This window comes from Balaenoptera ricei, chromosome 13, assembly GCF_028023285.1.
Source record: "Balaenoptera ricei isolate mBalRic1 chromosome 13, mBalRic1.hap2, whole genome shotgun sequence".
In the NCBI taxonomy this organism is placed as follows: Eukaryota; Metazoa; Chordata; class Mammalia; order Artiodactyla; family Balaenopteridae; genus Balaenoptera; species Balaenoptera ricei.
In genome coordinates, this window is record NC_082651.1 from 57,313,618 (window position 1) to 57,890,333 (window position 576,716).

At 37.9% G+C, this 576,716-nt stretch overlaps 6 protein-coding genes, 1 long non-coding RNA gene and 1 pseudogene across 15 annotated transcripts; 6 read left to right on the forward strand and 2 right to left on the reverse strand.

The window, feature by feature from the left end:
- Positions 1 to 102,464: 102,464 nt before the first annotated feature.
- Positions 102,465 to 102,863, forward strand: LOC132376942 (small ribosomal subunit protein eS12-like; annotated as a pseudogene).
- Positions 102,864 to 134,999: 32,136 nt separating this feature from the next.
- On the forward strand, positions 135,000 to 237,087 carry PSME4 (proteasome activator subunit 4). Its single transcript, XM_059943351.1, has 47 exons — positions 135,000 to 135,254; positions 161,259 to 161,399; positions 162,045 to 162,161; positions 173,587 to 173,631; positions 175,630 to 175,779; positions 177,142 to 177,205; positions 177,808 to 177,882; positions 179,078 to 179,200; positions 181,331 to 181,423; positions 182,191 to 182,456; positions 185,514 to 185,700; positions 186,381 to 186,470; positions 187,218 to 187,282; positions 190,530 to 190,680; positions 192,519 to 192,617; positions 192,838 to 192,907; positions 193,375 to 193,442; positions 194,091 to 194,306; positions 194,822 to 194,979; positions 196,526 to 196,621; positions 203,696 to 203,751; positions 204,757 to 204,813; positions 205,050 to 205,105; positions 205,199 to 205,297; positions 206,615 to 206,677; positions 206,951 to 207,046; positions 208,457 to 208,588; positions 209,556 to 209,765; positions 210,931 to 211,067; positions 212,174 to 212,227; positions 212,503 to 212,632; positions 213,283 to 213,364; positions 214,517 to 214,670; positions 215,224 to 215,293; positions 216,147 to 216,272; positions 216,811 to 216,963; positions 218,838 to 218,942; positions 219,497 to 219,588; positions 220,468 to 220,599; positions 220,972 to 221,180; positions 226,030 to 226,115; positions 227,988 to 228,116; positions 229,156 to 229,311; positions 232,214 to 232,382; positions 234,130 to 234,263; positions 234,952 to 235,090; positions 235,567 to 237,087. Exons 1-46 carry the CDS (start codon positions 135,013 to 135,015, stop codon positions 235,084 to 235,086), a joined length of 5,538 nt encoding a protein of 1,845 aa, XP_059799334.1. The 5' UTR covers positions 135,000 to 135,012; the 3' UTR covers positions 235,087 to 235,090; positions 235,567 to 237,087.
- Positions 150,178 to 150,786, forward strand: LOC132376944 (acyl carrier protein, mitochondrial-like). Its single transcript, XM_059942853.1, has one exon. The coding sequence runs from the start codon at positions 150,178 to 150,180 to the stop codon at positions 150,646 to 150,648; it is 471 nt and encodes a 156-aa protein (XP_059798836.1). The 3' UTR covers positions 150,649 to 150,786.
- Positions 237,088 to 240,375: 3,288 nt separating the features above from the next.
- On the forward strand, positions 240,376 to 251,036 carry LOC132377214 (uncharacterized). Its single transcript, XR_009506581.1, has 3 exons — positions 240,376 to 240,436; positions 250,322 to 250,401; positions 250,965 to 251,036. It is a non-coding gene; the product is annotated as an uncharacterized LOC132377214 (long non-coding RNA).
- GPR75 (G protein-coupled receptor 75) lies at positions 244,760 to 246,561 on the forward strand. The gene has a single exon (XM_059942781.1). The coding sequence runs from the start codon at positions 244,835 to 244,837 to the stop codon at positions 246,455 to 246,457; it is 1,623 nt and encodes a 540-aa protein (XP_059798764.1). The 5' UTR covers positions 244,760 to 244,834; the 3' UTR covers positions 246,458 to 246,561.
- A 2,695-nt stretch (positions 251,037 to 253,731) lies between the features above and the next one.
- ERLEC1 (endoplasmic reticulum lectin 1) lies at positions 253,732 to 296,838 on the reverse strand. 6 transcript variants are annotated; one of them, XR_009506578.1, is made up of 17 exons: positions 296,495 to 296,838; positions 290,935 to 291,039; positions 289,230 to 289,310; positions 288,577 to 288,654; positions 288,373 to 288,436; positions 287,339 to 287,373; positions 285,105 to 285,328; positions 284,883 to 285,012; positions 274,052 to 274,213; positions 273,368 to 273,427; positions 267,704 to 267,828; positions 266,178 to 266,255; positions 265,763 to 265,838; positions 263,273 to 263,486; positions 258,573 to 258,638; positions 257,663 to 257,814; positions 253,732 to 256,196 (listed from the first exon to the last, which is right to left on the reverse strand). XR_009506578.1 is itself a non-coding variant. In XM_059943357.1 (15 exons), exons 1-14 carry the CDS (start codon positions 296,654 to 296,656, stop codon positions 263,415 to 263,417), a joined length of 1,452 nt encoding a protein of 483 aa, XP_059799340.1. In that variant the 5' UTR covers positions 296,657 to 296,838; the 3' UTR covers positions 258,358 to 258,638; positions 263,412 to 263,414. The 6 variants fall into 6 exon arrangements, 2 of the variants coding, with proteins under 2 accessions (XP_059799340.1, XP_059799339.1); XR_009506580.1 differs by lacking the exon at positions 253,732 to 256,196 and having other exon boundaries at positions 257,553 to 257,814; positions 263,412 to 263,486; XR_009506579.1 differs by lacking the exon at positions 253,732 to 256,196 and having other exon boundaries at positions 257,553 to 257,806.
- Positions 296,839 to 296,878: 40 nt separating this feature from the next.
- ASB3 (ankyrin repeat and SOCS box containing 3) lies at positions 296,879 to 390,071 on the forward strand. 3 transcript variants are annotated; one of them, XM_059943354.1, is made up of 10 exons: positions 296,980 to 297,073; positions 330,483 to 330,691; positions 335,751 to 335,909; positions 353,524 to 353,636; positions 354,221 to 354,356; positions 357,109 to 357,286; positions 359,195 to 359,392; positions 368,904 to 369,161; positions 374,006 to 374,139; positions 388,321 to 390,071. In XM_059943354.1, the coding sequence occupies exons 2-10, from the start codon at positions 330,496 to 330,498 to the stop codon at positions 388,524 to 388,526; spliced, it is 1,578 nt and encodes a 525-aa protein (XP_059799337.1). In that variant the 5' UTR covers positions 296,980 to 297,073; positions 330,483 to 330,495; the 3' UTR covers positions 388,527 to 390,071. The 3 variants fall into 3 exon arrangements, with proteins under 3 accessions (XP_059799336.1, XP_059799337.1, XP_059799335.1); XM_059943352.1 differs by lacking the exon at positions 296,980 to 297,073 and adding an exon at positions 318,873 to 318,969; XM_059943353.1 differs by lacking the exon at positions 330,483 to 330,691 and having other exon boundaries at positions 296,879 to 297,073.
- On the reverse strand, positions 311,243 to 318,563 carry CHAC2 (ChaC glutathione specific gamma-glutamylcyclotransferase 2). Of its 2 annotated transcripts, XM_059942784.1 has the most exons (3): positions 318,331 to 318,563; positions 313,532 to 313,567; positions 311,243 to 311,948 (listed from the first exon to the last, which is right to left on the reverse strand). In XM_059942784.1, the coding sequence occupies exons 1-3, from the start codon at positions 318,463 to 318,465 to the stop codon at positions 311,553 to 311,555; spliced, it is 567 nt and encodes a 188-aa protein (XP_059798767.1). In that variant the 5' UTR covers positions 318,466 to 318,563; the 3' UTR covers positions 311,243 to 311,552. The 2 variants fall into 2 exon arrangements, with proteins under 2 accessions (XP_059798767.1, XP_059798768.1); XM_059942785.1 differs by lacking the exon at positions 313,532 to 313,567.
- Positions 390,072 to 576,716: the final 186,645 nt, after the last annotated feature.

A 576,716-nucleotide genomic window follows, 5' to 3' on the forward strand; every position in this document is an offset into this window, starting at 1 on the left:
TATAGACCTGAAAAGCCTTAAAAATTATACATAGTTGGAGGAGGGAGAAAGAGATGAATAAGTAGAAACTAAGATATTTTTACGTCAGTGAACTATTCTGTATGATGCTATAATGGTGAAAACATGACATTATACATTTGTCAAAACCCATAAACCTGTATAATACAAAGAGTGAACCCTGATATAAACTATGGACTTTAGTTAATAATAATGTATCAGTATTCATTAATCTATTGTAACCACAAAGGTACCACACCAATGTAAGATATTAATAATAGGAGAAGCTGCGTGGGCACAGAGGTGTGGATGGGAGCTCTCTATACTTTCTCAGCTTTTCTGTTGACCTAAAACTGCTCTGAGAAATAAAGTTTATTAATTAAAAAGAAATAAAGGAAGAAAGGAAGAAAGAAAGAAAGAAAGAGAGAGAGAGAGGGAGGGAGGGAGGAAGGAAGGGGGGAATACACATGGTTTATCCAGCAGTTCTGCAATTATAAATTTTTCCCAAGGGAAGAAAATGGGCAAGGATGCAAAGAATATAAATAAAACAATTGTCATGACAAGGTTGTTTGTTATAGTAAAAAATTAGAACTGGAATCTACTCAAATATCCATCAGTTTTCCAAAAAAAGGTTAAATAAATGATGATTCATATGCAGTCTTTGAGAATGAAGTCTTTGATGTTGATTGGGGCTTCTTACCTAGTGTCCAGGAATGAGCTTCAGGGGTTCAAATGCTGGGTCTCTCATGGGAGCCATCTGTGGGTTCCTTGGATGACCTATGGGGCCTTCTGACCACATAGCTCCCAGACATGGTGAGTACTATAGGCACAACCAGTGGGACTCTGGAATCCCCTTGCCCTGCAGGTCACCCTCTTTGGGAAATTCTTTTCAAGAAGGCTTAAGGCCAAATACCTTGCACTCCTTAAAAACCCTCGAGCACCTCCTAGGACCTACAAAGTCTAAATTTCTTGGCATGGTATTCAAGGCCTTCTATTACATGGTTTGAGTTGATTGTTCCAGCCTCATTTCTCACTCAAAGGGAACTATTTTTTTTAATACTAGGTACTTTCCTCTGTCATTGTTCAAAAATGTAGTCTCTTATGAATAGTGTGATGATGGAATGGTCAAGTCAAACCACAGTTTCGAATATCATTCCTGGCATGAACCAAATATAAAGAAAGTTAAAACGTGGCATGATTTTGTACAATTGGAGGAGTGTTAAAAATTTTAATGTGACACTATAGACATTTTCCTCTGACTGGAACAGGGGTTCTAACATTGACCCCATAAAGAGAAAACCAAAGGGTATTTTTTGGTTCTACAGTGAACTAAATTTGAAAAGCCACAACAATGTAAATCTTCATATATCATTTTTTACAATTTTAGAATAAACTCACAGACAAATCACAGAAGACTAAATTGTTATTACAGAAAAGAATATGTTATCCACTTGGAAAACTTAAATTTGCAGCTGGCAGAGTTTGGGAAGTAAAAAGGGAGAAGAGCAGATGAAGGGGAACATCCAAGCACAAACGTCCTCAACAAAAGATGCTCTCTTGGTTGAAGGAATAGCAGAGAGAGGTTCAAGGATATTGTCTGAAATCTAAGAGGTGACTGGTGGAGGAAGCAGAGATTAGTGACAAAATTATGCTGGGAGGAGGGAGACGGCAGAGGAGGGAGCCAAGGCAAGTGAGATAAATTCGCACCCATCAAGACAGCTACATCAAGAAACAACACGTGTAGAGATATCAAGGTAATCACAAAAAGAACTAAAAACAGAAACTGCTAAAAGTAGTTACCTCTGGAGAACAAGTTAAAAGGACACCACGAGGAAGCAATCAGTCAGATCCAGAATATAGGACATTCTACGAGATGGCTGACCTAGATTCTCTAATAAATCAATGGCGTGGGGGAAAACGTGAGTTACAGAGTAAATCACACTTAGGAAACAAAACAATCGAATTCAATGTAGAGACTTCATTTGGGATCCCTATTAGGCCAGTTTTGAAACAATCAGAAAAATCTGATTATCAGCTGGATATAAAACGATGATATAAGAAACTGTTAATTTTGTTAGGTATGATACTGGCATGTACATTAGATTTTAAAATATCTTTTGCAGTTAGAAGCATAGTGAAGTGTTTCTAGGTAAAATAACGTGATGTCTGGGATCTGCTTTTAAAATACTTTAGTGCCAATCCCTCCTACCCTTAAAATATAGGGGGAATAGAGAAACAAGACTGGCCAAAGGGTGATAATTGTAAAAGCTGGGTTCATGGGGTTCACTGTACCATACTTTCTGCTTTTATGTATGTTTGAAAATTTTAAAAATAATAGACTGTTTTGTTTTTGTTTTATTTTTTTTTAAAAAGCTGGTGCCTCTGGGTTGTGGCATGGGGCTTGGGGAGCAGTGGTGCTGGCAAGACTGTTTTATATTTTTCATTTATTTAATGAATATTTGTTGAGTCCCTATAATGTGAGGCACTGTTCAGGCACTTTGGGGACATGAACAGAACAGATCAAAATTTCTTTTTTAGTGGGGCTCACATTCCAGTCAGGGAAAAGAGACAATAAAACATAGACGTAGACATAAATAAATTTTGATATGTTAGAAGTGAATTAGTGCTATGAGGAAAGAATAAAGCAGGGTAAGAAGCGTCAGGAGTGGGGCCAGGGTTGCACTGCAGTTTTAAATAACAGGGTCAGAAAGGTCTCATTGAAAAATTTAACATTTGAACAGACTTGAAAAAGGTGAAGATTATAAACCCTTCTGAATTGTGGTTGTTTGATTATACCCATGGATTACTTTGATAAAAAGAATTGAAAGAGATTACTTTAAAAATTAAAACAAAAATCTCCCTCCTTCTCTACCTATCAAAATTCTCCTTTATTCTTCAGGCCAACTTCAAGTGATCAGCTTTCATGAGGTCTTCTTCAGCCACAACTAGAATTAGCTGCTTTTTTGTGTGTTTTCTTGTACATCTCTAGTCACTCTAACATACATTTTATTGTCTTCATATAATATGGCTCTTTATAGCTTTACTAAACATTTTTACTTTCAATATTTTATTCATATTTACAATAACCTTGAGTGTTTTTTTTTGTTTTTTTTCTTTTTCTTTTTTATTGGGGTATAGTTGCTTTACAATGTTGTGCTAGCTCCTGCTGCACAGCAAAGTGAACCAGCCCTATGGATACATATATCCCTTCCCTTTTGGATTTCTCTCCCATCCAGGTCACCACTTGAGTGGTTTTTTATTTCAATATCATTATTATTTCCACTTACCAGATGAGAAAGCTAGGGATCTGAAAGAATAAGTGACCTACATCAGAAAGCGTCTGAACTCTAGGTCACGTTCTCCAAATACAAACGTTACCTCTACTACCTCTCCATAGTTAGTTGTTTCTAAGAGTCTTCTATGTTAAAATTAGATTTGAATCAAAGTACTCTTACCAAATGATATTAAATCAGGTATTTCAGAAAATCTTAGGAGGAAAAGAAAGTCTCCCACCTAATCAATCCCCAGTCACTTTATAAGGACAATACTTTTTCATCATTTTCATTTTTAGCTCTTCTGGTGGTTGTCTGTGTAACTGTAGATAATACGTTTACACCTCCATGCATCGATCTTATCATCTTTAGATGTTCTCTGCTGTCTCCCATAAAAGGGGAGGACTTAGCCATCTGAATTGCCCTAATGTCTTAGGTTAGGACACTTGACTCTGAGCCAGAGATTTGTAGGCAGGGGCTTTGACAACCCTGGAGAAGTGAAAGCAGCAGGATTGAGCTGCGGGAGGAGGTGACCTCCTGTGCAATTGCAACAGAAGCCTCAGCCCATCCCCGGAGCTCTGTGGCTGGGAAAGCCCTTCATAGTTGTCATGAATTGAGACAAGGGGGCTGCGCCTTTGTATCCCAACATTGACCATCAACCTGTCATTGGACGCAAGCTGGGGAACATAAAATTAGACAAGGTACTTCTCCTCATCTGAGACCAATTCCAGAAAAAGGACTTGGAGGTAAGTTGCCAGCAGCCAATACTTCTGACAAGTGGAGAATGAGTGTCAGTCCTGGCATGGAAATCTGAGGAGAGCACCACTGCATCCACCACAGGCCACCCCCTACATGGCTCAGATCCACTTACTTCTTACAGTAGATTCACCCTATTTGGAATTAACCCCCCAGATTTCTGTTTGGTTCCTTCGTTTGGAGAACCTTACAAGAACGTTGGTGAGACAAATTACAGCCCTTGCCTCTGCACATGCTCTCAAATCTACATCTGAGACTCACTATTTCCCTCCTCTACTACCAATTTCAGATTCCCTTCACCCTCAACTAGCACATCTGCTGGTCTAGGTGGCTTAGCTGGGGTGGGGGTGGGGGAACCCTAATCTCCACTCCTGAGGAGTCTAAGTCTGTGGTCACCAAGCCCTCCTCAGGTTAGGTTGGCTACGTTGCCCACTTACCGTCAAAATTGGGCAGGTGAGAAAGAATAGATGCTCTGCTGGATAAGCTGGGTACCAAACATATTCTTCTCTGCCCCACCATGAAGCTGAAATCTCATCCTCTCCTGATGATCAGCATCCATTATTCCTGCCGGGATGTGGTTCCTTTCCCTACTCTTCTCTCCTTCACATCTCACATACTTAACAAGTGCCTGTAAGACAGCTCTAACCCACTGTTCCTCAGCACAGCAAGTTCAACATCTTCAAAACTAAACTGACTTTTTTTCTTCATTTATACACACGTTCTTCGTCCTTCATCTATCCAGCTCCTGTGCTGGAAACCAGGTTCATCTCTGGGTCCTCTACCTCCTTCACCCTCTAAATCTACCAAGTTCTGTAAATTCTACCCCCTAAATAGCTTCTAAAGTCTCCCTCATTCTCCCTCCCTACAGTCGCTATCCTTATTCGGGGGCTCATCATTTCTCACCTGGACTATTACAAAAACCTCCCAATTGCTCTTCCTTTCTCCAATCTCCCCCACACTCCTCCCACCCACATTACACCACATCTTTTAAGAAGTATACCATTTCCTTGCTTAAAACTCTTTCAGTGTAAAGGCTTTTCACAAATTGGCTCCTTCCTACTTCTCCACTCACTCCTCTTCCATTCCCCTCTGCACCTGCTTGTTGCTTGCAGCTGCTCAAAGGTAACAAGCTCCCTTCATGCCTCATGCCTTTGCCCGTTCTACGTCTTGTCCCACGTGTCTCCTGACAGACTCTACTTCTCTTTGGAGATTTACTTCACTCCACCTTTGACCCTTCCTGATAGGTAGGATTGGCTGCTTCTCGCCCCATGGTCACACTGCAATTCTTCCATACCTTTATTAAGACTCTTATCACATTATGTTCGCTTATTTGCCTTACACACACAACTGGCTGAAATATATTTTTTAAATTGCAATGGTTTTGTACTATATTCGGTTGTGATCCCAATGCATTGTATTACTTTCACAGTTCCTAGAAACAGTAGATAATCAAAAAATGTCAAATGAATGAATGAAATATACAAGTGTTGTTCAGGGCATGATGCATCTGACCCACCATCAGTGGCTGAGCATATACTTCGCATTGTTTCCCAATAGTGTTAACTGATGTGTGCTGACTGACCCATATTCCCTAGCCTGACCTCAGGATAACTGCCAAGATTTTATGATCATAGCCTGAGAATGCACAATTCTAAATGTTCTTCCTGAGCAATGAATCAATGGCTGTGAATCTGTTTTAGGGAAGGGACGCAAAAATTGAAACAAAACAGGCAGACTGAAGGAACACTGGAGAAAGAATCATCCAGTTAACGAGGGCTCACTCATCTACTACTTACTGTCCAAGGTCTAGCACGGTGGCTGAAATATGGTAGGCATTCAATAAATATATGTTGAATGACTAGAGAAAGGTGAGAAAGGAACAACAAATGATGCCCTTGGGAGTGATACAGAAGTTGTAGGAAACTGTTAGGATGACAGAAGGGAGAGAGGTGACCTCAGTTTTTAAACCATTAACTTGTAAGCTGTTTACACTTAAGTTTTAAGCTGGACACATCCTAAAGGTATAGAAAGAAAGACAAACTAAGAGATCCAGAATTGGAAATGTATCTATTTAAAACCAGGAGCCTGAAATGTACTCCCAGGGAGGCTTAAAGGAAAAAGATAAGGGTCTACAGAGGCAACCATTTTGTGTACTTTTTTATCTCTTCTGCTATTTACCTTCATTATCCTAAATAATAGATTTACACTGCTATTTTGTTGACTTTTTTACATTTTAGAAATTATACATTGACTTCCCACTACTATGGAGGATAAAGATACTGCTTTCTTTCTGTGTCCCCCACACTGATGCACACATTCTTTCCCCCATCCTCCAATATAGTTCTATTACAAATGTACTAAATCAATACTCAGTGTTTGCTTTTTTCATTCATTCATCCAATAAATATGTCTTTGAATTACTTTGAAAATTTTAATCAGGGTATATGATAACACTTGTATTTTCAGTAATTCCAGACAGCCTCTTCTGGGTGTTGCCTTTTGAGAAACATTAGTACAATTTGCCTGCCTATTTTAAAATATAATAATCAATTTAAAATCAATCAACAAATTATGTCAGTGCTCATTACATCCAAGGCAATGTTAGGGAGACCAAGATGTCTAAAATAGAATCCCTACCTTCAAAATATCAAAATCTAGATGGTGAAATCATGCAAATACACACAAAAAGTTAACAAGTGAATACCTCCTTAGTGATACAGGCTGGTAGATTCCACAAGAGTCAGAGGAAGAAGTACTTGCACACTGGGCTGGTCCAGGACAACACAGAAGAGGAGATGGCAGAGGTTGAGAAATATCCTTAAGTTGCAAGAGTAGGTAGGGCAAAGGGCAAAGAGGAAGAGGAAGAACACTCCAAACAGGAGAAAATTGCATTAGCAAAGGCAGGAAGGGAGAAAATACTGCATTTTTAAGAATGCCAAGTAGCCCAGTTTGAGTGCAAAAGAGGTTCATGGAGAAGAATAGCAGGAAATATGGGGGCAAAGCAAGGTGAGAGCAGAGTGTAAATAGGTTTGAATGCCAAGAAGAGAATTCCTGACATTTCCCATCATGTGGTTTATTAAGGTTAATAAGCAATGATGAATGGATGCACAAACATTTGATAGTTCAATTCAGTGGGAAAAAATGCTGAATTATTAGGTGATTTCATGAACATATTAAAGTGACATTACTAGTAAGATTAAATTCTTACATTGAAAAAGGGAAAGGGGAGCAATAATGGAGTGGGAGAAAGTAGCAGAAAGAAAAGTGTTAAAGAATGAAATTAGCATGTCAATACCAGTAAGATTAAGAATATTTAGCATTGGAAAATAACAGAGGTATACTTTGACTTCTAAAATATGTGTCTTGAAATGTGCACAAGTGTGCGTTCTTAAGTTAGATATATCATTATTTTTAAATGCCTCACTTTCATTGAAGAGTCGCGTTGGCTCCCAGAACTCTAAATGGCCATTCTTTCCTGTACTTTACATAATGTAGTGTGTACAAAGCCTGCTTCTAAGAAAATGATTATTTCTAAATTTTTATTTAAAAGTAATAGAATTTCTTAGAAAACATTACTGTATGATTGTTTTCAGTTGCTCTCCTAGTTGCATAATTGTGCCTGTAGCATAATGTTATATAGATATCCTGGTGAATTTGGAAAATCTTGTACTAAATTCTTCTTAGAATCTTTAATAAACTAATGCATTTTGAATCTGAAAAGGATAATATAATATGCAGTGTTTCCAAACTTATTTGATCACAAAATCCTTTTTTAAAAAAATGGAAACATAGTTTAGGAAACAGTGATTTCATCCACTCCCTTGAAGGAGTCTCCACTTGTTTCAAATGTCTAACAAATGTTCATGCACGTGCACACATGTGCGCATGCTCGCACACACACACACACTCCCTGTCTCTCCTATCAGAAACTCCTAGGATGGCACTTCCTGCTTTTAGGTGTGACAAGTTGCTCTTTGAAACCAGGAAGACAGATTGGGTTCTCAGACCAAAGTGATAATTAATGATGCAGCAAAATATAGAAAAGAGAAATATATTAACCTCCTAAACAGGTTACGTCTTTGGATAATTCTTTGTGCTTAAACATCACCTCCCACGTCCACCTGTGAGACCAGTGAGCCTATGAAACAACCTTTCCAGGCTCTTCCTCTGCTACCCAGAGTCCTGTCTATCGCTGACTCTCTTGCCCCTTTATTTTCCAGTTTTTAGAAGAACAATGCCTGAACTAACTAATGCCTGGATCACCAGATGCCTGCTGTAAAGGCCTTTATGAGTGTCAGTCTTCCAGCTCTGAAGAACGTAGAGAAGTAATTCAAAGAAACTTCTAGAGTCACCAGAGGTCAGGGACTACATATTCGTTTCATAATTTTTTTCACAACATTTATTTTGAAATTTTTCAAACTGTCCAAAAAATGCCAAGAGTAGTACAATTAATAGCCATACATTCTTCACTGAGATCAAATCATTGTTAACTTTTCCAGCATTTGCCTGTCTCCCCTGACCCCTGTCACTCTCTCTCTCTTCCCCGCCCCCCATTTATGTTTTTTTGAAAGTAAGTTGCACACATCGGAAAATTTCACCCCTAAATATTCCACATGCCTCATCTAAGAATAAGAACATTCACCTACATAATCACAATAGCATTATCACATCTAAGAAAACTGACATAAATTTAATAGTATCATCTAATATACTGTCTATATTTAAATTTTCTCAATGAGGGATTCTCTGAATACCACCCCTCAAGGTGTACACAGATGACAGGAAGAGGGCAGTGCAAGGCAAGCAACTGACTGTGTGGCGAAGGCCCTGGAAGCTGAAGCTCATTTTGGCTGACTCTTGTAGCATTCCTTTCCTAGGAATTAATACAATTAAATGGTTAGGAGTAATTAAACTTCTCTCTTAAATGATTGTGACTGTTACTTGTACTTCCAGCAACCCATAAGAAGGAAATCAAATCTGAATTATTTATAAAATAAGAGCTAAACCAAGTACTAAGATTTGATCTAATCCTTGGATAGACAAGTCCTTAAATGGATATATTCTCCAGGCTTTTAAAGATGCTGGCATATAAACCATTCTTGTATTTTTCGCAGTAGGAGAGTTTTATTCATCAAGTGCACCTTTCACCTAGAAAGGTGAAACAATATGCTGCTAAACAACCAATGGATAACTGAAGAAATCAACAGGAAATTTAAAAATACCTAGAGACAAATGAAAATGAAAACATGACAATCCAAAACCTATGGCACACAGCTAAAGCAGTTCTAAGAGGGAAGTTTATAGGGAATTCCCTGGCAGTCCAGTGGTTAGGACTCTGTGCTTTCACCGCTGAGGGCCCAGGTTCAATCTCTGGTCAGGGAACTAAGATCCCACAAGCCATGCAGCACAGCCAAAAAATAAAAAAGAGGGAAGTTCATAGCGATAAGAGTTTATCTCAGGAAACAGAAAAATCTCAAATAAACAACCTAACCTTACACCTAAAGCAACTAGAGAAAGAACAAACAAAACCCAAAGTTAGTAGAAGGAAAGAAATCATAAAGATCAGAACAGAAATAAATGAAATAGAGACTAAAAAACAATAGAAAAGATCAATGAAACTAACAGCTGCTTCTTTGAAAAGATAAACAAAATTGATAAACCTTTAGCCAGACTCATCAAAAAGGGAGAAGGCCCAAATCAATAAAATCAGAAATAAAAAAGAAGTTATAACCGACACCACAGAAATACAAAGGATCATAAGAGACTACTATGAGCAACTATATGCCAATAAAATGGACAACCTAGAAGAAATGGACAAATTCCTAAAAAGGTAAAATCTCCCAAGACTGAACCAGGAAGAAATAGAAAATATGAACAGACCAATTACCAGTACTGAAATTGAATCAGTAATTTAAAAATTTCCAACAAACAGAAGTCCAGGACCAGATGACTTCACAGGTGAATTCTATCAAACATTCAGAGAACAGTTAACACCTATCCTTCTCAAACTATTCCAAAGAGTTGCAGAGGAAGGAACACTTCCAAACTCATTCTATGAGGCCACCATCACCCTGATATGAAAGCCAGAAAAAGATGTCACAAAAAAAGAGAACTACAGCCCAATATCACTGATGAACATAGATACAAAAATCCTCAACAAGATACTAGCAAACTGACTCAAACAATACATTAAAAGGATCATTCACCATGATCAAATGGGATTTATTCCAGGGGTGCAAGGATTTTTCAATATCTGCAAATCAATCAAGGTGATACACCACATTAACAAACTGAAGAATAAAAACCATAGGATCATCTCAATAAATGCAGAAAAAGCCTTTGATAAAATTCAACACCCATTTATGATAAAAACTCTACAGAAAGTGGGCATATAGGGAACATACCTCAACATAATAGAGGCCATATATGATAAACCCACAGCTAACATCATACTCAGTGGTGAAAAGCTGAAGGTATTTCCTCTAAGATCTGGAAGAAGAATGCCCACTCTGTATAAAAAAGTAAATAAAATAAAATTCAAAAATTAAAAAGAAAGAAAAAAAAAAAAGAATGCCCACTCTCACCACTTTTATTCAACATAGTTCTGGAAGTCCTAGCCACAGCAATCAGAGAAGAGAAAGAAATAAAAGGAATCCAAATTGGAAAAGAAGAAGTAAAACCGTCACTGTTTGAAGAGGACTTGTTGCTATACATAGAAAAATCCTAAAGATGCTACCAGAAAATTACTAGAGCTCATCAGTAAATGAGTGAATTTACCAGTGAATTCGGTAAAGTTGCCATATACAAAATTAATACAGAGAAATCTCTTGCATTTATATACACTAACAATGAAAGATCAGAAAGAGAAATGAAAGAAACAATCCCATTTACCATCACATCAAAAAGAATAAAATATCTAGGAATAAACCTACCTAAGGAGGCAAAAGACGTGTACTCCAAAAACTATAAGACATTGATGAAAGAAACTGAAGACAACACAAACAGATGAAAAGATATACTGTATTCTTGGATTGGAAGAATCAATATTGTTAAAGTGACCATACTACCCAAGGCAATCTACTGATTCAGTGCAACCCTTATCAAATTACCAATGTCATTTTCCATAGAACTAGAAGAAAAATTTGTAAAATTTGTATGGAAACACAAAAGACCCATAACTGCCAAAACAATCTTGAGAAAGAAGAACAGAGCTGGAGGAATCACATCCCCTGACTTCAGGCTATACTACAAGGCTACCGTAATCAAAACAGTATGGTGCTGGCACAAAAACAGACATATAGATCAGTGGAATAGGATAGAAAGCCCAGAAATAAACCCACACACTTGTGGTCAATTAATCTACAACAAAGGAGGCAAGAATATACAATGGAGAAAAGACAGCCCCTTCAATAACTGGTGCTGGGAAAACTGGACAGCTACATGTAAAAGAATGAAATTAGAACATTCTCTAACACCACACACAAAAATAAACTCAAAATGGATTAAAGATCTAAATGTAAGACCAGATACTATAAAACTCCTAGAGGAAAATATAGGCAGAACACTCATTGACATAAATTGCAGCAATATTTTTTTGGATCTCTCTCCTAAAGGAATGGAAATAAAAACAAAAATAAACAAATGGGACCTAATTAAGTTTAAAAGCTTTTGCACAGCAAAGGAAACCATAAACAAAACAAAAAGACAACCTATTCACTAGGAGAAAATATTTGCCAACAATGCTTCCAACAAGGGATTAATTTCCAAAATATACAAACAGCTCATATAGCTTAATATCAAAAAAGTAAACAACCCAATCAAAAAATGGGCAGAAGATCTAAATAGAATTTTTTCCAAATAAGACATACTGATGGCCAACAAGCACATGAAACGATGCTCAATATCACTAATTATTAGAGAAATGTAAATCAAAACTACAGTGAGGTATCACCTCACACCAGTCAGAATGGCCATCATTAAAAACTCTACAAACAGGACTTTCCTGATGGTGCAGTGGTTAAGAATCTGCCTGCCAGTGCAGGGGACAGGGGTTCGAGCCCTGGTCCGGGAAGATCCCACATGCCATGGAGCAACTAAGCCCATGTGCCACAACTACTGAGCCTGTGCTGTAGAGCCCACGAGCCACAACTACTGAAGCCTGTGCACCTAGAGCCTGTGCTCCGCAACAAGAGAAGCCACTGCAATGAGAAGCCTGCGCACTGCAATGAAGAGTAGCCCCTGCTTGCCGCAACTAGAGAATGCCCGTGCACAGCAACAAAAACCCAACGCAGCCAAAAAATAAATTAATTAATTAAAAAAAAACAAACCTCTACAAACGATAAATGCTGGAGAGGGTGAGGAGAAAAGAGAACCCTCTTACACTGTTGGTGGGAATGTAAATTGGTTCAGCACTATGGAGAACAGTATGAAGTTTCCTTAAAAACCAAAAGTAGAGTTACCATATGATCCTGCAATCCTACTCCTGGGTGTATATCCAGAGAAAACTCTAATTTGAAAAGATACATGCACACCAATGTTCATAGCAGCACTATTTACAATAACCAAGAGATGGAAGCAACCTAAATGCCCATCGACATATGAATGCATAAAGAAGATGTGAGATATATATATATATATATATATATATATATATATATATATATATATATATATAATGGAATATTACTCAGCCATAAAAAAGAATGCAGTAATGTCATTTGCAGCAACATGGATGGACCTAGAGATTATCATACTAAGTGAAGTAAGTCAGATGGAGAAAGACAAATATTATACGATATCACTTAAATGTGGAATCTAAAAGAATGATACAAATGAACTTATTTACAAAACAGAAATAGACTCACAGACATAGAAAACAAACTATGGTTACCAAAGGGGATAGATAGCGGGAGAGAGGAGGTAGATAAATAAGAAGTTTGAGATTAACACATACACATTATTACATACAAAACAGATAAACAACAAGGACCTACTATATAGCATGGGAAATATATTCAATATATTATAGTAATTTATAATGGAAAAGAATCTGAAAAAGAATATATATATATGTATAACTGAATCACCTTGCTGTACAGCTGAAACTAACTCAACATTGTAAATTAACTATACTTCAATTTTAAAAATGGTTTAAAAAAAGAAGTGTAGGGCTTCCCTGGTGGTACAGTGGTTAAGAATCCACCTGCCAATGTAGGGGACACAGGTTCGAGCCCTGGTCCGGGAAGATCCCACATGCCACGGAGCAACTAAGCCCATGAGCCACAACTACTGAGCCCGAGCTCTAGAGTCCGTGAGCCACAACTACTGAGCCCACGTGCCACAACTACTGAAGCCTGCACGCCTAGAGCCCATGCTTCGTAACAAGAGAAGCCACCACAATGAGAAGACCACGTGCAGCAACGAAGACCCAATGCAGCCAAAAATAAATAAATAAATAAATAAATAAATTTATTTAAAAGAAAAGAAGTGTATATGTGTGTAAATTATGTATTCTGACTGAAAACTGATTTATATTTTCAAATTTGGCTCCATCATTAGAGATCCTTTAAATTCATATCCCTCCACCTAGTTACTGCAATGCACCTTTAGGATTGGGGTTAGGACTCAGGGAGAACAGCTTCAGGCTGCAGCAGAGCAGGGCTCAAGTATTGGAAAGGGTTTGTGAGGCTCTTGTGGTCCTATCTGAGAAGAAAGCAGACTTGAAAACTGCTTGTGCATTAGAGCTTGCTCTCTCTTATGACTCTTGGAAATGAGACTGCCCCATGAAGAAGCCCAAGCAAGTTTCCTGGAAGACGAGAGACACGGTTCTAATCATCCCTGTTGCCCCAGCTGATAGCAGGCAACCACAAGTCAGCACACAGTGGCCAGTCAATCCAGCACTGATGAATGAACAACTGAGCTGACTCATGACAGGGGAACCACCTCGTTGATCAGCCCATCAGAGGAATGAAAGCGTAAGCAGATACCTAGTCAAGACAGAAACTCTCTCCTGTCAGGTATATACTTGATGATGCAGCATATATAATTTAAAAGGCGCCAGGCTTTTTTTTTTCTTTTTGATGGGAATCATTTGAGACAGAATTTATCAGAATCCCTGTGCTTACAGGGCCCAAACCAGAGCAGTACTATAAACAGAAGTGAAGGAAGCCACACATATGCAAGCCCCCCAAGATTCTGACATCAATGAGGATAAGATAAAATTCATAATCTGCCACTACAAAGAGGACATTGAGGACAATTGGAAATTATATGTGACCAACTCAAAGTGCACTAAGTTTTACACTTTGAGATTTACAATTTAAGAGTATCGTTGCTCAAGAAAACTTGAAATGTCCTGAAATCTTATAAATCATGTATGAAACGTGATAGAGGGATTCCCAAATTTGACAAACCTGCACAATTTGTGTGTCATTACAAATATGGTATAGGGAGTTCCCTGGTGGCCTAGTGGTTAGGATTTTGGGCTTTCACTGCCATGGTCCAGGTTCAATCCCTGGTCAGGGAACTGAGATCCCACAAGCTGGGCATGGCCAAAAATGTATATATGGTATAAAACCAAAATAAACTCTTTTAAGTTATTGAAACAAAACAAAACAAATTTTGATCAACACTGGATTCTCTCCAAGATTACAAAATCTCTCTAATGCAATTGTCTTATGAAGAGCACATTGTCTTATGAAAAGGATATCAAAGAAAGTGGATCCCAAAAAGTAGGAGGAAAAAGTTCCATAGAGATGTGTCAGACAGGTAATAAGACAAAAATATTGTTCTTTTAGATTTGGGAATATTTGTGATATTTGTCAGCTTTTCAACATTTGTGATTTGTGTGATTTCTTTTCTCATTCTAATTAAATATTCACATTTGTACCTAATTCCGCATTTGTAATCTTGTATTCTTTTCTTCAAGAGAACTCTCAAAATTGTATAAGCTTCAAGCCACTCCAAACCTAGACCTGGATCTGCCTGGTCCAGATGCAAGGATAGTTTGATGGGTATCACTTGATATAGACTCAACAATGTCACCAAGGATTTTCTTTCATTCCATCCCTCTGCTTTGACATCTATGATGTCAGCATAATCTTAATGCTTGCTTCCTTCATGGTGATGAAATGGCTGTAGGAGTTCCAACCTTCCTCTGTATTCTACTCTATTCAGAGGGAAAGTGACAACTGACTTTCCACTGTTCTCTCAAATGAGAACCTTCTGAAACAGAGGCCCCCATTCATTAGCCTGAATTGGTTACTTGCCCCTTCCTGAATCAAATTGGCTTAGGTTTGGATTACCTGAACAACTCACTGTAGTAAGGTAGATGGAATTATAGCAATGGGGTCAACCCCCTGTCAAAAACTTCTGGCTGGTGCACAGTGAAGGTAAAAATGATGCTGAGGAGATGATACATGTCCAGTGGAGAGAAGACATGAGAAGGGTAAGATGGTTATTCATTTATTCAACAACCATCCCCCTAGAACATACCATGGACTCAATTCTGTGTCAAGTGTCAGATATCAGGATGATAAAGATGAATAAGAAATAGATACTTCCTGGATCCTCTTAACTGAAGCAGACTCTTCATTTTAAAAAAAAAATTGGATTTGGGACATCTGATTCTAATACTACTATAAAATGAATTTAGAAACTTCAATAAATTCCACTTATTCAATAAACACACAACACATGCCTAACTGCATACTCATCATGGAGTGGGACACAAAATGCAGTTTCTGACATCATGAGTTAAAACACTTGTTGGGATGTCTTAAACAAATGAAAAATTTAAAGTATAAAATGGTTAAATAGCTAAAATAAATAAATACCTGTTCAAGATGGCAACAGAAGAAATGATTCAAGATAGTACAAGAATAGCTTCTGATGATTGGTACAGATGGTAATAAAGCTACAGGAGTTAAAAAAATTTATGTATGGATATATATATATATATATATATTTAAGGAAGCTATTAATTCTTACTGAGAAAGTAGATGACAGGCATTGGCCTAAAGTATATACTTGAATTTTCACTTTCAACCAGGGATTGTTATTAGTGATTACTTCCAAGCTAGGTGATAAATAAGAAGCAGATACAAGCATGCACTTTGACCTGCTGTGTTATTACCAGTACTCAGTTCTCTTGTTGAGATCATACTTCCCCAAGTCAGAGATCAGACAGAAAACACAACAGTTGCTACTTCAGTAGGCTAAGAGGGATTTGCATAGAACACAGTCCGAGTCTAGCATTTCATGACTTTGTCTCTTAGTCTCTAAAGAAGGTGAAGTGGTACAATGGAAAGAACATTAGTCCAGGAGCTAGAAGACTTGGTTTCTATTCCCAACTCTGCTAATTTACCTAACACCCTGGGCAAGTCATAATCTTTCTGAGCCTTAGTTTACTCAGAACATAAACCAATTTTCTATTCAGATCATTCCCCTGTTCTATACTTTATAGGTGCCTTAAAGGGCTGCTTGCCTTGTAGGATCATTTTGCTGGACACTCTGACACTCAATTCACAAGCCATTTCTCTGTGTAACTGCCACTTCCTCTACTCAGAAGCCCTCTTCCTTGTATTGGTTGGTTTTGCAATTGTTGGTAACTATTTGCCCACTTCCATCAGTCATGCTCCATGCACTGAGAATTGTTTAATCTCCATCCCTAGCTTTGCATTTAGCCTCTGTATTCATTCATTGCACAGATACTCATTGGGCGGCCAAAAAAAAAAAGTAACTGAAAGTGAGGATAGGTTGTGTTATTGAAAACTTAATTTATATATATGTGTGTGTGCTTAATAAAATTAAATACTGGTTTGTTTTGTTTTGTTTTGATTGAGGTCTAATTAACATATAACATTATATTAATTTCAGGTATATAACATAATGAGATGATATTATTATATATCACAAAATGATCACTACAATAAGTCCAGTTAACATCTGTCCCCATACGTAGTTAAAAAATTTTTTTTCTTCTTCTGATGAGGGCTTTTAAACATCTACTCTCTTAGCAACTTTCAAACATGCAATACAGCATTATTAACTATAGACATCATATTGTACATTAAATCCCCATGACATTTATTTTATAACTGGAAGTTTGTACCCTCTGACTCACCCCCCTTTCACCCATTTTACCCATTCCGCACTTCCTCCTTCAGGCAACCACCAATCTGTTCTCTGTACCTATGAGCTTGTTTGTTTGTTTTATATTCCGCATATAAGTGAGATCATATAGTATTTGTCTTTCGCTGTCTGACTTATTTCACTTAGCATAATACCCTCTAGATTCATCCATGTTGTCGCAAATGGCGAGATTTCATTCTTTTTTTACATCTGAATAGTATTCAATTGTATATATAAACCACATCTTCTTTATCCATTCATCTATTGATGGACACTTAGGTTGCTTCTATATCTTGGCTATTGTAAATAATGCTACAATGAACACTGGAGTGCATATATCTTTAGTAGTTTTGTTTTAGTTTTAGTTTTAGTAGTTTTGTTTTCTTTCGACAAATACCCGGAAGTGAAATTGCTGAGTCATGAGGAACCTCCATAGTGTTTTCCATAATGACTGCACCAATTCACATTCCCACCAATAGGGCACACGTGTTCCTTTTTCTACACATCCTCACCAACACCTGTTATTTCTTGTCTTTTTGATAATAGCCATTCTAACAGGTATGAGGTGATATCTCATTGTGGTTTTGCCTTGCATTTCTTTGATGATTAATGATGTTGTGAGCATCTTTTCATATACTTGTTGGTATGTCTTCTTTGGAAAAATGTCTGTTCAGATCATCTGCCCATTTTTTTACTCATATTGTTTTTGTTTTGTTTTGTTTTTTTGATGTTGAGTTGTATGAGTTCGTTATATATTTTGGATATTAACCCTTATCAGATATATGATTTGCAAATATTTTCTCTCATTCCGTAGGTTGCCTTTTCATTTTATTAATGATTTCCTTTGCTGTGCAGAAGCTTTTCAGTTTGATGTACTCCCACTTGTTTATTTTTGCTTTGTTGCCTTTGCTTTTGGAGTCAGATCCAAAAAATCATCACCAAGACTGATGTCAAGGAACTTACTGCTTATGTTTTCTTTTAAGAGTTTTATGGTTTTAGGTCTTACGTTCAAGTCTGTAAGAGTTAATTTTTGTGTATGGTGTCATATAGTAGTCTACTTTCATTCTTTTGCATGTGGTTGTCCAGTTTTCCCAACACCACTTCTTGAAGAGACTGTCCTTTCCCCACTGTATATTCTTCACTCTTTTTTTGTAAATCAATTGACCATATATGCATGGTTTATTTTTGGGTTCTCTATTCTGTTTTATTGATCTATATGTCGGTTTTTAATACCAGTAATATCTGTTTTGATTACTATAGCTATGTAATATAGTTTGAAATAAAGTAGCATCATGCCTCCAGGTTTGTTCTCCTTTCTCAAGATTGCTTTAGTTATTCAAGATCTTTTGTGGTACCATACAAATTTTAGGATTGTTGGTTCTATTTCTTTCATCAATGTCATAGTTTTCAGTGTACAGGTTTTTCATCTCCCTGGTTAAATTTATCCCTAGGTATTTTATTCTGTTTTGATGCACTTGTAAATAAAATTTTCTTAATTCCTCTTTCTAATAGTTCATTATTAATGTATAGAAGCAAAACTGATTTTTTATACTGATTTTGTATCCTGCAACTTTACTGAATTCCTTTGTCTGTTCCCACAGGTTTTTGGTGTAGTCTTTATGGTTTTTTATATATAATATCAAGTCATTTACAAATAGTGACAGTTTTACTTCTTCCCTTCCAATTTGAATGCTTTTTATTACTTTTTCCTCCTCATTGCTGTGGCTCAGACTTCCAACACTATGTTGAATGGAAGTGCAAGATGGGCATCCTTGTCTTGTTCCTGATCTTAGAGGAAAAGCTTTCAGCTTTTCACTGTTGAGTATGATGTTATCTGTGGGCTTGCCATATATGGCCTATATTATGTTGCCTCTATACGTTGCCTCTATAACCAGATTGTTGAGAGTTTTTATCATACATCGATGTTGAATTTTGTCAAATGCTTTTTCTGCATATATTGAGATGATCATTTTTATCCTTCCTTTTATTAATGTGGTGTATCACATTGATTGATTTATGGATACTGGACCATTCTTGCATCCATGGAATAAATTTCACTTGATTATGGTGTATGATCCTTTTAATGTATTGTTGAATTTGGTTTGCTAAAATTTTGTTGAGAATTTTCGCATCTATGTTCATCAGGGATATTGGTCTGTATTTTCCTTTTCTTGTGGTGTCCTTGTCTGGTTTTGGTATTAAGGCAATGCTGGTCTCATAAAATGAGATTGGAAGAGTTCCCTCTTCTTCCGTGTTTTGGAAGAGTTTGAGAGGGATTGGTATTAATTCTTCTTTGAATGTTTCATAGAATTCATCTGTTAAGCTGTCTGGTCCTGGACTTTTGTTTTTTGGGAAGTTTTTGATTACTGATTCAAAATCATCCTAGTAATCAAGCTATTCAGATTTTCTATTTCTTCATGATTCAGTTTTGGAAGGTTGTATGTTTCTAGAAATTTATCCATTTCTTCTAGGTTGTCGAATTTGTTGGTGTATAATTGTTCATAGTAGTCACTTATAATACTTTGTATTTCTTTGTTACCAGTTGTAATGTTTCATCTTTCATTTCTGATTTTATTTATTTGAGTCCTCTCTCTTTTTTCTTGATGAGTCTGGCTAAAGGTTTGTCAATTTTGTTTATCTTTTCAAAGAAACAGCTGTTGGTTCCATTAATCTTTTCTATTGTCTTTTCAGTCTCTACAGTAAGTCGCTGATATATGAATGAGTTTCATTCCGAAAGTGCATTTGTAAGTCCAATTTCTTTGTAAGTCCAACAAAATTAGCCTAGGTACCCAACTAAGATAACTGGCTATATAGTACTGTACTGTAATAGGTTTATCATACTTTTCAAGCAAATAATACATAAAAAACAAACAAAAAAATAAAGAAAACATTTTTAATCTTACGGTACAGTACCTTGAAAAGTACAGTGGTACAGTACAAGAGCTGGCATACAGGGGTTGGCATTCGAGTGAACAGGCAAGAAGACTTACTGACTGGAAGAGGAAGAGGAGATGGGAGATGGTAGAGCTGAAGGATTGTCAGCAATGGGAGATGGAAGGCAAGCTGCAATTTCTCTCACACCTGAAGTTGACGGCACAGGTTCTGGTTCCTTGCTGGATTCAATTCTATCTACCTTCTTGAAAAACGATCCAGTGATGTCTGGGTAGTAGCTCTTTTTTTCCCATCATGGATGACACGGTAGCACTGGATTGCCTTCTGAATGGCTGCTGCAACCTTTGTGTACCATTCCACATTCGGGTCCTGGGCCTCAAACACTAACAGTGCCTCCTCAAATAAAGAAAATCCCCTTGCCATTTCCTGTGTTGTGACTCTCTTCGGTTCTTCAGTTACTTCTTCCTCTTGTCTCTCTTTGTCCTTTCCCTGGGCCTCCAATTCCATCAGGTCTTCATTAGTAAGCTCCTCATGTTACACAGCAGGGAGTTCAATAAAGCCATCCTCTTGCAGATCTAGCCCCAGCTTCTTGCTGAGGGTCACTAAGTTGCTGAAGACCTCTTTGGACTCTTCATCCACCTTCTCAAATCCACAAAAATCGTGAACAAACTGGGGGCAAAGGTTCTTCCAAACCCCATTCATGGTGACAGCTATAACCTCACTCCAAGCAGAGTCAATGTTTTTATGGCCTTGTACATATTACAGTCCTTCCAAAATTGTCACAAGGTTGTTCCTGATTTGTCACTTGCCTTTATTGCCTGATGAAAAGTGTGACATAATTTCTTGGAGGACCTTCAAGATGGTGGAGGAGTAAGATGTGGAGATCACCTTCCTCCCCCAAAATACATCAAAAATACATCTACAAGTGGAACAACTCCTACAGAACACCTACTGAAAGTTGGCAGAAGACCTCAGACTTCCCAAAAGCTTTGCTTTTACCATTGTCCTTGGGTTCTTTCTGTCCGTTTCTTTGTTTTGTTTTTTGTTTTGTAGTACAGTTTTTAGTGCTTGTTATCATTGGTGGATTTGTTTATTGATTTGGTTGCTCTCTTCTCGCTTTCTTTTTCTTTACTTTTATTTTTTTTTACTTTTAATTTATTAAATAATATTTTTTATTTTTTATTTTAATAACTTTATTTTATTTATTTATTTTTCTTTCTTTTTTATTTTTTCTCCCTTTTCTTCTGAGCCATGTGGCTGACAGGGTCTTGGTATTCTGGCCCGGTGTCAGGCCTGAACCGTTTAGGTGGGAGAGCCAAATTCAGGACATTGGACCACAAGAGACCTCCTGGCCCCATGTAATATCAAATGGCAAAAGATCTCCCAGAGATCTCCATCTAAATGCTAAGACTCTGCTCCACTCAACAACCAGCAAGCTACAGTGCTGGACACCTCATACCAAACAACTAGCAAGACAGGAACAGAACCCCACCCATTGGCAGACAGGCTGCCGAAAATCATCATAAGTGCACAGACACCCCAAAACACACCACAGGACACAGTCTTGCCCACCAGAAAGACAAGATACAGCCTCACCCACCAGAAAACAGGCACCAGTCCGCTCCACCAGGAAGACTACACAACGCACTGAACCAACCTTACCCACTGGGGGCAGACTCCAAAAACAACGGGAACTATGAACCAGCAGCCTGGGAAACTAAGACCCCAAACACAGTAACTTAAGTAAAATGAGAAGACAGAGAAATACACAGCAGATGAAGGAGCAAGGTAAAAACCCACCAGACCAAACAAATGATGAGGAAATAGGCAGTCTACCTGAAAAAGACTTCAGAGTAATGATAGCAAAGATGATCCAAAATTTTGGAAATAGAATGGAGAAAATACAAGAAACGTTTAACAAGGACCTAGAAGAACTAAAGTGCAAACAAACAATGATGAACAACACAATAAATGAAATTAAAAATTCTCTAGAAGGAATCAATAGCAGAATAACTGAGGCAGAAGAACTGATAAGTGACCTGGAAGATAAAATAGTGGAAATAACTACCACAGAGCAGAATAAAGAAAAAAGAATGAAAAGAATTGAGGACAGTGTGAGAGACCTCTGGGACAACATTAAATGCACTAACATTGGAATTATAGGGGTCCTGAAGAAGAAGAGAAAAAGAAAGGGTCTGAGAAAATATTTGAAGAGATTATAGTTGAAAACTTCCCTAATATGGGAAAGGAAATAGTCCAACAACTCCAGGAAGCACAGAGAGTCCCAGCTGGGACAAATCCAAGGAGAAACACAACAAGACACATATTAATCAAACTATCAACAGTTAAATACAAAGAAAAAATATTAAAAGCAGCAAGGGAAAGCAAAAAATAACATACAAGGGAATCACCATAAGGTTAACAGCTGATTTCTCAGCAGAAACTCTGCAAGGCAGAAGGGAGTAGCAGGACAAATTTAAAGTGATGAAAGGGAAAAACCTACAACCAAGATTACCCTACCCAGCAAGGATCTCATTCAGATTTGACGGAGATATTAAAATCTTTACAGACAAGCAAAAGCTAAGAGAATTCAGCACCACCAACCAAGCTTTACAACAAATGCTAAAGGCAGGAAACACAAGAGAAGGAAAAGACTTACAATTACAAACCCAAAACAATTAAGAAAATGGTAATAGGAACATACATATCGATAATTACCTTTAATGTAAATGGTTTAAATCCTCCAACCAAAAGACAGAGACTGGCTGAATGGATACAAAAACAAGACCCATATATATGCTGTCTACAAGAAACCCACTTCAGACCTAGGGACACATACAGACTGAAAGTGAGGGGATGGAAAAAGATATTCCATGCAAATGGAAATCAAAAGAAAGCTGGAGTAGCAATTCTCATATCAGACAAAATAGACTTTAAAATAAAGACTGTTACAAGAGACAAAGAAGGACACTACATAATGATCAAGGGATCAATCCAAGAAGAAGATATAACAATTGTAAATACTTATGCACCCAACACAGGAGCACCTCAATACATAAGGCAAATGCTAACAGCCATGAAAGCAGAAATCAACAGTAACACAACAATAGTAGGGGACTTTAACACCCCACTTTCACCAGTGGACAGAGCAAGCAAAATGAAAATAAATAAGGAAACACAAGCTTTAAATGATACATTAAACAAGATGGACTTAATTGATATTTATAGGACATGCCATTCAAAAACAAGAGAATACACTTCCTTTTCAAGTGCTCATGGAACATCCTCCAGCATAGATCATAACTTCGGTCACAAATCAAACCTTGGTAAATTTAAGAAAATCGAAATCATATCAAGCATCTTTTCTGACCACAACACTATGAGATTAGAAATCAATTACAGGGGAAAAAACGTAAAAAACACAAACACATGGAGGCTAAACAATACGTTACTAAATAACCAAGAGATCACTGAAGAAATCAAAGAGGAAATCAAAAAATACCTAGAAACAAATGACAATGAAAACACGACAACCCAAAACCTATGGGATGCAGCAAAAGCAGTTCTAAGAGGGAAGTTTACAGCAATACAAGCCTACCTCAAGAAACAAGAAAAACCTCAAATAAACAACCTAAACTTACACCTAAAGCAATTAGAGAAAGGAGAACAAAAAAACCCCAAGGTTAGCAGAAGGAAAGAAATCATAAAGTCAGATCAGAAATAAATGAAAAAGAAATGAAGGAAACAATAGCAAAGATCAATAAAACTAAAAGCTGGTTCTTTGAGAAGATAAACAAAATGATAAACCATTAGCCAGACTCATCAAGAAAAAAGGGAGAAGACTCAAATCAATAGAATTAGAAATGAAAATGGAGAAGTAACAAGTGACACTGAAGAAATATAAAGGATCATGAGAGATTACTACAAGCAACTATATGCCAATAAAATGGACAACCTGGAAGAAATGGACAAATTAGAAAAGCACAACCTTCTGAGACTGAACCAGGAAGAAATAGAAAATATAAACAGACCAATCACAGGCACCGAAATTGAAACTGTGATTAAAAATCTTCCAACAAACAAAAGCCCAAGACCAGAGGGCTTCACAGGTGAATTCTATCAAACATTTAGAGAAGATCTAACACCTATTCTTCTCAAACTCTTCCAAAATATAGCAGAGGGAGGAACATGTCCAAACTCATTCTACAAGGCAACATCATCACCCTGATACCAAAACCAGACAAAGATGTCACAAAAAAAGAAAACTACAGGCCAATATCACTGATGAACATAGATGCAAAAATCTTCAACAAAATACTAGCAAACAGAATCCAACAGCACATTAAAAGGATCATACACCATGATCAAGTGGGGCTTATCCCAGGATAAAGTATTGTTCAATATACACAAATCAGTCAATGTGATAAACAATATTAACAAATTGGAGAAAAACCCTCCAGAAAGTAAGCATAGAAGGAACTTTCCTCAGCATAATAAAGGTCATATATGACAAATCCACAGCCAACATCATTATCAATGGTGAAAAACTGAAACCATTTCCACTAAGATCAGGAACAAGACAAGGTCGCCCACTCTCACCACTGTTATTCAACATAGTTTTAGAAGTTTTCGCCACAACAATCGGAGAAGAAAAAGAAATAAAGTAATCCTAATTGGAAAAGAAGAAGTAAAACTGTCACTGTTTTCAGATGACATGATACTACACATAGAGAATCCTAAAGATGCTACCAGAAAACTACTAGAGCTAATCAATGAATGTCGTAAAGTTGCAGGATACAAAATTAATGCACAGAAATCTCTTGCATTCCTATACACTAATGCTGAAAAATCTGAAAGAGAAATTAAGGAAACACTCCCATTTACCACTGCAATAAAAAGAATAAAGTACCTAGGAATAAACCTACCTAAGGAGACAAAAGACCTGTATGCAGAAAACTATAAGACACTGATGAAAGAAATTAAAGATGATACAAACAAATGGAGAGATATACCATGTTCTTGGATTGGAAGATTCAACATTGTGAAAATGACTATACTACCCAAAGCAATCTACAGATTCAGTGCAATCCCTATCAAACTACCAATGGCATTTTTCACAGAATTTGAACAAAAAATCTCACAATTTGCATGGAAACACAAAAGACCCTGAATAGCCAAAGCAATCTTGAGAAAGAAAAACGGAAAGCCCAGAGATAAACTCATGTACATATGGTCACCTTATCTTTGATAAAGGAGGCAAGAATATACAATGGAGAAAAGGCAGCCTCTTCAATAAATGGTGCTGGGAAAACTGGACAGCTACATGTAAAAGAATGAAATTAGAACACTCCCTAACATCATACACAAAAATAAACTCAAAATGGATTAAAGACCTAAATGTAAGGCCAGACACTATAAAACTCTTTGAGGAAAACATAGGCAGAAAACTCTATGACATAAATCACAGCAAGATCCTTTTTGACCCACCTCCTAGAGAAAGGGAAATAAAATCAAAAATAAACAAATGGGACCTAATGAAACTTAAAAGCTTTTGCACAGCAGAGGAAACCATAAACAAGATGAAAAGACAATGCTCAGAATGGGAGACAATATTTGCAAATGAAGCAACTGACAAAGGATTAATCTCCAAAATATACAAGCAGCTCATGCAGCTCACTATCAAAAAAAACAAGCAACCCAATCCAAAAATGGGCAGAAGACCTAAATAGACATTTCTCCAAGGAAGATATACAGATTGCCAATAAACACATGAAAGAATGCTCAACATCATTAATCATTAGAGAAATGCAAATCAAAACTACAATGAGGTATCACCTCACACCGGTCAGAATGGCCATCAACAAAAAATTTACAAACAATAAATGTTGGAGAGGGTGTGGAGAAAAGGGAACCCTCTTGCACTGTTGGTGGGAATGTAAATTGATAAAGCCACTATGGAGAATAGTATGGAGGTTCCTTAAAAAACTAAAAATAGAACTACCATACGACCCAGCAATCCCACTACTGGGCATACCCTGAGAAAACCATAATTCAAAAAGGGTCATGTACCAGTGTTCATTGCAGTCCTATTTATGGTAGCCAGGACATGGAAGCAACGTGTGTCCATCGACAGATGAATGGATAAAGAAGACGTGGCACATATATACAATGGAATATTACTCAGCCATAAAATGAAACGAAATTGAGTTATTTGTAGTAGGGTGATGGACCTAGAGTCTGTCATACAGAGTGAAGTAAGTCAGAAAGAGAAAAACAAATATCGTATGCTAACACATATATATGGAATCTAAAAAAAGAAAAAAAATTGTTCTGAAGAAACTAGGGGCAGGACAGGAATAAAGACGCAGACGTAGAGAGTGGACTTAAGGACACGGGGAGGGGGGAGAGTAAGTTGGGACGAAGTGAGAGAGTGGCATGGACACATATACAGTACCAAATGTAAAATAGATAGCTAGTGGGAAGCAGCCTCATAGCACAGAGAGATCAGCTCAGTGCTTTGTGACCACCTAGAAGGGTAGGATAAGGAGGGTGGGAGGGAGACACAAGAGGGAGGAGATATGGGGATATATGGACACATATAGCTGATTCGTTTTTTTATACAGCAGAAACTAACACATCATTGTGAAGCAATTATACTCCAATAAAGATGTTAAAAAAATAATATTTCTTCAAAGTCGCTATAACTCCCTAATCCATAGGTTGCACGAGCGACGTAGTTTTTGGTGGCAGATGCACCATTTTGATGTTGGGATGAAAGTCGTCCATGAATAGGGGTGGCCTGGAGCACTGTCGAACAGCAAAAGAATGTTGAATGGGATGTCCTTCTCCAAGCAATATTTCTCTACCTCTGGGATAAAGTGGTGGAAAAACCAGTCCTGGAAAACGGCCCGTGTAACGCAGGCTTTGGGGTTACCTTCCACATGACAAGAAAAGAGCTCTTGGCTATGTTTCTAAGGGCTCTTGTGTTCTCTGAATGATAAACTGAGGCTTCAGCTTCATATCGCCAGAAGCATTGCCACCAAACAACAGAGTTAGCCTGTCCTTTGCTGCTTTATAGCCTGGCATCAAGTTCTCCTCCTTACTGATGTAACTTTGGTCTGGCATCCTCCTCCAGTACAGTCCAGCCTCATCCACATTAAAAACCTGCTCGGGTAAATATGTGCCTTCATCAGTAATTTCTCAAAGAGTTTCAGGAAATTCCCGGGCAGCTACGGTATCTGCACTCACTGCCTCGCCACTTACTTTTACGTTGTGAAGGTTGACTCTAGCCTGGAACCAATGAAACCAGCCATGGCTGGCATTAAAAGATGCGCCCTCTGATTCTTTGCCATGTTTCTTCTTTACGTCTTCATACAGCCTTTTAGCTTTCTCTTGAATCAGCATTAAGCTGAGCAGGACTTGATGCTGATGCTGATCCTGATCCTGATCCAAAAACTGAGAAATTTCTCCGTCTTCTCCATCACTTTTCCACGCTTCTTCAATTTTATTGTCTACATCATTGGCACAGGAGACTTCATATGTTACATGATCTTGTCCTTGTTCTTTAGAATCGTGCCAATGGTTGAAAGATTCATGTTATAAGAACAAGCGATGTCTACCATCTTTTCGCCTTGCTCCACTCTCTCAATTGTATTCACTTTTCTTTCAATTGTTATCGCTTGGCACTTCTTAGCAGTACCAGCTACATCACTGCTGCATTTACGCTTGCTTCTGGACATCTGGGCTTGAAATAAAGATACTGTACTACTGCACTGTGTAAAGTACACAAAAACACAACCATTTGTAGAGGATGCACGCACATGACAATGTACGCCAGACACTCAAACTAACTTACATGATTGGACATGCAAACACATGTTTACATCTTTGAAAGTTTGCACCTTGCAGGTTCGTATGTAGGGGACTTCTTGTATTTCATTTATTTCTGATCTGATTTTTTTTTAATATTAATTAATTTATTTATTTATTTTGGCTGTGTTGGGTCTTCGTTTCTGTGCGAGGGCTTTCTCTAGTTGCGGCAAGTGGGGGCCACTCTTCATTGCGGTGCATGGGCCTCTCACTATCGCGGCCTCTCACTGTCACAGCCTCTCTTATTGCGGAGCACAAGCTCCAGATGCACAGGTTCAGTAATTGTGGCTCACGGGACCAGCCGCTCTGCGGCATGTGGGATATTCCCCAACCGGGGCTCGAACCCGTGTCCCCTGCATTGGCAGGCAGATTCTCAACCACTGTGCCACCAGGGAAGCCCCTGATCTGATTTTTGTTATTTCCTTCCTTCCTCTAACTTTGGACTTCATTTGTTCTTCTTTTTCTAGTTCCTTGGGGTGTAAAGTTAGGTTGTTCAGAAAACTTTCTTATTTCTTGATGTAGGTGTTTATTGCTGTGAACTTCCCTCTTAGAACTGCTTTTGCTGCATCCCATGAACTTTGGTATGTTGTATTTCCATTTTCATTTGTCCCAAGGTAATTTTAAATTTCTCTTTTGATTTCTTTATTGACCCATTGGTTATTCAGTAGCGTGCTGTTTAATCCCCACATATTTGTGAATTTTCTAGTTTTCTTCTTGTAGTTGATTTCTAGTTTCATATTATAGTGATAAGAAAAGATGCTTCACATGATTTCAGTATTCGTAAATTTGTTAAGACTTGTCTTGAGGCCAAAATATGATCTCCTGGAGAATGTTCTGTGCACTTGAGAAGAATGTTTATTCTGTTGCTTTTGGATGGAATGTTCTGGACATATCTGTTAAGTTCATATGATCCAATGAGTTGTTTAAGGCTGATGTTTCCTTATTGGTATTCTGTCTAGATGATGTATCTATTGATATGAGTGGGATATTAAAGTTCCCTACTATTATTCTATTGCTAAGTATTTCTCCCTTTAGGTCTGTTAATATTTGCTTTATATATTTAGAGCTTCCATATTGGGTGCAAAAATATTTACAAATGTTATATCCTCTTATTGAATTGATCTCTTTATGATTATGTAATGTTCTTTTTTCTTATTACAGTCTTTGTTTTAAAGTCTATTTTGGGACTTACTTGGTGGCACAGTGGTTAAGAATCCACCTCCTATGCAGGGGACACAGGTTTTAGCTCTGGTCTGGGAAGATCCCACATGCCGCAGAGCAACTAAGCCCATGCACCGCAACTACTGAGCAGGCTCTCTAGAGCCTGTGAGCCACAACTACTGAGCCCACATGCCACAACTACTGAAATCCATGTGCCTAGAGCCCGTGCTCCACAACAAGAGAAGCCACCGCAATGAGAAGCCTGCGCACCGCAATGAAGAGTAGCTCCCCGCTCACCGCAGCTAGAGAAAGCCCACAAACAGCAATGAAGACCCAATGCAGCCAAAAATAAATAAACAAATAAATTTATTTTAAAATAGATAAATAAATAGATTTATTTAAAAATAAATATATTTATTTAAAAATAGATTTATTTAAAAATAACTAAATAGATTTATTTAAAAATAAATAAGTAAATTTATTTAAAAATAAATAAATAGGGGCTTCCCTGGTGGCACAGTGGTTAAGAATCCGCCTGCCAATGCAGGTGAGATGGGTTCGAGCCCTGGTCCGGGAAGAACCCACATGCCACGGAGCAACTAAGCTCATGAGCCACAACTACTAAGCCCATGAGCCGCAACTACTGAAGCCCATGTGCCTAGAGCCTGTGCTCCACAAACAAGAGAAGCCACCACAATGAGGAGGCCACACACCACAACAAAGACCCAATGCAGCCAAAGATAAATAAATAAATAAATAAAATTTAAAAAAATAAATAAATAAATAGATTTCTTTTAAATAAATAAATAATAAATTTATTTATTTTAAAATAAATAAATTTATTTAAAATAGATTTATTTTAAATAAATAAATCTATTTAAAATAAATAAATAAATAAAGTCTATTTTGTCTGATATGAGTATAACTACCCTAGCTTTCTTTTGGTTTCCATTTGCCTGGAACATCTTTTTCCATCCCTTCACTTTTAGTCAGTGTGTCTTCAAATACTGTTTTATTTCCAAATAACACTTAACTTGAAGACCCTGAAAATGAAGGTTCAGGTTTAGAGCTAAACAGAAATAGTTAAATCTTCATGCCCACAGAGGTGAAATTACTAAGAGAAATTTCAAGATTCAGTATAGGCGACTGCTAAGCACTATCTTACTTACCCTCTACTTACTTACTTACACTTCATGGAAGCCATATTTGATCACTTGTAAGGGATCATGGTCTGTGCCCCACCTCCACTCCAGGCTTAGCCAGATGCCTGCTCTACCCTCTTTCTCTCTCTCCTTGCCCATCTCCAGGCCCACCAGTTCTTCAAAGTTCCTTCTCCAAGGAAATCTGGTCTTTTTCCTGCTGGCTCTGAAAAATAAAATTAAATGTATTTGAAATCTTCATATTGATATTCTCTGAAATACAAGGTGTCAAAAATATATTGCATGATAACCATCCTGGAAAAAAGATACCTGAATACGTATTTCAGTTCCCTGTAGTACAAATTAACATTAAGAACTCAAAAATTGGGAAACTGCTTTACAAAAGACAAGCATGGAGTGCTGCTACTAGGGATCTGTTGTAAATTATAAAAAATAAAATTTAAGTATGTTTATAAAACAATACAATCTTAATAAAATTAATGAAATGTATAATTTAGAAATAAAATAATACTGTAAAATTTTTTAAAATAATTAATAAAATTTAATTTAATTTAAATCCTCCAATTGAGTTTCTACCTAAAAATCTACTAAATTTCTTGACTAGTTAATATTTTCTATATTCAATATAAGGCATACCTCATTTTATAGCACATTGCAGATAATGCATTTTTTTTTGCGAATTGAAGGTTGGTGGCAGCCCTGAATTGAGTAAGTTTATTGGCACCATTTTTCCAATAGCATGTGCTCACTTCATTTCTTTGTGTCACATTTTGGTAATTCTCACAATACTTCTAACTTTTTCATTATTATTATATTTGTTACAGAGATCTGTAATCAGTGATCTTCGATGTTACTACTACAACTTGCTGAAGACTTAGATGATGGTTAGCATTTTTAAGCAATAATGTATTTTTTATTTAATGTATGTATATTTTTTAGGCATAAATCTATTGCATATTTAATATACTACAATATAGTGTAAACATAACTTTTATATGCATTAGGAAACCAAAAAATTTGTGTGACTTGCTTTATTGCGATATTCACTTTAATACAGTGGTCTGGAAAAAAACCCATGATCTCTCTGAGGTATGAAAGTCATTTTTGATCTTTTTAGTACATTACTGGTTAGGTAGATCATTTAAATAGAGCATGGGACTGAGCGCCAGGAGACCTGGTTCCTAGTCCTGTCTCTACCATTAACTAGCAGCGCAACTTTTCTTGAGCCTCTCAACCTCTAAGCCTTCATTACACAATCTGCAAAATATGGGAATCAGATCAGATACATTATTTTTTCACTGCGAATTACAAAAGTGATAATGTATATATTTTTCATATCAATTTTTAATATAATGCAAATGAGTTTAAAGTCCCCTTTGTACTCCCTGCATTTTCTCAATCCCATTTCCCTTTTCATCTCCCCATTATTATCACTTTGCTATATCTTCTTCCAGAACTCTTTCCTTGCATTTACATAAGCTCTCTACCAGGTTTAATATTTTATATATAAAAAACTAAGCAGCCTTTGTACAAAGAAATAAGAGCTTAACTTGTGTTCAAAGGTATAATTTTGCAGATGGGAACATTTTCATTTCTGGGCTCTAGTGAATGTTGAAGAAGCAATGTTAAATCTAAAATCAAAACACTTTTAAAAGTGTAAAACTTACACTATCTGCTACAAGGAACTCACAAAATATAAATGTTACTAAAAAGAAATGTCAACATGAATAACAGTTTAAAACCTTTAGTTGTGTAAGAAGTTTAGGAAAAAGAAAACTTCTAGAGGTAGATATTATGTCAGTTTGTTACTAGGAATTATTTTTGTCACCCCATTATTAACTCTATTAATAGCCTAATTAGTCTGTCAGGCTCATACTGTCCATGGTACTTTTATTGTGCACAGCAAGCTATATATAGAACTGCTTTTTAGGCAAATTAATAATGCCATTCCCTAAAGTTATCCAGTCTCTGGGACCAATGAGAAACTGGGGAAAAATAGGCCTTTGTGAAACATTTATGTGTCAACTTGACTGAGCCATGATGCCGAAATATATGGTCAAATACTACTCTGGATATTTCTATGGGGGTATTTTTTGGATGAGATTAAAATTTAAGTTGATGGACTTTGAGTAAAGCAGATTACCCTCCATAATGTGGGTGGGCCTCATCCAGTCAGTTGAAAGCCTGGGTAGAACAAAAGACTGACCTCCCCAAACAAGAGGGAATTATAGCAGAGACCTTCAGACTTGGACTGCAATGTCTGCCCATCCCTGTAGGTTTTGGATTTTCCAGCCTCCATAATCATGTGAGCCAATTCCTAATAATAAATATAGAGAGATATACACATTCCATTGGTTCTGTTTCTTTGGAAAATCCTGACTAATACAGATATAGATATAGTTGTACCATTTTACATTCCCACTGGCTATGTATGAGGGTCCCAATTACTCCACATCCACACCAGCAATTGTTATTGACTGTCATTTTGATTATAGTCATCCTAGTGGGTGTTAAATCATATCCCACTGTGGTTTTGATTTTCATTTTCCTGATAGCTAATGACATCAAGCAGCTTTTCATGTGTTTATTGGCCATCTGTACAACTACTTTACACAAATGCCTATTATGATCTTTTGCCCACTTTTATTTGGGTTATTTGTCTTTTTATTTTTGAGTTGTAAAAGTTCTTTACATATTCTAGATACAAATTCCTTATCAGACATAAGATTTGCAAAATTTTTCTCCCAATCCAAAAGGTGTCTTTACAGTTTCTTGATGTTGTCTTTTGAAGCACAAATGTTTTCAATTTTTATGAAATCCAAAGTATTCTTTAAAATTTCTTGCTTATGGTTTTGTTGTCATATCTAAGAAAACACTGCCTATTCCAATGTCATAAATTTTCACACCTGTTTATTTTTTTCTAAGAGTTTTATACTTTTTGCTGTGATAGTTAGGTCTTTGATCCATTTTGGATTAATTTTTGTATATGGTGTGAGGTATGTCAATATCTAGTTGTCCCAGCATCATTTGTTAAAAAGAATATTCTTTCTCCATGGAATTATCTTGGGAGACTTCTCAAAATTCAACCAACCATAGGGACTTCCCGGGTGGTCCAGTGGGTAAGACTCCACGCTCCCAATGCAGGGGGCCTGAGTTCAACCCCTGGTCTGGGAACTAGATCCTGCATGCATGTCAAAACTAAGAAGCCTACATGCAACAACTAAGAGTTCGCATGCCACAAATAAGAAGTCTGTGTGCCACAACTAAAGATCTTGCATGCCACAAAGAACATCCCACATGCCACAACTAAGACCTGGCACAGCCAAAATAAATAAATTAATTAATTTTAAAAATTCAATCAACTGTAAATATAAGAGTTTATTTATACAATCTCAATTTCATTCCATTGATCTATATGTTTAGCCTTTTGCTAGTACCCCACTCTCTTGATTAATGTAGCTTTGTAGTAAGCCTAGAAACCAGAAAATGTGAATTCTTCAACTTTGTCCTTTTTCAAGATTATTTTGATCCATTGCATTACTACATAAATTTTGATACATGGATCAACTTCAATTATCATTTTTAAAAAACAGCAGGGATTGTGAAAGGGATTGGATTGAATTTGTAGATCCATTTGGAAAGTACTGCCATTTTAACAATATTAAATCTTCTGATCTATGAACATGGATGTCATTTCATGTATTTAGGTCTTCTTTAATTCTTTTCAACAATGTTTTATAGTTTTCAGAGTACAAAGTTTGTGCTTCTTTTGTTATTTTCATTCCTAAGTATTCTTTTTTGATTTTATTGTAAATGGATTTATTTTTCTAAAATTATTTTTTGATTGCTCATTGCTAGTGTATAGAAATATAGTTGATTTCTGTATATTAAAATTCTATCCTACAAACTTGCTGAACTTGTTCATTAGCTCTAAGAGTTATTTGTAGATTCCTTTGGATTATCTACATACAAGATCATGTCATCTGTAAACAGATGGTTTTATTTCTTCCTTCTTTTTCTTTCTCACTGGTAAAGGCAGAAATCCAGTAGAGACAGTAAGTAAACCACATACAACGACATACATCTTTATCCACAATAAGTAGTTAATGGATACACAAAAGAAAAAGTTGTAAAGTATGATGTCAAAAACGAGTAATCATGGGGGCAGGGGAGTAAAAAAAATGCAGGGATGTTAAAGTGCAATTGTAATTAAGAGATCAGCAGCTTTAAAAATCCCACCAGTCCCTCCCATCAGGACACTTGCACAAGCCTCTTAGATAGCCTCATCCACCAGAGGGCAGACAGCAGAAGCAAGAAGAACTACAATCCTGCAGCCTGTGGAACAAAAACCACATTCACAGAAAGATAGACAAGATGAAAAGGCAGAGGGCTACGTATCAGATGAAGGAACAAGATAAAACCCCAGAAAAACAACTAAATGAAGTGGAGATAGGAAACCTTCCAGAAAAAGAGTTCAGAATAATGATAGTGAAGATGATCCAGGATCTCAGAAAAAGAATGGAGGCAAAGATCGAGAAGCTGTAAGAAATGTTTAACAAAGACTTAGAAGAATTAAAGAAAAAACAAACAGAGATGAACAATACAATAACTGAGATGAAAACTACACTAGAAGGAATCAATAGCAGAATAACTGAGGCAGAAGTACGGATAAGTGACCTGGAAGACAGAATGGTTGAGTTCACTGCTGTGGAACAGAATAAAGAAAAACGAATGAAAAGAAATGAAGACAGCCTAAGAGACCTCTGGGACAACATTAAATGCAACAACATTCACATTATAGAGGTCCCAGAAGGAGGAGAGAGAGAGAAACGACCCGAGAAAATATCTGAAGAGATTATAGTCAAAAACTTCCCTAACATGGGAAAGGAAATAGTCACCCAAGTCAAGGAAGCGCAGAGAGTCCCATACAGGATAAACCCAAGGAGAAACACGCCGAGACACATAGTAATCAAATTGGCAAAAATTAAAGACAAAGAAAAATTATTGAAAGCAGCAAGGGATAAACGACAAATAACATACAAGGGAACTCCCATAAGGTTAACAGCTGATTTCTCAGCAGAAACTCTACAAGTCAGAGAGGAGTGGTATGACATATTTAAAGTGATGAAAGGGAAGAACCTACAACCAAGATTACTCTACCCGGCAAGGATCTCATTCAGATTCGATGGAGAAATCAAAAGCTTTACAGACAAGCAAAAGCTAAGAGAATTCAGCACCACTAAACCAGCTCTACAACAAATGCTAAAGGAACTTCTCTAAGTGGGAAACACAACAGAAGAAAAGGACTTACAAACACAAACCGAAAACAATTAACAAAATGGTAATAGGAACATACATAGCGATAATTACCTTAAATGTGAATGGATTAAATGCTCCAACCAAAAGATACAGGCTCACTGAATAAATACAAAAACAAGATCCATATATATATGCTGTCTACAAGAGACCCAATTCAGACCTAGGGACACATAGAGACTGAAAGTGAGGGGATGGAAAAAGATATTCCATGCAAATGGATATCAAAAGAAACCTGGAGTAGCAAGACTCATATCAGATAAAACTGACTTTAAAAGTAAAGAATGTGGGCTTCCCTGGTGGCGCAGTGGTTGAGAATCTGCCTGCCAATGCAGGGGACACGGGTTCGAGCCCTGGTCTGGGAGGATCCCACATGCCGTGGAGCAACTGGGCCCGTGAGCCACAGTTACTGAGCCTGCGCGACTGGAGCCTGTGATCTGCAACAAGAGAGGCCGCGATGGTTAACGGCCCACGCACCACGATGAAGAGTGGCCCCCGTTTGCCACAACTAGAGAAAGCCCTCGCACAGAAATGAAGACCCAACACAGCCAAAAAAATAACTAACTAAATAAATAAATAATTCCTATTTAAAAAAAAAGTAAAGAATGTTACAAGAGACAAGGAAGGACACTACATAATGATCAGGGGATCAATCCAAGAAGAAGATATAACAATTCTAAATATATATGCACCCAACATAGGAGCACCTCAATACATAAAGCAATTGTTAACAGCTATAAAAGAGGAAATCAACAGTAACACAATAATAGTGGGGGACTTTAAAACCTCAATTACACCAATGGACAGATCATCCAAACAGAAAATAGATAAGGAAACACAAGCTTTAAATGACACAATAGACCAGATAGACTTAACTGATATTTATAGGACATTCCATCAACAAACAGCAGATTACACTTTCTTCTCAAGTGTGCACAGAACATTCTCCAGGATAGATCACATCTTGGGTCACAAACCAAGCCTCAGTAAATTTAAGAAAGTTGAAATCATACCAAGCATCTTTTCTGACCTCAAAGCTATGAGATTAGAAATCAAATACAGGGGAAAAAAAGTAAAAAACACAAACACATGGAGGATAAACAATACGTTACTAAATAACCAAGAGATCACTGAAGAAATCAAAGAGGAAATCAAAAAATACCTAGAGACAAATGACAATGAAAACATTACGATCCAAAACCTATGGGATGCAACAAAAGCAGTTCTAAGAGGGAAGTTTATAGCAATACAAACCTACCTCAAGAAACAAGAAAAATCTCAAACAAGCTAACCTTACACCTAAAGGAAGTAGAGAAAGAAGAATAAACAAAACACAAAATTAGCAGAAGGAAAGAAATCATAAAGATCAGAGCAGAAATAAATGAAATAGAAACAAAACAATAGCAAAGATCAATAAAACTAAAAGCTGGTTCTTTGAGAAAATAAACAAAATTGATGAACCATTAGCCAAACTCAACAAGAAAAAGAGGGAGAGGACCAATCACAAGTAATGACATTGAAACTGTGATTTAAAATCTTCAAACAAAAAAAAGTCCAGGACCAGATGGCTTCACAGGTGAATTCTGAAGAGCTAACACCCATTCTTTTCAATATCTTCTAAAAAATTGCAGAGGAAGGAACACTCCCAAACTCATTCTATGAGGCCACCATCACCCTTACACCAAAACCAGACAGAGATACTACAAAGAAAGAAAATTACAGACCAATATCACTGAGGAATATAGATGCAAAAATCCTCAACAAAATACTAGCAAACAAAATCCAACAACACATTAAAAGGATCATACACCATGATCAAATGGGATTTATCCCAGGGATGCAAGGATTCTTCAATATATGCAAATCAATCAATGCGATACACCACATTAAGAAATTGAAGAAGAAAAACCATATGATCATCTCAATAGATGCAGAAAAAGCTTCTGACAAAATTCAACACCCATTTATGATAAAAACTCTCCAGAAAGTGGGCATAGAGGGAACCTACCTCAACATAATAAAGGCCATATACGACAAACCCACGGCCAACATCATTCTCAATGGTGAAAAACTGAAAGCATTTCCTCTAAGTCAGGAACAAAACAAGGAGGCCCACTCTCACCACTCTTATTCAACATACTTTTGGAAGTCCTAGCCATGGCAATCAGAGAAGAAAAAGAAATAAAAGGAATACAAAGTGGAAAAGAAGAAGTAAAAATGTCACTGTTTGCAGATGACATGATACTATACATAGAGAATCCTAAAGATGCCATCAGAAAACTACTAGAGCTAATCAATGAATTTGGTAAATTTGCAGGATACAAAATTAATGCACAGAAATCTCTTGCATTCCTATACACTAATGATGAAAAATCTGAAAGAGAAATTAAGGAAACACTCCCATTTACCATTGCAACAAAAAGAATAAAATACCTAGGAATAAACCTACCTAGGGAGACAAAAGACCTGGATGCAGAAAACTATAAGAAACTGATGAAAGAAATTAAAGATGATACAAACAGATGGAGAGATATACCATGTTCTTGGATTGGAAGAATCAATATTGTGAAAATGACTATACTACCCAAAGCAATCTACAGATTCAATGCAATCCCTATCAAACTACCACTGGCATTTTTTACAGAACTAGAAGAAAAAAAATTTTAATTTGTATGGAGACACAAAAGACTCCGAATAGGCAAAGCAGTCTTGAGGGAAGAAAAAAGGAGCTGGAGGAATCAGACTCCCTGACTTCAGACTATACTACAAAGCTACACTAATCAAGACAATATGGTACTGGCACAAAAATAGAAATATAGATCAATGGAACAAGATAGAAAGCCCAGAGATAAACCCACACACCTATGGTCAACTAATCTATGACAAAGAAAATAAGGATATACAATGGAGAAAAGACAGTCTCTTCAATAAGTGGTGCTGGGAAAATTGGACAGCTACATGTAAAAGAATGAAATTAGAACACTCCCTAACACCATACACAAAAATAAACTCAAAATGGATTAGAGACCTAAATGTAAGACTGGACACTATAAAACTCTTAGAGGAAAACACAGGAAGAACACTCTTTGACATAAATCACAGCAAGATCTTTTTTGATCCACCTCCTAGAGTAATGGAAATAAAAACAAAAATAAACAAATGGGACCTAATGAAGCTTAATACTTTTTGCAAAGCAAAGGAAACTACAAACAAGACAATAAGACAACCCTCCGAATGGGAGAAAATGTTTGCAAATGAATCAACAGACAAAGGATTAATCTCCAAAATATATAAACAGCTCCTGCAGCTGAATATTAAAAAAACAAACAACCCAATCCAAAAATGGGCAGAAGACCTAAATAGACATTTCTCCAAAGAAGACATACAGATGGCCAAGAAGCACATGAAAAGCTCCTCAACATCACTAATTATAAGAGAAATGCAAATCAAAACTACAATGAGGTATCACCTCACACCAGTTAGAATGGGCATCGTCAGAAAATCTACAAACAACAAATGCTGGAGACGGTGTGGAGAAAAGGGAACCCTCTTGCACTGTTGGTGGGAATGTAAATTGACACAGCCACTATGGGGAACAGTATGGGGGTTCCTTAAAAAACTAAAAATAGAAGTATCATATGACCCAACAATCCCACTACTGGACATATACCCAGAGAAAACCATAATTCAAAAAGACACATGCACCCCAATATTCATTGTAGTACTATTTACAATAGCCAGGTCATGGAAGCAACCTAAATGTCCATTGACAGACAAGTGGATAAAGAAGATGTGGTACATATATACAATGGAGTATTACTCAGCCATAAAAAGGAAAGAAATTGGGTCATTTGTAGAGACATGGATGAACCTAGAGACTGTCATACAGAGTGAAGTAAGTCAGAAAGAGAAAAACAATTATCGTATATTAATGCATGTATGTGGAACCTAGAAAAATGGTACAGATGAACAGGTTTGCAGGGCAGAAACTGAGACACAGATGTAGAGAACAAACGTATGTACACCAAAGGGGGAAAGCGGCGGGGGGGTGAGGTGTGTGTGTGTGTGTCATGCATTGGGAGATAAGGATTGACATATATACACTAATATGTATAAAATGGATAGCTAATAAGAACCTGCTGTATAAAAAAATAAAAAAATAATAATCGTGTATATATAGAGATTACTGTATATTAATCTCATGGTCAGCAAAAACCAGAAATCCATAATAGATAGACACACAAAAAAAAGAGAAAGTAATCCAAACACTAGAGATAGTCATCAAATCACACTGGAAGAAAGCAAAAGAAGAAGAAAGGAACAAAAAAGAACTATAGAAACAAGCCCCAAAACAGCTAACAAACTGGCAGTAAGTGCAGACCTATCAATAATTATATTTTTTATTGAAGTATAGTTGGCTTACAATATTGTGTTAATTCTATAATTACTTTAAATGTAAATGGACTAAATGCCCCAATCAAAAGACACAGACTGGCTGAGTGGATACAAAACAAGACCCATATATAAGCTGCCTACAAGAGACTCACTTCAGATCTAAAGATACACACAGACCGAAAGTGAGGGGATGAAAAAAGTTACTCCATGCAAATGGAATAAAGGCAATGTGGCAATACTTAGACAAAAAAATTGTAAAAAGAGACAAAGAAGAACATTACATAACGGTTAGGGGATAAATCCAAGAAGAAGATATAACAATTATATGCACCCAACATAGGAGCACCTAAATATATAGAGCAAATACAAGCAGACATAAAGTGCGAATTGACAGTAACACAATAATAGCATAGGACTTTAACACCCCACTTATATCATCCAGATTGAAAATCAATTAGAAAACACTGGCCTTAAATGACACATTAGACCAGATGGACTCTCTCTCTCTCTCTCTCTCTCTATATATATATATATATATAGAGAGAGAGAGAGAGAGAATATTCTATCCAAAAGCAGCAGAATACACATTCTCATCAAGTGCACTTGGACCATTCTCCAGGATAGATCATATGCTAGGTCATAAAACAAAGTCTCAGTAAATTTAAGAAAATCGAAATCATATCAAGCATATTTTCTGACCACAACACTATGAGACTAGAAATTAGCTATAAGGAAAAAAATGCAAAAAACTCAAACACATAGAGACTAAACTATATGCTACTAAACAACCAATGGATCACTAAAGAAATCAAAGAAGTAATAAAAAATACCTGGGGACAAATGAAAATGAAAACACAATGTTTCACAATCAATGGGACACAGCAAAATCAGTTATAATTCTAAGAAGGAAGTTTATAGTGATACAAGCCTACCTCAGGAAACAGGAAAAATCTCAAATAAACAACCTAACCATACACCTAAAGGAACTGGAAAAAGAAGAACAAACAAAACCCAAAGGTAGTAGAAGGAAAGAAATCATAAAGATTAGAACAGAAATAAATGAAATAAAGACTAAAAAAAAAAAAAGCAGAAAAGATCAATGAAACTAATAGCTGCTTCTTTGAAAAGATAAACAAAATTGATAAACCTTTAGCCAGACTCATCAAGAGAAAAAGGGAGAGGGCACAAATCAATAAAATCAGAAATGAAAGAGAAGAAGTTATTACTGACGTCACAGAAATACAAAGAATCATAAGAGATTACTAAGAACAACTATATGTCAATAAAATGGACAATCTAGAAGAAATGGAAAAATTCCTAGAAACATACAATCTCCCAAGACTGCTCCAGGAATAAAAAATATGAACAGACCAATTACCAGTAATAAAATTTAATCAGTAATTAAAAAAAAAACCTATCAAAGAAAAGTCCAGGACCAGGTGAATTTATAGGTGAATTCTGCCAAACATTTAGAGGAGAGTTAACACCTATCCTTCTCAAACTATTCCAAAAATTTGCAGAGGAAGGAATACTTCCAAACTCATTCTATGAGGCCAGCATCAACCTGATACCAAAATCAGACAAAGATACTTCAAAAAAAGAAAACCACAGGCCAATATCATTGATGAACATAGATGCAAAAATCCTCAATAAAATATTAGCAATCTGAATCCAACAATACATTTAAAGGATCATAAACCATGATCAAGTGGGATTTATCCCAGGTAGGCAAGGATGGTCTAGTATCCACAAACTGATCATTGTGATATAACGCATTAACAAACTGAAGAATAAAAATCATATGATCATCTCAATAAATGGAGAAAAGCTTTTGACAGAATTCAACTTCAATTTATGAAACAAATTCTCCACAAAGTGGGCATAGAGGGAACATACCTTAACATAGTAAAGGCCATATATGGTAAGCCCAGAGCTAACATCATACTCAGAGTGAAAAGCTGAAAGCATTTCCTCTAAGATCTGGAACAAGACAAGAATGCCCACACAGTGCTTTTATTCAACACAGTATTGGAAATCCTAAACACAGAAATCAGACAAGAAAAAGAAGTATAAGGAATCCAAATTGTAAAGGAAGAAGTAAAACTGTCACTGTTTGCAGATGTCATAATACTATACATAGAAGATCCTAAAGATGCCACCAAAAAACTACTAGAGTTCATCAGTGAATTCAGTAGAGTGGCAGGATGCAAAATTAAGATACAGAAATATCTGTTGCATTCCTATACAATAACAATGAACTATCAGAAAGAGAGATAAAGGAAACAATCCCATTTACAATCACATCTAAAAGAATAAAATAACTAGGAATAAACTTAACCAAGGAGATAAAAGACCTGTACTCAGAAAACTGTAAGACACTGATACTGATGAAAGAAACTGAAGATGATACAAAAACAGATGGTAAGATTTCCATGTTCATGGACTGAAAGAATTAACATTGTTAAAATGACCATACTACCCAAGGCAATCTACAGATTTAATGCAGTCCCTATCAAAATACCAATGGCATTTGCCACAGAACTAGAACAAATAACTTTTAAATTTGTATGGAAACATTAAAGATCCCAAATATCCAAAACAATCTTGAGAAAGAACAGAGCTGGAGGTATCACACTCCCTGACTTTAGAGTATACTACAAAGTTACAGTAATCAAAACAGTATAGTATAGACACAAAAACAGACACAGAGATCAATGGAACAGAATAGAGAACCCAGAAATAAACCAACACACTTATGGTCAATTAATCTATGACAAAAGAGGCAAGAATACACAAGGGAAAAGATAGTCTCTTCAATAACAGTGCTGGAAAACCTGGACAACTGCATGTAAAAGAATGAAATTAGAGCATTTTCTCACACCATATACTAAAATAAACTCAAAATGGATTAAAGTCCTAAATGTAATACTGGAAGCCCTCAAATTCCTAGAAGAAAATATAGGTAAAACACTCTTTGACATAAGGTGTAGCAATGTTTTTGGATCTGTCTCCTAAGGCAAAGGAAACAAAAGCAAAAATAAACAGATTGGACCTAATTAAACTTAAGAGCTTTTGCACATCAAGGAAACCATCAGCAAAACGAAAAGACAGAATGGGAGAAAATATTTGCAAATGATATGCCTGATTAAGGGTTAACATCTAAAATATATAAACAACTCATACAACTCAGTCTCAAAAAAAAAAAAAATCCCCAATTAAAAAATGCACAGAGGGACTTCCCTGGTGGTGCAGTGGTTAAGAATCCACCTGCCAATGCAGGGGACACAGGTTTGTTCGAGCCCTCGTCCGGGAAGATCCCACATGCTGCAGAGCAACTAAACCTGTGCACCACAACTACTGAGCCTGCACTCTAGAACCCGTGAGCCACAACTACTGAGCCCATGCGCCACAACTACTGAAGCCCATGTGCCTAGAGCCCATGCTTCACAACAAGAGAAGCCACCCCAATGAGAAGCCCACACACCACAACGAAGAGTAGCCCCTGCTCACCGCAACTAGAGAAAACCCTCGCGCAGCAACTAAGACCCAACACAGCCAAAAATTAAAAAAAAAAAAAAATGCATAGAACACCTGAATAGACATTTTTCCAAAGAAGACATACAGATAGCCAACAGGCACATGAAAAGATCCTCAACATTGCTAATCATCAGAGAAATGCAAATCAAAACTGTGATGAGACATCATCTCACCCCTGTCAGAGTGGCTATCATCAAAAAGACCACAAATTATGGGACTTCCATGGTGGTCCTGTGGGTAGGACTCCGCACTCCCAGTGCAGTGGGCCCAGGTTCCATCCCTGGTCGGGGAACTAGATCCTGCACACATGCCACAACTAAGAGTCCACATGCTGCAGCGAAGATCCCGCGTGCCACAACTAAGACCGGGCACAACAGAAATAAATAAATAAATAAATAAATATTTAAAGTATATATATATATATATATATATATTTTTTTTTTTTTTTAAAAGACCACAAATTACAAATGTTGGTGAGGATGTGGAGAAAAGGTAACCCTTGTAAACTGTTAGTGGGAATGTAAATTGGTGCAGCCCCTATGGAAAACTGCATGAAGGTTCCTCAAAAAATTAAAACTAGAACTACCATGTGATCCAGCAATTCCACTCCAGGGTATCGAAGACAATGAAAACACTAATTTGAAAAGATGCATGTACCCAAAATGTTCATAGTAGCATTATTTATAATAGCCAAGGTATGGAAGCAACCTAAGTGTCCATCAACAGATGAATGGATAAAGAAGATGTGGTATATATATGCATGGAAAACTACTCAGCCATAAAGAAGAATGAAATTTTGCCATTTGCAACAACATAGATGGACCTGGAGGGTATTATGTCTAGTGAAATAAGTCAGACAGAGAAAGACAAATACTGTACATTATCACTTATATGTGGACTCTCAAAAATAAAACAAACAAATGATTATAACAAATCAGAGAGGGAAGGAAGGAGGGGCAGGATAGGGGTAGAGGATTAAGAAATACAAACTACTATTCATTCTATTTTTGCTTCATTTGGGCAGTGGGAGATATTTATGCAAGTTCTTGGGGAAATGGAGGTGGGGGACATCAGGCAAATTATCCCCATGTATGGAAAAGCTGAATCACATTATCTTCCAGTTGGGTTATATAAATATTTCATCCCTTTGGTTACTGTCATTGGGCACATTTTGAGGCTGCCCATTTACTATCAAGGATTCTATAGGCTGGCAATGGCAAATACAGCTAAATGGAATCCCAAGTCAGAATTTAGCTGATTTGCAACTTCTGAATCTCCATGTGACTCTGGAGCAGGGACTACATCTTCATGACCCCTATATCCCCTGGACAAATACAACTCATGTTAATGAATGAAGAGACAAAGATCACCTATTTGTTTATAACATAAAATGAATTATATTATTGACTCAATAAGAACTGCCATTTTGTATAATTCTGTAGCTAATAAGAAAAACCATTATTAAATACCACATTTATTTTCTTATTTTCCTTACTTTAAGTATTTCATAGATATTCCTGACAAGGTTGAACAGATTACTTCTGATCCCCTGTGTGTGCCATCTATCAATATTTGTTAAGGACTTCCCTGGTAGTGCAGTGGTTAAGAATCTGCCTGCCAATGCCAATGCAGGGGACACGGGTTCGAGCCCTGGTCCGGGAAGATTCTACATACTGCAGAGCAACTAAGCCCATGCACCACAACTACTGAGCCTGCGCTCTACAGCCCGCGAGCCACAACTACTGAGCTTGCGCACCTAGACCCCATGCTCCACAACAAGAGAAGCCACCGCAATGAGAAGCCTGCGTGCTGCAACAAAGAGTAGCCCCCGCTCTCCTCCACTAGAGAAAAGCCCATGCGCAGCAATAAAGACCCAGTGCAGCCATAAATAAATAAATAAATAAATTTATTTATTTTTAAGAAGAAGTTTACTATTTGGTTAATTGTTCTAACCCAATTGTTTTCTTCCACAAAACAAAACAACAACAAAACTCTCTTTAGTTAGAAATATATTCTTACTTTCTAAAACTACCCAGGTTTGCTTAAAAGTGCCCCATTCACATGACTATATTTTATGCTCTCTTTACATATTATAATATTTAATAAATTAAACTAAACAAGGATAGTTAGAATAAAATTTCATTACACCACCTACAATGGCTGTACCAATAAATACATGTAGAGCCTCTTCCTCAAACAGCCTGTATATGATTATTTATTCTATTAACCACAACTAAATAATGTATTTATTAAGATACTTTGGGTACATGTAACAGAAAACAACTAGTGCTACCTTTAGCAAAAGCAAAAAGAGGATTTTATAATTATAAGGATACAGGCATCTCATAGAACCCACGTCAGGAATTCAACCAGGCCCCAGAAAAGAACTGGAAGTAAGAACTAAAAAGCTATCAGAATCCAAGCAGTTATCTTCTTTGGACCTAGTTTATCTTCCTTTTTCAGCAGAGTAGCTTTTGCTTCTCCGTCCACATAGGACGTGTTAACCTAAAACAAAACAGCCAGTTACTTTACCAACAAAATGGTTTTATTTGGGAATAGAAAGAATTGCAATTTGAGACATGCAGCTATAGTGAACCACATGCAAGTCTGGTAAAACGAAAGAAAGAAAGCTCTTTTATAGAGGAGAAGAGAAAGTTGGGGGGGGCTATTATAAACAAAAAGTCCATTGGATGAAACTGGGAGTTTGAAGTATAGTGGCTTTTCACTGGCTGAGGTGCAACAGTCTCTCATTGGCTTAGCTGTTGCCAGGCAAGGAGAATTCTTTCTTCCTCCAGCTGGAGGTGGTAAAGTAGGGCCACTTTCTGCTGGAGATGCAAAGTATTGTACATCCCTTTCTGCTGGGACCTGTACTGAAGAGTGGTATGGGAGGGAGAGCTCCCCCTTCTGGCCTCCTGACTCCGTTTTAGTGAGGTTTCCCTTTATTAATTTTTACAGAGGAAAGCAATGGCCACGCCCAAACTCCTGAGTTTACATGTGTATCATGGCCAGACTGACTGACTCTCTTTAATCAGTCCCTAGAGAGGAAATCTCATTGGCCCAAATTCACCCACCTCCACCTGTGGCTGGAGGTGATCATCCTGCTGTGTGCAGTCCATCCCTGGAAGCAAGGAAGTATTGAGGGTTCCTTGTAAGCTAGGAAGACATACCAAATAGTGTATACTGCAGATGGATAAGACTATGCAAACTCCGTTCCTCTCTCAAATTCAACAAAACAATGTCATCCCTCCTCTCCTGGAATGAAGTGGCTAAAGGAGCAGAGAAAGGCCCAATATTATTAAAAAAAATCAATGTCCGGGGCTTCCCTGGTGGCGCAGTGGTTAGGAATCTGCCTGTCGATGCAGGGGACACGGGTTCGAGCCCTGGTCTGGGAAGATCCCACATGCCGCGGAGCAACTGGGCCCGTGAGCCACAACTACTGAGCCTGCGCGTCTGGAGCCTGTGCTCCGCAACGGGAGAGGCCGCGACAGTGAGAGGCCCGCGCACCGCGATGAAGAGTGGCCCCCGCTTGCCACAACTAGAGAAAGCCCTTGCACAGAAACAAAGACCCAACACAGCCAAAAATAAATAAATAAATAAATAAATTTATTAAAAAAAAAAAAATCAATGTCCCTCCACGTAGAAATATCAGTTACAGTGTAAGAAGAAGCTAAGCCAGCCTATCAGTGAAACATTCAACCAGACAACTTCCATGCCAAAATAAACCTATAAAATGAAACGTACACTGAACAATGTGCATTCAGTCTCCTTTCTTCAATGTTTTACTTAAATCCTATGGGTTATACAAACAGAGCTAAAAATACTTCATGCTAAAGATAACCAAAGCACTTAGGATAATAATAAAACAGGTTGTGCCTACAGCTTCTATTTGGAAAAGGCAAATAACTTAAATGTTAACTATAAAGAGTCACTGAACTGATAATTATCTATTGTTTTGTTAAGTTTTACTTTCCCCTGAAGGTTTGCTAGTCCACTACATGGCCATAGTAAGTATGGGACAACTTGCATAGGAAAAAATAAATCACTTTCAGGTATAAATTCAAAGTTGAGATGTTGAAAAAAGAATTGTAGGTACAGTTATCATAGATTTCCCCTCTTAATGATGAATAATTTGCTAGACTGAGCTCTAGGAATACCTGAAACCCATTTTTTTCCTAGCAGATAACAGTTCATATTAAGTAGGCTCTCTTAGTCTCACTTTTCAACAGTATCTGCTAAATTTAATCACAGATGCGTAGTGACAATTTTTTTCCATAAATGGTGTTAAGCAAAGGTATTCTAAAGAGGGGAAATACAGCGTAAGGTGGAATTAAATCCTAATTTTATTTCTTATTCTCTCTCTGACACTGGAGGTCTTCCTATTTCAGCTTCCTGTTCTGTAAATGTTATAACACTGCAATGCTTCACAGTGCTGTTGTAGGAAGGAAGTAAAATGTGAAAATTGAGCAAGTATAAGCATTGCCATGATGGTCGGTATTGCTGCTAGTGATGTTGCCCTGCTTATAGAAACACGGACATCATTTGCCCTTGACTTGACTTCCAGAAATTTAACTTTTAAGGTCTCAAGTAGGTTAACAATAATATCTGCATTTGTATAATGCTTTATAGTTTATAAATAATTTCAGAAATGAGCAACATTTAATCCTCACAAATGTTGCATAATAGAGGTGTTATCATCCAAAGAGACAGAGACTCTGAGATGTCAAGTGATTTACCCAAGTTCACACAACTGGTAGTAAACGTAGAATTCAAAGCTGGAATTCAAACCCTGTCTTTTGACTCCAGGTCTAGTATTTTCCCTTTATTGTAGTGGAGCTTGTCTGATGTTTTTAAAAAAATCTTCTGATTCTATTTCTCACCTTAACTTATAACATAGGTGTCATACGGAGGAATCAATTGAAAAGTGTTCCACTAATTTTCCTGGACTGATCAGAGATCCTGATGACTTCTTTTAACTACTTCTTTAACTCCTCACCCTACTTACTTTTTTCCTTCTTCCAGTTTTATTGCGATACAATTGATATACAGCACTGTATAAGTTTAAGTTGTACTGTACAATGATTTGACTTACATACATCATGAAATAATCACCACAGCAAGTTTAGTGAACATCTATCATCTCATATAGATACAAAATTAAAGGAATAGAAAAAAATGTTTTCCCTCGTGATGAGAACTCTTAGGATTTACTCCGTTTAAAACTTTCATATATAGCATATAGCAGTGTTAATTATACCTATCATGTTTTATATTACATCCCTAGTACTTATTTATCTTACAACTGGAAGTTTGTACCTTTTGATCACCTTCATCCGATTCCCCCTCCTGCCTCTGATCAAATCTGATCTGTTTTTCTGAGTATGTTTATTTGTTTGTTTATTTGTTTTTGAAGTATAATTGACCTACAACACTATGTTAGTGTACAACACAGTGACTCACTATTTCAATACTTTTCAAAATGATCACCATGATAAATCTAGTTACAGCCATCACCATATAAAAATTACATAATTGTTGATTATATTCCCCACACTGTACATTTCATACCCATAACTCATTTATTTTGTAACTTAAAATAAATTACTTTAGGTTTATTTTTAATTTAAACTTAAATAAAATAATTTAATAATTATTTTAATAGATTATGTACCTCATAATCTCCCTCACCTATTTCTCTCCTCCCCCCCCACCCCACCTCCCCTCTGGAAACCACCTGTTTGTTCTCTGTATCTATGACTCTGTTTCCATTTAGTTGTATTTGTTCATTTGTTTTTGTTTTTTTAGATTCCACATATAAATGAAACCATATGGTATTTGTCTTTCTCTGACTTATTTCACTTAGCATAGTACACTCTAGGTCCACTCACATTGTTGCAAATGGCAAGATTTCATGCTTTTTATGGCTGAGTAATATTCCATTGTGTATATATGTGTGTGTGTATATACACACACCACATCTTCTTCATCCACTCATCTATTGATGAGTACTTAGGTTGCTCCCATATCTTGGCTATTTTAAATAATGCTGCAATGAACATTGGGGTGCATATATCTTCTCACCTTACTTCTCCATTAATTTATTTGTCTATGCTTTTATCTCTATTAGAATGCATTACATGCATTACATGATGTCTTCAACTTCAAAATAATATAATACATTCGGGATTGATACCAGTTGAGGGAACACAGAATAAAGGAGAGTAACACATGATAAGTCAGATGATTTTGTGGCCCAGTGATTTGGCATGGGCCCAGTAATACATATCTGGGTTCAGATCAGGATTTCAAAATGTGGACCTCAATTCCCTTATGTGTAAAATATGCTCAATAATACCTACTTCACATGGTTAGAGTGAGAGTTAAATAAATACATGGTGTGTGTGAGGGTGTATAAATATATATTTATTAGTGGTTGGCAGAGTAATTGGTACAAAATAAGTGTACAATAAATGGAAATTTTATGCCTTGGTTGGGGAAAGTTGTAAATAAGTCAAATTTGGAAGAGGTCTTAAACATGGCTTGACTCACACTGAGGAGGCTGTGAATACCAGTAAGCAACAAATATTAGTTTCACAATTCCTGGATATTAGGTCATTGTGTACATGTTGATGATAGTGGACTTCGGGCAATAATTCATTCAACTGAGGATGCATACACAAGCCCAGAAGGACATTTAAACAATGTCCTTAAACAGAAAACACAATTTAGAGTTTTCTCATGAATGGAGATGCTGTACATCACTTTCTAGATACCGCCTGTTAAATGTTTTATTCCCCAGTTATGCACGAGAAGCAAAGCCCATGAACAACAGATGGCAGCCCAATTCTGGATTCTCTAAATGGTTTGCCTCCTACTCATAAGAGCCCAAGGATGTGTTGATTCAAGTGTTGCAGATGAATCTTCAGCACAAAATACTACTTCACAGTGTGACTCAGGCTGACTGTGTTTCTCCTCATTGGTGATAGCCAAGCTTTGAAACATGGCCTGAATTCAGAGTCTGGATCTGAAGACAATTTATGTGCAATTTGGCATCCAACTCCAACGAGTTTATGCATGTACATAAAGCATAAAAGGATGGAAAAATCATTTTGATTAGCCATTAAGTCCTGGGTAGCAATCAAGGCTTTAAACAAAGTAGTTGAATGCATGTAGTCAGTCAACCCAAGTTCAGGGATCAGAAAATGGAGGACTAACCTTGATGCCTCACCTTTCCTTAACCTCCCCCACATCCAATCACAAGTTCACCTGCTAAATTACCCTTACATCCATGGACTTCTCTCTGTCTCCACTGCAACCCCTATTAGTCTAAGCCAACAGCACCCATTTCTTGGTCTCCCTACATTTAAGTTAGATCTTCTTGGATACAGTCCGACAGATTTCTCCAAAATGTGAACTTGATCCCGTCACTGCCACCACTCCATTCCTACTGCTTCAATAGTTTCCCATTGTTCCTATGATAAAGGTCAAAACACTTGTCGTGGTCATTAAAGTATAATGGTCTTAGTTACCACAGTGTTCCTTAGTTACCAATAACAGAAATTATCTCTGGCTGATTTAAAGAGCAAAGAAATTTATTAAAAGGATATTGCCACTAGGAAGAAATTGACTCAGACAAGAGAGAAACTTATAAAGAAATGTGAGCCACCCATAAGGCTGGGGGCCAAGCTGAGGAAATGGGTGCTGCAGCTTGTACTGCCAATATCCTGGAAACCATCGCTGGAGCCACTGCCACACTTACCAAAACAAGAAGAGAATTCTTCACTGCTTTGCATCTGGCTCCTGACCCAAATACTGAGTGGGTGCACTTGATTGGCTGAGGCTAGGTCATGTGACCATACCTAGCCACCTGGAGCTGAGCTTCTGTAGCAGGAAGTCGGCCCTACCTACCGTTAAGTGGGGAATTCCCCAAACACAAGAAGGAGTTTCAAATGCTGAGTGGCCAAAATAAAGAGAAAGAAAGAAAGAGTAACGTCCACTACAACCTATGGCCTATGATTTGGCTTTGTCTCCCCCTCCAGCACCATCTCACCCATTCTCTCTCTGTACTCCAGCTACACTGTCCTTCCTTCAAACATTTCTCCCATATGGCTCTTCCCTCTGCCTAGAATGCTCCCTTATCTATCAGCAGTCCTACCTCACTCTGGTCCAGGCTAGTGTATAGGTTTGGGTACTGTTAGGAAAACGATGGCACACTCACAGGTGAGTTCAATGAGATCATTTACAAAGATGTGGGCCCTGTTAAGGGAAGCCAGCCACACCAGCTGTAGTAAAGCATCCTTGGCTAGCAATAGTAGGAAGCCCTATCACCCCTCAATTACAGGGGTAAGGGATGAGGTGTTCTGGGGGATGCTGAGGGTGTTCCTGGAACCAGAGCGAATAGCTGTGGCCTCCAACAAAGAAACGAAGTCAATTTATACTGGTGGGAGGGGGAGTTAATAGCCTGATTTCACTCTGCTCCCACTCTCTAACCTCCTGCTGATGCCTCTTATTGGCCAAATCCAAACTGAAGCCAGAGGGACAAGTCGCCTGTTGTTGGAGGCCACCAAGGCAATCTCCTGGAACACAGGGCAGGGTCAAGAAAGATGGAGGTTGGACTCAGAAGGGCTACTGGAAAAAAATCCAGGGTAGTCAGTTTCCTGTTTTAGGTTCCTTTTCTTAACAGTACTTAAAAAAAATTTTTTTTATTGCAGTATAATTGACATATAACATTTTATTGGTTTCAGGTGTACAACATAATGATTGGATATTTGTATATGTTACAAAGTCCTTAACAGTATTTACCTCTATGTGTAACTGTATAATCATAAGTGGTTTTAAAATTATTATTAATAGGTATTAATAACAATTTTAAATTCCTTGAGGTCAGGGATTGTGTCTGTCTTTGCTCACCACCGTTTCCTCAGAAACTAGCATAGTACCTAAAACACAAAAGGGCCTCAATAAATATTTCTTTTTTAAAAAAATAAATTTATTTATTTTTTAGCTGTGTTGGGTCTTTGTTGCTGCATGCAGGATTTCTCTAGTTGTGGCAAGCGGGGGCTACTCTCGTTGTGGTGCGCAGGCTCCTCATTGTGATGGCTTCTCTTGTTGGGGAGCAACAAGAGGGCTCTAGGCACACCGGCTTCAGTAGTTGTGGCATGTGGGCTCAGTAGTTGTGGCTTGCAGGCTCTAGAGTGCAGGCTCAGTAGTTGTAGCACATGGGCTTAGTTGCTCTGCGACATGTGGGATCTTCCCAGACCAGGGCTCGAACCCATGTCCCCTACATTGGCAGGCGGATTCTTAACCACTGTGCCATCAGGGAAGTCCCAATATTTCTTGAATTAAAGAAAGTATCTTCAATATGGGATATATTGAAAGTATCTTTAATATGGGAAATAGCCTAATTCTTGAGCCTTTAATAACATGAATAGGGAAATCATGCCTTCCTTCTTCCTTGTCAACCAGACTCTTTCCCAGTGTCTTCTTTGTCCACCTCATAAAATGGCATGTAATCACAAAATCTATGAATCCCTGCCTTAAATTGAGCTAAAAGGCTAATAATTTACTTTTATTTTGCCCAAAGTTTCTCCTGCTCAGTTGATTTTCTAAGTAATTTATTGAGAGCTCATTCTATGAAATAGATGAAGAGAGCTAACTTACTCAGGCTTCACAATAATCAAAAACTTTAAACCATAATGCACAGCAAGCATTTCAATTTAAACCTCTTTGCCTTTGTGCTATATTAAAATGTGCCTTGAAACAGGCATAATGCCATATGGTAAATAACATATGGTTCCCGACAGTCCCTATTCATATGGAAAATATGCTAATGATATCCTGTACAGGAAGTAAAAGTGGAACCAGATTTACTTTCTCTGTATAGGGTTTATCTGGATCCAGCAACTAAAAATACTGATTTCCAGTGTCACAGAGGAAATGATATGGAGGCTGAACAGAGATGGCTGGTGTTCAAGGTCAGTTACAAAGTAATCCACTGGAGGAAGAAAGGAATAATACATGATTTGGTGGTCAGAGTCAAGGTAATATTGAGGGCTAGTAAGAGACGTTTAGAGAAGCCCCTGAGCCTTATCAAGGGAGTCCTTCAAGTCTCAGCTCTTTCCCAGGTCCAAAGAACTCATGCCAACCTTTGGGAAACAGATTCAGCATCCCCCAGACATTGCTTCCACTAGTGGATTGTGCTTGTTTTTATTGCCCGGAGCTCTACCAGACCCAATGCTCCCTTTTTATAACAAAGATTTATAATGCTGCCTCTGCTATCCTGAAATGGACTCATAGGTAATATTATTTATACAAAACATTTTTTAAACCAATGTAATGCTCTAACTATAAAATAAAGGATAAATAAAATATATTTATAATAAAGTAATATATATCTCAGAATGTAAACTCTTAGGCACTCAGAGACTTACACCCATGGGTAGAATCACTGTGAATGCAACAAGCACAAATGCATTTCATCTGTACTGGAGACTCAAATGCCATGAGCGGCATTGTTGTCACACACATGTATTTTCAAAATAGTGAATGCCTCTTGGTAAAGTTCCCCAGCAAACAATGTACAATTTTCTCTTGGCTTACAGAGTAGTTACATTCCTGGAAAATTCAGCGATCTTAAAAATATGTAAAAACTACTTAGAACTTTATATAAAATGGAGTTGAGTTCTAGGCACAGATACTTGAAAATAAGTTTTATACTTACATGAAAGTTCTATAGAACATTTGAAGTCTCATTCAATTCACGGAACAATTTTTCGATGTATGGGTTAGTCTTTTACATTGCAAAATACCTCTGGCTCCAGCCCACGACATGCCAGTGCATCCTCCAATCATTTTAACAAGCCAAAATGGGTCTACAAGTTTCCAAAATGCCATAAGGGTATATAGTATCTCCTCTGTTACAGAGACTTACTGGGCTAGAGGATTCAGTAATCAGTTTTCTGACTATGATAGTATCACTGTGATGCTATCAGTATGTGACATTCTAAACCTTCCTTTGGCTGGTACAATTCCTTCCAGCAGGCCCAGAAACAAAATCCTTCTAACTTAAGGCAAAAAAGTTTGTGAGCAAGATACTGGAGCAGTTCACCCAGTAGAAGGAAGAGCTGAATAAGAAAGCCTCAGTGTATCATTTAAAATTAAGTTCCACTAAACATAATAGAAAACCCAAAATAACAGTGGTTTAAACAGATAAAATTTTAATCCTCTCTCACATAAACTGAGCCTGGAGACAAGAAGTCCAGAGTTGGTACAGCAGCTCTGCTCCATGAAGTCCCCAGGGACCCAGGCTCATTCTATTCACTCTCTGCCATCCTTAGGGTGTGGCCCTGGTTCTCATGGTCCAAGGAGGCAGCAGAATGCAAGAAGGAATGAAGAACCAGGCAAATCCCAACTATCTCCTAAGGAAGGTTCTCAGAAGCTGCCACAAGAAATTTCACTTACACCTCATTGTCCAAAACTTAGTCATACGGCCACTCCTAGCTGCAGGAAGACTGAGAAAGTGTTTATTCTGGGTGGTTACGTGACCAGATGAAAATCCAATTACTGAAGAATAGACGAGAATGGACACTGGATGATAAACTAATAATAACCAGTGCCCCGCTTGGGGAGAAGAGGAATCAGGGCAGCTCTGGGGTTTCAGTTGACAGCACTGTGTGTGTATATTCAGTGTTGGTAGCAGTGAGGATTTATGACTGGGCTGTGCTGTAATACAGCTGTATTTTTGGCTGTTTAGTCTTCCTTGGTGTGGTGGGCTGAATAATGGCCATGTCCTACTCCCTGGGACCTATGAATATATTACCTTACATTGTACAAGGAAATTTGAAGATGTGAACCTTAAATTAAGGTTCTTGAAATGGAGAGATTATCCAGGATTATATGGGTGGGACTAATGTAATTTCAAGAATCCTCATAAGAGGGAGGCAGGAGATCAGAGAGAGAGGAAACATGTCGACAAAAGCAGGAGGCTAGAGGGATGCGAGGAAAGACAGCCCCTAGAAGCTGAAAAAAGGCAAGAAAACAGATTATTTCCTGAAGACTCCAGAAAGAACAGACCTTGATTTTACACTTTCAACATCCAGAACTATAAGAAAATAAATGTGTGTTGTTTTAAACCACTACATTTGTGGTAATTTGTTACAGCAGCATTAGGAAACTAATACACTTGGTAACTTATTATTTTCTGATCAGGCTCTAAATCAGGTTGAAAAACTTCTCATAAACTTCACAAACTACCCAATATACTCCCATTAAAACTCTTTCCTGCTGAAGCTAATCAGAGTCGGTTTCTACTCTGCCCAACAAAGGACCCAGGCTTGTACAATCAGAGACCATTCCTCTAGGGGTTACCAATAAGAAAACTCAGCAATATCGGCATGCTGTCTCTATTTGCCTCTTCTCAGGAGTCATATTCTCAAGAGAGCAAAACCAATTTTCCAGATTAGGTCACACGTCCATCCCTGTAGTCAGGGGGTGGAGGACCTATGATTGGCAGCCCCACCAGAACCACTTGGGTTGGGGATTCACTCAAAGTAATGAGGAAACTGCTTTTACCAGAGGAAGGAGGAAAATAACACTGGCCAATCAAAACCAACATATTTTTATTAGTTTAATATTTCAGAGACATAAAAGAGATCTTCATATCTAGTAAGTCAGATTGTTAAAATCAAAAACCAATACAAAACATACAGTTAAATATGGCAGATTAATTACATGTATTTGTCTCTTTTCTGAAATTCCACCAAAAAAATGGTAAAAATCTTAACAGCAAATAGGTAATGAACATTAGCAGACAAAAAACAACACATTTTTTAAAGCTAGGAAACAGATGGAAGAATGGTAAAGACATTGCTAAGCAAAAGAAGGTAAAGCCTAAGTATCCAAAAAATAGATACCAAAAAGCATACAGTCAGTTTACCCTTCAGACATTCAGAAAGGCTAAGGGCTGAGAAGCATAAGTACTTCCTGTGCATAAAAATAAGCATTTCGTGCCTCATTATTAAATGTGGGTGTATAGAGAATTTGATAAAATTCTGTCATGTAAATATAAAAGATACTTGAACAGATAAATTCATATACTCTACTCACCTCTGGAAAAAATTGTTAGATTATTAAAAATATAAGTATTTAACCAATGACTACAAGATATTTGAGGAAAACCTCCAATATCAACAACAAATCCCAGAGGAGACAAAGATAATGCAAGGAACAGAACAAAACTTTGTTAAAAATTGTAATTGATATCATCAGAGAGATAAAAGAATGTATTATATTCATGAAACAAGAGGAGGATGATTGTTTTAACAAAGAAATTATCAGAATAAGAATAAGTTTATAGAAATTGAAAATATGGCTGTGAGGGATTCCCTGGTGACGCAGTGGTTAAGAATCCGCCTGCCAATTCAGGGGACATAGGTTCGAGTCCTGGTCCAGGAAGATCCCACATGCCTTGGAGCAACTAAGCCCATGCACCACAGCTACTGAGCCTGCACTCTAGAGCCCACAAGCCACAACTACTGAGTCTGCATGCTGCAACTACTGGAGCCCGAGCATCTAGATCCCATGCTCCACAACAAGAGAAGCCACGACTCAGACTCACCACAACAAGAGAAAGCCTGTGTGCATCAAGGAAGACCAAACGCAGCAGGAAAAAAAAATAAAAATGTATATATATATATATATATATATATATATATATATATATGGCTGTGAAATAAACAAAAATGCTCCATTAAAAGGTTAGAAGATAAAAGCAGGAAATCTTCTAAAAAGTAGAATCAGGAGGTGGAGTCAAGATGTCAGTGTGGGAAGATGCGGAGTTAGCATCTCCCCACAACTAGAGTGCCTGCCGGCCACTGATGGGGGACTCTGACACCCAAGGAGACGGGAGGAACCCCAAGGTGAACCGGTAGAATGTAGGGGGACTGAGCGGGGAGAAGTGGAGGCCAGACAGGATCGGTGCTCCTGAGGCCAGGGAGATCAGGAGGGGCAGGAGGGAGGGACTGTCCAGGAAGAGCGGGAGAGGAGCAGAGGACGATCACCTGGTCCACATGGGCCAGGGAGCCTGCTGAGCTCCCAAGCTGGTACCCCCCCTCCAAAGCCCCCTCCACACTGCATGGGTCCTTGGGGGCACAGGACAGAGGCCAGGGAGATCAGGAGAGGCAGGTGGGAGGGGCCTTCCCAGATCTGAGGAGCAGGAGAGGAGAGGAGGGCATTTGCCCCGCCCACTCGAGCTCAGGAAGACTTCTGGGCTCCCAGGTGAGGTCCCCTGCCCTCTGAGACCAGAGTGGGGAGCACGCCTGGGCCCCTTCTGTTCCTTGAGCCAAAGCCCCACCCCCAACAGCCCCCAGGACCTTTTCCAGCCCTGTGGGTCCTGAGCATTGGCCCCGCCCACTGCCCAAACCTCACCCTTGCTTAGGTCCTGCCCTCCACAGCCAAGGCCTTTCCCCTCCCCTTTTTTTTTCTTTTCCCTCCTCCTCTCTTTTACTATTGTGGTACTGATGTACCTTCCTGTGGTTGATTCATCTATATTTTTATTTTTATATTCTTCCTAACATATCTGTTAGTTTCTTAGTCTAATTTTATTTGTTACTTTGCTATTGTTCCTTTTTTTTTTTTTTTTGCCACCCCAGGCAGCTTGCGGGATCTTGGTTCATGAGCCCAGGGTGGGGCCAAAGCTCCTGCAGTGGGAGCTCTGAGTCCAAACCACTGGAGTAACAGAGAACCTCAGACCCCAGGGAATATTCATCAGAGTGAGGTCTCACAGAGTTCCTCATCTCAGCACCAATACCCAGCTCTACCCAATAGCCTACAAACTCCAGTGCTGGAAGCCTCAGGTCAAACCATCAGTAAGACAGGAACACAATCCCATTCATAAAAACAAGCAAACAAACAAACAAAAACCGAGATGGCAAAAAAATATGTCACAGATGAAGGAGCAAGGTAAAAACCTATAAGACCAAATAAATGAAGAGGAAGTAGGCAATCTACCTGAAAAAGAAATCAGAGTAATGATAGTAAAGATGATCCAGAAACTCGGAAATAGAATGGAGGCACGGATTGAGAAAATACAAGAAATGTTTAACAAAGATCTAGAAGAACTAAAGAACAAACAAACAGAGATGAATAACACAATAACTGAAATGAAAAATACACTAGAAGGAATCAATAACAGAATAACTGAGGCAGAGGAACGAATACGTCAGCTGGAAGACAAAATGGTGGAAAAAACAGCCGAGGAGCAGGATAAAGAAAAAAGAATGAAAAGAATTGAAGACAATCTCAGAGTCCTCTGGAACAACACTAAATGCACCTACATTCGAATTATAGGGGTCCCAGAAGAAGAAGAGAAAAAGAAAGGGTCTGAGAAAATATGTGAAGAGATTATAGTGGAAAACTTCCCTAACGTGGGAAAGGAAATAGCCACCCAAGTCCAGGAAGCACAGAGAGTACCATACATGATAAACCCTAGGAAAAACACACCAAGACACATATTAATCAAACTAATAAAAATTAAATTCAAAGAAAAAATATTAAAAGCAGCAAGGGAAAAACAAAAAATAACATACAAAGGAATCCCCATAAGGTTATCAGCTGATTTTTCAGTGGAAACTCTGCAGGCCAGAAGGGAGTGGCAGGATATTCTTAAAGTGATGAAAGAGAAAAACCTACAATCAAGATTACTCCATCCAGCAAGGATCTCATTCAGATTCGATGGAGAAGTCAAAAGCTTTTCAGACAAGCAAAAGCTAAGAGAATTCAGCACCACCAAACAAGCTTTACAACAAATGCTAAAGAAACTTCTCTAAGCAGGAAACACAAGAGAAGAAAAAGATCCACAAAAACAAACCCAAAACAATTAAGAAAATGGTAATAGGAACATACATATTGATAATAACCTTGAATGTAAATGGATTAAATGCCCCAACCAAAAGACACAGACTGGCTGAATGGATACAAAAACAAGACCCATATATATGCCATCTACAAGAGACCCACTTCAGACCTAAGGACACATACAGACTAAAAGTGAAGGGATGGAAAAAGATAAAAGATATTCCATACAAATGGAAATCAAAAGAAAGCTGGGGTAGCAATATTCATATCAGATAAAATAGACTTCAAAATAAAGACTGTTACAAGAGATAAGGAGGGACACTACATAATGATCAAAGGATCAATCCAAGAAGAAGATATAACAATTATAAATATTTATGCACCCAACATAGGAGCACCTCAATACATAAGGCAAATGCTAAAAACTGTGAAAGGAGAAGTCGACAGTAACACAATAATAGTATGGGTCTTTAACACCCCACTCATACCAATGGACAGATCATCCAAAGAGAAAATAATTAAGGAAACACAAGCTTTAAATGACACAATAGATCAGATAGATCTAATTGATATTTATAGAACATTCCACCCAAAAGTGGCAGAATACACTTTCTTCTCAAGTGCCTATGGAACATTCTCCAGGATAGATCACACCTTGGGTCACAAATCAAGCCTTGGAAAATTTAAGAAAAATGAAATTGTATCAAGCATCTTTTCTGACCACAACGCTATGAGATTGGAAATCAGTTACAGGAAAAAAACTGTAAAAAACACAAATACATGTAGGTTAAACAGTGTGTTACTAAATAATCAAGAGATCACTGAAGAAATCAAAGAAGAAATAAAAAAATACATAGAAACAAATGACAATGAAAACACGACGACCCAAAACCTATGAGATGCAGCAAAAGCAGTTCTAAGAGGGAAGTTTATAGCAATACAATCTCACCTCAAGAAACAAGAAAAATCTCAAATAAACAATCTAACTCTACACTTAAAACAACTAGAGAAAGAAGAACAAAGAAAACTCAAAGTTAGTAGAAGGAAAGAAATCATAAAGATCAGAGCAGAAATAAATGAAATAGAAACAAAGAAAACAATAGCAAAGAGCAATAAAACTAAAAGCTGGTTCTTTGAGAAGATAAACAAAATTGACAAACCCTTAGCCAGACTCATCAAGAAAAAAAGGGAGAGGGCATAAATCAATAAAATTAGAAAAGAAAAGGAGAAATCACAACTGACACTGCAGAAATACAAAGGATTAAAAGAGACTACTACAAAGAAGTATATGCCAATAAAATAGACAACCATGAAGAAATGGACAAATTCTTGGAAAGGTACAATTTTCCAAGACTGAACTGGGAAGAATTAGAAAATACAAACAGACCTATCACAAGTAATGAAATTGAAACCGTAATTTAAAATTTTCCAGCAAACAAAAGTCCAGGACCAGAGGGCTTCACAGGTGAATTCTATCAAACATTTAGAGAAGAGCTAACACCCATCCTTCTCAAGCTCTTCCAAAAAGTTGCAGAGAGAGAAACACTCCCAAATTCGTCCTACAAAGCCACCATCACCCTGATACCAAAACCAGGAAAAGATATCACGAAAAAAGAAAATTATAGACCAATATCACTGATGAACATAGATACAAAAATCCTCAACAAAATACTAGCAAACAGAAACCAACAGCACATTAAAAGGATCATACACCATGATCAAGTGGGATTTATCCCAGGGATATAAGGATTCTTCAATATACTCAAATCAGTCAATGTGATACACCACATTAACAAATTAAGGAATAAAAACCATATGATCATCTCAATAGATGCAGAAAAAGCTTTTGACAAAATTCAACACCAATTTTTGATAAAAACTCTCCAGAAAATGGGAATAGAGGGAACCTACCTCAACATAATAAAGGCCATATATGACAAACCCACAGCAAGCATCATACTCAATGGTGAAAAACTGAAAGCATTTCCACTAAGATCAGGAACAAGACAAGGAGGTCCACTCTCACCTCTCTTATTCAACATAGATTTGGAAGTCCTAGGCACAGCAATCAGAAAAGAAACAGAAATAAAAGGAATACATATTGGAAAAGAAGTAAAACTGTCACTGTTTGCCGATGACATGATACTATACATAGAAAATCCTAAACATGCCACCAGAAAACTACTAGAACTAATCAATGAAGTTGCTAAGGTTGCAGGATACAAAATTAATGCACAGAAATCTCTGGCATTCCTATACACAAACAATGAAAAATCAGAAAGAGAAATTAAAGAAACACTCCCATTTACCCTTGCAACAGAAAGAATAAAATACCTAGGAATAAACCTGCCTAAGGAGGTGAAAGACTTGTACTCAGAAAACTATAAAACACTGATGAAAGAAATCAAAGATGACATAAACAGATGGAGAAATATACCATGTTCTTGGATTGGAAGAATCAATATTGTGAAAATGACTATACTACCCAAAGCAATCTACAGATTCAAAACAATCCCTATCAAACTACCAATGGCATTCTTCACAGAATTAGAACAAAAAATTTTACAATTCGTATGGAAACACAAAAGACCCCAAATAGCCAAACCAATCTTGAGAAAGAAAAACGGAGTTGAAAGAATCAGGATCCCTGACTTCAAACTATACCACAAAGCTACAGTAATCAAGACAGTATGGTACTGGTACAAAAACAGAAATATAGATCAATGGAACAGGATAGAAAGCCCAGAGATAAACCCACACACATATGGGCACCTAATTTATGACAAAGGAGGCAAGAACATACAATGGGGAAAAGACAGCCTCTTCAATAAGTGGTGCTGGGAAAACTGGACAGCTACATGTAAAAGAATGAAATTAGAAAACTACCTAACACCAAACACAAAAATAAACCCCAAATGGATTAAAGACTTAAATATAAGACCAGACACTATAAAATTCTTACAGGAAAACATAGGAAAAACACTCTTTGACATAAACCACAGCAAGATCTTTTTTGACCCACCTCCTAGAGTAATGGAAATAAAAACAAAAATAAACAAATGGGACCTAATGAAACTTAAAAGCTTTTGCAAAGCAAAGGAAACTGTAAACAAGATGAAAAGACAACCCTCAGAATGGGATAAAATATTTGCAAATGAAACAACAGACAAAGGATTTATCTCCAAAATATACAAACAGCTCATGGAGCTCAATATCAAAAAAACAAACAACCTAGTCAAAAAATGGGCAGAAGACCTAAACAGACATTTCTCCAAGGAAGATATACAGATTGCCAACAAACACATGAAAGGATGCTCAACATCACTAATCATTAGAGAAATGCAAATCAAAACTACAATGAGGTATCACCTCACACTGGTCAGAATGGCCATCATCAAAAAATCTACAAACAATAAATGCTGGAGAGGGTGTGGAGAAAAGGGAACCCTCCTGCACTGTTGGTGGGAATGTAAATTGATACAACCACTATGGAAAACAGTATGGAGGTTCCTTAAAAAACTAAAAATAGAACTACCTTATGACCTAGCAGTCCCACTACTGGGCATATACCCTGAGAAAACCATAATTCAAAAAGAGTCATGTACCACAGTGTCCATTGCAGCACTATTTACAATAGCCAGGACATGGAACCAACCTAAATGTCAATTGACAGATGAATGGATCAAGAAGATTAAAAAAAGAAGAAGATGTGGTACATATATACAATGGACTATTACTCAGCCATAAAAAGAAACTAAACTGAGTTATTTGTAGTGAGGTGGATGGACCTAGAGTCTGTCATCCAGAGTGAAGTAAGTGAGAAAGAGAAAAACAAATACAGTGTGCTAACGCATATATATGGAATCTTAAAAAAAAAAAAAAAAGGTACTGATGAATGTAGTTGCAGGGCAGGAATAAAGAGGTAGACATATGGGACCTCCCTGGTGGCACAGTGGTTAAGAATCCACCTGCCAATGCAGGGGACGTGGGTTCGAGCCATGGTCTGGGAAGATCCCACATGCCGCGGAGCAACTAAGCCCATGCGCCACAACTACTGAGCCTGCACTCTAGACCCTACGAGCCACAAATACTGAGCCTGTGTGCCACAACTACTGAAGCCCACATGCTCTAGGGCCCATGCTCCACAACAAAAGAAGCCACCGCAATGAGAAGCCCACGCACCACAAAGTAGAGTAGCCCCGGCTCACCACAACTAAAGAAAGCCCGCGTGTAGCAACGAAGACCCAATGCAGCCAAAAATAAATAAATAAATAAGAGGTAGACGTAGAAAATGGACTTGAGGACATGGGGTGGGAGGGCGAAGCTAGGGCAAAGCTGGGGCGAAGTGAGACTAGTATCGACATATATACACTACCGAATGTAAAATAGTTGGCTGGTGGGAAGCAGCAGCATAGCACAGGGAGATCGCCTCAATGCTTTGCGATGACCTGGAGGGGTGGGATAGGGAGAATGGGATGGAGGCTCAAGAGGGAGGGGTATGGGGACATGTGTATGCATATGACTGATTCGATTTGTTATGCAACAGAAACTAACACAGTATTGTGAAGCAATTATACTCCAATAAAAATCTGTTAAAAAAATAAAAAGTAAAATCAAAAGGTAAAAAGATGGACAATAAGAGGGGAAAAATAAGACACTTAAAGAATCATTACAGAATGTCCAACATCTGACTGATAGGATTTCCAGAAAGAGAAAACAGAAAAAAAAAAAAAAAGGATGGAAAGAAATCAGGAAATAAATCAAAGAAAATATCCAAGGACTAAAAAACATGCAATTTAGACATGCAATCTCAGATCTAAAAGCCCCACTAAATGCCAGCTCAATGAATAAAAAATGACACCAAGTCACAGAATGAAATTTCAGGATACAGTAAGTCCCCTACACACGAATGAGTTCCATTCCAAGCGCACCTTTGTAAGTCCAGTTTGTTCGTAAGTCCACAAAGTTAGCCTAGGTACCCAACTAACACAATCGGCTATATAGTGCTGTACTGTAATAGGTTTATAATACTTTTCACACAAATAATACATAAAAAAACAAACAAATAAAGAAAACATTTTTAATCTTACAGTACAGTACCTTGAAAAGGACAGTAGTACAGTACAACAGCTGGCATGCAGGGGCTTGCATTCGAGTGAACAGGCAAGAAGAGTTACTGACTGGAAGAGAGAGAGGAGGTGGGAGATGGTAGAGCTGAAGGATTGTCAGCAATGGGAGATGGAAGGCAAGCTGCAATTTCACTCACACCTGACGTTGATGGCACAGGTTCTGGTTCCTTGCTGGATTCAATTCTATCTACCCTCTTGAAAAAATGATCCAGTGATGTCTGGGTAGTAGCTCTTTTTTTCCCATCATAGATGACACGGTAGCACTGGATTGCATTCTGAACGGCTGCTGCAACTTTTGTGTACCGTTCCACATTCGGGTCCTGGGCCTCAAACACTAACAGTGCCTCCTCAAATAAAGAAAATCCCCTTGACATTTTCTGTGTCGTGACTCTCTTCGGTTCTTCAGTTACTTCTTCCTCTTGTCTCTCTTCGTCCTTTCTCTGGGCCTCCAATTCCATCAGGTCTTCATTAGTAAGCTCCTCATGTTACACAGCAGGGAGTTCAATAAAGCCATCCTCTTGCAGATCTACCTCCAGCTTCTTGCTGAGGGTCACTAAGTTGCTGAAGACCTTTTTGGACTCCTCATCCACCTTCTCAAATCCACAAAAATCGTGAACAAACTTCAGGCAAAGGTTCTTCCAAGCCCCATTCATGGTGACGATTGTAACCTCATGCCAAGCAGAGTCAATGTTTTTATGGCCTTGTAGATATTATAGTCCTACCAAAATTGTCACAAGGTTGTTCCTGATTCGTCACTCGCCTTTACTGCCTGACAAAAAGTGTGACGTAAATAATATTTCTTGAAAGTCGCTATAACTCCCTAGTCCATAGGTTGCATGAGTGACGTAGTATTTGGTGGCAGATACACTATTTTGACATTGGGATGAAAGTTGTCCATGAATGGGGGTGGCCTGGAGCACTGTCGAGCAGCAAAAAATGTTGAATGGGATGTCCTTCTCCAAGCAATATTTCTCTACCTCCGGCATAAAGTGGTGGAAAAACCAGTCCTGGAAAATGGTCTGTGTAACCCAGGCTTTGGGGTTACCTTCCACATAACAGGAAGAGAGCTCTTGGCTATGTTTCTAAGGGCTCTTGGGTTCTCTGAATGGTAAACTGAGGCTTCAGCTTCATATCGCCGGAAGCGTTGCCACCAAACTACAAAGTTAGCCTATCCTTTGCTGCTTTATAGCCTGGCATCAAGTTCTCCTCCTTACTTATATAACTTTGGTCTGGCATCCTCCTCCAGTACAGTCCTGTCTCATCCACATTAAAAACCTGCTCGGGTAAATACATGCCTTCATCAATAATTTCTCAAAATGTTTCAGGAAATTCCCAGGCAGCTACCGTATCTGTACTCACTGCCTTGCCACTTACTTTTACATTGTGAAGGTTGGCTCTAGCCTTGAACTGATGAAACCAGCCATGGCTGGCATTAAAAGATGCGCCCTCTGATTCTTCACTGTGTTTCTTCTTCAAGTCTTCATAAATGCTTCTAGCTTTCTCTTGAATCAGCATTAAGCTGAGCAGGACTTGACGCTGATGCTGATCCTGCATCCACACACTGAGAAATTTATCTCCTCCATCACTTTTCCACATTTCTTCAATATTATTGTCAACATCATTAGCACAGCAGACTTCACATGTTCCACGCTCTCATCCTTGTTCTTTAGAATCGTGCCGATGGTTGAACAATTCATGTTATAAGAACGAGCGACATCTACCATCTTTTAGCCTTGCTCCACTCTCAATTATGTTCACTTTTGTTTCCAGTGTTATCGGTTAGTACTTCTTAGCAGTACCAGCTACATCACTACTGCTTTTACATTTGCTTCTGGGCATCCTGGGCTTGAAATAAAGATACTGTACTACTGTACTCTGTGAAGTACACAAAAGCACAACCATTTGTAGAGGATGCATGCACATGCCAATGTACGCCAGACACATGAACTAACTTACATGACTGGACATGCAAATGCACGTTCGTATCTTTGAAAGTTTGCAACTTGAAGGTTTGTATGTAGGGGGACTTACTGTACTAAGAATAAACTTAAAACTTCTAAGGGATTGGGGGAGGAGATAATTACATAAAACATATCAGTAATCAGAATAGGCATCAAACTTCTTGATAGCAATGGAGTTCACAAAACAATGAAGCAAAGCCTTTCTGGTTTGGAGCAGAAGATATTTTCATCCTAGAATTAAGTAACAATCAACTATGAGGGTAAATATGGAAGGACATCTGTGCACCCTTTCTCAGAAAACTACTGAAGATGGGTCCCGGTAAAATGAGGGACCTAACAAAAAAGAAGAAAACACGAAAGCTGGGAAACAAAGAATGTCATACATAAAACTACTAGAGGGACTTCAGTCCTGGGATGAAAATCCAGGTAGCAACCAATCCAGACAGGAGCAGGAGGACAGAGATAATCAATAGATTATCTGAAATGGTAAATGTAGTGTTGATAAGCTTCGAAAATCTAATTAAACATTTGGTTAGAGTAACAGAAAACTGGTAAGATGAAAAACTAGGCAGTTCTTAACACCAAAGAAAACGAACAGCTGTACAATGAAGGAAAAGTAATGAAAGTATGCTTAATTGGCTTACCAATGACCAACACTTACATAATAATGTAAATACTAAATACTGAATTACCTAGAAATTAGATTAGGATTATATTAAGAGGATAGGGAAAGGGAAGTATATGTGGGTGTGGCGTTAATAAAGTCTAAAATTTATAAATCAAGAAAGAGCAGTATAGCTACAGGCATATTATATCAGGAAAGACTGCCAAAGATTTAAAAGCCTCAGCTGAGGGGAGAGAGAAAGCACTGCTTTTTAAATTTTTTAATATAAGCTTTGTAGTATTATTTAACATTTTGTATAATTTTGATTTTTAAAATATTTATACTGCCCTCCAAGAAAAGAACCAATGAGAATAAATCCAGAGACTATTCATATTTTAGCTTGTACCATGCATTAATGCCAACACTCTACTTGGTTCAAATTCTCTTTGGAGATCCAACATTTGCTGAATTTAAAAAAAGCTCATTGCTCCATATGTCCTGTCTCCTTCAGCGACCAATATTTGAATTTTCAAAGATTGTATTTAAAATACTTTAAATATTGAAGTATTTCGATATTTGAATTACTTCAAATATTGAAGTAATTCAACATTTGAATTACTCACAGTGGATAAAAAAAACATTCTCTTCTAGTTCCTGTGTGTGATTAGTGACTATCCCAAAGCATGAAATATGATTTAAAAATATTTGTTCTCTGAATGTTCATTTATTCTTCATATTTACTACATCACCTCTGCATGGCATTTGATAACCAAATGAAAGCCTCCCTTACTCTGCTTTGCCTTAGCCTGGTTCTCCCTCAATCCCCTCTAAGGTCATGACTCCATTACATCATTTAGGGTCTTCTCTGCTCTAACTCCTAATTTATGTAATTCCTACATTTCACCTTAAAAATTGCCAAACATTCAGTGTTCTATAAACAACAGTATTGTGCATATTTTTGCTAACAACAAATATACATGTATTACAGTAAGGAAGTTTATAAATTCAGAACCTATTAACAATCTAGAGTAAATACATTTTTAGCATAATAAAATGTATTTTTCTGAAGACTATGTGACAGTAAATAACTATCATAGAATTGAATTAATCAAACATAGACTCAATATATTTTTTTTAATTTTTAAAAATATTCTAGGGAATTCCCTGGTGGTCCAGTGGTTAGGACTCGGCAACTTCACTGCTGGGGTATGGGTTCAATCCCTGGTCAGGGAACTAAGATCCCATAAACCGCACAGCACTGCCAAAAAAAAAAAAAAAACCAAAAATTTTACGAGGGTATTCTCCCCAGAATGTTTCTAACTGATAAATTCTGCCATACTGAGGATAATTTTATATACCAAAGCCTTCTGAGGAACTATAAAGTTGACATATTCATTAAAATTTAGTGTTTATATTGAAGACTCACTGTAGCAAACTGGCGATTTTAAGAAAGCAGTTGAGGAGCAAATAAAACGTTCTCCGTCCATGGTTCTTCACTCATGATTACGTCTTGGCAAAGAAACAAACTCTGGTACTGTATGGATTTGTAGATGGAAAATAATACATGAAATGTATAGCTGGAAAACCAAATGTAAGAAGAGTAAGAAAAATTTCAACACCAGGAAACCCCAAGGGTCAGGTTGCTTAGTTATCTCATGAAATCAATTAATCAAGTAGTGTAGTTTATGGTTCAAGTTTGAAGTTCATATGCCTTTCCTGGCAACCTATATATTGAGGGGACAAGAGGGATATACTAGAAAGCAATTTTACCTGAATTATTTGGATAATTGCTATAATTTCCATTTAATTTTATAAATGGAATTAATTTTTCAATGTAAGGAAGGTTTTGGTAAATTATGTGTCAGACACTACTCCCGTGTACTCTTTTTTTAAAAATAAATTTATTTATTTATTTATTTTTTGGCTGCGTTGGGTCTTCGTTGCTGTGCACGGGCTTTCTCTAGTTGCGGTGAGTGGGGGCTACTCTTTGTTGCGGTGTGCGGGCTTCTCATTGCAGTGGCTTCTCTTTGTTGCGGAGCACAAGCTCTAGGCACGCGGGCTTCAGTAGTTGTGGTGCGCAGGCTCAGTAGTTGTGGCACACGGGCTTAGTTGTTCCGCGGCATTGGGATCTTCCCGGACCAGGGCTTGACGCAGTGTCCCCTGCATTGGCAGGCGGATTCTTAACCACTGCACCAACAGGGAAGTCCCACTCCCGTGTATTCTTAAGGTAGGAATCAACAGGTAATATAGTAGAAAACAAAGTACAGGTGACAGATGGCAACTAAAATGCCTTCAGGCACAACATGCAACATACTTACTATTTTCTGAATAAAAAATCTAGACCCAGATAAGCAGAAATGCTTTGGGAGGAAAATAATAAATAACTTGAAACCCAAAACTGTCCCAGAAAATCCAAAATGTGTCACTGGAAGTACACATCATTATAAACACAGGGAGAGACACCATTCAATCAAAGAATACAGTGAGGGTCCATTCAATACTCATTTATCCATCTAGAATTCAACTGCATATTCTCAGCAAATTTTTTTTTTTTAAAGAGAAATAAAAATGTAAGTAGTACAGGCAATTATGCTTCTGTTAAACTCAATGAACGTATGCCCTTGCTAATGGATATGATCAAACCTAAACTGTTCTACTGATGTTGACAAACTTGTGAAGAGAATGTATGATTTTATTTGAAGGGTATCCTTGACCATGGGTAAAGAACTCAGAAGCATTGCCCATGTCACCAGGCCATGAGTAGTGATGTCTTCTTTGCTGCCTATCAGATTTACAGATGACTAGCTCAACCAGTGGAACTCTCTACTAATACGTTGGTTCCACTATCTAATAATACAATAATCCTTTTCAAAGGAGGGCCTCATTTTGTGGTCAAGCTGGTAGAAGGCCAACTCTTTTTCCTGTTCCCTGAAGAACATTGCCAGATGGATTTCTCTCTTGAGTTCAATTACGTTAATCCAAAAAGAGCACACATTTTGGAATCAGAGGGATCTAGATTTAGGTAATTTACTTAACTCCCTTGAGCTTCAGTTTCTATGTCTAGAAAGTGAGAGAAATAATAATATCTATATTATATATATATGGTACTATATCTTGAGGGTACTATATCTACATTATAAGCCTGTGTGCTTCTCACAATACATGCTGTAGAATGCATATTCAATTTTAGTTTGTGCCACTCTTTTTCTACTTGACTTCTTCTAGTCTGAGTGCCAACACTAACAATTTCTTTCCCTAATTTATTTAGCTTGGTTTTCTTATCTCTAGAGAATTCCTGCCTCACTAGATTACTATGGACACATATAGAAAAACAATGGGAGGACTTCCCTGGTGGTGCAGTGGTTAAGAATCCGCTTGCCAATGCAGGGGACATGGGTTCGATCCCTGGTCCAGGAAGATCCCACATGCTGTGGAGCAACTAAGCCCATGTGCCACAACTACTGAGCCTGTGTGCCTAGAGACTGTGCTCTGCAACAAGAGAAGGCACCGCAATAAGCCCACGCGCTGCAACAAAGATTAGCCCCCACTCGCCACAACTAGAGAAAGCCCATGCACAACAACAAAGACCCAACGCAGCTAAAAATAAAAATAAAATAAAATAAATAAATTTATTTAAAAAAAAAAAGAAAGAAAAACAATGGTAGAGATGTCAAATGCTTTAAACAAAAGTCTCCTGTATTCAGATAAGTTATTTGTTCCTTCTTTCTTTAGGTATGTGGACAATCATCTCATCTTGTTTATACACCTTGTTTTATGAGCAAAACTGCTACAGATATAATCATCAGAGATTTATAGATGTGGCAGAGTTAACCAAGGAAATCTTTAAGAAACATTCGAGGACCTCAGCTTCACTCTTTAATTAGAGCGTGGTTAACAGATAGTACTGTTATACATTCTCTTGTGTAGAAACTGCCTCTAGGCTGAGCTGGAAGAGTTCCACAGTGTTCTGGACCTCTGAACACAAAACCCAGGAGTCTAGCTTGAAACTGGAGTGTCATCCTCAACACTTTCCTGAACTCTCATCTCAATACTGATTTAACATATCTTGAATTAGTCACTTCATCTCCGTCTCCAATGCCAATGCCCCAGGTCAGGCCCCCACTGGCTCTCAGCTGGATACCAGCAAAAGTCAGCCACCTGCCCACCTGATCTCCAGTCCTTCCTGATCAACCCAACTCCTTGCTGTCAACAGAGGGCTCTTTTTAAAAAATTAACTCCATCAGACAAGTTACACGTCTGATGAAAACAGTGACCCCTCCACCACCCCCAAAGAAAGCCAGAATTCCTTAACCTGCAAAACAGCCTCCTTTATATTCTAACTCAGGCTACCTTTCTAACCTCACCAATTCCACCCAACACCACCACCCCCTCCCACTCAATTGCTTAGTGAAACAACATAGCATTGTGTCTAAAGCTAATGCTAATCAATTCTCCACTTCTTCCTTTTAGTAATGGAATTCTTTTCGCTGAGCACCAGGACACCCTAAGTGTGATCATGTGACTAGATTGTGACCAATGGGATGTAAAGGAAAGTGTTGTGTGCTTATTTTTGAGTTTCGTCATTAAAAGGAAGTTTCTTGCTCAAAAAAAAAAAAAAAAAGTACTGTTATGTTAAGAAGACTGTTCAAACCATAGCCAAGTAAAACCCAGAAACTAAAGTGACCCATTATCTGCTGAATAAGAGAAATAGAACATTCAAGAAATTTAAAGTAAGATCAGTCTGTCAGCAGAATTTCTTAAGAACTTCAAACTTCCTTTTCAGACCCAGGACATTTTCTTTAAAAGAGAAACTTAGAAATGCATTGTTGGCAGGAATTAGAAAGAAGCAAAGAAGAAACTTTTTTTTTTTAAGTTAATACATGCCTAATCTAGAAACTATGTGGCTATTACGCCATTTTTAAGTGCCAAGCTCAAAGTAAAGAAGCCGAATTTTACATCTCAGTATACTGTTCCCAGAATAATTCATCTTATTCCACTGTAGGCAAAAGTCCAACAAACATTTTGAACCTTTACCAGTTCCAGGTTATAACATGCACTCAGTAGCAGTCCCTTCATCATATAGGCAACTCCCTTTCTCAGAACTCAACCTTGAGCTACGAGCTAGGATCTAAGGTCTAGGGCCTGAGTTACTGGTTAGGGTTTCTATGTTGACTTGATCCTCTACTTAGAGAGCCTGGGCCAGTATAATCATCAAGTTTCCTGACAGGAAATTGCTTTCTTCTCTTTCTTTTTTTTTTTTTGCTCACTAGATTACCAATTTATTACAGAGTATATTAAAGGATACAAGTAAATAGCCAGATGAAGAGACATATAGGATGAGGTCCTGAACAAAGGAGCTTCTGTCCTCATGGAGTTTGGGACCTGGCATGGTGGAAGTGTTCTGGTTCCCCAATTCTGAACCCTCTCCTTTGGGGTTTTTAGGTAGGCTTCATTACATAGGCATGATTGGTTAAGTCATTGGCCATCAGTGATTGATTTGAAGCCTCCAAACCTTCTCCCCTCCCCAGAGGTCAGGGAACTGGGACTGAAAATTCCAACCCTCTAATCACATGGTTGGTTCTCCTGGCAACCAGAGGTGTGGTCCAAAAGTCACCTCATTAACAGAACAAAAGACAACTTTGTTGCTCTCATCACTTAGGAAATTCTAAGGGTTTTAGGAGCTCTGTGCCAGAAATGGGGATGAAGACCAAATATATATTTCTTATTATAAATCATAATATCACAAACATCTTTTTATATGTTTGTCATCTGTATATTTTTGATGAGGTGCCTGTTAAGATCTTTGGCTCATTTTTTGAGTTGTTTGTTTTCTTCTTGTTGAGTTTTAAGAGTTCTTTGTATATTTTATCGTGAAAGCACCCCTCCTACCGTCTTGTTGTAGCTTCTTCTTTGTCTTTGGATGTAGAATGTCTCTTCTGGTAGGTCCCAGTCTTTTTTTGTTAATGGTTGTTCAGCAGTTAGTTGTGATTTTTGTGTTTTCGTGAGGAGGGGAGCTCAAGTCCTTCTGTTCCACCGTCTTGTCTCCAATACTCTCTGTATATTTTAGATAACAGTCCGTTATCAGATAAGTATTTAGCAAATACTTTCTCCCAGTCTGTGACTTGCCTTTCATTCTCTTGATCAGAGCTTTCATAGAGCAAAATTTTTAATTTTTTTTTTTTTATTAAACATCTTTATTGAAGTATAATTGCCTTACAATGGTGTGTTAGCTTCTGCTTTATAACAAAGTGAATCAGTTATACATATACAATATGTTCCCATTTCTCTTCCCTCTTGCATCTCCCTCCTTCCCACCCTCCCCATCCCACCCCTCTAGGTGGTCACAAAGCACCGAGCTGATCTCCCTGTGCTATGCGGCTGCTTCCCACTAGCTATCTATTTTACATTTGGTAGTGTATATATGTCCATGACACTCTCTTACCCTGTCACATCTCACCCCACCCCCTCCCCATATCCTCAAGTCCATTCTCTAGTAGGTCTGTGTCTTTATTCCCGTCTTGCCACTAGGTTCTTCATGGCCTTTTTTTTTTTTTTTTTTCCTTAGATTCCGTATATATGTGTTAGCATACTGTATTTGTTTTTCTCTTTCTGACTTACTTCACTCTGTATGACAGACTCTAACTCCATCCACCTCATTACAAATACCTCCATTTCATTTCTTTTTATGGCTGAGTAATATTCCATTGTATATATGTGCCACATCTTCTTTATCCATTCGTCTGTCGATGGACATTTAGGTTGCTTCCAGGTCCTGGCTATTGTAAATAGAGCTGCAATGAACATTGTGGTACATGACACTTTTTGACCTATGGTTTTCTCAGGGTATATGCCCAGTAGTGGGATTGCTGGGTCGTATGGTAGTTCTATTTGTAGTTTTTTAAGGAACCTCCATACTGTTCTCCATAGTGGCTGTATCAATTTACATTCCCACCAACAGTGCAAGAGTGTTCCCTTTCCTCCACACCCTCTCCAGCATTTATTGTTTCTAGATTTTTTGATGATGGCCATTCTGACCGGTGTGAGATGATATCTCATTGTAGTTTTGATTTGCATTTCTCTAATGATTAATGATGTTGAGCATTCTTTCATGTGTCTGTAGGCCATCTGTATATCTTCTTTGAAGAAATGTCTATTTAGGTCTTCTGCCCATTTTTGGATTGGGTTGTTCGTTTTTTTGTTATTGAGCTGCATGAGCTGCTTGTAAATCTTGGAGATTAATCCTTTGTCAGTTGCTTCATTTGCAAATATTTTCTCCCATTCTGATGGTTGTCTTTTGGTCTTGTTTATGGTTTCCTTTGCTGTGCAAAAGCTTTTAAGTTTCATTAGGTCCCATGTGTTTATTTGTGTTCTTATTTCCATTTCTCTGGGAGCTGGGTCAAAAAGAATCTTGCTGTGATGTATGTCATAGAGTGTTCTGCCTATGTTTTCCTCTAAGAGTTTGATAGTGTCTGCCCTTACACTTAGGTCTTTAATCCATTTTGAGTTTATTTTTGTGCATGGTGTCAGGGAGTGTTCTAATTTCATACTTTTACATGTATCTGTCCAATTTTCCCAGCACCACTTATTGAAGAGGCTGTCTTTTCTCCACTGTATATGCTTGCCTCCTTTATCAAAGATAAGGTGACCATATGTGTGTGGGTTTATCTCTGGGCTTTCTATCCTGTTCCATTGATCTATATTTCTGTTTTTGTGCCAGTACCAAACTGTCTTGATTACTGAAGCTTTGTAGTATAGTCTGAAGTCAGGGAGCCTGATTCCCCCAGCTCCATTTTTCGTTCTCAAGATTGCTTTGGCTATTCGGGGTCTTTTGTGTTTCCATACAAATTGTGAAATTTTTTGTTCTAGTTCTGTGAAAAATGCCAGTGGTAGTTTGATAGGGATTGCATTGAATCTGTAGATTGCTTTGGGTAGTAGAGTCATTTTCACAATGTTGATTCTTCCAATCCAGGAACATGGTATATCTCTCCATCTATTTGTATCATCTTTAATTTCTTTCATCAGTGTCTTATAATTTTCTGCATACAGGTCTTTTGTCTCCTTAGGTAGGTTTATTCCTAGATATCTTATTCTTTTTGTTGCAATGGTAAACGGGAGTGTTTTCTTAATTTCACTTTCAGATTTTTCGTCATTAGTGTATAGAAATGCAAGCGATTTCTGTGCATTAATTTTGTATCCTGCTACTTTACCAAATTCATTGATTAGCTCTAGGAGTTTTCTGGTAGCCTCTTTAGGATTCTCTATGTATAGTATCATGTCATCTGCAAATAGTGACAGCTTTACTTCTTCTTTTCCGATTTGGATTCCTTTTATTTCTTTGTCTTCTCTGATTGCTGTGGCTAACACTTCCAAAACTATGTTGAATAATAGTGGTGAGAGTGGGCAACCTTGTCTTGTTCCTGATCTTAGTGGAAATGGTTTCAGTTTTTCACCATTGAGGACAATGTTGGCTGTGGGTTTGTCATATATGGCCTTTATTATGTTGAGGAAAGTTCCCTCTATGCCTACTTTCTGCAGGGCTTTTATCTCTTCTCTTTCTTGAAATGAGATTTAATAAAAGAGCAAGAACACCTCTGCCCTCTCCCTGTGAGAGCAGACTTTAATTAGCCACAGTCAAATCAAGAGCAGAAACCACAGAGTAATCTAAACAGGGGGAGCTCACTATAAAGAATTATTGAGCAATGATAGGAGAGTAACTATAAAGATGGAATGAGAGCTCTAAAGGGTGCTGAAGAACTGAGGGAAAGAACTAAAAAAGAGGAACCTGGAGGAGATCAAGCTTCAAAGTCTGCTGAAGAAGGTATGGTTAAAGCCCACTTGATGTAGATAAGTTGCCTAGGCCAGACATGGCCCAGAGTTGCCAAGAAAGCAGAAACAACCCTCTGGACACAGGTCAGCCAGAGCTCATTGGCAGGCTGTGTGTGCAGAGGGAAAGAGGCGCAGAGAGGGTCAGGGGGCAGATGAGTCAGATGGCCACTGCAGGTGTGAGGCCTGGGATGCTCAGAGTCCGTGTCAGGACAGCCACAGCAAACAATTCTATGGGGCACAGATGAGATGAAGCTAATGGGTGGGTACACAGAGGGAGCTGGGCTGCCACTGTGGGCACTTCTGGGACCGGGACCTAGAGAAGCCTCCCTCTACAGGAACCTAGCGCACCTCTGCATATGGCTTGGGACAGAGCAGCTCTGACCCACTGAACAGGACAAAGATTGAGCATCTTGCTCACTAGACAGCCAGCCTGAGTCCCAGCATGCCCATGCAGAGCAGCAACCTGGGCTGGGGTGAAGGTTATGCTGTCTGGAGCTCCCAGCCACACTGCTGCTGTTTATCACAAGAGCTGAATAAAACATACAGCAAAAGCTACACACTACAGGACCTTAGCACTGAGCTGAGCAGTGAAAAAGGAAGCATGCTCTTGAGGCTACCAAGCCATCAGAACCAAGAAGGAAAACCTCTCTTTCTCCTTCAATGTCTCTCTCCAGCACCCTCTACTGATAAGATATTGGGCCAGATGCCAAAGGAAAAATATTTACAGGGCCCAGACCCATTTAAACAGGTTAGTCAATGAAGGGAGTTGACAAGCAATGAATTAATAATGAGCACATTCTCCCTCTGGCTGAAGCCCTCCATGCAATCAGACCTGCCCAGTTAATTGCTCTCTCTGCTTTCCCCTAGAATTTAACTTGTCCCTATGTGCCACCTGCTTCCATCAACTCCCCAATAACTCTGATCTTCTAACCTGCCCCTCTAGCCATTTACAGTTGGATATATCAGAAATCTCTCTACAGCCCCTGTTGAGGGTAGCTCATAATTGTGAGCCAGTGGAGCCCTCAAGAGGAAGATGCAGTATTGCACAGCTCTTTAAAGCAATTTGATAAGAGCAATCAAAAGTTGAATTAAAGATTAGGCAATTTTTAGAGTGATGGGATTGTTCTGTATGGCCCTGGCATGGTGTATATATATGACTCTATGCATTTTTCAAAACCCATAGAACTCTACCAAGTGTGGACTTTAATGTTTGCAAATTTTTAAAATTAACTAGGATGTTAGAGGATCACAGAATGCAATACAGACTATGAGAATGAATCAACTGTATCACAAATGCATGACATGACTTTTTGAAGGGTGGGGAAGGAGCTGACTTAAAGTAACTTTGGAAAACGGTATCTTGACTAGATACTATAAAGCTAAAGATAAAAAGAACTGTATATAAATGCTCTGGTCTGTAAATTAGTTTCTTTCAGGGTTACAGGTTAAGAATTCTGAAAGTACTTTACATCTATACTAGGGTTGAACAAATGATAAATAATAGATAATAGGAACCAGGTTCCTCAAAGTTAGAGGAAAAAGTTACAAATAAACAAGGGAGAAGCTAGACTAAACCCTGTGATACTAAGTTAGAGTTGGGGACGTCAGTATAAATAACATGTTTACTTTATATACTTTGGATAGATAGTAGAGAAATAGATAATTATAGATAATCTGTGTATACATGGGAATACGTGCATATGTTTCCTAGCTCTGTCCACTGAGAAAGCCGGGAAGCAGTGTTCCCCAATAGCAATGAGCACACCTGTGCCCAGATCTTGGTTTCTAAAAACCATTTTCCAATAGAAGGAACCAGGGCTCCTTAGAGAAATGGCTGATTCTAGGGTGCAGGCAGGGAAGATATAAGATGAGCTTGGAGAAAGATAAGTATAGTGCCAGAAAGAAAGGAAGTGCTCAGACAACAAAAGGGACACTGGAACCAATCTGAAAGAGCTCCCAATGGCCAAAGATGGAAAAATCTGTACAAGCATGTTATTCTGAGATGTGGAGATGAATTTTTTAAAGAAATATACCTTTAATAGTGGAAAGTGGTTGCTCCTGATGAGTAAGAAGCAGCAGAGGGGCAGGGACTGTTGTTTGCTGTCAAAGGCCTTAGAAAATGATTTGACACTTTAAACCATGTCCATGTTGGCTTATATAGCTTTGAAAGAAAACTTTTAGCTATACTGAAAAGAACAAACAAACAAAAAGAATGTGGGGTTAACAAGGGAAGATTTTGACAAGAGAGGGTTCTGTTTGGTTGGTTTGGTTTCTATGTTTTATTAAAATGGAAGACACTTAGCTAGTTTACATGTGGATAGAAAGTCAATAGAGGTAAAGAATAAAACTACAGGGAAGAGAAAGAAACAATTGATTAAGGTAAGTGTCTGAGGAGGGGAGGCAATCTTGAAGTTTGTTGGAAGGATTTACAGAGGACTGGGGATAGCACTAGTCAGCTCATTATTTCTAACCTACCCCAGGACAGAGACTGACACATGCAGAATCCCAGAAAACCTCTGTCCAGTTTCCCTCTTGCTTCTTGCTGAAGCTTGAGGTGCACCCACCCTTGCCTGGTATGGGGTGCTCTCTCATAAACCACAAGGGTGTACTCCCTGAAAATGTCATAGGCAAGTCTGTCACTTCCTTGTCAGTGTCTACACTAATTATCTACAGAGATTTGGCAACAACTCTGCAGATTTAAGCTGAAGACCTCTTTTAAAGAAAAGCAAGATATGTGAATATACTTAATGCCACTGAACTGTACACTTAAAAATGGTTGCAGTGGTAAATTTTATGTTATATAGGTTTTACCACAAAAAAAGGTTCTTTTAAGCAAGATATAAAATTAAGGAGAGGGGCGAGAACACCAGGATCACAACTGGCTGCTGGACAATCATCGACAGGAAGACACTGGACTTCACCAAGGAGGATACCCCACGTCCAAGGACAGAGGAGAAGCCACAGTGAGATGGTAGGAGGGGCGCAATCACAGTAAAATCAAATCCCATAACTGCTGGGTGGGTGACTCACAGACTGGCGAACACTTATACCACAGAAGTCCACCCACTGGAGTGAAGGTTCTGAGCCCCACATCAGGCTTCCCAACCAGGGGGTCCGGCACCGGGAGGAGGAATTCCTAGAGAATCAGACTTTGAAGCCTAGTGGGAATTCATTGCAGGACTTCGACAGGACTGGGGGAACCAGAGACCCCACTCTTGGAGGGCACACACGGAATAGTGTGTGCATCGGGACCCGGGGGGAGGAGCAGTGACTCTGAGGGAGACTGAACCAGACCTACCTGCTAGTGTTGGAGGGTCTCCTGCAGAGGCGGGGGCTGGCTCTGTTTCACCGTGGGGACAAGGACACTGGCAGCGGAGGTTCTGGGAAGTACTCCTTGGCGTGAGCCCTCCCAGAGTCTGTCATTAGCCCCACCAAAGAGCCCAGGTAGGCTCCAGTGTTGGGTTGCCTCAGGCAAAACAACCAACAGGGAGGGAACCCAGCCCCAACCATCAACAGTCAAGTGGATTAAAGTTTTATGGAGCTCTGACCGCCACAGCAACAGTCAGCTCTGCCCACCACCAGAGCCTCCCATCAAGCCTCTCAGATAGCCTCAACTACCAGAGGGCAGACAGCAGAAGCAAGAAAAACTACAGTCCTGCAGCCTGTGGAACAAAAACCACATTTACAGAAAGACAGACAAGATGAAAAGGCAGAGGGCTATGTACCAGATGAAGGAACAAGAAAAAACCCCAGAAAAACAACTAAATGAAGTGGAGTTAGGCAACCTTCCAGAAAAAGAATTCAGAATAATGATAGTGAAGATGATCCAGGACCTCGGAATAAGAATGGAGGCAAAGATTGAGAAGATGCAAGAAATGATTAACAAAGACCTAGAAGAATTAAAGAACAAACAAACAGAGATGACCAATACAATAACTGAAATGAAAACTACACTACAAGGAATCAATAGCAGAATAACTGAGGCAGAAGAACGGATAAGTGACCTGGAAGACAGAATGGTGGAATTCACTGCTGCGGAACAGACTAAAGAAAAAAGAATGAAAAGAAATGAAAACAGCCTAAGAGACCTCTGGGACAACATTAAACACAACAACATTCGCATTACAGGGGTCCCAGAAGGAGAAGAGAGAGAGAAAGGACGAGAGAAAATATTTGAAGAGATTATAGTCGAAAACTTCCCTAACATGGGAAAGGAAATAGCCACCCAAGTCCAGGAAGCGCAGCGAGTCCCATACAGGATAAACCCAAGGAGAAACATGCCGAGACACATAGGAATCAAATTGGCAAAAATTAAAGACAAAGAAAAATTATTGAAAGCAGCAAGGGAAAAACAACAAATAACATACAAGGGAACTCCCAGAAGGTTAACAGCTGATTTCTCAGCAGAAACTCTACAAGCCAGAAGGGAATGGCATGATATACTTAAAGTGATGAAAGGGAAGAACCTACAACCAAGATTACTCTACCCGGCAAGGATCTCATTCAGATTCGATGGAGAAAACAAAAGCTTTACAGACAAGCAAAAGCTAAGAGAATTCAGCACCACCAAACCAGCTCTACAACAAATGCTAAAGGAACTTCTCTAAGTGGGAAACACAAGAGAAGAAAAGGACCTACAAACACAAACCCAAAACAATTAAGAAAATGGTCACAGGAACATACATATCGATAATTACCTTAAACATGAATGGATTAAATGCTCCAACCAAAAGACACAGGCTTGCTGAATGGATACAGAAAAAAGACCCATCTATACGCTGTCTACAGAAGACCCACTTCAGAGTTAGGGACACATACAGACTGAGAGTGAGGGGATGGAAAAAGGTATTCCATGCAAATGGAAATCAAAAGAAAGCTGGAGTAGCTATACTCATATCAGATAAAATAGACTTTAAAATAAAGAATGTTACAAGAGACAAGGAAGGACACTACATAATGATCAAGGGATCAATCCAAGAAGAAGATATAACAATTATAAATATATATGCACCCAACATAGGAGCACCTCAATACATAAGGCAACTGCTAACAGTTATAAAAGAGGGAATCGACAGTAACACAGTAATAGTGGGGGACTTTAACACCTCACTTACACCAATGGACAGATCTTCCAAAATGAATATAAATAAGGAAACAGAAGCTTTAAATGACACAATAGACCAGATAGATTTAATTGATATTTATAGGACATTCCATCCAAAAACAGCAGATTACACGTTCTTCTCAAGTGCGCACGGAACATTCTCCAGGATAGATCACATCTTGGGTCACAAATCAAGCCTCAGTAAATTTAAGAAAATTGAAATCATACCAAGCATCTTTTCTGACCACAACGCTATGAGATTAGAAATGAATTACAGGGAAAAATACGCAAAAAACACAAACACATGGAGGCTAAACAATACGTTACTAAATAACCAAGAGATCACTGAAGAAATCAAAGAGGAAATCAAAAAATACCTAGAGACAAATGACAATGAAAACACGACGACCCAAAACCTATGGGATGCAGCAAAAGCAGTTCTAAGAGGGAAGTTTATAGTTATAAAAGCCTACCTAAAGAAACAAGAAAAATCTCAAGTAAACAATCTAACCTTACACCTAAAGAAACAAGAGAAAGAAGAACAAACAAAACCCAAAGTTAGCAGAAGGAAAGAAATCATAAAGATCAGAGCAGAAATAAATGAAATAGAAACAAAGAAAACAATAGCAAAGATCAATAAAACTAAAAGCTGGTTCTTTGAGAAGATAAACAAAATTGATAAGCCATTAGCCAGACTCATCAAGAAAAAGAGGGAGAGGACTCAAATCAATAAAATCAGAAATGAAAAAGGAGAAGTTACAACAGACACTGCAGAAATACAAAGCATCCTAAGAGACTACTACAAGCAACTCTATGCCAATAAAATGGACAACCTGGAAGAAATGGACAAATTCTTAGAAAGGTATAACCTTCCAAGACTGAACCAGGAAGAAACAGAAACTATGAACAGACCAATCACAAGTAATGAAATTGAAACTGTGATTAAAAATCTTCCAACAAACAAAAGTCCAGGACCAGATGGCTTCACAGGTGAATTCTATCAAACATTTAGAGAAGAGCTGACACCTATCCTTCTCAGACTCTTCCAAAAAATTGCAGAGGAAGGAACACTCCCAAACTCATTCTATGAGGCCACCATCACCCTGATACCAAAACCAGACAAAGACACTACAAAGAAAGAAAATTACAGACCAATATCACTGATGAATATAGATGCAAAAATCCTCAACAAAATACTAGCAAACAGAATCCAACAACGCATTAAAAGGATCATACACCATGATCAAGTGGGATTTATCCCAGGGATACAGGATTCTTCAATATACACAAATCAATCAATGTGATACACCATATTAACAAATTGAAGAATAAAAACCATATGATCATCTCAATAGATGCAGAAAAAGCTTTTGACAAAATTCAACACCCATTTATGATAAAAACTCTCCAGAAAGTGGGCATAGAGGGAACCTACCTCAACATAATAAAGGCCATATATGACAAACCCACAGCAAACATCATTCTCAATGGTGAAAAACTGAAAGCATTTCCTCTAAGATCAGGAACGAGACAAGGATGTCCACTCTCACCACTAGTATTCAACATAGTTCTGGAAGTCCTAGCCACGGCAATCAGAGAAGAAAAAGAAAGAAAAGGAATACAAATTGGAAAAGAAGAAGTAAAACTGTCACTGTTTGCAGATGACATGATACTATACATAGAGAATCCTAAAACAGCCACCAGAAAACTGCTAGAGCTAATTAATGAGTTTGGTAAAGTTGTAGGATACAAAATTAATGCACAGAAATCTCTTGCATTCCTATACACTAATGATGAAAAATCTGAAAGAGAAATTATGGAAACACTCCCATTTACCATCGCAACAAAAAGAATAAAATACCTAGGAATAAACCTACCTAGGGAGACAAAAGACCTGTACTCAGAAAACTATAAGATACTGATGAAAGAAATTAAAGATGATACCAACAGATGGAGAGATACACCATGTTCTTGGATTGGAAGAATCAACATTGTGAAAATGACTATACTACCCAAAGCAATCTATAGATTCAATGCAATCCCTATCAAATTACCAATGGCATTTTTTATGGAAGTAGAACAAATCATCTTAAAATTTGTATGGAGACACAAAAGACCCCGAATAGCCAAAGCAGTCTTGAGGGAAAAAAACGGAGCTGGAGAAATCAGACTCCCTGACTTCAGACTATACTACAAAGCTACAGTAATCAAGACAATATGGTACTGTCACAAAAACAGAAACATAGATCAATGGAACAAGATAGAAAGCCCAGAGATAAACCCACACACCTATGGTCAACTAATCTATGACAAAGGAGGCAAAGATATACAATGGAGAAAAGACAGTCTCTTCAATAAGTGGTGCTGGGAAAACTGGACAGCTACATGTAAAAGAATGAAATTAGAATACTCCCTAACACCATACACAAAAATAAACTCAAAATGGATTAGAGACCTAAATGTAAGACTGGACACTATAAAACTCTTAGCGGAAAACATAGGACGAACACTCTTTGACATAAATCACAGCAAGATCTTTTTTGATCCACCTCCTAGAGTAATGGAAATAAAAACAAAAATAAACAAATGGGACCTAATGAAACTTAAAAGCTTTTGCACAGCAAAGGAAACCATAAACAAGACGAAAAGACAACCCTCAGAATGGGAGAAAATATTTGCAAATGAATCAACGGACAAAGGATTAATCTCCAAAATATATAAACAGCTCATTCAGGTCAATATTAAAGAAACAAACACCCCAATCCAAAAATGGGCAGAAGACCTAAATAGACATTTCTCCAAAGAAGACATACAGACGGCCACGAAGCACATGAAAAGATGCTCAACATCACTAATTATTAGAGAAATGCAAATCAAAACTACAATGAGGTATCACCTCACACCAGTTAGAATGGGCATCATCAGAAAATCTACAAACAACAAATGCTGGAGAGGGTGTGGAGAAAAGGGAACCCTCTTGCACTGTTGGTGGGAATGTAAATTGATACAGCCACTATGGAGAACAATATGGAGGTTCCTTAAAAAACTAAAAATAGAATTACCATATGACCCAGCAATCCCACTACTGGGCATAGACCCAGAGAAAACCGTAATTCAAAAAGACACATGCACCCCAATGTTCATTGCAGCACTATTTACAATAGCCAGGTCATGGAAGCAACCTAAATGCCCATCAACAGACGAATGGATAAAGAAGCTATGGTACTTATATACAATGGAATATTACTCAGCCATAAAAAGGAACGAAATTGAGTCATTTGTTGAGACGTGGATGGATCTAGAGACTGTCATCCAGAGTGAAGTAAGTCAGAAAGAGAAAAACAAATATCGTATATTAACGCATGTATGTGGAACCTAGAAAAATGGTACAGATGAACCGGGTTGCAGGGCAGAAGTTGAGACACAGATGTAGAGAACAAACGTATGGACACTAAGGGGGGAAAACTGTGGTGGGGTGGGTATGGTGGTGTGCTGAATTGGGCGATTGGGATTTACATGTATAAAGTGATGTGTATAAAATTGATGACTGATTAAAGAAAAAAAATTAGGGAGAGGGAATTCCCTGCTGGTCCAGTGGTTAGGACTCCACGCTTTCACTGCCAAGGGCATGGGTTCAATCCTTGGTCAGGGAACTAAAATTCTGCAAGCTGTGAGGCACATGGCCAAAAAATAAAATGAAATGAAACAAAACAAAATGAAATGAAATAAAGGAGAGTCGTTCCTAAATCTACGACACTGTATTCATCAGATTATCTTTAGTGATGGAGTGAACCCCAAGGTTAAAATGTTTGGAAAGGTGGAAGTCCAATTTTTCCTTCACTTGCAACTATGGAACTAGCCTTGGTTGGAAAGAAAGAACTCACTTCCCACATCACAGGGGCAAATTTGTCTTCCTAACAGTTGAAGAGTTTTCTTCTAGAACTATGACTCAACTCTTTGGGGGAGAGTTCCTTATCATGGTATGGTAGCTGAGGTATTTCCACTAAGTAGAATGGTCATGACATATTTAATATATTAAACCTTTTTTAAGAAATCCATTTCACATTTTAAAAATTTATTCTCAATTTCAGAAATAATTTTAAAAGGACTGCCAAAGACTACTTTTAATTATAGTAATAAGTAAGGAACTAATAGGGGGTATTCAGTTAAAATGGAAGAAAATGCTTCCACTCAGCCTTATTTCCACATTTCATTCCTCACTTAGCCCAAACCATTCTCTAATACAATACAATCAGTTTAATCATGACAAGGTGATCATTAGTATGTAGTCCTAGCAAAGTGGGCCTGGTGAGTTTTTTGATTTGCACATTCTTTGTTTGGGAATATTGCCTTAAATAACTGTATGGCAAATAAAATGACTCGGCAGGCCCACGCAGAGAAGGGAGTATTCTCAATAGCAAGTTGCCTTTATATGGGCATCTTTCTACATTCTAAAATTATGTCTCCATTATCTTGGTTAGAGTTCAACACTTTTAAATCTATAAGAAATATGTGATGCATGAGTGCATATGATGATTCACAGATTTGAAGTAACACCTACTCTCCTTCGGTTCTGGCACAAAATGTGTTGGAGAAGCCTGCAATTAAGAAAGTTATATTAGCCTGTCTTGCCACAAGGATGGTGACATCAATATACACATCCAGAGCATAAATATGTTAGCAAAAATGAGTTTAGAAAACAGTCTACTCCAGCAATGGCTGGTGTCTTGGTGCCTTTGCCATGTCATCTAAATTTTTGTCATTAACAATAACATTAATAATATTTACTAAATACTGTTATGTTGTTTCTTGTAGTCATCAGAACAGCCCTATGAGGTAGATACTATGATGGTTCCTATTTTACAGATGAAGAGAGGTTAAATAAGTTGCCCAAGATCATACTCTTAGCCAGTGGTAGAGCTTGGATTTGAAACCAGATCTCTCTGACTCAGATGTTGTCTTTTGATCAGGACCAGTTACATAATTTGAAAAGCCCAGTACAAAATGAAAATGTGGGGATCCCTGTTCAAAAATTATTAATAAGCACAGGGCCCTGTGTGATTTCACATGTTATACACCCATGAGCTGGCAGTGCTCTTAATCATATCACTTCCCTCTGCCGTGTCCTTCATCCCCATGCCTCAACCAAATTAAGCAAATATTTTGTCCAACCCACAACTCCACTGTAAGAGGTCCTGCAGGTCCTGCATGGATTCCTAAGAGACACATGTCCAGGCTGGAGACAAACATTTATTTCTCAGTCAATCCTTTTATTTGCTGAGATTTCACATTATGCTCAACAGCAGAAAGTATCCCATAATTTTATGAGTTTTGAATATCAACCTTCTCTTTGGTTGGTCCCTAACACCTCCCTTTTTAAAAAAAATTTTTTATTTTACTTCTTTATTGGAGTATGGTTGCTTTACAACGTTGTGTTAGTTTCTGCTGTATAACAAAGTGAATCAGCTATATGCACACATATATCCCCATATCCCCTCCCTCCCACCTTCCCTATCCCACCCCTCTAGGTGGTCACAAAGCACCGAGCTGATCTCCCTGTGCTATGCAGCTGCTTTCCACTAGCTATCAATTTTATACTTGGTAGTGTATATATGTCAATGCTACTCTCTCACTTCGTCCTAGCTTCCCCTTCCCCTCACCCCCATGTCCTCAATCCATTCTCTATGTCTGCGTCTTTATTCCTGTCCTACCCCTAGGTTCATCAGAACCATTTTTTTTAGATTCCATAGCATACGGTATTTGTTTTTCTCTTTCTGACTTACTTCACTCTGTATGACAGACTCTAGGTCCATCCACCTAACAACAAATAACTGAATTTTGTTTCTTTTTATGGCTAAGTAATATTCCATTGTATATATGTGCCACATCTTCTTGATCCATTCATCTGTCGATGGACACTTAGGTTGCTTCCATGTCCTGGCTACTGGAAATAGAGCTGCAATGAACATTGTGGTACATGTCTCTTTTTGAATTATGGTTTTCTCAGGGTATATGCCCAATAGTGGGATTGCTGGTTCATATGGTAGTTCTATTTTTAGTTTTTTAAGGAACCTCCATACTGTTCTCCATAGCTAACACCTCCTTTTTAATTAGTCTGCTTCCCTCTTTTAAAAAATAAATAAGTAACTTAGCCACTTCCATTGCAGTTTTAAGCATACAATATCACAGTGTCATGTACTGCTCCTTCCCACTGTGATTATTTGCAGCTGCTTCACCCTAATGATGGGAAAAGGTCTCAGATCCTCGTAATTGTAGGGTCCTGATTAATGAGCTCTTTGCCTCTCTGGATCTCCTTTTGAAGATCTTTCCAAACCTTTCACTTGGCACCTTCATTCAAGTGGAATGTCTGGAGCTTGGTGGATGGCATGTTTTAGTGTAAACCTTTTACCGTCCAACACATATCTTGAGAACAAAGGAAATCTGTTTGCAGAGTTTATAGAGTAACTGGGACATGCAAGTTACATTTCTAGGGAAAGGAACTGGTTGTGTGCGGATATCTGTGGTGGAGGAGAGTTTGGAGCCTGAGGACTAGAAGACAGAGAAGGCATAATCCCTGCCCCTGGTGGGGCTTTCCACCTAATCTGATGCCTAGCCCCAGACTACCCCATCCTCAAACACCTTTTTACTGTGATTTCTTTTTCTACAAGAAATTTTCTAAAATTACTTAATTAATTTATTTTTATTCATTTATTTTTGGCTGCGTTGGGTCTTCGTTGCTGTGTGCGGGCTTTCTCTAGTTGAGACGAGAGGGGGCTACTCTTTGTTGCAGTGCGCAGGCTTCTCATTGCAGTGGCTTCTCTTGTTGCGGAGCATGGGCTCTAGGCACGCAGACGTCAGTAGTGTGGCATGCGGGCTTCAGTAGTTGTGGCTCGCGAGCTCCAGAGCACAGGCTCAGTGGTTGTGGTGCACAGGCTTAGTTGCGCCGCGGCATGCGGGATCTTCCCAGACCAGGGCTTGAACCCGTGTCCGCTGCATTGGCAGGCGGAATCTTAACCACTGCGCCACCAGGGAAGTCCCTCTACAAGAAATTTTGACTATTCCTATCTTTCTTTCTTCTTATTACGGGGTAAGAAGGGAGGAATCACAGGCAGCCTCCACCTGAGACTCTTCATACTTCAGGACTTAAATATGGGCTCCTGAAATTGGTGCCTCCCTACCTCTCATGGATAAAGCTGAATGAGATTATAGATAACTTATAAATTCTGCATGGAAAGAATAAGGCACAAGAAAATATCTAGAAGAGTAGTTCTCAATGGTATCAGACCCACTACCCCCTTTTTATAATGAAATATCCCTTCATTGTCCTCAAAGGGAACTCATAGATGATATAACCTACCAATATACAGAAAAGAAAAAAAAAAAAAAACTTTTTAAAATTAACATAATGCTCCAAGTGTGATATAAAGGAGAAATAAAAATTAGAGTTAGGGTTATGTTCAGATAATTATAAATAGGTTTTTCACCCACACCAATGCCTTAAAGGACATTTGATAGTTGGGCAGGACAATTTCTATGTCCTATGGAACTGTTCCAAACATCTGTCAATCCTGGCCCTCAGCCACCACATACCAGTTAGCATGTCTTCAATCACTTTAATAACCAAAAATGCACCCACATTTCCCATAACACATCCTAAAAGGTGGTACTGCCCCTGTTGAGAACCACTGGTCTAAGTAGGAGTGCCTGGGTATTGGATTCCTTTGGATTCTCCCTTGGTTAGGATTTCTACGTAATAGAAGAAGATATACTTGCCATACTCCCAGGCTAAGAGATCCAGGGCTTAACAAGCCTGAACTCAACAAGCATGCATTTTCTATTTGTACACAACTATTTTTAGGACACCAGTTTTAAAATAGTACACACACACACACGCCACATACACCAAGGTCTCTGACCACGAACAGTGACGATGCTTTGGTTAGGGAGTGGCCATGCTATGTATAGACTGATGGTTATGTAGAGTGAAGTAGAAAGAGCATTTATTTTGTGCCATATTTAAAACTTAGGGAGGTGGAATTGATGGGTGTGTCGATGTAATACGTTGGTTGGCCTTGTACCTTGTTTCTTGGTCCTCTCTGACACTTACCTTGGATTAAAGGAGACTCTGCATTGTAAACAAAGGCTGTCTCTCTGCCTGCTGAATACAAAATTGAAGCCAAACAGGGACCCAAAGGGAATAAGAGTCCCTTCATCCTCATGCCCCTTGACATACATCCCTAATTAGGATCAATTCAAATATCATTCACCAGACACTTAGAAAGATACTGAGATATGGCCAAAAAGAAAAAGGAAAAAAAATTGAATGTCTGTGGAAACTTCTGTGACTCACCCTCTAGCATTTACCAGAGTTCAGTGTTTTGCTGCCAGAACAAGCTAATATTTGAATGGAAGAAAAATTCTAAACAACCTAAGGGAAAACTTAAACAGCAAAATCCCTCTACACTATGACCCATGATATAACATTTGCCCCTCTTAGATTATGCTCATCCAAGAGCATGTTTAACCACAAGCATGGTTTCTGGGTGGTACAGTTCTTACATGGGCCATTAAGAAGAAAGCGGGGGCTTCCCTGGTGGCGCAGGGGTTAGGAATCCGCCTGCCAATGCAGGGGACATGGGTTCGTGCCCTGGTCCGGGAAGATCCCACATGCCGTGGAGCGGCTAGGCCTGTGAGCCACAACTACTGAGCCTGCGCGTCTGTAGCCTGTGCTCCGTAACGGGAGAGGCCGCGACAGGGAGAGGCCCGCGAACCGTGATGAAGAGTGGCCCCTGCTCGCCGCAACTGGAGAAAGCCCTTGCACAGAAACGAAGATCCAACACATCCAAAAATAAATAAATAAATAAATTTATAAAAAAAAAAAGAAAAAGAAGAAGAAGAAAGCGAGTTTGAATCAATCCATGGGAGAGAAAAAAATGTGTTCCAACTAAGGAAACCATTCATTCATTCATGCATACATTCATTTGTTTCCTTTCCCAGCTTAATTTCACTTAAAATACATTGCATGTACCCGTAGCTCCCTTGCCCCTTCTGACACTTTGAGAAGCTCACTTGACTAAACAATGATCCTTGTTACAGGCAATGCTCCCTGTAGTCCATGCTTACACCTGTGCAGCGAAATGTGCCTGGTGAAGAACCAAACCATGCAGAGATCCCACTTGAAATTTATGATCATAAACCTTGAGTTGGCCCTTAATCCTGCCAGCAATCATACTATATTTCCCGAATCCTTTTATTATCCCTCTCTCTCAGGTGGTATTTCATACCTTTACCTCTGTCCTCAAACCTCAAATACCTACTCACCACCCATTTTCATTCTCTGTTGATGACCTTGCTTCCTATTTCACTGAAGAAATAGAATGAGTCAGAAGAGAGCTCCCACAAACACCCACCACCTGCATCAGTGCCCAAGTCCTGGGCTTCTTTACTATGGCTGGTCTTCCGCTTATATCTCTGGTTCCTCCTCTGTCTTCTTTGTTGGGTTCTCTTCAAGTTTCTGACCTCCAAAACTTGGAGTATTCCAAAATTCAGTCCTTGGACCTCTTCTCTTTATTTTCTTCACTTGCTTATTTGGTGATTTCATCTAGTCTTATGGTCTTAAATATGATCCAATATATGTGTGTCCAGCCTGCATTTCTCCCCTGAACTCCAGACTCACATATCCAGCTGCCTCCTTAAATCTCCACTTGGATGACTAATAGACATCTCAATTTAACAAGTCCAAAACTGAACTCCTGACCTCCTCTTGCTACCTCCCTACTGCCAAACCCTGTGCCTCTTCTACTTTTCCCCAGTCGCTCAAGCCAAAACCTGAAGGTCATCCCTGATGCTTTTCTTCCTCTCATTCCCCACATCTTACTTGTCAGCTTAACCATCAACATATGTCCAGAATCTGACCACTTCTCATCACTTCCACTATCACTACCACTGTCTCTCACCTAAATTACTGCAGGAGCCTCCCAACTAGCCTCCCATCTTCCATCTTTGACACCATTCAGACTATTCTCAACACACAAGTCAGAGTGATGTTGATAAAACATAAATCAGAGAGGGTCACCCTTCTGCTCAAAAACCTTCCAATGACATTTTTAGTAAAAGCTCAACTCCTAAAATTCCTATAAAGCCCTTCATGCTCTGCCCTGGCCCATTGCTTCTCCAGCTTCATCCCCTGCTTCCTTCTCCCCTGCCTGTTCCATTCTAGTAGGATTCTCTCTACGCTTTGCCGTTCCTTAAAACTTACAGGCACCTCAAGACCCTTGTACTTGCTGATCCTGGATGTTCTTCCCCAAGACATGACTCACTCACTCACCTCCTTCCCTCAGATGTCACCTTCTCATTGAGCCCTTCTCTGTTGTGTTTTTTTTTAACATTTATTTATTTTTATTTATTTATTTTGGTTGCACCGGGTCTTCGTTGTGGCACGCAGGATCTTCCTTGCAGCTTGCGGACTTCTTAGTTGCGGCATGCATGCGGGATCTAGTTCCCTGACCAAGGATCAAACCTGGGTCCCCTGCATTGGGAGCACAGAGACTTACCCACTGGACCACCAGGGAAGCCCCAAGCCCTTCTCTGTTTACACGTCTGTGATGGCTCATTTTATGTGTCAACTTGACTCGACCATGGGTGCCCAGACATTTGGTCAAACATTATGCTGGCTTTCAGACTAGGACTGGAACCACACTACTGGCTTTGCTAGGTCTCCGGCTTGCCAAGTGCAGATCCTGGAACTTCTCAGCCCCCCTATGGGCCCCCTTCTCAGCCTCCATAATCACATGAGCCAATTCCTTATAATAAATCATATATATATGTAATGATAGATAGATAGACAGATATTGAATAGATAGATAGATAATATACCTCATGGGACTGTTATGGGGATTAAATGACTGAATATTTATGCAGTGCTTGGAAGAATGCCTAGTATAGTATTATAGTAAGTGCTATATTAAGTAAACTAAATTATATGTATATATACACATATCTGCCAAAAGTACAGAGTATATAGTGGTAGCACCAAAGATGGGAAGGGTTAATTTCCCCTTAGACACAAGGAAACCTTCACAGAGAAGGTAATATTTAATGTGAATCTTGGAGACTGAAGAACTGTTTACTAGACCAACAAGAAGGGCATTCCAGGCCAAGGACACAGAACAAATGTTTAAATCAGGAGGCTCAGAGATAAGAATAACTCTGTCCTCCCACCTTCCAGGAAGTGATGATCTGGAGTTGTCTCAATAAATCCAGCTTGTTTTTCCTACTTTACTCTTTAATTTCTTTATTATGTAAGCCAAGGTGTTGGTAACATTGAATATTAAATTATAGTCATTTCACTGTGTAGGAGAGAAAGTTTTAGAGATTGTTACACTCTTGGGAAATGTTTATCCCAATCTGATGCACTGGGTGAAAAGAATCTGCTAGTTCTAAGTCACATTAATATTCTTGAAAGAATCTTCAAGTTTCTTATAGTTGATTGGTATTTACAATACCTTATCTGCTGATATGATCCCTGATAACCATTTTCCTTTAAAATGTTACATTAGAATTCATTTGTTTAATGAATTTCAATTTTTCCATATGCTCTATTCATTTATTAGTTAACTAAAAGTATATTTTATTTATTGTTACATTGTCAGAAATACTAGCTAATAGTATTTTTTTAAAAATAAAACAAACCAAATGTCCATTAAAATATTTTCTAATATTTTTTCTATATTAAAAAACATTATATAAGGACAACATTACTTCACACACCTTTGACTAACTCCTTTTAACTGAATGATCTAGAAATCAGTGGAGAAGGACATTAAAGGGAAGTGGTCAAGGGGTCATCCAGGGAAGGCAGCAGGAGCTGGGCAGGATTCATAGAAGCATCACAATTAGATCTGGCCAGTTTTCAGGATCTGACCCGGAAACTCACTCCTGGCAGTGTCCTGGGTACAGGCTCCAAGAGGTTGACTCATGCACAAGAGATAGACGTAGACATCCAAAATGCCAGTTTATTCATTTGCAGTGAGAAATTAAACTCTCACATGGACCAGAATGCTCTCATTGGCATAATTAGTGCATTTTCTCCTTGAAGTCAAGGCAAAGAGAGACAATTCATATTCAGAAGGTACTTTACTAATTTGCCATGAGAAATCTCTGCATAGGGACAGAAACCTCAGTGTTTGTATGATCTGTATATTTTCTCCCCAGGGATAGCCTAAGTGGGAAGTCAAATCATAATCAAAATGTTGCTCAGTAATAAGAATAAAGATAGGTAAACATATGGAACTAGACTAAAAGACTCTGTAGCAGACAGAATAGGATGTAGACATCTTTGGGCCCCCCCAAAGATGTCTACATCCTAATACTCAGAACCTGTGAATATGTTACCTTACACAGCAAAAGGATTTTGCAGGTGTGATTACATGAAGGATCTTGCGATGGGAGGATTATCCTTGATTATTGAGGTAGGCCCAGTATAATTGCAAGCACCCTTATGAGAGAGGGAAAAGAAGGTCAAAGGCAGTAGGAAGAGATGTGACTATGGAAACGAGAGCTTGGGGTGATGCCAGGAGGGGTCTATGAGCCAAAGAATACAGGCAGCTTAAAGAAGCTTACAAAGGCAAGGAAATGGATTTCCCCTTGAAGTCTCCAAGAAGGAATGCAGCACTGCTGTCACTTTGATTTTAGCTTAGTGAGACTCATTTTAGATTCCTGACCTGCAGAATTATAATAGAATAAATATGTGTTATTTTAAGCCATTAGGTTTTGGTAATTCATTCAGCAAAAGGAAACTAATACTGACTCTGAGGCATCTGTATTAGTTAAGATTAGATTCAGCTGTGAGTAGTAGAAATCCCCAAATATCAATATAAGTAGCTTGAACAAAGTACGCTTGAACAAGTTATGACCTCTCATAAAAATAAAGTCCAGATTAAACAGTCCAAGACTGATATAGCAGATCCACCATTACAAGGTTCCCAGGCTCCCTCTACCTTGTTGCTCAGCTATACTCAACACAAGGTTTCAACTTCATGGTTCAAGATAGCTGCTTAATCTCCAGCCATCACATACACATTCTAACCAGGAGAAAGAAGGAAAAGGTAAAGGAAAGCATGCCCTTTTCTTATGGAAACTTACTGAATGTTGCACACACCATGTCAGCTTGCATCCCATAGACAAACAATTGGTCATATAGCCACACCTAGTTTCAAAGGAAACTGGAAGTATGGTCCTTATTCTGGGTGACTTTGTGCTCATTGAAAAATAAAGGGTCTTATTCCTAAGGAAAAAGAAGAAAAGAAATAATGACAACTTACAATACCTACTACAGCATCAATCTCAGTTGAGATATTACAAAAAGAATCAAAGTCCTCAATAATCCATTAGCTGTAATCCCTACATCCACCTCTAATCAGAACCAGAAACATGCAAGCTAAGATTTCCTTTCCTAATCTGAGCTTGGATGGGTACTGACAGTTTTGCCTGTGTGTTTTTTTTAAATCTAGAGATTGAAGGCTAATCAATCCTTTATTGACTGATATCTTTAGATATATTAAAATATCTTCAATTAGGTTATTGACGTTTTATTGAGAGCTGGCCCAAGTGTGTCTCTTTCAGGTAATTATATGTTTTTCTGCCATGATCCTACAGTTTATTCTCAGAGGGCAGTTTTATTTCCTCCTTTACAAGTCCTTAGAAGATACTTCTCCATGGCCCCAAAGGATGATAGCAAATTATAAAGGGGAAACATCTGGCATTGGGTTAAAGCCTGGTGCCAACAGACAAGTTTCACTCTTTCATGGCTGCTAATCATGGTCAGCCATTCCAATCTTAGAATTGTCTGAAATTTGTTCCAATATGGAACAAAAATGTGACCGTGTAGATAGTTAAATCCAATACAACTGCTTGAAAGATAACTATGCAATTTGCCTCTGAAATTCTTTTTAGCTAGAGTCAGGGCTGGTCTAATAAGTAGGTGAAGTGAATACTGATGCTCATGGAATTACAACATGGCAGACATAATTAATATCCCCATTTTGCTGATGAAGAAACTGAGGCCTAGAGAAGTTAAGCAATTTGCCCAAGGCTAAGGCTATTCAATGTCACAGTGAGGACTCAGACTTCTTAACCAGAGTCTGACTCCAAATTATTACACTATTGATATGATTCAAGAAATTTGGTGAATATCTCTGCTGCAAAGTATTTCCCCATTATTTTTTAAAATACGTGAAATTTCAAATATTCTTTTGGTCTTGAAAGCAAATATAATGGCAAAAGTAAAGCTAACTCTTTAGAGAATCCAGGGGAAAACATCATCATGTTCTTTCTATCTCCATGACCAATACCTTATTTCAGGCCACCATCATCTCTCACCTGGATTACCACAACAGCCATCCCACTGGCCTACATTCTCCCAAGATGGCCCCTTCCAATCTGTTCTCCACATTATAGCCAGAATGATCTTACCCAAATGTACATCTGATCATGTCATTCCCCTACTTAAACCCTTTCAGGGACTCTTCATTGTCTTCAGCATGGTCTATACCAGTGGCTCTCAAGCTATTAGGAAAAATTTTATATAACACATAATTTTCATCAAATTTACTATCCTCCCCCTTACTATCCTGAAAGGAAACTCATAGAGAAAGTAACCTATCTATATATACAATTTTTAAATAATTTTAATCTAACACTCTAACTTTAATATAAAGAGGAAATAAAAATAATTAACATAAGCAACATTAGTTCAATTTTTAAATGCTTGGCCATGATTACATTAGAAGCAAGAAATCCTATAAATTGTTGGGGAGTGGAGACAGTACTGCCCTCCTGCTATCCCCCACCCTTGCTGGTCTAAACTCTTTAATGTGATTTGTAAAGTATTTGCATTCTGGACTCTCCTCACTCTCCAGCCAATACTGTCACTGGTCAGTTTGCCTTGGACTTTAATCCTCATAAACTACCTGAATATCCAATACACACAATGGTCTATGTAGCTTACTGGTCTGTAGAAGCCACTTTCTCTAACTGGAACTCTTCCTCATCCCCTCTCCAGCTTTATCTGGCTAATTCCTTCTCATTCAGGTCTCTGCCTAGAAATAATTTCCTCCATAAAGCCTCCTCTTGATACACCAATGAGACATGGCATCCTCCACAGCATCCCGAAATTTCCTCTATTATAGCACATGTCAGTCCCATAGCATTGCAATGATTTCTTTACTTCTCTAGCCACTCCCTGAACGATGAGTTTCTTGAGGGCACAGACTGTGTTGTGGTCGCTGTTACAGCTTGTTAGACTTGTTAGAGGAAAAGGAAGTTGGAGAGCACCGAAGACTAAATTAGCTGAACTGTCATGTTTATACTGAAGGACACTTTTGAGAAAGAAATAATGAGGTTGGGAGTATTATGATCAGCTATTATTTTGGGAATGTATAAAAATGAAAAATACAAAACACATTTTGAGAAAAAAAATATAAGAAACCTGACAAACATCACCTCAGCCAGGTTATTAAGGTCAACATCAACAGTGATGTCATGTTGATAGTATGTATCCTTGTTATATTGTGATAAAAATGGCACTTTACCTCTGCAGTATTCCTCCCCAAAACCATAATCCCAGTCTAATCAAAAGAAAAATATAAGACAAATCCCAATGGAGGGGCATTCCACATTCTACAAAATACCTAATGAGTACTCCTCAAAATTATTAAGGTCATCAAAAACAAGGAAAGTCTGAGAAACTGTCGTAGCCAAGAAGAGCCAAAAGGACATGATGACTAATGTAATCTGATATCCTAGATCGGATTCTGAAACAGAAAAAGGATATTAGGTAAAACCTAAGGAAATATGAATAATGTATGTACATTCATTAATAATAATGTATAAATATTGATTCATTCATTGTAACAAATGTTACCATGCTAATGTAAGATGTTAATAATAGAGGAAACTGGGTACAGAGCATATGGGAACTCTCGGTACAATCTTTGCAATTTTTCTGTAAATCTAAAACTGTTCTAAAATTGAAAGTTTATTTTTTTTAATGGGCAAAATATTTAAATAGACACCATACACCCCCAAAATGGTGTATAAATGCAATATGAAAAAATTCAACATGTTTAGTCATAAGAAAAATGCAAATTCTCATAAAGCAATACCACTACAAACACATTAGCATGGTTAAAATGCAAAAGACTGGCAAAATCAAGTGTTCTTGTGGATACAGAGCAACTGAAATTGTCCAACATTGATTATGGGAATGCAAAAATGATACTTAATCTTTAAAAAAGTGTGGTGATTTTTTGTAAAGTTAAACATACACTTTTCACTGGATCCAGCAATTCCACTCCTAGGTATTTACTCAAGAATAATAAAATACATGTTCACACCTACATACATAAGATGTAAAATGATATCATCAACCAGAAAAATAACAACACAACAAAAAAGCATAATCACTTGGAAATTCATGAAAACTTTTTGAAATAACCATAGGTTTATATTCTTAGGTTATGCATGCTAAAATATTTAAGGGTAAAATGTTGTGTCTGCATCTTATTCTCAAATGATTCAGCAAAAGAAAAAAGGAAGGGAGGAAGGAAGGAAGGAAAGGAGAGAGAGAAGCGAATTGACAAAATATTAAAAATTGGTGAATCAAGAATAAGAGTATATGAGTCCTGTTATTCTTGTAACTTTTCTATAGATTTGAAATTTTTCAGAATAAAAAGTTGTGGGGAAAAGCAAACTCAGTAATAGCACTGGTAAGATGATAGGAATTTCTCCAGGGGTCAAATTTTATTTTTTACTTTGCTCATTGCAAAGGCTAGCCAAAGTATTTATGTAGCCTGAGCACTTAAAATGTGACTGTCTTCACAGAATAGTCTGTGAACCATGAACTGTTTATTAAACTGTGAACTGTTTATTAAAATTTGCTCAGATGGTTCAACTAAATTAGGGTTATACACTTAACACCAGTACAACCCAGCTGTAAAATAAAAAGTTCCATCCTACAACTTCTTTTGTACTCTAGATAATGCGCAACTTATTTGTCCAGTTGTTTTGGAATCATGTAGACATTTTTATTCAGGATTGATTTTTTAAAAAGAAAGCAAAATAGGCAATAAAGATAAGCCAACTAAATTTTAATTTAAAAGGATAATCCCCTTGGGAACCTATTGTTTATTTCAATAATGCTGCTGTTGTTCAAACATTCTAGGAATCCCACTTTGGTTCTTCAGAGCCTACTTACAAACCTGCTAATGAAATCAGTGTGGTTATTTAAAATATATCCTCATTATATTTTGGACAAAATGGCATCAGAACATGTGATCACTCAAGTTATTTACCTTTCTTTAACTCAAATGACTAATGGTATTTTTGAAATATCAAGTCTACCTTAACAAATCAAAAATTGCCATCATAAATGCTATTCAAAAAAACTTTCCATGTCTCTAAAATAAAAAACAAAATAAGGGCTCCAAAACTACATAGTAGGCCAGGAGTTGGTAAACATTTTCTGTAAAGGTTCAGATAGTAAACATTTTAGGCTTTGTGGGTCATATGGTCTCTGTCACAACAAATCAACTCTCCTGTTATAGTGTGAAAGCAGCAAAAGACACTACTAAAATGAATGAACTTACCTGTATTACAATAAAGTTTATTTACAAAAACAGTTGGTGGAACACATTTGGTCCACAGGCCCTAGTTTGTTGATCTTGGTTTTAGGTAATGACAGAATAACTGAAATAACTATATTGCCTTCTAAATTGACAGCAATTACTGGGATATATAGTTTTTGGCTTAAAATTTGTTTTCACCTACTGTTTTATAGTCACTAGTAAGGTATTTTAAAACCTTGTTTAAAAGCAATATTTTTATTTACCATCACATCAAAAAGAATAAAATACACAGGAATAAATCTAACAAAGGACATAAAAGACATGTACTCAGAAAACTATAAGACACTGATGAAAGAAACTGAAGACAACACAAACAGATGGAAAGATATACTATGCTCATGGATTGTAAGAATTAATATTGTTAAAATGACCATACTATCCAAGGCAATCTGCAGATTCAATGCAATTCCTATCAAAATACCAATGGCGTTTTTCACAGAACTAGAACAAATAATTCTAAAATTTGTATGGAACCACAAAAGATCCCAAATAGCCAAAACAATCTTGAGAAGGAAGAACAGAGCTGGAGGGATTACACTCCCTGACTTCAGAGTATACTACAAAGCTACAGTCATCAGAACAGTGTGGTATTGGCACAAAAACAGACACATAGATCAGTGGAACAGAATAGAGAACCCAGAAATAAACCAACACACTTATGGTCAATTAATCTATGACAAAGGAGGCAAGAATATACAATGGGGAAAAGACAGCCTCTTCAGCAACAAATGGTGCTGGTAAAACTGGATAGCTACGTGGAAAAGAATCAAACTGGACTCCTCTCTCACACCATGCACAAAAATAAATTTAAAATAGATTAAAGAGTTAAATGTAAGACCTTAAACCATAAAATTCCTATAAGAAAACATAGGCAGAACACTCTTTAACATAAATCATAGCAATATTTTTTCAGATCTGTTTCCTAAGGCAAAGGAAACAAAAGCAAAAATAAACAAATGGGACCTAATTAAACTTTAAAGCTTTGGCACAGCAAAGGAAACCATCAACAAAACGAAAAGACAACCTACTGAATGGGCGAAAATATTTGCAAATGATATGACCAATAAGGAGTTAATATCCAAAATATATAAATAGCCCATGCAATTCAATGTCAAAAAAACAAACAACCTTATTTAAAAGTGGGCAAAAGATCTGAATAGACATTTTTCCAAAGAAGACATGCAAATGGCCAACAGGCACATGAAAAGACACTCAACATTGTTAATCATCAGAGAAATGCAAATTAAAAATCACAATGAGAGGGCTTCCCTGGTGGCGCAGTGGTTAAGAATCCGCCTGCTAATGCAGGGGACATGGGTTCGAGCCCTGCTCTGGGAAGATCCCACATGCCGCAGAGCAACTAAGCCCGTGCGCCACAACTACTGAGCCTGCGCTCTAGAGCCCGTGAGCCACAACTACTGAGCCCACGTGCCACAACTACTGAAGCCCACGCGCCTAGAGCCTGTGCTCCACAACAAGAGAAGCCACCGCAATGAGAAGCCCGCACAACACAACGAAGAGTAGCCCCCGCTCGCTGCAACTACAGAAAGCCAGCGCGCAGCAACAAAAGACCCAACTCAGCCAAAAATAAATAAATAAATAGATAAATAAATAAAATTAAAAAAATAAATTAAAAAAAAATCACAATGAGATATCATCTCACTCCTGTGAGAAAGGCTACCATCAAAAAAACCACAAATAACAAATATTGGCAAGGATGTGGAGAAAAGGGAATCCTTGTACACTGTTGGTGGGAATGTAAATTGGTGCAGCCACTATGGAAAACAGTATGGAGATTCCTCAAAACATTAAAAATAGAACTATCATACAATCCAGCAATACCACTCCTGGGTATTTATCTGAAGAAAACAAAAATACTAATTAAAAAAGATATATGCACCCCTATGTTCATTGAAGTGTTATTTACAATAGCCAAAACATGGAAGCAACGTCAACAGGTGCCCATCAATAGGTGAACTGATAAAGATCTGTGTGTGTGTGTGTGTGTGTATACAATGGAATATTACTCAGCCACAAAAAAGAATGAAATCTTGCCATTTTTGACATCATGGAGGGAGCCAGAGGGTTATTATGCTAAGTGAAATAAGTCAGACAGAGAAAGACAAATACCATATGACTTCACTTATGAGTGGAATCTCAAAAAACAAAACAAATGAACAAACATAACAAAACATAAACAGAGTTACAGATGCAGAGAACAAACAGGTGTTTGCCAAAGGGGAGGGGCAGGAAAGAAATGAGGGAGATTATCAGGTACAAACTTCCAGTTGCAAAATAAATGAGTCATGGGTATGAAATGTACAGTGTGGGGAATATAGTCAATAACTACGTAATATCTTTGTATGGTAACATATTGTAACTAGACATTGTGGTGATGAGTTTGAAATGTAGAAATATCTAATCATTCTGTTGCATAACAGGAACTAATATAGTGTTGTAGGTCAATCATATTTCAAAAATTAGCAAACAAACTCATAAAAAAGGAGATCAGATTTATGGTTAGCAGAGGTGGAGGGTGGGGAAAGCGGAATTGGATGAAGGAAGGAAGGCAGTCAAAAGGTACAAAATTCCAGTTATAAGACAAATAAGTTCTAGGGATGTAATCTACAATGATAATTAACACTGCTGCCTCTTATATATGAAAATTGTTAAAAACTAAATCCTAAGAGTTCTCATCATGAGAAAAAAATTTTTTTCTATTTTTAAAATTTTGTACCTATATGAGATGATGGATGTTCACTAAACTTACTGTGATAATAACTTAATGATGTATTATATGTAAATCAAATCATTATGCTGTATACCTTAAACTTATACAGTGCTATATGCCAATTATATCTCTATAAAACTGGAAAGAAAAAAAATAAAAGCAATATTTTTAAACTGTATTTGAGGAAAGTATTGCATTGATATTTCCTCTCCCAGAGGGGAAGCAATCACAAAACAAGTACAGTTTTATCATTATTCAGCAGGAGCTGTATCTTGATTTTTAAGATGATCATTAAAAATAAAAACACAATGTATCATCCTACTGCTCTAAGAGCACTGTTGTAGATTCCATTCTTCAGGAAGTAATCTGAGGGCAACTCACTTAGTATCAACATAATCTTTGTAAAAAGGAAAAAAAAAAAAAACCCAGTAAAGATAAAACACAGCAAGCACAAAAAATTCAATGGCAAAATGATAACATGACCAATAATTAGTGGGTAAAAAATCAGTTTATCCAAAACATCAAAGAGAACATAAGATGAAGGCAATCTGCAGACTACTTATATCATTGTTTACTAATTTCACTGTCATATGAAATCAAAACATATTTCCTTCACATTCACAAATTTTAATAAATAAAACTAAAATCTTTTTTCAGATAGAGATTGATGTTTGCAAATGTTTGATGTAAAGAGCAAAAACCATAACTAGCTCTATTTAAACAAACTATGCCTTTTCTCTTTGTTAAATTAAATGCTGTTATTTGAATTAATGTTACAATTTTCACACCTTCAAAAAAATAGATATCAAGAGGGACCTGGACTAACAAATCATACTAATTTGGCTCTTTTTCCCTTTTGATATTTTTCTCCCCACTATACTAGTGATTCTCAAATGCAGTCTTGCATTTGCAGTCCTGCATTCTCAAATGCAGTCTCAAATGCAGTCCTCGTGATTCCTGATGCAGTAGCATCAGCTAGGAATCATCTAGGAATGGGTTAGAAAGGAAAACCCTTGCTGTTTCCCTGCCACCACTGTGGAGGCAGAGGCTCGGGTGCATTCAAGATTGGCAGCACCCATAACCCACCACCATGGTCAAGGAAGGCATTGCTGCTGGAGGTATAATGGACATTAATACTGCTTTACAAGAGGTGTTGAAGACCATCTACATCCATGATGGCCTAGCACATGGAACTCACAAAGCTGCCAAAGCCTTAGACAAGTGCCAAGTCCATCTTTGTGTGCTTGCATCCGACTGTGATGAGCCTATGTATGTCAAGTTGGTGGAGGCCCTTTGTGCTTAACACCAAACCAACCTAACTGAGGTTGATGACAACAAGAAACTAGAGGAATGAGTAGGCCTCTGTAAAACTCACTGAGAGGGAAAACCCAATAAAGTGGTTGGTTGAAGTTGTATGTTGGTTAGGGACTATGGCAAAGAGTCTCAGGCAAAGGATGCCATTGAGGAGTACTTCAAATGCAAGAAATGAACAAATGAAAAACTTAGCTAAGAAAGAAAGGAAGGAAGGAAGGAAGAAAGAAAGAAAGGCAAATTTGGGGACCTTACCTCAAGACCTCCTGAATCAGAATCACTGGGGTTAGGGCCCAGTAACAACTCTCCAAGTGGTATTGATGCACACACAGGTTTGAGAACCATACTCTCGGTTGTTGGATCCCAGGACAGGTCCATCTCAAGTCTCCTCAGCTTTTCCATGTTCTACTAGTTTAGATCTAAAGGAGGGGAGAGTGAAAATGGCTTACAAATGGAATCCTATAATCACTCATATCTGCTACTCCTCCGGCTCATGACCAACTGCCTAACCCATATGTAGACTTAACATAGTAGCACATGAGCCATCTACTCATGTAGTCCTCACTCAGCTAAAGCTCAAGGACTGATATTGCAGGATGAGAATGGAGAGGGATACTATTTTTCACAAGAAGAATTACAGAGCAATTGACTCCTAAACTATGTGTATGTATAATATCAGTTGCAATAATCTCTTAAATATATTTTAAAAAGAGATCCATTAGAACCTTCACTTATAGAACATTTGCTAATATATCGATAGAACACATCTTTGTATAATGATGGGGAATAAAATGTCATGGAAATAAGTGCACTCTCAGAGTGTGATGAAAATTCACCTACAAATACTGAAGCACCTGAGCACACTGCTTTCAGTTTCTTTCTGTTTGGACTTAACCCCTGCTTGGTCAAAGAAATTAGAAAAATTAGAGCTGTATAAAGTAACAAGTCTCTTCCCAATTAAAAACCATTTTAAATAATAAAGCTGTAACCAATGAATCAAAACACTGCTATATGCACTGCACTGTGATAAGCACTGATGAGGAGGAGAGGCTATAAATTAAAAAAACAAAAACAAAAAACTCCCACAACCCTAGAATAGCCACTGTAGATTTACAGATATTCAGAGGATGAAACAACAGTGTGAGCTGAGATGAGATATAGAAACTGAACTGGTCTTTGAAGGAGGGATGTGTAGGGGGATGGGAATGAAAATTCCAGACAGGCAAATGCCATGAGCAAAGACCCTGAATACACTTGGCACATTTGGAGAATAATTGAATAGATTGATTTAGCTGGAGTGGGACATCCATATAAGAAAGATTGGAGAGGTAGATTAGGTCCATTTTACTGTGGTCTTAAGTGTCAGGCCGGGGCATCTGACTTTTCTGAGAGCAATGGGGAACCATTTAAAATTCTAGGGACATGATGAAAGCAGTATTTTAGGAAGACTGATTTGACTAAATGTGTAGAGTAAATTACAGTTGGGCTTCTCAAGCTATCAGATGAATATGAAATCACCTGGGATCCTCTGATTCAGTAGGTCTGGGAAGGCTGAGATCCTGCATTTCTAACACACTCCTAGTGAGGCCTAGACTGCTGGTCCTCAGACAGTACTTGGAGTAGCGGGGGATCATGATAGGGTTTTAAATTCAAGCTATCCATTGAGGCATAATATTGAAATAGGGAGAGAAAGCATGCCATAAAGAAAAAAATAATTTTTTACACGTTTATTATTCTAGTCTGTTCAATTTCTTTGCAAGGAGCAGTCATTTCTCACTCAACCAGCTGACATAAAAAGGGAGACTATAAAAAAAGAACATAGGAGAAATTCATAGAAACAAATGCAGACAGTATGGTAGAATGTCTCCAGGAAATGGAAAGGGAATAGACACTGCTCTCTTCATGTCTCTGGCTATATGCTTTCCTGTCCCCTTCTGCTTCCTTCTCCTGCTTATTCAGCAGTTTGCCCATTAGGACTCTCAGTCCTGACTCTAAATAACTTTAAGTTCAAGCAACCAACACCATCTTACTGCAGGCTCTTAAATCTCAGTATATATTCTCAGGAGAGAACCAGATTGGACCAGTCTTTGGATTGGTCCCAAGGTCAGGAGTCCATCTCTAGTTCAGTCATCTGTTACCTGGACAGAGAGAGAGTCTTCCATATAACATTTCAGGGACTGTGAGTGAAATGAAGAGGGAGAGTTGGGGATGGCAGGCAAATTGATCAACAGATCTAAAATGACTGGTGGGAAAGAATCTTGGGTTCAGCTGAGGCCTCTATTGTTTGCACAAGATGTCAAGTATTTTCCATGTTTTTCTGAACATGTTAAAAACATTGAAAAACCAGTTTTATCAGCCTTAAGTTATGACCCACCTCCAGACTACATGAATTGGTGAAAAATTCACTGAGGCTGAATAAGCAGGTGGTGAGGTCTGTTCCCAGCATCTGTGCATTCTTCCCCTGACCCCCCCTACAAGAGACTGGAGAGGGGAGTTCCTACCCCTCAAATGAGGGAGTTTTCCAGAGACTCATTTGGAGAACTTGACTTGTGTCTCCTAGAATTTGGGGGTACATGGGAATTGCAGTTGCACTTTGGAAAGTCTAAAAGTGAAAGACTGTGGCTGTATCATCTAGAGATGGCAGAGCAGAGGAAGGGAGGGAAGGACAGAAGGACAGAGAGATGTAGTCCCAGGAGTAAACTACATTCATACTGATGTGGAGGGGGGAGTGGGACTTGGACAAAGTGGGATCCTGCAGGAGGAAACTGCCCTATATTAAAAAGATCCCCACCCCTTGTAAGAGTAATGTTATCCAAATGTGAATCTCTAATATGGACTAGACTTTTTACTATCCAAGAATTACCTAAAAGGTATGGGACCCAAGGTATGAAGAAGGGTGAATCTTCAGAACTGGTTTAAATGGAGAATTGTGGGGAAGGGTCCTGCCTGCACCCTACTAAGTACAACATGTTCTTTGAAACAACTACATTTGCAAAATTATGTCATCCCAATGATGGCTGCAGATTCCAGGCACTGATTAACTGAAGAACAGTCTAGCAGCCTAAAAACAGAACTTGGAGTTAAAGATTTGTTCATTTTTCAACTTCTATTTTTTTCTTGAGATAAAACTGTGCTTCATTTGGAGTATAAAACCCAACAAAAGGCTCTCTAGATGCTCCAATGAATTAGATCTTTAGGAAAGGGATATATGAATCAAGAAAGAATGACAGGAGGTGAGGGAGAGATATAAATATTCTCACTTCCGTAAAAGCCACACAAGATTCCTTACTGAAAGTTTATGACAAACTGGATAATGGAGAAGCTAGCTGAATAGTATCACATACTTTGATATAATCATGTAAAATGCATTACCTGCAGCCTCAATTTACCTAAGCTAAACTAAGTAAAGATGAACATGACACCAGCCCCACCCTTATCTTCAACAAAGGAGTCCAAAAGCTGAGGAGGGAAGCCAGCCACACAAACCAAAGGTTTGCGTTCCCCAGCGTGTCCCACCTGCCTGGATTCCACTGAGCTTCTTAAAGGTTCCACTGTAAGCACAATCACAGATTCTTACCCAGTGTCCCAGGTGTTACTTTGTTTAGTAAACAATTCTCATTTCTCATGTTAACTGCTAAATTAATTCATTCTTTTTTTTTCTTCTTGTAGAGCCTTCCCTGTGTCTGGCACTGTTCAATCAATAAACTCAAACTCCTCATGAAACTTATATTTGAGCATGTGGCAGTACAGGTAATAAATAATATATCCATTAAAATATATCAGATGATGGTAAATGTTATATTAACAAAACAATTGCAGGGGAAAGGAACAGAGAGTGCTTGGGGGGGATTTAAAATAGGGGGTCCGGGAATTCCCTGGTGGTCCAGTGATTAGGACTCCGTGCTTCCACTGCAGGGGGCATGGGTACTAAGATCCCACAAGCTGCGCAGCGCGGCCAAAAAAAAAAAAAAAAAAGAAATTTAAAAAAGAAATAAAATAGGGGGTCAGAGAAGGTCTCCTGAAGGTGACATTTTGAGCAAAGATGTGAAAGAGTTGAGGGCCCATGCCATGCAGACATATTTGGGGAAAGCTTTCCAAAGACAGCACAAGTCTTGAGGTAGGAGCAACTTGGCATAGTCAAGGGACAGTAAGGAGTTAATGTAGCTGGAGCAGAGGGAGAAAGAGAGAGGTGAGGTCCGAGAGGGAAGAAGGACCAGATCACTTCAGGCCTTGTAGGCTACTGTGAGGACTTTGGCTTTCACTCTGAATGAGATGGGAAGCCATTCAAGGCCCAAGATGTGACATGACCTGACATATTTCAACAGGATCATTCTGGCTGCTGTTTAAGAAAGATGATAGGTGATGGCGTGCCGGGGCAGTCTACTAGCTGGGAGGCTCTTGAAACAGTCCAGGCCAGAGATGATGGAGGCAATTGTTAGGGGAACCATGACTGAAACCGCCTGCCCTGGCCAGGCACCATAGTAACCACTTTCATGAGTTATCTTAAACAGGAGGTCTTGGTAAGGGATGAGGAACTAACAAGCTACCACCAACCAGAAGAATTCGGGAAAGGTCAAAAGGAGAGAGGAGACGCCAGTCCATACGTCCAATCAACCTCCCAAAATCCTTCTCGCTGGAATCCATCTTGGCTGAGTGATGCTCGCACCACCAGAGAAGACCCTGAGTCAGAGTGATGGGCCAGAGACAACCCAGAAACTAACCCATTTACCATAAAACCTGAGAATGCAAGCCACGTGGCAGAGCAGTTCTCCTGGGTTCCCTTACCCTGCTGCTCTCCACCGGGGCGCCCCTTGCCAATAAAGTCTCTTGCTTTGTCAGCACATGTGTCTCCTCGGACAATTCATTTCCGAGTGTTAGACAAGAGTCCACTCTTGGGCCCTGGAAGGGGTCCCCATTCCTGCAACACAAGGACTGTGGGTCAGGGTGGCAGCAGAGGAAATGAGTGTAAGCAGATAGGGTAGGGGGTCCCCGGAGAAAGAGAACCGGGCATGGCTTTCTTGACATAACAGAAACCATTTTTGACCTAAGCTAATTTGTGATTTAAGCCTGGCAGCAATGCTCGCCCTTGAACAGGTCTCAGTAATTAATGATCTTAAGGGAACAAAAGAATGCAGAAACAAATGACTTATCAGGCAAGAGAACTAACAACAGCAAAGATAAAATATCAAGTTGTAAAGACTCCCAGTTCTGTTTCAATGGTAAAGATTAGCCTGAAGCACTCAACAACCAGATCCATTGGAACCTAGGGATGATGATGTTGATCTTTTCTGACTCTCCAGACTTCAATCAACTAAAGCTTGGACTCTGTCTGACTTCCCAAGCCCCTTCATAAATATGCATGTACCCTTAGCTTAAAACTTCCCCAGTTTTGCAATTTGGGGAGATACTGCTTTAGGAAAGATTCCTGGTGTTCTCCTTAGTTGCTGCAAGTAATAAATCCTTCCTTCTCCTGATCTTTGGCTTGGTTATGTCCTTTGGCTCAACCCCACCAAGAGACCAACCCAGTTTTAGGGTAACATGAGAATAGGAGGAGTAACCAGATTCTGGTAACTCTCTGAATACTATAGTAAGAGGTACAGTGTTATGCTTTAATTTGGCGTAGGAAAAACAGAAAGGCAAATGCAAAACAAATTTAAATTCAACAAACTGATCTATTAAGGGGAATTGGACTGTTTATTTCAGGAGTATTTTAAATCAGTAAAGCCTTTTAGGTACTTTTCAAGTACAAAAACTTTCAGGAGTAGATATTCTGAAAACCAGAAGAGCCTTGAAACCATTTAAAACTCAGATCAAATTCTCTGAAAGTGTTTACAAATTTGACACAGTATCTTACTCAAAGAGAAAATGCCCCAGAATTTAGAGATTAGATTAAAAAAAAAAAACCCACATCAAAGCAGATACACATAGAAAAGAGCTGAAAATACAGCTAGATGTCACAATGTGTCAGATTATCATCTGATGTTTCCAATAAAGATCTAGTACCAAAAGTATAAAAGCTCATAAGCTAGCTCATTGTTAAATGACACAGACCATTTCCAATGAGAAAAGGAGAATCAGCAGAAATAAAGAGGGACACAGAAAAGCAAACTACAGCATTAAATGTTTGTGACTTTAAAAGAGATTAAGAACTTCATAGCAGAGGTCTTCCCATTATTATTATTATTATTATTATTACTATGAGAGAGAGAGAGCATGCCAGAGGGAAACTACAAAAAATGCTATGTATTCATGAAGGATAAGATTATACAAATCTGAGAACGGAGAAGAAGGAAACATTTTTGAAATGTCATCCAACAGTGCCAATGAATATTATTTCTGCCAGGGAACAGCACAAGAATGTTTTCTTCAAGAATATCCAAGCAGCGACTTCCCTGGTGGTCCAGTGGGTAAGACTCTGCGCTCCCACTGCAGGGGGCACCGGTTCGGTCCCTGGTGGGGGAACTAAGATCCCATATGTCACGCAGCTTGGCCAAAAAAAAAAAAAGAATATCCAAGGAAATAAAAATTACATTTAAATGGCACTTGTGTCAGATACATACAAAAATTTTAATGAAAAACAGAAAAGCAGCTTGTGGGAAAAAGCGTTATATTTCTATTCTGGGAATAAAATGTTATACTATGTATATTCTCATAATAAATGACTACTTAGGTATTTAATAGCTTGATTCTCAATGTTAAAATGAGACAAGCCAAACAACAAAGATTTAACAATTTATCGAGATCTTATATTTGACTTTGTCATCAACTAGCCATAATTATTAGCAATGCAACACATCTTTCAGCCTTTGTTTGTTCCTCACTTTTCTCCAAAGTAAAATAAAGGGGGTTTCCTCCCCAGTCTGAGAGGGAGAAAGAGAGAGACTGAAAGAGAGAGAATGAACAATAGATTACATACTTTCCTTTGAAATGTTTACATACCCTCTTCCCTATCAAATTTGTCTACCAGCCTTGGGGCTATGCCTTATGTTCCTCGATAGCTTTAGGAACTTCCCTCTTTCTCTCCAAAGATATCATCCTTGACAACTTCAACATTTCTGTCCATGACTTTTTCACAGCCTGACCTCACATTTTCTCAGCCTTATTGACTTCTTTCCCCCTACCTTCCTTGGATATGGAATCTGCTCAACCTCCAAGATTTTAAACTGAAATGCCCATCCCCAGCCATCACCTCTTGCCTTGTTACTTCTCCCATTCTAGTGAACCTGGTATTTGTAATCAGAGTAACATGTATTCCATCAACCCTCAACCAGTAGTTGTGGTTATGTCTATAGATTTAATTAATTAGTTTGTTTGTTTATTATTTTTATTTATATTCAAGGCTACAGATTTTAGAGTCAAACTGCCTACGTTTAAATCCTGACTCTGTTCACTACTTGAGTGATAAGGGATGAGTTATTTAATCCCTCTAGGCCCTAAATTTCTCACAGGATTCCTGTGAAGGTTAAATGAGATAATCCACATAAACCTGGCACATATTAAATACGTGATGAACATTAGCCAGGAGTATCAGTATTTCATTTGGCTTTACTGTTCTCTGTAGCGCCTGGTCACCATAGTCATTCTGGCTATCTCTCCTCCATTAGTCACCTTTTTTCATCTCAGTTCCTTGATTCAAACTTTGATTACTTCTGGGATCTTGTTGGACCATCAGGGATACTCAGGAATTTTTTAAATAATCTCTCCCGAGTCCTTATTCCACTCCTCACAATAGTTATTCTAAACCACCTCTACTTTCCTCAAGGCCCCATATCTTCCCCTGCCTGAAATATTTTTATGACATGAGGTTGTCTCCTAATTCACTGAGAAGAAAGAGGCCACCCTTTCAGCAGAAAATGCTTCTCCTATACTTTTGTTTCTTCCCCTGCAGAGAGAACCCAAAGAATCTAACTCTTGGCTTCTCTGCCTCTGAACTCACTCTATCTTAGGGAAAGTGCAATGACTTAGCTGATTGGTAAATTTGTGCAAATAAACCAGCATTCTCTAACCAGCCTTTAGATCACTAGGTAGCCAGCCAGCCCACACGGCCTGAACCAATTGCTCTCTCCCTGGATACAAGGTGCTCAGGAGATCAGCTCTACGCCTGTAGGGCTTGGGCAAATCTGCCCAAGGGAGTTTAAAAGGGAGTATAACCCTAAAGTTTGAAGACCTCCAATCAGACAGATGTTGAGGAATACTGAAAAATCAAGACCCAAACTGGGAACATAGAAGAGCTATATAAAGTTAGTGGTATGAGTGGACTTTAGTGTGTGGACAGAATGTTTTGACCTTGGCGGTTGTATGAGCTTTTAACAGCTGTAGTCTGGGAAAGAGGCTGTAAGTCTCAGAGCATGTAGTACTCTAACCATAGGAAGGGACTGTAGTTTATGGAGGCTTGGTCCATAGGTGAGTGGGTATTTTTGTATTTTAAAGTTTTTATTTATTTTATTTTATTGGGGGGGTGAAGTAGAAAAGAATAGCTTTATTTCTTTGCCAGGTAAAGGGGGAGACAGAGGGCTCCTGCCCTCAAAAACCGTGTGTCCCCAAGTGGGTAATTTTTTTTATTATTTTATTTTATTTTATTTTTTATAAATTTATTTATTTATTTTTGACTGCGTTGGGTCTTCCTTGCTACGCATGCACTTTCTCTAGTTGTGGCGAGTAGGGGTTTCTCTTGTTGCGGAGCATGGGCTCTAGGCATGCAGGCTTCAATAGTTGTTTTATGCGGGCTCAGTAGTTGTGGCTCACAGGCTCTAGAGCGCAGGGTCAGTAGCTGTGGTGCAAGGGCTTAGTTGCTCCGCGGCATGTGGGATCTTCCCAGACCAGGGCTCGAACCCATGCCCACTGCATTGGCAGGCAGATTCTCAACACTGCGCCGCCAGGGAAGTCTAACCGCCAGGGAAGTCCAACCGAGTGGGTATTTTTTTAAAGGCAGGCCACAACCTTTAAAAGAATGACATAGCCCGAGGACAGGACATAAACTGATTAGAACCAAATAGGTCCAAGAGTCAACTTCCACTAGACTTTGAGCCTCAGTATATGTTCACTGTAACACATCAGCAAGCTAAATGACACACCCACAGGTGCCATGACAGTTCCAAGACTGACCATAAAGGTCAAAAAGTGGGCAGTGGCCCAATTCCTGGAAATCCCCACCCCTTCCCCAAAATAGCTGTAATATTCCTCCCACTCATTAGCCTATGAAATTATCCACCCCTATAAAAACTGACAACCCCATACCCTGGTGTCACTCTTGCCTTCTGAGATGGCCCACGCTGTGTCTGTGGAGTGTGTTTCTCTCTAAATAAATCCACTTTGTCTCCACTGAATCCTTTCTGTGATGAGACATCAAGAACCTGAGCTTCATTAAGTCCTGAGACCAGGTGTGTGATCTCAGTTAAAAGACCATGGGTTCAAGTCCCAATCTGGGTTTTGGCTGGGTTTGAGTCCCAGCGTGTGGGTTCAAGTCCCAATCTGAGTTCCATGGTTTCAGAACCTCAAGACCCTTGTCTTGGGCACATGACCTGTAAGTGGCCTCTGCACCCTCTGAAAGGTGAGGCCACACAGGTAAACACTGTGAACTTGCAAATGCTAGATGGTGGCAGGATTAGACCCTTTTAGGCCTCTGTTGTTTTTTAAACTATTGATATAATCCAAGTTCTGGATGCCCTTCAGAGAACAAAACAAGTTCTAACTTTCAGTTGTTAGTGGCATTCAGGGCAAAGGACAAAATTAAAGGGACTAAACTTTATGAACTTGGCTTGTCCACAGACTCAGGAGTAGAAAATACAGTAAGAATTACTGGCAACTTGGTAGTTATAGATGGGCATGCAGGAATTTCTGTGCCTTGTGGGAACACACCTGAGAAGTTTATGAAATTCAAAAACAGAAGAAACAGAGTGTCTCACAGAGCACCTGGCAAAAGTATTGACCCTCACTAGAGTCTAGAGTCCTAGGGGTACAGGTTTTAGAAACATGAACAGCAATGTTGGAGTCTACTATTGCTGATTATTCAGCTGAATAAGACAAAAACCTATGCTACTCTCAGCAAACTAGGAATAGAGGTGAACTTCCTCAACTTGATAAAGAACATCTACAAAAAACCTACAGGTAACATCATACTTAAAAGTGAGAAACTAGGGACTTCCCTGGTGGTCCAATGGTTAAAAATCCACCTTCCAATGCAGGGACGTGGGTTCAATCCCTGGTCAGGGAACTAAGATCTCACGTGCCACAGGGCAACAAAGCCCACGCACCACAGCTAAAGATCCCACATGCTGCAACTAAGACCCGATGCAGCCAAAGAATAAATAATAAAATAAAAATAAATAATTTTAAAAAATAAAATAAAATAAAAGTGAGAAACTAGAAGCTTTCCCACTAAGATCAGGAGCAAGTCAAGGATGTGCCTTCTTACTACTCCTTTTCAACATCATACTGGAAGTCCTAGCTAATGTAATAAAACAAGAAAAGGAAATAAAAAGTATACAGATTGAGAAGGAAGAAATAAAATATTCTTGGTTCACAAATGACATGATTACCTATGTAGAAAATCCAAAAGAGTCAATAAAATAGGTCCTGGAACTGATAAGCAATTATAGCAAGGTTGTACAATACAAGATTAATATATAAAAGTCAATTGCTTTCCTATTTACCAGCAAAGAAAAAGTGAAATATGAAATTAAAAACACAATATTATTTACATTAGCATCCAAAAGATATAAAATACTTATATATAAACCTAACAAAATATGTACAATGCCTGTGTAAGTAAAACTACAGAATTCTGATGAAATAAAACAAAGAAATAAATGAGATATAAAATACTTATATATAAACCTAACAAAATATGTACAATGCCTGTGTAAGTAAAACTACAGAATTCTGATGAAATAAAACAAAGAAATAAATGAGATATACCATGATCATAGGTAGGAAGACTCAATATTGTCAAGATGTCAGTTCTTCCCTACTTGATTTATATATTCAACACAATCCTAATCAAAACCCCAGCAAGTTATTTTGTGGATATTGACAAGCTGATTCTGGAGTTCATATGGAGGCAAAAGACCCAGAATAGCCAATTCAATATTGAAGGAGAAGAACAAAGTCAGAGGACTGATACTACCTGATTTCAAGACTTACTATAAAGCTAGAATAATCAAGACAGTGTGGTTATATGTCAATTTAAAAAAAATTTCTTTTGGCTGCCCTGCACAGCATGTGGGATCTTAGTTCCCCGACCAGGGATCGAACCTGCACCCCCTGCATTGGAAGCACAGTCTTAACCACTGGACCACCAGGGAAGTCCCAGGTTATATGTCAATTATATCTCAACAAAATTAGAAGGAAAAAAAGACAGTGTGGTACTGGCGAAAGAATTTTAAAAACAGATCAATGAAACAGAATAGAGAAAACAGAAATAGACCACATAAATAAAGTCAATTGATCTTTGACAAAAGGGCAAAGACAATACAATAGAGAAAAGATAGCCTTTTCAACAAATGGTGCTGGAACAACTTAATAGCCACATCTAAAACAGTGAATCTAGACACAGATTTAACACCTCTCACAAAAATTAACTCAAAATGGATTATAAACCTAAATCTAAAATGTAAAATGATAAAACTCCTAGAAGATAACCTAGGGGAAAACATAGGTGACCTTGGATATGGTGATGACTTCTTCGATACAGTATCAAAGGCATGATCCATGAAAGAAAAAATTGATAAGCTGTACCTCATTAAAATTTAAAACTTCTGCTCTATGAAAGACACTGTAAGAGAATGAGAAGGCAAGCCCCAGACTGGGAGAAAATACTTGCAAAAGACACCTCTGATAAAAGATCATTATCCAAAATACACAAAGAACTCTAAAAACTAAAAAATAAGAAAGTAAACAACCTGATTAAAAATGGGTAAAAGAGGGAATTCCCTGGCGGTCCAGTGGTTAGGACTCTGTGCTTTCACTGCTGAGGGCGCGGATTCAATCCCTGGTTGGGGAACTAAGATCCCACAAGCCGCACTATGCAGCAAAAAAAAAAAAAAAAAAAAAAAAAAAAAAAAAAAATGGTAAAGGACCTGAAAGGACACCTCGCAAAGAAAATATACAGATGGCAAAAAAGCTTATGAAAAACTGTTTAACATAATACATCATTAGGGAACTGTAAATTAAAACAACAATGACATCCACTACACACCTATTAGAAAGGCCAAAATCCAGGACACTGACAACACAAAATGCTGGCAAGGATGTGGAGCAACAGAAATCTCTTTCATTGCTGTTGGGAATGCAAGATGATCTCTCCATTTTGGAAGACTATTTGGTAGTTTCTTTCCAAAACTAAGCATACTCTTATCATATGATCCAGCAGTCATACTTGGTATTAGTATTTACCCAAAGGAGTTGAAAGCTTTATGTTCACACAAAAATCTGTACACAGATGTTTAGAGCAGCTTTATTCATAATGACCAAAACTTGAAAGCAAGCAGGATATCCTTCAGTAGGTGAATGGATAAACAAACTATGGTCCAGTCAATGGAATATTATTCAGCACTAAAAATAAATGAGTTATTAAGCCATGAAAAGACATATAGGTATCTTAAGTGCATAATACTAAGTGAAAGAAGCCCATCTAAAAAGGGTACATAGGCCTTCCCTGGTGGCGCAGTGGTTACGAATCCGCCTGCCAACGCAGGGGACACGGGTTCGAGCCCTGATCCAGGAAGATCCCACATGCCGCGGAGCAACTAAGCCCGTGCGCCACAACTACTGAGCCTGCGCTCTAGAGCCCGCGAGCCACAACTACTGAAGCCCGCGCACCCTAGAGCCCGTGCTCCACAATAAGAGAAGCCACCGCAATGAGAAACCTGCGCACCACAACAAAGAGTAGCCCCCGCTCACCGCAACTAGAGAAAGCCCGCGCGCAGCAATGAAGACCCAACACAGCCAAAAATAAAATAAAAAAATAAATAAAAATAAATAAAAAAATAAAAATAAAAAATAAAAAGGATACATATTGTATGATTCCAACTATGACATTCTGGAAGAGGCAAAGCTGTAGAGACAACTAAAAGATCAATGGTTGCTGGGAGTTAGGGAGAAGAAAGGAATGAACAGGCAGAGCACGGAGGATTTTTAGAGGAGTGAAACAATTCTGTATGATACTATAATGGTGGATAAACCTATAGCATGTACAACACCAAAAGGGAACCCTAAAGTAAACTATGGACTTTGGGTGGGAATGATGTGTCAGTGTGAGTTCATGCATTATAACAAATGTATCACTCTGGTGTAGGATGTTGATAGTGGGGCAAGTTGTGCATGTGTGGGGTTAGGGGGTATATGGGAACTCTCTGTACTTTCCACTCAATTTTTCTGTGAACTTAAAACTACTCCAAAAATAAAATCTTTTAAAAGTACCTATGCTAGGAAGAAGGTTTCTTTGCCTAACAGAGGGTATTTTTTAAAATTCTTAGGCTTCATTCCAAATCTACTGAATCATTTCTGCAGGAATAGGACATAGGAATCAGTATTTTTAATAACTATACCCAGTTATTAAATAATTATAAGCACCCAGGTGATTATTTTGGTCAGACAAGTTTGGGAAACATTGGTTTAAACTATTCTATAGTTGGAAGCAGTCACAGCAACTGATGGCCAAGGACTTAACTTTTCGGCTCACAAGGTATTACACAAGCAGAATTAGTAAACAGAGTTCACTCTCAATGTGGCAATGAAGGGGCAAGAACTTGGAGTTCAAAGGCAAGATTATCCTTCCATGTTCCAATATGCTTTGGCCAATGGTATGTGAATGGAAGACTGAGTCGCAGAGATGTGTGCTACTTCTGGGCAGGAATTTTAAGAGCCAGGGAACAACGATTAGTCACATTTCCTTGTCCCTGTTGTGGAGATCATGGAAAAACTTGCAGCGATTGTGTCATCCTAGTTCCTTAAGTGAATACAATGTGAACAGAACTCCCTGCCAATTCATGATGGACACATAGTATGAGTGAAAAATAAACTGTTGTTGCTTCAAGCCACTAAAATTTTGAGCTTCTTTGTCATTGCAGCATAATCCAGCCTATCATGACTAATACAGTCTTCAAGCTATACAAATTTCTAAGCTTCACAAGAAGACAACAATATCTATCTCAAATATTACTCTCTGAAAGAAGAGTTAATATGGATAGCAAATTATCCCCCTAGAAATGGAAAATTCCAAGTGCCAAATTTAACATCTCCAAATTCAGTTTATGTTCACAGGACATGGATTCCAGAACCTTATATCAGATCAACTATCTTGGTAAAGCTAAAAGTCAGAATTTCTCTTCCTCTCATCCTTGACCCCTCTGACCTGGTATTTGACAACACTGATTAATGGGCTTTGGGAACACAAATTTGCCTGGAATAACTACACCAGAGACTGAGGAATAGCTCTTTCTAAATTTGATGGGTGTTGGGCCTGTGCTGTAATAATTTTGTGTCTCACTGACTTTTTTGACTCTCTGGAAACTCAGTGGGAGACAATGTTAAACTAATACAATTTCTGTACAAGCTACAACTGCTTACAAAAAATTCCAAACCTATTTAAGCCTTAAGTACTCTTCTAATTAAGACTGAGTAAAATATGAAGTGAAAAGAATGAATTCTGGACATTAATTTCTTTGAAGTTTAAATCTCAAAGGCAAGAGAATTTGACTTCAGGCATTAATTTCTTTGGGCTTTAATGTGTAAGGAATTTTCATCTTCAGACTTTAATTTTTCCTGGGCATTTGATAATGGGAGAGAATTTATGATCAAATTTGGAGGGTTGCTGTGATGACTGCATTTTATTATTGAAGTATCTTAATGGTACCATGTATGTCATTGCAAGCCCTCTTATATGTAAGACTGGATAATATTACTGAATATAATTGGTATGGAAATAGATGAAGGGATGAATTTTCAGATTTGGAGTTTCTATAATTAATACTATTTGTGGTAGTTATAAAATGTGGCCTGTTTTAAGTCCTGTCCTAGAAGTTTCTCTCTCATGCAGGTCTTGGTCCTGGAAGGAAACTCAGTTTGGTTTTGAGAGTGTGTATAGCCTAGACCATTCTTGTACCATCCCATAGGGCCTAGACCATTCTAGCACCATCTGATCTTCTCATGGTTCCCTTTGTCACCTGAGAAATGGAGTCCACAAAGCTTCTCATCAATTTTGACTTCTACCCTCAAATGAACTCTCTAAGCTTTATACACCAAGTGGGACTCCTTCTTTCAGGGGCATCTTTTGGTAATTTGATGTTTTGTTTTGTTTTGGCTCCTTCTGCTTCTTCCCTCATGTGAATCTTGTTGCTATCATGATGTGTATATGCGGGAGCTTATAGCTTGCTACAGAAACTTGTTATTGATGTTTGTGGGGTTTAGGTTTTGCTACCCAACTTGGCCTGTTTTTGTAGGAAGATATGGGGATATTCAAAAACTATGCCATTTCCAACTTCCCAGAATTCCTTTTGCTTTTTTCTTGATCCGTTCATGTAGCAAAGATAATTATATGCTCACCAAATCCCTTTTCATATTTCTTTTACATTCCCGCCCCCCCGCAACCCCGGCATTACGTGTGACCATGCGACTAGTTCTGGCTAGTGAAACATGAGTAGAAGTAACAGGTGTCACTTCGCAGTAGTGGCAGCGAGATCCCTCTGTATCACTCTCTTGCCTTTCTCTTCTCCTCTGGTCATGGGCATGCAGCCCAAAGATTGAAGCAACCTGGATCAGTGGGTCTCGGCACAGAGGACAGCAACCTACAGTAGAGTTTGCATTAACAAGAAATAAACTTTTATGTTTTGAGTAACTATTCTTTTGGGACTGCTGCCACAGCATAAACCCAGACTACCAAGACACTTCCCCACCTACTTCCTCTAATATTTATTCCCTTTTCACCTCTTCCTCTGTAGATATGCTCACGTATCTCCTAACCCCTTCAAAAACACCTTCCCCTGACCCTCCTGTTCCTCAAATTATCATAGATCTCCCTTCTCAGTCGCTGATACATTTCTGGAAGGAAAAGCTATGTATGCTACCTCCACTTCCTCATCACCCACTCACTCCTTAATTCCAGGGAATCTGGCTTTTGCCTTCTTCACTCTTTAGAAACTGTTTTTTTTTTTTAAGATTACCGATGATCTCCTACTTGCCACATCACACTCAATCCTGCTTGACCTCTCCTACCATGGCCCCAAACCCTAGTCAAGTGGTTTTAAATCTTTTTATGACCCCTTTGAAAATCAAATCAGATAAAAGCTGTGGATCCTACTCCCAGAAAAGTTACATACACATGTATACAAATTTTTATAAATTTCAGAGTTTTTGATCAGCAAGCTCCCCCAAAGCCCATCCACAATAGCCTAAAGATCTCTGTATCTTGGGTAAAGAATTCTGCCCTGGTTTATACCTAAGAAAGAGGGTCATCCATTCCCACCAAACAGTCACACAGAGTATTCTTTCACTTGACAGTGTATTTTTCTATATCACTCTAAAGTTCTGTCTCTCTTCTATTGTTCGCATTTCTGTAGTGGCTTCTTACCATCTATCTATATTCCCTCATTCATCTCTCTCTTCATTAAATCACGAACTACTTGCAGAGTAAAAAACAACATTATGCTCCTCTTATCCCAAAGGAAATGACAGTATAGGTGGAAAGAGACATACTAACATTAAAACATAAATAATAAAATAAGGAAGAATATGAATAAGTGGGAGACATATTGAACTGTTTCCAAGGAAGGGTCAGATACTGCTTTCTGTTGGACAGGGAGTGTAAACTGGGCCTTGAAAGATGAGCTGGGTTTTGATAGGCAGATAGAAGGGAGAATGGTGTGTCAAATGGAATAGAAAGTATTATGTGAGCAACAAGAAATATGCAAATATAAATGAAATTCTGGGGAGATCACAAGTAGGCCCCACATGGAATGACTAGAGAGGACACAAAGTTAGATAAAAACAGAATGGTAGGTTGGGGCCAATCTTGTGTTAGCCTTGAGTACCAGGCTAAAGAGTCTGGGCTTAATTTTGTTAAAAATAGAGAGACACTGAATATTTTTGAGCAAAAGACTGGTAGGATAAAAATGGTCTCTTAGGAAGATTAATCTGCTAAGAGTGCTTAATTGAGAGATGAGGGATTGGCCAAAAGGAGGAGAGTTGGAGACTTGCAACAACCCATGATCTGAGCTTTTGAACTACAGAACTGAACTGTTGGAGGAGAGCAACATTAGCAAAAGGGGCGCAGCTGGTGTAGCAGGCATGAAGATGCATTGCTTGGATCTCCCTTCAGCTGGAAGAATGCAGTTAGCTAATAGCTTTCAGCTGCAGCACCTTTGGGACCTACCACAGCAACATTCAAGCTGAGGTCATCATCTTCTCAGTGCAGCAACCCACCAATGACTGAGCATAGCAGTGCTACCAGACCTCGCCGTTTCTACCAAGTGCAGAACTTCTCTATCAGGCGATCTTTGCTCTGGAGCTCCCCATTGGGTTGACTGAGACTTTGCTAGATCTGCATCAAAGTCTGTTGCTCTCCCTGTCCAACGCTGTTTCCTCCCCACTTTTCTTTCACAAGTGTCAGATCAGCATCCAGCTCTGAAGGCTTTCCCTACTCAATTCTCCTTTCCCCTTTATCTCTCAAAGTGTTACAACCCACTCCCCAATTAATATAAAAATACTTTGGAAATAAACGCAGAGTTACACATTATAAAATTCATACAAGTAAAAATTATAGCCCTGAATTAATTGTGTCTAGGAAAGGCAGATTCTGAGTTTGATTATTTTATGAGCTAGAAAAATGAGAAATGTGATAATAATGATTTATGTATTGAGAAAAACACCAAGGTCACTGCAGGCTTAAATGACTTTTTTACATACTGAAATCTTTTTTCTGATTTAACCTGAGATTAAATGAGTGACTAAAGTAGCTATTTGGACATTTTTTTACTTAGAGAAGCCAATTTATTTTAAAGAGAAAATTTTCATCTAACAACTGTAAGTAACAATAGGATAAATGGGAGGAGCGGAGTAGTTCTCTGAGACAAGTGTAGCAGCTGGGGTTCAGCAAATATAAGAGTCAGTATATGCACTATAATATGGCCTTAGAAGGACATATTATAGCAAAGATTCTTGAAGCTTCTTTTTTTTAAATTAATTTTTATTGGAGTATAGTTGATTTACAATGTTGTGTTAGTTTCTGCTCTACAGCAAAGTGAATCAGTTATACATATACATATATCCACTCTTTTCTAGATTCTATTCCCATATAGGTCATTACAGAGTATTGAGTAGAGTTCCCTGTGCTATACAGTAGATTCTTATTAGTTATCTATTTTATATATAGTAGTGTGTATACGTCAATCCTCTTGAAGTTTCTTATGAATATACTTTATGTCTTGTGTTCATGACACACTTCTGTGAAAGTGAAAAGACACTCCTGTAATGGTAGTGTTGAAAATATATATATATATATATATATATATAAATAACTTCCACATAATTCACCAACTTGATATTCAGAATGTAATGGAAACTCTACATGACACACCATCTAACACTATCAGCTAAACATAACCATTCTTCCTGTTTTGTTTGATGGGGGAAGTCATAGCATTATGTTAGAGGTATACTTTGTGTGAACTTGGGGGAGATTAGTTAGTCATTGAGTTTTAGTTGTTCACTGGTAATTTAGGAATGAAACTGTTACATTAAAATAGTTTTAGACTAATAAATAAGAACTATTTGGTTGAAGGCCTGATTATTTCATTCTTATTTTTAACTGCTACCTAATACAATAGTTTCCTTTTGAAGTAGATCTTGGTAGAGGTTGAAACATTTCAATGATATAAATTCAATTTATTGCTTTTCATTAATAAAACATTTAAAATATAATTCTAGAGTCCTCCTTAACCCCTAGCATGACCTCTCTCCTGCCAGCTTCCCAACTTCTACATTCTTTCCCAAATTGTTTTCCTCCTTCCTCTACAAATCCCCAACTTTCTACTTTAACTTCACACCTTTCACATCTTTTCCACAAGCCTGTACTTTCAAATGAGGACGTTGCCTCATACTTCTCTGAGAAAATAGAAGCTTGCTCATCTTCTGATTCTCAATCTATTATTCTACCTGCACCTGTACAAAATTTTCTCCTCCTTCCCTCCCGTTTCACTGAAGGATCTCCTCCCATCATTTCACTCCCGCTCTGGACCTAATCCCTCTCTCTCCATATCATCATCTCTCCCTTTCTAATGAATTATTTTGATCCCAAACAAACATGTACGAGTACCTTTCATCTGTGAAAAAACTTTTTTGACTTGTGTCTTCTTTAAGCTAGCTTTCTTTCTTTTGCTTCCCCTCACGGAAAACTTTTTGAAATATCTTGTCTCTACATGCTGTTTCCACTCCTTCACCAACAAGTCACTCTTGAATCCTCCCCCCTCCAGCTTCCCTGTCCTAGCATGTCTCCGAAATTGTGTGTGTCAAGGTCAAAAATGACCTCTATATTGCCAGCTCCACTGGCCACTTTGGTCCTTATCTTACTGGAGTCTTAGCAGCATGTCTCTCCCTAGAAACATTCTCCTCTCTTAGCTTCTGTGATGCCGTTCTGTACAGAAAAAAGTTAACATAGCAGCCCTGAGACTGCTAGCTTTTGAACGGGTTTGCAAGGTTGGCCCTTTGCTAGCAATTGGGAGCTTCATTTTGAGGAGTGTTCCCATTGTTCCCTAAGTGAAAAATGATGGCTCACTGAGCCTACACTGTATAAAAAATGTGGTTTACGCTGAACACCTGCTTTCCTTCTGGAACTCTGGAATTTTATAAGTAGAGGGTGCCTATATGACCAGACCCCAGTAAAAATCTTGGATACCAACTCTCTAATGGGCTTTCCTGGGCAGAAATATCACACATGGGTTTTTCCTTTTCTCAGGCTCAACTGGTTTCTCTTGCTGTGTCCCACTTGGAGCCACAAGGTTTTACTCTCTTTTCTATCTATACTATTTTCTAGGTGATCTTATTTGGTCTCTTAACATTAAATATAATATCATGTATATGCTAACTACTTCCAAATTTATAGCTCCTGCCTAGTTCCTGCCACTAACTCTAGAAACTGATATCCAAAAGCCTGCTTGAATCTTCATATAGGATCTTGCAGGCAAACTTAAATGGCCAGCATGGAACTCATGATTGATTTTTCTCAAACCTGGTCCTATCCTGTTTTTCCCATCTTAATGAATGACCCTACCATACATGCTATTACCAAAGGCAGAAATTTTGGCGTCATCTGTGACTCTTTCCTTTCTCTCACACCACATTCTATCACCAAATCTCATTAGTTCTACCTCCAAAATATTGATACTTCTCAAATCTGACCATTTCTCATTTTCTCACCCTGATACAAGCCATCATCATCTCTCACTGGACTGCTGAAATAGCCTCCTAATTCATCTCCTTATTCCCATTCTTATCTGTGAATAATCTGACTCTATTCAGAGTCAGAGACATCCTTGGAAAGTTTAAATCAAATGATGTTACTTTCCTGATTAAAAACTTGTCTATAGATTTCTACTGCACTTAGAGTAAATCTAAATTCTTGGCCCACTTATTAGATTAGAAGAAAGAGTAGGTTCTCTTGCATTGTGAAAAAGCTTGGCTTGATCAAGCAACTGAGAGAAGGTCAGAGAACCTGGAGCAGAATGAGGGGGGAAGAGGGGATCAAGATATGAGATAAAATATTAAGAGAGGAAGGGGTCTTTTCTTTCAGGGCCTTGTTTTTGAGTATTTGTTACACAAATCTGTGGTGGCTGGAAGCAAAAGTCATATAACACTAAAATGTTCTCTAATGAACTTGATAATTTATAAAATGAGCCCTTACTTAAATATTTTTCCATACAAAACACTAGTGCTTATTTTCCCCACTCTATCTCATTCAGTGGCCCTTCAGTTGACATCCTCATTGGTTTGAACTTTGAGATTATGGTAAACATCCAAAAATATCTACCAAACAAATCCAAATCATATGAATCAAAAAGAATTTAACCACAGATTTTGCAATAGGTACAAGATTTCATGAAGTTTATGAAAGTGATATTAGAGAATTCTTCAAATCACATACAATGCTGTTGGCAACTGAGGCTCTGCAATCATACCGGTTAACAGTAGAGGCAGAGAAAATAGAAAAGGAATGTGTTTCCAGAAGGAATCATTTGAATATCAAACAGTTAAGGGAGGTCATTAGGAAAATTGATGAGGCTGTTGATAATTTTTATAAAAATGGCTCTCTGCCTATGAAGAGAATGAAGGAAAAAAAGGGCCACAGACTGGAAGAAAAGATTTGCAAATCTCATATATGGTACAGGATTTATCCCCAGAATACATAGAGAACTCTCAAAACTCAATAATGAGAAAACAAGGCCCCCAAAAGGGGACAAAATATTTTAATAGATGCTTCACCAAAAAAGATATACGGATGCTAAATTAGCACTCAAAAAGATGCTCATCATTATTAGTCATTAGGAAAATGCAAATTGGAAGCACAATGAGACATTACTACATACCTACTAGAAAGGCTAAAGTTAAAAAGACTGATCATACACTGTTGGCAAAAATGTAAAATGGCATAACTACGTTGGAAAACAGCTTGCAGTTTCTTAAAAACTTAAACATATACCTACCATATGATCCAGCCATTCAACTCCCAGGTATTTACCCCAAAGGAAAGGAAATATATGTCCATACAAAGATTTGTATATTAACATTCACAGCAGCTTTATTTGTAATAGCCAGAAACTGGAAATAACTGAAATGTCCATCATCTGATGAATGGATAAGAACATTGCGGTATATTCAAACAATGAAACACTAATCAGCAGGTGTTTGAGAGAAAAATAAAATCACACCAAACTTGATGAAGATTGTGTGGTCATTTGACCATCAGCATCATCTGGGAATTTGTTAGAGTATAAATTCTCAGGCCTCACTTTACACCTACTGAATCAGAAACTCTGGGGGTGGGAGACCACTGCCTTAGTCTCATTTGCTAAAAGTATCAGCTAGGGTTCTTTATTGTCAGTAACCATCTCTGGCTAACTTAAATGGAAGGTAAATTTATTGGAAAGTATCAGGTAACTCACAGACTTGATGAGAAATGATAAGAAACATTATCAGACAAGAGGTTAGAATCAAGGGAGTCAGGGTAGCGAAACAGTCTGATTAAGATGCTGCTGCCACCACCAATGTACACCATATCTTCTATTTGACACAGTGGTCACTGTAGGCAACCACTGCTCCTGATAACACAGCCATGAATGCCAGACTGCCTATGCCATAGCTATCACAGATCCAATATCATCCATCATCCCCTCATCTTGGCACTACTTGCTCAAGATTCAAAGTACCTGGTGACCAAACCTGGATCACAAGGTTGTCAGGGGAGTGATTAGAGGGTGACTCCTTAGGCTTCTGAAGTTAGAGGTAGGAGCTTACTTCTCACCCAGACCTACACAACGGGGGATTTCCCAAATCTAGCAACTGGGTTCAGATGCTGAGTAGTCAAAGACAATTACAGATGCCCATTACTTTAAGTGTTCTGAATAAAGTAAATTGGGTGTATTTTTAGCAAGACCATATTCTAGCAGAATTAGTCAAATGTATTCTTTGTATTACTAATTATGGACTTAAGAACTGTCCATACTTCCCTGGTGGCACAGTGGTTAAGAATCCGCCTGCCAATGCAGGGGACACGGGTTCGAGCCCTGGTCTGGGAAGATCCCACATGCCGCGGAACAACTAAGCCCGCGAGTGACAACTACTGAGCCCACGTGCCACAACTACTGAAGCCTGCATGCCTAGAGCCCATGCTCCACAAGAAGAGAAGCCACTGCAATGAGAAGCCTGCGCACCGCAACGAAGAGTAGCCCCTGCTCGCCGCAACTAGAGAAAGCCCGAGCACAGCAACAAAGACGCAACGCAGACAAAAATTAAAAAAAAAAAAAAAAAGAACTGTCCATAAAATTTTCTCTTTTTTCTTGAGAGATATGTCTTTTCATACAAGTATTGGCTCACAGTGGATCACAAGAGTGGATGGTGCCAGTATGCGCCTTTCTACAGCATGTTTGAGTAAAGACTATGAAATGAAATGACTGGGTTCTTGGCGGCCTTCAAGTGGTGTTATTTAAAACTGAATTAATTGGACATTCATAGGCAAAAATATTAACTTTGACCTAAATGTCACATCTCACACAAAAGTTAATTCAAAATGGATCATGGACTTACATGCAAAACATAAAACTATAAAACTTATAGAAAAAAAATCTTTGACTCTAGGACTAGGCAGAGTTCTTAGATTTGACACCAGAAGTTTGACCCATGAAAGGAAAAATTGACAAATTGGACCTCATCAAAATTAAAAACTTTTACTCTGCAAAAGACCCTATTAAGAGGATGAAAAGACAAGCTACAAACAAGGAGAAAATATTTGCAAGCCACATATCTGATGAAGGAGTAGCAACTGGAATACATAAAGAATGCTCAAAACTCAACAGTAAAAACCCAAGCAATCCAATTAGAAAGCCGTCAAAAAACATGAGCAGAGATTTCACTAAAGAAGACATTCAGGTAGCTCATAAGCACACGAGCACATGAAAACATGATTAACAATATTAGCCATAAGGAAAATGCAAACTAAATCCATAATGAGATATCATTCACACTAATCAGAATGGTTAAAATAAACAGTAACAACATCAAATGTTAGAAAGGATGCAGAGAAACTGGATTACTCATATATTGCTGGTGAGAATGTAATATGGTACAGCCACTCTGGAAAACAGTTGGGTAGTTTTTTAGTTTTAAAACTAAACATGCAACACAGCATGACCCAGCAATTGCACTCCTGGGCATTTATCCCAGAGAAATTAAAGCTTATGTTCACACAAAAACCTGTAGATGAACGTTCATAGCAGCTTTATTTGGAATAGGCAAAAACAACCCAGATGTCCTTCAACGGTGAATGGCTAAACAAACTATGGTACATCTATACCATGGAATGCTATTCAGCAATAAAAGGGAACAAACTATTGGTACACGCAACAACTTGGATGAATCTTTATGGAATTATGGTGAGAGAAAAGAGCCAATCCCATAAAGCTACATCCTGTATGATTCCATTTATATAACCGTCTTGAAATGATAAAATTATATAAAGAACAGATTAGTAATTTTCCAGGTATTAGGGACATGGGAGGGGTCAGGAAAGTGAATGTGACCATAAAGGGCAACAGGAGGGATCCTTGTGGTGATAGAAATGTTCTTATCTTGCTTGACTGTATCAATGTAAATATCCTGATTGTGATATTGGACTACAAATAATACCAATTTTGGGAAACTGGGTAAAGAGTATAAGGGATCTCTCTGTATTATTTCTACAACTACATGTGAATCTACAATTATCTCAAAATAAAAAGATTAATTTACGGGAATTCCAGGGCGGACCAGTGGTTAGGACTCAGCATTCTCACTGCCAGGGGCCAGGGTTCGATCCTTGGTCGGGGAACTAAGATCCTGCAAGCCGCACCGTGCACAAAAAAAAAAAAAAAAAAAAAAAAAAGATTAATTTACAAAACAAAGCAACAACTGAAAAAATGAATTAGGTTATGAGTCCAGAAAGGCAGCCCAGTCTCTATGGGTAGGTATGAGCTAACACCACTACCATCAATACCACCATACATAGATACATGACTATTTGTTACCTATTCTCTGTCTTGCCTCTTCTCTTGCCATTATCCACACTTTCTGTGCTCCTACCTCATTGTACTGAATGCTCCCTGGCCTAACTGGGCCCACTGAAAACTCCACAGCTTTCCACATACTGATGTCTCTGCCCGGGGTATACCTATCCAGTTGACTTCAAGACCCTAATAGCACCCCTTCAGCTCCCCCAAGTATTTGGTTACTGCCTGCAGCACTGTATTTGTATATCTGAAATAGCTTTTAGGATAAACTCCAGAATTCTCAACCCAACTTACAAGGCATTACATGATCTAACTCTGCTTGCCTTCTCAGCCACATCTGCCACTCTTACTTTCTCTCCCTGAGCACACTGGTCTTTCCCGAGCTCCTCAAGCCAAGTTCTTCCCCCACCTCAAGCTTCCATTCATACTGTTTTCTTAGCCAGATCATTTCTATTATCCTTCTCCCCAACTCTTCATTCATCTAATACTACTTCCTCAAAGTAACCTTTCTAGGCCTCCCAGTCTAGGCTAGGTCCCTCTGTTTTATACAATCAGAGCATCCTTTATTCTACTAAAGCATCTAAGAAAAGTACAATTAAATACCTACAGAATGAGTTGTTTAATGTTTGACTGCCCCATTAGATAGTGAGCTCGATAATGTCATGGACCACACAGAAATACATCTTTTAGGGAAATATTTTATGTTAAATTTTAAGTTGTTTGTATTTCTATCATATAAATCCCTTGGTCTCCTTGAACCTGTTTCCATTTTATTGACACAAGCAACACACACACACACACACACACACACACACACACACACACAAAGCCTTGTGTGAATGGTTTATTTTATGGAAATGGTGGAAAGTAAGGAAAAAAGCCAGGTTCCATGTTTGGGTTAAAGTGGTACTGGAACAGGGACAACAGAAGCTTTGTAAACAGAACTAGTTTAGCAGAAGGAAAGTTTAGAGCTGGAAGTGACCATAAAAACATAAGCCCCCATCCTCCAAAATTGGACAGAACTATTGGATGAGGCATTGGACTTCTCACAGTCTATGGAAGGAAGTTTAAATTACTTTTTTCTAGAGATCTTAAGAGGTAGAAAGACCACAGATGACATTTGGTTACAATTTTATCTGTTTACTTGTCTGTCACCCCACTAAGTGAACCCCTTAAGGACAAGTACTGCGTCATCCATCTTATGATCTCACACTTGGCACTCAGGAGGCACTCAATAAATGTTTGTTGAATTACTGAATATATAATTCACTATGGAGAATTAGGGATCTGATATATTATCCCTCTCATGAGTCTGTAAATTTCAAAAGTGATTCTCCTTAGTACAAAGTAAAAGACTGAAAAGGGTAGCATTTCAAGTACCTGATAACGTGTGAGTGTCTTGCTGGTATTCATATTATTCATGCAGACAATTCCATTCTCTGCCTATGAACAAGGCCTGTTCTATTTATACATATAAAAACTGAGGGTAGGTGGAAAGAGTGTACATCCCCTTTGTGCATTAGTTATTATCTCTCCAATGACTCTATTGTTAATTTCTTCAACTACTGTTAAAAAATACATCTCTTTACTATATTTGATTATGAGGGAAGCTGTGACCTCCTACATTATTCACAGCTTGTCAAAAAGAGCGAGCTTCAGTTGTGTTGAAAAACCCCTTCTGCTTTTAAATATCAAATAGGTGTTTTACAAATAATAAAAAGTAAATTATTTTTTAATCATCATCACTCATTTTTACAGCTTGATGAATAGACATCATCAATGGCCACTTATGTGATATGAGGATTCTAAAAAAGCTCTTAATTACCCATAATCACTCCCTTTTGCTCCCATGATGTCTAATATCTTAGAGTTAGAAGTTTATTCCTTAAAGGTCTCCAGTTCCAGTAGCATGGCAGACTGAGTTAATGCAGAAACCCTTTTACACAGGAATGCTACGTTAAACATGAAAGCAAGAGATAACCATAGATGAGCTCACACACAGAAAAGGAATATCTCCTAGAAACAAAGAGGAAAGGAAATCCAGAGTGATAAGCGTGTTAGTTAATTCTGCATCAGCTTTGTGGTAGTGTTATTTGATCTGGAAACAGCAAGTGAATTGGGCTTTAGCATCTACTCCAGGATAGAAGTTGAAACCCTGGACCTAAGGGAGTTGGAAGTATTGATAAAATATTGCATAAAAACACAACTCTCCATAGGTTGAATTCCCAGGCCTGTAACTTGCATAGGATAGAAATCCAAGTTTACACTAGCTGAAAAATGAACATAAATATTGGTTAGTACTATACCTATGATATTTCTGTGGACCTGGTGCAAGCAAACAAAGACATTGCTCTGGGTCACATGGGATGCCCACGGGGAAAAAAAAGCCATGTGAAGATGACCTCACAATATAAAAAGTTATAAAACACAATGATCCATCATGAACAAAAGTCAACAAACACATAGCACATTATTTGAAATAATAGAATGTCTAAATATGATTGTCTAAAATAATTAAATAAGTATGTCTAAAATGATTAAAGAAGTCATTGGGACCGTAAAGAACAAAACACAATGAAAAACAGAATAGGGATATTTGAAAAAAACTTAGTAGAACTTCCAAACTTAAAAACATAATCATTGGACTTAGAAGCTCAATGGACAAGTTAAACAGCAGATCAATACAAATGAACTAAGAATTCTAAGAATTAGAAATAGATATGGTAAAGTTATCTGGAATGAGGCAGAGAGACAAAGACTTGCAAAATATCAAGAAATATCTAGACTAGAATGAGAAAGTACAACATATGTCTAATGGGAATTCTACAAGGAGAGAAGAGGAACAAAAAAAATTGTGAAAATAGCTGAAAATTTTGCATGACTGATGAATGATATGAATCTTCAATTTAAGAAACACAAATCCACTGCAAGATAAATAAAAAGAAGCCTACACCTGGCTGCATTGTAGTGAAATGGTAAAATGTCCAAGAAAGGGAAAAAGTGTAAAATAATCACAGAAAAGTTCATTCTGTTAGCTGTGATTTCCTTCTTATTAAAAATTGAGCTCTAAATATACTCTAGTTTAATTGGTGAAGTGGATACTATGGCTGGATGAGAAGGGTTTTTGGCTGAAAAATTCAAAACTTAAAAGTCATATGGGAGGGCTTCCCTGGTGGCGCAGTGGTTAAGAATCTGCCTGCCAATGCAGGGGACACGGGTTCGAGCCCTGGTCCGGGAAGATCCCACAAGCCGCGGAGCAACTAAGCCCGTGAGCCACAACTACTGAGCCTGCGCTCTACAGCCTGCGAGCCACAACTACTGAAGCCTGTGTGCCTAGAGCCCGTGCTCCGCAACAAGAGAAGCCACCGCAATGAGAAGCCCACACACCGCAACGAAGAGTAGCCCCCGCTCACGGCAACTAGAGAAAGCCCGCGCGCAGCAACGAAGACCCAACGCAGCCAAAAATAAATAAATAAATTTATTAAAAAAAAAAATCATATAGGAACTAGGGGAAAAAAATCCTCATTTCTCAGATCCAATATTCTTGTGACTTCAATAACTGCAGCACAACATGAGTTTAGATATTTGATTATATTTGTCATTCTAATATAATTCAAATACTTCTAAATATTATGCTCTGACAACAGAGATTCACTACTTGTCAATATACCTCCCTGCTCCCCCACCCCACCCTGCCCCCATCCCAAATACATCATATACAGAAAAAACTAAGGCAGGGGAAGGCATGAAACTAACAACCTGTCATTTTTGTTCACTACTAATAAGTGGTTTATCAAGTAGTGGGCCAATAAGTATATCAATGACATAAATATTTGATTGATAATTATCTCTGCCAATTCCTCCAGCTTGAGGAGAAACCTCTCTCTTCAGAACATTTTCCATGAAGGGCTATTGCACTTTCTGGGGCTTCCAAGAAAAGTGATTATAGTCTGTTTCCTAGAGGAGTCTGATAAGAAGTCAATGTCTCCCTCAGGGTCTGACTGAAAGCATACTGGGTTGTTATTCTTTGGCAGAGTATCCTGAGCGCTAAGAGATTAAAAAATGCTTGGGAGTTGGTCTGAGAAGAGAAAATTAACCCCAGACTTTGGGTACTGTCTCTAATGATGAGTAGCCTAGGTCTTCCAGAGAAATTTAAGGTCTCCCACCTATCTCCCCTGAAGAGGTATGAATAGTGTTTGCTATTAAACTTCATATAGAATAACAGAAAGAGACTTCATCCCTTTTGCTCCAACAATTCTTTCGATTTTTCCAGTTTGGACCTCCATTCACAGGGAAACTGAGATCACCTGGAACTGCTTCTTTGAAATCTTAAATCTAAACATTCCTGTTCTTCCATATCCTTTGCTCAGGCTACTCCTTTCATGTTGTTATTGTACCTCATCAGGATCTGAGTCCCCTGACCTCTCTACTCTCTATCAGCCCTCTTCTCTCTTCTTAGACTTCAACCAATTTAGATGTTAACTATTCTCTTTCAAATACTCTCAACTCCATGATCTCCACTTGTTCAATGAGATAATGTAGATAAAGCACAGGCTGAGAGAAGTGCTCAAGAAATGGTAGCTAAAACCACTACCATCACTACCACTAACATACGTAACATTCTCTAGCTTCTTTGTCAGTCTATCATATCAGCCTGTACATCATACAATCCTGGGCTGCTAAACATTACTGGAGAAAGTCACTAAGTTGTACAGACAGATGATGGTAAATTCATGCTTCTGGCCTTAACTGCCAAGCATTCTGTTTCTCTAATCAGTTTTCTGAATTTTGAGACTATTCTAAACCTTCTCCAATCTCCTCAAATCTCCTATCCACCATGTCCTTGCACCATTCTCATTCTCTTGGTTCACAGGAAAAAAAAAAAAAAAAAAAGAAACCATCAGAAAGAACTCCAACTTCCAGGCACTTCACCTGCAAACCTTTCTGCTTTTGCATCTCTTCTCCCCTGCTTTCCTCCTCTGACAACGGAAGGACAGTATGGTTTACTGCTAAGGGCCAATGACTCCACACTCTCTCCCACTCTCTGTCATCTTCATCCACATATCTTCAACCTGTCTCTCCACTGGTGCCTTCTCATCAATATTTAAACATATCCCACCTTCACACAACTACTGAAGCCCGTGCTCCACAAGAGAAGCCACCACAATGAGAAGCCCGCGCACCGCAATGAAGAGTAGTCCCCGCTCACCGCAACTAGAGAAAGCCCGCGCGCAGCAAAGAAGACCCAAAGCAGCCATAAATAAATAAATAATAAATAACATATCCCACCTTCAAAAATTCCTCTTTTCATTTCAGCTAACATTTTTCTCTTGTTCTTCCTACTCAAACTATCAAAAAATGTTGTCCACCTTTAATGTCTCTATTTATTTACTTCCCACTCATCCTTTGTCACTGTAACCTGGTTTCCATCCCTACACTCCACTGAAACTGTTCTTATCTGCTTTATCAATAACTCCAATAAACCCGTCTCTGGTCTTATCTCATTTGACCGCTCAGTCACCTTTGGTATAGTTAATCAATTCCTCCATCTGAAAACTCTTTTGTAAAAAGCCCACTTTTCTAGAACGCCTACCTCTCAGACTGCTTCTTGTGAGTATTCTTTGTGGTCTCTCTCTTTCTTTATCCATCCCTAAATATGGAGTTCTTTTAGAGTTTGGTTCAGGGCCCTATTCTTTTCATACTGTTAAACTAATTAAACAAGGAGGCCATTGAACTAAGGTGGCTCTAATGCTTTGGTGGCCTACTTAAGCAAACCAAAGTCTAAGTGTGTAAATGCCTCAAGATTATGAAATCTAAACACTAAGGAAAACTAATCACAAACAGCTAACTAGGCTTTAAGCTGTAGCCAATTAAATAATTTCCTTTCTTTGCTTCTGCACCTTCTTTATTTAAGTCTTTCCCCTGGCTCCTGTTGGTGCTCCTAACCACTTCTGGTTTGGTGTTGCCCAATTCCAATAAATTTTTGCTCAAATAAACTCTTAAAAATTTTAATATGCCTCCGTTTATCTTTTAACAATACTCTATATCTCATTCCCTCCAATCCACCTATATGCTAATCCATATCCATTTTTAGATGACCCTCGTACTGATCCATACATGAAAATATTTTCCCATCCCTTAGGCATTCTGCCTCCATAGCTGTTTCTGCTGTGTTCTCTATGTCAGTTTCCCAAGCCAGAAATCTGACATCATCCTGACTTCTCCCTCTGTTTCACTCTTCACATCCAATCAACTACCAAGCTCAGGCCATTCTTGCTGAAACAGCTCTCGAATCATTTCAACTGACATGCAGCCCACATTATGTCACATTTCCTTAAGGGGTCTGCCAGTTTCCAATTCTGTCTATTCTAATCCATTCTCCACACAAAGCCAGAGTGATTCTTCAGAAGTGTAAATTATATCATGCCACTGCTATGCTTAATTTTTCCGCTTCCTGTTGCCTTTAAGATAAAGCTCTAAAAACTTCCTAGCATGTCCTTCTCAGTCTCAATTCTTCACTCCCCTCTCTGCAATCTTCAGTCATTCTGAACTTTGAATTCCTAGAGTGCATGCTTGCAGCCTGAGCTCTCCCTCAGCTGAAATATACCTTCCCCTCTCTTCTTTTCCTAACAAAATTTGCACGCAATCCTTAAGCTCAACTTTATGCATCATTTCTAGGAAACTACCTGACACCCCTCCAGTTTGAAGTCCTCTTTAGGTGTTCCCAAAGCATCCTGTACTTATCTAGCAATTAAGAGCAGTGTTGTCTTGTAATTGCTTATTCCCTAGTCAATAGCTCCATGCGGCTGTTAAGTCCAAGGAGGGCAGAAACCAGGTGCTCTTAAATTTTCCATCTCAAGGGCCTAAAAGGAGTGTCTGACAGACAGTAGTTCAATTAATATTTGTTGAATGAATTTGTTGAATCCCTTTCTTTGGAATGAGGGCGGCCAGGAGAATGCCAGAAAGACGGGGGCTTAAAGGGGACACAGTAAAAAATCTATCAGCAACAAGTGGGATGGACAGAGTACCTAGGTTTTTCCATGAACTTGGCATGGGGGACTACGTGGAGCGCCTGGTCCGAGGCCACGGCGACCACACGCTCCCGAGGGCAGACGCAGGGAGCGCGCGACCCCACGCAAGGAAGGACAATAGCTTGGAATTCGGCCTCGCGTTTCCGGTGGGACACCCTCGAGCTCGGCCGGTGGGACCTCGGGGTGGGGGCTCCGAGCCCGGCCCACTGCAAGGAAGGCGCGGCACCCAGGGTCGCTGTCGCCGTCGCCGTCTCCTCCGACGTCGTCGCCCCGCCCCGCCCCGCCCCGGAAGTGACTTGAGGCTCGTCCGGAACCTCCAGGCCCGGCGGCTGCAGCGTCACCAGCCGAGCTGGTGCGGGGCGGGCGGAGCGGCTGCTGCAGCCGCCAACGAACCGGGAACCGCGCGGGGCCAACAGCGCGCCGGCCAGGGGAGGGGGCCCAGCGATAGGGCCGAGGGCGACGACGACGCGGAGGAGGCGGAGCCCGGAGAGGGGTGGGGGCCGGGGAGGGCTAGGGTGGGAGGGGGTTGGGGGGGTGTCCTGGTCTCATGGAGCCGGCCGAAAGGGCGGGCGGCGGGGATCCCTTGGAGCCGGGCGGGCGCCCCGGTCCGGACCCGCGAGGCTTCGTCCCGCAGAAGGAGATCGTCTACAACAAGCTGCTGCCCTACGCCGAGCGGCTGGACGCAGAGTCCGACTTGCAGCTGGCCCAGATCAAAAGCAACCTGGGCCGGGCAGTGCAGCTCCAAGAGCTGTGGCCCGGGGGCCTCTTCTGGACCAGGAAACTCTCCACGTAAGTGTACCGGGGCCTGCAGGATGGGCCGGACGCAAAGGCTCGGTGTGAAGGCGTCCGCGGGGGGTTGGGGGGGGAGGCTCTTTGTCCGCACCGGACCGCTGGACCCTCAACTCTGCCCCGGTTCGGGCTGCTCGTTTCTGTGCAGTAATCCCAGGGTCGCGACCGAAGCTTGGGAAGCACTCAAGCTTCCTCCCTGCCACTTTTCTTACGGGATCTCCCTGGTTCTCACCAGCCCTCTGTGTCCTTCGCAGCTGCTTCTCCCCAAGGTTTCGGGTTCTTGCCTTCCGACATTCGGGGCCAGGGGGAGCGTGAGGGCACTGGACCCGCAGGGAAAGAGAGGAGCGGTCCCCCAGGGGTCCTCCTTGGACCTTTGCCGGTGGCGGGAGGGAGCAGAGAGGATTCGTCTTTGGGCGAACAACTCTTGACTTTTCCTGGTGTTGACTCCAGTTTTTTCTTCCCTTACGGTCCCTGCCTCTTCCTATCCCTCAGTTCGCGTCTAGTAACTTTCTGAATGGGAAGGAGGCCGTAGGGAACTTCTAGGTTCTGCTTTTTTGGGCCTTCTCAGTCTTTGTGGGTTTGATTGAAAAGACTTTTAAAATCAGCCCTCAGCGCATTCTTGGGCTGTGTACTAGACGTTAATGTTGAGACTGTTGAGTCTTAGAACCTCGGGAAAGTGTATGTTGCTCCTTTTATGACATTTCCTTTGGAAATGTGCCATACTAAGGAAAATAGAGAAGGAAGCTGTCAAGTTGTCCTGGGCGTTATTAGTATCGGGCTTGTGTTAATTTTTGAGCTGCTCAGATGAATACAGATTACCTAAATCAGTCTCAGTTGTTCTATTCTTCTTTTGTTACCTTTTTTTTTTTTTTTTTGGTATAAACTGGCTGCAAACTACAGTGCCACTGAAATCAGGGGAAACCGAGTAAAGTACAGTTGGGGGAAAGGTTAGAGACATACTTGCTAGATGGGCATCTTCACTGTGTCAGAAGAACTTTTTTAAAAGAGAATTTTGCTGTATCTTGTTTGGTTGGCTATACATAAAATCTGGTAACATTGTATATGCATGCATGTCGGTATGGGTGGCTGAACACACAAGACATAAATCACTTATCTAATGTTTACCCAAATCTGCTGAGTGAACTGGGTGATGACTCAGGGTTTTGTAATGCAGTCGCCTTTTCTACATTTCCTCACAGGATGATTCTTATCTGCCAATTATTAGGGAGCCTCTGACAAATTTCTCATCTCCAGTTGTCGCTGGTGGTAGCACTAATTACCTTTTTAATTAAAGAGCAAAACCCAAATGCTTAATTTGCCCTTTTCAAAGAGTGACCATATTTATGTCAAGGTTAACAGCTCTCCTCTCGATTAGAGCGTGAAGAAGTTTGTGGTGTTAGGATCCATAGGAGACTTGGGGAAAAAAGAAGTGCAACAGGGAGAAGAACCACTTTTGGTTAAAACAGAAGAATGTTTTATAAATTATTAAAATTCACACAATTTTTTCAAGTGAGCCTCCTAGGTTTTTGTGTTACTTGGGCACAGTAAAAATAAAGTTACCTTGTCAATTCCGGTAATTCCTCATTTTAATCACTTAGATTAGATTTTTCAGGAAATAACCATTTGGGGGGACACAAATAGCTCCTTTTAGATGCACAATATATAAATAAACTAGTGTGTGAATGCATATCTGGTTTGGATTTATTAATGGAGAATCTACACAGGCATAGTTAAGCACTGTTTTCTGACATTTTTATTGTAACTAAGCTTGGCAAATTAACACCTGGAGGTTTATTATTTTTGGCTTTTAGGTATAAGTATCTTTACCTAGAAAGAGCTAAAAATACAGTGGAGACAGTCCTTGGTGTTTAGGGCAAGATTGCAGTTACACAGCTTTATAACCTATGAACGTCAAACCATTTATATCTAAGTAACCAGCAACAAATGCTATCAGATAGAATTTTATTTTGGAACTGTGGTTAAGTGCTGCAAGCTGATTCTTGGGATTACGCTATGAGACATTTTGAACTTGGTGGGACATGTTGTGATCTTGGGTGTATTTTTTCTCCTAAGTCATGCTAAGGTGACCTGTTTATAGTTGTGCTTGTTGTTTTTAAGCCTTGTGTGTGTTGCACAAGTTTACATCTAAATGATGCCAAAACATGTGATGATAGCTCTGTTACCTTAGTAGTGATCATACTTAGTACTTTGTAGAGGAATGGAAAGTAGTAATGAAAATAAAATCTAATTTCTCCCACTAGCTCTGTGACCGTGGGCAAGTTACTTTAATCATGTGTTTCAGTATACTTGTGAGAGAAATGAGGGATTTGTACTAAATAATTCCTGAGAAACACTCCTGCTCTGGCATTTTATGATTTTATTTTTTTATCCTGTAGCGCCTCAAATAAGCCAGTGTGTATCTTTCTCCAAGGACTGTTTGATAAGTTTGTAAACTACTGGAAATAGTTGCACAGATTAAGTGCATTCCTAAAGAAGACCAGTGTGTAAATGCTGTTCAGAGACACTGGGCCTGGATCCCCGACCAGAAGTATACATCCCTAATCTGGGTGTCACAGGACTGGGTAGAGTTCTGGTTTAGGAGATACTCAAGAAACCCCCCCCCCCCCCCCCATTTTTTTTAACTTTTTATCTCATTTTGATGGTTATAATTATCTTTTAATCTATCTCAAGACTTGCAGGTCTGTTTAGCAGATCTCTGTGAAGAAAGGTTATTTCTGTGTACTTTAAAAATTGGCCCTGTGATATAATACAAGCTCTCTTGTACAGAGAGCTTAAAGTATTAATACTGCCTGTTGAAGTGAGATTGTGTGGCATCATACATCATGAGACTAGTTTTTAAGAAGCAAGGAAACAAATTAGAGAAGAGAGGCACAAACTAAATGGTCTTTGAAAAACAGCAGTTAAGACACAGCTCTTGGACCCTGAGTAAAAGGCATCTGTAAATAACTGGTATGGCCCATGTAGAGAATGAAAGCAGTTGAAGAAAGGTAATCTTGAAGCTCGCTTTTTCTCCCTTGTCCTTCTGGCCCTTTCATGAGAGGCAGTGAGGTCTAGTCAGAAGAAGTTTATCTGTACCTGGTGTTGCCACTCTTATCATCTTGGTCTTGCTTAACCTCTCTTAGCTTTAGAGTCCTCTTTTGGAGAGTGGGAGTGTAGACTACGCATGGTTTTTCAAACCTAAAACTTAGCAGCGAATTGTTTCATAAAAGCAAAATCTTAAACACAAAATTAGATCATTTCTTTCTTTTGTGTTTTTTTTTTTTTAAAGCAGAGTTTTGATTTTAGTGAAGTGTGTGAGTTTGGAGTATTATGAAGCAAATTTAGATGCTTTGTATCAATGAAAATGTTATATTCTCTGCTGTGAATGAAATGATTGTGTTATACTGAGGAATCATTTGCTAATGATTAATTTGCTAATTAAACTGGAGCTCCCTTGTTTAATTATTATTAAGAATATTATGTGGCCTTACTTGATAGGAATTGGATTAAACCACATAATGTATTTAATTAGATTATGCAACCACTGGAAACTTGTTTAGTCAAGATACACATTATCAAATACACTAACCTCCTCTTGTGGAAAGCAATATGTGACCACAGGAGCGCCCAAATCCATATCATTTCTATGTTAGAGAAGAAAGAAGAAAATGCTAACCACTAAATCTCAGTGTTAATCTTGTCTACTAACATGATGTACTTAATAGAGTAATATTTGAGTATTGAAATTGTGAAGTACACAATAAAGATAAGCTTTTTATTTGTAAAAGAATCTCAAAATCTTGACAAATTGCCACATTCATCAGTGAGAGCCAGTTAGAGAAAGTAGTAGAAAAGGTTTGTCTCTGTTATTTAAGTGGCCACACTCAAAACAGGACCCAAAATTTTGTAGGGAGAAAGTTGATTTTCCATAGGAAAAAACAAAATACATGAATTGATTGATTTTGGAGAGACAGATTTTTCTGATAAAGTTGTATAACAGCACAGTAAGTTATCTTTCACTCTTTTTTCTGTTTGTTTTTTTGGTTTTTTTTAACTAACATACTATTTTTTAGAGTAGTTTTAGGTTCAGAGCAAAACTGAGCAAAAAGTACAAAGAGTTCTCATATACCCCCTGCTCCTACACATACACATGTTTGATTTTTCATAGCAATGTCAAACATATATTTTTTAAAATATTTGAGGCTCTTCCCATTTTCCAGGGATGTCTCTTACTCTTTCTTTTAAAACACCTTGTCAGTTTTCTCTTTACTAGTTAACTGGCTATTTCTGCCTGAGTCTCATTTGTCATTGACTATATGTGTGATTCTGATGTGAATAGTTTTCTAACTTTTTTTCTTTGCTTTAAATATTTTTTTATTATGGAAAATGTCAAACATATACAGGAGAGGAAAGAATAATATAATGAACCTGGGTGTACCCATCACCCATGTTCAACAGTTACAAACTCATGGCCAATTAGATGTCTCCTACCACCACCTCCTTCAACCATTTTTTTTTTTTTGAAGCATATTCTTCATTCATAAATGTTTCCATTATATATCTTTAAGGGAAAAGGAAATAAACAAAAAGTCAATACCAATATCATTATCAAACCTAAAAGAGTAACAATATTACTTTGATCAACCTCATGAAGTTGGTTTCTTTGCAGAATTTGTAATTTTACTCCTGAGTTTCCATTTCATTTGCATTGTTTCGTCTAAGGTTCACTATAAACAGACCTCATGGACAGAGATAAAAGAAATGGCTCATTAATGAATATTTTCATATTATGACATCTTTTTCTTCCCGTCTTAACTTTGGAGACATAGAATCAATCCTGGGATAACAAGGACTCCCTTGAATTATCTCTATTTTAAAAATGAAGACACTGAGGTTCATAGGTTAATACATAGCTTGATGCAAAGTAGTAGAGACAGGAGTCTTCTTTGAACAAATTATTTTGTGAGTGCCTTGTATGGGATGGGCACTGTTTGTGTCACTTGGGATATGTCAGTGAAAGAATTCCGCCCTCCAGGGAAGTTCCAGAGTGTTCTTTTTCTCTTAGTGCACATTTTTGTTCATTTAGGACAGGGCAAGCAAGACGTAACTCCATCAAGAAATTTGGGGGAAGGAAATATGAATGCTAAGCGCATTACTTAAAAAAAATTCTCACTCTGACTGGTGTGTTTTAATGCCCTGCATTGAGGCACGGAGAAAGGCAGTTAGAAAACAGTTAGTAAAACAGTACCATGTGTTTTTCTTTTGAGATCTGAATGTATCACTTACAAACAATTTCTTGATGAAGTGTTTATAAAATCAAATTGTCTTTGAAGTGTGTGTTCTTAATTGAAGTGAAACAGAGGCAAATCACTAACGTTTTTTAAGGGACCCTTATTTATTAGTAAATAAATACACAACTTCTAAACCAGTTGTTCTCATTGTAGAACCTGGGAGTTATCTTTTTTTTTTTCTATTAAGTGAGACTCATTTCTAGTGAATCTCCCTCCCCACCTCCCACATTTTTTTTTAATATAAAATTGAAATATGTGTTTCCTCTAACGTTTGTAGAGAATTTAGACCAAAATCTCATTTGTACTGTGTGAAAAGCAAGCTGAGACATGGTAATAAAAGCAACAGCAAGCAAAAAAACAACAAAAATCCTCTGTATTCATTGATACTGGCCACTGGAATGTTAAAAGCAGCACATACTATAAATATTCCCATTTGGAATCCTGAAGTTGGCTACTTCCATATTCGGCCTGCGCTCAGCATTTCTTCCCTTTTAGTGCACTCTCTTGATCCCTTATTCATGCTTTTGTATTCTTTGTGTACCTGTCTTCTCTCTACTGTGAGCTTTCTTGGGGTCAGAGTCTTCCATATTTACTTCTCCTTCCCTGCACCCACAGCATTTAGTGCAGCAGTATATACATTCATAGGTACTCAGTAATATTAGAATTAAGTTTTTTGTTCCTTGTAAACTAAAGCATTATGCAGTTTCTGATGAATTGTTACTTTTACAGTCAAAATGGAGAAAACGAATTTGGGGTGAGATCTGTTTTAATACTGGGTTCAAAAGAAAGTGTATATTTAACCAAAGAAGAGGGAAGGAGCATCTTGTTTGAGGAAGAGAATGGTGTGTTTCATAACCCAAAGAGAGAGGTTATGGGGAGTGGGGTTTAACAAAGTTAATTAGAGAAGAGAGCAGATTATATAGGTTGCATCAGGGAGTTTGAAATTTTCATTTAAAAATAAATCTGTCATTGTAATTGTTAAATATTTAGTGTTTAAAAATTTAGAGTATCATTACTACAATTTTTCGATAGATGAACCATAAAATTTTGGTAGTCGTCATTACCTTTTTATGCTAATTTGGCTTTATTCATAACACACAGACCCTAAATTTTAGAGTTAAAAAATGTAATAAAGGCTTTTTCCCTTTCTAAGAAAAAACTTAACACCATTGCAGCTGTGAAATGGGTTTGAGAGTAGTATTTTACTTCAAGTAAGTTGGAGGTTGCTTAAAAAATTATTAAAAATGCTTTATAATCTTTTTTTTCAAACACATAGACTTTTTAAATTTATTTTTTTATACAGCAGGTTCTTATTAGTTATCCATTTTATACACATCAGTGTATACATGTCAATCCCAATCGCCCAATTCATCACACCACCTCCCCCCCCCACCCCCCCGACACTTTCACCCCTTGGTGTCCATACGTTTATTCTCTACGTCTGTGTCTCTATTTCTGCCCTGCAAACCGGTTCATCTGTACCATTTTTCTAGGTTCCACATATATGCGTTAATATATGATGTTTGTTTTTCTCTTTCTGACTTACTTCACTCCATATGACAGTCTCTAGATCCAGCCACGTCTCTACAAATGACCCAATTTCGTTCCTTTTTATGGCTGAGTAATATTCCATTGTATATATGTACCACATCTTCTTTATCCATTCGTCTGTCGATGGGCATTTAGGTTGCTTCCATGACCTGGCTATTGTAAATAGTGCTGCAATGAACATTGGGGTGCATGTGTCTTTTTGAATGATGGTTTTCTCTGGGTATATGTCCAGTAGTGGGATTGCTGGGTCCTATGGTAATTCTATTTTTAGTTTTTTAAGGAACCTCCATACTGTTCTCCATAGTGGCTGTATCAATTTACATTCCCACCAACAGTGCAAGAGGGTTCCCTTTTCTCCACACCCTCTCCAGCATTTGTTGTTTGTAGATTTTCTGACGATGCCCATTCTAACTGGTGTGAGGTGATACCGCATTGTAGTTTTTATTTGTATTTCTCTAATAATTAGTGACGTTGAACAGCTTTTCATGTGCTTCTTGGCCATCTGTATGTCTGCTTTGGAGAAATGTCTGTTTAGGTCTTGTGCCCATTTTTTAATTGGGTTGTTTGTTTTTTTAATATTGAGCTGCATGAGCTGTTTATATATTTTGGAGATGAATCCTTTTTCCGTTGCTTTGTTTGCAAATATTTTCTCCCATTTTGAGGGTTGTCTTTTCATCTTGTTTGTAGTTTCCTTTGCTTTGCAAAAGCTTTTAAGTTTCATTAGGTCCCATTTGTTTATTTTTGTTTTTATTTCCATTACTCTAGGAGGTGGATCAAAAAAGATCTTGCTGTGATTTATGTCAAAGAGTGTTCTTTCTGTGTTTTCCTCTAAGAGTTTTATAGTGTCCAGTCTTACATTTAGGTCTCTAATCCATTTTGAGTTTATTTTTGTGTATGGTGTTAGGGAGTGTTCTAATTTCATTCTTTTACATGTAGCTGTCCAGTTTTCCCAACACCACTTATTGAAGAGACCGTCTTTCCTCCATTGTATATCCTTGCCTCCTTTGTCATAGATTAGTTGACCTTAGGTGCGTGGATTTACCTCTGGGCTTTCTGTTCTGTTCCATTGATTTATATTTCTGTTTTTGTGCCAGTACCATATTGTCTTGATTACTGTAGCTTTGTAGTATAGTCTGAAGTTGGAGAGCCTGATTCCTCCAGCTCCTTTTTTTTCCCTCAAGACTGCTTTGGCTATTCGGGGTCTTTTGTGTCTCCATACAAATTTTAAGATCTTTTGTTCTAGTTCTGTAAAAAAATGCCATTGGTAATTTGATAGGGATTGCACTGAATCTGTAGATTGCTTTGGGTAGTATAGTCATTTTCACAATATTGGTTCTTCCAATCCAAGAACGTGGTATATCTCTCCATCTGTTTGTGTCCCCTTTGATTTCTTTCATCAGTGTCTTATAGTTTTCTGCATACAGGTCTTTTGTCTCCCTTGGTAGGTTTCTTTCTGATTTTTCATCATTAGAGTATAGGAATGCAAGAGATTTCTGTGCATTAATTTTGTATCCTGCAACTTTACCGAATTTATTGATTAGCTCTAGTAGTTTTCTGGTGGCATCTTTAGGATTCTCTTTGTATAGTATCATGTCATCTGCAAACAGTGACAGTTTTACTTCTTCTTTTCCAATTTGTATTCCTTTTATTTCTTTTTCTTCTCTGATTGCCGTGGTTTGGACTTCCAAAACTGTGTTGAATCATAGTGGTGAGAGTGGACATCCTTGTCTTGCTCCTGATCTTAGAGGAAATGGTTTCAGTTTTTCACCATTGAGAATGATGTTTGCTGTGGGTTTGTCGTATATGGGCTTTATTATGTTGAGGTAGTTTCCCTCTATGCCCACTTTCTGGAGAGTTTTTATCATAAATGGGTGTTGAATTTTGTCAAAAGCTTTTTCTGCATCTATTGAGATGATCATATGGTTTTTCTTCTTCAATTTGTTAATATGGTGTATCACATTGATTGATTTGCATATATTGAAGAATCCTTGCATCCCTGGGATAAATCCCACTTGATCATGGTGTATGATCCTTTTAATGTGTTGTTGGATTCTCTTTGCCAGTATTTTGTTGAGGATTTTGCATCTATATTCATCAGTGATATTGGTCTGTAATTTTCTTTTTTTGTAGTATCTTTGTCTGGTTTTAGTATCAGGGTGATGGTGGCCTCATAGAATGAGTTTGGGAGTGTTCTTTCCTCTGCAATTTTTGGAAGAGTTTGAGAAGGATGGGTGTTAGCTCTTCTCTAAATGTTTGATAGAATTCACCTGTGAAGCCATCTGGTCCTGGACTTTTGTTTGTTGGAAGATTTTTAATCACAGTTTCAATTACGTTACTTGTGATTGGTGTGTTCATATTTTCTGTTTCTTCCTGGTTCAGTCTTGGAAGTTTATACCTTTCTAAGAATTTGTCCATTTCTTCCAGGTTGTCCATTTTATTGGCATAGAGTTGCTTGTAGTAGTCTCTTAGGATGCTTTGTATTTCTGCGGTGTCTGTTGTAACTTCTCATTTTTCATTTCTAATTTTATTTATTTGAGTCCCCTTCCTCTTGATGTGTCTGGCTAATGGTTTATCAATTTTGTTTATCTTCTCAAAGAACCAGCTTTTAGTTTTATTGATCTTTGCTGTTGTTTTCTTTGTTTCCATTTCAAAAAATGCTTTATAATCTTCTAATGGTAGGCAGTCTAAATAGAATGTGTTAGTAATCTTTGGACTATTAAATGTGGGTGTTTCATTTCATTTTCTGACGATTTTCTTTTTCTTTTTACAAAAATTTAATTTAATTTATTTTTTATACAGCAGGTTCTTATTAGTTATCCATTTTATACATATTAGTGTATATATGTCAATCCCAATCTCCCAATTCAACCCACCCCCCACCCCCCCACCACTTTCCCCCGTTGGTGTCCATACATTTGTTCTCTACATCTGTGCCTGTATTTCTGCCCTGCAAAGTGGTTCATCTGTACCATTTTTCTAGGTTCCACATATATGTGTTAATATACGATATTTGTTTTTCTCTTTCTGGCTTACTTCACTCTAGACTCTAGGTCCATCCACGTCTCTACAAATGACCCAATTTCATTCCTTTTTATGGCTGAGTAATATTCCATTGTATATATGTACTACATCTTCTTTATCCTTTTGTCTGTTGATGCTGACAATTTTCTTTTTTCCTTTTTCTTTTATTTTTTTAATTGAAGAATAGTTGATGTATGATATATGTTACAGGTGTACAAGATAATGATTCACAATTTTTAAAGGTTGTGCTCCATTTATAGTTATTATAAAATATTGGCTATATTCCCTGTGTTGTACAATATGTCCTTGTAGCTTATTTTATAAATAATATTTTGTACCTCTTAATCCCCTACCCCTATGTTGCCCTTCCCCCTTCCCTTTCCCCACTGGTAACCACTACTTTGTTCTCTATATGACAGTTTTATTTTTTAAGCCAAGGATGAAGTAGAAGCTTTTAGAGCAAGAAATTTTATGAATGCATGTGAGTGCTTATATTTTGGACAGATTCCTGAAGAGCTTAGTTGGCATAGCTTGTTTTCTAAGGGAAGGTAGGTTACTTCCAGAGATCCTAGTTAATAAAATGTTGTCAAATTTCTGTCAACCTATAACAATAGGTCCCTAATTTGTGAATGGCAGGAGAAAAGTTGGCATTTAACAGTTCAGTAATGATTTAGAAGTGTGATTTAGGGACTTTGCTGGCAGTCCAGTGGTTAAGACTTTGCCTTCCAATGCACGGGGTACAGGTTCGCTCCTTGGTGGGGAAGCTAAGATCCCATATGCCTTGCAGCCAAAAAACCAAAACATAATAAAACAGAAGCAATATTGTAACAAATTCAATAAAGACTTTAAAAAAAAGTGTGGTTTAAAAAAAAAAAACAGTCAAAATTTAACAGACAAATATCCAAGTCCTTTTCACTTTGTGTTTTGTTTTTTGTTTGTTTTTGTTTGTCTGGAGTGTCTCATAATATTTCATCTATATGTTCATTTATAAGTGTTTATAGAGAATTTTCCAAGTTTTCAGTTATGACTGAAGTGTTATGAAATCAGTTTAGTAGGTCTTGACCAGTTTGGGTGTGGTTTCGTTTGGTTTGATTTGTTGAACGAGACTAACATTATTAGAGTGAATTTGGAAGTAATAAGGGTGAACGATCATGACCTTTGTTTCAGTTATACGTATGTTTTTGTGTATAGTGTATTATATATTTATTACTGTGGGTTGTGGCCAAAAAATTTTGAAAGCTACTGATTTTACAGGTTTCTTTCAGTACTACAGATATATAATCCACATCTACTTATTGAGCTATAAAGGTACAAGAGATGGAAACAAAAAGTTGCAACAGTTTAAAAATATCAGTAACCAGAGGGATTTTACAAGAGAGCATTCATAGATTGTTAAATGAGTGGTATAGATACTACCTACCATTTGTGGAGGGCTCAGAATGTGCCAGCACTATGCTAAGGGCTTTATATTCATTATTTCATTTGATTTTCACAAACATTTAACTGTAGGTACGTTTATTATCCCAATTTTACCGTGGAAAAAATGAGTCTTAGTGAGGTTATGTAACAGCCTATTTCCCTGCTGAACACAGGGCTGTTGCTCTTAACCATGTGTCCAGAATGAGGAAAGCTCCCTGGGCTGTGTTGCCTGGGAAGACTACCAGTGAAGGAGAAACGGCAGCTGAGCTTTGAGATAGGATTTGGTTAGGTATGGAGGAATTTGGAGAAAGCCATTTAATGTGTGGGAACAGAGATGGAGCAAATTGAGCACAAGTGTTGAAGTCTCTACTCAGACTTTAACTTATTGAAATAATCAGTTGTCTGTCTCCCTCTCTAGGCTGCATGCTCTAGGGCCATTTGTTACTTATTTTATGTTTCCATTGCCTGTTGCCATGTCTGGCCCTTAATTGATACTCAGTAAAGCATTTCAAGAAATGAATGCCCCTTATCCGTGTCTCAACAGAGAAGCAACTGGGAAAAGAACAGAGGCATCATTAGGTGTTAATATTGAATGACTTTATTACTCTAGAAATTGTCCTGTCTATTTAGTAAGTCATAAAGGATATAACTCTGACATACAATATGCTGGAACTCTTGTGTTGTTCAGCCTGTGGTGGATGGGGGTAAAGAGAAGTATAGACCTCAGATCTCCTTGTTTAGTGCCTTCCATCAGAAGTACTACACTTGGTAAAGATGATAGATCTGGTTTTCAGTGTTTTGGAAACCTACTCTCAATGTTTTAAAGTCAATTTGTTTAATTTGGTCAAATATTTATTGTTAGTTTGAAGGTTTTTTTTTTTTTTTTTTTATAAATAGAACTAGCCCTAATGAGCTGTTTGTAATTACTTACGTCACTGTATTTCTTAAGGTATACTTATACGTTCAGTCAGTTGAGAAAATGTTTCTCAGTGTTCACCTTGTTTCATCTCTGGTTAGAGCCGAAGGTTAAATAGGTACAGAGGCATGGTCCCTGCCACCATGTAGATTTCAGTCAGCTAAAGAAATAGAATAATGTATTACATACATAACTATAGTATGAGATAGAATGTGAAAAATACTCAAGTTTGGTACGAGCTATAAGGGGCAGAGAGGACAAAGATAGCACTTTTGATCAGGACATCAAGAGTATTTTCCTCTCAGGCAGGCAAAAATACCATTCCAATTCCATTTTATACTCAGAGCTTCAGGATGAGGTTAATTTCTGTAATGAATTTCAACATGTCTTATTTTCTGTGTTTTGTATTCCCCACCAATATGTCAAACAATTTGAGCTAGGAATTCATTGTTCAGTATGCTTGTACACTTGTGTAAACATGTAAATACAAAGATACCTACTAAATATTATTTGTAATTTTAAAAAATAACAGGAATAACATAAATGCCTAAAAAAAGAAGATTGAGGAAATCATTATTTTTATTTTTTTAAATTAATTTACTTATTTTTGGTTGTGTTGGGTCTTCGTTTCTGTGCGAGGGCTTTCTCTAGTTGCGGCGAGGGGGGCCACTCTTCATCGCGGTGCGCGGGCCTCTCACTGTCACGGCCTCTCCCATTGCGGAGCACGGCTCCAGACGCGCAGGCTCAGTAGTTGTGGCTCACGGGTTCAGTAGCTGCTCCGTGGCATGTGGGATCTTCCCAGACCAGGGCTCGAATCCGTGTCCCCTGCATTGGCAGGCAGATTCTCAACCACTGCGCCACCAGGGAAGCCACATTATTTTTATAATGGAATATTAGATAGCTATTAAAAAGAATATGGCCAATCCATATTTATAGGCATTGAACAGTGTCTTGACTTCTATTAAGTGAAAAAAATAAGTGGTAAATAATATCTATAGTATCATTGCATTTATGTTTTTATAAAGTATGTACATTTGTATATAAGTAAAGTCTAGAAGGATACTATACAGGCTGTTAACAGTTGTAGACAACAGTTTCAAATTTGTATGCTTGTTGTACTGTTTGAACCATTTAAATAAGTATATATTGCTTTCCTGATAAAATAATAATAATCTCCCCCCCAATAATATTTTCCTCTCAAGTCTCAAGGATGCAACTTATAGTTGGTTTAAAAAAAATTTATAAAAGAAAATGTATAGGTTTATGGGACCATCCACAGATTTCCAGCGTGGCTAGGTACAGATACTGAAGGAACATTGTCTTTATTATCCGTCACTTAACTCATTGTTTATCCTCTGGGTTGACCTTTTTTTTTTTTAAGATTTGACTGTTAGTGACAGAACCTGAGGTAAACCCAGGTCTTCTGACTGGAAGTTCAATGGATAACAGCATGGTAGAGTTGAAGGAAGAAGCCTCTACTCTTTTTTTTTTTTTTTTTTTAATTAATTAATTTATTTTTATTTTTGGCTGTGTTGGGTCTTCGTTTCTGTGCGAGGGCTTTCTCTAGTTGTGGCAAGTGGGGGCCACTCTTTGTTTTTTTTTTTAATACTTTTTGGGTTTATTTAATTAATTAATTTATTTATTTATGGCTGTGTTGGGTCTTCATTTCTGTGCGAGGGCTTTCTCTAGTTGCAGCAAGCCTCTTGCTAGAGCTCTCCTCCTACAGACGGATTCTTAACCACTGCGCCACCAGGGAAATCACCATATGCATGCTTTTAAATGATTTGGTTTCTTTTTATTATACTTGGTTAATATTTTCTAATTTACATTTTATTATAATCAGACTACTTGGCTAGTATAATATTCACATGTTAGAATTAAGTAAGGTTTTCTTTGTGGCCTATTTTACAACCAGTTTTTATAGATGTCCCACAAAAAATTGAAAAGAGGGCATAGTTTCTGTAAGCTCACAATTTTTATTTGTATCTTTTAAAGTCAGCTTTATTAATTACATAATTCTAATTACCTTTAGTGGAAGTCAGATTGAAGTGGTAAAGACACAGTAATTGATTTTGTTGCTGCTATTAAGGACATAAAGTTTCATTTTCTTTTTCAAGACTATATAATAGTATTGTATAATTTTATCCGGAGATGCGTAATCCCTGATTTTCTCTTTTTGTGATGTCAGTAACTGTCCTACATCTGTTAGATATTGCAAAATGGTGATACCTTTTATTCTTTATGAACTTAGTGAATTTAAACATACATTGTAGTTAATTATCGTGATTCATGGTTTCATTTTTGGCTAGTGAGACCCATACAACTTGACTCCTATGCTCTTTATTTTTTATATTTTTGGTTGCTGCACAGCTTGTGGGATCTTAGTTCCCCCACCAGGAATTGAACCCGGGTCACAGCAGTGAAAGCACCAGAGTCCTAGCCACTGGACCGCCAGGGGATCCCTTCTATGCTCTTTTAAGTAGGACTTTAGTAGATTTTTTAATTAAGATAATAGTAGAAATGCAGAAATGTTGATTACCTAATTTTAAACATTATACAACAGAGGTTGATACGAAACGTTTTTACATGTTAATTTTAATTATAATAAATAATGCCTGTTTACTTTAGAAGAGTTTGAATAAACAAAGGTATATAGAAAAACGTGAAGTAGTTTGACCATCAAGAGGTAACACTTCAGCGCCGTGCATCCTGGGTCGGCGTAGCCATGGCGGCTCGTGTCCTTTGTGCCTGTGTCCTCCGACTGCCCGCAGCCTTCGCGCCGCTGCCCAGGCTCCCCACGCTGGCCACGGCCCTGCCGCTCAGCACCACCCTGTTCCCCTCGGGGGCCCGGACGAGGCCTGGGGCTCCGCAGCCGGCCTCGGTACTTGCGCAGGTTCCAGGCGAAGTTACACAGCTGTGCCACCAGTATAAGGACATACCCCCTTTGACATTAGAGGGAATCAAGGACCGTGTTCTTTACGCCTTGAAACTCTATGACAAGACTGACCCACAAAAGCTCTTAGTAAATTCCCATTTTATGAAGGACCTGGGCTTAGACAGTTTGGACCAAGTGGAGATTATCATGGCTATGGAAGACGAATTTGGGTTTGAAATTCCTGATCTAGATGCGGGGAAGTTAATGTGCCCACAAGAAATTGTAGATTACATTGCAGATAAGGAGGAGGTATGTGAATAAAATATCAGACCCCTTTTCTTCACTGAGAGAAGACTCAGAAGATGCTGGTGAGTGTCTGGAAGTGAGAACGCATTTCTGCATCATTGCTGACTTTGACAGAGTAACTCTGTTTAGACTTGTACTTAAATTATCTTAAGTGTTTTTTGCCCTTTGAAAATAAATCTGTAAAACCAAAAAAAAAAGAAAAAAAAGAGGTAACTCTTTATAGTGTTTATTTTTTAATCTTAATGCATGATTGTTTCTTTTTTATTTAGTTGCATATTGTGAATGTTTTATATCCTGATTTTTTTATATATTACATTTCACATCCATAAAAATTATTTGAAAACAATTTTAAATGACTACATTGTAGTCTAAAGGCATAAACCACAATTTAACAAACCATTCTCTTATATCAGACTTATAGGGTTTTTTCAGGAAATTTTTATTAATTGCAAGTGTGCTCTTGAAAAGCTTTTTGGTATTTTGATTTTGATATTCTGAATTTTTATTTAGGACATATTGCTAGATGTGAGATTGAAGAAAAAAATCATCCATAAATACTTTTAAGTACTTTCAATGACAATATTTAAATTCTGGTTTTTAAAATTTCAAGCTAAAGTTTCATTTTTTTGCCTTGTAATTAGGACTACTCAAAATAAAACACTTAAGGTTAAATTTCATTGCAAATGTTGTATATGTTTTATAATAACAAATAGTCTTAATGTTGCTCTGAAATGATGTTAATTTTACTTTACTGATGGATATAGAACCTTAGAAACCCAGTGACTGCCTTGAAGAAAAATAACCGATGAATGACTATACTTGTATTGAAAACCAATATTTTTAGCCTCTAGCCAAGCTCCAATTCTTAGTTCATTCCAATAGTGCTGTATAATTTTATACTTTACTTAAATTTCCTTTGATATTTAGTAAACTTATCTTCAGGATATATAGTAGAAAAAACCTTGACAGCATTGTACATTTCGTTAAATAATTGCTGTTGCTGGCATGCCACTGTCTTTCTTTACTTGAGATTAAAAGTTAAAGCATTTGGGACTTCCCTGGTGGCGCAGTGGTTAAGAATCCACCTGCCAATGCAGGGGACACGGGTTCGAGCCCCCGGAAGATCCCACATGCTGCGGAGCAACTAAGCCCGTGTGCCACAACTACTGAGCCCATGTGCCACAACTACTGAGCCCATGTGCCACAACTACTGAAACCTGCACGCCTAGAGCCCGTGCTCCACAACAAGAGAAGCCCATGCACCGCAACGAAGAGTAGGCCCCACTCACCACAACTAGAGAAAAGCCTGCGCGCAGCAATGAAAACCCGATGCAGCCAAAAATAAATAAATAAACAAATACATTTTTTTAAAAAAATTAAAGCATTTGATTAATACACTTGATTAGTACACTGTAGGGTTGTGAGGAGGAAGCAGTTGAAAAGTGCTTTTGTATTATCTTTTACTGTTTTTTTTTTCCCCTGTGGGAGGATGGAACATAATGACTTGTCATCTATATATTCTAGATAGTTTAAGAAAATATCCTATTCAAAAGTTCAATCCTGACTCTTCCCAAGGTTTTCAAGTATTTTAATACAAAGTTTTAGTTGTAAAATTTAATGTGCAGATTAATTGGAAAAAGGGAATGGACTGTCTCTAAATATGGTCTAAAGTAGAATTTTTGAGCATAAATATATAGAAAAAACTGGAGTTGTTTTTGTAAAATGGAGACTCTCAGCCTCCATTCTCAATATTTTTTAAAATTTCCTTTCTTTTTTAAAGAAACAGCTTTACTGCATTTAACACTCCCAGTATTTTCGATGGACTAGATTTAAGATAGAGCCTAGGAATGTGCATTTTAAACAGTCTAATGTCTAATAGACATTTACTAGGTAATGTCAAGCAGTTTTTCCAGAGTGGCTATACCACTTTATACACCCATCAGTAGCATATGAAAGGTCTGGTTCCTCCACGTTCTCACCAAAACTAGGTATTGTTGGGCTTTTTAATTTTAGCCAGTCTGGTGGTATGAAGTGGTATCCTATTGTGGTTTGTTTTTTTCTTTTTTTTTTTTTAATTTTTAAATTTAATTTATTTTTTTATACAGTAGGTTCCTATTAGGCATCAATTTTATACACATCAATGTATACATGTCAATCCCAATCGCCCAACTCATCACACCATCATCCCCACCCCACTGCGGCTTTCCCCCCTTGGTGTCCATACGTTTGTTCTCTACATCTGTGTCTCAACTTCTGCCCTGCATACTGGTTCATCTGTACCATTTTTCTAGTTTCCACATACATGCCTTAATATACGATATTTGTTTTTCTCTTTCTGACTTACTTCACTCTGGATGACAGTCTCTAGATCCATCCATGTCTCAACAAATGACCTAATTTCGTTCCTTTTTATGGCCGAGTAATATTCCATTGTATATATGTACCATAGCTTCTTTATCCATTTGTATGTCAGTGGGCATTTAGGTTGCTTCCATGACCTGGCTATTGAAAATAGTGCTGCAATGAACATTGGGGTGCATGTGTCGTTTTGAATTATGGTTTTCTTTGGGTCTATGCCCAGTAGTGGGATTCCTGGATCATATGGTAATTCTATTTTTAGTTTTTTAAGGAACCTCCATACTGTTCTCCATAGTGGCTGTATCCATTTACATTCCCACCAACAGTGCAAGAGGGTTCCCTTTTCTCCACACCCTCTCCAGCATTTGTTGTTTGTAGATTTTCTGACGATGCCCATTCTAATTGGTGTGAGGTGATACCTCATTGTAGTTTTGATTTGCATTTCTCTAATAATTAGTGATGTTGAGCAGCTTTTGATGTGCTTCTTGGACATCTATATGTCTTCTTTGGAGAAATGTCTATTTAGGTCTTCTGTCCATTTTTGGATTGGGTTGTTTGTTTTTCTAATATTGAGCTGCATGAGCTGTTTATATATTTTGGAGATTAATTCTTTGTCCGTTGATTCGTTTGCAAATATTTTCTCTCATTCTGAGGGTTGTCTTTTCGTCTTGTTTATGGTTTCCTTAGCTGTGCAAAAGCTTTTACGTTTCATTAGGTCCCATTTGTTTATTTTTGTTTTTATTTCGATTACTCTAGGAGGTGGATCAAAAAAGATCTTGCTGTGATTTATCTCATGGAGTGTTCTTCCTATATTTTCCTCTAAGAGTTTTATAGTGTCTGGTCTTACATTTAGGTCTCTAATCCATTTTGAGTATATTTTTGTGTATGGTGTTAGGGAGTGTTATAATTTCATTCTTTTACATGTAGCTGTCCAGTTTCCCCAGCACCGCTTATTGAAGAGGCTGTCTTTTCTCCTTTGTATATCCTTGCCTACTTTGTCATAGATTAGTTGACCATAGGTACGTGGGTATATCTCTGGGCTTTCTATCTTGTTCCATTGATTTATGTTTCTGTTTTTGTGCCAGTACCATATTGTCTTGATTAGTATAACTTTGTAGTATAGTCTGAAGTCAGGGAGTCTGATTGCTCCAGCTCCGTTTTTTTCCCTCAAGACTGCTTTGGCTATTCGGGTTCTTTGTGTCTCCATACAAATTTTAAGATTTTTTGTTCTAGTCCTGTAAAAAATGCCATTGGTAATTTGATAGGGATTGCATTGAATCTGTAGATTGCTTTGGGTAGTATAGTCATTTTCACAGTATTGATTCTTCCAATCCAAGAACATGGTATATCTCTCCATCTGTTGGTATCATCTTTAATATCTTTCAGCAGTGTCTTATAGTTTTCTGCATACAGGTCTTTTGTCTCCCTAGGTAGGTTTATTCCTAGGTATTTTATTCTTTTTGTTGCAATGGTAAAAGGGAGTGTTTCCTTAATTTCTCTTTCAGATTTGTCATCATTAGTGTATAAGAATGCAAGAGATTTCTGTGCATTAATTTTGTATCCTGCAACTTTACAAAGTTCATTGATTAGCTCTAGTTGTTTTCTGATGGCATCTTTAGGATTCTCTATGTATAGTATCATGTCATCTGCAAGCAGTGACAGTTTTACTACTTCTTTTCCAATTTGTATTCCTTTTATTTCTTTTTCTTCTCTGAGTGCCGTGGCTAGGACTTCCAAAACTATGTTGAATAATAGTGGTGAGAGTGGACATCCTTGTCTGTTCCTGATCTTAGAGGAAATGATTTCAGTTTTTCACCATTGAGAATGATGTTTGCTGTGGGTTTGTCGTATATGGGCTTTATTATGTTGAGGTAGTTTCCCTCTATGCCCACTTTCTGGAGAGTTTTTATCATAAATGGGTGTTGAATTTTGTCAAAAGCTTTTTCTGCATCCATTGAGATGATCATATGGTTTTTCTTCTTCAATTTGTTAATATGGTGTATCACATTGATTGATTTGCGTATATTGAAGAATCCTTGCATCCCTGGGATAAATCCCACTTGATCATGGTGTTTGATCCTTTTAATGTGTTGTTGGATTCTGTTTGCTAGTATTTTGTTGAGGATATTTGCATCTATATTCATCAGTGATATTGGTCTGTAATTTTCTTTTTTTGCAGTATCTTTGTATGATTTTGTATCAGGGTGATGGTGGCCTCAGAGAATGAGTTTGGGAGTTTTCCTTCCTCTGCAATTTTTTGGAAGAGTTTGAGAAGGATGGGTGTTAGCTCTTCTCTAAATGTTTGATAGAATTCACCTGTGAAGCCGTCTGGTCCTGGAGTGGTTTTTTTTGGAAGATTTTTGATCACAGTTTCAATTTCATTACTTGTGATTGTTCTGTTCATATTTTCTAATTCTATCTGGTTCCGTCTTGGAAGGTTATACCTTTCTAAGAATTTGTCCATTTCTTCCAGGTTGTCCATTTTATTGGCATAGAGTTGCTTGTAGTAGTCTCTTAGGATGCTTTGTATTTCTGCGGTGTCTGTTGTAACTTCTCCTGTTTCATTTCTAATTTTATTGATTTGAGTCCTCCCTCTTTTTCTTGATGAGTCTGGCTAATGGTTAATCAATTTTGTTTATCTTCTCAAAGAACCAGCGTTTAGTTTTATTGATATTTGCTATTGTTTTCTTTGTTTCTATTTCATTTATTTCTGCTCTGATCTTTATGATTTCTTTCCTTCTGCTAACTTTGGGTTTTGTTTGTTCTTCTTTCTCTAGTTCCTTTAGGTGTAAGGTTAGATTGTTTAATTGAGATTTTTCTTGTTTCTTGAGGTAGGCTCGTATAGCTATAAACTTCCCTCTTATTACTGCTTTTGCTGCATCCCATAGGTTTTGGATCATCGTGTTTTCATTGTTACTTCTGCCTAGCTATTTTTTGATTTCCTCTTTGATTTCTTCAGTGATCTCTTGGTTATGTAGTAACGTATTGTTTAGCCTCCATGTGTTTGTGTTTTTTTCGTTTTTTCCCCTGTAATTGATTTCTAATCTCATAGCATTGTGGTCGAAAAGATGATTGATATGATTTCAGTTTTCTTAAGTTTACTGAGACTTGATTTGTGACCCAAGATGTGATCTATCCTGGAGAATGTTCTGTGCGCACTTGAGAAGAAAGTGTAATCTGCTGTTTTGGGATGAAATGTCCTATAAATATTAATTAAATCTATCTGGTCTATTGTGTCATTTAAAGCTTCTGTTTCTTTCTTTATTTTCATTTTGGATGATCTGTCCATTGGTGTAAGTGAGGTGTTAAAGTTCCCCACTATTATTGTGTTACTGTTGATTTCCTCTTTTATAGCTGTTAGCAGTTGCCTTATGTATTAAGGTGCTCCTATGTTGGGTGCATATATATTTATAATTGTTATATCTTCTTCTTGGATTGATCCCTTGATCATTATGTAGTGTCCTTCCTTGTCTCTTGTAACATTCTTTATTTTAAAATCTATTTTATCTGATATGAGTATTGCTACTCCAGCTTTCTTTTGATTTCTATTTGCATGGAATATCTTTTTCCATCCCCTCACTTTCAGTCTGTATGTGTCCCTAGGTCTGAAGTGGGTCTCTTGTAGATAGCATATGTATGGGTCTTGTTTTTGTATCCATTCAGCAAGCCTGTGTCTTTTGGTTGGAGCATTTAATCCATTCAAGTTTAAGGTAATTATCGATATGTATGTTCCTGTGACCATTTTGTTAATTGTTTTGGGTTTGTTTTTGTAGGTCCTTTTCTTCTCTTGTGTTTCCCACTTAGAGAAGTTCCTTTAGCATTTGTTGTAGAGCTGTTTTGGTGGTGCTGAATTCTCTTAGCTTTTGCTTGTCTGTAAAGCTCTTGATTTCTCCATCGAATCTGAATGAGGTCCTTGCCGGGTAGAGTAATGTTGGTTGTAGGTTCTTCCCTTTCATCACTTTAAGTATATCCGGCCACTCCCTTCTGGCTTGTAGAGTTTCTGCTGAGAAATCAGCTGTTAACCTTATGTGAGTTCCCTTGTATGTTATTTGTCGTTTTTCCCTTGCTGCTTTCAATAATTTTTCTGTGTCTTTAATTTTTGTCAACTTGATTACTATGTGTCTCGGCATGTTTCTCCTTGGGTTTATCCTGTATGGGACTCTCTGCGCTTCCTGGACTTGGGTGGCTATTTCCTTTCCCATGCTAGTGAAGTTTTCGACTATAATCTCTTCAAATATTTTTTCTGGTCCTTTCTCTCTCTCTTCTCCTTCTGGGACCCCTATAATGTGAATGTTGTTGCATTTAATGTTGTCCCAGAGGTCTCTTAGGCTGTCTTCATTTCTTTTCGTTCTTTTTTCTTTATTCTGTTCTGCAGCAGTGAATTCCACCATTCTGTCTTCCAGGTCACTTATCGTTTTGCCTCAGTTATTCTGCTATTGATTCCTTCTAGTGTAGTTTTCATTTCAGTTATTGTCTTGTTCGTCTCTGTTTGTTTGTTCTTTAATTCTTCTAGGTCTTTGTTAAACGTTTCTTGCATCTTCTCGATCTTTGCCTCCACTCTTTTTCCGAGGTCCTGGATCATCTTCGCTATCATTATCCTGAATTCTTTTTCTGAAATGTTGCCTATCTCCAGTTCATTTAGTTTTTTGGGGTTTTTTTATCTTGTTCCTTTATCTGGTACATAGCCCTCTGCCTTTTCATCTTGTCTATCTTTCTGTGAATGTGGTTTTTGTTCCACAGGCTGCAGGATTGTAGTTCTTGCTTCTGCTGTCTGCCCTGTGGTGGATGAGGCTATCTAAGAGGCTTGTGTAAGTTTCCTGATGGGAGGGGCTGGTGGTGGGTAGAGCTGACTGTTGCTCTGGTGGGCAGAGCTCAGTAAAACTTTAATCCGATTGACTGCTGATGGGTGGGGCTGGGTTCCCTCCCTGTTGGTTGTTTGGCCTGAGGCAACCCAACACTGGAGCCTACCTGGGCTCTTTGGTGGGGCTAATGGCAGACTCTGGGAGGGCTCAAGGCAAGGAGTACTTCCCAGAACTTCTGCTGCCAGTGTCCTTGTCCCCATGGTGAGCCACAGCTGCCCCCCGCCTCTGCAGGAGACCCTCCAGCGCTAGCAGGTAGGTCTGGTTCGGTCTCCCCTATGGTCACTTCTCCTTCCCTTGGGTCCCGATGCACACACTACTTTGTGTGTGCCCTCCAAGAGTTGAGTCTCTGTTTCCCCCAGTCCTGTCGAAGTCCTGCAATCAAATACCACTAGGCTTGAAAGTCTGATTGTCTAGGAATTCCTCCTCCTGTTGCTGGACCCCCAGGTTGGGAAGCCTGACGTGGGGCTCAGAACCTTCACTCCAGTGGGTCGACTTCTGTGGTATAAGTGTTCTGCAGTCTGTGAATCACCCACCCAGCAGTTATGGGATTTCATTTTACTGTGATTGCGCCCCTCCTACCATCTCATTGTGGCTTCTTCTTTGTCTTTGGATGTGGGGTATCTTTTTTGGTGAGTTCCAGTGTCTTCCTGTCAATGATTGTCCAGCAGCTAGTTGTGATTCTGGTGTTCTCACAAGAGGGAGTGAGAGCTCGTCCTTGTACTCCACCATCTTGGTTCCCGTCCCCTATTGTGGTTTTAATTTGCTTTTACTGATGAGCAATGGTGTTGAGTGTCTTTTCATATGCTTATCAGTCATCTGGATGTTGTCTTTTGAGAAGTGCCTTCCTGAGTCTTTTGCCCATTTTTTATTTGGTTGTGTTTATTATTGATTTGAAGGAGTTCTTAAGTAGTTTGGGTGAGTACTTTGTCAGATGGTGATATGTATTCCAAGTAGCTGACTGGGCTTTTTTATTTTTAATGGTGTTTTATTGTGAATAGAAGTTCCTGATTTTAATGAAGACCAGTTATTAATTTTCTTCTTTTAGTATTTTCTGTGCTCTTCAGAAGAAGTCTTCTTGGTCTGCGTTTTGAGAAATGCTGAGGCAGGAATCACTTTCTGGTTGGCAAGAACTATTTGCTGTTGACAGGGCAAATAGGTTTCTGAGTAATCCCCCTAAAATCTCTAGTTTTGTTAGCAGTTCTAGCTCCTCTAAGAATCCCTGGGTTGGTCTCTTCTTTTCATAGTATTAAATTTTGGACTCTATGAATTTTATGTCTCTAATGTTTACACAATTTATACTACAGTAAAAAGGCTTGTAGGTAAATTATTTCAGTTGCTTAGAGCAGTGTTTCTTCAATTTTTCCACGGAAGTCTCTTAGCCACAAGGGAGAGTAAGTGCATAACCGCAGGGGCACTTGGAGCCCTGTCAAGGCCTGAGGTAGCCACTGGGAACAAGAAATGTTTCTTTGGACTCTTCTGTTTTATCTTTAAAATATGTGCTGTTTCTTAGGGGATATGGTTTGTTTTCATCTGAAAGTAGCATTTAAATGATTCTAACTTTTACTCCTAAATTTAGAGTGAAATTGAGAGGGGCTTCAGGAGTCTATACCATGTTTATTCAGCAGCCTGAAGTATCTCTGGCAGCCCTGGGCTTAGGGTCTCTATGTATTGTCTTCATTAGGCCATTTCCTTTACCAGGCCTAGGTGGTTAAGAAACTTTCACGGTAATTACTGACAGGCAAAACAATATCTCAGGTCTCATTGCTGTCTCCCCTCGCCGCCCCCCACCCCCAATACTGTTCGATTGCCTAGTACTAAGGTGAAATCATGGGATTATACCTTGAAAGTTCAGACAGACAAGAGCTGAATAAATATGCAGCAGCCTGAGAAAATTAAAAAAAAGAGTGCTCTTATTGGACCAAGAATATTGAGGATTTTCTGGAAAAAGAAAAACAGGTATTCTAATTTTAGAAGTTAAACGTGAGTTTAATTTGATCTTAGCTGTTGGGGAAGTGCTAAAGATCATATAAGGAATATTAATGCTGCGTCTTCTGTTGAATTATGTACTTGTCTATAAAATGGTCTTCCTCAAAGGAGTTTATGATTTTAAGTATCCAGTAATTTGTTCTAAGTAAGTTTTTGTTACTTAAGTTTTAGTTACTTCTGAATCCTTAACTATGCCATGGTTAGTCATTCTTGCTTTTTGGGACACCTTTTCCTTAAATTGCTTATAGTTGACACTTTTGATTACATTGATTCCTTAAAGTTAAAAAATTGAAAACGTATAATTTTGAGATAAAATACTGTGCTTTTTTGGTAGCAACATAATTTTATTATAGTTATGAGTTAATCCCTAGAAACAAATAGTACAAGTTAGGTAACGCTGTATTGTTTCAGGATTCTCAGTAAGCGTTCATCGAAGATTCTTGTGGTTAAAACAGTAAACTTCTATGTCTGTACTCTTTTGTTCTGTTTTATAATGTTGTGATATGATGTTTTTAAGTAGTTTTAGCAAGTCATTAGGTAGATTGTTGTTCTGAATGAGCACTTGCTTAATAAAGGAAAGGGTGCAGAGGGATTCTTTTCAGGTTACTGTGTCCAAAGGCCAGTTAAAACCATGCAAAAATAAAACAGCAGTGTTATAATTGGTCATTAAATGTTGATGTGAATTCAGTTATTATAACTGAATTATAAGTTTTTTGTCAATAAAATACTTATTTGGTAATCTCTTAATTAAAATATAGAGTAAGTCTTTCCTGCACAGTGATGAGTGTGCAGTGTGATAAAATGTTTGACATCAAAGAATTTTGAAATTAAAGTGTAACAATACATTTTTTTTTTTATTGTGACAAACTCTTAAATTTACCCTCTTAACAATTTTTAAGTGTACAGTATGGTATTGTTAACTGTGCGTACATTGTTGTACAACAGATCTCTAGAATTTTTCATCTTGTATGACTGAAACCCTATACCCATTGAACAATAGCTCCCTGTCTGCCTTCCCAGCCCCTGGCAACCACCATTGTACTTTCTGTTTCTATGAGTTTGATTACTTTAGATACTGCATATAAGTGGAATCATGCAGGATTTGACTTTTTTTGATTGTCTTATTTCACTTAGCATAATGTCCTCAAGGTCCATCTGTGTTTTAGCATATGACAGCTTTCTTCTTAAAGGCTGAATAATATTCCATTGTGTATATATATATACGTGTGTGTGTGTGTGTGTATGTGTATGTGTGTATATATATATATATATATATATATAAAACATTTTCTTTATCCATTCGTCTGTTGGTGGACATTTATGTTACTTCCACACTTTGGCTATGTGAATAATGCTGCAATGAACATGAATGTGTCACCATATCTATTTTTAAAGGCTGTATCGATTTTTCTCTTACAGATATATTCGACTTTATGGGAGAAAATTTAGCAAAGAAGATCATGTTCTTTTTATCAAATTATTATATGAGCTGGTATCAATTCCAAAACTGGAAATCAGCATGATGCAGGGATTTGCACGTCTCTTAATCAACTTGTTAAAGTAAGTCAGTTTCCTGTGATTTCTGCTAAGATTTTTTGTTTTTCTTCAAGGTTTTAGGGAATGAGGAGAGCTAAGTGTTCTTTGGTAGGAAGATCAAGTCCCAAATTACCATTTTGGAAAAAGATTGCAGAAAACTTTATCATAAGTTTAAACCACATGTGTTAATTAACCTTTTAATTAAGATTCCTTTTCCTCCATGAAGCCTTCTCTTCTCTAGCACATATTGAACTATATATTGTCTGATTGTTTCATTTATACTAATTACCTTCCCTTATGTAGATTGTAAGATCCTTGAGAAGACAGGGATCATTTATTCTTTTGCTTATCCCAGGCACCCAGCACAATTCGGGAAACATTAAGTACTCCATAGATAGTGTGGGAAAGTATGAAACTCATCTACAGTAATGGTGGCACAAATTTTAATGCCTCTTTTTACCTGGTGCCCCTTGAGGTTTGGACAGCAGCAAAAGTCCGGTGCATTGTTCTTCCTCCTACCATGTCTTGCCAGTGAGTGGCTGAGGATGGGGAAAGGCAAAACCCACTGTGATGACAGCAACATTTAACAACTGTTCTCCCTGTGTAGTATGTGTAGTATACACACCCTGAGCAAGCATACACACATGTATTTACTCTTTCTTTAATTAGGAAAAAGGAACTTCTTTCAAGAGATGACTTGGAGTTACCTTGGAGACCACTTTATGACATGGTGGAAAGAATATTATATTCCAAGACAGAGCACCTGGGATTAAATTGGTTTCCTAAGTAAGTATTTCAATTTAAAGTACTTTTGGGGGAGCACTTTTGGGGACTCTTAGGGGTTTGATCATGATTGAGAAATGCTGGGTTACTTGAGATAAGCAAGCAAATACACATTTTAATGTGCTCATTTTTATGTATCTTGACTCCTAAAACAAGCTATTGCCCTCTTTAAACTATATCTGAAGCTGCACTTAAGAATTTCCCACCACCATATCTCTAACAGCTAACATCACCATACTGGCCAAAGAAAACAAGAGATTTTTGTTTGAAATCTAATATTTTGTCATGCACATTTGGCATTCTTCATAGTATATCCACATGTGTTTTAATTCTTCAAGTAAAATGAATGCTTCAAGAGGAGGAGCTTTGCCTAGTCCAGGGGGCACCCACATCCCAGAGCACACACACTCCCAGTTAAAGAGGCATCAGTTTGAGTGATTGACTGTCTTATAGCACAAACTATTCAAATGCACGGTCTTTGGTTTATGTTATTTTCTAGTAATGTTTAGACATAATAAGATTATAAATCTCTGGCTGTTATGGCTTCTTGTACACACCTCCTGACTCTTTCAGGTCTCTAATTTTGGTACGTTTTGTATTTTTATTCTGAACATTTATATAATCATCTGTCCTTTTTGATTAATAGTAATTTCAGGCTTGACTGCAAAGTGTCATTTTTCCCTGTTAACAAGGGTTTGTCCAGTTGTGATCTAGCTCTTAATTTTCCCAGTCTTAGCATGTTTGGCTTAAAATACTCTTAAATTTGTGATTGAGGTTTATTTTTAGGAAATGTTTTCTTAAACTTTTTTTTTTTAAATTTATTTATTTATTTATTTTTGGCTGTGTTGGGTCTTCGTTTCTGTGCGAGGGCTTTCTCTAGTTGCAGCAAGCGGGAGCCACTCTTCATCGCGGTGCGCGGGCCTCTCACTATCACGGCCTCTCTTGTAGCGGAGCACAGGCTCCAGACACGCAGGCTCAGTTGTTGTGGCACACGGGCTTAGTTGCTCCGCGGCATGTGGGATTTTCCCAGACCAGGGCTCGAACCCGTGTCCCCTGCATTGGCAGGCAGATTCTCAACCACTGCGCCACCAGGGAAGCCCCTCTTAAACTTTTAATAGCTGTTTCCTCTTATTATCTAGAGTTGTTTGTCATATACATATGCACTCATTTCCTGAAGAACACCATTTTATATGCCTGTATTATTTTCCTTTTTCTCTTTTATAAATGAAGTCTTTGAACATTTATTTCTGTGGTTTTTCTCTCAATCCTAGACATGTTTACATGTCTACCCAGTTCAGTTCATTTAATCCATGATTAATCCTCAGGCCTCACTTAAGTCAGCAGTCGTAAGTGAATTTTTTTGAAAATGACTGCAGATAGCAGACTTTAAAGACTTTTAGGTCATAGGTAAATAGTGAAATGATGTAAATGGAAAAAGTAAAAGAAAAAAAAAACTATAGGTAATTGTGAACTTAGGCCCTAATTGTTTTTTGGACAGTAGTCACAAATACTGTCAGAAGGTATTTCAGTCAGTCACATGGTCAGAAGGTATTTATTTCCTGAAGATTTCATGTGTTAAAACAGGGAAACCCATTTGAACCATAAATATGGCAAAATTCATCATGAAACTAAATGGTACAATGTTCAAGTGTGTTTTTACTAATATTTATTATGAAAACCCCAAATTTAACATGAAAGATTACTTTTGAGTTTTATTTCTGCTGGAGGGAGCATGGAACAGACTGGATTGACTAGACCTCGAAATCTGAGCCTATTGAACTTTTTTTTTTCTAAAGCTGTTTTATTTTATTATTTTTTTTGGCTGCGTTGGGTCTTTGTTGCTGCGCGCAGGCTTTCTCTAGTTGTGGTGAGCGGGGGCTACTCTTCGTTGAGGTGTGCAGGCTTCTCATTGCAGTGGCTTCTCTTGTTGTGGAGCACAGCCTCTAGGCGCGCAGGCTTCAGTAGTTGCAGCATGCAGGCTCAGTAGTTGTGGCTCGTGGGCTCTAGAGTACAAGCTCAGTAGTTGTGGTGCACAGGCTTAGTTGCTCCGCGGCATGTGGGATCTTCCTGGACCAGCGATTGAACCCGTGTCCCCTGCATGGGCAGACGGATTCTCAGCCACTGAGCCACCAGGGAAGTCCTGAGCCCATTGAACTTTTGACTAGAATCACCATTTCATAGATTTCAGGGACCTTTAAATGGAGTTCAAAATCAGTTATCTTTCTAAAATTTTCCTGGCTCATTTTTTGACTGCCTCTGAAAGTCTTTGGTAAATCATGGGGGAGGGAAAGCTATTCCTTCAGTAATTTCTTCTTCAGCATTTCTTTTACTTCTTTATAACCAAGTGTCACACTTCCTGCCCTGACAGGTGTAACTTTGCAAAGGCAGCCACTTTTTTTTTAAGTACTGTGTCGTTATTAATAAATATCTATGGCTTTCCTCTTCAGCGATGCCATTGTTTTCCAGGAAATTTTGTTAACGCTTATTACTGTTAGTGTCAATCATTGTTTATAGTTCCTCCCCTGCATCTTGATACTAATTACCATGTCATTTCCTGAAGCTTCACATCATCCTTGCTGTTATGGAAACCTTCCTTAAAAGTTTCACCATGGCTGTTCTTGGTCTTTTGAAGAGACATCAAGTCTTTGATGAAATCTTCACTTGGTTTACAGCGTGACTCTTAACTCTAATAGACTTTTGTATTCTATAGATAACTATTCTAAAATGAAATTCATAAATAACATGACCTTTCTACACTCAAAAATAAATATAAATAATGTTTTAACCATAAAAGAAATAATGGGAAAGTAGTTTATTATAAAGCAATATATATTTCAAACATGCATGCACTATTATGCTAAAAAACACAGTATGGGGAACTTCTCTGGTGGTCCAGTGGTTAAGAATCCACCTTTCAATGCAGGGGACGTGGGTTTGATTCCTGGTTGGGGAGCTAAGATCCCACATGCCACGGGGCAGCTAAGCCCACACGCCATAACTACTGAACCCGCGTGCCACAACTAAGACCTGACGCGGCCAAAAATAAATAAATAAATATTTTAAAAAAACCAAATAGTATGGTATTCAGATTTTGCATCTACTTATAATAAGTAAGTTTGGGTTTAAAAGTAAAAAGGTCAAAACACATTCTGTATCAGAAGTATAAGAAAATGTAAGAGCAGCATTGTTAGTGGACATTGAAATAAAAACGAGTGCTAGGATACAGAATAACAGGCCACACTTACTTAAATATGATGAGAGAGAGAGAGAAATAACTTTAATTTCAGACTACTGACTGGGAAAAAAAAGAAGTAAGATACTATTGCAGGTGAGCTGGCCTTATTTATAACATAGTGTCACAGTAATTCTTTTTTTTTTTTTTTATGATTTTTTTTTTTTTTTTAATAGCTACTTTATTATTTTTATTTTATTTTTATTTTTGTTTGTGTTTTGGGTCTTCGGTTCGTGCGAGGGCTTTCTCTAGTTGCGGCAAGCGGGGGCCACTCTTCATCGCGGTGCGGGGACCGCTCTTCATTGCGGTGCACGGGCCTTTTCACTATCGCGGCCCCTCCCGTTGCGGGGCACAGGCTCCAGACGCGCAGGCTCAGTAGTTGTGGCTCACGGGTCCAGCTGCTCCGTGGCATGTGGGATCTTCCCAGACCAGGGCTCGAACCCGTGTCCCCTGCATTAGCAGGCAGATTCTCAACCACCGCGCCACCAGGGAAGCCCACAGTAATTCTTTATGTAATTATGTGGGATGGTGTAGTTACTTAGTATTACAAAACATTATTTTTAAACATTATTACATGTGAAAGAAATAGGCAAAGGATGAATTAGGAAAAGAAACATTAATATATGAAGCCATAGAGAATTTGTGCAGCAGACTTTTGCCAAAATAAACAATGTCAATGTGTAATTTTCACAACATAACTTGTCTTTTGTGCCCTACCAAAATAAGGATGACATTCCAGAAAAACATGAAGCACTTTAACAACAAAATTATTAAATTCTCTGACATTCTCATTCTTTGTGAATCAGCTAATTGCAAGTGTAGTGACACTTGGTTCTAAGACTGTTAAAGCAATCTTCAATCTTAGTTACATATTTGTATGAAAACTACACATGCACAGGGATTTGGTTTTGGCAAATCAAGTGGGGCAACTGGAATTGCCATTATGCTGTAATTTTTCTTTTCCTTTCAGGAATCATGAATAACCGTAGGTAAAATTTTCAGCCAAAGTACAGCCTTCCTTCAATTTACATGTTAGTTGTATTCCTAGAGATTCGATGTCTATTAAAACTGTGTGAAAAATAGTTAATGTTTAAAGCAGTTAACTTTTAGGTTCAAGAATTTTTAACCTGTATAACCGTGCATTGGGACATTTGAAAGTCTTGCAGTAATAATTTTTTATTGAGTCGGGCTATTCCATGAATTGCAGGATATCTAATATAGCTGGCTTTTAATCACTAAAAGTCCAGTGAGTCCTCCCCCCGATTGTGATAGTTAAAAATGTCCCTTACATTTCCAGAATGCGCCCTGCATGTGGTTAGAGGCTTATGGATTTGCTGTCCTCTTAGCCTGCATCCATGCAAGTTAAAGTTTCCTGCCTCATTTATCAGTCCCTCCTGTTTTCTTACCACTGGTCCAGCACTTCTTGCTTTCTTTTTTTCTGTTTTTAATTCTGTAAGATCCAGGTCTTTTAGTTTCCAAACCAGTATTCTTTTTCCTGTTCCAGTGCTTCTCAGATTGTCCATTTACTACGTCCTTCCCTTTCCCCAAAGATGTTTCTTAAGAGGTGTGGTGTGAGAAATTTCTTGGAATTTTTACATTTTATCTTAAACATTCATATCTTTATTAGGCTTATTAAGTAATGCTTTCATAAGTAAAAATTTCTTCCATATGTATCTCTTGACTAAAACTGATGCTCCAAGAAGATGAACTCTATTGGCCTAGTGGCTTGGAGCACTTACACACAGGACTGTGTGCATCCGCTAAAAGGAGCACACATTGTGAAGTGCAGCTCTGTTGATGCAGCCTGTTTTTATTTTTTTTATTATTATTATTTTTTAAAGATGACAGGTTTTTTTTTTTAAACTTTGGGTTTATTTTATTTATTTATTTATGGCTGTGTTGGGTCTTCGTTTCTGTGCGAGGGCTTTCTCTAGTTGCGGTGAGCGGGGGCCACTCTTCATCGCGGTGCGCGGGCCTCTCACTATCGTGGCCTCTCTTGTTGCGGAGCACAGGCTCCAGACGCGCAGGCTCAGTAATTGTGGCTCACGGGCCTAGTTGCTCCGCGGCATGTGGGATCCTCCCAGACCAGGGCGCGAACCCGTGTCCCCTGCATTAGCAGGCAGATTCTCAACCACTGCGCCACCAGGGAAGCCCCAGCCTGTTTTTAAAAATGATGATGTGTTGTTCCAGTTTGAAGGGATCAGAAAGAACACTGGGCATCTGGAACTACTTTTTTTTTTTTTAAAGTAAAGTGTCAATTTCTTTATTTATATTTATTTTTGGCTGTGTTGGGTCTTCATTTCTGTGCGAGGGCTTTCTCTAGTTGCGGCAAGCAGGGGCCACTCTTCATCGCGGTGCGCGGGCCTCTCACTGTCGCGGCCTCTCTTGTTGCGGAGCACAAGCTCCAGACACGCAGGCTCAGTAGTTGTGGCTCACGGGCCCAGCTGCTCCGCGGCATGTGGGATCTTCCCAGACCAGGGCTCGAACCCGTGTCCCCTGCATTGGCAGGCAGATTCTCAACCGCTGCGCCACCAGGGAAGCCCCTGGAACTGCTTCTGAGGGGGCACTTTCTTCGTGAGAGGCAGCACTGTAGGACAAAATTTGAAACTTAATGTCTCTTCTGTTTAAAAAAAAAAAAGGTAGAAAAAATGGTACTTAAAACAGTTTTTCAGAATTGTAATTAATTCTTTATTCATTTTCTCTAATTTGCTTTAAACTTTTTACTGTTATTATCATATTTTACCTCTCCTTTTGAAAGGAGTACCTGTTACCATATTTCCATTCAGGTCACACTGTATATAGTTACAACAATTAACTTTGAAAGATTTTCAGATTCTTTGGTTCTTGGACTTTATTCATCACACTTGCCTTGATTTTAATATTATAGCAAGTGTTAATAGCCCAGGGATAGAAGTGTGACTTTTTACAAACATTTTATTTCAGAAAATTCCTTAAGGAGCCCTTTAATATGGCATGCTTTTGGAGTTAGTATTTTGAGTATTTTCATCTTAAATGTATTCTGACACATTTTGAAACAGTTTTGTCAGCTGACTGCATGTGTTCATAACTATTTTTAGAATACCACTTTTATAATCAAAAGTGAAAGCTTGCTTCATTTGTTAACTGTTTGTCTTTCAAGTCTTAAACTCATGTGCCTTATGTGTTTGTCTTTATTGAAACTACTGCTTAGAATGCCATGCATTTCAACATGATTTTAAAAGCTGTTTCCATTGTTTGAAGCAAGGATTATTAAACTTTCTTCTCCTTTCCCCTATTTTCTTCTCTGTCCTCTCCTCCTTCTTCTTTTTTGCTTCCTCTCCCCCTTCTCTCCTCCTTTCTGTCTTTTTGCCTCAGTGGCAAAAGACCCTTTTTACTTTCATCTGTTTTTACTTTCTGCTGGAGAAACAATTTGTAGTGTTTTTTTTATTCAAAAGAAAAATTAAAATTGGAAAAAACCCAGGTAGTTGTGAACTCGATACTAGCAACTTAAGAACTGCTTATTGTTTACTTTGTAAAAGAAGCATTTGAATCATTTGGGCATGATTTTATGTCATAAAACAGTGTCCCACACACTTAACTGGAAAAGCATATTACAGGTTACAAATGTAGGCAGCACGGTAAAGAAAGGTATTGCTACTAACAAAATGTGGGGGAATTATGCATAGATCAGTTTTTACAAGTGAACATAGACAATTCATGTTTGAATTGCTATGTGTATATATATATACATTTATTTAGTCTTATCACTATCAGTTTAGTTTTTGTGGGTTGTTTGGTGTTTTAAAGGTTTACATATTTGCATCATGAGTAGCTTGGGCCTAGATAACTCATTTACTTTTTAAAAAATATTTAAATATCTATTTTTCTTTTATATGTATTCTAAGGTGGATAATACAGTATTAAACTATTTCATTTTTCATATTAATCTGCCTCTGGAGAAATTTGATATTTCCCTTTTCTGGTACTTGTTCTTGATTTCTTCTTTCTCTGTTAAATCTATCAAAGGACCATTTGAATTGGTGCTCTTATCCTTAAGATACAGTTAAATCCTTTGTTCCCCCATCAACACATGAAAATGACATGTTCTTAACCTCTGTCGGGGGTTTCTTGATATGTGTAGCCACATTTCTAAGCTTAAGTTACTACCAGCAACTCAAGAATGATCTTTAGCTATAGAATTTAACATGATAATGAAATGATGAAAGTAATTTGTCTGAGAACCTGTTGAAATTTAAAATAGTTTACAGTTATTTTGTTAGTAAACAATGATTATTAATATGGTATTTGCAGTGATTTTTTTAACATGGTATTTGAGGAACATTCTATTTGCTTTTTAAAAAATTCTATTTTTATTTGGAAATTAGAGAATAAGTGGTTGATTTTATTAATTTTTATTAATGACTTTGATAGTGCTTCTTTCAAAAGTTGTGCTACAATGATCTTTCTCTAGAAACTGCTCTTTTTAAAGCAATTTAAAAAATACTCAGTTCACATTGATCAGGCTTGTCATCACTTGTAGCAATTATACACACTCTTTTTACACGAGTGGTCAGAATCATTACAATTTCTTAACATTTACTTGCCATAGAGGCATACTTTTTTCTTGAAGTAATTGTATGGAAAACCCATGTTAATGCTACATCAGTGATGAAGATGTTATAATTTATTTAGGCTGTCCTCAGGTAAAATTATCTTAAACCTAATTTTGTGTGAAGTGGCTGTGAAAAATGACTGCTGATTTAACTAAGCAGTATTAGATTTTGTAAGATTAGATATGAGATGGATAGTGTTTGACTAACTGATGGTGGATTTGTTTGGATTTAGGAAAAAACTGATATATTAAGTTACAAGGAGGTTGAGACAGAGTTATGTAGAATATACCAGGGTTATAGTTTCCCAGTTCATTTATAAAAAAGTAAATATGATTACTCTGAAGTTAAATTTTAGTCCAAGAATTGTGAAGTGAAGCTGAACATACTTCTGGCCATGGGCAGTCCACACTACTCTCATCTTGAATTTGTCATTTGCTGTACATTTCTCTGGTTTAGAAGTGAATATTGTCCTGACAGTTAGGTAAGGCTAAGGAGGTAGGAATCGTAAACCTCCAGGTTTATATAAGTCCACTATCTCAGTAACTGGAGGCTAAGGCTTTTGGCTTTCCTCAGGCTTCTCTGCTACATATTTGGCATTTATTAACCTAAGGCATACTTAAGTACTCGAGTATTTATTTGGCATACTTTATTAACATACGGAATCATAAAGAACATCATCATAAGGAAATTGCCTCCCAGAGAGGAAAATTCACACAGAGTCATTTGTTGAAACTGGGACAAGAGCTCAAGAACTGGGACAAGAACTTACTTTCTGCCCTGATAAATAGGGTGGCAGCTGGGGAAGGACTTTCCTATTTTGATGCAATTTCCTAAATGTAAATTAATAGCTTCTCAGAGGCAGTAGAATAAATGTAAAAGCAAAATGAGTACAAATTTTCGTTCTTAAGGAGATTGAAAATATAATTTATTTTGGCCAGATATGAAATAATAATTGTAGTTAACATTTATTGTGCTTAATTCTGGGCCAGGTAACTGCATTCTTTACATTATCTTATTTAATTTTTGTAACAGCTCTTATATAGATATGAGGCTATAATACTGCGCTACTAGTAAGTAGCAGGACAGGTTTTCAAATTCAGATCCGTCTGACTCTAAGCCCAGGCTGTGAACCATTCATTACATGATATACTGTGGCTTTCTTTTCAAGCTAACATGCGTTTACTAAGAGGAAATAGGGTATGAGAAAACCCACCCAAAACTTAGTCCCTCTGTAGATCCCTTTTGATTAAAAAAAAAAAAAAAGTGTTTTGAATTGTTGTCACTTTAGTGTTAGAAATTTCCAACAATTGGAAAAGTTTTTAGTGATTATTCACTCCCTCTAAAAATTAGTGAAATATAATCTAGTAGCATCTAGCCTTAACCTTTTATTTTATTTTTAAACAGAAACATTGTTCCCTTCATCTTGAGAGATTACAAGAATCACAAAAGGTCACTACACAGATATCACAGGTTAGAGAGATTGTACCCTTTTCTGGATAAAGAGTATAAATCCAATGGCACAGGCCTTATATATAAGGAGGGGTTGAAACTGACTTTATTTAGATGAATTAAATCACATTCCCACACACCCTATTCCTCTAATGAGTGAAGTGACAGCTATCAAGTCTTATAATTAACCTCCTATTCTTCTGAAGAGTGAAGGGAACTGGAGAAAACATGTAGCTATGCAGCCTTTTATGACTTGCTTTCTAGAATCATTTTTGACATTATATGGAAGTTTGTTGGTAGAATAGAAAAATTACCAGTGAAAATAGCAGGTTTTCTGTGTTGTACTCTCAAACAAGCTGCCACAGAAACAGTTAAAAGTAAATGTAACATGAACACAAACATTAGTAACTGGTAGAATTATAGATCTTCTGCTTATTTCCTTGGACCATAAGTTTACCATTTTAGAATTATCTTTTTTAAAATCTGCATTTAAGTTGATGTCTTATTTCGTTTGGAACTAGATGAATCTTCAGATCTTACCTATGAATTCTAAAATTTGTTTCTAAGTTGGTTCTTTGGTCCAAACTAAAAGAAGATCCAAAGATCGATGTTCTTTGTTGTCCTGATAGAAAATGTTTATAGAGCTTTGTAAATAAATAAATATATAAATATATTTATAATATATGTATATATGTAAATGAACACAGCCTTGTTATAAGCACTTTGGAAATGCCCAGAAGTAAAAATCATAGTTGTGGTCTTCAGGGAGTTGTAAATGTAGTTGGAGAGAAGTTTGCTCCCCTCCCCCTCCTTTTTTTTTTAACTAGGCAAACTTAGATGTTCCCTCAGTTAAACTCTGTTTCCGAATTGATGAGTTTTTTTTTGTGAGAGAAGGTAACATCTCTCTTTGATAATCAGAGAAAATGCTCCACGATGACTCTCTGGCCGTATGGTCATCTTTTTTATTTTAGAATTATCTCATGAGTTGTAACCCAGTTTCCTCTTCAGTTAATTTTTTTCTGAGTACTTTTGAAATTAAAGAGGATTCTTACTGCTTCAAGTAATGAAATTATAGTTTTCTCTCTTGGTTATATAGTACACTGATTACTTGTGTTGAGTTTGGTTTGTGTTATTCCTTGGAATTTCTTTGCAAATTAGTTCTTAAGCTTTCAGAGAAATTGGATAGACTTCTGGACTTAAGAATTTCAAGCAACTTAATGAGAAAGTGTCAGGTGGAAGCACTGCCTGAAAGTTACCCCTTTCCCCCATAATTTTTTCTCTTGAGATTTGGGGACTTGTTTTATTTTTACTTTTATACATCATATTGTAAGTAGTCACACATTTATTTTAAAATTCCAGTTCAAAATTACCCTTTGTTTTGTTAATTTGCATTTGACCTCTTTTGACTGTGGTCTAGTTAAAATTTTAAATATCCATTCTGGTGATGTGTGTTTAAACCAGTACACACTAGCCTTTTCATTAAAGTAGAAGTGTTTATTATAAGTTCATATACAAATATTTATGTTGTTTTCCTAAATTCACTTGAACCACCTACAAGTTGGAAAATAAGTTACAGCTTTTTTTTTTTTTTTTTTTTTTTTAAGTTACAGCTTTTAATGTTCCTCAGCTAACTTTTTAAGTAGCTGGTCAGAAAGGTGGCAGTTGCTTATTATTTTGATAATCGTTGTTCGCAATAAAGTGCCTTGGAGGGTTATAAAACTCTCATCAGTAGGTTACAGAAAACTGGTTTCTGGTAGTTGCTGATAGAAGCACACCAGACTTTGCTGTTTGTTTTTTGATGTAAAAGCACTTTAATAAAAATTTAAAATTAGTATTTGAAGCCACTGAACATACTTCTTGATGTATTGATAGTTATATGGTCATTGCTGCCCACTTTGTAAAGATCGAAGATGATTTGCCCTTTCTCTAGTTTTCTTCCCTTTTTTTCACTGCATAGAATGAGCAAAAGGGAGGAGTAGATTACAGAGTTTAGGGTAGTTAATCGTTAGAATTTTGTCTGTATGAAAGAGAAGGATTAGTTATTCCATATACACAGATAATATCTAAATGTATGAGTGTATCTTAGAGATATTTATTAAAGATGTGTTCTTAAAATACACCAACCTAATTTATCAAATGGATTTTTTCCCCCCAGTTCTGTAGAAAATGTTCTCAAAACACTCGTGAAAAGCTGCCGACCGTAAGTAGCTTCTCAATTTATAAAGCCTCTTATTGTTTCTGTGGGCTTTTCCCCATCTTTAGTATGCTTTGAAGAGGAATTTAGAGGTATAACTAGTCTCTGATATTGTGATGTTAGTCACTGGGCACAACATATCATCTCCAGCTCTTCAACTGAACTTTTCAGATTTCATTTATAAATTTAGAAATTTTTAAGTGGTGTGGGTGTCAGTCACCCATTATAAAGTAAGAATGCAATAATGTACGTATAACTGGCTTCATCTGGAAGGTTTTCCTAGAGTATTGTTACTCAGATCAAAAATATTTTCCAAAATGAGCCTTGTAGGTCTTATATTAAAATGACTAATAATAAGATGGCGCATAAGTTTTTTTCTACTGTGTTCTGTTTCAGTAAAATATTTGACTTTGAATATCCCATATTCTTATGTTTAAAGATGAATATGGATGGAATTTAGTTTAATTAAAGTCCAGTTGTGTGGACTTGAACTATTTTTTCATTCTTGTTTATCAGGCTGTTCTAAGACATACTTCTGCTATGAATGCAGTGAATTCTTTTGAATGGAAATTCGTATATTTATCATAATGACTCATATGTAATATGAGTTAAAGTTATTTTATAGATCAGATACTTGTTGCTGACCTCCTACACTACTCAGTCTTGGGCAAATGTATTTTCAAGATATAAAATGTCTCCTTTTAAGAGGCTTAAGATCTAACCTGAGTCATTCAATAAGCCACCAATGAGCAGTGTCATTTTGTGAAACTTGATCATCACTGAGGTACTTACTGGTTTTTAGGTTCTTAGATAATTCATAGAATGCCCAAGCTTTTGTTTTGGATTACTAGGCTAACAGTTGATTCTGAAAAATTAGGAAGGGGAATCAATGTATGAGATCTTTGAAGGTAGAATATATGAATATATTCTGCCTTTAAAAATTTTTTTAATTCTAACCTGTTGCACAATGATCTGGTACATAAATGCTCGATGAACTCAACAGAAGAATAACTAGAAATGTAATTTTATTTTTCACATAAAGGAAAGAAGTGTGATTCTAATAACACAGATGTATAAAGATATAATAAGATTAATAATATGATGTATAGGCCAAACCTCCAAGTATATTTGAAAGGGTTTACTAACTTTTTGGGCCATACCCAAATCATAAATTTTCATATGCTTTTCATTATTTTAAACCCCAGTTGCCTACCCATTTGGGTATCCATTCCATACCCAAATGGATAATGGGTCCTCCTTATCCATTTACCTTCATTTTGTGTGTGTCTGCACACTTCAGATTTTATTTTTCTAAATCTTCTATACCCCAGGGATGCTCCTGCCCATTTCATAGAATTTTACAATGTTAGAGCCTGTAGGACTCGATCATCTAGCCCAATCCTCTCTTGTATATAGGAAGAAATGTATAATCAGCAAAGTGAGAAAGAGAACATCAACCTGGGAACCTCTGGTCCAATGAGGGTAAATGGTTTGTTCCTAAGGTGCCTAGAGGTTCCTGGGCTGATGTTCTCTTGCTCACTTTGCTGATTATACATTTCTTATATAGACTGGATTCCCTATGATAAGACATTTTTTTTTTCTATTGCTATTACACAGCACATAGGATGAAAAAATACAACAATCATGTTTAAGTTTGTAGGTGATTTGAATGACTTTGTATTTTATCTGAGGTTTATCAACTTTATGTTGGGTTGGCCAGAAAGTTTGTTCAGCCATCTTACAGAAAAACCTGAACGAACTCTTTGGCCAACTCAATAACATTTTCTCAAGTCCATAGACAAGAAAATTTATCTTATCTAAGTGTGATAGGCTGTTTATTTTAGAGTTGTAAAAATGTGTGTTTCTTGTTGGTAATATCACACACATTGGTAGTGTGTGATATTATCTCATGAATATCTTCGCCTTCTCCTCCTTTTTTGTCAGTCATATAATGATGTAGAGCGTTTAGCCAACGATCAGATACATGAAAACCTTCTTTATTAGGTATTTTCCAGCAGATGCCACAGCTGAGATGCTAGAAGAATGGCGGCCATTAATGTGCCCTTTTGATGTAACGATGCAAAAGGCCATCACTTATTTTGAAATATTTCTTCCTACCTCCCTTTCTCCAGAACTTCATCATAAAGGTTTTAAGTAAGTATATATATATATATATATATATATATATATCTTGACAAATTCTAGAATATAGTAGGGAATACATGCATATATATACACACATATATATATGTATGTATGTATATACATGTGCAAACTATTAAAGCAATAATAAGTAAAAAATTTATCAACTCAACCATTATGTTTCTTATACTTGAAGTGTGTGTGTGAAGGCTAAAACAGTTAAATATAGGATTGCAAATAAAGAGAGAATAATGCTTGTATGTCAAGCCAAGTAAGATGTGGGCTTTAATTTAAGATATTGGGAGAGAAAGAATAATAAGTACAAAAAGGGGTTGAAAATTTCAATAAATAGGCAGTGGTGGAAATGTTAAATTGCATAGAGTTTAGGGAAGGGAAAAGTGTTTTTCTAAACCTTGGTTTTAACCCTCATCATGTGTAGCATAGTTTTTCTTTGGTCTTTTTTTTTTTTTTTAACTTGTTCTAGTCTTTTCACTGTTTTTAAGAACTGTTTTTTTCTTGGATGACTACAGGTATATCATAAACCCAAGAATGAAAATATTTAGATTGTACTTTTATGAAAAAAGTAAAAGGTATGAAGAAAAGACTGGAAGGATCATAGTAATTATCAGTATATTATGGGTTCATGCTTAGCCCTCCCACTCCCCCAGCATGTTTTCTATAGTGAGATGTCAAATCTTTTATTTCAGTCAAATCAGAAATTTTGTATCTAGCTGTATGTTTATGAAATTTTAATTTTAATTAAAAACTTGTAATTTCTTTGACATTTGTAAAGATTGGTTAATAATATTCAGATGTTTTCTTGCCCCTGTATTCTCTTCTATTGGCCAAAGAGTTCATTCGGGTTTTTCTGTAAGATGTTACTTTTTGGCCAATCCAATGTTTCTTTAAGTTGAGAGTTTCCACCACTATAATTTAATTGCTCCTAACACTTTGTGGCTCATTTCTTTTATGGAGCATTTACTGTAGTGCTAGTTAATGGTGTAATTACTAGTTGGCCTGTTAAAAGAGAGTAAGGGAGAGTTGCAGGAACAGGTAGTAACGGGAAAGCATTAAAGCAAAAAGGTCGGGAGAGGAAGGAGAAACTTGTAAACGGTGTTAGATAGGGGTAGACAATTATTTAACAATGAAGTAGAAATTTGATGAGATTATTCTTTTTAGCATAAATAAATTGAAAGGGGAATATTCAGACAAAAGTAGTTCTTTTTCCAGTAAGTTTGTAACTTTCAGTATTATTTTTTCTAGGTTGTGTAGTTATCAGTAAGAATAATAGATTAAAAAAATACAAGGGATACCTGGCTTTGAACCACTTGCTATAAATCACTTGCTATTCATAACAACATTTTTCTTCTTCAGACTTTGGTTTGATGAATTAATTGGCCTTTGGGTTTCAGTGCAAAATCTCCCACAGTGGGAGGGGGTGAGTATCCCATTTTTTCTTATATACTTTTTAGTTTGGAAGTAAATATATTGGATCATTTGATAAGTGACTTCAGTTCTTTAGAATTGGCTATTAGCAGTGTTGTAGTCAGTTTTTTAGAATTTTATTTGCTGTATTCTAAGAGAAGTAGAATATTCATTTTGGTTATATTCTTTATTTTCAAAATATTCTTTATTTTGGTTTTATCAATATCTGAAAGTATATACTTGTACTGTGAAATGCATGAAGAGTAAAACCCTGTTGTTTATTTCCTTTTGTACCCTTACTCGCATGGCGCTGGACACCTGGTGGATGTTTTCTACATGTGTGTTTGATTAAAACTTATTTTTCTCTTTGCACTGTGGATGATGCTTTGTCATTTCCCTTTTTGAATAAGCATTTCAACTGCAACTGATTTTTAAATGGGTGACGAGAATCAGAACTTAAATTTGGAGATTTGAAAAAACTGAGTCATAAATCAAGTATTAAATTCAGTTGTGCCCATAGTGATTGTTCTGAAAAGAATAAATGGATAAGGGGTGTGACTGTGACCCTTAAAAACAACAAATGTATTAACTGTCTTTTTTTTGGTTTACTTTCAGCAACTAGTAAATCTCTTTGCTCGATTGGCTACAGATAATATAGGGTACATAGATTGGGATCCTTATGTACCAAAGGTAATTAAGAACATTTGAACATATACAATAGCACTGACATCATCTTTATGTCTTTAAGAAGTGTGTTTTGTATTCTTATTTCTAGCACCACATAAAATATTTTTTGACTGTTAGTAAAAACATAAGTAATTTAAAGGATAGATCGTTTATTTTCAAAAAGTAATTGGATCATATCAAGCTATCATAAATGTTTGATTATTTTGTCTTACCTATGCAGGACATGAACTATAAGTTTCAGAGGAAGTAATTTAGAAAGTACTAACACTATTATTCAGGGTGTCATTACATTCATCCCTTCCAACGAATTTGGTGTACTGTATTTGATTGTTCTTCTAGAGTGTTCCCCACTTTTAAAATCACATTGTATACTTTCCTAGAGTAAGTAAAGCTAGAAAATGTCTCTAGGTGCAGTATTGCATATTCGGTGTCGTTTCACCTGCGGTAGAATCATCTGTGGAGCTTCAAGAAGGCTGTTGTGGGACATCCGGGTTGTTCTGATGTGCACACTGACAGTAGAGCAGAGCTGGGGAGCAGCAGAAGGCATATGCTCTGATTGCCTTTGCTTGTGCTGTCTTTCTCTGTTGCTGGCCAATAGAAACTAAGAAGGAAAAGTAAATTTCCCCAATCTTTAGCCCCGCCATATCTGACATATTTAACGACAGATTTAAAAAATAAATCTAATTGTATTAAAATACAGTTATTAAATGACAGATTAAAATGCAGATTCTTAGGGGGTAAAGTCAATGGTAAAATTTTGAGAGGGAGAGTAATCAGCCAGAAGATATTTGTGTTTTGTGCATCCTTGGCTTGGAATGAGAGCATAGGAAAAATAATTTTATGTGCGTTTAGGGAGGCAGAAAGTAGTCAAAATATTTCACATTGAACTACAGTTATCTACATTTTGCCTTTTTATGTTTAAGTCTCATTTGCCAATTTTGGAATACATGGATATGGGTGCTTCATAGTCACATGCCTGTGACCTCAGAGTGTCATTAAAGAAAGTGTACAGATATTTATATGAAATTCCTAAGGAATAAAGCAAATTACTAAACAGTATGTCATTTTGCTTAAAAACCAATCAAATGAGAATATATATTCAATATAGCAACACTAATATGTAACACTTAGGTTATTTAATGAGTTATTTGATATCTGTAAGTATTTATTATTAATTCTTTTTTTTTTCTTTTTAAAGATATTTACAAGAATTCTGAGAAGCCTGAACCTCCCAGTGGGAAGCAGTCAAGTGTTAGTCCCAAGATTTTTAACAAATGCTTATGATATAGGACATGCTGTAATATGGATCACCGCCATGATGGTTTGTAATACATTATCTTTGGTTTATATGGTTTATGTAAATTTTGTGGTAACCACACAAAAGTTCTACATAATCACATAATTCTAGATTAGTGGCTTAGTTGGTCACTTGATTCTTGGATATTTCTGATGGAGTAAGCTTATGTTTCTCAGACTCAGAATGTAGTCATAATGTACCATTTATAAATCTCCTTATGTAATGGACCTTAAAAGTAAGGGTCAGAAGTTCAGAGTTTTGATTATTGTGATCATTTTGTGATATATAGAAATATGGAATCACTATGTAATACACTGGAACTAACAGTGCTATAGGTCAATTATAGTTTAATTTGGGGGGGTGGGGAAGCAGAGTTTTAAGAGATTCAGAATGTCTGTAGTAGTTTTACAGACCAAGAACCAGAGTCATGCGTAAAAGAACTTTCCCAAGTCAAATTGATAATGATAAAGGTGAGATTTGAACTCAGGGTTCTGCATATGCTCAATATTAGTGCATTTATTGTTAGTGTTCACATAAAACATCATATTGAACACAAAGCTTATTGACCAAGTAATCTTAGTGAAGGGAGAAGTATGAAGGATTATTTTAGTGACTGTCATCTTCCAAATAAGAGTATTAAAACAACTTTATACTGTAATTTTCTGAATTGTCATTCATATTGCCTCTACAGTTATCTCCTTTTTGAATTATTCTGCATTTGATATTGTTCTGTGTTTGCTATTTTCTCCCAGGTTATACTGCTTGGTTGGCTGTTTCTGTCAAAAAGACAGAATGGTTGTGAGAAGTTTAGCTCTTAAATTTCATTGTAAGATTAAAAGAAAAGAAAATTTCAAGCTCCTCTTTCTTTTTTTTTTTTTTTTGTTATTTTATTAAACAGAGGGAAAATCCCATTTTCTTTCTGATATTAAACAACAGCAAAAACATACGGATATTTAGTATTTTACATAAGCAATGAGTTGGAACTTGTTTTTTAGGAGACACAGAATTAGATAGTGATTGGTATCAGCCTTATTTTAATGTTGCTGTTTCTCACACAATTGTTCTCATTGGCAGTTTCATTTTGTGTTAAATATGAATATTTAATATAATTTTAAAATCAACAGTGCTAATTATTATGTTAGAATTTTGGAAATTTTGTTGGTATTTTGCTGTGGAATTATGGTCTCAGTAGTTGCCCTGTACTAAATTGGGAAACGTGAATGTGGATTTTATTTCAGCAGAAAGACATGTTCCTTATGTAACTCGATATTCTGCCTTAGGTCTGTGCTGATTCTTTTTTTACTTGAAATATAATTGACATATAATGCTATGTTAGTTTCGGGTATACAACACAGTGATTTGACATTTGCATGCATTATAAATCTGTGCTGTTTCTTGAAAGAAGATCATCTTGAGACAGATAGGAGGTTTCAAGGCCAAGTTGTAGTCCTTTATTCCCAGGGTGGTTCAACTTGATAAGACGATTGCCAGCCTTTTCCTCATTGCTGCCGCCTGCGCCCCCGCCCCACCCCACCCTGTCCTGCAGCCCAGGTTCTATTGTTGTTTGGTTGGCTGTTTTGGTAACAGATTAAGGGAAAAATTTTTTTTTCTTTTTTGAATCACAATATGGTCACATATAACAGGTCTAATCACTTGAAACATTTAGAAGTAATAATAAAATATTTGAATGCATTTATGTAACTCTCACCTCCTTATTTCCTGCTGTGAGAACTTCTTCACTTCTTGAATCTTTTAAGGAATGCTTTTTATGCTTAATGTTGCCACACTTGGTTATTGTAATATGGTAATCTTAGTGAGAAAAATTATTTAACTGCAAAGAGTAAAAGATACTGTTACTCTAAATTGAAAGGTACCTTTTCCATTTTCTGATTTGGTTTCAGTAAGTTGCCCTTATTTTTATTTTATTTATGTATTTATTTTTTTGCCCTTATTTTTAGTAGACTGTCTTGAATTGAATTGTATGAAGTTCATCCGGGAATTGTTTTTGACTTTTATTTAGAGGTAGAATTGATTTTTGCCAGCAGGATGAATATGAACCACATTAAGAGATCTGTATATAGGCCTGAGCCTGTTAACCCCTTCAATTTTACAGATAACGTGGGTACTGATAGTTTTGCTCTTTTATCTGAACAGGGTGGACCAAGTAAGCTAGTGCAAAAACATTTGGCTGGTTTGTTTAACAGCATCACATCTTTTTACCATCCTTCAAATAATGGCCGCTGGCTGGTGAGTAATGTTCATTTTTTTACTCTTAGGGTTTGGAATTTTTTAAGATATGGTCACATGTAACTATTGCCTATTGTTTAACCTATGATACATTTTCTGTCCTTTGTCTAAGATTTGGCTATATGTCAGTGATCAAGTTTACATTAAGTTACTGCGTTCATAGAACATATAGAAATAAAGATAATACTAGTGTGGTAACTGGTAACAAAATGCCACAAAACCATGGAATCATCTTTTCAGTTTTATCATGTTAGTGTTTTTGTTTGTTTGTTTTTAAGTTGCCTGGTTAAAATGGCTTTTCACGTAATGGAAGATTCATGTGGTGCTAGAAATTAAAACTGAAATTTGAAACACATCTTTATTAATTATTATCAGTGATTAATTGGTAAGAGTATTTTATTCTATCTAGTTAGGCCATACAGGTCTTTGTAATAAGATTATACAAGCTGTTAAACAGCAAGGTCCTACTGTATAGGACAGGGAACTGCAATGTCCGGTGAAAACCACAATGGAAAAGAATGTGAAAAAGAATATATATATGTATAACTGAGTCACTTTGCTGTACAGCAGAAATTAACACAACATTGTAAATCAACTATACTTCAATAAAATTTTAAAAATAAAAAAATAAAAAGGTTGTAGTCAAAAAAAGAAAGATTATACAAGCTGTTATTTTAAAAATCTTTACTTGGGAGGGTAGAGAGGAGCTATGCATATCTATAGGGGAACTAGAATCTACCTAGGACTTTCTGCTTCTGTGTCCCCAGAACAAGTTAATGAAACTACTTCAGCGGTTGCCAAACAGTGTTGTTAGAAGATTACATCGTGAAAGATATAAGAAGCCTTCTTGGTTAACTCCTGTGCCTGATAGCCATAAGCTTACTGATCAAGATGTTACAGACTTTGTACAATGCATTATTCAACCTGTCCTCTTGGCTATGTTTAGCAAAACTGGTAGTTTAGAAGCAGCCCAGGCTCTGCAGAATCTTGCACTCATGAGACCGGAGTTAGTAATACCCCCTGTACTTGAAAGGTAAGTATAGCTTTACTTGTTTCGTTGAAGCCTCAGCTGTGGCTACTGTTATTCTCTATACTCTTGTGCTTGGCTTTCTTTTCTTTTCTGTGGCTTCTGTTTTGCTATCTTTGTGCTTATTCCTGTCCCTAGAGGAGACAAGACATTATAACCTAATGATTGGTAACTTGATAAAGGTTTATTGGAGAGAAAAGAAAATTGATATGAAATGGATAAAATAAAATATTTTGAATTATTTGCACATTTTAGCTACTCAAGTTTTTGCTCATAAATAAAGCTCTGGCTGTTTTTTCACAAAATGTGAGTGTCACTAAATATTGAGAACATGGCAGTGAATGTGATTTTGCATTTCTATTTCTCAGGCTCAATGATAGAGAAGAAAATTTGGTTACCTTTATTATTTTCATATATTGTATAACCTTGTGTGTATTATTTCCACAGTGTTGATTTTACTGCATTCGTTGTTTTGCATGTTGAAATAGTAACAAAAGTAGTTCTCCACTTGCCTCATCACTGTCACAATATAGGCCTGGTGTGCTTTGTAGGAGAGAGCCACTCTGAGTTGTCTTGAGTGTTCAGGAGCAGATTGCTTAAGCTTTCTGTTATTCATTCCTTTGCTCCCTGAACTTCAGCTTTATGATTCCTCTCTAAATGGCTTTGTCAAAAGTAGAAGAAGAATGTTAGATTTTGGAGCCCAGAAGGATCTAACAGTTTGAGTTTCTTAAAACTCAGATTTGTCCAAGGTCCTTACTGGCAGAATGCAGATGACAGCTTATTTTCTGTCTAACTGTTGAGACAGGAAGATTGGTGACATTTACTTGGCAAAGGGTATCCTGTTAAAGATCTTCACCAAAATGGGACTCCATTATTTGTAATTTGAGTTGCTTGTACTATCTTGCCCTGTCTCTTTGCCATAACTATTTTTTTTTAAATTTATTTATTTATTTATTTATTTATTTTTGGTTGTGTTGGGTCTTCGTTTCTGTGCGAGGGCTTTCTCTAGTTGCGGCAAGTGGGGGTCACTCTTCATCGCGGTGCGCAGGCCTCTCACTATCGTGGCCTCTCTTGTTGCGGAGCACAGGCTCCAGACACGCAGGCTCAGTAGTTGTGGCTCACGGGCTTAGTTGCTCCGTGGCCTGTGGGATCTTCCCAGACCAGGGTTCAAACCCGTGTTCCCCGCATTAGCAGGCAGATTCTCAACCACTGCGCCACCAGGGAAGCCCTGCCATAACTATTTAAGTTGTACTTCACTTTCCCAACTTCCCCTGTTTTTTTATGTATACATCTTGGGGCCTTGAAACTTCCAGCATGTACAACTTAATTAGGAAATGGAATGGGGAAGTTAGGCAGTTTCTACTCTGTCTCCAGCCTTCAGTGTTCTTTGCTACTTGACCTCCACGTGGTAGCAGAAGCTATCAGTCAGTGGCAGGTCCCTTGATGCTCTTTGGAGAAGAGAGACTTGCCTCTAAAGGGGAACTTCTGTTGTTTGCATAGTTAAAATTTTGAACTCTGATGTGTTTTGGTGTTTCTTTACTTTCCCTTTGTTTTGCCTTATTTTAATGTTTTCCAGCTGATGAATTATGACTGGTGAGATAAGTTTTTAGTAGAAGGAACAAAGCTTATAAATACAAATACAATTATCCATCACATTTTTCTTTAGTTCTCAAATTTTGGACAAATTTAATACGAGCATATTCTGTGATGTATGCTTGGCCAAGATAAATATTTAATTAACAAAATTGTCAATACAATGACATTTTTTGAGACTCAGTTGTAATTTTGTCATGTTTAGAAGTGGCATCGCTACCTTTTTTGACGGGTTTTTTTTTTTTCTTCTTTTTCTTCTTTTTTGGCCGCATTGCACGGCTTGCAGGATCTTAGTTCCCCGATTGGGGATTGAACCTGGGTCATGGCAGTGAAAGGGCCGAGTCCTAACCACTGAACTGCCAGGGAATTTCCAAGCAAAAGTCTTTTTTTTTTAAAAAAATATTTATTTATGTGGCCACGTGGGGTCTTTTTAGTTGCAGCACACGTTATCTTCGTTGTGGCACGCAGGCTCTTTTTAGTTAAGGCATGTGGGCTCTTAGTTGCAGCATGCAGGATCTAGTTCCCTGACCAGGGATCAAACCCGGGCCCCCTGCATTGGGAGCGCAGAGTCTTAATTGCTGGACCACCAGGGAAGTCCCCAAGCAAAAGTCTTTTAAAAGTAAAAATGTAGAAAAAAAATTTTAGGCACTTAGTTTTGCATCTCCTGAAGACAGCTTCTGCTAAAGAGTTTTTGGTTTGTTTCATTCATCTTTTAAAATAAGCATAGGTTTGATTTTTTTTTTTAATCCTAGTTAGAAATCCTTCTTTTTTCCTACTTATTTATAATTAAATTTCCTTATTATTTACCTTTTCTGTATAAGAGGAATTTAAACTGACTATATTTTGCATTTTTTTTCCCCTATAGGATAGATTCTCAAAAGTGAAATCACTGAGCCATGGAGTGAGTGTTCTTGGCTCGTAAATACTTACTTAGTGATCAAAGATTGCGTTTGTCTTATTCCCCGTTTTATTCACTCTAGTCTCAGGCATATTCTCTTATGTTTCTGATAGCTGATTTCCAACTTTAAAATACAGTCTTTTTAAAAGTATAAAATAGACCCTTCTGCATTTTAGTAAGATTATTTTTTCCCATAAAGGGGAAGCGTAGAGTAGTTGTAACTTGTTATTCCTGAATTCTAATAATTGCTGACAGTTAGATTAGATGCAGTCCTATTGGAATGTGGAAACGGATTAAGATGCTGAAAGAATGCAAAAATCTACCAGCTAATGTTACTTTTCAGTGTGGAATTGGCATGGAGGAAGGTGGTAAGGTGGCAGGGAGTTGGGGAAACATGTACCTTTCCTTTATTTGTGTGATTCTGTTCACTTTGAGAGCAAATATTCACTCAGAATACTGTGCCAGCTACAAACCTTTAATCCAAAATGCAGTTTATGAATTTAGTATGTTTAATGTGTTATGTATGCTTATCTGTGTTGGAAAATTTTTAAAATTCTGTTTTCAAACTGTAGAACGTATCCTGCACTAGAGACTTTAACAGAACCTCACCAGCTCACAGCTACGTTAAGTTGTGTAATTGGAGTAGCCCGCAGTTTGGTATCAGGGGGCAAGTGGTTTCCTGAAGGTCCAACACACATGCTACCTCTGTTGATGAGAGCATTGCCTGGGGTGGATCCAAATGACTTTAGTAAATGCATGGTGAGCATATTTATGATTCTGTTTTGTATCTAAGTTATAATTGTGTAAATGGATATCCTATTACTTTTTCTTCAAATATTCTTTAGAACATAGTAAAGTGTAAAATTTGTTAATGGTAGCAGAGTTATATCTGTAGATGCCCAAGTTTAGATCTGTGGACAGTTAGTTGATCTATGTAAGGTCTTCCTTAGTAAGTAATTTCCCATAACCTGTGTGCATTTATGATCATATGGTGTTTTAAAGCTCATTATGTATCTCCTATCTTCCTTAAGCAGATACATTAAAAATGGTAGCATTTGATCACTTGTGCTTCCGTTTGTCTGCACTTGTCACAAGGAACATGATAAAAATTACTGGGTGTGAAATGCCAGATTCCCCTTATACACACACCTTCTGACTTAGAATATTGTTCACCTTCCCTCTTCCCTGGTCTCTAGCTTCTGCATGAGCATTTTCTATTTACTCTTAGCTAATGTTATATTTTTGGTGGGAGGCACAGTAACTTCTCAGTGACAAAAGATTGCAGAACTTTGTGCTTAAACCTAATAAACTTTCAGAAAATTTGTTGTTGGATTTCCCTCAGAATAATTTATTTGGTACTTTATTGTAGCTTATGGTATACATGTATTTTGGAACTAGAGTTATGTAATTAATATTAGATCTTTTGTATCTTCCCATAGATCACATTCCAATTTATAGCAACATTTTCCACTCTGGTGCCTTTAGTAGATTGTTCATCTGTACTACAAGAAAGAAATGACCTCACAGAAGTAAGGATGCTTTCTGGTTGTAAAAGGATTGGTTAGCTGAGCTCTGATTCTTACTGTATATGCATAGTAATATTTGATAGTTTAAAAGCAACTTTGCAGAGGTGCTCATAAGTTAAAATTACTGTTTTGTGACTAGAACGATATAAATGGAGGTCATCATTGATAAAATAATCTGCAGAGCACCCACCAAAGGGGGTGGTCAAAAATAGGCTATTTTAGTAAACAAGTGACATGTAAAGGTGTATTTCAGTGTTTTGTCACTTTTTAATGTTTTGTTAAGCAAAGGTGGTGGCATTTTCTTTTTCCATCTTATGTTAGGAATAAATCTGTTAAGGGGATTGGCATCTAATGAAGAGAAATTTTCTTCATTACTGTCTGGTTTTTTTTTAGAACAATTTTCTTTATTACAAGTATGTTACTACCTGACTTTTGGCGTTTAGATGTTTAAGTAGTGAGAGATAATCCTTTACACATACACCAGCAGTTTGAAAACTGTTATTGATTTTTAAAAAAATGGCTGCCTGACTTCTGTTTTTGGCCCTTACAAAATATGTTAATTACTTCTTATTTTGGTTCCTGGAAAGTAGATGAGTTATTCTAAATTGATACGGGACTATGGTGCTGTTTCTCACAGCGCTTAATGTAATAATGCAGTGTTAGAGACATTTTGTAGACTATAATTGAGTTTTGTTCAGAGAAAAAAATCAAAGACTATTCTAAAATTTTCTCCATGTTGACATGTTACAGGTGGAGCGAGAACTTTGTTCTGCCACAGCTGAATTTGAGGATTTCGTCTTACAGTTTATGGACAGGTGAGCAAGTACCCCAGATATCCCCTTTATCTGACATTCAAAAATAGTGATGGGCTGTCCCAGCAACTTTAGCCTCGTTCTGCATTGCAACCTGTATTTAATTATTGGGTTGGCCCAAAGGTTTGTTTGTTTTTTTCCATAAGATGGCTCTAGTAGTACTTAGTTGTCTTTTCACTTCATTCAAAACAATTTTGTTAGATTGTATGTGACAACTGTCATATTGGGGTGCATTTAGAAAAAGACTTATCAAAAATTGGTGAATTTTTGTGTAGCCATTTTAATATTGAAGGTGGAAGAAGAAAGCAACATTTTTGGCATATTATGCTTTATTATTTCAAGAAAGGTAAAAACACAACTGAAATGCAAAAAGGTTTGTGCAGTATATGGAGAAGGTGCTGTGACTGATCGAACATGTCAAAAGTAGTTTGCAAAGACAAAAAGACAGCCCTCAGAATGGGAGAAAATCTTTGCAAACGAAGCAACAGACAAAGGATTAATCTCCAAAATATACAAACAGCTCATGGAGCTCAATATCAAAAAAACAATTACAACCCAATCAGAAAATGGGTGGAAGACCTAAATAGACACCTCTCCAAGGAGGACATACAGATAGCCAAGGGGCACATGAAAGGATGCTCGACATCTCTAATTATTAGAGAAATGCAAATCAAAACTACAATGAGGGATCACCTCACACCAGTCAGAATGGCCATCATCAAACAATAAATGCTGGAGAAGGTGTGGAGAAAATGGAACCCTCTTGCACTGTTGGTGGGAATGTAAATTGTTACAGCCACTGTGGAGAACAGTATGGAGGTTCCTTAAAAAACTAAAAATAGAACTACCTTATGACCCAGCAATCCCACTACTGGGCATATACCCTGAGAAAACCGTAATTCAAAGGGACACATGTTCCCCAGTGTTCATTGCAGCACTATTTGCAATAGCAAATGGAAACAACCTAAATGTCCAATGACAGATGAATGGATAAAGAAGATGTGGCACATATATACAATAGAATATCACTCAGCCATAAAAAGGAACGAAATTGGGTCATTTGTAGAGACGTGGATGGACCTAGAGTCTAGAGTGAAGTAAGCCAGAAAGAGAAAAACAAATATTGTATATTAACGCATATATGTGGAATCTAGAAAAATGGTACAGATGAGCTTATTTGCAGGGCAGGAATAGAGATGCAGATGTAGAGAACGAACAGGTGGACACAGGGCAGGAAGGGGAGGGTGGGACGAATTGGGAGATTAGGATTGATGTATATACATTACCACGAGTAAAATAGATAGCTAGTGGGAACATGCTGAGCTCAGCTTGGTGCTCTGTGACAACCTAGATGGGTGGGATGTGGGGTGGGGGTGGGGGTCCAAGAGGGAGGGGATATGGGGAGATATGTATACATATAGCTGATTCACTTCATTGTACAGCAGAAACTAACACAACATTGTAAAGCAATTACACTCCAATTTTAAAAAATTTTTGAAAAAAAGTGGTTTGCGAAGTTTCATGCTGGAGATTTCTCACTGGACAGTGCTCCACGGTTGGGTAGACCAGTTGAAGTTGATAGCAGTCAAATCGAGACATTAATTGAGAACAGTCAACGTTATACCACACGGGAGATAGCCGACATACTCAAAATATCCAAATCAAGTGTTGAAAATCATTTGCATCAGCTCGGTTGTGTTCATCACTTTGATGTTTGGGTCCCACATAAGTTAAGCGAAAAAAACCTTCTTGACCATGTTTTCACATGCGATTCTCTACTTAAATGTAATGAAAACGTTCCACTTTTAAAACAAATTGTGATGGACGATGAAAAGTGGATACTGTACAACAATGTGGAATGGAAGAGATCGTGGGGCAAGCGAAATGAACCACCACCAACCACACCAAAGGCTGGTCTTCATCCAGAGAAGGTGATGTTGTGTATATGGTGGGATTGGAAGGGAGTCCTCTATTATGAGCTCCTTCCGGAAAACCAAACGATTAATTCCAACAAGTACTGCTCCCAATTAGACCAACTGAAAGCAGCACTCGACAAAAAGTGTCCAGAATTAGTCAAAAGAAAATGCATAATCTTCCATCAGGATAACGCAAGACTTCATGTTTCTTTGATGATCAGGCAAAAACTGTTAAAGGGACTTCCCTGGTGGCGCAGTTTTGAAGAATCCGCCTGCCAATGCAGGGGACACGGGTTTGAGCCCTGGTCCAGGGAGGATCCCACGTGCCACAGAGCAGCTAAGCCTGTGCGCCACAACTGCTGAGCCTGAGCTCTAGAGCCCGCAGGTCACAGCTACTGAAGCCCGTGCACCTGGAGCCCGTGCTCCGCAACAAGAGAAGCCACCGCAATGAGAAGCCTGCGCGCTGCAAGGAAGAGTAGCCCCCGGTCGCCACAACTAGAGAAAGCCTGCACACAGTAACGAAGACCCAATGCAGCCAAAAATAAAAAAATAAACCAACAAACAAAAAAACTGTTACAGCTTGGCTGGCAAGGCAAGTTCTTTTTTTTTTAATATTTATTTATTTATTTATTTGGCTGCACTGGGTCTTAGTTGTGGCATGCGGGATCTTAGTTGTGGCATGCAGGATCTTTAGTTGCGGTATGTGAACTCTTAGTTGCTGCATGCGAACTCTTAGTTGAGGCATGTGGGATCTAGTTCCCTGACCAGGGATCAAAGCTGGGCTCCCTGCATTGGGAGCGCGGAGTCTTAGCCACTGGACCACCAGGGAAGTCCCTGGCTGGGAAGTCCTGATTCATCCGCTGTATTCACCAGACATAGCACCTTCGGATTTCCATTTATTTCGGTCTTTACAAAATTCTCTTCGTGGAAAAAAATTTCAGTTCCCTGGAAGGCTGTAAAAGGCATCTGGAACAGTTCTTTGCTCAAAGAGATAAAAAGTTTTGGGAGGACGGAATTATGAAGTTGCCTGAAAAATGGCAGCAGGTAGTGGAACAAAAGGGTGAATACGTTGTTCAGTAAAGTTCTTGATGAAAATGAAATATGTGTCTTTTATCTTTACTTCGGTTTTTACCGAAGGCACTTTTTGGCCAACCCAGTACTGTGCAAGGCTGGTGCTTCTTCTCAAGTTACAAAAGGACAGTTGGTTTGTGATCCATGCACAAATTAAGTAGCTATCACTTGTATAGTCATGACAATAGATTTATCTAATCAACAACAAAAAATGTTAAGCCAGTTTTTAGTTGCTAAAATTTTACTTTCTTTGGGATATTTAGATGCTTCGGACTTATAGAAAGTAGCACATTGGAGCAAACAAGAGAAGAGACAGAAACTGAGAAAATGACTCACTTGGAGAGTTTGGTCGAATTAGGTCTGTCTTCTACGTTTAGTACAATCCTCACACAATGTTCCAAAGAAATATTTATGGTAAGAGTGCATTGCTGCAAAGAATTAAATTCCAACTTGTAGTTTTATTTGATGTTTTAAAAATTGAACTTCAAGTTACTTTGTATGCACATCATGCCAGCTTATCCTTTCTTTCCATACTAAAATTTGAAAAAGATGGGGAATTCTCTGGCGGTCCAGTAGTTAGGACTCCGCGCTTCCACTGCAGGAGGCACAAGTTCAATCCCTGGTGGGGAACTAAGATCCTGCGTGCCTCATGGCGTGGCGAGGCCAAAAAAAATAATAATAAAATAAAATTTGGAAAAGATACACAGTTGAACCTCATTATTTGCAGATTCTGTATTTGCAAATTCAACATAGTGTACTTGCTAAAATTTATTTGTAACCCCAAAATTGGTACTCGCAGTGCTTTTGTGCAAACTTTTAAAAGTGGCAAAAATTTTGAGTTGTGCGTATTTGCAGCTGAAATCAAATAAGGTGACATCTTGTTTTAGCTCTCATACTGTAAACGAGTGTCCTTTTTTCATCTATTTAATGCCAGGTCTTTCACATTTTTGTGCTTTTTGGTGATTTTGCTTTTTAAAATGGCCCCCAAGAGTAATGCTGATGCACTCACTGTCTAGTGTTCTAAGCAAAAAATAGTTGTGTTGGGCCTAACGTAGAAAATATTAACATGTTTTAGGTAAGCTTCGTTCAGAAATGAGTTACAGTGCTTTTGGCTATGAGTTCAAGGTTAATGAATCAACAATGTATATTAAAGTGTCTTCAGACAGAACCACACATAAACAAAATTATATATCCATATATCCATCAGTTGATGAAAATGTAACCAGAGGTTTATAGGAACTTAATCCTATATTTCCCCTAAGAACTATGGTTCAGTATTTGCTAATTCAGTGCCCACAGTGATTTTATAGAGCATAACTACTACAAATAACAAGAATTGACTGTATGTTTAAAATTTACAGTAAAATACTACTTGGGAGAAAAGTTTTGAAAATTGTTTATGCCATCACATAATAGAAATTAAATCCCAAATATAAAAATCTGGCAAACTATGATGAATGAGAAATAGTTTGTCCTCATAAGGCATTCTGTGAACATTCACTTATTCAGTATTAGTCGATACCTATTATATACAATATGGTCTTTATTTCATATTTTCTATTCCACTACTCTCTTTCCATTTCTGTTTCTACTTTCTCTGTCTGAGATTATCATTGTTCAATGTTTATCCTGGTTAAAAGCTAAACTGCCTTACACCTGCATGAAATATTTACTAAGATTATGTTAGTATAAAGAAATTAACATAAATAATCTCTTATTTAACCAAAATCTTTTGAAAGGAGTTGTTTGTAATTTGCAGCATTGTCAATCCATGTTTAGAGCTAATTCTTTAATTCAGCAATTAAATTAAAATTCTGTGACTTGATTGTAAAATTAAATAGAATGCTTCACGTCTTTTAGAGGAGAGAAAAATATAGTTTGTAGTTGTCAGAATGACAAACTGTAAATATTAGGTATTACCCCAAATTCCCTCTGTTATATTGGATTGGCCAACAAGATAATTAAATAGCATTTGCTTCCAGCAGCTCTGGTTTTGTGCTTAGCATTTCTGCAGCAAATAAAATCTTGTGCCGCAAATGTTTTGTTCACATTAGGGTTTTGTGCAAAGGTTATTCATAGACCTGAATGTAGCATTATTAAGCAAATCTTTATGTATTCAGATGGTTAAATTTTTCCTACTTGGTTATTTTTAGTATAGTCTGAGTATCATTTTCTTTGGTGTTTCAAAAGATGTTTAATTTTCTTAAACGTGCTGGTTAGACATTTTCATTTGTTACATTATCTTTTAATAGGTGGCCCTTCAGAAGGTTTTTAATTTTTCTATTTCACATATATTTGAAACAAGAGTTGCAGGCCGCATGGTGGCAGACATGTGCCGTGCTGCAGTGAAGGTGAGTTGGGGTTTTCTGGACTGATGAATTAATGAATCAATAGCCACGAGTTTTATGTGGTTAATTATTTTAGACATGCTTGTCATTCTTAAAATACACGTTTCTTTCAGTAGCTGCTTATAGCCCTTATTTGCCACTGAAAATAGAGCTAGTGTATACTTTGTGACTATTCAATATTTGTGCCTTTCAAAAAAACTTATTTATACAAATATGTTTTCAGTGCTGCCCGGAGGAATCTTTGAAGCTATTTGTTCCCCACTGCTGCAGTGTTATAACTCAACTTACAATGAGTAAGTCTTAAGGTTATTATTCTGTATTTGTAACTTCAGAAAATTTTTTTCTTGGTGTCTACAACTCTGTTGATGGAAACAGATTCTCTAAGCTATGCAGTATTTTAATTTTACAGTTTGGGGTACAATTGCTCAAAACAAGGTATCATCCAGGTTGACAGGTAGCTTAGAAATTTTACTCTATTACATTAATGTTTTCATACATACAAGAAGCATTCAGCTGTTGCCATAATATCTGTTATTTTGTGAGATGTGTAGGGGCAGGCGTCCTGGTTGGTGTGTTTATTTTCTTGAAAATTGAGTTTTCACCTCCTCTGGAGCAAGTCCAGCTTAATGAAGAAAGAAAGAAAACTTCATAAAAGAGACTTTTCTCAGCTATTAGAAATATTAAATATAAATACTTTTAAATGATGCATTTAATTGGATATTTGTTTTTTTTCCCTCTGATACTATTTTGCTATTTTTAGATGATGATGTATTAAATGAAGAAGAGCTAGATAAGGAGTTACTATGGAATCTTCAACTTTTGTCTGAGGTATTGTAAATCTTTGGAATAAGAAAATATTTCTTTGAAAATGTTGACTTGCTCTTAGGATTTATCCTGTTTTGAAAAATTAACTTTAAAACATGTAAAGTCATAAGTTTGAAAAATGTCTTTATGGGACTACAAAAAGTCAGATAATCTCATTTTCTTATTATAAAAGGAGTATGGTAACTGTTGACTACTTTGTGGTCAACGCTCTACCTGACTTTTTACTGATTAATTCTACTGTGAGTAACTCTGACTGAAAAGTGTATCAGATTTGGCATCTTCCCCCCCACCCCACCCCATGCTAAATTTGGCCATCAGTCAAACTTCAGTTTCCTATAGGGGTTAGTTCAGAAACCAAAGAACAGAGAAATCCATTTAAGTAAGTTTTGTCTCTTTAAGGAGATAGCCTCTTGAAAAGGATGTTATGGCACTTCAGAGCCTAAACTCAGAAAACGTGTTTTGAGAAAGAATGTGTTCTTAAGAAAGAATTCATTGTTAGAATATAATTAAAATGATAATCCTAAAATGAATTAAAGTCATTTTAAGAAACACTGTTACTATTTTAGACTACTTTAATGGCCAAACATAGTTAACTTTAATTGTTGATTCTTGATCTTTTAACCAAAATATCTTTAACTGTTTTCTTTTTAGATTACTCGAGTGGATGGGAAGAAGTTGCTTCTTTATAGGGAGCACCTTGTAAAGATTCTCCAAAGAACCCTACATTTAACCTGTAAGCAGGGTTACACTCTGTCTTGTAACCTTTTGCATCACCTTCTTCGTTCTGCTACACTTATCTACCCTACAGAATACTGCAGTGTGCCAGGCGGCTTTGACAAGCCTCCTTCTGAATACTTTCCTATCAAGGCAAGCATTTTCAATAATTTAGGGTTCCAGGATATATTGGGTTATTTTTCTAAGGGATTCAAAGTGCGGGTTTTTTCCTTGTTGTGTATTAAGGTGTCACTTCTTTATTTTTAACGTAGATTACTAAAACTATTATTGGAATGTTTTAAACTTGGAAAGTGTGATGTAGCTCTCATCTAGCTCTAGTTTTCTTCTTTTCTGGTTGTATGTGAAATGACTTTTTAATGCCATATTTAACCTCCATAGTTCCATATAATTTGGGGGTGGAATGCAATAGCCTTACATAAACTTACTGTTACTCTTATAGTAAACTCATATTTGAGTGGCTCTTCAGGGAGACCTTTTTCAGGAGTGATAATGAAAGACTCCTATGATGTCTTCATACCTTTTTTTGTGCATTTGCTGCCTTAGGTTTGGATTACCTATACAGTTTCTTTTAAGCCTTTTAAAGTATGTTTGTATGTTGGGGGTGTTTTTCCAACTTCTCAACTTGCTAATTAAATGCTATTTTCTAGGACTGGGGTAAACCAGGGGACTTGTGGAATTTGGGGATCCAGTGGCATGTTCCTTCTTCTGAAGAAGTGGCTTTTGCCTTCTATCTGTTGGACTCTTTTCTTCAGCCTGAGCTCATCAAACTCCAGCGTTGTGGGGATGGAGAACTTGAAATGTCTAGGTTAGTTTTCTTTTATAATCAGTTAGTGTTATATGGTTGTAGACTAAAAAATTCTTTTCGTGCCTCTCCCTCTCTCAATGGCATATCTGATGTATTCATTTTCTTTTTAAAAAAAATTAATTTATTTATTTTTGGCTGTGTTGGGTCTTCGTTGCTGCACGTGGGCTTTCTCTAGTTGCGGTGAGCGGGGGCTAGTCTTCGTTGCAGCGTGCGGGCTTCTCACTGCGGTGGCTTCTCTTGTTGCGGAGCACGGGCTCTAGGCACATGGGCTTCCGTAGTGGCTCGCGGGCTCTAGAGTGCAGGCTCAGTAGTTGTGGCGCATGGGCTTAGTTGCTCCCCGGCATGTGGGATCTTCCTGGACCAGGGCTTGAACCTGTGTCCCCTGCATTGGCAGGTGGATTCTTAACCACTGCGCCACCAGGGAGGTCCCTGATGTATTCATTTTCAATGTGTGTTTTGAATGTCTGCCATAAATGTGATCAGAAAACCATTTAATACATTTAAATGGTTTTCTAATCACATTAATATAATATAAAACCATTTTATAGTTTAATAACAGAAATTTTGTCATAATATTTAAACATCTTAAATAGAAAAACTCAGAGTTTTTTTCTAGTTTGTTTTTAGTGCCTTCTATCTAGCAGTGTCACTTGTGCGTCTTTTGGGAAGTGTGTGTAAATATGCCCCCTTTGTAAGGAAATGCCTGTTTTTCTAGATTTGCCTTAGATTTTATCGGCTTGTTTCTTTTTAGTAATTCATACTATTGATATTAATATTACTTAGAGAAATCTCTCTAAGATATTGTTTCTCCCCCAAAGAGCTTTAGCACGGAACAATTATTTGAGACCACTGGACTTTTATAGTTTGAATCTTTGAAAGTTCCTAAAATCATAGTAAGAAAATTACTATGTGTCAAATAACAGGAAATTCTGATAAGCAAATCCAGTAGGAATGGGCTTGGAGGAGGAAGAAGTATGATTGACTTATGTTGGCTATGTGGTACTCTGAACTGCTTTTTGGAGTAAATGTTTAGCTAGTCTTTTTTTTTGTTTTTTTTTGGCCACACAACATGGCTTGTGGGATCTTAGTTCCCCAACCAGGGATTGAACCTGGGCCCTTGGCAATGAAAGCGCTGCATCCTAACCACGGGACCGCCAGGGAAGTCCCTAGCTAGTGCATTTTAAAAGACAGACTATAGTGGAAAATCTTCTGTAATACTGTTTTCCCTTTTTGTTAGTGGTTGTGATCTTTGGGTAAATAGGGAATTAAATTCAGAATTGCTTCACAAAGGGCAGTCAGTTGTTGTTACTTGTGATTATTTAGAGCCTGTTTAAATGAAAGCAGGTCTAATATTATCAGTAAATATCTGTTTAATTACCTTGTACTATTAAGAGGGTAAACTGAAAACATTCATCATTTCTATGCCTTAATTTTGTATATTCCCACTTGATAAAGTTTTTTACTTCACCTTAAACTCTACAAGGCTTTTTCTTAAATAGGGATTTGGAGTCTTCTCAAATATGAAAATGCTTTTTATTTTTTCTAGAGATGATGTTCTACAGAGTCTGACTATAGTACACAACTGTTTAATTGGCTCAGGAAACCTCCTACCTCCATTGAAAGGAGAGCCAGTTACTAACTTGTAAGTAAAAATAACTACTTTACATATTTTGCTCTTTTGCCATTTGGCATATATTTTAAGACTTAGTCACATAATGAGTCACTGGTTCTGTTATTGTTGTTGTTTCTGTATCACTTTAACCTTTTTGTCATTGTTAGGCCAAAAACACCTGAGGCACAGTTTAGATCTATAAATTTTAGGGCTTTATTCAGATTTTTCATATGGTACCAGGATAGAATAACTTTCAATGCTAATCAGTTTTAAAACATCAACTTAGAGATATTAAGTTCATCTGTTAGTTTACTGAGTTAATTAAGATAAATTCTTTAAAAAAAGAAAGGGAAACACCTTTTTTTTTTGGTGTGCAATCAATGGTAAGGATTTTCTAGCAAAAAACCTGGGGTGTTTTTTAATAAAAATTTGTTCTATGTTATTGATTATGATTTTGAACTTTTGAGATCCACAAAGTTGCTTTTACAAATTTAAGTGCTTTTCAGAGTATTATCATTTCGAATGAATGTCTTGATTTAGTCTATTGTCAGTGTTACCATTGAAGTTGAAAAAAATTGAGTTTAAATGAAATCAGCTGTACATAACTTTAGCTCACTTATCAAGTACAGAGATGCTAGTTTCAGTATACCATGTTAGATCATTTTCTCTGAACACCAACATCTCATTGCTGAGTAAGTTAATGAAAATCACACAAAAATGAGTAAGGAACCCTTGCCCCCTCAGAAAAGCAGAAGGGGAGAATTATTTGTTGATTTTGCAACAAAAATCTTAAAAAGTTTCAAGGAATGGTTTTAAAATGTGGCTTGCTTGTCTTTCCGTATTCTGCATAATCAGTTGTTTGGGGTCATACATTTTCATAATTCCCACTTATTTCACTTATCTAAAAACTGTTTCTAGGCATTGAACTTTTTAGATTACTCATTAGATTTAAGAGGGAGAAGTAGGGTCATTTCAGGTAAGGAAATCTGTTTTAAGTTTGCCTAGGAATTTACTGAATTCTTTTAAAGAACTTTTGTTTTTCATCAGTTTTATAGTTTGATATAAGAGCAATTTTACCAAAATTCGTTTTTGTCAAGAGAGATATTAAACAATATTTTAAAATGAGAGACTTACAGAAATGGTTTTGATTTTCCTAATGATCTTTAACAGTATGTAATTAGTAAGAACTTAACTTTTACAGCATGCCAAAAAGCTATTTCATACATAACAAATTGATTATATCAGTAAACTTAGTTCTGCTTGAACGTGTTGAAGTGTGGTCCTTTAATCCAATAATTTATCTAAGAGCAAAAGCATTTATCTTCTGTGTATATAATTAGATGATTTTAGTACTGAGTGATGATTACGATACGCTCAGGAGGCTTAGAGGTTTCCGTTGCAGTTCATTTCAGCATGGAGCCATGTGCACTATCTTAGTGAATTGAAGCAAAGTCTTTATCCTTTGAAATAAATGTGCATTAGGACAAATGTTCCATATATATTTGGTTATTATAAAGCCAGTTAGATTTGTATATAATGAAATGCATTTTCAATAAGGAAAACAATACCATATTATTAAAACCTTATTAATGCCACAAAAGATAATTAAGCAGATTGTTAGCCCATTTTACTGTACATTATAAGCTATAAAATTGACACGAATATCCCTTTATAGGTTTTTTTTCAGAAAAATTGAAAAGGAAAGATGATTTAGATTTAAAAGTGTTGTGTTTAGAATTTTCACTTAATGAAAATTTGACATAATAAAACCTAATGAAGTAATACAAAATTATGTTTAATATAAATGTGTTTATATATTTTAATTATAAAATATATTTTCTTGTATATTTATTAGTACATAATGAAATAAAATATACAACGAGGAAAACTTCAATGATTTTAATCACTGAACAGTACACATTTTTAGGATTCTTTATAGTTACGTACACCTACTCAGTGTAATGATTAACAAAGTACAGTTAGAGATGAATGAGCATCCCTTTGCCTTTGAACTGTCAAAAGAGAGAGTTTGTAAAGTCTTCCCTGGGCTTTTAATTAGTTCTTAACAGAATCCTTTTTTTTAAAAACCAATTTCTAACTGGTATCACCTTCACCTGAAATTTTAATTTATTTTGGCAATATGTGACTTTTTACATTGACTTTATATAACATTACAACTTTTTTTTTGCAGATAGTAAGTTAGTTTTCACTAAAGTAAAATAAAATAAAGTTAGCCTTTTAAATTTCTAAAATGCTTATTCTAATATAGGTCAATAATTATTAAAATCTTCTAAGTGTAAATTGATTTGAAAGAACTAATCAAATAATTTCAATTGATGGTGCCATTGTTCTGTGATACTGAATCATACTGCCTAGTTTGAAGAAAGAAGATCTTTAGCATAATTCTTGGAGATTATCAGTAGCAGGTCAATTTGAAACTAGAAGATGAAAAGACTCTTTTATTTTGGACATGAGTTATTCCAAAGGAGATAGAGTAAAATGTGCCAAGTTGAGGAGAAAAGGAAACGCATAATGGTGACCAATGCTTTAGTGTAATGCCTAAGATATCCGGTGGTGTTTGGCTGTGGTATTGTGGGACATTATACGTTTTCTGAAATAACAGACCAGTTTTTGGAAGCACCTAGCAGCTCAATTCTTTTTTTAAATTTAAACTTACATTTTTCTTATATAAATCTCAATTAGGGAAAATATTCTAGCTGTTTTAATTATTTTTTGTCGAATCACTTATTATTAAGTTTGCCTTGTGCATGTATCAGTAGTATTAGTCTTCTGGCAAATTGCAGCAGTAAAAAAACCAGAAACTTATTTCAGTTCTGAATTTTCCTGTAAGAAAATCTTAATTGCTAATAGAGTATGTGGGATCCCATTGTTCAGGGAAATGGCTGCCACATGTGAAAAACAATTTTCTATGCTACGTGATTAGAGACTGACAAAAAATAAAAAGCTTAGATGAGATGAGTTGATTGTCCTAAGTATAAAGTAAATTATATACCTAATGGTACCTACATTGTACTTTTTGGCCTTTAGCAATGTAAGGTTACTAAGTATCTTGTACATATTATAAATTTTACTGTTTCAAAGGATGGATGAAATAAGGTCCTTTGAGGGTTTAATTTACCCTTAATTGGGTAAATTTTTTTAGTTTGGTTCGGTTTGAAATTTAACAGTTTTGTCAGATACCAAGGTTACTGAATTAATCTTAAAATGGAACCTCTCTATTTTGCTCTTGGAACCTTTAGTTAATGATTTCATAGAAACATTTGTGCTATAATTTATACTCATAGTTCTACCTTTATAGATGTGGAAGTTGGATTATGTCTTTCCAGGGTCATGTAGGAATTTTGGACACTTGCCTTTAATCCTCAAATTGTCATTAATTTCTCCTTTTGCAGTCCATTTCTTTAGAATCTTTTAGGTCTAACCAGCTATCACAGGATGCAAAAAACTAACATCTATAAAAACAGGGTTACTCAAGGTAGAGGAGTCATCATTTTTCATCTCAAATATTTCTTCTTTACTTTGTGCCCCCTTTCCTCCGATAGATCTGTTAAGTCATTCTTAGTTAAATCATTCTTAGGAGCTCAGCTTTTACTAACTTTTCACTCAAAAAAAAAAAAAAAATTCATACTTAAGGTCTAAGAGTTGAGACCATTTCATGAATATGTGAAAGGATGTGTTGTTATGCGATGAGGGGCAGGGCTAGCTAACCTCTCTTGGCACCTCCAGGAAACTACCCAGCTCTGCTGGGGGAGCTGCACACAGAAAAGGAAACAGTTACTACTCCACGGTGAGTAACCCTGTTTTCTCCTTATTTCACCTTCTGACTGTTTTCATTGATTTTTTAAAAAACTTGTGTGTCAGACATGGAAATAGTTCTTATGCTCCGAGTTAATTTTAAACCTAGTGGTATGTAAGATTCTCTTTACTTGGCAACCTTTTGTTCACATGGCAGAGTCAGAGACAGCCTTTCATTTTTGTTTATAGCTATTGTTTATGCCCAGGATTGATCTGGATAACAGAACACAGAAATAGGCCAGTTGTCTGTTGTGAAACACTTGTTACCTTGAGGGAAAAAAATTCTGTTAGTGGCTTGGTTTTTATACCTTTTATGTTTGTTTTCATTTGGGAGGGGAGGGATTTGGAGCAGGGTAGGTTGTTCTTCCACTTACAGAAAGGGAGAATTATTGTTTGCAGTTGTTCCGTGACCGTTCACCTAGCCTTCATTTGCATATTTGATTTGTATTGTATATTTTGTTTTTATGTTACTGGTCATTTCTTCCTTTTTCACCATCCTTTCTTTCCCACCAGTGATTATTTTCATCGTTCTACTCTAATCAAATCTGAAGAAGATTGCCATCTAGTGGTACAAATAGCATAGATGTAGAAAACTTACAAGTTTTTTTTTTTTTTAAGTGGTACAGATATTAAACACATTTTGTTATAAATTAGGTGGCTTGGTGGTCCTATGTAGTTGCTATGAACCTGATTTAACTTGATTATTATTGTATAGATGGCATTATTTGTAATATGTTGCATTGAAATTATTTGTCATACTTTTATTTTTATATTACTGTTTGTAAAATGAACCAGTGATGAGTAGAATGAATTTCACTCGGGGTGGGGGAGTGATGGTATTTGATTTAAATTGTATATATTGCTACTATAGTGTTTAATCAGAATGCAGATTTATAATTGTTGATAGCACTTTAAGTCTACTCAGCTAAGATTATGTACATAACTAAAAGTTACAAGAGCAGATTTAAGTATCAGAGAGTACAGCCCAGTACACATAGACTTAAAATGTGACCACAAAGAGATACAATCATAAAGTCTTACTTGGGTAATGGATAGACATCTCTTTTAGAAAATTATTCTTCTAAAGATCAGAAGAAATATTTAGTATAAATATGTATTTATACTCGCTGAGAAGCATTTGGTGTAAAAGGTGTCAGTACAATCAGAGTTTAATTAATTTGTTAGATAAGAAGAGATCAATTAAAGCTGAATCTTAGATAAATAAGCATAAAAGAAACTTGAGATGGATAAGAACAAATAAAGTAAAGCTGAACTATATGTCTAAACAGATGCCTTCTATACTCTTGAGATGTGTAAGATGTGTTTTAGTTCAGGTTTTAAAAGTAAAAGCCTAAGCCATTTTAATTTAAATCTATTACTTAATATTTTAAAATCCCACACAGGTTGATATGTTTCTAAATAATTGTAATAAGTGATAAGTACTTCATCAACTCTTCTGATAGGGAAACAATTCAGAGTGACACATGGATTTTTAGAATTAGCATCACGGCACTTAGATGAGACTTGTTATTGAATGTAGTTATAGTGTAATTGGTGTTACTAGAGTCAGAAAGGCATATAAGAAAAACATTTCAAATTCCCAACTGATAGCCTTTTGTTTGCTTGTTGGTTTGTTTGATACAGTAAAAAAAAATTTCAGGATAGCTTACTATAGTGATTGCTTTTTAAAATGTCATTTGTTAAGAGTAATTTTGTGACAATAATTAAAATGCATGCTTGGTTCAGTATTGTGTGGTACTAGGTATGGACTGGGTGAGGTACAGTTGTATTCCTAGTTTAGGAAACAACTTATGTTTATAGCAGCAGTGAAGAGACATGTACTCTCATGGGATAGCTTATGGCCAAGTACTTCCCCATGCTTTACCAGGGAAGGCGGAGGGGGGTGGGTAACAGTCTTACGCCTAATGCTTGTTACTGTGTGAGCACAGCCTTTTCTCTTTCTTGGTCAAATCTAATTTCAGTAAAGATGTTGGACTTCCCTTGAAATTCATTGTGAAAGAATCGGATTTTATTTTTTAATGACTAGACTCTGGATACATATATATTTTTCAATCATACATAATTTTACAGAATGTTCAAGTTTGCAAGCTGTTGCCAAAAGTTGAAACTTTATGGAATGAAAACCAGATATTAAGAAGAATTTGAATTTGAAATTCTTGAAATTCTCTGAAAAGCAAATTAGCATTTTATATTATGAAATAGTACCATTCTTTGTTTATATTCTGTAGGCTTGGTTTTGAAACTTGGGACAGTACTGTTGCCATCCACATTATGGCGAGGAACATAGTTAAATAATTGGCATTTTAGTCATCTTAATGTTATTACCCATTTAGATAAATCCCAGAATTCATAACAACCAAATATTAGGGTAGAGATAACTTAATTAATTCAACTTAAAAAAATACAGTACAGGGGAGGGGTATGTTGATTTCAAAATAGTGTTTTCTTCATTACAAGTGTTGTGTAGGTCATGGATTATGAGCAATAATTATAAAATGTCTATTTATTACTAATTAGCCTTGTATAGGATACGCTTACCCCATGTTTCCTTGGCATTTGTGCCTGTCTTCCTTTTCTTAGAAAGTATTATCGCTTTGTTTATAAAAAGTTATTGAATTGAATCTCATAGTTTGAAATAAAGTCTATTTATTTTTCATTAAAGAAAATTTAGATTTCAGATATAAAGGTTCATATTCCCCAATAGAATCTGTCCATACATACCTAAAAAATGACTTTTAATGTAGTATTTTTACATCTGAACATCTTCAAAAGTAGTGGCATTTTACTGCAGATGTCAGGAGAGATCAGTTTAGCTGGTTTTAAGAGGAAGGGTAAAGATTATCTAAAGAAGTGTGTCTGCTGTATATTCTACAGTAAAATTTGATGGTGATTTTTTGGTGTCTAGTTTTAACCTTTATTATAACATTGTAAAGCTGACTTTTCCTTGTATAAATGTTTAACATCAGATTTAAGCTTTTACACTTGAGTATTGAATACCAGTGTTATGTTCATTTGGGCAGTGAATTCCCCCCCCCCCCAAAGTCGTTACATTTAATTAACATTTTTTTAAAGATGAATAATACTGTCCTTACTGAAACAGATAGAGCATTAATCTTCAGAAAGCTAGAGTAAAGAATTGAAGTACTGAAGATGAGAGATCTGTGTTTGTTAAAGATCATCATTTAAACATTCTAGCAATGACACTTTTCCCTTTAAACCTCCTTATTGGTATTATTAATAAATACAAGCATTCTTGTTTTTGTACAGGGTACCAACTATGGTGTCCTTGGAAGAGACAAAGTTGTATACTGGACTTGAATATGGTATGTGAATCCTAATCTGAGTAAATCTGTATGGACTGTTTTCATTAGTTACTGTACAAGGGTTAAAATGGGATAATTTTGTTGTTATGGTTTTTCTAGTCTCTTTTTTATATATAAAATGAATATTAATTACTTAATATTATCTTTGCTTTTTCTGGAGAAAGTGGGTAATTATTATATAAAGAATAGCCAGTAAAAGATAGATGCTTTCTATGTGCAAAGGCAGACTTTCATATATTGTAATGCTCATTTATGGTTAGAATTGTTACAGAACCGTTGTATTATACTTGATGTAAACCCTTACATATTCTAACTATCTTTATAGTATCTTTCTATCATAGTGAGTTAAATTTTATATAAATACTTATGTAAAATATTTTGTGTTAATTTAATGTTCTGAATCTAATATTAAATTTAGCACACTTCCTTATTGCTGGATTAACATTGGAGTTCATTGCATACATTAATTAATTAGGTGTAGTTTGTTTGTTTGTTTGATTTGGGTCACCACAACTAATTAGAGAATCCTATGTATTTATGGCCTCTAATTAGAGGATAGAGCCTTTGAAATATTGGCAAAGATAGTTTTATCTCCCTCCTCCTTGCCTGCCTAATAAAGTTTTGTAAGCAGGTTCTTATAAATGTGAAGGTTTTAAAAGTTATTCTGTATCATGCCAAGCTACTAACCAACTATGATAAAGACAGACCCATTTGGTTTTTCTTTGTTTTTTTTTTTTGTTTGTTTGTTTTGTTTGTTTTGTTTTAATTTTTATTGGGGGTATAGTTGATTTACAATGTTGTGTTAGTTTCAGGTGTACAGCAAAGTGAATCTGTTATACATATAAATATATTTCCACTCTTTTTTAGATTCTTTTCCCATATACAGACCCATTTGTTTTTTTCCTGGATACGTTATCTCTTCTTGACATAACTGTTGATATAAACTTCAAAGCTCTGGTCAGCATTCAGTGTGTAAAATGCTTTCTCTCATTTTTTAAAAAATAGATCTATCCAGAGAGAACCACCGAGAAACAATTGCTAGGGTCATAAGGAAACTTCTTAGTAAGTACATATATGTATTTAATTTATGTTTATTAATAAATATTTAGAAATTTTATTTTATAGCATGTGTGCTTTTACTTAACCATTTTAAAATTTTAAATGGTGAGAATATCAGGCAGTGGTTTTTTTTTGGTTCGTTTGTTTTTTGTTTTTTTCTTTTCTTCCTTAACTAGTATATCAGGAGTCCTATAGTAATTTAAAATATTTTAACCAAAATTCTTTTCCTCCTATTATAGACCACATACTTAATAATTCAGAAGATGATACCAAGTCCTTGTTTCTTATCATAAAGGTACAATTGTCATTTAACAGTTGCATAATTGTTAATATGACCGGGTTTGACGTGATGACTCATAAATATAAAATTTGAAATTCTTTGACGCAGATTACTGGAGACCTTTTGCAATTCCAAGGATCTCACAAGCATGAATTTGACTCCCGTTGGAAAAGCTTTAACCTAGTAAAGAAATCAATGGAAAATCGGGTCAGTATTTTCACCTAAAACTGAATTTTTTTTAAAGGTGTATATATAATATTGATATAACCACCTGATTTAGCAATTGTTTGGCATACAGAGGAAGTTCCCTATAAGTAAAAATAGTAGATTTTCGAATATTATATGATGGTATAATCAAAAGGATCCTAGAAAAAATGTACTTCCCTGAGACAAACTCTTCTGTCGATTTCCATGATAGTCTGTGGACTCTCAATGGCAACTTCAAGTCTGATAACTTGGCAGCAGCTTTCTTACCATGTAAGAAACTGAAGGAGTAAAAAATAGGAATTGTCCACAGGCATGACTTTAAAGCATTACATTTTATGTAATCTTATGTTATATTTGTTCTCCAAGAGAAGTCAATACAAGCTTCCCTGGGAGCCTGGAAGAAAGAATACTTAAGTCAGCCATTTGATGTTCATAGCAGTGTTCTTCTATAGGAGACTTTTGTTGAAATTGAGTCTGAAAAGGTTATATGAGTTCATTGTTTAGGCACAGGGTGCTACATATTTTAGACAAAGGGAATGTCATGTGACAGGGCAGGGAGATGCACAAACATGGCATGCTTTAGCAAACAGTGTTTGTAGGGAAGAGTGGCAGGAAGTAAACTAGGTCATTTCTAGTTTTGTCCCAAGAAAATGCTTCAGTTTTACATTCAGCAATGGGGGAGTCATTAAAAGTTCTTAAGTAGATCTGATGTAAATGTTGGAAAGATCATTATTCAATTCAGTGAATTTTTAAAAGCTCTGCCGCTGCTGTGAACAATAAGCAGTAGGTGATTGAGACTGGAAGCCGGGAGGCTTTAGTTAAACTATTATAATTGTTCAGATGGGAAAGCACAGCCTGAATCCAGTCACTGGCATTGGGGTGGAGATAAGGTGTTTTAAAAAAAAGATGGAATTGTGGGGACTTGATGACTAATGAGATACAGGTGTGAAGGAGGAACAGTCTGCGTTCCAGACATCTGCCTTTAGTGACTGGGTAGAACATTGGGGGTGGGGGAGAGCTTAAAAGATAATTTTTACAAAAATAAAATATGTTATATTCTGTAGTAAACATACACAACTACCCAGAAAGGCTGTTTATAAATGTAATAGAGTAAAGCAGTTTTCTTAGTGGGCTGTTTTTGTAGTTTTAGTATTTGACTGAATAAAAGTCTGATGATTTTAGAATAAATGAAATACCTTCAGTACCCACCAGCCCATCCTATACCTTCTTTGAACTAATTTTTTGTTAAGGGATTCAGGGGAACCATTGTTGAAGTCATTTAGGGAAAATGTTGAAGTGTTTGCTACTGTTTTTCAGCTCCATGGGAAAAAGCAACACATCAGAGCGCTATTGATTGACAGAGTAATGTTGCAGCATGAGGTAAATAGCTTTTTTAAATCATGATGCCTTTTTTTTTGTCCTGCCGTGCTGCACTGTTTGCGGGATCTCAGTTCCCCAACCAGGGATTAAACCCAGGCCACAGCAGTGAAAGCCCGGAATCCTAACCACTAGCCACCAGGGAACTCCCCACAGTGACTTTTTTAAATGACAGTTTTTCAGATAAATATTAATTATTGGTGTTACTTTATAATTAAATGAACTTTTAGTAAAAAACTTTGAGATTTGCTTTACACTTTTTTTTTTTTTTTGTAGCTACGAACACTAACTGTTGAGGGTTGTGAATACAAAAAGATACATCAGGATATGATTAGAGATCTTCTTCGTTTATCTACAAGTTCATACAGTCAGGTAAGACTAGTCCAAACAGTCTGGGCATGCCCCCTCTCACCCATTTTGTAACACGCAATCTAAAGTATCCCCATTTTAACAAGGGAATTTAAATAATTTATTGGCGAAGAAAATTTACATTTTAAATGACAAATATATTCAAACTAATCTTGCTTCTCTTTTTAAAATAATGTTTATTTTTGCTGTTTGTAATTGCTTCTCAAATTTTTTTAAAAAATATATAACTAACGTTGGTAGATAGTGCTAGTGTAATGTTGATGCCACTTAAATTAAATCACATTATGAAGGCCTGTCTGTGAAGGCCATATAATTCTTCCTAGGCATTCTGCTTGAGTTCTGGAAGCTGATACCATGTGAATTGTGGGGGTCCCTCCTTTCAGGTAGCATAAGGCCAAAAATTTATCTCTAAACACAGAGAACTGGGAAAAGTAAAGAGATTCATGTACAGCCAATGATTCTGTCTTTATAAAATAGTGTAAATTAGGAAACCAATCTAACCCAGAGATTTTGCCTAAAGTATTGTTTTAAAAAGTTTGAAATATGTACAGTATATTGCTTTTACTATAATCAGTTATTCATTACTATTTAACTAGTTCATGGATTATAAATTTATACTGAATCTTTTGTTTGGGTTAAAAATATGTGGCCTATACTTAAGGCTTGCATTGAAAAGGTTAAGTTGTTCTGTGTTTTGGAAAGTCTTTGATTTTCCTTGTGCAGACACAAGAGAAAATCTGACTCTTCTCATTAAGAGTAACTCAGAATAAAAAGTTTAATAGTCTGCTGATTATGTTACTGAACAAATGCATATCAGTTCCATTCAGTCTCTCCTTTATCAAAAGGTTATTTGAACCAGTGTAACTTTTTTTTTTTTAATTTTATTTTTTTTTTATTTTTGGCTGTGTTGGGTCTTTGTTGTTGCTCGCGAGCTTTCTCTAGTTGCAGCGAGTGGGGGCTACTCTTTGTTGGGATGCGCAGGCTTCTCGTTGCAGTGGCTCTTGTTGCGGAGCATGGGCTCTAGATGTGCAGGCTTCAGTAGTTGTGGCACGCGGGCTCAGTAGTTGTGGCGCACGGGCTTAGTTGCTCCGCAGCATGTGGCATCTTCCCGGGCCAGGGATCGAACCCGTGTCCCCTGCATTGGCAGGAGGATTTCTTAACCACTGTGCCACCAGGGAAGTCCCTGAACCAGTGTAACTTAAACCATGGATGTGGTTGGTGGTAATTTGCTTTCCTTCTGATAAAAAGATTATCATTTACTCATTTTTGTTAAGTTATGTGCTTTGGTATATTTTTCTGTTATTACGACAACATTTAAATTACCACTGCTTTGTTTTAATGATTCATTTAGAAATTTTTTTGTAGTTTGTCTACCCTTTAATAAAAGTCGTCTGTTAATAACTCTTTCTTTAGGTCAGAAATAAGGCCCAGCAAACATTTTTTGCTGCCTTGGGAGCATATAACTTCTGTTGCAGAGATATCATTCCCCTGGTTTTGGAGTTCTTACGGCCTGATAGGCAAGATGTCACGCAACAGCAGTTCAAGGTATAGGGTTTTTTGTTTTGTTTTACTACGAAATTTTTCAAACGTAGAGAAAAGTTGAAAGAATTTCGCAGTAATGGAATTGCTGACCCCCAAGGCAGATGTGTAATTCAAGAATGTTGTAGAGGATCTAACTCATTGGGTGATATGTTGTCGACCTTGTGGAGAGCAGTTTAAATGGACAAAATCAGACAAGTCAAGTAAGCTTAAAATTGGAAACTGTCTATTAGGTCAGTAAAATTGAAGTTACAGTGACCTTATAAGAACTGTAAAGAGGATTAGAGCCCAGGGTGGTTAGGAAGCCAGATTGGAATTGTTCAGGTGAATGTTCAGGAAATAAAATGTTTTGGTACTAATAGCTCTTTTCATTAAAATGGGATACCTTAGAAAGAGGTACCTACTGTCATCAGAATCATTCTGATTGATTGAGCTCCTATGAGTAAAAAGTACACAGTATAATTAAGTAACCTAGTTTTTATATACTTAGAGAAATACTTGGCAACCAGATTTAACCACAAATTTTTAAATTATCTTTTAAATTAACCACAATTTTTTAAATTTTTAAATAATTTAAATTATTTTAATAATTTTAAATTATTTTTTAAATTATGTTATACCCTAAAATGCTAAGAGTGACACATTTCACAGCCTTTATAAATGTAGTAGAAGAGAATTAGAATGGAAGCTATGTCCATAAAAGCAATATTTTCACATTTCTATGTTACCTCATTAATAGCCTTTCTTTGAGCTAACCCTCTGTTAAATGACTTAGAGAAAATATTACTGGATTGCACTTAAGTGTCAAATTCAGGTTTCTAAAAGTAACGTGTTAAATGTGGAGACCTCTTTTATAACCAGTACCAAGCATTTAAATAATCAGTGTTTAGTAAATTTGAAAACAACATGTAAGTGAGTTGGCTACAACTAAGCAGTGCCTCTTATTTCCCATATTGATCATTTTTTCCTGCAGGGTGCCTTGTATTGTCTCCTTGGAAATCACAGCGGTGTATGCTTGGCAAACCTTCATGATTGGGACTGTATTGTACAGACTTGGCCAGCAATTGTTTCTTCTGGGCTTAGCAAAGCAATGTCCCTGGAAAAGCCATCAATAGTGAGGCTATTTGATGATCTTGCAGAAAAGATTCACCGGCAATATGAAACAATTGGCTTAGACTTCACAGTAAGCAAAATCGTTTTTTTAATTCAAATTTTAGTGCAAACACTGCTGTGTCAAAATGCTATTATTTTCTTGTCTTTTTTTAGTAATAATATTCTTGGTGTTTGATTCTAATTTTTTTAAAGCATTTGTATTCTGTTTCCTTTTAGTGCTTTAGTGATCATTACTATAGATGGCAGGGTAGAGTAGGAAGTTGGAGCATGGCCAGGAGAGAACTAGGTGGTTTTCTACCAAGAGGCCACAGTGTTATTACATTGTTGCATTTACCATTATCCCCTGTATGTCTGCAGCCTCATTTTTCAAAGAGTTGGTTATATTTCAGGAGGTCAATTCTACTAGTCAAAGTCACAGACGATTGACCACAGGGTTCCATAATTTATAGTGAAGATTAAAATTGGATGATTTGACAAATGAAAAAGTAAATATCAGGTTCAGTGGAGCTCAAATGGGAAGAGATAGCAGATCATCATCCAAGAATTTTCAAACGCCTATTTACACACCCATCAGAATTGGGGATGGGTAAAAGAGGTGTGAGTGCGGTTGAATCCCCCTCTTTTCTGCAGTGATTATTTTTGACGTCCATAGTCAGTTTTAAAAACCACTGCTCTAAATATATTCCTTTTCTGCAAAACATACTCTTGCTATTTGTAACTGTTGTTAGATTATGCTTTCTTTTTAAATTTTTTTAAAAATTGACATGTAATTCACATACCAAAAAATTCACCTTTTTAACACAACAGTTGTGTGCTGTTATATACTATTGTGAATATATATATATATATATATATATATATATATATATTCACAATAGTATATTCTCAGGGTTGTACAACCATCACTACTCTAATTCTAGAACACTGTAATTACTCAGAAAAGGAAACCCTGTACCCAATAATTTTTTTAAATTAGTTTTTATTGGAGTATAGTTGCTTTACCTGTACCCAATAATAATTGCTTCCCATTCATTCCCCCATACCCCTAGCCCCTGGAAACCACTAATCTACCTTTTTTCTCTGTGAATTTGCCTGTTATGGACATTTCATCTAAATGGAATTATACAGTTTGTGGCCTTTGGTATCTGGCTTCTGTCACTCAGCATAATGTTGTCAAGATTCATCTGTGGTATTTCAGTACTTGATTTTCCTCTCTGGCTTTTCTTTTTAATAAGATTCCAAAGTCATGTGTCGGAATAGCAGAATTACTTCAACAATCAAAAAACCCCTCTATCAAACAGATAATGCTTAGCTCAGAAGAAATTAAAGAAGGACTTAAACGCCAACAAGAAAGGAATGCTGATGCCCTAAGGTAATTATGAATGCCTGCTTATCATGATGTATAACTTTATAGATAGTAGGTTTTAAATATCTCTAAAATATAGATGTACTATAACTACCTAATGAAATTTGCACATTGATTCTGAAGAGATACCAAAATGTTAAGAGGTAATTATTGTGAAGATCCCTGATTGTCACTTTCCGCTATGGAGGTAGAAAACACCATCTCACGATAAAGTTATCTTTTTAAATTATTTATTTATTTATTCAATTTGGTTGCACTGGGTCTTAGTTGTGGCAGGTGGGCTCCTTAGTTGCAGCTCAAGGGCCCCTTAGTTGCAGCACATGGGCTCCTTAGTTGTGGCATGCCAACTTTTAGTTGCAGTATGCATGTGGGATCTGGTTCCCTGACCAGGGATCAAACCTGGGCCCCCTGCATTGGGAATACGGAGTCTTATCCACTGCACCACCAGGGGAGTCCCTAAAGTTATCTTAATATCATATGTTTTTTTCAACATGAATTGATTTTTCTTTTAGTACACATATCCCGCTCATTAAATCTTAAATTCAAGTTCAACATGTTTATCTCTTCATATCTCTTATAATAACTTTTTGATCGATAACATTTATACAAATTTGTTATTAGGATATTAGTAAACTGCTTTTAGATTTTTGGGACCAAAACACTTCAATTGTAACACTCAAGCAGGAGGCTTCCTAACTTTATTTTTTTCATTGCCTTATGAATATGCTTATTAATTTTTTTCTAACAGTTCTATATAAATAATAAACTTTATAGCCTACCTCATGTATACCTGGGTTGTTACATAGGTAGACCACTCCTAACCAATTGATGACTGCTCACGAATTTACTTTGGAATGTCCGCTCAGGAATGGTTGAGTCGCTCAGTGTACTTAGCACTTTTTTTTTTTTTTTTTCCTCTGCCTTTCATTTTCTTTTCCCAGGGTCACGCATCTGCTTTCACTCTGGCTTTCTTCTCACCAGACCCTTTATAGTCTGGTGATGAGAAGAGGAGGGTGAATTTGGCCAGAATTTGAATTTATATTACATTATTTGATGTTCATCTTAGTATTGTATTAAAACAATACCTTACCTGAATTTTTTTTTTTTTAAAGGAACTATGAAAATTTGATAAACACTTTGCTAGATGGTGTGGAGCAGAGAAATTTGTAAGTGCAAAAATATATTTTTTTAATTCTCAAACTTATCTTCAATATTATAGGAAGTTTCTACCCTGAAGGCCATGAATGACTGTCAGAAAAAGTTGTAGTCTGATTCATGAGTTTAGAAAGTATGGGGCTAATGATAGGAGCAGTACTTTTCAATATACCTATTTTGATTCTTGGGAAACTTAAAATTATAGTGTTTTAAATATAGGGTTGTTTTTTTAAAGTGATTTTATGAATGATATGTTTTGTGATTTCCCCCCCCCTCCCCTTTTCAGGCCCTGGAAATTTGAACATATAGGCATTGGGCTTTTGTCTCTACTCTTGAGAGATGACCGAGTGTTACCCCTTCGTGCCATACGTTTTTTTGTTGAGAATCTCAACCATGATGCAATTGTAGTTCGAAAGGTAGATACTTTATTTTAGCTATAATCTTGGGTTAGAAAATTTTTGCCTCACCTGATATCTTGAAGTGTACTGATTTGAAATCTACCTCTGTTGGTTCCGAGATGATAGTAATTCATCCAACAAATATATGAGGAGGTGTTCAGGTGCTGTGCATTTCAACACTGGAGATACAGCAGGGGACATGTTTATAGGTTAATCGGAAAGATTGACTTTAAAAAATTAATTACAGGTATAACATGTTACAGGAAGGGAAAGGTATCTGAGGGATACAACTAGTTGGTTTTAACTTGAAAACTGTTAGAGGTAGGGTGCAAGATGGGGCTGACCTGACCTGGCACATTGGGAAAAGACCCTTAGGAAGAAATGTTTAGGCTGAGATAGGAAGAATGAGCAGGAGTTGGTTTAACAAAGAAAGGATAAAAGTTTTTTAGGCAGAAACTAGCATGGATGAAGGTTTAAGAGTAAGAGCTGCAAATGACTCAGTCCAAGTCAGAGTTAGCCCTCATGTGGCTGTGCTGCCAGATGTCAGTGGGTGAGGTATTTCTCTGCTTTGGAAAGAAACAAAACCCAGCTTCTGCTTTTGATCAAGGGAGCAATCATTTGAGAGATTTAAAATTTTGATATATGTGCCTTACCTGCTTCTTTTTTAGATGGCAATCTCAGCTGTTGCTGGTATTCTTAAGCAGCTAAAAAGAACCCACAAAAAGCTGACCATCAATCCCTATGAAATCAGTAAGTGCTATCAAACGTAATGAGTAGTGCTTCTCAGTCAAACTTGGAAAGTTTCTTTGAAATGTATAAATTACAGTTCTTGATCTCAAGTATTTTTCTATACAAAGTATAGAAGTATAGGAAGATTTTAATATGAAGTATGAAATAATATTATAAAGGGAAAACAGTTGACTTAGTAAAAACTAGTGATAACAAGTATTTATAAAAATAGATGGCTCTTTATGTCTTTATAATACATAAAATGTGTAGCTTTTACACACTCTGGGTACACATGTCATCTACTTACTTATCTCATCAGCTAAGCAATTATACTAGTTATTTATCAAACTGTATTTCAAAGGCTTAAAATACCATTACCATTTAACTCATCAATATGTTAAGTGTTTCTTCCTCAGTAGTAGGATTAGGGGCAAGGTTAATTTGATTTTGGAGGGAGAAAAACATCATTTTTATTACTTTGGCTATCAATTTTTTTAATCTCTGATAACTCCTGAGATATTCAAACAGCTGTCTTCAGTTTACTCCCAACCCCATTTTGGGAGGGAGTGTAGCTGTGCACCAACTACCACCTTTATTTTGGAACACTATAAAATGGTGTTAACTAAATGTGGGAAAGACTTTCATTTCATTATACTCTCTACTGCTAATCTTGTTTTACCCTCACTTGAAACACATGTTTGTAAGTCTCATATTAAATGAATATTTAATGGTCCCAAAAAACAAGTGTGTGTAGGTGCATGTGTACGTGTGTGTGTGTGTAAAGAGAGAGAGAGAATGTCAAAGTGTACACATGGTGAAATGTTAAAATTGGGGGCATCTAGTTGAAGAGGGTATATGGGAATTCGTTGAGCTCTGTAAATAATTAATTCAAACCTAAAAAGTTTTAACAAAATTAATCCTTTCAATTTGGGTAAAAGGGATGAAGTATGGATCAAACTTGACTTTTTCCCCTCAAATAACTATCCCAACACCATTTAGTGGATAATCCCATCTTTCCTTCTCTGATGTGAAATGCCTCATATGTATGTGCTTTTGCCTTGAGCGAATTTTAACAGAGTCTTGTTATGAAGATAAAGTCACACTAGCACTATTTGAGAATAATTATTGCACAGTTATTTTGAAGTTCACGAAATGTAATTGTCTTTTCCTTAGGTGGATATCCTAAGCCCACCCAAATTGTTGCTGGTGATAGACCCGATAATCATTGGTTGCATTATGATAGCAAAAGTATACCAAGAACTAAAAAAGAATGGGAGTCAAGTTGCTTTGTGGAAAAAACTCACTGGGGATACTACACCTGGCCACAGTAAGTTGCAACTTGCCATGCACCTTATTATTAAACAACTTATCTTTGATATAATTTGTTTTATCATCTGGATTTCTAGGGAGGTTCTGAGGCAGTTGAAGCAGTTAGAGGTCCTTTGTCACCAAAGATACACAATCTCTAGCTTTTTCCCTCTTCCCTCTTCCTCTTTTTCTTTGTTCTTGCCAGTGCTATATACCTCATCCTGCCTCTTTCCTTGTCTTTCCACTGAAACCCTTAGACTTCCTTAGTCCACCATTATACATCTAAGGAGTTTGTTAATAGTTGCTCTAAATTATATTCCTACCTATTAATACTACACATGTCTAAACCAGCCCCAAGAAATACTTATTTGTCTCTTATTGACACCAATAATCTATGTCATTAGGATGCAATGACCTGAGATTTTTAAGGTGGAAGACTGAGTGATATACTCATAACCCACAACTTAGCATCTGATTAGAGTTCATTAAAAGTGCCTTCTAATGCTTTCTGTCCATGAAGCTCTAATGTTGTTTCCTATGTGTATTACAAATATAAACTCTTAACTGTGTAGGAATATGGTTGTTTATGCTGGTGTGGAAGAGCAGCCTAAGCTTGGCAGAAGCAGGGAGGATTTGACAGAGGTAAGCATTTAATTTCACCATGTGTAAACACTTACCTGGTTCAGATGCATCTTACTTTTGGCCCCTGATTTATATTTCAAACTAAGTTCATGGGTTTTTTTCCCCCAATTTGTGTATTGCAGTATAGCACAGTAAGTATTGGTAAATGTGCGCTCCCTTACTCCCCAGCAACCGTCCCCCCTTCTGTTAGGACCAGTTAGCACAAGTCTTCTATATCTAAGGTCACTCCCAAGTTACTACCTACTTAGCACTCGGGTACTGGCTTTAATTTTTTATTGCGTATAAATGATGGATACTCAGTAAATAGATGTTTGTAGATTTAAGTCGGAACTTCGTAGTCTTTGTAGAACTCCTTTATCATTTTGAAAGTTGATGAAGGGCTTTTAGGTTTATGTCTTCCTCAATTAAGTTAATGTTGTAGCTTTTATTTTCTAATTCTGAGCAAAGTTTACCTTTTAACTGCTGATATTTTATAAATATGGAAATAATTTCCTGGGGTTTGGTTTGCAGTTTGGAGGATTTTCCTAATTTGCACAGAAATTGGCACAATAGCATTAAGTCTTCATTTCTCAAGCAGAACATTTTCTGGTTTTATTTCGCAGTTTGAGAAGTGGAATCCAAACTTGAAGAGCTGAAGGAAAACTTTTAGCTATTCCTAGGATTTAGCATTTTTAGGAGGCAATATTATTTTGGTTCCAGAAAGGCTCTATGAGAACTAAAAATTCTTTAGAACAAAAATAAAAACTTACTGTTGAGTTTCAAAACTTTATGGTTGAATTTTAATGTTTTCAGAATCGTGTTTTTAAATAGATTTTAATCCCTGAATGTTGTTCTTTTTTTTTTAACTTTATAGGCAGAACAGATTATATTTGATCATTTTTCTGATCCTAAATTTGTGGAACAGTTAATTACTTTTCTATCTTTAGAAGACAGAAAAGGAAAAGATAAATTTAATCCTCGACGTTTTTGCCTCTTTAAGGTAACTATGTTATTTACATACCCTTTTCATAAAGCTTAGTGACTATCAATTTGTAGGTTCATAAGTTTTAAAGTATTTGTTCAAAGTTTGAGTTCAGTCATCTGTTATCTTTATCTAAAATGACTCTGGAAGTAATGGCTATCATATTCATCTTGGCTTAAGGTCTAGGACTCAAAAAAAACAAGCTTTTTAGTATTTATCTCTAATATTTGTAATTAGCAGTAGAAGCAAAAAACCAAAACCCACAAGACTATGCATTTCATGTTTATTTGATTTTTTTTTGAGGTGTGTGTGATATTTTTAAGGTTAGAAAGATTATTAATTTTTCTTTCACTGATCATATTTTAATGTAATGTGGCAAATGACAGTGTTTTTACCATTTTAACTTACAGACATTGTTAAAACAGTTAAGTTCTATGGGGGAGAACATGGAGTTTTTTAAGCACAGTGGTCATAACAGCAAACAAATATAAGCATGTGATACTGGAGATGCTAGTCGTTTGAGTACTGAAGAACTTTCTTATTTTTATTTGCATAGGGTATATTCAGAAATTTTGATGATGCCTTTCTGCCAGTTCTGAAGCCCCATTTAGAACATTTGGTTGCAGATTCACATGAGAGCACCCAGCGATGTGTTGCAGAAATTATAGCTGGTTTAATCAGAGGCTCTAAACATTGGACATTTGAAAAGGTGATGTAATTTGTACAGTGCATTCCCTCTTAAAGCTGCATTATCCATTTATGCAGCAATTCCCAACGCGTTAGGTATTAACACCTAGCTCAGTCCCTCAGCCTCCGCCACCACTGCCCCTCTGCCAGCATTCCGGTGCCACCTCGGGCTGGCGGTCCTCAGGAGGGAGCAAGGCGACAGGTGGCCGGGCGGGCGGCTGATGGGGGCAGCGGCGGGGCGGACAGTGGTCCTACCGCTTGTCTCGTCTCCATGGGGTTAGCCCGTGGCGCCTGTGAGCTCTAAGGTGGACAGCAGGTTTGTGTGTTTATCAGAACATATTCACGGCTGCATCAAGGGCACACACATCTTTTAAAAAAAGAAAAAGATGTTAACACCTAAAATATGAAATGTTTAACTTCATATTGCTTTTGAGTATAGGTCACAAAGTCGTGGTCTATAGGTGGCATTGAATATCTTTTAAAATCTGAATTATTTTCCATCCTGTAAAAAAGATTTTAGTTTCTCTTGAGAAATAGGAAGATCGTGGAATACTGGTCCCGCATTGCTGCACTGTATCAGTTGGCTGGGGCTGTGCATGGGTTTCTCCCTTCCTGAGGCACTCTCTAGCTTCTCATTAAATCTTTTCTCTTAGCCTCTGTGCTAATTTACATTACTCATTTGGTCTCGTAGATGGTTTGAGTTTGACAGCCTTTTTTTGAGTATCTGTCTTTTTAATTGTAAGATTAAGTTTTACATATCCACCCTAAGGTTAGTTTCTTAGCAAGATGCACTAGACTGAAAATAACCTGGTAAAATGTCCAGAATGCCGGAGTAAAAGGTAGGCTGCCATTTTTCAAAGAAAAGACGCAAATATTGTTTCTGGTAAACTTAATTACACATATTTTTTAGGAGGATTATCAACACTTTTTAATATATTAGTTTAGTTATACATATTCGAATCATGTATTAAACTATTCGTTAGTTTGTAATATTGCCATTTTCCTGCTCCCATATGAAACAGTTTTATTTAACCATGTTCATATATATCCTTGTCATCCTGTCTCTGTCATTTTTGAGTCACCTCATTTCTAGAACACATCTCATTTCCGTATGTTATTTAAGATATAGCTTGTTTTTTTCTTTTTATTCAGTGCCTAGTGCTACCACTGGAAATTTTATCCCAAGCCCTCTCTCCCCACTTGTCCTACGTAGGTCCTTTTGACTAAAGTATAGTCCATGGACTTGCAGCTTGGGCATCACTTGGGAGCTTATTAGAAAAGTAGGATCCCAGGTCCCACCCTGAGCTAATGAATCAGAATCTGCATTTTATCAAGATCTCAAGGTGATTTGTGTTCTCACTAAACTGTGAGAAGCAGTTTAGTGTTTAGACACATATATATATTCACAGTCTCTGTATAACTGAACACTTTTAAAATGCTATTTATAGTCATCCAAAACTTGGAATTTAAAGGTTATACTTCAGGCTAATACTAAATTGTATTGAAAAGTCATCGCTTCCTATATTAGGTTTCAATCAAGTGACCTCCATAAGCATGCAAAATACAGAGATGACTGAGGTTTTGTTTCAGCCCAGTGTACTATGTCATTCAGACATTTAAAGAGAGAACTTTTTAATAGTATGAGAGATTTTGTAAGAAACCATATAAAGTGTCTCCTCTTTTCTGATTTTTTTTTTTTGGAAAAAGATGGCCTTATTACCTGGATATGTATCATGGTAACATGGTGAAGTTACTTTCTTGGATTATTTGGGTCTTCTAAGAAATAAAGGAAGTATCAGGTTGTGTATTTGTATGTGTGTGTTTGGAGAAAAAGATAGTTGAAGAAAAATGTTCTGAGTATCATTAACTTTTTCCTGTGTATTTTGTTTTGAGTAGGTGGAGAAGCTTTCGGAGCTTCTGTGTCCTCTGCTTCGAACAGCATTGTCCAACATTACAGTAGAAACTTATAACGACTGGGGAACTTGTATAGCAACGTCCTGTGTAAGTTCTCCTATTCATTTTTGTGTCTCACTGATCTATTCAAACTGTTTCATACCATGTCTCAAAATGTGTAAAATCTCATTATACCTCTTGAATCCTGAAATTTTATCATCTTACATGACTGGAGATGGTTCTGTTTAGCTTTTTAAATAAGCCTTGAGTGATAACTCTTAAGTGATTGTTATACCTTCTCTGCCATGGTAATTGCATTATTAGATTAAATGACAAGTCAAATCCTATATCTAGAAGTGTAACTTACATACAGTAAAAGCCAGATGATACAAGGTTATAGGTATTATTTTTGACACCTTATATGTCCAGGGCAGTTATACTTTGATTTAAGAGAGTCCATTTAGCTAACAATTTTCTCACTGTTAATCTTTCTAACATGAGCTATAAGAATACATTTGGATTTGACTTGCCTATGAGTTTTAGTTTGATTTTCTTCCTCTATACTTATATTTATTTATATTTCTAAAATAACGATGTCTGATTTATTTGAAAAATTGTATGACCTCTGTTTTAATTGCTGCTGCTTTATATTTTCAACACAGGAAAGCAGAGATCCCCGGAAACTTCATTGGCTTTTTGAGCTGCTGTTGGAATCACCACTGAGTGGTGAAGGAGGATCCTTTGTAGATGCATGGTAAATGAGAAGGAAGCTTATGAGGTTAACAAAAGATTTTACAACAAAAGATAACATCTTTGTTCTTTATGTATAAGTAGAAGTGAAATGTCTATACTCCTAAAGGCTACATAATGTAACACTTTCTTCTGGGAGATGACCATAGTTCAATTCAATACAACATATGATTCTAAATACAGTTATTTCTCAATTGAGAACAAGTAGGAGAAATGGAGGCAGCCTGAGCAATTCAAACATAAAGTAGGTCCAGCCTACTCCGCTGTCACATCTTTTATATCAGGACTGCTTTTTTGTACCATGACAGTATCATTAACTTCTTTATCACATGTTCTAATTTTTCACTCTTTCCTATTAGGAAAGAAGATAGTAATCCTTTTAAGAAAAAATATGCTTGGTCATAAGGAACTGCAAAAATTACTGAACAAGAGGACAAAATCTAGATAATCCTGTAACAAGAAGAATAATTTTTTATTATTATTAATTAGTGAGGAAACTTCTGCTGCTTAGAGATTAACTCCATGAGTATTCTAAAGTCAGTGTTTCCTTTGATTGTATAGCAGTGGAGATGAAATGAGATACAGAGAAAATGATGTAGAAAAAATTAATAAAATCTTCCTAAAGGTGCTATTCTAAATTGTTAGTTTGAAAATGAAACAATTTTTAAGTGGAATACAGACATCATTAATCTATACTGTCAATATGTAAAAGCAGGACTTCCCTGGCGGTCCAGTGGTTAAGACTCTGCACTTCCACTGCAGGGGGCACGGGTTTGATCCCTTGTCGGGGAACTAAGATCCCACATGCCACAGGAAAAAAAAAAAAAAAACATGTAAAGGTAGAGACGGGCACTAACACAACTCTACTGTCCTTTACTTTTAGTCGACTCTATGTCTTGCAAGGTGGCCTTGCCCAGCAGGAGTGGAGAGTACCTGAGCTATTGCATAGACTACTGAAGTACTTGGAACCCAAACTCACCCAGGTTTACAAAAATGTCAGGGAAAGAATAGGGAGGTAGGTATTATTTTCTCTGTGGTGTGGTATACCTCTTGAGTTCTTTTTATCAAATATTAATGTCTAGTAATACATACTGGTTATGTTACTGTTGAGTTTCATGATATCCTCTTCTTCAGATTTTGTTTTATATTGTATTGTGGGACATTAGACAAGAGTCTCTGAATGTAAAATAGAATGGTAGTGTGCTCACAAGCCAGTGGGGAGTAGTCACCACACTGTAGTTTTTAATACCTCAGAATTGTGTGCACAGGCATAAGACCCTCTCTAGGGATTGTCTTGGGAAAATTTACTTTGGTTGGGTCATACTTTTGAACCTTAGTTTTATTGATAATGTGGATCTCTTCTTATTATATGTATTTTATTTTACAGTGTGCTGACCTATATATTCATGATAGATGTTTCTTTGCCAAACACTGCACCAACAGCATCCCCTCGTGTCCCTGAGTTTACTGCTCGAATTCTAGATAAATTGAAACCCCTCATGGATGTAGATGAAGAAATTCAGAACCATGTTATGGAAGAAAATGGAATTGGTGAAGAAGATGAACGAACCCAGGGCATAAAACTCTTAAAAACTAGTGAGTGGCTAAACTTAGTAGAAACTCCCTCTAAAAACAGACATTTTAGATTATCCTATTGACTTCTCCCCCCTCCCCTTTTTATTATGGTAAAATGTACATAATATAAAATTTATAGCTGAGTGGCATCAAATACATTTACATTGTTGTACAGCCATCACCTTCATCCATCTTTACACTCTTTTCATCTTGCAAAACGGAAACTCTGTACCCATTAAACAATAACTCCTCATTCTCCCCTCCCTCAGACCCCGGCAACCACCATTCTACTTTCTGTCTCTGTAATTTGCCTATTCTAGTTATCTCATATAAGGAGAATCATACAATATTTGTCCTTTTGTGTCTGGCTTTTTTCACTTTGCATAGTGTTTTCAGTGTTTATCCATTCATCTGTTCATGAACATTCAGGTTGTTTACACCTTTTGACTATTGTGAATAATATTTCTATGAGTATTAATGTAGAAGTATGTTTGAGTCTCTGCTTTCAATTCTTTTGGGTGTTGAAAGCAGAATTGCTAGACCATGTGGTAATTCTATGTTTAATTTTTTGAGGAGCCACCAAGCTATTTTCCACAGTGGCCACACCATTTTACATTCCAACCAGCAGTGCAGAGGGGTTCCAACTTTTCCACATTTTTGCCAACACCTGTTTTCTGTTTTTATGACTATAGCTCTCCTTATGGGTGTGAAGAAGGTATCTTGTGGTTTTAACTTGCATTTCCCTTATGACTAGTGGTTGAAAATCTTTTCATTGGCTTATTTTCCATTTTTGTTTCTTCTCTGGAGAAATGTCAAGTTCTTTGCCCATTTTTGAATTAGGTTGTTTTGTTGTCGTTGAGTTGTAGTTCTTTCTATATTCTGGATATCAATCCCTAATCTGAAAATGATTTGCAAATATTTTCTCCCATTTTGACTCTCTTGATAGTGTCCTTTGATGCACAAAAATTTTAATTTTTTTTTTTTTTTTTTTTAAACATCTTTATTGAAGTATAATTGCCTTACAATAGTGTGTTAGCTTCTGCTTTATAACAAAGTGAATCAGTTATACATATACAATATGTTCCCATTTCTCTTCCCTCTTGCATCTCCCTCCCTCCCACCCTCCCCATCCCACCCCTCTAGGTGGTCACAAAGCACCGAGCTGATCTCCCTGTGCTATGCGGCTGCTTCCCACTAGCTATCTATTTTACATTTGGTAGTGTATATATGTCCATGACACTCTCTTACCCTGTCACATCTCACCCCACCCCCTCCCCATATCCTCAAGTCCATTCTCTAGTAGGTCTGTGTCTTTATTCCCGTCTTGCCACTAGGTTCTTCATGGCCTTTTTTTTTTTTTTTTTCCTTAGATTCCGTATATATGTGTTAGCATACTGTATTTGTTTTTCTCTTTCTGACTTACTTCACTCTGTATGACAGACTCTAACTCCATCCACCTCATTACAAATACCTCCATTTCATTTCTTTTTACGGCTGAGTAATATTCCATTGTATATATGTGCCACATCTTCTTTATCCATTCATCTGTCGATGGACATTTAGGTTGCTTCCATGTCCTGGCTATTGTAAATAGAGCTGCAATGAACATTGTGGTACATGACACTTTTTGACCTATGGTTTTCTCAGGGTATATGCCCAGTAGTGGGATTGCTGGGTCGTATGGTAGTTCTATTTGTAGTTTTTTAAGGAACCTCCATACTGTTCTCCATAGTGGCTGTATCAATTTACATTCCCACCAACAGTGCAAGAGTGTTCCCTTTCCTCCACACCCTCTCCAGCATTTATTGTTTCTAGATTTTTTGATGATGGCCATTCTGACCGGTGTGAGATGATATCTCATTGTAGTTTTGATTTGCATTTCTCTAATGATTAATGATGTTGAGCATTCTTTCATGTGTCTGTAGGCCATCTGTATATCTTCTTTGGAGAAATGTCTATTTAGGTCTTCTGCCCATTTTTGGATTGGGTTGTTCGTTTTTTTGTTATTGAGCTGCATGAGCTGCTTGTAAATCTTGGAGATTAATCCTTTGTCAGTTGCTTCATTTGCAAATATTTTCTCCCATTCTAAGGGTTGTCTTTTGGTCTTGTTTATGGTTTCCTTTGCTGTGCAAAAGCTTTTAAGTTTCATTAGGTCCCATTTGTTTATTTGTGTTCTTATTTCCATTTCTCTGGGAGCTGGGTCAAAAAGAATCTTGCTGTGATGTATGTCATAGAGTGTTCTGCCTATGTTTTCCTCTAAGAGTTTGATAGTGTCTGGCCTTACACTTAGGTCTTTAATCCATTTTGAGTTTATTTTTGTGCATGGTGTCAGGGAGTGTTCTAATTTCATACTTTTACATGTACCTGTCCAATTTTCCCAGCACCACTTATTGAAGAGGCTGTCTTTTCTCCACTGTATATGCTTGCCTCCTTTATCAAAGATAAGGTGACCATATGTGTGTGGGTTTATCTCTGGGCTTTCTATCCTGTTCCATTGATCTATATTTCTGTTTTTGTGCCAGTACCAAACTGTCTTGATTACTGAAGCTTTGTAATATAGTCTGAAGTCAGGGAGCCTGATTCCCCCAGCTCCATTTTTCGTTCTCAAGATTGCTTTGGCTATTCGGGGTCTTTTGTGTTTCCATACAAATTGTGAAATTTTTTGTTCTAGTTCTGTGAAAAATGCCAGTGGTAGTTTGATAGGGATTGCATTGAATCTGTAGATTGCTTTGGGTAGTAGAGTCATTTTCACAATGTTGATTCTTCCAATCCAGGAACATGGTATATCTCTCCATCTATTTGTATCATCTTTAATTTCTTTCATCAGTGTCTTATAGTTTTCTGCATACAGGTCTTTTGTCTCCTTAGGTAGGTTTATTCCTAGATATCTTATTCTTTTTGTTGCAATGGTAAACGGGAGTGTTTTCTTAATTTCACTTTCAGATTTTTCATCATTAGTGTATAGAAATGCAAGCGATTTCTGTGCATTAATTTTGTATCCTGCTACTTTACCAAATTCATTGATTAGCTCTAGGAGTTTTCTGGTAGCCTCTTTAGGATTCTCTATGTATAGTATCATGTCATCTGCAAATAGTGACAGCTTTACTTCTTCTTTTCCGATTTGGATTCCTTTTATTTCTTTGTCTTCTCTGATTGCTGTGGCTAACACTTCCAAAACTATGTTGAATAATAGTGGTGAGAGTGGGCAACCTTGTCTTGTTCCTGATCTTAGTGGAAATGGTTTCAGTTTTTCACCATTGAGGACAATGTTGGCTGTGGGTTTGTCATATATGGCCTTTATTATGTTGAGGAAAGTTCCCTCTATGCCTACTTTCTGCAGGGCTTTTATCATAAATGGGTGTTGAATTTTGTCGAAAGCTTTCTCTGCATCTATTGAGATGATCATATGGTTTTTCTCCTTCAATTTGTTAATATGGTGTATCACATTGATTGATTTGCGTATATTGAAGAATCCTTGCATTCCTGGGATAAACCCCACTTGATCATGGTGTATGATCCTTTTAATGTGCTGTTGGATTCTGTTTGCGAGTATTTTGTTGAGGATTTTTGCATCTATGTTCATCAGTGATATTGGCCTGTAGTTTTCTTTCTTTGTGACATCTAAAAATTTTAATTTTAATGAAGTCTGATTTACCTCTTCTTTCTTTTGTTGCCTTTGCTTTTGGTGTCATGTGTAAGAAATTGTTGCCAAATCCAGTGTCATGAAGTTTGTCCCTTAAGTTTTCTTCTAAGAGATTTATAGTTTTAGCACTTACATTTCAGTCGTCAGTCCACTTTGAGCTAATTTTTGTCTATGGTATAAGATAAGGATCCAGCTTCCTTCTTTTGCTTGTGATACCCAGTTTCCCAGCATCATTGGTTAAAAAGACTGTCGTTTTTTTCATTGAATAATCTTGGCACTCTTGTTGAAGATTAATTGGCCATATGTGTGAGCATTAATTTCTGTGCTCTCTGGCGTATTCAGTTGGTCTCTATGTCTGTTCTTATGTCAGTACCACACTGTTTTGATTACTATAGCTTTGTATTAAGTTTTGAAATCTGGAATTGTGAGTCCTCCAACTTTGTTCTTTTTCAAAATTGTCTTGATTATTGGGGGTTCCCTGTTGGGTTTTTTTTGTTTTTTTTTTTTTAAGATAAACTTGTTTTTTTTTTTTTTAAATATTTATTTATTTATTTGGTTGCACCGGGTCTTATTTATTTATTTATTTTTATATTTATTTTTGGCTGTGTTGGGTCTTCGTTTCTGTGCAAGGGCTTTCTCCAGTTGCGGCAAGCGGGGGCCACTCTTCATCGCGGTGCGCGGGCCTCTCACTATCGCGGCCTCTCTTGTTGCGGAGCACAGGCTCCAGACGCGCAGGCTCAGTAGCTGTGGCTCACGGGCCCAGCTGCTCCGCGGCATGTGGGATCTTCCCAGACCAGGGCTCGAACCTGTCTCCCCTGCATTAGCAGGCAGATTCTCAACCACTGTGCCACCAGGGAAGCCCCCCTGTTGTTTTTATATCTAAAATTTTTTTCAAGGATTCTAAGTATAAACAACTAACTTAGTCATCAGTTTTGCTTTGTTAGGATTTTTGAAAGCTAGTTTTAATTTGTACTTTGTGTGAGTGTTTGTAGACCATTAATAATTTGCTGATTCATTCTTTGAGGGTGGCTTCAGTCCCGTAGATTAGTTGATACCATTTGTTATGGATCCTGTCACACTGCTGATCTAATTTGTGAGGTAACACAGACCTCTTTCTTTACACTGAAGAGCTATCAGAGTGGCTGACACTAGCATTATAGAATCACTCTACTTTGTAGTCTCTAACTGGATAGCAAAGACTGACTCTTTGTGTTTGTTTCCATAAAGTATTGAAATGGCTGATGGCGAGTGCAGGAAGATCCTTCTCTACAGCAGTCACTGAACAACTTCAGCTTCTACCTTTGTTTTTTAAGGTAAGTTTATGTCTGAAATTAAAAATGCATCCCCTTTTGACCTTCAAAAGGAATTTATAATTATCATCAGATGGTTGATAGGTTTTCAGACTGTGTATGATTTGTTTGCATCTCTGAAAGGTAGAATAGTCACAGGAAAATCATTAGGTGTTAGTGGTTAAATATTTGTTGAAATAATCTTTCCAATATTAGGTAAGTGTAGGATCTTGACAGTTACATGAAAAGTCTAAAGACAGAACATTGTTTCACCGAGAGCCAGTTTCAAGTAATAGTTTAGGAAAATATTGATAGCTTTAAAAAAAAAAAAGCCACAATGACATTTTTGAATATAGCTATTTCTGACTTTTTAATTCAACGTATAATACGTTTGAAAATCAAAATGTTCAGTATATTGTATTTATTTTACATTGCTAAATGGCACTATATATAGTTGGTTCTAACAAATATTTGCAGGAAGTAACTTGTGTCTGGTAATCATATTGAAGTTTTATTTGATGCAAGATATAACCTGAGGTGGTTTTAATTATTCATCTATCCAGTCAGTGGATAAAGCTAGTAAACTAAGATTATATGGTAGTTTCCAAAATTATAGTTGGTAGTGATGCTGTGGTTGGTTGTGGTTAAGAAAACAGTCTAGTCTTATTGCAAATTGGGAAGGCTTGGCACAGACATCACCACTACTTGACAATTATTGGTCAGTACAGTTGTTATTATTTAAGAAGGAGGGCCCTTGTTACTGTTTATTAGCAAATGGCATGCTAAACTTTTCATCTGCCATGGTATATTTTGTCTTTAGGAAATTTCAAAAAGATAACACTCCTGGAAATTTTCGAAGGATTCACTACTAAAATACTTTTTAAAGTGCTCTGTAGGGCCTGATACCCATGGATACCTTTGGGATCTTTTGGGATATAAAAGTGGACAGTAGCCATTAGTGTATAGATAGGTCTTTGTTACTTGTAGGTCCTTGGTGTAGATATGGTTTGTCTTTAGGGCAGTGGTGCCTAAACTTTTTTCCACTACCACATAGTGGGTATGGAACATGATGTCATATGTTCGTAAATGGGTAATGTGCAATGAATGTTGGGATAGCTGGAGTTCCACCCCTTTTCTTCACTCAGAAAAAAGTCAGAAAGCAAATAGTATATGAGAATGAGGTTGATAGGATGATTTATTTGAATCCACTTGAAATTTGCAAAAAAATGTGTATCATTAGATTGCTGTACTGCATAATTTGCTAGTGACGGGCCTAACAATTAACCTGAATATACAAATATCGAGGTTGAGAATCTCCTTTAGGCCTTCATGGTAAGTGGGATCTGGGATATGCAGGCATCAAATAGTTGGGGAAATGTGAGCACTACTGAATATATTTTAACTGTAATGAATTTTTATGTATGATGTCATTACAGGTTTTTTAAATAAGAGACTTTATCTTTCAGAGATAAAAATAACTTTTTTTGGGTGGGGGGCATGCTGTGTGGCTTGTGGGATCTTAGTTCCCTGACCAGGGTCTGAACCCGTGCCCCCTACAGTGGAAGCACAGAGCCCTAACAACTGGACCGCCAGGGAATTCCCGAAAATAAAATATTTATGGATGAAATATGTCTGGGATTTGCTTCAAATAATTTAATTGGGGGATGGGGAACCACAGTGGAGCAAAAAATGAAAGAATTAGCCATGAATTTGTCATTGTTGAAGAAGTGATTGATTCATGGGGATTCATTATACTATTCTCTAGTTTTGTGTATGTTTGGATTTTTCTGTACAAGTTGTTAAAATTAAAAATGTAATTTCTTTCATGTAAGGATGCCTTTGTACTTATTAGCTATTTCTCAGTTTATGTCTTTGTTTTTTGTTGTTGTTCTCTAGATCGCCCCAGTGGAAAATGACAATAGCTATGATGAACTGAAAAGAGATGCAAAGTTATGTTTATCACTAATGTCTCAGGGGTTGCTTTACCCTCATCAAGTGCCTTTGGTACTTCGGGTGCTAAAACAAGTAAGAGTGTATATCAAACACTTATATCTTTGGTTTACAGTTCTAAGAATTTCACAAAGTCAACTGCGGTACACACAACACCTGTTACTTGCATTCATTTTGAATCTTCTTTTAGTATGAGAGGAGACATATGTTGACCAAAGAAACAGATTTAGAATCTGTACCTGGCTCTGCCACCGAATTCTGTGACATTGGGCAGGTCACTCAACCCTAAATTTTCTATATTCATAAAGAGCTAATTATTGAAGCACCTTGGATACAAAGTGCTTATGAGGGAGGGGGTGGGCATTCTCTTTTACCATTTCCCCTTTATTTTATTCACTTGTATTTTCTGATCTGTGGTAGAAAGACCTAAGTGAGTATATATTTTCTGGCTGCATTTTTATTTATTTATTTTATTTATTTTTGGCCATGCCGCAAGGCATGTGGGATCTATGGGATCTTAGTTCCCCGACCAGGGATTGAATCTGCGCCCCCTGTAGTGGAAGCGTGGAGTCTTAACCACTGGACCACCAGGGAAGTCCTGTGGCTGCATTTTTAGTGTACTATGTGCTCAGCTTTATGCAGGTTACACATGTGTTATATAATATAAAAAATGGACATGTTCCCATGGTTTCCCCTGAAAGATATTTTTTAACAGCCTCAAATGGTATTTTTTTGCAGTAGAATTTAGTAGTTCTCAATTTTGTTTGCTTTCATTACCCTACCTACCGGCTACTATCAAAAGTAAAATAAAATAATGTGCAAGCATTGGAGGATTTAAGAGTCCTTAATTATAAATAATTCTTCTAAAATTGACTTTTATCTGTGTTCCTTTCCCTTTACTCTCAACCATTCATTCATACATTCAGAATAACTAACTTTTACCTGAAATAGCTTGTGCAGCCTTTTGTTTAGAAGGAAATGTAAGATGAGCTTGCTCTAGCTATACCTGTAAAAGTAGAGTTATGTTGGAAGTCTAGATTATTTGTAATTTCACTGTCATCTCATGTTCTTGTCAGCACTGTTTTCATTATTTCTACTAATTTCTCATTCACAGACAGCAAGAAGCAGTTCTTGGCATGCTAGATATACAGTACTGACCTACCTCCAGACCATGGTATTTTATAACCTGTTTATTTTCCTAAACAATGAAGATGCAGTTAAAGACATCAGGTGGCTGGTTATAAGTCTTTTGGAGGATGAACAGCTAGAGGTAAAATTTAGGTTATAGCAAACCGAAATTTAATAAATTTAAAGAAAGCATTATGGCGCCTCTTTTAAGAAGTATTTACACACTGATATGTAAAGTAAAAGTAACTTTAATTTTAACATAGCCCTGTGTGATTAGTTTTTATACCCCAATCATTTCCTGTAGTACAGATGGAAACAAACATTGGACATGTTCTTGTTCTGGCTTCTCTTTGCAATTGGGCAGATAACATTTATGAACCAAAGTTTTCTTAATCTATGAGATTGCAGGTGCTAATACTCTACTTACCTTACTGATTTTTAAAGGGCTAATAGGAATGTGTATGAGAGCAGTTTCCATGGAATGAAAATCTACACGTAGGTACTGTTATTCAGTAGATTTAAGATAACATTGTTGTCCCTTTTTATTTTCCTTGGTAGAGAAATTAAAGTCAACTTTTTTGCTGAAGTAGCATTAAATAAGATATAACTGTCTAAATTGGCCATAGGTAAAGAAAATGTAATTGAAAATTTTGTGAAATGTTTGCTTATTTTATTTTATGGACTTACGGGTTTTCCATGTAGTGGAGCACTCCCAGTAATTATCTGTATTTTATTTGAGAGCACTGAAAATAGATTTTTATCCCTAGGAAACTGGGAATGGAAATTTCTCCACCTCCCTTATGAACCTATGCATTTTGCATTCCAGCTTTCTTGTGTTCTGGGAGCAGATATGTCCAGTTCCTAGGGTACTCACCCAGTGGTTATAACTCTGACAGGCTTCGATTAAAATTTTTGTAGCTATCTGTAAATTTTTTTTAGAGTATTCTTTTTTTTTTTTTTTCATTAAACTTAAAGGACTGGAAATGGAAAGGTGGAAATCTCAAAAGTCAGTGTTTCCTACCTTTAAATATTATAGCAAAATGGACTGTTTTCTGGACTTCGTTTTAGAACATTTTTATAGATTATTCTTGTATTTTATTCCATGTAGTAGGCTTAAACTTAGCTGTTACTATAAACATAAGCATGACATTTATTAAAACTATCAGTTTTAAAACATGTGGTACTGAATATCAGTAATAATTAGCCAGAAGTATTCATGATAATATTGGGGGAAAAAAACTTTGTGGTAATCTAAATGAGAAATGTTTAAAGAAAACTTTATTAGATTTAAAGGAAAATTTTTAGAAATGTTGGGAAATTTTTTATAGATAAAGCTAAATACTTTTTTTGCTTACCTTGTAAAATTAATTATTATAGACATGTACAGACTGACCCTTGGAACAAAATATCACAAAAGTAGATGCCACTATTGGGAAAGAGAACAATTCAGTTAGAGGTGTTTGGGTAATTTGATAGCAGTTTGGAGAAAAGAAAATAGATTAGAACATCTCACACTGAAGTGTATTCTAGATATAGTATAGCTACACCCCCACCCCCACCCCAAACACACACTTTTTACTTAGAGAAAGTAGGAGAAATGAATTTGGATATTTATGTGAACTGTGAGCCGAGAATGACATTCTAAGTATTTAAGTCAATAGATTTCACAAATCCAGAGATAGACAAATCTGACCACAAGAATATTAGAAATTAGTTTAACTGGTCAAGCATCAAACTAGAGAACATTGTAGCATTAGAAGACCATTAAGACCTTGAGGAGTAGATAGTGGTGGTGGTATCATATATGTATGGGTGAAAACAATATAAGCAGTAAACAAAAGTGAAACCTCTCTTAATGACCAGAGAAATACAAACTTAAAACAATGAGACTATTAATTTCATGTTCTCTCCACCCACCAAAGACAAAAATGTGTAATAATAATAACCAGTGTTGGTAAGTTAAAACCTAGTATTCCCATTAGTTTTGTATCATGGTGTGTTAGCACTGGCTCTTTGAAAAGCAACCAGTAGCCACAAAATTAATAGTAAAATTGGAGATACATTGAAATTTAGTAATCCAAATTCTTAGAATTAGCCATGTCCTAAGAAAATACATTGCAATATGGAAAAATTATATAAATTAAGTGTTTTATAGCATAGTAGTGAGAAGTTGAAAGCATTCTAGTCAATAGTTGAGTATAAAAATAAAATGATGGTATGAAAGGAAATAATGCAACCAAGTATGAAGTAGTAAAACATTTTATAATGTATTTCATATAATAATGTAATAAAAGTAGCAAAGAATATGTTAAGAACCCCCAAACTGTCACATTGAAAAATTTAAGAAAAAATCTTTTGAATGAATAAGTAGCAAAGCATTTGAGTGGGTTTTTTTCAAATTATTATTGCCTTTCCTTACGACTATTTAAAAGAAATTTTTGTGATATATTTGAGATAACTTTTTACAGCTTTTTTGTCTTCCCAAAACTTGAGTTCCCATTTCAATTTGAAATGGACTGTTAAACACTCTTTATTTAGTACTTCTATAAACTGTATTTATAGTCTGACAACAGCCTGTGAAATTCATAAGAGTTAAAATGGATATAAATCTCTACTATGTATGCTAATTATAGAAATTATCCTGTATCTTTATTACCAGTGAAAGCAACAACAGCAGTTGTTTTAAGAGATGTAGAGTCTAGGAAAATTTTATTTTAATGTCAGGCTCTGGCACTGCTTTTACAGTCACACCCCAGATAAGAACTATCAGTCAGTGAGAAAATAATTAATGTATGGAGAAATTTAATTTTGTATAGCATGGTTAACCATTAAACTTTCTGCGAACCTGGTGTAGTGACTCATCCATCTTGAGGCCACAGACCCTTTGAGAATCTGATGAAATCTCTATTAAGAAACTGCAGAAGAGCATTTACACAATTTGTTTACAAATGTCAGGGAAAATCCCCACCCCAGTTCCCTTACCACTCTCTTCACTTCCCCAGGCTTAGGATCTTGGCTCTAATGGAAGTGATTGTCTTCTATAGGTTCGAGAAATGGCTGCTACCACCTTAAGTGGTCTGTTACAGTGTAACTTCCTTACCATGGACAGTCCTATGCAGATTCATTTTGAGCAACTTTGCAAAACAAAACTACCGAAGAAAAGGAAACGAGACCCTGGTTTTGTAGGAGATACGAATACGATTCCTTCTGCAGGTAACAAGACTGGTGGAAAACACCGTTTGGGAATTAACCAGGCTTAACTCAACAAATATTTATCGAATGCTTGTATGTGCCTAGGTCTATGCTAGGTACCGGGAATGGCTGACCCTGCTTTTGAGAAGCTTTGCATATAGAAGGCAAGACCTGGGGTGTAAAGGCTGAAATTGATAGAGGTACAAAGGAATGTGTACATGGCTGCATACAACTATTGTAGTAAATCAAGCCTGTACCCACCCACCTGAAATCTCTTTATAAAGAGAGGTATCCAGAATTAGTTATTTTGGAGGATCTAAAGTATTTGTTTTTAGAATTTATAACTTATGTGTAAATGTACAAGGGGAAAAAACTAAGTAAACAAAACAAGGCTTGCTTTCATTTGGAGAGAGGAAAATCATTACTTCACTAGGCATTTGATAGAGGGTGAGAACACTCATTATTCTACAGGAGCTTCCACTCTAATTGAGCATGAAGGTAAACAAGAGAATGAGATCTGATGACTGTGTCATGTTTAAAGAGAAATTTAAATGTGATTGCAAAGAAGCATCCAATCTTGCCACTGTTAACTACAAATAGTCACAAGAATAATGGAAAACATAGATTATTAGTAAGTGGAAAGCTGACTGAATTTGCAGAAAATGCTTGGAATATGAGGCTCTTAAGTGCTGATTATAGCAAGGTTTTAGTTTTGTTTTTCATTTTATTGAAATATAGTTGATTTACAGTGTTGTGTTAATTTCTGTACAGCATAGTGACTCAGTTATACATATATACATTCTCTTTCATGTTCTTTCCCGTTATGGTTTGTCGCAGGATACTGAGTATAGTTCCCTGTGCTCTGCAGTAGGACCTTGCCATTTATCCATCTTGTATTTAATAGTTTGCCTCTGCTGACCCCACACTCCCAGTCCTTCCCGCCTACCCCTGCGCCCCGCTACCACAAGTCTGTTCTCTGTGTCTGCCAGGGTTTTGATTATGTCATATAGTTACCTAATAGCAATTTCCAATAAAATACCAATATATATTCTAGTTTTTTTGCTTGAAAACTGTGTTTTTAATAATTAAGTACCAAAGTAGTTTTAGGTTTTTGTTATAACCAAATGGCATTGTTTATGACTACTCCAGATTCCCTTTTTCTTAATTTCAACTCCCTATCCACAACGTTTCATGGACACACATATAATAGACTTACAAACACATACACGCACACATCTCTATTAAAAAACAATGAGAATTTGAAAGCACTTTAATGTAACTTCTTTCACTAAAAACGAAGAATAGAGACCCTGTAGAATACAGACACATAGCAGTTCTGTTTTGTGGAATACAGACATTCCACATTCACGGTGTGTTTACCTAATGAATTGATGCATTCTGTAGGAGGTAGTCACATCCAGAAAAGTGGGATCTAATTTTGACTGGCGATTTTTTTAGGATCAGGGATTGCACTGTCACATATGATATGAATTGATCAGAAGAAGCCATTACTATGTTAGTTTTACCAAATACATGACACATTTCTGGACCTAAATATAATTATGCTGTCATTGAGGGACGGCTATAGGATGTTTTTAGTTTAGCCTTAAAATCATGTTTTTGATATGTGTGCATACAGAGTCATATTTAAATGCAGAAATTCAAACATTGGAAACAACTAGCGTGATCAAAAACTAATTTATTTCACTGTAGCAAGTGCAATAGAGTCCTGTAAATATTTGCACATATATTGCTGTTTTCTTTGCAGAGTTGGTCAAACGCCATGCCGGGGTGCTGGGACTCGGTGCATGTGTTCTTTCTAGTCCTTACGATGTTCCCACCTGGATGCCCCAGCTCCTTATGAATCTCAGTGCACATCTGAATGATCCTCAGCCTATTGAGGTAAAATTCTCCCTTGTTAGTTTCTTTGCACATATATTATCAGTGATATTTTGTAAGAAACCATTGATACTAATCTATATACTGTGGATCTTCTGCTTTGATAAAGCTACTACTCCTACCTCTGCCAGAGCCGAGTTACTCATCAATAATTATTAAAATCTTGCAGAGACCCTGCTGCCTGTATATTTGAGATCTTTTGGTAGCAAGGAAATTACCATAGCTTCTGTCCCTCCGAGTCCAGTGGAAGTAAGGTATTGTCAGTGTTGTCAGAATAAATTTTATGCTTCTATTTCACTAGCATTTTATATCTAGGAAGTATCTAACTGGGAGCTAATATTAAACAGGAAAAGTGACGGTATTATTTAGCGAACACCTGTGTTCCTACATTAAACAACTTGGAAGAGCAATGACTTTGTCCTTTTCACTTTGATAAATAGATGTAAGTATATATTGAAGCTGGTTTAATAATGTGGTGCGAGTTCTGGTCGCTTGTCCTAAATTGCAGCTAGTACTAATTCTAAAGAAGTAAGCTTGGTGGCTTTTTGAAGTAAGATTGGTTTATTGGTTTTGTAGCTCTTGGTGAAGTGTAAGATCTGAAGTCTAGAAGGATTGTTATTTAGCTGAAGGTATCCTAAATATAACCCTGGAGAGGTTAAAATAAAATGTATGTGGGTTGCCTACTCTACAGATGACTGTAAAAAAGACCTTATCCAATTTCCGAAGGACGCACCATGACAACTGGCAAGAACACAAACAGCAATTCACTGATGACCAGCTGCTTGTTCTCACCGATCTCCTCGTGTCACCCTGCTATTATGCATAGAAAGGTGAGGCAGCAAAGTTTAAAGAAATCTGACATCCTCAAAGGTCATTGGTTTGATAACTGAGAAGCGGGTATTCCTAAGTTTTTTCTTTCATGACTTTTACTATGGCCAGTGGAAGTAAGTTCCCAGAGAATTTTATCCTTTCTTCTCTGCTTTAGGTATTAAGCAGAGAATTGATGTGACTGCTTTTGGGCCTTTATACATGAGTGGTTTTATGGTTAGATAAAAGAAAAGAGATCTTACTCTTAATTGCCTCCTGAGTGGGTCCTGGCCATTTTGGGTTGTCGTAGGGATTCTAGGTTCTACAGTTGTGAAAACATTTCATCTGGATTCTTAAGTATTTATCATCCATTCTGTATTAAAGAGGGAGGACCCAGAAACCTTTCTACTGAGATAGGATGAATGAAGATTTCATTTACTGGGCTCTTAGAGTTGGATGTCCTGTTGTCTAACTGAAATTTTTTTCCTCCTTGATACAGATGAGTAGTCCTCACTTCGAGCTCTTTTCATCAAAAATTCCAGATCCTCAGGTACCATCTGTGGTGGCTTTCTGCAGGTTTTAAAACTCTGCCTCTGTTGAGCTCTCATCATTTTGGTGGTTTCTGTGTTTGGTCTCATTAGTCTGCGTTCCACAGGTTCTCAGCTGCCATTTGATTTCCTAACTTGTCCAGAAGTATTTCCGGAATATTAATCACTTTTTCTTTGAGGCATCAGACAAAGCCATAATGTCTCAGGCTAGAAATAATTACCCAATATGATCATGGCATCCAAGACCAGACAGAGTCTAGGAACTCATTACGAAACAGTTTACTTGGAATAGAGAAGGCCCATCTGTAATACAGATCCTGTCATTTCATTCATCTCAAATTATTTTGAATTCTTCCCAAATGGCTGTTGGGTTTAGATGGTAGTAGGCCTGTGGGCCACAAATCTGAAGCCTGGAGAGCCATGAAGAGGGAAGGAAAAGAGGGCAAGTCTTGAACCCAGCCAAGGACCTGATGGATTGCTCGACCAAGACACAGAAGTGAAGTCTGTGTCCACGTGTTTCCCACAGACTGGAGTTTTTGGTGCTGAATAGAAGAGCAGTTGCTGAAAAACTAGGGGTTTGGTGAATAAATTTTTGATTGATATGTATGTATACAATGTGTGATTTTGCAAATAAACAGCAACAACAATAAAAACCCTGACTGGTTGATTTTTACCTGTATTCTTTGCAAATATTGTTTGACCCTCTTTGAAAACTGTTACACTTGACTAATAGAAGTCTGCTGTGTTTGTGGAAATTCTGTAATTTTTTTTCTCTTTTTAATTTTTTTTTCCTTTTCCTTTTTTTTTTTTTTTTGCCTGCAGAATCGTTGAGACTAATAAGTCTTAATATTTATTTGACTTGTTTAATAAATGTTACATAGATGTAAAAGACTGTATAAACTGTAGAGATAGCATTGGCAAGACTTTGTACAGATGCAACCTCTTACACAACACCATTGTGTAATTAATTTGTAAAGATACACATATAGCTCTTTATTATAGTGATTTTTTTGGCTTTTGTACCAATTGAATGCCATTTTTTGTGTGTTTTTAAATTATTTTCTTTATCTTTTCATGTTACAAAAGCTGAGGTGTGGGTTTTTTGAGTTTATTTATCGTTAGAATGTCTGAACTTTTATGTAACTTTTTGTGCGCATCTCTAAATGCGAACACCACATGTTTGCCTATGACCAGTTTATAGAAGGCAAGGTATCTTCTAGGTTCAAGTAATTCACAAGTTGGTGAATGTCATCTTGCAGCCCGCCCTGTACAGTCTTCCTTAAAGGAACACTACGGTATATTTTTTAGTATCTACTTGCTGAATGACTCGATACAGACCTAAGCACAGCAGAGGTCCTGGTACAGTATTTAAGTGTCAGCATACACAGGCGTAATCCCTGTATAGTGTAGTGCCAAACTGATTATTTCAATTGTGTAACTAGTTTAAAACGCAATAAATGGATTGTTTTTAACACCTGGCTTTTGTCTTCATTACAAGGAGAAGACAGTTCTGTAGCCAGTGACCCTCATGGATTCCTTTTGCATTCATAGATCTGGATCCGTAAATTCATGCCCTCTGACCAGAGTGAATTATCTAGATCAGACCTGTCCAGCACAATAGGTTATAGCCATGTGTGACTATTTACATTTAAATTAAATAAAAAACTCCTCAGTCTCAATAGCCACATTTCAAGTGCTCATTAGCCACTTTTGGCTAGTGGTTACCCTGTTAAATAGGCAGGTGAATGTTTTCATCATCACAGAAAGTTCTCTTGGACAACACTGGTCTAGATGATTGATTCTCAAATTGATGGGCCTAGAATGTGAATTTTAGTTTATGCTCCCAGCTCATGATATTGATGCCTGGTCCTGGAACCACAGTTTGAGCAGTGAGGTTTTATGTTGTATTGACCACTTCAATTTTTCCTAGCCAAGCTGTATGAAAATACAATGCCATAGGTGAGGTTCCTAAAGTGGGGAATTTAAAAAATATAAGATACTGGGCACCCACTGTGTTTCTCAGTCAGAATTTCTGTGGTTGGGACTCAGGCATCAACGTCTTTTAAAAGCTTTAAAAGTCTTTTAAAAGCTCCATAAATGCTTCAGTTATGCAGCCAGGATTGAGAACCACTGGTGACGACTCCTAAGGCCCACTCTAGGCCTAAAAGCAGGGCACCTTAATCACATGTCCAGTGTGATTCTGATACCAGGCTTAGAAGTTGCTTATTACTTTGATACCCTACCTGGTTATATTGTGAATTATTTAATTCCTAAATTTTCTATCGGTGGCCTCAAGAATGAAAAGGAGGAAGGAGAGAAAAGGGATGGATGGCCACCATTGTCTAAGTTCTTAAATGGATGTTGCATTCAAAAGAATGGAGAAGATAGCAGGAACAGTGTTAAGGGAAGGCAAGTATTAAGGGTTTGGGGGGTGGTGTGTGTAGGCAGACCAGTGTTTAGACGTCACTGCTGATTGGGCCTGGAAGACTGAGTTAAGGCAGGTTTCCGGTGGGGATGGGCAGTGGGTGAGTGGTAGGAAGTAAGGGGAGGAGAAAGCTTGTATCTTTAATGTTGTATGAGCCAATAAATAATTTTTAGTTTCTGAATGAATCCTTTAAAAAAGAAAGAATTTGCAAATTGTGTTTCAAAATTTGGGAGGAAAATTTACCTACCTATTTTCTTAATGTTAATGATTAGTAATGTGGCCAGAGAGAACCAGTGAGGAATTTTGTCTTACTGGAAAAATAACTTTCTACAGACTTTGTAGTTATTTTTGCAGCCAAGGGCCATTTGTCTCGTTACTGTCACTCTTTTGAGTAGTCCCTCATTGTTGAACATCAAGGTTTTCAGTTTTCTCTACTACAGATCACACTGCAGCGAACATTTTCATCCCTTCATACTTAAAACTTGTTTGTTTTATTCAGGTATTTCCTTAGGATAAATTCCAAGGAGTGAGATTTTTAGGACATGAATCTAAACATTTTAATGGCTCTGATGTTCTTTCCTCAAAGTGCATGTGTCAATTTGCATTGTCAATGATAGTGTGTATTAGAATGCTGGTTTCCCTGCCAATTGATAGCCTATTCATATCTTAACATACTTAGTCAGCCCTGATGTTTATTTGTAGATTTCCACTTTGTGACTACTAAACCAGCGTTCTTTCCAATTTGACACACTGCTGGTACGTTTTGTAGACATGATCATAGTAGCTTTCGTCTTGTTGATTGTGCTTACTAGTTCTGGAACTTTGATGGTTCCAGATTTCCTCTTCTAGCTCTCTAGAATCCTTTACAACTTGTGAATTTTTTGTTTGTTTTTTTGAAGTTATTTCTAAATTCTGATAGCATAGTCAACCCCTGGACTGGGTATCTACCTCATAAATTATCCAGCCCTCTTGACTTTCTCTTGATGAAAACAGAGTGGTGTGGGTGGCTGATAAAAATATATGCGTAAATCCAATTATTTGGTACTTGTTGGCGCCGAACTGTTCTGTTTTAGAAGATAAACTATGGGCCAAAATAGGTGTTTCAATAGCAGTGTCCTAAGTACTTCACTTGAATGGAACTTTCTGGTTTTCTGGCACTCGGTGAAGGAAAGAACATTAAAATAGCACTCTGTGTTTCCAAGTGGTACCCTCTGAGAAGGTCAGAAAAGTATTAAGATCCTAGTTACCCAGGTTGGGACACTGAAGTAGTAAAGAGTTTAACTGGCTTTCTTTTGTCCCCAGAGTAACAAACATACTTGGGAATGCTACTTGATAACTCTTGAGACTAAAACCCACTTTTATGAGTTCATTATTTTGGACATACTGTGCACTTTAGAATGAGAGGCTGGTAAATTTTTTGGTTTGTGTCCTTGCTTACTAAAATTAGCTGCATACATTGCACCATTGCTTTTCAAGATGATTTACATTGAACACAGCATTGAGTAACGTCGATGATTTCTTGGCTTGGTTATTTCATTTGCATGGGTAGTTTCTTTGCTCTTTGCATTTGTTTCCTAGTAGTTATGCCCTTTGCTGAGTTCCCTCAATAAATTCATTAATACTTTCAGAGAGCTGAGAGGAGAAAAAATTACGTTATAGTTGGTTTGATTTAAAGTCTGTTGCAATGACTTGATTTACAGATTCTGTGTCTCAAAGTACCAAACTGGACGACAACGCCAGTTTAATCTAGGAGAAAAAGTATTAGCTACAGCGTAGAGAGGAGCTAGGAAGGCGGACTCGGAAGCGCCAGGAATGGGGAGAGGTGGGCGGCACGCCGACCAGAAGCCTGGGAAGCCCCCAGATCCCGCCAAGACCGACGTGAAGCCTGGCCACGCCTCGCTGTCCACGGTCTCCACCCTCTAAGGGCCAAGGCCCCCACGGGTCGCGCTGTGTCCGTCGGTGCCCCCACCTTTGCCCTCCTGTCCACCCAGTCCGCTCCCCCTCTTCCTCGGTGCGTCAGCTCGTAACAGCCTCGGGGAGCCGCCACTACCCGAGCGGCAAAACGGCGCGCCTGAGACCTCGCGCGGCGCGGAGGACGGAGGTCGGGGCGGCGGGAGCGGTCGGGCCCCGGGGCAACGGGAGGCCCGCGAGTCGTCGAGGGCGCGGGGGCAGGCGGGGCGCCGAGCCGGAGTGTCCGGCCTGGGGGTGGGAGGCGGCGCCCTCGGCGTCTCCGTGCCTGCGCCTCCGCGCCCCGGCTTGCCGCGGCTCCCGAGATGCGCGGCGGCGGCGGCGATGGCGATGATGCCTCCAGCCCTGCATCCTCCCGGGCGGCGGGCGGAACTGGGGTCCGGGCTGCGATATGGAGGAGGAGTGGCGGCGCTGCGGCCACCGGGCAGGTGAGAGGCCACGGGCCCCTGGAGGAGGACGACCCCGCGGGGACCGGGAGGGCCGGGCCCCGAGTAGCCGCCGGGTGAGCGAGGAGGCGGCCGCACAGGTCCAGGCCCGGCCGCCGTGCACCTGCGCTCCTGGCGCGCCCTGCGGGGAGGCCATCTCGCGCCTGCCCTGCCGGTTCCCCGGCTCCGCGGGGCCCGTGGAACCCCTCCCCCACCGCCCATGCCCTGCCCGAGCCCTCCTCACCTCACCAACCCTCTGCTGCATCTTTTACAAGCTTCGCTGGACTGACCTAGGCCCTCCTTACCATAACCTTCCCCAGCCAGGGGAGCCCCTACCCATCTCAAGTCCCTGGTCTGGGTCGCCATGCCCTCCCAGAAGTCTCCCACTCCATCCTCACGCTGGGGGTGCTCCACGGCCTCCCCGCTCCCTCACCCACTGACACACCCGACCCTATCAGCTGCTCTGGGCTTCAAACGGTAGTTCCACTGGGGAGAGAGAGCATGGCCTCTGAAATCAGAGAAATCTGGCTTGAATCTTAGTGACCTTGGACAAGTCATCTAACTTCCCTGCCGTTTTCCTGATCAATACAAATACAGTGGGAATAATAATAAGAATAGTACAGAACCTTGTTTTCTTGTGAGGGTTGGTTAGACTGAAAATGCCTGCCCTCGAGGAACTGAGGATATAATGAGAAAACAAGAGTTGGAAGATTCCAGGTCATGAGTTGACTTGTAAAAGCTCATGTAAAATGTTTTAATATGTACTAAAATATTAAGACAGCACACTAGATTATCAGAAGCTCTTCACACACATCCTAATGAGAAATCATTGCTGTACAATAAGTTTTCACTTACTATTTCTTGCTTACTAGTTACTTTAGGCTCTCTCCTTCTTAGTTGTAATAAGATGCATATGATATGAATTCATTCCTTCTTATTGTGCTTACTATGTTTTCTTCTTAAGACTGGTGTTCCAACTTAAAATTTCTCTGATTTTATTACTTTAATTACATCTTATTCCAGAACTTGTTTATAGTCCCAGAGATAAAGAGTAACTTGTATGCTTGCATTGAAAACAATGTTGGTAACCTTTATTTAATATTTAGGAGTAGCAAATAGGTGTTCATTTACTGCTCCCCTCCCCCAAATAACTGAGTTTTATAGTTCTGCTATCATAGCTTTTCCCCAAATTGTCATCTCAGCTTCCTCTTTCTTAAAGTCTCAGAAGTTAGTCCTAAGACCTGGGTTTACTTTCCCTCTATTTCCTTACTGCTTCTAAAGTTTCTCTGCCAAAATCTTTACTTCAGTTCTTCTGCTTTTTCTCCCTTTTCTCTTCCCAGCCTCTGATTCCTTCCTTTTTTTTCTAATTATCCAAAATCAGAATGATTTATAGTTACTTTATACCAGAACCATAATTTTTCAACCTTGCCAAAAAGGTACATTGAACTGTGTGTGTGTGTGTGTGTGTGTGTGTGTGTGTGTGTGTGTATATCTGTATTCAAATTTTGGGCTCCAGGAACTTTGATTTGGGAAGGGATTGCAGTATCTACTTTGTAGGATTATAATGAGAATGAAATAAAGTTTGATAACCTATGTAAAGCTTCTAGTAGAAGTGCCTGGCATATAATAACCACCCAGTAAATTATAGCTGCTGTAACTGTCTTCTGACCTGGGACTCCCTGCCTTGATTGCTTTGCTATTCTGTTTAGCTTGGTGGTGGAGTGCTGCCTTTAGAGAGTAACTGCTTAGGTTCAAATCCATGCTGTACCCCTTTAAGATAGGTGCTCTCTCTCTGACTCAGTTTCCTCATCTGTAAAATAGAGATAAGTTATACTATCTCAGGGTTGTTTTGACGATTCAATATATTAATAGTGTGGAGCACTGAGAACAGTGCCTGGCACATCACAAGCACTTAGTAAAGTGAACATACTAATGATAAGACTGATCATTATATTCCTGACCCAGAATTCTACTTTACTTTTTAATGTATTGAAAAAATTTAAGTTTATTGAAGCAATTGTAATTGGAGAGAAAGTGGAAGTTGCCCCTCAACTCCTCCAAATCCTTTTTTTTTCCTTCTGCCTCTTATCCTTGACTAATGTTGGTGCCTCATCATTCCATTTTCCCCTTTCCAAATTTCTCCCAGCCTGGGGTCTTCATAACTTCCATCATCCGCTTCTTTTTTATTACCCACTTACTCGATATTTTTCTTAGCATCCTAATTCCAGACTCTTCCTCATTCTAATTTCCCCAAGCCAAATTTCCGCTTCTCTCTTTGGGGTCAGGGGAATTTGCTATAAACAGTAGTATCACCTTTCTGCTCTTCTTGCTTCCACAAATTGGATTTTCTCTTCTACTTCTTTTTTCATCAGTTAACCCCAATCCCCCAGTTAACAATTAAAAAATTAACAGTAAAAGGTGTTTTTTTTTTTTTTCACTACACAGGTATCAAAAAGGGTTCAGAAACAGGCACAGTCTTTAAGTGAAAATAATAAGCTATCCATTATTATTATTTTTTAATTCTAATCATCAAGAAACAAAAGGTCAAGATTAATTTTTCTATCTCTTTTATATAAGGAAAGTACAGAAAAGTTGGTCCTACTTCCCAGTGGAGAAATTCATTATATTGTTAGGATCTGCACTTTTGACCATTGAGAATGTAGAAGAGGTTATCTTCTTCCTTCATGAAGGACACCAGTTAGTTTTATGGATCTCCCCAGGACTGAAATTTGTCTGATACTCACTGGCACAGCTGTACCTATTATTGAATGCTGGGCGACTTCTGTATTGCGTGGTCCATAGCTCCTGCTTGGAGGCCCCAGTAATCCCTCACTAACCAGGCCCCTTCCTCTGTACCCCATGATTCAGCAACTAAAGGGTTAACCCTAGGACAGCTGGAGGCCTCTGGGACTCAGCTTGAGCTGGTGGTTAAATATTCTGAACATCACCCCTGGACTTCCCCAATACCACTGGTTATTCCTAAAATACTGGATTAAAGCAAGTTATTTTTGGTTGCCAAGAGCATTGCACCAGTCTCCAAGGAACAACTTAAGCTGTACCACTGGAAGCATCTTTGGGAGCGGGGTGGGCACCAGGCCACACAGGGCTTTGGGATTTGGGACAACAGAACATTGTGTGAGTGTATTTTAAATCTCATTGCAAAATGGAAAAAAAATGTTAAGAAAGTAAAGGACCAAGAAGAAAAAGAAGTTGTTCTTTAAAAGTAGAGGCTGTGTCTTATTCATCTTTGTACCCACAGTACCTAGCGTAAGGCTGGCGGAGAGTATGCACACGGTAGATACAAACTGGGTGAATGCATTCATGAATGGGTGCATGCCTCCTGCTTCTTCATGAGGATATTCCTGCTGGGATAATGATAACTCACATTTATATAGAGTTTGCAAAGTGGTGCTTTGCACCTTGTAAATCTCAAATATAATTCTGACACCCTTCATTACTTCCATTTTTTCCCTCTCAAATATAGTCCTACACAAAGTTCTTTCCCAAAGGAGAGTGTGGAGTTGGCCAAGATATCACAAATAGGGAGAAGGAAATATAAATAATGGAAAATAAAGGGTTCTTCCTAGGAAAAGAAGTCATATTTGTTAGTGATGTGTGGGAGTTATGTAAAAGGCCACAGTATATACTTCAAAAGTAGCCTCTTGCTTATACGTCAAGCACAGCACGTGCTGTTTCTTGCCTCAGTCCTTCTGCTGCAAAGACCTACTCCCCTTCTCCCAGCCTGTCTGTCCCCCACTCCCTGCCCCTCACCTTTCACCCAACTAGCTCCTCCTTATCGAGAGCTGCTTCAGCCTCCACCCCGGGCTGGATTCTGTCCCCCTTCTTTTCCTTCCACAGTGTGCTGCCATCAGCTGATTTGCCACATTTGGCTGTAATTACATAGGTTGATCTCCTCCAACTAGATTGTGATCTCTTTTGTGGAGAGGTCATGTTCTCGTGTCTTCAGTGTCTGGCGCTGCAGAGTTTCTGAAGGTAACATCTGCACACCCATCCTTCAATCACAATCTCAAGGGGTGAGGCCCAGGAATCTGTTTTTTGTTTAACCCACTCTCCAGATGATGCTTAAACTAGTTTGAAAACCACTGTGTCATAAAACCTGAAATCAGCTGGATGAATGTATTTTGAGGTCTTTGTGTCTTTCCTGTGTGGGGCTTTGCAAGGAGAAATGCTTTCTAGGCACTGGGTCAGAGCTGAAAAAGTCTAGTGCTTTTGTAAAAGATCATGAGGTCACTCTTCTTTCTCATTAATTCCTTTCTGTTTCTGGGTATGCATTTTTGTGCGCAGGCTTTTCTGCCTTGGGCCTCTTTTGTCAAATGTCGCTCATCTGTGAGTTGAGGCCCTGACTCCCTTCACACAGAAGGAAGTCGTCTCTCTCTGAAGATGAACTCAACGGACCTCCCTCGGGATGCCCCCAACACTACCCTGCTACATGTGCCTCACTCCCAGGGAGGAAACAGCACTGCTCTCCAGGAAGACCTCCAGGACCTCATCCACACGGCCACCTTGGCGAGCTGTACCTTTCTGCTCGCAATCATCTTCTGCCTGGGCTCTTACGGCAACTTCATTGTCTTCTTGTCCTTCTTTGATCCGGCCTTCAGGAAATTCAGAACCAACTTTGATTTCATGGTCCTGAACCTGTCCTTCTGTGACCTCTTCATCTGTGGCGTGACGGCCCCCATGTTCACCTTTGTGTTGTTCTTCAGTTCAGCCAGCGGCATACCGGATGCTTTCTGCTTCACCTTCCACCTCACCAGCTCCGGCTTCATCATCATGTCCCTCAAGACAGTGGCGGTGATTGCCCTGCACCGGCTCCGCATGGTGTTGGGGAAGCAGCCGAACCGCACGGCCTCCTTTCTCTGCACCTTGCTCCTCACTCTGCTCCTCTGGGCCACCAGTTTCACCCTCGCCACCTTGGCCACCCTGAAAACCAGCAACTCCCACCTCTGCCTTCCCATGTCCAGTCTGATTGCCAGAGAAGGGAAAGCCATCCTGTCTCTCTATGTGGTCGACTTCACCTTTTGTGTTGCTGTGGTCTCTGTGTCTTACATCATGATTGCTCAGACCCTGCGGAAAAATGCTCAGGTCAGAAAGTGCCCCCCTGTGATCACAGTTGATGCTTCCAGACCACAGCCTTTCATGGGGGCCCCTGTGAAGGGAGGTGGAGAACCCATCCAGTGTACCATGCCAGCTCTGTACAGGAACCAGAATTACAACAAACTGCAGCACGTTCAGACCCACGGATACACCAAGAGTCCCAACCAGCTGCCAACCCCTGCGGCCAGCCGGCTCCAGCTGGTGTCGGCTGTCAATCTCTCCACGGCTAAGGATTCCAAGGCGGTGGTCACCTGTGTGATCATTGTGCTGTCGGTCCTGGTGTGCTGCCTTCCACTGGGAATCTCCTTGGTGCAGGTGGTTCTGTCCAGCAGTGGGAGCTTCATCCTTTACCAGTTCGAACTGTTTGGTTTTACGCTTGTATTTTTCAAGTCAGGATTAAACCCTTTTATATATTCTCGGAACAGTGCAGGGCTGAGAAGGAAAGTGCTGTGGTGTCTGCAGTACATAGGCCTGGGTTTTTTCTGCTGCAAACAGAAGACTCGACTTCGAGCCATGGGAAAGGGAAACCTCGAAGTCAACAGAAACAAATCCTCCCATCATGAAACAAACTCTGCCTACATGTTGTCTCCAAAGCCCCAGAAGAAATTTGTGGACCAGGCCTGTGGCCCAAGTCATTCGAAGGAAAGTGTGGTCAGTCCCAAGATGTCTGCTGGACATCAACACTATGGTCAGAGCAGCTCAACCCCCATCAACACTCGGATTGAGCCGTACTACAGTATCTATAACAGCAGCCCGTCCCAGGAAGAGAGCATCCCACATAACTTACAGCCAGTAAATTCTTTTGGATTTGCCAATTCATATATTGCCATGCATTATCACACCACTAATGATTTAATGCAAGAGTATGATAGCACTTCAGCCAAGCAGATTCCAGTCCCCTCTGTTTAGAGTCATGGAGGCTGGAGAATCTTATATGTTTTTGTTTCTGATACTAGTTGATTTTTTAAAATTCTGTGAGACCAGAGGTATATCAAAACTTAAAGACCTAGACAGTTGACACTAATGACTTCCTTTTGTCTGAAGTATTAGCATCTATTGGTTTGCTTTGCAGTTTCTTGACATTTTAAGAGTTGATGTAAAAGTTTATTATTTTACACCTGACCTGTGCTCCAATCTTTTGTACTAAACTTTTAAATAGGCGCCAGGGAATGATCATGCTACTGTATTAAAAGCAGGGAATGAACTGATTATGGTCATTTGAGTCAATGTTATGGTTCTTTGAAGTAAGTATGAGCTGGAATTTTTAAAGAATGTGAAGGTGTCATCTTTACTGTGGCATTATTTTTATTAACTGAATTATAAATTTTGACTCTTTGAAGTGTTGAATTGGGATCAATATACTTTTTTTGGTTGCAGGCTTACTGGAATAAATAATACATTGTTAAAGCAGAAACTCAGAAATGTATTATCTATATCTATTTTTACCAACAATACACAAGCATTAGTTACTTTCTTTTCATAAGACAGCCAACTAAGAATAGGGTATTAAGATTATTACCATTTCTAATTATAGACATTATTATTTTGTGTCAGCTGAGTAGCTGTAGAGTTCTTTTAAAAAGAAGTCTGTTTTTTCTTGCTAAAAATGAATTATTCTATTTCAGAATGATCTTACCCAGGAAACCTAGTGAGGAGGACTGCATATAGTAGAGGGGTGCTCTTCCTGGGGTAGTAGGCACTAACTGTGGTCATCTCATCAGGGTGCTGTTATGTGGGAAGCAGGCTAGACTGTTGTATGTAGACTCTTGTATGTACAAGAAGACATAAGGATGAGATGGGGGTGTTTCAATTTATGCTTTCCTTCTGTGTGAGAATGATTTGTTAACAACCTGACGAAGACTATCTAAGTAACTATGTAGAAAATTTTTTTGGTCTTTGTTTATATATTACCATGGTAGAAAAATTCTTAAGATGATCTGTTTTCAAACTAATTGTGTTATTTCTCTCCCATGAATCTTAGACTGGAAATGGGCAATAAGGCAAAATAGACTAAGTATTTCTACACTTAAACTAATTTTGTTATATACTCTGTGATTCCTAGTGTAACAACTGTAAACTTATATTTTTATGTAAAAATGTTTTCATTATACAGTTGGCATTTGAACTCAATACAATTTTGGAACTATAACTTCTAAACAAGGTGAGCATCAAGATACAAAACCCATCTTTATAAATTGTTATATTCAGGAACTGTTATTGCAGATTGGAAGGTACTTTGTCCCTTGGATGAAAGGTGTTCAGTTTATAGCATCCTCTCCCATGCTGTTCCCAAATACAGAGGTCATGAGACACATGGAGAAGACAGCTGGTACTCAGCTATAACTCTGCTCAGTTTCATCTAATAACTCTTACCTTCCAGGATCAACCAGTCATTTCTATTTCCGAGGCTTAAGTATGAGATATGGATTTTATTTTGCTGTTAAATTCACCTTTTAGGACTCTCTCCCTTCTTTCCTTCTCTCTTTTTTGTCCTTTTATTTTTGCTATTAAATTTTATAACAGAAGAGAAAATATACACTCTTCTTTTTTTCCTTTGGTAATTGAATGCTATTTTTGGAAGTCACTATGACCTATTTCAACTGTGCTTTTATATTTTTAATACAACACTATTTTCATTTATTAATAATTCCATGAGGTAGGTTCATATATTACCTCTTTTTAACAAAGAATTAAGAAATATAATATCCTCTCCCAAGATCATTTGAAGAATTGTGGCAAATTAGGAATGAAACTTTTGTCTAAATTCAGAACCTGGTATTTAAGTCAGTAAGCCAAACAGCTTTATAAGTAATAACATTGTAATCAAGAAGCTATTTCATACTTTTTAAGGTATGAATCTCTTTTTTGGCCAGGCATTTCAAATGTGACTCAATAAAAGATTTTTTAAAAAGTAATTTCTACTTGTAAAACTAAAAATGACAGGTTTCCTTTGTGACCTCTGAGTCTGAGATGATTTGCCCCATCTTTGGGAGGTAAAAATCATAGCATAAAGAAAATAAGCACGTGCATATGAGGTGTTCAGTCTCTTTATGCTCATCAAGAAATTACTGATTTAACTTGCATGAAATACATAGCAGGCTAGATTCTTAGCCTTCCTGTATATTTATATCTCTGTATCTATGTCTATATGTAGATATATAGAGATACAGATACAGAGATAGATATATGTAACTTGTCTCTTCATAAGTTATATATGTCTATCTATATCTATGTCTATATGGAGATAAAGATATAAATAGACATATATAACTTTTCCATAAGGGCTAAAATGAGAACTTTTATAAAAGTAATGAGAATTCAGTTGAATATGACTAATTAGCAGGGTATATTAATTATTTCTCTTGATGCTTTACTGTGATGCAAATTGTTCTGATGTTAACCATTAGGTCAGATTTGTATTTCTGATGCTTTTAATGTTCTTTTAAACTAATGTTTGGAAAATAAAAATAATGAAAAACCTAACATTTCTGAACATCAGACTGCAATACTTTTACTTTCCTGTCAATCATTTAAAAACCATCGGAGAATAGCAGTGTTGAAACTCAGAGTTCTTTTCCTTAAAAGACAAAATAATTTGTTTGACCACATTGTGTAGCATGCATTTGTGCTCAGAATAATCAAGAATAATCAGTTCCAAAGGTTAATTATTTACTAAACTAAGTTTATCATCCAGCGGGAAAACTCCTGACTAAGCATTTCAAAAACTTCTTTAAAATGAAATGAATCTGGAAAAAGATATGGAATTCTGGATATTTCAGTTTATCAATCATGATTTTAAGAATCAGAAAACATTAAGCAGAAAAGAACTGAATATCGGAAATCAGATGTCTTCTCAATCATTAAAAGGTCAAGGCTCTATGATGACACGTCTGCAGGAAAGATTCCAGAATAAACACTTCCAGTCTGACTAGCCAGCAGAGCTGCTTTTTCCGCTACAGCCAGGAAGGGAGGGAGTGAGGAGGCCTCCTTGGACCTTGGACTTCAAGGACACCTGTTGAAGTAGACATCCAGAGAGATCAGGAAGCTGCCGCACTGCCACTACTTCTACAACTAACCCTCTTGACACCTCCAAAGCAAATGCTGAACATCAAAGCAGTGCCGCAGAAAAAAATTTGGCACCAGGCATTTAGCTGGCAGAACCCAATTTACATTTAAAACCCTAGTTTCTGTGAATCTGGAAAGTGTAGTTACACTAAAAAGGTAAACTAAAAGGAGGTTCAGAACAGATACGGAGTTCCAATCCACTCCGTCCACAATGGTCCATCTTTTTGGTGCTCAACATTTATAGCTGCTCCTTTAGCCATATTTCCAAAGAACACCAACTCTCCCATTTGAAATAATGCAACTTCTCTCATTTAAACAAAAACATGCCTCCTCTCCTCCAGAGAAAAGATGCAAAGTCCGATCAACTATTCTATTTCTCGGTGATGTTACTCTTCTGGTTCAGTCAAAAATCTCAACTTTATATTCTGTAACCTAAGGATGAAATTGTAAAATTTACCACTGTATGGTCAGGCCACTTAAGATGACTGTTCTCTTGCTCTCTGTACATCCCCTGCCCAACCAGTGCCTGCTTCACCTGCACCCTATTCACATGACTGACCTTCCTGCGAACTTGCCCCAGCTGGTGATTGTTCTTATCAAAGGGGCAGTGAGAGGCGTGATAAGAGGCATGCCCCTCTATTGGTTTCCCTGGTAACTAATGAGCCCACCTGACGTCAATTCCCCTATAACTGGTAATTCCCCTCACAGGGAGCGAAGACTGCTGCCATGTCCTGCCCGTCGTCCACCACACACAGTGGGCTGTCGCTCCAGGACCCTGCTTCAGACGTGTAAGCTCCCCCATCCATTAAACCATTTGATATCGACCAGGGTTCTTGGCCTTCCCCAGTCAATAGAAATTGATAAGAGGCCAGTCAAGAAATTCAGGCAAGGCTTTATTGGGGCCTCTGTTGCAGCAGGAGGGTAGTGAAAACAAGTAACAAGTTCCCTTGCTCCCTCCCCAAGGTGGAGGGAGCTGGTTCCTTATATGGGGTGAGGGTAGGGGTGTGTCCAGGGGTCGGGCCAGAGGGTTGGCTTAGGTGTTTTGCCCACCGCTTTGCTGGTATTGAGCGCTGGGGGCATGTGCAGTACCCTGCTTTTGCTCCCGACACCCTGTTTTTACTCCTAGCTCTTCAGAAGTGGCAGTTGGGGTTTTTTTGGTCTTTTTGTATCTTTTGTCTAGAATTTGCCCGAACTGTGCATGCACAGCAGCTTTTAGTCCCTTATAGTTTTCTTCTTATCAGTATTTTCTTGCTCTGGGAGACGTTAGTCCAGGCGCAAGCATTGCAGCACTGCAGCAAAGGGTCCCAGGTCCCAGCCTGTCTCACACTGATGTCTCTGTTGCTGACTCCAGGCTCTTTCTTCAGTCTTGAAGCTGGGCAAGCACAGGCCTTGTAGGCCTGTGGGGTGCAGCCCAATAACCACCAACAAACACATCTTATAGAAAGTAGCAGAGAAAACAGGGTAAGAACAAGAAATATGTTGAAATGTTTCATAAAGGAGAAAATATGGTGCTAGTATAGGCCTTACTTGCTTCTGATCAGGAAGTTGTGGTTGGTATTTTGTAACTTCCACTACTCCCTACTTCCTATCCCTTTGCCCTCCGCTAGCATATTGCATAGTCTGAGAAAATAAATAACTTTTGTAAAATAGTGGAGAGAAGGAAATACTAAGAAAACAAAATTTAGGGAGTATAAAGCAGGATTACAGAAATAAAAACAGCAAGAAAATAAATGTAAATGCTTAATGTCATTTATAAAAGACAAAAATCCTTGAATTAGAAATATGTAAGGGACTTCCCTGGTGGCCCCGTGGTTAACACTCCGTGCTCCCAAAGCAGGGGGCCCAGGTTTGATCCCTGGTCAGGGAACTAGATCCCACATGTGTGCCACAACTAAGAGTTCACATGCCTCAACTAAGAGTTTGCATGCCACAACTAAGGAGCCCACAAGTTGCAACAAAGGAGCCCACCTGCTGCAACTAAGAACCGGTGCAACTAACTAAATAAATATTTTTTAAAAATGATATGCAGGGAATTCCCTGTCAGTCCAGTGGTTGGGACTGCACTTTCATTGCCAAAGACCCAGGTTCAGTCCCTTGTTGGGGAACTAGGATCCTACAAGCCGCACAGCGCCGCCAAAAAAAAAAAAAAAAAAAAGATATGCAAAATTTGCTGCATGGAATAGATAAACATAAGAAAAACTGATGTAAAAATTAAGAGGCAAAAGTAGATTAAGCTTACATGAAGAAAAAGGGAATGGCAACATTAATATTGGAGAAGAACCGAAAACAACATGACATTAAAGAAGAGAATATTGATAAAGAGAACACCCAAATAGTAAAGTAATAACAGTATTCATTCATTCAATGGATATTTATTGAATACTATGTGCCAGGAACTTGAGATACATTGGTGAACACAAGAGAGAAGTTTCTATTCCCATGACAATTATATTAGGCTAAGGAAGATAAACAGGTAAACAAATATGTAATTTTTATGTGGTGATATGTTCTATGAAGAAAAAACAGTAAAGGCAGAGAAAGTGTCAGGGATGTTAATTTTATACAGGGAAGTTAGAAACTATTTGGGACAATAATACAATTTACTACAGTATTATTTTCATTATTGTTTAGTTCTCAATATGCTCTAATTTCCATTATTATTTTTCTTTGGGTCCACAAATTATTTAGAAGTGATTCTCTTAATTTTCCAAAAATTATATTTCAATTATTGATTTTTTAACTTAATGACCTTGTGGCAAATGACATATATACGATTCCAACCCTTGAAAATTGAGATTTGCTTTATGCTCCCGTAGATGGACAGTTTATGTAAACGATCTGAGTATACTCGAAAAGAATGTGTATTTTTTTTAAAGTATTTGTTTATTTATTTATGGCTGTGTTGGGTCTTCGTTTCTGCGCGAGGGCTTTCTCTAATTGTGGCAAGTGGGGGCCACTCTTCATCGAGGTGCGTGGGCCTCTCACTATCGTGGCCTCTCTTGTTGCGGAGCACAGGCTCCAGACGCGCAGGCTCAGTAATTGTGGCTCATGGGCCCAGCTGCTCCGCGGCACGTGGGATCTTCCCAGACCAGGGCTCGAACTCGTGTCCCCTGCATTGGCAGGCAGATTCTCAACCACTGCACTACCAGGGAAGCCCCGAATGTGTATTTTTTTTAAATAAATTTATTTATTTATTTTTGGCTGCGTTGGGTCTTCATTGCTATGCATGGGCTTTCTCTAGTTGCGGTGCGTGGGGTCTACTCTTCATTGTGGTGTGTGGGCTTCTCATTGCGGTGGCTTCTCTTGTTGCGGAGCAGGGGGTCTAGGCGCGCGAGCTTTAGTAGTTGTGGAGTGCGGGCTTCAGTAGTTGTGGCTCGCGGGCTCTGGAGCACAGGCTCAGTAGTTGTGGCGCACGGGCTTAGTTGCTCCGTGGCATGTGGGATCTTCCCGGACCAGGGATCGAACCCGTGTCCCCTGCATTGGCAGGCAGATTCTTAACCACTGCACCACCAGGGAAGTCCCAAGAATGTATATTTTTTGTTGGGTAAAATGTTTTTTACAGGTCCATTAGTTCAAGCCTATTGATTGTGTAGTTCAAATCTATATTCTTACTGATTGTGTTTGTTTGTTTGATCCGGAGAGAGATGGCAGCAAAAGTGCTTATACACAGAGAGTAGACTGCTAGCATGTGGTGTGCATGGGTACCCTGCAGAATAGTTGATAGAGGGAAGAGAGAACTTGTTACTTGCTGGGTTGTTAAAGTGGAGGTCAGTTAGGAGAGTTTCTATGGGAGTGTTATTTTTAAAATTCAATAAATAAGATTGTAGATATTACTCAAAATTCACTTCAGAACCTTATTACGATATAAGCATGCATTTGTACATAGTTGTAACCAGAATGTACATGTCTTACCTTCTATTTTCTTCTGTTGAAATGATCACATCATCAAACTTTTGAAGAGCAGATTCATTTTATGAATACTGTTGAAATTACTCACAAACCTATATCTGTTCAAGGAAAGTAATGTAGAGGAAAACTGCCTTCAGTCAACCTAGCAAATAAGAAAGAGAGCTGGGAATAGAGCGTTTCCTTACAGACTGTCCTTACAGAAGTTTTTTAAGGAGTCAAAACTGAATTGGCAACAAGGAATGTATCTCTGGGTGATAGGTTTAAATTTAGAGACTCATCTACTTGACCTAGAGAGCTATTCTAGACAAAAGAATTTGTCTTCTGCTTTAGGAATATTGTTAACCTCATTTGATTCACCACCCACTGTCCACTTTCGCCCCACAGCTCTGCTTCTTAGGTGATAAAAAAAGTGCTCCACTATACGTCCAATATGCATTCTACAAGTTTTGATTGTGAAAATGCACAAGTGCAGGTAATAACAACAACCATTTGGCTTACATGATGGTAAGATACACCAATTTCAGAGAGGTTACAACGTGAAAAAATGCTTATCTTAGAATTGGTGATATATGGTGTTTAGTATAAGCTAGGGGAAAACACAAAATTATGGTCCCTTGATAAATACTTTAAGGATCTTTCTTTGAAACTAAGATTTTAAATAGTTCCTTGGTTAGGAACTCTTTGCATCCAGAAGCAATGGCCTCATAAGATTCCAGGTGGGAATCCTTTTCTAAAGTGGGAAGGGGCAGTAATGAAAGGGCAGCATGAGGTCTTAAAAGAGTAAGGCACAGTAGCCTTCTCAAACAGCTCAGTTGTAGGGACCTGAAAATGAGCATCTATAAACTGGATCCCTTTTTCATGCTCAAGATACTTGCACCCCCATTTGAAGATCTCTACGCTAGGCCACCAGTAGCACTCCTGGGTGCTGGCAGGTTCAGGTTCCCACCAGATCTGACTTTGGGTTATGGCTCATTCTTGGGTAATTCTCCATAACCTAGCCAGGCCAGATTATGGAGGCTCCCCTTTCAAGGTCATCCTCTTCATTCAGTTTAGTGGCAATGATACATGGAAACTACAGTGGCACTTTTGACTCCCAGAGGTAGGCGTTTTCTCCCTTATTCACTTAAAGCAGTTGTTGTTTTTCTTCTTCATTACCGAAAGAGGTCTACGGTCCCGTAAAAGAGGTTTGCTCTCACTGCCTCCCTACTGGAGTTGAAGAAGGAAGGCCGAGAGTCAGTGAAGACACCAGGTCTGTGGAATGGTGAGGAGAGGCAGGTAGGCGGTCAGGGAGAAAGGCTCACCTCCTCCAGGGATCCAGGTTTTAGAGAGGGCAGGCCTAGACTGAGCTTAGAACCACAGCCAAAGCAGGCAAGCTCCACCAGTGGGAGGACTCTGCCTCGGCAGGTGACTGGGGAATGTGCTTCAGTATGTACCAGTCAGCAACACCGGCCCAAGTGTGAAGTCTTCTTGAAGTGAGGGCTTGAAGCCAGATGGGGTAATTTTTGAGGGGATGGAGAAGGGAAAGGAGGACCAGAAAGATAGGAAAATAGCTCCCTACTTCCTCCCCCACCCCTAAATATGGATCTGTAAATTGAGAAGCAGGTGCTGGCAGTGATTACGATATTCAGTGTTTCAATACCACTTAAGTGCTAATGACACTCATTTTCTCTCTCTAATCCTAACCCTCCCTGAACTCCATGCTGGTCTATCCAATTGCCTATTCAGCATCTCCACTTGGATGTCTAATAGACATGTACAAAACTGAACTCTTGATTCAAACCCGCTCCCCACAGACTTGTGCCTCCTGCTGTTTTATCATCTCAGTAAACAGCACCACAATGACCAGTGCACAGCTCAGTCAGGGCCCTTGATTCTTTTCTTTCTCTTGCATGCCACATCTAATTGATAGAGCAATCCTCAATTATCTTGAAAATATACTCTGAATCCAATTATTTCTCACCTCCTTCAACCCCATCCCTTCTAGCCCAGACCCCCACCATCTCTCACCTGGACTGTTAAACTAGCCTCATAACCATTCTCCCACATTCCAGTCTTTCTCTCCCACAGTCTCCTTCCTGTGTGTCTGTGACCCTTTTAAAGTAAATCATATTTGTCACTCTCTTGCTTAAAACTTTCCAGCAGCTTTCCATCCCACTAGAACAAAATCTGAAGTCCTTGCTATGGCCTACATGGCCCTGATAATCTGGCCCCTGGTTTCCTCTTTGTCCTCATTTCCTTTCATGTGTACTCTGCCTAATGTGCTTGGGCTACACAGCCTTTTTGGCTATTTCTCACACGCCTCCATTTTGTTCTCATGTCAGGGAATTAATTCCCCCAGGAATACTTCAGCCTGGAATGATCTTCCCCCAGGGCCTTTCCTAGTTTCCATATTCAACATAGCTCTCCACCCCATCACTATATATCCTTCTGCCATACTTTATTTTCTTCATGATTCTTATCATTACCCAACATTATGCTACTGTATTAGCCTGCTTGGGCTTCCATAACAAAATACCGCAGACTAACTGGCTTAAATAACAGAAATTAATTTTCTCACAATTATGGAGGCTAGAAGTTCAAGGTCAAAATGCCATCAGGATTGGTTTCCTGTGAGGTCTCTTTTCCTGGCTTGTGGAAGGCTGCCTTCTCATCGTGTCCTCATGTGGCCTCTTCTCTGTATGTGCATGGAGGGAGAAGTTTAGGGGGTCTCTGGTGTCTCTTCCCCTTCTAAGGACACCAGTCGTATCAGATTAGGGCCCCACCCTTGTGACCTAATTTAACCTCAATTCCCTCCTTAAATGCCTTATCTCCAGATACAGTCACATTGTGGGTTAGAACTTCAAACATGAATTTTGGGGGGTGGGGGGGCACACTTCAGTTCATAATAGTTACATATAATTGTTTACTGGCTGTCTCCATTAGAAAAAAGCTGTAAATAAGGCAAAGACTGTGTATTTTGATCAGCACCGTATCCCTAGTACCTATTAGTCCTTGGCCCTGGTGGGCTTCCAGTGATGACTGTAGAATAAATGAATCATATAATAAATGACTGAATGGATAAAGCCTGAAAGTGATGTCCACCCAGATCTCTATCTGGCTGGCTTACAATTTCCCCATGTTTGTTACTTTTTGTATCCCTCTCTATATTCCCAGGATAATCATCAGCAGGACTCTAATGAAAGGGGATATGGGTCTTGATTTAGGAGGACTACAAAGAGTTTCTGTTTACTCAGGAGACCAGCTTTAAGGGCATCTTTTCCCAAGTGACCACCCTGGCTGCCCAGGAGCTGCCAGACAACCTGCATTCATTCTCATTCGAATTTCTTGGCTCATAATGCAGCGTGAGGACTCAGGATAAAAGCAAACTCTTCAGCAACCACAAAGGAGTTAAGGAGAAAAGGGGTAACTCGTTCTTGGAGGGACAGAAGGGACGATACCAGTTACTTTAAAGCAGATGACAATTTGAATACAGGTGCAGATTTAGTGAAATTCTGCTTTCCATAAGAGATAGTTAACAGGCCATCTGTTTAGGTACAGTGCCTTTGAGATTAATTTTACCAAAGTAAAAATATCACTTTATTGTTTATGGACAAATTAGTGAATTTTCCCTCCTTTACCCCAATAAAGAGAGAATTCTGATTTAAAAAAAATAAATACACTTAGCTGGTTCAGTTTGTTTCTCTGAGTTCCATTTCTGTGAAGGTTTGTTTTTTTGACACTTTTCCAAACCTTCAGCTGCTTGTAGCATGCTGATGAGTGGGAGATCTTTCAACTGTGGGAACCTTGATTTTCATGCAAAGACTGATGTTTTGCAAAATGTACCTTGTTCAGATGCCAGATAGGCCTTAAAAAGTAGAGCAAGTCACAAAGGGTGCTTTATGCCTGTCTTCTGGGGCCACGGCACTAGAATAGGTTTTGTAACCTGTATAAATGCTTCAGGTTCAATACATTTCATTTCTGACGTTAGGAAGGGCTTATGAAAGTTTCTTGCTCATTTGCTTGGGTTTAGCAGCAATGTATGTCAAAGAAATTGTAAGAACTGATTTTATTAATATTACTCTGAGGAAAAATATGACTGGGAATTGTATTCTTCACAGAGAACCATAATGTTAGACACTTTCTTTGAGGAGTTCAGAGTACCTCAGAACTGGCATGTTTTCAGTACATGGAGACTGAAAATTTAATTTTCTTGGGAATTCCCCGGTGGTCCAGTAGTTAGGACTTGGCGCTTTCACTGCAGGGTCCCAGGTTTGATCCCTGGTTGGGGAACTAAGATCCTGCAAGCTGCATGGCTAAAAAAAAAAAAAAATTAATTTTCTTAACCTTTGAGATCAGGGACTTTACTCAATCACTGCCCACTAGTGGGAGAAATGAAACACAATAAGGAGGCAAAGACACTGTACTCCTGTTAGGAAGGGGAAGCAACATATGGGACCGTGGGAGAGCAGTCTAAAGCAGCAAAAAATTAAACAATGTTGGGGGGAACCTGAGTGAAAAGGAATACAGATGGAGCAAATCAATAATTCTACTCCTTCTTCTTTCCCAACCATTGTAAAACTGAGGAAAATATTTTTTTCCTCCAAGCACCAAACACTGAAAAATAAGGACTGTTAGGAAACCCGTGGGAATTGGAGTAGTTGGGGAAGATTTTTATAAGGTGTGGGTAAGAGAGGATGAAGGTTCAATCATTTATTCAGCAAATATTTGTTGAGTGTCAATTTTATGCAAGGTCTGAGAAGAAACAAAATTAAGACATATTCTTTACTCCAACAAATAAAAGATGAAGGAATTATTTTTATCATTTAAATCATAAATGCAATCTGGATCTAGATAAATCGTCACTGCACTTGCATCGTTTACCATCACAGGAGGATTATCAAAGAAGGTAGGGTTTGATGGCATTTAACCAAGCCAGAATTTCCAAGGTAACACTTTAATCTTGTTAGTGAACTTTCATTTGCCCGATTTGTGGGTGGCATTAGCTTAAGAAAAGTTAGTGGAGTTCCATGATAAAAATCATATATGGAAAAAAATGGGTGTCATACGTTACCAGGACAAAATCAGTCATTTCCCTCATCTTACAGGACATTTTGCTGAGTCCCTCGGTGTGTTCTCTCTGGTGGAAGATGATAACCGAGAGCGGTTAATGGGGCAGATGCTCTGTGAATAGAAAGCACTATGGCATATTATTTACAAACATGGACTCTGGAATCTAAACTGATTCAACTGCTGGCTCAGCCAACTGTAGTTTAGTTCAGTTCTTGTAGCCTCATTTTCCTTATCTGTGAATTAACGATAGTAAACCTACCTCACAGGGTTGTGAACATAGGGTATCTGAAGGGTTTAGCATAGTGCCTACTATTTAATAAATGTTCAAGAAGTGACAGCTGTCATTTTTATTTTTATAAAAGAAGAGTCTGGGATAGCCTATTATCTGAAATTCAAAGAATAATGACACAAGATTGTTCACAACTGGCTTTTTGGGGGTGAAACCCTTTCTTGGAGGTGGTTAATGAAAGTTTTTCCAACAAATGATTTCTCAAGATGGCTTAAGAATATATATATACATATATATATATATATATATGTATATATATATATAAATAAAAAAATATATATATATATAAATATTTATTTATTTGGCAGCACCAGGTCTTAGTCACGGCACATGGGATCTTTAGTTGCAGCACATGAACTCTTAGTTGCAGCATGTGAGATCTAGTTCCCTGACCAGGGATCAAACCTGGGCCCCCTGCATTGGAAGCGTGGAGTCTTAGCCACTGGACCACCAGAGAAGTCCAAGATGGCTTAAGAATATTAATAACTATAAGTATGGAAAACTAATCTAGGGGAAAAACAACTTCCAATCTCCTTGACCAATTATTAATATTTTTCTAATCTATGGGATAATATTTGGACCTCTGATAGAATTCTTAAATGAGTAAATTGGTTTTTACTGCTATTAAAGACCACTGGTGACTAATTGGCAAACTAGTATTTTATTGAGGACACAGAAGCTTTTAGAACCCAACAAAGTTCACTGTTTTTGGCTGTATTACTGAGTGAATTTAGATAGTAAAGCAGATTTGACTTACTGGGCTTTACAATCTACTTTGCTGGACTTTCAAGGACGTTTGATTTTTAGTATTATATATTTACAAAATGAAAATTATGTTTGTGCTTCAGGCAAATATACAGAAAGCGATATTTTTTCTTAAATTGAGGCAAAGCATAATTTATTCTATTGAAAGGTGCTGGAAAGCAATTTAACAGATTTGAAATATATAATGTAGTATATGATTAGATGTGAGATGTTTAGCATTATTTCATAGTCTCACAAGTGTCTTCCACAGTTGAGATGATTACCATTTCCAGAACTTCTGCTTGATTCACTTGCTTTTGAAGCACACTTTTTGTTTCAAATATAAAAAATTCTAAAATTCTTAAGAGTTTACAAATAGGTGTGGATGCAAAACACTACAAGCCCTATATTCCATTTGTTAGTAATTCTGACTTTCTTCTTTGCATTTTATAAGTTTTGAGACTGTCAGGCCTGCGTTTATTTTCTTTAGGTGTTAAAGAGTGGAATTCTAGTCTTCAGACTGTAGTTCTTTTGAATGCAAGTGAGGAAAACATGCTCATTCTTCCTAATCACTGCAAAAAAGCATTAGTATACTGTGTTATTACTAATAGAGAAGACTTGTAAGATACCAGGATCACAGTGATTGAAGCCATGACTGATGACAGTAACCTGTTAACCTCTCACCTTAATTCTGATTGGTTATATACCTAATGTGTGGTCTCAATGCTAATATTTTAAAGTGACAATTCAATTTTCTGAAAGGTGATGGAGGTATTAATTTAGTTACTCTACAGTGCTGTAATATGGGAAAAGTGAATAATAATGGTATCCCCACCAGCTCCTCTACACATGTAACACCCACTCTTCCCCTCAAGATCTTTTGTGTTTTATTACATGAAACCTGATTCATGAATGACTGTGTGCACCAGTGTCAGTCCACATATTAAATATTAGTGAAGCTTAATTCCTCTTTTGCAGACGAAAACTTAGGAGAATTTCTAGTATTTTCTTCCCATAATCCACTGGATCACTTCGCCTGCTTGTACAACCTACTTAGAGACTACTGGCAACTGAAATAAAGCATGCTCTTGGTACGTAGTGGTCCATGGTTTCTCTACCACCCCTGTCAAACAACTGAAAAAAAGAAATGGAGAAATGGATTTTCCTTTAAGCCATGTCACCATGGCAACATATATTTTGAAAACTTTTACCTCAACAGCTCATCATAACATATAACATACACACATATGAAAATAATTCTATTTGTGTGTTCAAATGGAAATGTAAGCCCTGGTAAGTAAAATTACCCAACACTAGGAAGAGAGTTTAAAATCACTTTCTAGTATAGCTGATATTTATTTTCATTTGAAACTCTGATTGCAAATACTATTTATTCAAAATTCAAATCTTGATTCTTATTTTCCTTTTTAGATTGAGACCTTTTATGTTAGCTATTTGGTGCTACTGGGTCAATAATTTGGCCTGATTATGTACTATGAAGTTTAAGCTTTGTCACAAATCAGGTCAGGCCTTTTTGTATATCAGACTGACTGAAAAGGATAGTTCACCAAGGACTGTACACAAAGCTTACTATTCAGTTTAGCTGAGATAATTTGTTGCCCTTTGTTGCTGAGGTCCATTTAATCAAGGATATAAGGATATAAACAAGGCCCCATCTAGTGGTATCTTGAAAAAAAGCAGGTAAAGCTGAAAAAAGGGGGAAAAAAAAGTCTCCATGTCGCAATCTTCCTGTAAAGATGAGCTACTAGTTATTTCCCTGAAACCCTAATCAGGAGGGTTAGTATGTGTGAAATTGTTAAAAGTGAAGTGCCTGAGTCACAGTGATCCTCGATCACTGGAGAATTTATTTAAAATAAAGAGAATCACTCAGGAAACATTCAAAATGCAGAGTCTTAGGCTCTAGGCTAAAGAATCTGATTTAGCAGCCACCTTAATAGAGATTCCACTTTGAGAAAGATTTCTCAAAGTACATTAGGCATATTGTAGCTGAGCCCTTTTTCCTGCCTACTAATATAGAAGAATGGCTGCACAATCGAGGTAACAACAAACAATTTAGAGATCAAAAAACTTCATAGACTACTGATAGGGGACCCAAGATTTAGAAGGGCTATAGAGATACCTGGCCTAGCCTTCCTCTCAAAGAAGTTTAAGCTGTTAGCCAAGACAGAAGGCTGACTTAATTTTTATTATGACTTCTATTTTTAAGAATCTTCTGTAGTAAACTATTCTAATACAGTTTTTCAGATATTTCCCCCCTCTCTTACAAAAGAAAGAGTTTGGCCTAAATATTCCCCAAGTATTTTTTTGGCACTAAGCTTTCACAGTTCTCTCTCCTCTCCTATACCTATAATCTAAATGTGAAAGTAAACCTGTTTGTCTTAATTAATTGATATAGTAAATATAATTCTATACTTTATTAAAGAATTAAATTTTAATGGCTTTGGTCTCTGATCTTATTATGTTAATAGGAGACAAGGGAGATATTAGGAAATAAACTAACATTTACTGGGAACCTGCTAGGCTTTTTATATACAGAGAAAATTAATGCACTGATACAACCACCTTATGAAGTAATAAGTAGTCTCTCTACAATAGAGGATGTGAGGCTCGAAATGGTTAACTGCTGTCTAGGATCACACATCTAGTAAGTTAAAGAGAGTATCTGGATTTAGGTTTGAATTTGAAGTGCATGCTATTTCTACATGTGCTGCTTCCTACTAAAATCTATAGATAGCCTTCCAACAGTCAATTATATTAACCGTTTCTCAAACTAAAATATCTTTGACCAGAACTGCTGAGAAGGAGGAAAAGGAAAGTATCTTATGGGTACTTTTCTGCCCTTATTTAGACATGTATGTCCAAAATACAACAGGATGATGTTGTGTGAAACAGAGTAATGGAGAAAATAAAGAAACTGTATAATCTGCCATTGACTACATGACAACACTGCTTGTGGACATTTTATTCACTTTAAAATAAATATTGTGCTGTAAAACTGTCCAGAACTAAAATCTGTAGTATATAGTAGGCAAGTACAAAGGATAGCCAGCACAGTGTGTTTTGTGAAGATAAATCATTCTAAATCGAAAGAGAAGAATCACTGACTGTCTACACCAGGTACATATTTTGGGGGGAAACACACTCATATCAAGGAGAAAGAAAACAGATAAAAGTTCTGAGAGAGAAGCAACCTATTGTAAATAAGAGTTTCTTGAGATTAACAGAGGAGAAGAAAACTTATATGTGAGGCTTTACTGTGTGTCCAGTTTCTAGTTTAATACCTGGTAGAGAGCGGTTGCTAAATAAAAATTTGTTGAAAGGATTTCAGGCACTAGAAATTACATATTTAACACAGTCTCTCATTTAAACAACCTCCTATCAATTTCTTTCTTCATTATCCTTACTTTATTAGCTAGTGTATATACTATAATTTATATAATCTATTATTTTAAAACTTTCAATAGGTACAACGATTATGACATTTTATTAGGATGGACTCTAAATTGCTTGGACAGGATTTATTTTGGAATCACATTATCCAAGCAAAGAAAAACACACAATCAGTTCATAAGACACAACAAAAATGAAAAAGGTGAAACAAAACGTCTGCCTTAGAAGTTTATCAATAACCTCTTATGTACACATACATATTCACAAAGTGGTTGAGAGTCCTTTTATACAATCCTTTAGATGCAGTCCAATGACTGAGAGCTCTATAATGGGACACATGGTCAGACAAATCATCATGACTTCCAATGATCTTTTTTTTCCCCTGAACTTTGTTACCCTTTAGTTGGGGAGAGAAAGAAGTCCATTTTCGTCTGCTGTATCTAAGATTTTACAGATCACTGGAGATTCAACCTAAAGAACAACAACAATAAAACCATTAAAAAGCTGCTAAGCTGAATACTTTATTCAGTATTTTTCTGCTGAACGAATACATATAAATTTGATAAATGTATATGAGTCCTTGTTTTGGATAAACCATCCAATGTTATTTCTACAAATTGAGCTTTTTAGAAAACATTTAGTCATCCAAATAAAATACCAGATAGGTAGAGAAGGTATTTTTATCTTTAAGTAAAAGAGATGAGAGAGAAAAGGAGTAAAGGACAAGAATAAGAGAGAAATACATAGCTAGGTCTTATATTATAACAAAAACGTAGCAGAATATGGCAAAATAATAAGTTGTACAATTCAAGAAAAAGGTTAAAAAAAATACAATCCAAAAATGGGCCAGGTGTTAAAATGATCAGATTTAAGATAATTATAATAAATATAATGAAGGAAATAGTGGGAAAGGCAGACAACATGTGTGAATAGATGGGGGATTTTAGCAGAAATGAAACCATAAAAAAGAACCAAATGGAAATGTTAGAAATGAAAAATATATCAGATACAAATTCATTCAAAGAGGTGGACAGGACACAGCAGAAGAAAGAATCAATGAACTTGAAGACAATTCAATAGAAATGACATGACCTAAATTGAAACAAAGAAGGTAAGAATAAAATAAAGGGCCTGAGATTTGGTGACAACTTCAAACTAACATGTTTAATCAGGGTCCCAGAAATAGAAAAAAGGTGGGGCAGAAGAAATCTTTGAGAAGATGATGGCCAAAATTTTTCCAAACCTAATGAATTATATCAACCCACAAACCCGAGAAGCTCAGTGAACTCCAACCAGGATAAATAACAAAGAAAACCACCCTTACGCATCGCATAACCAAAGGTAGAACCATATTTCTAGAAGGAAGTAGAAGATAATACCTTCATGACTTTGGGGTGGCAAAATTTCTTAAAACAAAAAAAATCATTAGCAATAAAATGGGAAAAAAATTGATAAAATGAACTTCATCAAATAAACTTTTGCTCATCAAAAGACAGTAAGAAAAAGAACAGTCAAGACACAGATCAGGGGAAAAATGTGCAATTAAAATAGAAAAAACTCATGTCCATTATATATTTGAACTCCTAGAAATAAATAATAAGACAGACAACAACAACAAAAATGGGTAAAAGATTGAGAAAGACTCTCTCCTTGACCAAATGATAGGAAGGCTGCCCTGAGCCCTCTTTCTGACTAGGCCTCTTTTTGTTCCTGGGCCTGCCAAGTCCAGTTGCAGCAGTAATTCTGATAAGTCAGTTTAGAGAGAATCCCTCACTCTCAATATCTAATCACCCTCCATATCTGATCAAATTCCTCCTCTCTCACTTTTGATATCTGATCTTCCTGGCCTGCCTTCAGCAATAATTCTGTTAAGTCAGTTTAGCAAGAATCCCCTACTCCTGATGTCTCCTTTTAGTAATTTGCCATACACTGACTACTCCCCAACACCCCATTCTGCTTGTTGGCTATATATCCCTGGCTGTCTTTGCTGTATTTGCAGATGAGCTGACTCTCTCTCCCCTATTGTGATAGCCTTGACACTTGTGGCAATAGTCCTGAATAAAGTCTTCCTTACTGTTTTTGTGTCAGAGTAATTTTTTCTTTAAAAAGACTTGGCTAGACACTTCACCAAAGAAGGTATACAGATGAACAATCACATGAAAAGGTTTCAAAAACACTTTTCATACGGGAAATGCAAATTAAAATCACTAAAATGGCTAAAATAAAAAAGACTGACAACACCAAATATTGGTAAGGATGTGGAGCAATTGGACTCTCATATATTGCTGGCAGGAGTAAAATGATGTAAACAAAGGCTGAGTCTAAAAAACATGCTGAGTCAAAGAGGCCAGGCATAAAACATTATAGGATATATGATCCCATTCATATGGAACCAAAAAAGAGGTAAAACTGATCTATGGTATCAGAAAACAGAAAGGAGTATCTTTGGGAATTGAGGGGTATTGACAGGAAAGGGGTATAAGAAAATTTTCTGCAGTGATAGATACCTTGTTTTGGGTAATAGTTAAATGGGTACATAAAACTGTCAAAACTCATCAGACTCAACACTTAAGAACTTTGCATTTTACTTTATGTAAATTATACCTAAATAAAAAAATGTCAATTTTTACAAGTAGTATGAGGGCTATATTAAACTTTGGAGACCACTGAAGGTCCTTTCTAGACTTAATGCTAAAAATTAAAATGTGGCCCCAAACTGAATTCCTGAGTATTAGTTTTTCACTTACCCCAAGGATATACTGACAGGAGTGAGGCTCTAGCATATATACAGTAACAGCATGAGGAGAATCTGATTCTTTACACCTAAAACAGAGAGTACTTTAAGGCACTGCCCAAACGATACAAAATTATTTTAAATTGTTTTCCTCTCAAGGATAAAAATGCCTTGTAAGTGATTCTGTATATTTAATAAATAATTGAAATAATTTAATTTGATAATAACTTATAAATAACTTATAAATAAATAACAACTATATCACAATTATGATTTTACTATTTTATAATAAAACAGTATTTTATGACAAATCCATAAATTATTATGAATAAATATAATTATCCATAATTTATATTTATATAATCTTTTGCCCATAGGAAGCAGACTAAAGAGAAAGGCATAAAGCATGATTTGATGGTCTAACTTACTTTAGTTTTACAGTCACCTGTCTTGGTTTGTCAGTTATATCACAAATATCTCCATTCCCATAAAAATGTGACACCATCCTGAATCAGAAAAACACACAACCTTTATTAAACTAAAACTTCACTCATTCAGAGTAATTGTAACGGGTAGGGTGAGAAGATGGTTAGAGGGATCAGTTTTGCATTAGTTAAAAAAAAAAATCTGACTATAAAATACTCCTTAAAAATACATATTTTTAAGGTTATGTAACAGAGAAAGTCTTTCAGCTTCTATAAAGAATACAAAGTTGAGATACTTCTTAGTGGTTTAATTAATAAGAATGATCTTTAACTTGCAAATTATTTACTTGTATACAAATAGTTAAGGTTAAATTGCTTTTAAAAAAGTTTTCTTTTAAAGCTAACCATTTCCCCAGCCCTGTATATTGTTTCCTTTGTGGAACGGTTTCCCCGTCTTCCCATCCTCCATTCAGTTCCACTCATTAAAATACTGTAATGCAGGTGTACAAAGGCAAAGCCTAGGCTAAGCTATAAATTCCAAAGAGCAGGAACCAAAGAAAAGTTTTAATTTTGCTAGCCTCACACTCCTATGCTTCAATATTTGTTGCACATGATACCATGAGCTATTTTCACTTGAAACATATAAACATTTAAAAAATCGATCCGTTTAGTATATTAATACTTAAATACCTATCTTAATTTTGCTAATTTTGATTTTGGTCAGTCCAAGAAGTCAGCACATTCTGAAAACAGACTCTCTCAATACCATCTATGCTAGGAAGGACAAAGTTAACATCTGAGAAGGAAAAAGAATGAATAATTTAAAATTCACTGAGTAATGGACTATAAGAAAAGCTAAAGTTTAGTTATTCTTGGGAAAGAAGAGATTAATTTACTTCTGCTATAACAAGATAAACCTAATAGCCCAAAAGAGATGTGAGGTAGTTTTTCAAAAAACCATTGTTTAACAATTTTCAACCATTACCCCACGTTAAGTAACAAAGGGAAATGCTGGAGTACATTTAAATAGAGTTAAGTAACTTAAAGTGGTAGCGATTACACATGAAGGGGGAAAATGTTTATAACAGCCCTAGACCTAATACCTGGAATTGTACCAGTGTTACTAACGCCACCACCACTCTCATTACCATACACCACCACTGTCAAAGGCAGCAGCCAAAGTTTATTGCATGCAATTGCCAGGCACTACACTTTACATGAATTACCTCATTTAAACGTCGTAACAATTCTCTGAGGCAAATACTACTAGACAAGAAAAGTGAGGCTTACGAAGATTATGTAATTTGCCCAAGGTAGTAAGTGAATCGCCAGTATTTGAATACAGGGTATCTGACTTCAGAAACTGTGCTCTTAACTATTACACTATGTTGTTCCCTCTCGAAAAGAAAACTAACCTAAAAAATGTCCCTGAGAAAAGCTGACCAGATATTTTACTTAAAATTTATGTTTTTCAATATTCTGAGTTTTAAATATTCTAAGATCTAAAGGCAAATAAAGTTAATATTTACCTGACTGTCTGGGTACCATCGTCTTGAAGGTGATAGGCTCTAGCAGTATTCTTCTTAGCCCATTCAATATGTTCTTCTTGGTTCCATGTCCCCACAACCACAGAGGTTTTCCCACTATCCTTGTCCTAATATATAAAAAAATATTTGTGACAATGCATGCTTGACATCAAGGTGACATTTATGCTGATGGCCTACAAGCTATAGATCTTATCTTCATCTGCACACTGGATATCTATGTTTAGACGTGATAATGTTAGTCAAACTTCTCAATGAGTAGAAATTTGAGCTCATTATTCTTTACTCCTTGTTTCTCTGAATTATGAAACTAGTACTTTCTAGTCAGGTTAGGTCCCGATGTAGTTACTTTTGACTCTTCTATTTCCTTTCTCTCCTACATTTTTCAGTCCTGTCAATTATTTTCCTGGAAATGTTCTTGGCTTCACTCTTTCCCTACATGTCCACTGCCAACATCTCACCCCCAACTAAGAGTTTAACCTCTCATACCTAGATAATACAACCACATACTACTGTGATTCTTCCTTAAATATTTGGCCTTTATCTCTTACCCTACAGCCACACTGAGCCTATCTTCATACTACTCTTTAAAATGCAAACCTTCAAGTTATACTAATTTTCACACTACTCATTTGACACGATGCACTATATATTGTCCTATATGTGGACTTCCTTCTCTCTCATTTTCCTTCCGTTCCTTTTCCTTCCTTTTCTTCTTTATATTTTATGCCAGGGACCACGCTGGGAACTAATATACATCTGATTAGTAGAACTAAAAACCCTTACAGAAGCAAAGGAAACAGCCACAGCCACTGCTACAGTGGAGCTTATTGCCTAGTGGAAGAGAGAGCCATTAAACATTCTTTTAGCAACTACACTGTAAATTCCTAGAGAGACAGGGATTAGAGCTGCACAGTGAATTGTTTAAGAGGTTGGATATGGAACAAGAGTGCCTGGGTTTGAATTTTAGTTTCACCATTTACTACCTATGTGATTTTAGGCAAGTTACTAAATCTTTGCTTCAGTTTCCTCATCTTGGAGTAAGAATACTCATCTCTTAGGACTGTTATGAGCATTAAATGAGTTGATATGTGTAAAGTACTTAGAACAATGCCTGGTATACAGTGAACACTATATTTGTTAGCTACTATTATTTTTCTGTCTCCCAAAGCTCCTACCAGAGTTCTTCAAGAAGTTCTAGGGACTTCCCTGGTGGTCCAGCGGTTAAGACTCTGTGCTCCCAATGCAGGGGGCCCCTGTTCGATCCCTGGTCAGGGAACTAGATCCCACATGCTACAACTAAGAGCCCGCATGCTGCAACTAAAGATCTCACAAGCAGCAATTAAAACCTGGCGCAACCAAATAAATTTAAACAAAAAGAAAAAAAAAAAGGAAAAAAAGAAGTTCTAGGTTACATGACCTTGGCTAGTGTTGGCAAGTGTATACGAAAACAGCCACTGTTAATGGAAATGTAAACTGGTCCAACCCTTTGGAAGGCAATTGTTCAGTATGCATATATTTTGACCTAGCAAGTACATTTCTAGAAACGTGCCCTATGAATATACTTGCAAAAGTTCACAAACACAACTATTTAAAAATGCTCACTAAGATGCTGTCACAGCAAAAACTGGAAACAACTCAAAGGCTCATCAATAGACGTCTGGCTAAATATACTGTGGGTATAGACATAATCCTCTGAACCTGCTGAAAAAAATAAGATCAGCTGTTGCTGGCATGGAAAGATCTCCAAGATACTAGGTGAAAAGAACAAGTGCTGAGCAGTGCATTTAGTATATTCCTTCTGTATAAATAAAAAGGTTGTATCAACATTTACATATAGGCATTTTTTTCCCTTGTGGTGGGTTAGTTAAGAAAATGTTAACAGCTGTTACTTTTTTAAAAAATTTATTTATTTATTTTTTAAAATTTATTTATTTATTTATTTAATTTATTTATTTTCCATACCCCTCCCTCCCTCCCCCCAGCCTGAGTGAGCCAGAGCCCCCAAATCAGCTGCTTTTTTTTTTGAATTTTTCTATTTTATTTTTTTATACAGCAGGTCCTTATTAGTCATCAATTTTATACACATCACTGTATACATGTCAATCCCAATTGCCCAATTCATCACACCCCCACCCCCACCATCCCACCGCTTTACCCCCCTGGTGTCCGTATGTTTGTTCTATACATCTGTGTCTCAACTTCTGCCCTGCAAACCGGTTCATCTGTACCATTTTTCTAGGTCCCACATATATGCGTTAATATACGATATTTGTTTTTCTCTTTCTGACTTCACTCTGTAGACAGTCTCTAGATCCATCCATGTCTCTACAAATGACCCAATTTCGTTCCTTTTATGGCTGAGCAATATTCCATTGTATATATGTACCACATCTTCTTTATCCATTCGTCTGTTGATGGGCACTTAGGTTGCTTCCATGACCTGGTTATTGTACATAGTGCTGCAATGAACACTGTGGTGCATGTGTCTTTTTGAATTATGGTTTTCTCTGGGTATATGCCCAGTAGGGGGATTGCTGGATCATATGGTAATTCTTAGTTTTTTAAGGAACCTCTATACTGTTCTCCATAGTGGCTGTATCAATTAACATTCCCACCAACAGTGCAAGAGGGTTCCCTTTTCTCCACACCCTCTCCAGCATTTATTGTTTGTAGATTTTCTGATGGTGTCCATTCTAACTGGTGTGAGGTGATACCTCACTGTAGTTTTGATTTGCATTTCTTTAATAATCAGTGATGCTGACCAGCTTTTCATGTGCTTCTTGGCCATCTGTATGTCTTCTTTGGAGAAATGTCTATTTAGGTCTTCTGCGCATTTTTAGGTTGGGTTGTTTTTTTTTTTAATATTGAGCTGCAGGAGCTGTTTATATATTTTGGAGATTAATCCTTTGTCTGTTGATTCATTTGCAAATATTTTCTCCCATTCTGAGGGTTGTCTTTTCGTCTTGTTTATGGTTTCCTTTGCTGTGCAAAAGCTTTGAAGTTTCATTAGGTCCCATCTGTTTATTTTTATTTTTATTTCCATTACTCTAGGAGGTGGATCAAAAAAAGATCTTGCTGTGATTTATGTCAAAGAGTGTTCTGCCTATGTTTTCCTCTAAGAGTTTTATAGTGTCTGGTCTTACATTTAGGTCTCGAATCCATTTTGAGTTTATTTTTGTGTATGGTGTTAGGGAGTGTTCTAATTTCATTCTTTTACATGTAGCTGTCCAGTTTTCCCAGCACCACTTATTGAAGAAACTGTCTTTTCTGCATTGTATATCCGTGCCTCCTTTGTCATAGATTAGTTGACCACAGGTGTGTGGGTTTACCTCTGGGCTTTCTATCCTGTTCCATTGATCTATATTTCTGTTTTTGTGCCAGTACCATATTGTCTTGATTACTGTAGCTTTGTAGTATAGTCTGAAGTCAGGGAGCCTGATTCCTCCAGCTCTGTTTTTCTTTCTCAAGACTGCTTTGTCTATTCGGGGTCTTTTGTGTTTCCATACAAATTGTGAAATTTTTTGTTCTAGTTCTGTGAAAAATGCCATTGGTAATTTGATAGGGATTGCATTGAATCTGTAGATTGCTTTTGGTAGTATAGTCATTTCCACAATGTTGATCTTCCAATCCAAGAACATGGTATATCTCTCCATCTGTTTGTATCATCTTTAATTTCTTCCATCAGGGTCTTATAGTTTTCTGCATACAGGTCTTTTGTCTCCTTAGGTAGATTTATCCCTAGGTATTTTACTTTTTGTTGCAATGGTAAATGGGAGTGTTTCCTTAATTTCTCTTTCAGATTTTTCATCATTAGTGTATAGGAATGCAAGAGATTTCTGTACATTAACTTTGTATCCTGCTACTTTACCAAATTCATTGATGAGCTCTAGTAGTTTTCTGGTAGCATCTTCAGGACTCTCTATGTATTGTATCATGTCATCTGCAAACAGTGACAGTTTTACTTCTTCTTTTCCAAATTGGATTCCTTTTATTTCGTTTTCATCTTTGACTGCTGTGGCTAAAACTTCCAAAACTATGTTGAATTATAGTGGTGACAGTGGGCAACCTTGTCCTGTTCCTGATCTTAGTGGAAATGGTTTCAATTTTTCACCATTGAGAACGATGTTGGCTGTGGGTTTGTCATATATGTCCTTTATTATGTTGAGGTAAGTTCCCTCTGTGCCTACTTTCTGAAGGGTTTTTATCATAAATGGGTGTTGAATTTTGTCGTAAGCTTTTTCTGCATCTATTGAGATGACCATATGGTTTTTCTCCTTCAGTTTATTTTTATTTTTGGCTCTGTTGTGTCTTTGTTGCTGCACACGGGGTTTCTTTAGTTGTGGCTAGTGGTGGCTACTCTTTGTTGTGGTGCCCGGGCTTCTCTTGTTGTGGAGCACAGGCTCTAGGTACATGGGCTTCAGTAGTTGTGGCATGCCAGCTCAGTAGTTGTGGCTCGTAGGCTCTAGAGCTCAGGCTCATTAGTTGTGGTGCACAGGCTTAGTTGCTCTGCGGCATGTAGGATGTTCCCGGACCAGGGCTCGAACCAGAGTCCCCTGCACTGGCAGGCAGATTATTAACCACTGTGCCACCAGGGAAGCCCCAGCTGTTACTTTTGAAAAATGGGGCAACAGTGGAGGAAAATTTTATTTTCATTCTATATTTCTGGCATATATTCCTTTAATTAAAAAAAAAAAAGCCACTGGGTATTATCTGGGCTGTACTTAGATGACACTTTATCTTTTTTTGTATTAATAAAAAAATTAAGTAAAACATTAAAGCAGCATGAATAAATGGAAAGCATAGTGAAATGGAACATCTCAGGCTTAAGTGAAGAATAAAATGTTCTAGTTTACAGACACCTCATAAATTTGGAGTGATTTAAATGTGGAAAGTGAGTTGATCTTTCCCATTATGATCCATCTTGAAATTTAAGATCAGCTCAAAACATCTCAAGAGGGCAAATACAGTATTTTCTAATTACCAGTTGTTATTTATTTGGGGGAATAAAAAGCCTTTTAAAACAGATCAGTATTTATTAATGTTTGTTTTCTATGTCTAGTAGTTTACCTTACTAAACAAACTACAACAATGACAAATAAAACTACTGGGGCTTGAATTTCAGAATTTAAGCAGCTTTGGCTCAAGTGTGGGAGAATACTGATTTATGAAATTATAAATAAAAGGAAGAATAAAGAGCCAGTGCATTTAATCTTAAAACTTATTTTAAGCTTAGATGATATGGTACCTTCTTTTAGTTGAGAAACCTGCTGTATTTATCCTATTTTACTAACTCTAGTGATATACTATGTTACCATTCACTTAATTTAACGATGAGTTATAACAATGACTAATTCCTTGGTCAAAGCTAAAGAGGTTAGTCACTGTAGCTTATTATTCCTCCAGGCTCACAGTAATAAAAGAATCTGAGTAGTTAATACATAACGTTACTTTAAGATGATTGACTTACTCTTAACTGACACCAAGTTTTCCATTTTCCAGAATTTAGAGACACTTTGATGAATATTTCCATATTAAAATCATCTTATAATTAAAAGTAACACCAACCCCCACCCCTTTTTTTTCCACAAAAGATTTTTGAAACTTTAATCCACCTAGTGGTAGAGTGATATAAACGCTGTTCTATACCTCATGGTATTGATGTACATGTTTGCCATAGCAGAATTCATATTTCCACCAACCAACACCCTACAGGAAAGGAAACAGATCAAGTTACAATACATAGAAAGGCATATTGGGGTCTCAATATTGCCGCATGATAGTGATGGACATATATATAATTTTAAAAAACTGTACTAGCAATAATATGGTTGAAAATCAAAATTAAAAATTACTGATAAACTTTAAAAAATAGACATTATTAGAGAATAATTGCTGTACTGCCCTGGTAAAATAAAGTAAAATGAAAATTCCACTTATAAGTGTATTTCCCACTGGAGTTCTTAGGGGCAAAATTTTACCTTTGTAGATATTAGCTCAAGTTTTAAATGTGATTGCTACATAACCAAGATGTAGGCTACACAATCATTGATGCCCATTCCAGCAATTAGCCAGAATCACATATGAAGTACTTAAATATATATATTTTTGTCAAGTAAACGTCAAGTTTTAGCCTGTGAGTAAAGAGAATATAATGGCTATGCACTGGATTATAATGAGATGTGGAGAGAAAGTGTCCATTGGGGAGCTTCCAGAATCCTGCCATTTCTCTATAGACAAAAAATCTTTTTCAGTGCTACTAATGCCCCTTGATAAATAACACACAAGTGAAAGCTGTAAGATAAATATTTAAACTGATGGTTCACTTCTCACCCCGTGAAAGCAGTAGGAACCACTAAGGAATTCTTTTATGAGTTGGTCATCTGTCAATTTGGATATGTGGGTTGTTCCAACTGTGAGCATTGGCTGAGAACCAACAGCAATGGGTTTGTGGATTGCTGGAAATCTCTCTTCCTTAGTTGATTGCATATCTTCCTAAAATTAAATAAACATATGTTTAAGGGCTTCTTTGCCACACAAATTTTTTCAGTATGACTTAAATTATTATTTTTAAAGTTCAGAAAATTTGGAAAAAAAAGTCCACTCATTTTTTTTTTAAATTAATTAATTTATTTTTGGCTGCATCAGGTCTTCGTTGCTGCATGCGGGCTTTCGCTAGCTGTGGCGAGCGGGGGCTACTCTTCGTTGCAGTGTGCAGGCTTCTCACTATGGTGGCTTCTCTTGTTGTGGAGCACGGGCTCTAGGCGTGCGGCCTTAAGTTGTGGCACGTGGGCTTAGTTGCTCCACAGCATGTGGGATCTTCCCGGACCAGGGCTCGAACCCGTGTCCCCTGCATTGGCAGGCGGATTCTTAACCACTGCACCACCAGGGAAGTCCCTGTCCACTCATTTTTAATGTGTTTTAAGAAAATGAATTTTGCAACACTTAATAGCATAGAGAAAGCTCTAGGCAAATGTTAGTTCCATCTACCAGTTAGGGGCATGGTGACCTTTCTTAACATAGAGGGATAATTTCCATTTCACATATTTTGTCTCATTATTCTTATTAAATACTTTGCTACATGTTAGATTTTGTGTTTCCACATTTAGTTTTGGAAATGTGATTACTATGGGTAAAGAAAGGATAACAAGCAGGCTAATGAAGAGCTGAGTGGGACAAATATGAATATTAGTTATAATTATTCAAATGTAGCAGGACCTCGTTGTTGCCCTGGAGGAAACTGCAGTTTAATAAAGGAAGGGCACAGGGAATAGCAGATTCACAGAGGTAGGGGTGATTCAAATAGACTTTGACAAATAACTGAAACACGAAGACTTCACAAAGAGAAAACCCTTGATTAATTCATGAAACATTAATGATTTGTGACTTACGTGAATGCCTGTGTATGTGTTTTGTGTGTGTGCATATGCATGTGAACCTGAAGAGGTAAGAGCAAAGATGTGTGGTATGGTATGATATTTAAAACCAGAGAGAAGCAGGCACTATAGATAGAAAACTATGTAATGCTAGGAAGTTTGGACATTATCTTTTAGGTTTTAGGCAAAGATATGGTATGATCAGATTTTTAAGTAATTACTTTAGCATAGGCAGGGAAGAAGGAATGGTAAGAACAAATCTGGAAGTGGAGAGTCAAGTTAGGAGCTGCAATAACCCAGGCCACAGACGAAGTGAATCTAACATAAGGGAGTGACAAGTCGGGTGGAGAGAAGAGGACAGTTATGAAAGAGGTTAATGAGTTAGAATCTGGTAGTTAACTGGGTACTCACAGTAAGCAGAGAAGAAATGAATCCAGACCAGAATTGAAGAAGTGGGTGTACCAACTAACTGAATAAAATAATTAAAAAAAATTAAATAGTAAAATGTATAGACTCCTTTTTCACCCGCTGTAGGTGCCATTGACAAACTGTGGTTCTTTTCTTCTTTTTCAGCTTGTAGGATTCACTGGATGGTTACTCTGGAAACCAATGACCTTATCCTCTCTCTCCTCCAATATTAAGAACAAAGATTGCCAAGATGGCTTCTTGTTTTGTGAAAGAACCTTGAATTTTACATATAACTCTTTCTACATTCAGAGACTACTACTATGCTTCTGGCAGTATTATAAGTATGGAGTATTAAAAATGAAGCACCGACCCTATTCTTCTGTCTCTGTTTTTTTCTTTTTTCTTTTGCTCTACCCAAGAATCTTACATCAAATTTATGGGGTCTTCAACAATTACAACAGCAACAGTCCTGAGATCAATTTTAAATAACTTTGTGAATCAGCTATAAATTTTCTAGTGGAAGACGTACTTTGTAATGCAGTACTTGACCATGTAAAACATTGGGACACTGATACCCATAAAAGTGATCATCTAAAGCAAAAAAAAAAAAAAAAAGCAGCAGACATAGTTACTATTCATAAGGAGCTAAGGTTTAATAGACTAAAGTAATTACTTAGAATACATGAGACCTATAGTAAGGTTAGTGAACAAAAGAATAATAATGCATAGTGAGACCTGCAGCTGAGAAAAGGGGAAGAGGTAGGAAGAAAAGAAGCATGACAAATTATTATTCCTTCTTGTGGACAGAACATCTACTTTCATTTTTAAGGAAAACTACTCCAATAAAAGCAAGATGATAGTAGTTTTTGTAGCAGGGTTTGGAAATTCATAAAATAGATTCTTAATAAATCCAGTAATTTCCAAATTAATTTAACATAATAACACAGGCAGAACATCAAACCAAATTCTGATAGCCAGATATGTATTTTGTTTAAAAAAGAAAAAAATTCTTTATGGTAAAGCTTGATTCACACTTAAAAGGCAACCCACATGCCAGATATCTATATTTTTAAAGAAAAGTTATGTGTAACAAACTAAGTTTCTAAAAAAATTATTCTGAAGTAAAGATGATCAGCTTTAAGTAATTACTCATCCTACAGTATTAGCTAAGATTTTCATGTACTGTAAAGATGCTAAGTGTTTAGAAAGCATTATCATAGGTAGCTTTTTTTTAATAAATTTATTTACTTATTTATTTGGCTGCATTGGGTCTTCGTTGCTGCGCATGGGCTTTCTCTAGTTGTGTTGAATGGGGGCTACTATTCATTGCGGTGTGCGGGCTTCTCATTGCGGTGGCTTCTCTTGTTGTGAAGCATGGGCTCTAGGTGTGCAAGCTTCAGTAGTTGTGGCACGAGGGCTCAGTAGTTGTGGCACAAGGGCTTAGTTGCTCTGTGTCATGTGGGATCTTCCAGGACCAGGGCTCAAACCCATGTCCCCCACATTGGCAGACGGATCTTAACCACTGCACCACCAGGGAATCCCATCATCTGTAGCTCTTTCTGTTTTTTCTTTTCTTTTTTTTTTAATTTTTTTTTTTATACAGCAGGTTGTTATTAGTCATCAATTTTATACACATCAGTGTATACATGTCAATACCAATCGCCCAATTCATCACACCACCACCACCACACCCCCCCGCCGCTTTCCCCCCTTGGTGTCCATATGTTTGTTCTCTACATCTGTGTCTCTATTTCTGCCCTGCAAACCAGTTCATCTGCACCATTTTTCTAGGTTCCACATATATGCATTAATATACGATATTTATTTTTCTCTTTCTTACTTACTTCACTCTGTATGACAGTCTCTAGATCCATCCACGTCTCAACAAATGATCCAATTTCGTTCCTTTTTATGGCTGAGGAATATTCCATTGTATATATGTACCACATCTTCTTTATCCATTCGTCTGTCGATGGGCATTTAGGTTGCTTCCATGACCTGGCTATTGTAAATAGTGCTGCAATGAACACTGGGGTGCATGTGTCTTTTTGAATTATAGCTTTCTCTGGGTATATGCCCAGTAGTGGGATTGCTGGATCATATGGTAATTTTATTTTTAGTTTTTTAAGGAACTTCCATACTGTTCTCCATAGTGGCTGTATCAATTTACATTCCCACCAACAGTGCAAGAGGGTTCCCTTTTCTCCACACCCTCTCCAGCATTTGTTGCTTGTAGATTTTCTGACAATGCCCATTCTAACTGGTATGAGGTGATACCTCATTGTAGTTTTGATTTGCATTTCTCTAATAATTAGTGATGTCGAGCAGCTTTTCATGTGCTTCTTGGCCATCTGTATGTCTTCTTTGGAGAAATGTCTATTTAGGTCTTCTGCCCATTTTTGGATTGCGTTGTTTGTTTTTTTAGTATCGAGCTACAGGAGCTGTTTATATATTTTGGAGATTAATCCTTTGTCCATTGATTCATTTGCAAATATTTTCTCACATTCTGAGGGTTGTCTTTTCGTCTTGTTTATGGTTTCCTTTGCTGAGCAAAAGCTTTGAAGTTTCATTAGGTCCCATCTGTTTATTTTTATTTTTATTTCCATTACTCTAGGAGGTGGATCAAAAAAGATCTTGCTGTGATTTATGTCAAAGAGTGTTCTGCCTATGTTTTCCTCTAAGAGTTTTATAGTGTCTGGTCTTACATTTAGGTCTCGAATCCATTTTGAGTTTATTTTTGTGTATGGTGTTAGGAAGTGTTCTAATTTCATTCTTTTACATGTAGCTGTCCAGTTTTCCCAGCACCACTTATTGAAGAGACTGTCTTTTCTCCACTGTATATCTTTGCCTCCTTTGTCATAGTCATAGATTAGTTGACTATAGGTGCATGGGTTTATCTCTGGGCTTTCTATCCTGTTCCATTGATCTTTGTTTCTGTTTTTGTGCCAGTACCATATTGTCTTGATTACTGTAGCTTTGTAGTATAGTCTGAAGTTAGGGAGCCTGATTCCTCCAGCTCCGTTTTTTTCCCTCAAGACTGCTTTGGCTATCGGGGTCTTTTGTGTCTCCATACAAATCTGAAGATTTTTTGTTCTAGTTCTGTGAGAAATGCCATTGGTATTTTGATGGGGATTGCATTGAATCTGTAGATTGCTTTGGGTAGTATAGTCATTTTCACAATGTTGATTCTTCCAATCCAAGAACATGGTATATCTCTCCATCTGTTGGTATCATCTTTAATATCTTTCATCAGTGTCTTATAGTTTTCTGCATACAGGTCTTTTGTCTCCCTAGGTAAGTTTATTCCTAGGAATTTTACTCTTTTTGTTGCAATGGTAAATGGGAGTGTTTCCATAATTTCTCTTTCAGATTTTTCATCATTAGGGTATAGGAATGCAATAAATTTCTGTGCATTAATTTTGTAACCTGCAACTTTACCAAATTCACTGATTAGCTCTAGTAGTTTTCTGGTAGCATCTTTAGGATTCTCTATGTATAGTATCATGTCATCTGCAAACAGTGACAGTTTTACTTCTTCTTTTCCAATTTGTATTCCTTTTACTTCTTTTGCTTCTCTGATTGCTGTGGCTAGGACTTCCAAAACTATGTTGAATAACAGTCCTGAGAGTGGACATCCTTGTCTTGTTCCTGATCTTAGAGGAAATGCTTTCAGTTTTTCACCACTGAGAATGATGTTTGCTGTGGGTTTGTCGTATATGGCCTTTATTATGTTGAGTAGGTTCCCTCTATGCCCACTTTCTGGAGAGTTTTTATCATAAAGGGGTGTTGAATTTTGTCAAAAGCTTTTTCTGCATCTATTGAGATGATCATATGGTTTTTCTTCTTCAATTTGTTAATATGGTGTATCACATTGATTGATTTGCGTATATTGAAGAATCCTTGCATCCCTGGGATAAATCCCACTTGATCATGGTGTATGATCCTTTTAATGTGTTGTTGGATTCTGTTTGCTAGTATTTTGTTGAGGATATTTGCATTTATATTCATCAGTGATATTGGTTTCTAATTTTCTTTTTTTGTAGTATCTTTGTCTGGTTTTGGTATCAGGATGATGGTGGCCTCATAGAATGAGTTTTGGAGTGTTCCTTCCTCCTCAATTTTTTGGAAGAGTTTGAGAAGGATGGGTGTTAGCTCTTCTCTAAATGTTTGATAGAATTCACCTGTGAAGCCATCTGATCCTGGACTTTTGTTTGTTGGAAGATTTTTAATCAGTTTCAATTTCATTACTTGTGATTGGTGTGTTCATATTTTCTGTTTCTTCCTGGTTCCGTCTTGAAAGGTTATACCTTTCTAAGAATTTGTCCATTTCTTCCAGGTTGTCCATTTTATTGGCATAGAGTTGCTTGTAGTAGTCTCTTAGGATGCTTCATATTTCTGCGGTGTCTGTTGTAACTTCTTTTTCATTTCTAATTTTATTGATTTGAGTCCTCTCCCTCTTTTTCTTGATGAGTCTGGCTAATGGTTTATCAATTTTGTTTATCTTCTCAAAGAACCAGCTTTTAGTTTTATTGATCTTTGCTATTGTTTTCTTTGTTTCTATTTCATTTATTTCTGCTCTGATCTTTATGATTTCTTTCCTTCTGCTTACTTTGGGTTTTGTTTGTTCTTCTTTCTCTAGTTCCTTTAGGTGTAACCTTAGATTGTTTGAGATTTTTCTTGTTTCTTGCGGTAGGCTTGTATAGCTGTAAACTTCCCTCTTAGAACTGCTTTTGCTGCATCCCATAGGTTTTGGATTGTCATGTTTTCATTGTCATTTTTCCCTAGGTATTTTTTGATTTCCTCTTTGATTTCTTCAGTGATCTCTTGGTTATTTAGTAACGTATTGCTTAGCCTCCATGTGTTTGTGTTTTTTACGTTTTTTCCCCCTGTAATTCATTTCTAATCTCATAGCATTGTGGTCAGAAAAGATGCTTGATATGATTTCAATTTTCTTAAATTTACTGAGGCTTGATTTGTGACCCAAGATGTGATCTATCCTGGAGAATGTTCCGTGTGCACTTGAGAAGAACGTGTAATCTGCTGTTTTTGGATGGAATGTCCTATAAATATCAATTAAATCTATCTGGTCTATTGTGTCATTTAAAGCTTCTGTTTCCTTATTTATTTTCATTTTGGATGATCTGTCCATTGGTGTAAGTGAGGTGTTAAAGTCCCCCACTATTATTGTGTTACTGTCGATTTCCTCTTTTATAGCTGTTAGCAGATGCCCTATGTATTGAAGTGCTCCTATGTTGGGTGCATACATAATTGTTATATCTTCTTCTTGGATTGATCCCTTGATCATTATGTAGTGTCCTTCCTTGTCTCTTGTAACATTCTTTATTTTAAAGTCTATTTTATCTGATATGAGTATTGTTACTCCAGTTTTCTTTTGATTTCCATTTGCATGGAATATCTTTTTCCATCCCCTCACTTTCACTTTGTATGTGTCCTTAGGTCTGAAGTGGGTCTCTTGTAGACAGCATATATATGGGTCTTGTTTTTGTATCCATTCAGCAAGCCTGTGTCTTTTGCTTGGAGCATTTAATCCATTCACGTTTAAGGTAATTATCGATATGTATGTTCCTATGACCATTTTCTCAATTGTTTTGGGTTTGTGTTTGTAGGTCCTTTTCTTCTCTTGTGTTTCCCACTTAGAGAAGTTTCTTTAGCATTTGTTGTAGAGCTGGTTTGGTGGTGCTGAATTCTCTTAGCTTTTGCTTATCTGTAAAGCTTTTGATTCCTCCATTGAATCTGAATGAGATCCTTGCCGGGTAGAGTAATCTTGGTTGTAGGTTCTTCCCTTTCACTTTAAGTATATCATGCCACTCCCTTTTGGCTTGTAGAGTTTCTGCAGAGAAATCAGCTGTTAACCTTATGTGAGTTCCCTTGTATATTATTTGTCATTTTTCCCTTGCTGCTTTCAATAATTTTTCTTTGTCTTTAATTTTTGCCAATTTGATTACTATGTGTCTCGGTGTATTTCTCCTTGGGTTTATCCTGTATGGGACTCTCCGCACTTCCTGGACTTGGGTGGCTATTTCCTTTCCCATGTTAAGGAAGATTTTAACTATAATCTCTTCAAATATTTTTTCTGGTCCTTTCTCTCTCTGTTCTCCTTCTGGGACCCCTATAATGCGAATGTTGTTTCATTTAATGTTGTCCCAGAGGTGTCTTAGGCTGTCTTCATTTATTTTCATTCTTTTTTCTTTAGTCTGTTCTGCAGCAGTGAATTCCACCATTCTGTCTTCCAGGTCACTTATCCGTTCTTCTGCTTCAGTTATTCTGCTATTGATTCCTTCTAGTGTAGTTTTCATTTCAGTTATTGTATTGTTCATCTCTGTTTGTTTGTTCTTTAATTCTTCTAGGTCTTTGTTAAACATTTCTTGCATCTTCTCGATCTTTGCCTGCATTCTTTTTCCGAGGTCCTGGATCATCTTCACTATCATTATTCTGAATTCTTTTTCTGGAAGGTTTCCTATCTCCACTTCATTTAGTTGTTTTTCTGGGGTTTTATCTTGTTCCTTCATCTGGTACATAGCCCTCTGCCTTTTCATCTTGTCTATCTTTCTGTGAATGTGGTTTTTGTTCCACAGGCTGCAGGCTTGTAGTTCTTCTTGCTTCTGCTGTCTGCCCTCTGCTGGATGTGGCTATCTAAGAGGCTTGTGCAAGTTTCCTGATGGGAGGGACTGGTGGTGGGTAGCACTGCATCTGTAGCTTTTTAAAAATAATTTTTCTCGACTTGCAGATTAAATGCATTAATCAAAGAAAAATAAACTGGTACTTCTTCCTTGAAGAGTAGTTAAAGTTGGACTTGTGAATCATTTTGATCAAGCTGACTTTAAGTACCTGTCAGTACTTAAACTACTATCAAGAAGAAGATGAGAACAGAATTCCATCTCTAATCTTTCAATACATTACTTCAAATAAAATGCAGATTAAGTTTAAGATAAATTTTTCCTCCTCTCAAAATGGCAGGGTTCACAACATCCACAAAGAGTCTGGCAATACTTTCGCAATAAGTATCCAAGAGGAAGGGGAGAAAAAGGCCTTGCAGTTAAATGTTAATTAACCCAGTGTAAAGTACTAACAGCATACCAGGTATCATGCAAGGAGCTGGAAACCCCAAGTAATGAAAGCATAGTTTATTTTCCCTCCGTTTAAATGAGGAACCATAGGAAAAACAACAAATTTTAGCCATAAAAGTGCTATAATGGAGGACTGAATAAAATACAAGACCACAGAAGAGGAAACACTGATCTCTTCCGCGGGTAATCAGTTAGAAGTCATGGCTCATTTGCAAAGGAAGTGACACTGGAAGCACACCTCAAGCATACACGTGTTGACCTTCTATTAGTTCATCATATGTAGGGAGGGAGGGGAGAAGACAACAGAGGAAGAGGCAAAACAGTATATTCAAAGGCAAGGAGGTTGGAAAGAATGTGGCACTTTTCGGAAACTCTTAAGTTGTTCAAAATAGCTGGGATCAAGGGAATGGTGATGAGAGATGAAGCTGAAGCCAATCACAAATGGTCTTTTTTTTTTTTTTTAATCTTTTGGCCATGCCGCATGGCATGTGAGACCTTAGTTCCCTGACCAGGGATTGAACCTGTGCCCCTTGCATTGGCAGCGTGGAATCTTGACCACTGGACCGCCAGGGAAGTCCCCACAAATGGTCTTGACTTTCCTTTGATAAAATAATTGTATGAGCAATGATTTTATCCTGAGGTATAGATCATGTTAACTACCAAAAGATTAAATAAATAATCAAATGTTCATTTCAGGAAGAACATTTTATCAGCTGTGTTGGAAGAATTAGAAAGAAGATGCATGAGGACCTTAGTTTCTGGTCTTAGGAAATGATGGGTCCTGAACTAATGCCAGGACAGAGTTGAAAAGCAGTCAGAGGATAACACTGATAGCACTGAGTAAACGATTAGAGTTAGAGATGAATTAAGAGATGGGTAAGAGAAATGACTCAGGTTTCTGACTTGGACAACTGGGTACAGCACACTGCTTTAAAAGCAATGGGGAAGAAAACAAAAGGGTCAGTGTGAAAGAGAAAAAAATGGTTAAGTTAGAGATTACTGAAAATGTATATACATCCAATAGGCAGATGAAAAGGGAAGATAGCATATCAAAAGGGAGAAGCAGCAGAGAGAGGGTTAAGAGGACAGGTTCTAGAATCAGACTACTTTGATTCTAATCTCTAACCCATCACTTGTCACTTCCCCTCTCTGAACCTCAGTTCCCTAACCTGTTAAGGTGGATAATAGTAAATCTTATATGCTATTGTAAGGATTAGATAATAGTTGTAAAGACTCAATACATGTTAATTATTTGTGATTTGAGTTCAGGAGAAAGATCAGTGTTGCAGATGTGTATTTATAACTCATGGGCATAGAAATGGAAGTTGAAAGAATGGCCGTGGATGAGCTTACTTAAGGAGACTACGTACAATAAGGAGAGAAAGCAGCTACGGACAGAACCCAGGGGAACTTCAACATTTTAAGGAGCAGGAATTAGAGAAAGTACTAGTACACAGGAGAGCAGAAGCAGAGAGAACCAGAGATAATGACCTGTAGTAAAGAAAGGAGAAAAAGTTCAAGCTTCCAATTCTCAGCTAAGCTCAAGTTATGCATATGTTCAGCAAATTTAGAACCAAAAGATTGCTGTTGACCTTAATAAGAACAGTTTAAGAAGAATGATAGAAATATGGTTTGATAATAAATAGCAATGAGCTGAAGAACAAATAAAGCGTTAGGAAATGGGCTGCAGTCTATTTTTTCAAGAGGCTTAGCTGCGAAGTCCAGTTAACTAGCTAAAAATTAAACTTAACTGAAATGAACAGGATGGCAAACTTTAAAATCTTATGGAATTATAGGGGACTTTCCTCGTGGTCCAGTGGTTAAGAATCTGCCTTCCAATGCAGGGGACATGGGTTCAATCCCTGGTTGGGGAACTAAGATCCCACGGGATAACAAAGCCTGCATGCCAAAATACTGAGCCCATGCACTGTAAATACTGAGCCGTGCGCTCTGGAGCCCATGTGCCACACAACTAGAGAGAAGCCCATGCTCTGCAACGAAAGATCCCGCAAGCCTCAATGAAGATACTGCGTGCTGCAACTAAGACCCGATGCAGCCAAATTAATAAAAAAGAAAATTATGGAATAATGAGTGTAAGAGAATGCTACAATAGTTTCTGAGAAGTATTAAAATAAGAAAAAGAATTAAAATCAAAAGAATTGGAATTGACAATTTTGAGTCAGGAAAATAAATGACTACTAATATACTACAGAAATCATTAAAATACTGATATATGCTCTGAAATTTGGAAAAGGAAGCACTGAAAGAAATACTGTTAGATAATTCTCATACCTCTTTATTTCTCCTAAAAGGCACCCTCAGCATTTCTTCCTGCTGTTCCAACTGTCTCAGGGTGAGGGGTTTAAATGGTGATCCTGGTAGTGACTGGCAAAATATGTCATTCACAGGAGATGCTCTGAATCTATTCAGTGAGAACAAAGCATTAAACCTAAGCAAACGACACTTTAAAGCATGTGTGCATTTCATGTTTAAAATATTAAATCCACATCCTACCTATATTTAGGATGACTGCACAAGAGTGGTGTCAAAATGACAACTTCATATTCACAAGTTGTAACTTCAGCTACTGAAAGAATTTCATGCTTAGACTCAGGATGACATATGTACATCACAGTACTTGATCTGGGCCGGTTCTGTTTCAAACTACAAGGTGTACCATTTCCCATTCCCACTGGATAGTAGGGTGTCATCTGACCTTCGATATTTTTAGTGGGAATCTTAAAAAAAGAGTATAAGACAGACTTTTCATTAGAAATAGAGGTGGGGTGAGGATGGAGAAGCACTTATTCTGAAAGGAAGAAAACTACATTTTATTCATAAACTAACATTTATAAAGGTAACATTTCTGTACTTTCTGTAAGGTCTCCCTCTACTATTCTTTTGATTCATATTCTTATTTGGGCAAATACATATTTTCAGAGCTAATTTAATACAGAATAAAAGAAAATTTTTATTTGGTGCTAAAATTAAAATGTACACTTATATAAAAAAGGCTATAATAACATAATTAATATGAATTATTTTCTAAAGTTCCAAATAAAGTGACTAAGATAAAATATAGAAACTTACTATACTTGGGCTGGTCAGAGCTTTCTTCACTAAACTCTCAAGTGAATGCCTATGTTAGAATTTAGATTCTAGAGATCTGAAGTTTGATTTGTCAAAAAGTAGGGCTACAGAGTTAACACTATCTTCTAAAACAGGAATCTAAATACTGTGCTGGTTCATTGATCTGCTTACTCTTCTTCCCTGTTATTAACAGACATACTTCTCAGCATATAAACTCCTGTATAAATCCATTCATGGCCAGCAAAAGACAGATGAAGAAATTTTCACGGAATGGGGGAATAAAGGAGATCACCCCAGAAGACAAGGATTATTAAGGAGTTAGCTCCCATACTTTTATCGACATAAACACAAGAAGAATTAAATGGAAGGGCTTTAAAAGATATTGTTAATATCATCTCCAAGCAAGCTCTTTGGAGGCAGGGAGCTCATCTTGTATCACTTTGGTACCCAAAACAGGCAATAAATAAATGTTTCCAGGGGAAAATATTTTGAGATTTCTTGTATGCTATTTTCATGCTAGTGTCTCGAATTAGAAAATCCTGGGTTAAAATCCAAGCTTTGCATTCACTAGCCTTATGACTTTGACCAAATTTCAGTTTTTGTCATTCATAAAAGTAGAATAATAATATATACTCAAAGGCTGTAGGGAGAATTAAGCATTACCCTTTGTTACATGCCTGGCACAGCATCTGGCTTATGAATTGGGGCTCAATAAATGTTAGTTTTCTTCCCTTACCCTTTTCTTCCTCTTCCTTGATCATTTCACACTTTGAATTCCATCTTGCTATCCTCCAGAGCCAAAAATATTTTGAGATAAATATTTTATCTCAAAGGTAGTCTGTAAAATTAAAACCTTTTAAAATAGCAATGCTGTGTGTGTCTATGCATAGCTTACCAATTCCCCCAAAGCCACCCTTTTAAGTTATGGGCATCCCTTTTAAGTAATCTTTAAGGCCTTTTGCCGTTTAACTTTACTTCTAATAAAAGAATCATTATGGTATGAAACCATTTATAGAAATATCCTCTACCAATAAGTTATTTAACTTTATGGAAATTCTTAGGATTCATAAAGCATTCCTTGAACCACAGGGGCATTTAAAAACTGTAACTGGTCACCCTAAGGAATCGTTCTTTTTAAACAATCCTATTTTTCAGTCATCAAATATGCATTCACATTCAATAAGCATGAAGGGCCTATATTATGTCTGGCACTCTGCTTTGCACTGTGGGGTAAAGAGATAAAAGACAGTCCCTGCTTTTAAGATGCTTGCAGTCTGGTAGCTTGTTATTTACATTTATGATTTATCTGTTTTACCCATAGGAGATAGGGTCCAAACAACAGAAAAAATGCAAAAGCTCCAACGTTGAACAGAGGGAAAGAACCACTGTGAAGCACAGAAGTGATATAATGCTATTATAGAAACTTTCCCAGACACATCTTTGATAAATTCATTTATTTTTGTATGATCTTAAAGTAAATAAAAGTATTATAGCATAACTTTTCTCATAAAAATCTAACATATTGCAAATTTTCTTTGACTAAATCCTTTGAGGTAGTTGATAGATAAAGAACACATGGCTATATTCTGTCAATTAAGTTGTATAAATTCATGTCTAACAATAGATATTAAGACTGAAAATCACCAATTATCACTTGCCTCTTTTGATTTTTCCTTTTCTTCCACTTCTTGTTCTGTGGATTAATACAAAAGTAAGTTAAATAATGACCAGTGACTTATATACAAGATATAAATGACTAAGTTTTCATCAACTTTGTAATCTTAAACTTCTTTCTAAAGAAGACCTGGACTTCCCTGGTGGTGCAGTGGTTAAGAATCCACCTGCCAGTTCAGGGGACATGGATCTGGTCCCTGGTCCAGGAAGATCCCACATGCCACGGAGCAACTAAGCTCGTGCGCCACAACTACTGAGCCTGTGCTCTAGAGCCCGCGAGCCAAAACTACTGAGCCCGCGCGCCTAGAGCCCGTGCTCCGCAACAAGAGAAGCTACCGCAATGAGAAGCTCGTGCCCCGCAATGAAGAGTAGCCCCCGCTCACCGCAACTAGAGAAAAGCCTGCGCACAGCAACAAAGACCCAACACAGCCAATAAATAAATAAAATAAAATAAAAATAAAAATAAGACCCAAAACATACACATACTTTTAGCTAGATTCCTTGAAATGGTTTCTTTTGAAAGAACAGTCATATTTAATCATTACATCTTTATCTAGGAAATACTCTATTTGAGGCATAAGAACTGGCCGTGACAGTTTTCTTCTGAAGTGTTTTTATCTCAGTGAAAGGTTTAATCTTAAATGAGTTGACCAATTTGAATAATATAGATGAATAAAAATATTTCATAATTTGAGGGATACATCTACATGTCTATTTCCATATATAAAAAGTTGCTTAAACCAAGCAAAAGACTAACACTATATAAATATAACACTGATATGTATGTCTCACCAGATTTAAAAAATTTATTAATAGGTAGAAAAAAAGCATAATGTTTGCTAAAACAGAAAATAATGAAAAGATCTCTTTGAAAAAGTTTTCTATGGGGTTGTTCAGAAGTTTATTTTAGTGTTTTAAAATTCATACAGTCTCCAACAAAATCTTTTAAATACCAATTTGAACATATACTTTAAACCAAATACCAGCATTACTACTAAATCACTCTGTAGAAACAAACCTTTTTCAGATAGAAGGTTCTTAGCCAACATATTCCCAAGGTAGTACTCGTGAATATTTACTTTCTATATTTAAAAATAAAATAAAAATGTAGTAAGTATTTGGCAAATACATTTTTAAAGAATACAGTTTAAAACCATCCATCTCATTATTAAAGTTTTCATTTTATAATGTTCCATATTTCATATTTTGAAGAAAAAAATACCTGACCACTTTCTTTCTCTTCATGGTACTGCCGAATGTGTTTTCCGTGACATACTTCGTAAGTCCAATAAGACTCAATCTAAGACAGATGGATGTATTTATGTACAAAAGCCACATAACTCAACTGAATTCTTTTTTGATATTTTAAGCAACTGAGACTTCTCTGAAGATTTAGAGCAAGCTTTCATTAAATGAAAGTTATTATTATGCCTCAGAAAATATGAAATTACTGAAGCCTATTCATTGTTTTCACTAATTAGATAAATGTGAAAATTCTATGAAGGAAATAGGTCTAAATACACCTGGGGTCTATAATAAACACCTGGCCAAGGGATCATTTTTTACACAGCCTAAAAAAATAACCATGAGCATTTTTTATTAAAAATTGTATATAAGGAAACTTTCTTTTGATCTGAAAAACATTCAAAGCAGTTTGGTGATATTATTTGATAATTGACATTATTGGGTGTTTGCTGCATATACTATACAGGAATTTAAATGAACAAAATACTATTAAGCAACAGTTTAGTTTTACAACTAACTTAAAATGTGATACAACATAATAAAGTAAAAAGAAACAGAGAATTATTTTCAAGGGCCTATTGGCTGCTGGAAATTTATTTTCTAGTTATCAAGTGAACATAAAATACATACTCTGTAGGAACAACTGCTCTGTTTAAATAGTGGCTCCAATAGCTCTCTTGGATTTGGGCCTTTATAATCCTTTTCTTCTTCCTATGAAAGAATTAGAGTTTAATACAATTATTCTGGAACTTCACCCAACTCTGCTGTTTAGGTATTAACTCATTGGTCAAACCACAAATGCTTGGAAATAAAAGGGGGAAAAAAGTCAAAACCTTTAATAAGATCCTATGGCATGCCACTTCTTTCAAAAGAATTGAAGTATATGCAGCAACTTGGATGGACCTAGAGATTTTCATACTGAGTGAAGTAAGCCAGAGAGAGAAAGACAACTATCATATAATATCGCTTATATGCGGAATCTAAAAAAAAAAAGGTACACGTGAACTTATTTACAAAACAAAATAGTCACACATGTAGAAAATAAATTTATGGCTACCAGGGGGAAAGGGGTGGGGTGAGGGATAAACTGGGGGATTGGGATTGACATATACACATTACTATATATAAAATAGATAACTAATAAGGACCTACTATATAGCATAGGGAACTCTACTCAATACTCTGTAATGACCTATATGGGAAAGGAATCTGAAAAAGAGTAGATATATGTATATGTATAACTGATTCACTTTGCTGTACACCTGAAACTAACATAACTTCGTAAATCAACTATAATCCAAAAAAAAAAAAGAATTGAAGTATAAAATATGGAGCCATAGAATAATCTTCCATTCTTTCTTCTCTTAGAAAAAGGTTAAGTATCAGTTTCCTGAACAATTCTTATAAACCTACTTCAGAATTTTTAAATGCTTGTATCCAAACAAATTCTAGCTATGAAAGCCTCAGAACAGTTGAATCTTATAGAATACACTAGAAAGTTTTAATATACTTCTCAGTTTTCCATATATTTTTACATTTCAGACTTGAATGCCATAAATATGTGTGTAACTGCATATGTGTGTATTTGTGTCTTAAGGAGGTTTAAAACAAAATGAGATAGCTGTCTTTCACAGATTTCAAGTCTGAACAAAACCTAAGAAACCTAAACTCACTGAGTTTAATACTTCCATTTTACAGATTGTGAAAATATTATGTAATTAGCTCAATAAATTAATTGAGTGGAGGAACTGAGTTTCAAATTTGTTCAAGGTTCCACAGCTAACTATAGCCTATACCTCAGCCTCCTGGCTCCTAGGCTGGTGTCCTTTCCATTTTACCATGCTGCCTCTCGTGTTTCATCTTGAAAGAAGTCATTGCCTTGAAGGATGGATAAGAGGCAGTTAGGGCATTTTAGGAGCAAGAAACGGGCATGAGCTAAGGTAGTGAGAAAGCACAAGGTACCTATAGATTTACTTATTAGCAATTCTTTATAAAAAATGTCACATACACATTTAAAATTTTATCTTGTTTCAAAACCTTCATTTCTATAAAAGAAAGCATGTGTGGAGTTAGATTTTCATCTAAAACATTAATAATTGGTTGCTAGCTTTTCCAAGTTGAACTGTAAAAATCAAAGAATTCAGGAGTAATAAGGATTACTAACAACACTGTAAATCACTATACTTCAATAAAAAAGTGATTACTGTATTTATAGTAAGACAGGATAATTGAGAAACCTGTCACTCAATTTTATTTTAAGGTATGGAGTTGCAATGTTTTAAATAAATAAATATCTTTGGTGACAGGGATTATCAATGTATTTATAAAAACTTACCTCATCCCCACTTGTCACAAGGGGAAGAATGCATTTATATTTTTCTTTATGTGTAGTTGTCATGATGACATAATTATCTTCTTTATACAAAACTCCAGTTGTAGGCTAGAAATAGAACAAAAAAATGTACATTACTTTAGCTGATTAAACTGAACTATACTAACTTACAGTCCCAGGTCAAACTAATTCATCATTTCAATAGGATTTTTAAACATACTTGCAAAGGCAGGGAAAAGATTCTACATATTTTTTAATCACAAAATGAAGATGACAAACTTTATCCTGGTGTTACAATGTAACAGAAAATAAGGAACAAAAATAAAGTTTGGAGTAAAAAGAAAAAAGTAGTAATGCAACAGATTGAAGTTATAATACAGATTAAAAAGCATTAAGAGGCGTCAATGTTCATGGATACATCATCACTGAATACTTATTGCTCCTATTAACAATTACCACCTATATATGAGAATTTACAGCACTTTATAAACATACTCTCAATTCTGTTGGATGGGACACCTGAACATAATATAATGTAGTATTTTTCATATTTGGATAACATATGGTCTTTACTGCAACTACTCAACTCTGCACTGTAGGAAGTAAGTGCATAGGCAATATGTAAATGAATAAGCATGGTTGTATTCGGAGAAAACAAACAAATAGCTTCACAAAAATAAAGTTTGGAGTGGGCCAGCCCAAAGGTATAGTTTGCTGATTCATGGTATATATCAACAAAACTATCCTTAAAGCGTTCTACAGTATAAAACCAAACAAATTCACAAATCAAAATGAACCAATGTAATTCAAATGAACATTTCAATTAATATAACTGATTTTAACTAAAAAGAAATCTCTGCTTTGTGATAGCAAATATGTCACTAACTACTAAGGCAGAAGTTTTCAAAGTCTATGAGAGGTGTTCTCCGACAATTCAATTCTCTCTTAACTTTCCTCTTCTTACAGCATTGTAAACCCACTATACTATTTGGCTATCCCTGGCAAGGAAAGAACCACCTTTATTACATACCTCTGCTCTTTTCTCAGTTTAACAAAAACAATTCCTAACTATAATAAAACCAGTACTACTTGAAACTGATGTTATCTTAAACACAAATACAAATTAGGAGATGTTTTCCCAAGACAATAAAACAAAACAAAACACAGCAGTAAATACTAGCTGTATTAGCTATATGACAGTACCAAATTAAGTTCTTTACATTTATTGTCTCACTGATGCTCGAAGCAAGCATTGTACCCATCTCCCTGAAAAGGAAACTGGAGCCCAGGGCTTAAATAATTTGTCCAAGGTAATACAGCCAGTAAGTAGCACAGCCCAGACATGAACCCTAGCAGACTGATTCCATATTCTGTGTGCTCTTAACTGTTTCAACATGCTTGAATTTGAACTAGCTTTTGTTAACATTTTCTTAGATTACTATATAGACTCCTGGACTATGGCCAACGATCCTTATTTAAAAGATCATCACAAGTGAAGAGAGAAATCAAAGAGCTTTGAAAGTCAGAGATGTAAAGCCAAATTTGTGATAAAGGGATCCTTAGAAACATTTATTCAGTTGAGCCAACAAACTGCTGTAAGACATAACACTTATAATGTCTCTCGGTGTTTTTCGGATATATTCAGAATATATGATAGTGAGTTGTGCAATGCATGACTTACATTCATTAAGCTAGCAATGGATAGCCTTTAGTCTTGTCAAATCATTCCTGTACTGTAGGGAAGGTGCACAGTAGCATATGACTTAAATATAATCCTCTCTATTTGTGAAGTACCTGCAATTTAATATTCATAACTGGATTCTACAGCAATATTGACTCATTTACTAAAATATTTACCACAATGCTAACAATGGAAAAAGAAACTGCTTGTCTAGAGCCACGGCAAGGAAAGGAAGACAATTCTTTCTTTGTAATTAAAACTAATCTTAGGTTTTATGTCTATGTGAAGAAATTCATTCCTCTGCCTATTGCTTTTAAGGTTTAGGTAAAAGGTAACAGAAGTAGAAACCATCACCTATTCTTATTTGAAGATTTGTTGTTGCTGCAAAGATTCATTTTTCATTAGTTTAGGAAGGGCTACTTTCTTCTTCAATAAAACAGACCAAGTGGCAATTCTTCTATCTGAAAACTCTTTGCTGAAATAGTGCATCACTTATTGGGATCACGAAGTAAAAATTTTAACAAACTTTACCCTAATTTTTAATAATAGAAATTACAGGGGAAAAGTTAACCTTTTGTGATTTTCTAAGTTAAAAATTTTTTTTTGATCTACTACTAAAATGCTTCCTTCTGATTTTGTAAAACATGTTTTTACCTAAAAAAATATAATTCTGAATGCACAGAATCACAGATAGTGTTAAAACACTTGTTTTATATAACTTAACACCTTAAAGTATTTCTAGTGTAAGATTAGTGATTTGATAAAAATCAGATTTTAATATAATGAAACTAATCAAGGGGGGGTGTGGTCTTTAAGATTAAGGAATTTAAAAAGTATCTTGGCAGGGGAGAAATTCCTAATGTTTGACATGAGTCTGGAGGAATTAAGATAGAGGATGAGAGAGAAAACTATCCTGGGAGAGGCTGTAAAATAAACTCAATGGCACTACTTGTTAATATATATAACATGCTTCGAACCATGGAGTTGGTCACCATTTTTCCCAAGTGTAGTGTCTGGGGAAAGTTTCTGAGTGGGAATACATTTCTATACTAACAAAAGAAGTAGAAAGAAAATTAGACTTATTTTGTGGTTTTCCTTCGGTGAAATTCATAAACTCTGTGAAGTAATGAATAATCGAACACTTTAATGACACAGAGATGATATTTCAGAAGGAAAATATACACAAAAACAAAACTGACTGCTAAAAAACAGTAAAGAAAGAATATCATAATCATTAATTATTGTAAACATTCAAAAATGTACACAATTTTGGTGCTTAATACCTTACTAAGCAAATTTTAAAGATTACATATTATTTTGATATATCTGAAGGGGAAGATGATTTAAAGCACAGAAGAATTTTTTTTTTAAATTAATTAATTTATTTATTTATGGCTGTGTTGGGTCTTCGTTTCTGTGCGAGGGCTTTCTCTAGCTGTGGCAAGCGGGGGCCACTCTTCATCGCGGTGTGCGGGCCTCTCACTGTCGCGGCCTCTCTTGTTGCGGAGCACAGGCTCCAGATGCGCAGGCTCAGTAATTGTGGCTCACGGGGCCTAGTTGCTCCGCGGCATGTGGGATCTTCCCAGACCAGGGCTCGAACCCGTGTCCCCTGCATTAACAGGCAGACTCTCAACCACTGCGCCACCAGGGAAGCCCAAGCACAGAAGAATTTTAAAGATAAAGAAAATTCAGATCTTCTAATCAAGTCCCTTCCAATTTCAGGTGGTAGAGAGATAAAGACCTTTATCCTAGTTCATACAGCTGCTTAGTTACACACAAATGTTCATCCAACTGGCCTATAAAACAAAATGACAGTGCCAGGTGTGGAGGGCTGTAGTTTCAACTACACAAAATAGGGAAGGGAAGCCTTGAGATTAGAATACTAAAAAAAAAAAAAAAAATCAAAAGATCAATGATAATGACTCTTGGGGCTTATTTTTGTGTGAGGGCCACAGACCTTTTGCCAACTTATAGGAAAATGTTACTAGATTTTTCTCAAAATAACTCAAACTTAAAAAAAGAAAAAAAATTTCTCCCCAAATTTTCAAATGTGCCCATCTTAGATTATGCTTCATTGCCAAAGAAAAGTAATTAAAAACAAAATGTCAAAATAAAATTGTTAGATGTAGGAAAGGTTGGTACAGCATACCTTAAGACCGAGATCTTCTACCATAACCTCTTTTTAGCCAGCAAACACCAGTGCCAGAAAGAAAACTGAACGATTTGGTAGTAACTTCTAAAAAGGCTAGTTTTAGTCATCTGCGTATAGGTCAGTAAATTTTTAGGGCCACATATCAGCATGCCTTTTTTTAATTAAAAAAACAACAACAAAACACAGGTGCAAGAGTAAAAAATTTTAATGACTACATTCTTTAAACATTTGCCAAGTTCATGCCAAGTGTGCTCTTTGGAAATAATAACAGAGGCTGGACTAAAATATTCTTATCCCAAGCCTCTTAGTTATATCTGACTTGTAACAAACTTTCATATAAATATTTTAATATATCAATATTTCCTGAAAAAGAACCAACTGTATAGCACAGGGAACACTACTCAATACTCCGTAATGACCTATACGGGAATAGAATCTTTAAAAAAGTGTATATATGTATATGTATAACTGATTCACTTGGCTGTAAAGCAGAAACTAACACAACATTGTAAACCAACTATGCTCCAATAAAAATTAATTAAAAAATATTTCCTGGCATTAATGCAAAGATTAATCTGGCTTCCCAGAGAAATACTTAAGTTTAAGAACCACTGAACTACCAGAATGGAAGAACTGAAGACAGGTGGAGAAACAAACCAGGTGTGAAATATTAGCAAAAACTAACATCTGCAAATAGAAGTCTGTTGTGGTACTGATGACATCCGTTATCCTGGGACATTCTGTGCAGACATCCTAGTATCACATATTCACGTTTCAGTGAAATAGTAATAGAACAACATACTAAAACAGTCTTCCAAGTAGAACGACTGCAGGTAATTGGAATAAGAATTTAAAAAAAATTCTGCAGGGCGGAGCGGGGGGCGGGGGGAACTGTTGCATTTTCCCCGACTTCCATTTGAAATAAATGAATTAATTACCATACGGTAAGTATCACAAGAGCCCAATTTTTATTGGCCTACCGTGGATAGCAAGACTTCTCAGCAGTCCACTCCCCAAATGAAGAAGGACTGCAAATATTCATTACTTTGAGATTATAAATATGTTCTTCAATGTAAGAAAACCGATCATAAAACCTCATGTTTTGGGGTCTTAAATATCAGTTGTAATACATCAAAACTGTAAAGGATATTCTGCATAGAGCGTCGTTAACATCTCACAGGCCAAACAGCCCTCTCAGAAACAACTCTGAAGGAAAAAGAGCTGTGCGTATATGTATATGTACTGTGTGTGTATACAAGGGCGAAAGAACGAATATGAGAGAGGGAACTCATATCCGCAGTACAACTGGTTGTGTAGGTAGGGTGTGTAATACTCCTTGAAGGAGAGAAGGCTGATGGTGGAGTTAAGAGCTGCAGAGGACTTTCCAAAGAGAAGACAAATGTGTGCGCCTGACGTGGTTCTAGAAAAGCTTCTTCCACAGGGTGGGAGTGTTGGTAAGGTATAGTGAGACAGATTTTTAAAGGGGAGAGCAGGTGACCGCTGGATCCCGGAATGCGTAGCATGGAGGGCACATCCACAGAACGTGTCTGATAAACACTTGCTGTTTGAATGAATGAACGCGTAGTCGATGAAGCTTTGGATTGGGGAAGGAGGCATGCGCCCGCAGAGAAGGTTCTAGGGGGAAAAAACGCAGAATACTGAGGGAAGGGGCCGAACCCTTAAGTGCCAGGAGGAAGAGAGATGGCTACCGGGTTCGCGAGGGCACTGACCAGAGAGAACTCGGTGCCGGGCCAGTTGACTCGGAAAGGGATGTCATCGCTGAGCTGGGGGAGCGCTCGGCCGCCGCCGGACGCCTCTAGGAGACCGCAGAGTACCAGTAACAGCGGCCCGCCTGGGACCAGACTCCGCGCGCCGCCGCCTCCTTCCTCCATCCTCCGCCGCCGAGTTCTCCAGCAGCCGCCACAACCCCCTCGGCCCACAGTGGAGAGGAGAGGGAGGAGGAGGAGGAGGAGGAGGAGGAGGAGGAGGAGGAGGCGGCGGGACTACCAAGCGCCCAGGCAGCCCAGGGCCCAACCGCCGCCACGTCTCCTTCCGGAGAGCACAGCAACACCGCCCCCGCCCCCCTTTGACTTCCCGCCACCGTTTCCGGGGCAGGCGGTATATCAACATCCGGGGCCGCCGAGCCGTCCGTCTACGGAAGCCGGGACGCCGGGCGGGCTTATCTGGTCGCACGCAACCGCAGTCTAGCGGCTGGGAGCGAATGCAGCGGCTTCCCGGGAGCGGACGCGCAAAGACCGGGCCTCGGACCAGCCTTTTCGGCGGCGGCGAAGTGGCGGCACGGAGAGCCGGTGAGTCTGGGAGGCCGCGGCTGTTCCCTTCCGCCACCCGCGCGGCTCTCCACCGGCTGGGCAGCGGCTTGGCCCTCATGGAGCAGCTACAGGAGAGTGTGAGCGGGGCGGGTGCTGGTCTTCAGATGAGAAAATTCGAGGTGGCGAGGAGAAGTGAGAAGTGGCGGTGTTCCTGACTGCTCTACCATCTCGTTGCTTTTCCTTTTCTCCGCACGTAGCATCTGTACACTTCATCTTTCCCGCTGGAAGTTTCTCTCCGCCTCTTTTGCTGTGGGCCGCGGTCACCTCACTACTTCAAGCTCCTGACTAACGCAGGGCGGGGGTTGGCTCAGTCTCCTCAGCCGTGGTTTCGGGGATACCCGAGCCGAGGAAACCTGTCGTTCCCCCGTATAAGAATACTGCGATTCTCCGAGGGTGGCCTAGACGGAGAATCTCCCTTGTGGGAAGGGCAGCTACATAGCTCAGCCCCTACATTTTTGCTTTACGGGGGTCTCTTTCATCCCAGAGTTGAAGTGTTGGGTTGCTGTTTTTTTAAGGAAGCCGATAAGTTGCTTTATGTGAGGTTCAGGGCCAGGTGAATGTGAGTTTATGAACTCACATGAGGTTCAGAGATCTCTGACTTTATTCAAAAAAGCACAAAGAGTTTTGGAATCCCCTCCCCATCTTGAAAAAAAAAAAAAGCCGTTGTTTCCATCTCTAATATAATGGGTTATACAGTGTTAGTTCTAGAGCACCTGTCATTGTCTTTCTGGAGGTGGGAAAAGCTAGACCTTCGTGCTAGATCTGCTAAAGACTGTGTCGTCCCTCGTGTGTCGTCGTCCCTCCCACCCCCTGCGCAATTTGAGCCAAATCAAAAAGCAGGAAGAACAGTCTGTTTTTCTATATTTTGTTTTAAAAATTTCCTTTTTTAAAACAAAAGGAATCCGCAGCATCAAAGAAAATTACTTTTTTCCAGAATTGAGGTGTTGTTCATTAATTTATTTATTAATGCTTAATATGTGTGCGAACACTGGGATTGGTAAATGGCAAATAAATGGGTCTCTGTCCTTTTTCTCTCATGGTCTAACAAGGGAGATTACACAGACAAATAATGGTAACCTATTGTGATATAATAAAGTAGTTAACATTTATATAGCATATCTTCTGTGCACTAGTGTAAGTACTTTATATATGTTATGAGGCAAGTACTATAGATTATACAGTAAAGAGGTGTTAGAGTGAAGATATAAAGAAGGGCAGAGATTGGACAGGAAAGGCTTCCCAGGAGAGGTGACATTAGAATTGGGGTTTTAAGGATTTATAGGAGTTCATCAGGCAGGTGGAGAAGTGCATTTCCAGCACAATCCTTCTAGATGGTCCGTTAGGACTTTTTGGTGTAGTCAGCAGATAGTGTGGGATGGAATCAACAGCAGGAGATTAGTGCTCTCTTAGAGGAACAGAGGCAGTCAGTTCAGATTAATTCAGTTCATTCAGTTCAAGATTAATTCCAAATGGATTAGATATTTAAATGAACAACAAAAAGAAAACAATAGAAGAAAACTTAGGAGAATAATTCAATGATCTTGGTGTGTAAGATAGGAAATCCTGAAGTCATGAAGGAAAAGAGATGTATTTGACTAAATAAAAATGAAAAATATTTGTCTGCCCTGGTTTAGTCTCTGGGTCTATAGTGATGGAAGCTGCCTCAGTAGAGCTTATGTTCAAGTAACAGATAAAAAACAAGTAAGATAATTTCTGGTAGTGGTCACTGCTGCTTAGAAACTAGGGTTGTGTGAAAGAGAATGCTTCTGGGATATGCTGCTCAGGTAGATGGTCAGACTTGTGTGAGGAAGTGACATTTGAGTTGTGACTTGAAATGGTGAAGAGGAAGCCACACAGCAATTTCCAGCAGGAAAAGCTTGGTGTGTTGGAGGGACAGAAAGAAGGCTAATGTTGCTGGCGTGTAAGAGCAAAGTGGTAGGAGATGGCCAGCTGGACACAGATCTCTAAGTAGGAGAGTAATGTGGCCTGATGTACATTCGTGAAGATCATTATGGTTGCCGTGTGGAAAATTGATTATAAAGAATGTTATTGGCTGAATTGTGTTCCCCAAAAGGATATGCTGAAGTCCTAACCCCTGGAACCTCTGAGTGTGAACTTATTTGGAAATAGGGTCTTTGCAGATGGAAAGTTAAGATAAGGTCATTGAACTCAGGTGGGCCCTAATACAATGACTAGTGTCTTTATAAGAAGAGGGAAACTTGGACACAGACAGAGAGAATGCTACGTGAGGATGGAGGCAGAGATTGGAGTGATGTGTCTACAAACCAAGGAACGCTAAAGTTTGCCAGCAACCACCAGAAGTTAGCAAGAGGTAAGGACAAATCCTCCCATAGAGGTTTCATAGAGATCGTGGCTCTGCTGACACCTTGATTTCAGACTTCTAACCCCCAGACCAGGGACTTTCCTGGTGGCACAGTGGTTAAGAATCTGCCTGCCAATGCAGGGGACATGGGTTCGAGCCTGGGTCTCGGAAGATGCCACATGCCGTGGAGCAACTAAGTCCTCAGCATGTGGGCTTAGTTGTGTGGCAGCCCTAGGAAACTAATGTAGGGGACAAGTATGGCAACAGGGAGACCAGTTAGGAAGCTGGTAGCAGCAGAGATGGGGAGAAGTGGCCTAATTTGGATGTATTTTTCAGCTACAGCATCTTGAATTTGCTGGTGGATTAGATGTGACATGTTCTTACAGAGATGAATTAATGATGATGTCTAGATATGTTTTATGAGGAACTGATGGTGCAGTTTACTGAAAGAGGGAAGAAAAGAATGTGGACTGATGGGAACCATGTGTTTTTGTTTGTTTTACTTTTTATTTTGAAGTGATTTCAAACTTATATAATAGTTGAAAGAATCAAACCTAGATTTCCCCAGTTGTTAACATCTTACATATGTGGTTTGATTACAGTAATAGTAATTTCTGAATCAAGGGTTCTGTTTTGGACATGTTAAGTTTTATTATTTTTTAAAATTTTTATTGGAGTATAGTTGATTTACTGGACATGTTAAGTTGTAGATATCAGTTAGACATCCAACTGGAGCTAACACATTGGTTAAATAAACCTGAAGCTCAGGTGAGGAGGTCAGAGCTGGAGTTATAAATTTTGGCGTTATTAGCATATAGATATACTGAAAGCCATGGTTCTGGCTGACATCATTTAGGGAAAAAATGAGGATAACAAAGGGAAGATGAGTCATTGCAACATTAGATACTGAACAGCATTGAAGAATTAACAAAATGGACTGGGGAGGTGTGCCCAGTAAAGCAGAAAGAAAATCAGAAAACTGAGATATCAAGGAAGTCAAGAGAAAGACGTGTACCATGGGAATGACCAGCTAGCTGAGTCAAGTAAATGCTGCTGAGGAGTTGTGGAAGATGAGGATAAGCAGGTAACCACTGGATTTGACAGCATGGAGGAGAAGCAGAGGGGAAGAAAGGCTTGATTGGATTGAAGTGGAGGCTTGTTTATGTGTTTGTTAAATTAAAAACATTATGTTTTTGCATTTCAGCAGAGTATACACCAGTTTCTCAAAACCTTGGCAATGTTGACATGTTGGGCCAGGAAAATCCTTTGTTGTGAGGGGCTATCTTGTGCGTCATATAATGTTTAGTAGCATACCTGGCTTGTGTCCACTAGATGCTAGTAGCAACCCCGCCCTCCCCCCTCCCCCCAGCCAAGTTGTGACAACCAAAAATGTCTGCACACGTTGCCAAATGTCCCTTGGCAGGCAAAATGGCCCATGGTTGAGAATCACTGGTTTAGACTTTTAAATGAGAGGCTTGAATATTAATGGTAAAGTTTTAGGCATTAGCTCACTGAGTGGGAAGATATTTAGAGGCAAGCAGGGGACCTTTCTAGCACTCTAAAAATTTTGCAGTGTAGTGAACACCTACTTTGCCTATAATGCCTGTTTGCGTTGTATCTTTGATGATTCCATAAGGCACTTAATCTTACATCGCACTGATGTCATCATTATGCAGTTATCATCATAGAGAATTTTGAATGTAAATATGTAGAAGATTGTCCTGAATCTGTATTAACCCCATCATTGCCTAGAAATTATTTTGAAAAAGTAGTCAATTACTTCATTTAATAGTCTCTTGATTTTTTCTCATGTAAATATGGTACAGAATACACAATCTTAAATTTTATTTTAAATTTCTGCTTCATGGATTCCAGAAAAATTCCCCTTTATTTGGCAAAACTACCCTTTTCTGCACACAAGGGAGTTAGTCTTAATGTGGCAGTTTTCAATTAGCTGCAGAACTACAGATCTGGGGAGAGATCAAGAAAGTTGTGCAGTTATTCATCTAATAAATGTGGTTTGGAAGCACCGTCCAAAGTACTAAGGGTGCTATAAAAATGACTTAGATATTAAAAAAAAATGACTTAGATATAGATCAAGTCCACCAAAATATTACCACCTAGGAAGGGAGATAGGACTTGTAAATAACTAATTATATTAAAAGTGAGAAGTGTTGTTAGAGAAGTACTGTGCAGATAAAGTATTGCAGACATTCAAAGGAGGGGGTGATTACCTCTAGCAAGGGATGAGAAGAAGGAAGCATGGAAACCAATAAAATAGTCTCGGCATTTGTATAGGACCTTAATGGATGGTAGGAATTGGATTTACAGAGTTGGGAGAGGCCTATACTAAGTGGATGAAAGAGCATGAACCCAAGACATAGAGAGCAAAAATAATTTGGTTTGAGTATAGAAAGAGGGCTTGGGAATGACATAAGGAATTTAATATGTGACAAGGGTGTCATTTCACTTTTGTGGGAAAAGGATGTTTTAATCAATAAATGCTGATAGTGCAATTTGCTATTCATCTGTAGGAAAACCAACTAGATCACCTTATCATAAATTACATAAAAAGTAAATTGTGAGAATTCCCTGGCGGTCCAGTGGTTAGGACTCCACGCTTTCACTGCTGAGGGCCCGTGTTCGATCCCTGGTCAGGGAACATAAGCCAGGCAGCGCTGCCAAAAAAAAAAAGTAAATTGTAAATGAGTTAAAGATATTTCCATATGAAGCAATTAGGAGAATATTCATATAATTGCAGTAGGGATGGTATTTTTTAGTAAGAAAGGAAATCCAGATACTGTAAAAGGAAAGATAGACCTGCTATAATAAACTTTTTAAAATTAGTAATTTTTAAAGTTAAAAATTATTAAAGTTAAAAATATGCAAACCTTTTGGCCTAGTGATTTTACTTTTTGGACTTTCTCCTTTAAATACAAAAGCCCTGACACATAAGGATGTATGTATAAAGATAATTCATTGTGGCATTAGCTGTAATGGCAAAAAAACCCCCTGGATATCTGATTTTCTAATAATAAGGCAGTGGCTGAATAAGTATATACAAACTCTGTACAACTGAATAGTGAGGTGGTTAGGAGCAGAGGCTCAAGAGTTAGGCTAGTGAGATTCTGATCCTACCTACTACATGTGTGACCTTGGGCACGTTACTTAACCTCTTTAGAGCTCAGTTTTCTTACCTTTAAAATGGAGAAAATAACAAATGTGAGATGTAAGAACTATTATGAAGATTGAAATTTATTATGTATTTTATTCATTTAATAGATGTGTCCAGGCACTATTTTAAACGCTTTATAGATATAAATTTATATAATTGATTTATTCCTTGTAATAACCTCAGAAGTTAGATTTTATTGTTTCCTCAGTTTACTGATTAGGAAACTGAAACACAGGAGAGGTTAATATGTTCCAATATAATTCACACACAGGTATAAAATTGTATATCTGTGCCATGTTATAAAATATGGCTGAATAAAACTAAATTTTTTTTTCCAGTTGAAATTTTTCTGAGACAGAAATGAGAACCAACCACTTGGGCTTTGAGTTAAAAGTTATCCCACATCTCTATAATACTTTCTCATTTAGAGATATAAAGGACAAAACCGATAAAAATAAAGACATTTGTTCAAATTAACAGCTGGTATGCAGTCTGAGGTTGTTTAACACTACTCCAGAGGCTGCCTAAGATAGTAATTGCCCTTTTCTGTTAATTTCCAATATTGATCTTTTTTCCCCTCCAATCACTCCTTTAAATATAATTTACTCTGTGGTAACAAGAAGACTTAAGAGGACTGGGATACACATTTTGGGAAAAATAAATGAAGAGAAAAGTTTGGCCTTCAGAGATTTTTGGTTAAAATACATCATGTACACAGGTGACAGAATGCCAGCAAATATCCAGGTGCAAATGTCAATATTGTACGTACTCATTTCTTAGGTACAAGGAAAAAGAAAGGAGATTGGAAATTTGATTTCAAATCAAGCTAGAATGTTTCTTTTTTTAATCCCATACTTTATATTTTTGTTTATGGTTTTTCCTAAGGATTTTCTGTTAAGAATTTTCTATGAGTTTTTAAAACTTCATGTGTACAACACCTATATATAACAATACATGTGTAGTATTCTTGTCAGGCCTGGGTATAAGAAAATTATCAAACAAATAAAAAATGTGGCTCATTCTACAAGACAACTGGCCTGAACCTTGAAAAAAATCAATGACTAGGAATAAAAAGATTCCTCTATAACCAAAGATGTATACTACTATCACATCTTAGAAAAATAACAATGATTTCAACTTTCACCATTTTTTTTAAAAATAAATTTATTTTATTTATTTATTTATTTTTGGCTGCGTTGGGTCCTCGTTGCTGCGCGTAGGCTTCCCCCCGTTGCGGCAAGCGGGGGCCACTCTTCGCAGCAGTGCGCGGGCTTCTCACTGCGGTGGCCTCTACTGCTGTGGAGTACGGGCTCCAGGCGCGCGGGCTCAGCAGCCGTGGCTCGCGGGCTGTAGAGCGCAGGCTCAATACCTGTGGCACACGAGCCCAGTTGATCCGCGGCATGTGGGATCCTCCGGGACCAGGGCTTGAACCCACGTCCCCCGCATTGGCAGGCAGTCTCCCAGCCACCGCACCACCAGGGAAGTCCCAACTTTCACCATTTATTGGCCTTTTTTTCCCCCATTCAGGATCCAATCAGGGGTCATGCCTTGCATTTAATTGTTGTCATAAAGGCTGTTTTATTTTTATTTTTATTTTTATTTTTTAAAAAAAGTTTATTGGTGTATAGTTGATTTACAATGTTGTGTTAGTTTCAGGTGTACAGCAAAGTGAATCATTTATGCATATATCCACTCTTTTTCAGATTCTTTTTCCATATAGGCCATTACGGAGTATTGAGTAGAGTTCCCTGTGCTGTACAGTAGGTCCTTATTAGTTTTCTATTTTATATATAGTATATATATGTCAATCCCAATTTAAAGTCTGTTTTGAACTATAGCAGTTCCCCTCTGCCATTGATTTTAGGGCTCACTATTTTTTTTTGGTACTACTAACAAAGAAAATAACCACTACCAATTAAATTTATGGCATGCCATCTAGTGTAAGACTCATCTCAATTTCAGAAGTCTTAAAATGAAATAAATATATTAATAAAATATGGCAACTTGCCCAAGGTCATAACACTGGTAAGCAGTGGAACTGGATATCAAACCCGAACAGTCTTGCTCCTGAATCCATTCTTTTGGCCACTTCTCAGTGTTGCCATTTTGTAATCAATGAGTTATTGCATGTAAGGCTTTTTCAGCATAGTGCCTTAATTACATATTAAATATGTAATATGTGTTAGCTTTTATTATCATTTTCACTGCTTCTGCAGTTGGCTACTACTATATGTTTATAACATCTACGTTCTGTGACTTTATTCAGTCTTTCTGTGCTTTGTTTATAGGTTGATTCTCAAGCATTGAAAACCTATAAACTTTACAATATTGTAATTATGCAAGTACAATTCAGTATAAAATCAAGAGGTGTGATTGGAACTTCAGAGAAAGAAATGTAATTGTATTAATCCTCTGCCACTTAAAGTGTCCTTTTAGCTCCCTAAAATTAGTACTATATTTGCTAAAATGAATCCATTTTGTTCTTGAAGATATATTTTGAGCTCTCAAACACTTTGTTCTGATTTACACTAGTTGCTTTCCAAGTCTGTTGCATATCTATCTATCTATATTGGGTCTATCCATCTATCTTTATTTTTTTTGGGTACCTCTCCTGGGTTAAATCTACTGTTTTATGTTATTCTGTGTCCTCCTTATCTCACATTTCCCTCTCAGCTTGTTGGGGTATAGCTACTTACAAGTAATTTTTTGGGGAAAAGATATAAAGCAGGTAATTTAATTTTCACAGACCTATATGCAAATGTATTTATCTTGCCTTCTCAGTTAATAGTTTGGGAATAGAATGCATAGTTCAATCATTTTGTTTTGCTTGAAACTTTGAAGACATCATTCCTTTGCCTTTTACCATCTAGTATATCTGACGAGAATACTAAAGCCAGTCTAATTCTGCTTCTTTTTTGCAAGTAATATACTTTTTCCTCTGGAATGTTTTATTAGACTCTTTTTCTTTATCATTAGTTTTATCATATTTTATGAGAGTATTTCTTTCTAGATGTGGATCTTTTTTCATTTTTCCTTCATTGCACTCCATGAGTCCTATTTGTTCACTTCTTCAATTTTGTTCTCCTTCATTTTCTCTGTTCTATTCAGAATACCATTTAGATAGATTCTTCCAAACAGAGAAAAAAAAAGACAAAAAGAAAAAAAAATTAGGTAATATGGAAGATCAATTCAAGAGATCTATTTCCTTTGACTATCAGTTCTCCTTTTTGAATGTCTTTTGTCAGTGTTTCTTTTTTTTCCTGTTTCCATAGTTTCCAGTTGCTCATTTTTAATAGATGCAATGTCTTCATGAATTTCTTTGAGGATAGCACTTACAAACTTTAAACATTTATAAGTTTAAAAGCTCTGCTTACTTAAGGTGAGTTGATTATTTTCACCCTTTTGTGCTTTTGCTTTTCCTCAAAAATTAAAAAAAAACAAACAAAGGATTCTTGAACTCTTTGTAAGTGAGCAGGGTATCAACTGTTGTGCCTCACTTTAGAGTCCATGGGTGAAATGCAGGAAAAAGCTGCCTCTTCCTCTTCGCCCTCCACCCTGTGCCCAAGTAAGGAAGGCTTTGTTGTGGAGCATGAAGATGTTCTAATGCTTTCAGGGTAGATTGTTAAATTAAAAAAAAAAAAAAAAGTTGTGGTTTTAGCTGGAAACCAGCATTGTTGCTGCTAGACGTTCTGTGTATAAAGGAGTGAGATAAAAGGTTTGGCTTGGCTATCTAATATACATATTATAAGAATCCTGATTTTTGTCCTACAACCCCCTTCTGCTGTATCTAGGTTTGGTATTTCTTCAGACTGCTGGCAGGAATGGCTTCTGCATGGCTGCAGCTTTATTGTGTGTACACATGCATATAGGTGCACCTGCATGTTTGTTCTAGACTGTGGTTTTCTCTGCACTGGCTTAATCCTCAATATAATCCCATCTGCTCTCCTGCCAGAATGCATGAATGCACTTCAGTGGGATTTTGCTAGGAAGTGGAAGAAAATGCATATGCTTAGTTTGTCTTACACAGAGTAGGTAATTGATAGGTATATGTTGAATAAATCAATCAATGTTGTTGAGAATATTGGGTAAAACATACATCTGTTTAAATTTTTTAAAATTATGACTTTAGAATATGGGTAATTAAATGAATCTTTTAAAAAAATTCTTTTAACTTTATCCTGTTTCACGAAAGAATCTCATTGGGGTTAAAACTTACCAGTGGAGGTACAAAATGAAAAGCCTGCCATCTCTCACTGTTTTTTTTTTTCCCCAAAAATTAAAGGCCTTAATTCCATTTTGTTCCTTTTTAGTGCTTAGCACAGTGCCTGTCATGTTGTAAGTATTCAGTGATAGTTATTATTAATGTTTGTTTAAGTTAAACTCTTTTTGTCTCTCATTGGGGCATAATATGTGTAAAGTACTTGGAATAGATTTTGGCATTTATAGTAAGTGCTCCATAAGTGTTAACTACTATTCTTTGATACATGAGCAACAATTTATTTTTTTGTGTGAAGCTTTCTCTGATCTTATTAGTTTGAATTAACAATTTGCTTGTCTCTATTCTGGTTGTATTTTATGTCCCAGCCTTTCTGGTAAGTAACATTGATTTGCTGGCTTGTGTGTCTCTCCACCAAATGTGGTTCTTGATAGCTGGGAGCTATCTTTTTTATCTTAGTAGTCTTGCTGCATAGTGATTGCTTGCCACCTATCATTAGTCCCTCTTTTTTGCTAGGTCTTAATGGTTGAGGAGGATGGTGTGACTGGAACATGGGGGGTGTGCATTAGTGGGAAGTGAAATGTGACAAATATGCTGACACCAGATTGTATGTAGCTGAATACCAGATTAAAGAATTTGAACTTCATTTTGTATGCCCTGGGAGGCATTTTGATTACTGACTAGATTAGTTTCATATTTTAGAAAGATAATTCTGAGTACAGAGAAGAGAATGTGCTGGAAAGAAGAAATAAGATTGGAGGCAAAGAGAAAGTGTAAGAAACTCTTGCTCTTGCTGTATTATAAGGTTCTTATTTTAGTTGAGAAACCTTGCAGCTCATACTTGAAGGATAGGTCTTACCAACACGTAACCTTTTAAGTCATATCACAGATAGGCTTCAGGGCTTCCCTGCTCACTTTGCTTTGAGTTATATAAAATTATATAAAAATTTTAATAAAATGCTAAAATTTATTATAAACAAGGAACACAACTACATTTTGTAAAAATTGTGAAAATATTTTCTGCAAAAGCCTGTGAATTGGTGATATTTTAAACTTGTTTGTTGTATTTTCTGTTCTGTCCATTGTTCAACATTTAATGTGTATCATGTACAGGGAAGTAATGTGGGACAAAATTTTTCTTTGGGAAAGGAGATGAATTATGTTTTTAATACACTTAAGTTTCAGGTGTTTATATAGCTCAACTGGAGGTACCTTGCATATAAGACGTATAGATTTGTAAAGAGTTTGAGGAAGTAGGCTAGAGATTGGTAGTTTTCTAAATAAAGATGGTAATTGAAGCCTAGGATTCGATGAGTTTGTGCATCTGATAAACAGTAGTCAAAGATATAAATAGAAATGCAATGAAATGTTCTGCTTTTTTGGCCTTAGTGATATGGTCACTAGTGTCTGATGCGTCAGAGTTGTAAAGAAGGATGAAGGACCGAGATCTTTGGGTTGAATCAGAAAGGGGTCATTGGAGACCTGAGACTACACTGATTGGGTGGAGTACAGCAGAGTAAAGTTAGATTGGAGGGACACTGAAATGATTTGATAAGGAAATAGAACACTGTAGTTTAAAAATTCCTGCAAAGGAAAGGAAAGCTAGAAGAGTGAAAGAAATTGTAGGGTTAAGTGGTGGTTTTTCCAGATGTATGTGCGTTGGCTAACCATTTATAAAGACAGGGAGGTTCAGTACAGTTAAATAAAACTACCCAGAAATTGGTACTGAACTATATAATTTTTTAGAAAGGTAAAATGAACCTTAAGAAGAATTAAACAACCCTGAAATTCAGTAAAGCTAATTTTCATCATATAAATTTGACATTTAGAAGAATAATTTTAGTACTTTTTCAGGAGTTCAAATTCTTTGAAGAGTAGCCACAGGATTAAAAAATCATTTGCTAATCGTTGAATTTTTAATGTGTGCTTAGGGTGAGTTTATTTTAAAGCTTTAGAAATTCATAAAAATAGATCGTTAAGAGCTGAATAAATTCATAGAAAATATAGTCACAGTATTTTTGTTGAAAAAGATAGGCATAATTGGAATACCCTATTTGTTATGTAGATTTTGACGTGATATGATGAGAGGGAATTTTAAGCACATTTATCATATAACTGACTTAGAATCAGGGATGTAAATTATAGGAAGATGATGCTTACATTGATATTCACAACTGTTCCAAAGTTATAATTTAAAAAAGATATGTTTTTATGGAAAAGAGAAATCTAATATAATAGAATAAAATGTTGACTATAAAATGATTTAGAATCAGTCCTGAAGGAATAGATCACCTTCATGCTTTCAAATATTCAGAGTTGACATCACAGCAACCTTTGTTTCCCTAAGTGATAACTTTTTATGTATGCAGGTGGTATCTAGACTGTGCTTACAGTTCTTGGTAGACTGAAGAGTGAATGTGTTATTTGTGTGGGAGTGGGGAAAGGAAATATAATAGTGGCCTGGAGTAGGAGTAGAAAGACCTACTTTAAAAAATCTACTGCATTAGAGATTTACATTAAAAGTTTCTTTTCTCTATGTAGGGTTTACACTCATACTTTTCTTGAATTCCTAAAACTGAACACCTAACTAATAAGATTTATTCTCTGAGGAATGAGAGTCTGAGTTATGTGTGTATGATGAGGGCAGAAAGAGAGAGACTGTTTTGAAAGTGAGGTCCAAGGGCTATTAAGAGACTTGCAGTTTTGCTTACAAAAATAAGTTATGCTCTAGATAGCTTAGTACCTTTATGATTCTTACTAGCTTGTGGGCTCCAAACCCTAGCTTCTCTCTAATTCAGTATTGTTTATCTTCTCCATTTTAGTCAAGTTTCTCTCCATCCCAGTGAAAATGAAGGTCCCTGTCCCTGGGCTCTTTGGATCATGGCTTCCCTATAAATGTTGATGGTATACCACATGTGTATTTTCTAGTTAACTTCTAACTGAGAGTCTAGAAAGACACATAAATGAGGAACCCAGAGTAATCCCTCTCTCTTGATATTTCATAACATAATTATATATTATATGGTAGAAGAGTCACTAAGGCTGGATCTCTGAATACACCTATGTCATTCTGAGCTATGGCATGTGAATCTTGTATAGGCTCATTATATTCATGGAAATCTGTATGCATCTATCAAAATTAACATCTCTATGTAACAAGTCACGTACTATGTCATTACACAAAAAGTTAAATCTTGTTTACCTCTTGAAAAAGAGATGTAGGTTAGTAAAGACAGTTAAATTCAAGTGGATTTTTAAATATATTGTAGAAAGATCTTGTGCTTTAGCAGAGACATGGACTTCTGCTGCTTACTAGATGTGTAATTGTGTGCAAGTTACTATGGAAACATGCTCAGAGGATGATTCTGTATGTATAGTGCCTAGTACATCCTTATGAGGTATTCATTAATGAATGTTAGTATTCTTCCTGTTGTACAGGACAAGTGAAATGCCTTCTAGAAAACTAATATTGAAAATTTTGGAAAATATTTAAAATAGTTACGTAGCTGAGTAAATTATCAAGTAATGTGTTAACAGATTTTAAAACACCTGAAAAGGACTACTGTTCCTACTATGTAGGACAGCTTTATTTTATTTTACATGAAAAACTTCTGTACTAATTATTAGTTTCACATTAGACTTAATGTGATACTGAAATTCTTTTCATGTTGACTATATATGAGAGACTATATGTCCTGTTGAGAAGGATATCACCTATAATAAGAAATAATCTGATTAGTTTGAATCAAAGTTACTTTTACATGAGTTAATAATGCACGTATATGTCTCCTACTTGAGTAGCATCATCAGCACTATTTAGTGGATACCTTTAGGTGACAAGATGTAAGAAGGAAAAAAAAAGCTGTGTAGCAAATTATCAGGTAATGCCACTTCTTACTTTAAAAAATTACAATTCTAAACACCATTTCAAACAGCAAACTTTCATTATATGTTTCTGTTAATTTGTAATATCAGATAGCCCATCTTTGTTTTTTTTAAGTTTCAGTATAAGATTAATACAAAGTGAGTGACAGACTAGACTACATTGTTAGTAGACATGATTTGTATAATTTGTGCTTTTCTAGCTGAAAGGGTTTTTTCCATGTAGTAAAATACATTTACTCAAAAATGGAGAGGTATAGTACATTATAATTCCAAGGAAATTTTTATATTAAAATGCTATTTTTTGGCTTAAATTGGAAAGGATTTCATTTAATACCTAAATAAGGAGATTCACATTCAAGGCCCAAATCTTGTCTATATTACCAAACGTTTTAAATTACATGTTAAGCTTATTTATTTTAAACCATGATTACAGAGTTGATGTATGGGAATATATTGAAGGTATAACCTTATTATATTTACTGGTCTTTTGGTTTAATTCTCTACAACTTCAAAATAGTACTGTGATATGAAATAACAGAATTATATTTATTGAGATAAAAACAAGTTCTGAACTGAGTCCTTCATTGTATTTTTCTAAAGAACTCACTTCTCATGAGCAAGTATTTAATATCACATAGCTGGAAAATTATTATATTATTGAAACAAATTTTTTCTTTAACTATACCCCAATATCTTGAATATGTATGTGTTTCAGGCCACTTGCAATTAAACTATAAATTTAGATGATATCTTGACTACAACATTAAACACAACTAAGATTTTCAAGTAAACACATTTACAGATCATGATGCCATTGTGCTGTTCTCTGAAGACTAAAAGCTCTGCTTGTTTGGAAAAGTCAGTTAGGTCTTTTTAAGCAATTGAAGTTCTGTTTTCCTTCTAAACGTTCCTTTACTAATTTTTCCAAAGAGAAAAGATGCTCATCTGCATCTTCTGGCACAAGGCTTCTAACAGAATTTGCAAGTTCAAAAAGATATTCTGTATTTTTTCCACTTGGACCAGCTGCATTAAAAATTTGTTCAGCAATGTCTTCCAGAGGTGCAGGACCAAGATAATTAGGATTATCACATGTTCCAATATATAGCAACACAGTGAATGGTTCTGTTGTGGAATCTTTTGGATAAAAAATGACTGTTGTGGTCCTGTAGCCTCCTTTCTCTCTGAAGTCAAGGTATGCTTTTACTTCTTCTTCCTTTCCTACTGGCAGTCTGTAAGCAACACCCCATACACAACCCTGTTGAAAAATGAAAAGAATATATTATTTAGTTTTTACAAGGCTAAAATAGGTGAAGATATATTATGATGTAAGAAAATATCTTGTATATTCTTAGAAATCAGTGCAGTTTTGCTTCACTTAATGTGCACTGAACAGGTATATACTAAACAGTAAAGGAAATCAGCATTTTACATTCTTCAATCTGAATAAATGATTTCCTTGTATACCAGGATATTTATCTTTGTTTAAGTTTTTCAAATTATGTCTTTTAACTAATGGGACTGAAATTAAAATACCAGGTCTTCATTTAGTCATTAAATATAGTTCTAAAGCTTTAAATCCATTAACATTTCACTGATGGTATAGGGGCAGTAGTTTCCAAACTGCTTCAGGGAGTGTTGTAGCCACCCTGAAGCCTACTTCAGGGCTGTCTGGATATGTGTTGGTGTGCTGGCTGGGAGGGGTTTGACCCCCAACCCCCTTCAGCTGGAGTTGAGCATCACTTATATATTAGGTGTTCCCTTATTTGCAGAAAGTGTTCTGTATTTTAAAAGCTCTGTAATAAAGTAGTCAACTATAAAGGCGATAGGTTCATTTATTTGTTCATTTCTTCACTGCCTAAACTTTCAAATATCCTTTGTAAATTACTCCATCCAGAATACTAAATGGCAACCTCTTGGTCAAGAGAGCCCATGAACAGTGTCAGTAAAAGCAGTGTACTTCAGCTGCAAAGATTCTTTGTAGTATTAATAAAATATCTGTGATATAAGCAAGATTTATAGTTTGTAACACAGATTTTCTAGTTTCTTGACAACCTTTAATTATTAACTTGATTATTAAACTTTAGGTTGCTAAGCATTTTGAATAAATTAACATTCTACAGAAACAAAGTGGTTTTATTAACTCTAATTAGGAGTTTTACTTACCAGTTTGAAGCCATTTTTATAGATGCTTTTCCATAATGTAAGTTATGAAAGTGTTTCATAATTTCACCATTCATCTGCTGTTGCTAGCTGCTTGATTTTATATATCAAAGTCCTTTCTAAAGTTAAATATTTAACTTCATAATATAAAATTTGGATCTCAGTAAAATGATAGAAAATATTTAAGAAACAGACAACTACCAGGTAAATAAAAGTTTTCTAGTGCTCTAAACTTTTTAAAAAACCTCTTGTGCTCTTGATAAAATTAGGCAGTAAAGAAAGTGATAGTTCATGACTGGGATTTTTGCTGAAATATTAGAATACTAGCAAATGTGAGGAAAGCTTTAGGGTTTCGTTTGATTCTTAGTGGTAGTCTGTCTGAGGGCGGGCTCCATTAATTTCAAAGGAGACCACAAAATTCTCAGTCAATAAACTCATCGAAAAAGGAAAAATGAGACTATATGCCATTGGTTTTTTGTTGTCTACCCTGAATTCTGTATTCCAACTTTTCCCAACAGATGAAAAGAAATACAACAAATACGGAGAGGAATTCTAGACTCAGTGTAGTTCAAATTGTCTGTGATGACTGCTAATAAAATTTCATTGATTATTAAAACTGAGAAACATCTTAACATTTTATGATTAAAGACTATACAAAAAAGAATAATTATACCATACCGCAGGATCTTCAACAAGAGTCACAACTCTTCCAGGCTGTTTTAAAAAAAGTAAAAAAAAAAAAAAAATTTTTTTTTCCCGAATTAAAGTTCAATAACTGAGCATTAGCAACTTACTGTTGATGTGGAATATTTTAACTTTGTTTGCTCATAGTAAGCATTTTTTCAAAAGTACTTACTTTTTATGATAAATTTTAAAATGAATTAAGAGAGTCTACCTTATCCAAATTATCTTGGCCTTTCTAAAAGATTCTCTTTAATTTGTATATAATAGGTATATTATGTTCACTTAGAATGGATATATTAAAAAACACACACATGTGACTAAGGCTCATCTAAAATGAAAAGCAAAAGGAAGAAGCAATTATAAATAAATGTTCTGATCACTTTTTTCTCTTTAGGAAAAAAAGATTGCTATAGTTTCACTGAGGAATCCAGGGTGCTTTCCTATAGGGAAGTGGTTCTCAAACTTAAGTGTAGATCAGAATTACCTGGAGGTAGTTCCTGATTCTGTAGGTATAGAACAGTCTAAGAATTTGCATTTTTTTTTTTTTCCAAATACAATTCCTACCTGGTGCCAAAGTCTGTGTCTACTGACATGTTATCATTAGTGAGAAAGTTGAGTTGTAAGCCACAATTTTACCTACTTGTATGCCTATTGTGTGGCACATAGTTAGCTTACATCATTCAGATACTTGTGTCATCCTTGTTGCTATTTCCTTCTAGTCTTTGTCCATTTGTATAGATAATTCGTAATCACGGAATGCATGGAATTTTGGATTATGTTTTTTATTTAATTATATTTTCCTGTTTGTCTCCTCATCCATTTCAATAGTTGCATAATATTCTACTGTCAATGAACTATAATTTAAACATTCTTGTATTGTTGGACATTTATACTTGTTTTCTATTTAAGATAATGCTAAAGTAAGGATACATATATTGGTGTGGGTCATGTAGCTATTGCCATGTTACCTTCAATATCAAAGTGAATATGAAGCTATTTATTGAATACCTATTCTGTGCTGTAGAGAAGATAAAACCTTGATTCCTGCTTTCAAGAGCTTATATTGTAATTCTGGAATATGAACTTAACATGTGAAATAGGTAGAGAATACTTAAGGGCTATGATGTATACTATTTATTAAGTGCAGTAAGAATTCTGAGTCTTGGGTGGTCAGAAAGAAAGACAAAATTCTGGCAAAAGGGCACTGTGACTCATGATTTATGAGTGAGGGTCTAGAAGCAGGATTACACCAGGCCAAGTGTCTGACTTTAGCAAAGGGTCCTCCATGTATGGAAGATGATTCAGAAACATAACTGGAGAAATAGGATAGAGTCAGATTTGAGATTGGAGTTGAAACTGGGGACAATGGAAAAGAAGAAGCCACTGAAATTTGGGAGAAATAGGAAATGAAGAGCTACTGTAGCACTTGAGTAGTAGGTGACTGGCATGATAAAAGAAGTGCTTTGGGAAGACGGGTGTGGTAAAGTATATAGTATGCACGTTCAAGTGCGAAGGAGGTAGACCGTGCGTAAGAAATGTTAGTGGTGGAGGGGACAAGTTCTGCCCTCCACCTTTCCTTGCTTCCCCTTTCACCAGACTAGTCACCAATTCTTGGTAGCTCTATCTTCTGATTATCTTCTGAATCTGGTTTCTCTTCATCCTTCAGTTGCCTCCTTAGGGATTTCGCTGCCTGCCTCCAGACTGTTCTCTACTTGGCCCTAGATTGACTTTCTGGTGCAAAAATTGGGCCACTCACTTCTGTGCTTTGAATTTTTCAGGGTTGTAATATTCTACAGGATAAAATAAAAATTCTTTTGCATGAGTTAACTACAAACCTCATTACTTACCACTTTTCCTCTCAAGCTGTAATGAATTATTTATAACTTTTACAGACATTCACATCTTTGGATATACCAGTTCCCAGTGTGGAATGAATGCCTTTCCTTCTTTAGAATCCCTTGGATATCCTCCCACCACTCTCTCCATAAAGGCTTAGCTGCCCAGACGACTTTGCAGCAGCTCCTTCTAAACTCTCATTGCTCCTTTTATTCATTTCCCTTATAGCACTTATCCGGTATTGTTGTTTGCATAGGTGTCTCCCACTTAACATGTGAGTACTCAGTAGTAATTGTTGAAAGGAGGAGAGGTAGTGAAGTCCTGGATGTAGGTGGTGGCAATTGAAACAGAAAACAAAGAGCATATATAGGGAGTCATTAAGGGAAAATAGATTTGTCCCTGTGACTGCTTATGGATGAAACAGACATGGACTATTGGCACTACTTATATATTTACTCAGAAATATTTTCTAAAATTTAAGCTGTTTGTCCCTAAAATAAAATATATTATTGGGAAACAATGTAAATTTGTAAATGCACTTAAATGTTTTTTGGGGATATTGAAACTGAAGAGGGGGTCTTGGAAGCTGAATGGGACTGGAGTATGCTGTGAAATATGAGTCATGATGGGTGCTTTCATTGGGTAATGAGTAATGTTTCTGATCTACATCTAGAAAAGTGAGGGATTTAGTAAATATTCATGATTATCTCTTGTGTTAAAATGTTTTCTCTTTTTGAAATTGAAATATATTCTTTCTGATATGAAAATTTTTTCACATTTAAATAAATCCTTAATTTGATGAGAACTGGCCAGTTTTGTTAGAAATAAATGAGATGCTTAATTAAACTTAGGAAGATACTAAAGTTAAATGAAGCTAAAAAGAAAGCATAATTTAGTAAAGGAAGTAAGTTTGGTATTTTTCCTACAAATGTCACATTGCAGTATGTGGAAATGAGTCCAACATTTGTTTAATAATATCATGTTTCATATGTAATGATCATATGCTCACTAGGAGCATACGTTGCTGTAAAAAACATAGTCCTATATAGCATTTACGTTATTCTAATTTGCTAGATATTTCTGTAGCCTTTTATATTCTTGTCAGACAGTTAATATTTATAAAAGGCTGGTGATCCATTATAATAAAAAATGTGAAGTAAGATAATGTTCTTTCCAGTTTTCTTAATAGAACATTATATTTAGAAAATGTTTAGTGCCTTAGGCTTTCCTTTAATATGCTAGGATGGATTCTTTAAATAAAAGTAGGTATCAAACTATTAGCCATTGCAGTTTTTTCCCCCAAATTTCCTGCCCTATATTTTAGTATATTTAAGTAAAAAGAGAGATATTGGCTTTTATAGCTACCTTCTTCTTTTTTGAAGACTCATGAACTGTTGTATTGGCATGACAATTTCTTACCATCAGTTTGTTTTGACAGTGTACATAACTCATGCTGTGTAACAAACATTTTGGATGAGACTAGAGTAGTAAAATATGCTATATAACCGTGTTCGTAAGTAATTAATACTTGGTCATTGAAATTGAAGCCTGGGTTAAGGCATTCTTCTTCAGAATGGCAGTTTTAAGTGCTCATATCTGACAACTCAAAAGGCATTTTATTTAACTTAGTTCTTTAAAGTCTTAAATATTATTTTATAACACTCTTGGAGATACCTTGGCCATGAAGTTTCTGTTGGCCTGTAAATGTGCATTTGTGGTAAATCACTCCTCTGTTTTCAAGTCATCTGTCTACCTTAAAGCCAAGTTCTTAATTCACCAACTCTAGCTGAGGTAGAACAGCTTCTAACTTTTTGTGATTTTCATCCTATGTCTCATTGATGAGCAGGTGCGAACTACAGCCTTCCTCTCTTCCCTTTTCCATGATGCAAGACTACAGGTATTTCTTTGGAGTTAACCTCAATCTCTTGCTACATCTGATTTCTAGCATTTTAGATACTGTGCTTTTGAGCCAATATTAATTTCTTTTTTAAAAAAGTGGTAATCAAGCTCATATAACTCTGAGTATTTTAGAGAATATGTAAGCAATTAAACACTTTGTACTCTTCTAAAAGTTAGGAGGTTAATTATAGTAAGTGTTCAACTTATCCAAATTATCAGTTACTCAAAATTTAGTTTTCCTTATGGATTAGTTGTTTTGCAGCCAAAACGAGGCTGATTTGCATAAGCAGTGAGCTGTTACTCTCTCTCTTCACGTATATTAAGATAAATGTCTCTGCATAGCTGACTGAAAAATGGATCAAAGAACTTACATTTTGCATTTATAATTTAGAGGAGAACCACTGAGAAAAAAAACATTAAAATAATGCTGGATATAGTATTGGTACTTTGCTATTTAGGTAACAAAGCGGGACTCACTTAACTTGGGAAGTACCGGACAACCAACGTGATCAAAGTAAGGTAATTTTGGAAACTAGTTCTTCTGTGACCTTAGGTGTCATAAAATAAAACCTTTGGAAAGATACTAAAAAAACCCAGAAATAACATGCACGTTTAAACTCAAACCAGTCAAAGCCTGGCAGAATGTAGAAATGCCAATAAACTTAATTGCTAAAAAGCTGAATTTGCTAGTTGATTTTAGTATTTCAACTCCGTGGTGACAGGAAGGTTTATCTTCCCACCTTTTGGGGGGGCAGTAGTTTCCAAGAGATGGGGTCCCCTCCCAGCACGTTAGCCTTGTGCGAGTTTACGCCCACGTTTCTTCCTCTTCAAGAACTACCTACCACCAGCATGTCAAGCGGCTTCGGAAAGACTGCCTTTGGTTTGAGAGAGAGTCGGGGTCAGGTGGCCGAGAAAGGTGCACAGAGAGAGGTAGCAGCATTATAAACTATTCCATGAGTTTACTCGGCCGTTGGGGTGTAAGTCCCGCAGAGCTGGGCCACGAGTTGGGGAGCAGTGCGCCGGGGTCAGTAAGTGTGGGGGACTGGTTGGCGCCTCACCTTGCCAGGAACCCCGCGGTGGTCGATGCTGCCCTGCCAGAAGCGCCTGCTGTAGCCTGAGATATATCCAACCACCTTGTCCTGATAGGGGAAGTCCACCTTCCAGATGAGGGACCCGTAACCAAAAACCCACATCCTTCCCTTGCTCTTCCTCCTTGGTGGCGGCGGCAGCAGCGGTAGCGGTGGCGGCTGTCTCCTTGGCGTGGTCTCTGAGCTGCAGGCAGGGACTACAGCTTTCCGGACGCAAGAAACCGGCTGCGCAGGCGCAAAGTCTGCACTCCCTGCTTGGGGCCGCAAAGCACACTGGGACTTGCGGTTCGAAGAATGTTTTCCTACTCCAGCTCAGTCAACGTTATTATTATTATTATTATTTTGTTTGCTTAGGGTATGAGGAAGCATTGACTTCCTCTGAACTAAGCAATGGATTTTTCAGCAGCCTCTGTAAATCACCCTACCTTTCCTGAGGTGCGCGTGGTCAGAGGACTACAATACCCACAATCCTTTTGTGGGATTTGTGGTTCTAAGATTGGAACAGTCTACTGTTTTTCGAATGCGGAGAGGAAGGACTAGAGAGAGGGTGGGAATCGTGGCTGGTGTGGTCTAGATACGGAGACGAGCTGTTTATTGGTACCGCAGTTGGTACGTAGAAAGACATTTTGTTATGGTTTGAAAACTGGATTTGCAGGGAGTGTAATCTGTATTTTTACATTAAAAAAAATCTTTCTACCTGTCGAATAGAAGCAGAAAGTTTACTACAGAAGTTTTGTGACTGTAGAAGAGCTACTGTTGAATATTATTTAAACAAAAATTGCTTGCATATTTAAATTTTCTGCGTGAAACGACCTTATTCATCTTTAGTATTCTCAGGAGTCACTCAGAAAAGAGTAGGCAAAGGTTTTTAGCTCGTGTATAGGCTTTGGAAACCATATATGAGACCTCCTGAAATTGTATACAAGATTTGGGATCTGTGTACATTTTCCTGGGGAGAAATTTAATAGCTTTCGTGAGTTTATCCAACAGGTCAAGTATCCTAAAAAATGTTTTGATCTGACGGTTAGAGCTACTGCTCCAAAATACTGTTTAGGAAGCTCACTTGGACCATCAATGCAGTGTTTCTGTATGTGAAAGCAGAAGCCTTAACAAATGATTATTCTTTCTTGAGGATTTCTGTTTCATAGTCTTTAGCTTTATAAAAGAATGCTAGAACATCCAGGTTCAAGGAGTATTATTTATGCTCTTAAGAAATAAACAGGAAAATGTCACAAAGAAAAACTTAATTTAAGAATAATCAGGTCTGGGCTTCCCTAATTGCGCAGTGGTTAAGAATCCGCCTGCTAATGCAGGGAACACGGGTTCGAGCCCTGGTCCGGGAAGATACCACGTACTGTGGAGCAACTAAGCTCGTGAGTCACAACTACTGAGCCTGCGCTCTAAAGCCTGCGAGCCACAACTACTGAGCCCACGTGCCACAACTACTGAAGCCCGTGCGCCTAGAGCCCATGCTCCACAACAAGAGAAGCCACTGCTATGAGAAACCCCGTGAACTTGCAATGAAGAGTAGTCCCCGCTCCCCGCAGCTGGAGAAAAGCCTGTGCACAGCAACGAAGGCCCACGCAGTCAAAAATAAAATAAATAAATTTATGTATTAAAAAAAAGAATAACCAGGTCTTTTAACTTTTTCCAAGCTGTGGTTTCACATTGCCTGGAATGGTTAGTTCCCCCCCAAATTTTTCGAAAAATTTCAAACATACAGAAAAGTTAGAAAAAAAGAATATGGTGACCATTTATATACTCTACACATGGGTCCAATAATTAACATTATGCCATAGTTGTTTTACTCTTTTTATATACTTTTAAATCTAAAACCTTTGAAATAAGCTGCGTGTGCTGTGATTTCACTGCTAAATACTTCTAAGAATAAGGACATTTTCCTGATAACCACAATGCCATTATCACATCTAAGAATACTAGCGATAATTACATCATCAAATATCTATTCCATGTTCAAATTTCCTTAATTGCCTGAAAATTGATTTTTTTTTTTTAAAGAATTTCACTTTATTTATTTATTTGTTTATTTTTTTGGCTGTGTTGGGTCTTCGTTTCTGTGCGAGGGCTTTCTCTAGTTGCGGCAAGCGGGGACTACTCTTCATCACGGTGCGCGGGCCTCTCACTATCGCGGCCTCTCTTGTTGCGGAGCACAGGCTCCAGACGCGCAGGCTCAGTAGTTGTGGCACACGGGCTTAGTTGCTCCGCGGCATGTGGGATCTTCCCAGACCAGGGCCCGAACCCGTGTCCCCTGCATTGGCAGGCAGATTCTCAACCACTGCGCCACCAGGGAAGCCCCGAAAATTGATTTTTGTAGCTGATATTTTGTTTACCAGTTCAGGTCTAGCTGAGGTTTATGTATCATACATATTTGTTATTACATTGTATGTATTGTGTTGTTTGACTCTGTATTCTCTTTTTTAGTCTAGAACATAGGGAGGTTTTATTAAGGGAGATCTTAACAGTTTATTCATGTTGACTAGTTGGTATTAAAGGTTGAAGAGAACGATCCTGCTATTATAGTACATTTCTTTTGGCTTCTCTTTCCCTTAAGCGCAAAGATATTATCCAGTTCTGTTAATTTTTTCAGATTATTGTGTATTAATCTGGATCTGTTAACATTATTTGTAACTGTGAGAAAACCCAGTAAAATTTAGAAGGGGATTCTTATCTGTTTTTACTTGAAGTTGTTTTTTTTTTTTTTTTTTAAGATTTATTTATTGATTGATTGATTACTATGTTGGGTCTTCGTTTCTGTGCTAGGGCTTCCTGTCGTTGCGGCAAGTGGGGGCCACTCTTCATCGCGGTGCGCGTGCCTCTCACTATTGTGGCCTCTTTTTGTTGCGGAGCACAGGCTCCAGACGCGCAGGCTCAGTAGTTGTGGCTCACGGGCCTAGTTGCTCCGTGGCATGTGGGATCTTCCCAGACCAGGGCGCGAACCCGTGTCCCCTGCATTAGCGGGCAGATTCTCAACCACTGCGCCACCAGGGAAGCCCCTTGAAGTTGTTTTTCATGTCTTTGGAATAGTATTCTTGTATGTGTGTTTGTGTGTGGTTTTCCTATGTAGAAAAAAAGTTTTCTTCTATTAGATGAATATGCTTATAAATAGACCTAAAATGTGGGATTTGTTCTTTTTTGTGAAATTTGGATGTAATTGCCTTGGCTAAAAGTAATATATTCAAAAATGTACAGCTTAGCATTCAAGATTCTCTGTAGTTTGGCTACCTCTGTAACCTCATTTTTCTACTATTCTTTTTTTACCTAACCCTCCTTCCAAAGTAAATTGTTTCCATTATTCACTGAACCTTACTCACCCTTGCTTGTTCATTTCCATAATTTTGGTTATATTTTTTCTTCTGCCCAAGAAATGCTCTTTTACATGTTATCTCATTGTCACAGCCTCCCTTATCTTTTAGGCACAGCTCATATCCCTCACCAAGTTGAAGTAGTTTTCCCCTTCTTTGACTACTCATGGCTCCTTATCTGTACTTCTCTTATGGCACTTTCTGCTATTTTGAATCACATATATTTATCATTTCTGTGAGACAGTACCTAACTTGAGATAGAATCTGTGTCTATGTCATCTTTTTTTTTTAAGACATCCAAAAAATTTTTATTTATTTAACATCTTTATTAGAGTATAATTGCTTCACAATGGTGTGTTACTTTCTGCTTTATAACAAAGTGAATCAGCTATACATATACATACATCCCCATATCTCCTCCCCCTTGCGTCTCCCTCCCACCCTCCCTATCCCACCCCTCTAGGTGGTCACAAGGCACAAGCTGATCTCCCTGTGCTTTGCAGCTGCTTCCCACTAGCTAGCTGTTTTACATTTGGTAGTATATGTAAGTCCATGCCACTCTCTCACTTCGTCCCAGCTTACCCTTCCCCCTCCCCGTGTCCTGAAGTCCGTTCTCTGTGTGCATCTTTATTCCTGTCCTGCCCCTAGGTTCTTCGGAACCATTTTTTTTTTTTAGGTTCCATATATATATGTTAGCATATGGTATTTGTTTTTCTCTTTCTGACTTACTTCACTCTGTATGACAGATTTTAGGTCCATCCACTTCACTACAGATAACTCAATTTCGTTTCTTTTTATGGCTGAGTAACATTCCGTTGTATATATGTGCCACATCTTCTTTATCCATTCATCTGTCGATGGACACTTAGGTTGCTTCCATGTCCTGGCTATTGTACATAATGCTGCAATGAACATTGTGGTACATGACTCTTTTTGAATTATGGTTTTCTCAGGATATACGCCCAGTAGTGGGATTGCTGGGTCATATGGTAGTTCTAATTGTAGTTGTTTAAGGAACCTCCATACTGTTCTTCATAGTGGCTGTATCAATTTACATTCCCACCAACAGTGCAAGAGGGTTCCCTTTTCTCCACACCCTTTCCAGCATTTATTGTTTGTAGATTTTTTTGATGATGGTCATTCTGACCGGTGTGAGGTGATACCTCATTGTAGTTTTGATTTGCATTTCTCTAATGCTTAGTGATGTTGAGCATCCTTTCATGTGTTTGTTGGCAATCTGTATATCTTCTTTGGAGAAATGTCTATTTAGGTCTTCCGCCCATTTTTGGATTGGGTTGTTTGCTTTTTGGATATTGAGCTGCATGAGCTGCTTGCAAATTTTGGAGATTAGTCCTTTGTCAGTTGCTTCATTTGCAAATATTTTTTCCCATTCTGAGGGTTGTCTTTTCGTCTTGTTTATGGTTTCCTTTGCTGTGCAAAAGCATGTAAGTTTCATTAGGTCCCATGTGTTTATTTTTGTTTTTATTTCTATAGGAGGTGGGTCAAAAAGGATCTTGCTTTTATGTCATAGTATTCTGTGATTTATGTCAAAGAGTGTTCTGCCTATGTTTTCCTCTAAGAGTTTTATAGTGTCTGGCCTTACATTTAGGTCTTTAATCCATTTTGAGTTTATTTTTGTGTATGGTGTTAGGGAGTATTCTAATTTCATTCTTTTACATGTAGCTGTCCAGTTTTCCCAGCACCACTTATTGAAGAGGCTGTCTTTTCTCCATTGTATATTCTTGACTCGTTTATCAAAAATAAGGTGACCATATATGCGTGGGTTTATCTCTGGGCTTTCTGTCCTGTTCCATTGATCTATATTTCTGTTTTTTTGCCAGTACCATACTGTCTTGATTACTATAGCTTTGTACTATAGTCTGAAGTCCGGGAACCTGATTCCTCCAGCTCCGTTTTTCTTTCTCAAGATTGCTTTGGCTATTCGGTGTCTTTTGTTTCCATACAAATTGTGAAATTTTTTGTTCTACTTCTGTGAAAAATGCCATTGGTAGTTTGATAGCGATTGCATTGAATCTGTAGATTGCTTTGGGTTGTATAGCCATTTTCACAATGTTGATTCTTCCAATCCAAGAACGTGGTATATCTCTCCATCTGTTGGTATCATCTTTAATTTCTTTCATCAGTGTCTTATAGTTTTCTGCATACAGGTCTTCTGTCTCTTTAGGTAGATTTATTCCTAGGTATTTTATTATTTTTGTTGCAGTGGTAAATGGGAGTGTTTCCTTAATTTCTCTTTCAGATTTGTCATCATTAGTGTATAAGAATGCAAGAGATTTCTGTGCATTAATTTTGTATCCTGCTCCTTTACCAAATTCATTGATCAGCTCTAGTAGTTTTCTGGCAGCATCTTTAGGATTCTCTATGTATAGTATCATGTCATCTGCAAACAGTGACAGCTTTACTTTTTCTTTACCGATTTGGATTCCTTTTATTTCTTTTTCATCTCTGACTGCTGTGGCTAAAACTTCCAAAACTATGTTGAATACTAGTGGTGGGAGTGGACAGACTCGTCTTGTTCCTGATCTTAGAGGAAATGCTTTCAGTTTTTCACCATTGAGAACGATGTTGGCTGTGGGTTTGTCATATATGGCCTTTATTATGTTGAGGTAAGTTCCCTCTATGCCTACTTTCTGGAGGGTTTTTATCATAAATGGGTGTTGAATTTTGTCAAAAGCTTTTTCTGCCTCTGTTGAGATGATCATATGGTTTACTCCTTCAGTTTGTTAATATGGTGTATCACATTGATTGATTTGCATATATTGAAGAATCCTTGTATTCTTGGGATAACCTCCACTTGATTATGGTGTATGATCCTTGTAATGTGCTGTTGGATTCTGTTTGCTAGTATTTTATTGAGGATTTTTGCATCTATGTTCATCAGTGATATTGGCCTGTAATTTTCTTTCTTTGTGACATCTTTGTCTGGTTTTGGTATCAGGGTGATGATGTTGCCTTGTAGAATGAGTTTGAGAGTTTTCCTCCCTCTACTATATTTTGGAAGAGTTTGAGAAGGATAGGAGTTAGCTCTTCTCTAAATGTTTGATAGAATTTGCCTGTGAAGCCATCTAGTCCAGGACTCTTGTTTGTTGGAAAATTTTTAATCACAGTCTCAATTTCAATGCTTGTGATTGGTCTATTTATATTTTCTATTTCTTCCTGGTTCAGCCTCGGAAGGTTGTGCTTTTCTAAGGATTTGTCCATTTCTTCCAGGTTGTCCATTTTATTGGCATATAGTTGCTTGTAATCTCTCATGATCCTTTGTATTTCTGCAGTGTCAGTTGTTACTTCTCCGTTTTCATTTCTAATTCTATTTATTTGAGTCTTCTCCCTTTTATTCTTGATGAGTCTGGCTAATGGTTTATCAATTTTGTTTATCTTCTCAAAGAACCAGCTTTTAGTTTTATTGATCTTTGCTATTTCCTTCATTTCTTTTTCATTTATTTCTGATCTGATCTTTTTGATTTCTTTCCTTCTTCTAACTTAGGGGGTTTTTTTGTTCTTCTTTCTCTAATTGCTTTAGATGTAAGGCTAGGTTTTTTATTTGAGATGTTTCTTGTTTCTTGAGGTAGGATTGTATTGCTATAAACTTCCCTCTTAGAAGTGCTTTTGCTGCATCCCATAGGTTTTGGGTCATCATGTTTTCATTGTCATTTGTTTCTAGGTATTTATTGATTTCCTCTTTGATTTCTTCAGTGATCTCTTGGTTATTAAGTAGTGTATTGTGTACCCTCCATGTGTCTATATTTTTTACAGGTTTTTTCCTGTAATTGATATCTAGTCTAATAGCATTGTGGTCGGAAAAGATACTTGATACAATTTCAATTTTCTTAAATTTACCAAGGCTTGATGTGTGACCCAAGATATGATCTATCCTGGAGAATGTTCCATGAGCACTTGAGAAGAAAGTGTATTCTGTTCTTTTGGGATGGCATATCCTATAAATATCAATTAGGTCCATCTTGCTTAATGTATCATTTAAAGCTTGTGTTTCCTTATTTATTTTCATCTTGGTTGATCCGTCATTGGTGAAAGTTGGGTGTTAAAGTCCCCTACTATGATGGTGTTACTGTCGATTTCCCCTTTTATGGCTGTTAGCATTTGCCTTATGTATTGAGGTGCTCCTATGTTGGGTGTGTAAATATTTACAATTGTTATATCTTTATTGGATTGATCCCTTAATCATTATGTAGTGTCCTTCTTTGTCTCTTTAACAGTCTTTATTTTAAGACTTTTTTTTACCCATTCAGCCAGTCTTTTTTTATCCATTCAGCCAGTCTGTGTCTTTTGGTTGTAGCATTTAATCCATTTACATTTAAGGTAATTATCAATATGTATGTTCCTATGACCATTTTCTTAATTGTTTTGGGTTTGTTATTGTAGGTCTTTTCCTTCTCTTGTGTTTCCTGCCTAGAGAAGTTCCTTTAGCATTTGTTGTGAAGCTGGTTTGGTGGTGCTGAATTCTCTTAGCTTTTGCTTGTTGGTAAAGGTTTTAATTTCTCTGTCGAATCTGAATGAGATCCTAGCTGGGTAGAGTAATCTTGGTTGTAGGTTTTCCCCTTTCATCACTTTAAATATGTCCTGCCACTCCCTTCTGGCTTGCAGGGTTTCTGTTGAAAGATCAGCTGTTAACCTTTTGGGGATTCTGTTGTATGTTATTTGTTGTTTTTCCCTTGCTGCTTTTAATATTTTTTCTTTGTATTTAATTTCTGGTAGTTTGATTAACATGTGTCTTGGTGTGTTTCTCCTTGGATTTATCCTGTATGTGACTCTCTGTGCTTCCTGGACTTTATTGACTATTTCTTTTTCCATATTAGGGAAGTTTTCAACTATAATCTCTTCAAATATTTTCTCAGTCACTTCCTTTTTCTCTTGTTTTTTCTCAGACCCCTATAATTCGAATGTTGGTGCGTTTAATGTTGTCCCAGAGGTCTCTGAGACTGTCCTCAATTCTTTTCGTTCTTTTTTCTTTATTCTGCTCTGTGGTGGTTATTTCCGCTATTTTATCTTCCAGGTCACTTATCTGTTCTTCTGCCTCAGTCATTCTGCTATTGATTCCTTCTAGAGAATTTTTAATTTCATTTATTGTGTTGTTCATCATTGTTTCTTTGCTCTTTAGTTCTTCTCGGTCCTTGTTAAACGTTTCTTGTATTTTCTCCATTCTATTTCCAAGATTTTGGATCATCTCTACTATCATTACTCTGAATTCTTTTTCAGGTAGACTGCCTATTTCCTCTTCATTTGTTTGGTCTGATGGGTTTTTACCTTGCTCCTTCATCTACTGTGTCTTTCTCTGTCTTCTCATTTTGCTTAACTTACTGTGTTTGGGTTCTCCTTTTCGCTGGCTGCAGGTTCGTAGTTCCTATTGTTTTTGGTATCTGCCCCCAGTGGCTAAGGTTGATTCAGTGGGTTGTGTAGGCTTCCTGGTGCAGGGGACTAGTGCCTGTTTTCTGGTGGATGAGGCTGGATCTTGTCTTTCTGGTGGGCAGGACAATGTCCGGTGGTGTGTTTTGGGGTGTCTATGACCTTATTATGATTTTAGGTAGCCTGTCTGCTAATGTGTGGGGTTGTGTTCCTGTGTTGCTAGTTGCTTGGCATAGGGTGTCCAGCACTGTAGCTTGCTGGTCGTTGAGTGGAGCTGGATCTTAGTGTTGAGATGGAGATCTCTGGGAGAGTTTTCACTGTTTGATATTACTTGGAGCTGGGAGGTTTCTGGTGGACCAATGTCCTGAAGTTGGCTCTCCCACCTCAGAGGCACAGGCCTGATACCCTGCGGGAGCACCAGGACCCTGTCAGCCACATGGCTCAGAAGAAGAGGGAGAAAAAAAGAAAGAAAGAAAAAAATAAAATAAAATAAAGTTATTAAAGCAAAAAATTTAAAAATTATTAAAAATGAAAAATTAAAAAGTAATAAAAAAGAAAAGAAAGAGTGAAAGAAGAGAGCAACCAAACCAAAAAACAAATCTACCAATGATAACAAGCACTAAAAACTATACTTAAAAAAAAGGAAAAAACGAAAAACAGGTAGAACTTTAGAACAAATGGTAAAAGCAAAGCTATACAGACAAAATCAGACAAAGAAGCATACACATATGCACTCACAAAAAGAGAAAAAGGAAAAAAAGTATATCTATATATTAAAAAAAAAAAGGAGAGAGCAACCAGATCAATAAACAAATCTACCAATGATAATAAACTGTAAATACTAAACTAAGGTAAACATAAAACCTGAAACAAATTAAAAGGAAACCCCAAGTCTACAGTTGCTCCCAAAGTCCTCTTCCTCAATTTTGGGATGATTTGATGTCTTCAGGTATTCCACATATGCAGCGTATATCAAGTTGGTTGTAGAGATTTAATCCGCTGCTCCTGAGGCTGCTGGGAGAAATTTCCCTTTCTCTTCTTTGTTCGCACAGCTCCTGGGGTTCAGCTTTGGATTTGGCCCTGCCTCTGCGTGTAGGTCGCCTGAGGGCGTCTGTTCCCCCCGCTCAGACAGGACAGGGTTAAAGGAGCGCAGCTGATTCGGGGGCTCTGGCTCACTCAGGCCCTGGGGAGGGAGGGGTACAGAATGTGGGGGGAGCCTGCGGTGGCAGAGGCCACTGTGACGTTGTAACAGCCTCAGGCGTGCTGTGTGTTCTCCCGGGAAAGTTGTCCCTGGATGACGGGACCCTGGCAGTGGCGGGCTGCACAGGCTTCCGGGAGGGGAGGTGTGGATAGTGACCTGTGCTTGCACACAGGTTTCTTGGTGGCTGCAGCAGCAGCCTTAGCGTCTCATGCCTGTCTCTGGTGTCTGCGCTGGTAGCCGCGGCTCACGCCCGTCTCTGGAGCTCTTTTAGGCGGTGCTCTGAATCCCGTCTCCTCGCGCACCACGAAACAATGGTCTCTTGCCTCTTCGGCAGTTCCAGACTTTTTCCCGGACTCCCTCCCGGCTAGCTGTGGCGCACTAGCCCCCTTCAGGCTGTGTTCCTGCAGCCAACCCCAGTCCTCTCCTTGGGATCTGACCGCCGAAGCCAGAGCCTCAGCTCTCAGCCCCCGCCCGCCCCGGTGGGTGAGCAGACAAGCCTCTCAGGCTGGTGAGTGCTGGTCGGCACCGATCCTCTGTGCGGGAATCTCTCCGCTTTGCCCTCTGCAGCCCTGTTGCTGTGCTCTCCTCCGTGGCTCTGAAGCTTCCCTTCTGCCACCCCCATCTCCGCCAGTGAAGGGGCTTCCTAGTGTGTGGAAACTTTTCCTCCTTCACAGGTCCCTCCCAGAGGTGCAGGTCCTGTCCCTATTCTTTTGTCTCTGTTATTTCTTTTTTCTTTTGCCCTGCCCAGGTATGTGGGCAGTTTCTTGCCTTTTGGGAAGTCTGAGGTCTCCTGCCAGTGTTCAGTAGGTGTTCTGTAGGAGTTGTTCCACATGTAGATGTATTTCTGATGTATTTGTAGGGAGGAAGGTGATCTCCACATCTTACTCCTCCACCATGTTGAAGGTCTCCTTCAGTGTCTTTTTCATTCCCCCTCCTTGCAACTTCTGTGTCATCTTTATATCCTCCACATTGCTGATCATTTAATTGGTACTCAGTAAATAATTATTAACTGAATAATTAAATGTTCTGTAATAAATATCTTTGCTTCCTTAGTAATGGACTGGTTGATTTAATCAGATTAATTCATAGCTAATATTAGCTCTCTGTAGAATCAGGTTCTGCAGATACAGCTTTATATTTAAACATGACCATAGATACGTTTAAATTTACTACAGGAAATGCTGTGTGCTTACTTTTAACCTCTTCCCTCAAACCTCCCTTTCTGATTAAATTATTTAGAATATCACTCTAGAAAGTTTTTTACCTGTATTGGACTAGACATGTTGTTGGTATTTCCTGACCTACCTCCTAAGATATTTAGAAAAACTAAGAGGAAGAATGGAACTAAATGTTACTGAGAGGGACTGCCTTTTGGCGGATAACTGTTGCCATGAGAATCCTGGGTCTTATCCCAACCTGCCTCATAGTGTGACTAACAAGAAATTGTCTTTGTAAGAGTCATATGCTGAGCTATACTGGACACTGACTCCAGGGGAACTTGACTTTGAAGGGAGATTGTGAGGAAGAGGTTAATAATGCTGTGAAAAACTTTCTGGGCTAGTGTAGGAAAGCTGGACCCATCTATGATGGTCTTTGTTCATTTTAGTATATTCAGTCAGTGGGACTGTTTAATCAAGGAAAGAGAACCTGAGTGTTTTGCTCCTTCTGGAAAGAACCAACAGGGACATAAAAACTAGAATTACTACTTATTTTTGTTTTTTAAAAAAAATGTCCACTTCTTTCTGGCCTTTTTGGGTTTAGCTTTTCCCTGTAGAGGGCTATAAAATTAGTTCTTGAGGCTGAGCATTGCTGGTAGTTAAATGGCCATCTCTGCACAGTAGACTATATACATTTGGGATTAACTGAAGGAAGTTCACTCTCTCATCAACAGTGTTCCAGTGAGTGCATTTTGTTGGAGTATGAACGGGAGCAGAAGCCTGCAGGAAGCAGCTGCTCGGACAAGGAGTGATAGAACACTTAAAACTCCTTTGATGTCTTTAATAAGAGGATTCTAAGGAAGCCCAGTCCCCCAAACAGAGAGACTTCCTGGTTCAGACTGGCAGAGGCTATGGCCTGACAGGTTGCTATCTCCACCTCAGGCTGTTCCTCAGCAGTTATGTGAGAGATGCTAGACAGGTCCACAGTGATCTGCTAATATCTAGGAGTGCAGTGTTGTTTTATTGATGATAGTGTTTTCTTTCTGCCTTGTTTTGTAGACTGGTCAAAAGAATGGATTTTACAGAGGCTTACTCTGACACATGCTCCACGGTTGGACTTGCTGCCAGGGAAGGCAATGTTAAAGTCTTAAGAAAACTGCTCAAAAACGGACGTAGTGTTGATGTTGCTGATAACAGGGGATGGATGCCAATTCATGAAGCAGCTTATCACAACTCTCTAGAATGTTTGCAGATGTTAATTCGTGCAGGTAAAGTAAATTCGGGGTGTGGGAGGCTGGGCTTGCAAGCTGGATTAATAAAAGAAAAAAAATGGTAATACATGACTTATTAACAGTAGTATTTGTTTACCTTTGTATAACCATATAATAACTGCTTCTGTGTTATTAAGAATGATAAGATTGCCTACCTTGAATTATATAAGTATGGTGTTTCAGCTGGACATTTAGAAATGTTGTCCTTTATATGGAAGTGCTTATGCCTGGCTGATTTTTATTGCTAAGCTAGGTGATGTGGCAGAAGTAGTCTGCTGTTTTAATTTAAGCATTTGGTACTTACTGGTCATGTTTATTTTTTATTCCTTCTCCAAAGAAAAAGAACAGTGCTGCCGAAATTGAGGGTATGAGTGTTTTCCTTGAATTAGTCTTTTTTTTTTTTTTTTAATACTTTTCAGTTTCCTGAATTTGGGAACTCTTTCCAATTAGTTTGATTTTGTACTTGCTGAGGACACAGAAGAGAACAGGACAGACAAGGTCCCTGCCGTAGTGTTTTTATTCCCTTTGGGGGTAGGGGTGGGAACAGACAATAAATACCTAAACAGTTAAACAAGGTAATTTCAAAAGGTAAAAGTGTTGTGGAAAAAATAGAACAGAGTAATGGGACAGAGAGTAATCATGCACATCTCTTTCCAGCTCTGTATTTGGTTGACTTCATGTTCGTAGGTTGAGATCAGCCATGTGGGAGTAGTTACACCACAGAAATCAGCCAGTGTTACAAACCAATTCTATAAACTTTTTTTTTTTTTCTTTTTTCACTCCCTCAGAGCCAGTTACACAGCCAGCACACAACTGAGTGAGGGGTTCAGTAAATGAGACTAAATGAGACAGTGTGACACTCAGGAAGCAGGGTGTGGGAAGAGAATTAATGGTGATTGAGCACTGCTTTGTAGCAGTCATTGTACTAGATGCTTGATTTACATTATTTATCTAAATATGCAAAACTGCTATTGAGAACATGTTATCCCCATTTTATTGTTGAAAAGACCAAGGCTCAGAGAAGCTGACTCGTCCAAAGTTATGTACTAAACCAGGATATTTGATTTGAACCCATTTCTCTCTGACTCTAAAGCCCATGTTTTTCCACTATAGTATGCTTCCAGCGTTTAATCAAAGTAAACATTTTTAACGTTCAGTTAATTTAAACTGAGTTTGAATATAACATTCCATGTGATGACACTCAGTGCACCATTTACATTTCATTAATCATGGACATTCACATTCTTCTCCCCTGTGTACTTACCATCACCAGTCACTCAGAAGGTAGACTTTTGGGACCATAGCTAATCAAAATTACTAACTTATTACTTCATGGATGGGAAAGAAAGTAATCCTCACAATGTTTTTGGTGTGGCTTTTTGTTTGTTTTGTTTTAAGGGATGAGAGGTGACAAGGCTAAATTCTCCAAATCATAATACAGGAAGTTTATCATGAATGCTTTTTAAATCACGTGTTCTAGAGTCTATGATAGTTGAATGTTTAAAGATATTGGAAAAATAGAGTTTATGCCTCAAATGTAAAAATACATGTTTTCAGAATTTGTTTGAAGTTAATTCTATAGCTTGAATTCCCAAACTATCTCTAGTGACAAAGGCATGAATTTTTTGTTGTTGTTATAAATTTGTTTTATTTATTTATTTTTGGCTGTGTTGGGTCTTCGTTGCTGCGTGCGGGCTTTCTCTAGTTGCGGCGAGTGGATGCTACTCTTCATCGCAGCGCTTGGGCTTCTCATTGCGGTGGTTTCTGTTGTTGGGGAGCACGGTCTCTAGGCGCTCGGGCTTCAGTAGCTGTGGCACACGGGCTTAGTTGCTCCCTGGCGTGTGGGATCTTCCCGGACCAGGGCTCGAACCCGTGTCCCCTGCATTGGCAGGCAGATTCTTAACCACTGCGCCACCAGGGGAGTCCCCAAAGGCATGAATTTGAATATTTGTTTCTAGTCAAAAAGTTCATTCCAGATATACTGATATCTCTTCCCACATCAGTTTTATGTTATAATTTTTTTTCCTTTTAGCTACTGAATAAAATTAGGCAGGCTTTTGACTTAATGTGTTTGAACTGGCTATTTAAGTCATCTATGTTTTCTTTTAGAAATTAAAAGTATCACCTTCATTGTTAATGACTATTCTTTTTTAGACTTGATGTTTTTGGAGGGTAAGTCACTCATAGTTAACTATGTGAATAGTTGATATAAATGGTCAAATAAAAATTTCTCACGATTTGTATTAGAGTTCACTATTGTGAAATAAATTTTGGATAAATCTAATTTATGTGCAGTACATACACAAGGATTAGGGTAGGGGTAGGGAGATAGGAAATAGGGTTTGCAGAGGGTAGGAAGCAGCTATATGACTTATTCTAGGAGGTGGTGACATTTTTGGTCTCAGTTTTCCATGAGTTTGGTTGTTCTGTGTAGTTGGAACGAATGTCCAAAATTCTGTCAGATTTGGTTACTTGATTCACTAGAAAAATCAAACTAAAATGAAGCAAAAGGGCTATATAGCCTATTGGTCACTTTCAAAAATGTTTTCTATATTCCCCTGGCTCATCCCTTCTTTTGTAAATTAAAATCCATACTTTATTCAGATCCACTGTCTTTTAAAAAAGATTATAATTTAAACTTTTCTGGTTGATTCAAGTTCATAAACATTTACCAGTGAGGAATGGTAGCTGACTACTTTGTAAAATGTCTAGCTAGCATACGGCTTCATGTAAGGAGGTATTTTAAAGTGATGGTGACGTACAAACATTCCTAGTCTTGAAGAGTGAAGTGAGGTCTCTTCTGCTTAATGATGACAGTAGCATCTTCATATCCGTAACCAGTTAACTTGTTATTATGGGTTAATCTTAAAAGTTTTGAAAAAAAGTTTGACATTTCTGTCATTCTTTATACTTGCTATACTTGTGTTTTATATGATTCATAATTCTCTTGTCCCTTGTGGCTCAGCTGGTATACATAAATTTGTCTTTTATTATATAATTTCTGCCTCCTTAAACTTCATCTAATATTAGTTAACTGCCAGAGATTCCTGAACCATACTTTTTATTAGTATACTGAAGTATGAAGGTGCTCAGGCCTAGACAAAAAGGATGGAAGAGTCTTAGAAGGTTAGGAAGGCTTTGCTTTACTGTCTTCATTTTAGATCCAGAATCTAGCCTAGAAGTCATACATGGCCTTTTCGTTCAAGTTGGAGAAGAACGCTGAAGTATGGATTACTTAGAAATTTAATATGCATATATATATATATATATATTTCACTTTAGCTTTCTGTATAAAGTATTAGTACAAATAACAAATTTGCTTGTCTTCTGTATTGGCAGTTTGGTGTAATAGGTACTGAGATTTCATGAAGTTTATTATCTTAAAGAACAATAATGATCTTCAGTGACAGTTAATCATGCCATTCTATATTAAACCATTTGCTGACGAAAGGTCACTTAAACTCTTGTAATTAATTATAACATACTGTGAACAAGTACTTTTATGTGGCCAATATATGATGTAATAATTCATAGTACTTTTTATTAGTTCATGTTAAGAAAATATTACACTGTTACACTGGGCATGTTAACAGATATTGGAAATCCTTAGATAAATAAGGCAGTGTAGCATAGTGATTGAGTTGTGTTCAGATGGACCATGTTATTTTACTTATTCTAACTTTAGCACATGGTTTAATAGTAAGTCTAGCTTCCCCCCAATATTTTTCTTCTTTTATTTTTCTAAATTCTTTGTTATTCTTACCTGCCCTCCCTAACCCCTATCAACTTGAGTCACTTTACAAGTATAAAACCAATCAATGAACTAACACCCAGCTCTGTTGACATTTTGATTAGAATTATAATAAATTTATTATTATTTTGGGAAGAATCAGCTTCTTTATAATGTTGAAATTTTCTATTTGGGAGCTATTTACATATCTGTATCTGTATATATCTGTGTGTTCCTAGTTTTTCATGTCTTAACCTTATAGTTTTGTGGATATCTGAATATATGTCAGTTTCTGGCTAATCTGGGAACACTGTTTTTGTGATAGGAACTTTTAAAATATAACTACCCTATCTTGCCATTTAGTTGTGTATCCTGTAAAGTTGGAGGCTGTTTATTCATGCTTACAAGCTGTTAATTGAGTATTATTATGGCTTAGACTGACAGTTTCAGCAGTTATGATCACAGGAATTACTTAAAACAGATGATTATTGTAGTCAGAAGCATTAGTTTTAATTCTGGTATTTCAAGAAAATATTATTTAAAGCTTTTTTTACTTGTTTATTTTTTGTTTTTGTTTATCAGTGCTCTCAGAAATGCCTCCCCCATTCAACCCACCGTTCTATTGTGGGTTTAGAATTTTATTGTTTTGGAGGCAAAGGTAAGAAAGTCACTTAATATTATCTTTTGCTGTGGACTTACAAAAAATTTAATGTGGACATTGTTTACATAATTTGAATGTTACCAAAACTTTGAGATTTTCATAACAAACCCCAGAAAACTTAAGTCAACTCATAAGTTCCTTATAAATTGTATGCCATTGTTCAGTTTCTTTGGAGTACATTTTATTATTTTAGAAATGTAGGCTTCATTAATGATTAGAATGTAGTTTTAGGTTAGAAAAGGAGTATTTTAAATACCTTCATCTTATTAGTTGAGTACAAGGAAGTAATGCTACAGGTGAGACCATTTTCCTTATGGAAATTTAGAAATAAATGAATCAAATTTATTAATATTTCAGTAAATCTTGGATCTTGCTTTTGTGTTATTACTTTTCAATTCCTGCCACTCTCCTTCCCCCACTTACCAAAAATCAGAGAAGAGAAAATGAGTGTGTGGGCAGAATTTGTGTTAAGACTACTGGGAAGCTGTTTATACTGTGACCCTTGTAGAACTTTTTCTTGATTTTCTAGAGAGTTTTAAACTATGAGACCTCCCATTTATAATTATCTTTTAATATTTTATTAAATTCTTCTTGGAATCTTTGCTTTTTAATCCCAAGAAATAGAAGTGATACCTTCTAATTGATAGTTTTTTATTCTTTCATAGATTCATCTAAAAACTACATTAAGACAAAGACTTTTGAGGGCTTCTGTGCATTACATCTTGCTGCAAGTCAAGGACATTGGAAGATCATACAGATTCTTTTAGAAGCTGGGGCAGATCCTAATGCCACTACTTTAGAGGAAACCACACCACTGTTTTTAGGTGAAGTATATTATTTGTGGTACAGATATAATTTTTTATTTTTTACTTTTATTTTTTGCTAAAGAAACTAAGCTTAATTTTTCCTAAAGCTGTTGTATTTATAGTGTGTTCTCTGGCAAATATTATACTGTCACTTCTTTGATTTTGAAACCAAAAAGGTATTTTTAAAGGTTCTTCTTTGTTTTCTACCCTTGGGTGATAGCATCTGGGAATATCTTTTAAATGTTTACTTAAAGTTGTAAAACCTGTTCTGAATTGTAGTCATTATCATTGTTCTCAATGTTGTTCTGAAGACCAGGGAGAGTTTAAATTGTAACAGTAGTTACAAGGTTACCTGTGAATGTTTTATGTTTGCTTTTGCTTTTGCTTTTTCTTAGCATTAAGAAATTAAGAATGTTTTATGGAAGAAATCATGAGCTAAACCTTTAACGCCAGTTAATTTGTTGCCTATATGGATCACTATTCAGACTTCTTCAGTTATGGTCTGTTTTTTAATTCATTAAGAACAAAGGCCAGGGATTTCCCTAGTGGTCCAGTGGGTAAGACTCTGTGCTCCCAATGCAGGGGGCCTGGGTTCGATTACTGGTTGGGGAACTAGATCCTGCATGCTGCAGGTAAGAAGTCCGCATGCTGTAACTAAGAGTTCACGTGCTGCAACTAAGAAGTCCTCATGCCGCAACTAAGAGTCCTCATTCTGCAACTAAGACCCGGCGTAGCCAAAATAAATAAATAAATAAATAATAAACAAACAAATAAATAAACACTAAAAAAAAAAAAAAAGGCCAAATTCTGAAGGGCTACTTCTAATACCTGTCTTTTTTGCTTCTCTCCCTCCCTTTCATCCTGTTTGTCTTCAGGGACATTGTGGCCCATAAAGTTTAGTGGAACATGAGAAAATTAAGAGAATAAAACATTTGTACAGAATCAGTGTATTTGGATTATAGTTTTGGTCCTGCCACATGTAATTCATATGTTCATTTATTTACTGTGTGCTTCAGTTTCCTCACTTATAACATGAGAGTAATAGTACCTACCTAGTCTTTATTGGGCTGAGAATAAAATGAGAGATCTATGAAAATAATTTTTTCCTTGTAAATTTAAAAATATATACTCTTAAAGTTTATGTACAGTAGAATTCATTCTTTTTAGTGTACAGTTTTACGAGTTTTGATGTATGCATAAAAATGTGTAATGACAATGACAGTCAAGACACAGAACAGTTCCATCACCTTGCAGAATTCCATCATGCTGCCTATTTTTAATCAACCTTTTCCCCCTACTTCACCCCTGACAACCACTGATCTGTTTTCTGTTTTCATCCGTGTAGTTTGTTTTTTTCTTTTTTGGCTGTGCCGTGCAGCTTGTGGGATCTCAGTTCCTTGACCAGGGATTGAACCTGGGCCACGGCAGTGGAAGCCCAGAATCCTAGGCCACCAGGGAACTCCCCTGTAGTTTGTTTTACAGAATGTCATAAATATATATGAAATAATACAACATGTAACCTTTGAGACTGACTTCTTTCACTTAGCATAATGCTTTTGAGATTCATACATGTTGTTGCATGTATCAGTAATTCATTCCTTTCTTGCTAAGTAGTATTCCATTGTATGAGTGCACCACAATTTATCTATTTACTAGTTGATAGACATCTGAGTTTTCAGTGTTTGGTGATTATGAACAAATTGCCACAAACTTTTGCACACAGGTTTTGTTTGAATATAAGTTTTCATTTCTCTTGAATTAATATTTAGGATTGTTGGTTCGTGTGGTAAGTGTATGTTTAATTTTGGAAAACAATTTGGAAGTTTCTTATATAGTGACTCTCCCATTTTGCATCCCTTCCAGTAATGTTTGAGAGTTTCAGTTGTCGCGCATCCTCACCATGTCACTTGGTATTGACAAATTTTTCTTTTTTTCTTTTTTTACATTTTAGTCATTTTAATAGGGATTTAGTGGTATCTCGTTGTGATTTTAATTTGTATTTTTCCTGATTGCTAATGATGTTGAACATCTTTTCATATGATTATTTGCCGTCTTTCCTTTTTTTTCTGTTCTTAGACAAGTGTGTTTTGTTTTGAAATAATTTCAGACTTATGGAAATAACAGTACAAAGGATTCTTGTGTACCTTTCACCCAAAGTTTGTTCTTTTGCCCTGCTCAGTGTATCGTTTTTTCTCCCTATATATTTATCCATGTATTATTTTTTTGGAACCCTTTGAGATTAAATTGTAGACATAAAGCTTCTTTACCCATAAATACTTCCGTGTGAACTTCCTAGAAGCAATGAAATTCTTTTATGTAACTGCCATAAAATAATCAAAATCAGGAAGTTAACACTGATACAGTACTGTTGTTTAATCTACATTTTACTCAGGTTTGCCAGTTGCTCCACTAATGTCCTTTTTAGCAAATAAAAAAAAATTTTTTTTAATTGGTTCAAGATCAGTCCAGGATTATTTATTATATTTAGATGTTATGTCTCTTTAGCCTCTCGTAATTTGGAACGGTTTTTCAGTCTTTATCTGTTATGATTTTAGCATTTTTGAAGAGTTCAGGCCATTTATTTTGTAGAATGTCTTTCAATTTGGGTTTGTCTGATGTTTTTCCTTGATAAAGTACAGGTTATACATTTCTCCAGGAATACCACAGAAGTGAAATGGTATCTTGGTGCATCTTATCAGGAAGAAAATGATCCATTACTGGTGATATTAATTTATAAAAGTGTTTTAAATATGTGATATATACTATTATGAAGATGTTTCATGGAAGCCTTGCTGTAATATGGTTTGAGTTTCCTAGAGGGGAGATTACTTTTTATGTAAAGTTTGTTTTTTTTTAACCACATCCACATTCAACCCATTTCGGATATTCTGTACAACTACATAGTAAGCTTAAGCTTTCGTTGAAGCCGTGCTAAGTTCAATCTCTATTCTAGTTGTTATCTTCAAGGAATCTAACATAGAGGCGTGAACAAAAGGAATTAAGTCCTGTAAAAGAGTTAGAAATAACGTGTTCAGGGTATTAAAAAAGGGAAAAATAAGTCACCCTGGGATGACAGAGGAAGATATCATGTGCAGAGTACTCTATTAATAGTAACAGCAACATTTATTAAGCAGAGAATGTGTACCAAACCCTGTGTCAGATGTTTTACATGAATTACCTTGTTTAATTTTCGCCACGATTCTATGACATATGTACTATTATTATTTCTACTATCACAGATGAGGAAGTGTGAAAACACTGTATTTAGGATCAGAAGTTCTGTATTTAAGTTTTGATCTTGCTAACTGTCTGTGTATTGGTTAGAATAGCATTTCCTGAATTGATTCAGTGAGCTATTAATAGATGTTCATTGACAGAAGTATTCCTGATCAACATATGTTTGGGAAATGCTATGTTCTATATTCCCCAGTGTAGAAAAACAAAAATTAGTAGCCATGTAGCTTTATGTGTCCACCTAGTCTGCAGTATCCTCTGTACTCTATGTTATCCTGTTTTAGTATTTTCATAGTTCTTGTCACTGGCTGCAATTATTTTATTTGTTTGCTACTTTGTTTATTGACTCCTCTCACTAGAAAGAATGTTCCACGAGAGCAGGGATTTTATTTATCTTGTTCACTGTTGTAGCTCCCAAACTCAGATCAGTGCCTGGTATATGGTAGGCATGCAGTAAATTATTTGTTGAATGAAAGAATGAAGGTCTTTGAAATAACTTCTTATAAAACATCACTTGTTTTAACTTTAATCCAGCATTTTGAAATGTATTTGACCTTAATATTATTTTTATTTGTGGAACACTTAGGGGGAATATCTCAAAAAACATTATTCCATAGGACTATTTGAGAAATGCTAGCTTGATCACTTAGTTTACAGTTTCAAAATATAATAGTTCCATTTACTGAATTCAGCATCGTGCTTACTTATTATATAAGTATTTGGAGAAAATTAGAGATGCAGAGTTTTTAGTGATTTATATTTCAGGATATACTTGCTGTTTTTTATGTTAATGAAGGAAGAGTTGCCAGGATAATTCACACCAGTGAAAAACTTTAAATCACTTATTTTTAGTAATAGGATTTATTTAGTTTCTTTGGCGGCAAACTACCATCCTAATTATGTTTTGTATTGGCTAATACAAAAAATATTTTGACTCAAGCAGAGAGTTTAAGCCCAAGGATATATAGTACATAGAGTACTTCTGCATGCTCAAGTACTGCATCAATTGTATTAGGTCCTTGTTTGGAAGTAGAGTTTTTTTTTTTTAATTAATTTATTTATTTTTGGCTGTGTTGGGTCTTCGTTTCTGTGCGAGGGCTTTCTCTAGTTGCGGCGAGCGGGGGCCACTCTTCATCGCGGTGCGCGGGCCTCTCACTGTCGCGGCCTCTCTTGTTGAGGAGCACAAGCTCCAGACGCGCAGGCTCAGTAGTTGTGGCTCACGGGCCTAGTTGCTCCGCGGCATGTGGGATCTTCCCAGACCAGGGCTCGAATCCGTGTCCCCTGCGTTGGCAGGCAGATTCTCAACCACTGTGCCACCAGGGAAGCCCGGAAGTAGAGTATTTTTAAAAAAGGAAGAGAAAAGGAAAAGTACAGCCTGAGCTTTTGCAAAAACATAGTGACAAAGAATGGATATGTGACTCTTCAGTTAGGTGTTTGTTTAGTTAGGTGTTCTGGGCTCTAGTGTCTGCTCTGACCCATAAATAATATGACAGACTTCAGCAGTGTGCTTTACTTACCTGTATCTTTCTCCCTCTTTTAAATAACCATAGTGATCTGTGTTTCCATCTGTAATGGAAGAGTTTTTTTTATTAAAACAAAATCTAGAACACTTCAAGGTTTGCACCAAGCTATAGATGATAATCTCTAGGTAAGGAAGAGAGGTTGGACCAACTGGACTTAAAGTGAGAAAGGGGGACTGCCCGTCTAGTATAGCTTCCTTCCCCATCTGTAGCTTTATCTTCCAAAACTGTTCATTGCTGAAACTTTGGAGTATGTTACCCCTCCCCCCAAGGGAAGCTATATTCCCTTGCATGTTGTAGTACCTATCCTGTGGCCCAGTTAACACCTAAACTGGGAGATCAAGGCATAGAAAATGAATACAGAACTATGGAAATTTTCAGGTGACTAGAAAAGTCATTACCATCAGTGGTGTGTCATTATGATTGAACTAAAGGCTAAATGCAGACAGAAAATTTACTGCTCCACTGTTCATAATGGGATTATCTTTCCTACACGGAACTCACCAAGATTTTCATAAAATTGAGTTTGGAAGGAAGGTTTTCAGTTCTATGACAGTAAGAATTAAAATGAGACAATCCCACAAATTCAGGAAACAACACTGATAAATTGGAGGCTCAAATCCAACCCAGTGCGACCTCACAGAACAATTTCTATGAGAACTGCACAGCATGCTGTTTTGGCTTTTGATGGATTATTTTTCATTTTTTGTTCTTCTGAGTCTCTGCTTAGTCTGTGTAACCTTCAACGTTAAACATAGCTGTGCTGTTTATTAGGAACAAAGTTTTTTATAAACAGTGTTATGTGAGGCTGCCTATTTCAATATTAAATTGTAAAATATGTCATACTTTAGCTCGTGTGGCCTATCCTTTAACTCTGACTCTGTTGGTATATTCCAGAGTTGAACAAACCAACCTGTATTTCACTTTTCACTGGTATTTTCATGGATTAGTGATCATTCATAGAGTTATTTTTTGAGGTGCTATGAATTTTGAGGTTTAGCATTCATATATTTAATATGTATTATATTAATTAAACTTAATCTTTGGAGTTATTTGTAGATCTTTCAATGGAAAGATTAATCATCTTCCTCAAGGATTATAACTTAAGCTTATTTTTATTTGAGGACATGTTCTTGAAAATAGGAGTTTGAGTTTTCTCAGGTCTGAAGTATGGCTGTTCACTAAAAAGTTACATTTTAAAAATGTTAATTTCATGTTCTATTTACTTTCTTGATGTAACTTTTTATTATTTTATATCATACTCTTCGATGCTTTAAGACTGTATCTTTTCATTCCTTAAGGTAAGCAGTTTGAAGCTAGTATATTTATTATCTTTCTTGTGTTACCTTCATATAATTAAATGTGTTTACGCCATCTGTCATTTTATTAGTCATGTTTGATTGATAGAATTAAACTTCCGGCTTTTAAAAATGAAGAAATCCGTATCCCTATACTCTCCTGTGTAACTCTTTTTCTTTTTTCTGTCCTTTGCCAAATTTTGTTAGTTATATTGTATTAACGTCGTCAGTGGAAATAACATTTTGCGTCCTATTCTGGCATCTTAATGCCTTCATTTTATTTTACTCTTATAGTTCTGTGGTTCCGTAGCTTAGAAGTTTATCATCAGTTATTTTGCCTTGGTTTTTCCAGTCTTGTTTGGTTAACTAAATTCTTCCTTTAACAGAGTCCTCTGAAAGGACCCATGGGAATAATGTTCCTTGAGTTCTTGCATGTTCATAATTGAATAATTATTTTATTAAATTAAATTAATGAATTAATTTACTTTTTGGCCATGCCACACTGTAGCTTGTGGGATCTTAGTTCCCCAACCATGGATTGAACCCAGGCCCTTGGCAGTGAGAGTGCAGAGTCCTAAACACTGGAGTGGTCCTTGGGATGAGGGATGTTTTGCCAGATACTTTTTCTTTGATAGGGACTCCTCAGTGTAATGATTTGTTTCTCTAAGCCATACTGTGGAGATCATACAGAGGTGGCTCCTTGAAGGAAACTGCTGCTATATGAGTACTTCAAAAACGTGAATCGGATAATTACAGAAAGTGGTAGAATTCACTTTTATAGCTCTGCTATCTAAATCAAACGTTTCTCTTGACTCTGTTGGTGGGGAGACATATGGAAAAATAATAAAATAGTGGAATTTTAGGTTTTTGTCTTCTAAGACTTTCATGTGATTGAAAGATTTGTTTTTCTGGATATGGTCTCTGATGTCTAATTACCCATTTGACTTCTTTCTGTCAGAAACAGAGACATGTCAGTGGCAACATGTAGAATTAGATTGGGGTACTGACTACAGTCTTTCTGTTACATTCCTAACATAATGAATTTTGTCCATTTGGTCATGGTTTTTCCCATCAGTATACATCTTTAAGATTGTTAGTCGTTGGGCACACACGAGGTCCTTTGTAAGAAAGAAGTGTAACTTTGCATTACAATTTTAGAAAAAATTTTTCTAAGTAGTAATCAAATACTACATTTCAGACTAAGGATTCATGGCCAAGACACATTATAGAAATATATCTGTATATATAGGGAGAGTGGTTTGAAATTAACCTTAAAAAAGCCTTACTTTATAACCATTCTGATTATAACATTTAATTATGAAATAAATAACTGTGGGTAGTCCTACTTACCCAGTGACATTCTCGAAATAATTCTCCATCCTTGCCAGTCACTTTGTCAGAGTGAAAAGTTGAAACTAACATATGCTGTCAGTGGAGTTAGTATAGTACTTTAATAGTTCTCCTGTCCTGGGTATAGGTAAAGTCTTAGAAAAACATAAAATCTGAGGTGACATAGAATAAATTCAAAACACTAGAAAAAAAAATCACTTGTCATTTCAGTCTAGTTTCTTTTCTAGTGCCACCAGATGTCAGTGTAACCACAGGACCAGAGAAATACACAGTAGATAAAATGGCTACGAACATTCTTTTTTTTTTTTTATGAATAGCCCAGTTTGCTTTTTTTTTTTTTTTTTTTTTAAAGAAATTCACGTTCTTTTATTTATTTATTTATGACTGTGTTGAGTCTTCGTTTCTGTGTGAGGGCTTTCTCTAGTTGCGGCAAGTGGGGACCACTCTTCATCGCGGTGTGCGGGCCTCTCACCATCGCGGCCTCTCTTGTTGCGGAGCACAGGCTCCAGACACGCAGGCTCAGTAATTGTGGCTCACGGGCCCAGTTGCTCCGTGGCATGTGGGATCTTCCCAGACCAGGGCTCGAACCCGTGTCCCCTGCATTGGCAGGCAGATTCTCAACCACTGCGCCACCAGGGAAGCCCCGAACATTCTTTTTTGCTTTGTGAAAGAGGTAGGGAAAAACGTTTTATTCAAATTAGATATACAATGGAAAGATTATTTTATCAGTGAATTGTAGAGAAAAATGAAGTGCATAATGGAGAATAGAGTACATGTAGAACTTAAGAAGCATAGATACAGTTAAAAATTCATATATAAATCAAATGTACTAATAGAATACGTAGATGATCTCTGAGGCCCTCAGAAATCACCAACCTGTTGCTATAACTAGAGGAGATGGACAGCCTGTGGTTAAACTGTTCATTACAGCCTTACTGACTGTGATGTTTCTCAGTAGAACTACTGTCACAATCTGAGCCTCAAGATGAAAGAGTATATTCTAGCTTATAGATGTAAAACTCAGCTCACTACAATTTGCATTTGGTACAGAACTTGTCTACAGTAGTTCCCTAGAACACATAGTCACATTAGGCATTTTTCCAAAAGAGCATTCAGTAGGATAATTACATTTTAAAAAATCCCTCCTTTAGAAATTTATTGTTTAATGAGTGCTGCATTAAATAATGATCATTGTTTACTATTTTTAGTTAGAGTTTAATACTCCTAGTTAGATTTATTCCTTACATGTATGTATAGCTCTACCATATTTCTCCCAGATGAGAATCCTATGTTGAGTCCATGTCTTCATGAAATCTTCATGTGGGGCTTGTGACTGCACTCTGTGTGCTACATGCCTCAACTGAGTTTTTTTTTTTTTTTTAGAAGGCGGAGGTCATTCTGCTTTTATTCTGTTTAAAAGCACCTAGCTTTTTATTTATTTATTTATTTATTTATGGCTGTGTTGGGTCTTCGTTTCTGTGCAAGGGCTTTCTCTAGTTGTGGCAAGCGGGGGCCACTCTTCATCGCGGTGCATGGGCCTCTCATTATCGCGGCCTCTCTTGTTGCGGAGCGCAGGCTCCAGACACGCAGGCTCAGTAGTTGTGGCTCACGGGCCCAGTTGCTCCGCGGCATGTGGGATCCTCCCAGACCAGGGCTCGAACCCGTGTCCCCTGCATTGGCAGGCAGATTCTCAACCACTGTGCCACGAGGGAAGCCCCTCAACTGAGTTCTGATTTTGGTTAGAAGTTTTATGTGGGTCAGCGGCTGCTTCTACTTCCTTGATTTCTCCTTTTCAACAATATTTTGTTATTCAGGTTATGTTATCCTAGATTACTTCTTTTTCCCCCTTAAATATAGGAAATGGAAAGATGTGTTTCTTCAAAAATATAAATGTCTTCCTAGAAATTATCGCAGGTAACGATGTTCTCATATCATTCTTACTTTGTTAGACTTTTGCTGTTACAGGTTTCTTCAGCACAATAACCGGACCTGTTGTGGGAGGGGCAGTGTCCCTGCCATCAGAGCTTCTGGTTCTTCTTTTCTGCTGTCTCAGCTAGAGTCTTACAGACAATACGTGTTTGGATTGAAGGGAGGAAAGCCTTTCTCCCATCTCTCTGTGTACCCCAGACACTTTGAGCTGTGTCTTCCAAATGGGGTGTTTTATTTCATGTTTATTCTTTATCCTTGGGCTCTGGTCTCTGTTCAATGCCAGTGTAATACCAGATCCTATGATTCTGCTTTCTTTTTCTCTCTGGGAATCCACAGTACTTTTCCAGGTTCCAGAATTACTCATTTCCTTTCTGTCCTTGAACACCTGCCCCAAACCATAGGAACCACAACAAATGGCCTGGCTCCCTGTCCTCATTGCCAGGCATGTATCTTGGAGATAGATATGCCTAGTATTCTAGGTTAAATTCCAATTTAGTTAAATTCTAAACTCTAGACCAGAGCCGTCCAATAGAATTTGGAAGTGTCCTAAATCTGTACTGTCCAGTCACTAGCCAAGTGTGGCTCTTGAGCACTTCAAATGAAGCTAGTTTGATTGAGGTACTCAAATTTTCACTTAATTTAATTTTAATTAATTAGATTTAAATAGCCACATATGGCTACTGGCTTCTGTATCAGAGAGCGCAGCTCTTCGTATGTCCTTAACTGAGCTGTAGTCCTCTTCTATCTTTGAAATGTTGGCCTTCTTTGCTGTAGCATGTGGTACTAGATGGGTCCCATGTAGAGAGGTGAGGGAGCAAAGAAACACCAGCTTAGCCAATCAGCTTGCTTATCAGTGGGATGGTAGAAATTGCAGCTGAATTTCCCTCATTATCCTCAGTTGATTAGGTGATTATCAGACTCACGCTCCAGTCTTAAGGAAATGTCTTTAGGTCTCTGCAAACTTGGACAGGAAGTGGAAGGAAAAGAAAGAGCATGAAAGTTCTGTATAAACAGCATCTGCCTATAGACCTAGTTCTGTTTTTTGGAAGAGAGAAAAATCTGGCAAGTGAATACAGGTGGTGGCCATGGAAAGATAGAGGATTATGGGCTTTGGATTCCTTTTTTGAGGGTGGGAAATAGTGTATATGTTTGTAAGACAAGATCGGTATGGCTGTGGAGGAGGAAAGATAAACATAAACGTTTATTTAAACTAATAAAACTGGTTTGTGGGTAATTATCATGGAGGAAGTAAATTGGACAATAAATTGGGGAAACCTGAGGATCTGCACTCTCACTTAGGAGGGGACTTGGATATGCACTTCTTGTAGTACTGGATGACGGTTGCAGTTAATTAGGTTGTTGGACAAAAGGATTGATCCTGCAAAGGGAAGAGGCTGTCCTTAGGGTGCATGGAGTGAAGGTGACCAATATGAGTTTAGTCAGAGAGCTGTATTAGTATTGAGGGAACTGTAATTATGGCCTAACTCCTCATGATTGAAAAGCTAACCTTCTGAGTATCCTATTTGTGGAGTTTATTAGGAAAAGAAGTTGACCAGTTATATATCAGGAAAGGGGTAAGGGAGACTGAGGGAGAGAAAGAAGGAACATTTATTGAGTACCTACTGTATTTACTTATATTAATTATTCAATCAACATAAAAGCCCATAGGTAAGTAGATTATCCTTATTTTATATGTGTAATGAGGTTGAGAGACTAACTTGCTCACAGCTGGACAGAGTGCCTGACTACACTATCTGTGTTCTTTCCACTAGAGTTAGGGCATCATCTTGATCCTAAATTATAATTCAGATATGTCTGAGATGCCTGAGCACTTGTGTCATGAACAAGTAGGTGGCAAATTCAGGAGCAGAATGAATGGTTTTCCGGTGGAGATTTTTATTTGAGTAACTGGGTGTTAGAGGGGCTTCTGGGAGACAAGGGTGGAAGAACAGCCTGGTTTTCCAGCTTCAGGGATTCATATTTGAGCCCTGTAGTGAGAGGAGCTGAAGGCAGAAGGTGAAGGATCTGTTTCCATGAGCAGCTCTGAGAGACACAGGGATATGAGCGGCCCTACTCTATAGGAAGCTCGGTGACAGAGCATGCTGTGGGTTAGGTTGGGAACAGGGCATCTTCTCCACTGCTGCTCAGATGTAGCATGTTGCCTATACAGTGGGCACTGCAGGGAAACCAGCATCACTTTGGCATCTTGCATATTCAGAATTGGGAAATAAATGGCACGTATGGCCTGGGTGACGTCATTCTCATTGGCACTGTGCCAGTTATAACCTTCAAGTGGCCTTTACAACTGTGGACATCAAGAAGGTGTCTCAGAGAAGAAGATGACAGGATTATTTAGGAGATCAGAAGTTCTTAGTGGGGTAGAGTTTGTCAGGAGATACAGCTTCCATATTATGCAAGTGGGGCCATGAACTGGTGAAAAACACTAAAAACTTTTATTGTGAAACATTTAAAATATATACGAAAGTAGAGAACATAATATAGTGAACTCCTTTGTACCGTCAGCCAGCTATAGCTGTTATCAGCTTGTTTCTTCTGTAACCCCAATGTCAGGATTTGAAATTTTAGTTTACAGTTTAACATAACTTCACTTGTATGCCCAGGCTAGTGAGTCCCAAAGGAACTCAGGATAAAGACAATGTTATATTTTGTTTATTTATTCATATCTCAACTACTTCCAAAGAGAATTTGAAGTGACTGATGATTAAGGTAAGAGTAAACACTACACACCTACCAGAATGGCTAAAAAGAAAAAGATTGAATGTGCCAAGTGTTTATGAGGATATGAAGCAACCAGAAGATAGATTGCTAATGGGAGTGTGAATTGGGTATAGGCACTTTGAAAAACTGTTTGGAAGAACTTACTAAAGCTGAGTATATACATACTCTCTGTACCAGGAATTCCATTCCTAGGCATATATTCAACAGTAATGTGTATCAGTGTTCAGTAAAAGACGTACTAGAATAGTCTCGTTGTAGCACTCTATAACAGCCCCAAACAGGAAGCTATCCAAAGAGCATCTGCCAACAATAGAACGGGTAAATAAATTGTGTTCTATTTACACAATGGATTACTATACAACAATGAAGAGGAATGATCTGCAGCTAGAGGCAACAATATTGATAAATTTTACAAGCATAATGTTGAACCAGAGAAACTAGATGTAATAGAGTACAGATTTTCCTCAACTTAGGATGGGTTTACATCCCAGTAAGCCCATTGTAAACTGAAAATGTTGTAAGTCAAAAATGCACTTAATACACCTAGCCTACCGAACATCATCGTTTAGTCTAGCCTACCTTATATGTGCTCAGAACACTTGCATTAGCCTACGTTGTGCCTTACATTAGGCACAATCATCTAACACAAAACTTATTTTATAATAAAGTGTTGAATATCTCGTGTAATTTATTGAAACTATATTGAAAGTGAAAAACAGAATGGTTGTATGGGTGTAGAATGGTTGTGAGTATATCAGCTGTTCATCCTCGTGTTTTTGTGGCTGACTGGGAGCTGCAGCTTGCTGCCACTGCCCAGCATTGTGAGAGATGATCATACCACATATTGCTAGCCCAGGAAAATATCAAAATTTGAAGTACAGTTTCTCCTGAATGTGTATCCTTTTTGCACCGCTGTAAAGTCGAAAAATTGTTGTCAAACCATCTTAAGTTGGGGACTGTCTGTATTTTCTGGCCCTTTACAGAAACAGTTTGCTGACTCCTATTCTTGTTAATATTTCCAGGTGTAGTTGAGGGAGTCCTGACTAACTAGGAAGCCTGGGCTCTGGCTCTGTGACTTTGGGCAGATCACTCAGCTCCTCAGGATTTATGTCCTGAACAAGCAGGTGATGAGCTGTGCTCCTAGGAGTAGCTCCAACTACAAATTCATTTTTTCCTTAAAAAAAAAAAAAAGCTAACTTTTTTGCCAAGGCTTACAAAATTTGGCTTCTTTCTACCTCTCTTGCTTTATTTCCTTTCCTTGACTTCACTTCAGTCACACTGGCCATCTTGGCTATTCCAAACATACTCAGCTCTTTCGTACCTCACTGCCTTTACACTTCTTATTTCCTGTTTGGAGTACTCTTCTTCCACCTCTTTGCATGGCTTACTGCTTATCTCTCATTTCTCTGTTCAGAGGTCTCTGTTTCAAAGAGATGACCTCTATCCTCTTTTCTAACATAGCACTCTCATACTCAGTCACTGCTCTTTAGTTTACCTTGTTAATTTCTTCCACTTTTTTTCCCACAAAAAGTAATTTCGCAGTTTCTTTTATCAGAACTTATTTCCTTTATCCGTGTGCTTGTTTATTATCTGTCTCTCCCACTAGAATGGAAGTTCCATGAAGGCAACTACTTTGTAGGTCTGGTTGCTTGCTATGCCTCTTGTGCTTAGTACAGTCCCTGGCACTGTTGAATGATTGGATTAATTATTTAACTATTGCAAAGTCTCAAAGGACATGGTAAAATGGTAGATTTTATTTCAAATGCAAATAAGAGCCCTGGAAAAAAAATGAAACTATTATTATAGCTAAGTTGATTTCAATGGCTTGTTGTTTGCAGCTACTTTTATAGTCACTTAAATTCTTCCACAGAGCTGTCAGGTATGTTTATATAATCATCCTTAATTTACATAGAATGTGAAGTCGTAAGTATAGTGGCTTCTTCCAAAGCACTGTGGTTTGCTGATTTTCTGGGATTTGTAAGTCAATGTGGCTTTTGTTTTTGTTTTTTAAATCAAATTTTAGAAAATTTCAGGCATTTTTTTTCTTCAAATGTATTTTTTGCTGCCCAGTTTTTACTCTCTTCTCCTTCTGAGACTCCAATTAATGTATGCTGGACTGTTTGATGTGTACAGTTGATTTTCCTGTAGTCTTTTTTTTTTCCTCTCTCAGTTCTTCAGATAGGATGATACACATATATATATATATATATTTTTTTTTTTTCCTTCTTTTTTTGGCCATGCTGTGTGGCGTGCAGGATCTTAGTTCCCCAACCAGGGATCGAACCCATGCCCCCTGAAGTGGTAGCATGGAGTCTTAACCACTGGACCGCCAGGGAAGTCCCTGGTTGATTTATATTGATGTCTTCAAGTTCATCCACTCTTCTACCATCTCTGATCTTCTTTTAAGCCCATCCATTTCTTTTTTCAGTTCTGGAATTTCCAGTTGGTTCTTTTTTTTTTTTTTAAACAGTTTCATTACTCAGATTCTCTGTGTATGCTGTGTGTATACCATAGATATTAAAAGTAAAATCTTTGAACATATTTTCCTTAAAGCTTTAAAGCATATTTATAGTAGCTGCATTAGTTAATCTGTTAAATCCAATGTCTGAGCCATCTTGGGATCAGTTTCTGCTCACTACTTTCTGACTTGTATACTTACTGGGCATTGTGAATAGTATGTCACAGACTTGAATTCTCTTATCCTCTGAAAATAGTGAGTTTTTTTCTTTTTTTTAAATAATAGGTAGATTATTTACTGGCTTATGACCTTGAACTTGTTTAGCTTTGGTTTTATGCTTTGTTGAGAGCATAAGGTATTTCCCAGATCTAACTCCCAGGAGGATTCAGTTCCCAGCCTCTGCCTCCTTCTTGATCAGGGCTTATTTTAGGCTTCCTTAGAGCATGTCTAGAGTAGGCCTTAGTCTCAGATGTGGTCTTTATGCCTAGGGCTCTGCCTTTTGGGTGTCTCAGCTGGATGCCCAGAGTGTTAACAAGCTATCAAAGTATCAGTGTGGTTTCACCACTCTGACTGGGCCAGAACTCCTAGGAGTTCCATTGCCCCTCAGCACTGTCTTCTACTTATCTCTGTTCTATTCTTAACCCTTTAGCAGTTCTCTGGTAAGCTTCATCTTGCCTTGTACATGTGTAGTCCAGACCTCAGGCAAGGAATCTTGGAGAACTTCCACAGTGGGGCCTCCCCTCGCACAGTTCTCTTTTCTCTTGGGGTTTGCCCCACCAATTTCAACTGCTTAAACTCTGATATCTTCCTCCTTAGCTCAGCGGACTGCTTCACTCTGCTCGGATCATTTCCTCTGCTTGGAGTATTCTTTCTTCAACCTTACCCTTCCTGTGCTTGGACTTCAGCTCATTGCACCATAATCCAGAAATGTCCCCAGGCAGAAAGCTGGGGTGATCATGGGACTCACCTCATGTGTTTCCCTTTCCTTAGGAATCAGTCTTTTGCCCATGGTTTAATGCTAGAAAAAGTTGCTTTATGTATATTTCCCACTCTTATGATGGCTAGTTTAGTACCAGTTATTTTGTCATATCCAGAAGTATAGTTCTGAAGGCTATTCCGTTTGGAGAGGAATGAATTCTTAAAAAGAGAAAATCATATTTTATTTTAGACATTTATTTTTCATTCACTGAGTCAATGCTTATTTATTGCCTGTCTTCTGTTTGCGATTGGCACTTGGCACGTAAGGGGAACGGAACACAGTTTCTCTCCTCAAGCGTACTTTACTAATGATAAGGAGGCAAACAAATAGTAAGTTCGAGTCTGGGTTTTTTTGTTGTTTTTTTTTAAATAACTTTCATTGAAGTATAATATACTTGGTCATTCTGGTTCCCACTCCCCCTCCAATTTGGTAACTTATTATATAAGGACAAAGAAGTTAACCCAGCTCTTCCAAAGGAGAGGCTTTGGTAGTAGGATGTAAGCTGTAAATACATTTTTCTAAACCACTATTTCTTTTTTTCTAAAGGTTTATTTATTTATTTAATTATTTAATTATTTAATATTTTATTTTTGGCTGCGTTGGGTCTTTGTTGCTGTGCATGGGCTTTCTCTAGTTGTGGTGAGTGGGGGCTACTCTTCGTTGTGGTGTGCGGGCTTCTCATTGCAGTGGCTTCTCTTATTGCAGATCACGGGATCTAGGCGCACAGGCTTCAGTAGTTGTGGTGCACGGGCTTAGTTGCTCCGCAGCATGTGGGATCTTCCCGGACCAGGGCTCGGATCCGTGTCCCCTGCATTTGCAGGTGGATTCTTAACCACTGCGCCACCAGGGAAGTCCCTAAACCACTATTTCTTAACGATTAACCATTAATTAACCATTTGCCTTATTTTGAAATAATTAGCAAGAGCTATAAAAATGCCATTTTACCATTGAGAAATTTTTTTCACTAGAGATGCAGACATCAGATATCTTAATGTATTTATGATACTAAAAATTTTCTCTCTGTCTGACTTCTATAGCATATTTAATAAAACAAATTTTTTCGACTTTCATTTTTAGAAGGTCTCCCTAATTCATGGAAACAAACTTATCTACACTCTGTTTCATATATCACCACTGACAACCTGATAATCTTCAACTCAGGCTTTTGGCTATGGAGTGATTTTTGCCAGCAGTCACTGATAATGATGTATGAATTGGATGTGAAACAAATTCTACTAAATTTTCATTGCTTGATATAAGAACATCATTTTAACACTGATTGTCATTTATTATTGTAAAAATATCTAAGATGCAGACTTGCAGTATTGTGCTTTCAGTTTGCTTGTCATTTACTATTGTCATTTGTGATCAGATGGTAATAGCCAACCTTTCAATTCTTTTGAGACTGTTTCTCCAGACTACTGCTGTTTCTTCTGACCTGTTCATCCCATCCCCCTCTCATTTGCATTTTTAACAAAATAGAAACGCATATTATCTCCATTATCAAAGAGAATATGTTTGCCTCCTGCTTCCATTTCCTCTGTATCTTTTTTTTTTTTTTTTTTTTAAATTAATTATTTATTTATTTAATTTACTTATGGCTGTGTTGGGTCTTCGTTTCTGTGCGAGGGCTTTCTCTAGTTGTGGCAAGTGGGGGCCACTCTTCATCGCGGTGCGCGGGCCTCTTATTATCGCGATCTCTCTTGTTGCGGAGCACAGACTCCAGACGCGCAGGCTCAGTAGTTGTGGCTCACGGGCTTAGTTGCTCCGCGGCATGTGGGATCTTCCCAGACCAGGGCTTGAACCCGTGTCCCTGCCATTGGCAGGCAGAGTCTCAACCACTGCGCCACCAGGGAAGCCCTCCTCTGTATCTTTTAAGATACAATTGAAAATAATTTTGTATGTGTACCAAAAGGATGTATATATTAATGGGTTTGGGCTAAGACAATTGTGATAAATGTTTTGGAATTGCATAAGGAGTACATATATGTTTTGATTTGTTGATAGGAAAGATCACAGTATTGTGAGTTCGAAGCTGAATAAGTGATGGGAACATCACCGAAGTGCCCCGTCCTACAAACATGGCTTTTTACTGACAGTAATTTTTTTGACTGTTGTATTGCAGCTGTTGAAAATGGACAGATAGATGTGGTAAGGCTGCTACTTCATTATGGAGCAGATGTTACTGGATCTCATTCTATGTGTGGATGGAACACCTTGCACCAGGCTACTTTTCAGGTAAACTCTGAATTTATTATTTCATTTCCATGTAAATTGTGTGTTTTACCCTTTTAAAATGACAGTTCTGTACAGTTTTTGCTTCCTACTTGCCTGTGATTTATGATGGTTAGTGCAGTACAGAAAAGGCAGTCTAAATGCTAACGGTCATTCTGAATAAGCCAACTGCTCTAGTAGTTCTAGTAGCTTTGGGCTGCAGGGATTATCTTAAGTTTTTCAAACGTTGATAGCATAGTTAAGAGACCATCAGAATATTTGGGATATAAACTGATAGCGAGCAACGGCTTATTTTATTTATAGCACTGTGTTTAGAAACTGTGATGACATCTTAGTGCTTGTACTTGCAAACTAATTTTGCAGGATTTTATAAGGATTATAATTCCTAGAGATTCCCAGTGTTTTATCTGTTTATGTTTAATGTTCTAGCTAAAGGTACAGAATAATCTGATTGTTTAACACTTTCTTCCCATCCACCAATACACTTTTTTCCTTTAGTGAGGATAAAAAACATACACACAACAATGAAAAAGATATCTTCTATTTTCTTTGTTTTCTCTTATTTAAAATATGAATCTGTGCCTTAGGAAAATGCTGAGATCATAAAATTGCTTCTTAAAAAAGGAGCAAACAAGGAATGCCAGGATGACTTTGGGATCACACCTTTATTTGTGGCTGCTCAATATGGCAAGCTAGAAAGCTTGAGCATACTTATATCATCGGGTAAGACTAATCCATTCGTCTTTACACTGTTAAGATCATGAGTTTTAACTTTGTATCTTCTTAGGAAGAGTAATTCTTGACCAGATATAAATTAGGTTCTGGAATTTATGGTCTTATGTTAGTGGTAAATAAGAGTACATACAAGTTCATTTATAAGCCTGGTTACTAAGTCTCTATTACTAACATAATACAATGCGCAACTACTAATTTATCTGAGTAGGACCATAATGATCTATCATTAAAGCAGGTTTATTGGCAAGTTGAATGATGGTGCTGTTCTTTATTATAGGGACCTGAGCAATTCCAGCTTTCTAGGGTACAAGACTAGTATAGGCTTAATTAATTTTTTAGATAGTTATTTTGTATATTAACCCTTTGAGTTGTATGTTTTGATCAATTGTGTGATATTTAAATGGGTTTATTTCAAAGCATGTTTACACTTTATTATGTTAATAAATAACAACAGAAGCCTGTTAAAGGTTTCTCAGTGGCAACCATTACACATTCAGCATTGTCGGAGAGGATGGTGTTGAGGTGGCATTCTTACTCTGTGTGACATTTCTGTGACCAGAAACTTTTGTTATGTAAGAGCTTTTCAGTTCTTCCAGACACTGTGTGTGCACTCACACTGCTAACCTGACGAAGCATGGATAGTCAAGAGCAGATGGGAAATACACAAGATTTGCCACCACGCAATTTTTTTTAATACTTAGACTTTTCACATATCTTCTGTAATACCTAAACTTTTAATAAATTACCAAAACAAAGTTTAAAGTTGAGAGAATCCCCCAAATCATTTGCTCAAGCATTTTTTTTTTTTTTTTTGTATTAAGAATCCCAGGCTTGGGGACTCCCCTGGTGGTCCAGTGGTTAGGAATCCGCCTTCTAATGCAGGGGACGTGGGTTCGATCACTGGTCAAGGAGCTAGGATCCCACATGCCACGGGGCATCTGGGCCCGTGTGCCACAACTGCTGAGCCCGTGCACTCTAGAGCCCGTGCACCACAACTAGAGAGGCTGCATGCTGCAACTACTGAGCCTGTGTGCTCTGGAGCCCACATGCCACAACTAGAGAAGAACCTGCATGCCGCAACTAAGACCTGACAGAGCCTAATTAATTAATTAATTAATTAATTAAAAAAAGAATCCCAGGCTCTGAGCATTTAAGTGCCTTGCCAAAGATCTAGGAAGTATTCCCTGGCGGAATCAGGACTTGGATCCAGGACTTGTGATTTCTCATCTTCCTTCTTCTATGTTGTACCTTCCCAAGGACTGTCGTGATGTATTTTGTGACTTCCAGTCCGTAAGTTCCAGTTATTAGTGTGTAGCTAATATTTAGAATGAAATAGGTTAAACTGCAGCTTAATGACTCCTCATGCTGAGCCTGTCTCCTGGAACACTAAGCACCTGTTTTGTTTTTCTTTGTTCTTTTTTTTTTTTTCTTCTCCTCTCTGAATAGTTATGAATAGCAAGTTGAAAAGGTATGTAGGTATGTTTATAAGGTAACTATACATGTTTCTAACTCTTTAAAATGACTTTCCTTTCAGTGAATTATCTCTCATTTTCCCAGCTTTTCTACCTGTAATCTTACAGGGACTCGTTCCTTATTCTTTCTTATACATTGAAATTGTCGATCAAAACAAAACATTGCTTAAAAGAGAAAGTTAAGTAGGTTTCTTTTTTGACTTAGTCTTTTCTCAGTTATAGTGTTCATTTCTTTCTGAGGCTGACAGTAGGTGAAGCCACCTTGTACAAGTCAAGAATATTCTGTGTATCTAGACATGTTGAATATCCAGTTGGAATTTCTGACAGTTCCATAAACTCTAAGTTACCATTTGTGTTTTGCATTGTTTTTACCCATTTCAGGGCTTTGGTTTATTCAAGGTATATTTATGGAACATCCTTTTAAATAAAAAAGTAGTCTTTCCCCCCCTTGATGATGATGATTTTTCACTGAGCTGTATTCCAGAAATTTAAAAATTCTCGTGGTCATGTATTAACACCATACTTGGCATACTTAACACATTATTTGTCAATGAGAAAAGTTTGAGGAAGTCTGCTATTTTTGAAACCTTCACAAAAATTGAGGTCACTAAACTTTTTCACATCTTTATACATTTGTGTCTAAATAATTGATTAGATTTATGCTTAAAAAGATCAGCTTAGAAACCCATTTAAATAGACCTTTTTCCTTTTAATGTGGGCTCTGTTTATCATGCACTGGTCATGAAGAAAAGTGATATAATGAAGAGTATAGTCAACATTAGTTTAAAGGCATAGCCCCCATGTATATCATATCTACTGGAATTTTTTTTCACAAATCTTAGCCTGAATCAATTAGTGGCATCTGTAGAGTCTCATAATTTAGATTTTTTTCTTATCCTTTCAGTAATGATCAGAAAAGTTATCCATATTTGATGGTTTGCATTTTTCCCTTTTTAAATGATTGCTTACTGGACCCTCAGAGTGCTTGTTGGAATGAAATGAATCCTTCATTGAATAAGATTCTTATTTTAGCTTAAAAATGAATTCTAAAATATTAATCACTTGTTTTCTTGCTGACATAAAAGTAAAAACAATGTAAATGATTACCAATAAGTTATGAAAATTAATATGTTTTAACAACAGTATCCACTAAGGAAGAAAAGCTATTGTACTGTGAAACCCTTTTAAGGCAGCTGCTTTGAAATTTTTGTTAATTATTATTACTATTATTTGCATTAAGGAGGCTATATGTTAAATGTTTATTTTAGGTGCAAATGTCAATTGTCAAGCCTTGGACAAAGCTACTCCCTTGTTCATTGCTGCTCAAGAGGGCCACACAGAATGTGTGGAGCTTTTGCTTTCCAGTGGGGCAGATCCTGATCTTTACTGTAATGAGGACAATTGGCAGTTACCTATTCATGCAGCTGCACAAATGGGCCATACAAAGTAAGTGTTAAAAATGGAAAATAAAAATGGTCTCATAATTCAAAGGTAATAGAAATAGATCTTCTGGGCCAGACCCTTTACCTCCAGGCGTAACCCTTGGTATTCCCTTTTCTACTGATCTGCTGGGTGACTAGATCCACCCCCACATTTGTCCCCCTTGCATTCCCAGCAACTCGTAGTCTTGCCCTTCCCTAGTGTGAGGCAGAGTGGCCCCAGGGGCTTTCTCAGGGTGTTAAGTCTTCTCTCTGACTTCTTAAGCTGTGGCTGTACTCTCCCACTCCTTTCCAGTCTTGTCCCAGGCATCTTTAGGCATTGATCTGATGGCTTTATTCAGCTTATTTTTGTTACCTCCTTGACCCCAGGAAGGTTTTGAGTTTGTGATCTCTCTTGTGTGGACTGGGTAGTCCTCCATATCTTGAACCCAGGAAGGTTTTGAGTTTGTGATCTCTCTTGTGTGGACTGGGTAGTCCTTCACATCTTGAACCCTTTGACTGGACTTCTCTTTGTCTTATTTCAAATTCAACTCGGTACTTTCCCCTGCTTCTATTACTCTTCTTCCTTAGCCAGAAATTCCAATGAAATTTTTGGTATTGTCTGAAGAGAGAGAGACTTAACGAAAGTTGGAACTCCCTGAAATTGGGGGTTCCAGGAATCTCAGAAATTATTAAACCTGGTTATACCTGTGAGAATATGGCAGCCTATCTTAACATAGATTGGTACCAAACAGTTTTTTTAAATATGTATTTAAAGTTTTTAGAGTCATACTACTACAATAATAATTTTTATAGCTCTTGTTAGTATTATTTAATTTAAAAAGTAATAGTGAAATGGTCTTGTCTTTAGTATGTATACATAGTAGGAAAACAGATGCTGTAATTGGGTTATTATACCACTAGGTGGCATGGTATTTTACTATTTCCTTAAAGATATTTGTAATCATGTTTGTGCCATGTTGAAGAGTATAATTTTTCCAACTCATTTAAAAAAATTTAGCACATTTATTACATATAAGAGACACTAAACAGATTCTTTATTTTAACAAAGTACTTAGGTTTAAAAATTTGATGTTTTTCTTAACTGTTGATTGTTTATTTCATCATAAATCTTAGGTACAGTTATACTCTGAGCTTTAAATTGATACCAAAACCCTCTTGAGAATTTGTCCTCATTTGTTCTCAATTTTGAGAATTCTGTTTGTCACTGATGATTTCCTTCATGGTAAAATATAAGTTCCCCTTAAATATTATCTTAGTCCTACCTTACCTAAGGAAAAGTAGCAAAGAGAAAGAATGTTATAAATTCTTAATTTATTCTTAATTTTTAAATAAATCTGCCTTAATATTTAAAGAGCTCATCTTCTTTTCTGAGAATACAATATTTTAGCAGAATTTCTGACTTCTTCCTGATGAAAATACTATTCATTTCATGTCACCATCTTAAAAAATTCTTACTGATTAGAAAAATAAAACTTTGGTTGCTACTTTATGAAGGAAAATAACTTGTTTTCTTGATAACAAGTTTATATCTAGTATAATGAAGTTTTAAAAAATTTATTAGACCCTAAAATATCTAATATAAAATTTGAATTTTGGGGAGGAAGGTGGTTGTTGGTGGGAAGGTAAATAATTCGTGAAAAATAAAGGACTGTGTGTTATCTGTTTACTTTTATGGGAACGTTATTTAGCTCTGCTTCAGATACGTTTAAGGATCTTTCTATTAAGCAACAGTAATGAGCATAACATTTCGGAGTATGTAGCTTGTAATAATTTACTATAGATAGAAAGTACACTGAAGACAGAAAGGCTTTTTAAAATCTATCAATGAGTGACTCAAAATATGTGCTGTAGAAATGTCTACACTTATGTACATATAAAAGCATTATATACCCCTGAATTTGTGTATTTGCAGAATCTTGGACTTGTTAATACCACTTACTAACCGAATCTGTGACACTGGGCCAAACAAAGTGAGTCCTGTGTACTCAGCAGTGTTTGGAGGGCGTGAAGAGTGCCTAGAAATGTTGCTCCAGGCTGGCTACTGCCCAGATGCCCAGATGTGCCTCGTCTTCGGATTCAGTTCTCCCGTGTGTATGGCTTTCCAAAAGGAGTATGTATATTTTCTGTATTTTTATTCTTTTTTGCTATATGGAGATGTATTTCCAAATGACTTTCTTTTGTGAAACAATATGTCTTAGAGCTAAATTTGTAACTTAAAAAACAGACAAAGACAAAAGCCTTCTGTGATGCACCTTGTTCAGTCAAACTATAATAAAAATGAGGTGATAATGTCAGATTTTTTTCCTTCTCTCTTTGGCTCTGGATTATATTTTTGGGGTAGCAGTTTTAGAGCATACTTTCAATATATTAAAGTAAATGCAGAAATTCTCTGGTATCCTTGGTCTTCAAAACAATTCAAGAATTAAAACAAACTTTAAGTTACACAATGAATAAGGGCTGAAGATTTAATGTATAATGTGGTGACTGTAGTTGATAACACTGTATTATATAATTGACATTTGCTAAGAGTACAACTTAAATGCTCTTAAAAAAAAAAGAGGTAAATATTTGAGGTGATGAATGTTTTCACAATGTGTACATATGTCAAATCACCACATTATATACTTTAACTATCTTACAATCTTATTTGTCATTTATACCTCAGTAAAGCTGGGGGGCAAAAAGATAAAAAAGAGTTAAAAATATCTTTGTCAAGTATGATATTGACCGTGTGTCAGGCTATTTATCATTTGAAATTTATATTTACAAGACTTGTTATGAACGTAAAATAAAACTTTAGTTTTCTAGATATTCTTGCATTTTTAATGTATTTGGTATGTAACGTTTATTTCTTTAGGTCACACTAAGTTTAAAATTTTTTAAAATATTTCTTTTGCTGATCTGCCATGATGCTGTGAGTAGAATAAATGAAGAATTACTGATAGATTATTGATTAGATTCTGGCCAAGACTTGTCTCTAAGACTCGTAAGCTTTTACAATAGATGGCAAGAATAAGGCTATGTGTAAGAAAAGCCATATTGAGTAAAATCTATGGTCCATGCAATAATGGATTAAGTTGTGCAGGTAGTTGCTGTTGTTTTTAATGACGCAAAAGAGGTTGCAGGCTTACCTCAAATTTCATTGGCTTTCCTGAATTCACCATTATGGATTGCTAGCTATGACTTAATTTAAACATTTATCAAAAACTTATTTGCTAAGCTTTTCAGTCTCTACCATCTTGTAACATTTGCTATGTAAAATAGTAGTTCATTTCATTTGTTCTGAATTTAAGCTTCTACGTATATACTGTACTCTGAGTATTTGGGGTTTTGGTTAATCTGAGTATCTGGGATCCACTCTATGCATAACTTTCATGATTTCATGGTATACCTCCTTAGGTTTTGTCTTTATAAACAGAGGAGCCCTAATTATTTTAGTTTACCTCACTAGGGCTGTACTGATGACTTTAGTTGATTCATTTGCCTTTCTCTGTACATATCTATCTCCATTGTATTTTATTATTAGATCAGAATTGAATATTTTTTTTTATAAATTTATTTATTTTATTTATTTTTGGCTGCCTTGGGTCTTCGTTGCAGTGTGCGGGCTTTCTCTAGCTGTGGCGAGCGGGGGCTACTCTTTGTTGAGGTGTGCGGGCTTCTCATTGCGGTGGCTTCTCTTGTTGCGGAGCACAGGCTTTAGGCGCGCGGGCTTCAGTGGTTGTGGCACGTGGGCTCAGTAGTTGTGGCTCACAGGCTCTAGAGCGCAGGCTCAGTAGTTGTGGCACACGGGCTTAGTTGCTCCACAGCATGTGGGATCTTCCCGGACCAGGGATCGAACCTGTGTCCCCTGCATTGGCAGGCTGATTCTTAACCACTGCACCACCAGGGAAGTCCCTGAACATTTTTTTATTTGATCAGAATGTAACGGTTTTGTATAGTTTTGTATAGTGGTATGTCTATGTGTCCAATGTAACAATAATCTGTTTTAGTCTTCATCTTACTTTTGGAGGAATATTTTTGGTCCTGGTCACAGCAGCTAAGCTCATGCCTCATCATCTTATAAGTGTAGTTTAAATTAAATGTATTAAACCATAGCAGTACCCCTGTTAACCCCGAAACACCTTAAAATTAATGTTTTTCTGGCCTGAGAAATCAGGTAAATAGAACCCTGTGGAACAGAGGGTATGAGGGGAATCCTGGAGAAGAGAGAGCTGGAGAAACGGGTTCTCTTAATTCTGCGTACAAACCTGCATATGTCCAGAGCCCATCCAAGCTTTGAATGCACAGAACAGACGTTGAAAACAAGATTTGAACTATTGCCCAAGTCTCAGGCCCCTGAATGGTACATTTCATGGGGCCAGACCCAAAGCAGCATAGCAAAGGGTTGAGAAATGAACCAGCAGTCTGTAGAGGTGAAAAAGAAATTGTAGTCTAAACCTAACTAGGTTATATGCCTGCTAAAATAAACAGACACAATCAGTATTATATTCAAAAGATTATAACAGGACCCAGGCCTAGAGTTTACACACAGCATTACTATTCGTAATGTCCAGGATACAGTCTAAAATGACTTGACATATGAAGAACCAGAAAATATGACCAATTTTAGAGAGAAAAGACAATTAACAGGTGTCAACCCTGAGATGATCTAGATGTTGGAGATATTAAATAATTGAAAACAGCTATTATAATGGTGCTTAATGAAGTAAACACACTTGAAATAAATGGAAAGGTAGATATTTTCAGCTGAGAAATAAAAACTAGAGCCAAATGGACTCTTTAAAACTGAGAAATATAAAATCTGAAATGAAAAATTAACTATATGAGCTCCATAGCAGAATGGAATTGAGAGAGGAAAGAGTCAACTTCAAGACAGACCAATATAAATTATCCAAACAGAAGAACAGAGAAGACGACGACTTGGGGGACAAAAAGGAGCAGAGCCTCAGGGACCTGAGAGACAGTATGGCTGGGGTTGACATTCATGTCATTAGGGTCCAGAAGGGAGGAGAAAGAGGTTGTGAACTGATCATGGACGAAAACTTCGCAACGTTGGATAAAGACGTAAGTTTTATAGATTTAAGAAGCTCAGTAAACCAAAATAGGATAAACCCAAAGAAAAGCGTGCTCACCAATAATCAAACTGCTGAAAACTAAAAGTAAAGAAGCAACAGTGTGGCGTATGGTGGTCTTTGGTCACAGACATGAGCTAACAAACTTTGTTTTTTGCTACTCTTGGCAATTTTGCTCTGTAAAATGGCCCTATAGAGCAAAACTAAAATCTGTTTTGGTGGCTTTAAAAGGGCTTGTCAGATATTTTCTTTCATGTGGGAACTTGTAATTGGACCAAATGTATTTTTAATTAGTAAGGTAGGTTTTCAGTAAGAAAAGTCACTGGAAAACACTATTTGTTAGTCTAAAGGAAAAAAGCCAAAACGTCAGAATATCTGTTTTATGAGGGTACATTCTCCTAGTCTTTCCAGTTGACTTTTTGTTTGCCTGGGCCCATGGCAGTAGACTTAATTTTGATATATCTTTGCCATTATTACCTACTCTGCGGGGAATTTAATTGACAGGGAAACATTTCCCAAAGGACTAAATCTAAGCAATGATAGCATCATAATCACATATGCTCACATTTAACATGTATAAAAATATAGTACATTGCACAATTATTGGCACACAGAAAAATATCCAGGTTAATTCTCTTCTTCATTTCTGGAGAAGAAATTCATTTTTGCCATCTTCCATTTATCTAGAAAATAGCATCAATTAAATTTTTAGTCTCTATATTATGTTTATGTAAGCTAACGTCTGGCTATTAGTTTGCATGTCATCACTGTACATGTAATGTGAAAATCATTTGATTATTTTGGGCCTCGGTGTAAAGCTGATCAAGCAAGAAAACTGTCATTCTCCCAGTAGGTTTTGTTTTAGTGTGTCAGAGGGTAATACAGCCAGTGCCTGGGGAAAAAATCGAGGTTGAAAAATTCATTAATTTTTAATTTCTTTCATTAAGTATGTATCTGAAAATTTGGATTCTCTGTGGTTGCATACTTAAAATTAATTAAATTAATTACAATTACCATTTAAAAAGCAAGGACAGTGGACTAAAATTTTCATTTAAAAATAACTTTTTTGTGCTGTTTTTCCTTAACAATGTTTGAATTTCCTATATTACATTTACCAATTATGAATAAGAATTTGTGTTTTAGTCACAGTAATGATACCAGGGAACTTGGAAGACTCCATTTTCCAAAATTAATTATTAGATATTCAAATTTTCAGAGATTTGGTAATAGACAATGAGATAAGTTTAGTGGTATAAGTTTTGAAATTTCATTTTTATAGCAATGGTGTGTTGTTACAATAATGTTAGTTTGGTGTAAGATTGTTGTAGAAAGATTTAATCAGCACTAAACTGACTCCAGGTATTAATGAGTCAAAAACTTTTGTTTTCTTATTTGTATGTTTTCTGGTATTTCTCAGAGATCTAGAATTTTAATATTTGTGACCCTCCTTGCACTGTTGGCCTGTTATGTTCTAGTAAACATATCTACTTTTACAAATAGTATAATTAATATCAAAAGGTGATGAAAATAATAAATATAAATAATGGCTCTGGGTTTTAAGTTTTCCCTTCTTTATTATTTTATTCAGCTGATTTAACTTTTTAGCTCAGGATTAGCATTCTGAAACATTTTTACTGGGTATCCCTTGGAGAGGATAAGCTTCCATTTGAAGCAGTGGCCCTTAGCTCTTCTCACACTCCAAAGCATGATAGAAAGGTGTCTTGTCTCCTCCACCATCGTACAAAAGCATTCTTTGTCCTTTGGGGCTAACAAGTTAACAGCTTTAGTGACATGAAGCCAGTCTTTCAAGGGCATAGCTGAGTAATTCAACTCAAATGAGAAAATAGAAGAAAAAGACTCCTTTAACTGGAATGGGTGGAAGAGGAGGGAAGTTGAGAAATTTCAGGACAATTTGAACAAATATTAATGCCTTTTCTATATGAATGTAGAAAGAGATCCTGGCTTAACTGACCTGATTTTGTGTCTTTCTAATTGATACTAATGATTGTTATCCCATTAGTTTTGTAAAAATAATTGTGTCCATTCTTGTCATCATATCACACATGGATACATCTGATACAACCTAATGTTTTTATTTTATTTTCAGCTGACGGCTGAAAGCCATTCACTAAAACTTACTATATGGCCTTTTTTTTTTTTTTTAAGTTAATTAATTAATTAGTTTATTTATGTTTGGCTGTGCTGGGTCTTCGTTTCTGTGCGAGGGCTTTCTCTAGTTGCGGCGAGCGGGGGCCAGTCTTCATCGCGGTGCGCGGGCCTCTCACTGTCGCGGCCTCTCTTGTTGTGGAGCACATGCTCCAGACGCGCAGGCTTAGTAGTTGTGGCTCACGGGCCCAGTTGCTCCGTGGCATGTGGGATCTTCCCAGACCAGGGCTCGAACCCGTGTCCCCTGCATTAGCAGGCAGATTCTCAACCACTGTGCCACCAAGGAAGCCCCCCACTATATGGCCTTTTGATGATTCAGCTAATAAGTTGGTTGGATATTTTGTTGGGTAATTGAAACTGAAATTCTCAAGATATTTGCCCATTTCTATTTGTTTAAAAGAAACCTTGTTAACATGTTGAATTTCCTTTTACTGTGCTTCTTTTTTATCTGGGCCTGTTTCTGTGCACATTTTTGAACTTCAAAGAGCAGTATGATGGAAAGTGTACATGCCTCCAGATAAGGTCTAGACATCGCATTTTTAGTTTTTAAACTTCTCCTCTTTCTCTGTGTCTTATGATTTTCACTGTTATATAATGTGGAATCTCTTAATGTGTCACAATTTGTTCTTGATATTTATGTTAAATAGGAGGGACTACTCTAGGACTTGATGAGTTTTTCCGATTCTCCATCAGGGCTTGAAAGAGAATTTGTATTAAGTGTTAAGAGAAACACATGCATATGTCCATGTAGTTTACATTTTAACCAAAGTTTTATCTAAGCCTTAGGGTCTTCTCTTCTTGCTCAATGACATATAATAATCAAGCTCATCATAGAGCACTGAAGTTGCTTGAGTTTCTGGAGCTTGTACATGTATCTGAGACCTTCTTAATATCCTTTGCAGAAGCTCAGGGCATGCTGAGAAATTTTTATGATCCTCCAGTTTATTTTGTGTTTATTATTCACCATATAAGTGGTAGTTTTGTTGGAAAAGGGTTTATAGTGTAGCAGTAGGCAGTTTCATAAGCCTTTTAGGAGTATGCTCTTGTCCTTTCTAACACAAGGCAATGTGATAATTGGAAGAAATTTAGAGTGGGGTTTTCCAAAGTGTGTTTTGTAGAATAATCATTCTATACATTGTTAATAGATAATACACAGGATTAAAAGTGTTCCTTAGTTAATTTAGTTTGGGAAACACAGGGTTAAGCAATGGCAATTAGATTTCTTTCCTGGAGGGCTTCTAAGAATTTTTCTTATGGTGTTGTGTTTTATGAATTCCTAAGGGGGAATGGAAAATTTGGGAACATAAGATGAACTTTACAATAAATACACTATTGTTCCTTGTTTACAGACTTTTGGGGCATTTTATACTCTCTTTATTAGGCTGTTTTCAGATTAACTATTGGATCCATTGCTTTAATTCTAAGGGTACTTCTGAAAGGTATCTGGAGGTTGAAGAAAAACACTTGACCATATAAGTTGAAAATTTAAGTTCATCCTGTATTTGTCCTTTTATGGACTAGTGTATATTATAAAGTGTTTCTCAAATATTTTCATTATGGAGCCTTTTTCACATAGATCGTTTTTCAGGGACTAGTGTTCCATGGAACATACTTTGGGAAACATAGGTCTGGCCTTAAAATAATTCTCAATTTGTTTCATGAAGTGTTTGGTTTTTATAATGTAGGAGAGATATTTCACATATTTGCTGTATCATATTCACTGTTAGATTTTGGTTTGATATTATTATCCCAATTCTACCAATTACTAGCTTGACTAAGCTTCAGTTTTTGCATCTAGAGTGGAGATGATTATAAAACTTACTTTTTAGGGTGATTGTGAAGATTAAGGCAAATCTTCCGTGTAACACATTTAGCATACCATTTATTCTGGTACAGAATAAATACTCAGTAAAGTTTGTTATTATAGGGAATTATGTGCACATGTTCCTCTCACATTTAGAGATGGATGGTTGGTTTATCTGTGGCCTTGTCCTTAAAATTTTCTTAGCATGAGTCACATGTCTCGGTGCTATATTCGAAACTTGAATAAGAAAGCCTCTTGGTTTTGTAGTTCTATTCTAAACAGAAAATAGGTTCTCTAGCTATCTGTAGCACTTAATCTAACAGCGTGCATTTAGGGCTCCCGTTTACCTTTGTATTCTATAGCAGAAAAACGTCCTCTTTAAGACCTAAAGTATCTATGGTTAGGCCATTGATGTTTTCAAATTGCTTGAGGGAAGAGTTCAGCCAGTCCCTGAATTGTACATGTAAACACACATGCCTTGAAAATTAACAGTCTTCTTGAGAATTATATATCACATTTGTAATGAGGCAATGTCTTGAGCTTTTCCCACTGTTTACCTACATGTTTACTGGAATGTGTTCAACAGTCCATGTCATGTGTTGATTGTTCTGTAGTGGAATCAGCAAGTAATAACTGTAGTAATAACGAGAAGCTAGTTAAATGAGGTCGAAGTAGTTGAAATAAATTGGTTATAACTGTTTAGAACCATCGGTCAGAAGTATCAATATATCCTTTAGCATTTCTTGTAGTGCAGGACTGTTGGCAACAAATTCTTTCAGCTTTCCTGTATCTGAAAGCAGCCAGAAGAAAAAATACATGCATACAGGACTCTTTTCAAGAACACTGATATGAATGATGGGAGTTTCCTGGAACAAATAGCAATATATGGTAGACAGACAACGAAGTTATTAATTTTTATAAAGAAATTTTAGAATTATAGATTTTTCTTTTCTAATTGCTATGCATATTATTAATAATAAAGAGAATTACCGTTTAATCTTTTAACTGAAGAAAAGAGCACAAATTGGAGAACAAATGAAATAGATTTACAAAAATTTATATGGGGTAGGTGACATTTTACTTATGTATATAGTGTTTTAACTGCTTTAAAACCTTGATTTCAAGTTCTATACATAAGTCCTCAGAAGTAGGAGGTCTCACATGACAATGGTTTAAATGTTTTATGTTTGTTTTCTCTTTTATTTTTATGACTTCATTATTTAGATTCTATAATACTATGATTAATAAAATATTTCTTTTTTATTTCTAGTTATTTAAAATAGCATTATTTCCAGTTTCAGAGGGAAACTTAATTTTATTCTTGCGTATTTTCTTTCACAGTTGTCTATGTAATGAACATACATGTTTATTGAGCTTTGTTACAGTTAAAATTATATCATAAACAGTTTTTAAAATGTGGTCACACAACCATCAGAATTGTAGTTTTTGATGACTATGTCATATTTTGCACTTACTGCTCCTCTGTTAAACATTTAGGTAATTTATGTTTTTTAAAAATTATAGACAATACTATGGTCAATATATTTGTGCAAATAGGATATAATTTCTTTTTTATTTTGTCTCTTGTGTAAATTCCCAGGATTTATGTTCATTATATTTTAATTTGTGTGGTATTTTACTTTACATATCATTTTATTTTACAAATACTTACAAAATACTAGTTCTGTGTGCCAGAAAGTTTAAGTAACTTGCTCAGAGTCACACAGCTAGTAAGTGGCTGAGTACTCTGGCTCCAGTCTGTGCTCTTATAACTTTGCTATGAAACCTCTTTTGATGCATTTTGCCAATTAGCTCTCTCATAAAAGGGTTACACTTATTTTCAATCATTTTAACCACAACTTAGCAGTATTCGATGATAATTTTTTCTTTTTTAAAGTAACCAATTCAATAGGTGTAAAATGATAACAATTTATTCTGTAGAACACTTGATAAAGAAGACTAAAAAATCTAAAGCTGTAAGTTAAATTTTTTTCATTAAAAAAAGCTTTTCTATATGATTGCTTTTTACCATTAGAAATTTAAAAGTAAGAGGGAAATTGACTAATGCTATTGTTGAAGGAAGTGGTATCTTGGAGATTCCTAGACTGAATCATCTGTCTTTAGGGACCCGTCACATTGTTTTATTAACTTTGTTTAGCAAGTGTTTTGTATTATGGATACTTAGTTGTGCAAAAAAATCACAATTTGAAAAGAGTTTTCTACTTGTCAATGATAATTTTAAAACTTACTTATTTAAGATAAATGTTTTAAATTCTAAGGACACAACTTGTTCATAGTTGAAAATTAAAAACCATGCAGAATGGTGTAAATTAAAAAGTAAAACCCTCCCTTTCCTCTGGTCCCCTAGTCTCAATCCACTAGACATGTAAAAATCATCCACTATCCCATTTGCTATTCTTATTTTCCAGTTGTAACTACTATTAACTTTGTAAGAATTATTTTTTTTAATGTGAAAATCTAACTTCTCTTCTCTTCCCTTCCCTTCTTTTTCCTTCCTCCCTCCCTCCCTCCCTCCCTCCCTTCCTTCCTTCCTTTTTTTATTTTTTGTGGTGGAGCTGTGACTTCTTTGGAATTGTGAATATTCTTTTGAAATATGGAGCCCAGCTAAATGAACTTCATTTGGCATACTGCCTGAAGTATGAGAGGTTTTCAGTATTTCGCTACTTTTTGAAGAAATGTTGCCCATTGACATCATGGAGCCACATATCTGAATTTATAAATCACGCAGTTAAAGCACAGACAAAATATAAAGAATGGTTGCCATCTCTCCTGCTTGCTGGATTTGACCCACTGAATCTCCTCTGCAGTTCTTGGTAAGAAATCCTACCATGTGGACTTTACTCTTTTTGAGTGAGTGTACTACCTTTCATTTCCCCCAATTTCTTGAGATCCCTGTGTTGGGAGGAGGTTGTTATTGTGTGTGTTTTGACTGTGATGGCTGGGTTGGGGAGAAGGAATTGGGGGGGCTGCTAGTAGTGAGATTGAGTGTAAGGATAGAGTCCTGGGAAAAGGTCAGAGGTGGCTGGAAGGGAATAGAAAGGAATGGGTGCCAGTGAACCCTCCTGAGAGGGTTATTTCTTCTACTTAGGCCATCCCTCATGCTGCTCTTAAAATGTCTGTGACAGAATTGTTGTAGCTGCTTTGGAGATTTCTAGCATCCCTTAGTCAACTAGATTGAATACTCCTATCCTATAGCAACTTGTCTACTTGAACTTAGTCTCCCTCAATAAATACTGATTTCTGGAGTAGCTGAGGAAATAACTCTTTACCTCAAGTGGTTTCTCAGAAGGGCAACCCCTATGAGTGATTATATGAAAGTTGAGTCAGAATTTTTCTAGGGCAAAAGGATAAAAACTGTTTTACCAACCTTTTCAAGAGTTATGTGTCTAGATGGACCGAGAAGGTAATTGTAGTGGTGAGAGAACTCTTTTGACCTGATAATTCGAGTCAAATGAGGAAATAGAATAAAAGTCTCTAGGAATGTAAAGAACATAAAAATTAAATGTATTTTATAAAATTTCAATGAAACGTCTAGAAGATTTCATTTTTGTGCTTCAAAAATTACCATTTACCAAAATTATGTTTAGACAAATACTGAGATTTTGGATTTCAGCAGAAAAGTGCTCTGATACTTTGTTATTTAAATTTTGCTTTTCAAAAGAGGTCCTCTTTGGTATTCATGCAGGCAGCACTAGTGGTTCCTACTTGTAAATTTTGTTTGCATTTCTGGGACTCCATCTTCTGCCTGGTGGCTTCTCCATCTGTAAGTGAAGAACATATCTTTGTTTGGCAGGATCCCAGTATCTCACCTTTTTATTATGTCTGCCATAATATAGAATTCAAGAATTTTCACTAAGCAGAGGTTTTATGCTTAGGACTATCATCCCTTTCTGATACTGAATGTTTCAGATATGTGGCTTGTGAGGAAAAACTGCTTTCTGGTAGGTGGTTTGAGGAATATAGAAGTAAAGCAAAGTTTAGATACATGTTCTGATCTCCACTTTACTTTCTGTTTATAGTTTACAGTGGTTTGAGTACCCGATTGTATTTACTTTTGTCTCCAACAGCTGATTAATACATAGTTATCTGTCAAATCACTCACTGTTGCAATTCCCTCTATACCATTTCAATAAATTTTTACAAAAATCCATTGTATTTTTTAGATAACTGAATGAGATATAAAAATTATTGACAATTCATTGAGAAATCTAATTTTTAAAAGTTATTTGTGTATGTTTACTTGTCCTAACAAATCCCCTTTTACATGTGCACACACACACATACACACACTCAGTACTGAGATAGAAACGCTCACTAATGAATACTATATCTAGCTATTAACAAAGCTATTTAAGTACCCTTAACTTTTTACTTAGTGAATTTTATTGTTGTGTCTGGGCTCCTGACAGCTAACAGCAGTTACCCCTCACCGTTCTAGGATTCACTCCCCAAAATGCTACTGTAAATCCAACCAACATGTGAGATAGCTGTGGGCAGTTCTGACAGTGTTCCCTTTCCTCTGTCACTTCACTTAGTGCTTATTCCCAAGGCACCCACTTTCTTCTCAGCCGTGCTTCTTGTGTTTTTCTACTGAAGATACTAACTCGACTCCATATTACTTGCCCATTACTTTCAGCCTTCATGCTCCATTCTGGTTTCTAGTTTATTTATTTCTTTAACCAACACTTAAAATATTGCCTGATACACAGTAGGTACTATTTTAAGTTCTTTACTATTAACTCATTTAATATAAAACATAGTAGATACCATTATGCATATTTTATAGAGGAGGGAATTGAGGCACAAAGTATTTAACATACTTGCTCAAGCTCACACAGCTAGTTAGTGCGAGAGCTTAGGTTTGGACTCAGGCTGTCCAGTAGTGTGGCTCATGTCTGTCTTTGTAACCCCTGTGCTATGCTGCCTTAGCCCTGTGTATCCCCAGGGATATGGTAGTTTTTATCACTTAATTTTAGGTACTTAATCCCTTGCCTAACCTAGGGGGATCTGGGCCAACTTTTTTTGCTCTTTCCTACTCCTAAATTAGGAAGAACCTATTCAGGGAAAAAATTAAATGTATCTTCTTTTCCTTTCCTCCTCAGGCAACTACATAGACTGCTGGAAGGAAAGGGAATTTGCGTTATCCTCCTAAAAGGCTTTGTAAAATATACTCTCCCATCCCTAGTTCTGATACAGGGTTCCCTTCCCCCCATGTGACTAGCCCATTTGAGAATTTTTGTGGTAATAAGCCACTGGGTTTGTGTTGTATTTATTGGATGTATTACGATAGAAAAGAGTTAATAAACAGTAAACTACAAATTATTTTGTAGTAAATTATAAAACTTCAGCTATTTGAATTGAGAACTCCAATTGCATACATTTTACTCTGAAGGAGTAACTTTAGTCACTTTATATTCATTAGAAAAAATACGATGGAAAATTTCACTTTAGCAATAAAAATGCTTAACATGGTCAAATTTTTGCTTACTGATCTTTTATTGAATGAATAAAGCAAGTGTTTACGCTGAATGTGATGAATGTTTTGCTTTCTTTGATCAAATTTACATTCAAAGAGCTGTTATAAAAAAATTATCCCATAAAAATGTCAATATGTTGTTAAAGTGGATTTTGCTTGTATCTTATTTATATCACATGTAAGTCTGTTGCTTAATCTTTGTCATGTAAATTATAAACGTCTTTCCTAGGTATTGGTTGTCTTAAACAGTCTTTAAAGATGTATCTGGCTGAATAATTGCCTGTCACAATATAATCTGCAGAGCTGAAATATTTTTTCAGCTTTAAATGCAAGACTAGGTTTCCCTCACACCCCCAATGCAATAGACGAATAATAGAAAGTAAATGTCATCTGTGCATTTAGTTGATTAACTGTCACTGGTTTATGATTGTACAACTGCTTTGTACAATGTAACGGTCAATGTAGTACAGTAACAATACATTTTCAGTGCCATTATCAGCATTGGTAAAATAAACTCAACATTATATTAACTAAAACTGTGTAAACAGATTTATTTTTGTGTGTGTGTTTAGATAACTGCACAAAAATGACTTTGTGTTTGGTCACAGTGAGACAGCACATTAAGGTAGAAAAATGAAACCATTAAAAAAGAAACTAGCAACCAGAACCAAGTAACCTTTGGTGTGGGGTTCCTAGAAAGTGAAGGAGGTTGTTTGCATTTGAATATATTTTATCATTTCATTTATTCTCAGTATTTTCTGATAAATCGTGACTTCACTGAGAGCTTCTTGAGAAGTAAAATGTTTCCCAAAGCATTTGTACTACAGTTTAAGTTCTTCCTTATATAAGTTTGCATATTAGAGAATTAAGATTTTAGGAAATAATTTTCATACTCTCTAATCAGTCATTTCAAGGATACTTTGACCCTGAATTACGAGAAATAAGTTGTCTTTGAGAGGACAGGTTTAGAGTATTATTCAGTTTCTTTACTTCTATTTTTCCCTTCTTTTGTCCTTGCTCAGTAATGTCTCCAAAAAACCGACCTTGAAAAGAATTTCTGTTTTTGAAGTAATCACCAGAGACCCTAATGATCTTATTTTTATTCAAACAATGTGATGGTAGGGGAGTATCTAGTTGAGTACAAAATAAGTATCTTGTTAGAATTTAGAGTTCTCTTTAAGCTTTGACTAAATTTCATGTGTACAGTGTTATAAGGCCCACTGAAAATGTAATACTGAAAATTTCAAACCAGTTCTAGTAATATCAAATATTTATATAACATTTTATAGTTTTAATAGTCTGTTTACTATATTGTCTCCATTATCTTCATGAGTAGTCCCCTAAAATAGGTAGGTTAAGTGTTAATTCTCATTTTAGAGACCAGGATCTAGGGCTTAAAGAATTTAGGCAACATGTTTGTAAGTAGTAGAGGCGATGTTAGAAATCAGAGCTTTTTCTTGGGTCAGTGCTCTTTCTATTAGGATTCAAGTGCTTATAAAATTTGGGAAGTCTCTTTTGGGTGGGTTGGTAGGAAATATGACATTATTTTAAAAAATAGAAGGAGAACTGCTTGTCTTCAACAACTTCTTTCAGTTCTTAAAGACAAAACTTATTCTGGTATGTCCTTTAGAGCCGTATCTACAATAGAATGGGAAAGGTTCTTATAGGACAACAGTTGTAGTACATCTCTAAGAGCTGGTCAGAAACAAGCCATTTCTCTCATACACTCAGTTTAGGGACAGCTTTGGGTGTTTGGGCTTCATCCTTTCAGGACTGTTAAATTATGTGTCTGTAAGGATGACCAATCTAGATTTGGCAAGATGGTCCATTTGGGAGGAAATGATGGCAAATCCACTAACGACAGTGATACTGAATCTGTCTTTTCTTACCACTGCTGCTGGGGAATGGGAAGGAAAATTCCTACCCTCTGTAAGAGTAGAAACTCCTTTTGTCATCCATTGGACAACAACATGCACAGTCACTTGAGTTTCCTGTGGCAACTATAGCTGATCTTTCATATCCACTGAACTTGCCTCTAGTTTCATGAATATTTTCTATGCTGCAGTTCTCTGTCTGCCTTCCACATCAAGATGTTGTAAGAATAGGTATGTGGTGTTTGTTTTCAGGGTGAACCTTGGTGTATTTTGTGTCTAATTTTGTGTTAATATCTTGCCAATATAGGATTGACTCAATCAGCGATGACATCCTTATCTTCACTTTGGAGTTTACTAATTGGAGGAGGCTTCCTCCAGCTGTTGAAAAGATGCTCTCTGCTCGTGCCTCAAACTCCTCTTGGGCTCTACAGCAACATATTGGTAAGAAAGCACAATTTTCAAATACACTTCACTACCTTTTCTTTTCTTCCTTCCTTAGCTATGTTGTAATTTTAAGTGATAAGAGTCATTGGAGAACTTATATTAAATTGGGCATCATTTACATTTTCTTTCTTTAAAAATTTATTTATTTATTTTTGGCTGCGTTGGGTCTTCTTTGCTACGCACGGGCTTTCTCTAGTTGCGGTGAGCAGGGGCTACTCTTCACTGTAGTGTGTGGGCTTCTCATCGTGGTGGCTTCTCTTGTTGCAGAGCATGGGCTCTAGGCACTCGGGCTTCAGTGGTTGTGGCACACGGGCTCAATAGTTGTGGCACACGGGCTTAGTTGCTCTGCAGCATGTGGGACCTTCCCAGACCAGGGCTCGAACCCATGTCCCCTGCATTGGCAGGCGGATTCTTAACCACTGCGCCACCAGGGAAGTCCCCTGCATTTTCTTTATGTGGGGAAAGGATGGGACTGTGAGGGAGGTCATAGTAATTTCCTTCAACGAAAATCGTATCTGGTTTTATAAGTTTAGCCTAAGGAGCATATAAAGAATAGCAGGTGTTTACTGATATTTTAATGATATCCTTTTATTTTTAGTAAGGGTTACGCAAACAAAATTGAGTCCTAAAAATCTTGTTAGTGAATATTTAATTTGTGGTTAGAAAAATGCTAAATGAATTTTCCTCTTTGGAGTGTGTGTTGATTTGTGTTCTCTATAGTATTTATCATCTCTAAAAGGAAGTATCACTATTCTTTATCATTACCTTTTCTTACTGAATGTATGCCAGTGGGTTGGTAAGATATAACTATGGAGGTGAGCTGGGTGGAAATTCTGTGAATTGATTGATACTTTAAATTACTATTTTAAAACAAATTATCAGCTTACCCACACTTTAAAAAAAAGTTTTTAAGCTAGTTAAAAAAATAAATAAAGAGGGTACAGTAGAAGATTTTACACAAGGAAACCAGATTAAACTAAACTTAATATATGCACATTGTTTCTATTTACTTATTCAGATTTATTTTAATCTATTTTGTTAACCAGATTATGTCTTAAGTTAGGAAAATTATTTCTTCACTGCTATTTTTACATGAGATGTGACTCTTCATAAAACATGTTGAATAGTTTTTTAACAAGTGAACTTACACATATGTAGAAATGTCTTCTAATTTCTTGGAAGATTACATTTAAGTAAATATTCTCCATCAAAAAAAGACATTCAGGAAAATATGCTCTTGAACTGAGGTGTATTCAAACTGTCAGTGAGGTTTCTTGTTGAAGAAGAAGTATAATCTGTTTGGAGTCTCTGAGCCTTCCAGAGCAGAATTTCTTTAATGATAATGTTAGAAAACTCACATGCATGTGAGAATTGCATCTGCTTGTGCTTATTATGTATGTGCAGTGGCAGAGAGGAAGTATCTATTTCTTAATTGATAGAATATGGGACAATGGATTTGGAAACAAAAAGTCAAAAAGAAGGCACATATGCCAAATGGGAAGATTATTGCAACCTATCAATTAGTAAAGGTATGTGAGAGTTTACTTTGAAGACTCTAACATATGGCAAGTTTGTCCAGATGAAGGTAAGAACTGTGCATGAGTGCATTATCCTGCAGTAGACTAAATCCATCAAGGGCTTCTTGTTTAATTAGGCACTAGGTAGAGCTTGTGTAGGGTAATAATCATCATCTCTTAAGAGGATTTTATTTTGGCTGACAAAAGCCTTTTTCAAAGGTATTAATGTAGCTAATGCTTTTCTGGTCTGTTTCTCTTGCCAAGGCCTCTTTTCTTGGTTCCAGTCCCATGTATCCAACTGACTTTTGGACATCTCCACTTGGTGTCCCACATTCTGACATATCCAGAATTTGAATTTATCATTTTTCCTACAAATCCTGATGTTCCTTCTGTTTCCTGGTTCAGAATGTGAGGTGGTTTGGGAGTGCTATTTACCAAGAAAGTGAGTTATCCCTGGCAGCTCTTTGTTACTTGTTTCATCCATAGTGGAGGTTTCGACAGGGGTGATTTTGCCCCCCACAGGGGATATTTTGGTTGTCACAATTGGTAGGGGTGCTATTGCCATCTAGGGGATAGAGGCCAGGGAGGTTCTGCTAAATATGCTACAGTGCACACGACAGCCCCCCACAGCAAAGAATTATCTGGCCCGAATGTCACTAGTGCCCAGGTTGAGAAACCCTGATCCACCTTGACTCTTGCGTTGTCCAGTGTTACAAAGGCTTTTATTCCTATACCAGGAAGACTTTTTAGTCCTGTTCTTATTGCGAACTACTTAGGAAACACTTGTGTTCTTCCTCTCAGAATATTCTTCAGTGGTTCCTCTTCTGCAGGTAATGGGAGCCATTACAATGCTAGATTTTAGTAAGGCTGGAAAGAAAAGATATGCCCATCTACTCAGTTGCCTGAGTTTCAAATGGGATTGTGATTCTCTTCCTTTCTGTAGTTCAAGGCTGTTTTGATGTACCCAGCTCCCCTTTTTTCTTCAATTTTCAGGACATTCAATTTCCGTGTATTAGTCATCTATACTCTCCCCTCCTTTTTTGTATTTTGAGTTGAGGATTTCTAGTAAGCAGAAGCATGGCCAGGGTTTTAATACCAATGGGAGTGAGTGCAGAAAAACAATTCTTTGATTACCTCTCTACATGTATGACAGTCTTGCTTTCACCTCACTTTCTCCAGTAACTTATCATGGTATTAAAAACTGCCTTGTCAATATATTTCTTTAAATTTTTTGGAAAAGATGCTTCTTGTGGCTCTGCCACTATTTGTAAGCCCCTAGGTAATTTCAGCTCCCTAGCTCCTTTAGGTATACCAGTATCTATCCCAAGGGAAAGATTTTCTCCATTCTTTTCCTAAGCCCTTTTCAAGTCTTGGAGATGCCTTATACTCGCTCAAAATTCTCCTTTCCTCTCCCTTTTCCTCCTTAAGGAAATAGCAACTTGCCCTGGTAGCTTATAAATAAAAAAGACAACCAGTCTTGCTGCTTATCTTTTAATCATTAAGTCAGATTTGTCTTCAAAAGTTCTTTTGCGTTAGAAAGGAAATGTATACCAGGTAAAATTGACTGACTGGTTGCAGTTAACAATTTTTTGATCATGTGCCTGTATATACTTCTTAGAAACATCAGTTTAACTGCACATAGCAATATACTTCTTAATCAAAAAATTTGCCAGCCCCTGCCCAACTGACCAAGATCAAGTCTAGGTAATTAATTATGTTCTTATGGATAAAAGCACTTGGCTTTAGTACATCCTGAACCTTTAATGATCAAATATGAACAATTCTATCCAGAGAATTATGTGGATCTGGATTGTACAAAGGATCCTGTAATGGCTCCTTGAAACTCTCTTGATCTATTCATTTCAGTGTTCCTCTGCTTTGTTCTAAACAGGATTTAAAACAGTTTATACATATAGATTATCACAAAACAGTAAAACAGAAGTTAAAAGTGAAAGCAGGGACTTCCCTGGTGGTCCAGTGGTAAAGAATCCTCCTTCCAATGCAGGGGACGTGGGTTCGATCCCTGGTTGGGGAGCTAAGATCCCACATGTCACAGGGCAACTAAGCCCACGTGCCACAACTACTGAGCCCATACGCCTCAACTAGAGAGCCCTCGTGTCACAAACTACAGAGCCCACGTGCTCTGGAGCCCGTGTGCAACAACTAGAGAGAGAAAAAACCTGCATGCCACAACGAAGACCTGGCACAGCCAAAAATAAAAAATAAATAAATAAAATAAATAAACATTTTTTTTGAAAAGTGGAAGCAAAAGAAAAATATGGAGTCGGGGAAAGCTTATCATGGTAATCTGAAACTTGTCAATGGATACTCTGTAAACTTGGCTCTGACTGAGCTCTCTAGTTCTTGACACTAGGTTACAGAGTTCGTAAGATAAAACAAACTCATTGCTCACAAGTACAGATATTCTTGGATGTTGTGATGGACAGTTTCCTAGGCAACATCTTGGTAGCCATGGCTTCTTGGAATTTTATGTTACCAATCTTCAATGTGGACTGTTGCTGTCATACCAAGGTATGATTCAATAAAAGTAGTTCTTAAGTGGGCTCTGGTTCTCAGGTCTGTGTTGCTCTGACTTGACCAGGGCTAGATTTATAATATCTGGAGGGATGGATGACCTGTGTGCACTTTTGACCAGTTCTCTCTAAATATTGTAACACTCCACTCAATTTTTAATAAGTAGTAGTGAGCAGTGAGTTCAAAATTAGACTACCTAAGAAGTATCAGAGTGTAGCTATTTTGTGTTGCAGATTGCGATGAGAACATATTTTTAAGAGACAGTTGATCTGGGGCTTCCCTGGTGGCGCAGTGGTTGAGAATCTGCCTGCCAATGCAGGGGACACAGGTTCGAGCCCTGGTCTGGGAAGATCCCACATGCCGCGGAGCGACTAGGCCCGTGAGCCACAATTGCTGATCCTGTGCGTCTGGAGCCTGTGCTCCACAACAAGAGAGGCGGCGATAGTGAGAGGCCCGCACACCGCGATGAAGAGTGGCCCCCACTTGCCGCAACTAGAGAAAGCCCTCGCACAGAAACTAAGACCCAACACAGCCATAATTAATTAATTAATTAATTAATTAATTAAAAAAAAAAAGAAGAGAGAGAGACAGTTGATCTTAAAAGCAGAGGTAAAGGGCTCCCTGGTGGCACAATGGTTAAGAATCTGCCCGCCAATGCGGGGACATGGGTTCGATCCCTGGTCTGGGAAGATCCCTCATGCCACGGAGCAACTAAGCCTGTGCGCCACAACTACTGAGACTGCGCTCTAGAGCCGGTGAGCCACAACTACTGAGCCCGTGTGCCACAACTACTGAAGCCTGCGTGCCTAGGTCCTGTGCTCTGCAACAAGAGAAGCCACCGCAATGAGAAGCCTGTGCACCGCAACAAAGTAGCCCCCGCTCACCACAACTAGAGAATGCCTGCGTGCAGCAACGAAGACCCAACGCAGCCAAAAAAAAAAAAAAAGAACCCCATTAGTAATTACCTTTCATCTTTAAAAATTGAGCATGTGACCTTCTATTTGTAGAGTAGGAGGAAACTTTGACCTCCCAGATACTAGCCATGTTATGGCTTAAGCGAATCATGCCTTGATTAACATGTCCTGCAGGCTGCCCTTATCACTGGATTTAAGAGCCAAGCTTTTTTTTTTTTTTTAAGAGAAATTTATAGTTAACTTAAAATTTTAGTAAGGTTCCATCTGCCCATTTATAATTTTATAATTTTAGCTTCACACAGCCTCTTATAAATCCAGGTGGTGGATTTTATTTTTTGTTTGTGTCTGTGTGTATGTGGTGGGGAAATCCTTACTAAACTAGGTACCAATGAGTTGTATCCACATTTGCTGGGACATTTTGCTGGTAAAACTGCTTTGATTTTGTCAGCAATCTATTGGTAAGCTAAGAGAGGAGAAAGTATTGCTCTAGAGCAATTAAAACAATTTTTTAAAGTGTCTTAGGTATTGGGTCACCAATATTATTTGAAAGCCCATTTTACTCTTCCCATATATGTACATTAGATATGTGTGCTGGCAGACCCCTGGGACAGCTATATCCTCATTAAAAGAAAATTATTTTCCATATCCCAAGTATTTATTTTAGGGTGGAAAGGCAGTTAGGACAGAAGCTTTAGTTTTTGATAGCTTGTTCATTTGAGAACTTTTAAACAGTCATCTGTAATTTTAGTTAGTTCCAAATGTGGACCATAAGCAGAAGTCTTTAGTGAAGAGAATCTATCATGTAAATATTTCTGTAGGTGGGCATTTACAAATCTAGCTGTTTATATTCATTAATTCCTTAGTAAGTGGGTTCTTTAATTACATGTCAACTATGTATCAGATACTGATTTAGAATCTGTGAGTGAAAAATAAACCTCTAGTGCAATGGCTAAAAAGGAATGATGCAGGGTCATGGCAGAATTTTCTTTTTCTTTTTAAGGTGAGAGAGGCTTGAACATGTTTTATAGATTAAAGGGTCTCAGTTTGTTTAAGGAAAAGATTAAAGATATGGAGATAAAAGCAATAGTTTATATAATAAGATTTCAGATAAGCCAGAGGGAGGATTAGCCTCAAATAGGCCCCTTCCTTTGAGAATAAGAGAGATGAGGGTGGGGTGGATGTAGATAAGTTTATAGTTTGAGTATTAGAAACTCAGAGAAAGAGAGCCTAGAAGATCTCCTATTTTTACTTAGGAGTAGGAGGTAAAATCTTGCTAAAAAGGAAACTGAAGTGAGAGTTTGGTAGCAGAGACTTGATTTAGAATGCTTGTTGTGGCAAACTGGGAACCGGTGAAAGATTTGCTGAGCAACACTGAAGGCCTAAGTGGAGGTTGGAAGTGGTATAGTTCATTCATATGGTTATATGGTAATTTTTTCCCTAGCATTGCTTTACTTTCTCTGTATTGGAAAGAAGGAAAATGGTTAGATTGATCTGGGGGTTGTCAGAGCAGGTACAGAAGAATTGAGGATGATAAAATAAAATAGCATCAGTGATGGGCCCATGAACGGCAAATAAGAAATGAGAAAGGAAAGCGACCTGATAAACTAGACGGCAGGAGGAGTTGGGACCCGACGTCTCAATGATATTAACGATCAGGCGTAGTGGTAGTAAGAGAGAGCACACTCTGGAAGGATAGTAAGTGGTGTATGTTGGAATTTAAAGACAGAAAAACATGGGTCTGAAGGTGGTGCAGAAGAACTATGAGAATGCTGAAATTGCCACTTAGACTTCATGGTATAAGTGTGACAAGGTGTGGAAGAATGAGAAAATTATATCTTAGAAATTGGTCAAGGAAGTAATTTTGGGGGGAGGATCAGGCTTCTGTGAGGACAAGAAGTGAAGAGAGTGTTCTGGACAGTGTTCTAGATGAAGGCAAATTCGTTTATGATAGAATATAGGGGTTCCTGAGAACTTTATGGAGAGGTATTGGAGGGACTTAAAATTTACTTTATAATATTGAACTTAATTTTTTCTTATTGTCTCAGACTGCTGTGTTATAATTCCCTAAACAAGTTAGGGAAATGAAGAATGGATTTTTATTTTCTGAGAGATCCTGAGACCGTGATTCGTTCTTTTATTTGATTACCCCAGGAAAATGCTTAGGCTAGATGATTTTACTTAATTTTCGAGTATTCCAGGCTCCAGAGAGAGGCATCCTAAAGGTGGGAGAGAGGAAGATGAAATTGCTTATCATTGATTGTTCCCTTTCACTTTATCTTTTCTCTAATAGTGAGGTAGTTGTACGAATTGAGCTTTCATCTTTTTTTTCCACTTAGCACACATGGCCGAGTGCCTTGTACCTACACATCTATATGGGTTAGGTTCGCACTTCCCAAAGTGGGTGACCTGGCACCCATACTTGTGGTGTACCTTAGTGAATTGTAGTTCATGTTTGACTGTTCAGTGGACCTGTGATTACATCATCTAGTTTTAACTTAACCAATTCTCAAAAACTGGTCAAGCGGCTTAAAAAGATTCCTGCGAAAATAACGTGTTATGTGGATAATACTAAAGGTACCAATACAAGTGAACCAACAAAATAATCATAGAGCTACACTCCTATTCTTTTTTTTTTTTTAATTTAATTTATTTATTTTTGTCTGCGTTGGGTCTTCATTGCTGCGTGCAGGCTTTCTCTAGTTGTGGTGAGCGGGGGCTACTCTTCGTTGCAGTGCGCTGGCTTCTCATTGCCGTGGCTTCTCTTGTTGCAGAGCATGGGCTGTAGGGTGCACGGGCTTCAGTAGTTGTGGCACGTGGGCTCAGTAGTTGTGTCTCATGTACTCTAGAGCGCAGGCTCAGTAGTTGTGGCGCATGAGCTTAGTTGCTCCACGGCATGTGGGATCTTCCCAGACTAGGGCTCAAACTCGTGTCCCCTGCATTGGCAGGCGGATTCTTAACCACTGCACCACCGGGGAAGCCCTACACTCCTATTCTTATCAGATAGTCATGTCATATGATAAAAAAGCTGACCACCCAATCTGAGCTGATGAGAAGTTCAAAAGTATCAAGAAAAGTATTTAAAATATGGTTCACCTTAAAAAAATAAAATATGGTTCACCTCTACTAATGTTAACAGTGAGCCTTGATGTTAGTATGTAGTGTGCCTTGAGATATTAGGTAATGAAAATATCATAATCAGCAAGACACTCTAAGCATCCAGAACATAAAGACAAACCCTTTGATTTTTTCATCAATATTTAAGTCATATGTTGCTCAGTCCATTATTTTTATAAAGTATACTAAACATAATGACAGATGCTTAGAGCTCCTTTTAAATTTGCTTATTCAATAGTGAAAAGACAAAAAGTTACATATCATTGGGGAAATGCATGTTCCTGCTGCCACAGTAAAACAGACTGAAATAATATGGGGACAAAGTAAAATGCATTTCTTATTAGCAAAGATTGTTGAAAGGAGCATAGAAAACATTGCTAAAGAGTTAAAAGAATAAAAATATAACCTTGCAAGTAGGAAATATGGTATACTAAGTTGGAAGAAGATATATAATATTTATAACATGTCTCAGCTTAGGGTTTTTTTAAGATTCTGTTTCAGTAAGAAAATATAAATAATGTTACTTTTCTGAGAGCCACTAAAGGAAATATGTACCAGAAAGGATATATTTGCAACAGTAATGACTTATTTAATAGAAAAATGTTTTTTTGGAAAAGCTATGTAAGACTGACTGCTAATGGAGTGGCTTACTTTTCTGTAAATGTGAGGAAATGGAGATAACATCACACATGAAAGGAGTTTATTGCATCATTAATAGTCAGGCTAATACAGGAAAGGAGTTGAAACCAGAATTGCATGAAGTAATACTGTTGTGAATAATTTTATAAAAACATGACCTTTAAAATATATAGTCTTTGTAGTACTTTATGATGAGATGGGAGTGACCATGATTATTGTTTATACATCCAGATGTTTGCTCTTTATCTTGTGACAATATAAAAAAGAACCCTTGAACTTAACAATGAATTATGTACTTTTCTTTTGCAAAAATAAAACTGTTCCAATTTTCTTAACCTTTTTTTTTTCTTGGTAATAAATAGCTATGAATAGTATGAAACCTAGTACATATTTCCTAAAATTCTGTTGATTTAAGGTAAAAATGATATTTTAACTGAGTGAGAAAGCAAACTACTTTCTGAAGGAAACTTTGCTACGGGGAGATGATTTCAAAAACAGATGCTGGGAAATATTTCTATTGTTATGTGATTTTCTTGCCAAAAACAATGTGCATCACCTAGAAAAACTCTGGTATTGACACACTTAAAATACTTGGAAACAGTTTCCATAGATTTTGAATGCATTTAATAAAAATGTGAAAAAATGAAACTTTCTAATTAGCTTGTAAACTGATGGATACCAGGAAAAAATAGAAATTTACCAGTTGAATTTTGATAAAAGTTTTGCATAATTGCTAGATGGGATAAGTTAGTATCCTGATTAGTTCAGCTAAGCCACAATGTACTCCTCCCGTCTGAATCTACATGGGTTTTGTAAGATATTTTTTTAACTACATGAGTAGATTGGACCTAGAACCAAATCTTGGACTTGCCATGTCACTACAAATTAAATTAATGTGAAGCTTAGTCAGTCACCTTGCTTTTGTTAAAATATTATTGTTAACATATTTAGCAAAAGTAAAAAGGGTTTTATACCGTTAATAGATAAATGAAATTATTTTAAATATGTACCTTATTTCATTTTAACTTATTCTTTTAATTTTATGTATTTTATTTGTACTTAGTGTAGATAATGTTAATTTAATAGTATACATATATAATTTATATGTACGTAAATATCCATACATTGGGGTTATGTACTCAAGACTTTTCACTAATTGGGCATGCAGTCAAAAAAAATTTGGAGATCACTAGATTAGATGGTGCCTAGGATTTGTATGGTATTTTACAGTTTATAAAATGCTTTTGCAAGTGTGTTCTAACTTGAACCTTATCAACAACCTTTTGATGCAGAGGGGTGTCAGTTATGTTCATTTTATAGATGAGGTATTATTCCCATTTCATAGAAAAGGAACTGAAAATCAGAGCATTTAAATGACTTGCTGCAGGTCACACAACTAGTTAATAATGGCTCATCAACTCCAACTCCAGGCTTATTACTGGGTGGTGCTCTTTCCATTCATTCCATTCATTGCTGTTCTACTGGTCATTCTTTAAGTTTTGATTTCCTGCCCTAATCTGTCTCTTATTTGTTCTTCAGAGTCCTCAGGTTGTTGCTTTTTTAATTTTGTCCAAGTTTTTAGTTGTAGTCAGTGGGAAAGAGAGAGACTGTACAAGTAAATTAAGAAGGACTGGGAACAAAAGGATGGAACCATAAAGACATTATATTAATGATGATAATACACATGGTAGTAGATGGCCCAAAAGTCAGATAAATACATTTGATGTAGAAAACCATGCAGAGGAACCATAGAAATAAAGTCTAGGCAGATACATCATTTGAATATTGGCATGAGGGCAGGCTAGAGATGAATGGTTGTAGGAAATATAGATAATGGGTGTGTATGATGTACATGTAGTTCTGTGCTATAGTAAACTTGGCATTAACAAGAATAATGAATTAAGAATTGTGGAGTTTAGTCTGATCATTGTTTTGATTTTAGTACAATTCCATAGAACATGTGGGCTTCTATTTTGATTGTTCTGTGTATGTACAACAAAATTAACAAAATTAAAGACTTTATATATATAGAAATGAATAGTTAAAAGTTGCTTATCTAACAGATCTAGAGATAACTGGGTTTAACATTACTAATTTGAAACTAATTGGGTCAGAAAAGTGACTTAAAAGTATAGTATGGTTTCAGACATCATTTTCTAGACTATGATCAGTGCCATAATGTAGGAAAAGAGAGATTTATTTAAGAAATTAAAATCTGATATTAACAAGTTTTCATGAAAGTTATGTTTTACATACAGCTTCTGGGCTATTCCATATTTTGTACATATATATATTAAATGTATGATTCTTTAAATCTATTTTTTTAATTTATTTTATTTATTTATTTTTGGCTGTATTGGGTCTTCGTTGCCACGTGCGGGCTTTCTCTAGCTGTGGCGAGCGGGGGTTACTCTTTTGCAGTGCGTGAGCTTCTCATTGCGGTGGCTTCTCTTGTTGCAGAGCCCAGGCTCTAGGCGCGCGGGCTCAATAGTTGTGGCACATGGGCTTAGTTGCTCCACGACATGTGGGATCTTCCTGGACTAGGCTCGAACCTGTGTCCCCTGCATTGGCAGGCGTATTCTTAACCACTGCACCACCAGGGAAGTCCCCTGGACTTTTCCATATTATAAATTCAAGGCATGACTTGATCTTCTCTCAGCCTGGTGGCAACACATCTGGAAATACTATGCATCACTAAAACTTTCATAGGAATTTTGCGTGCTTTGAAATATTGCATATATGATTATACAGTTCCCGTAGTATTCACTGGCATATTAAACTAAGATGGCACTGACGGGTATATTATTGTCTGTGTTAATAGTCCATAGGTGAAAGACTCCCTCAAGTTCAAATGAATACAGTTCTTACCTCTAATTGTTCATCAGGCCAGCGATTTATTTTGCTCACAGGAGAAAAACCAAAATGGTGCAGTTGAAATTGGAACCAGTAACTGAAGTAGCTATACCCTTTCCTTTTTTATTATTAAATGGAAAGATCTCCCAAAACTTAACGATAGTTTCAGTGGTTTAGAAGTTGTCAGAGAATTATTTTGGGCTTATCACAGTTTAGAGAACCCTAGACTTGGGGTCAAATCATTTGGATCTAGTATCAGCTCTGTTGCTGTATGATGTCAACACAGGCAAGTCACTTAAGCTTTCCATAACAAATGTGTTTTGGTCCAGTTTGGCTTGATCACAGATGATTAAGCTTCCACACACATGTCAGCATAAACAAACAAATGGTTTATTTAGCTGTAAAAGATAGGGCTGCAGTGATGTAGTCAGATGGCCTTTTGGAAAGGCCTGTCTGCACTGCAGGAGGCTGTGGGACAGCCAGAGGAACACTCCCCAGTCAGCCTGAGGAGTTGTAAGTCAGTGTAGTCTGTCAAGCTGGTGAAGCTGGAGAAGTGTTAAGGATTCCTTAGCTCCAAGTGAGCAGCTCTCCTCCAGGTTACACAGCCATCCTTTGTCTTCCTTCTGGGTGTGTGGTGAGTATCTACATTAACAAGAATGTGCAGAATGAAGAGATTTCAATTTAACAGGATGCATATTAAACTCTAACCGAACAGGAGTAACAATTCTCTTAACCAGTCTCACTGTGATCCACACAATCTAGTCTTGTCATTTTCTCTGTCAGTCCCATTTGACTATACCTATGGCATGCTCAGGGTTTGCAGCTGATAGGCCACTTTCCAGTATGCCAACATACTTTTGTCCCTACCAGCTGAGTTTTGTGCTTACCAAGAATCAGTTATGCTCATTTCTAAAACTTTTATTACATTTGTGCATACCCATTGACATTAGGACCAATTATTGTTCCTGATCTCAGTGGGTGAGAGGGCTTCCTTATGTGTAGTAGTTGAACATGGGCAACCTACTTGTTGAAATTGAACCTGCTTACTACTCCTTTGGAAAACTGTGGAGGTTTGCAGTTTGAGCATGCTTTCCATGTGGTTTCCTGCTAATCTCTCTAGTGCTCCCTTTATCTGTGTTTTCTCATCTTAGAAGGGAGAATGATGATTCTTCCTTTAAGTTTACAGAAAAGGTTAAAATTTAAACAATATATAAATATGGAAACAATGAAAGTAAATGTGCTATATATTGTAGATGCTGTAGTCTTATTGTTTATAATGGGAAGTCTATGTGACTCATGGTTTAAGGAAATACTCTTCTTCGACTCAGGTTTTATGTACAAAATCAGATAACTCTGTTGCTTTTCTTATTTGGCATTTTGAAACACTGTGGATTGAGGAGTTTCCCAAACCCTGAATGAACTAAACTAAACTTAAACCAATAAGCTGAAACTAAAATGTAAGATGATGGACTAACTTCAGTGGTTTGGAAGATGTTGAAGATGTTAGAGAATTAGCATGTCTCAGGCCCTGTGGGTTATTACAGTTTAAAGAACCCTAGACTTGGAGTCAGACCAGCTGGTCTTATATCAGCTGGGCTCTTGATAGTGCTTGTCTCTGCTGCTCTGATCCTGGCCTGTTAATCATTGGTACATTTCACAGGGATTTACAAAAGATTTCTTGGACTAATAAAAGGCATTAGATTTGATTCACATAAAACCACTAGCTGTTTTTAGTGCCCTTAGTTTTCATGGACATTAACTTCTTTAGTTAACACTTTTCGTCTTGGAAAGCAAAACCAGTATCTTACGATTCTTAATCAAGTGTATGTGGGTTATCCTTTAATTGGTTATTAGCTTTTGGCAGCAGTGGTTTTAGCATGTGTACGTACACATGCACATTTTGGGGTCATATGCACTTGAGTTTGAATCCTGGTCTACCATGTACTAGATGTATGACCTTTGGAAAGTTACTTTAAACCTCTTTTTAAACCTCTGTTTTCTTATCTCTGTGAGAGCATGATAATATCTACCTCACAGGGTTAATGAAGATAAAAAGAGGATGTGTATCGGCATACAGCATAGTAGGCACTTGATAGATGGTCCTTTTCTCTTTTTGTCAGTTTTAAAATTTCATTCTGTATCATGGATAAAAAGAGCAAAACTTATGTAAGCTACATTTTTATTCACTTGAATGTGGTAGGTCTGGAGACTATTTGCAGTGAGAGTAAGAGGGAAGTAACGTTTGCTACTGTGTGCTTCTATCATTTCTAAAGTTAGATCACCCATTTCTTAAGTCTGAACTGGTATTGGCAGAAATTTAGAATTTGAACATTTAGTTTTATATGGCCCTGGGTACTGACTTTGGAATGTGTGGTCAGAAATCGGAGGAAGAAGAACCCGGTGAAGGCTGTAAAAAAGAATAAATAAATAAAGTTTATTTTGGTCATCCTGGCCCAAGTAATCTTTTTTCAAAAGTAAGTCTAAGTAACATATCACTTCTCTTCTACTACGCAGACGTGGGGAAAAAAAGGGCATTTACCTTAATGTACTGTTATATCTTTCTGGTTCAAACATTTTTATCTTCCTTTTTTTGTTTGTTTCTCCAGCCTCTGTTCCATCCCTGACCCACCTTTGTCGTTTGGAAATTCGGTCCAGTCTAAAACCAGAGCACCTACGATCTAACAGTTTTATCTGTCAGTTGCCACTTCCCAGAAGCCTACATGATTATTTGCTTTATGCAGAGGTTTTGAGGATGAATGAAGTTCCAGAACTGGCAGTTATTCAAGATGGAGAAATCAGTGAAGCTACTTAACACAGGTCATGTCTTACTCTGAAAACCACCAAGATAAGGAGCCATGGAGTACAAATTCTTCACGATTTTATCGTCACAGAAGATGATTTTTGTTTGTGTGGTTAGTTAGATTTTAGAGGGCAGTAGTTTAATGCAAATGTTTACAACTAAGCTTCCTGGTAAAAAAGTATAAACCTCACTAATGTTACTTTATTGTAGTTTTATCATCAGTACACTTTATGTTGTAAATTACCTAACCATTTTCTGCTTTATTCTGTTAATGAACTGTGGCTAAACATGGCCTATGTCCACCTATGATTCTGTGTTTACCTAGGGCTAGCATTTAGAAGAGAATGCATAAAACTTCACTGGAAGTGTACACACAGTGGAGTGGAATCTCTCTTATGTTTATAAAAGAACTATCTTATATTCTATTCTCATCTCTTAATTCAGTTGAAATTCATTGGCTTTTCACAGGTAAACTCAGGGGAGAATTCTTTCCTTAAAGACTATAGAAAATGAATCATTTTGCTGTTGTTTTTTTTTCCAGTTCCTTGATACTCTCTTTGGCTAAAAAAGATTCCTGTTTCTGCAAAGGCAAGAACAGACCTAAACTCAAAGATATGCTCAGTTGAAAAAAAAAATTAGGTTGGTATTGAGATAAATGTGCATTTTACCACATTTACACAGTATTAATTAGGAGACTGGGAGAGACATTTCTGTGGTACCATCTTTAAAGAAAGGTATGTATTCCTGAGTTACTCAATATCAAATAAAACTGAAGCTCCATTCAGCCTCCAAATCAGAGGGCAGCTTTGATCCTATGAAGCAATGATTGCTAGTTCTATTAATGTTATAGTGTGTTTCCTTTTTGCTATCTGGATGCATTATCAAATAGTCCATGAAATTTAAACCTTAACATCCTAGGTTAATGAGACACTGCCTCATTGGTTTTGCAATTGCTCGATATGAATCTAGAGTCAGAGAGGACTGAACACCATATCAGGTGAGCTATGGTAAGAGGCTGTGGGCAATAGTCTTGAGAGAAAGGTTATAAATGCGTTAATGTTGTGATAGACAACTAGAGATGGGGTCCAAAGGAGGGCAAGTATTCTGTCCTATTGGGATCCTGTGACTTAAAATAGATGGGAGTAGGTTAGCCAGATTCATCTCTGATAGGCTTTTGCTATTTGGTAAAAGCAGTGATGATGGCTTACCAAATGATGGAGACATTAAGGTCCAGGGGGATGACTAAATTCAGCACAGATTAGAGCTGTAGTTGCTGCCTGTGGGGTGGGGATAGAGTTTGACTGTAGTTATACAGGCAGAGATAAGGGTGGATATGGAAAAACAGGTGGAAATTCTGATAGTTACTAAATTCTAAAAAAGTATGTACTATGTAATATTTTTAAAATGTCTGTATTTTTCCAAACCCTAAGTCTCTGATTTTAACAAAACCAGTTTTTTGTTAGGGTCCAATGTACATAGAATGTTTACATTTGAGGGTGAATCTTTTCATGTGTTTTTGTTCATGTTCAAATATGTAATAAATTCAACTACTCATAACTTAGTGAGCTTTTATTCTTAAAAATCTCAAAATATTTCAGATATATTAAAAACCCTTAGTATTTAAAACATAAATGATTTTACATACTGTATAAATGCATCTTTCTTTTAGACTATTTTATAATACAACATTTATGATTTTTATGACTAATAACAAGGACTCAGTGAGAAGTCTAATCTAAAAGTACCTAAAGGTAGGTGAATTATAGTCACAGCTTCTGATCAAAATGATACATCCAGTTAGTGTGAACTTTAAGCTCTGACCTACATGCACCATGGTGCTTTAATACTCTTAAGGTCACAGTGAACCTGAGGAAGAACTCCATACAGTAGTTTTCTAATTGTGGTACATATCCAGAGCAGGACGCAAATTGGTTTTAATAACAGTTGTCAGGAGTTTACCCTTCCTTGATCTGATGTTGTCCTTTAAGTATATTTCCTGCTGATCCTTCCTGTCATAGGACATCTTTCTGTGATCATTTGATGTAATAATGGTAATCTGGACATCATTTCTTTTTTTTTTTAAAGTAACCTTTTTATTGACATTTAACACACATATATAAAAAAGGACACAAATCATAAGTATACAGATTACAGTTGACCCTTGAACAACATGGGAGTTACAGGCGCCTACCCTCCGCGCAGCTGAAAATCTCCATATGACTTATAGTCAACTGTCTGTATCCATGGATTCATCCAACCATGGAGCCAATCAACTGCAGATTGTGTAGTATTGTAGTATTACTGTTGAAAAAAATCTGTGTATAAGTAAACCTGCACCAGTTCAAACATGTTGAAGGGTCAACTGTATTTTTACAAAGTGAAAACATTGCATAATCAGCATGCAGTTCAAGAAACAGAATTATTAGCATCCCAGAAGTTCCCTTTGTGGCCCTTCTAGTCACTGTGCTCTTGCCAGAAGGGTAACTACTCTTCTGGGTTCTAGCACCAAAAATCAGTTTTTCCTGGAATCATCCACTATGCTGTCTTTTGTTCCTGTTAATTTTGTGCACATTTTCAGATTCATTTGTGTTACTGTATATAGTTATAGTCATTGAACTTCATTTGTTCGTTTCCCTCTCCCTTCTGCCCAAGTAGCAAGTGTCTTGATATGCAGCTTTCTGGTGGCCCTACTTCCCAGATCAGGTATACACTTCTGTTGTCCCATGACCACCTGTGACATTCATAATCTTTGACAGGCAGCCTAAGTGTCATATTTATGTCACGTGATAAGTTGATATCTCTAACTTTAGATCTGTTCTTCCCATCTAAGTCTATCTGTAAACCTGTATGAAGATCATGTTTTATAGATCTTCAAGTATCATGTCAGGTACAGTTTCAAGACCGCTGAGTATTTTTGATTGGTTACTCTCTAAAATTCTACTGTATTTTGTTGGTCCTCAAAAACTTATCATAAAAACTGTGATAAGAATGTAAATAACTATGTATCTTCTCTGGAACAGTGGACTTGGTTCCATCAGCATGGGGTATAGAAAGAAGTTGAGAAAATCCTTCTAAAAGTTTGCCCTTCATTTTTATACTCCTCTATATTTTTGGAGGTATATTCCCCTAATTATATTTCTTGTTTGGTCATAGAAATATTTGTTTGAAGAAGCACTCTCAGTATGATTATTGCTAGCAGGTCCCTAGTACTACTGCGGAAAGGTTTTAAATAGTGGGAATGGTTGGTTGAAGGGCTAGTGAAGTTGCTAGTAATGTAGCCATTTCCAGTTTTATGATCAAGTGTTGTAGATCTAACAATTTGTGAGAATAACCAGTAAAACTACACACTGCCTTCCAGTTTCATGGGTCCATCCTCTATATAAAGTAAATGGAAGCTCAGCCTGCTAGCCTATCCAAATACTCAATTTAAAGAGAATCTGTAAGCCAAAGGGATCTCTAAAACTTTACCTTTGAGCTGGGGATGTAATAATAGAGACACCTTTGGTACTGTTAATTCCCCTGAATTTCCTGTGCTAGAGCACTTGCCTCCTCCCTTCTCTCTTATCCCAAGCAGCTAGTCACACATAACTGAGGTGTCAAGACTATGTGTAGGTAAGAGCCCAAACCAAGAGATTCCATTACTCGTGACTCTATATGACCTGGGTAGTTTACCTGAAAGATGGGTGTCCCCTCATCAGGAAAGGAGTGCTATATTCTATCAATATTTAGAGCTAATGCTGGATCTCTGAGTTTATACCTACACAGTCTCTCTAGGAGAAGGTGATGTTTATGACTTCAGGTAAAATAAATATGGCCCATGTTTGAAGGCTTAGAGACTATCATAGTAGTTTTATAAACACACTTGGTGTTTTTTATCCTTTTTCATTTTTTAACAAAACATTTAAGGAAAATTTATTCCTGTGTGCAACTGTTGAGATTTTTTGTTTTGCTTTCTCTTCCGTTGTTTGTTTTTCTCTTTGAGGCTAAATTAGTCAGTTTATATTCATCTGTATTTATTATTATTGTTGTTGTTGTTATTGTTATTATTATTAAATGACAAGTGGTCATTGAAACATAATACCTGGCAGTAAGTAAACTTGTTTTCTTTTTTTGTTAGAGTTAATAGAAACCTGTGGTTTTCCTGAGACAGGGAACTGATTATGCTTAGTATTTTTGTGACATATTGGTAGAAAAATGTATAGTCTTATTTGTAATAACATGTCAGTAGTTTACACTGAGAGGAGGCCAGTCTGAATTATATTTTTTATGGAAACATATACTTTAGGCACAGATTTTAAGTACATATTTTCTGCAGTTGATTTAATGAATAAAACATTTTAAGTAAGGGGCATCTGTTAACCTGTCCCTTTGCTAATATGTGTCTTTTAAAAATTTTTTAAATTCTTTTTAAAAATCTTAAAACTCAGCAAGAAAAGGGAGGAAGAGAGACAGAGCCATAGTCCTATCATCCAGACCCAGTATTTCTGTTATATGTTGGAATATTTTCTTTCTCTTAAGGTTTTTAAAAATCTGTATACAGCTTTGAGGAGTGTTTTTGTTTTTTCATAGCTAAAATCAAACCCACCTTTACAATTCTGTACCTGATCAAGCCTTTTCTTTATCATGTTAATGATACCTCCAGCCAGGCTCAAGCCATGAGTTATGACAAATTTTGAGTTGGTAAGAATGAAAAATAATGAGGCATTTCTGGATTGATTCTTTTCCTAAGACATCTGCATAAAGCAAACAACCCCTTCCTCCTCTTTGTACAGGAAAAAAGAGAATGGAGGTGAGACCTTTGCGAACTGTGCTAGTCATCTGGTCTCAGCCCAGGATAGTTATGTAGTTACCCTGTTATAACTATGTATTGTGTATGTTTTTAATGAAAGAATTTAAAATACCATTGTTGCAGTAAAAAATTAGTGTCTGCATGATTTTTCTGTCTCTTGGCTTCTTTTTCATGCATAGCACTAATAGATGAAGCAGAACAGGTGGTAAGTGCCATTGGCACACTGAGACTTGTGAATAGCATCTGTTTATGTCTCTTTTACCATCAAATGGTTAGCATAACCTTCTCTTCACTGCTTTTCTATGTGGATGACAAAAGTCTATCATGAGTCATTATAAGGTGCTGATTTACACTCTTTTTCTAACATGATGGAATAGGTGGAGAAGAAAGTCCATCTGGTGTTTAAATATGACTATGATTTGAATCAAACAATTAAAAAGAAGGCCTAATACTTTTGAGGTTATTTTGGAATATTGGATCAAGTAATATGTGCCAAAGATATCAATTGCAAGCCAGAGTAGTTCCATAAATAGATGCATTAGTTAGTAATGTGTAGTCTGGATTTTAGTTTTGACACGTAAAAATTATTTACTTTATTTTAGACAATAAAACATTCAAATCCTTATGGTCTTCATCTTGCTTGTAATTATTTGGTTTTATTAAGCCCACTCTTAAATGTCATAGTGTGGTATTTGTTTATGCGTGTTGATGCAAGTGCATACTTTTTTATCTCTTTATTATGGAAAATTTGAAGCATATAAAGAATAGAGAATTTTATAATGAACTTCCATGTTCCCATCACCCAGCTTTGATAATTATCAACTCATGGCCACTCTTATTGCCTTTTCCCCACCAGTTGACTTTCTTCCATAGCATTTTGAAGTGAATTCCAGACATAACATTGGTAAATATTTTAGTATATATCTTTAGAAGTCACAGATTCCCTTTTAAAAAACATAATGATAATACCATCATTATACCACCTTAAAAATGAATAATTTCTTAATATCAAATATCCAGTCAGTATTTACATATTTTAATTGTTCTGTAGCTTTTTAAATGGTTTGCTTAAATCCGGATCCAAAAATATCACTGTGACGATTTTTTTTTTTTTCTTTAAAATTTTTTGGTTGAAGGTATTAGGTTATTTTCTTATAGAGTTTCCCACAGTTGAAATGTTGCTGATTGCATACCCATGCTGTCATTTAACATATCCTCTGGTTTTTCTTGTCTTAGTTACATATTCCTGTGTAATAAGTTGCCTCAAATTTAGCAGCTTAAAATAATAATTAACTTTACCTCACACAGTTTCTGTGGGTAATGAATTCAAGAGTGGCTTGTTGAGTGGTTATGGCTAGGGGTCTGTCATGAGATTGGATTCAAACTGTAAGCTGGGACTGCAGTGGAGGAATTAGTCTCCACCTGTTGAAGGGAGGAGTATCAGAGAATTTGTAGACATATTTTTTTTTAATAGTTAAACTTTTAATTAATTAATTATTTTATTGAAGTAAAGTTATTTATAATATTATATTCACTTAAGGTGTACTACATAGTGTTTTTATAGCTTATACAACATTTAAAGTTAATATAAAATATTGGCTATATTCCCTGTGCTGTGCAACATATCCTTGTAACTTATTTATTTTATACATAGTAGTTTGTACCTCTTTATCCCCTTACCCGTATTGTGCCCTCCCCTGCTTCCCTCTTCCCACTGGTAACCACTAGTTTGTTCTCTATATCTGTAAGTTTGTTTCTGTTATATTCATTCATTTATTTTATTTTTTAGATTCCACATATAAGTGATAGCATGTAGTATTTGTCTGACTTATTTCACTAGGCATAATACCCTCCAGGTCCATCAGTGTTGTTGCAAATGGCAAAATTTCATTCTTTTTTATGGCTGAGTAGTATTCCTTTGTGTGTGTGTGTGTGTGTGTGTGTGTGTGTGTGTGTGTGTGTGTGATCTTTATCCATTCATCTGTTGATGGACACCTAGGCTGCTTCCATATCTTGGCTACTGTAAATAATGCTGAGCAGAACATTAGGGTGCATGTATCTTTTCGAATTAGTGTTTTCATTTTCTTTGGATATGTACCCAGGAGTGGAATTGCTTGATCATATGGTAGTTCTGTTTTTGTTTTTTTGAGCAATTTCCATGCCATTTTCCATCCTGGCTGAACCAGTTTACATTCCCTCCAGCAGGGTACTAGGGTTCCCCTTTCTCCACATCCTCTCGAGCATTTGTTATTTGTGGTCTTTTTGATGATAACCATTCTGACAGGTGTGAGGTGATATCTTATTGTAGTTTTGATTTACATTTCTCTCATGATTAGTGATGTTGAGTATCTTTTCATGTGCCTGTTGGTCATCTGTATGTCTTCTTTGGGAAAAGGTCTGTTCAGGTCTTCTGCCCATTTTTTGTTCAAGTTGTTTGTTTTTTTGATATTGAGTTGTATGAGCTGTTTTATATTTTGGATTCTCACGTCTTATCAGTCATATCATTTGCAAATAATTTCTCTCATTCAGTAGGTTGTCTTTTTGTTTTGTCAGTGGTTTCCTTTAATTAGGTCCCAATTGTTTATTTTTTGCTTTTGTTTCCTATGCCTTAGGAGACAGATCCCCAAAAATATTGCTACGATGTATGCCAAAGAGTGTTCTGCCGACTTTTTCTTCTAGGAGTTTTATGGTTTTTGGTCTTACATTTGGTGTAGCCATGTTTTTATTCACTACACTTATTTCCTATAAATTGGTAGTCAAATGTAGACAAGGATTGGCTACATGGTTTGCAGAACGCAGTGCAAAATGAGAATATGGGGCCGTTGTTCAAATTTCAAGATGGGGACAGCAGAACATTAAACCAAACATGGGGTGTTTCTGAGTACAGAGCCCTGGGTGATTGCACAGATGATGAAATCAACCCTGGATGTAGAGGCTTGATTAGATTCACATTTGATTCTCATACACTTTTTTTTCTCCTTACAGTACTACTTGATAGATGTTGAGTACTTTCTCTCTCCTGGTGATGTTGGCAGCCAATGGTGATCATTAGCTAGATCTATTAATTAATTATAGATTTATTTATCTATTAGCCATAATACTTTCAAAAAGAGAACTTCCCTTAAGTATTTGGTTACCCTGATGTCTAATACATACAGGAAAAACAGTAAAATGCTTGGTTCATTTGGATAATGAATTGATTCTCTAATGTCTTTTATTTATTTATTATTATTTTAAAGATTGATTTATTATTATTTATTTATTTGTGGCTCTGTCGGGTCTTAGTTGCGGCATGCAGGATCTTTTGTTGTGGCTCGTGGGCTCTTTGCTGGGGTGCGCAGACTTCTCTCTAGTTGTGGTGTGCAGGTTTTCTCTCTCTAGTTGTGGTGCACAGGATTCAGGGCGCGTGGGCTCTATGTATTTTGCGGCATGAAGGCTCTCTAGTTGAGGCGAGTGAGCTCCGTAGTTGTGGAGCACGGGCTTAGTTGCCCCATGGCATGTGGGATCTTAGTTCCCTGACCAGGGATCGAACCCGTGTCCCCTGCATTGGAAGGCGGATTCTTTACCATTTGACCACCAGGGAAGTCCCTCTAATGTCTTTTAAAGATGATCGATAAGTTTTTTTTTTAATATTAACATAAACATGGATTTTTTTCTGTATCGTAATCCGTTGTAGTTATTACCCTTATTGATACTTATTGTCTCATTTTAAACTAGCTTTTAAGTAGTCTTTGGTAACTTTGTTTTCTGATGGTAAGATATTCCAGGTTTATTTTGTAAGTTTCCTTCCTCAGACCCGGAATTAGCCGTTTTTCTAAAGAGCTTTGTTTGCTTTTTCAGAAATGGTATTATATAGACTATAATACACATAGAGAGTAATCTTGGCATTAACGGTGTTCATTTCTACTGGTTTGATCATTGTTTGTTCAGTGAACAGAACTAAGAAGTAAGTATATGTTAATTCCATTCATCATATTCTGTAAATTGATACTTCAAATCTAGGACTACATTTTTAAAATTTAACTCCAGTGACCTTACATTTGTGTATTTCCTTTATTATATGCTGAAAATCCTACTTCTCAGTGATGCTAACTATAACCCATTTGTTTTATACAAGATTCACACACAATAGTCTCACAATAACAATTTCTACACTACCATTAATAATATTAGTAAAAACGTTTAAAAATTTTCCTCCCTCTCAGTTCTTTTTGTTATTTAGGTATATCTCACTAGGGTTATACAGTCAAGTTGCTATGTTTTAAAGTCACTTGAACGCACGGGATCATGTGTTTCATTTTCAGTCTTCTAAGGATTTTTAAATTTTAATTTTGCTTTATAATTATCAGAGTGTTTACATGATTCAAAGTTAGATATAAAGAAAAAAAAAATTCAAAGAAATCTGGCTTCTGTCCCCTGTTCATCCTATTTTCTCCCTCTCCCAAGGGAAGTTTTTTGCTTATAGTTTTTTAAAGTTTGCTTTCAACATAAACATATATTTTCAAAGCCCTTCCTTAGATAAATAAAAGAATAGTGTATACGGTTTTCCTCTATCTTTTTCACTTAATAATGTATCCTGGAGATAACTCTATAAGAGTATATAGAGATAGTTCTCATTTCTCTTCACAGCAATCATGTTGATATACCATGGTTTATTCAGCCTTTCCCCTATTGACGGACATTTGGATTATTTCCAGTCTTTTGCTACTACAATGGGTGCTGCAGTGAACAGCTTTGTGCTCTTTATATTTTTGCCAGTTTCACTTTGGAAGATTCCTAGAAGTGGGGTTGCTGTGTCAAAAGGTAAATGCACATGCAAGTTTGCTAGATACTGCCAAATTCCCCTTCATAGGTAAGTAGTATATACCAGTAATGTATGAGAGTGCCATTAAAGAAAGTTGTCAAACATTTGGGTATTTGCCAACCTCATAGGTGAGAAATATGTATCAGTATAGTTTCAGTTTGCATTTCTCTAATGGAACATCTTTTCATATTGCTTGGAGGAATGGGTCCAGTTTTTTGGGCTGCATTGGGTCTTCATTGCTACGTGCCCGCTTTCTCTAGTTGCGGTGAGCGGGGGCTACTCTTCATTGTGGTGCTCGGGCTTCTCATTTCGGTGACTTCTCTTGTTGTGGAGCACGGGCTCTAGGCGTGTGGGCTTAAGTAGTTGCGGCATGCGGGCTCAGTAGTTGTGGCTTGCGGGCTCTAGAGCGCAGGCTCAGTAGTTGTGGCGCACGGGCTTAGTTGCTTGGCAGCATGTGGGATCTTCTTGGACCAGGGCTCGAGCCCGTGTCCCCTGCATTGGCAGGCGGATTCTTAACCACTGTGCCACGAGGGAAGTCCCTGGATCCAGTTTTAATGATTTCTGTAAAACTATCTGGTTATTCTAACAACATTTATTAGAAAATTCATCTTTTCCCTATTTATTGAGATACTACTATTTTTTAAAACATCTTTATTGGAGTATAATTGCTTTACACTGTTGTGTTAGTTGCTGCTGTATAACAAAGTGAATCACCTTTGTATATGTATACGTATACATATATCCCCATATTCCCTCCCTCTTGTGTCTCCCTTCAACCATCTCTATCCCACCCCTCTAGGTGGTCACAAAGCATGAGCTGATCTCCCTGTGCTATGAGGATGCTTCCCACTAGCTATCTGCTTTACATTTGGTAGTGTATGTATGTCCATGCCACTCTCTCACTTGGTCTCAGCTTACCCTTGCCTCTCCCCATGTCCTCAAGTCCATTCTCTATGTCTGTGTCTTTATCCCTGTCCTGCCTCTAAGGTCTTGAGAACCTTTTTTTTTTTTTTTTTTTTAGATTCCATATATATGTGTTAGCATACGGTATTTATTTTACTCTTTCTGACTTACTTCACTCTGTATGACAGACTCTAGGTCCATGCACCTCACTACAAATAACTCAATTTAGTTTCTTTTTATGGCTGAGTAATATTCCATTGTATATATATGTGCCACATCTTCTTTATCCATTCATCTGTCGATGCACACTTAGGTTGCTTCCATGTCCTGACTATTGTAAACAGAGCTGCAATGACTATTGTGGTACATGACTCTTTTTGAATTATGGTTTTCTCAGGATATATGCCCAGTAGTGGGATTGGAGGGTCATATGGTAGTTCTATTTTTAGTTATTTAAGGAACCTCCATACTGTTCTCCATAGTGGGGTATCAGTTTACATTCCCACTAACAGTGCAAGAGGGTTCCCTTTTCTCCACACCCTCTCCAGCATTTACTGTTTGTAGATTTTTTAATGATGGCCATTTGGACCAGTGTGAGGTGATACCTCATTGTAGTTTTGATTTGCATTTCTCTAATGATTAGTGATGTTGATCATCCTTTCATGTGTTTGTTGGCAATTTGTATATCTTCTTTGGAGAAATGTCTATTTAGGTCTTCTGCCCATTTCTAGATTGGGTTGTTTGTTTTTTGGATATTGAGCTGCATGAGCTGCTTGTATATTTTAGAGATTAATCCTTAATCAGTTGCTTTGTTTGCAAATAGTTTCTCCCATTCTGAGGGTTGTCTTTTCATCTTTTTTATGGTTTCCTTTGCTGTACAAAAGCTTTTAAGTTTCATTAGGTCCCATTTATTTATTTTTGTTTTTTTTTCCCTTTCTCTAGGAAGTGGGTCAAAAAGGATCTTGCTGTGATTTATGTCGTAGAGTGTTCTGCCTATGTTTTCCTCTAAGAGTTTGATAGTGTCTGGCCTTACATCTAGGTCTTTAATCCATTTTGAGTTTATTTTTGTGTATGGTGTTAGGGAGTGTTCTAATTTCATTCTTTTACATGTAGCTGTCCAGTTTTCCCAGCACCACTTATTGAAGAGACTGTCTTTTCTCCACTGTATATCTTTGCCTCCTTTGTCATAGTCATAGATTAGTTGACTATAGGTGCGTGGGTTTATCTCTGGGCTTTCTAGCCTGTTCCATTGATCTATTCTTCTGTTTTTGTGCCAGTACCATACTGTCTTGATTACTGTAGCTTTGTAGTATAGTCTGAAGTCAGGGAGCCTGATTCCTCCAGCTCCATTTTTCTTTCTCAAGATTGCTTTGGCTATTCGGGCTCTTTTGTGTTTCCATACAAATTGTGAAATTTTTTGTTCTAGTTCTGTGAAAAATGCCAGTGGTAGTTTGATAGGGATTGCATTGAATCTGTAGATTGCTTTGGATAGTAGACTCATTTTCACAATGTTCATTCTTCCAATCCAAGAACATGGTATATCTCTCCATCTATTTGTATCATCTTTAATATCTTTCATCAGTGTCTTATAATTTTCTGCATACAGATCTTTTGTCTCCTTAAGTAGGTTTATTCTTAGGTATTTTATTCTTTTTGTTGCAGTGGTAAATGGGAGTGTTTCCTTAAATTCTCGTTCAGATTTGTCATCAGAGTATCGGAATGTACGAGATTTCTGTGCATTAATTTCGTATCCTGCTACTTTACCAAATTCATTGATTAGCTCTAGTAGTTTTCTGGTAGCATCTTTAGGATTCTCTATGTATAGTATCATGTCATCTGCAAACAGTGACAGCTTTACTTCTTCTTTTCTGATTTGGATTCCTTTTATTTCTTTTTCGTCTCTGATTGCTGTGGCTAAAACTTCCACAACTATGTTGAATAATAATGGTGAGAGTGGACAGCCTTGTGTTGTTCCTGATCTTAGTGGAAATGGTTTCAGTTTTTCACCATTGAGAATGATGTTGGCTTTGAGTTTGTCATATATGGCCTTTATTATGTTGAGGTAAGTTCCCTCTGTGCCTACTTTCTGGAGAGTTTTTTATGTTAAATGGGTGTTGAATTTTGTCGAAAGCTTTTTCTATATCTATTGAGATGATCCTATGGTTTTTCTCCTTCGGTTTGTTAATATTCTTTATCACATTGATTGATTTGCATATACTTAAAAATCCTTGCATTCCTGGGATAAACCCCACTTGATCATGGTGTATGATCCTTTTAATGTGCTGTTGGATTCTGTTTGCTAGTATTTTGTTGAGGATTTTTACATGTATGTTCATCAGTGATGCTGACCTGTAGTTTTCTTTCTTTGTGACATTTGTGTCTGGTTTTGGCATCAGGGTGATGGTGGCCTCGTAGAATAAGTTTGGGAGTGTTCCTCCCTCTGCTATATTTTGGAAGAGTTTGAGAAGGATAGGTGTCAGCTCTTCTCTACATGTTTGATAGAATTCGCCTGTGAAGCCATCTGGTCCTCGGCTTTTGTTTGTTGGAAGATTTTTAATCACGGTCTCAATTTCAGTGCTTCTGATTGGTCTGTTTATATTTTCGATTTGTTCCTGGTTCAGTCTCGGAAGGTTGTGCTTTTCTAAGAATTTGTCCATTTCTTCCAGGTTGTCCATTCTATTGGCATTTAGATGCTTGTAGGAATCTGTCATGATCCTTTGTATTTCTGTAGTGTCAGTTATTACTTCTCCTTTTTCATTTCTAATTCTCTTTTTTTTTTTTAAAGGAATTCCTTTATTTTTATTATTTATTTATTTATTTATTTATGGCTGTGTTGGGTCTTCGTTTCTGTGCGAGGGCTTTCTCTAGCTGTGGCAAGTGGGGGCCACTCTTCATCGCGGTGCGCGGGCCTCTCACCATCGCGGCCTCTCTCGTTGAGGAGCACAGGCTCCAGACGTGCAGGCTCAGTAGTTGTGGCTCACGGGCCTAGTTGCTCCGCGGCACGTGGGATCCTCCCGGACCAGGGCCCGAACCCGTGTCCCCCGCATTAGCAGGCGGATTCTCAACCACTGCGCCACCAGGGAAGCCCTCTAATTCTCTTGATTTGAGTCTTCTCCCTTTTTTTCTTGATGAGTCTGGCTAATGGTTTATCAATTTTCTTTATTTTCTCAAAGAACCACCTTTTAGTTTTATTGATCTTTGCTATTGTTTCCTTCATTTCTTTTTCATTTATTTCTGATCTGACCTTTATGATTTCTTTCCTTCTTCTAACTTTGGGGGCTTTTTTTTGTTCTTCTTTCTCTAATTGCTTTAGATGTAAGGCTAGGTTTTTTATTTGAGATGTTTCTTGTTTGTTGAGGTAGGATTGTATTGCTATAAACTTCCCTCTTAGAAGTGCTTTTGCTGCATCCCGTAGGTTTTGGGTTGTCATGTTTTCATTGTCATTTGTTTCTAGGTATTTTTTGATTTCCTCTTTGATTTCTACAGTAATCTCTTGGTTATTAAGTAGTGTGTTGTTTAGCCTCCATGTGTTCGTATTTTTTACAGATTTTTTCCTGTAATTGATACCTAGTCTCATAGCAGTGTGGTCGGAAAAGATACTTGATATGATTTCAATTTTCTTAATTTACCAAGGCTTGATTTGTGACCCAAGATATGATCTATCCTGGAGAATGTTCCATGAGCAGTTGAGAAGAAAGTGTATTCTGTTGTTTTTGGATGGATTGTCCTATAAATATCAATTAAGTCCATCTTGTTTTATCTTCTTCTTGGATTGACCCCTTGATCATTATGTAGTTTCCTTCTTTGTCTCTTGTAATAGTCTTTATTTTAAAATCTATTTTGTCTGATATGAGAATTGCTAGTCCAGCTTTCTTTTGATTTCCATTTGCATGGAATATCTTTTTCCATCCCCTCAGTTTCAGTCTGTATGTGTCCCTAGGTCTGAAGTGGGTCTCTTGTAGACAGCATATATACGGGTCCTGTTTTTGTATCCATTTGCCCAGTCTGTGTCTTTTGGTTGGAGCATTTAATCCATTTTCATTTAAGGTAATTATCGGTATGTATGTTCCTATTACCATTTCTTAATTGTTTTGGTTTTGTTTTTGTAGGTCTTTTCCTTCTCTTGTGTTTCCTGCCTAGAGAAGTTCCTTTAGCATTTGTTGTAAAGCTGGTTTGGTGGTGCTGAATTCTCTTAGCTTTTGCCTGTCTGTAAAGGCTTTAATTTCTCTGTCGAATCTGAATGAGATCCTTGCTGGGTAGAGTAATCTTGGTTGTAGGTTTTTGCCTTTCATCACTTTAAGTATGTCCTGCCACTCCCTTCTGGCTTGCAGAGTTTCTGTTGAAAGATCAGCTGTTAACCGGGGATTCCCTTGTATGTTATTTGTTGCTTTTCCCTTGCCTCTTTTAATGTTTTTTCTTTGTGTTTAATTTTTGATAGTTTGATTAGTATGTGTATTGGCGTGTTTCTCCTTGGATTTATCTTGTATGGGACTCTCTGCGCTTCCTGGACTTGATTGCCTAGTTCCTTTCTCATATTAGGGAAGTTTTCAACTATAATCTCTTCAAATATTTTCTCAGTCCCTTTTTCTCGTCTTCTTCTGGCACCTCTATAATTCCAATGTTGGTACCTTTAATGGTGTCCCAGAGGTCTCTGAGACTGTTGTCAATTCTTTTCATTCTTTTTACTTTGTTCTGCTCTGTTGTAAGTATTTCCATTGTATTATCTTCCAGGTCACTTGACTGTTTTTCTGCCTCAGTTAACCTGCTATTGATTCCTTCTAGAGAATTTTTAATTTCATGTGTTGTTCATCATTGTTTGTTTGCTCTTTAGTTCTTCTAAGTCCTTGTTAAATGTTTCTTGTATTTTCTCCATTGTATTTCCCATATTTTGGATATCTTTACTATCATTACCCTGAATTCTTTTTTAGGTAGACTGCTTATTTCCTCTTCATTTGTTTGGTCTGGTGGGTTTTTACCTTGCTGTTTTATCCACTGCGTATTTCTGTCATCTTATTTTGCATAACCTACTGTGTTTGGGGTCTCCTTTTCACAGGCTGCAGGTTCATAGTTCCTGTTGTTTTTGATGTCTGCCCCCAGTGGGTAAGGTTTGTTCAGTGTATTATGTAGTCTTCCTGGTGGAGGGGACTGGTGCCTGTGTTCTGGTGGATGAGGCTGCATCTTGTCCTTCTGCTGGGCAGGGTTTTGGGGTGTCTGTGAATTTAGTATGATTTTAGGCAGTCTCTCTGCTAGTGGGTAGGGTTATGTTCCTGTTGTGCTAGTTGTTTGGCATGCGGTGCCCAGCACTGGAGCTTGCTGGTTGTTGAGGGGAGCTGAGTCTTAGCATTGAGACAGGGATCTTTGGGAGAGCTCTCGCCAATTGATACTACGTGGGGCCAGGAGGTCTCTGGTGGTCCAGTGTCCTGAACTCGGCTCTCCCACCTCAGCGGCTCAGGCCTAACACCTGGCTGGAGCACCACACAGCTGGAGTGCCTTCAGAGCTGGAGAAGCTGGCCTGCAGTGGGTGTCCTTCTGCACTGCAGATTAGAATCACCTGCTTCTTCCTTGTTTTGCCCCAAAGGCAGTGTTCCACAGAGAAAAATAGTAACCTTGAAAATAGTCACAGGTCAGAGATGGCTTTTTTTTTCCTTTTTGCTTAGTTGGGTTTCAGTTACTCACAGGGGGCCACGTGAAGAGGCCTCCCACCCGGCTCTTCCGACTGGAGTTCCTTTTGCAGAATGTGAGATACTACTGTTAATTGACACTACATTTCAGTATACTTTTGTCTTTTCCTTTGGCTTGTCTTATTATGCACTTGTACCAAACTCTTTTAATGACGGAAGATTTATAATATTTCTTACAAACCTGGCAAGACCAACTCCTCATTGCTATTTTCTTTTCTTTGTGGCTGTTTTTCCTTTTTTGTTCTTTCAGGATAAATTTAAATAATTCTTCAGTACCTTACATTATTTTTATTGTGATTAATTAATAAATTTGTTAATCAATTTATAAAAACCAAATTTCTATATGATGTGCCTTCCTGTGTAAGAACCTGTTTTTTCTTCCCTGTTGTTCAAATCTACTTTTGTGTCTTTCGGAAATATTTCATAGTTTCTTCATTTATGCTTTTTTTTAAAAATAAATTTTTAATGTATTTATTTATTTTTGGCTGCATTGGGTCTTTGTTGCTGTGCACGGGCTTTCTCTTCTTGCTATTAGAGAGCAGGGGCTACTTTTCGTTGTGGTGTGCGGGGGCTACTCTTCATTGTGGTGCGCGGGCTTCTCATTGTGGTGGCTTCTCTTGTTGCACAGCATGGGGTCTAGGCGTGTGGGCTTCTGTAGTTGTGGCACGTGGGCTCAGTAGTTGTGGCTCGTGGGCTCTAGAGCGCAGGCTCAGTAACTGTGGCACACAGGCTTTGTTGCTCTCAGCATGTGGGATCTTCCTGGACCAGGGATGGAACCCATTTCCCCTGCATTGGCAGGCAGATTCTTAACCACTGCACCACCAGGGAAGTCCCTTCATTTATGCTTTTTAACTGGGTTTTTGTTTGTAAATATGAAAGCTGTTGATTTTGTATTAATTTTATAATCTACCACTTTACTAATGTTGCTTTGTTTTTAATAATTTTTCCCATTGATTTACTACTATTGTTTCCCCAAATATACAATCATGCCATCTAAAAATAGAGATGTTTTCTCCCTTCCTTTCAGTTCTTAAACTTGAAGTACTTCCTCCTGTCTAATCATATTGGTTAATGCTTCCAGCCTTTGTAGAGCTTCTGGACTGGTGAACACCTGAGGTTCTGGGAGAGCGGCATACCTGGAGAAGCTATGGGAGTTCCATGCCTCTTTCCACATTCCTTGCACTGTGCATCTCTTTTATTTGTCTGCTCCGGAGCCATATTCTTTAAAATAAATGGGTAATAGTAAGCATTAGTGCTTTCCTGAGTTCTGTGAGCCATCCTAGGAAATTACTGAACCTGAGGTGTCAGTTGTGGTAACCCCCAATTTATAGCCAGTTAGTTAGAAGTATGACAGGCTTGGACTTGTGACTGGTTCAGAAATGGGAGTAGTTTTGTATAACTGAGTCCTTAACTTGTGGGACCCAACACTAACTCCTGTTAGATAGTGTCAGAATTGAATGGAATTGTAGGACACCCAGCTGGTGTCAGAAAACTGGTCGGTGTGGGGAAAAAAACCATACATTTAGTGTCAGAAATGAAGTACCAAGTGTAATGAGAAGAAAAACAAGTGTTGTATGTAGTAGAAGAATAGAAGGAAATGTGTTTTTTCCCCTCCTATTACTTAGTGTTGGCTGTTCTGGATTGATTTTCCCAGGTGTGTGATGTGTCATTTCAATATATAGGCAAAAGATTTTTTTAAATTTTATAATTTTTAGTCTCTTTTCAATTCCATTTCTTTGGTTCTCTTCTTTAGTGACTCTCATTGTATGTATTTTGGATCTACTTTGTCTACCTTCTGCACCCATCCCTTTCTTTCAGATTACTATATTTTTCATTTCGTTTTTTAAATGTATAAATTTATTTATTTATTTAGTTTTGGCTTGTTGGATCTTCGTTGCTGCACGCAGGCTTTTTCTAGTTGCAGCGAGCAGGGGCTACTCTTCCTTGTGGTGTGCAGGCTTCTCATTGCGGTGGCTTCTCTTTTTTGCAGAGCGCGGGCTCTAGGTGCGCGGGCTTCAGTAGTTGTGGCTCACAGGCTCTGGAGCACAAACTCAGTAGTTGTGTCACACAGGCTTAGTTGCTCCACGGCATGTGGGATCTTCCCCGACCAGGGATCAAACCCGTGTTCCCTGCATTGGTAGGCGGATTCTTAACCAGTGCGCCACCAGGGAAGTCCTTGTTTCATTTTGAATTAAGTTCTTTTCCTTTTCATGTTTTATTTCTCTTACAGCATTACTGCTTGTGCCTATTTGTTGTGTGTTCCTTCTGGTTTAGTCTTCATTTCTGAAATATTTTTTTTCTTTCACTTTAAATTATTTTCTAAATTTTTTTTTCGTCAAATCTCCAGTACTCTCATTTGAATTTTTCTAATTCTAGTTAAAGCTCTATCATCTTCTTAATTTCTTCTTTAATTTTCATTTTGAAATAAAAGGTTATAGTTCTCATCTGTTTGTGGGCATGTCTCTGGCATGCTTGTATCATCTGTAGGGATGCTATTCTTATTCTTTTATCCTTATATTTGATTTTAATAGGATTCTACCCTTTTCTGTTGGTTTTTTGTGTTGAATAGATATTTTCTGCTATACTAGTTTAATTCCCTTGTCTTTTCTTTTACTGTGTATTTTTGAGTTACTTTCTTAGTGGTTTTCCTGGGGATTACAATTAACATCATAGTCTGTAACAATCTAGTTCAGGTTAATACCAATTTAATATCAGTATTCAAAAACTTTGCTCCTATATAGCTCCATTTCCCCCCTCCTTTGTGCTGTTATTGTCATACAATTAAATCTTTATGTATTCTGTGCGTATTCCTTTCTAGCCATTGTTTATTGATTTTAAGGAGGTCAGAAAACTTGTCTCTTTAATTCTCAAGATTTTAGACCAAGAACTGAACTCAAAAGAGCTGAACTTGAGGAACTAATCTGAGTAACTTTATCTGCAGTTGGGCCTGACTTTTATGATGAGATACTTGTCCTCAAGCCTTAAGCCTGTTGTCATGATAGACAAGTCTTTGGGGGGGGGCCTTGGGAGGGGGGGGGGTGAGTGTAATTTGCATATGGGAGGAATGTAAGTAATTTTTGGCTGTAGAGTGAACTCTAAATTCTTTGACAGCCCTCCCATCAAAAAGAAGAGTTTTGGATATGGATTGGCCTTAGTTTTAGTGACTTGCTTCCAACCACTTCGTTTTAGTGACTTGCTTCCAACCAATAGAATGTGTTAGAAGTGATAACAAGAGGCAGGGTCATAAGACAATACAGCCTGTGCCCTATGCTCACACTCACTTGTGCTCTCTCTCGCTCTCTCTGTCTATCTCTCTCTCTTTCTGTCTCTCCCCTCACCCTTGGAGCTTAGCTGCCATATCGTGAGCAAGTCCGATCCGTATGTAGGTGTTCTGGCCAACAGCCCCAGCAAAAGTTCCCGCTGATAGCCACGATCAACCACCAGACATATGAGCTAACAAGTCTTCAGATGATCCCAACCTTTCAAACTTTGAGCTACCCACCCCCCAGCAGACACTAAGCGGAATAGATTTCAGCTGTCCCCACCAAGAGCTGCCCCAATTGCACATTTGTGAGCAAAATAAATGCTGTCATTGTTTTAGTCCACTAATTGGGGTGATTTTTTTTTAATTTATAATTTTATATTTGTTTTGTCATTTTGCTATAATGTGTTAGTTTTTTTAAAAATTTTTTATTTAACTTTTTATTTTATATTGGAGTATATCCAGTTAACAATATTGTGATAGTTTCAGGTGCACAGGGCAAAGCGACTCAGCCATACATATACGTGTATCCATTCTCTCCCAGACTCCCTTCTAATCGGGGTGATTTTTAAAGCACGGGTACCTACCTCCAAATACCCACCACCCAATTGAACTCATAATCAACATTGTTTCATTTATATCCCCACTCATCTTCCCAGCTAGTTTGAAGCAGATTCCAAACTTCATGCCATTTCTTCCATTTATATATATGTAAATACAAATATATATACATACAGTTACTCTTTTTAAACAACATAAACAGTGTCTTTATCACGTCTAACAATTCCTTAATATTGTCAGATAGCCAATGTTTGACTTTTCCTCCTCTCACAAAATTTTTTAACACCTAATTTTTTTGAGTCAGGATACAATTAAATTCCATATACTACAATCAGTTAACGTGTCTTTTAATCTCTTTCTAAAAATCTATAGGTTTTCCCAACATTTTAAAGTACCTACTTTGTGCAAGGCTTTAGGAAGTTTGTAAAGTAAGATAGATAGCCTTAAATTACTTAGTACAAAGGAGATATGCATACATAAAGACTATGGAACAAAGAATACTGTGACAGAAATTGGATGAATAAAGTGTTGGACGATTTGAGGAAAGGAAAAGAATACTTTTATCATCTTCAGACCATAGGGGCGGTGGTATTCAGAGAGGCCTATGCAGGGCAGAAAAAAGACAAAAATGAAGAATGGAAACCTCCACCACGTTTCAGAAGACTTCACTGATGTCAAATCCAATGAGCCAAAGGAGTAAAATGTCTGTTTTTTCATGATTTCCCTTAGAACAACTCCACTTGAGACTATTGATCCTTGCAGCCAGTTTGAGCTTTCATTCTCAAGTCTTTATAGTTCTTCATCTGCAAAAGCTTCTAAGATAATTTGTGTCGTAAACTCTCAGAATTACTGAGGAGTCCTTCAAAATTGAGGTTTCACTCTGGAGGAAATATGTGAGAGCAGTTTTACTATAAGAAGAATAACCATAAATATTTCAAGTGTGATTCAGACAGGGGGGAAACCTCAGCAGAAGGAATTTTTGCCCATTCAATGTTGGTAATGCAGTTCATTGGGCAGTACAAGATCAGAATTGAGCATTATCATTCCTGTTTACAAAAAATGCAAATAATACTGGTTTTGACAATGCTTTGACTATCTCTCCGGAATATTTACAAATCTAAACGAGATGCTTTTAAGTGGTTCAGAGGGCAGTTTATTCATTTTGTCCTATTTTAATCCCCTAAAGACCCACTGCAAGAAATTGGGGATATTTATGATCTGTGACTAGTACCTAGTAATCATGCGTGAACAATGACTTTTGTCATTTAAGAGCTACTTGAGAAAGGAGAAAGACCTTCAATGATCAGTAGGGCATTTTTAAAATCTAATAAACTGCTATTACTGCTTGAGTTATAAAAATGTAATGGCTTGTTAGACATAAAACTTGCATGAAATTTATTTAAAGACAATTTTGGGGTTGGAATGGGAGAGTTACACATGTAATTATCCTGTTGATCAAGGTGAAAATGAATAACTTGCTTTTAGTGAAAAACAAGGCATGCTTTTTTTTTTTTAATAAATAAATTATTTATTTATTTATGGTTGTGTTGGGTCTTCGTTGCTGCATGCAGGCTTTCTCTAGTTGTGGCGAGCAGGGGCTACTCTTCGTTGCAGTGCATGAGTGTCTCATTGCAGTGGCTTCTCTTGTTGCAGAGCACAGGCTGTAGGCACGTGGGCTTCAGTAGATGTGGCAAGTGGGCTCAGTAGTTGTGGTTCCTGGGCTCTAGAGCATAGGCTCAGTAGTTGTGGCACATGGGCTTAGTTGCCCTGTGGCATGTGGAATCTTCCCAGACCAGGGCACGAACCCATGTCCGCTGCATTGGCAAGCAGATTCCTAACCACTGCGCCACCAGGGAAGTTGCTAAGGCGTGCTTATTTTATTCTCTTTATATATACATTATGAGCCTTGGGAAGATATTAGATATTGGTGGTGGCTGCAGTTTCAGAGCAAGAATCCTATGGCAATAAGTTTTCTTTTCATATCATTTAAATGGGTTGGGTTTTGGAGGGGAGGAGATGGGTGCAGAACTCTAGAGAGCACTGGGAATCAAATGACCATTTCTTGTCGAGCTTAGACAGTAGCATATCCAGGCTCTGGGTGATTTGGGTGGTCAGAACTTCTTTCCAGCATCTTTGAGTCCAAACGTGAATAGCTACAGGATTTGGGGCAGCCCCCACAATTGCTGATTGGCACCTTAATTTTATCTAAAGGTCAGAATTTGGCTGACCCATTAATTTGTTCCATTCACTTCTCTAATGTCATATCCACCATCCAAAAAAATTGAGATTGCTTAGCTACCCAAAAGTTGCTGTTTTCTTCTTTTTTATTTAATATAAATAACCATTACCTTTGTATTAGTTATCTATTGCTGCATAACAAATTACCACAAATTTAGTGCCTTAAAACAATACACATTTTTTGTCTCACAGTTTCTTTGGGTCAGGAATCTGGGCACAGATTAGCTGGGTCCTTTGCTTCAGGGTCTCTCATGAGTTTCAATCAAGGCATCATCCAGGGTTAAGGTTTTTATCTAATAGCTTTATGGAGAAGAATCTGCTTCCAAGATCATGTGGTTGTTGGCAGGATTTAGATCTCTGCAGCCTGTTGGACTGAAGGCCTGTCTTGCTGGCTGTTGGCCAGAGACCAACTTAAATCTTAGTTAACTGTTGACCAGAGGCCACAGTCAGTTCCTTGCCACGTGGGTCTCCCTAACATGGATATTTGGTTCAAAAAGTGTTCAAGGCAATAAAGCAATATAGAGAGTCTACTGGTAAGACAAAAGTCACTACTGTGTAACTTAATCATGAGAGTGACAAACATTTACCATCTTCTGTTTTTAAGATGCAAGTCACAGATCACATCCACACTAAATGGGAGGGGATTACACAAGGTGTGAATACAAGGAGGTATTGACAGTTGTGGGCTATTTCAGAGTTTGTCTGCCACAATTTTATTTTATTAATGTTAAAAGATATGTTCTTTTAGAAAATGTAAGCGGTAAGGGATAAATTTTTTTAAAAATCCTGAAATCCCACTACCCAGAGACAAAACCAGTAATATTTTGGTACATATTCTTCCAGTCTTTATTCTATTTTGTATGTTATTAAAATTAACAACAATGTGGCCATAACTTGATACACTCTTGGGTAATCTATCTCGTTTAATCCCTTAAGGACTCTTGCAAGCTATTAAATAATCTTCAATACCATTTTAAATGGCAGCATAAATTTATGCTATGATTCAACCATGGTTTATTTAACCGAGGGTTACAAACTTTTTATGTAAAGGGCAAGATAGCAAATATTTTAGACTTTGGGGGCCATACAGCCTTTGGCAACTACCCAACTCTGCTGTTGTAATACCAAAGCAGCCATCATAGATAATATGTCAATGAGTGTGGGTTTGGTTGTGTTCCAGTAAAACTTTATTTATGGACACAGAAATTTGAATTTTATATAATTTTTGTGTGTTACAAAATATTCTTCTTTTGACTTATTTCAACATTTAAAATGTCAAAACTACTCTTAGGTCGTAGGCTGGATGAGAAAAGGTCGTGGGTTGGATTAGACCTGTGGGTTATAGTTTGGTTTATCCTATTACTTTTAGATAGATATTCGAATAGTTCCATATTTTTAGTACTATAATTATTACTTAGGTTAACATCTTGTTAGCTAAATATGTGAGCCTATTTATGATTACTGAGGACAAATTCTGCCCCCCCATAGATGTTTGTTTATTTATTATCGAGGTATAGTTGGTTTATAATATATTAGTTTCAGGTGTACAATATAGTGATTCAAAACTTTTATAATTGGATTATACTCCGTTTATGTTTATTATAAAATATTGGCTATGTTCCCTGTGCTGTATAATATATTCTTGTAGCTTATTATTTTATACATAGTAAATTTGTACCTCTTAATTCCCTACTCCTAGCTTGCCCCTCCCCCTTCTCCTCACTGGTAGTTTGTTCTCTGTATGTGTGACTGTTTTTTATTGTTATATTCACTAGTTTGTTTTGTTTTTTAGGTTCAACATGTGAGTGATAACATACAATATTTGTCATTCTCTGACTTACAGAGTATTTGTCATTCTCTGACTTATTTCACTAAGCCTAATACCCTCCAAGTCCATCCATGTTGCTTCAAATGGCAAAATTTCATTCTTTTTATGACTTAATAATATTTCATTGTACATATATATATATATATATATACACACACACCACATCTTCTTTATGGACACTTAGGTTGTTTCCATATCTTGGCTGTTGTAAATAATGCTGAGGTGAACACTGGGGTGCATGTATCTTTTAGAATTAGTGTTTTTATTTTCTTTGGATATATGTCCAGGAGTGGAATTGCTAGATCATATGGTAGTTCTATTTTTAGTTTTTTGAGGAACCTCCATACTGTTTTCCATCCTGGCTAAACCAATTTACATTTCCTCTAACAGTGTACTAGTGTTCCCTTTTCTCCACACCCTTGGCAACATTTGTTATTTGTGGTCTTTCTGATGATAACCATTGTGACAGGTGTGAGGTAGTATCTCACTGTGGTTTTGATTTACATTTTTCTGATGATTAATTGAGCATCCTTTCATATGCCTGTTGGCCATCTATATGTCTTCTTTGGAAAAATGTCTGTTCAGGTCTTCTGCCCATTTTTTAATCAGATTGTTTGTTTGTTTGATATTGAGTTGTATGACCTGTTTATATATTTTGGATACTAGCCTCTTATCAGTCATATCATTTGCAAATATTTTCTCCCGTTCAATAGGTTATCTTTCTGTTTTGTCAGTGGTCTCCTTTGCTGTGAAAAAGCATTTAAGTTTAGGTCCCATTTGTTAATTTTTGCTTTTGTTTCCTTTGCCTTCAGAGACAGATCCAAAAATATAGTGCTACAATTTGTGTGAAAGAGTGTTCTGTGTATGTTTTCTTCTAGGAGTTTTATGGTTTCTGGTCTTATGTTTAGGTCTTTAATCATTTTTAGTTTATATTTGTATATGGTGTGAAAAAATGTTCTAATTTTATTCTTTTTCATGTAGCTGTCCAGTTTTCCCAGCACCCCTTATTGAAGAGACTGTCTTTTCTCCATTGTTGATTTTTGCCTCCTTTGTTGTAGATTAATTTACCATAAGTGTGTGGGTTTATTTCTGGGCTCTCTATTTTGTTCTACTGATCTATGTATCTGTTTTGTGCCAGTACCATACTGTTTTGATTACAGTGGCTTTGTGGTATAGTCTGAAGTCAGGGAGTGTGATACCTCCAGCTCTGTTCTTCTTTCTCAAGATTGTTGGGGCTATTTGGGGTCTTTCGTGCTTCCATACAAATTTTAAAATTATTTGTTGTAGTACTGTGAAAAATGCCATTGGTATTTTCATAAGGATTGAATTGGATCTATAGATTGCCTTGGGTAGTATGGTCATTTTAACAACATTAAAGACATACTGGATACAGTATCTCTTTACATTTGTTTGTGTCATCTTCAGTTTCTTTCTTTATTGTCTTATAGCTTTCCGAGTACAGGTCTTTTACCTTAGGTAGGTAGATATTTTATTCTTTTTAATGCAATTGTAAATGGGATTATTTCCTTTATTTCTCTTTCTGATAGTTTGTTGTTAGTGTATAGAAATGCAACAGATTTCTGTGTATTAATTTTGTATCCTGCAACTTTACCAAATTCATTGATGAGCTCTAATAGCTTTTTGGTGGCATTTTTAGGATTTTCTATGTATAGTACCATGTCATCTGCAAACAGGGACAGTTTTACCTATTCCTTTCCAGTTTGGATTCCTTTTCTTCCTTCCTCCCTCCCTCCCTCCCTCTCTCTCTCTCTCTCTCTCTTTCTTTCTTTCTTTTTTGTTTGATTGCTGTGGCTAGGACTTCCAATACTAATACTATGTTGAATAAAAGTTGCAAGAGTGGGCAGGCATTCTTGTCTTATTCCTGATCATGGAAGAAATGCTTTCACCTTTTTGTTGTGACTGTGGGCTTATCATATATGGCTTTTATTATGTTGAGGTATGTTCCTTCTCCAACCACTTTCTGGAGAGTTTTCTTTTTTTTTTTTTTTTCTTAAATAGATTTATTTTATTTATTTATTGGCTGCATTGCGTCTTCCGTGGCTGTGTGCGGGCTTTCTCTAGTTGCCGAGGGCTTCTCATTGCGGAGCACAGGCTCCAGGCACGCAGGCTTCAGTAGTTGTGTCACACGGACTCAGTAGTAGTGGTGCACGGGCTTAGTTGCTCCGCGGCATGTGGGATCTTCCCGGACCAGGGCTGGAACCCGTGTCCCCTGCATTGGCAGGCGGATGCTTAACCACTGCGCCACCAGGGAAGCCCGAGAGTTTTCTTTTAATTATAAATGGATGTTGAATTTTGGCAAAAGCTTTATCTGCATCTATTAAGATAATCATATGTTTTTTGTTCCTCAATTTGTTAATGTGGTGTATCACATTGATTGATTTGCGGATATTGAACTATCCCTGAATCCCTGGGATAAATCCCACTTCAACATGGTGCATGACCCTTTAAATATATTGTTGAATTTGGTTTGCTCATATTTTGTTGAGGATTTTTGCCTCTATGTTCATCAGGGATATTGGCCTGTAATTTTCTATTTTTGTGATATCTGTCTGGTTTTGGTATCAGGGTGATGCTGGCCTTGTAGAATGAGTTCATAAGCATTCCTTTTTCTGCAATACTTTGGAATAGTTTGAGAAGGGTGGGGTCAACTCTTCTCTAAATGTTTGGTAGAATTACCTATGAAGCTGTCTGGTCCTGGAGTTTTGTTTGTTGGGAGTTTTTTGGTTTTTTTTTTTACTATTTCAATTCTTTATTGGTATGGTCTGTTCATATTTTCTATTTCTTTCTGGTTCAGTTTTAGGAGATTGTACATTTCTAGTAATTGATCTGTTTCTTCTAGGTTGCCCATTTTGTTGCCATATATTTGTAGTAGTCTCTTATTCTTTGTATTTTTGTGCTATCATTTCTAACTTTCCTATTTTCATTTCAGATTTTATTTATTTGTGCCCCCTCTCTTTTTTTCTTGATAAGTCTGGCTAAAGGCTTATCAATTTTGTTTATCTTTTCAAAGAAATATCTCCTAGTTTCATTTTTTCTTTTTCTTTTTTGTCTTTATTTCATTTGTTTCTGCTCTGATCTTTATGATTTCTTTCCTTCTAACTTTTCATTTTGTTTGTTCTTCTTTTTATAGTTCCTTTAAATGTAAGGTTAGGTTGTTTATTTGAGGTTTTTCTTGTTTCCTGAGATAGGGTGGTATCACTATAAACTTCCCTTTTAGAACTGTTTTTCTATAGCCCATAAATTTTGGATCATTGTATTTTTTTTTTAAATGTTGAGTTTCTTTAGGAGTTTTTGTTTAAATTCCTCTACTTTTTAAAAAAAATTTATTTATTTATTATTTATGGGTGTGTTGGGTCTTCATTTCTTTGCGAGGGCTTTCTCTAGTTGCGGCAAGTGGGGGCCACTCTTCATCGCGGTGCGCGGGCCTCTCATTATCGAGGCCTCTCTTGTTGCGGAGCACAGGCTCCAGACGCGCAGGCTCAGTAATTGTGGCTCACGGGCCTACTTGCTCCATGGCATATGGGATCTTCCCAGACCAGGGCTCGAACCCGTGTCCCCTGCATTGGCAGGCAGATTCTCAACCACTGTGCCACCAGGGAAGCCCGGATCATTGTAGTTTTGTTTTCATTTGCCTCCATGGAAATTTTTAAATTTCCTCTTTGATTTCTTCAGTTACCCATTGGTTTAGTATCATGTTGTTAGGCCTCCATGTGTTTGTGTTTTTTGCAGTTTTTTTTTGTTTGTTTTTTTAATCTTATAGTTGATTTCTAGTCTGATAGTGTTGTGGTCGGAAAAGATGCTTCATATGATTTCAATTTTCTTAAATTTACTGAAGCCTGTTTTGTGGCCTAGTGTGTGATCTATCCTGGAGAATGTTCCATGTGCACTTGAAAAGAATTGTATTCTGCTGCTTTTGGATGGAATGTTCTATGTATGTCTATTAAGTACATCTGGTCTAATATGTTATTTAAGGACAATTTTTCCATATTGATTTTCTGTCTAGGTGACCTGTTCATAGATATAAGTGGGGTGTTAAAGTCCCCTACTATTTTTATGTTACTGTCAATTTTTTCCTCTATATCTGTAGTATTTGCATTATGTATTTAGTTGCTTCTATGTTGGATGCATATGTATTTACAATTGTTATATCTTCTTCTTGGATTGATCCCTTGATCGTTATGTAATATCCTTCTTTGTCTCCTGTTACAGTCTTTGTTTTAAAGTCTATTTCATCTGATGTAAGTATTGCTCCCCTGGCTTTCTTTTGATGTCCATTTGCATGGAATACCTTTTTCCATCCTTTCACTTTCACTCTTTGTGTCTAAATCTGAAGTGAGTCTCTTGTAGGCAGCATATATATGGGTTTTGCTTTTGTATTCATTCAGCCACTCAATGTCTTTTGATTAGGGCATTTAGCCCATTTATATTTAAAGTAATTATTGATAGGTTGATAGGTATGTACTTCTTGTCTTTTGTTAATTGTTTTTGTAGTTCTTTTTTGTTTCTTTCTTCTTTTGTTCTCTTTCCTTGTGATTTGATGATTATCTTTAGTGTTATGTTTGGATTCCTTTCTCTTTTTTTGTGTGTCTATTATAGATTTTTGGTTTGTGGTTATCATGAGGTTCATATATAGCAATGTATTTATACGCATGATTATTTTACATTGCTGATCTCTTAATATTAAATGCATTTTACCAACCCTCCACTCTTACTCTCGTCCCCTCACAATTACTGTTTTTGACATCATATTTTACATCTTTCTGTTCTGTGTATCCCTTAACTGCTTATTGTGGATGTAGATGATTTTACTACTTTTGTCTTTTTACCTTCCTACCAGCTTTGTATGTGGTTGATTTACTACGTTTATTGTATAATTGCCTTTACCTGTGAGAGTTTTCCTTTCATAATTTTCATGTTTCTGTTTGTGACCTTTTCTTTTTTGCTTACATAAGTCCCTGTAACATTTGTTGTAAAGCTGGTTTGGTGGTAATGAACTCTTTTAGGTTTTGTTTGTCTGTAAACCTTTTATCCTCTCCATTAAATCTGAATGAGACCTTTGCTGGGCAGAGTATTCTTGGATGTAGATTTTTCCCTTTCATCACTTTATGTGTATATATATATATATATATATATATATAGTGCCCTTCTGGCTTGCAGAGTTTCTACTGAAAAGTCAGCTGATAGCCTTTTGGGAGTTCCCTTTTACATAACTTGTTGCTTTTCTCTTGCTGCTTTTAATATTCTCTCTTTATCTTTAATTTTTGTCACTTTAATTACAATGTGTCTTGGTGTGGTCCTCTTTGGGCTGATCCTGTTTGGGACTCTCTGTGTTTCCTGGACTTGGATGTCTGTTTCCTTTCCCAGCTTAGGGACGTTTTCAGCTATTATGTCTTCAAATATGTTCTCTGCTCCTTTCTCTCTCTCTCTGTTCTCTTTCTGAGGCCCCTATAATGTGAATGTTAGTATGCATGATGTTATCCCAGCAGTCTCTTAAACTCTCCTCATTTCTTTTTATTATTTTTTCTTGTTTCTTTTCAGCTTCAGTTATTTTCACTACTCTACCTGCTTGCTGATTTGTTTTCTGTATCGTTTAGTCTCCTGTTGAGTCCTTCTAGTGTATTTTTTATTTCAGTTATTGCATTCTTTATCTCTGTTTGGTTGTTCTCTATGTTTTCTAACTCTTTGTTGAAAACTTCTAGCTTCTTGCTCTGTGCATCCATTCTTCTCCCGAATTCTTTGATCATCTTTGTGATCATTACCTTGAACTTTCTCGGGTAGATTTCCTATCTCCACTTCAATTAGTTCTTCTGGGGTTTTATCTTGTTTCTTAATTTGGGAACAGTTTCCTCTGTCTCATTCTGCCCAAGTTGCTGTTTTTATTTCTTGGTATCTGGTAGATTGGATACATTTCCCAACCTTGGAGAATTGGCCTTTTGTAGGAGATGTTCTCTGTGTTCTATCAGTACACTCCCCTTCAGTCACCAGAGCTATATCCTCTAGGGGTGTCTCTTACTTGTGCTGTGTGGGTCCTTCTTTTGTTGTTGGCTGACTACTGTGGGTGATCTCTAGGTGTGGCTGGCCCCTGGTCTGGTTGGTTGCCAGGCCTTGCCTGTTGTGGTGGCTGCTGGCCATTGGTTGATAGGGCCAGGTCACAAGGTGGCTGGCTGTGGAACCCCAGAGGGCCCCAGGGCTAGGGCTGGCTCACTGGTAGGTGGAGTTGGGGTCTAAGAGATCCTGGGGCTGGTGCCCTCCCTCAGTGGGTGAAGCCAGTTCCTGAGACTAGTGCTAGCCCACTGGCAGGCAGAGCCATGTTCTCCAGTCTGGCTGCATGCCCCAGGGGTCCCAGAGCTAGTGTTGGACCACTGGTGGGTGTGACCGGTTCCTGACACAGTTGTGAGGATGGCAATGTTCTAAAGCTTGTGTTGGCCTGCTGGTAGAATTATGGGCCAAAAGTTATGCACATACAACTTTATACATATTGGTAAATTATCCTCTACAAAGATGGTGTCAAGTTTGTACTCCTACTTATGTATAAGGATGTGCTTATTTCTCTCTGTCCTATCCAACACTGGATATTGTCTTTTTAGGAATCTTTGCCAATTTTATAGGTTAAAAAATGTCAGAGATTTCCCTTTTCACAAAAGTTTATATTGTATTTTAAATTAAAATAAAAAAAAAATTATTTCAGATCTGTGGTTTCTTTTTTTCTGACAGTAGATCTAGATGTCCTAAGATAACTTTCTCAGTTGAAATGACATGCAAGTGACTGAGAGCCACTTGACTATTAAGAATCAGTAATATTCTGCTTATGCCTGTTATAGGAGATAATTTATTCATTTTTATACAGCAAGTTCTTATTAGTTATCTGTTTTATACACATTAGTGTGTATATGTCAATCCCAATCTCCCAATTCATCCCACCTCTCCCTCCCCCCTGCTTTCCCCCCTTGGTGTCCATACGTTTGTTCTCTACATCTGTGTCTCTATTTCTGCCTTGCAAACTGGTTCATTTGTACCATTTTTCTAGATTCCACATATATGCGTTAATATACGATATTTGTTTTTCTCTTTCTGACTTACTTCACTCTGTATGACAGTCTCTAGGTCCATGCACGTCTCTCAAATGAACCAATTTTGTTCCTTTTTGTGGCTGAGTAATATTCCATTGTGTATATGTACCACATCTTTACCCATTCGTCCATCGATGGGCATTTAGGTTAGTTTCATGACTTGGCTATTGTAAATAGTGCTGCAGTGAACATTGGGGTGCATGTGTCTTTTTGTATTACAGTTTTCTCTGGGTGTATGCCCAGTAGTGGGATTGCTGAGTCATATGGAAATTCTATTTTTAGTTTTTTAAGGAACCTCCATACTGTTCTCCATAGTGGCTGTATCAATGTACATTCCCACCAGCAGTGCAAGAGGGTTCCCTTTTGTCCACAACCTCTCTGGCATTTGTTGTTTGTAGATTTTTTGATGATGCCCATTCTAACCGGTGTGAGGTGGTACCTCACTGTAGTTTTGATTTGCATTTCTCTAGTAATTAGTGATCTTGAGCATTTTTTCATGTGCCTCTTGGCCATCTGTATCTCTTCTTTGGAGAAATGTCTATATAGGTCTTCTGCCAATTTTTTGACTGGGTTGTTTGTTTTTTTAATATTGAGCTGCATGAGCTGTTTATATATTTTGGAGATTAATCCTTTGTCCATTGATTCGTTTGCAGATATTTTCTCCCATTCTGAGGGTTGTCTTTCATCTTGTTTATAGTTTCTTTGCTGTGCAAAAGCTTTTACGTTTCATTAGGTCCCATTTGTTTATTTTTGTTTTTATTTCCATTACTCTAGGAGGTGGGTCAGAAAAGATCTTGCTGTGATTTATGTCAGAGTGTTCTTCCTATGTTTTCCTCTAAGAGTTTTATACTGTCCAGTCTTACATTTAGTTCTTTAATCCATTTTGAGTTTATTTTTGTGTATGGTGTTAGGGAGTGTTCTAATTTCATACTTTTAAATGTAGCTGTCCAGTTTTCCTAGCACCACTTATTGAAGAGACTGTCTTTTCTCCATTGTATATCCTTGCCTCCTTTGTCATAGATTAGTTGACTATAGGTGCGTGGGTTTATCTCTGGGCTTTCTATCCTGTTCCCTTGATCTATACTTCTGTTTTTGTGCCAGTACCATATTGTCTTGATTGCTGTAGCTTTCTAGTATACTCTGAAGTCAGGAAGCCTGATTTCCCCAGCTCCGATTTTTTCCCTCACGATTGCTTTGGCTATTCAGGGTCTTTTGTGTCTCCATACAACTTTTAAGAATTTTTGTTCTAGTTCTGTAAAAAATGCCATTGGTAATTTGATAGGGATTGTATTGAATCTGTGATTGCTTTGGGTAGTGTAGTCATTTTCACAATATTGATTCTTCCAATCCAAGAACATGGTATATCCATCTGTTTGTGTCATCTTTGATTTCTTTCATCAGTGTCTTATAGTTTTCTGAGTACAGGTCTTTTATCTCCTTAGGTAGGTTTATTCCTAGGTATATTATTCTTTTTGTTGCAATGGTGAATGGGAATGTTTCCTTAATTTCGCCTTCTGATCTTTCGTTGTTAGTGTATAGGAATGCGAGAGATTTCTGTGCATTAATTTTGTATCCTGCAACTTTACCAGTTTCATTGATTAGCTCTAGTAGTTTTCTGGTGGCATCTTTAGGATTCTCTATATATAGTATCATGTCATCTGCAAACAGTAACAGTTGTACTTCTTCTTTTCCAATTTGTATTCCTTTTATTTATTTTTTTCTCTGATTGCCGTGGCTAGGACTTCCAAAACTATGTTGAATAATAGTGGTGAGAGTGGACATCCTTGTGTTGTTCCTGATCTTAGAGGAAATGCTTTCAATTTTTCACCTTTGAGTATGATGTTTGCCTGGGTTTGTCATATATGGCCTTTATTATGTTGAGGTAGGTTCCCTCTGTGCCCAGTTTCTGAAGAGTGTTTATCATAAATGGGTGTTGAATTTTGTCAAAAGCTTTTTCTGCATCTATTGAGATGATCATATGGTTATTAATCTTCAATTTGTTAATATGGTGTATCACATTAATTGATTTGCATATATTGAAGAATCCTTGCATTTCTGGGATAAACCCCACTTGATCATGGTGTATGATCCTTTTAGTGTGCTGTTGGATTCTGTTTGCTAGTATTTTGTTGAGGATTTTTGCATCTATGTTCATCAGTGATATTGGTCTGTAATTTCCTTTTTTTTTGTAATATCTTTGTCTGATTTTGGTATCAGCGTGATGGTGGGCTCATAGAATGAGTCTGGGAGTGTTCCTTCCTCTGCAATTTTTTGGAAGAGTTTGAGAAGGATGGGTGTTAGCTCTTCTCTAAATGTTTGATAGAATTCACCTGTGAAGCCACCTGGTCCTGGACTTTTGTTTGTTGGAAGATTTTTAATCACAGTTTCAATTTCATTACTTGTGATTGGTGTGTTCATATTTTCTGTTTCTTCCTGGTTCAGTCTTGGAAGGTTATCCCTTTCTATGAATTTGTCCATTTCTTCCAGGTTGTCCATTCTATTGGCATTTAGTTGCTTGTAGGAATCTCTCATCATCCTTTGTATTTCTGCAGTGTCAGTTGTTACTTCTCCTTTTTCATTTCTAATTTTATTGATTTGAGTCCTCTCCATCTTTTTCTTGGTGAGTCTGGCTAAAGGTTTATCAATTTTGTTTATCTTGTCAAAGAACCAACTTTTAGTTTCACTGATATTTGCTCTTGTTTTCTTTGTTTCTATTTCATTTATTTCTGATCTGATCTTTCTGATTTCTTTCCTTCTGCTAACTTTGGGTTTTGTCTGTTCTTCTTTCTCTGGTTCCTTTAGGTGTAAGGTTAGATTGTTTATTTGAGGTATTTCTTGTTTCTTGAGGTAGGATTTGTATTCCTCAACACCTCAAGTGTTGCTATAAACTTCCCTCTTAGAACTGCATTTGTTGCATCCCATAGGTTTTGGATGGTCATGTTTTCATTGTCATTTGTCTCTTGGTATTTTTTGATTTCTTCTTTGATTTCCTCAGTGTCATCTTGGCTATTTAGCCTCCATGTGTTTGTGTTTTTTTACGTTTTTTTCACTGTAATTGATTTCTAATCTCATGGCGTTGTGGTTGGAAATGATACTTGATATGATTTCAATTTTCTTAAATTTACCAACGCTTGATTTGTGACCCAAGATGTGGTCTGTCCTGGAGAATGTCCCATGTGCACTTGAGAAGAAAGTGTATTCTGTTGTTTTTGGATAGAATGTCCTATAAATATCAATTAAATCTATCTGGTCTGTTGTGTCATTTAAGGCTTGTGTTTCCTTATTAATTTTCATTTTGGATGATCTGTCCATTGGTGTAAGTGAGGTGTTAAAGTCCCCCACTATTATGGTGTTACTGTCGATTTCCCCTTTTATAGCTGTTAGCATTTGCCTTATGTATGGAGGTGCATATATATTTATAATTGTTATATCTTCTTCTTGGATTGATCCCTTGATCATTATGTAGTGTCCTTCCTTGTCTCTTGTAACATTCTTTATTTTAAAGTCTGTTTTATCTGATATGAGTTTTGCTACTCCAGCTTTCTTTGATTTCCATTGCATGGAGTATCTTTTTCCATCCCCTCACTTTCGGTCTGTATGTGTCCCTTGGTCTGAAATGGGTCTCTTGTAGACAGCATATATATGGGTCTTGTTTTTGTATCCACTCAGTGAGCCTGTGTCTTTTGGTTGGAGCATTTAATCCATTCACATTTAAGGTAATTATCAATATGTATGTTCCTATTACCATTTTCTTAATTGTTATAGGTTTGTTTTGGTAGGTCCTTTTCTTCTCTTGTGTTTCCCTCTTAGAAAATTTCCTTTAGCATTTGTTGTAGAGCTGGTTTGGTGGTGCTGAATTCTCTTAGCTTTTGCTTGTCTGTAAAGCTTTTGATTTCTCCATCAAATCTGAATGAGATCCTTGCCAGGTAGAATAATCTTGATTGTAGGTTCTTCCCTTTCATCACTTTAAATATATCATGCCACTGCCTTCTGGCTTGTAAAGTTTCTACTGAGAAATCAGCTGTTAACCTTATGGGAGTTCCCTTGTATGTTATTTGTCGTTTTTCCCTTGCTGCTTTTAATAATTCTTCTTTGCCTTTAATTTTTGTCAATTTAATTACTATGTGTTTTGGTGTGTTTCTCCTTGGGTTTATCCTGCCTGGGACTCTCTGCACTTCTCAGACTTGGGTGGCTATTTCTTTTCCCATGTTAGGGAAGTTTTTGACTCTAATCTCTTCAAATATTTTCTTGGGTCCTTTATCTCTCTCTTCTCCTTCTGAGACCCCTATAATGGGAATGTTGTTGCATTTAATGTTGTCCCAGAGGTCTCTTAGGCTGTCTTTACTTCTTTTCATTCTTTTTTCTTTATTCTGTTCTGCACGGTGAATTCCACCATTCTGTCTTCCAGGTCACTTATCCATTCTTCTGCCTCTGTTATTCTGCTATTGATTTCTTCTAGTGTATTTTTCATTTCAGTTATTGTATTGTTCATCTCTGTTTGTTTGTTCTTTAATTCTTCTAGGCTTTTGTTAAACATTTCTTGCATCTTCTCGATCTGTGCTTCCATTCTTTTTCCAAGGTCCCGGATCATCTTCACTATCAGTATTCTGAATTCCTTTTCTGGAAGGTTCCGTATCTCAACTTCATTTAATTGTTTTTCTTGGGTTTTCTTTTGTTTCTTCATCTGGTACATAGTCCTCTGCATTTTCATTTTGTCTGTCTTTCTGTGAATGTGGTTTTCGTTCCACAGGCTGCAGGATTGTAGTTCTTCTTGCTTCTGCTGTCTGCCCTCTGGTGGTTGAGGCTATCTAAGAGGTTTGTGCAAGCTTCCTGATGGGAGGGACTGCTGGTGGGTAGAGCTTGGTGTTGCTCTGGTGGGCAGTGCTTAGTAAAACTTTAATCTGCTTGTCTGCTGATGGGTGGGTCTGAGTTCCCTCCCTGTTTGTTGTTTGGCCTTAGGTGACCCAGCACTGGAGGCTACAGGTTCTTTGGTGGGGCTAATGGTGGACTCTGGGAGGGCTCATGCTAAGGAGTACTTCCCAGAACTTCTGCTGCCAGTGTCCTTGTCCTGGCAGTGTGCCACAGCCATCCACCCCTCTGCAGGAGACCCTCCAACATTAGCAGGTACGTCTGGTTCAGTCTCCTATGGGTCACTGCTCCTTCCCTCTGTGTCCTGATGCGCACACTACTTTGTGTGTGCCCTCCAAGAGTGGAGTTTCTGCTTCCCCCAGTCCTTCAAAGTCCTGCAATCAAATCCCACCAGCCTTCAAAGTCTGATTCTCTAGGAATTCCTCCTCCCGTTGCTGGACCCCCAGTTTGGGAATCCTGACGTGGGGCACAGAACCTTCACTCCAGTGGATGGACTTCTGTGGTATAATTTTTCTCCAGTTTGTGAGTCACCCACCAGCAGTTATGGGATTTGATTTTATTGTGATTGCTCCCCTCCTACCATCTCATTATGGCTTCTCCTTTGTCTTTGGATATGGGGTATCTTTTTTGGTGAGTTCCAGTGTCTTCCTGTCAATGATTGTCCAGCAGTTAGTTGTGATTCTGGTGCTCTCGCAAGAGGGAGTGAGTGCACGTCCTTCTACTCTGCCGTCTTGAACCAATCTCCTACAGGAGGTTATTGATTAGAAGACTGACTGGTAAAATCTCTGCCTCTTTGAGCCGTTGGCATTATATCACTAAAGGAAAAAAAAATAAGTTGGCAGCATAGACATTTTGTAGTATTTAAGATAAAGTGTTAATTATACACAAGAAGGAAATATGCTAATAGCTTTGGGCCATTTTGGGGAATGGACAAAATGCAAATCTAAAAAATATAAATCTTTATCCATATCTATATTTATATCTACTGTATCTTCCAGGGCTTGATTCTGTTTTCTTCTTAAAATTCAGATGTTCATGTCACTCCTTTTATTAAATTTTTTGATTCCTTTCTTGCTATCTGAAATCTAGACTCTTTAGAATGATATTAAAGATTAAATAAGGACCATCTTTATCTTTTAAATTTCATAAATGTTGCTTTTCCATAGGAAGTAATAATGAAAATAATATCAAGTAATGTTTATGAATCCTTAAAAGGTAAATGAGATACTGGGGTAAGTGCTTTGAGGTAGATGTTATTTTCACTATTTTAAAGATGGGAAGATAGGTTTACAGACTGTAGGTGGCTTTCCCAAGGTCAAATGGTAAGTAGAGTTTACTTTTCTCCCCCTCCTGACCTCACTACCCTAAATAATTAAATTTATTTATTCTTTGCTAATGTAAGGTTCTCAGCTGACTGCCCTATCTAGCAGAGTCCAGCAGGGTCTCAGAGAAAAGATGTTTTCTCCCCTCTGCCTTGGAGGAGGTTTAAGAGTTCCATTTGTTTCAGTAAATTATTTCAAATAACAGTGATGGAGATGAACAGTGGAACAATATGCTAATTTTGCTCTTCTGGACACTTGGAGCATATTAGAATGCCCAAGATGGGAAATACAGCTCCCACAGAATATTCCACTGGATAATAAAATTCCTGAGTGGTTTGCTTTGAGTTGATGATCTATGGCCATGTGTATATTTTATTTTTATACTACATGACAAAATGCAACAATAGTAATTCAGGGCATAAGGGACAGTGATAGATTTTCAACTATTATTACTTTTAATGAAATGAGAGTCTTATTGGAAAATGATGAGGAATTAATGATTTAAGCAATAAGCCAAAAATCATTCCACCCTGTCCAAAACAGATTGAAGAAACATCTCCCTTCTCAATAATTTTCCTCCCTGTGGCTTAGGGGAAATGAATGAAACCTGAAGAAATGCCTAAATTTATTAGGGAGAATAACATGGCTATACAAAGGGCTGGGATTCTTCTGTCCCTGCTGTTGTATATGATGTAGCTATGAGCTCTGTTGAAGATGCCGATGCTGCATAGTGTACAGTGTTGCCAGTGGTAATGCTTGGCATCTAAAGAACCATTTAAGCTTATAAACCTGAGGCTTCTTATTAGAAGGCCCTAACGTAAACAGCCCTAGAGCATTGCTGGTTCCTGACTCCCGTTTCCATTACACAGAGGCATTCCTTTAAAAGAAATTGCTCTGGGACTTCCCTGGTGGTGCAGTGGTTAAGAATCCGTCTGCCCAAACAGGGGACATGGGTTTGAGCCCTAGTCCAGAAAGATCCCACATGCCACGGAGCAACTAAGCCTGTGTGCCACAACTACTGGGGCCTGCATGCCTAGAGCCCATGCTCCGCAACAAGAGAAGCCACCTCAATGAGAAACCCGTGCACTGCAATGAATAGTAACCCCTACTTACCGCAACTAGAGAAAGCCCACGTGCAGCAGTGAAGACCCAGCGCAGCCAAATTAATTAATTAATTAATTTTTTTTAAAAGGAATTGCTCAAGGGACTTAATCACTTTCAATCATTTTCTCACACTGGATTCTACCCAGGATGTCCATCAAGAGGCTCACATGTGAACACTGTTTGAAATTCTACTTACCAGGAAAACTTGGCAAAGGAACTATGATAGTGTTTAATTTTTTTCACCAACTGAAGTATGCAAAAGTGTATGATTAATTCATTATCCTTTGTCACAAAATATACAGACGCAAAAAATGTATCCCGCATTTTTCCCTGCCCCCCTTGTTTCCTTCTATTTATTGAGAGAAAAGTGCCCGTGTGAGGTTGGTGACTTTCTCAGCTCGCTCCATAGTTAAAGCTACTGGCAACCTGTAAAAAGAAAGGCACAGCAGCAGCCTTCTCACAGCAGGAGATTGTTCCAGGTGTGTCCCTTCCCCTTGGTCTCTTAGGATCTTAGATCTTACTTGGTTCTGTTGGCTTTATTCAGTTGCTTGGTCTCTGCCTCTAGCCTCTTTATATGATGATCCAGGTGTGGATGGTCTGCCTGGGTTTTGGTTTGGCCCTTCCCAAGATGCTGCATCTCACTGTAGCCTATGGGTGAGTTATGGACCTCTCTGTGCCCAGGCTCCTGGGTTTTCCCACCTGACCCAGACCACAGTCATTGGGGCCCCACTTGCCTGGAAAGAGGGCACTGAGTTCAAGGCAGTATTGAAGGTACTGAGGGAAGAGGTGCTTGAGGGGAATATCAAGAATTAGGCAATGTTTCCTACTCTTCAGAAGTTAGAGTCAGGAAGGATAGATGAGCAGCACACTTGAAAGATAATTTATGATCTAGGTAATATGATTTATAGGACATTATGGGATAGCTGTGAAGATCAGCAAATATTTACTGTGCATCTACCCTCATGGTACTTTTTATTTTTTTAACTGACTGTGTTGTACTGTAAATTATTATTGGGTATAGTTGGGAGAGAATATGTTCTGTTAATTTTGACATTGGGTTAGTATATATTATATGAGGTATATTTATTTTAGTGAAATTGATTAGAATATGCTTAATTCTAAAGTCATACATGTGTTTTATATTTAGTATTGTAATTTAATGTTTCAATATACCCAGTACACCCAATGGAAAAAAAGCTCAAATTAAGCATTTGTGGGGTTTTATTTGTTTTATTAGTTAGACAACAAATTACACAATACTGACTATGCTTTTATCTTGAATTATTCAGAAAGCACATTGTGAGCTTGCCTGGTAACCTCAGGACAGATCAAATGAGGCTGCAGACACATTGGAATGTAGATGCATTACCCAGATGTAAGTGGATTTATGGTAAATATGGTATTGGATAGGATAGGAAGTGAAAGTACCGGGTAACGGAATTTCAATAAACAGAATGCTGAATTTATCCGAAGTTTAACTTTATTTTGGGGTAGAAAGCATATGATCTAGCACAATTAGGAAAAAATACAACTCGAATTGAATAATTGTATTTAATATAAGTGTATTAAATTGTACATTGAATATAAATTATTGAATCTAAGCTATATATAAAGCACTTGGCCCTACTGCCAAGGCCATTTAGATTGCCTGGAGAGTAGTAACTGTTACTGAGAGTTTTCAGTGTGCCCGAGAAATAAGACAAGGATTCAAGCAGGATGCGAAAAGCTAAACTGTGAGGGTGGCAAGAAGAAGAGCTGTATTGGGAATTGGATAGCCTGAGGAAGGAAAAATTCCAGAAGGAAGAGAAAAATTGCAAATTAATTTCTTGGCAAGGATGTAGTTTTATTCTGGTCCTCATGATACAAGCAAGCATCTTCACTTAGCAGTTTAGAGACTAAGATGGAATTATGTTCGGTGGCTAAAGTACACCATTTGTTTCTTAACTTCACAGCCATTTTGGAAAGTAGTGTAGTGCTTAGTGTTCTGAAGTCTTGGTCATTAAATGTTTTGTGTAGAATGTGGCATGTTGAAAAGTTTCAGAACCTGAGATAAGGAGAAGAAGGTCAAGCTTTCCTTGGGTTTGCTCTTTCCTGCCCGCACAACAAGCCAAATATTTTTCTAGTACAACCCTGACCATGTACTAGTGTTTGCTGATACCAATACATTTATTTGGGCTACTTATACCCCTCCCCCCTCAATTTAGTACTCTAGTATGAAATAAAATGTATTTTTATAAACAAGATGATTTTCTCCTTGTAAAACCACTTTAAATTATTTTAAAATATATGAATGTTGAAAGTACTTGAATGTTTTTCCCCAGGGAAGTTTCTTTGTAAAAGTGGGGTGTATGTTATACATGTGCATCTGCTATGCAAGTAAGTAGTGTACCAGGGCTGACAAAGAACTGTGTGGAAAAGGCACTCTCATGCATGCAGTCTTTTGCCATCCACTTCATCTCGTGAGAATGGGCCTTGTGCTTAGAGCACTTCCTCACCAAGAGACAAAGAGCCCACACAGCCTGTGCTGGGCTTATCACCTTGTGTGGGAACATCTTTCCCTGTTTCAGGCTCAATGAATGCTTTTCTGTCTCTGCCTTAAGAGTATGTGTCATATAGCACCTGGCCACCCCAGTTGTCCTCCAAAAGAAGGAATAGGGTCTTTCTACTGTGGCACCTGAGGGGTGTACGTAGGCAAATTGCCCTGAATATGTCTCTGGGAGAGACCCATTGGCTATGGGGGACTGAGGCCCACTCTTGAAGCTAATATTGCATTGTCTTTTCTCTAGTCTGTAAAATATTCTTCCATCCAATGCTTGACTGCATCGGGTTGTTCTTGACTAATCTGACACCAAGCTGCAATGGGCAGAAGTGTTTAGAGTCCTTCACTGGGATTTGTAACTGGTGCAAAGTAATCTGCTTGATGGTCTGAGGTGGAACTAGAAGAGTACAAGTGATTTATCTGAGATTAGCTTGCTGATATGGATTGAATGTTTGTGTTCCCCCGAAAGTCATATGTTGAAGTCTTAATCCTCAGTGGAGGTTGGGTCCTTGGGAGATAATTAGGTTTAGATAATGTCATGAGGTTGGGGCCCCTATGATGGTATTAGTGCCCTTATAAGAAAAAGAAGAGATTAGAGGCCCCCTCTTTCTCCACCACATGAGTATATAGCTAAAAGTTCAGTAAGAGAGCCCTTACCAAGAACTGAATCTGCTGGCACCTTGATTTTGGACTTCTCAACATCCAGACTAGGAGAAATAAAGGTTAAGTCACATGTGTGTATACTGACAGAAATAAAATCTTTCTAATGCTATTATTTTAAAATAATGGAAATACAGGTATAGCCAAGATGGCAGAATAGGAAGACCCTGAGCTCACCTCCTTCCACGGGCACACCAAAATTACAACTATTTACAGAGCAACTATCTATGAGACTGACCTGAAGACTAGCAGAAAAGATTTTCCACAACTAAAGATATAAAAAAGAAAAACACAATAAGACAAGTGGGAGGGGTGGAGACACAGTATAGTCAAAACCCACACTCCCATGTGGGTGACCCATAAGCAGAATAATCACAGTTGCAGAGGTTCTCTCCAAGGAGTGAGGTATCTGAGACCCACATCCAGCTCCCCAGCCCACGGTTCCTGCATCAGGAAGACAAGCCCCCAGAACGTCTGGCTTTGAAGACCAGTGGGGCTTGCGTATAGGAGAGCCAGGGGGCATGGGAAATGGAGCCTCTGCTCTTAAAGGGTGCACACAGTATCCCACATGCTCTGAGCCCCAGTGCAGAGGCAGTAATTGGAAAGGATCCTGGATCAGACCCACTTGCTAATCTTAGCCTCCTGGAGAGGCAGGAGGCAGCTGAGATTTTCCCTGGAAACATAGACACTGGTGGCAGCCATTTTTGGAGCTTGTTTTACCATGAGGACACCGGTGCTGATAAGCACCATTTTAGAATCCTCCCTCTAACCTATTAGCACTGAGGGCTTACTCGCCTGCCAGTGAACTGACACCAGCCCTGGGCCCTCCCTGACCCAGAGCTCATCCCACCAGTAAGCTGGCACCAGCCCCAGGCCCCCACAGCCCCTGACAACTAGCTGCTCTAGGACCTAGCCCTGCATACCAGCTGGTCAACACCAGCCCCATGTTCCCCTGGGCCATGCTAGGACAAGGCTCTACCCACCAGTGAGCTGGCACCAGCCCCAGGCCCAAAGTAGTCAGCCCTATAGCATAAGGGCCCATGCAGCCCACATAGGGAGCACATCTAGAGCATATCGCTCTGGTGACCAGAGGGTAGTGTGCATCTGGGCCCCACAAGATGTCTCCTATATGAGGCTACTTCTTCAAGATTAGGAAATGTAACTGACCTACCTAATACATAAAAATAAACACAGAGAATTATGCAAAATGAATAGACAGAGGAATATATTCCAAATGAAGGAACAAAACAAAACCCCAGAAAAAGAACTAAGCAAAGTGGCAATAAAGACTATCCAATAGGGACTTCCCTGGTAGTCCAGTGGTTGAGACTTCGCCTTCCAATGCAGGGGGTGCAGGTTCAATCCCTGGTCAGGGAGCTAGGATCCCACATGCCTTGTGGCCAAAAAACCAAAACATAAAACAGCAGTATTGTAACAAATTCAGTAAAGACTTTAAAAATGGTCCACATCAAAAAAAAAAAATAAAAAAAAATAAAAAAGAAGTAATCTACCCAATAAAGATTTCGAGGTAATGATCATAAAGATGCTCAATGAACTTGGGAGAAGAATGCATGATCATAGTGAGAAGTTTAACAAAAGAGTTGGAAAATATAATGAAGAACCGAACAGAACTGTATATATAGTAACTGATATAAAAAAATACACTAGAAGGAGTCAACAGTAGCTTAGATGATACAAAGCAACAGATTAGCGAACTGGAAGACAGAGTAGTGGAAATTACTGAAGCTGAATAGAAATAAAAAGAATTTTAAAAAATGAGGATAGTTTAAGAGACTTCTGGAACAACATCAAGCATGCTAACATTTGCATTATAGGAGCCCAGAAGGAGAAGAGAGAGTGAAAGGGGCAGGGAACTTATTTGAAGAAATAATAGCTGAAAACTTCCCTAACCTGGGAAAGGAAACAGGCATCCAAGTCCAGGAAGCACAGAGTGTCCCAAAAGGGATCAACTGCAAGAGGTCCACACCAAAATGCATTATAATTAAAATGGAAAAAATTAAAGATACAGAGAGAAAAAAAAAAAAAAGATACAGAGAGAATCTTATAAGGAGCAATGGCAAAGCAACTGAATATGTTCAAGGGAACTCCCATAAGACTAGCAGCTGTCTTTTCAGGAGAAACTTTGCAAGCCAAAAGGGAGTGGCATCATATATTCAAAGTGATGAAAAGAAAAAACCTATGACCAAGAATATTTTACCTGGCAAGGCTATCAATCAGAGTTGAAGGAGAGAGAAAGAGTTTTACAGACAAGCAAAAGCTAAAATAGTTCAGCACCACTAGGCTGGCCTTATAAGAAATGTTAAAGGGAATTCTCTTATTGAAAAATAAAAGACCACAACCAGAAATATGAAAATTCTGAAAGGAAATATCTCGTTAGTAAAGGTAAATGTAAAGGTAGTAGATCAACCACTTATAAATTTAATAGAAAGATTAAAAGACAAAAGTAGTAAAATCAAATTGTGTTGACCCTTGAACAACTTGGGGGTTAGGGATGCAGACACTTTGCACAATTGAAAATACATATATAACTTATAGTCAGCCCTCATATACAAGCTTCCATATTCACAGTTCCTCCATATGCAAGGTCCACATCTGTGGATCCAACCAACCACTGATAGTGTAGTACTGTAGTATTTACTATTCAGAAAGATCCACATAGAAGTGTACCTGCGGAGTTCAAACCTGTTTTGTCCCAGGGTCAACTGTATATTCACAATATGTAGTTAAGGGATATACACAACAAAAATATATAAAACATGATTTCAAAAACACTAAGCATAGTGGGGGAGTAAAAATGCAGGGCTGTTAAAATGTGTTCCAACCTAAGAGATCATCAACTTGAAATAATTATGTGGAGATATATATAGTTATATATAGTTTTTTATATATATATATATATATATGTGTGTGTGTGTGTGTGTATATATATGTGTATATATATATATATATATGTATATAGTTATATATAAACCTCATGGTTACCACAAACTAAAAATCTATAATAGATACACACACAGACAAAAGAGAAAGGAATCCAAACACAACACTAAAAATAGTCCTTGAAAATCAAGGGAAGAAGGCAAAAGAAGAAGGAACAGAAAAGAACTACAAAAACAATCTGAAAACAATGAACAAAATGGCAATAAGTACATACCTATCAATAATTACTTTAAATGTAAATGGACTAGATGCTCCTGTCAAAAGACAGAGTGACTGAATCAATAAGACAAGACACATGTGTATACTGCCTACATATATAGGAAGAGACTGAAGAGACTCACTTCAGATCTAAGGACTCACACATGGACTGAAAGTGAGGGAATGGAAAAAAGTCTTCCATGCAAATGGAAATGAAAAGAAACCTGGAGTACCAATATTTATATCAGACAAAAATAGATATTAAAACAAAGACTGTAAAAAGAGGCAAAGAAGGACATTACATAATGATAAAGGGATTGGATCAACAAGAAGATATAACAATTGTAAATCTATATGAACCCAACATAGGCGCACCTAAATATACAAAGAAGATATTAACAAACAGGGAAAAATTGACCCTAACACAATCATAGTAGGGGACTATAACATCCCACTTACATCAATAGGTCATCCAGACAGAAAATCAATAAGGAAACACTGGCCTTAAATGACACATTATATCTGATGGACTTAATAGATGTATATAGAACATTCCACCCCAAAGCAACAGAATACATATTCTTTTCAAGTACACATGGAACATTCTCCAGGATAGATCACATGGTAGGCCACAAAACAAGTCTCAGTAAATTTAAGAGGATTGAAATCATATCAAGTACCTCTTTTGACTGCAATGATATGAGACTAGAAATCAACTACAAAAAAAAAAAAATGAAAAACCTGCAAAAAACACAAACACATGAAGGCTAAACAATATGCTACTAAAAAACCAATGGGTCACTATAGAAATCAAAGAGGAATTAAAAAATATTCCATGGAGACAAATAAAAACACAATGATCCAGAACTTATGTGACAAAGCACATAAAGCACTTCTCTAAAAGAGTTTATAGTGATACCAGCCTGTCTCAGGAAACAAGAAAAATCTCAAATAAAAAAATAAGAACCTTACACTTAAAGGAGCTAGAAAAGGAAGAACAAACAAAGCCAAAATTAGAAGGAAAGAAACCATAAAATCTGTGATGAAGCAAATGAAATAGAGACTGAAAAAATAATATAAAAGATCAATGAAACTAAGAGCTGATTCTTGGAAAAAATAAACAAAATCAATAAGCCTTTCGCCAGACTCATCGAGAAAAAGAACAGAGAGGGCCCAAATCAATAAAATCAGAAATTAAAGAGAAGTCCCAACAGACACCACAAAAATACTAAGAATAGTAAGAGGTTACTATGAACAATTATACACCAATAAAATCAACAACCTAAAAGAAATGGATAAATTCCTAGAAACGTACAATCTACAAAGACTGAACCAAGAAGAAATAGAAACCAATCACTACTGATGAAATTGAATCAGTAATAAAAAAAATTCCCAACAAACAAAAGCCCAGGACAAGAGGTCTTCACAGGTGAATTCTACCAAGCATTTAAAGAAGAGTTTACACCTATCTTTTCCAAATTATTAAAAAGAAATTGAAGGGTAAGAAGTGCTTCTGAACTCATGATACAAGGTCAGCATCACTCTGATACAAAAACCAAAGACACCACAAAAAAGAAAAGTACAGGCCAATGTTCATTATGAACATCGATGCAAAAATCCTCAACAAAATATTAGCAAACTGAATTCAACAGTGTATTAAAAGGATCGCGCACCATGATCAAGTGGGATTTATCCCAGGGATGCAAGAATGGTTCAATATCTGCAAATCAATCAGTGTGATACACCACTTTCACAAATTGAAGGCTAATAATCATATGATCATCTTAATAGATGCAGAAAAAGCTTTTGACAAAATTCAACATTTATTTAGTATAAAAACGTTCAACAAAGTGGTTACAGAAGGAACATACCTCAACATAATAAAGGCCACATAAAGGACAACACTAAAGCCAACATTATACTGAATGGTGAAAGCTGAAAGCATTTCTCTAAGATCAGGAACAAGGCAAGAATGCCCACTCCTGCCACTTTTATTTAACATATTGGCCTATAGTCTTAGTCACAGTCCTAGCCACAGCAATCAGACAAGAAAAAGAAATAAAAGGAATCAAAATTGGAAAGAAAGAAGTAAAACTGTCACTGTTTTGCAAATGTTTGCAGATGTCATAATACTATACATAGAAAATCCTAAAGATACCAGCAAAAAACTGTTACAGCTAGTAAATGAATTCAGTAAATTAGCAGGATACAAAATTAATATATCAAAATCTGTTGTGTTTCTATACTAACAACAAAGCATCAGAGAAGTTAAGAAAACAATCACACTTATAATCACATCCAAAATAATAAAATATTTAGGAATAAATCAAACTAAGAAATAAAAAACCTGTATTCAGAAAACTATAAGACATTGATGAAAGAAACTGAAGACAATGAAAATAAATTGAAAGACATCTTGTGCTCATGGATTGCAAGAACAGATATTGTTAAAATGAGCATACTGCCCAAGGCAATTTACATATTCCATGCAATCCCAATCAAAATACCAATGGCGTTTTTGACAGAACTAGAACAAATAATTCTAAAATTTGTATGGAAACACAAAAGACCCCAAATAGCCAAAACAGTCTTAAGAAAGCCAAAACAGTCTTAAGAAGACCAAAATGATGTATTATGTTCCCTGATTTCAAACTATTACAAAACTTCAATAATCAAAACAGTATTGTTATGGAACAAAAATAGACACAGAGATCAATGGAACAGAATACACAACCCAGAAATGAACCCACACTTATATAGTCAATTAGTTTACAACAAAGGAGACAAGAATATACAATAGTGAAAAGACAGCCTCTTCAATAAATTATGTTGGGAAAACTGGACAGCTCCATGTAAAAGAATGAAATTTGAACATTTTTCACACCATATACAAAAATAAACTAAAAATGGGTTAAAGACCTAACTGTAAGACTGGAAACCATAAAACTTCTAGAAGAAAACATTGGCAGAACACTCTTTGGCATATATCGTAGCAATATTTTTTTGGATCTGTCTCCTAAGGCAAGGAAACAAAAGCAAAAATAAATAATTGAGACCTAATTAAACTTAAAAGCTTTTGCACAACAAAGGAAAATATTGACAAAGCAAAAAGACAATCTACCGAATGGGAGAAAATATTTGCAAATCATGTGACCAACAAGGAGTTAATATCCAAAATATATAAACAGGTCATACAACTCAACATCAAAAAATCAAATATTCTGATTAAAAAATGGGCAAAAGACCTGAATAGACATCTTTCCAAAGAGGAAATGCAGATGGCTAATGGGCACATGAAAAAATGCTCAACATCAGTCACATCACTAATTATTGGAGAAATGCAAATCAAAACCACAATGAGATATCACCTCACACCTGTCAGAATGGCTGTCATCAAAAAAACACAAATAACAAATGTTGCTGAAGATGTGGAGAAAAGGGAACACTTGCTCATTGTTGGTGGGAATGTAAATTGGTGCAGCCACTGTGGGAACAGTATGGAGATTCCTCAAAACACTAAAAACAGAGCTACCATATGACCCAGCAATTCCACTCCTGGGTATATATCTGAAGAAAATGAAAATGCTAATTCAAAAAGACACAGGCATCCCAACATTCATAGCAGCATTATTTACAATAGCCAAGATATGGAAACAATGTAATTGCCCATCAATGGATTAATGGATAAAGAAGATGTGATATATATATATTCCATACAGTGGAATATTACTCAGACCTAAAAAGGAATGAAAATTTGCCATTTGCAACAACATGGTTGGGCCCAGAGTATATTATGCTAATGGCATTAAGTCAGAGAAAGAAGACAAATACTGTATGATTTCACTTATATATGAAATCTAAAAAAAAAAACCAAATGAACAAACAGCAAAACAGAAACAAACTCATAGATACAGAGAACAAACGTGGTTTCCAGAGGGGAGGGAATGGGGGGGATGAGTGAAATAGGTGAGGAAGATTTAGAGGTACAAACTTCTAGTTATTAAATAAATGTCATGGGGATACAATGTACAGTGTAGCGCATATAGTTAATAATATTATAATACCTTTGTATGGTGACAGATGGTAACTAGAGTTTTCATGGTTATCATTTTTGTAATGTATAAAAATATCAAATCACTGTTTTACACCTAAAACTAATATAATATTGTAAGTCCATTACATTTCAATTAAAAATAGATTAAAAAATAAAACAACACATTAGAGCCACTAATTTACTTCATTCAAATCAGGCCTGAAGGAAAATGAGTGAGACACAGAGACTTGATCTACTAACAAAGGAATGAAGGAATTTTCTATGGCATTATGGACACCAGGTTGAATACGGTTGCCCATGACAACTAGTTATTATGTTTGAAATTAATGGTTACATTCCAAAGGAGATAACAGCAGAGTTTTGAAGTTTTGATATCTTAAGGGAACATGTTACAAATATAGTTGACCCTTGAACAACATGGGGGTTAAGTCACTGACCCTGAGTAGTCAAAACTATGAGTATAACTTTACAGTCAGCTCTGTATCCATGGTTCTGTATCCCTGGTTCTACATCTGAGGATTCTACCAACTGAGGACCACGTAGTACTGTAGCATGTATTTACTGAAGAAAATCCATGTATAAGTGAACCTGTGCAGGTCAAACCCGTGTTGTTCAAGGGTCAAATGTAATCTTTATTTTTTTGGTTATGAAATACTAAGTAGGATGATCATAAGACATGGAAAAGATAAAAATTTCTCCAAGGGCCAGTTCCCAGTCTTTAAGAAGTTCTTGTAATGGTTACACCACCAGGATCTTGTTTTCACAGCGCACATGTAACAGCTACCACTGAGGTTAGCAACTGTTGGTAAAATGGTACAGAGGCTGAAGCAAGTTACAAGAATTCAGAAAGTTCTTTTCTTTTTTAATAGTTATTTATTTATTTTGGCTGCACCAGGTCTTAGTTGCAGCACGCGGGATCTTCGTTGCAGCATGTTTAGTTGCAATATGCGGACTTCTTAGCTGTGGCGTGCAAACTCTTAGTTGCAGCATGCATGTGGGATCTAGTTCCCTGACCAGGGATCAGACCTGGGCCCCCTGCATTGGGAACATGGGAGTCTCACCCACTGGACCACAAGGGATGTCCCAGAAAGTTCTTTTCCTTGCTATTTGTTTAAATTATCTTTGTAACCTTGAACTTGTCACCTAATTCTTCATTCTTATTTGAAAAACCAGAAGCTGTGCTTCACAGGGGTTTTTTGAAGACTTGATAATCGTAAATTATGTTGAAAAATGAAGTGTTAGACAAGTGACGAAGCATACGTGTACAGATGTTTATTTTAGAACTCAGTCTTGTATGATCATTACTTTACAACATGATTTTACAGTTTTCTCTGGGCCACTTCTTTCCTTCATTCTGAACAAAGCTTATGTCTGGTTTCTAAAATCCATATTTCCCATAATTAAAGATTTTGTAAAGAGTGTGCACTAGAGTAATGTAGTTGCTTTGAAGATTAAAAAGATATGTATTCTGAATACTGATTTAATTAGAGATATTCTTAAACTATGTGAATGCAGGTCCTCAAATGCTCAGTTTCTCACAATGAGAGCACTTATCTCCCATTAATTTGTTCTTTTGCTAAAATCTTCCATTGTTCTTCAGTATTGTTAAGGCCAAAACATGGTAAGCTGCTGCATGGTAATCTGACTTTTCACCCCCAAATACTCTTAAGCTTCTCTTGACTTCCTTTTTCTTCCCAGTTTTTTTTTAATAATTGTTTTTTATTAATTTATTAATTAATTTATTTATTTTTGGCTGCGTTGGGTCTTTGTTGCTGCACGCGGGCTTTCTCTAACTGCAGTGAGTGGGGGCTACTCTTTGTTGCGGTGTGCAGGCTTCTCACTGCAGGCTTGCAGTGTCTTCTCTTTGTTGCAGAGCACGGGCTCTAGGCTCATGGGCTTCAGTAGTTATGGCATGCAGGCTCAGTAGTTGTGGCTTGTAGGCTCTAGAGCACAGGCTCAGTAGTTGTGGTACATGGGCTTAGTTGTTCCATGGCATGTGAGATCTTCCCGGACCAAGGCTTGAACCCGTGTCCCCTGCATGGGCAGGCAGATTCTTAACCACTGTGCCACCAAGGAAGTCCCTCTTCCCAGTTTTAACTCTGCTTCAGTTGGACTAAGCTACTCACTGCTCTCCATGCATGTTTGACACCTGTGGCCACTCTCTTTCCCCTCCTTGGAATGTTTCCCTGCTCTCCTTTCCTATCTGAGAACTTCCCATTTTGCAAAGCACAGCTCAAGGCTGCCCTGATCTCCTCCCTCTAGGATGAGTTCTCCCTCTTTTGAGTACCTACTCTTTCCTTCATACATCCTTCTCCCATCTTTGTTTTGTTTCAAGAATGGATTGAAAGATCCATTATGGATGCAACTCTATGTATACTTTTTTGCATCTCCTTAATTTCTAAGTTTTGCAAACCTAGGTATGATTAGTTGGTGGCTGGTGTGGATAAACTATTTGACTCCATACACTAGTATTGGAAATAGTGTTTAATATTTTCCTAGTGAGACTAGTTCAGGTGAGTCATATAAGATTACCAAAGGATGAACAAAAGATAAAACAGATATCTCTGGTGAAATTAATGTATAAATTTAAATTTTGAAATGCTCAATATAAAGGAGGCCAAAAATTGCATGTGTTTATTAGTATCATGAATTTCTTCTTTAGTGAAGTCTTTTTTTAATGTTAATCCCAAACTCCTAACTTATTCCACCCCCCCCCCCCGACTTCAGTGAAGTCTTTAATTGCTAGCCTAATGTAATTTTTAGTGCAATTAAAAAGTAGAAATTGTAACCCTGAAAGTGGCTAGTTCTTTTGGCAAACAGTAATAAGCTTAAGTCTGAACTTCCCTTAAGCTATTTGCTTATTTATGCAAGTATTTCTTCATAAATTTACCATTTCTTAAATATGTTATTCATTCACTCAATAGTTTTGCATTCACTGAAGGCTAAAACAGACCATAACAAGTAAACAAATTAATAAAATGATTATTCTACAGGAAATAAGCAGGGGAACTTACATATCGTGAAGAGAATTCCAGAGGAAAGGAATAGTAAGCACAAAGTCCTGGAGGTAGAACAGCTTCAGGAATGGAAAGAAGATCACTTGATGGTCCACCGTGAGAGAGGGTGAGAATGAGAAGAAGCAAAGTTGAGGAAGGGGCCAGAGGCCAGATCAAGCAAGGCCTCGTAGGCCACAAGAGGAGTTTGGGTTTTATTTAAAGGGCAATGGGAAGCCTTTGAAAAGTCTGAGGCAGAGCAGTGGTATGATCTGATTGCATGTTGAAAAGGATCTCTCAGCCTATTATGGGAAGAATGAATTAGAGAGATCAAGAGCAGAGGAAAAAGGGCCCATCAAGAGATTGGTGCCATGGTGGCTTGGGCCAGGGTGTTGGCAGTGGAGACGAAGAGGAGTGTATGGTTTTGAGATAAATTTCGAGATGGAACCGACAGAAGCTGGTGATAGTTGGGATGTGGCGGGTGAGGTAAAGGATGAATCCCATGATTTTTCACCTATATGCATCCTTTCTCCCCAGGTTATTTTCACTTTTACTCAATCTAAGTCTTTCAGATCTTAAAGAAAGACTAACAAAAGGAATATAGAAAAAAATGCATTCATGGCTTTAAAAAATACTGTGAAGTGCTTGCTTAGAATTCTGAATGCTTGGTCTTACAATGGCCTTTGGCCAAAGGCAGTAAAATTATAACATGCACATTGGGTGCATAGCTGGCCAGTTTGTGGGATCATTTTGAAAATTATGTTGAAAAATGTTTCTGTCTCTTGAACCACTTCCAATTGTAATATAAGTTCTACCAGTCCAACTAATTTTATATGCACAGAAAGTGATACAACTCCACAGGAAATATAAATTTTTCATTGACTAGCAGCCTGTAACTGCTTTAAGTGTAATTACACATTTTTCATTTAAGATCAATTTCACAAAATCGTTTTTATGACCTAAGGCTGGCTTCTTAATAACTGGGTGCAGCTAATTTATTAGGGTTTGCATGTGTTCGTATTGCTGTCATTCTCGCCTGGGTTTAGTAGAAATAGGCTTCACATGGATATGGAAAAGACTCTGATTTCATATTTATTTTCCTTATGCCAATCCAGTGAACCCTGTTTTGTTTCTCAGCATATACATCTCTGTACAAAGCCCATGATAACCTGTTCTTAAAATGGCTCAGTAGACAGATGAGGATATTTTCCATCTAATTTTAGGGAAGATGCCCCCTCAGAACATAATTAAATCTGATCTCTTTCACTTGAAGCAACATGAATAATTCATGGAGTTTAGGAATAATCAGGTTCTAGGCTTTGGGAAATTTTTAGTTGATGTGCAAAGGTTAATTTTTTTTCACCAGAGGAAAAGATCCTAAGGAGCTGTCTTCTATGCCAAGATTCAAGTGCTGTGGAGATTCCAGTAAAGGAGTGTAAGGCTGGGGGTAGGGGACCATGTCACTTTATGCAGAGGGAAGTGTACTTTTGTACACAGTTAATTCAATATGTTTGTTTTAACATGCATCTCGTCTCTTATGTAAATGGGGCAAGAGGCCTGACTTCATTGAGTGGGAGGAGTCTAGAATTAAGGGGTGCATCCCAAAGCTCAGGCTCTTTGCCATGTGGACCATTAGGAGGAACTTGGCCCTTGGGAATTTGTCCTCTGGCTTTGCTCTGAGTCAGGAGTCCTAGAGAAGTAGCCAGCAGCATTGCCCAAGGAAGCTCTCTGTAGACTGTGACTCCACTGTCTATTTCCTTTAGTCGGGACAGCCTGGATTTTTCAATCTTATTTCCATGAGAAATACAGGTCTTTTCCTTTTTTCTCAAGGTTACCAGCAGGGCGTCACTGTAGATGCTAAGTATGAAGATGATAATACATGATTCCTGCAAGAGAAGCTGACCAGCAGGACAGCAGTCTGTAATGAGTGGCACCAATGGCAAAATTGATGCGCCTATGAGGAAGAGATCATTTTTTACCAATAGGATTGTGTAAGGAAGGCCCCTTGGCAGTGGTACTTTGGGTAGGTTTGAGTGAATTAGGGAATTTTGATGAATGGTGAGAAAAGGAGAGGGCACCTTGAAAGGCTCATGATGGGAGTGGACATGGCTTGTTAGGTAATAGTGGGGACATCAGTTTGACAAGCACAAGAGGTCTGTACCAAGGAGATAAGTTTGGGTCCAGGTCATGGAGGTCCTTAATGGTAGAATAAGGTACCCAGGCTGATGGCAGTGGGGAGCTTTTGAAGGCTTCTGGGTAAGGAGAACATGCAATCCAGCTGGTATTTAGAAAACAGGGTTAGTAGCATGGTTTGCAGTTAGTTGGTGAAGAAAGATCTCCAGGTGGGGATCTAAGATTGTAGGCCAGTGCACTTAACTATAGGATAAGTTACATGACCAGCACATGTAGGGAAAATCAGTGGTCTTTTCTCCTTGTGAATTCCAGTGATGTGCCCCAATTCCTCAACCTCTGAAATGAAGAGCCACTTAAAGTGGCAGGTAATGGTCCTTGCTGCATTCCTCCTGAGATGTAAATGACTGGAGAGCATTTGTGGCAGAAACTTGGACAATATTATTTTAGAATTGATTATAATTGCCCTGTGGCTCTGTGCTTGTTGTTGTGGCATGATGGAACCTGTTTCATGGAGTGCATAGTCCAGTGAGCTTTCCTCATCTTTGACTAGCCCATGCACCCATAAGATGGCCTGAAGAGCTCCAGATACTGGATATTTGGGGTTTTGTTCCAAAGCTCCAAGGGCACATAGGAAAGCTGGGAAAATAGCATAAGGTAGTGAATACTCATCTTGTACACTCATTGGTACAGGGTCTGGCACATAGTAAGTGCTTTACAGTGTTTGTTGAATGAATAAGGGAATGTTGTTGAATACCCTGCATATCCTCTGGACTTCTCAGCTGCCTCACTGGATGAGCTATCTATCTGTGTGTGTATATGTATATATGTATGTACCTACTTATCTACCTATCTATCTACCTACCTAGAGATGGAACTAGACCAAGTCCAAGACCCATCAGACTGTGTCCTCAAGGAAAATCAGTGGGCATTGAGTGAATGAGGGTCCTGTCAGCCACAGCAGGGTGAGATGGTCACTTGAAGGATTATGTGATCAGCAGCAGCTTGAGGGCAACACTGGGCTTGCTTTCTTGTCTAGCTCCCTGGGGCTTTTGTAGGACTGACTGAGAGATGAGACCTCATAATGGCTTTAAACAGTCCCTTTACAAGGTTAGGCTTCCCCCCGTGATTTGTGGTTAGAGTGCTAGCTCTGTGGCTTGGTGATCTGTCCAGGAACATTATTTACCGTGTTTGTGGACCAAGCAAAGAACAGGATGGTGTCATTCCAGGGCTAAGGCCATGCTTGAAATAACAGAGATAAGGCTGGTGGATCAGGTTTGGTTCTTACTATGAAGAGCTTCATTTACTACAGAACTTGGACTATCTCCATAGGAAACAAGGAGGGAGCTGTTGCAAAATTTTAAAGCAGGGGAACTGTAAGTCTCCCATGTATGTTTCAGAAACATAACACGGTTGAAATGTGCATGGAATGGGAGAGGAAGAAAATGGAAAGCAGTGAAACCAGTAAGAATGCCATTACCATGCCCAAGTGAGCAGCGCTTTGGGCTACAGGTGATTTTTCAGTATTTTTCTGTCTTTTGTGTTGTGGGGATGCAATTTGGCCCATGATGCAGCTAAATATGCAAAATGGCAGAGTTCTTCTGTATTTCCATCATAGTTTAGTATGCTGTGGGGTTAATTATGTCCATCATGAATCAACAAATTTTAAGTCTGGGATCTTGCCATCTGCCAGAATTGCATCTCCTTATATTTTGTTCTTTACCAAAAGGCATGTTTTTGGTTATCTTGCTTTTCTTGTAGAAGTTGAGTTGGAATCACATAAGAATATAGCGGAACATTATTTACTGAGAAGCACTAATGAAATGGGACCCTCAAAACTTGAAGTAGCTGGCTTATCCATCAAAGCACCTAAATTATATCCAGGAAGGAATTTAGAATTGGGCACACCTTCACAGAGGGTAATAAACATACAGGTTCTCTAGCTTTGGACAAATGCAGTGTGAGAACTGTTATTTACTTAGCCTGTTAAAAAGAGATTCCTTTTTCCTTCCCACACCTACCTGACATAATCATGATTCCTGGGACTGCCTGGGTGTGGCTTGAGTTTAATCAGGACTAGGTGTATGAAATAACTTTTTAAATGCAAGTTTGGATGGAAGAATCTGAGAATTGTGTTCTTAGCTAAAAGGAAGGGGAAGCCATCATGATTCCTTTTGTTTGTTTTCACTTCATGAATCTCTGGTTTCTGCAGTCCCAGAGTTATAGCTTCTGGATTAATCATGACAGAAAGGAAGTAAATAGCCCAGTTTTGACACAAACATGGTGATTAGGAAATGGAATTTTTTTGTTCTTAGTTGAGGGATCAGCTAACAGCCTTGTTTAAATGCTAATTTGCTCAGTGCTACCTGTAAGAGAAAGCTCACCTAGGGTCTTCAGTCTAGGCCAGGGGTTGGCAAACTTTTCCTGTCAAAGGCCGGGTGGTAAATATTTTAGGCTTTGTAGGCCATATGGCTTCTGTCACAACTCTCCACTCTGCCACTGTAGTGAGGAAAGTAGCCACAGACAATGCCTAAGTGAAAGAGCATAGCTGTGCTCCAGTAACACTCTATTTATAAAATAGGTGGTGGCAAGATTTGGCCTGTGAGCTGTAGTTTGCTGACTGCTGGTCTGGGCAATAACTAATAATAGAGAAGTGGTTTGGGGTGCACATGACTTCAGTATTAGACTATTATCTACATTCCCCCCCATCTCCTAGTTTTTCATCATGTTTGCTTCTAGGTACCTTCCTACAAATATAACAGAAAATTATAGTACCCTCCAAAGTTTGCAAGTTTTTTATTTAAGAAATCCTGCCATGTCAAGGTGAATAAAGGAAGTGCCAAAAGTCATTATGGGTATGCTGGCAAATATCATATATGTTGATGGACTGGATAAATGCTAATCATGGAACAGTGGATGATCACATAAAAAGATATATTTCACATGCAGGTAAGAAATTTATATTTTTCATTCTTTTGGTGTACCCAAGAGAGGACTGCTTTTTGTTTTGTTTGTTTGTTTTTCCTGCATGGCTGTGAACACTCGAGTTTCTCTGTTCATATCCCATTGACTTTCCAGCTCTGGCTTTATCATTGCCCAGAGGTTATGATGATGCACTAAGAACCATTAGGTGTTAGGCTGCCTTTCTATTTTTTCAAAGTTGAGAAAACCCATTGTGTTCGACCCCTCTTATGCACTTGTTCATATTTTCTCAGTCTTGCCTGTTTCTTGTTCTAGCTCTGCAGAGCCCTGAGTGAATTCACCAGGTACAACCTGACAGCATCTTACTCCCCACTCAGGGCTTTCTAGTTGAACACTGCCATGAGCACCCATGCCCACTGCTTCACAATCCACGAGTAGTGTACTTTTAACAAATGGGCATGGGAGCCAGCGGATAAATTCTTTACATTTCTTCCCCATGTGGGACAATCCTGAAATGCTGCTTATACAACTTCTCAGGGACGCAGTCCTACAAATCAAGCAACTTGTCACACTTAGTGGTATGGCCAGTTCAATGATCCATCAATATATTCTCTCAGTCCTTCTGTGCTCCACTTGGCTTTTTCCTCCCTCCTGCTCCCTGGGATCTTACTCTCTAATTAAATGCTAGCTACAAGTGTTCTGGCTCAGGCTCTGCTTTCTGGGGAACCCAGGCAATGTCTCTGCTCTAGGTAGAAACAGCTTACATACCAAAGGAATTGCCGGACCTAAGAGAACGAACACATGCAGGAGGGGATCCTGTGGGTATTTTGTGGGGAGGAAATACAGGCGTGGGATATAAGCCTGGGGGAAGCAGCCCCTTGGCTGGATTACTCAGCAGTTTGCTGGCACTAAGGATCCCGTTCTTTGTTGTAAGAGAGGTGGTGATCACCCTGGCATGCAGCGGTATTGCAATTATTCATGCTTCTTTCACCTGTGGTTCACTGGGATGCTGTGCAAGTGGAAGAAGAAGTCCTGGGTCATGTGGTAACTATGCTGATGGAGCAGTGTGGGGCATGACGAGGACGGTGGAGTGCTATGGCTTCTGTTAACTGCATTACTCTTTTTTTATACAAATTTTTTAAAACTTTATTTTTTTGAAGTATAGTTGATTTACAATGTTGTATTAATTTCTATTGTAAAGCAAGTGACTCAGTTATACATATATGTACACTTTCTTTTTCATTTTCTTTTCCATTATGGTTTATCACAGGATATTGAATATAGTTCCCTGTGCTATACAGTAGGACCTTGTTCTTTATCTGTTCTCTATATAGTAGTTTGTATCTGCTAATCCCAAACTCCCAATCCATCTCTCCCACAACCCCTCCTCCTTGGCAACCACAAGTCTGTTCTCTATGTCTGCGAGTCTGTTTCTGTTTCATAGATAAGTTCATTTGTGTCATATTTTAGATTCCACATATAAGTGATACCATGTGGTATTTGTCTTTCTCTTTCTGACTTTCTTCACTTAGTATGATAATCTATGGGTCCATCCATGTTGCTTCAAATGGCATTATTTAATTCTTTTTTATGGCTAAGTAGTATTCCACTGTATATATGTACCACATCTTCTTTATCCATTCATTTGTCGATGGACACTAAAGTTGCTTCCGTGTCTTGGCTATTGTAAATAGTGCTGAAATAAACATAGAGGTGCAAGTATCTTTTTGAATTCTAGTTTTCTCCAGATATATGCTCAGGAGTGAGATTGCAGTATCATATGGCAGCTCTATTTTTAGTTTTTTGAGGAACCTCCATACTGTTTTCCATAGTGGCTGCACCAATTTACATTCCCACCAACAGCATTTCTCCACATCCTCTCCAGCATTTACAGATTTTTTAATCATGGCCATTCTGCCTGGGTGTGAGGTGGTACCTCATTGTAGTTTTGATTTGCATTTCTCTAATAATTATCGCTGTTGAGCATCTTTTTATGTCTAACTGCATTACTCTTAAAAACAAGTAAAAAAGGACAGTAGTAGACTTGTACAATCAACTTCCAACTCATAACATGCTTTGAAACCAGAAGGCCTCTATGACAGCTCTGAAGGAGGCTGTCATCTCCTGCAGCTTCAGGAAGGCTGCATGGAATTTTAAGGATCTAGTTATAAGGGTGGCAGAACTACAAATGAGGCCGAATGAATAACCCCAGCAGGTCTCCTTTGTCAGAGTCAAGGCCCTTATAGGAAACAAGTGGGACCCTGAAGCTTGAGATGGGCCCATGTGGTGAATGTGCCCGAGAACAGTACATCCCCAGATTCTCCTGAAGCCCCCAGGTTGGCAGAAGCAGCCATGGCAGACGGTGCAATGACCTCACCTGAGGCACATCCTTGAAAGATAATGCTCATTCTCAAGATCTGCCCCTCCCACAACTTGTAACTTTCAAGCTGATAAATTAAGGTCTCAGCACAGCCTAAGAGGGGGAGAAATAGCTTAGATGCCAAAAGTATTGCGGGTCCTGGAGGAACCCGTGTAGGAGGGAATCTTGTGGGTGACTGACTGGGGAGTCTGGATGGAGAAGTTTTATTGACATGGGGCACTCACCTGTGATCTGGGCTCAATGTTCTGGCAGTAACATCTGGAATCGGCACAGAAAGCCATGGGAACTGCCTCTGCTTCACTTCTCTTAGTGCTTCCTCCTCTGAGTTTCCTGATGATTTCACTTGTGTCTGAAGGGCCCATTTGCCTGATGGTCTCACATCTTAGGAGTTTGCCCAGAATGCAAAGTAACCACTGGCTGATATTTGTTCTGCCTTATTTTTGTGAGTCTGTAGGAGGGAAGAATGGTGTACTCTGCTCTGCATTTTCTAACACATCTTCATCTCAGTCCTGGCACGGGTGCCTCCCTTCTCTGTGAACAGCCTTGGCCAGCAGCCTCGGGAGGTGTTGAGGATGTAACTCATAGCAAGCAGAATGTGGCACTGTCACGGAGGCTCAGGGTTTCCAGCTGGGTATGTGGCATCTCAGAAGGTGGCGAGAATTCAGTTCCAAATCTGATCTCAGACTTGGAACCAGGTCCTAGAAATCCCTTCTTGACAGAGTCACAGGGATGGTGGGGAAAAAATGAGGAATGTCATGGCAAATCAGGGTATCCTCTCCTTGCTCTGGCCTAGTGCCTTAAAGGAAAAGTATACTACTCACAGCTAACCCATGTCCCATCTAATGTTGGTGTGAATAATTATTATTTTCCCTCCAGTAATAGTCCTTCCAGCTCATTTACCGAGCAGTAAAGATTCTGATTCAGCATTATCTTTTTTTTTTTAAAACCAGCCTCTAGGATTTTTCTATTACTTTTCTTGATCATATAAATTTCATGCTTCAGCTGTTCATGCTTCTATAACTGCATCTGCATTTCTGTCTCTAGTCCCAGGCTGATTTCAAACAATATCATCAGCATTAGAGCATTAGAAGGAAAAAAAAGAAAACTCCAAGTAGATTGAGCGGCAAGAAAAGAATGAGACAACATCTGGGCCATCAAAAGCCCCTACTGCTCAAACCTCCTGGTTCGCAAATGAACTTATAGTGAGTTTATTCACATATTTTCATTTGAATGAGTCCCCTAGCCTCCTTCCTAGTTTTGAGGCAGTGATAAAAATATTTTTTCCCAGCGTGGTTTTTTTCTTCCTGATGAGCTTCCATTAGCAGCTCTAAACTTCTTAGGGCTTGTTGAAAAGCTGTGAACTTTGTTACCTTGAAACCTACTTGATGAAAAAAAGGAAGTTGTGCTTAACCTCTTTCAGCAACTCTTCAGTTGCTTTTATTCAAAGGTTCAATCCTTAGTTTGGCTCTTGTAGTCAGAAAATTACACCAGAGAGGAAATACACATGAGCCTGCAGTGCCATAAGTGCATTCCAGTCTCAGAACTATGACCACACGATTGTTTTCATCTCTATTTTGTGGTAATCCATGAGAAAAAGAGGGGATTATGTAAGAGAAGAAGTATTCATAATGCATGAGCAAGGCAATGTTCGAGTCTTCATTCTACCATCATTAGTTGTGTTATATTGAATAAGTTATTATGCCTCTCTGAGCTTCCTTCTGTCAGTTGTAAAACCTTGTTGGGCTGGTGCAAGGTTAAAGGTTGTTAAGCAGCTCACATGGAGCACGTAGTAGGTATACAGTATATGACTGTTGTTATTAGGCAAGTAGGCAAGTTGTGTATATGTCGATGCTTCTGCACTTAGTGTCTGTTAACTTGCAGTCTTGGATTGGGTTTGCGCAGTACATCAAAAAACAGACTTTAAAAGACCAATGAGAATCTCATGGAGAGAAAGAAAAAGCATCAGTACCATTTAATACTATCAAACAAATTTTTTTGATATGCTGAGAAGATCCTCCTCAAACAACATCATCAATGAAATGGGCAAATCATTAGATTAGGATATATATCATCAGAACATAATCAACTTATTTGCCCATCACAGCTATTACACAACACACAGAAGAATAACAACTAACATTTATGGGTCACTTTGTATGTGCCAAGTGCTTGATGATCAATACTTCATCTAACCCTCACAACCATCCTGGGAAGCAGGCACTGCTACCACCTGCCTGTTCCCAGGGAGGACCCTGAGCCTGGGAGAAGACGGATAACTGACTCACCTAAAGTCTCACAGCAGATGGTTGAGGAGCAGCTGGGCCTCAGCCCGGGTCTGTTTGACTCAAAGTTCTTACCCAGGATTCCCTGCTGCCCCCTCCTCTGTGCGTTACCACCATGACCTTTAACACCAGGTGAACACCAATACTGCCTTAGGTGTAGCCCTACTGGGGGACCCTGCCAGCCATATTGGAGCCTGAGGCAAAAGACAAATATGTGTCTCTAGATACACTAATCAAAATATCTTCCCATATTTTGAAACAAATGGAAAAAGTTAATAAAAGCTCTGCAGTGAAAAACAAAGACTATATATAAAGCCCTGTGTTCCCCAATCTGTTTTCACGCTATTGTCAACCCTCATAAACATGCGGGGTTGGAGACACGATGACCCCAGTGCCTGGGAACCTTGGACTGATTGGGAACTAGTGTTTCTGTTGCAAAATAACACAGAGTACTAAACAAACAAACAAACAATAGCAGCCTACCTTTATTTATAATTTTGATTTTTTTTCATTATGGATTTTTTGGTATTAATTTTGATTTTTTAAAAAATACTGCATTAAAATGTTACATATCTTGATTATAGAGTTTTTTGATGCCCCTTCAAATTTTTGTGCTTGAGATAAGAGCCTCACATATCCCACCCAAATCTTGGCCCTGCTTAGTTGGCATCAAATTTCAAGGAGAGAATTGTCTTTGTTTTAAAAAAAATTACCTGGTTGAGGGGATGGTGAGGGATGAGACTCTAAGGGCAGAAGCAACCAACAGTGAGCACTAAATTGAGCTGCAGGGCCAAGGAGGGGACTTTGATTTTGTTCTCTTCGTCTGAGAGGAAGAGGGAAAGGGAGAGAAGGAAGGAAGGATGGGGATGCAGAGCCAGTGAAATGAAGAGCAGCTGGGCTGGGTGGGGAGCAGGACCAGGAACACTTCCTGGTGTTACCATGGCTGCAGACAGCTGTAAGAATGATGCCATTTATGTTCCATTTGAGAAGGCGTGTATCCTTGTAGTGTGAACCATCTTTGACTCACTGAAATCTTCACTAAATCATGTTTAACTCACACACATTTCGGGTTGTACAAATCCAAAAAGAGACTGAGTTCATGCTTCATGAGTGTTGTGGGGAACAGATCAATTTCAGCAGGAGCCTGGAGGCAGAGGGCCTAGGAGAACCTGACCCCCTGGGAATTTGCACAAATCGTGGGAAAGTCTTAGTATATCCATGGAGAGAGAAAGTGGGGTGGGATTGAGGAGTCAGTCTTAGAGATATCTTGAGGGGCAGGGAAAGCCCTAAGGCCCTGATTTTTTCCTGAAAATAATTCTGGCAGAAGCTCAGTGGATGAGATTCTAGAAAGGGTTATGGCTTGAATTTAGCTGCTGGCTCACAGGATTTCAGATTTGTTAAATGTTTTTTTTTTTGTTTCTCTTGGGTTTAGGTCCAGGATCACTGTTTTACTCAATGCCTGACATGTGCTTGGAGAATTTAGTAAGTTGTCCTACCCTTCCTGCTCCTCTTCCGTTTGATCTTACCTCCTCCCAACTCAGGTGTGTCTAGCTGGGGAGGTAGCAAGAGGAGTGTCATGTGCTACCTTAGCGATTGTGTGGGACACAGGCTATCAGCACCCCTTCTGTTCTACCCCAAAGGTTGTTCCTCCCTAACCTGGGTAGAGGGACACCATTAGGGAGCACAGCATTCCTCAGGACACGGGGGTCTTCTCCCTGCCCCCATCCATTCCATTTAGTGTTCCACGGAGAAGCAGGGAAAGACGGCCCTCCAGCCTGTCTCTGGTGGAGTTCTGCTGGAGGATGGAAGTGGATGAATCCCTCCTCCTTCTGGAGTTTCCCTGCTGCTCTGGTCTCTGCTTGATAAACCTTATCAGACTATTAGGCAAGTTTATGAAATTTTTATTGAAGGGACAAGGGAGTCTCAGAAGAGTTGTTCTGTGTGAGCTTTGTCTTACTCAGAACTGCACAAATGGGGAGGACTTTTCAGGCTTAGAATTTTGCTAGGAGGGCGTTTCCTCCTTCTCTCCAATCTCCACTCCCACGGGGCACCCCCTCTTCAAGCTCCTGAATCAGGCACACTCCCAAACCACACTCTGTGGGATTCAGGCAGCAGCTTTGCCTGTTGGGGGCTTCCTGCACCTGCAACAATGACCAGTGTCTCAGGCTTCCCCAAGGGCTGTGAGGAGGTGTGGGGTGGCCTCTGGTCCCATACGTGAGGGTCAGTGTGGGTGCTCTGAATGAGGATCTGTTTCCCTAGGAAGAAGCTTCCATGGCCAATTTTCTTACTCAGCTCCTTAATAACTAAGCCACCTCGCCAGGGTAAGCATTCATTTTTCTTAGAAACCACACAGTTCAGTCTCATAGGAGAAGGAATATGTCCCCCATCCAGCTTGGCTTTGGCCTTGCAGTTTTTAGAATAAGTCCCATCATTGCTGGGCTGAGAAACATTTGGCTCTTTCCTGCCTCACCTGGGCCTAGCTTGTTTTAGAGAGAAACCATGTCTGCTCTAAACATTATTCTTACTATCTGAGATACGGCACCAATTGTAATCACACCTCATTAATTCAACTCATCCCTCTGCCAGTTAATAAAACCACTCATGATTTGGGAGTGAAGAATATTTTGCACACCTTACCCAAAATAAAAGTTCTTATAAGCACACAATCACTGTTTGGGGTGTGAAGTAGTTCTTGTCCCAAGTTGATTATTTCTTCTTGGAAATAAAGTTAAACATATAATAGAGTAATAGAGTGGCCTTGTGTCCGCAGTTGGCCCCTCAGCACATGCACACACTTCTTTTACCCACCATACCCTAGTGGGGATATATCTCTGCCAGTCACATCATTTTCCTTTCTGTTCCCCAGGTGTGCTGTTTCTATTCCTTTACAGATGAATGTAAACATCTCTAGCAGTAGACCTACAAGAACAATGTTTCCTTTACCATTCAAAGTGGATGTATACTGTCCTCCAAAATGACTGGTTGGAGATATGTTGCTTCTCTTGCATTTATTAAATGTTTCTAACCAGTACCTCAAGACTCTACCCTTTCTTCTGGGAAGATCTGACCATTATAGAATTGCAATATTAATAAAAATGGAGTGTTTACAAGGTGCCAAGAGCTGGGACCAGCCTTTTATGTGTTGAGAGATGTCCTAATTGAATACAAATCTCTGGAGTCAGAGAGTCTAGGATTCGAGCCTTGGCCTTGTCACGTACTTGTTAGGTGACCTTGAGAAAAAGCTTAAACTCTTTAGTTTACATATCTGTAAAATCAGGATACTTACAGTATTTTCTTCATGGAGTTGATGTAAATATCAGGTGAGTTTATGTATGAAAAGCATTTATGATAGAGATAGTAATTAGAATTAGTAATTCTTCCATAAGAACTAGCTGTATTATTATAAATAGTCTATCTGAAGTCACACAACTACGAGGTGATGGGGCAGGCCTGGAACCCAGCTCTGACTGACTCCACTATTCCATAGCCACTTTCCAAAACAAGATGTAATTTTTCTTATCTGTTGGAGATGAGTGTCTCTTCTTTCCTCAAATTGAGGGGGGCGGGTAGGGTCATCAGATCCCCCTTTTTCTGGGCTGCCCTTTTCCTCCACACACTTGACACTCATTCCTCCCTGGAGGAGGAGGAATGATTCATCTGGTTGGTAAGTTTTGGTGAACTAACTGAGCATGAGTGGCTGAGGCCTCTCCTCTACCCCTTGTTTGCCATCTGCCTGCCTGCAGAGGGTTTACATTCTCCCTGACAGGCCCCTAAGGGATGGTTGTCCTCCAGGTGTCCAGGGCTGCCTGTGCCTGCATAGATGTGTGTTCTCTTCTCATGTCTGATATTAGTAAGTCCATTGTGCTGAATACCTGAGACCTATCCTCCTATGTAGGCTTTATCAGTAATAAGGCTGATATTTCAATATTCATCTGCCTGTCACCTATGTTTATGTCTTAACTGGTTCTGAACTCAGGCTTGGAAAAGGGAATGCTATTTATAAACTCTTCAGACCCCAACAGTATCCTTTAAAAAGGCCATCAGTTCTATTGATTCCCTAGTCCAGGTTTCTCCTAAATGTAGTTCCTTCTTCTGGCATTTCTGATACTGCCTTGGTGTAGGCTCTCAGCAGTATTGCAGTAGCCTTCAAACTGTTCTCATTGCTAACAGTCCTGCCTCTATTTCAGCCCTTCCCTCTTCACCTCATATCTGCACCCTAGAGTGCAGATATGATTCTGACACACCCCTGCTTACAATCCTCAAGTGATTCCCTGGGACCTCCGGGCAAGTAGTTCCTTAGTGCAGAATATAAGGCCTTCAACATCTGGTTGCCACTCCCCCTTCTTAGTCACTTGTCTGCCTTAAGAAGCCTCTGTTCCAACCAGTTAGAGCTGGTTGTTATATTCTTGGACACAGCAGGTTCTTCCCTTCCTCCATGGTTTTGCAGATACTGTTTCCTCACTATAGAATGCTCTCCCCTCTGTACATGGCTGCAATTAATTCTCAAGCCGTTAGCCTAAGGGTTGTCTCCCACAGGAAGCTTTCCCTTACCCATTGACTCCATTCTTCTTTCAACTTACCTTGCAGAGTTGCTAATGTTTTTCCTTGTCTGTCTGTCCTTGTAGTGAGTTTTTTTTTTTTAAACATCTTTATTGGAGTATAATTGCTTTACATTGTTGTGTTAGTTTCTGCTGTATAACAAAGTGAATCAGCTATACGTATACGTATATCCCCATATCCCCTCCTGCTTGAGTCTCCCTCCTGTCCTCCCTATCCCACCCCTCTAGGTGGTCACAAAGCCCCGAGCTGATCTCCCTCTACTATGCGGCTGCTTCCCCCTAGCTATCTATTTTACATTTGGTAGTGTATATATGTCCATGCCACTCTCTCACTTCGTCCCAGCATCCCCTTCCCCCTCCCTGTCTCCTCAAGTCCATTCTCTACGTCTGCGTCCTTATTCCTGTCCTGCCCTAGGTTCTTCAGAACCTTTTTTTTTTTTTTTTTGATTCCATATATATGTGTTAGCATATGGTATTTGTTTCTCTCTTTCTGAATTACTTCACTATGTATGACTGACGCTAGGTCCATCCACCTCACTACAAATAACTCAATTTTCTTTCTTTTTATGGCTGAGTAATATTCCATTGTATATATGTGTCACATCTTCTTTATCCATTCATCTGTCAATGGACACTTAGGTTGCTTCCATGTCCTGGCTGTTGTAAATAGTGCTGCAGAGAACATTGTGTTACATGACTCTTTTTGAAATATGGTTTTCTCAGGGTATATGCCCAGTAGTGAGATTGCTGGGTCATATAGTTCTATTTTTAGTTATTTAAGGAACCTCCATACTCTTCTCCATAGTGGCTGTATCAATTTACATTCCCATCAACAGTGCAAGAGGGTTCCCTTTTCTCCACAACTTCTCCTGCATTTATTGTTTGTAGACTCTTTGATGATGGCCGTTCTGATGGGTGTGAGGTAATACCTCATTGTAGTTTTGATTTGCATTGCTCTAATGATTAGTGATGTTGAGCATCCTTTCATGTGTTTGTTGGCAATCTGTATATCTTCTTTGGAGAAATGTCTATTTAGGTCTTCTGCCCATTTTTGGATTGGGTTTTTTGTTTTTTGGATATTGAGCTGCATGAGCTGCTTGTATATTCTGGAGATTAATCCTTTGTCAGTTGCTTTATTTGCAAATATTTTCTCGCATTCTGAGTGTTGTCTTTTTGTCTTGTTTATGGTTTCCTTTGCTGTGCAAAAGTTTTTAAGTTTCATTAGGTCCCATGTGTTTATTTTTGTTTTTATTTCCATTTCTCTAGGAGGTGGGTCAAAAAGGATCTTGCTGTGATTTATGTCATAGAGTATTCTGCCTATGTTTTCCCCTAAGAGTTTGATAGTGTCTGGCCTTACATCTAGATCTTTAATCCATTTTGAGTTTATTTTTCTGTATGGTGTTAAGGAGTGTTCTAATTTCATTCTTTTACTTGTAGCTGTCCAGTTTTTCCAGCATCACTTACTGAAGAGGCTGTCTTTTCTCCGTTGTATATTCTTGCCTCCTTTATCAAAGATAGAGTGACCATATGTGCGTGGGTTTATCTCTGGGCTTTCTATCCTGGTCCATTGATCTATATTTCTGTTTTTGTGCCAGTATCGTACTGTCTTGATTATTGTAGCTTTGTAGTATAGTCTGAAGTCAGGGAGCCTGATTGCTCCAGTTTGTTTTTCTTTCTCAAGTTTGCTTTGGCTATTTGGGATCTTTTGTGTTTCCATACAAATTGTGAAATTTTTTGTTCATTTCTGGGAGAAATGCCATTGGTAGTTTGATGGGGATTGCATTGAATCTGTAGATTGCTTTGTGTAATACAGTCATTTTCACAATGTTGATCTTCCAATCCAAGAACATGGTATATCTCTCCATCTATTTGTATCATCTTTAATTTCTTTCATCAGTGTCTTACACTTTTCTGCATACAGGTCTTTTGTCTTCTTAGGTAGATTTATTCCTAGGTATTTTATTCTTTTTGTTGCAGTAGTAAATGGGACTGTTTTCTTAATTTCACTTTCAGATTTTTCATCATTAGTGTATAAGAATGCAAGAGATTTCTGTTCATTAATTTTGTATCCTGCTACTTTACCACATTCATTGATGAACTCTAGTAGTTTTCTGGTAGCATCTTTAGGATTTTCTATGTTTCGTATCATGTCATCTGCAAACAGTGACAGTTTTACTTCTTCTTTTCCAAATTGGATTCCTTTTATTTCTTTTTTGTCTCTGATTGCTGTGGCTAAAACTTCCAAAACTATGTTGAATAATAGTGGTGAGAGTGGGCAACCATGTCTTATTCCTGATCTTAGTGGAAATGGTTTCCGTTTTTCACCACTGAGAATGATGTTGGCTGTGGGTTTGTCATTTATGGCCTTTATTATGTTGAGGTAAGTTCCCTCTATGCCTACTTTCTAGAGGGTTTTTATGATAAATGGGTGTTCAATTTTGTCGAAAGCTTTTTCTACATCTATTGAGATGATTATATGGTTTTTATCCTTCAATTTGTTAATATGGTGTATCACATTATTGATTTACGTATATTGAAGAATCCTTGCATTCCTGGGATAAACCCCACTTGATCATGGTGTATGATTCTTTTAATGTGCTGTTGGATTCTGTTTACTAGTATTTTGTTGAGAATTTTTGCATGTATGTTCATCAGTGATATTGGCCTGTAGTTTTCTTTTTTTGTGACACCTGTGTCTGGTTTTGGTATCAGGGTAATGTGGCCTTGTAGAATGAGTTTGGGGGTGTTCCTCCCTCTGCTATATTTTGGAAGAGTTTGAGAAAGATAGATGTTAGCTCTTCTCTAAATGTTTGAGAGAATTCACCTGTGAAGCCATCTGGTCCTGGACTTTTGTTTGTGGGAAGATTTTTAATCACAGTCCCAATTTCAGTGCTTGTGATTGGTCTGTTTATATTTCCTATTTCTTCCTGGTTCATTCTCGGAATGTTGTGCTTTTCTAAGAATTTGTCCATTTCTTCCAGGTTGTCCATTTTATTGGCATATAGTTGCTTGTAGTAATCTCTCATGATCCTTTGTATTTCTGCAGTGTCAGTTGTTACTTCTCCTTTTTCATTTCTAATTCTATTGATTTGAGTCATCTCCCTTTTTTCTTGATGAGTCTGACTAATGGTTTACCAATTTTATTTATCTTCTCAAAGAACCAGCTTTTAGTTTTATTGATCTTTGCTATCGTTTACTTCAGTTCTTTTTCATTTATTTCTGATCTGATCTTTATGATTTTTTTTTCCCTTCTGCTAACTTTGGGGTTTTTTTGTTCTTCTTTCTCTAATTGCTTTAGGTGTAAGGCTAAGTTGTTTATTTGAGATGTTTCTGGTTTCTTGAGTAGGATTGTATTGATATAAACTTCCCTGTTAGAACTGCTTTTGCTGCTCCCATAGGTTTTGGGTCATTGTGTTTTCATTGTCATTTGTTTCCAGGTGTTTTTTGATTTCCTCTTTGATTACTTCAGTGATCTCTTGGTACTTAGTAGTGTATTGTTTATCCTCCATGTGTTTGTATTTTTTACTGTTTTTTTTTTCCTGTAATTGATATCTAGTCTTATAGCGTTGTGGTCAGAAAAGATTCTTGATACAATTTCAATTTTCTTAAATTTACCAAGGCTTGATTTGTGACCCAAGATATGATCTATCCTGGAGAATGTTCCATGAGCACATGAGAAGAAAGTGTGTTCTGTTTTTTTTGGGTGGAATGTCCTATAAATATCAGTTAAGTCCATCTTGTATAATGTATCATTTAAAGCTTGTGTTTCCTTATCTATTTTCATTTTGGTTGATCTGTCCATTGGTTAATGTGGGGTGTTAATGTCCCCTACAATTATTGTGTTACTGTCGATTTCCCCTTTTTTGGCTCTTAGTATTTGCTTTATGTATTGAGGTGCTCCTATGTTGGGTGCATAAATATTTACAATTGTTATATCTTCTTCTTGGACTGATCCCTTGATCATTATGTAGTGTCTTTCTTTGTCTCTTGTAATAGTCTTTATTTTAAAGTCTATTCTGTCTGATATGAGAATTGCTACTCCAGCTTTCTTTTGATTTCCATTTGCATGGAATATCTTTTTCCAACTCCTCACTTTCAGTCTGAATGTGTCCCTAGGTCTGAAGTGGGTCTCTTGTAGACAGTATATATATGAGTCTTGTTTTTGTATCCATTCAACCAGTCTATGTCTTTTGGTTGGAGCATGTAATCCACTTACATTTAAGGTAATTATCGGTATGTATGTTTCTATTACCATTTGCTTAATTGTTTTTGGTTTGTTATTGTAGACCTTTTCCATCTCTTGTGCTTCCTGCCTAGAGAAGTTCCTTTAGCATTTGTTGTAAAGCTGGTTTGGTGGTGCTGAGTTCTCTTACCTTTTGCTTGTCTGTAAATGTTTTAATTTCTCTGTCGAATCTGAATGAGATCCTTGCTGGGTAGAGTAATCTTGGTTGTAGGTTTTTGCCTTTCATCACTTTAAGAATGTCCTGCCACTCCCTTCTGGCTTGCAGAGTTTCTGCTGAACTCTGATGATCAGCTGTTAACCTTACGGGGATTCCCTTGTGTGTTATTTGTTGCTTTTCCCTTGCTGCTTTTAATATTTTTTCTTTGTATTTAATTTTTGATAGTTTGATTAATATGTGTCTTGGCATGTTTCTCCTTGGATTTATCCTGTATGGGACTCTCTGCGCTTCCTGGACTTGATTGACTATTTTCTTTCCAGGGAAGTTTTCAACTATAATCTGTTCACATATTTTCTCAGTCCCTTTCTTTTTCTCTTCTTCTTCTGGGACCCCTATAATTCGAATGTTGGTGCATTTAATGTTGTCCCAGAGGTCTCTGAGAATGTCTTCAATTCTTTTCATTCTTTTTTCTTTATTCTGCTCTGTGGTAGTTATTTCCACTATTTTATCTTCCAGGTCACTTATCTGTTCTTGTGCCTCAGTCTTTCTCCTATTGATTCCTTCTAGAGAATTTTAAATTTCATTTATTGTGTTGTTCATCATTGTTTGTTTGCTCTTTAGTTTTTCTCAGTCCTTGTTAATTTTTTGTTGTATTTTCTCCATTCTATTTCCAAGATTTTGGATCATCTTTACTATCATTACTCTGAATTCTTTTTCAGGTAGACTGCCTATTTCCTCTTCATTTGTTTGGTCTGGTGGGTCTTTACCTTGCTTCTTCATCTGCTGTGTATTTCTGTCTTCTCATTTTGCTTAATGTACTGTGTTTGGGGTTTCCTTTTCACAAGCTGCAGGTTCATAGTTCCCATTGTTTTTGGTGTCTGCCCCTAGTGGCTAAGGTTGGTTTAATGGGTTGTTTAGGCTTCTTGGTGGAGGGGACTGGTGCCTGTGTTCTGATGGATGAGGCTGGATCTTGTCTTTCTGGTGGTCAGGACCATGTCCGGTGGTGTGTTTTGGGGTGTCTGTGAACTTATTATGATTTTAGGCAGTCTCTCTGCTAATGGGTGGGGTTGTGTTCCTGTCTTGCTAGTTGTTTGGCATGGGGTGTCCAGCAATGGAGCATGCTGGTCATTGACTGGAGATGGGTCTTAACGTTGAGATGGAGGTCTCTGGGAGAGCTCTCGCCAATTGATGTTACAAGGGTCCAGGAGGTCTCTGGGGTACTGAAGTCCTGAATTCAGCTCTCCCACCGCAGAGGCTCATGCCTGACACCTGGTCAGAGCACCAAGACCCTGGGTCATCCTGGAGTAGATGGACTGAAGCCAGGAGAAAGCTAGAGGATGGGAGAACTGTCAGACGGCTTGTTTGATGAAATAAGACCAAGGATGGTGACATTGTGTACCCAGGCTGTACTCGCAAAGGGGAACGGGGTGCCTTGGGAAGCCGAAAATGCACTTCCACAGACAGTAGTGAATATCTTTAATACTGAACCCTGAGTTCCAGTTTTTTGTCCTCAGGAGGAGTTGTGTGTTTACACCTTTTTGGCTCAAGTTGATGAACAGACAAATCACAGAAAAGGAAACCTAAGTAGTCAAATAACCTTTGAAAAGCAGCTCAGCCTTACTGGTGATGAGAAAAATTTCAAATTAAAACCACAATTGGAAGCCATTTCATACTTTTTTTGACAGAAATTAACAAGTCTGATCAAACCAAATGCTGGTAAGATGTGGGCAGCAGATCCTTCCATGCACTGGTGATGGAAGTGGCAACTACAGCAATCACTTTGGAGTAATTCTACAACAGCAAGTAAATTTGAAAATGTGAGGGTGTTATGACCCAACAATTCTAGTTATTCTGGACAAATTCTTGCACAAGAAGAAAAATACAAGTATGTTCATTGTAGCATTATTTGTAATTATAAAAGTCAATGATGAATTAAATGCTCATCAACAAAAGAATAAATAATATATCATGATGTGTTCATGAAGTGGGATATTATATAGCAGAGAATATAAATAAGCTAGAGCTAAAGTTATTAATCTGATAAATTTCACACCATAATGAGTGAAAAATCAAATTGTAAAAGGATACTTGCAGTGTATCATTATTTAAAGTTTAGATAAGCATACAAAACAATATCACATATTATTTAAGTACATCAACATATGTAGAAAAATACAAAGGGATACTCATAAGTGATAAACACCAAATTCAGGTTTATGGTCATCTCTGGGAGGGAGAGAGTGAAATGAACATAGGAGCCTAACTGTATTTGTAATGTTTTATTCTTAAGCTGGGTAGTGGGGACATAGATGTTCACTCTTTTATTCTGGTTTTTTTTTTTTATAAATTTATTTATTTATTTATTTGTTTTTGGCTGCGTTGGATCTTCGTTGCTGCGTGCAGGCTTTCTCTAGTTGCAGTGAGTGGGGGCTACTCTTCATTGTGGTGTGTGGGCTTCTCATTGCAGTGGCTTCTCTTGTTGCGGAGCACGAGCTCTAGGTGCGCGAGCTTCAGTAGTTGTGGCACACGGGCTCAGTAGTTGGCTCAGTAGTTGTGGCACATGGGCTTAGTTGCTCCATGGCATGTGGGATCTTCCCGGACCAGGGTTCGAACCTGTGTTCCCTGCATTGGCAGCAGATTCTTAACCACTGTGCCACCAGGGAAGTCCCACTCTTTTATTCTTAATTACTCTATTATTTTTTGTACTTAATCTTTTCAAATGAGCAAATCTTTCATTACTAAAAGGCCCAGGTTTTGGAATTGGGCTTGAATTAAAATCCTTATTCTTCTCTTTGATATCATGATTTGACTATGTTTTAACAGGATCACTGTTAAATAGACTGAAGAGCATCAAAAGAAATTGCGGGAAGACCAGATAGGAGGCTTTTGTGGGAATCTAGGTGAGTCTCAATTTCCCCATCTATAAAATGAAGATAGTAATTCCTTATTCCACAGGGTTATAGTAAGGTCAAATGAGATAATTCAGGTCAAGTAGATAGCTCAGTGTCTGGCACATGTATTGAACATTCAATTAATATTATCTGTAATAAACCTAGAAGGCTCTTGATACACGCTTGTTAAATTTCAAATGAAATATTGTCAGTTGTCATAGGGGGTCAGGGAGTGGGGGAAAAGGGTGAAGGTGGTCAAAAGGTACAAACTTCCAGTTATAAGATAAGTTCTGGGGATGTAATATCTACCACGGTGACTACAGTTGACAATACTGTATTATATATTTGAAAGTTGCTAAGAGAATAGATCTTAAAAGTTCTCATCACAAGAAAAAAATTGTGTTTATGTGAGGTGATGGATATTGACTGAACTTATTGTGGTGATCATTTCGCAGTATATACATATATCAAGTCATTATGTTGTATGTCTTAAACTTATACAGTGTTATGTGTCAATTATATTCTCAGTAAAACTGGAATAAAAGAAATAATATTGGTTATCAGTAACAAATATAGCATCAGTTCCCTTCCTGCCTACCAGACTCCTCAAAGCCTCAACCCAAAAGTTGAATGATGCGTTCAGTTTTTCATGTTTAGAATTTAATTATGTCTTTTCTTTAGGTCATGGCCACACAGGTCAGTATTTGCCTTTAAGGTTGGGTTAACACGTCTCCAATTTCTTAGCTAATTTAGATGATTGAGGTGCTCTGGGCAGGGCCTGTCTAAATACATGGTTTGTTCAACACAGAGGAGAGTCTTGGACACATTCAGTGTTCTCTCTCTCTCTCTCTTTTTCACACACACACACATTCTGCAGTCCATCCTGCACTTTGCACTACTCTTCTTGCTTTTTTAGTGGCTTTCAGGTTACTGTAAGCTGAGTCCCGCAAACTGAATCCCTTCAGCCCACGTCACTCTATTGCCCATGGTAGCCTCCCTTTCCAGCCTTTCTCTGCTCCAGCAAAACCAAGTGATGTGTTGTCCCACCTCCACACCTGCGCTGCTGCATCAACAGCCAGGTGTTGGACAGACCTGGAATATGCAGGCCTCCTTGTCAGTCTGACCTCTCATGGCGGATGGAGGAACCAAGGAAAGGTCTCCCGTGCCTGCTGCAGAGGAGAATAATGTAAAGAGCAGTGCGGTAGAACCCAGGCAGATATCAGAAAGCTGGGTCAGGCAACATGCTGGATTTTGTAATGAATTTTGTAATAATTCCTTCCTACCATTTAATTGAATAATACCTGTAAAATCAATTATGAACATCATGACTTAATTTTCTAATTAATTAAAACTATGTGGAGGATCTAAAAGTCTTAGGAAACAAATCTTTCTGTGCTGCAGACCTTGCTCAAATATTCTGGAGCTGGAACTCCAGGGTTCAAATCCCAGCTCTGTCTGTACACAGAGAGGTAACTTGTGACCTTTGGTAAACCACTTCAACTCCATGACTCTTTAAAATGAGGGGATTAATAGTGCCTATTTCACAGGTTTGTTGTGAAGATTAAGTGATTAATTATGTGGAATCTCAAGTGATATGTGTAATCTTAAGTGAAGATTATGTGTAAATCATATAGTGCCTAATAATAGAAAGTGTGCAATAATTACTAGCTATTATTCTCTGCCTAATCTGATGGGACCAGAGAAAGTCTTTGTGTCTTCATATAAGTAGTTCATATTTTAAAAACACAAGCATGAACACTATGATGGTAATCATTTTATAATATATAAGTGTATTGAATCAACCCTATATACCTTAAACCTATATAATGTTATATGTCAAATTTTATCCCAATAAAGCTGGAAAAATAAAAAATAAAAGTGCAAGCATGATTTGATTATGTTTTAACAGGATCACTATTAAATAGACTGAAGATTATCGAAAGAAAAGGAAACCAGATAGGAGTCTTTTATGGGAATCAAGGTGAAGGACTGTGGTGGAAGGTGAAGGACTGTGGTGGTTTTGACAAGGTGGTAACAGTTGAGGTAGTGAGAGGTCTACACAACATCTGCTAAATAATCTGTGCTTTGTGGTACCCATCTTTATCACGAATCAAGTGTCTTTGTGTGTGTTGTGTGTATGCACATGTATGTGTATCTCTGGGCTCTATTCTATTGTTTCTCTATGTATTTCTTTCTCAGTGAGCACCATATTATTTTTAATACTAAGGTTTTTTTTTTTTTTTTTTAAAGTACAGGACACCCAGCTAAGTTTGAGTCAGATAAGAACGGTAACTTTTTTTTTTTAAATTATTTATTTATTTATTTATTTATTTATTTATTTTTGGCTGTGTTGGGTCTTCGTTTCTGTGCGAGGGCTTTCTCTAGTTGTGGCAAGTGGGGACCACTCTTCATCGCGGTGCGCGGGCCTTTCACTATCGCAGCCTCTCTTGTTGCGGAGCACAGGCTCCAGACGCGCAGGCTCAGTAATTGTGGCTCACGGGCCTAGTTGCTCGGCGGCACGTGGGATCTTCCCAGACCAGGGCTTGAACCCGTGTCCCCTGCATTGGCAGGCGTATTCTCAACCACTGCGCCACCAGGGAAGCCCAATACTAAGGTTTTGTGATATGTGTTAATATCTGGTAGAGTGAGTCCTCCCTTTTTGCTCTTCTTTTTCAAAGTTGACTTGGTTATCTGTTCTTTTATTTTGCCGTAAAAATTTGGAATAAATTTATCAAGTTCCTCAAACTGGAAGTTTTGTTTGGGATTATACTAAGTCTGGAAGTTAATTTGGAGAAAATTGACATCTTTACTATGTTGCTATCACATCCATGAACATGGTTGAGCTCCCCAATTTATTCATATCTTTTATATCCTATAATTAGAGTCTTAAAATATTCTCTATAAAGGTCTTATATGTTCTTTCTTAGGTTGATAATTCATAAATACTTTCTTGTAAAGTGTATAATGGTTTTTATAAATTGATTTTGTTTCTAGAAACCTGCTTGAGGTTTCTCATTGCAGCTCATAATATTTCTCTTTATTTTATTGGGTTTTTATATGTTCTGCAATTTATTAGTTTGGAGCTGAAGTTCATAGTTCTTGGCCTGAAAGTTGAATTTCCAATTGTAATAAAAATGAAAAGTTCAAGATCCCTCCTTTTCATAAGGATAAACAAGATATACAATTCCAGGATCTTAGCAAAACAACAACTAGGAATAAGTATATGTCCCATTATAATTACATCAAACCACATTCCCAAACACAGTAGCTTTCTTACTGGTAGTGATAACAACAGCAACAAAACAACACTAATCTTTCAGCTTATATATATTCTCAGCATAGTAATTCAGAATCAGATATGAATATCTCAGTTCTTTACATGTTTAAATTTGTTACACTGCAGCTAAATATCATGTTTTAATTTTTTGTTCATACTACACAGTTGTCCTTACTGATAATATGAATATTAATGTTATATTGTTTTCAATTTTGTTCATATATTGCATACATCAGTTTAACACAAGGCAGGATTTAGAATTATTTATCAATAGTAAAATTTACCAGGTATCTAAATATTTAAACACCAGACTGTAAAAGGAATCTATTTTCAATTTTGTTTATTTACATGTTTGCTCACATAAAAGGATACAGAAGTCTATCAGTTTTTAACCAACTCAGAATTACAGTTCTTCAGATTTAAAAGAGATCATCATTTGTATAGATTTACAGTGAAGAATAATTGTGAATTTCTGTGAATTATTCAAATAACAGTTTATATAGTCACATCACATTTTAGTAAATATAAATACTCAAACTTGGTAGTAATTAAAAAAATTTCTAACAGTACTAACTATTTTTCTGCTTAATAAAATACCAAGGGATACCATTTCTAGTTGGGGACAGTCCAATGTAAACACTGGCGTAACAATTTGTTTCTAGATCATTCATAAGAACACTCACACAAATTCATCCTCTGGGACATTACATTCTTCTGTTTAGGAGTTTGAAATGTTCCAAAGGAAAGGAATAAGTTGTATGCCAAAGATGTCTCTTGAAAAATTAGAAGCAGCGTAATTGATCAAAACTAAGGAAATAATTACATAAATTATGGCATGTCCACCTGATGAAATACTGGGCAACCATGGTAATTTCAAGACTATACAGCCTATGAAAAAGTATCTATGTTGCTGAGTAAAGAAGGAAAATCTATCAAAATTGAACAAATACAGGATCTTGACTATATATCTAAAATAAGAAATGAAATTAATTGTTACTAGGCTGGTGAGGTCTTGGGAGACTCCTTCATTCTCCATATTTCCTGTGGTAGTAATAATAATTGCCACAAAAATGTCTTGAGTATCTACTTTTGTGCTAGGTACTGTACTAGATACTTTGTATACATGATTTCTAATCTTCACAATAACCTATATCAATACTTCTCAAGCTTTAGTGAGCATCAGAATCCTCTGGAAAGCTTGTTAAAACACAGATTTCTGGGCTCAATCTTCAGAATTTCTGATTTAGTACAGCTGGTTCAGGATTCAAGAAGTTGCATTTCTAACAAATTCTTAAAAATGTTGATGCTGCTGGTCCAGTGCTGTAGACTGAATGTTTGTGTCCACCCAATATTCATATGTTAAAATCCTAATCCCCTATGTGATGGTATTAGGAGGTGAGTCCTTTGAGAGATGATTAGGTCATGAAGATTAAGATTAAGGCCCATATAAAAGGATTAGTGCCCATATAAAAGAGTAGGACTAGTGCCCATATAAAAGAGGCCCAAGAGAGCTTCCTCATCCCTTTTGCCATGGGAAGACACACTGGAAAGATGGCTATCTATGAACTAGGAAGTGGGTCTTCACCAGACACCAAATTTGTGAGTGCCTTGGTCTTGGACTTCCCAGCCTCCAGAACTGTGAGAAATAAATTGCTGTTGTTTATAAGCCATCCAGTCTATAGAACTCTGTTATAGCAGCCTGAACAGACTAAGACATTCAGGGTCTACACCTTTAGAACCACTGATTTATAATAAAGGCATTTCTCCTGTTTTGCAAGTGAGAAAACTGAGAGTCAGAGATTAAATAACAAAGCTAGTAAGTTGTAGGGCCAGGATTTAACCACAAGTTTGACTAACTCCAAAGTCTGTCCTTTTTGCTCTATGTTTCACTTGTTCTTTAAGTGTGATCCTATCACTCAACCACAGAGTGTGTCAGTTATCTTGTCAGGGTCATCCATCCAGGGTGCTGCACAACTAGATGACTGGTCACTAGGCGACTCCACAAGATGGCATATACTTGGAGGAATCAGAGTCTGGCTCTTTGGGCTCCAAAATTCAGAAGCTGAGATCTTATTCATGTTCCTGAATTGACTGGACTTATGGGAGATTCCTTGTATGAAAAAAACTCTCAACAGGCTGATGTATAAAGTCAGGGTGCCTGCTTAATAATTTACTATGAGAAATGTGATTGCCATGGGACCAGAAATTCCTGGTTGGCCTGACCAGGTGTGCTTTCCCTGGAGACATGTTATGTGCATGAGAAATGAAATTATCAGAAGGCTGCTTGGTGACCATGGAAGCAAGACTAGCGGACTTAATATGACTCAAATATTTCATGTCACTAGCTCTGTTGGCATGTACCAGTGCATATGTTTCCAGAAAAGAGATAACACATCAGGTGGATTAGTATTCATGTTGGACTGACCAAGTATTCACTGGTCCCTGGATGCTGCTCAAATGGGTCCACACTATTGGCTGCCAGGAGTCCCTTCTCCCACAAGTTTCTAAAACCAATTTACCTTCTTTCAGACTCACTGTGTTTTAGTTGTCTAAATAGCTTCAATCTGATGAAAATCAAGACTTGTAAGTCTGTTTAAGTCTGTGACCATATGGGCTGAATGTTTATGTCCTTCCTAAATTCCTGTGTTGAATCCTAACCCCCAAGGTGATGGTATTAGGAGGTGGGGACTTTGGGAGGTGTTTAGGTCATGAGGGTGGAGCCCTCATGAGTGAGATTAGTGCCTTTAACAAAGAGGCCCCAGAGAGGTCCCTTGCCCCTTATGCCATGTTAAGTCACAGTGAGAAGACAGCGTCTTTGAGGAAGTGGGCCCTTATCAGACACCGAATCTGCTGGCACCTTGATCTTGGACTTCCCTACCTTCAGAACTGTGAGAAATTTCTGTTGCTTTTAAGTTACCCAGTTTATGGTATTTTTGTTATAGCATTCTAAAAGGACTAAGATAGTGAGCAATTTTTCTCTTTAAGATGACTTTTACACATGTCTACTCTGATCTATTTTTATTTAGAATTATAGTTTTACTCTTAGGAAGAAATCTTATTTTTATCAGAAATGGCTTGATTCTTGGATTGCATGGGTAAATACATGGAGGTATTAGTTTTCTTGGCTTTATGGTTATGAGCCCCAAAGTTTAGAGAAAGGATAGAGAAAGGATTATAGTCAACATCCGGAGGCATCTGCAAGACTCCAGATCTGAGACAGCTAGTGAGAGTCTGAAAGCCCTATGCTGGCCAGCACAGCAGGGCTTGGAGTAAGAGGTGTAAGTGATGCTCATCAATGACAACAGATTCAAATCAACACATTCAATTTGTTGGCACACATGGGTGATTGCCCTTGTGGGGTTCCTGGCTCAGACATGCCCTTCACATGTGCTTGTTGCATTCCGTAGACCAGTGGTTCTCAAAATGTGGCACGATTATGGGCTGAATTGTGTCCCCTCCCAAAATTCATATGTTGAAGTCCCAACTGCTAGTCCCTCAGAATGTAACTGTATTTGGAGATGGAGCCTTTAAAGAGATAATATTAAATGAGATCATATGGGTAGGCCCTAATCCATGTGGCTGCATTTGGAGATAGGGCCTTCAAAGAGATGACTGAGTTAAACTTAGGCCCCTAGTAAGGCCCTAATACAGTATGACTGGTTTCCCTATAAGAAGAGAGAGACACACCAGGGATGCACACACACAGAGGAAAGGCTGTGTGAGGACATAGCAGGAAGGTGACCATCTGCAAGCCAAAAGAGGCCTCAGGAGACACCAAACTTGCCAACAACTTGATCTTGAACTTCGACTCTCCAGAACTGTGAGAAAAAGAAATCTCTGTCATTTAAGTCACCCAGTCTGTGGTGTTATGTTATGGCAGGGCTAGCTGACCGATACAGGTTCCCTTCAGCAGCAGCATCTGGGAGTGGGGCCCAGCCATTTGAGTTTTAGGAAGGCTTCCAAGTGATTTTGGTTCTTGTTACAGTTTGAGAACCACTGTCCTACACCTTTATGTCTAAGTTACTTGGAGAAGGGACTCTAACATTTAAATATGTTCTGTATGCTGACAACATAGACATTAATGTTATATTGTCTGTATAATCCTTTTTTGACAATACTATACAGACATTTTACATTAGCAGTCTCGATGAGCGTTAACTAGGGCATGTCCACGATGATCATGACCAAAGAGGGTTATTGGGTTTCACACTTTTGCAGAGCATCATGGACTTAAGAGCCTGAACAATGTGCATTCAGATCACTTATGAGCTGTGTGACCTTAGGCAAGTTACTTAGTCTCTCTGTGCCCAGTATCCTCATTTACACAATAGGGATAATGAAAGCATCATCTAACAGGCTTGTTAAGACGATTAAAGCACTTAGAACCCTGCTTGACACAGAGTAAGGACTATGTAAGTGTCTATTAAATGAAATGACTAAATGGCTTCATTAGTAAGAGGAATAATTTTTGAGCAGTTTAGAAGGCAACTGGAAAGGTTTGGGTAGGCTTTGGTGACTTCTCTTGGAGGCAGTCTATGAAGGTGTCTGCATGCTTTCTACTTTATCCCCTCCTAAGGATGACTTGCCAGTGAGCACTTTATAGTTAACCCCTGTCTAGGAAGGCCACTTTCTCAGGTGTTCCTCAGAAGTGCCACTAGAGGTAACAGAACCCCAACATGGTTAGTATAAAGCTATTACAGAGTGTTTCCATCAATTGTTTCTGGTTGATGGTGATAAAGAATTGCAGATTTTCTCTCAGAGAAGATAGTTTCTTGGTGTGATGTGGATCAATGTAGACATCTGTCTCCAGGTTTCACTTATTTTTTCTTCCAGGAATTCTCAAAAATTACCCCTTCCTGGGAGAGGACACTGACTAATATATATGTGACTGCTTCACTATTGCTCTTGAAATCTGTGTTTGCTCAGAAAAAAAAGTCTTCACCTTGTCAGCTTCCTTTTGGGGGAACTTTTAGAGCTTGAATTTCAGGACATTCCAGTTTAGAAGTTTCTTTAATTTGTTATGCTTCTCTTTATGCCCAGAACTGCATTTTTAATATCTAGGCAGATGGTGTATAAATGCTCAGGAACTTTACACCCACAGTTCGCTTGGTGTGCTAGTAGGGTATTTCTTCAGAGTGCAGATTTTCTTCATTCTGATTATGATATAACTGCTAGATTTTCATCGACCAACTTGGAGGAATTTAGGTATAACCTACCTGTGTTTGCACCTTAAGCGGTTGTTTCCAGCTCTCATTTCTTGCAATTTGATATGTATTTCTTTTTTTTTTTCTCAACCAAATCTTGCAATATTTTCTATAGATATTTCATTAAGGGGGAATAGACATTTAGGTCCTGAGTGTGTGAAAAATGAACTTATGCCAAATTATGCTCAAGGTCTTTAGGTGATAATGTGTTCTGAATAATGAAATAGAGGTTTTTTTCTTTGTTACAATAGAGAATAAGGCTGCATGATTTTAGGTCAGGTCTTTTGGATATGAGGATTTGACTTGGGACCCAGGTGCACATTGGCCAACCTACTGATGAAGCAGATTAGAATTTCTAAGGCTTAGTTGTTTTTTACAAATGTGAAGAGTTAACTTCTACAATCCCTGCTCTTACTATCAGTCTTTGCGAAGACAAATATTTATTAAATATTCCTTATTTACCTCGCATTGTATTTGCTTCTGTGAGGGACACAAGACATGTAAGACATGGCTCTTGTCCTGAAGAAGCTTAAAAATCCAGGTAAAGGTACAGAACTAATATGCATGGAGAAATTTAATGCAGAACTATATGCTAGAGGAGAACAATTTTTTTTCCCATTTCTGGCTTTTTTGAGGAGAAATTTTCCTGAGCACAATCCAGGCTTCTCTCTCCCTTTTATTCACTCCATCCCCAAAGTATATTTTTCACCTGGGTACATATTTATCCCTTGCCCTGGTCCAGGACTGCCTGAGATTGGGGCAAGTCTGCCTAAATAAATCTAGGGGTTAGTCCTAGCAAAACCACTTGGTAATAAAGCTGATGTTTTGGCCTCCATATTTATTCTTTGTTTTAACTCTCAGTTTTTTACAGAAACCAGATTAGGAAGATACCTGAACAGTATATGATACTGCAGCTAACATCCATGGTAATTCAGTGGGCTGTGCGTGGCTGGGGAAGACTTCGTGAAGATTCAGTGGGGTTGGATCTTGAAGAATGACTAGGACCTAGAAAACAGAAAGAAGGTTTGGAGTCTTTTCAGCCCCATTTGCAATCTCTTTAGCTTTTAGAGTAATGTAGTGGGGAGAAATAGCAATGATTTTCTGATTGTAGATGACTTCATGAACATCACAAAGGAAAAGAAATTGAGTTGAATGCCAGACTTTTGTAATTTCCTAGGTTTGTGGATAGAGGCAAATTATGTTCCTGACTGGTCGAACAGCAAAACCTTCTCTCAAGAAGTGTCATTTGCCCAAACCCACTAGCCAAACTCATCCAAGTCCTTGGAGAAATGGCTCCATCAGCCAGAGGATGCTGGTGCCTTCAAGTCCTACCCACTGAGAGCAGGAGGGGTAGGAGGCCGCCTCCTAGAACCACTCAACATCTTCAGTGCTTCTCACTTCTTCAGGGTCTTTAGGGCGGACACTGAGAATCAGTTGCCAAACATGAAGCACGGCCTTCTGAAGACATGTTTGAAGGTGGCTCCTCTGCCTGCTGTGGGACTGTAGGCAAATCGCTAAGTGCTCTGGATCTTACTCCTCTTTGGTCAGACGCTGGAATGGGTGCAGGTTCTTGAAGACCACTGCCAACTCTGGGACAGAGCTTTTATTAGAAAATTTGTGTTCACCAACAAGTTCCTGGAGTTCTATAAAACCTTGTGGATTTGAATACAAACAAAGGTAACTGTATCAAAGGCTTTTCATTTCATATCGTGAAGTGTGTTGTTATGCACAGTTCATTCTATTAAAAAACGAAACATGTAGAACTAAATTAAAATGCAGAGTGTGGATCCCTCAGGGGGGACTTCTGAAATACTTGGCATGAAATGTTGCATAGATTTCTTGTTAACCAGAAAATGATTTTAGCGAGCAACCCTTCCTGAGGCCTCGGGAAGGAGCTGCGGCGTCGTGAGCCTCTGAAGCTGCAAGGTGGGTGCTCGATATTACACACATTTATCTCGGTTGCCAGAAACTCTACATTGCCATCTGTCTCAAGCTTCGCCAGAAGCTACCTGTGGCTTAAAGGCCAGAAAGGTCTTGACAACAAGGGGGCTTAGGGGAATAATGTGGAAATAAAATATTTGCAAGTTTTTTGTTAACTCTCCTCTTGACACTGTGTGAGGTGTTTAGCTCTTTCTCAGGTTTCATGACGTGAGGATACTTTCGTGATGATTTTTTAAAAAGACAGAATCAATTTCCTTTGGCGGATGCAGTCATAACACAGTGCCTAGGAATACAGTTATCAGCCCTTATATTCGAGCTATTTGGTAGTGCTCTCGATGGAGAAGTGAACAGCTGGGGGAAGAGGTCTCTGTGAGAGGAACTGAAATTGTTCACTAACACTGGGCTCCTCTATAGCCAAAGGGAATAAGCAAACTGAAACCATCATCAGCAGAGTTCAGAAAAATCCTCCATTAGGCTACATTTCCAGTAATTGTCTCAATGCAGTGGCATTAATACTGACATCTGCCCCTTCTGTCTTCTGCAACTGCATTCTAAAGAAACAGCTTTGGAAATCAGATTTAAAATTGTGGCTACTCAGTGAACTGTGGACCACTAAGGCCTTAACTAGGTATGTGAAGGGGAAATGGAAATTGCCCATGTAAATGAAAATGTCACAGTAAATACGTTGTGTTTTTATTTCAGGCTTAAAAGCCAAAGCCTAAGCCATGCAATATAATCCGAAAAAATTAAGCAAGAAGATGAAATGGTAATTGGTTAGCAGTTCTGAAAAATCAAGTGGGGCAGCTACCTTTTTACTTGCTCTGTGTCCTTGGCCAGGGTCCTTTGTGACTCCTGCTTCCTGATTTCTAAAATGAGGAGAAGTGAGGATCCCATGACATACCACATATAACTCACCAAGCCCAGTGCTTGGCACATTGGGAGGTTCAGTATTTCTACCTTTTTATTTCCATCCCTTTTCCTGTCCCTCTTTTGTATTGTTTTCTGTGTGACAAGGTTAAACACTAGAAGTAACAAGGTGACATCAGAAGACACGCTTTCCTGTTTATTTAAAAACAAAAAATCACAGTATTAAAGAGATTTTCCTTGTTGATACCAAGTAAATAAGTTATCCAATTATGGAGAATCAACAGTATAAAAACAATTTTTCTTTTTGCAGGATTGCATGATTTCAAGATGTCCTATTCTGACCCTTAGCACTTTGCCTATCCTGCATTTCCTCCATGACATTCCTTGCATCCTTCATCAGTAAATGCTTATTGAGCATCCAGTTGGTTACGAGTAGAGGTAGCTTTAGGATCTTTGGAAGGCCTGGGCACTAGGAAATGGGGAGACTAAGTCTTGGGGCTCCCTCTACCTCTGACTTACTGTGGTTCCTTGGGCAGCCTCAAATGAGAAAATTAGTATCAAAGCATTTGTCAAGGTCCTTTCTGCACTCTCTCCCTCTGGATGAAGACAATGTGAGCTGATGTCCTTAAAGGGCTTCCAGTGTTCAGCTTGGTGCTAGAAAGAGAGTAGTATTTCATGAGTCCTTGAAAGGCAAGTGTGTAGGTCAGAAGTCCCAGGCCTACGGGGATGGGTAGGTAAATGAATGAAGGTAGGAACCCGAGAAGAGCAGCAGTGGTGGAGACTCATGAGTTGGAGAGCACAGCCCTCGTAATCTTTGCTCTAATTCTTCTAAACTAAAAAAAAAAAAAAAAAAAAAAAAAAAAAATTCTTCTAAACTTATTTAAATACTAACCTATAAAAATGGTGTCTGCTGCTGGACTGGCCTCAGGTTGCCAGTTGACAGATTCTAGTGTGGATTGCGGGTTGGAAACTCAGGTGAACCTGAGAAAGGTGCTGACCAGCCTCTTCTGGGTGCTGTTCTTTTTGGGAGAGGTGGGCCCAAGTCTGAGTTGAATTTTTTTTCTTGTTTCTAAAGGATTCAGCCTCATTAGAGCCTCTTATCCTGGAAAATCAGCAGAATTTTAACTGCTGAAATTTCTCCGAGTCAGCATGGGATGCTTATGTGCTCCCAGTCACACCTTTGGTTTGTTTTGCAATTCAGAATTGGGTTTCCCTGCTGTGGCTGATGCACTTGGCTTTGGTTATAGTGCAATAAATTCAAATAAACATTTATGAGGGTAAGTAATCATATTTTATGCAAACAAATTATTCTTCCTTAAAAGTCACTCTTTAAAAATGCATGCTATTTCTTTTCTCAGTTAGCATATCAAGTTAATAAAAGTTATTGTATCATCAAAATTCCCTTCATGACTCTTTATTGTTCCATTTATGTTAAATTTAGAAGATTGGTCTCCATTTTGTTTCTCCCCTCCTCGCCCATTAAAATTTTATACTCTTACCACTTGTATAAGAAATCATGATTAGTTCCCATATCCCATAATTATAGCAAAATAACTAGAGATAGCTCCTTCTGAGAGAGGACAATGCCCATTAAAAAATGTATGTAGTTTCCAAATTCAAGGAACATGATTTACTAGCTATTAAAATTGAAGTTCAGTATCACAAATAGCTTTGTGATCCCAAGTGTCTTCTTGGTCAAACTGTGTAATACTTTAGGTATCCAGTTTGCTTCCCTATCGAGGAATGCCTGGTTGCTGCTGAGGAATTTATGCAGGATGTGATGGAGGACATTCCTCAGTCCCCTCCTGTGAAGGAAGAACACAATAAAGCTCAGATTTGTCACCTTGATGCACTCATTTGGACAAGTGTGTTTGAATGCTGGAAAGTGCCTCTAGGGAAGAGAGTGGGAGATGCTTTCAGTTCTAAGGGAATCTGGAAGGGAGATTCGGAAAATGAAATTATGGGAATGAGGGATTAGGGGGAAAGTGAGTGAATCATTGTAGGGCAAAACCCTTCTGAAGTGTTCTGCTGGGAGGAAACTGTAGGGGAACAAAAATTGACACCCCAAAGTGTGGTGCCAATTTTGGCATGCCAATTATTTCTAGCTGAAAACAATCAAGGCCCAAAAGATTCAGGAAGAACCTTTGACCTTCCCCCTGACTGCCTAAAGAATGTACTGTAGATAGAAGACCTGTTCCAGAAAGGGAGCTATCACTATAGGTCACTACAGCACGAACTAGGTGTGTAGACTGGGAGGAACCTAGCAAAGTCTGTTTGTTAGAATTCCTCTCTGTGTCCCATTGTCTCTGCAAGGCCCAGCAAACATTTATTTACCAAACACTTGCTTTTCCATCTCCACGTCAATTGCCTTCCTCCCCTTCAAGTCCCAAACCACTACCCCCAACATCCTCTTTAGTCTTTAGCTGAAGATGGTATTTAAGGTGAGGCTTTCAACCATTTTGGTGAGTTACTCTGTTTTCCTGGGTCTCTCCCATGTATAAATGTTATTAAACTTTTGTTTGATTTTTCTCCTCTTAATCTGTCTTATGTCAATTTAATTCTTGGACCAGCCAGAAGAACCTAGAAGGGTAGAGGAAAATTTCTTCCTCCCGGACAGACCCTAAGCAGATAATCAGCATTTATTAAGTGTCCTCAGTGGGTGGCCCATTCTGTGCTACCCACTATGTTCTCTAAGAAGCATGCAGTCTGCTGGTGAAAACATCCAAAGCCATCTGAACCCACAGGCTGAACCAGGCTCCCTAGATACTTCAGCGGTGTAGAAGACTCCTGCTGAGAATGCAGCTCTCTGAAAAGAAACCCTCTGAAACCCACATGAGTTCAGCTTACATGCCACATGAGTGAGTATACAGTCTGGTTATTTCTTGGCAATAGAACATAACTCTCCAGAATCATTGCTTCTGTATTCTCTGACAGGTTCTAAGATGATGGCATCTGACTGGGCAAAACCTTGTACCCAGAATAAGCACCTGCATATCATCCCCCTAAAGCCTGAGATGGAGGAGACAGTGTCAGAGCACAAAACACGTATAGACTTGTGCCAAGCAATAGAGGTCTCAATCCTGTTTGGCCACTTACCGGCTCTGTGACCTTGGGCAGATTACTTAATTGTTCTGCACTTTGGTTTCCTCATCTACAAAATAGGGTTAGTAGAACCTACTTCCTGGGGTTATTGTATTAAATAAGAGAACACATGTAAAATATCCATCATGGTACTTGGAATAAAATAGGTACTCAAAAATAGTAGCTTTATTACTTTTATTGTGTTGATTTCCCATCACAGTAACTCTAACATAAAACAGTTAAACTAATTTGCATGTACTACTTAGGTATGCAGTTCGCTCTGGTTATTTAAATCTATTTTTATTCCATATTCAGTTTGAGGTATAGTTCATGTCATGAATATTACTTTCAGTCTTTATACCAGAAACACTCAGAAAATTATTGCTAACAATGTATAATAATTGTAGTATTTTTGACTTCATGTTTTAAAAAAATAACCGGTCATAGTTATAAATATGTAAGTGTAATATTTCCCTTTCTACTGAAGGGAAAACATTTTCTATTTATTGTAGTTCTACCTCTGAAAATAAACACTACAGTGTAAACATACCAGCAAGGCTGTCTTGAGTTTAAAAATCAGTGAAAATAAATTTAACTTCAGAGACAGGTAATGAATGCACACCTCAAACCCCTGTTTGAGAAGAGGTATATCCTTGGGGCAAAGGTGCTGAAAAGTAGCTAGTCAAAATGGGATGTCTCAAATTCTGTCTAAAACCAATGTGTTATCACCATCATCATCACATCATTGTCATCAAGCTTGCCAGGCTTAATGTATCATAATTTGGCTTTGCCTTCCATAGAAAGGTCTCACCCTGCAAAAATATCAGGGGTCTTCAAAGTGCACAAGTGGACTTTCTGGCTCAGAGAAGAGCTGCTGATAGTTGAAAGGTGCGTTGATATTTGTAAGAACTGCATCCATTTCCCATAGGACCCACAGTTTCTGATTCTGGAAACAGGGTAAGTATCACTTCACTTGTGTAGCTTCTACCCCTCTGTCCCCAGCTGGTCTCTGTTCCTAGGGTCATTCCTCCCTCTGTACTTTCCATCAACTGCTTTTCCTCCTCTGTGTTGACACTGACTCCCTTGAGCTGCCATATTTGTGGTTGTGGTCTTGTTATTCTTCATTTTGTTTAATTGTATTCTTCCACTTCCTACCTTGTATACTTCTTGGGTCACTGGATTCTCTGCTTCTGTCCCTGGAGGCCACTGCCGTCACATTCTGAGTGACCTCTGATCTGGTCCTTGACTTGCTCCACCTTTGGCTGCCACAGTCGAGTGATTCCATGCTACTTATGTACCTAGAGTAAAGAGGAGTTCATTTACTTTTTTTTCCCCTCTTGAATTACTCCTCTGGCTCAGGAACCCACTCCATGGGCCAGATGATGCGTCAGGTGGGCATATGTGTGTGTGTCAGTGTAAGACCTATCTCTATACCTGTGGTGGGAAGAAAATTTTGTCAAGTTAAATGCTGGTTGCTTTAGGAGATTGTGTTCAAATTACAGTTTGAGATCCGTTAGTGGGTCATGAAATCAACATAACAATCAACATAACTTGCAGCCAAGTAGAAGTTTTTCATTAAACAATGAAGTAGAATAAAAAAAAGAAAATATCAGAGAGCATTTTAGTGAGGATACAGTGTCTCTACATCTCTTTCTCTCTTTTTTCCTATGATCTGTCTATCATGTTTGTATGTGTGTATATATTGGGTTGCCATGTAAATGTATTTCTCATTGAGTTTCTCAACCAAGAAAGTTTGAGTTAGAAGAATTCTAATTCTAATTCTAACTCTAGTAGAATTAGAGCAGAATTTCACCCAGGAAGAATATTTTTCTTTTGTTTTGAAAACTTAAACACCTCCTCGGGATGGCTTCATAAAAATTGTGATTCCTCTGTGCACCCCTTCCCCCAGCTCCATCCCATCTGCTACATGCTCTGCTCAGGGTAGGGCATTCAAGAGAGAAAAATGGTATGTGTAATAAAGTTACCACCACCACTGCCACTAACCTAACCCCTTTCCATGGTTAAGAGAGCCCAGGGTTTGGGGTCCCTGCAAATAAACAAGAGAGGAATATGGGAGACACTGCTGGAGGCTGAGGTTTTGGGGTACAGAGGACAAGACGGATGGAAAAACAGACAAACACATAAACAAAGCTGGTATCATGGAGGTAAGGGAGCAAGGAGAACACAGATAAAAATTCTTTAAGGGGTGATTGGGGTGGAGGAGAGTGGCAGTGGGGAAGAGGTGAGAGGTGAGAATGTACATTAGTCAGTTTTAAGTTATGTGTTCTATGCTGCACTCCGTTACTTTCAAATCCTCACACAAATGCTTATTTTGCTCACAGACTTGTGTTTGTAGTATTCTTCAGAAAGAAGGCAAAAGATGATGGTCTCAGAGCTCCTAAGGTTGAACTGAGAGTGCTAGTTAGGATCTAGAGAATGTCTATGAAGCAGGATTGACCCAGGTGTGGAAGCTAGATAAACCTCTTTCCCTCAAATACACCAAGAGAAGATGACATTTGAAAAGGCAGGAAGGATGAGCACTGATATTTTGTGGTGTTGATGTCCTCTAGCCAAAGACCAGCAGGAACACACACGCAGTGGAACAAGCTTCATCTATTGCTTGTTGAACTGTGTGGCATCTCAGTGAGAGGATGTTTGAAAGGACTTTATAGGATTTGGGCTTGTGTTGATGACGTGAGGGGACGTTTTAAGGAAACGGGGCTTTGCTCTGATTGGATGCTGTCAGAAAATAGGGGTAATTCTCTGATTGGGTATCTTAATCGGACTAGAGGAGAGGTTCCAAGTGTGATTGGGAAAGAAGGAGCACTCACCCTTGTTACCTGGGATGGGGGATGTTTTGGTGTTTTGTGCGTTGGACAATGTTCATGTTTTATCCGTGTTCACACATACGGAGTTGTCCTGTTTTTGTCTTCACCCATCATGGCCACAGAGTGGCCTTGTCTGATATTGATGTTCCATAAAATTGTTTATGTTCAACAGAAGAACACCCATCTGTGTGTGCCAGGCTAGTTCACACATACTTACGTATGTGATGTGTTTTATATATACGTAAAGGTTGTCTAGGTAGTTGTTGAATATATGTTGACATGCATGTTAAGTACTAAGCTCCCTGCTTGAAAGGAAAGGGAATTCACATACTCTCATTAATTAAAGGAAATTCCACAGTCTCTCTTGTGAATCCCATTCACTACCCTCAAACTTGCAAATTAACAAATTAGAACGGCCCCTGACGTAAAATTTTCTAGTATAATTTGAGTGACAAAGTCAATGTCTTTAATGATGGACAGAACTGATTACCTGCATACATTATAATGGGATCATGTGGATATGGAGTTGCAGCATTCTTTGCTAAAAGCCAGAAGCCCTGTGGATGGTCTGAAGTAGGCAGCTTTCTTGAGGCAGCTGGTGGGGCTGGGAATGGTGCTGGCAACCCAACATGTCTGTACGGCTAAATTCAGCTGAGCTCCATTTGAAAGACAGCTGTCTGGGCTGCAAAGGAATACTTAGAACTATAATGAATCACTGCACAGCAAAGTGGGTTAATACCATAATATCACTGAGAAATCATTTATAATGATGGTGAATTATACAACACAGCAATATGCTGACTTTAATTCCAGTGCCATATGGCTTTAGGTTTAAGTTTATGCCTTTGGGGGGTGGGATGGGATGGTTTAAGGTTTTTTGTATAGGGAAGATCATAAAAACATGATGTTATTTTAGTAGGAGAGTGGAAATCTCAGTAAAAGATAGACCTAAGACAGAAAGTGAAGATGGAGGGGGATATAGCAAACGCAGAATGACTTTTATTATTTTGTAGTCAATGAGAGCTGTGGGGTATTTATGATTTCATGATTCCTGAAACAATAGGTGACTTCAGAATGCCTGACCTCTCCTGTGGGGCTGTAGCATTCAGGGCAAACCTGTCTCTGGGTACCTGGATTAGGGGTGGGCATGGAATGTATGCGTCTGAGTCAAGAATCTTGCTGGGGTAATGCTGAAGTGAGTGGTGATCATTCTAGTAATAGCAAATATTTTTGAAGTACTTATATAATGTGTCAGGTCCTGGGGTAAAGGTTTTCATACGTAATCTGAATTAATTCTCAAAACAAACCTTTAAGCTAGATACCACTAATGCTCCCCTTTTACAGGATGGGTACACTGAGGTTTTGAGAAGTTAAATCTATTGTCTAAGGTCACACAGCTAATAAATACAAGGCTTAAACTGATGTAAATTGAAGAGAAAATGAAAATATACAGTGTTAGGAATACCAAAAAGTGTTTTAGAGGGAGGAACACCCATTTAGATTTCTTGGTCTGATTAAGGCAGCAAGTATCATTGAGCATCCACCCTGCAGGGTGCTGGGACAGGCACTGGATGCCCACTGTCCTCTAAACAAGCCACCTACATGAGTGAGAGCATGAGGAATCTCAAGGAGGAGCAGGGGAGGCCTGGGACATGGAAGGACATGGGGTGCATGGCAGTAGAGATGGTTACTAGGAAAGTGACAGGTTTCAATGAAGACACCTGTAGGCCACATTCCACTTCTTTTGTGTATATCTTATGATTTAAAATGTTGCCCACACATGCCTGCGAAGAAGGTTATGGTCTCCCTGTTTTTCAGAAAAGAACTTTGAGGTTGAGAGGCATCACTCAACTTGCTTAAAGTACACAGGACAAAAAGCTATGCCTTCTAAGTGTCAAACTCATTTCAGATCACAGCAGGTGCAGGTCAGCTGGCACTGCACTGAGATAAAAGACCAACAGTTGCCCTTCTCTGTACTCTGTACCCCATCCTAGCCAAATGCTCACCCCTGTGTCAACTGTGAATCCTGGGTCGTCCAGGTGCTGGGATTGAAGCCACTCCCCAAAACCTGCAATCGGCAGGATTACTTGGTCAGTTGTGCATCGTCTGTTGCCTGGCTGGTGACTCTGTCTAAATTCTTGTTCTTGCTTCTACTCCTTGTCCGCCTTCCTGAGCTCTGGTCTGTGCTAGCCTCTGACCTGGGACACCTGTGCATTCTTTACATCCTGCTTGCCTCCTGTTCTCCATCCCAGGCACTCTGCCCACCTAGGGCTTGCCCCAGGTCCTGGGCCCTGTACTTTGTTATCTCTTAGCTCTTCAGGTCTAAATCACTCTGTTATTATTAATTTTAGGGGTAGTTTATAATATAAAAAACAAGTTTAATTTTTCAAATATAAAGTTGTATTAAATTGTTGAATATGTTTTAAAAAAGACATGTATTTCCCTACCACGAGACCCAAGACACCACTGATGATATGCCTCTCTGAGATTTTACACTGGAATCAGTAAAATCCCCTAGCATAGTGGTTCTGAAACCTGGCTTCCCATTAGAATGCTTGGGAAGCTTGAAAGAATGTCTGGGCCCCACTCCAGGGACTCTGATTTAACTGCTCTAAAGGGTGGGCTCAGGAAAACACAGATAATTCTAATGTGTAGCCAAGTTTAGGAACTATTGAGCTAGCACCACCAGCATTTTAATGTTAGGTAAAGCATTAAAATTTGCCTTAAAAGGTAGGGTTGCCAGATTTAGCAAATAAAAATACAAGATGCCAAGTTGAATTTGAATTTCAGATAAATTACAAATAATTTTTTTGTATGAGTATATCCCATGCAATATTTGGGACATATTTTTACTAAAAATTATTTGTTGTTTAACAGGGCATCTTGCATTTTATTTGACAACCCTATTTTTAGGGAGAATCCCCATAGTTTAGAGAATGTATTTTCCTTTTCCTGGTTTTATTGATACTCAAATTAATACTGTTTTTTGTGCTCATGTTCCACTGAAAAGGTATCTGAAATCAAGGGTTCGTGATTACACCCTCCCAGAAATTTCTACAGGAGAAAGCCTTATATATCCAAAGAAGCCAATGTTTCAGCTAGCAATAGATTTCTCAATGTCTAGCCCCTTCTTACTTTTGCATACTCTGGTTGGTGGCTTATCCAGCCAACTTTATAACCATTTTGCTAGTTTCTTCTTTGAAATGAATCAACCCATAAGTCAATTTTCCTAGCTTAGAACAAGAAAGTATTCCAAAAAGCTCTTTTTGGAAGAACTATGGGAGACCTAAGAACAAAGCATTGTAGCTGAAGAGGGAGGAACATGTGATAGGATACAGAGAAAGCATGTGCTATATTGGCTTTGTCAAATGGGAGCAAAGTGATTGTAAACCAAGATTTCATCAATAATGCATTATTATTTTGAAGACATTAGAAGTAACTAAGTGTTTACAAGCTTTATGACAGATGTGACATTTTAATGGGCCCTTAAATGAAGTGAATTATTAAAAAGCATACTTTGGATGAGGTCATGGACTCTTCAAGTTCAGGAATCAATAGAAATAGACTGTGCATGCCAATATGGCTACAGCTATGCCAGTAATTTGTGCTGTTGGGTTATCATATTATAATGGAACAATGAGAACTCACCTTCTTCCCATTACTGCCCACCCCCTCTAACATTCATCAAGAAGATCTGATACAGAACAGGGATCCAATACTGAAAGCCTCATCTGTTTCAGTTCTCATATGGAAAATACCCCTATATGTTGATCCTCCATTAAGCCATTAGGCTGAAAATAACAAGAAGAAAAATAAAAATAACAAAAAGATAGAGATGGTATCTTCTGTCTCTTCCTGTCTTTCTCTTAATGATCTGATCGTTTTTTTTTTTGGTTTTGCTTTTGTTTTTTTTTTGCCTGACAGCAAACATCTGGATGGCTCCAAACATCAAGAGTGTTACTAGTATTTTAAAACTTAAAAAAAATTGGGAGGTTGGGATTGGCATATATACACTATTATGTATAAAGTAGATAACAAATAAGAACATGCTGTATAAAAAATAAAATTAAATTAAAAAATAAATTAAACAGAACATAAAAAAAGAAGACTTTTCTTCAAATGGGATATTCTGTACAAGACAAATCTGTATGTAATACAGATTAAAAAAGCAGAGCTTTTCATTTGAAGAGGGGGCCAGAACCAAGCTCTGTTTGCTCAATTCTTCCTACCCTCATCTGAGGTATTTCTGCAGAACCCTTAGGGTTCTATGGAGCTCATAGAATCTATGAAAACCACTTATATAGACCATCTGATTTATTTTAAGTTTTTATTTAGCTTCAGGTTGTTTGAGTATTTGCAATAATTGAGATGGTTGTTAATAGGGCCAACCATTGTTCATCTGTGACAGGATCTGTAGAACATGGCAGCTTAGGGCTCTTACTATAAAATCTTGTCAGGGTGCTCAGTTTTCAGTGTATTGTTGGAGATAAAGAGATGTTGAGAGATTTGCATTGAAGGGCAGTAGCAAATGCCACTTGTCATTCATTGTAACTCACCCTCTTGAATTGGAGGCTGTAAGTGCTTAGGGTTTTGTACTTGTATCTGAGAAAGAAGGTAAAGAGCCCTGAGCACAAAGGCATTTGGAATGTGGGAGAGAAGCAGTTATGCGAACTCTTGGTGCAGTGAAGACTGAGGCTCCTGCTAAAAGGGAGGTTCACGGAGTACCCTCTCCTAGATATGCACTGGCTTTTGACACTTTCACAGTTCAGGAATCAGGTTCTTAAACCTGAAGTGCAATTTTTAAATGGTATGAGAGAAATAAGTGAGCAAGGAGGAAAATATCAAAGAGGTTTTAAAATTTAGGATGCCTTCAGCTGAAAATAACAGAAAAGACATCTAAAAGAAGCTTAAAAGTAGGAATATGTATTCTCTCATAGAGCATGTTCTTAGGTAGACAATTCTGGAGTTGATTAATTCCGTGGCTCAACATCATCTAGAACCCAAGTCTTACCATTTGTCTGCTCCGTCATCTCTAGTATTTGTACTCTGACCTATCCTCTCATGATTACCAGGTGCCTGACATGTTCCAGGCATCACATACAGGTGGCCACTTTGATGGAAAGGTCTCTTTCTGTCGGTGAGAAAAAGCTATTTCCAGAGCTCCCGCCTGCCCCCTGATTTCCCCTTGCATATCATTGGCCAACACAGCAAGACAAGCCCAAGCCTAAAACAATCACAGAAAAAGAAAATAATTGTCTTGGGCCAATCATGACTCACCACCTGGGGCTGGGGAGGAGCCCAGTGCTCCGGAAGCACTTGTTTCTTCTGTGGGTATCAAGAAAAAGGCGAAGAAATTTCAATCAATATCATCTACCACAGGTCCCAGGTTTGTCACTCTTTGCCATTTTGGGGGGGGGCACACTCAGTGGAGATCACTCAGTGATCTCCAGTGAGCCCTAGAAATATTGTAAAAATTTAAAGCCAAACTACACTGAACTATTTTTTTTTAATTAATTAATTTATTTATGGCCGTGTTGGGTCTTCGTTTCTGTGCGAGGGCTTTCTCTAGTTGCGGCAAGCGGGGGCCACTCTTCATTGCGGTGCGCGGGCCTCTCACTATCGCGGCCTCTCTTGTTGCGGAGCACAGGCTCCAGACGCGCAGGCTCAGTAATGGTGGCTCACGGGCCTAGCTGCTCTGCGGCATGTGGGATCTTCCCAGACCAGGGCTCGAACCCGTGTGCCCTGCATTGGCAGGCAGATTCTCAACCACTGCGCCACCAGGGAAGCCCCTATGAACTATTTTTAATTAAAAAAATGAATAAGCTGAAAAACAATTTCAAAAAAATGATCTATATTTACAGTATACACTAAGACTCCATATGGATTTGAGGTAAATACAAAAACACAATACAAAAAACAAAACAAAACACCTCTTCATAAGTTCTAGAGAAACTAGAAGAAAATAGCAGTTCATATCAGGAAAAATGTGAACTCTCTTAGCTTTGCAGCAATAGAAAGTAATAGAAGAAATAACATAAAAGTATTGATATATTTGAATGTAAAAAATCATGGATTTTTGTATAATGAGAAAGCAAACTAATAAAACTGAACAAATGGCTGGAAAGACATTTTAATCAAAGATTACAAAAGGTTAATAGTTCTAATCTGTAATTTTACTTTCAAATTTATAAGAAAAAGTATGCATTAAGACTAGAATAAGCACAAAATACAGGAGGAGATAATTCACAAGAGGGGAAACAAACAGTAATTAAACATACAAAAAACCCATACAACCTCATTAGATATGAAAAATGCAAATGAAAGCAAACTTGAGATGCAATTTTGTACCTCCTAGAAAAACTTTAAAAGATTATAATACAATTATTGTTGTAGTATAGCTGATACACCTGTTCATTGCTGAGAAATTGATATATCGTTTTGAAAAAGTAAATATGATGATATGTAATGAGAGCCACAAAAATGTTCATAATCTTTTTATCATAATTTAAATATAGAAAGTTTATTCTAACCAAATAAGCCAAGAGAAGCAAGAAGCTGTATATTCAAAGATATTTACTGCCATAAAAGCTCTAGTAGAAAAAGCTGGAAACCACTGAAATGTGCAATATATGGAAATGGTTTAATAAATTATGTTCAAATATTATTATGTGAGACATAATAATAAGGGAAATATTCCTGATAAAACATGAGAAAATGGCAGAAGTCAATTATATTTGCATTATAATAACAATTATATAAAGCATTTCCTTGTGGAAGATAATATACAGAAATGGAAACCATATTAGGAGGATGAGCTATTGGTATATTATTTAATTGTACAAAATATTTCTTTAATGTAGCTGTATTAGTCATCTATTCCTATGTAATAAAATAGTGGCTTAAAACAACAAGCATTTTGAATTTCTCAGTTTCTGTGATCAGAAATATGTGAGCAGCTTAGCTGGGTGATTCTGGCTCAAGGTCCCTCACAAGGTTGCCGTCATCTGAGACTTGACAGAGGCTGGAAGATCTGCTTCCAAGCTCACGTACGTGGCTCTTGACAGGAGGCCTCAGTTCCTTGTTCTGTGGGTCTCTCCATAAAGTTTCTTGAGTGTCCTCATGGACACTTCTCCCAGAGTAAGTGATGGAGGGGGGCAGAGGAAGGAAGGAAGGAAGAAAAGATGGAGGAGGAGGAGGAGATAGCAGTGCCTTTTATGACATGGCCGTCCAGTCATCCACCATCATTTGCATTGTATTCTGTTTGTCAGAATTGAGTCTCTAAGTGTAGCCCACACTCAGAGGGAAGGGAAATAGGCTCCACTTTTTGAAAGGAGGCATGCCAAAACATTTGTGAACATATTTAAAATCACCACAGTTATTAAGATTTCGTTAACAATAGGCTGAAACAGAAAAGTGGATGACCCATTTAACATGTATGAGGTATGCGTGTTGAGTGGGGGAAGTATTAAAAAAAAAGCAGATGAAGTGACCTATCATGATGAAATTAAAAAGCCAAAGAGGGCTTCCCTGGTGGTGCAGTGGTTGAGAGTCTGCCTGCCGGTGCAGGGGACGCGGGTTCGAGCCCTGGTCTGGGAGGATCCCACATGCCGCGGAGCAACTGGGCCCGTGAGCCGCAATTACTGAGCCTGCGCGTCTGGAGCCTGTGCTCCACAACAAGAGAGGCCACGATAGTGAGAGGCCCGCGCACCGCGATGAAGAGTGGCCACCACTTGCCGCAACTGGGGAGAGCCCTCGCACAGAAACGAAGACCCAACACAGCCATAAATAAATAAAAAAAAAAAAAAAAAAAAAAAAAAAAGCCAAAGAAAACAGACTGTACTCCCAGGTGAAGGTAATGATTTCTGTCACTGTGGTGGCTGGAGCAGTGGTATTGCTGGTTTACCCCTCACTTGGGTCCAGAGGGATGGAGGCATGGTGTCTAGCCGGCAGATGTCAAGAAATTTCCTTTCTCTCTAACAACACTGCACAGGGTAAGCATAACATTTTCTCAGCCACCTCTGAGGGGCCTTGTCTTCCTGAAAGCTCTGGTTGTTAGGTGTATATTTCATCTAAATGAACAATTACCTCTGAGCCATCACAATGCATTTGGAATTCAATTTTTTTTAAAAAAAGTCACAGAACATGAGCTATGGTCAGTAATTACTAAACGCACATGGAAAAATGAAAAACAAATGCCAGTTAGTGCTAAAGCTACAGTTAAGTAGACCAGAGCATCCTGCTTGAATTCTGAAATATTTTCATTCGTTATATTCAGCTTTCAATTTTCTTGGGGACTGGGGACTAGACACACCATTGGGCTGTTTTTCAGGCTCTGTTTTCCTCCTGCCCAACTTTTGGTGACTCTGAGTGTTTCTGGGTCTTCTATTAGACAGCAGGTGGGAAATGTGACATTAATAATGATGATGATGACGATGAGAATAAAACTCCATGGTGTCTCTGAGGGTAGGTTGGAGAGCTTTCAATGGAGTTTTGAAAGGTTGTTTAATCCTAGGAGTCAACGTTATCTAGTGAACAGAGCATGGACTTTGGAATTGGAATGACCTGATTCCTTGCTTTGTCACTTCATTCATTCGATAAAGGTTTATTGTGCCAGACATTGTGATGGATGCCAGGGATATAGCAATGAAGAAGATGTGGCACCACCTTCAAAGAGTTTGGTCCAGTGGAGAATACCGACAAGAAAAAAGGCAGCTAAGTCCAAGGTGCTAATAGGAAGGCACTTACCCACTCTTGGTGGTGGGAGTTTCTAAGTCAGGAAAGATTTCAAAGAGAGCAAACATTTACATTGAGCTGAAGAGAGGAGAAGGAAGAACAGGTGCAAGGATCTGGAAATAAGAGTGAGCACTGACATATTGTGCATTTGAAAGTAGCTCTGGATGGTTGAGTGGCAGACATTGCTGGTTGGCTGACCCGAGAGTCATTTCTATCTTTTTTCTTTCCCACCTTCCATCATAGAGGCCTCTCTTGCAGCTAATGATGGCTATGTGATACAGTTCTGGACAATGAGATATTAGCACAGTTTGCTGAAGTGAATCTGGAAAAGATTTTGTTTTCAGGATTAAGGAGGAAAACTTGGCTGGCATAGACTTTTGCCCTTCCTCCTCCTCCTTGCTTTGAATGCTGATAGGATGCTTACAAGAACATCTACCATTTGTGACCATGAAGTAACAACACAACATATTGGAATACTGTGAAGAGGAAAAACAGAAGGAGCCTGGGTTCTTGCTGACATCATGGAGTTATTGTGGCAGCCCTGCATTTCCTACCGAGACTTCTTAGGTGAAAAAAATAAAATTCTGTTTAAGCCACTAGATACCACATTTCTAACTGATAGACAATGCAGCATCAGATTGGAGTTTGAGCCAAGAAAAAAGATGAGGTTGAAGTTGTAAACCATGTTAAGAAATTTAAGCTCTATCTCATGGGCAGTTGGAAACCTTTGGCAAACAACTTAACTTCTCTGAGCCTCAGTTTCCTCATCTGTAAAACAGGAATAATAGTGTCTGCCATGTGGCTTGTGAAGATTAAATGAGATAATGTATGTAAAATGCCACATAGTGTTGGCACTTAATAGGGAACATTAATAATCTACAGCTGTTTCGATGATGATACCAATAATGAAGAAGAAAAAAAATGTCAATTATCTGTGCAACCCTGAAGTGGCAGACCTAGTATGCAACTGCTTTGTTTTCTGTGGCTTTTTTGTTCATTTATTCATTCATTCTCCAAATAAATGTTAAACAACGATTGTGTGTCAGGTACTATGTTAGGCCAGGACTGAAATGAGCCTTGCTCTCATAGAATTTAACATTCTAGAGAGAGGAGACAAAAACAAGAAAGCAAACTGAGAAACAAGGTAATTTCAGCTGTGATTGACTTGCTATCTGGGTTGTGTAGTAACTTGGTGACAGAGAGCTACTTCTTGGAAGTGGGTCTCTCATAGGCAGAGAAAAGAGTTCCTAACGAATCTAAAAATACCAAAGAATCTAAAAACACCAAGGGAAACCCGTGCTAAAATGAATGTGCTTCCTTAAATAGCATTATTAGATGGTATGGAGTATAGATTGAGGAGAGAGGAAGGTTACAGAGAGAGAGAAAAAGCAGGGGTGCCCTGAGCAGCCCTCTTATTAGACTGTTTCTTGGGCTCTTAGTGAGGTTCCTTCTCTGTCCTGAACACAGACCACAGTCCAGTGGCACTCCCTGGCCACGGAGCCCAACTATACATTAACCTGCAGGAAGTAGTTAGCATTTTATAGGAAAATAGGGATAATTTTTATGGAGTGTTAGTGTGGGCTCTGGAATTAGACTGTCTGGGCTGAATCTGAACCCAAACCCTTAACAGCTGTGTGATCTTAAGAAAGTTTTTTAACCTTGCTAAGTCTCTATTTCCTAACTATACAAAGAGGAACAATAATACTAATTAACCTCCTAGGGTCAATTTGAAGATTGAATGAACTAACCTATTCAAAACGCCAGTGCATAGTAAGCATTCAATAGATCTTAGCTATTTTTGTTGTTGTCAGTTTCACCAGTGGTAGAATCTGACCTATTATCTGACCCGTCAAACTCAGTCATCAGTTTGGGGAATTCACAATCTCTCTCTCTTTTTTAAAAAGGAATACGAATTATTTTTTAAAGGAAACTTTCTATTTTAATATGAATGATTTTATCAACTTAGATCTTATGAGGAGTCTCTGACGATTACTGGGAGTGGTTTGGTGCTTTCAGAAGAAAGTTCTCTATGCTGGGATATAAGTCGTTCAGCCCAGGAGACTTGGATTTACAGAGTAAGTGGGCTCCCCTTTAGCCCTCCACTGGGGTTTTCCTCAGAAACCAGGACATCTCACCATGGTCTGTGTGAATTGTCATTTCCACCTGCTGATTTCTTCTATATAAGCTTGAATGCGGCCAGTGTCACTTTGCAGGGGCTTTCTCTCTGTTTAAAGTGAGAAAATATATTGATCAAATATTTATTGAGCACTTGCTATGTGCTGGCAGTGTTTTTCAGAGCACACAGCATCTAACTCTTCTGGTACCTCTCTCAAAGAGGCTGTGGAATTTGGGTGGCCACTTGATAGTTGATGCAAAACTGCCTATAACTAGATGAGCAGCTTGTTTGCCTGTGAATGATCATTGGGTCCTGGAGGGCTAATCATCTTTCCTCAACTTCATCAATTGTTGAAAGATATCAGCCTTTCGTTTAGTTAGGCAAATTTTCTTCCCTCTATGAGAGACTACTCTTGTGCAAACTTTCCTATTGTGACACCATGACTTTAAGATCCACCTTCTCCTTATTGGCAGCTCTATGAATCTTTGTTTTTATGGAGAATAACTTTTTCCTTCTATACCTGAGCCATCATGTTGTTAACTGGCTGTGAAAACCATTTTTTTGTGTGTGACCAGGGTGGGGCCAGGCAGGTGGACCAACCTGATTTCCTTTGTCTTGAGCTGTGAGGGAAAAACACCACTGTCATCTCTTTATGGGTTGGTCCATCGCAAGAACAGGTTCTTGTGGACCTGATGTAAATACGAATCCTTAAAACTGAACAAATAATGGATTATAAAGGGAATCCCAAATAAACCAAAAGACAGGTTAAGGATTGGTATTCCTCAAGAGAAACCTCCCCGTTCTCAAAGCCATAGAAGGGGAGCAGATATTTTAACTCAGGAACGATTTCTACTGTGAACAACAGAAACCCCGACTACAGGCTCACTTTCCCCAGGTAACAAGCTGGCATTATTAGCTTAGTGACTCAATGTTGTTAGAGCTGGCACCTCTAAGATTCTCTTGGCCTTTTTTTTTTGGTAGCAAAATGTCTGGACTCATGGCGTCATATCTGTGTTCAAGGCAGGAAGGAAAAAGGAGAGAAAAGGATAGTGCCAAACACATCCCTCTCACTTATTAGGAAAGTGAAACTTTCCCCAAAGGCCCCTGCCTGACTTCCCCTGACAGGTCATTACCAGGACTGGGTCACAAGGCTACCCCTCAGTGTAAGAATGTCTGGGAAAGCGGGCAGTGGGTGGTCATGACTGATTTACACAATCAAAATTCATTCCCTGGGATGGGGCCATATTTTCATCCCAATCAAAATTAAGGTTTCACTAACCAGAAGGAGAAATAGATATTGTTTAGGCAGCTAACCACGTGTGCCCTGCAGCTCATTTTCCCCTTCATTTTTGTCATTGGGAGCCACGGGGAATGGGCCGTCCGGAAGCACTTCAGAGCACAACCCTTTTCAACTTTATTCCCACTGTGATCCAGAGCACAGCAGGAACCAGGAACACCCACCTCGTAAGTGGGGAAATGTTCTCATGTTATAGTTCCAGTCTTCAGGGGCACTACCTCCTCCAATTCACTTCTACGTGGAGACCAGCCTGCTTACCTCATTCCCCAACCTCCCTCTAAGCTCGGTTCTAAAACCTTTTGATGGCTGCAGAGCGAACAGCAGAGCCTTTCTGCCTGTCACAGTCACATATACCTTTTTGGGCTGAAAATAGATGGGAAACTGGGGTGTCAGTAATAGATGATTATTTCAGCCAACAGATGCTCTTTGTGTTTAAAATGAAAAGCAAAACAAACCTCCAAACTCTAAACATTAGAGATCCAGAGGTAATGCCTGATGAAAGAATTTAAAGTTAGTATCACAGCTCTACCCAGCAGAGAGGAAACACAGGTTTCATCATTGGTAGCAGGTAAGTAGAGTGTCTACACATTGACTTTTTATTTCAGCCTTGTCTTATGTTAATGTTCTCTTGTCCTAGAATGTTCCCTCCCCCGGTAGCAGTAAATTAGAATTATGACCAGCTGGTTTGTCATCCTATTTCAGGGATTGGAGGTTGGAGGTAGTTGTGAGGAGGTGGGAGTACGACAGGCAGGGGATACTGAAGACACAATTTGTCAACATGTGCTTCCAAGGGGCACCTCTTCACCAGGACCACACTTGCATCAGTGCAGGCGAGAGCTGCCATCTGCTGTGTGCTGCTCATGGTTGGCTGTTTGACAGTTATAAAAGCTTAAATTGGCATTTGCATTACCTTTCCAGAGTGGAGGTGGGCCATGCATTCAGTATGAGAAAAACCTTCTCATGACCTAGGAAGGATTGTTAATCTTGACCCCTTTCATGGTAATTTCTCCCATGGGGCTGGACACTTCCCCTCAGGACAGAAGCATATTCATCTAAATTTAAATCTAAAAGGTGAGCTGTCAGCCTTACCCTCGATGACAAAGACCCAGACCCTACAGTGTTCTATTAGAAATGAGCGAAGGATTTGGGAGAATTCCCCAGCCAAGTGGTCTGTTCCTGTGTTTAAAAGCATAGGTGAAGGTTTCTTTCAGCATTTATGCTTTAACCAACCCACAAGTGTGTGAAAACGCAAACTCCGGATTTTTAGTAAAGAAGGTTTGATTATTGTTAGGTCTTTCATACATTTAATGGAAAACATTAAGAAACATGGAACTTAGGCATTGCTTTTGGCTGCAGGTAGTTTTAAATGAAAAATGTGCTTGATGCTGTTTCCTTCCTTCCTTCATGATATGCTTATATGTTTGTTTTTAACTTACGGTGAGGAGAATAATTGAAACAAAATGACCGAAAGGCAAAAAAGACAAAAACAAAACCCCAAACAAAAAACCTAGTATCTTGTTGATTCTCATTTCTTTCAATTCCTTCAGCTAAGTTTTTTTCTTATCTGCCTTGCAGGAGAAAACCCTAGAATGGCAGAAAGAAGAAATCCTCTTTCAATAATTCCCGAAAAAATAGGTGTTTCCATCCTTGATGGAACTGACTAATTTCCCTCAGGAACCTTTGTGTCCCTGACTCAGCGTCCCTCAGGTCCCTGTGGGGTAGGTTTGTCAGCCCTGACCTGCTGCATGAGCTGATGATGCCCGGAGTAAAGGCCTGTTCAGCGTTCACAGGAAAGTCTGCCTCATGGGCTTTGTGGGAAAGGATGTTGTGGGTGGAAATTGTCAGTTTTAACCTTTCTAGACTCTATTATCTTATTTCTATTGTATATTATTTCCTGAAATGAGCTTTTACAAGTGTGGTTTCCAGAATCATTTTAACCTGATATTTTCATGGATAATCACTTTCACAGGAACCTTCTGTGGGGAAGTGCCTTCAGCTGCTGTGTGGTCTTGTCGTTATGGCATCCCAGTTCACAGATGAAGAAATTGAGGTGATCTTTTTGGGGGGGATTTATCGCCAATGTAAGGGCAAACATGCAGCAAGTATGAGTTGATGCTTGTGATACATGTCTCTTGTGTTTTAGGTTGTTATCTTTACCCTTGATATGGCCATGGATAATACCATTTTCTCAGCAATATTTTCTACCAAGCTGATTTAGAAAGAATCATAAAATTTTTTTTCTTTCATCTTGCAAAGTAGGAATGTTGCTACTGTTGGGGCAATATAATTAAAAACCTAATCTTCTCCCAACCCAGAAAACCTCTCCACAAAAGTAGTAGAGAAAGAAAACAGTTTTATTATTGAATAAACATTAAACCAGGATGTGATGTGTATTACAGGTAATCCACTAAGAGACTGCAAAGACAGGAAGGAATTTCACTCCCTTAACATAACCAAGTAGATACTACCCACTCCATACATGTTCCAAGATAAACAATAGCTAGTCCTCAAGGAAGAGGACTCGATGGAGCCAGTTGTCACAAATCGTTCATCTTAACTTTATCTGGTAATTGGGGTGACCATCTGTGTTAGCTTGTTGGCTTGATCCAGAGGAAAACAAACCTCATGTCTTTATGACAGGAAGTAGCTTTGCAAATTGGAGAAGGTCTTCCACTGAGGTTAGGCTCCGACCTTCCCATCTGACCTTCCCACAGAAACTGGGAGGGAAGGGTGCTACCTTCCTAGATACTTACCTTTCAAAGAGATGACTCCCAGGTCCTCTGAGAAAGACATTCCTGGGGCCTAGAGCTGACAAATGTCCTATCTAGTTTTCAAAAGGATTTATATGTATCACAGAAGGAGAAAGTACTTAACAATTATAAGTTTTCTAAAGTGAATGCTCTGAGAAAAATGAGGTAGGAGACGTCTCTTCTATTATTTTCTACAGGAAGAATTAAGCCTCTTATTAAAAAATTTTGTTTGTTCTTACACTACTACTGATTCCAGTGAAAACTGCCAGCAGGCATTAGCCACAGGATAGCTAACCACACTAACCACAGGACAGCCTCCAAGAGGAGAAGCTGTGCCTTCTAGGCTCTAGCATATGTTGGTCCTCCATCAGGAGGGCGTGACTGCCTGTGGACCTGCGAGCTGGACCCAGCCAGTTGGAGGCTCCTCACCCCTTCCTCCTTGGACTGTATGTTCTGCCCACCATTTGCATAGCTGAAGTCATTTCAAGCATGCAGCCTTCAAAGAGCAATGTGATGTTGAGACCACCTGGATGATACACGTGACTGAACCCACCTAAGGCCTTTATATATACCTTTAAGATTGCGTCTCCTAAAGCAAAGGAAATAAAAGCAAAAATAAATAAATGGGACCTAATTAAACTGAAAAGCTTTCACAAAGCAAAGGAAACCATTGACAAAATGAAAAGACAACCTACTGAATGGGAGAAAATATTTGCAAATAATATGACTGGTAAGGGATTAATATCCAACATATATAAACAGCTTATACAACTCAACATCAAAAAAACAAACACCCAATTAAAAAATGGGCAGAAGAACTGAATAGACATTTTTCCAAAAAGGAAATGCAGGTGGCCAACGGGCACATGAAAAGATGCTCAACATCACTAATCATCAGGGAAATGCCAATCAAAACCACAATGAGATATCACCTCACACCTGTTAGAATGGCTATCATCAAAAAGAACATAAATAACAAATGTTAGTGAGGATGTGGAGAAAAGGGAACCCTAGTACACTCTTGGTGGGAATGTAAATTGGTGCAGCACTGTGGAAAACAGTATGGAGGTTTCTCAAAACACTAAACATAGAACTACCATATGACCCAGCTATTCCACTCCTGGGTATATATCCAAAAGAAACAAAAACACCAATTCAAAAAGATGAATGCACCCCACTATTTATAGTAGCATTCTTTATAATAGCCAAGATATGGAAGCAACCTAAGTGTCCATCAACAGATGAATGGATAAAGAAGATGTGGTTTATATATATATACAATGGAATACTACTCAGCCATAAAAAAGAATAAAATTTTGCTATTTGCGGCAACATGGATGGACTTGGAGGGCATTATGCTAAGTGAAATAAGTTAGAGAAAGACAAATACTATATGATATCACTTACATGTGAAATCTAAAAAATACAACAAACTAGTGAATATAACAAAAAAGAAGCAGACTCACAGATACAGAGAACAAACTAGTGGTTAGCAGTGGGGAAATGGAAGAGGGGAGGGGCAAGAGGTAGGGGATCAAGAGGTACAAATTACTAGGTATAAAATAAGCCACAAGGATATATTGTACAACATGGAGAATATAGCCAGTATTTTATAATAACTATAAATGGAGTAGAACCTTTGAAAATTGTGAATCACTATACTGTACACCTGTAACTCTTATAATATTGTACATCAACTACATTTCAATTAAAAAAAAAAGGAGAGAAAAAGAAAGATTCTGGCAGGCAGGTACAGAGAACTACTTGTCTTGTGGCACCTTGCATGTAAGTTCCCTTGCTTATTAAACATGCCACCTACCAATCTGGAGAGGCCTGCCTCTTTCCACGGGCTCTCCTTGCCCTCTGTATATAGGGACCAGTTCCAGATTTCACCAGGAAGCTCCCATGGTTTCGAATCAACAGCCTGGAGAAGAATCAGCCAAGAAACTTGTTTAAACTGCAGATTCCTGAACTCTAACCTCCAGTCCCAACCCCAGAGAGTCTAAATCAGTCTGTTTAAAAAGGACTCAGGAATTTGGATATTTGGCAATACCCAATGTGAATTTAATACAGATGACCCTCAGATCACACTTCAAAAAACCATGGCAGAGTGGACTGAGCTCTGGAGTCAGATGGATCTGTCTTTGGATCATAACTAGCTGAACAGTCTCAGGAAAGTTACTTCTCTGAGAATCAGTACCCTTATGTACAGGGACATTTGCTTGTCAGGATGTGAGGACGACAAGAATGCATGTAGAATGCCCCAGACAGTGCCTGGAATGTAGCATGTGCTTGATAAATAGTGGCTGTCATTCCAGTTATGATTGTATAAGCCACTAACCGTAACGTTTAGAAACGGACCTCCAACATAAAGTTGAAAGGCCACACAAACTCTGAGGTCTCTGTATGATTTAACTGGTGAATCTGACCTCGTGAATGCATTTGATTGGATTTTTTTTTTTCCCTCTGGCAAGTAACAGAAATGAGCGAGTATAAACAAGACAAAAGAAAATGAGCCACATTTATTATAAGGATACTGGCTGTTGTCTGGCATGTATGGATAGGAATTTAGTTGCTGAATACTTGGTAGATCTGGGAGGATGAGAGCCTGTGCTGGAGGTGCCTCCTTTTGTCTCGGCTTGTTTTTGAGAAGCTGCTTCATTCTGCCTCCTCTCTGTAGACTGCTTCCTGCTTTGAATGTGAACCTGAGGCTCAGGATGCTGTGGGAGCCAGACGCTCTTGCTGGCAGCCAGGAAGTGACAAGCATGAAGATAAAGCCAAGGAGCGGAGGGCAGAGGAGGGGAAAACAGAGAGCAGGCATCCGTGGCAGCCTGGTCCAGCTGCCGAATTGGCCCTGTACTGCCCGCGCTGGACTTCCTGTGATGGGAGGCAAATAAACCCTCTCTGTTTAAGCCACCAAAAAGCGGGCTTTTCTGCTACCGATGGCTGAGCACTCAGCTTACGGGGATGGAGGTTTGGGTACTTAGAGTCTTGTCACGGTTATTCACAAATGGCCCTGGGACAGTTGTATTTGCTCTCCTCTGGCCACATGTTTCAGGGGAATTGTGCCAGATTCTAACTCGATTTGCTCGTAGTGTTTGACTGGAATCTCCCCTTCTTCGGGGGGCACGTGCAGTCCGGCCTCTGTTAACGGATTCTTTGTGTGGTGTGCAGTCAGCTCCCAGAGGTGGGCCTGCTTCTCCTCCCTGTCATGACCAAGAGGCAGCACAGAACTTTCACCAACAGCAGTGTGTGTGTCCTGTCCAGGGTCTCACTTCCTGGTGGGCTTCCCGAGACCTCTGCCAGGTCTGGTTTCACTAAGGACTGATACCCCTCCAGGGAACCATTTTCACCCTGCCTGGTTAGCTTTTCTGTTTTACGTAGCCTGGGGCACTGGTTGAGCCGAGGTAACCCAGACATTGCAGAGGAGGTGTACTGGGGAGATGGCACTGGGTTTAGGTGTCCCACTGTTGTATTTATATCATTTGTTAAACACAAATTATTTCCATCCCACCTTGATGCTGGGTGTCATTTCTTGCATAGACAGTCACGTTTGCCTACTCACTGGTGTTCTTGTCACCAATTTCCCCCTTCCCAAGCCATCCTGTTTACTATAACCAGGGTAGCCTTTCTGAAGGATCTGGCAGAGGAACACTCAAATTCCTAGACATGGATTGGCTCACATTATTAATAGGTAGGACTATGCCTGCCAATATGCTCCTTGGTCCTGTGTCCTGTCCCAGCTGGTGAGCTGAGCAGGAGACTGCCTTCCCTGTTTGGACGTAGCCACCTTACTGTTTCTCTTCCTCTGAAGGCTCTGTAGGGCTGTCAGTGTCACTTGGTCCCTACCTTGCTGGAAGAGACCTGGAAAGGCCTGCCCTGTGTTAAGCCGAACCTGTGTGCTTTAGCCCAGTTTAATAAAAATCTCTGCAGTGGAATGAGGAGCACAAGTCCAGCCCATACTAATCAAATGGGTCATGTTTCCCATTTTCTCTTGTCTCATGGGAGTTTATCTCCATCAAGAACATCCCAGGGAAGAGAATCCAAAACAGGATTCAGGTATCCTGCGTCCTCTAGTCAAATAACAGCTAATACTCCAAAGCCCTTCTAAGCCTGACAGCTTATTATTATAACTAATATTACAACTTATTATTATGCCATCTTATTATTACCTTGATTCTCTCTGTCTAGAGAAGGGGTTACATATCTAAGTTTGTAGCCTTTGGAAGCCAGGCAGGTAACATGAATGAACAAAGCAGACCATCATGTGTCTCCCCCCTATCTCCTGTTCTTCTGTCTGTGATAGACACATGGGTTCAGAGAAACATTTCTCTCAACTACATGAAAAACAAGGTCAGGTTCGATGATAAATGGCAGCTGAGACTCATCTTGGTCTTGGAAAGACCGTAGGGAATTTCAGGGACTGTGGCAAACTGAAAAGTGAGTGCTCTGTGTGGGGAAGCTGACTGCTACTCATATCCAGCTGATTAAGTCCATGTGGGTATACAGGCCTACTGTCACCAGCAGTTCTATATTAAAAAAAACCTCCAGATATCAGATTTTTTGGGGGGAGGGAGAAATTCCTCAATTTTAAATATTATCTCAATGTTTTAAAAAACAAACAGTGTGTGGATCAATTAAATACGTCTGGGAGCCACCAGATTATGCCCTTTGGCTCAGAAGAAGAAGCTCAGACTGCTTTGCTTGACACATAAACTTCTTCATGATTCTACCTGCGCCACCTCTTGCTTCATTTCCTACCTCTCTCTAGACGTTCTGTAGCCGCTCAGTGCGGCTACACCTTTTCTGGCCCCATGCTTTTGCATGTGCTGTTGCTTGGACTGTCCTTCCCTGGCTGATTAATTTTGTAAATAGTTCATTCTTACATATCCATATCAAAATCATCTCCTGTTTCAAGTCTTTTATAACCTCCCTGCCACCTCCCAACCAGGCAGAGATACAGTGTCTCTTTTCTCTGGGTTTTTTGAGCAAAGTACATAGTCTTCTTACAGAACTTAACAGAGTCTCATGTAATGATCAGGTGCATGCTGGTCTTCCCTGCTCATCACTGAGGCTGTGCCTATGCGCCCCCAGCACTCAGAACAGTGTTTGGCCCAGGGTCAGTGCTCAGTGACAATTGTGTGAATAGATGAATAAACAAATTCACTATGCACTACACTTATGTTAGAGTTAATTTTTCTTGCAAGATGGCTTCACATTTGTTGCAATAAAATATTTGTGTGTGTGTGACATTAGTTTTCACTTTACAGTGCCCACTTTGAATGGTGTAAAACATAATTAACTTGTCTTAGGAGTATTTATATGTTGCTGACCTCTCAAGGTGGTACTGCTCTTTTCCAAAAGAAGACATCTGAAGTGGTATCCTTACTCCGGAGCTAAAACATTAAAATTTAATGCGTTAGCTTCATGCTTTGTTAAGAGCTAATCTGATCAAGAAGGGATAAGAAAGGGAGGAGGGATGATATGGGGACTTTTTTTTTTTACACCACTCTTTCCCCAATGCTATAGCAGGATTAACAGGAGAGTTAAAACACGTATGAATATGTATGCTGTATCCACTGACAAAGCAGTAAAAAGTAGTTAGCTGTGAAATTCCATTCGTATTTGTTTACAATTCTAAGTACACTTCCAACCCCTCCCTCTGGCCACCCATGCCACTTGACATTTTTCTCATCTGACAGCTTGGAGGTAGGAATTTTGTAAATGTCTCTCTTGGGGTTAGTGTTGAAAGAAAAGGAAAGCATGCTAAGTGCAATAGCTAAATTGTAAATTTAATCAAACCTGTAATTTAAATAAGCCCCCAATAATAATAGGCTGAAATCTTGTCAGGCTGTGTTGGGTCTGGTTTGTTTTACATGAATTATGACAATGGAACCACAAAACATAGCTTTTTGAGTGCTTTTACCCATTAGCTTCATCAAGTAATTGCAGGCTTATAGTCATCAATAACAATGAAGCTTGACACCTTGAGAAGAAGTGAATCTTTCCCCTTACAGATCTGGCAGGAAAGAAAAGTGCCTTGATGAATGTACTGCGGACATATGAGTGTTCAGAGCCCAGAGAAAGGAAGTAAGGTGAGTGCACAATGGAGTAGCTTTGACTTGCTTACATTAAGAACACTCGTTTCATTTCTCCATGGTCCCCTTGACTTGTTCAGCATCCAATAGGATCTCAGTAGGCTCCCTGCTGGTCATCTCTGCATGAGTATTCTTCAGAAAATGCTATTTCTTGAAAGTGTAAATTAAAAGAAACCAAAAAATCTGGTGGTAAGAGTGGGAAAACAAATAGCAAGAGATGGCTTCCTAACTCCAGTTTGTTTAAACAGAGAGGAAAAAAACACAAAGCAATGAGAAAGTACAGAAGAAAAAAAATCCCATATATCTGAAACCAAGAATTTTTTCCCCCAAATCATTTATTGTGAAAAATTTTGTGTTCTTGGTTGACCCTCACCTTGGAAAGGTCACAATTTTCTCGGGTTAGAAATATTTATTAGTATCTCTGGAATGAACAGTATGGAAATCTTTTGCTCTAAGAAAAGTTTCTGGTCAGTAAAAAGAGTCAAATGTATATCTAGATTAAATTTACATTAAAAATGTTGACTTTGGGAGGTTAAATTGCCAGATACTTTTTCTCTTGTGTGAGATAAATTGTTGGGAGCTTTCTTGGTATTATTAAAATGTACATTTTTACTGTTGGTTCAGAATTTACTGAGGGAAACATAAGAATTTGAGTTACCTCTTAAAATTAGTTTAGGCTGGTTTGGAAGGGACACATTTTGGAGAAAGGAGGTCATACTTAAAGCCATTTTAGTAGTTCTTATCTTTAGCTACACATATTCTTCAAGGCTGTGAAGGGTTATGGACGGTGGATGCATACGAGAATTCCCTGGGGAACTTTAAACTGTACTAATGCCCAGGCTTCCCCCAGATATTCAAATTTAATTTATCGTGATGGAGAAAATGGAAGGGGCATTCGAGTGTGTGTGTGTGTGTGTGTGTGTGTGTGTGTGTGTGTGTGTATCTGCATGTTTAACATTCCCCCAAGTGATTCTAATGTGTTCAGAGTTGAGAACCACTGGAATCATGAAGATGGGATGACCTGCTGTTATGGATTAAATTATGTTCCCCCAAAAGATTTGTGGAAGTCCTAATTCCTGGTATTTGTGAATATGATCTTATTTGGAAATAGGGTCTTTACAGATGTAGGTAGTTTATATATATATACATATATATTATATATATATATTTCATTGAAGTAGATTTACAATGTTGTGTTAATTTCTGCTATACAGCAAAGTGATTCAGTTTTATATATATATATATATATATATATATATATATATATATATATACACACACATATATATATATATTCTTTTTCCATTATGGTTTATTAAAGGATATTGAATATAGTTTCCTGTGGTATACAGTAGGACCTTGTTGTTTATCCATTCAATATATGATAGTTGCATCTGCTACTCCCAAACTTCCAATCCATCCTTCCCCCACTCCCCCTCCCTCTTGGAAACCACAAGTCTGTTCTCTATATCTGCAAGTCTGTTTCTGTTTCATAGATAAATTCATTTGTGTCATATTTTAGATTCGACACATAAGTGATATCATATAGTATTTGTCTTTCTCTTTCTGAGTTGCTTCACTTATTATAATAACCTCTAGGTCCATCCATGTTGCTGCAAATGGCCTTATTTCATTCTTTTTTATGGCTGAGTAGTATTCTATTATATATATGTACCATATCTTCTCTTCTTTTCTTTTTTTTAACATCTTTATTGGAATATAATTGCTTTACAATGTTGTGTTAGTTTCTTCTGTATAACAAAGTGAATCAGCTATACATATACATATATCCCCATATCCCCTCCCTCTTGCGTCTCCCTCCCACCCCTCTAGGTGGACACAAAGCACCAAGCTGATCTCCCTGTACTATGCGGCTGCTTCCCACTAGCTATCTATTTTACATTTGGTAGTGTACATATGTCCATGCCACTCTCTCACTTCGTCCCAGCTTAACCTTCCCCCTCCCCATGTCCTCAAGTCCATTCTCTACGTCTGTGTCTTTATTCCTGTCCTGCCCCTAGGTTCAGTAGAACCTTTTTTTTTTTTTTTAGATTCCATATATATGTGTTAGCATACGGTATTTGTTTTTCTCTTTCTGACTTACTCCACTCTGTATGACAGACTCTAGGTCCATCCACCTCACTACAAATAACTCAATTTCATTTCTTTTTATGGCTAAGTAATATTCCATTGTATATATGTGCCACATCTTCTTTATCCATTCATCTGTCGATGGACACTTAGGTTGCTTCCATGTCCTGGCTACTGTAAACAGTGCTGCAATGAACATTGTGGTACATGACTCTTTTTGAATTATGGTTTTCTCAGGGTATATGCTCAGTAGTGGGATTGCTGGGTCATATGGTAGTTCTATTTTTAGTTTTTTAGGGAACCTCCATACTGTTCTCCATAGTGGCTGTATCAATTTACATTCCCACGACCACATCTTCTTTATCCATTCTGCAGATGTAATTATTACGTTAAAATGAGGTCAGACTGGATTAGGGTTGGCCCTAAATCCAATATGACTGATTTCCTTATTAGAAGAAGAGAGACACAAGGAGACAGAGACACACAGGAAAGATGATCATGTGAAGACAGAGGCACAAACTGGAGTTCTGCTGCCATAAACCAAGGAATACCAAGGATTTCCGGCCAACACCAGAAGCTAGAAGACACAAGAAAGGATTATTCCTTGTAGCCTTTGGAGGGAAGATTTCAAACTTCTGGCCTCCTCCAGAACTGTGAGACAATACATTCCTGTCATTTTAAGACACCTAGTTTGTGGTAATTTGTTATGGTAGCCCTAGGAAACTGGTATACCTGTTGCTCTCCATCATTTAGAAGTATGACATGAACTTGTAGGAAAGACACTGAAAGGAGATTCATCTTAATAAGATTTGTTAGATCTTTAAAGAGATTCCAGAAAGAGTTTTTGGGCTGTTGGCTATTAAAATAATGGGACCAACCATACCAGTTTTCCCAGGACTAAGGGAGTTTTGGGGACGTGGAACTTTCAGTTAGTGCAAAATTTAGGAAAGTCCCAGGAAATCCAGGACAAATTGTTCACCCCAGACAGGATGGAGGCTTGTCAAAGCAGATTGTCAGAGAGTCCTGAATGATAGTAGCTAAATCAATGTGGTTCTCTAAATTTGGACAGAACTTAAGTAAAAGCGTGTTAAAACAAATGGTTCTGAACTACTCTTGGCTTTGGCTTTTTATTGGATTTGTGTGTTGAAAGCCAAAATGTTGTTTTTAGACTTTTGAAACAGGAAGATTAGCAAATAATCAGATCTCTTTTACCCAATGAACCTGTTGTTTCCTGTCTCTCATGGAAATCAGGAATCAGATATGATTTCAGGGGAAGCCTGATGATCTGAGTCTGGCCAGATGAACTCCTTTCAAGAAACAAGGTCATCTCAGAGGAAGCAGGATTTCTATTCCATGACTGAGAAGTGATGGAAGCCAGGACTCAAGGTGACTGAGAGTACCACTCAGGGAATCGTGGAGATGAGCCACTTCTTGTCAAGTCTCATCAGAGAGCCATTCTGATGCGTTTTACTGCCTTATGACAAAACTGTTATGTCACAGGAGCCAAACCACCTGGCTGAGTTCTAAGATCCACTCTCCTCATACTGAATTTGGTTATGGGATGAGTCGTGTTACACTTGTGCTTCCTAGTGTCTGTCAGTCATGACAATACTTGTAAGAATGTGCTAGGTTGGAACTATGATTCTTGAAAGAAAACAAATCACTGTGGTGTCTGTGGAAGAAAGGCTGCATCTTTGAAATAATAGGTCATTCATTCTCTCTGATGGAAAGTGCAAACTTTTCTTTAGTTAGCAAGTATTTTCTAAAAGCAAGTACCCCATGCATTTAGGAAGAAATTCTAATTAAATATCTGGTCCAATTGGATTATTGCCAAGAGGCAAAAGGTTTGCTTTCAAGGACACTCAAATTTCAAGTGCTACCTTGGGGGAAATAGTGATATCATGCTGCATATGCAGGAGTAACTGTGGGGACCCGAATAGGACAAAATCCATCCTATTTTTAACGTTCCATATTCCATATTTTTGTTGTTCAACATGGACACTCATTGGAGAATGTCACTTTGAAGAGCTATCACAGAGCATTTCATAGGCTCTTTGTAGAGACTAATATTTTTGGTTAAAAGTACTAAATTTGGTCAGAAGTGGGCGGAGGCATTCTTGGGGACCAATATTTGTCTTCATTCTTTCTGTGACTTTTCTACTCCTAGTTGTCTTCTCCTTCTCAGATAAAATCAGAATAAAAGGATTGACTCAGCCTATTTATTTTCAGGATATTCTGAAAATTGACTAATAACTATAAAGCACTTTTCAATTTAAAAACAAAAAACATTATTAATAAAGAATAGTATTATTAGCTGGCAGCATGTAACCTTAAGACACCCAGCCACTGTGCTAGAAGCTGCACTGATATTTACAATCCTGCCGGTTGTTCTCTGTTTTGTAGCATGTATTCCAGATTATGAATCTCTTCCTCACATGACAGAGGCATCTGTATCTTGGTCCTTTTTGGCCACAGTGGTTTTGGCCACAGTGGTAAATGGGGATGTACTGACTGTCAGCCTGACACCTTCATTAACATTCCGCTGACCTCTGTTTCTAAGAAAGAATACCTGGTGCTATGTCAAAAGGCTACAGAATGTTCTTCAAAGCCGTTCCTTTTTCTGGGCAAGGGATGGTGGTAGAGACAGTATTTATACCTCTGATTTTCTGATTTCCATGTCATAACCAAAGCTGCCAAAGTTACTGAGTTTTAGATTCCATTTGAACTTGGCTTTGTGCAATGCAAGAAAACCTCTCTATTTAACAACCACTGCCACAAGGTAACAGATAACTCTCAGGCAGATAATCCTCCCCTAGCACACAACTTAATAAATAAACCATGCAACCCTCTGCATACCACACTGATTTTCCTAAGAAATCCGTTCTATTCAGTCTTTTAATTTCCCCAGTGTTCACAGCCATGCTGGCATTTTCAAGAGATAAGCCCACACACTTTTTCCTTAGGAAAAAAAAAAAAAAAGTTTTGACTAAAGCAAAATGTGTTCTGTGCTAAATCATTATTTTCAAGCAGTGCCTTTTGTTTTCTTGTTTTTCATATTATCAAAGGGATGAATCTTAATCCTGTGAAGAGCATGGCTACTAATCATGCCAAAACTGGATCTGCCTTAATGTGAACAACTGCTTTCTCCCCCTAACGCTGATGCCAGGCATTGAACACTGCCCAAGAGGATTTGGGGAACCCTAAGTCTCCAAAGCAGAAGTAAAGAGAAAGGCTTGTCCAAGATTACTTTAGTAACATGCAGTTACTTGTAATATTAATTTGCATAATGCCCTCCCTTTTAGCAGCGACTTCACTGCTAAAACCAAGTGGTATTATGAAAAAAAAAAAAGAAGTTTCCAGTTGCCTAAGCTCAGAGGCTAACACAGGAATGATGCCCTTGTAACAAAAAGCATAACATCCCTTGTTGGCAGAGCCTCTGTAGGCCTGGTCTGGGCAGCTAATTCTTCTTTTGCGCATTCTTTTTACTTTCAGTGGTTGGGATTGAGTTCTTAAAACTGGTCTTGCCAATGACAACCAAAGTTACTTGCCAGAACAGAAAGCAATAAAGAAACAAAAAATCTTCAGTTATGCATTATCTTTAGAATGGGCCTGTGGTTGGGGGCTGGCCTCTGGGCATCAGTGGAAGAAATTAGAGGAGGTGGAAATTTTCATATAAAAAAAAAAAAGGCTCAGCAATTTCTTTTCATGTTAAACCCTATAGCTACCCTATGACTCAGCAAGTCTGCTTCTAGATATTTACTTAGGAGAAATAAAACATATGTTTACCAAAACACTTGTACAAATATGTCCAGAGCAGCTTATTTATCACAGCCTCAAACTGGAAACGACCCAAATGTCCATTACCAAGAGGGTGAAAAAACAAACTGTGATATATTCAGATAATAACCAATAAAATACAGACATGGATGAACTTTGAAAACATTGAGTGAAAGAAGCCAGATACGAAATAGTACATACTGTCTGATTCCATTTACATGAAGCTCTAGAACAAGCAAGACTAATCTATGGTAATAGAAGTTAGAACCAGGGTTGCCTCCGGGTGGTCATGGTGGGATTCACTGGAGAGGGCATGAGGGACCTTTTTGTGGTGATGGAAATATTTTATACCTTAACCAGCATTATGGTTACATGGATATATACATGTATCAAAACTCATCAAGTATACCCTTAAAAATCTATGTGTTTTGTTATAAATATAAATCATCTCAGTTTGAAAAGAGGAAAAGAAAACAAAGAAAAAAATAGTTCAGATTTTCTCTTGTTCAAGTTCCTAATTGATTAATGTGGCAGCAGTCAGCTCATTAGTGGATCATTGCAGTGTGGAAAAAATTTTTTCTCAACCTAATGGTTTGTTTAACTGCACTCACCAGGAACTCTTAATCCATCAAAAGGATTTTAAGACCCTAATAATTAGTTTTAGCACTGTGAGAGGACACACAGACACAATACATCTTCTTGCCAGGATTGACAGATGCTATTTTGATAAGCGCAGGAACCATCAGTTCAAGTTATCAGTCATTAGACCAAGAGTTTAGATGAATAGAATCTTTTTATTTGTTGAGAGTTGATAGGCTGACAGTTGTACACACATTTTTTCTTTCACTCTTTACTTGCCACTACTCCTATATCTAAAATTATGGAAGAGTTAGATGTGTCCCCACTATCCTGGGCATTCTGCTTCTGAAAGTCATGTCTGAAAATTCAATTGCAGGTGCTTTGGCTGGTAGGAATTACACAGGCATTTGGTCCCACCTTGAACAGTTGTCCTCTTAGAGTCATGGGAATTAAGTAAATTAGGAATTTACTTAACCAGAGATGCAAGCAAGCTCCAGTTGCATTTAATTCCAGATTTGTGAATCTAGGAGTCTCAGGAAACTAAGAGAACACTTGAAGATTCATATATGTTCTATGAGCATCAGCTCTAACAAATAAGAGCACCTTCTCTTTAGTACTTAACAGTGTTCAAATTCCCTATTTAATATTTGGCCACAGTTGTCACTGAAATAAAGTTATATATTTGGGGACTCTATTGGATGCTGGAAGATTTTCTAGGTTATTTTCTTTCTTGTTTATTTCATAAAAGCCCTCATTAATCTGTTCAGGAGTTTCATTTGGAATTGCAGGCATGAGTTGAAAGCCAGGTGTAAACTAAATTACAACGTATGCATAAGGGACCCCTTACAGATGGAAAGTGCATATTTCCGCTGGCCTACTTCTCAGGTAACAATCGGGAGGAGTAAAATATTTATTGTAGACTATGTAATTGCCATTTTATTATTATTTTTTTAACACTTCAAATTTGTAATCAAACAGCATTGATGGGAGTGAGTAGCAGAGAAAGAGGAAGGGGAAGGAAAATTTGATCCAGAAACCAGTTCATTGAGAAACATGTAGGTAGCTTGTGGGAACTCAGATGAGCTCTCCTTGCTGGGGTAGGTGGGTATGGCAGGGAGGAGAGAAGTGAAGACACAGGAGTCTACACTAATTGGAACACACACAAGAGCAGTTGATGGGATAAGCAGAGGCCAGTCTGCAGCCTCAGAAACACCAGCAGTGCCCTAATAATTACAAAATGGAAACATTGTGATGATTGGTTGTACAACCAACTTACAATTTCAGGTGATTCAATATTTTTAGCAGTAATTCTAGGAGACTAAAAGAATTGGGATTGACATATATACACTAACTAATATGCATAAAATAGATAACTAATGAGAACCTGCTGTATAGCACCGGGAACTCCACTTCTCTATACAGTAGAAACTAACACAACATTGTAAAACACCTACACCACAATTAAAAAAAAAAAAGCTATACTTTAAAACATTTGAATAAGTAACTCCTAAAGCTTAAAACATGACATCTTATACAATAATTCACAATAGAATTAAAAGGGAGTTTATGACTTTCCTGATTGGAACTGGCTTGCATTTGGTTACATACTGACATTTGTTTTTATTACAAGCCCAGGTAAGAAATAATAAAATACCTGTTAGGAATTTTAACATTATGAAAACAAGGCAATAAAACAATTTAGTGAATTTGACAGATTTAAAAATGCATAGTTTATTTTGTTAAGATGCAAGTTATCCAAGAGTAACTCAGCATTCAACACTATAACCAGTAAGTGAGTGGGGAAAGAGTTGGTACGTGTGTGTACGGGCTGAACATTTTTTTTAAGCAAAATATTTAGTGTAGCAGAAATGACTTACCAAACCTTTGAAAAACAGATAGTTCCTATCTTATTAAAAAAGTTTCTTTAAAAATAAATAAAAAGGGCTTCCCTGGTGGCACAGTGGTTAAGAATCTGCCTGCCAATGCAGGGGACACGGGTTCAAGCCCTGGTCCGGGAAGATCCCACATGCCACGGAGCAACTAAGCCCATGCACCACAACTACTGAGCCTGCGCTCTAGAGCCCGCAAGCCACAATTACTGAGCCCAAGTGCCACGTCTACTGAAGCCCGTGCGCCTAGAGCCCATGCTCCGCAACAAGAGAAGCCACAGCAATGAGAAGCCCGCGCACTGCAACGAAGAGTAGCCCCCACTTGCCACAACTAGAGAAAGCCTGCGTGCAGCAACGAAGACCCAACACAGCCAAAAATAAAAACAAACAAATAAATAAATAAATAATTTATATATAGGAAAATGCACTAATGTGAAGTATATAGTTTGATGGATGTTTTGCATACATAAATAATTATATACATTCATCACCCCAAAAAGTTCCTTCATTTTTTTTTATCGTTAAAACCTCTTTACAGTCAAAAGTTACTCCCATTCTGATTTCTATCACCATAGATTAATTTTGCCTTTACTTGAGCTTCTTAAGGATGGACTCACTCAGTTTGTGCTGCTTTGAGTCTGATTTCTTTTGCTCAATATAATGCTTTCAGAATTCATGCATATTATTGCGTCAGTGATTTTTTTCTCTTTTACTGCTATGTGTTATTTCGTTCTGCTGAAATTTGTTTATCCATTCTCTAGTTGAAAATTTAGGTTGTTTTTGCTCTGGAACTATGGGGAATGGAGCCTTTATAAACACAGTGGTTGTGAATCTTTTGGGGACATATGCACTCGTTTCCAAGTCCCACCCTAGGGATGGTGATTGAGTAGTTCTTGAGCCTTTCTTTCAAGCCTCCCCCACTCCCCATGCCCCCTTTCCCCTGCGATTCTGGTTATTGGTCAGGTTTGGGAAGTTTCACCCAAGATGGCAGGTGCCAAACATAGAATATAATTCAGGGAATCAAATTACGATCTTGAAAATCAAAAGTCCACTTAAAATTTGATTGTGCAAGCTGAGAGGCTTTATTTTATTTTAATTACAACCCTTGGGTAGCTCTTTGGCCAGTTGTTCTGAGGTGGAATTCAACTTGCCCTTTGCCCTGTATTATAGAGCCCCAATCTGGGTTCTGAGGGCTCAGTCTGCTATAAGGAGGAAGGGGGATTGTTTTGCTTCCTGCTAGGAATGGGAGTGCCCTGAGTGTTTGTCTTCTTTCCCATGCAAAACTCAGATGACCCTTCTAGCTTTGGTAAATAGTCACTGACGCCCCTGACTGAGGGAGCTACAGACTCAAGCAGCTTCTGTGCCTCTTGGGGCTGCTAAGAACTCTGTGTCATGTTTGTTTTCTTAAGAAGTGGCCTCCCAAGATGTGAGTCCTCAAGGCCCCTGTTTCCCCTGTCCTGTGGGTAAAACTTTAGGTTTTATCTTTATTTTCTAATGCCGTGGCTCTATCATCACCAAGACTCCTTCCAGGCCTGGGCCAGCCAGTGCTCAAAAAAGGTGCTGGGCAGCCCGATACTGCTGCCCCCAGATCAAGCCCCCTTCCAAAGAGGAACACAGCCAGCCCCGCACCTAGAGATACTTTCCAGTTGCTCTCACCTTTGGTAAAACCTCAGCTCCTTAAATAGCTTCTCTTTTGTTTTCCCTGATCAAAGAACTACTTTGTATACCTCAGACTATATTTCATTGTCACCTGCATTTTCTTGGGTTGTGGAAAACAATTCTGCCTCAATTAAGGAAATAAATAGAGATTTCTAGGTTTTTCTAATTTTCTTTTATCTACTCAGTGTTCTGAGGGATAACAATTTCTTTCATTTTGATGAAACACTAAAGTTGCTCTGAAGTTCTTTTTCCTTCCAAGTATGATTTTCAGATAAATTGATGTATTCAATTTTCTCCTGTCCAGATGGTCACATTCAAAACTGCAATGCCATTCCTCTTGGAGATAAAATAGAAGGTATTCATAAGTGAAGTGGCTCCACTTTTATGAAGCGGTCCTTTTCAATCAGCTGAATCAGTAGCCACAGCTTGAGATCTGACTTAGGTAAAATTGTAAAGTGGCTGATGTCCACTACTTTTTGATTCAATGTGTATTTTTCCTCCTTGAAAAGCTAACTCATGCCCACAAAAGGATCTGACACTTATTAACATTAAGCTGCAAATGTCTGTGCATCTTAACATAACAGTCTTCATGGGGCAATTTGCATTTTAACATCCATCATACCAGAAGATCAGTAGTAGAATGTTGGTTATCAGCCAGCATGAGTGTTCCTAGGGCAACAGGAGCTCTAGTCCTTAAAATGCATAACTGTTGGAACTATGAGGCCTTCTGAGGTCTACCTGCTTAGTTAGGATTCCCTAAGACATTCCAGGTGTTCTGGATTTTGAAGACTCTGAGGCATATAGTCTATGAGCACCCTTTGTAGACAGAATCTAATTCGAGAGTCGGTTTGTTTTCCTTGATGTTCATTGTTCATCTCTTGCAGATGACTGCCAAATGCAATATTTTTACAGGCATGGAAGAAAACACAGTCCTAAATCTCTAATGGATCCCAGTACAGATACATTGGAAATAAGAATGAGGCTCTTGCCAGACTTGGGCTTCAGTCCTCGCTCCTTAGTTGAGGAGCTGACAGTTGTAATGGATGGTAAGAGACAAGGTAATATCCAAGGGGCCAGTTCTGGTTTCATTTTGTGCTTCATTGCTCACCTTGATTCTGTGCTGCCAGAAGTGATGTGCCTCAATATCCCTCCCACATGAGGATTACATTCTGTTTGCCATTTCTATAGAACCCATCCTTTTAAGAAGATTTACTTCCCTCATTTCACATTTCAGGCCATGCTACAGAAAAGTCATTAGTGTTCCTAATTTGTGGATGGGGAATCCGAGATATTCTATTTTGGGCTCTAGTATGTTTCCCTTAACTATGTGTTTCTTTTCAAATTAGGATACATGTACATTTTTAAAAATTATTACCATTAGTGGTTAATGTTGTATAGTACTTTAAACTTTCCAAATCATTTCTATATTGATTGTCAGTTGATCCCTCCAAAAGGAAGAAATGAGTTTGCACAAGGATCATAATGTTAGAAGATGCTATCTGGCTGTTAAAGAAAATAAAACAAGGAAAGGAGAGAAAGAGAGGCTGATTGTTTCTAGAGGTAGTTAAGTAGAGCAAAGTGAAGAGTGGGCAAGGGCTGAATATTAACAACAAGAGCTATTATAGATTGAGTGGTTTCTGTGTGCTGGGCGCAGTGTGAAGCCCCACATAGACTTTTTCCATTCATCTTAACAACAATCCTGTGTTGAAAATCCTATCATCCCTGTTGTATAGAGGAAGAACTTAGGCTTAGAAAAGTTAGAGAAGTCGCTCAAGGTTACACAGTTAATAAATGCTGGAGCCAGGATTGAAAGCCCAAGTTCTTAACCATCATGCTCTACTGCTTCTTATTATTTGAATCCTGTAACAAACTCTACTTGGTCTTGCTCTATGTTTACCAAGCACAGACTAAGCTAGCTGGATTTATGAATATAACTTCCATGGGACACATATTTGTCATTACAAATTAATAAATTCCTTTTCTGATTTAATTTTAAAAAATGATAGCTTAACTTTACTGAGTGCTTAGTATGTGCCAAGCTTTGTTTTGAGCCCTTTGCGTGTATTGACTCATTTAGTCATCACGACCATCTTTGAGGATGTTACTATTACTACCTCCATTTTACACACAAGGAAATATAGCCCAGAGAGGTTCAGTACTTGGCCCAAGGTGGCACAGCCAGCAGGTAGTGGAATTGGAGTTTGAATCTAGGTAGTCTGGCCTCAGTGTCTCAGCTCACAACCACTCTCCTATACTGGTTCTAAGCGAGTGGGTGTTACAAGCCTGGGTTATGCAAGTCCTTTTTAGAAAACAGTCTACTCATGGTGTGATGGCACATTTGGTGTCTGAGCCTGCAAGTCCAGGAGACAAACCCTGGACCTGGAAACATTCATTAAACTAAAGAATGTCACCCTGTGAGGCTTCTTAGGAGACAGCCTGCTGTTTTCCCTGGAGATAACCCTGAACCCACAGTTGGCCATCTTTTAAAACACTCCACACATGCTCTATGGGAGATAATGAATGAAAATTATGTACTGCAGATGTGGTGCTGTAGGGCCCCAAAAGGAAGTCAGCAGCAGGAGAGGTAGAGACAGCTTCACTTGGCTGGAGGTGTCTGAGTGGAAAGAGAAGGAAGAGGCATGAGGAGAGGATGAAGCAAAGGTGAATGGGGATGGGGAGATGGGTGTGAGAGAAGGGTCATCTCTCTTAAGAACAGGGAGAACAGGTGAGCAGGTAAGGAGAGGCTGGATCACGGAGAGAGCTGAGAGTTCACAATTGATGTTGGAGATCACAAGGTGCTAATGTCAAGATGAAAGGGGCGTTCAAGGGAGATGCTCTGGTGGGAAGGTCTGGAGGTGTGTTTTGGGAGAGCAGGTCATTTGCTTGAAGAGATGTTCAGTGTAAGATGTAAGTTTAGAAACTTGAGAATAGAAATTCAGGTTGAAATGATGGAACTGTCTTTATTTTATTTTATTTTCTCTTTGTCACATGGTTATGAATTTTCTGAGGTTAAACCAGTGTGGCAGAGGAAGGTCTGAAATAGAAACAGAGGTATCCTGAATGCCAAAGTAGGAAGAGCCACTTTCCCTACCTCCCTTTGGGAGGATCTCGTCGGGTCTGTGTGCCCAGTGGGTACATCAAGCCTTGCTTTTATATGACAAACAAATGTTTGTACACTAATTTAGTGTACGCTAATTTAGTTCTAATGGGCCGCCAGCCCTTCACTTCTAGCTCTTCTGTATCACTCCCAGGGTTGCACTGAGAGCTGCTCATAGTGGATGGGGCATTCTCTGCCTCAGGGCTTCTGAAGGGAGACCAACGGGAAGGATCTGCTCAGTGACAGTCTGCACTTGTGCTGTGAGGGAGGGGACAATGTCATTTTGTTTTTGAAATGGGTCCCAGGAACATAGACAGTGTGCTTAACTCTCCTCCTCTCAGTACTGTTGCTGGATGGCTGGGATGTGAAGCCTGCCCCTCTCTCCCACTCCTTCATGTTCCTTCGGGCTTGTTGTCAGAGAATCAGGATCTTTCTGGAGAGACTATGCAGACCTGTTAGAACAGCCTTCTCCTGGTTTCACACTGTCCTTTCACCTCTCTGACTGTCCCTTTGCAGTAGATTTTTCCTGGCACCTCTATGTCTACGCATTCTAAATGCTGACATTTATCTATCCAGGGTTCTAGCCTCAGCCGTCTCCTCCCCCCTTCCCACTCACACTCTCAGCGTGAACGCCTTTAGAACCATCCCTCACCCGTGTGTCCATGGCTTCCACGGCTGTATCTCTCTCTAGTCCAGAATGCTCTTCTAAAGCATGGCGGAATAGGACTGGGGATCAGGAAAGCTGGTCCCAAAGCACCACAGGACCAGTCACCTTTGTTATTTTCAGGGTCAAAGACTGCAGCCCCAACTTCGCCTGAGCACTACAAAATAAATGGCCATGATTGTTGATGGTGGTAGTGGGTGGGGGTGGAAGATGAGAAAATAGAGATAAATCAGTGTGAATCCATTTCCAACACTGGAAAGACAACAGCCAATGCCTGCCCTGCTCTTTGCAAAGGAGGCACATTGTGCTCAAGTGGAACATATCTGAGTGTTCTTATCAATATGTCCTTTGCTAGAAATTAGATCAGTGGGCCATCTCACTGACTCTACCCTCTCCTGTAAAAGGGCCACTGTGACACAGACCAACCAATCAACAAAATGTTAGCTCTAGAAATTCTTCAGTAAACATTTAATCTTCTTTCCTACAGCATTTGTGAACATCATTTATGAAGTATAACATATATACACACATATATACACTTGTATACACACACAGATATATATAATATATATAATATATATTAGCTTGATGAATTTTTACCAAATAAACATACCAATATTACTATCACTCGGGTTAAAAACTACATTATTACAACCCTATATACTTCCCCCTTGCTCTCTCCCAGTCATTACCCTTTCCCTAAAGGTAACCTATTCTGTCTTTATATAAGATTTATGTCAGTGGATTCATAGAGCTTTTAACCTTTTGTGCCTGGATTCTGTCTTTCAACATTATGGTTTTAAGATTTTTATGTGTTGTTTTGAATAGCTGTAGTTAATTCATTTTTAGTCTGAATATAACACAATTTATTTATCCTGTTTGCTGTTGAGGGACATATGTACTGTTTTCAGTTTCTGGCTATTTCACATAATGTGCCATGAGCATTTGTGCAAGTGTCTGGTGCTCACAAGCACATATTTCTGTGAGCTGTATAACTTGAAGTGGAAATGCTGGGTCAAAGGATATGCATATCTTCAGACTGAGTGGATAATGACAAACTTTTCCAGGGTGGTTGCACAGTTTGCGTCCATACCAGCAATGCTGGAGGGTTTTCATTATTCTATATCCCCACAAATATGTGCTATTGTCTGTTCTGGAACAGCAACAACAAATAGCCAATATAATGGTGTGTAATGATATACCACTGTGGTTTTAAAGTGAATTTTCCTAATCACTAATGATGTTGAATAGTATTTATCGTGGTCTGAGTGCGGGTTGGAAGAAGAATTCCCAGACACGAAGTATTTTAGAAAAGAGTGAGTTTCTTGAGAACAAAGAGCAGAGTTAGTGAGGGGCGCTGCAAATACAGCGGGCTGACTTCCTGATAGACCAGGGAGAGCCTGTCCTCTTTGTGGGCTAGTAGCCCACTTTTATAGCCTCAGGACAAAGAAAATTCCTGCTGGCAAGGTGGCATTAGGTCATTCTTGTCAGGATGCTACGAGGTTACTTCATGGTGATTATTTTGCCTAATATGGAGTCGGGGGGCTGTCCGGTTTAGATTAGGAGAGCCCATGGCAGCAGTTGCAGTGGGGGCTCGGTTAATTCTGGAACTTTTGTCCTGTGTCCTTGATACAGGGTGTCCTTGATGTAGGGCTCCACAGTATTTCATAAGTTTATCAGTTATTTGGATGTCCTCTTTTATGCCTTTTGTCAATTATTTAAAACTGGTTGCTGAATGTAAAATGGATGGCTAGTGGGAAGCTATAGCACAGGGAGATCAGCTTGATGCTTTGTGATGACCTAGAGGGGTGGGATAGGGAGGGTGAGAGGGAGAAGCAAGAGGGAGGGGATATGGGGATATATGTATACATATAGCTGATTCACTTTGTTGTACAGCAGAAACTAACACAACATTGTAAAGCAATTATACTCCAATAAAGATACAAAAAAATAAATAAAACTGATTGCTGTTTTTTCTTATTGATTTACAGTTGTGCTGTATATATTTGAAATATAAGTCCTTTGTCTAATATATGGCTTGCAAACATCTTCTAATTTTCACTCCTAAAGTTGTCTTTTGATAAACAGAATAATGTAGTCTTTATGATCTTTCCCTCTATGCTTATTGCTTTTTGTGTTCTGTTTAAGAAAGGTTATAAAGATATGTCTTATGCTATCATCTAGGTACCTTATATTTTTACCTTCCACATTTGGATCTAATCTATCTGGAATTAACGTGTGTGTGTGTGTGTGTGTGTATCCTATGTGATAGAGATTAAGATTCATTTTTTAAAATATGGATGTCTCATTCACCCAAGAAATATTTAATGTAAAGATCATCCTTTCCCATCACACTTCCAATGTCATTGTTCTTCAAGATTGCTGTGACTATTGTAGAGCCCTTGAATTTTCATATCAATTTTAGAATCACCTTGTCATTTTCCATTAAAAAATTTCAGGAGAACTTTGAATGGGATTGTATGAGATCTATAGGTCAATATGGAGGAAAATTGACATCTTTGCAACACTGAGTCTTCCATTACTTAATTAGGAAATTTCTCTCTACATCTTTGGTTTCTCTCAGTAATGCTTTTTTGCTTTCTATATTGAGTTTTGAACATCTTTCATTAGATTTATTTCTTTGTATTCATTTTCTGGATATAAGTATCATTTAAAAATAGTATCATGTTAAAAAGTTTCATTTTCAAATTCTTTTTGAATGATATGTAAAAATACAATTTGTTTTGGTATCTCAATGATTTTGCTAAATTCACTTATTAATTCCAATAGATCACATATATTCTTTTAGATTTCTGTATTATTACGTCACCTGTGTCATCTTCTGTTCCATTTTTTATACCATTTATTTCTTTTTCTTGTTTTTTTTTTCCCCCCTTGGCTAGTTCAGGGTTGAATCAAAGTGGTGATGGCTGACATTCTTGTTATCTTCTAGATCTCAGGGATAAAACTTTCAGTATTTCATTGTGTGATATTTTTTGTAGGTTTTGAAAATACACCCTTCATTAAATTAAGGAAATTCCTTTCTATTCCTAATTTTGCTGAAATTTTTAAAATTATAAATACATGTTGAATCTTAGATGTTTTTTCGTACATCTATTGAGATGAAAGTATGATTTTTTCCTTTCTTTTGTGAATGTGGTAAAATCCACAGTTTATGTGAACTATTTTCAAATGTTAAACAGACCTTAAATTTTTGGAATAAATTTAATTTGATTGTGATGAACTACCATTTTCATATATTGCTGAATTCCATTTGTTTAGAATTTTGCCTCTATACTTATAAAAGAGATTGGCATATGTTTTTTCCTCTTAATGTCCTTGGCTGGTTTTTATATCAAGGTTATGTAGGTTGTGTAAAAGGAATTGGGAAGCAATCCTTCTTTTTCTATTTTCTGGAAGAACTTTTGTAATGTTGGTATTATTTCTTCCTTAAATATTTGGCAGAATTCACCAATAAAGGGCTCTGGGCCTGGAATATTCTTTTTTAAATTACGGACTCTTTTTCATAGATTTCAGATCTCTGGTGAAATTCTCCACATCTCAGTCTATTTTCGTGAACATATTAAACAATTATTTCAATATCTGGATTGCTGGTGGGTCTGTTTCTATTGTATTTTCACATGCTTTATGCTTTTTTGCTCCTTCCTCTTGACTTGCCTCCTAAGTTTTCATTTAATACCAGCTTTTGTGTATCAAAATTTACAGGTAATCTGCATGATGTGTTATTTCTTGTTGGAGGAGGTCACTGAGAGGATGTGACTGCTGGTTGACCCATAAGCTGGAACCAGGCAATTGGAGGCTCCTCACCCCCTCCCCTGTCATTAGAATCAATATTCTGCCCACACTTCCCACAGCCAGAGCCTTTTTCAAGGACACAGCCTGGAGAGAGCAATGTGCTGTTGAGACCCTCTGGACGGTATACAGGACTGAACCCCATGAAGGCCTCTATGTAAACTTTTAAGATTCTGGTGGGCAGTGTGGACATCTACTCATCTTGTGGCCACCCAAGACAAGCCTCGTAAAGTAAGTTCCCTTACTTACTAAACCTGCCACCTACCAATCTGGAGTGGCCAGCCTCTTTCTTCGGTCTCTCCTTGTCCTCCTTGTAAGGGGACCAGTTTTGTATTTCACCCAGGGAACTCCTGAGGTTGTGAACCAACAGTCCTCCAGAGAAGATGTAATTTTCTTTCACGCAGCACTTAGACTCTGTTAGAGTAGGAGCAGATCTCCTTGATTCAGTCAGTGATGAACACAGTGTAAGGCTGAATTTCATTCCCTGTAACAGTTGGTTTATTTATCTCAGCTAGACATGGCCTTTCAGGGATTTCAACTGGAAATCTGGTGTATTTACTGGGGCTGTTCATCCTTGAGGGTCCTGAACTCCAAATTCTGTCTGCTATAGGCAATGCTTAGATTTTTAGTTTCGTAGCTGTTTTCTGCTTTGCTTCTTAAGCTTGTTGTCCTATACAACTTAGAACTTGACAAATGCCTCTAGGGAAAAGCTGAGCAGCTTGTTGGGGGTCTTTCTTTTGTGATTTCCTTTTCTCTAGTACCTTGGCTTCTGAAACCCTGGTTGAAAGCTTGAAGTTATTGTCTTCTGCTCAAGGATCTACCTACACTGAAAACTGGAAAATGCCACCAGGAAAAAGCAGTGGAGAACGTCAGGATGTTTACCTTCTCCCAGGATCTTGGTTTGATATAAGTAACCTTGTTGTAGCTGAAAGTAATATCACCTCCCTCCTCCAGTATTTTGTTATTTCTCTGAATTAACGCATATCAATTTTGTTTAAAACATTATTTTTATCTTAGACTATGAACTTCTGGAAGGCATGTGACTGCTCATTTCAATTTCTTAAAAAAACAGATTTATTGAGATAAAATTTACTCTCTATAAATGCACCTATTGTAAGTATACAGTTCAGTGATTTTTACTGACTTTATAAACTTGGTAACCATCACCACATCAAGTTTAACATAATTCCATCACCCCAAAATGTTCCCTCATGCCTGTTTGCAGTTAATTCCCGCTGCCGTCTCCTATCCTAGGCAGTCACTGATCTGCTTTCTATCTGTAAGTCTACCTTTTGTAGGTATTTAACTTAAATGTAATCATATCTGTACGTGGCCTTTTACATCTGTCTTCTTTGCCTTAGTATAATGTTTTTGAAGTTCATCTATGTAGTAACAAGTATTAGTTTTTATCTTTTTATTGCTGAATAATATTCCATTACATGGATATACCACATTTTGTTTATCTACTCAACAGTTGGTTTGGATTGTTTTTAGTTTTTGGCTACTATGAATAATGCTGCTATGAACATTCATATATATGTCTTTGTGTGAACATACTTTTCATTCCCTTTGGATAAATTCCTAGGAAGTATTTGCTGGGTTATATGAAAGGTGATGATTAACTTTGAAAAGAACTACTAAATTGTTTCACAAAGTGGCGACACCATTTTACATTCCATCACTAATGTATGAAGATTTCAGTTTTTCTATTTTCTCAGCGGCATTTGTTATTGTCAGGCTTTTTGATTAATGCCATCCTAGTGGGTATGAAGTAGTATCTCATTGTGATTTTAATTTGAAGTTCCCTAATGACTAATGATACTAACCCCCTTTTCATGTGCTTATTGGCCATTTGTATATATGCTTTGGTGAAATGTATATTCAAATCTTTTGTCAATTTTTAAATTGGATTATTTATCTTATTAATCAGTTGTAAGAGTTCTTTATATTTGGGATACAAGTCCTTTATTAGATATACGGTTTACAAATATTTTCTTCCAGAATTTGACTTGTCTTTCCATTTTCTTAATGGTGTCCTTTGAAGTGCACAAATTTTTAATATTGATAAAGTTCAATATATTGATTTGTTTTCATTATGAATAGTGCTTTTGGTACTCTATCTAAAACTCTACCTAATTCAATGTCATACATCTTCTCCTATATTTTCTTCTAGTTTTATAGGCTTAGTTCTTACATTTAGGTTTATGATCCCATGATTTCAGCACTATTTATGGAGAAGACCATTCTTTCCACATTGCACTGTGTTGGCATCTTTGTCAAAATAAGAGGATTTATTTCTAGAATCTTTTTCCATTGATCTATATGTCTATTCTTATGTCAGTACCACAGTCTTCATTACTATAGTTTTAGAGTATGTTGTGAAATTAGCTAGGGCAAATCATCTAACTTTGTTCTTCTTTTTCAAAATTGTTTTGGCTGTTCTAGGTCCTTTACTTTTCCATATAAATTTTGGGATTAACTTGTAAATTTCTACAAAAAAATCCTGCTGGGATTTTGATGAGGATTGAATTGAATTTATGTATCACTTTGACAATATTGAGTCTTCCATCCACGAACATGGGAAGTCTTTCCATTTATTGATGTCTTCTTTACTTTCTTTTAGCAATTATAGTTTTTTTGGGGGGGGAGGAGGGAGACAATTATAATTTTCAGTGTATGAGTTTTACACTTCTTTTGTTAAAGTAATTCCTAAATATTTTATTTTTTGATGTCATTGTGAATAGATATTTTTCTTAATTTCATTTTCAGACAGTTAGATGATTGTCTATAGAAATAAAATTAATTTTTATATATTGAGTTTGTATCCTGTGACCTTGTTTATTAGTTCTAGCAGGGTTTTTGTGGATTCCTGATGACTTTCTACATGTATGATCATGTCATCTGCAGATCAAGACATTTTTATTTCTTCCTTTTTAATCTGGATGTCTTTAATTTCTTTTAATTCTTCTTATTGCAGTGACTAAAATTTGTGGTACATTGTTTATAGAAGTGGAGACAGTAGACAGTCTTTCTTTTTACTGGTCTTAGGGGGAAATAATTAAGCTTTTCATCTTTAAGTATGCTGTCAGCTGAGGGGTGTTTTATAGATGTTCTTGGCCAGGTTGGAGGTTCCCTTCAATTCCTAGTTTGTTGAGAGGTAGTTTTTTGTGTTTTTTGTTTAAAACTAAGAACGGTGTTGGGTTGTCCAATGTTTTATCTATATCTATTGAAATAATCATGTGGATTTGTCCTTTATTCTATTGTTTTGGTATATTACACTAATTGATTTTCAAATGTTAAATCAATTTTTGATTCCTGGGATAAATCTCACTTGATCGTGGTATATAATCTCTTTTTACATTATGTTATTGGATTCAGTTTGCTAATATTTTGTTAAGAAATTTTGCATCGATGTTCATGAAAATGTTTGGTAGTATTTTCTTTTCTTGTAATGTCTTTGATTGCATTTGTTCTCAGGGTAATAGTTTCATATAGAATGAGATGAGAAGTGTTCCCTCCCTCTCTATTTTCTGAAAGAGTTTGTAAAAAGAATTTTTCTTCTTCAAATATTTGGTAGAATCTACTAGTAAAGCCATTAGGGCCTGGGCTTATCTGTGAGAAGATTTTTAATTATTAACTTATTCTCTTGTTATAAATCTATACAGATTTTCTATTTCTTATTGAGTCAGTTTTGGTAATTTGTGTCTTTTTAGGGATTTGTATGATTCATCTAAGTTTCCTGATTTTGTGGCATCAAGTTATTTATAATATTTTCACGGTAGTGTTTTTAATTTTTGCATGGTCAATAGCAATGCTCCTTCTTTCATTCCTGATTTTGGGAGTTTGTATCTTTCTTTTTTTCTTGGTCAATATATTAGTTTCCTATGGCTACTGTAACAAATGACCACAAACTGGATGGCATGATAATATTTCATATTGATTATGTATTAAAACAATAATTTGGGTATGGAAAATATATTATTGAAATTAATTTCACTTTTTAAATGAGGATTCTTGAAAATTTAACATGATATCTGTGGCTCACATTATATTTCTATCAGACAGTATTGCATTAGAGGGTCTGTTTCTTTCTTGAGAGTCTCAAAGGGGTCTGATGAAAGTAGTCTGGTCCTATGGTTAAGAGCCCCTGTAGGTGGGTTAATTATCTGACCCTGGATCAAGCCACAGGGTTAGACGTCCACATAATAGGACCAAATTATCTTGTCCAGTGGAATTACTTTACCATGGGAAAGTGTGGCATATCATAATAATATTGTTGAGAATTTGTCCATTTATTCATTCATTCAGTAAATTTGCCAGATACTGTTATAGGCCCTGGGACACAGTAGTAAACAAAACAGAAAAATTCTGCTCCTACGGAGCTTATATAATAGTTGGTGATGGGCCTTGCGTTAAAGGCAATAAACCAAATGAATATGTTTTATGGTATGTTAGAAGGTGGTAAAAGCTATGCAGAAAAATAAACTAGAGAATGAGGGCTGAGAAGGGTAGAGGTGAGAGTGGAGGTTTGCAATTTTAAGCAGGGCTGTTGGGGAAGGCCTCACTGAGACAATGACGCTTGAGCTAAGACTTGAGGCAGTGAGGGACTGAGGCATGTGGCTGACGGGGGAAGAGTATTCCGAAGAGCAGACAGTGACTACAAAGCCCCTGAGGAATAAATGGACCTGGCATTTTTTTTTGAGCTGGCATGTTTTTGTAACAGCAGGACAGGGTACCCCTTTATGAAACTGCACATGAGCATGTTGTTTTAATACTGATGCTAACTTAGAACCTGGCTGCTTCTGAGGAATTGGGATATTTTATCCTTTCTGGTAACACAAATGTCTGTGTTACTGAGCAGAGTCTTCTCTTTCCTTTGCCTCTCAGGAAGTTTGGAAGCAACTTGACAGGCTGTTATGACCCATGAACAATGCATTTTCATTTTTGTCTTTACCTTGTTTTGTCTTTCTACTTTAGTTCATACTCTCCTTGATTTTCATGCTTTGTCCTTATTTATATTTTGCCACAATATTTTGTGTGTGTTTGTAGGATGTTATCAACTTCATATGATGGAAGGAGGCAGTGAACACGTAGGGGAGTAAGAAAGACCAGTAGCAAGATCCACAGTTTATCAGTGTTTTCACCCGTTCATTCAAAGCATTTAGCAAATGCCTACCATGTGCCACTCGCTGTGGCATGAAAGAAGCTGCATATAGAAAAACAAACCCAATTTTAGATATCGTAACTTTAAAAATATGTTTAATTTCTGGCTGGCTCACCCATACATTCGTGTCTTTATGTTGTAATATTATAGTGGGTCAGTTAAAAATCGTAATCTGAAAAAAAAAAAAACCATTGTAATCTGATTGTAAATCACAATATGAAAACACTCTGTAATGTCAGCTTTCCCCCTTTATGCTTTCCACGGTGGCTACATGTAAAGTCTTTAGTGGTTGCATCAGCTTTAGAGTTTGAGGCTGGCCATCCATTCAGATGATCCAATTTATACAATCCCAATTTCTCTTTCTGAAGATGTTCGGAAATCTTCCTTAGGGACACTGGGGGCTCCTTATCACATGCTAACACACAGAAACTTTGAATTTGGTGTTTTTTCTTTGGTGGGTAGAGCAGACGGGTTGCTAAAGAGTGAGGCACATTTATGACTGTGGGTGGATATTTCCGTGTGGACCTTCTGCATCTCTGAGATTTTGTTGTTGTTGTTGTTTTCACTGTTGTCACCCATGTGTTCTCTTCTCCTCCTCCTCCGTGGCTCAGGCATATTTTTTGTGGACGAAAGGAGAAAAAAATAATGACGGTTTTGGGTTTGCAGAATGTCCGAGGTCATTCATACCCAGAGAGATAAGAAAGTTTATTATGTGAGTACCTGCCGAGGCACTAAAGAGAGGCAGAAAGCGTCTGTCCTTCATCTTTATTCATGAAGCCCTTGAGGGTGACGGGAAAGGAGACTGGCGATTAGGAAACCAGGCAGCCTCGAAGGCACATTCAGGCTGGTGAGTCCCGGCTGCCTCTGTTGATGTGCGTTCAGGGCCTTGCCAGGCCAGCTACCCTGGTGTGCTCTGCATTATTAATGCCTTCCCGGGGCACTCATTGGTATGCTGTGGGCGAAGCCGGCTTGGCAGTCTCATCTCCACCGACCGCTGCCTATTCACTGCTGTGACACCAAGGCTCCCAGAACGAGGCAGAACTGAGCAAGCACAGCTGGAAGACAGCAGATTGTCTGGAACCAAGAAAAACACGCGTTTAGTCAATTTTAAATTAAGAGGCTTTGTTTACGTTTTCTCAGCTCCTCTTACAGAGTTAGTCAAATTTTAGATTCCCTCCAAAATTAAACAAGTGTCAGGAACAGATGGTGGGTTTATTTTACTTCATTCAACCTGTTCAAGGAGTGTGAACTCAGGGACTGATCAGTGCAACACAACTTTTCGTGTTAAACTGTCAAAGAAAGCTTGATGCATGGCTCCCCCAAAGAGAACGATTTACAGGCACGTGAGGCAGTGCCCTGGGGTGAGACTGGTCTGCTGTCCAGTGTTGGCTTCATCCTGGGGAGCCGGGCTGGTGGGAAGGCTGCTAAACAGGAAGGTGGAAAGACAGGTCTGTGCTTGTATTTCTGGCTTCTAACTATCAGCTTTCTTTTAGGGGGAAGCATTGAGTAAATCTGGGTGGCATAGCTAAAAGAAAGTTTATTGTTGGTGTCAATGATCTCTGTATCCGTGATACTAACTTTACTGCCACTTTCAAGCCAATTCAGGTTGTCTTGTTCACTTAACTTTTGTGTGTCTCTTCCACCCACCATGATCTCATTGGAGGGAGCAGACGAGGCAAGCCAGTTCACTGGCTTTTCAAACACCTTGAAGACCTTGTTTTGTCGCTTCTCATTTGAGCTTGCATTTGGGCAAGGCTGACATTGTGGGAAAAACCTAAATAATTTAGACAAAGTTTTACTTGTGGTGCCATAGCCAGAGTGCCTCTCTTTTTATAGATGTGAATAATTGTTTTCAAAGTACTTTTTTAAAAGTGCTTTGAAAAACAATTAGACATAATCACATTGAAATATTTTCTTTGCTTTGGAGACTCTTGTCTCCTAAATGAGGCATTTCATTTGGAAACTAATAGTGGTAAAAGGAGAGGCAATGATTTTTTAATGGATAATTTGAGTCTCCATTCCCTACTTCCTACCCTTTCCCTTAATAGCATATCACAAGTTTTTAAATTATCCAGATAACTACTTCAATGCTCCACTTAATACTGCATTTGTAGAAACAGCATATAATATCAGGTTTTTAGGTAAACGTCAAAATACTCTAAATCTCTCCACTTGTTTTAATCTGTTACTAATGTAAAATGACTGCAGAAGTCAATTTCTAATTAAAAATAGAAAAACACTCAGGTTAGTAGATGCTCAGTTGGTTGGTGTTCAGCTAGGACTTTTCTCAAAGGTTCCCACTTCTTATTGAATCTGAATGGCTGATGTTCTTAGCTACTCAGCAAGGCTTCAGCCATAATTTAATTTAATAAATTGCCAGTTAATTCTTATGTGAAGTAAACCATTATCCAGATAGCTCAAACCTTTATTTAAAAATCTTGTTAGTGTTTACAAGCCTGTGACAAGCATTAAAAATGTGACAGTCAGTGTTAAAGAAATATTTTCATTAATAATAATAGAAAGAAAATACAGACTGATGTTTTAAAGCATACACCCAGAGAAATGTTCTCATTGGTCATTTTTGCAGATTTGCAGAGAAATGTATGCACGATAAGGTAAAAAAGATGTAAGACAAATGGCTGGTGAGGGAAGTTGTCTATGGAGAGACTCGCCCCCAAATATTAACGGAGTAATTTGTCACAGAATGATTATGGAGGTGTGCTTTCCTAGTTACAACCAGTTGTGTGTGGCCTGCCCTTAGCCTGATACTTATCAAGACAAAAAGAAAGTGAACTCCTCAATTCTTGTAAGAAAGAAAAGGTAAAAAGGTTGAGAAATAATCGGTTTGTACCGAACTTTGGGAGAGCCGAAGACATGGTAGGTATGTAAAGGGAACAGATGTTCCCAATTATTTGCTTGCGTGAACATGAATCTAAACCCCATCATGATTAAACATACTTTGTTATTCAGTTCATGAATGTAAATATACTATACTGTATATTTTCATTATTGACATTTCAGATATTTTAAGCATTTACCCATAAACAATAGAGTTAATGATACTGGCTACTATTTTCTGAGTTGCTTATTCTGCACCAGATATTATCTTCAGTGTCTATTGGATCCTCACGATGACCCCAGAGATGATCATTTTATGGGTGAAGAAATCAAGGCTCAGAGCAGTAAAGACACTTGTCCCAGGTCACACTGATGGTCAGAACATTTGAACTTAAATCTGACTGATTTCATTATGCTGCCTTGATCAGAATCTAATCTATGGTTGAAAACTTAAAAGAATTTTACTTTTCGTACAGCTAGAAATATTTTAGAATCTTATTTTTGAACTGCCTGTCTCCATTTAAAATTTTCTGAAGACAATGGCCTGTTTTGTCTAAGCCCTAAAACACCCAATGACTCTTCTCAGCTTGTGGCAAGGAGTTGAGGGAGAAGCTAAAATTTCCAACAGGAGACTGAAAGATCTAATTATCACAAGTATCTAAGAATCCTTAGAAAAGGTGGCAAACTGAGTTAGAAATATAAAAAGTCCCAACAAAGTTGATTGAAATGTGAAGGACTAACAACTAATACATTAAAACCAAATTAGTTTTATATTATTATTAGTTTACAGTGTATTTGCATTCTCCTGGCAAGTTAAAATCCAAGCACTTAGAAATGGTTTTTATTATGGTGATTTATAAAATTAGCCCACATGTTTAAAAATCTCAACTTCCTTCTGTAGTTGGTTAGGCCTCACCTGACAATTTGCAAACAGGCTTAGATTCTTCCCCTAAGGGTCTTACTATGCATTTGTAGCAAGTTTGTTAAAGAACGAAAAGAACAATATATTATATAGGCAAAAAACTTTTCACATTGTTGTTGTCTAGGGATTATTTTCTTTAACTCCTTTGAAATCATCATTCAGAGTGTTGGAAAAGTAGGAGGTGAAAGGTATATAGAAAAATTAAGCTTAGATACTTAGAGCTTTTGGAAGAAATTCAGTTTTAATAAAAATAGTCATCAATTCTTATTCTGGTAAAATTATGAGTAATGTGAGTGAGATATTTGTATGTTCTCAATGATTAGATCTGAGGCTGAGAGAGATAGACTGTTCTCAGCATTTCAGGGATAGCCTTGAAGAAAGGAATGATGATTTAGTCAATAGAAAAATATACTAATTAATTCAAGGAAAATATGGGCAGTTCTCTCAGCAAAGGAAGGAACTAACACAAGGAAGTAAGTATTCATTTTCAATTGGCTCCAGATTGTGAAAGGCCCTGGAGGTCAGACTGAATCCCATTTTGATTCCCCAAGGCTATTTATTGAACATCTACCATATGAATTGGTTTTATTTTAGGAGATACTGGGATAAAACAGTAAGGAAAAGGTGCAAGTTGCTCCCTCAAGGATATTTTAACTCAAAAGGACGTCAAGAGAAATATTGAAAAATTAGTGTATACACACACTTTCCTCATATGCATAAAAATGAAGACCGGAAATATGTGGAAGGCCACACGTTTGGCAGAGAGAAAGAAGGAGGAACCAAATGACTTATCTAGACACTGAGCCTCTGCATGGACTCTGTGCCTTCTTCTCTCTTTGGAGATAACGGCAGCTGAAGAAAACTGCCTCACTCACTCTCATGCTTCCTTCCAGAGACAGCCCCACATCTAATAAATGACTGACACTTGGTATAAAGACTTGGCTCTCTCGTTCCAACTTAAGATAACTCAGAAGGCCCCTCCCAGCTCCAGAGCTCCTTGTGAGGTAGGTGGAAGCTTTTGTTGCTCCTGCATTGCAACAAAACTCCTCCATCTTCCCAATCCTGCCTCCTTCCCCATGCTTCTACAGGTGCTGGTCCCCAAACAGCCTTCATGCCAGCCTTCATCTCGCCATCTTCCTTCCATAGGTTGAGAACCCAACCGATGATAGCTTCTTGGGTCTATGTATGCCACCTCCCTTCTTTTTGGCTACACTGCTTGTCTCTGACTTTCTTCCTGTCTGCCATTCTCTGTATATCTGTCATTTTCCTGTCTATTCACTCTTCTCTTTTTCTCCTGCCCTATTCTTTCTCCAAAATACAGATCTAAAAGTTTATTTTATTATATTTATAGAGTAGTGTTAACTGCACACTAATCTTTTTTTTCTTTTTCTTTGCATTTTATTTTTTTAATTTATTTATTTTTCCACACACACACACACACACACACACACGCACACACACTGTATTTTATTTTTACAAGAGATAGATAGACTGACACCAAGCATTGTAAATGGATGACCACAACAAAAGCAACAATGATTGCAATTACCAAACATGAAACACACTCATACTATGTCATAATATTGACATTCAGTCCAGTAATCCTCCACTGTAACAGCTCCTTTACTTTGCAGTGAAAATTGATTTGTATATTCTTTGCCTCTGAGTCCTTGTGGGATTTTTTTTTCTTTGCCTCTGAGTCCTTGTGGGATTTTTTTTTTTTAATTCAAACAGAAAGTCACAAAAATTATAATCATCCTCATCAGTTCACTCAGTCTCATGTAATTACTTTTTTTTTTCATCTTGATCTTTTTTTTTTTTTTTTTTTTTTTTTTCATCTTGATCTTTTGTTAACACTTTTATGAGTTCATCAGTTTTTCATTAGAGTTCTGAAAATGCTTATTCATTCAGTTCAGCAGAACAATCAGTTACCAGAAACCTGTACTTGTCAGAGTCTTTTCCATGAATTCCTTGAAGATGAAACCCTTTTATAGGAACATATTTGCAAAAGCATCAGAGTACACCCAGAACTGTCTGTAAATGACAAAAGACGTAAAAATGACCACGGTTAAAGATTTGATGAAAGTTCATAATAATGCAATTGACAAGGAAATTTAGTTATCTCTGAGATATACATTTTAAAGTAATAACTAGAATTATGACTTATAACATTATATCAGAACATATAAGATTTTTAGAAATTTCATGTAATGTCTGAAACATTTATATTAACATATTTCCATACAAATAACCCAATGAAAGTTTAGTATTAGTTGTTTTGTTTGTTTGTTTTTTTATACTGCAGGTTCTTATTAGTCATCAATTTTATACACATCAGTGTATACATGTCAATCCCAACTGCCCAGTTCAGCACACCACCATCCCCACCCCACCGCAGTTTTCCCCCCTTGGTTTCCATATGTCTGTCCTCTACATCTGTGTCTCAACTTCTGCCCTGCAAACCGGCTCATCTGTACCATTTTTCTAGGTTCCATGTACATGCGTTAATATACGATATTTGTTTTTCTCTTTCTGACTTACTTCACTCTGTATGACAGTCTCTAGATCCATCCACGTCTCAACAAATGACTCAATTTCGTTCCTTTTTATGGCTGAGTAATATTCCATTGTATATATGTACCACATCTTCTTTATCCATTCATCTGTTGATGGGCATTTAGGTTGCTTTCATGACCTGGCTATTGTAAATAGTGCTGCAATGAACATTGGGGTGCATGTGTCTTTTTGAATTATGGGTTTCTCTGGGTATACGCCCAGTAGTGGGATTGCTGGGTCATATGGTAAATCTATTTTTAGTTTTTTAAGGAACCTCCATACTGTTCTCCATAGTGGCTGTATCAATTTACATTCCCACCAACAGTGCAAGAGGATTCCCTTTTCTCCACACCCTCTCCAGCATTTGTTGTTTGTAGGTTTTCTGATGATGCCCATTCTAACTGGTGTGAGGTGATACCTCATTGTAGTTTTGATTTGCATTTCTCTAATAATTAGTGATGTTGATGTTGAGCATCTTTTCATGTGCTTCTTGGCCATGTGTATGTCTTCTTTGGAGAAATGTCTATTTAGGTCTTCTGCCCATTTTTGGATTGGGTTGTTTGTTTCTTTAATATTGAGCTGCATGAGCTGTTTATATATTTTGGAGATTAATCCTTTGTCCGTTGATTCGTTTGCAAACATTTTCTCCCATTCTGAGGGTTGTCTTTTCGTCTTGTTTATGGTTTCCTTTGCTGTGCAAAAGCTTTGACGTTTCATTAGGTCCCATTTGTTTATTTTTGTTTTTATTTCCATTACTCTAGGAGGTGGATCAAAAAAGATCTTGCTGTGATTTATGTCAAAGAGTGTTCTTCCTATGTTTTCCTCTAAGAGTTTTTTATAGTGTCCGGTCTTACATTTAGGTCTCGAATCCATTTTGAGTTTATTTTTGTGTATGGTGTTAGGGAACTGCACGGTGATCTTAAAAAATATTTTCTAGTTCTATTTCTCTCATATTGCACTCTCCTTTCATTCCTTCTCATTTCCCTTTTAAAAAAATCTATAATCCAACACACTGCCCCCATCAAAAATAAATTAAAAATTAGCCCAAACAACTGCATCTCATTTGTGAAATTACCTCTGTGGCCCTTAACTAGGATGACAGTATGTTCTAGTTTATACTATTGTCACAGCACAGTTATTAATACTGCTCCCCCTTTACTCTCAAAAAATGTCCTGTTTTAGATGAAAAATTATTTAGGCACTTTATCCTTAATAGAGTTTTGTGGATTTCTTTTGATCTGCAATTTGAAAAATATTCTCCTCTTCTAGTTTAAGTGGACATTTATCTAACAAAAATTTAATTTCAAAACGAAATCAAGGTTCATGTGTCATTATCTCTAAACAAAACAAAACGAAATGACTTTGATCTGACTCAGAAATAAGCCCTTGCCCTTTTAGAATTAAATACTTTTAATGGTTGGGGAGAAATTTGATTTAAAGTAAGGACTGACAATAGTCTTTATATAGTTCCCAAAGTTTTCTGAAGATTGATACATGTTAACTAAACTCACAGGGGCTTTATTGAAGAACTGCTTCACACGTTAAATCTGAGGACAAAATTCGTTCATTCACCCAGAAGGCCTTGACTGAGCACTATGGCCAGGCCCTGTTCTAGACATTTTGGGAGTGTAGTGGTGTCCCTGCTCAAGCAAATAATTACATGACAAGTTCAACTTAACAGAACTAAGGAGAAAATAAAGTGTTGATAGAGAGTAACTGGTCGATGGGACTGATACTCAGGGAAGGCCTTACTGAGGAGGGAATATTTGAACTGTGATCTAAATGACAAAGATCTGGATGTAGAGAGTTCTATGGAGAAGCAACAGTGAGTGCAAAGGCCCAGAGATGGAGATGAACTTCAGTACCAAGGAACAGGAAGAAGACCTGAGTGTTTGGAGGGCAGTGAATAGGTGGGAAAGAGGAATAAGGAGGGCTGGTAGTATGGAGGCCTTGTAGGATTTTATTCCAAGCAGCTTAGGAAGCTACTGGGATGTTTTAAGCAGAGTGTGACATAATTTGACTTACACTTTTAGAAAATTATTTTGGCTCCTGGGTGGAGAATGCAACATAGTGGGGCAAGAGTGGAAGCTCAGAGGCCAGTTAGGCTGTTGCAGGAATCTCAGTGAGTGAGGATGGTGGCTGGGGTCTAGGGTGGGGGTGGAAGACACGGAGTCAACAGGCTTGCTGATGGGTTGGATGTAGGGGAGAAGAGATATTGAGCCTGTGTTCTAGGTTTCTGGCTTGAGCAGCTGGTAGGTTGGATAGTAACATCATACAATGAGTTGAGGAAGACTGGAAGAAGACTAGCTTTTTATTTATTGGTGAGGGGGCGGTTAAAAAAACCTCTTTGGGCTGTATAAAATTTAAGATATATCTAACAAGATGTTAAATGGGACTTTTCCTGTTGTTTTGAATTTTTAGCTGAAGCTCAAAGCTGAGAACAATAGATGACCATTGCCCACATTTTCTAAAGTGATGTTAGACCCACCCTCAACATGACATCTTAAGAGGTGGCCAAAACTAGGCCTGCAACCTGCCTCTAGTGTCTAACAGAGAGAAGGATTCTTTAAAGGTGGTTCATGGAAGTGGAATGCTGTGACATTTCCTGTCTCCTTTTATGAAGGGGAGAGGTATGCATTTTCCACCCCACAAACTGAGAATGGGAACCCAGAGACCCTTCGAGAGATTGCAGTTGCTTGCCAAAAGGAGTACAGTAGCTTGCTCCTTGATCATCAGTAAATCAACTTTACAAGTACTGTATTCCTTCACTGCCCAAGTCTCCTAGGCTGTAGGGGTGAGAGAGGAGTATTGCTTATGCTCATTGTGTGTTGTGTTTATTATCATAGGTTTTCATACACATGCACTGTTAGGTATAGCTTCTATTGATGCTAACAGAAATTTCAGATTTCGTAGGTAAGACAGAAGTTCAAATGGGTAGATTTTCTTACATAAGGTCAATATTGGGATCTTAGCAATGGTAATTGAATCCAATATCTTCAACTCTTAAATAAGCTCATTGAGGGCCAAAAACATTAATTGACATGCCCTAGGTTATGGTCAGTGAAATGTATAGCCAGGACTGGGACCCAGACGTCCTGCCTGTTGGTGATGGTTCTTGCCTTAACTATCTGTTGTTATACCAGAGTGGAGGAAACAAAATAAATTCTCACTATTTTGAGATTCTTTTAGAAGCTGCCCAGTAATGGAGGTAAGAACAGGCATTTTTTGTCTTGTCTCCACTGCTCAGAGACACTTACTCTCCACTTCTCTGAAATCTTTAAGTGTGAAAATTCTTTGACATTTTGGTTTAAGTAGAAAAAAATAATTGAAATGCTGCTGATCACTTATTACATCTTCTCCTTCCTCCTTATACTCTCTTCTGTGTCTATTTTTCTCCCCCTACATCCTCACTTTTTTTTTTTTTTTTTTTTGTCTTGCTGGCAAACTGCTGAACCTCACTGCATTAAATATCTTCTTTCTAAACTCTGCCTTAGTTGCCCTTTGCATAGAAAGGAGAAAGAAATAACATGTGTGTTTCACCTTCACAGTGATATTTTTCCCTTGGCATTGTATTTAATTAGATTACAGTGAATGTCATGCTGTGTGGTGCTGTGTTTTATTAAGGCCAAAATGTGGTTCCATGATAAAACATGCTGTAAGCCCTGCAGCGCAGTGCAACACGGGATTCATAGCAACACCTGTGTCTGCTACAGTGTAGATGATAAATACTAACCAAAATATGTATGTAAGGGAGAAAAAGGCCAGAGGAGATGCTATTATCCAACTAACAACATTGTCAGCTTGAAGAACAAAACCTTAGTTTATAATAGAAAATTTCAACTTTCATAATAGTATGAGAATGAAACATTTCATTATGGGTGTTATGGTCTGGGGCAGGCATTGCTGTAGGCTGAGGTCAGTGAAGGACTTGAGTGTTCATCTGTTCACTTGTCCATTGTTTCAATAAATATTTATTGATCACCTGCCTTTTGCATAGCATTGAGGGAATGCATAGTATGGTTCCTCCCTCAAGGAGTTTGCCCTGCTGATCTACTCGTGGGCCTTATTTTCTTTATTATTGAAGTGGACCCAGGCTACAATGATATGGCTTTCAAGCCAGTCCAACCAATGTTTGTTGACTGGCTGTGTGACAAGAATTAGACTGGGTTCTTTCTCTGTTCTATTCAGAACCTTGGCTGTTTTTACAAAATAAATATTTGCTTTTCCCCTTTTATTTTCATGTTTTCTTCTTTTGCCTTTTTTTTTTCTTTTTTTGGCCATGATTCATGCTAAAGGATATGTGGACATTTTCTGTGTGAGCTTACCTTATCCACTGGCTCTACTTTAGCTTCTTCTCCCATGGCCTAACTGGGGACCCATATGGAAATATGCCAAGAGACAACAAAACGGCATGGGAAGAAGCCATATGTTGGAAATGTGTCACATCCTTAGGCCAAGGATGTTGTGCTGGTTGCTGGTATTCATAAGGTGTACTCTGATTTTACATAGCCTGTGTTCAGTCCTGGGCTGCACCAGCCACTCACAAGACAGATTTGTTTGGAGTCTGATGCCATTCAGAAGTCAGAGTGAATGCTGATGATTGACCTGTGTGAGTTTTCACTTCAGGAGCCAGGCCCAGTTAATCCAGAGGACAGACTTTCCAGGAGATTTTAAAAGCAGTATGGAAATGAACATAATGAAACCACTGTTTCAGGTCTTCCCTTCTATTTGAAACCTTGAAATACCATGAAATGGAGCTGTATTGCTAGCTAGCACCTGCCCTGCCATGGACTCTGAAAAGAAAAGCTTTTGTGGGCTGAGGATTTTCCCAAATTAGGTAGAATCCAGCTTCCTTAAAGGGTTGTGGGTCTAAACCTCCTAGAATGTTTCTGAGAAGGCAGTTGGTAGTCCTCTTCAGTGGGAATTACAGAAACTAGATAGTATCACAAGACTACTTAGTGATGAGGCACCATAGCTGGGTTACTAGGACAACAGCATTTGATCTATCTGGGCAGTGAGCCCCATCAAGGTTAACACTGGTAGCTGAAGAGTAGCAGTTCTGGTGTTCATGAAAAGTTTGGCCCAAAAGATGATATTTTGCTGTGACACGGATACCACTAGAAAGAGGAATTACTGACAGAGTATGATAAATAACACTGCTAGATTATATATGAGAAGAGGCTTAAATCTTTCGAAAGCTACTGAATAGATGACAATGATAGCTCAGTCAATGCTGATAAATAAGAACAAGTTTCTGGATAGCGGAATATGGGATTAATTTATGCACCATTCAGCATATGAGATTTTAAAAAAGTCAAGGAGTCAAGTACGTGTAGCATTAAATATGAATGATTGGAATGAAGATGGGACGAAGAGAAAGTCAAATCCGTATGTGCCATTGAATGTGAGCCGGCAGTACCTAAAGGCATATTTTTCAATCTCTTGGAGGATCAAAGGGTACCTGCCTCTTAATGTGTATGTATTTTTATGTGGGAAAAAGAGTCAATGTAAATAAAAAAAATTTTTTTTAATGGACAGCATATTCAGAAGGAATTGCTAATGTGACTTTTGATTCTGAATGTTTGGAACAGTGTGAGCAGTATTGATATTTGAGTCTGAGAATGAAAGGCAAAGAACTGAAGAACAAAGAGCAGTTCTTGTTGGCAATGGGTGAGAGTGGAATGGTAGATAATGAGGAGAGGACAGCCAGACACGCAGGGCCTTAGATCTCTGGAAGGATAACAGATGAGAAAGAGTACAGTCAGAGCAGAGAATGTGGAATCATGACGTCTTTGATGAATCTTCTTCACATCAGTCTAGGTATGCTATAAAGAAGACTGAGAGAGATGAAAAGCACTGTCCAAAGGCCCATCTTTGAGTTCCACTAATGATGACATGATGGAAGACAAAACACCTACATCCACATGCAGACTCTTTGAAGACACCGGTGAGGGAGATGTCATCAAAACTTTTATGTGTTTATTAAATCAAGTGTTTTGGTTAGAGGCAAAGATGTATGTCTGGATAATTAAAAAGTAGACAAACTTATTTGTATCAATCCAGGGAAAACTAGAGCAAAGACCGCGACCATGTCCTGCCCACCGTGTGCGGCACATGGTGGGGTGTTGTTCCAGGACCTTGCTTCAGACGTGTAAGTTCCCCCATCCATTAAACCATTGATGTCTCTGATGCTGACTTCAGGCCCTTTCTTCGGTCTTGAAGCTGGGCAAGCACAGGCCTTGTAGGCCTGCTGGGTGCAACCCAACAATTGGCAGAGTCAGCCAGGAGACCGAGGAAACTCCCGTGAGCGCCAAGATGTCGGGAGATGTTGGGAAATACAGGACGGGGAATGGAAAGTTGCCGGGGCTGTCCACTAGCATGTGGGCCCTGAAAGTTGTGAATGTAATTCCCGGCTGGCTGTCCACTAACATGTGGGGTCCAAAAGTTGCAGGGTAATCCTGGGCTGGCTGTCCACTAACACATGCGGCCCAAAAGTTCGAGTGATGATCCCCAAAGTGTGGGAGATATCCTGGGGTGGCTGTCCACTGGTATGTGGGGCCTTGTGGTGGCTGTCCTTGATGAATGGGGGCTGCCAGGAGGTCTGGAGAACAGTGGCCTCTAATGACTCTGTTGTTGTATCAAACAGAGTCTTTTGTAATTGGTTAAGCTAGCTTTCTAGAAGGAACTGGTATTCCTCTTATGCCTTTGAGTTGTAAATAATCTACTTGGGCTCTCTGGAACTTTAATCTTGTGTGATCTCTAATAGTAAATGAGAAAAAAGAGCTTTTAAGTAAACTTTATAGAAATAATTATGTTTTGGGAATGTCTATCTAAAATAGTATCTCCAGGACTTCCCTGGTGGTGCAGTGGTTAAGAATCTGCCTGCCAATGCAGGGGACACGGGTTTGAGTCCTGGTGCGGGAAGATCCCACATGCCACAGAGCAACTAAGCCCGTGCACCACAACTACTGAGCCTGTGCTCTAGAGCCCACGAGCCACAACTACTAAGCCTGCATGCCACAACTACTGAAGCCTGTGTGCCTAGAGCCCGTGCTCCACAAGAAGAGAAACCACTACAATGAGAAGCCCGTGCACCACAACGAAGAGTAGCCCTTGCTCGCCTAAACTAGTGAAAGCCTGAGTGCAGCAGCAAAGACCCAACGCAGCCAAAAATAAAAATAAATAAATAAATGAATAAATTTATGAAAATAAAATAAAATAAAATAGACTCTCCAGATTTTGGTAACTTGAAACTAAACTACATTAAATGAAGAGAATTCAATGACTATCTGGGTCATTTCAAATAGGATAAAATATTGGAACATTAATTGCTGGGCAGGTCTAAGTTTACCTACCCTTGCCTTCTTAGGAGAGGAAGACTAAAGCATAAGTTTTCCAATCAGGAAATGCACAATTACTTGCTTCTTGGTTTTGCCAGAGATTAAGGTTTTTAAGGGTTAAGATTATAATCAGTCATAATTCTTTTTTTTTTAATGTTTATTTATTTACTTATTCTTTTTCTCATTAGTCAACCATTTTACACACACCAGTGTATACACGTCAATCCCAATCTCCCAATTCATCACACCACAACCCCCACCCCACGCCGCTTTCCCCCCTTGGTGTCCATACATTTGTTCTCTACTTCTGTGTCTCAGTCTCTGCTCTGCAAACCAGTTCATCTGTACCATTTTCTAGGTTCCACATATATACGTTAATATACGATATTTGTTTTTTCTTTCTGACTCACTTCACTCTGTATGACAGTCTCTAGATCCATCCACGTCTCAACAAATGACCCAATTTCATTCCTTTTTATGGCTGAGTAATATTCCATTGTATATATGTACCACATCTTCTTTATCCATTCGTCTGTCGATGGGCATTTAGGTTGCTTCCATGACCTGGCTATTGTAAATAGTGCTGCAATGAACACTGGGGTGCATGTGTCTTTTTGAATTATGGTTTTCTCTGGGTATATGCCCAGTAGTGGGATTGCTGGATCATATGGTAATTCTATTTTTAGTTTTTTAAGGAACCTCCATACTGTTCTCCATAGTGGCTGTATCAGTTTACATTCCCACCAACAGTGCAAGAGGGTTCCCTTTTCTCCACACCCTCTCCAGCATTTGTTGTTTGTAGATTTTCTGATGATGCCCATTCTAACTGGTGTGAGGTGATACCTCATTGTAGTTTTGATTTGCATTTCTCTAATAATTAGTGATGTTGAGCACCTGTTCATGTGCTTCTTGGCCATGTGTATGTCTTCTTTGGAGAAATGTCTATTTAGGTCTTCGGCCCATTTTTGGATTGGGTTGTTTGTTTTTTAAGTATTGAGCTGCATGAGCTGTTTATATATTTTGGAGATTAATCCTTTGTCCGATAATTCATTTGCAAATATTTTCTCCCACTCTGAGGGTTGTCTTTTCATCTTGTTTATGGTTTCCTTTGCTGTGCAAAAGCTTTGACGTTTCATTAGGTCCCATTTGTTTATTTTTGTTTTTATTTCCATTACTCTAGGGGGTGGATCAAAAAAGATCTTGCTATAATTTATGTCAAAGAGTGTTCTTCCTATATTTTCCTCTATGACTTTTATAGTGTCTGATCTTACATTTAGGTCTCTAATCCATTTTGAGTTTCTTTTTGTGTATGGTGTTAGGGAGTGTTCTAATTTCATTCTTTTACATGTAGCTGTCCAGTTTTCCCAGCACCACTTTTTGAAAAGACTGTCTTTTCTCCATTGTGTATCCTTGCCTCCTTTGTCATAGATTAGTTGACCATAGGTGCGTGGGTTTATCTCTGGGCTTTCTATCCTGTTCCATTGATCTATACTTCTGTTTTTGTGCCAGTACCATATTGTCTTGATTACTGTAGCTTTGTAGTATAGTCTGAAATCAAAGAGTCTTATTCCTCCAGCTCTGTTTTTTTCCCTCAAGACTGCTTTGGCTATTTGGGGTCTTTTGTGTCTCCATACAAATTTTAAGATTTTTTGTTCTAGTTCTGTAAAAAATGCCATTGGTAATTTGATAGGAATTGCATTGAATGTGTAGATTGCTTAGGGTAGTATAGTCATTTTCACAATATTGATTCTTCCAGTGCAAGAACATTGTATATCTCTCCATCTGTTGGTATCATCTTTAATTTCTTTCATTAGTGTGTTATAGTTTTCTGCATACAGGTCTTTTGTCTCCCTAGGTAGCCTTATTCCTTGGTATTTTATTCTTTTTGTTGCAATGGTAAATGGGAGTGTTTCCTTAATTTCTCTTTCAGATTTTTCATCATTAGTGTATAGGAATGCAAGAGATTTCTGTGCATTAATTTTATATCCTGCAACTTTACCAAATTCATTGATTAGCTCTAGTAGTTTTCTGGTGGCATCTTTAGGATTCTCTATGTAAAGCATCATGTCATCTGCAAACAGTGAGAGTTTTACTTCTTCTTTTCCAATTTGTATTCCTTTTATTTCTTTTTCTTCTCTGATTGCCATGGCTAAGACTTCCAAAACTATGTTGAATAATAGTGGTGCAAGTGGACATCCTTGTCTTGTTCCTGATCTTAGAGGAAATGCTTTCAGTTTTTCACCATTGAGAATGATGTTTGCTGTGGGTTTGTCGTATATGGCCTTTATTATGTTGAGGTAGGTTCCCTCTATGCCCACTTTCTGGAGAGTTTTTATCATAAATGGGTGTTGAATTTTGTCAAAAGCTTTTTTCTGCATCTATTGAGATGATCATATGGTTTTTATTCTTCAATTTGTTAATATGGTTTATCACATTGAATGATTTAGGTATAGTGAAGAATCCTTGCATCCCTGGGATAAATCCCACTTGATCATGGTGTATGATCCTTTTAATGTGTTTCTGGATTCTGTTTGCTAGTATTTTGTTGAGGATTTTTGCATCTATATTCATCAGTGATATTGGTCTGTAATTTTATTTTTTTGTAGTATGTTTATCTGGTTTTGGTATCAGGGTGATGGTGCCTCATAGAATGAGTTTGGGAGTGTTCGTTCCTCTGCAATTTTTTGGAAGAGTTTGAGAAGGATGGTTAGCTCTTCTCTAAATGTTTGATAGAATTCACCTGTGAAGCCATCTGGTCCTGGACTTTTGTTTGTTGGAAGATTTTTAATCAGTTTCAATTTCATTACTTGTGATTGGTCTGTTCATATTTTCTATTTCTTCCTGGTTCAGTCTTGGAAAGTTATGCTTTTCTAAGAATTTGTCCATTTCTTCCAGGTTGTCCATTTTATTGGCATAGAGTTACTTGTAGTAGTCTCTTAGGATGCTTTGTATTTCTGCAGTGTTTTTTTTAACTTCTCCTTTTTCATTCCTAATTTTACTGATTTGAGTCCTCTCCCTCTTTTTCTTGATGAATCTGGCTAATGGTTTATCAATTTTGTTTATCTTCTCAAAGAACCAGCTTTTAGTTTTTTTTATCTTTGCTATTGTTTTCTTTGTTTCTATTTCATTTATTTCTGCTCTGATCTTTATGATTTCTTTCCTTCTGTTAAGTTTGGGTTTTCTTTGTTCTTCTTTCTCTAGTTCCTTTAGGTGTAAGGTTAGATTGTTTATTTGAGGTTTTTCTTGTTTCTTGAGGTAGGCTTGTATAGGTATATGCTTCCCTCTTAGGACGGCTTTTGCTGCATCCCATGGGTTTTGGATCATCGTGTTTTCATTGTCATTTGTCTCTAGGTATTTTTTGATTTCCTCTTTGATTTCTTCAGTGATCTCTTGGTTATTTAGTAACGCATTGTCTTCCTGGACTTGGGTGGCTATTTCCGTTCCCATGATAGGGAAGTTTTCGACTATAACCTCTTCAAATATTTTCTCTGGTCCTTTCTCTCTCTCTTCTCCTTCTGGGACCCCTATAATGCAAATGTTGTTGCGTTTAATGTTGTCCCAGAGGCCTCTTAGGCTGTCTTCATTTCTTTTCATTCTTTTTTCTTTATTCTTTTCTGCAGCAGTGAATTCCACCATTCTGTCTTCCAGGTCACTTATCCCTTCTTCTGCCTCAGTTATTCTGCTATTGATTCCTTCTAGTGTATTTTTGATCTCAGTTATTGTATTGTTCATCTCTGTTTGTTTGTTCTTTAATTCTTCTAGATCTTTGTTAAACATTTCTTGCATCTTCTCAATCTTTGACTCCATTCTTTTTCAGAAGTCCTGGATCATCTTCACTATCATTATTCCGAATTCTTTTTATGGAAGATTTCCTATCTCCATTTCATTTAGTTGTTTTTCTGGGGTTTTATCTTGTTCCTTCTTCTGGTACATAGCCCTCTGCCTTTTCATCTTGTCTATCTTTTTGTGAATGTGGTTTTTGTTCCACAGGCTGCAGGACTGTAGTTCTTCTTGTTTCTGCTGTCTGCCCTCTGGTGGATGAGGCTATCTAAGTCATAATTCTAATTACTGTAACCAAGTTTCTTTATTGATTACATTGTAATCAGGTGCTTAACCATGTCTTTTTAAGTCTTTTGTCTTTTATAGACAGTTATTGTTTTAGTCTGATGCTTTTGCAAAAGTGCTTCATCTTCAGGAAGATTCATAGGAAGGACCTTTTGACAATAACAAGTCTCTGATAAATTGCTACAATGGGTAAGAATTTAAACAATGCTAATGGAAGACCTGATGGCTTCATAAAAATTTAATAAAAAGGTTGGTTACTAAGTGAACTGGTGAATACGGTTGTAACGTTTATGGGTTTTGTCTGGAATGTTACTGGTTTTGATCTCTGTTTTCCAGATATAGGGAAGACTTCCCCTCAAGTTCGTTATGATTTATAACAACTTGGTAAACTACACCTGTGGGTAGAATTGAAGCATTTTTCTTTTTCTCTCTTCCTGGTCCCTCCAGCAAATGGAGACTCTTGGGTTCTCAGCAGCCTTACCAGGGGAATGGAAAAAACTGTCTCCTGGCATGTGCATGAATCTCGATATTTTGGGGACTTCTAGAAGAGAGAAATCAGTCAGGGTGGAGTCTGATGGCAGGCCTTTGGCATGGCTTTCCTGGCCTTAAGAGGCCTTTTGGGAATTCATTCTGAGACTCCTGAGGAGTTCCCCCTCAGCCAGTTTGAAGGAGCCTACATGATCAATTGACCAGACTTATTTTGCAAACAAATTAGTTTTGATTGGCTGTGTTTGGGGGAGATAAGGGTATTTTAGAGAGAACAATATTATGTTTCAGTGGATGTTAAATTACAGTTCTGTTAATTGAGGTCTGTATTTATGAAAGTTATTGTGTTAGTTATACTTTTGCCCTGATGTTCAGGAAGGAAAGAAAATTCTGTAGCGAAGTTGCCCTAGAGTATAACTACTCATGGAGTGTGACACTGCTTGCTTTAAATCTGCTGCTTAAAGCACATGTACAATGCTTGTGTGACAATTGGGTATAAGTGATAAAATGTGTTGCCTATAAAGTGTTTCCCCATTAACATACCTCTGAGCCTGTTCACGGGATCTGCTTAGTTTTCCCCCAGCGTGAATGGCTAAGTGAATATAAAGGAGGTCTCAACACTGAGGGACATGATTTGAACCTGGAGTAGGAGCGAGCACCCTAGCATCAAGAGATTGATATTTTGATCATCAGTGCTTTCTGTTGAAAGATTTGCAATCAAAAGGGGAAATCATGGAAATATCTGCACGTATTGAGGTATGGGGAAGTCAGGAGGCTTATACATGTTTGAACTTAAATTTTACTGACCAGAGCAGCCTGTTTTTTGCCTTTCTGACATGTGTTGTACATCTGCTTTGGCCATTGAGGAAGGGGGTAAATTTGAAAGTCAAAATGGAGTAGCTATGTTTCAGACATCCAAGATAAAACTAGATGACCATTGTATACATGATTTTGGACACGTTCCTATATTACTGAAAACTTGACTTTTCTGAACTGTATTGCAGACTAGGCAAAAAAACCATAGGCTGGTGTGGTATTATCTCAGAATGTGGTTACCGCCTGTATTTTGCTTAATTGTCATAATCTCCCTGTGTTGTGCCTGTTAGATGTCTTACATTTTGTCCCTAGCCTGAGGGAGGAAATGCATTCAAGGACTAAGCAGCAACACTCTCCTCACTGTGAAATGAGTCTAATTGCTGGATCTACAGCAAGATGATGTTGTTGTCCTCCTCTGGACTTCCATGAAAAATTGACCCAGCTACTGTGATTGTGTGGGGACTACTGACAATGGTGGAGAAAGACTCTCACCATCTTCCGTCCCACATGCCAATACATCAGAAAGAACCCTGTTAGTAAACGTTACTGTACAACTGACTGCCCATGAGCCCTGGAGTTATGCTGTGTGGAATGGAGTAGGCTGGCTTCTGGAGACACAAGTCCAACTAGTGGGATTAATGGGTTTTTGTTTGGAAAGACCTAATGGGTCCACCCCTAATGGCACTCAACATAACATGGGGTGACAGATGTCTACTGTGACTGCTGACTCCTGGTTAGGCCACCAGAATGTTTCTTTTAAAGCCAGGCCTTCCCCTTCCCATGGGGGTGGCTCTGGGTTTGTGAAAACCAGTGGTGGCCTGTCTGTATTGTATTTGTGGTATCTGGTTGCATTGCCCCTCTACATACAGTACCCCAGAGATATCATGGAAGAGGGGTGGACCAAAATTGTAAAGGTCATGCAGGGTATGCAGAGGTGGAGTGTATGCTCAGGCCACTCAAGATGGCTGCTCTCTTGTTCTCTGTACATTCCCTGCCCGACCACTGCCGGCTTCACCTACACTCTACTCACATGACTGACCTTCCTACATACTTGCCCTAGGTCCCAACTAGTGATTGTTCTTATCAAAGAGGTTGTGAAGGGTGAGCCCCCTGCTGGTTTCCCTGGTAGCTGAGCTCACCTGACGTCAATTCCCCTATAACTCCTAACCTCCCCCTGCCCCTGGGCATGAAGACTGCTGCCATGTCCTGCCTGCTGCCATCTGCTGCACATGGTGGGGTGTTGCACCAGGACCTTGCTTTAGATGCGTAAGCTCCCCCATCCATTAAACCATTGATTTAAAAAAAAAAAAAAAAAAAGATCAAGGAAAACTAGTTGTCCACAACTAAATGATGTGGTTGGAATGGGTCTCCCTATTTAGTCAAATAAGCAGCATTGAGCATATCTGGAGATACCCTAGCCTCCCTCCAGACATCATCTAAAGATAGAATTTGATGGATTTTGTCTTTCACTGGTGATCAGAGAGACCCTCGGGAGATAAATTAAGTATAGAGAGGTGACCCTTGTCTGTATGTTGTTGTTACTGCTACTGCTTAACAAGTAAATATTTACTTAATCAATTAGTTCTGTTCCTTGGTTTATAATTAATGAAATAATCAGTTTGGAGGAATTTCAAATGGAAATAGGACAGTTGGAAGTAATGACTATTTCTACCTGTAGGATACCAAAGCATCCAGCTGAAAAGAGAATGATTCAATCATGCTGCCTACTTTTTCTCCTTTGCCTTTTCCCACCTTCTGAAAAAAGAATCTCAGAGTCCAGAATGTTGCCGTCCATGCCCTAATAATCTTTCAGTAATCAGCATCTCCCTTTCTCTCACATGCAAAGATCTAGAATGATGGGAAGTTGCAAGAGATCCCAGGCCAGAGAATGCTAGTGTCTTTCACCACTCATACTAAACCTCAACCATGTGGCCTCATTAAACAAAATAAACCAACCAAATAAGCTATTTTTGTCATTTGTGCAGGCAGGAGAACGTTTTTCTTTGAAAGAGTGTGTTGGCTTGCATAACCGAGATTTGTTTCCCCTGACCTCCCTGGAGAAGCTGGAAGGTTTAGATTCTTAGGAATGGCAAGGACCAAAGGGTCATCTAGTTGCCCTGAGAGAATATATTAAAACCATATTTCAGAAGCTTAAATCCTTTGCTCATGCATCTGTTTATTCATTCAGTTATTTATTCTTCAAGGTCTTAGGGCTATAGAGTTGAGCAAAAACAGATGTGACCCATGGCCTCATAGAGCTTATTCTAGTTGGGGATATAACTAGTTGTATATGTAACTAGTCACACACATGAGAATATGAGATCACTGTAATAATGAAGGTGCTTGGAAGCAGGGCACCAAGTTCTGTAAGCACATAAGGCAAAAAAGGTGAACCTAGACTTGTGGGTTAAAGAAAGCCTTGACTTGAATGCTGAAGGATGAATAGAAGTTAATTAGATGTGGTGGGATGGGGGAGAGTGTCCAGATAGGAGGAATCCCATGAGCACCACACTATAGAGGCAGCAAGATTTTAAAAAAATTCTCCAGACACAATACTTAACTAAATTCTAAAATTCTAAGTTCTAAAATTCCCTGCTCCATGAAACCTTGACTCCATTATTTACTAAGTGAACATGGGTAGTTACCTTCTCTGAGCCTCAATTCCTGAAAGGAAGATAAAAATAGCAAGGAATAAATGATAGTACCAAGGTCATTGGGTTGTTTTGAATGAAATGAGCTAACAATGTAAACCATTTAGAACGGTGCCACAGCATATTCTAAACAATTGCTAGTTGTATTTATTAGGTGTCAGCATTCTAAATTCTTACAGTTTTTAGAATCAAGAAAAATCTTTTTCATGTAGCTTAAAACTTTATAGAAGTTATACATACACATGGTTTAAAGAGTCAGAGTACTATAGGCTTGTAATTAGAAACAGCTGACCTCAGTATTGCCATACTCCAACATTTTGCATCCTGGGAAGCAACATTTCTTACCTCCATATTTCTAAATAACATGCTTACATTGTGACTTCTTGAGTTTTCAGTTTTTAATGTTAGCTGTTGATTTTTTTCTATATAAGACAAGGATTTAAGTCTTTCATACTCTACTTCCAAACCTACCACGTATATGCTAGAAGTAATGACTATATCCACATGCATGAAAGCCCCCTCCTTCCACTGTGTTTACAGTTTTATAGGTATGTTAATGTGAGTATAGCTGAGCCAGGTAGTATGCTATAATTAGTTTTGCTTTCCTCCACAATATTTTTTTAAAAGTTAATAATAATTGTCTTTTTTGCTTATAGGCCTGCTTATTTTTCAGTGTGTTGATCACTAATTCAATCTCAAACTCTCCTCAGTTGTGTATATCTTATTTCAATAAATTTAAATACTTTAGACTACAGGCCAATTTTACTTTCTTGGAAGAATTCTCTCTTGGAGCTTTTGGATCTGCCCTCTTCTGTACCACATGCTATTTAGGCCTGATGCACAGCTGTCATATTTCATCTCCCTTCACCATCATTCTGGGGTTCCCCTTTACTTCTCTATTCTCTTGATTTCCTTTTCCCTTGATTATGTTCATTACTCATTCTTGTTTTTCCCTCTCATTTTGGTGGAGCATGTATTCCAGTAGTTTCCTGAGAAAAGGCATGTGGGATTCAAAATTTTTGAAATGTTGACTATCTGAACATGTTTTTATTCTACCCTCACACAAGATTGATAATTTGTCTGGGTATAGAACTTTAACTTGGAAACCTTTTTTTTTTTCTGTACTTTAAGGGCATTGCTTCATTTTCTTTTAGATTCCAGGAGATGCTGTTAAGAAGTCACTGCCATGATTCTTTTTTTTTTTTAAGACTAACCACCTCTTTTTTTAAAAAAAATAAATTTATTTATTTTATTTATTTATTTTTGGCTACGTTGGGTCTTTTTTGCTGCGTGTGGGCTCTCTCTGGCTGCGTTGAGTGGTGCTACTCTTCATTGCGATGTGCAGGCTTCTCATTGTGGTGGCCTCTCCTGTTGCAGAGCACAGGATCTAGGTATGCAGGCTTCGGTAGTTGCAGCACATGGGCTCAGTAGTTGTGGCTCACAGGCTCTAGAGTGCAGTCTCTGTAGTTGTGGCGCCCGGGCTTAGTTGCTCCACAGCATATCCCTGGACCAGGGATCAAACCCGTGTTCCCTGCATTGGCAGGCAGATTCTCAACCACTGTACCACCAGGGAAGCCCTACTGCCATGGTTCTTTATCTTGTGTGTGAAAACTGTTTTTCCCCCTCAATGGAAGCTTATAATATTTTCTCTTTGTCTTCTAGAATTTTCATGATGATATATTTCTGTATGTGCAATTATTTCTAGCCCTTGTACTGATACACTTTCAATCTGGGAAAGCATGTCTTTTAGTTTTGAGGAATTTTATTGAATTATGTCTTTGCTTTCTTCTCCTGTTCCCTCTTCTTTCTGAAATTCTAATTACTTGAAAGTTCAACATTCTTGACTAATGCCCCAATTTTCATTTATTTTTCCTCTCATTTTTCCATCTCTTTTATTTCTCTCTTTTTTTAACATTTCCTCAAAATTATTTTCTCTCCCTTCTGTTGAGTTTTCATTTCCATTTTCATATTTTTAATTTCTAAGAGCTTTTTTTTGTTGTTGTTTTTTGAATGTTCCTTTTTAAAAAAGAATACCTTTCTTGTTTATTGGTGCAACATATTCTTTTATCTTTCTGATGATTGTTAATTATAAGATTTTGGGGAAGTTTTCTTCTTCTTCATAGCCTCCAAGTTGCTTTTTTGGTTTGTTTTATTATAGTCTCTGACTTTCATATAGATGTATTCCTCAAATGTCTGATGATTCTTGACTGTGTATATTTAAGTGTGAGGCACTAAAGCAGATTAGAAACTTTGTTTGAGCGTGTCTGCTGTGGTGTTCACTACAGGGAGATCTGGCTGGGCTATTTACTTGGGAGGCCTCTGATACCAGTTATCAGTGTTATTACGTCTGTTCTCTTGGACTAGTCAGATATGCAGAGAGGATCTTGCATCCTCTGTGTGTATGTGTGTGTGTGTGTGAGAGTGCACACACGTGTATTTGTGTTTATATTTGTAAATGTGCCTGGCTGTCAGCATTCTGGGAATCAAGTAGGGGAAGAACTCTGGGAGTATTCATATCAGTATAGTAATTCCTTGGTATCTGTGAGGAACTGGTTCCAGGACCATACCAAACTGGTTCCCCCATACCACAATCCTTGGATGCTCAAGTCCCTTATATAAAATGGTGTAATATTTGCATATAACCTACCCACACCCTCCCATGTACTTTAAATCATCTCTAGGTCACTTATAATATCCAATAAAATATAAATGTAAAAATGTATGTAAATAATTGTAAATATAAAGTAAATGCTCTGTAAATAGTTGCTGACACCCAGGAAATTCAAGTTTTCCTTTTTGGAACTTTCTGGAAATTTTTTGGAACATTTTTGATCTGTGGTTGTTTGAATGTGTGGATGCAGACCCCAAGGATATGAAGGGCTGACTGTATGAAAATATTTATTTAATTTCCTTTATTTCAGTACAGTGGCCTTTTCTTCAAAAGGGCATGGTGTGTCCCAGTCCAGGGGCCCTTAAACAGAGAATAAACCTTTAGTCCTCTATCAGAGCTGGGGAAGGGGAGTCACCCAGTTGCACTGAGTGAAGGAGAGAAATCCTGGGTATCATCTTATTTGCTCTTAAAAAGATTTCCAATCAGCCACCCCACTTTTATACTCACCTTCACCCTTATATCAAAAGGCACTGCTACTTTCTGGGCCTGTTGGGGAATTTGTGGTGTAAATTGGGTTTCTTCTTCATTCTTTTCCTACTGGCTTAGAGAATTCAGCTTACTTAGAACCTGCTAAGCCAGATAACGTGAATTTACCTGCTTTGCTAACTTCCAGTTTATAAAATATGTTATCTTTTCACCCATTGCTCTTTTCAGTTTGTACCTTTAAATTATCCTTTATTGTGATTTTAGAGAGCTTAAGAGAAAGATGCATGTGTTCCATCTATCATCTTTAGCTGAAAGAGAAGACATTCCTTAAATCTAAGTAAGTATTTTCTTATACAGAGAGCACTTAACACATTTGAAGTTTTTTTCTGATCTGTCCCCACTTTACATATATTTTCATCTAGAAAAACCAGAACCAATTTTTAGTAACATTTCAGTATAACATTTTTATTACCACCAGCACCTGTAATATGTTTTTTAATGTATGGATTCAATATGTTCAGGCTTTATGGAAAGGCAATTCAAATCACATTCTTTATGTTCTTTGTTAGTTGTCGGTTGGTTTTAATAAAGCTGTAATTGTAGTTGAAAGAATGATAGTTAATTCTCTATAGCTCAGGGACTCATTGCCAGTTTGAGGATTGTTTAGATTCCTCGATTTCTATTTCCTTTCTCTAATGCTGCTTTGCTTCTGAACCTTTCGGTTCTCACTAAGGTCTTCCTTCATTAAATTTAAAAAAAAAGACAGGAGGTAGAATAAAGTCCAATTACCATTTTTGGTTCAGTTAGACAAAAGTTTCTCAAATGTTTATAGTATTGTACTAGTATTGTAAAATAAGGCATGGTCTCTACCCAGCCTAGCTCCTTATTAATAGTTCAGTATTGAGAAAGTTGAAACTAAAATGGACAAGAATTAGTTTCTGGTTATCTGTGTATTTTATTTGATCTACCCTTCCTACTCATTTAAAATTTTTAATGTAACTTTTTGGTTTAATCTTTTAAAACAAAGCCAAAACATTTGAAGAAAAACTCAGTACTGCCTACCTCTAAACACTTTCCCCAGTCAGTTAACAAATGACAAAAATCCACCATTAACATTCATGCCTTTATTTAAGGGTGTGAACCCCATTAAAATATAAAAAAGGCATTGTCCAATTCACACCTCAGTACTCTCAGATTCTTTACTGTCAGTAGGTTTGGCAGGTCTGCAAATGGAGAGAACATGGGGCTCTTGGTCATCTATAGGGGATGGTAAGGGATATATTGGAGGGGATTAAGGGAGAATGGTGCATCTGAAAAGGAACGTTGCTAGCGCCAAAAGCAGATCACCAATTTCTCAATTTTCTTATTCACTTCTGAATTAAAAAAAATATATCTGATCTATTTTTTTTTAAATTCTGTTAAATTAACAATCCTTGAATGGTCTATGTAGCAATTCTCAACTAACTAGCATATTTGATTGACCAGAACATGTTTGTTGCCAACTATTGTGGACCATTGAGCGTTTATGGTGGATCATTTGTTGCTGGAGGGAGGAGGCCATGTTTGTCTTTTATTTTTCTTATAACTCTTTTCAGTGCCAACACCTGTCCTCCCAGCAGGAGTGGTGGGGCCTCAGTTAAGGTTATTGATTGACTGAAGACGTTCTGCCATCCTGCTTCATTCCAGTTGGCATGTTTCCTCTTGGCCTGAATGTTTTTGAGGCTGTGTTTCCCTACTGAGCACTCAGATCTGTCCTCTTTCCAGCTTATTGGCCTGGCCCTTATTACACCTTGCAGTTGGAATTGATCCCTAGAAGCTGAAAATAGCTGCAGTTAATGGTTCACGGATCACTGGGTTGTCAGGCCCTGCAACCTGCACTGACTAACATTATGGGGAGGCTGGATGTCAAAGGGGCTGGGGAAGCTTCTAAGTGTTTAGATGAGGACGTTATAGTGCCCCTCACTTTTGTAGAGAAGCAGAACCCCTGGGGAGATTGCCATGACTTGATCCTTTAGAGTAAGCTTGTTGAGGGGTAATAGACGGGTTCAGAAAAGATGCCCTTTCAAATAACCCACTCTTCCGCTGTTCTCTCTTACCTATTAAAAAAAAGTGTTTGCACCAGAGTGGTTAGTGCTCAGGCTCCAGTCATTCTACTTTGGTTCCAATTCAAGCTTTGATATTCTCTAACTGTAGTTTTTAGAAAAGTTACTTAACCCTTCTGTACCTCAGTTTTCTCTTTTGCAAAAAAGGCTAATAATAATATCTACCCCATAAGGTCATTGGGTGGGAATTAAATAAGTTAATATGGGTTAAATGCTTAGAATATAAGAGTCCAGTAGATGTTAGTAATCATCATTATTATCATCCAGATGATCAGATCAAAGGTGTCTCCAAGAATCCAGGGGATTTGGAAAACCCCTGACCTGCAGGTCCTTCTGAATTGCTTCCTACTAGGAAGAAAATAATGATCTGCTCTGTATAAACCCTCACTGTCACTAGCTCACTAATTAGGCTTCCAACTTATCATAGCCTAGAGGGTGACAGACAAAATTAGAGTGTGGAAGAAAAGAGTTGTGCCTAAAAATAATGAGAAATTTGCTAAAATGTATTGTTGCTATGGAGGCAGCACTGTGTAATGTGTGGCGAGACAGACGTGACGAGAGATGACCTCCGCCTCTAGGCAGACCACTTAACCTCTTGGAGCCTCTGATTCCTCGCCTGTAAAATGAGAATAAGAATATCTGCCTCACAGAGCATTTTGAGAAATGATTATACAAACGTGGGTGCATGTGCACGCGTGTGCGTGAGCGTGCACATGCGCGCGCGCACACGCACTAAGAGCTAATATTTATTGAGTAGTTAGTAGGGCGCTTGGCATCTAATAAGCATTCAGTAAATGTTAGCCGTTTTTGTTGTAATGTTACATTATAAACAGGTGTATGGCTTTTTCCCTGAGTCAGCCTGGCCTAAGCATCCTTTATAAGAAGGGTCTGTGTATTTGTGCTCCTGAAACCTTGAGAATTCAGGAAACAAATAAGGCAAAGCAATGAAGAACACAGCAGAATAGTGTGGCTGAGGGCTCTGAGGATAAGTAGGCATGAATGGCCTTGTCTGGAATATTAACCTGGTAGAAACCCCCTCTAACAAGGTGGAATCTATCTAACTATTGAGTTTAGGGCAATCCTAAGCAACTGGACAGAGTATAATAAAAGAAATAGTCCCTGAAATTTTGTTATCCAGAGATCTATTTCCTTTGGACAGTTGAGTTATCTCTACTGTCTGGCCTCATCCTACCCTATCAACTATTCTCTTAATATGAAAAGTCCTCCCCTTGCCTTCCTTGACACCATTCTCTTTGGGACTTTTTCTATCTCTGTGATGGCTTCTTAGTCTCCCCTGTGGGTTGCTTCTTTGTTGCTTATCTCTCAAATGTTGATGATCTGCAAGGATCTAATGGCTCTCCTCTTCTCCTCTCAATTGATACACAGTGGCAGAAAGAGCTAGTTGTTTACTTTCAGATCCAGTCTCTCCTTTGTCCTTAGTAACAGACCCTCATTTTAGATGGGCACATGCCCATCTCCCAACTCCAGTGATCACAGCATATTTTCACAGCCAGGGCTTAGGAAATATTTGTGAGGTGTATGGCATTTCTGTTGATTTTCCTCATAATAATTTATTCTTGGTACCCTTATATCTCAGTATCATTTAGAGGCTTGCCATTGTAATAAAATCTCAAGGCTCTAGAGATAAATTTTGAGTGTCTGAAATCACACCTACTATCCTGCAGAAACAGGTAGCAGGAACTCATAGTTTTATAAATGGCATAGCTGCATTGTCCTGTGTTTGTTTTGATGCTTCAAGAGACAAGATTAAGGCAGGAGGAGTAGTTTTCCCACTGCCTCAGCATCTGGAGACTGTCTCAGGTTTCTTGGCCGGAACTCATCCACCTGTGGAAATCTTTAGCCCTGAAATATTCAATTAAAAAATGTAATGTCTTAAAGTGATCAGGCAGTCAGACTGACCCAGGGCAAATCCTTTCAACTGGCTGACACATTAGGAATCTAGGGTACCGAGTGTGGATGTGGTTCTTTTCACTGCTAAGTGGGGATTCAAAGAGATAGAGGAGAAGTGGATTGCTTTTTTGTGGGGTGGGGATGTCTAGAAAGCTTAACAAGGCCAGCTCTGGGCTTTGCAGTCTGCTGATGGGAGGCCTGGTGTGACAGGCAGTTAATGTTTAAGGACAATGAACTGTCTTGCTGCAAGATGGTCTTTTATGGTCTCATTGAGGACTCATCCTCTCTGGACAATCAATTTTTAGCTTGCTGTACTCGCTCTGCTTTCCCTATGAATAAGTTTACTCATAATCTTCAAATCCTCTATTCCTCCTTGGTCTCTGGTTTTGAACTGTGGCTGGGCACTGGCTGGGAAACTTCAGGTTGTTTAAATGTGGGGTATGTATTTCAAAGTCAAATTGTCTAGGCATCTGCAACAGAAGTTGCTGCAGCTCTGCTGAGCGTGTCACTTGGGAGGTCAATTTCTTTATGGCTGGCCTGGCATCATTAATTTTAGTAAAAACTTTTTGCGTTGTAGTTTTATACACTAATAGTCTGAAAGTGCTCTGCATTACTAATCCCACAGGCCCAGGGAGATGAAAGCTTCTGACAGAGTCTATGACGGGAAAATATCACCAGTTCCAACACCTGATAACTCATTGAACTTTCCAGTGAATCTGCCAATGCCTTTGCCATCTGCTCTACCTAGATGTTTTTTTTCCCCACTTAATATGAGAATCTAAATATGCCAGTAATGCTGATATATACATAAAGAGCATGACAACAACAAGAGTGATGATGGTGGTAACGGTGATGGCCACCCTTTATCAAGCATCAAGTATCGACCAGACACTGGGCCAGATGCCTTGTGTACATCAGTGGGTTCCCATCCCTGACTGCATATGAGAACCACCTGGGGCGATAAGGCAACAAAACTATGCTGGGGTCCCACCCCATATCAACTAAATTGGAATATTCTCCAATATTACTCCCAGAGCTCCCTTTATACACTCTTTTTAAAAATTAACATTAATTTTCCATGATTATTAAAGCAATGTATAATCTTTGTAGGGTATTTGGACAATAAAAAATAACATTAAAATCATATATGATTCTACCACCTGGAAATCCTCTGTTAACATTTTTAAACAACTTCACTGAGGTGGAATTGAGATGCAATAAACTGCATGGTGTTTGAAGGGTACAAATTGAAGTTTAGACATACTCTATTAACATTTTGATATATTTCCTTCTGATCCCTTCCTTCTCTTTTCCTCCCTCCCTTCTTCCTCCCTCCCCTCAACACACATAGTTGGTATTATACAGCATACACATTTTTGTATCCTGTTCTTTTTTTTTTTTTTTTAACATTTATCATGGGCATTTTCCTGTGTGATTTTATTTCCTTCAATAGATGAATTTAATGGCTGCACAAAATTTTATCATTATGGTTCCCTTGTAATGAATTTAACATTCCCTTATTGTGGAATAATTACATAATTTCTGCCTTTTTACTATTAGAAATAAAGATGTAATGAACTGTTATAAACTATTGTTGTTGGATTAGACTTTTATAGTATAGGACTTTGGTCAAGTTAAAAAAAAATCCTTGTGCCTCAGTTTTCTCATCTGCAAATGGGGCTAATGTTAATACCAACCGTAGAAGGATGTTGTGACAGGTAAATAAAATATTGGTTTAGCACAACACTCAGTGCTTTATGTGTTCAATTTATATTAATTGTTGTCTTTACCATTATTGGCATTTAGATATCTGTGTGTATGCCCTTTCTCCCTATATTAAGTGGAGCCTTTTTGAACACTAAAAACATGGATTATGCTTCTTTTCTCCTTTGGAGGTGACCCCACAGTGATAGGCACATAACAAAGTCTCTACACAATTTTTAATAAAGTCACTGAATAGATCCATCAATCAACCAACTGACCTTTTAAAATGGGTTTTCAACCTCCTTAGCCTCTTACAGCTCCCCTCCAGCCTGAAGAATTGGCATGGGCCCCACTGCTTGCCCCCTCTTCTGCCATGCTCATCCTCTTTTAATGCATTCTGGTTACAGGGGACCAAGGTCGCAGGCAACCTGCAGCAGGGGTGCTCAGGAGAGTGAGTATATGCTCTCCCAGTGAGCACCACAGTTAGTTGCCCTAGATGGACTGAGGGGACCGGAGATCGGAAGAAAAAGAGGGCAGAATAGATGCAGGAAGTTAAGGTAAGAGAAGAACTGAAATGGGGGTAGGGGTCAGCTTATAGTGCTCTCTGGTCTGATAGGAGTGGGAGTGAAGTTATACTGGTGGCAGGGAGCCGGGTTGGGATGACTGCTGGATGCATGTGTTCCCTCTTCGTGTGGCTAGTCTATGTAAGCTAAAGTAATTTCCCCACAGTCTCACGTTATTGCAAGTCTCAGGATCTACTGACGGATGGGAGGCAGCCATGAGCAGCAGGTCTCCCCGTATTTGCCACCACGTTTTGGGGGTTTATGACTGTATGGGGATCGGAGGTAGAGCCCAAGGTGATGGATGTTACCTCTTCCAGCCTTTTGGTTTCTTCATCTCTGTGGCAGGATAATAAAGTTGGCTCCTAACTATACACATCTTTGTTTGTTCTCTATTTTTCCCTTCTTCCTTTTAAGCAGGTTACTAGGCCCTTAGTGAGCCTTGGAATCAAGGATTCAGAAAATTTTGGCTGTGTGAAAATAGAAGCTGCTGGAAGTCAATGTCTCTTTCTTCCTTTGGAATAGCTAAACTGAAAAACAAGATTATACCTGGTGTTCTCAACAGGGAAGGGAGAGGTTTCCAGAACCTGAGATGTTTCACCTTTATCATGAACCCACAACTGGCTTCACAGCGGCACGCTGGAAAGTTGCAGTAGCTCAGAGGGGATGCCATGTAACAAGCCTGGTGAAGTGGCACTCTAGGCACCAGGAGTCCAGGCCTCAGCGAAGATTCTTGGGCCCCACACGTGGCATAGAAGCAGAGGGCCACCGTATCTCAAGGGACCACAGTGGGCTTGCTCAGTGAGGATGACATGGATAGCGAGGATGAGCTAAATGTTAGCTCCTGTCTCCATTTTTCTAGTACCACACATTGCCAGTGATGTCTGACTGAATCTCCCCCAGGCCTGACAAGGTGGAGATTTGGAGTTGGAGTTAAACCGATTATAACAAAGAAATGTGTATTTCTTGCAAGCCCAAGATTTCATATCCCCTGAGATTTTATTTTCCTTGCATCTCAAAATTGAAGATGACATTTCTCCTTGTTACATGGAGGAGGTAGAGTCAGTATGAAGGTGAAAGTGGAAATTATAAGGACTGTATGTTCCACAAGGGCAGGGATATATCCAGCACCTAAACTGTAAGTCTTCAATAAGCATGTATTGAATACGTGATAAATGAATAAATAAACCAGATATAAACAGTTACTTTTGCTTGACAGGTTTAGGAAGGAAAACTGAGAGATATACTGGCTGCATTACTCATATGGGGTGGCATTACTCTCTAGTTCTGTGGCTTCTCTAGTCCTAATGATTACTCTCAGCTCACACACCCCACAACGGACCAGCCCAGTGGACAATCCAGAGGCTGGTGAGTGTCCTCTGAGGTCCCCATAATAACAGTCTGCCCTGACACTGGAGAGTCAGAGTCAGGAAAGGCAGACACATTCAATTACCTTTCTTGAGCCTCGCTGACTTTTCATCAGGCCTATTGCCTAATTTCCCTTAGGCTGTTCCCGGTTCTTTTTAGACACGTGATCTAGGAGATACACCTGCCTGATAAATATCCCCAGGTGTCAGAAAAGGTCACATCTGTGTTCCAAGCCCATCACCAGTGACACGGCTTGTTTTGGTCCCAGCCCCACCATGGCTGGCACAGAAGCAGCCTTCTGTTTCTTGTTGACCCCTCCCATTTTCCAGACTTCATGGTGCATAAAGCCCTGATTCAAGCCATTTCCCCCATTACCACTACCTGTGCATGAATGCCTCATTGCATTTCAAATGTCAGACTCTAACGGAATAATAGGCTTTAACCTAGAGCAGACAGCAAGGCTGATCAGGTGTTAAAGAAGGATTATTAATGAAAATGAGACAAACGGCGTATTTAAGAGAGAGTGTCAAACGAAGGGAACAGTGGGCTGGGATACTGGTTTCCTGCTGCTCGCGGGAAGCAGCTGCGAAGACACAGCGTCTGCTTTCACAACAGACATGGGGATGCTCTGTCTCAGGGAGTAATGCAGATTGCACCTTTCATCACAGGAGGGCAGCAAATTTCCTGAACATTAGCTCCTTGCTTCTCACTGAGTCCCAGAGACAGATGTCCCAGAGGGTGGGGAGAGACTCTGGCAGGACGCCTCATTCTGGAACTACCAAGAGTGTGGGCTTGGAAAGCGAAGTGGAAAGTCAAGGTGTGTAAGTTGCTTTGGGACCAAAAAGGCCCAGAACAGACTGAAGACCATGACAGCAAAGTTGAGCAGAAAAATCCCCACTGAAGTGCTGAAAGCAAGGATAAGTGAGTTTTGTTTATCTGCCACACCTTCCAGGGGGGATCTAAGGAAAGTTCCTTAACCTTTCTGGTCCTGGTTTTACAGGGACAGCTGTTCCTTCCCCCTCAGGTGGTGGCTGTGACTTGGTAACTCAAGCGAAAGTGCTCTCAGGTTGAAAAGTAGATTTTACCCATAAGCATTTATTTAACAATTTACTTAGTAAGTTTGCACCCATAATGTGGGAGGCACTATGTTTCATGCAGAGATATGTAAAACAAGTCTTTTGAATCTAAAAGATGACAAGGGAGGGTAGGCAATGATAAATCCTCATTTAAAGCTCAATTTAAATTAAGGGCTATGAGACCAGAGGAAGAAGAGCACATTTCTGGCTTGAGGGCCTGAGGAAAAGCTGCCCATGGAAATAGGGGTCAGGAAAACTAAGACTAAAGATCGGGCAGATAGGGTTGAGGTGGTCTTCAGGAATAAGGATGAGAAAGACATGGAATGGAAAAGGCCTAATGGTGTTCAAGGAGTGGAGGGTACCCCAGCTGTCTGGAGTGAAGGGTGCAGGTGGGGATGGAGAAAGATGAAGCTGGAGTATGAAGAAGCAGAGTGACAATGAGGGTCAGAGAAGCCAGGCTGAGAAGTGGGAACTATTCATAGCTAATGGGACCTTTGTCAGAGGAGTCTTTTAAGTGACTTGATTTGGTTGGATGGTATAGGGTGGACTAGGGCAAAGAAAGATAGGAAACTCTTGTTAGGAGATTCCTGGAAGAGTCCAGATGTGACATGGAAGGGCTGGGCTAGGATGATGATAAGGGAATGAAAAGGCAAGAAATGGGAAGAAGGAAAAGTTATCAGGTGCCCATTGGGTATAAGGATCCAGGGGGGAAGAAGGTTAAGAATAGGAAGGAGAGGGACTTCCCTGGCAGTCCAGTGGTTAAGACTCCGTGCTTCCAATGCAGGGGGCTCAGGTTCCGTCCTTGCTCAGGGAACTGATATCCCACATGCTGCATGGCGCGGCCGAAGAAAAAAGAAAAAAAAAAAAAAAAAAGAATAGGAAGGAGAGGGGTTAGGAATGAGCCTGAAGAGGGAAGCTGGGATGGGACTCAGAAGGGCCTTTGGGGCCATCCTCCAGTGTCAAGCTTCTTTTGGTATATACACAGAACCCAGTGAACTTGCAAGTGAAATGAAGATGGGATCCAATTTGTCTTTTAGGAGGATCTCTGTCTAGGCTGGAGTTCAGAAAAACTGGTGGCAGAGAGAACTGTCAAAAATTTTATAATCTGTTGTCCAGATAAAAAATGATGGGATGTGATCAAGGGCAACAGAGAGGAGTTACTTTTAAATTACCAATAGAATGTAGAGGGGGAAGAGAGAGGAATTGAAGATGACTTAGTTTTCTACCTGGGGAAAAAAAGTGGATGGTGACGTCTATTACTGGAAAGCAGGGAAATAGGAAAGGAATGACTTTGTAGAGAGTAGTCAGTGGTTCGGCTTTGGACATGCTGAGTATGAAGTGATTTTAGGACATACAGGTGAAGATGTTCACGAGGTAGCTGGAAATAAAAACCAAGAGCTCACTGGAGACATGGGGGATGATAATAGAAGTGTGAGTGAGCAACACAGCCATGTAAGTAGAAGCAGATCTTATAAGATGGTAATAGGACCAAGGATGGGTTCCTGGGTAACTTCAACCATTATGAGGTATTTTATAGTCTAGACAGAGCTTTAACAGACATTATATCTTTTGATCATTAGAACCCTGTCAGGTAGGTGGTCAAAGATTCATTACAGGCTGGGAGTCTTGGCAAGACAAACATAAAGAGATCCAGTGGCCTGATACCATAGTGATATTGTAACCTACTTTGTGGAGGAGATTTGTCCATTTTTCTTTATCCTTTCTCTATTGTCTATGGGTCTTTGGAGGAAATATTTTCCTCTCTACTCTTTGAGCTGAACTTTTTATCTGAACAGATCACCAGGAGAGAGGTATCTTTTAGAAGACAAAGGGCCATGAAGTGGATAGGATATGTGTTATATCAGTCGGGAATATTCAGCTGCAGGTAACTAACAGAGGTTAAACAAATAGCCATTTGTTTTTCTTATATAATGAGAAGTCTTTTGATAGGGAACTGAAGGTGTTGGTTCAGCAGTTCAATGATGTTGGGTCTACTGTTTCTAACTCTCTTGGCTTTTACCAATTGGTTGTTAAATGATCTCCATGCTCTGAGTAACATGTCTACCTGCAGTGCAGAAGAAAGGGAGGATGCCATCTATAATGATTTATTTTTAATCAAGAAAACAGAAACATAACCATAAATGCTACAGAAAACTTCCTCTTTTTTTTATTGTCCAGAACGGTGTCATGCCTTCACTCTTAGCTTCCCAGTGTTTAGGAGAGAATATTTAGCTTTCCAGCCTCTATAATAGAGCCAGGCAAGAAATAAGGGGCTAGGAAAGGACATTCGGTTGGCCAACGAGCAGCATCTACCACCCATATCACATTATCCTGCTGCCTTGTCTCCATCACAACATTTATTATTGTTGTTAAGAACTGCCACCATAAAAATAATAGAGCAGTGGAAGTAATCACTGGTTATTTCACAGCATTGTTTTACTTTTAAAAAGTTTTTTCACATTTTCAAAAAATTTCATTCTTTCCTTGCAGTGCTAGGAGGCTGGTATTCTTTGACAGATAAGGAAACTGAGTCCAGGAGTGGCTGAGTGACTTGCCTGAAGTCATCAAATTGGTTGGTAGCAGAGCTGTAATGATCTGATTCTGGTAACCTGCCCATGGGACCAGGGCAAAATGAATCAGGACAAAGACCTCAAGTCTCCTGACTGCCACCCCCTTAGCGCAGAGCACTTTCCATTGGGCCACAAGGCCTTTTGTCCAAATGGTAAAATAGTTACTATTCCAAGTTCTGAGGCCTTCATATCTTTACAGATGAGTTAAAATTTGAGCTCTGAGTGTCAGGATATCCTTCAGGGCTTCCCACACAGTCATTGGTCATAGATGAGTAGGGACAGTAAGAAGCTAGAGAAACACTGCTGAGGTCCTTTTCCTCATTGTGATTATAATTTTTCCTCCCACTTCCCCTTACAGCTGAATAGATGCTGTAGACTGAGAGACAAAAAACAACTTTATTAATCATAAAACATAATAAAGCATCTAGGAAACTTGATAAATAGGAAATATTCAGTTGTAAATAAACAAAAACAAAAACCACACATATTACTGTAGCCCAACTGCTGGTCACTCGGGTGTCCTGAGTTTCTCCAGGTGGCCAGGATTACTCTGCTAATTAAATTGGTCTGCAAACCCCAGACCATGAGTAGTGAGACACCCAGTGTCCCTCTTCATATCTCCTGAAATTCCTGGGCGAGGGACATATATTTTTCCAGTGACCTCTTGTTCTGGTTTTTCTCCTTTGGCTTATTTCAGTTTATGATCCACTACATCAAAATGAATATGTATGTACCAAACAGTATGTAATCCTACTTTGAATTGTATCACTTTGTGCTAGTTGCTGTTCTAATTCTTTCATTTTCTTAAAATATCGCCTACATGTGGCTGTGTATGTTTCAGACTTTATCTACGCTTTGGTGGCCTACTGGGAATGACCAGGGCCAGGACTAGGCTGAGGCCAGTGCTGCATGACCCTGAAATTTTGCATCCTAGGTGCCTCTCTTGCCATACCCTAGTCTGGCTCTGGGGATGACATCCTATTACAGAAAAGCAAACAACTTAGGACTGAATAATAAACATGTCTGTACTTTAAGTTTCATCATCAGAGAGATTATTAACTATCTCCTATACAGAGCTTGGGCTACCTTTCTCTCGGCCCCTCGCCCTCTCTGGCTCATTCCTTATTATCCTTTAGAATGCTATCCCTCTGCCCCATTCCTCTCCTCTTACTTCCCTTTAGCTCTTTGAGGCCATGCCCCCAGGCACTTCATCCTTCATTTGTGAGAGGCCATTAAGATATTTGGCTAAACAAAGACCTTGTCCTACATAAGAAGAACTCCGGTGCAATCCCATAATTGCAGACTGTCAGGCTACAGAGAAGTGGCAGATCAATATACCTGGACCATGTCTCTGAAGATGATTAAAGTCTGGAAACAGCTGACCACACTCTGAAGGAGACCTTCTTAGTGGGAAGTACTGCAGTGAGCTGGACAAAGTCCCGGACTTGAAGTCCTGACCATGAAGCTGACTAACATGGGTTGTGGAGCTGGGTACTTGCTTGCAACATATATGTCATTTGAATTTCAACCAGTCTCTTAACTATCTCAAGTCTCAGTTTACTCATCTGGAAAATGGTGTCGAGATTATAAGAGATAATGACCATGATGTTGTTTTTTAAACTCTGCAGTGCTTGAAAATGCTCTTATTGTTATAACAACAACAAAAATGAAGACAGGCTCAGGAACGTTTGTTAAAGCAGATTTCTTATTGTCTAGGCACAGCTCGTGTGGCTGGGTGGTACGATGAGCTGGACTGAGGAGAGGTACCTGAGATGTAGTGGGCACCAAAGCCCTCCTCCAGGAGGGGAGGCCACCATGTTTTCTGCTGTATGACCTGCTGCAGGAGGTCACCCCTCACAGAGCTCCTCTCTCAGGAGTATCAATTAGGAAGGGGCTGAAGAGGCAAGTCCAATTAATGACTAATTGCTTAAAGTGACAGAAGAATTTCAACCAGACTCCTAATGATCACTTAAGAGACCATTTGGTACATGGACGAGGTGGTGGGAGCAGCCTGAGGAAAACACACAAAAAACCTGTTCTCTCTTGGGGGTCTCTCATTCAAGGGCATTTTGAAAGCACCCCTTGATTGGGAGTCAGTTGAGACATGGCTGCAGAAATAATGCACAGGGTTCCCTCTGTTTGTGTCCTCTGTGTGGATTTAATTTTCAGTGTCAGCCAAAAATGGAATTCTCTGAAGTATTCAGTGCTAGTGCTGGGAAAATGGTTGCTATTGATAATTGGCTCTGTTACTTTCCTTTTATTTATGAGAGGATATCAATACACTTTCAAACAAATGTTTTGCCTACTGTGGCATCTCTTTATTGTATGATTGAAAACATGGAAAATTACAGTTAAAAAATTCTCTGCTTAGTAGTTCCAATCAGAGGAGCTATATTACAAAAAATTAATCCTATGCATGAAGCAAATACATTTGTTGGGAGTTAGGGTGGGAACATGGCTTCCTGAGCAATGGAGGTATTCTTCAGAGATGCATGTTCTAAGAGCAATGGGAATTACCCTCATTTTCCTCTGAGCTGTAGAGAAGAGTCTGAGCAAGCAGTGGCTTGCTGAAATGAGGAGGACACTTTTCCATTGTTCAAGTTTTATTTCAGAAGTTTCTAATTAGAAATGACTGGGAAAATTATTTCTGGACTAACAAAACAAGGCACACATCTTATTTAATAACAAATGGGAAAAAAGTGAAATTAACAAAAATCCTGAATTAAGAAAGTGAGACAAAATATTAACCTTCTAGTTGTTTTAATTCAGTGTTTCTCAACAGTAATAATTAAATACTAACTTCTTTGTTTTATTTATTTATTTTTTAATGCAGAATCATTCCTTTTCTCTTGTCCTTTGGGAAAAACTATTGGCCTGTTTGCAAAGAAGAGCACTGATATATGCTCAAAATGTTCCCAGGTCCAAGTGCAGTAAGGAGGAACATTCCCATTTGTGGTTCAGGACTTAATAAGTGAGGCAAAATTCCTTTATCATCCATGGGGAATTGAAGTGTAAATTTTTAAAAATCACAGTAGCAGAAGAGTCAAATGCATTTTCCATGGTCAGCCCTGCTTTATAATTAGGATGCTATACTTCAGTTACATTACATTTTCAATAAGTGGGACTGAATTTTAGAGAATTGGTACAATCTATCAGAAAGTGCTTACAGCTATGATTCAGTAAAATGCCTGCATGTGGAGGAACTGCAAATGCTGCTAGAATCAAGTCCTGATGACTTGAGAATATTACATCATTTTGACTGTAAATGTTGATGTCAGTGGGTTATGATGTCTGTAATTCACTTTAAATACTTCAGCATAGATTGGATAACGTTAAGAATGTGTGAATTAGTTTAAGCCACATTTTAGGGGCAACCAGTTGACCTAATCAGAAATTCATGTTCCAGGAGTGATTTTAGCTAAGAATTCATCAGAAAGGCCATACTCCATATGGGGCTACTGGGGACTTCTGTGATATTTATTATTTGATCAACTCCAGAGATTTTTGCTGATTAGCATAATACCTATTAGGAATGAGTTTTAACAGGAGAAATTAGTGGCTTAGCATAATGGATGTTTGGAAAGGGCTCACATTGGTGAAATGCGTGTTATTCAAAAAGTATGGGTCAGTTAAAATATTTTAGAGACACTCTTCACCTTTGTACAAATAAGGTATAAAAATCTAGAAATCCCTTTAGTCTGTGTCTTTAGGGATATCTCATTACCTGATGCCTCCAGTATAGAGATCAGCAGTTTTTTCCTATAAGCGACCAGATAATATTTTATGCTTTACCAGTCATGTGGTCTCTGTTCCAGCTACTCACTTCTGCCTTTGTCCCATGAAAGCAGCCATGGACAATATTTAAAAGTATGGGCATGGTGTTTTCCAGTTGCATTTTATTTACAAAATCGGGCAGGGCCAGATTTGGCCTGAGAAAGAAGTTTGTTGACCCCTGCTCTAGACCATTGTTTCATCTCTTCCAGGTGAATCTTTCAGGCCAAGTTGGATCACCTAAAATGGTGGAATCCTGGGATGTCTGAGAGTGGAAAGAGCAGGATATATGTGTGATTTTGTGGCTACTTGCTAATAAATGTTAGTATGTGTAGTCAAATTTGGTTACAGACTTGCTTCCATATATGCTCATAGAAGGGAATTATATAACCCTCATGCATCTAAAAAATGTTGGTGGCTATACTAACCTACCAACTTAATGGTTGTATATATCGAATTGGCCTAAGCTGTGATTCAAACACCTTGGGCAAGATCAGGGTGTGCCTGTTAGGTGGTGGCCCTGCTCTTGCGGCGATTTATGATTGTGCTGGCACGTGGTTTGTGCTCAGTGCAGATTTCTTGAATTAGTGAATGGACTGATTTTTGCTTGGCAATTTAGTTTTAGGTGGGCTATTTCTTGAGGTCCTGATGTGCTTAGTATTTAACTACCAGTGTGAAAATGGAAACTAGGTAGACATTTGGATTAAAAATTGTGCAAATTTATAGTATTGGTGTTAGAAATGTTGTCATAAATTTAGCACTGATGTCCAGTTAAAGTCTGCTTCATATCAGGAGTAGGAAAATGAAACAAAAGATTATGAGCATTGTATACAAACTATCTGTATGCCCCACATTGCTTGATTTAGTCAGTATGACTTGGAGATAAATTTTAATTTTTGCGGTGAGCTAACCCTCACTGTAGATAATCCACTAAAGATACTTGAGATAATCAACTGCTGTTTGTAACTGGGAGAATGGGGGTGACTCTGTCCCTCTTTTTTTCTTATTCAGCTTTTCTTCTCTCTGCCTTCCTCTATAGCCCTTCCCATTACAATGAGAGTTTTTTTTTTTGTTGTTGTTTTAATATCTGTCTTGTCATTTGCAAATTAAGCAAGTATTTTAAAGGCAACTCTTATGTGCAGAGCACTGTGCTGGTGGCCCTGGAGGCACAGAGATGAAAAAGGCACAGTCCCTGATCCTCAGGTGAGATGGAGGAAACAAGGGAGACTTTTTCCTTTGGGGAAAATCATGGGACAGTGCATTTGATCTGGACCTTCAAGGACAGGTAAGGTTTTGATGGATGATGGTAAGAGCTTCCTGGCAGAGAGAAGTGGGTGAATTGAGAACTACAGGGGGGAAAGTTCTGGGTGTGTTCACATAAAGGTAAATGGTCTAAGGTCAGGTTTTGAGGCGGAGGGGGTCATGTTCATGTATAATTTTCCGTGTTTTCAATCAGCAATGAGAAAGAGATGCCACAGTAGGCAAAGCATTTGTTTGAAAGTGTATTGATATCCTCTCATAAATAAAAGGAAAATAACAGAGCCAATTATCAATAGCAACCATTTTCCCAGGACTAGCACTGAATACTTCAGAGAATTCCATTTTTGGCTGACACTGAAAATTAAATCCACACAGAGGACACAAACAGAGGGAACCCTGTGCATTATTTCTGCAGCCATGTCTCAACTGACTCCCAATCAAGGGGTGCTTTCAAAATGCCCTTGAATGAGAGACCCCCAAGAGAGAATAGGTTTTTTGTGTGTTTTCCTCAGGCTGCTCCCACCACCTCATCCATGTACCAAATGGTCTCTTAAGTGATCATTAGGAGTCTGGTTGAAATTCTTCTGTCACTTTAAGCAATTAGTCATTAATTGGACTTGCCTCTTCAGCCCCTTCCTAATTGATACTCCTGAGAGAGGAGCTCTGTGAGGGGCAACCTCCTGCAGCAGGTCATACAGCAGGAAACACGGTGGCCTCCCCTCCTGGAGGAGGGCTTTGGTGCCCACTGCATCTCAGCTACCTCTCCTCAGACCAGGTCTGTATTTACCATGTCCATAAGTTTTCTTCTTCCTGTTTTATTATGGCCGTGGTCACGAAGATCTGAAAACAAAGACAATAGGAAATGAGCCAGTTGAGATGGGCAGTGGCAGGTGAAATAAGGCCTTCCGTGCTATGCTGAGGAACTTGAGTTTCAATTTGTAGGTGAAGGGGAGCCAGTGAAGAGTTCTGCTTGCAGGGTGGCAGATGCAACGGTGAGGGGACAGCATGAACTTGGGAGTCAGACTGCTTGACCTTGAATCTCGGCTTTACCATTTACCATGTGTGACCATGGCAAGTCATTTAGCCTTTCTGTGCCTTTATAAATAGTGATAATAATACCTCTTCCCTTAGGTTTGCTGTGAATATTAAATAATACATGGAATGAGCTAGAATCCTGCCTCATTCATGAGTGCTGAGCAAATATTAGGATCAGCATACTTTATACACATATGCATATTCTTCAGTGGGATGTATATATAGCCATATATGTGCACAATTTAATCCTTGTGATGATATTGGGGTAGGGCTATGTTGCATAACTCCGGGGACCTCAGAACAAGTAAATGGTCTGAGCAGGCCTAGCCCTACAGCCATTAGGTTCCGAGTCCCCTGTCTTTTCTATGACATCACTGCTGCCTCTGAAACAATAAGATCTTCTCTCCTCAAAGCCAGCTCTAAATATTTTAGAGTGGTGGCATGTTCTGGCTTTTTTTTTTTTTTTTTTTTTTTGGTTGAACACATTAGGAGCCCCTAGGGCTTATATCAAAGCAAAGATTTCTTTTCAGCACCCAAGGATGGGTACTTGTCATTCAAAAGTTTTCAAGAGAGAGGAGAGTGTATATATATCAAGTATTCCCTGGCTCCTGTTAAAATTACCTTGAATTTTGGAAGACTTTGTTCACATTTCAAACCTTCTTTTCCTGAGGTGCTATTCTGGATGGTCAAGTGATGAACAGGAGGTTTCATAAGAAAGAATGATACGTTTCAGCTGTGCTGCTTAATGATGTTCAAAAGAAGCTATTGTAGGTGATTGGAGTGTGAACCCACGGGCAGGGTGCATTTTAATTTCCATTTAAAGTGGGGAGCGAGCCTGTGGGGAACCAGCCTGACCTCATTTACAGACAAAAGGTAGGTATGTGCATAGCTAATAATGAAAGTATATTACGTTTGTAAAGGGTTTTATGCTTTGAAAATTTCTTTGACACACTTTATTATATTTTGATCCTTCTAGTAGTTCCAAGAAGAGGCCAGAATTATTCTCTTTTTGGATACATGGAAAATGAGACTCAGAAAAATGCAGCAATGAGCCCAGTGTCACCAGGTTACCCATGATCACATTGGCACAATTACAGCTCTAGAGATCATGTCTGGTGCTGTTTCTGTTACAGTGAAACCACCCACGAGGTATGGTGGAATCCTCCTATTAACGTCAAAGTTAAATCATTATTGTACTAGATATTATTTCTGACTGTGCTGAATTCATAGTCCAGACAGGCAAAACACTTCATTTCTCTGGATCTTGAAATACTCTTTTGAAGGATCTCAGAGGAGCCTACATTTCCCCCATGTATTAAAATTGTATGATTCTCTTAGTCATTTAGTTTCTGGAACACTTTGTTACATGGTTCCTTACTTAACTTCTAGGAAGGTCAAGGGCATTTTAATTTGCTTCCTAGGAATGGCTGGCTATTTTGGATTTTGTAAGCATGTCTGAAAAACCTTAAGGCTGTTTTCTTTTATCCCAAGGACTGGGGGGAAGTTGTATCTCAACTAATGAGGTCCATCTTTTTCCCTAATGATGTGAGTAAACTAAAGTATAGCTATGTTACTGTGCTATTAAAAATGCATCACATTGATTGGCAGAGATGCTGGTGGGTGTAAATAAGGGAAGGAAAAGTGGAAAGATGGAAGGAAGAAGGAAAAAAACAGACTGGCAGAAGTTATAAAATGCAAAATATATGTGTTAGAAAAGAAAAAGGCATCGACAAGGTGCAGAAGCAGAGAGTGTTAGAATTGGGAGAACTTAAATCCATGATTCTAGCCTCCTCACTTCATAGGCATGGACCACATGCTCAGAAAGGATGAATAACTTACCCAGAGTTTATGGCAGGCAATGGCAGTGCCAGGACTGGGGAAAATCAGGAGCCAATTTTTGAATGCTCATTATGCCAAGGGCTTTAAAATGTTTTCTCCCAGTGTTACGGGTTGAATTGTAATCCCCCCTCCCCCAGTTCATAGGTTGAAGTCCTAACCCCTAATGCCCCAGAATCTACTGACCTTTTTTGGAGATAGGGTTTTTACAGAAGTAATCAAGTTAAAATAAGGATTAAGGATGGGTCCTAATCCAGTATGATTGGTGTTCTTATGAAAAGGGGAAATTTGGACACAGACATGGATACAGAAAGAACACCATATGAACATGAAGATGGCCATCTACAAGCCAAGGGAAGGGGCCTGGAACAGAGTCTTCCCTTACAGCTCTCAGAAGGAACCAAGCCTGCCAGTACCTTGATCTCAGACTTTTAGTTTCCAGAACTGTGAGACAGTAAGTGTTTGTTTTTTAAGCTACCCAGTTTGTGGTACTTCGTTATGGCAGCTCTAGAAAATGATTGCACCCAACTCTCCTGTTAGGCAGGCGTTGTTTTCCCTGTCTTGTAAGAGGAGACTAAAGGGTGTTAACTTGGGGATTTGGGATCACAGACTAGGTGAGTCAGATTCCAAGTTCACATCTCTTCTGTTGTGTGAGGTGACTCAGCTGGGAGGGTGAGTTACAAGGCAAATGGGTCTACTTGTCCCTCCTTTGTCCCACAGTGTTTCTGCATGAAACTGCCCATTAAAAACCTCAAAGCAGGACTTCCCTGGTGACGCAGTGGTTAAGAATCTGCCTGCCAATGCAGGGAACATGGGTTCGAGCCCTGGTCTGGGAGGATCCCACATGCCACGGAGCAACTAGGCCTGTGTGCCACAGCTACGGAGCCTGCGTTCTGGAGCCCGCGAGCCACAACTACTGAAACCCACACACCTAGAGCCCGTGCTCCGCAACAGGAGAGGCCACTGCAATGAGAAGCCAGTGCACCACAACGAAGAGTAGCCCCTGCTCACTGTCGCTAGAGAGAACCCACGCACAGCAACGAAGACCCAACGTAGCCAAAAATAAATAAATAAATAAATGAAGTTAAAAAAAAAACAACCATAAAAGCATTTACTGACCACTCAACTTTCTTCACAATTGAGTCATGTAGTTTTTCTTTCTTTTAAAGAGAGGGTTTTTTTGTCAAGTGTTTGCAACTGTGAGAATAGGTAGGCTCTAGATAGAGCTAAGCCCTCAGCTTTAGCAGTTGGAGAATTTAAACACTTCACTGTCTCCAGTGGTTCATTTCACTTTGAACCCAAATACCTACAGCTGCAACTAGAAATAGTATAATCAGTCAAGTGTCAGGTCACATACAGAAGTTAAGATGCAGCACTTCTTTTCAGCAGCAGAAAGCCCACTGTGAATGGGGCTAAAACGTGAGGTTAGGAGGCCCGTTGGAGTGATATTAAGCAGTGTTAAAAGCAGCTTTGGTGCAAGAAATGTGTGTCTGTACCTAGGTGGTTCCACTTCTTCAAACAGAGTTCCAAAAAATAATTTCTTTCAATGGTGGTGCATAAACTCTGGTAGTTTTCCAAATTGGAGGTAACAATTTTATAGAAAAATTATGTTTTGTAGAATCATATTTCGTATTGGGTTGGCCAAAAAGTTCATGTGGGCTTTTCCGTAGAAACAATACGTTTACATATTCAAAAATTTTTTTTGTGTTTTCAAATCTCTAAATTTCAGCTTTCTAGTTGTGAAATGTAGTAAAATCTGCCTTATGGGGATGTCATGAGGATGAAATGAGATGTGCGTTGAGAGATTTTGGAAAGCCGAAGCCCTACCGTAAACCAAGGGGAAGTTTTAACCAGACTATAAGTTTACCCAGATAACCATTAAAATATCGATAGAATCCATTGATTCAGAAGTCATAGTGAAGGCTCCTTCCTCCTAATTTTGAGTCTGGACTGAGTGTACTTGTGTATGGCATACCTTGACCCTTTGGGGAAAAAGTGCTAAGCGAATTTAAGGTCTTGATATTATTAACTGGTATGTTCCTCCTCTCATAGTCGATAAATGACTTAAAGCTACAGCTAAAAGTTTTCTCTCTATTTGTTTTTGTGTTTCTGGCTCTACTGAGTCAGACATGACTTGCACTGGCCACAGTCCAAGGTTTGAGTTAAAAAAAATAGTTAAGAAGAAAAGTCGCTGTGTCAAACCCATAGCGCCAAACCCAACCATACAACACAATGTCTCACTGTTCTCTTTTCTAGCCACCTGGATGGGTTTATGGGAGTCAGGGGTAAAGAAGAGAGAGGTCATATGAGATTTTGGGTGACTTTATGGGAGGAGGTGCCTGCCAAAGTAAGGGTGTGGGATTGAAGTATACAGTGGTGGTTGAGATTGTGGCTCTGGAGACAGGCTTGCTGGGTTTAATTCTATGCCTTGGTTTCCTCATCCCCAAAATGGTAATGACGGAAGTGTGATGATGAAATGAGTTACCCATGTAAGCCACTGAGGCCATTCTCACTGTGCTCACTACCGGCCATCCTTCCTCTCTTCTTGTGATGATCTTTTTGGGTGTCCTCTCTCCCTGCTAGGCTCTGAGCTCCTTGAGGAACGTCCTGGATTCTTCTTCATCTTTCTATCTTCTTACATGAATCTTGTTTTGTGAGTGAGCCATAAGAGCCACGGAGTATTGTTCACCCTCACCCACTCTCTCAGCCTCGTCTGACGTTCCCTCCGTTGAGGAGAAGGTGCAGGTAAGTTGGATGGGGTTTGTACGGTGAGAAAACCACGGAGGGTAGAGTGGACAGTGTCTTCATTTTTGAAACTATTTGATTCTAGGCGTAGACAAGGCATACAAATATAACAGATCACAGACAGCACCTCAATGTTGGTAGCAGCTGTTTTAAAAATTAAGGCTCAGTAGTAGGTGGGAACTATATTCAATATCTTGTAATAACCTATAATGGAAAAGAATCTGAAAAAGAATATATATATATATATATATATATATATATATATATATATATATATATAATTAAGGATCAAAAGAGGCATTGGAGGTTTGTTACTATTTAGAAAGTGTCTGCTTAGAACTATTTAGAAAGTGTCTGCTTAGAACAAAGTGGTTGGATATAAAATTTGCCTTCAAGGAGCAACACCAAGGGTAAGGTCATTCTTTTACAGATATTGAGCAGCTCATTTGTTATCACAGTTCTATGCTGTCCTGCCTGTGCCTTTCCTTCCGGCCTTGCATGACCTTGCCTGGCCTTGCCTTTGTCTCCATCCCATCTTTCCTCTCCTCCTGTGTCAGGGGTGTTGGTGTCATGCCGGTCCTGTCCTAAGGGAGGGACTACTTGTCCTTACACTTCCCAGCTTCCACTCCTTCCTTATCCTACATTGATCAAGACAAAGTAAGCACTCAATAATTGTTGGCCGAATTTAGTTCCTGTCTCCCTCTCTTCTGCCCTCTCTTTTCCCCAAAGCCGAACAGGCCAAAACTGGATACACAGAGCTTTGAGGCTCATACAATTCAACAATTTTCTAGAGTCAGAAATGAATTATTAGATCAACCTATGTGCCGTGAGAAATAGTAAATAAGCATATAATTCAGTGGGTTTTATACACACAGTGGATTTACATTTTCCCAGCTCTCAGTTTTGAGCCTTATTGATCTGTAAAAGGAAACATAGGGCTATTATCATAAATCCCGTAGAATACAAGGGTCCTGCAAATAGATTCAGTGGCATGATCTTATATGCTGTAAACACCAGTGCAGTCGTGGGGAAGCTGGACTTGGAAGCTGAGGGCTGGGCTGTTTCGTGGGGACAGGCTTCTCTTCTGCTGTCACTATTGGATCCACCAAGAAGTAGTGAAGCTCATGATCTGCAGATTTCTGTGTCTGTCCCCTCACTCCTTGTTCAGAGAGAATTTTATGAAAATGGTTTATTGGAGGGTAGAGTCTGACTGTCCTTTAGAAATTATATTTTTAAAATTTCTTGTTGTATGATGATGTTTTGTAGAAAGATTTATAAAATTAACATATTAACTGGTGTGTGTGTGTGTGTGTGTGTGTGTGTGTGTGTGTTGGGGGTGTGTGTGCCAGGGAGAGCCCAGGAACGGTTTAGAACCAGCTGGGCCATTTCCACATTCAAGACAAAAACAAGAAAAGAACCATTTACTCTGGTATCCTGGGAGGGACAGGTGGGAAACCTGCATTCTATCCCTTTGGCTCTTTTCCGTGGAGAACATGGCCTGCTCCTTTGGCCTACCACGTCTAGTGGATTATGTTGTGGACATTTGCTTATTCTGTCTTGTGGACAAGGTCCCTCAGAGGCAGAGCTGTACTAAGCAGTACTTCCTCAGCTCTGTGCATTCTTGCACAAAGCAGGCCGCCATGGATGTCACTTGTATATGTGAGTGGACATAACACTGATGAACAGTATAACTCCATATAAGGCAGCGATCAGAATTTTTAAGCTGAGGGAATGTTTATTATAAGATATAGAAAGTATTCATAAAGCAACATTTCCCAGTGTGAGTTCCATAGAAGACTAGCCCCCCAAAATGCACAAAAGGGTGGGTTTGGAGCTCTGTGGTTTAATATGTTTGGGAAGTGGTTGTGAACCCTACTCTCCTCTTGGAAATTCACGATGTAGACTAACTTGTTAAAGGCTCTGAGAAGTCCTACAGTCAAGACTCTTATCTAACTTTGTTTAATCCAGTGTTTCTCAAACATATTTTATTTTGGAATACTTCTCTTTTTTTTTTTTGCGTAATACCAATTAACATCCTGGGTGATGATGTTTCTTGTAACATGCTTTTGAAAGTGCTATAGTAAAGTGCAAGCCTTAGGGCTAGCAGGGAGGAGATTATTTTATATTGTACTGATTCTGGCAAAATTATTTTCATCCTATCAAGACGTAGAGAAGCCTACAAAATGCCTTGTACTCAGTACTGCACAGAAGGCAATATTTTACAGGAGGCATTTTTGCCAAATGAGCATTAGGGAAGCAGTGCATCTCAGGGTTTCTGCAGTGGTACTGAATCAGTGCAGAAGCAAATAGAACAAGAATTGGTTTGAGTTGCAGACTGTGGTACTGACTGAACTCTGAGCTGCTGCATAAGTAGAATCTGAGGCTTCTCTGTGGCCACTCAGCAAGTATTTACTAATTACCTACTAGTCTCTGACCCTATGCCAAGCTCTGAGGATGCAACTCTGAAAAAAGCTCAGCCTCTGCTCTCAAGGACTAGTGAGGAAGACCTGGGAGGATGCAGGCAAGGCCACTGCACTGCGAGGCACCCTGTGACCAGGGAAGCACAGTGGGTCAGGGAACCACGGAGGAGAAGCACCCAGTCAAGCTTGTTGAGACAGCAAAGTTTGTCAGAAGGACATGGCAGGCAAGTAGAGGTGTGAAGGATGGTGGCGGGAGGGGGTGCTCTGGGAAGAGTGTTGTGGATGGAGGCAATGGCCTGTGCAAAGCCTGGGAGGAGAGCCAGTATGGTATGTTTAGAGAAATTAAGAGTAAACCAGAGGGGCTAAAACGTTGTTTGAGGTGCCGGAGTGACTGGAGAGAGGGGGGCGCTATGATCCCGAGGGGCCCTGACTACCATGCTGATGAGTGTCTTTTATGTCTGTGATTAGCACAAGTGACTGGTCCAAAGAGGTGAGCAGCCTCTGGGGATATCCTGGCATGTGGGCAGCTGAGGGGCGGGAGGAACTGGATCAGTGGATGATTTAGGACCAGACAATAAGAGAAAGTTCTGGGTAAGAGTATCTTCTATGGATTTCACTGACATTCTAGTGAGGAGAAATGAGCAATTAGGCCAGAAGCCCCCCAGAGTCATGCATGGCATTGGATGATGGGTGGTTTATGTGAGTGCATACCTCTTTATTTGACCATATTATTTGTTAGCAGACTGTATGTTATTTATTACAGAGTTTGCATTAATGTGTTCTCAGCGAATCTTATTTATCTCATTTATTCTACAAGTATTTATTGAGCGTCTGGCAGTGCCAGGTGCTAAGGATATAATACGTGACAAAACAATTACAGTCTGCCCTACAGTCTAGAGTGGGTGACTGACATTACTCAAGGCATCATACTAATAAACATAAAATCACAACTGTGATAAGTGCCGTGAAGGAGAAGCACATGGCATTGTGAGATCAGGGCCTTCAGCATCAGGAAAGGCTTACTTGGCAAGGTGGTCTTTAGGCTGGCAGCTGAAGAATGAACACGAGTTAACTAGGTGCATAGCAGGGGAGAGCAAACAGCACTGATAGCAGGTGGGAGCTTGGTGCATTTAAGGAGCCGAAGGGAGCCAGTGTGGCTGGAGCCCAGGGAGCAAGGGGCAGTGGTGGTGCAGTAGAGACTGGGAGTTATAATATTCCAGTCTCTGCAGAGCCTCACAGTTGTGGTAAGGAATTTGCTTTTGTTCCAAGAGCAATGCACAAGCTCTGAACAGTTTTAAATAAGAGGTTACATCATCTGATTTGTGTTTTGTTTCTTTGCATGCCAAGTATCTTCTGTATTCTTTTATTATCATCAGAGTCTTTGCATCAAGATACATAGCAGGTTTCTTTTGAAAGCTTAGTATTAAATATTAAATATCTTTCCCCATTTTAATTTACATTACTCTGCCAAGAAAAAAAAAATTAAAACAAGTTATTTGAAGCCTGGACACACTTCCATGATTAGCCGGGCTATGTAAAAGTTGGTGACTTTGTTCTTCCTGCTGTGTGAGCTGGTCCAGGCCCTAGAAAGATAGGACCAGATTATAAGTGTTTTTGAAAAGTATGCTACAAAAATGGATGGCCTGTTATAAGCCAAGTTACAAAATAAGGATGCGGATAAGGGAGGGACATTTCCTTCCAGAAACAGAATTTCTGAAGAGTCCCAGTCCATCATTTTTTCCCAGAATGGGTGGAAGAGGGGTAAAATCGCAACATGAACTTCGAAGTACTGTCTCTGTGAAGGGATAGTAGTTGCCTTGCTAAGAGGGGATGGGTGAGGAGGGGGGGAGGCTAAGTTTGACCATTCCCACCTTTCTTTCTTTCTTTCTTTCTTTCTTTCTTTCTTTCTTTCTTTCTTTATTTATTTATTTATGGCTGTGTTGGGTCTTAGTTTCTGTGCGAGGGCTTTCTCTAGTTGCGGCGAGCGGGGGCCACTCTTCATCACGGTGCGCGGGCCTCTCACTGTCGCAGCCTCTCTTGTGGCAGAGCACAGGCTCCAGACGCGCAGGTTCAGTAGTTGTGGCTCACGGGCCCAGTTGCTCTGCGGCATGTGGGATCTTCCCAGACCAGGGCTCGAACCTGTGTCCCCTGGATTGGCAGGCAGACTCTCAACCACTGCGCCACCAGGGAAGCCCAATTCCCACCTTTCGTAGCTGGGGAATGGAGGAGTTTATTGCCCAGTGAGTGTGAAATGGGATGAAGCTTGGCTGGTCCTGAATTCTCTAAGAGGTTTCTTCTCCGATTTGTGTTTTGAGAAGGTTATGCAGGTTGCGTCGTGGAGGGAGAAGAGTGGATGAGGGTATGCAGATCTGGCTACAGTGGGAATCCAGGCTAAAGATGGTGGTGCCTTGGACTAGGGTGGTGGTCACAGAGGTGGAGAAATCAAAGAATTCAGGAGCCATTTAGAAGGTAAGATTTATGGATATGGTGATGCATTGTGGGTGCAGCAGGGAGAGAGAATAGGTCTCCTAGACTTTGTGCAACCAAGGTAGAGAACACTGGATCAGATTTTAGGGGAAGGATCATACTATCAGTGTTGGTTACGTGGATATAAAGCCGAGAGAAGGGTTCTTGTCAGATCTAATTTGGGAACATTAGCGTTTGGAGAGTGATTGATGCTGTGGTGTATGTGAGGAGAGTTCGGGAAAGACTGAAGACAGGAGGAACTGAGCTGAGGAAAGACTTGAGGTGCTCCGGCCGTCAGAGGAGCCTGAGAAGGACCAGCCAGAGAAGTAGGAGAAAAATCAGAAACATGAGGTTTGAAAGACAAGGGAAGAGATTATTCTGAGAGGAAAGATGTGGTCATCAGTGTTGATTTGCCATGGCAACACTAATTATAATGAGGAATGACAATGAAAATTGGATTTAGTAACATGGTGATTTCTGGTCTTAGTGAGAATTGTTTTGTTAGAGAGGAGGGGCAGGTGCCTGAATGGAACATCTTTTATAAAGTCAGTTGTAAGGACTCCTTCATGGTTCTGGGTATTTTTGCTGTAAGCATCTTTGCCGTAGACATTTTGCCACAAGCATTTTCACCACATAATTTACTGGCTGTAAGGCAATTTTGCTGTGAAAGGTAAAATAACTGGCTGACAGTTTGGTTTGACAGTGTGGTTTCAGCTGGTTGAAATGCGTTAGCATTTCTTCCAGTTAGAGACATTACTGACGGCTTTATCAAGCTGACAGAGAGTTGAACCCACATTTCCCATAGAACTTTGGAACATCTACCAACGGACATGGACAATACGCCAAGAACAAATAATAGGGTAAAAGCTTTCACAACATGACACGAAGCTCAGTTACCAATATGTATCCTAGTATTTGGAAGCTGAGACCTCTCTTAATGAAGAAAGAGAAGTGTGATGCTGAATGAGGAGATGAATCAACAAGCAAAAAAAAAAAAAAGCACAATACTATGAATAAAAGATTTTGAAGATGTGCTTAGGTACAACCCACAAAATACAATGTCATTTGCGCAGCATTGCCATGAATCTACGCATATTTTAAGTGTATTCAAATATTTTATGTTTTGCAACAAATTCTTTTTATTTCTGTTATTTCTCATGTTTCATTATGTCATTTTTAATGTCCCTCTTTTATTTTTCATTATTTTATCTTTTTATGGCAAAATTGCCTTATAGCTAATTAGTTATGTGGTGAAAAAGTTCGCTGCAAAAATGCTTGCAGCAAAGACTTTTACGGCAAAGAAACTTATGGTGAAATACTGGACACATCCTTCATGTACTGAGATGCAGAGGCAAGTAAAGTGGATGGATTCCGTAGATGTGTGTATTCCTAGGCCTGATGCTTTGAGTGCAAGACTAGATAAACAGTATTCCTTATACAATGGTATGGAAATAAGCCCTTTTCTGTGGACCACATGCTACACACACACACACACACACACACACACACACACACACAAACAAACACACACACACACTGAATATGCTGTATTTAAGTACCCTGAGGTACATGACTACCTTATGTCTAGCTCATCTTGAACTAAAGGGTATTCAGTAAACACTTTTTATGTTAGTATGTTTAAAAGTCTTTTAAAAATACATTAAAAATGCTGAAAGTGCTTCATCAATTTTTTTGTGTGTTGAAATGAAGTAGAAGATTTATAAGACTTCATGTTGTTAAAAAACCAAAATTCTCTACTTTTATAGCCATCCCATAGAGAACCTGAAAAAAAAATAGAAATGCCCCAATTTTTTTCCCAGAAGGCTATAGTTGATTAGTTTTGGTAGATATTGAATGCCTTCAAACTTTCTGCTAAGGTCAAACTCCTTGAACGTAATTTATCCTTTGTTTATCCTCTTGGGCAATGAGAATAAGAATTTGTCTCCAACTTATATTACCCCACTTTATTGAACCACTCTGCAAAAACTGAAGTGTGATTTACGGTAATGTTTCATAACAGCCAGTATTAATAAAATGGGTAAAGGTTTTGCAGGCTCTAAATTTTGGAGAAAAAGAGAATATTATGGATTGCAATTTACAAGAGAACTGGGTTAAATTCAGTTCTCAGACACAAGGCCTATCTGTCTGCTTATATTTCTACTGGTTGTGTAAAAAAAAGCATTAAGTACTTCATGCTTATTTAAAGGCCATTTTATAAAATTAGATGCCAAGAGGAGGCAGGAGATCCTTCAATAGATCGC

Coding starts and splice junctions, on each gene's coding strand:
- PSME4 (XM_059943351.1), top strand. CDS start 135,013: ATGGAGCCGGCCGAAAGGGCGGGCGGCGGGGATCCCTTGGAGCCGGGC. Junction 214,671..215,223: donor GGATACTACACCTGGCCACA/GTAAGTTGCAAC, acceptor TTAACTGTGTAG/GAATATGGTTGTTTATGCTG. Junction 228,117..229,155: donor TACTTCGGGTGCTAAAACAA/GTAAGAGTGTAT, acceptor TCTCATTCACAG/ACAGCAAGAAGCAGTTCTTG.
- LOC132376944 (XM_059942853.1), top strand. CDS start 150,178: ATGGCGGCTCGTGTCCTTTGTGCCTGTGTCCTCCGACTGCCCGCAGCC.
- GPR75 (XM_059942781.1), top strand. CDS start 244,835: ATGAACTCAACGGACCTCCCTCGGGATGCCCCCAACACTACCCTGCTA.
- ERLEC1 (XM_059943357.1), bottom strand. CDS start 296,656: ATGGAGGAAGGAGGCGGCGGCGCGCGGAGTCTGGTCCCAGGCGGGCCG. Junction 289,311..290,934: donor TTGTGACAAGTGGGGATGAG/GTAAGTTTTTAT, acceptor ATTCTTTCATAG/GAAGAAGAAAAGGATTATAA. Junction 267,829..273,367: donor ATGTACATCAATACCATGAG/GTATAGAACAGC, acceptor TTTATATATTAG/GACAAGGATAGTGGGAAAAC.
- CHAC2 (XM_059942784.1), bottom strand. CDS start 318,465: ATGTGGGTTTTTGGTTACGGGTCCCTCATCTGGAAGGTGGACTTCCCC. Junction 313,568..318,330: donor ACCGCGGGGTTCCTGGCAAG/GTGAGGCGCCAA, acceptor TTTTTAAAACAG/CCTGGAAGAGTTGTGACTCT. Junction 311,949..313,531: donor CTCTTGTTGAAGATCCTGCG/GTATGGTATAAT, acceptor ATTTTTCAACAG/GGTTGTGTATGGGGTGTTGC.
- ASB3 (XM_059943354.1), top strand. CDS start 330,496: ATGGATTTTACAGAGGCTTACTCTGACACATGCTCCACGGTTGGACTT. Junction 353,637..354,220: donor TGCACCAGGCTACTTTTCAG/GTAAACTCTGAA, acceptor TCTGTGCCTTAG/GAAAATGCTGAGATCATAAA. Junction 354,357..357,108: donor GAGCATACTTATATCATCGG/GTAAGACTAATC, acceptor TGTTTATTTTAG/GTGCAAATGTCAATTGTCAA.